Genomic DNA, 470,162 nt, shown 5'->3' on the forward strand with positions numbered 1-470,162 from the left:
TTGTTAAACTTTCCAAATCAAAAGAATCTTTATCATTTGATTTACTAGAGGAAGTTTGAGGTTTGTTACCATTATTCTTTGAATCTTCTTGGGTAGTAATTACTCCAATAACTTTAAGATCTTTCTCCATAGCTAAATATTCATTGAATTTCTTTGCCAAAGTTCATTTATTAGCTCTCTTGACAAACATAGCAATGTTAGTTGGCAAAGTTGAAGTATAATAATATGATGTAATAGAATCATGAGGTTGGACATCCATAGGAAACTTATTCAAAATGGTGGTAAATTGCTGGTTAAAATATTTCACTTTCTCTTTATTTCCCATCTTTAGATTTCTCAATTCCTTTAACAACATGGCCAATATTTTATCATCAAGAAACTTCTCTAGAAAATCCTTCTTGAAAGTTCCCCACTTCGTAATCAAATCAACAGGGATGTTGTGATACCACACTGAGGATTTATTTTCAAGAGTGTATGGGAAAAGTTGCAAGCCACATCATCATAACGTACATCCAACAATCTTAGTTGCAAATAAAAATTATTGACATGGTCCTCTATGGTGATAGACTTATCTAGATCATATTTCGTGAGGAACTTCACTAGATGGTGTGGTAAAGGGTGTAGAATTCCTGAAAGATTAAGTGGCCCTTGGATAATCTAGTCCGGGTGTTTATTATCAACCATGTTATCATCGTTATTATCCTCATTAGTTTCTAAATCTAAGGTATAATTCTCATTCCCGTGTGTGTTCTCATTCTTGTTCTCGTCAAACTCTTCGTCTCTTGGTATCCATAAATTTTCATTGTCACCCTCCATATTTTCAAAATTTGGAGGTATCTCATTACCCTTGTCTGAATTCCTTTCAATCGAGTTTGTTAAATCATATAATAAAACATTAGCCAATTCTTGTACTGTACTAACTAACACACCACCACGAGCTGTATGCTCCCTGGTTGAACGATTATGAGGGAGGATGGATGTAACTGGAAGTACTCCAAAATTTCTTGTGAACGCACATGTGACAAGACATAGAGATCTTAGCTGGTCATAGGTGACTTCAACAGCATGTTTAGGACTATGCAGAGGTGGCTCTTCAATCTTAGCAAGATTTGATGGAGGTGAACATGGATCATTTCTAGTTTGTTGGAAGACTTAAGAAAAGATTGTGAAAATTGACTTGACATACAATGGTGACCCTCCTTCTAGCACCAAAATATATTGACGGGCCCAAATGTTTCGCCAATGATCAGGGGATCTCCCTAGAGTAAAGTCCCAACTAGACCCTACGCGTTTGGAATAGGAGTCCCATTCGGTATATTGGCCCAACTGCCATCTCATTTGCTTTATGACGTGCTTTGGTTAAAATCAGCGACATGTAAAAAAACTAATACAACTTTTGATGAAAACAAGCTAGTATAGCTTTATGAAATACTTACAAAATGTGCACACAACACTGCTACAAACAAGATAAATCACATGAACCTTTAAGAGAATAATGATAACATACTCTAATAAATATACATGTGAAAGGAAAGATTCGCTTATCGATTGGAAATTATTTCACATACAACAAAAATCATTAAAGCATAAACGACATACAATTTCAAATAAGAAATATGTTAGTGATAATGAAATAGTTCATCTCCTTAACATACATGAAAAAAAACACATACCATCAACCATTAAGAAAAGAGTCTAATAACACAACAATATATGCATGAAACTACCATCTGACTCAAAGATCTTTTGAATACTGAGTAGAAATGTAGAACTGAAAAATTACCAGAAGTGATTACTAGATCCAATAGTGGAGCATTGAAGCTATTACTTGCTTTCTCAAAAGAATAACAAGCTCTCTAACAATATGCTTAAATGGAAACACAAAGTTATAAGTCCCTTTTTCCTAGGGTGATATTTATAAGAAACGAGGTGACCTTTCACCTCCCACTATGACTTTTGGACTACCCTCATGACCTTTCAACTTCCATGTGACTTTTCATTTTATTTTTTCATTTATAATTACAAAAATATATTATTTACAAAATTACAATGAAAATTAAGAAAAACAAAATGCATTCATGTGAGAATTTGTGTAATGGGCATCTCTGGCACTTCGATATGAAGTTCTTTAGTCACATACTCATGCCTTGATTTATACTCAACTACATCCTTCCCCTTCTTAGATAGTTCCCAATCATATCTAATCCTACAAGGCCAAGGCATTCAGTAGCACTGTCTTTGATTTCACTTGCAACTTGTTCCGAAGCATTTTTAGTTTGGTATGCAACTTAACGACTTTGCAACATGCTAAATGATGTCTTCTTTTGTCACTTATAAGTCCTTTTGTATAGTATCACGCCTTATGTGATCTAATGCTTCTCGCATTTCTCACTTTATTTCTTCTTTCAGCCTTACTTCTCTTCGTGCACCAACAAAAGGTATCTTGTACATTCAAACCAATGCCTCTAATCTAGTGTGCAACTTAAGGTAAGATGATATGGTATTAACCATGCTTTTGCTTAACTATTCATACAATTTCACAAGCATTCTTACTTCCACTTTATCTAGCTCAACCTCTATCCTACCCTTCTTAGGAAACTTTGTTGGTACATTGGAGTACTTTGCGCTCCATTCTTGAATAAAATCTACCATCGAGAGAGCAAGTCTTATTATTGTTCCTCTTTCCTATGATTCCTTTTGCATGTGAATAAGAGGATCTACTACCTTATAATGCAGTGTGATCATCTCATCATACAACTATTTCATAATTTCCTCCAACTCTTTTAGTTCTTTAAGAATTGCAAATTGCAAACCTTCACTACTGGAGCTTGTGGTGGACAAACATTGATTCTTTACGAGAAGTTGTTCATTTTATTGTTATGAATTAGCTAACTCGTTCTTCAATCTTTCAACCCCTTGAGAGAGATAAGAAATGTTCTTTGTTGGTACTGCAAATTCCATGTCTGTTGAAGTTATTACCTTAGGGTTGGTTCTTGTATCTATTACAATCTCTCTCTCTAGATTGATCATAGATAGGTCGATCTGGATCTCTAGGATAATATTTTCTCCTCTCTTGACTAATCTTAAAATTTAATTGGTCAAAAGCAAAGTTTGAGATGTCTAATATTATTTATTCTCCTTGGGTCGTAAATACCCATCTCATTGAGTAGGATATGTCCTCCTATAAGGGTGTTGGAGACTAAATGTTTAAGGTTGACACAATTGGTTCAACTATAAATTTCTTCAATTTGATTTCATTTTCTTGCTTTTCAGCTAATTCTGTGGTTATTAAATCTTCTTCTAATTTCTTGGCCATCTCTCCTTCCTCTTTCTCCCATTTCTCTTCTTCTTTAAGTTGTTTTCTTTCCAACTCTTCTTCTTCATTCTATTCTTCATTTTTATTCTTTGTTTCTTGTCTCTTCTTTTGTAATGTTTGTTGTTTTTGTCTCTCTATTATGTATCCAAAATCAAAATAACACAAAAAGATAAGAAAAGATAGATCAATGAAACTATAATAAGTCACTTCGAGGGGAAAACTCCTTCTACATCATATAAATGAACATTTATTAGATGATTCAAATGACAAGACCTCCTTGGGATATGTAGGAGTCTAAAGGGTCAAGATAAAATTAATGCCTACATAACAATAATAATTTAAGGGCACAATAATAACAATAGTGGATTTCTATGGGGCACACAATAACAATATAGGGGCTAAACTAGTATTATAGGAACCTAACATGTCCCCTTCAAAAAAGTGTTGTCCTCAATACTTGAATAGTTCTAGATGCTTCTGTATAAAATACTTATCCTCCCATGTGGACTCTTCAGCAGGTAAGTTCTTCCACTTAATAAGATACTCTGAAATTGATCGATTATGCAGTTGCCAGATTCTTGTTTCCATGATTGATTTAGGGTACAATATGTTTTTTCCTTCCTCATCAAGTTTTGGTAATTTAGTTTAAACTGAGAGCTTGTCACCTATAACCTTCTTTAAGCATGAAACATGGAAAATTAGATGTGCTCATGAAGATATCGACGACTCCAATTTGTATGTCATAGTAACAATCTTTTGCAACAACTTATAAGGGCCATAATACTTGGGTGATAATTTATTATCCTTCTTAGCTTACTTGAGGGACATTTTTTTGTATGGTTGTAGCTTAAAAAATACCCAATCACCCACGTCAAAACTTCTTTCACTATGATGTTGATCTCATTGTTGTTTCATTATATTCAGCGTCAGAGTCGATTTATCCTTTAAGAGTTGGAGAACTTTTTGTTGATGCTTGATGTGATCTTCCACTACTTGAACCTTAGAATCGTCTCTTAGAGACAATGTGATAGATGGTGGATGATATCCATAAAATTCCATAAATGGGGTCATTTTTGTTGTGATATGGAAGGAAGTATTATACCACCATTTTGTCAGAGGTAACCAACTGACCCAATATGTTTTCTTATTAGATATACAGAAACGAAGATATTCTTTCAAACATTTTTTCACTATCTCAGTTTTCCCATCAGATTGAGGATGATAAGATGAGCTATGAGCTAATTCAACACCAAGACAAGAAAATAATTATATCCAAAAAATTCTATTGAAAATGGGTTCTCCATCACTTACAATATTCTTTGGGTTTCCACGTAGCTTTTGAACTTTTTTGAAAAATGTAGTAGCAACTATTATTGGCTTTGAAAGGATGAGATAGTGCACAAAAGTGTGCATACTTGGCAAGTCTACCAACCACCATGATGACACTCTTTCCTTCAGACTTGGGTAGACCTGTGATAAAATCCATTGGTACCTCCTCCCAACAATGAATTGGAATGACTAATGGTTGTAAAATATTTGGGGTCTTAATTGTCTCAACTTTCTTTTGTTGGCAAACCAAACATTCTACCACAAACTTTTGAATATCAGATTTAAGGCGATTCCAAAAAAAATCCTTCTTGGCCTTGTGGTAAGGTTTTAAAAATCCCCGAGTGCCCTCCTATAGTTGAGGTGTGCAATTCCAAAATAACCTTTTGCTTGAGTTGGGATTTCTTACATCTATATAAGTGTTCTTTGTACCACTGTGAATCATTTTTCCAGATAAATGTATCAGATGCACTAGGATCTTGCTGCAACTTTTTAATGAGTTTCCACACCTTTTCATCATTATTCCATTAATCCCTTGCTTCAATTATCTAATCAGGTTGGATAATAGAAATGACATAAATAATTGCTTCCACGTCCTCCTCCCTTCTTGAGAGTGTGTATGCAACATTATTTTGCTTCCATTAGAGAAATTGTGAGGTCTAGAATGGGTCTCAAAACAAAAATGTACAACCAAAATCAAATTTATAAGAACCAATAGGATTCAAGATGATGATGTCAACCATGGGGGATGATCCACCATTTTTGGAGTAAAAAGGTAAAAGGATTAAAAAAAAAAAAAAAAAAAAAACTATTTTTTTAACTTATATCTATACATTTTTACTCAAATTTTGAGTGGGAGCACTTGCTAGTTGTTGAATTTAATTCCTCATCCAAGGAGAACCCATGTTGCATACTTTCGATGGACCCTACAACATGAAAAATGAGAAGTACATGATTGCAATCAGAATTTTTCGTGTATTTCTCATTTTTCGTGTAGCAGGGTCCGTCGAAAGTACACAACATGGGTACTCCTTGGATGAGGACTTAAATTTTTCATCCAACGATTGCTCTTGTTCATAATTTGAGTAAAATCGTAGGCAGATTAGTTGAAAATATGAGTTGAAAAAATAGTTTTTCCTTTTTTCCCTCTAAAATTTGATGATGTAATCTAATCTTATTTTATTATTTACACCATTATTTTATAATATTCCTTAGGAAGCCCATTTTAGACCTCAAAATTTCTCTAATAAATGTCAAATTTTGGATAACTTGTTGGTAATTATGGTCTTGTGCCTTTGTTTGTTAGGTCTTGAGCAGACATGTCTTAGTTTAGAGTCAATTTAAAACCATCTTGGATAGCATTATGTACCCGAGGATTATACTTTAATTTTCTTTGAAATAAAAGTAACATTTAAAACCTTTTTGGATAGTGCTATGTTCTTGAAGATATACCTTTTTTAATAAAAGAAATCATAATTGTATTCGTTATCTATAAACTTATATCATATATTAGAAGTATTTTGTTTAAAATATTAATAATTTTTTCTTAACTCAGTTTTTATTCCTTACAAAAGCGAACATTAGAAGCCCATTTCTTTGAAGACATGTTATACTAATGACACACCTATTTATGTGGTTCAAGTTTAGTTCCAAGTTCAACATTTTGTCTATGGTTTTGAAAGTTTTACAAGTAATATTTTAGGAGCATTTACAATGGAAATTTATATAGTTGTTTTAGGTTTATGATGTTTTGATCAGCGTATTTTCCACAAATAATGATTTATATTTGCATTAAAAATGATGCAGCCAAACAACCAAACAAATCTTTACAAAAAGTAGAATATATTTGGTAGAGAGTCTCAAATTCACAAACACGATCAAACCCATACACTGTGGTGGCATATTAATTTTATTATCACTTTACATTCTAGAGATATGTTAACTAACAAACTGAGATAACAACATATTTATTGAGTAGAACATTATAAAATAATTTCCTTCTCTAGCATCAAGTTGAGAATCTCCACAACATATGAGAATCTAGGTTTCGGTCTTAGAATCTCTGACACAACCAACTAAAATGCCACAACATCACTACTTTGCATAGCGGAAAAAAACACATCAGTGAATCAACTGCCGCACATGAAAATTTTTAAAAAATTCAACCCATATTTGTTATATTAACAATATATAATTCAACAGCCTAGGGATCTCGTACCAGGGATCATGACCCTTTATAATCACATTGATACAAGAATACAACTAGGGATTGGTGTCAGTGCTTTGACCACCAATCTACCCTGAACAAGACAACTCTTGGCCTACTTGCTGATGGTGGCCACACACATCCCCTCCAGTCCATGTGTCTTGAACACATCTTGTAGCTGCTCAATTTGCCTCTATCAATGAACTCTGCTCCTTTAGGTCATTGAACTTGATCAGGTCAATATGCCCTCTAGTTTCCTTCTTTATCCTTCAAGGCCTGCAACACTTAGGGTCTTCTTTTAGTTGTTCACAACTTTGTTTGCAAACTGCTCTTGGGTTTCCCACTTATGTCTTCCTCTGCTACTATAATGAGACAACTAAGGGCATGGAGGCTACCCACTCTCATTGTAGAAGTCCATCTCTACACACTGAACTAGGGCTATCAATCTGGCTCTCTTGGTTGTATTCCTTGAGCTCAATAATTATGCCTCTCCTAGCATTCTTGAGGTCGTTCTCAATTCTACACTTGGGGCTACAATGGTTAACCTTCTAACAGTCCTCCATCTTGTACTTAGGCTAACATACATTTGTCCCAAATCTAGACTCCTTCTTGCACTGCATCCTACACTACTTCCATCTTTCAAATCTGCACAACTCTAGTCATCTCCTTTATTGATATAGGATTACTTTAAGCTTCCCTTTGTTCTATAATATGCTCCTCTACTGCAAAAATATGGGACCCATGGAACTGCCCTCATTTAGGGCTCTTCACGCTATCAAATACTCTAGCCTCTCACTAGTGGTGTGACCCTCAAACCTTTGAACAGCCTCCAAAGTCTTCCAACATTCTGCTCCTCTTCATGACAGTCCACCCTACACATGGCACCTTTCTTCTACTCAGTCTTGTGTTCATATTTTGGCCACCTTCAAGATGTGCTACCCCCAAAAATACCTCTGCAAGTCAATCCATGATCTGTGGCCTAGGTTGTGGAGATAACCCTCCATCTAAGAGTTTTGGCCCTTCTTTTCTACACAGACCTAGAGCAGACTTAAGGCACCCACCTTTGCATTGAACATGCTTGGAATCTTCCCTAACTAGGGCATCAAAATCAGGACACTAATAGTGATTGGTCTTCCTACCTTTCTTTGTACTTAGGCACCCATACTATTGTTGCTCCACATCCTGAAATGACACTTCATCTTCCACTCCTCTTATCACAATATCTCCTTGGCTTTCTGCACTTCTAGCCATCCTTGTGCAAGCCTAACTGTGCAGCTCCCTTGTCCAAATATACCAGTAGTTATGGACATGCATACAACCTCACCTTATAGATTTGTCACTCTTTCAACTAGGCCACATACACCCTTATCCTTCCTCACAATGATTTGATGAAGATCAACCCTCCTGGCTGTATTTAAAACTAGCATCTAGGTTTGTTTCTTACAATATAAGGTCTATGGCACCATCTTGCAATCACTGTACATTCAGCTAGGGTTTTCATCCCTCATTACAGGGAGCAGTGCATATGAGGTGTGTCCCTTCTTTTGCAAGTAGTCTCGGCCTTTCTTCCCTCCTTTCCTCCATCAATTAGGCATGTGGCTCCCTCTTCATGACGTAGAAATGTGTCTAGGCTTCTTGGGCTGAAGATAACCTCATTGAGAGTCAACAACCTCAGAGAGAAACCCTTGTCTTCTGTTGCGGCTCTCCCTTGGGCCTTCTTCACCACCTCTTGAGATATTGCGGATTCTAGGATTAGTTCACGGCCTCCTCATGTAGCAGCCCTACACAACCCTCAAACTAGGGCATCCTTTAGGGCTACATCTCCACAAACCTCGTTGATCAAATGAGCTCTTCACTTGATCATTTAGCCTTGTCCTAAGGCCTCCTTAAATAGATCTCCCGAAGCCTCTTTGGAACCCTCTAGATCCTAGGGGTTTTGATCCTCTTAGACTTAGGAATTTAAATTTTCCCTTTTAACTTTTTTTTCTTCTTCTTTGGATTTTAAACCCCATCATGTGTCTAAAACCCTCTCTCTTAGATTTTTTCCCACAAACCCATTTGTGACCAAACTCACATAAGCCCACCTCCTAGGTTTTTTTGCAATACCTCCTGAGCTACACAATTCAACAAAGTATTCAATACCCAGCATACCATGCTTTTTAGGTTTTGCACTGACCACTTGGGTCCAACCTCCTCACTTTTGTGGGATAGTCTCTAGATCACAAATGGAAGTGGTTTCTTCTTCCTCTTTTGCAAGGCACACTACCCCTATTGTAGTTGTTATCTAGTTTGTCATTAGAGTTATCATTTCTTCTTGTATTCTTGTTTTACAATCTAGAGGTATTCTAGTTGATAAGTTGAGACAATAACAATATTATTAAGTAGAACACTTTATTTCCCTTTCGGGATCAAGTAGAGTATTCAATGACTAATGTACCATTCTTTTTGGATTTCCCACTAACCACATGGGTCCAACCTCCTTGATTATCCTAGGATAGACACTATATCACAAATGGAAATTATTGTTGTTTGCATTATGGCTAGTTTGTTCACCTTGACATTAACCTGGATCATGGTCATACCACACTCTTGGTGACTGGCAGAAGAATTGCAGGAGTATGCAGAGGTTGGCTTGAACAAGTTCATGATGGTTTGAGGTGTTGTATAGGATGGAAAAGATTTGGAAGTGTCTGGCAAGGTGAAGTAGATGTGTCACAAAGTTTTAGGCAGGGTAACTATCATTTTCCTAAGTTAGCACATCATCGCTAGGAAGATAACTAGCACAGAGCAATGATTGCAACATCTTCTCTAGGAGTCAGGCTTATCCACACAATTATCTTCTCAGGGAGCTAGGCTTATCCCCACAATTATCTTCTCTGGGATGTTGAAAAATGTAACTAGGTTCGGTCTTCATAAAATGTATTTGTCAAAAGAATTTTTATTATTGTTACACTGACTTATTAAAGCACGGGTTTCATGCTTAGGTCATCATTTTGTTAGTCAAAGTCCCCATTGTGGACTCTTAGTATTAACAAAGAGTCATTAGAGTCATTGTATATTTTATGAGACCCTTCCTGGGCTTTTGAATGATGTGGAAGAATTATTTTTAAGTCAAAAATGAATTATGTAACCTCCACACCAAGTCGGCCTCAAGGAAGGGAATTCGACCTCATTGGAAGGCTATATATACAAGGCAGTTCAAATTCATTTGGAGCATCTCACTCTCTCACACAGTTCAATATCTAAAGCTAGAAGTTGGAAGTTGGGAAAAGTGTGAAGGTGAAGAAGGAGACTAAAATAGGTGTGAGTTTGGTCAAGGAAGAAGGGAAGAACAAAATCGAAATTTTGGTCTCTCTCTCTCTCTCTCTCTCTCTCTCTCTCTCTCTCTCTCGTGTGGGCTAGTTTAGGGGATGGAAGTCTCCTAGTCAAGGTCGAAGCTCCTGCTGATGTTACAAGCTGCCAAGTCGAAATTGCTAGGGTTGAAGTGGTTTTGATGCTAAGTTGAAGGTTGGATTGAAGAAGGAGAGGTTGGCTTCGTGTGGAGGAGGTCTCTGTCTAGGTTGAAGAGTCTCAGGGAAAACTATTGAAGGAAGAGATTTTGACTGGGGTTTCCCCTAGATAGGGGTTTTTCCCTGCCAAAGTGCCTACATTTTGTGTCTTATGTTTTTGTGATATTCATGCACACATAATTTGGTAATTTCTTGATGAAAGATAATATTACAAATAAGTAAAAGAAGCCAACATAATTTACAAGTAATTATCAAGAAAGAGAAATCTAACCCTAATCCTACTGCCATTGATTTCTCAACATGGTATCAGAGCTAAGGTCAAAGAAGATTGAAGATCACTTTGTTGGCTTGAAGGAAATGATTACTCCCTCTATGATAAGAATGGGATTCACTTCTACAGGAAGATGGATCAAGAAGATTGTCTACTACTTATTCAACAAGGTCAAAAGTCAAGGGTTCTTAGTTGCACTTATAGGATCACTTAATGATGATAATGCATGGATCATTGACAGTGGAGCATCAAGGCATATGACAAGGGAAAGTAAACAACTACAAACTCTATCAAAGGAACCATATTCCCATGCAGTGGAATTGGGAGACAAAAAAAGTTATGTTGTTAGAGGCCTGAGATCAACATCTTTGAAGTTGGAGAATGGAGCAAAACTACATCTCAACAACATACTATATGTTCCAGGTTTGAAAAAGAATTTGCTTTCAATTTCTTGCTTAGAAGATAAAGGGGATAGAGTTTCTTTTGTTGATGGAAAGGTCTTGGTTTGGGGAAAGGATTCAAGTATTGATAAAGCTAGGGTTATTGGAGTTCGTGAAGGAAGTTTGTATAGAGTCATTACACCACCTCCTCAAGCCCTAGTTCATATGGAAATCTCTCCTATTGAGCTATGGCATAGAAGATATGGTCATCTTCACTACAAGGTCATTCCCACTCTTAAACATCTAGTTCATGGCATCCCCAATATCAAAGAAGATCATGAAGGAGTTTGCAAGGGATGCTCTTTGGGAAAGCATACAAGAAAACCATTTTCAAATAGGGAAACAAGGTCTAAAGAAATATTATACCTCAACAATATAATATGTGTGGGCCCATGTCTGATAAATCACTTGGAGGTCATATTTACTAATTAACATTTATTGATGATCACTCTAGAAAGACATGGCTCTACCTTCTAAAGAAAAATGATGAAGTATTTGAGAAATTCAAAGAGTTTAGATGTGAAGTGGAAACCCTAACTGAAAGGAAAATAAAGGTGTTGAGATCCGACATTGGTGGGAAACACACTTCTAAAGAATTGATTGCATATTGTAAAGAAGTAGGAATTAAGAGGGAGTTTATTGTTCCCTACTATCCCGGACAAAATGGAGTGGTCGAAAGAAAGAATAGGACAATTGAAGAAGGTGTACAAACAATGCTATTTGATGAAGACTTGCCAAAATTTCTATGGGGGGAAGCAGTAATGACAGCCGCATATATTCAAAATAGAAGTCCTCATAGAATTCTTGATAATATGACACCCGAGGAAGCATTCACAGGAAAAAATCTAAGTTTGGACCATCTCTGAATCTTTGGGAGTCCTGCCTATGTCCAAGTTCCAAAGGACAAATGAAAGAAACTAGATTCTACAAGCATCAAAGGGATCTTCATTGGCTATAGTCTCTCCTCAAAGGCATATAGAATTTACATCAAGGAAGGGAGACACATTGAAGTAAGCAGGGACATTATATTTGATGAGAATCAAGCCTACAAAAGATCGAATGGTATTCTTATTGATTATGATGACAAAGATCTATCCATATTTGAAGAAGAAGAAGTACAACCCAACAACCTTTCTACCATTCAAGAGGAAGAAGGAGCAAGTGAGCCTATTCAACCTGTGGTCATACCAAGCACAAGGAAAAGGCCAAATTGGTTAAAAGCTACTCTTGAAGATGTTGAAGGGCATGGAGCTGCGAAAGGAACCTTTAGGGAAAGAAAAAGGCTGAAGAGATATTCTGGATATGTTGCATATATGACAAGATTAATTGAAGCATGACCATCTACATTTAAGAAGTTGCTCATCAAGAAGTATGGAAGAAAGCTATGCAAGAAAAATATCAATCCATCATGAAGAATGGGGTTTGGGAAATCGTTCCTAGACCTAGTAACAAATTAGTTGTCACCTCAAAATGGATCTACAAGATCAAACACATTCTTGATGGAAGTATAGGTAAATACAAGGCCAGATATGTTGCAAGGGGTTTCTCTCAAAAGGAGGGCATAGATTATAAAGAAACCTTTGCACCCACTGCAAGGTATACTACCATTAGATCTTTGGTTTCATTGGCTGCTACAATGGGATGGAACATCCATCAAATGGACGTGAAGACAACATTTCTAAATGGGACCATCGATGAGGAAGTATACATTGAGCAACCCAGAGGCTTTGAGGTAAATGGCAGGGATACTCATGTCTGTAGACTCAAGAAGGCCCTGGATGGTTTGAAGCAAGCTCCTAGGGAAAGCTATGCAAGAATGGATGCATACCCTCTAAGAATTGGGTTTGTGAAGAGTTATGTTGATCCAAATCTCTAGATCAAGGTTGTGAATAATGAGCCAGTCATTATTCTATTGTATGTAGATAATCTATTCATCACAAGTGTGGAGAGAAGAATACAAGAATGCAAGAAGATGTTGGAAACTAAATTTGAGATGAAGGATCTAGGACTGATGCACTATTACCTAGGTCTGGAACTATGGAAAACTCATGGGGAGATATATTTGGGGCAAGGAAAGTACATCATCAAGTTGTTGCAGAAATTTGGGATGATGGATTCCAAGCCCATGACTACTACTATGATCACCAATCTCAAGAAGTTGAGAAGCGCCTACTCAAGTCTCATGGATCCTACCTCCTATCGTCAATTGGTAGGTTATTTGATGTATCTCGTAAATACTAGGTCAAATATATACTTTAATGTGAACATCCTCGGTCAGTTTCAATTGGAGCCTTATCATGATCACCGAATAGCTACCAAGCATATGTTGAGATATATTCGTGATACGAGACATCACTGTCTAAAGTACAATAGCAAGGAAGTCAAGTTGAATGGCTTCACATATTCTGATTGGGGTGGTAGTGAGACTGATGGAAGAAGCACTACCAGAGGATGCCTTGGTTTGGTATCTACCATGATCTCATGGATGAGTAGAAAGCAAGATCTTGTTGCTTTGAGTAGTGTTGAAGCAGAGTACGTGGATGCATATGAAGTAGGAAAGGAGGTTGTATGGTGAAGGAAGCTTCTTACAGATTTGTTCGAGAAGTCTCTAGATCCTACTGTGATTAATTGTGATAATCAAAGTTGTATCAAGATGTCTGGAGATCTCGTGTTGCATGCTAGAACAAAGCATATCAACAATAAGATCCACTATATTAGGAACTTGGTGCAGGATGGGATCGTGAAACTATAGTATGGCTCGACAGATGATCAGGTAGCTAATATACTAACAAAGTCTCTTCCTAATAAGAAATTTGAATATCTTATAAGCATGCTTGGTTTAGTTGATATCGCTGATTTTGTTGATGATGATAAAAGTTTGGAAGAGATTTATTGATGCCTTGTGCATGAGACACATTGCTTGGGAGGACATCTGGTAAGCACATTGTGTTGACGTCTAGTTCCCAAAGTAGGGAGGGTGGTGTTGGTCATGGAGATCTGACCCCGGATATGCACCTAGATCCCTGGGTTGATGGTTAATAAGTAAGCCTGATGGTACCTAGAGAGGTTGAAAGCTTTAGTCCATCTTAGTCCCACTTGGATAGATTGCCCTAGTCAGGAATCTAGTCTGTGGCATCACAGTGCATAAACTGTGGAGAGACCTTAGATAGATTGCCCTGGTCAAGAATATAGTCCATGGCATTGTGATGCTTAAACTCTTCATAGTGCATATATTTTGAGATCTTATGTACGAATACCTCCCTAGTTAAAAAGGGAGTGTTGAAAAATGTGACTAGATTCGGTCTTCATAAAATGTATTTGTTAAAAGAATTTTTATTATTGTTACAATGACTTATTAAAGCATGGGTTTCATGCTTGGGTCATCATTTTATTAGTCAAAGTCTCCATTGTGGACTCCTAGGATTAATAAAGAGTCATTTGAGTCATCGTATATTTTATGAGACCCTTAGACCCTTCTTGGGCTTTTGAACAATGTAAAAAGAATTATTTCTTAGTCAAAAATGAATTATGTAACCTCCACACCAAGTTGGCCTCAAGGAAGGGAATTTGACCTCATTGGAAGGCTATATATACAAGGCAGTTCCACTTCATTTGGAGAATCTCGCTTTCTCACACATAATTCGATATCTAAAGTTGGACGCTGGGAAAAGTGTGAAGGTGAAGGAGGCTAAAAGAGGTGCAACTATGGTCAAGGAAGAAGGGAAGAACAAAATCAAAATTTTGGTGAGTCTCTCCCGTGTGGGCTAGTTTAGGAGATCGAAGTCTCCTAGTCAAGGTCGAAGCTGTTGTTGATGTCGGAAGTTGCCAAGCCGAAGTTGCTAGGGTCGAAGTGTTGTTGTTGCTAGGTCGAAGGTTGGATCGAAGGAGGAGAGGTTGGCTTGGTGTGGAGTAGGTCTTTGTCTAGGATGAAAAGTCTCAAGGAAAACTATTGAAAGAAGAGATTTTGACTGGCTTTTCCCCTAGATAGGGGTTTTGCCCCTACAGAGTGCCTACATCTTGTGTCTTGTGTTTTTGTGATCTACATGCACACATAATTTGGTAATTTCTTGATGAAATATAATATAACAAATAAGTAAAAGAAGCAAACCTAATTCACAAGTAATTATCAAAGAGAAATCTTAGCCGAATCCTACTAGCATTGATTTCTCAACATGGGGGCCAAGGTTATCCTCGCGATGATGCCTTCAGGTGAAGAAATTTAAAAAACCAAGGGCCAATCCATCAAATTGCCCGAGGGATTTTAACATCTATCCAATCCGATCAACAAAATCCATGGATTCGCATGTGGTAATCAGAAGGTGGAGAAACCATAAAAAGTAAAGAAGATCAATCAATTTGAGTGTGCATTTTATGAGTTATGTTTTTCTCTCTTCTGGAACAAGTGATTGCACCAATGTGCAAGGGTCATATCTAATTTAGCATTGAGCGATCTGAAGGTTCAGAAATCTAATGGTTTGATTTTCGTGCACAAGTCTTCAATTGAAGTGCTATTAGGGCCAGCGAAGGTGTGTATGTTCTGATATAGCATTTAAACTGTTACCGTAGAGGATCCAAAGTTCGTAAAGCCAATTTATTTTATTTACCCTTTTGTCTTGGATCGATCAGCGAAACTTGATCTCTGGAGTGATTCCACTTAAAATATATTTCGCCTTGAACAGGTATTTTCAAAATATTGTCACTAGAATCAACTCAGATGGGTATGTGGTAGCAGATATGGTGGTTTGTAGTTGATTGTATCTTAGTTGAAGGTTCCTTGAGTTATCATATGCTTGGGGCACACAATGAATGTGTTGAGTTGGGACAGTGTATATCATTTTCAATGGCTTGATTACCAGAGACCAGCTGTAGTATTGATTGCTGAGAATAATGGTTGTTGGTGCAAGTTTGCAAATGCAGAGACAGATCTGATGAGTAAGACAACTACCAGGACACATGACAGAGATTAAATACACCTGAAGTGCCAGTAGTGGGCGGAGATAGCATAGTGCTATGAGTTGACTTGGCAGAGAAGAGCGTTGAGCTTCAAAGTTATATGCCATGGTACATACATGTTCTAATAGTGTTGCAGATGCATGGATATATTGCTGGTGTTTTTTGATATAAGCCATGTAATGCTATATGCTATGTAATACGTCAGGAGTTGTATATGTTGACACTGGTAGAATGTGATAGAGATGTGTGCAGAGTTGGTGTGTTGTATGAGTAAGATCCTATCAGAGTTCATCGTTTGAGCATAGTGTTTATTGTTGAGTGAGATTGAGAACGCATCTATAGGGGTTAAAGTTTGTTCTTATGAAAATATCGTTGTCTTAAGTGTGTATTATAATAACTGAGTGTTGCTCGAGTTGTTGATCAATATATGGTCAGAATTTGAGGTGCTACTTATTGAACTGAGATTGTGAGAATTTTTGATATGGTGTCGGGGTTTATGCTGTTATGCAGAGAAAGATTTAGTATGCTGGAGTTGTCCAGCTAAAAGTGAGGTATTTTGATGGGTTTGAATGTTGCTTAGATTTGGCAATTTGTCTTGATGAAAGTTTGTTGTTGTTTTGAATGTTGCTTAGGTTTGGCAATTTGTCTTGATGAAAGTTAGTTGTTGTTTTGTCATATCACTGATAGAGTACTTGATTACAGCGCTATGTTGATGGGGTATATATTTGTTATGGCTATCAGATTTGCTTTTGGCTCAGAACAATTATGTTAGAACAGAATGGCAAAGGTAGAGTCTACATGCTGACATGTGGTGACTGCAGGGGTGAGCTTGTTGATGGATTATGTGAGCATCATGTATACCACTAGATGCATTTTGCATAGTGCCTATGAGTTCAAGTAATGTGAGGTTTGAGTTGAGTCAAGGAATTGGCTACTAGAGTTGTGACAAGAGTTGTGCATTTAGAGTAACTACCTCTTGGTTGAGACATTTGAAGTGGCTTTTTCTGCAACACTGATTTTTATTCAATGACGGAACACTGATTTTTATCAAATGATGGTTCACTGTAGCACTATTCCATCATAGAAGTCTTCGAATATGTTTCCTTCTAACAAACAACCATTCATGTTTCACTTTCCTCGGATCAAGTATAAGTTTACGAGTAGGGAAAGAGGTGATTATCTACAAAACAATGAAACAAGAACTAATACAAAAGTCAATGTGCTCCTGAGTTTCTGATTCCATACATATTACCTCGAATCTAAGTAGACCTCTTCAAGATAGCCTCTTGAGAGATTCATTTCAACACATCCTCACAAAGATCATGTATGGCCTTTCCGCCATTGTAATGTTACAATGGCGAAAAAATGCCATTTTAGTGTTCCAAGAGCAAAAGATACCAACTGGCAATGCCATTTCCAATGTTGGTCAATGTCTCAAAAGGCCAAAATCATAAGGGAATATTTAGGAGTCTTGCCCACAACAAAGCTAAAGGCAAACAATTTAGATAGGGTTCACAATTTAGATATTAATGCTTCATAGAAGGGCCCACAAATCCCCAAAACCATGGATCAACATGGAGAATAGTATCTTTATCGATACCAACATCAAATTCTACAATGAGGAAACCCCACATACATGGGTAAATATGTATAGCATCCTACAAAAGGGGATTGCAACTTCAAGAAACTCAATAGTGTAAATCCACCAATCAAGGCCATAAGCCAACAAATCAACAGATGAGACCATGATTCGTGTTAGAACTCGAGTTGGTGCTTCACTAACTTAGCCATGGAGATAATGGGAATATAAGAATGCATGTTACGAATACATGAGCTGGAGGACAATGGGGAAAACCATATATCAATGGGACAAAACAAAGTCCTTTAATGTCATCTTGCCATCAGCAATGATCACAAGGTTATGCACAATGAGGGTTGAGGTGGCTCAATCCAAGATTAGAGCCCTCACCCCACGATTGGGCATTGCATATTGTAGGCAGAGCAGAACCATGGGAGCTAACAAAGCATAATCAACGTTGAAGAGCATGTCTACAGTAATTAAGGCAAAAACCCTAGCTGCAGCAGAAGATAAAGGTAGTAGCATCCAAAATGTTTTGAACATTGGCATAAATTTATTTTGACTAGCTTGTTTACCATACACAAATTCCTAGTTTTAAGGGGCTGAAATGATTAGGACAGAGTCAATATAATCAATCATCGCTAGCCAAAAGAAGCCACCATTTGAATTACCAATGCATATATTTATCAAAATATCTCTACTAAGCGAAAAGAAAAAATAAAGTATATAATATTTCAATGGAGGAAGAAAGAAATGTGTGCCCAAGGAAATAAATATTGTTTAGCACAATTTAAAGTAAATGTTCAGACTTATTTTATTTGCCCCAGATAAGCCATACACCAAAACCGAAGACTCTTATGTGCACAAGATGAGCTTTATACAAAAAAATAAGAAAAAAGAAAAAATGTTTTTATTTACAAAATTATTGCCCCTGACCAAGAGATATCCACAATTCTGTGCAGCAGGGATTGTTACAACCTCGAACATCATGGTTTGACATAGGTTGGCAACTAATTACAACAAAGTTTCCCTTTGTCAATCCAAAATGGATCATTATATAATTTTTCATCTATTTCGGTATTTTTTGAGTAGAAAAATTAGAGCTATTGACTTGCAAGGCCATTTAAGGGGAATGGCTTATTTTGGTAATTTGAGATCCCAAAACCTCTGGACCTCGTTTGAGGCATTAAGTGGTCAATTTTGGGATCAAAACTTTGTGGAGAAAAAGCTCACAATGCTTCCACAATGTTATACACATCAAGAGTTTTCCACCGACAGAAAGATCACCTTGAACACCATGGGACCAAGTGCATGCCACATCAACATCCATTCCTCGATATGTGGTGCTAGTCACATGTAGACTTTCAAGAAGATATTAGTGGATCCAAACCCTAATCCCAAGCAAGGGTTAAGCCATGTAAAAAAACTATTCCTAACTTAGAAGACTATTAAGCCATGTTAAGTACTAGGCCACTAGGAAGGAAGGAGTTCCATTCCTATTCTATTGATTCATTGTTCTATAATGAAGCAGAGCAAGGGAGTTGGATAATGTAGCATAACATAGGAAGTAGAAAACCTTGTAGCCATGAATCAAAGCATAGTGTCAATGACAACCCCATAGTGAGTTCACCTTTATTTGTATTTGCATGCTCTCATTTTCTACCATGGTTTTCCCCTATTGCAAGGGCACATCTTGTGTTCATTGTGTTGGTGTAGTGTCTGTTTCAAGCTTATTTCAGTGTTTTAAGCACTAACATAGTAATATTAAATCTTAATTTCGAGTAAAACACTATATAACAAAGAGTTTGCAAAAACTTATTAGTTCTATTGTGACAAACTGTTCAAGTTGAATATCCACAACATCCTCCAGACCATTTCTCATTCTGATCACATTGCCACTAAAAATTTTCTTTGCCCTGTTTAAAATTTTATAACATCACTGTAAGCTTCAAACAGTTCCAAGATCACTTAGAAAAGTTTCAAAAAATATCACCAGTCAAACAAATCAACCAAACTGCATTGATCGTACAAACTGCCTCTCACCAGAAGAAGGTGCACCCTGGCATCCAGCCTCTCACCTGAAAGTCTGTCCTGATCCATTCATTTATATTTTATGCCATCACTACGAAACTGGAGTAGTCAATGTCCATGTTTACTGCACACACAATTTGCCACTTTACCTTGAGGTGGTGGTTAAGGATCTCATTGTTGTGCAGTATATACAAAATCCTGCTCCTGTCAATTGGTTGGGAATATAAATACTGTTTACACCCAGGTTAAAATATAATTCAGATTGGCAAACCATGTAGAAAATCCAGAAAACCATATTATTCTCTAGTGATTCAATGAAACACATCCAAATTACTGGGACTTTAAATATCTCAGGGAAAAAAAACTCAAGAATTGATCACGCAGTAAGGAAAACTTAATGCCATCTCAAAAACCGCAAGTAAGCACCTTCTAGAAGAAATATACAAAAGTCACATTGTGTTTTTGGCAAAGCTAAGCTCAGATATATTGCAACAGTATTGATGCATGTATAATGCATAGAACAATTACGTTAAATTAAAATTATGTTTTTGACCATAAAATGACAAGATAATAACTTTGCCTTTGACATGTGTATAGATTCATAGAATACAATGGCAGTTGCTATTAGAAGCTTTTACTATATCCTCGGGTTACACAACCTTCGACCCCCACATGTTAGTGTCCCACGAGGCTTTTGAACTTGTCAGATTATTGGAGTAACAAATCAAAATACACTGTCCCCAAATAGTTACAAAAGCTTTGGAGCAACAAAATTTGCTATTTCTATAGAGGAATCTTATATCTACTCAACTCTAGAGGATCCCCGATCGATAAACTTCCGTTGTCTATTTCCGCCTCTTGTACCTGTACAGGACAGTATGTTTGTCAGAAGTGAGCTCTTAGACTCAGACTGTAATTTAAGAAAAGCTATCAATGTGCTCTCTACACACATTACTGAAATCAAGGTCAGACAATAAGTATGGCTGTGCAAATTGATACAAGATTTTGATCATTTTTCAATGATAAAAAGCTAGAGGAAGATATAGAAGAGTAGTACGAACTGGAAATTTTTATACATCTTTCCTACACTTGAATTTGAGCAGGTTAATTTATATAATACCAAGCGTGGAAAAACAAAACAACACCTTCATGAGAGCACTCTAGCTAGCCATCCATTGCACAAAGAAAAAAGATAAAAGTCTCCAACAAACGGTTCAGAAATGTTAAGGAATTCTTCTACCAATCTTCCCAAGAGGGCAAATGAGGAAGTGTATCCATATTTATAAAGAGATGCTCAACCCTTCGCAATAAACAATTAATGTTTCATGAGCTACCCTAAATTCTAACATATGGAGGTGAAAATTCCCTCTTCACTAATTAAGTAATCTAAAATACAAAAATAATGGGTTGTTCTTGTTGAAATTATATAGCATGTGCAGTAGAATACAATTTTTTGATATGATAATAGCTTCCTAATGATTTTCAAACAGTATTTCTCTTGCCACTGATATCATTGAATAATTCCATATAAAAAATCTCAACTACAAATGCAGCGAAAACAATAAAGATCATAGAAAGACAGCCATGCACAATAGACACAATAATTTTCACCTGGGAAACCCAATCTTGGGAGAAAACCCAACAATCTTTTCTTGAGGAGAAATTGTCTTTTCAATAAGGTTTACAAATCAGAAACTTGTCTAGAAATATGTGCCAACATTATAAGTCAAATCACCAGTCAAACCTAGTCAAACAACAGTTGGCCAAAGTTGGTCAAACCAGTCAAAATCAATTTTTGCAATCAAACCAGTCAAAATCAACTTTTGTGATCAAACCTTCGCATGTGCAGCTTGTTGAGAAACTCGCACGTGTAGACTGTGGTCAAACTTTGCAATCAACATTGGTCAAAACAAGTCAAACAGTTTGCGGTCAACATTGGTCAATCAAATAATCCATGGTCAACCATATCAAACTCAATCAAACAGCCTGCAGCCAACATTATACAGATCAGTCAAATCTGTAGGCAAACCTCACACATGAGCTGTGATCAAGGTCGATCAAACTCAGTCAATCAAGCACACAAATTTCTCCTTAGCTGAATTTCTCTTCCACTATAAAAGATTAATTAAGCTTTGCTATGTTGATGATTGTCTCCTCACATGCACGTCTATTTATATAGAGCTCTAATGTTGACTGGACACCTAATAAGAAGCCCTCATCACAAGGAACCCCTTCACTTATTGAGCCTACATTACAACTCGACATTAGACTAGAATTGCTTATTCCACTAATGGGTAAATCCCCATTTAAACAAACAAATCAAACACACTCTATAAAATATAGATCACTCCATCCTAGAGCAGGTAATATGAGTATTGTGGGCCAATCTCCACGAACCAGACACCAAGGCTACTGGGAGAAAGACTGCCCTAGGCCATTCACCCCTAACCAAATCAACATGGCCCCCTGGGTGAATGTACCATTTCCCCCAAGACAAATCAGCATGACCCTGTGGGAGAATGTCTACCTGATGCTGCAAATTAGCAGAAACATCAACACTCCTTCCCAACGAGGGAAACATTCTCAATCACACCAAGCGTGTCTCTGAAGTATACAAACTCCCTAGACAGAGGCTTGGTGAGAGTGTCCACAATCTGCTCGTTTTTGGATATGTATTGCAGCTTCAATACTCCCTTCTGCACAATGTCTCGAATGAAGTGATAATTTATCTCAATGTGCTTCAACCTATCATGAAATACTAGATTCTATGAATCTTGACACCACTTTGATTATCACAATATATCAAGGTTGTCTCTAGCACTTGATCAAATAGTCCAGCAAGAAGCTTCTGAAGCCATACTGCTTCTTGACTTAAGACACCAGCTGTGATATACTTCACTTTTGTTGTACTAAGTGTGACAGAAGTCTGTTTCCTATTAATATAGGATAACATAGTTGATCCCAAGTTGAAGCAACACCTCGAGGTGCACTTTTTGTCTGCTGCACTTTCGGTCTAATCAGAATCAGCATATCCCTGCAGCCTCAGTTCACCACCTGAGACAGAACTCAGACCATATCCAACTGTACCATGCAAGTACCTCAACACATGTTTCGTTGCAACCAAATGTCCATGCCTCGACTCAACCATAAACTGACTTAGGGTGTTCACTGCAAAGTAAATATCTGGCCTGGTGTTAACCAAGTACATCAAGGATCAAATCAATTGTTTGTACATAGTGGGATCCACCAAATCTAAAGTGGAATCACTCAGCTTATTCGTATTTGTCACCATAGGTGTAGCCATGGACTTGCACTCCATCATACCAAATCTCCTCAAGATATGAACTGTGTACTTCCCTTGTCCAAGGAAGATCTCATCTTGCCTCTTCCACACCTCCAATCACAAGAAATAATGCATTAATCCAAGATCCTTCATCTCGAACTCTGAAGCCAAGTCCCTCTTGCATCCGACAATGAGTCACTTTGCCCCAACAAGGAACAAATCAACAACATACAGCGCCAAGATAAAAGGATCACCATCGACAACCTTGTAGTAAAGGTTAGAATCTGCACCACTCTTGGTGAAGCCCAAACTCATCAAGTGTCCATCAATTCTAGAATACTATGCCCTGAGTGCCCACTTGAGTCTGTACAAAGCCTTCTTCAATCTGCGAACATGGGACTCCTTCCCCGGTATCACAAAGCCATGAGGTTGCTCTATGTACACTTCCTCCTCAATCACACCATTGAGGAACGCGGTCTTTACATCCATCTAATGTAACCTCCAACCCATAACTGAAGCAAGAGAAATAATAGTCCTGATGGAAGTGTACCTGGCGACTGGAGCAAAAGTCTCCTCATAGTCCTCTCCCTCTTTTTGGGAGAACCCTCTCGCCACAAACCTCACTTTGTACTTCTCAATGTTGCCATATGTTGCATGCTTGATCTTATAGATCCACTTGGAAGTCACTATTGACTTCCCCTCTGGTCTCGGAACTATCTCCCACACATCATTCTTCATGATGGACTGATACTCCTCCATCATGGCATCCTTCCAAACTTGTTGGCATGTTGCCTCCTCATAACTAGAAGGTTCGAAATCAATGATGTGGCTCATCAATGCCATATAACTCAAGAACCTCTATGGTTGTCTGCTCTCCCTGAAAGTACCACTAAGAGTTGCATGCCTCTTTGCACCTTGCAAAGTGTCATGAAGCCATGCAGGCCTCTTCCTGGTCTCTGCAACATCTTTGGGCAAGCCCACTAGCGTTGCTAGCTCTATTGGCTCCTCTTGATAGTTTGAAGGACGAACAATAGGACTAGAAGGATCTGTACTCACAAATTTCCAAGCCTCTTACTCCTCACTATCAATCTCCATATGCGACTCTTTAGACCTCTTGAATGCTACCTCCTCATCAAAAGTAACATCCTACCTAACCTCAATCTGATGTTGTCTTGGAATATAGATCCTATAGGCCTTCGTAGTCTCGTTGTATCCCACAAAAGTACCTTTCTTCCTAGAAGGTTCTAACTTCAGCCTCTTCTCCTTGGGCACGTGCATGTATACTAGACAACCAATGATCCTCAAATGACAGACCTCTGGTTTCACTCTTGTGAATGCCTCCTCGGGAGTCTTGTCCTCCAATATTTGGTGAGGAATCTTGATATGAACATAAATTGTCGTGTCGGATGCCTTTTCCCATAAGAACATGGGAAAATCTTGATCACGAATTGTCGCCTTGGCAGCCTCCATAATGGACCTATTCTTCCTTTCCACAACCCCATTCTGGTGAGGGTTGTAAGGAACTATCAACTCCCTCTTGATCCCTGCTTCCTTACAAAAATCACTGAAGTCCTTAGAAGTATACTCCCCTCCATTATCTGACCTCAAAACTTTAATCTTCTTCCCTATCAAGTTCTCTACTGAGCCTTGAAGTCTTAGAACCTTCTGAAGACCTCATCCTAGGTCTTCATGGCGTAGATCCATGTCTTCAGAGACAAATCATCAATGAATGTCACATAGTACAAGAAGCCACCCAAAGATGATACTATCATTGGTCTGCATACAATGGTTACAGTGAGTGATATGACAATGGTGTTGGTAGCAGATGGATAACCATACAGAATTCTACAACCTGAAATGCTATGGGCTGGAAATTTAAAAATTGTTGTACAACAGATTAACAGCAGTGGAGTGTGACAGCAAATGAATTTGCAGGGTTGTATGCCTTGAATTGAACAGGACATGTTAAAACAATCTATGGTTGTAGTTAATTCAGGATGTATGCTTTAGTGGTTGTTGAATGTGTGACTCTGCGGTGAATCGTATGGTCGATGGTTTAATGCACGAAAAAATTCGTTGCATGGGTTTTGATTAACAGTTGAAGGATGGCAACTAATCTACTTGTTTTTTTATGGGAAACAATCTGGATAGTAGATATGATGTTGGAAATGTTGAGGTGACTCACCAACAATGCCAGTGTTGTGATACAACCCTTTCTCCAAAAAAAGCAACAATTAAGCAATTCATAGGTGATTTTCCTAACTATTTGACGTAATTGAATAGATGGCAGTGTACGACACTACAACAATTAGGCAATTAAGTACAACATGATGGTTTCTATACAAAAAAAACATTTTTTTGTAATTTAATAATATTTGTATGGTGGTATTGCGGCCTATGTAAAGCAACTGTACGCACTTTTTTTTATTAAATATTGTTTTTTCAAATAAATTCTTCTTAAAGGTATTGTTATGCCTTTTTTATTTTTATTTTTTCTAAATTTGTAGCAAAACAATAATTTTCTAGAATTCAATTTTTGACTTTCAATCAGTATTGAAAAAATCGGTATCGGCAAAAATTCAACTAGCGTCTATAAAACATCTTTTCGGAAACATCGGCGAATAAAATCAGCAAACCACAACAAACATTAAAAAAATACAAAATATATTCATTTTTTCAAAATCAAGAAAATTTAGGAAAATGTGGCAAAATTTGGAAAATTTTGAGAAAAATCGCCAAAGGAAAAAAATCATAATATTTTTTCGGGCTGAAAAAATCGCGATTTTTCGGCACATCGCCAAAAACTCGACAATTTGACCAACATTGCTTTCAATGGTATGGTCAAAGAACATGATAACTAGAGAAACTCAGAAAAGTGGTGGTTGTAGCCAAAACCCAAATCAAACAAATTTGAATGAAGTGTGGCCAATGGTCGAGATAAAAAAGCTTTACTCTAAACACCAAATGAGACAGACAATGTTCACTCTGCGTGAACCCTTGGCTGCTTCTGCGTCACTCTCTCTGGCTACTGCGTTGATCCTTCCGGTGTTATCTCTGTCTCTCTGCTTCTGTATTCACTACCCCTCAGCTGCAACTCTGATCACTCTCTCAACTTTCTCAGCAAACCCAGCCCCAGAAAGTCGAAATCTTGATTTCTTGGTGTGTTCTCCAAGTGACCCTCAAGCCTCCTCTTATACTTCTCTCGTTGACAGATCAACGGCCGAGATTAAGTCCCTAATCAACGGCTGAGATTAGATTTGGCTTGATCCATAACTTTTGGACCATTCTGCCCAAACTGTTTAGAATCTGCCCAAACCCTTTCTGGGTATTGGAGATCTCATGTGCCTTAGCCTCTCCACCAATTTTTGTGGCTAGAGCACATCTGATGCTACCCCAAATCAACACTCCCTCTTAGCGAGGATTGTGCTCTAGTAATACTCCTCACTGAGCATCACTCTGATCATCCAACATCGGTCCCTGTGTTGATGCTAGGCCTGTTGCCCAACATCCTCTGCACTGTTGCATCCTGTACTACTACCCATGGCCCTACTACTACCACTACTACATCCGTACTGCAACTCCCTCTGCGTCCGTGCTGCTGCCCATGGCCCTGCCACTGCCACTGCTGCATTTGCACTGCAACCCCTCTCATCATGTTGCATCATGCTGCACATAGCACTACCACTGCTAATTGTTGCACTGCAACCGAGTTACTAAGAAGTAAGTAACTGATCTCCCAACTCTGACATCTCCGTCAGGCTAGAAACACTCTGGATGTTGAAGCTCCCTTTGTCACTGACAAGTGCGCCCTCTCTAACCCCTGCGTTGCTACAACAACTCCATGCATCTCACACCGTTGCACACCTTTCTGTGCCATCCTACACTGGTGCAACACTCCCATGCCTCTCGCACTGTTGCAGCCTGCTAGCCTTGCGTTGTCCTAGGAATCCTACATTGTAACTCGCTCTGTCGCTCCATCTGCATCCATCTCTACCGACATCCGCCAGTCCTGCTACTCCTCTTCGGGGCTCCCGTAGCAAGGTCTAATCCAAGAGGTTGGGTACCTCGAGGATCCTGCCCCTCATCCCCTGTAGTCCTCCTGACTACAGCGCAATGTCTACCCACTTCTTCTGAAGTGGCACATAGCACTCATGGCACAATCATCGTCTGTCTCCACTTTCTTCTCTGCCCTTGTTGATGCTGTCTTGGTCTTAGAGGCCTCTCCCTTACTCTTTGTCCTTGGACACTGGGTCGCATAATGACCCAACTCCCCGCAGTGGAAGCATTTGACCTTGGAGAGGTCCTTCTTCTTTTGTTTCTCCTGCTTTCCCTCAGATGCTAGGGCAACATCCTCCTCCTACTTTTTGATTCCGATCCCCTTGCTACTGCTTTGCGCCTTGCTATGCCTTCTAATCTCTTCTTGGCGAAGAGCAGCCCACATTTCCTCCCAATCTGGAAGGGTCACCCTGCCCAGTATACTCTGGACAAACACCTCCCAGTCTTCTGAGATGATGTTCAGGGTTGTTCTCCCCATCAATTTTGGATCCGGCATCACCCCTATGGAAGTCAGCTGATCCCAGATCTCCTTCAATCAACCGAGGAATGGGTCAATCTGTTCTCCCTTCTTCATCTGGTATGATCGCAGCTAATTTTCTAGTAGCATCTTCCTCTGCACGGAAGTATGTTGATACAACTTGGTCAGGGCCTCCCACATCTCTTGTGTTGTGTTCTTCTCGGCAATATGTGGTACTATATGATCCTTGACCCTGTCAAGGATGATACTCTTAGCCCTCGCCATTGCATCCTCATAAAAGTCGTTATCAAGTAGATCAATTGGGATAGCTATCGTCCTCAAGGCGAAGTGCTTGACACAATTCCTGTCCAGTACGGATAAGATTTTGCCCTTCCAGACTATGAAATTTGAGGCTCCATCCAGTCTCTCCTGGTCTCTTACTCCGTGTAGTGCCATTTCGTTGCTCCTCTACTTGCCTCCTGGAAGTTCTCGATATGACTCCTCTGAGCCTCGATTTCCCTCCTGGAAACCCTTCTGCCGATGTCGAGATGCCCCTCCAATCATCTGTGCAACTGCAACACTGATTTGGATTCCTTGGCTAGAAATCCACCTCAGCAGCAACTCCCTCTACCTTGGCCTTGCCCTGTTAGGTATTGTTCTGACTACAGTACCCCACCAGCTCCACTCTGCAACTTACCCACAGCCTCCTAAACCCCAACGAATTGACGGTTAGATCTCCTAGGCTCTACGCAATCCTGGTATTGGCAAATCAACCTCCTCAGCCAACTGCGTCAATCCTCCTGGCCTCTACGTGGCTCTACGTGAGCCTATCTTTGCCTCCCTCAACCTCTGCATTGCCTCTTCCTAGCTCAATCTTGATGACGCATGCACTATGTCACCCCTTCCTTGCTGCTACTCTGCTAGGAACAACTTCTGTCACTCAGGAAAGCGGTTTTCTACAACTACTGCTTTGTTCCGCTGATGTCCTCAGTTCTCCTGTGATCTGCAACCTAGCTTTGATACCACGTTGGAATTTCTAAGTCTGACACATTAGAAATGCTTTATGCAATTTACTGATTTATTCCTACCTACTTGTTCTGTTAATTAACAAGTTATTTACCATGTAAATACTGGAAATAAATACAAGTACATGTTCAACACATTATAGATCATCAACTGAAGGAAATAGAAACAAGCACACAAGTGACACTGTTGTTTTTGGACTAATGTCCCTGGAAAAACCAATGCGGGAAAATCGGTGCAGCTATCTGAGGGTTTGATTTATTAAGCAGTTTCAGAATACAATCTGGGTGCCAAATCCGACTCACCCAACAGAGAAAAAACCTCGGCAGTAGTACCTCTCTACTCGGAAACAAATATTCCGGCTGAAATCTCGGATAAACACTCCGACAACTCCACAGCTCCAATATGCCCCACGAGCCCCGAGCATCAGCCTCTAGGGACAACATCAACCTTTAGGGACTGTGTCAGCCTCTCTCTGGCCCTGCGTTAGCCCAGCGTCACTCCGGCTTGGCCTGCGTCAGCCTTCTAGCCCTCTGCGTCACCCACACTGGCCCTCTGAAGCACTGTGCAAGTCCTGGCTGCCTCTGCGTGAGCCCTGGCTGGCTCTGCGTGAACCCTTGGCTATTTTTGCATTCCTCTCTCCGACTACTACGCTAATCCTCCCAGTGCTATCTCTGCCTCTCTGCTTCTGTATTCACTGCCCCTCATCTGCAACTCTGATCACTCTCTCAACTTTCTCAGCAAACCCATCCCCAGAAAGTCAAAATCTTGATCTCTTGGTGTGTTCTCCAAGTGACCCTCAAGCCTCTTCTTATACTTCTCTTGTTGACAAATCAACGGCCGAGATTAAGTCCCTAATCAATGGCTAAGTTTAGATCTAGCTTGATCCATGACTTTTGGACCATTCTAACATAGATTTATATTAATTCACATTAATATTTTATTTTCCCTAAGTTTAGACATAGGAACTCCATTAAAAATATTAATTATTTTAATATCTCCCAAACTATTTAGAATCTACCCAAACCCTTTCTGGGTATTGGAGATCTCATGTGCCTTAGCCTCTCCACCAATTTTCGTGGCTAGAGCACATCCGATGCTACCCCAAATCAACATCTTGAATTTCCCTCGCTATCACCCTTCACAAACTGAGAAGGGATCATTAGGAATTTGCAGAAAGATGTGCAACTTCTTGAACGAAGCGAGGATGAAAAGGGAAGGATAGACAAAAGAGAAAATTTGTGCTCAAATCTTTGGGCTAGCATCTTTCCTTTCGATTTCAAAACAACATAGCAATCAATAAAAAACCATTTTGTCTTATAGTCATTTCAACATGAAACATGCCCTTCTTAGTTGTGTCCTTGGGGAAAATTTGAAGATGGCATGAAGAAATAAATGGCTAAAGAACCTCATCTTTTAAAAACTTCTTGTACTTCACAAATCAATTTCAAAAGGGTTAATCATAGTTAACTAATCATGCTAACAAGCCCTTGAATTTAAATATGACTGAAAATCGGCAAGAGGAGCTAAACATGGCTCAAACAAGTCTATAATCAGATCCCCCTTATGATGCTCAACATCATGATGTAATATGTATGGCTAAAAGATATCCTAAGTGTGCCTCTCCTGAACAATGGAAAAAAAAGGCCTCAGGGATGGTCACACTAGACTAGGGGCAAGGGATACCTCCCAAGTGAAGAGAGGGAACTAGGATACAATCAAGAGCGGTCAATCATCCAGCTCAAGTAGTGATTCATATTAGAATGCAAGGGATGGTCACATTTGTTAGAGAATGTAGTAGGGCAGCTATTAATTCAAATGTCTCTTTAACCTTAATAATTGCTTGTCAACTTTATTTATCTTCTTATGTTTCTTTACTAGATGTTTTCATCAAGCAATTATCAAGTGCAAAAATAGTAAAGACAATGGACACAAGTATTAGGCTTCAAGCCAGGGAAAAAACCCTCCAAACGGAAAACCCAGAAAGAATCTCTTCTCCTCTTATAGAATTTGCTTCAAATGAGAAAACCAAGACCCAAAACCCTTGACCAAATCCTCCTCCAAGCACCAACTCAGCCCTCCAAGAAGAGATGAACCAAGTCAACAAGGGTTACTTCTTCTTCTTCCAGCTTCACTTCGACTTGCAACTTTGACCTGCAATTTTCATCCTTCTAGAAGTTGCGGAAACCCTAACTTTCGCATGTGTGAGAGAATAAGTTCAAGATTTTGTCTCTTTGCATTGCTAGGATCTCCTCCTTCGCTTCTAGCTTCAAATCTTTGACCTTCTTGCACAAACTTTCAGACCTACAACTAGATCTAAAGTTTCTGCCTCTGTGGCAGCAGCAAAAAACCTAAAACATATGTAAGAGAACAAAGCTCAAAAGCAAAACTCATTTCCTCCTCCTTGAGTTCTTCTAGCTTTCTAGACCTTCGCTCTTGCTTCCTTCTCTTTCCCAACTTCAGATCGAACTTCTTACTTCAGAGATCGAATGGTGCTAAATGAGGTCGATGTTGCTTCTATTTATACACATTTGTGGGGTTCAAATACCCTTCTTTAGGTCGACTTGTCACTGCTTGGGCCGACTTGTGCTAGGAGGTTTGTAGGACTTTCTAGACTCAAGATCATTAACTTTTACATGTTACAACTTGCCCAATAGGGTCTTATACAAATGATAATGACTCTCTTGACTCAAGAAAAATATTCTTTTGACATGACAAACCATAGAAGCATGAAAAACATGCTTTACCTAGATGACCATCAAATTGGAGCATGAAACCCATGCTTAAAAATATTATTTTTTCTTTCTTCTTTTCTTGTAACATAAGATATACATAATGATTTGAGTATGTTGACAATTATGAAGACCAAAACTAGTTAGATTTTCCAACACTCCCTCTTAACTAGGAAGATATTCATAATTATACAACTAGTACAAGGTGATTCTCAGATTGAAGAGTTCTCATAAGAAGAGTTGGATTGGTAAGCCATCTTTCAGCATCAACATTATGACCAACATTGTCAACATTGTAAGGCCTTAACTTGACAAGCTCTTTCTTATGCAAGAGCATAATATTGGGAGGCTTTACGTGAAATATCACACTACCTCTACAAGGTACATACCCCATCCGGATATTCACTAGCATGTCCTTCTAGGATTATTCTTATCTTGGATTCCCAATCCTCAAAGAATATTGGTCCTCTTCGGCCACTCTTATCTTGGATACCTGTCCAATTCTCAAAGAGTGTCAGTTAATTTCCTATCTTGGATTTTTCTATCCTCAACGAAGTCATGGATTCTCATCCAATCCTCCATCCACCATTCTTTATTCATGGCCTTCACATAGACTGCAGTTGTCCCTCCCAGAGAGGAGATCCCTATTCCCACGTGATGTAGGGAATAAATCTTTGCTCCTTCGCAAATATTAAGGAGACTTCATACTCCCTCTAAAGCGTAGAGGAGATTCTTTCACTTCCTTTCAATGGGGAATTCCTAATCATAAGTTTTCTAGCTTGTTTCCAAACATGTATCAGCTACCAGTTTTTCATGGGACAGCTACATGGCTCCTTCTTTCCTTTATATCTCATCATATTTAGTTTTATTTCTCCCTGGATGTTGTAGATTCATTTCTTCCCTTCAATCTTGTGATAGGATTTAGGCCATCAATCTTGCATTTCACTTTCTTCAATTAATCATCAATGAAGGCATTATGTTGAGCCTTTTCAAACTTCAAGCTAGAAAGTGAACACTAGTTATCTTCTTATATTGCTACCTTTCAATCCCAAGATGATGATGTAAACATCTTGATTGCATAATTGCCAAAACCATATACTCAATCCATATGTTCTTTGAATTGAATTCAACACCAACAATTGAAATTGCCTCAACTATCATCATGCATTCCTACAATATCATTCCAGGTTGCAAAAAAATATGTTAACTAGATAACCAAAATCAAAATATTAATATCAGAGTTACCTTATCATGACGGCCCTCTCATTGAAGCATCAACTTATTCAAGATCAACATCGTTTCGCATGATCCGTCTCCATATCAAGATTTTCTTCATACATTCATTTCAATCAGGGTGCCCATGGATCGAGCTTGATTACCAGGCTACAATATCTTTCTAGGAGTTGTCATTATTAACTCCCTTTCTTTCTTCCGAAGACTATTCTTGATGTTGATCAATATTGTTATATATATGTCATGCAATCTTGTGAAGGAGTCTTGATTTCTATCCATTCCAAAGCATGCCAAATTTTCTTCTTTCGACATCATGCAACCATATGGAAGACTTACCCCACACAATTTTTTTGCAAGATTGTAGATATGAACCTTACCCTAGAGAAAAAACATGCATACCTTTGCTTCCCTACAATCATCTAGCCATCCTTTCTTGAACGAGCTTGCTTCTTGTATCTATCAAAGATAGGTTCCTTTTCTCAGGGGTACAGAAACTTTCATTATGTCCTTCACACCGCAACTTGACCATTTGCATTCCTTCATCCTTTATAAGTATTGTTTCCATACTAGATGGAATATATACTACTCATGTCATAATGCTCTCTTTGCAAAATGACTACCTCTAACATGATGTTAGAAAATGCTTGGATGACTAATAATATGCAATATGGTTCCAAGCTTCTCATTCTTTTTAAACCAGATGATCTTTCCCAAATCAATTAATCAATTAGATTTTAATTTCTCTACTATCATATGCTTCTATCTATGATGCCATGCTTTTACAAAAATCAAGACTTCTTCTAGAGTATACAACAATGCATGCTACTCTACCTTATACTTAATAAAAGAAAGACAAATTTCATAAAGAACCTAGTATAGATGGAGCTTCCTTCAATAGTAAAGATCCTTGGATCTTCTTTCAGCCTCTTCCTAGGTTCTCCCTTTACTTCAGTTATGTGAGCTTCACTTCTTTCCTTTCTTTTATTGTTCATCTTGTTTGGACAATCCCTCTTAAAGTGTCCATACTCATTGCATCCAAAGCATTGAATCTTGGACATATCTGTCTTTTTCTTGGACTTTCCAAACTTCCCTTTCTTCAACTTCTTGGACCTTGCAATAAAGGCTTGAGACCTTTCATTTGATTCGATGTCATCCTTTTCCTTAATCCTCGATTCTTCCAAGATACATTGAGCCCACAACTCATATGGTAATTGCAAAACTACTCCAATCATGTGGCAAAGCATTTAATACACAAATGGCCATTTCAAAATCGGAAACAATTTCTCCAAGCCCTTGCAACGAATCTCTTGTTTGTGAGACCTTCATGAGATAAGTTGTCATGTCTTCATCCTTTGACTTCCTTATTTTGTATAGTTGATTCCTCAAGGAGATCTTTTGACCTGATGTACTTCTAGACTACAAATTTACCAACTTGTCATACATAGCCTTGGAAATCTTCAAATTAGTAATAAAGGGAACAAGATGATCCTTAATGGATTCAACAATGATTCTTTCTGCCCTTACTTCTCCCTTCTTGTATTTTGCTAACTCTCGAGTCTTTTCTTTGTCTGGTATAGCAACTTCACCAAGGACATATTCCATGACTTCACTGCCAAGTCAATCCTCTCTTCCATGCTAGGAAGTTTGTTGACCCAACGAGCTTGTTGCTTGCAAAATGTAGCCATATGATATGTAGATTGAGACATAGAAGACAATATAACACTTGCTAACTTGCACGAAACCCTGAAACGTTTTGGAGTTTCCAAAACGGGTACTTTTAGAAACGTCACCTCCCAAAAATGGAAATGTCAGCTAAAACATCATATCTGTATATATAAAAAATATATATATAAATAAATAACTGAATAGCACATTATCTTGCAAGAAAAAAGGGAATATGACACATAGATGACAATTTAAAAGGAAAAACAAGTCTATACTAACTCTAATAGATGATTAACATCATGGTCAAGTTTCAACCCAATTTCGACCAAGTTTCAGAGTTTCGAGTAGGGTATGGCCTGAAACACTGGGTTCTTTGAAGTTTTGTACAACATAGCTTACTTGTTAACCAAGTGTCCTCCCTTTTGATGATGTCTCCAACTACTTTGATGCTTTCAAGACCTTCAAGGAGACTTCAAAGATGCCCTAGAATGATGACTTCTAAGATGTCTTCGACACTGGTGTCTTCGAACAGCTTCAAAGAGTGAATGATGGTCCTAAGATTCCTTGATGCTTCCTCTTCTTCAAGATTATGAAGAGCACTAGAGAGCCTTCAACAAGAGCTTATTCTTCCTGTTGGAAAATGTAACTAGGTTCAGTCTTCATAATGTCTCATGTATTCTTGATAATTGTATTTGATGTAAAAAAAGAAAGAAAATTATTATTACTATTTTTTATAGCATGGGTTTCATGCTCTAGGTTAATTTGTTTTCAGTTCAAGCACCCATTGTGTGCTTCTACGGCTTTGTCATAAAGTATAGGAGTCAAAGAGTCATTGTAATATGTAAAATACACTATTGGGCATCATGTATCAAGCCAAAGGAATTTATGTAAGTCAATTTGTGTCATAAAGACCCTTCGAGATCAAGTCGGCCTAGCAATAAACAAGTCATCCTACAAGAGATGTCAAGTCCACCTATTGAGAGCTTCCTAGAAGCCTATATATAAGAGGTACTCGACCTCATTCGTGAAACACACAAGAAGCTCGTTGAAGAACAAGAAAGAGACCAAGAAGAAGAGCAAAGAAGAGGACAAGGAAGAGAAGATAAGATCGAAGTTAAAGAGGATTGTTTTGGGCTATTTCTACCACACGTGCGAAGATAATTAGGGCATCTTCTAGTTGAGCAAGACCAAATTGCAGACACATCAAGGAGTCGAATTTAGTGTCAAAGAAATTAAGTTTGCAAGCTGAATTTCGAAGGAAGAAGCACCAAACCAAGCGAAGGGAGAGAAAGATCATATTTTTGCTCTAATCCACTCACATGTGTGAAAATTAGCTATTGTAGGAAGGCTGAAAATTGCAGACCTGTAATAGAAGCCAAAATTCTGAAGTGAGGTCGAAAACTGAAGTGTCAAAGCAAATTTGACTTGGGTTGACTTTTTTAAGGACAAGCTCATTAAAGGAGAGGTTGACTTGGCCTAGGAGGGGTCTTTGTCAAAGGTCTTAGGTCTTGGAATTCGTCATTTGAAGATTTTATAAGAAGAGAAGAATTCTTGTGGGTTTTCCTCTCAAAAGGAGAGGTTTTGGCCTTGGCTAGAAACCTACATTTTGTGTCCTCTCATCTCATTGATCTTCATAGTTTGGTAGTTCTTTGATGATAAGAACACAATAATAATCAAGTGAAAGAAGAAATTAATTACAAGTACATCAAGTTAAGTAAAAGAACATCACAAGAAATTATCACAGTAAGAGAAATCACCCTAATCTACTTGCCCTTGATTTCTCAACATGGTATCACAACTAAGGTGACAACAAGCTTGAAGATCATCCAATTGAAGAAGGATACATAAGGGTCGAGCACAAGGAGATCATCAAGGAGAACTAAGAAGCATCAAGGAGGACTATCCATCTCATCACAAGGATCATATCATTTAGAAGGAACAACACTTTGAAGAAGAAGAAGACCTCAAGGACCCCACCTCCACTCAAAGACTCTACACACTTGAAGTATTCTTGGAAGCATTCTCATTCTATCCAAAGAAAGCAAGAAGAAGCACTTCAATATCATGCAAGGAATCAAAGTGATCTCCCTCACATTGAAGAAAGGATCACATCTCAAAAGAAGATCATCTCTCCCTATCTTGAAGAAGAAGCATTGTCTTTTAAAGAAAGATCATCAAGGAGGCATCTTCAATTGTCAAAGGAGTAGTGGAAGTCAACATCATCAAGAAGGCATCAAGTTGAATATATCATCATCAAAGGAGCATTTTCACTTTACAAGTATTCTATATTTTATCTCTCAATCCACAATGACTTCTTTCAGTAAGGAGAACAACAAACTTGTTGGGTCATCAAATTACCTTGCATGGAAGAAGAAAATAGATTCGGTCCTCATAAAAAATGAAGTTAGTCAATATGTCACAGGCTCAATCACCAAACCTTCTCAAGAGCAATCTAAAGCACTATCAAAGGATATGAAAGAAGAAGTAAGAGCTCAAAGAATACTTATTGAGTCAATCAAAGATTCTCTTATTCCTTATGTAGCAAAGTTGAAGACATCGAAAGAGATCAATGAAAAATTGGTGGGATTGTTCTCTGTAAGTATTGCAGGAGAAATTATATCGTTAAGAACCGAACTACACAAGATGAAGGATTCAAAGGAAGAAAGGTAGCCTCATACCTTATGAGGGTACCTCAAATAAGAGACCAACTACAAGAGCTAGGAGAAGTAATGTCTCATCGAGAGATGACTACCATTGTGCTCAATGCACTCCCTGATGAATGGGGCAACTTTGTATCTAGTATCTATGGAAAGAAGGAAACTACCCGATTCAATGATCTATGGTCATTGTGCAAAATTGAAGAAACCAGATTGAAGGCAAAGAATGATGTTGGATCAAGTTAACAAACTCAAGGATATGCATCTATGGCAGGAAAGAATCAAAAAAGATGTCAAAAGAAAATTGACATGTCTAAGATTCAATGTTTTGAATGTAATAAATATGGGCATTTCAAAAGGAATTGTCTTAAACTCAAAAAGGACAACAAGAAGAGAAAGGAAAGAAATGAAACCCATGTCACTGAAGAAGTAGACGAACAAGATAAGAAGAAGTCAAAGAAGGAAGAAGTGATAAACCTTCAGTATTAGAAGGTGTTGATTTGAGGTAGCATCGGATGTGCTCTAGCCAGGAAAATTGGTGGAGAGGTTAAAGCACATGAGATCTCCAATACCCGGAAATGGTTTGGGCGGATTCTAAACAGTTTGGGAGATATTAAAATAATTAATATTTTTAATGGATTCCCTAAGTCTGAACTTAGGGAAAATAAAATATTAATGTGAATTAATATAAAATTGTGTTAGAAGGGTCCAAAAGTCATGGATCAAGCCAAAGTTAATCTTCGTCACTGATTAGAGACTTAATCTCGGCCGTTGATTTGTCAACGAGAAAAGTATAAGAGGAGGCTTGAGGGTCACTTGGAGAACATACTGAGAGAGACCAGTCAGTTCAATTTCTGGAGCAGGGTTAGCTGAGAAATTCGAACTAGTGGTCTGATGAGCAGTCAAGACGCAGCAAGTACGGAACAAAGAGATGGGATCAGCCACTGGAGACCAGCACTAAGGCAGGAGAGGAAGACACAGGGCATTTCAGGTAGACGCAGAGGTAACAAGAGACTACACAGTCACTAGAGCGCCTGCGTTGGTGACGCAGAGGCCCAGGGCTGACGCAGAGTGTTTGGGAGTCACGCAGAGGTCAGCCAAGATGACGCTGGGACTGGGTGAAGTGTTGGAGAATTTTTTTTTTCTCTGTGGGTAAGCCAGTTTGGCAACCTGTTGTACGAAAGAATTGTTGGATAATAAAAATCCTCCCTTGTTGCATTGGTTTCCCCACATTGGGTTTTTCTGGGGACTCTTGTCTAAAATATCTGTGTCAATGTGTTGATTCTTGTACATGTGTTTGTTTCTGTATTACATGTGATATCTGCAACAGAATTTATCTTAATGTTTATTGAAGGAATTTCATAAATAACTAATTGAAGAATAAGTAGGTAAAGTAAATCAAATGTTGCAGTGATAGAATTTTCACATGGTATCAGAGGGAGTAATCAGAGACAGGAAGGGCAAATCAATTATGGGTCGAGACCATGATGCAAAGGCATCCACGTCAGGGGACTCACAAAGATTTTCAGAAGATTGCACAAGAGAAAGAGACTTCGATTTCTCTATGTTGGCTTCCAAGCTGGAAGAAGAAGTGGCTTGTGTGACTAGTTCTGCATCATCAAAAGTGTGGTATATAGACAGTGGAGCCTCGTGGCATATGAATGGAATCAGAGAATGTTTCTCAGAATATCGAGGGGAGAAGATGAACTTTCAGATCACCATTGGGAACAAGGCAAAGTGTACTCGAGTAGGGAAGGGTACCATAGTTTTTCAAACAGAATTAGGGGAACGGTTCCGTGCTACAAATGTGTTGCATGTACTAGGATTGGGGATGAACTTACTTTCCGTGTCGCAACTTCAAGGCAAGGGCTATGACATCTACTTCATCAAGGAGAAGGTATACATCAAACATCCGAGCTGAAAAAAGAAAGTGCAGATCGGGATCAAAAGTAACAGGTTGTATAGAATACAACTAGAATCACCAATGGCTCTAATAGGCAATCATGGAGACAAGGACTTGAATGAACTATGACACAGAAGAATGGGTCATTTGCACCATGGAGCTCTGAGAATTCTCAGGAGCACTGTAACAGGAGTTTTGGATCTGAGTACGGAACGAGATGATATATGCAGAGGATGCGCTCTAGGAAACTATCCCAAGGCTGCATTTCCTAGGAGCAAACACAGGGCCAAGAGTGTACTAGGATTGATACACTCAGATATTTGCAGACCTATGTCCGTCAAAGCTCTCAGTGGTGTCGAGTATTTCCTTGCCTTCATTGATGACCAATCAAGGAAAACTTGGATTTATTTTCTGAAAACCAAGGATGAGGTTTTCTATCGATTCAAAGAGTACAAGGCTCTAGTGGAGAATCTGACTGGGAAGAAAATAAAAGTTTTGCACTTAGACAATGGTGGAGAGTATGTCGATAAGGAATTCACTGATTTTTGCGCTAAGGAGGGCGTTAGAGGAGAGTGGACAGCTCCCAACAATCCGGAGCAGAATGGAGTTGCAGAGAGAAAGAACAGGACTATTGTAGAAGCAGCTAGTACCATGATGTATGATCAAGATATGTAGAAATCCCTGTGGGCGGAAGCATGCAACACAACAATCTATGTTCAGAAGGACTCCTCATTAGGCATTGGGCAAGATTACTCCAGAGAAATTTTTCATAGGGAAGACACCTGAAGTCAGTCATTTCAGGATATTTGGGAGTTTAGCATATTGCCGCATACCAGAGGAAAAGAGGAAGAAGTTGGATCAAACTGTGGAAAAGGGATATCTAGTGGGATATAGCGAGAACACTAAGGCATACAAAATCTACCTTCCAGGGCGCAGGAACATAGTAGTTCAACGAGATGTAATGTTCATGGAGGACAAGGCTTTCAAAAAATCTCGTGAGGTGCCTTCCGTGGAGCAGTCAAAAGAGGAGCTACTGGTTAAGCCTCTTCAACCAACGGAAGTAAAAAATTCTTCCTCAGGTCAGAAAGATTCTCAGGATGAGGAGGAGGAGCTAACAGAAGTACCTGCTGGCAGCGAAAGAACTAGCAGGGAACTTCGTCAGATTTTTCAAGATGCAGAGGACTTCATCAGTGCGCCAAGAAACAATAAGCGGGAGCAAAAACAGCCAGATAGATATCAGGCATTAGTAGCTCAGGACGGAGAGCCTGCCAGTTTCAAGGAGGCAGCTCAACATCAGGTTTGGCTAGACGCGATGGTAGAGGAGTACAACTCCATAATGGTGAACGATGTTTGGGAGGTAGTGCCAAGGCCTTAAGACAGATCAGTGGTAGGTTCGAGATGGATCTACAAGATCAAATACGCTGCAGACGACAGTGTTGAGAAATGCAAGGCCAGGTTTTTGGCTAAGGGGTATGCTCAAAAGGAAGGAATTGACTACAAGGAGACCTTCGCCCCGGTAGCCAGGTATACGTCTATTAGGACCGTGATATCTCTTGCAGCTCAGATGGGATGGGAGATTCATCAGATGGATGTCAAAATGGCTTTTCTGAACAGGGTAATAGAAGAAGAGGTATACATTGAACAACCAGAGGGCTTTGAGACACATGACAAGAAGTCTCATGTATGTAGATTGAAGAAAGCCTTGTATGGGTTGAAACAGGCACCTATAGCATGGTATGGTCGAATAGACGGCTACTTGCAGAAGATGGGATTTGTCAAGAGTGACGCGGATCCGAATCTCTACTATCTAGTTGTAGAGAACGAGCCGCTAATCTTAGTATTGTATGTGAATGATCTCTTTCTAACAGGATCATGCAGGCTCACGGGGGACTGCAAGAAGAATCTAGCCACAAAATTCGATATGAAGGATTTGGGACGAATGCATTACTTCCTAGGTTTGGAAGTTTGGCAGCAGAAGAGAGAAATCTTCCTTGGGCAAGGGAGATATGCCACAAAAATCCTGAAAAGATTCGAGATGGAGGACTGTAGACCCATGGCTACTCCAATGATCACCAACTGAAAGAAGATTGATGCATCAGAAGACAAGGATGTTGATCCCACCCTATATAGGCAACTCATAGGGTCCCTAATGTATCTGGTCAATACTAGGCCAAACATTTGCTACGCTGTCAACACCCTTAGTCAGTTCATGGTGGAACCGAAGAGGGCACACTAGACAGCAGCCAAACACATTCTCAGGTATTTACAAGGAACAGTCGATTATGGACTCTTGTACACCAAAGGTAAAGATATCAATTTGAGTGGATTTATTGATGCAGATTGGGCAGGAAGTTGAGTGGATTGGAAAAGTACCTCCGGGTAATGTTTCAACATTGGATCAAGAATGACCTCTTGGTGCAGTAGGAAATAGAAGTCTGTGGCTCTGAGCTCATCTGAGGCAGAATATATGGTGGCAAGCACAGCTTCGTGTGAGGCCATATGGCTTAGAAAACTGCTTGTGAACCTATTCAGAAGGAATATGGAGGCGACCAGGATCATGTGCGATAATCAGAGTTGCATCAAGCTCTCTGAGAATCCAGTGTTTCATGATAGGTCAAAGCATATTGATATCCGGTGTCACTTTGTCAGGGACTGTGTCCAACGAGGAGTTGTATAGTTGAGCTACACTCCTACAGGAGAATAGGTGGCGGGCATCCTCACCAAGGCCCTTGGAAGGACAAAGTTTGACTACTTGAGGAAAAAGTTGGGGATGGTAAAGAACCCGTTTCAGTAGCAGAAATGGGAGTGATAACAGCGCGAATGCAGAGGGAGTTGCAGGGCGGATGCAGTGTTGGAAGAAAAGACCAGCAGCAGCACGGTTGCAGAGGGAGTTGTCGTACAGATGCAGCAATGGCAGTAACAGAGCCATGGGCAACAATACAGGATGCAGCAGTGCAGAGGATGTTGGGCAGGGAGGCTCAGCATGAGCACAGGGACCAACGCCAGATGGTCAAGGTGATACTCAGTGAGGAGTATTACTAGAGCACAGTCCTCGCTACGAGGGAGTGTTGATTTGAGGTATCATCGGATGTGCTCTATCCACGGAAATTGGTGGAGAAGCTAAAGCACATGAGATCTCCAATACCCATAAATGGTTTGGGCAGATTCTAAACAGTTTGGGAGATATTAAAATATTTAGTATTTTTAATGGAGTCCCTAAGTCTAAACTTAGGGAAAATAAAATATTAATGTGAATTAATATAAAACTATGTTAGAAGAGTCCAAAAGTCATGGATCAAGCCAGAGTTAATATTAGTCGTTGATTAGGGACTTAATCTCGGTCATTGATTTGTCAACAAGAAAAGTATAAGAGGAGGATTGAGGGTCACTTGGAGAACATACTGAGGGAGAGTAGTCAGTTCAATTTCTGGAGCGGGGTTAGCTGTGAAATTCAAACTAGTGGTCTGGTGAGTAGTCAGGAGGCAACAAGTACAGAACAAATAGACGGGATCAGCCACTAGAGACCAACGCTGAGGCAGGAGAGGTAGACGCAAAGGCAATAGGAGACTGTGCAGTCACTAAAGGGCCTGCGCGGGTGACACAGAGAGGCCCAGGGCTGACGTAGAGTGTTTGGGAGTCACGCAAAGGTCATCCAAGCTGACGCTAGGACTGGGAAAAGTGCTGGAGAATTTTTTTTCTCTGTGGGTAAGCCAACTTGGCACCCTGTTGTACTGAAGAATTGCAAGATAATAAAAATCCTCCCTTGCTACACTCGTTTTCCCACATTGGGTTTTTCCGGAGACTGTTGTCCAAAATATTTGTGTCAATGTGTTGATTCTTGTACATGTGTTTGTTTATGTATTACGGTGTGATATCTGTAGCAAAATTTATTTTAATGTTTATTGGAGGAATTTCATAAATAACTTATTGAAGAATAAGTAGGAAAAGTAAATCAAAGGTTGCAGTGATACAATTTTCACAGAAGGTCTCTTACACACTTAATCTATTTTTCAAGTACATAGAAGAAAGCAAGTAAAAGTAGGAAGAATCACAGTCATGATAAGATGCAGTATAGTAGAGATTGAGATGACATCACCATAGAGGCATGGAAGGATAGTCGAAGTAGAAGATTATATAATTGACGTAAGTCGTCTAGAAGATAGAAAGATAGATCATCATATGTCATCATCATAGGATCATTTGCACAAGATCCTCCATTGGAATATTTGTTAAAAGGTTCACCTCTACCTGGAAGAAACAAGTGCCACATTCCACCTAGTGTGGAATCCACAGTCTAGAAGGATGAAGGTATGATGACAAAGAAGTGCACCATGACAGGTTGGTTGAAGTATTTTCATCTTCAAGCCAGGAAAGGAAGCTGCTAAACGAAATTCAAGATGACTACATGAAGAAAGAGGCATGTATAGATAAAGTTATGTTATCATACGGTTCCCGATAGAATGATTAAAATGCTCTATCTCATGAACATGATGAAAGAAAAAGGAATTTTTCCTTCTGTAAGATACATTAAGGCATGAATACAATGTGCCTTGAACTCTTCTACATGATGACACGATATGACCTCATGAACAATATGAGGTGGTTGGCAACTATGGTCCCTATGATGAAGGAATTATTTAAAGAAGATCATGAAGAAGCAATATGTGAAGAAAGGTGAAAGAAGAGCTTGTGAAAGATGTATCTATAGTCACGTAGTATATGATAACTGATCAACATTTGGATAACAAAAAAGGATTAACTATGACATCTCCATGAAGAAGGTATGAAGACCTTGATATGTATAAGTGTCTTGGAAATGGATTCATAGAGTATGCGAAAGGATGTTGATGTTGCAAGAAGCAGATGTCATGACAAGGGGCCATCGTAAAGAGGTAATGTTGATTTGATGTTCATTTTTTTTATTTTTGAAAGAAAGCATCTAGTTGGGTTATAACAGGGCTACCAAAAGAGGGTTGTAGAAGTTCATCTACAACTAAGATTGTATGGAAGATCTTGAAAGAATGATGACTTGGAAGAGGTAGCAGTATGAACGATAGCCAAATGATGACAAGAAGGTCACTTCTTGATGAAAAGAAGGAGGACATGACTATTGGTTCAACACTATGTTTCATTAAAGGGAAGTGATGGAGAACATGGTCGATGCCCTACGAAGAAGTTCAGGAAGAAGATGGGTCCATGATAAAGAAGTTGAAGTTCATTCATGACATGATGATGCAGAAAGGAGGAGTCCTACAAGCAGTTGATAGTACCATGATCTCCACCGAAGAGAAAACAATTGATGTTGGTAACAAGTCCCTAGTTAAGAGGGAGCTTAGGCAAGTCCCTAGTTAAGAGGGAACTTGGGTATATTCCTTTTATCGGAATGAGTAGATCCTCCCTAGTAGAGAGGGAGAGATAGACACATCATTCATGTCTTCATGCTATGAAGAAAGAATCCAAGATTGGTAAGCATTTGAATTTTGATACTCTTTGAGGATGAGGTAGGGCATCCAATAGGTAAGAGTACTCAAAGAGGAAATTCCATGAAGATGTGTAAATCCAAGATGGGAATGGTCCTAGAAGGACATACCTTGTGAACATTCGGATAGGGTATGTGCCTTGAGAGACAATGTTGGAGGTGTCTATAAATCATTTGTCTCCCCAACATTGTGCTCTAATCTAGTGGAGAGATAGAGTTGTTACTAAAGCCCTTGCTATATGACAATGTTGGTTGATATGATGAGATGCACTGATATAAGTTGAATAGATAGCTTATGAGATGACTTACCAATTTGACTCTTCTTATGAGAACTCTTCAATATGAGAATGTCCATGTACCTCGTATGTATAATGAATACCTCCCTAATTAAGAGGGAGTGTTGGAAAATGTAACTAGGTTCGAACTTCATAATGTCTCATGTATTCTTGATAATTGTATTTGATGTAAAAAGAGAGAAAATTATTATTACTATTTTTATAGCATGGGTTAATTTGTTTTTAGGTCAAACACCCATTGTGTGCTTCTAGGGCTTTGTCGTAAAGTCTAGGAGTCAAAGAATCATTGTAATACCCTATTGGGCATCATGTATCAAGTCAAAAGAATTTATGTAAGTCAATTTGTGTCATAAAGACCCTCCAAGATCAAGTTAGCCTAGCAGTCAACAAGTCGGTCTACAAGATATGTCAAATCGGACTATTGAGGGCTTCCTAGAAGCCTATATATAAGAGGTACTCGACCTCATTTGTGTGACATCCAAGAAGCTCGTCGAAGAACAAGAAAGATACCAAGAAGAAGAGCAAAGAAGAGGAGGAGGAGAAGATAAGATCGAAATTTTAGAGGTTGTTTTGGGCTATTTCTACCACACGGGCGAAGATAATTAGGGCATCTTCTATTTGCAGCAAGACCAAATTGCAGTCACATCAAGGAGTCGAATTTAGTGTCAAAGAAATCAAGTTTGCAAGCCGAATTTCTAAGGAAGAAGAATCAAACCAAATGAAGGAGAGAAGGATCATATTTCTGATCTAATCCCCACTCACACGTGCGAAAATTAGCTATTGCAGAGGCCGAAAATTGCAGACATGTAATAGAAGACAAAATTCTGAAGTGAGGTTGAAAATTGAAGTGTCGAAGCAAGTTTGACTTGGCTTGACTTTGTGAAGGACAACCTCATTTAAGGAGAGGTTGACTTGGCCTTGGATGGGTCTTTATCAAGGCTCTTAGATCTTGGAATTTGTCATTTGAAGATTCTACAAGAAGAGAAGAATTCTTGTGGGATTTCCTCTCAAGAGGAGAGGTTTTGGCCCTGGCTAGCAGCCTACATTTTGTGTCCACTTGTCTCATTGATCTTCATAGTTTGGTAGTTGTTTGATGATAAGAACGCAATAATAATCAAGTGAAAGAAGAAATTCATTACAAGTACATCAAGTTAAGTAAAAGAACATCACATGCAGTTATCAAAGTAAGAGAAATCACCCTAATCTAGCTACCCTTGATTTCCCAACACATCCTTTCTTCAATGAGAGCTTGATCCTTCTTGAGATCATGAGATCTTTGATGAAAACTTGGTGTAGTAACCCTTTTTCTAGATCAATAGGTTTGCTTCTTCTTTGTGTCTTTTTGCAAAATCATTCCCCTTGACAAGTAATCTCTTCTTATGTCAACAAGATGATCTTTCAATTGCCTTCTCTTGTTCACCTTAGCTCTGATCCCATGTTTGAAAATGTAGTAGGGAAGCTATTAATCCAAATTTCTCCTTAACCTTAATAATTGCTTGTGAACTTTATTTGTCTTATTGTGTTTCTTTATTAGATATTTTCATCAAACAATTATCAAATGCAGAAACAGTAAAGACAATGGGCAATAAAGCTCCAAGCCAAGGAAAAACCCCTCAAAGCGGAAAACACAGAAATAATCTCTTCTCTTCTTATAAAATTTGCTTCAAATGAGAAAACCAAGACCCAAAACCCTATACCAAGTCCTCCTCCAAGCAACAAGTCATCTCTCCAAGAAGAGATCAACCAAGTCAACAAGGGTTACTTCTTCTTCTACCAGTTTCCAACGTCAACTTCGACTTGCAAATTCGACCTACAATTTTCGTCCTTCTAAAAGTTGCAAAAACCCTAACTTCCCCACGTGTGAGAGAATAGGTTCAAGATTTTGTCTCTTTCCATTGCTAGGATCTCCTCCTTTGCTTGTGGCTTCAAATCTTTGACCTTCTTGTACAAACTTTCGGACCTACAACTAGATCTGAAGTTTCGGCCTCTGTGGAAGCAATAAAAACCCTAAAACCTCACACATATAAGAGAACAAAGCCCAAAAACAAAACTTCTTTCCTTCTTCTTGAGTTCTTCAAGCTTTCTAGACCTTCTCTCTCAAATCCAACTTCTTAATTGAGAGATAAAATGGTGCTAAGTGAGGTCGACGTTGCTTCTATTTATACACATTTGTGGGGTTCAAATACCCTTCTTTAGGTCGTCTTGTCATCGCCAAGGTTGAATTGTGCTAGGAGGCTTGTAGGACTTTCTAGACTCAAAATCATTAACTTTTATGTGTTACAACTTTCCCAATAGGGTCTTATACAAATGAAAATGACTCTCTTGACTCAAGAAAAATATTATTTTGACATGACAATCCCCAAAAGCATGAAGAACATGCTCTACCTAGATGACCATCAAAATGGAGAATGAAACCCATGCTTAAAAATAATATTTTTCTTTGTTCTTTTTCTTGTAACATAAGATATACATAATGATTTGAGTATATTGACAATTATGAAGACCAAAACTACTTACATTTTCCAACAACATTGGACTAGGGGCAAGGGATACCACCCAAGTGAAGCATCGGAATTAGGATACAATCAAGAGCAGTCAATGATCCAACTCAAGCCATGATTCATATTAGAATGCCCTTAACATTAAATGAAAGTGTGTCCTTACATAAATGGCTAGTTTTGTTGGAAATACTGAGAGGGGGGTGAATCAGTATTTCTTGTTATTTATTTATTTATTTTTATTGTTCTAGTGATTGCCAACAACATATATAGATATGTGTATGTATACATAGAACACAGAAATCAACAGCTGAAATTAATGCTTTTATTAAAACTCAAAACAGTGCAATGAAATAAATACAAGTATAAATCTGATTGTGAATAGTTGCCATGCTCCAACTTGGACTTCAGTGAGGCTCCAACCTCCAGAGCACCAACTCTGTTTTGCAGTGGTTCTGCACTTAGGAGCACCTACCCCCAATGACTTCAGTCTAGTTCAGTTTTGAGGCTCCAACCCAACCTTGGTATAAACAGATATGTTGTTGCACACTATTCATCTGAGATTGTCTCACTCCTACTCTCCTGCCTCTGCTGCTCCTACTGCTTCTACAGCCTCTGCTGCTTCTACTACCTCACACTCTGGTTCTTCACCATGCCAACAGCAACAACAGTTCTCTGTTTTTACTGTTTTATACATTCTCATGCCTTTGTCCATTCGTTTCCGCTTACTCAATGGCTCTTTGGCTTCCTCCTCGCTCGCTTGAGCTTCGGCTTCCTCAACACTCGCTCGACCTTCCGACTTCCCTCCTCCATTCACTTTATCTTCCTCATGATTACCTTCGATTAATGGTGTCACGAAAATATAATGTTGTCGGGGAGGTGTTTCAGCAACGCCAAAATATAATGTCGTCGCAGAGGTGTTTCAGCAACGCCGAAACTGGTGTATCGGCAAATTTTTCACAAGTTTCGGTGTTTCAGCAATGGAGAAATTGGTGTTTCAGCAACTTTTCTCCAAGTGTTTCAACAGTGTTCAACAGCTGCAACAGCCTTCACCAGTTCAACATTTAACTACCTCTACTCCTCTTGGCTCCTCTTCTTTGGCTCTGTCTCCTTCCTTGAATATTGTCATATTGACATCAATGACAATCTGTGTCCAACAAGTTTACCTTGTAAGAGATGATCCACCTTCCATCAAGAAGTATGTTAGGTGAGGAAGAAAGCATTGACCAGACATATGTGGAGAGCTCAAAGGAATAGTTATTTGTGGATCATCCATAGGCCTATTGGCTAGCAAGTTGATCAAATAGGAGAAATATTTTCTCTTAGGGGTTACCCACTAAGGTGGGAAACAATGACTACAACCCATGAACCAACACAAAACATCTCCAAGCAATAGAGCCCCAATAATAGCATATTGATCAACATGGATAGAGAGGAGAGAATCATTTACAAAATGGTTATGGGCTATCTCTCAGCCATTTGGGAGCAAAATACATCTAACCTATCATGCAATATGTGCTACCTCCAACAAACATTCCAAGGAATCTTGAATAAACACATAAATATGGTCCCAAATGACTTCCCTAATAAATGATGAAGAGAAATATGCAAGGACAAAGAGTTATTAACTAAAACAAAAGCTGAATTAGTAGTGAAGAGAGCGATCGCCATGACCACTCACCAAGAACCAAAGGCCAAGCAAGTCAAATTGTCAACATCTCTGAAATAAAGGACCACTCAACCTTTTCATAGGCCATGTCCAACTTAAACTTTACCATAAAGCATTCTTGACTAATCTCCTAGGACCAATCAGCCTCCTGTTAGTGTCAGTCTTTCCAGCCTTCCTCCAGTGATCAAATATGCTCTTACAAAGTGGTCTCAGAGTGTCAAGGTCAAATTTTGTCATTTCAAAGAGTTTTCAAGCAAAATTTGGTCACTAGGCATTAGGTCTAGGGTTTGCTTTAACTCTTTCTAAAGTTGTCCAAATGTCGGTCCATGTCATCATTCAGCTGAGTGTATCATCATTCAGAGGGTTGTCATCATCATGTCAAGTTCCATTGGGTCATATTACACCTTGTTCATGCTTCAGTTGCACCTAGGCAAGGTCATTTCCCTCTCCTAGGGTTTTGAAAGCTAATTTCTCTTGAATGGTCAAATCATCGACAAAACTTGTATCCTGATGTTCATACACCTTCCCCTATCCTTAAAGTACCTTATCAAACACTTCCCATCCCTTAGATCTGCCAAATTCCTCATTTTTGCACAAACCCTAGTTTCTAGCTACAACCTGGCAATTTTCTAGGTTTGGCTTGTGTTTTGCCCTTTTGGACCCCTTCCCCTCGCTCAATCTCTGAGATTCCACTTTCCCCTACTTCCTAACATCCCTCCCCACTCCCAAAAATTTCCCCAAGAATTTAGAAGCCCCCTATCCCCTTCATTTTGCTTCATTTCCACAAAATTCCTTGCTTCACACATCGGGATCAGTCTCACTCAAAAGCCGTTTCAGAGCAATCAAAAATGAATTTTGGAAAACTGAGAGAGGTTTTTGTCCACAACAGGCCAAGGAAGAAAAACCCCCTTCACTTTTTGCAAAGGTGTCACGGTTTTAGAGAAATGTCAAAATTGCAATCGCCAGATCCAAGGAGGTTGGCCAAGGCACTAAAACGACGGAAAAGGCCCGATCCACTCCAAATTTTGGCCAAAGCCTCTTTGACTGAGCATGGTACTTTATTGGGGACTCCCAGCCCAAATTTCAAGAAATTTGGTGAAAATTTTGTCAATTGTGAATTTTTTGTGCCAAACACAGGTTTTCTCCACCAACGGGTCGCGTGCCGCGCGCGACCCTTTTGTTGGGCAACTCCATTTTGGGAAAACTCAGCATTTCTGGATTTGTCATGGAAAGTTACACTTGCTCAGCCATTGCCAAGAAATTTCACCAAGTTTTGGGCCTCTAGAAAGTCAAAAAACAAGCAAAAAATGACTTTCTGCCACCTTTTTGACACACAGGAAGCAGTCTTGGGAGATTGCAATTTTGGAGGGGCAAATGACCACCAAATTCAGAAATTCCACTTGGGTTGGAAAGTAGACATCCAGACCTTTCCAACAAGCCCACTTTTGCCTCATTTGGACACCGGGAAGTACCTCAAAATCAGCTCCAAAGTAGCGCGACCCGTTCAGGAAGAGGGCGCGACCCTTTGGGCAGTTTTCACAAGAATTCATCTACAGCTCAGGAATTCGCCCAGTTTTGACCAGTTTTGACTTGTGATGGGATTTTTCACCCTCTTTGATGTAATTAATGTATTTTCATGTTGACATGACACTTATTTACCTATTCTAGAAGATTCATTCATGAAATAGCAAACATTTAATGAATGAATTGGTTTCCTAGCTTATAGAGGCAAGTTGTTTTGACTGCCTAGATTTTAGTGCTCAGTTTAGAATTGGTTGAAATAGCTCCTAGAAGGATGAGCTCGACCCCTAGAGGCAAGGAAAGATGTTAGCTTGCCTATATTATGTATTTTCTTAGTCATTTTCAGAGGTTGGAGAGGTTGGACTCTTGAGGGAGAAGCTACTATTGTATTACTCATTGTATCTCTGTAATTTTGGCAAAGGAAGAAAGACCAGGGTTTTGCAGTCCTTTTTGGGATTCCTGTGGTTACATGTATTGATGGTGTGTTTCTCTTTGTACTTGTAAACTTGTTATGTGATTCATCTTCTTACTTTTCCTTCTGCAAATTAGGTAAATGAAGTGTTAAAGTAGAATTCATGATTGCCATGCTCTGCTTTTAAGTTTGCTTAATATTTATGTTTTCATCTGTCTAAAGAGAACTCTTGAAGGTTTCTTGCTCTCTTTAGCTCCTCACCGGTCATCCCTATCCATTCACTTAATTCAAAGGCATCAGTACAGTCTCCTACCTTGCCCAAAGAATCCCCTGCAAAAACTGTGTCTAATCCCCGCACCCAAAATTGCCTTTCCCCAACTTTCCACCGAAACCCTAAAAATCACAAATCAAACCTTTTTATCAGTTTACTAGCCTAAAATCAGTGTTTCCTTATTGGTTATCTCGTCCGTTGAAGATCTTTACCGAGATAGATCGGAGAGAGCCCTCTCCTGCCCCGTAGGGCTAGCTACGAGGCTAAGTGGTTTGATGTTGCCTTGGAGTTTACCTTTTTCAGCCTGAGGTGAAATTTCAAGCGCTAACATATTGGCGACCATACTGGGGAGAACAAATTATTTGTTGATTGATGTGTTGGTTTCATAAGTCTTAGACAGAGCCTGAAGTTATGCCAGGTAGCCTTCGAAACGCTTTTGCTTTGCATAAGCGGAAGTAGATAAACGCTGCTTCAGTCAATCTCCGTGAGCTTGTGAATACAGCCACCTCGATTGTATTTCACCCCAGTATATTTGTAAACTCTGAAACTTTTGATGATAAGTTGAGAGTTTTCAAGGCTGAAATCATTCACTAGCGACTCCTTCACTGAAAACTCCAGAGATCAATGCTTCATGGTGACTTCACTGCAGGAAGATTAGTAGCTTTGCGCTTTTTCAAGATGGATCGGATTGCAAGAAGATATGCTCCCATGAGCCGAGATCACATTCCAGTTTTTCCGAATAAAATTCCGAAGGTAGATTGGTCAAGGAATCTGCCTACATTTAAAGACGATGGTAAAAAGGATGCTGCTCTACATCTAGTTAGATTTCATATGCATATTCACAAGTTGAAGGTGGATTTTCCTGAAGATTGCTTAATGAAGATATTCCTGGCCACTCTGGAAGGTGAAGCCCAATCATGGTATGAAAGTTTGCCGCCTGCTTGTATTTACTGTTTAAAGGATTTTCATGCTATGTTCATTGAACGATATAAGGACTCTTATCCATCATTAAATTTACTTCAAGACTATTGCAAGCATGCTTGTAGTTTTATTGAAAGCCTTGAGAAATATTATGAAGATGATAATTTTATGGACGTTGAGATTATGGAGGCTCTGTATGAGAATCCATTTCAGCAGCACACAGAAATCTTAGAGGATACTTGTCAAGATCAGCAGGCTGAAGATTTCCATATGGTTGAAAATGAGGAAAGAGCAAATGTTGTTTCAGATCTGTCCATAGAAGAAGACAGCATGCAGGTAACGCAGGAAAGTAATGTTCCAATCTCAGAAAGTGATGATGATAAATCAGATCGGGAGATAAATTGTGATGAGGCAAAACATGTTGTTCCGGATCTCATAAAAGAGAGTTGTATTGTCGCGGCTGCCTCAAATGAAGAAAATGGAGTAGCAGACCTAAATGCTCTCATCTCACCAGTACTAGATCTTCATGAGGAGGTAGTTCCTTGCCTCTGTGAAAAACAAGACAAGATCTTCGTTCAAGTAAGTGAAAAGGTTTCTCTGGATGAATCTATGGTAGCTGATAGAAATGTTAGTGTTGGGTTTTACGAAACATCTGAAAATTCTTTTCTCATGATTGATGAATGTAATGAGAATCTGGCTGTCATATCCTATGAGGATGACCTACCATATTGTCAGACTACCGAAGATCATAGCATACAGGATTACCTTTCAGATTCTTCATATGTTTCATGTGCTGAAATGCCTTTCCAAGAAGAGATCTGCCCATCCATTTGTTCAGAGTTTTTTGAAGCCCATGAGCATACTTTTACCGAAGCACATGATGAAGGCAGATCAGAATTTGAAACAAAGGACACCTTGATCTTTCAGCAGGAGGTGGCAATGGCAAATCTTCATGTTTTTTACGATCCTCTAGCAAGTTTGTTGCAGCGAGCAGTGAAAGTGTTTATTCCAGTGTTTTGTTGCAACCATGGTCAACTATGTTTTTGGATGACCAGTGATAGGTTTGTACTGTTGACCAGAAGATCTGATCAGGAGAATCAATCAAGAAGGCATCTGCTTGATTGGTTGCATTGGCATTTTGATATAGTTTGATGGTATATTGTCTTGTAAGAAACAAGGTGGTTGTCATCATGATTTCAAATCTTGATAGACTGCTGCCTTTCAATAAGCTTTGTAAGTTTTTGTTTTAGTTAAGTCAGTCATGAGTCATTTGTGAGTCAGTTTTCAGTCATGTAGGTTTCATAATTGAGTCGGTTTGAACCAGGTTTAAGTCAATAAATGAGTCAAAGTCTTGTGTCGTTTGCCGAAATAATGACTCCATCGCCCAATGGTTGAAAGCACTAGTCTAGCTCTTACAGAGATCTGCGGTTCTTGGCTCCTCCAAGGAGCTACCATCCCCATTGGAGCCAATGTTAGTGTCAGTCTTTCCAGCCTTCCTCCAGTGATCAAATATGCTCTTACAAAGTGGTCTCAGAGTGTCAAGGTCAAATTTTGTCATTTCAAAGAGTTTTCAAGCAAAATTTGGTCACTAGGCATTAAGTCTAGGGTTTGCTTTAACTCTTTCTAAAGTTGTCCAAATGTCGGTCCATGTCATCATTCAGCTGAGTGTATCATCATTCAGAGGGTTGTCATCATCATGTCAAGTTCCATTGGGTCATATTACACCTTGTTCATGCTTCAGTTGCACCTAGGCAAGGTCATTTCCCTCTCCTAGGGTTTTGAAAGCTAATTTCTCTTGAATGGTCAAATCATCGGCAAAACTTGTATCCTGATGTTCATACACCTCCCCTATCCTTAAAGTACCTTATCAAACACTTCCCATCCCTTAGATCTGCCAAATTCCTCATTTTTGCACAAACCCTAGTTTCTAGCTACAACCTGGCAATTTTCTAGGTTTGGCCTGTGTTTTGCCCTTTTGGACCCCTTCCCCTCGCTCAATCTCTGAGATTCCACCTTCCCCTGCTTCCTAACATCCCTCCCCACTCCCAAAAATTTCCCCAAGAATTTAGAAGCCCCCTATCCCCTGCATTTCGCTTCATTTCCACGAAATTCCTTGCTTCACACATCGGGATCAGTCTCACTCAAAAGCCGTTTCAGAGCAATCAAAAATGAATTTTGGAAAACTGAGAGAGGTTTTTGTCCACAACAGGCCAAGGAAGAAAAACCTCCTTCACTTTTTGCACAGGTGTCATGGTTTTAGAGAAATGTCAAAATTGCAATCGCCAGATCCAAGGAGGTTGGCCAAGGCACTAAAACGACGGAAAAGGCCCGATCCACTCCAAATTTTGGCCAAAACCTCTTTGACTGAGCATGGTACTTTATTGGGGACTCCCAGCCCAAATTTCAAGAAATTTGGTGAAAATTTTGTCAATTGTGAATTTTTTGTGCCAAACACAAGTTTTCTCCACCAACGGGTTGCATGCCGCGCGCGACCCTTTCGTTGGGCAACTCCATTTTGGGAAAACTCAGCATTTCTGGATTTGTCATGGAAAGTTACACTTGCTCAGCCATTGCCAAGAAATTTCACCAAGTTTTGGGCCTCCAAAAAGTCAAAAAACAAGCAAAAAATGACTTTCTGCCACCTTTTTGACACACAGGAAGCAGTCTTGGGAGATTGCAATTTTGGAGGGGCAAATGACCACCAAATTCAGAAATTCCACTTGGGTTGGAAAGTAGACATCCAGACCTTTCCAACAAGCCCACTTTTGCCTCATTTGGACACCGGGAAGTACCTCAAAATCAGCTCCAAAGTAGCGCGACCCGTTCAGGAAGAGGGCGTGACCCTTTGGACAGTTTTCACAAGAATTCATCTACAGCTCAGGAATTCGCCCAGTTTTGACCAGTTTTGACTTGTGATGGGATTTTTCACCCTCTTTGATATAATTAATGTATTTTCATGTTAACATGACACTTATTTACCTATTCTAGAAGATTCATTCATGAAATAGCAAACATTTAATGAATGAATTGGTTTCCTAGCTTATAGAGGCAAGTTGTTTTGACTGCTTAGATTTTAGTGCTCAGTTTAGAATTGGTTGAAACAGCTCCTAGAAGGATGAGCTCGACCCCTAGAGGCAAGGAAAGGTGTTAGCTTGCCTATATTATGTATTTTCTTAGTCATTTTCAGAGGTTGGAGAGGTTGGACTCTTAAGGGAGAAGCTACTATTGTATTACTCATTGTATCTCTGTAATTTTGGCAAAGGAAGAAAGACCAGGGTTTTGCAGTCCTTTTTGGGATTCCTGTGGTTACATGTATTGATGGTGTGTTTCTCTTTGTACTTGTAAACTTGTTATGTGATTCATCTTCTTACTTTTCCTTCTGCAAATTAGGTAAATGAAGTGTTAAAGTAGAATTCATGATTGCCATGCTCTGCTTTTAAGTTTGCTTAATATTTATGTTTTCATCTGTCTAAAAAGAACTCTTGAAGGTTTCTTGCTCTCTTTAGCTCCTCACCGGTCATCCCTATCCATTCACTTAATTCAAAGGCATCAGTACAGTCTCCTACCTTGCCCAAAGAATCCCCTGCAAAAACTGTGTCTAATCCCCGCACCCAAAATTGCCTTTCCCCAACTTTCCACCGAAATCCTAAAAATCACAAATCAAACCTTTTTATCAGTTTACTAGCCTAAAATCAGTGTTTCCTTATTGGTTATCTCGTCCGTTGAAGATCTTTACCGAGATAGACTGGAGAGAGCCCTCTCCTGCCCCGTAGGGCTAGCTACGAGGCTAAGTGGTTTGATGTTGCCTTGGAGTTTACCTTTTTCAGCCTGAGGTGAAATTTCAAGCGCTAACACCTCCCAAGGTGAAAAGGGTGTCCAAAATGAACCTCCCCCAAATAGAACGTGTATCCTCTATTCAACCACACACATACCAAGCACCTGACTGAATCTGCATCGTTGCATTGTACAAAACTCCTAAACTTCCTATGTACCAATACCAAAAACTTATAGAAACTCAAAAACACCTAAAAAATCTTCAAAGGAACCCCCAAGTGCCCATGAGGATCATGGTATCTATAGGAAGTCTAAAAAACCATAATTTATGGAAAACAAAAACAAACTAACCTCTAATCCATTTCTAAACCTACCTACAAATTAACTTATCATTCATATTTACGGCAAGTTAAGATGTTATTTAAAAACAAAACTACATCTATATAGTACACTTCATCCTCAATGATCCCATTAAGAAGAGTTGTCTTCACATCCATATGATCTACTCTCCATCCCATGACTGAGACAATAGACAAAAAATCTCTAATGGAAGCGCACCTGGCAACTCGAGCAAAGGCCTCTTCATAGTCCACTATGTCTTTCTGGGAGAACCCTCTACCCATAAAACTCATTTTCTCGATGCTGCGATCTGCAGCATGCTTGATCTTGTAGAGCCACCTTCAACTCACAGTTGATTTACCCTATGGTCTTGGCACTATGTCCCAAACATTATTCTTCATGATGGAGGTATACTCTTCCACCATGGTATCCCGCCAAGCCTGCTAGTCTACTTCCTCCTGAAAATTGAAGGGCTCAAAATCAATGATGTTGCTCATTTACGCCATATAGTTGGGAAACTTCTTTGAAGGCCTACTGTCCTTGATTGTGCTCTTAGGAGCCTCAACATACTTTTGAGCGTCCCTCAATGTCTGTGTGAACCATCGAGATCTCCTAACGGAATTGGAAGGGCTAATATCTCCTCCTCTTCACCTAAAGGTTGACTTCCAAAACTAAAAACCTCATGTCTTGGGTCACCCTAACTCAACATTCGGAGCAATGTTGCATTAATCATTATCGAGATAATATCGGCGCAAGGAAAAAATAGGAAAAAATCGTTTGGTAAGAAAATATTCATTTTTTTCATTTTTTTCAATCTTTTTAATATCTAAACCATCTACAACATAAAATAAATACATTGACACATAAATATGATAAAAGAACTAATATATAAAATGTTTAATATCATTTATAGTGCTAGAATCACACATAGCAGTGAATCATGTCCTGAATAGTAAGTCCTGACCCCCGAGTCCCAACTCAGCCTCAAAATATCAACAAAAAATATAATAATGTATCTCATGAGTCATAATGTCATATACAATAAAATGAAGAAAATAACTAAAGTCTAATACTATTGATTTCCTCTACCCCTCTTGCGAGAAAATGCCACAGCTTTCCCTTTCCCTCTAGATGTAGACGTTGGTGTTGGTGGAGTTGGCAGTGGAGTCTGTTGTGCTCTAGAAGCTGAAGAACTAGAAGTAGGAGCTATAGGAGGTAGACCATGTCCTCTACTAGTGGCAGGGGTAGCCCAGGCAGGTGGTGTCACCTCCTCCTCCTCCTCCTCCACTACATCCTGCACTAACCAATCATCAGCATACTCCATGAGAGGCCTCTCGGCCTCAACCCTCCATGCAGTAGTGGTGTCAATCCCATCCAATGAGATGGCCTCCACATTAGGTGTCCTCTCAAGTTGCCTCACCCACAATCGAAGATTGTAGTAGACGTAGACCATCTCATTAAGTCGTTGGGACTCCAACCTATACAAAGATCATGAAATAATAATTAATAATTATAAAAAAATATTGTTTAATGAATTCAAAATTTTATTTGGAAATTTGCAATATTTTAATGTTTAAGTGTTAACCTGTTGCGCTTCTTGTTATGTATTTTTTCAAATACACTCCAGTTGCGCTCACATCCTGAGGAGCTACATGTTTCGCTGAGGATGCGAATGGCAAGCTTTTGCAAAAGGAGTACCCTGCCACCATACATTCTCCACCATGCATCTACAACAAAATTTTAAATAAGCATAAGAAAAAAATGGAATTTAGAGAGACAATGAAATTTGAAACAAAGTTACAAACTCAAAAATACCTGGCATTTTAATCGTCCTATTAGTGACAGCCATCTCAAAGCCAAATGTGCCACTTGCCATCCTACATGTCTCAATTTCTTTAGAGATCTCTATACGTTCTGCTAAAGATCGCACCATCTTCTGGACACAGGATAAGAATCCATCCATGACCTCAGCATCAAATACAAACCCACATGCGTAAGAAAATGCAGGGTTCAGGAAAAGCCCAGCAGCATGAATGGGATTATGGAGTGTGTTGTTCCGTCGCTCATCAATCACTCCCCATAGGAGGAGTTGTCTTTGAAACCCATAATCTCCCTTATCATCATAGTAGGCCCGAATGGCTTCTTTGGCCCTGTCCATTGCCTCATACAAATAGCCCATTGCGAGCTTCTCACCATCAACTAACCGAAGAACCTTTACCAAAGGATCAGTAACGGTGCACACCTCCTGCACTCCCGCCCAGAAGTCTTCATGGTATGAAACTAGTCTGCATGCGGCCTCTCCCTCTGGTTTGCAGCTCATTGGCAAAGCACGCCACTCCTCTGAAAGAAACATTCTCTTCACATCCCACATAGAATTCAAGAGGGATTGAAGAGATATGAAACTAGTGGCAAACCGTGTAATGGCAGGGCACACTAACTCTTTGTTGTTAGTGAATCTTCTCATCAAGCTAAGCACAGATGTTTGGTTATATATAAATTTTGTAATGCTTTTGGATGACTCAACAATATCTTTGACAAAGGGAATTTTCCCTATGTCCTCCAACATCAAATCAATACAGTCTGCAGCACAAGGTGTCCAAAATAAAGTAGGATGCCTGTCCATAAGCATCCTGCCAACAGCAACATAATTTGCAGCATATAAGGGTTCTCCCCTTTTGGTCAGCCCAACCATGTTAAATAACAGTGCATCCTGTTTGTGCCTATGATGCCCTAAAATCCTCCAATCTTTGGGTGCAGTCAAGCTTTTCATTTTGAAGAATCCGGCCTCTGAAATCATGATAAGAAAGGATTTTGTACCCTGGGCCAACGGTTGAATAGCATCAATAGCAGGTTGGAAAAATGGATTATTCCTTACAATGCTAAAAGGAATATCACTCCAAAGCAGAAATTTTGCCAACAACTTGTCTGCTTGTTCTTTCTCAGTTCTTTTTAGCATTGAACTGATAGATGGCTGTGAACCAGGTGTGGTTCGAGGAACAAAAAATGATGTGGCAGCTACTGGATTGGTTGATGCTGCAGTAGAACCAATGCCACTTGCTTCAGCTCACTTTTTTAGTTGCCTCTTCACTTCTTCTTTGGCCTCTCTATTCTGGTCTAAAACTTCCAATGTTTTCATGGCTCTTCGGATGAGTTCAAGATTTGTTTTTGTGCAAGGCCCTACATCAAATCTAGGTATTTTTGCAAGGTGATACTTCAATCTGTACACCCCCCCCGACATATGGAACCCACACAACTTGCAAGTCTAGTCTATCATTCGGAGCATCAGGTTCACCAAATTCCCAGAAAGGGTGCAATTTCCTTGGCATGTTTGTTTTTGAACTTTGAAGTTGAAAACTTGAATGGTGTTTCGGTGAAGTTGTGAACCTATGGGAAAATAAGGATTACAATTTAATATTTAGAAGTTACAAACTTACAATTTAGTATTTTAATTTTTACATTTTACAAAAACTAAAAAAAATTACATACATTTTAAAAAACCCCATTCCAAACCCAACCAAAAAAACAATACATTGGACAAATGTCAAAAACCCCATTCCAAACCCAACCAAAAAAACTAAAAAAAGATTACATTGGACAAATGTCAAAAACCCCATTCCAAACCCAACCAAAAACAATGAAAAAAACAAAAACAAAGTTTCAAAACAATGAAAACAAAAAAAAAAATTGGTGTCCATACAGTTTTTATGGAGATAATCGGTCTCCTCCTTAGCACACTCTTTGATTTTCTCCTCCACGCAGATGATTTAGCTCGAAGCCTCTCCAAGCAAAATCTCCAAGCTTCCAACACTCCATTGCCCTCCACGCACTCAGCTGTGCAAATGAAATGAAAAAAAATCGTTTTTTGGCTTATAAAACTGCGCTGCCCTGACATCCAACGGTAAATTGGGAAAAAATCATGATTTTTTCCGAAAAAATCGCATATAAAAATACGCAAGTACTACTCGCAAGATTCTCATTTTCGGGAAAAAATCGCGCTAAACCGATAATATCGCGATTTTAACAACACTAATTCGGAGCTTCTTGCTCCTCATATTCTATCATTGGAATGGGCTCATGCAACTTTCTAGATGCAAATCCCTCCTCAAACATTACATCCCCGCTGACTAATATCCTCAACTACGATGAAATATAGATCATGTAGGTCTTTAAAGCATCACAATAACCCACAAATATACTCTTTCTATTGGAGGGCTCCAACTTGGTCCTTTTCTCTACAAGTACATGTTGATTTGGGGTAGCATTGGATGTGCTCTAGCCACGAAAATTGGTGGAGAGGCTAAAGCACATGAGATCTCCAATACCCAGAAATGGTTTGGGAAGATTCTAAACAGTTTGGGAGATATTAAAATAATTAATATTTTTAATGGAGTCCCTAAAAGTCTAAACCTAAGTTGCAGGAAACGTGGCCCTAGGGGTCGTTTCCCCAGGGGAACGAAACGAAACGCGTTTACCCGTACCGTACGGCCTGGAAACGCGTTTTCGGCCGTACGGCCACGTTTCCTGAAACGGAAACGTGGCCGTATCGCCGGAAACGCGTTTCCAAGCCGTACGGGCCACGTTTCCCCAAAAAAACAGTTGTTTTTTAATTTTTATTTTTTTTTAATTTGTTTTTAAATTTTTTTAGGGTTTCCAGGATGTTCTAGAATTTAGGGATATGCAATTCATGGTAATGTTAAATTCTTAAAGTAAAAGTGATATTCTCCTTTATTTTTCATTTTCATCCTTTTACTTAAATTTTTAACATTACCATGAAATGACTCAGGATGTTTGAGAGTGGTTTCGCCCTCATTGGATTTCATATGGAGAAAGTAGAATTTTAGATCTCACTCAAAATCCAGCAGACTTGTTTGTTTTTCAGGATTTCAGGATTGGAGGGATTGCAATGTTTCCATTGGATTTTATCATGTACTAGGGTATGGAACTTGTATTTAATCAAGAGAACCAAGCCCTCTATGCAGGGGAAACTCCCAATAATCAAGATCATGTAGGGTACTAGGGTATGAAACGTGTATTTAATCAAGTCAGCACTAAGGTCGTTCGACTATGTAGGAGGAGACTCCCAATACAATAGTGGTCCTTCTAAAGAATGGGATGTGGATGCAGAAAATCTTGATTTGGATCTCTCTCTTGCAGCCTTATAGTCTTTATTGTACTTGCATTTGAGATTTGGATATATAATAAAGGTTGCTTTTGGATATTCCGATATTTTTATTTTCATTCTGTGATAATTCATGAGTAAATGTGATGTCAATTAAATCGTAATGTTTAAGTGTAATAAATTATAATGTATCATTTATGCTTTATGATTGCACATATCTATATATATATATAGATATATAGATATATATATATATATATTCACGTTTCCCCGTTTCCAAAATTTGGGGAGGTCGCGTTTCGTATCGCTTCCCGTTTCGGAAACTCGTACCCGTTTCCCCGTTTCGTGCAACTTAGGGACTCTAAACTTAGGGGAAATAAAATATTAATGTGAATTAATATAAAAATGTGTTAAAAGGGTCCAAAAGTCATGGATCAAGCTAGAGTTAACCTTAGCCGTTGATTAGGGACTTAATCTCAGTCATTGAATTGTCAACAAGAAAAGTATAAGAGGAGGCTTGAGGGTCACTTGGAGAACACAACGAGTTGATCAAGAATTCGATTTTCTAGGGTAGGGCTTACTAAGGAAATCGAAGGAGTGATCAGAGTTGCAGCTGAGGGGCAGTGAATACAAAAGCAGAGAGGCAGAGAGGATACTGGGAGCATCAGCGCAGAAGCTGGAAGAGAGGGGCGCAGAGCCAGCTAGAGGCCACGCAGAGCCAGTCAGGGCCCACACAAAGGCAACCAGGAGCTGCGTAGTGCCAAAGAGAGCCAGCGTGGGTGACGCAGAGGCTCTAGAGTCTAACGCGGGGTGAGTTGGGGTGACGTTGGGTTGACGCAGGGCAAGTTGGGGTGACGTTGGGCTGACGCTGGGCCAAAGAGGCTGACGCAGTCCCTAGAGCCAGACGCTGGAGATTTCGTGAGGCATATTGGAGCTAAGAGCTATGGGATTGTTTATCCAGGGTTTTTAGCGGGAATATCCATCTCCGACTGAGAGGTACTACTGCCGAGATCATTCTCTGTTGGGTGAGCCAGTTTGGCACCCAGATTGTATTCTAAAACTGCTTAATAATAAAACCCTCAGATCGCTGCCCTGGTTTTCCCGCATTGGTTTCTTCAGGGGACATTAGTCCAAAAACAACGGTGTCACTTGTGTGCTTGTTTTTCCTTCACTTGATGATCTGTAATGTGTTGAGCATGTACTTGTATGTATTTTCAGTATTTACATGGTAAATAACTTGTTAATTAAACAGAACAAGTAGGCAGAAATAAATCAAAAAGTACATGAAGAATTTCTAACAGTTAGACTTAGAAATTCCAACATGGTATCAATGCATGGCTGTAGATCACAGGAGAACTGAGGGCATCACCCGAGCAGAGCAGCAGCAGCAGAAACAGTTGTCCGGAGTGACAGATGTTGTTCCTAGCAGAGACGCAGCAAAGGAGGGGTGACGCAGTGCCTACGTCATCAAGTTTGAGCTGGGAGGAGGATCAGTGCAATGGCAGAAGCAATGTTGCACGAAGCGGGAGCGAAGCGGAAGCGCGGAAGCGGGAGCGCGGAAGCGTCATTTTCCAAAAATCTAGGAAGCGAAGCGTCCGCGGAAGCGTCTGCTATATATATATATATATATATATATATATATATATTTTTATATTTTTTTGCATTTATACTCAAAACAAACATCCCAAATACCAAATTAATTGTAGAAGACATGAAAACATGCATATTTTTGCATAAATCAAGATAGATATGGCATCCATGATTCCATTGTAGTTACTAGTATGTACAACAATCATCTATATTCTAGCTATTACAAACATACATCAAATTTTTAAGCATATTATTTTTAAGCATATTATAAAACATAAAACATAGAGCATATTATGATTTATCTAGCAAGTGAGCAACTGTCAACATTTGTCATGTCCAAAATTCAAATAATAATGTTTACAAAATATGTCACTTGGTCACCGCCAAGCCAAAAAGGTTCAAAATTCAAATTCACAAGTCTACAAGTCTAATGAGTAATCTATGACAAAAAGTAGTAGATTGTGAATATATCTACTAATCTCTCCTCCTTCCACCACGAATAGAACGTGGTGGCGGGCCTCCACGTGGTGGCAATGAAGAAGATGGTGCCTGTGGAAGTCGTGGCACTGAAACTGATGAAGAAGAACCCCCTGCTGTTGGTGTTGAACCATGGAACCTAGGAACCAAGGGACCAGATGGGGGTGGTGGCATATCAACACGGTCATCATCATCCTAGAATCGCTCAAAAAATTCATGCAAAAAAAAAAAACACTAGTTAACAAAAAAATTAAAAACATGAATTAGAGAAATGCTTTATAAGGGAAAATTGGAAAATTCATACCACAATGGACATACCTGGATAAGAGCATCCTCTAATTGCTCTAGTCGCAACACTCCATCCTCCAAATTGGGCTCCTCTGGATTCTTGTCCCAAATCAACAAGTCTTTATTAGACTTTGCATCTTCACAGTAATGGGACAACAATCGCAAGTTGTAATGAACATAAACCAAGCTCTCTGCCTAGTCTAAATTCAACCTGTTCCTTTTAACACTGTGGATGAAAGAATAAGAGCTCCAACACCTCTCTGCAGAAGAAGTGTTTACCACCTGTGATAGCACCCGCAATGCCAAATTCTGTAGAAGTGGAGTACCCCCTCCATGCATGTTCCACCACTCAAGAGCAGAAAAAGTCTCTCGATCTTGAATTGCATGCATGCTCCCAAATGGACCAGTGTTGAGCGTATAGTTGCTCACCTGTCTCCGTACCAATGCAGCCTCCTCCTCATCAGGGATTAATTTACTCAATGCAGCCATATATTTTTCGTGAACCTCTCTATCTTGGTGTGGTTTTTTCCTGCTTCCCCCCCCAGGTGCTGGTGTTGAAAGCCATGATGGATGATAGTATTTAGGTGTCAAAACATATGCTAATGCATGCAATGGAATATTTAGCATTTCCCATCGGTTTTGCACCTCTACACGAATATAATTGTACAAGGTGGTATCTCTCGGCTCAACAATGTCTTTAATCCGCCCCAACATGCTATCCATTTGCTCATACACCTCCCCAATTACTGGTCGATCTGAATCTGCAAACTTGATCATGTAATAAATTGGTTTGGTGAATTGCAAAACATATTTAACCTGTGACCAAAAGTAACTGTCAAGAACAGTGTCCTTGACTGCATTAGCACCATCTGTGTCAGTGTTAATTTCATCCCATGTTTCAGCACACACCAGATTAGTTAAAGCTTGTCTCACCCTCACTAGCCGCCTAAAGGTGAGGTAATAACTAGCAAATCTTGTCTTTGCAATTTTAAGCAATTGCAACTTGGAGTAAGTGCCATAGAAGTAGTTTACCCTTGTATGCCTTGTGATGAATTTAATGAGCTGCTTCCCTTTCCTGTAAACCTCAGCAATCCACCCACAATCTTTGTGTTTCACAATATCATGCATCAAAAGGTTCAATGTGTGAACCAGGCACCCAGACCAAAAGATGTGTGGATGAGTACGCTCAATAATTTTTCCTGCTGCCTGACAATTTGCTGCATTATCTGTGATCACTTGAACCACATTATTCGGACCAACATCTTTGATTGATTTCAATAGGAGATCTGCAATGTTTTGTGCAGTTGCACTGATGGAGGAGGAGTCATGACATGCAATAAATACTGCACCACTAGAAGAAACACCAAGAACATTTATCAAATGTTGGTTTCTAATATTTGTCCACCCATCTGATACAATGGATACCCCAGAATCCACCCACTCATGTGTAAAACGTGTCAAAGCTCTTTGAACCTTAGCTTTTTCTCTTTCTAATAACACTGTTCTAGCTTTCTCATAGTTGGGGGCCTTGTATCCTTTTAGGGCTTCATTGATGGCCTTTACCATGTCATGCCAATAGGGAGAGCGAAGCACATTGAATGGTACACCGCAAGCACAAAGAAAACGGACTATCTTTCCATCCACATCATCCCTCCCAGCAACATTAAGGAAATCCCCTATTGTTCTTCTACCTCCAGAGGTTGCAGAAGTACCATGAGGAGATGGGCAACTACCAAATTTAGAGGTTGCACTTGATTCAGAATGAGTTTTTTGTTTCTTGTTTTTTTGTTGTGCAGCCATCTCTATTTGGATGTATTTTCTTCTTTCTTCAGTTGAAATGTTTGGGCAAATTTGTACCCCCACAGAACCCTTTTTTTCATCACTGTCCAGCACCCCACAAAGATGCCTCCTCAGACGGGTATATGAACCACAATATGGTTTTCCTCCATGACAACCATGAGGGCACACAAATTTGTAAGATCCACCACCCTTTCCCCCATCAAGTTTGGTCACATAGTTCCACAAGGGTGTTGATGTACCTTTCCCATCTTGTGCTTCAGTGTCCCCTTCAAGTTCATCCCCTTCCTCTTCAAACCCTTCCTCCTCATCATACATTGGGTCACTACTATTAGGACCAAGTTCATCCCCTTCCTCTTCCCTTCTATTCCTCACCCTTGCCATCATTAAAACCAAGAGTGGAATGATACATAGAAGCCAAAAGAACACCATCTTGGAATATGGATATAGGTGGTGGACAACCTGTAAATAAAGGAGCAAGTAGAAACAATGGGAAAGAGTAGGAGAGGGAGGAGAAAAATACAAATTTTTTTTCAAAAAAACAAGGGAGTTTGGGGTTTGAACTTACCTCTTTAGCTCTTGTAGATGAAGTCCTCCAAGCTCTTGCTCCAAGCTCCTCCTCCTTCTCCTAGCTCCTCCTTCTTCACTCCTCCAAGCTCTCCTCTCTTCTCCTCTCCTTTCCTCTCTTCTCTTCTCCTCTCCTCTCTTCTCTTCTCCAACTCTCATAAACTCAAAGTGAGAAAATGAGGAATGAATGGGAGCTTTATGCTTTTCATTCCTCACCCTAAACTCACCCTAACCCACCCCCTCATTGCTAAGTTAAGTTAACTTTAAAAAAAAATTAAAAAAAATGAAGTATTTTTCCTTGCCCGCGCGGTTTTTTCGGAAGCGCTCTGAAGCGCTCGTGAAGCATACGCTTCCGGGCCCGAAGCGTGGCGCTTCGGAGGCCCGAAGCGCCATCCGAAGCGCGCTTCGGGGCCCACGCTTCATAAAAACCAGGAAGCGCATTAAAAAATCGGAATCGCGCTTCGGAATTTTTGGAATCGCGCTTCCTGGGGCGCTTCCGGAACGCTTCCGTACGGGGCGCGATTCCGGCCTAGGATCCGGGGGGGGGGGGGGGGGGGGCGCTTCCTGCAACGTTGGGCAGAAGGGAGCAGACCTGACCTATGCAGTGCCTGGTCATCTTTCTTAGTCAAGGAGGATTGACGCCCATGGCCAGGAGGTGCGGATTTTGCTGGTGTCAGGGTTGCGCAGAGCCTAGAAGCTCTAACCTTTAGTTTGCTGAGGCATAGGAGGCTGTGGGTAAGTTGCGGAGTGAAGCAGGTGGGATACTATGGTCAGAACAGCACCTAACGGGGCAAGACCAAGGAGGAGGGAGTTGTTGCTGAGGAATTCTAGCCAAGAAATCTAGATCAGTGGTGCAGTTGCACTAATGATCCAAGTGGGCGCATCTCGACATTGGCAGAGGGGTTTCCAGGAGGGAAATCAAGGCTCAGAGGGAGTCACACCGAGAACTTCTAGGAGGGAAGTAGAGGAGCAGCGAAATGGCAGTGAACGGGGTCAGAGACCAGGACAGACTAGACGAAGCCTCAAACTTCGTAGTCTAGAAGGTCGGAATCTTGTCCGTTCTAGACAAGAATCGTCTCAAGCACTCCGCCTTGAAGACGATGCAATGGCGAGGGCCAAGAGCATCATCCTTGACGAGGTTAAGGACCATGTAGTACCACATATTGCCGAAAAGGAAACGACAAATGTGATATGGGAGGCCCTAACGAAATTGTATCAGCATACTTCCGTGCAAAGGAAGATACTTCTAGAAGATCAGTTGTCGTCATACCAGATGCAAAAGAAGAACAGATCGACACCTTCCTCAGTCGATTGAAGGAGATCCGGGATCAGCTAACTTCCATAGAGGCCACGCCGGAACAAGAATTCATGGTGAGCACAGCCCTGAACGCAATCTTAGAAGACTGGGAGGTGTTTGTCCAGAGCATATTTGGCAGGTTGACCCTCCTAGATTGGGAGGAACTGTGGGCAGCTCTTCGCCAAGAAGAGATCAGAAGGCTGACCAAGGCAAGAAGTAGCGCAAGGGGGTCAGAATCAAGAAGGAGGAAGAGGAGGATGTTGCCCTAGCATCTGAGGGAAAGTAGGAGAAACGGAAGAAAGACCTCTCCAAGGTCAAATGCTTCCACTGTGAGGAACTGGGTCACTATACGAGCCAGTGTCTGAGGAAAAAGAACAAGGGAGAGGCTTCCGAGACCAAGGTTGCGCCAGCAAGGGCGGAGAAGGAAGTGGAGACAGATGATGATTGTGCCATGAGTGCTCACACACCACTTGAGAGGAAGTGGGGAGACATCAAGTTGTAGTCAAATGGACTACAGGCGATGAGGGAAAGGATCATCGAGGTACCCAGCCTCTTGGATTATACCTTGCTATGGGAGCCCTAAAGAGGAGTAGCTCAGTAGAGACGGATGCAGATGGAGCGATAGAGGGAGCTACAATGCAGGATTCCCATGACAGCGTGTGGCAGCAGTGTGAGATGCATGGAGTTATTGCAGCAGTGCAGAGGTCAGAGAAGGGGCACTTGTCAGCGACAAAGGGAGTTTCAGCATCGAGGGTGTCTCTAGCCTAACAAAGATGTTAGAGTTGGGAGATCAGTTACTTACTTCTCAGTAACTGATTTGCAGTGCAGCAATTAGCCATGGCAGTGCCATGGGCAGCACGATGCATCATGATCAGAGGGGCTTTCGTACGGATGCAGCAGTGGCAGTGGCAAGGCCATGGGTAGCAGTACATGATGCAGCAGTGATGTTGGGTAGCAGGCCTAGCATCAGCACCAAGACCGATGTCAAATGATCAGGGTGATGCTCAGTGAGGAGTATTACTAGAGCACAGTCCTCGCTAAGAGGGAGTGTTGATTTGGGGTAGCATCGAATGTGCTCTAGCCACGAAAATTGGTGGAGAGCCTAAAGCACATGAGATCTCCAATACCCAGAAATGGTTTGGGCAGATTCTAAACATTTTGGGATATATTAAAATAATTAATATTTTTAATGGAGTCCCTAAGTCTAAACTTAGGGAAAATAAAATATTAATGTGAATTAATATAAAACTGTGTTAGAAGGGTCCAAAAGTCATGGATCAAGCCAGAGTTAATCTTAGCCATTGATTAGGGAGTTAATCTCGACCGTTGAATTGTCAATGAGAAAAGTATAAGAGGAGGCTTGAGGGTCACTTGGAGAACACACCGAGTTGATCAAGAATTCGATTTTTTGGGGCAGGGTTTGCTAAGGAAATGGAAGGAGCGATCAGATTTGCAGCTGAGGGGCAGTGATTATAGAAGCAAAGAGGCAAAGAGGGTACCGGAAGCATCAACGCAGAAGCTGGAAGAGAGGGATGTAGAGCCAGCTAGAGGCCACGCAAAGCCAGTCAGGGCCCACGCATAGGCAGCCAGGCGCTGTGCAGTGCCAGAGAGAGCCATCGTGGGTGACGCAGAGGCTCTAGAGGCTGACGCAGTGCCTCCTGAGGCCGACACAGGGCGAGTTGGGGTGACACTGGGCTGACACTAGGCCAGAGAGACTAACGTTGTCCCTAGAGGCAGACGTTGGAGATTTCGTGAGGCAGATTGGAGCTGAGAGCTGTGGAATTGTTTATCCAGGGTTTTTAGCTGGAATATCTGTCTCCGACTGAGAGGTACTACTGTCGAGACCATTCTCTGTTGGGTGAGCCAGTTTGGCACCCAGATTGTATTCAGAAATTGCTTAATAATAAAAACCTCAGATAGTTGCATCGGTTTTCCCACATTGGATTTTCCCCGGGACATCAGTCCAAAAACAATGGTGTCACTTGTGTGCTTGTTTTTCCTTCAGTTGATGATCTGTAATCTGTTGAGCATGTACTTGTATTTATTTTCAGTATTTACATGGTAGATAACTTGTTAATTAATCAGAACAAGTAGGCAAAAATAAATCAGAAAGTACATAAAGGATTTCTAACAGTTAGACTTAGAAATTCCAACAGTACATGAATATAAATTGGAGAACCAAAGATACGAAAATGACTCACCTTTGGCTTCACACTAGTGAATTCCTCCTCTAATGTCATGTCCTCCAAGATCCAATGCAAACACATGTTTAGGATGTAGACTACTGTGTTGCATGTGTCTACCTAAAGAAAGATGGGCAAGTCCTAGTCATGGATCATGGCCCTAGCAATCTTTATGATGGATCGATTCTTTTACTCTACAACTTGATTCTATTATGCATTGTACAAAAATGTCTGCTCCCTCTCGATTCTTGCCTGCTTACAGAAATCCTTGAAATCTTCGGAGTTATACTCATTGATTTATCTAATCTCAAAACATTGATCTTCTTTCTTGTCTAGTTGTCAACAAGAGCTTTGAACTCTTGAAATCTACTAAAGACCTCATCTTTCATCTTCAAGAAATAAATCTATGTTTTTTAAGAGAAATCATCAATAAAGGGAACATAGTACATATCTCACAAGATTGTTGAAACTAACATCAATCCACAAACATCTGAATGATTTAGGTGTAGGATATCCTTAGACCTATGCTCGCTACTCAGGAAAGCAACCTTGACACGCCTACCAAGCATGCACCCCTTGCAAATTCTCTATTGCTCAATGGTAAAATCCGAAGGTCCTATGACTATTTCCACAATACTTTATAATGCAAGTGCCCCATCATCTTGTGCCTTAACTTGCACAAGTTATTACAATTACGAACTAGGGCTCGAATAGCTTAACTGTGTAACCTATACAAATTTCCTTCTCTAACCTCAATCACCTATGTTGTGGTTAGAATCTTCGGTCCTGATAAAGACTTGTCCTTTCTTGAACTCTATTGTCCAGACCTTATCTTCCATAACCGAAATTGAAAGCAAATTATTCTTTAGACATGGAACAAATAACACATCATTAAATTCTAAGGAGTTACCTGACTCGAGCTGGAAGGAACTAGTACCAACTCTTGCTACTGACTACTTAGCATCATCGCCAAGCTCAACCTATACTCCTAAGTCATGCTCTAATAGAGTGGAAAATAATTGTTGTGTTGATGTCATATGAAGAGATGTCCCATCGTCCACATAACCCGCATTCCTCAAAATCATGTAAGTAGAAAGGCAAGATACCAATCAGAATTATTTCTCAAACTTCGCAACAAACTCGTTCATTTGAGTTTCTGTTGAGGCTGGCACATGCTTAGGTTGCTCCTTTCCTTTGCTCTTCTTCATTTCTAGGCATTGTGATGCATAACTTCCAAGCTTATGTTAGATAAAGCACTTGATTTTGCTCAAGTCCTTCTGTACTAGATGTGAGGATGACTCATCACTCTTTCCCTTACCCTTACTAGAACCTTTTCCTTTGCCCTTCTTTGTCCGGCCACATAAGGCCAAATTCTTCTCACAACCCTTCTTGTTGGCCTTTGAATCCATCTAAGTATCCTCTTGCGAGCACAAAGCTGGTTCCCACAAAATTGGAATCCATGCAATGCCATGTTCATCAATTTGAAATCTTCCACCTTCTGTGTGATCATTAGGAAATTGGTAATGGTGTTAGATCTGGTCATCTCTATGGATCTGAGTTTGTTTCACAAGATCATCTTCCTAATAATGTTCTCACTCTGGTAAAGGATTACCATTGAAAACATCTCCTTAGCAGTGTTCTTCTCGAATATGTGAGGATCAACCGATCTTTAATGGTATCCATGATCTTCTGTTTGGATTTTACCTCCTCCTTGTGGGCTGCCAACTGTTTTGAATTTATCGGTAGCATCACCACATCTTTCAGTGTCCCAGCTATCGTGCATTATTACACTCCCACTTTTATATGCTGAATTTTGCTTCAAAAAAATATCTTGTTGCCAAAATTTCAATGTGGCATGTCAGGTATGCATCATGTTAAACAAAAATGAGCCCTTGTTGAATTTTGGACTTGGGAGCCATATGCATTGGGATCCATGAAATGCTTCAGGAAATGTGAAAATGGCCAAATATAGTCCTATCTTCAATCTGCCCTGCTGAGTAAGAGTGAAGAATTTAACTATAGGTACCCCAACTAGAAGGAGGGGTAACCGCTGGCTCCAATAGTGGGACATGTCATCCAACTGGGAGGATGTGAGAACCCCAGAATCTCATCACTATACATCAGCAACAACAAAAAAAAAATAAACTGCTACAACTATTGCCGATGTGGACTTATCTCTTACCCTTACTCTAACATGTTTGAGGTGGCACTACTAAGTGAGATCAAAGATCCAGTGTTGCCACTTCAACAATATATCAAACCATTGCCTCCTTCCTCTGTGCTTGATTATTATGTAAAAATAGAGACACACTGAAAGCTTTGTTGCTTCTGCGTCAAAATCTCTATGGCCATCATGCTTAAAATGCATTTGAGCACCTACATCGTAGCTATTTCTTCCAGTGGACCTAGAAATAGAAGGAAGTTGTCATAAGAGTTGTAAATATATTCTTGAAGTGGGCTGATATAGATGATACCTAAATCTGAAAATCCCATTTCATCAACATGATATTGCAGATCTAAAATAAATGTCTCTGTAACACCAATCTGCTCTTCTTCTCTTTTGGAAAGTTGTCCTTTGACTTTCCAGATGACTCAAAATGTTGATTTCTTCTTCACATAAAGGACTGCGAATTGCAAACTCAGATATGAAATCTTCATTTTCAACCATTTTCCCCATATAATTTACAATGGTCGGGCTTACTAGAATGCTAAAAATATCAACATTGCTGCCACCATTTGCTGCCCAAATCTTATTTTCTTCTTGAAGCATGGAACTGAGAATTTCTTTATGACATTCTGGGCTGCAAATATCATCCACTAGTTCGGCAAGGCTATCATTATTCAATTTCTATATTAAAGGCTCTTTGTTGTCCAATTGTACATCATCATGGATCTAATCTTCTGGGAGTGACTCTCCATGATCAAGCTCTACCATCTGGCTTACTGCATCCTCTTCTACACAAGGACTGTTCTCATTATCTTCCATAGGAGGTGCACAACCTCCTTAATGAGCTTTCTCCACAGAGACATTTTTAACATTTTGAACAATGGGAAACTAGTCCTCGCCATCATAACCACAAATGCCTCCAAAAATTCTGCAAAAGACATGAACGTTCGCTTGCCAACACTGCTGAACCAACCCTTTACATGTACCTTTAAATCGACGGTGAAAATTTTCATCATAATGTCTTCATAGAAGAGGGAATTTTTGTGGACGAATTCCATAGATCTATGTATATGTTGCAGGACTGAATTGCCATATCCGTTGAATCTTGGAATTGCCTCTGAATCATGCAAGGATGCTCATGGGGAAAACCCCAACATCTTGAAAAATCAACTGGAGCATAGCATTGTGTTGTACATGGGGGAAGCTCCATGTTTCTTTACTTGTAAAACTTCCAAGGCTGAAAATAAAAATCATACCTTATGAAATGCCAAGATGGAGTTGCCAGATGAGCTTGCTTCTTAAGCCTTCATCACTGCCCAATGTGCTCACCTCTACATCCAACAAAGTCTTCAAAAACTATGAGGAAGAAGGGCTTCATTTCTTTGTGGAATCACCATGCAAGAGTGTTTAAAAACACAATTTTTCCTTCCTTCTTTGTATGTTTCTTTTTCCTGTTTTTAATTTTCTCTGATATTTTGAGTAACTTATCTTCTTGATCTTTCTTAGCCCCTCTAACCCGTTTTTTAGATTAGACCTTATTTTATTGGTTCCTTGCGTTTACTTTTAGGTCTGCGCCCCCTTTATTTTGACCTTGTTTCTTGAATCCTTCTTTGATTTCTTTGAGTTAAAATTTTATTTATTTTCATTTTTTGATTAATTTTTAATTTTTAACTTATAATTTTATTTTTGGCATTGTTTTCACATAGGATATATTTTTAATAAGGTCTTGGCTCCATTCTTATTAATATTGTCCTGAGTCCTTTGGTTATTTCTGACTTTGCTCTTTGTTTGACTTTTGACTTTGAATGTCTGTTTTCTTTTTATTTAACTTTTCTAGATTTGTTTGAAAAATAATTAGTTATAAACTAACCTTAAAATCATTATTTATATACTAACCCTTTTTATACATATTATAAATATAATTATTTATAAAATAACCGTTACAATTATTCTAAACTAGAGGTTTTTTATATAAATTATAAAAATTAAAATATATTAGTTTAATACTAGCCATTTATTATTACCGTTAACTGAACCTGAGTCTCTACATTGCTCTCTATTTATTCTCATGCCATGATCTGCCTCTTCATCTTGTCCTGACGATGAACCACACTGGTTGGTTCGAAACGCGTTAGCAAAAGAATTTTCGATGTGATTATTGCCGAAAACATGTCTCAAAAACTTGATATGGATCACAGAAGCATAAATTCAACAATTATAACTGTCAAGTAAATAGTGGTTGATTAAGTTTTTATCCGCAGCAATGGCACCAAAATATGTTTCCACTGCAGTTGTATGTTTGAATGATGAAGCTCTGACCCACACCATACAATCCAAGTGGAACCTCAATAGGTCACCTATTGTCACCTCAACAACCTACCTTTTCCTCTTTAGGTTGGCTCTCCTCTAGTTTCGAGGAGAGCTACCCTAAAAATCACAAGGGCATAAGCAATAAGGATCAAGATGATATTACAAGGAACCCCACTAATCCAGTGGGGTTTAAGAGGAAAAAACGTATTGGTAATGCAAGGATGAGAAGATCACTACCAATATTCAAGTGCAATGAATCAAAGGAATATTAAGGAAAATATCATATCAAGAAGAATGACCCTCCTTGGGTCGATTACTTGGAAGAATGGATTTGAGGGGAGAGATTAGTATCTAAAAATAAGTAGGTTCTTGGCCAATTAGGGTAAATTGCAAGTCAAAAACCCACTAGAGAGGATTCCTCGATAGGATTGGCCACGGCCCAAGGATCAACTATGGCATAAAACAAACCAAAGCGAGACTAAGGGAGCCCCTCGAGGTCTACTCAGCGAAGACGCTTGATGATTACTTCACACCGACAAAGAACAAGATGAGGTCTATCACCCTAATTTCTCCTTCCACGTGACACATTGTCCCATAGTGGATGGATCACACTAAGCTTTGTGGTGATCTTGAAGTGCTTGCAAATTTAAACCATTTAAAATATTGCACATAAAACCAAGAAAGAATATCCTTCTCAGTTGAAACATACATCACATATTAAACCCAATACCCTAATTACACCATGAAAATTTTCATTAAGCCCTAGGGAGGGAATACTCCCACTATTCAAGCATGAAATACAAATGAGGAACTCCTTTTATATAGAGCAGGTAAGGAACTTTCTTTACATTAAAATAATATTTTTTTGGCAAATTTCCTTAGATCTAGGAAGAAAATTCTAGATCTAATCTACTTCTAGAAACTATAATTATAAAAAAAAAAATGGTCAAAGCCACATGTATAATGAGAGATAACAAATCTCCAAAAAAGGTGGATGAATCCATCCACCTAGGGAACAGAATGTCCATAAATTACTATTTCTTGAAAATAATGACCAATGTACCCTTGATTCATGCTTGAAATAGTTGTTAAACCTTGAAAGATGTGTCCATGTCTCAAGAAATGGGCCAACATGCCCAAATTTGAATTGATCTAAGTGAGCAGTGGCCCAACGACTAGCTTATGTGGTGCCAATAACTAGTTTGACCCTCCTTTGACTCCCATGTGTCAATTATCTTGTGAATTGACCATAGCAAAAATTGTCTTGTGTAGAAAATACCCTACCAGATTTGCCGAGTGTTTTGCCTGAGGTAGGTAAGCCACATCACAAGGACTCCAACGAGCTATCACATGCCCAATTTGGAGCTAGGGCATTAGTTGTAGGCCACCTTGAATAACTTGCACATGTGAGCTAGACATTGTAATTTTTTTGCTTACATGGGTGCTAGAATTCTAACATTTTGCTAATTTTGGCCTCCAGGAAGTCGACACATGTGACAAGACGCTCTATGCATAACACGCAACATTAAACATCTCACCTGCAACATAAATACACTTTGCCACCTTTTTCTCATGCATTACCATGCTCACGTCCCTTTTACTTCCTAAATTTTGCTTGAAAAAAGCATCTTTTGTAAAATTTCAATGTGGCATGTTAAGTATGCATCATGTTGAACAAAATGAGCCCTTGTTGAATTTTGGTCCATGGAGCCCTATGCATTTGGATTCATGAATTGCCTCAAGAAATGTGAAAATGGTCGAATAGTCTTGGCTCCAATCTACCTTGCTAAGTAAGAAGGATTTAACTATAGGTACCCTTGCTAGGAGGGGTAACAATACTAACCACCACAACAACAAAATTGTTCTTAATGTCTTTCACCACAATCTTACCTAGAAAAAACACAACTTTCTTACAGGTTTGTGTGATTTTGAGTACAAATAATAGGTTAGTATAAATGTTATCAATATTCATCAAACTAGTCAACGCTAGAAACCGGGACTACTCAAAAACCAGAAACAAAGATGGACTACAAAAGTCAACAAAAAAATATATAACATACTCAAATTTTGAAAAAATATAGACACACAGATAGATAGATAGATATACAGGCAAGATGGATATGTGTATGGAGAAAGATAGACAGATAAATAGAAATGCACAAATACATACATACATACATGTATATACATATATATGTATGCATAGATAGATCAATAGATTCATGTGCATCAATGTGAATCCAAACCATTTATACAAATAACCAAATTGCGTTGAGTGCAATCCATATTTGAACCAAAATATTTCAACAAAAAGGCTTTGGATGGCCTCTAGAGTCCAAAAATAACCATAGTACTAACTAAAAATTGCAGTCTAGACCCTAGACTCTACAATCTAATCACATGCAAGAATCACCTAAATTCTCATCACTACATCCTCCACATTACTAAGCTCAAAAGTCTGATTTCGTATTGATTCCCCTAACCCTAAAGTACCTATCCAACAACAATGTTTAGATCCTCTAGCTATGATAGTGGGTCTAAGTCCATCCGACATAGATCTTTATTTTCAAGCATTGCTAGTTGAGTCTCCATTTCATGTAACAACAACCCACACTGACGACAGATTGATTTTGATTGTTATATGGCTCCATATGTTACTAGCCAGTTTCGACATTTAGGGCCAATTCCATAAAAAACTAGTTGGTTTTTGTATGGAACCAACCAATCTGATACAAAAACAACCATTTGTGGTTTGAATACTTCAATCGGACTAGTACGGCCCTAGAACAAATCAAACTAGCCATTTTTGTTGTAACTAATTTAGTTTTGATAACGAAGCATAGCACTAAGATGATAGGAAGTGTTAATTACTCCATTCTCATAATCCACACCACCACTACAACAATAGTAAGTGCATAATCATCTATAATAAACATATTTTCTTCCTTATCCTTAATCAATGAAGAAAACAGGAAAGCATCCTTACATATAAATGTGAACAACCAAAATCCATGCTTCATTCTTGAGCAATAAATGCATGGGAAGTGTTAACAGAGAAGGCACAAATATCATTATCATTATTTTCTTGAAGACATTGTCAAATGCTTTTAAGCTCATTACCCTACCTGTCAAGTTCTCTCTAGTTTTCTTGTGGCAATTCTCCTCCATGTACCTTGGTTTGCCACAATAGTAACACTCTTTCAGTCCTCTTGCTTTCCTTTGCTAGTTGTCACAAACAGAATCTTCAATATCTCCATGATACCTACCATGATTTCCACCATGTTTTCCTCCATGATTAGCTTCTTGTATTTATTCTCTAGAATTGAGCTTTCCCTTGCTTTTGGTGATCTGAGCTTTTGTTGCTTGTTGCCTATGTCACATGGTTTGTGTTCATGTCTGGGTTCAATAATCATTGAGTTTGACTGAAATTCAAATTTCCCGATAAGGTTTGGATGAGCTTCCTCAATAAGTTCTCTCTCTCCATCTAGAGAGAGAGAGGGATGTTGGAACCATGATTTCCATTACACCAAAAGCCGCAGGTGTTAATAAACAAACACGTCGCCAAGGTTAACAAAACCTCAAGAGGCGATTAAGCGCATGTCACGAAACATACGGAGAGTGTTGGATTATCCAATGTCGAACAAGAGACAAAACATAAAAATTAAAACAATAAAAAATTAACATGAAGAATAATAGATATAGATTATATATTGTATATTATTTAACTTACATAAATTAATTTATAAATAATATGATTTCACATTTTTTGACTACAAAACAAAACTTGTATATATTAAATTATATATTCACATACTTTTTAATTATGTTAATGTTGTTTCTACATACGCAATAGGCTAGTATATCATATATAAGTAGAGGTAGATTTTGATAAATCATTCAATCTTAGTCTCCAATCTAATGAAAAGGTCAATGTAATGATTTAGTCCCCACATGGTTACCATATGTGCCCATTAGTTCTTTAGTAGATAAGAGAAGAGCTGTTCTACCTCTTGATAGTATCGGGCTCATCCAAAGAAAAAGTGCCCTTGAATAGAATGAACACACTCAACCAACTCTCTTATAGACATATTAATTGTTAGAAATAAACATGCAAGAAAGATAAATATAATTAATTATAACATAGAAACAATACTACACAATTTTCTTGGAAAATCCCTATGGGCGAAAAACCAACCATGAAGCTTTCATTGCCCTTAAGCCAAATATGCTCCATCTAAGAGCCTAGTGAGCCTGACATAACCCCCCCCCCACCACGCCCCACCCTGGGTTGCCCTATCACTCTCGACTTTATTAGGGTGTGCATGCCTTACCCAGTCTTACAGTCATGCGCCCATTTACCTTATCACTCCAGACTTTACTAGGGGTACGCACGTCGTACCAGGTCTTACAATCATACACCCATCTACTAGTAGTTTATAAAAGAAATTCATGTCCATGTAATATTTTTTTAGCAATCTAGCCATCTTGTCGCCTTGCAACCGTCTTTTTAGCTATGAGGCCTCCATCAACCTGCTAACAAATTTTACCATCAATTAATTCTCAAGCCAACCCATCATGGCAATGGTTTTGTCCACACTTGATACATTCCACCTTACCATCTTCATGATAGTCTCATGCAACAACTCACAACCATGGCTCTAATACCACATGTTAGCAATAAACATTCAAGAAAGATAAATATCATTAATTATAACATAACAACAACCCTACACAAGTTTCTTGAAAAAACCCCTACAGGGGAAAAGACAACCATGAAGCTTCAATTAACATTTAACCAAATCTAGCCTAGTGCACCCAACACTTTCTCAAACCTAGCACCTTACAATCAAGGATTCCAAGCCTATCTATAGGCTTCATTACATGAAATACTATGGGAAACATAACATTGGTCGCAAAAACATGTGCCCAAAAACCAAGATTGTAGACTAAACTCATTTGACTCATTCCCAAGTCAAGTTTAACCTAGCATTAACCACATAATAACTAAGAGAATTAGAAACGGAAAGAGAGAATGGCAGTCATAGCTTCCATGAACTATTCATTCGACACATTTATTTATTCAACTGCTAATTCAAACTTTATGAATGAAACCTCGTGAAGTTGGTGACTTAGGGTAAGTGAAATATGTTGAATGAGGCTACTTATGGTAGAAAGGAAATCCAACAAATGGCTACTTAGGGCATAAGTGAACCTGAGCAAACCCAAACGAACCTAGAAATTTTTGAGGTTCATCGAATTTGGTGAACCTTGTCACATAGCTTGCTACCAAGCTTTCCCCCTGTAATAAGCTCATATTTTGCTTCAATTGATACTAGCCAAAAGGACTAAAAGATAAAATTCTTGCCATCTTTCCTTGAGCTTAATTCCCCTTAATGTGATTTCAAACACATAATAAAGTGTTCTCTAGTTCACAAGAATTAGCTTGAACAATGACCTTACTTCTTTTGGAAATTTTTTGTATGTTCTCTTAGCTTGAGTGACAACTCTTTTACAAGGCTTCATAATCTTCAATGGTTTCAATTCAAAGCGCATCAAGGGTGGTGAGTTTTTTCTAAAGCAAAACAAATTGATTCTCATTGACCTTATCAAATAGGTTCTCCATCTTCTTCCATACTTCATGTTGGGGCAATCTACCTCAATGGAATTAAAATGAAGTTCCCTTGAGATGTAAGAGTTCATCAGTTGTATTGCCTCATACCCTGAAGCTTGAACCTTTATTTCCACCACCCAGTTTAACTATAATAGCATTAGTACACTACCAAAAACTTTAACATCTCATCCACATCGTAGGCCCACATGCCTTGATTGTGCCCATTGAGCATTAGTAGCTCCTCTAGATACAACCAATAATGTCTAGATACCAATGTCACCAACCTATAGATATAGAAAATTTGAACCTAACTAAGATAAAGATAGAGATTATGTATGCAAAACTAATGCCCTCCAAAAGATTAGGGAAAATTTTCACCAAATTTTGAGTGCAATATTCCACAAGTATTTGGTTGTCCCTACTCTAGTTTTTCACAAAGAACATTGTGCAAAAACAATACTCAAAAAATTCAATCATATGAGACAGCGATGATGATTTTATCCAATATATATTTGTACATACTACAGTACTTTCCAGCTAGATCTGTTTTGTATTGCGATCATACACTATTTTGATCTGTTTTTTTTATGGAGTGATTATGCACTACTATGATGGACTCTGATCCTAATTACAGTATCCCTGAGGGTACCTATATGTAAATTTTTGCTTTTTTGAACAGTGGTGAAAACCACAATACAGCATATGCCATGGGCATCAACAGCATGTAATTTCTGATAATAGAAATTATGATTTTTCTTCTTCGGAAAAAGATGATGATTTTATCCAATACCTCAATTCACCAATACATGAGCAAAACACACTATTGAAAGCTATTGTTTGCATTATAAGGCCTTCATGCATCACTAAAAATTATGCATCCAATAATGAAATTTTGGGTCTCATTTTGCAACACCTTGATCCATGTCCTACAGACCCAAAAACAACAAATCCTCTTCAAAAATGGCATCTAGGAGCACAATCTTTAGTAACTCTACACAAGCAAAAAAGAAATGCCAAGAATATATAGAGGGTATTCAAAATAACCATAAATAATGCACTATATCATCAAATCATATTACATGCTAAATCACATATGGAGGAACCTCAAGAAATCAAGGGGTAGGGATACTCAACACACCTTAAAAGGAAAGAATTCAAATTTGATACAATTGTAAATGACCAAATCACTCCTTTATTTATAGATTTGATCTTCCTTATATGTAATCATTGTTGAGAAATCGGGAGGCTTGTCAATTAGGTTAAATTTCTCTTCTTTTGATAATTGCTTGTGAAGTTTGTTGGCTTTATATTAATCTTCTTTTATCAAACAATTATCAAGATACAAACATGAAGATCACAAAAAAACAGCGAACACAAGATATAGGCTCCAAGTCAGGGAAAAACCCCTCTAAGGGGAAAACCATGAAAAATTCTCTCCTTATAAAATTAGAGCAAAGTGAGATATCCAACACCCATAACCACAAAGACTCCAACCTTCTAGATGCCAAGTGAAACCATCCTTATTCACAGCAAATCCATCAGCAAGACACCAACAGCAAATTTTCAACAAGAGATGTAATAAGGCAGAACTTCCACAAGTCAAACTTCAAGGGAAACCCTTTATCAACTTCAAATTTCGGCCCTCCTCTTCTTCTGCAATATTTCAAATCAGATTGAGCGAATTGTATGTCCAAAATGAGCTCCAACTTCCTTCTATTTATACTTGTCCAAAGGGGTTCGAATAGACATGTCCTCTAGGGCAAGGTCGACTAGACAGATAGGCCGACTTGGCATCTATAGGTATTTTGACCCAAATTACAATTTGAAAAAAAAAACCTTTTTCTTTACAATAGCTTCAAATAGGACTTTGACTCTTTGACTCAACAAATTCTAGAAGCATGAAGAACATGCTTATCTAATAAAATAATAATTCTTGAGCATGAAACCCATGCTTGAAACATAATTTTTTTTTCTTTTTTTTTTCTACATAAAATATATAAATACATAATGACAATGACAATTATAAAGACCGAACCTAGTTACAACTTTCAACAATCACAACCTCCCTTTAATTAGGCTAGCCCAAATGTGCTCAACATCCACTCACGCAGTTCCATTAACCCCAACATGCCCAATAACTCGAATTTCCACAAACTTTCTAATATCAAAAGAAAATTTTATTTTTCCATTATTTTGCATTGCACAATCAAAGATGCCCACTCATACATATATACCTCAATATCAACAATTGATATATCTCCTTCTCCCTTTTGATTAGAAACTCTTCAATTAGTTTGATAAAATCAAAATTTTTTGGTCAATCAACCAATTATAATTCAACCTTATGCTGACAAATCTCACAAGATACTACTTCCCCATCATGATACATCCATATGAACATATCATTGTACTCTTTGAAAAGTTGAATATTGTTAATTTTCTCTATTCACCCTCCAAGGTCGAATGATAAGGGATGGATGAGAAGAACTAGTTGACTTTTCTCAAGACCCCTTATAGACTATAGCTATGCTTTCATCTTCTCCATCATAATAAGAAATAGGAGGATGGGCAAAAAGGGAGAGTTGTTACTCTAATAATCAAACCTTGAAAGGGTTGGTGCAGAGAACAAAGGAATGTTGCAACTTGCAATGGATTGAAGAGGGAGATAAACTGCCACTCTACGAAACAAGGTATTAAAGAAGAATGATTATGGGGTTTTAAGGAGTGGAGAAAAGAGAAGGAGATCCCATGGTTGTTGGTGAGATCGAAACTAGAATGGGATCACGAAAATCAATGAAGTGGACTACTCATATTACAAAACGATTGACCTTAGAACTATTAATTTTTCATGGGCCCTGTTGACCATGTACATGTCAACAGTTCGAGAAGTAGATTACAAAGCAGTGGAAAAAAAAATTCAAGATCATTGTCATCTTTCAACTTCAAATTTCATCTTTCTAATCCCAATTTCTGCAAGTCTATTGTAAATGATTCTATTATGACTATTAAGCCATGTAATAACACGTAGGTAAGCCTATGATTCTTCTCAACAGGTTTCATCTTAGGTGAGTCTTAGTGTTTATCGAGTCTATGTACTTTTCATACTAGATGTTGGCGAAAAATGATGAATGGGTTGAGACCCTAGGTTCAAACATAGGGGCCAACAAAGGCTTCGTCGTAGTCTAGCGTAACGTCAACATTTTCACCCTATTCAGGAAGAATAAGGAGTATCACCTAAGGCGTGTTGCGACCTTACTTAGTTAAGGTGTTGGAATCTGGTATCAGGAGAAACCACATGGAAGCTATCAACACCCAGTAAACCCAAAACTAGAACATCAAAGGTGCAATCATGACAACTCAAGCATTCAAGAAGAAAATATATTGTGCATATGCAGTCATAATAAAAATTTTAAAAGGCCACATCAAGTCACACACGAAGATTCTCATATAACCCTGTAACTCCTTCCATTAATTTCAACAACATTACAGCAATACATCAGGCTCGAAGGCCTTATTGACAGAACATAAACTAACATAACAAGATATTACATGAGCAAGATAAGATGGAATAGTGTGGGCTCAATAGGCTTTGTGATAGCATTTCGGTGTACTCCTTGCTTCTTTTTTCTTGGCTTTTCCCTTCGTCCTTCTTAAACCTCGTGCTCGCTTGGACTACTTGTGAAAATTTCTAACACAAAATTCTATTGCAGTAACTGATTTATTTCTCCTACTTATTTTCCACAATAATTTATTTACAAAACCCTTCAGTAAACATTAAAATAAATTCTACTGTAGTCATCACATAATAACATAGAGAAAATAACAGTGATATACAAGCACAAGAATCAATCACATCAACATAGTTATTTTTGGACAATTGTCCTCGGAAAAACCCAATGCGGGAAAACCAGTGCAACAGATGAGGGTTTATTTATTAATCTTCAACAAAAATCTCTTTACAAGGAAAGATTCTATAGAATACTGAGACACTTTTGAGAGAAAACACCTGGGATATTTTTTCTCCTTCTCCTGGAGAAGTTTTGACACCCTGGAGACACTCTATCCTCCTCTACGTCACTCCTATGTCACTTCTGCGTCAGCCTGCGTGAGAACTGCGTCTCCAATTGCGCTATCTCATTGATCTTCCCTCTACGTTATCTATCAGATGCTCTGCATCACCTCTTCCTCAGTCTCTGACTGATGTTGATACCCTCCTCTTCCTTCACCCTACTCCTCTCCCTCTGAAATTGAACTTCTCAATGAGAATCGATTTCCCTCAGGTTACTGAGTATTTGCCAGGTGTGTCTCTAAATGACTCTCAAGTCTTCTCTTATACTTTTCATGTTGATGAATCAACAGCCGAGATTAAGTCTCTAATCAACGGCTAAGATTAAAACAAACATGATCCTCCTCTCTTAGAAGCTTCTCACCCATATCTTTATTAATACCCAATAATTTTTTTATTTTCCTAAGTTTAGACTTAGTAACTCATTAAAACTATTAATTATTTTAATAACTCCTCATCCGAGTGGAATTTCTCCACACGATTTCTGGCTCTTGGAGATCTCATGTGTTCTAGCCCCTCCACAAAATTTCGGAGCTAGAGCACATCCGATGCAACCCAAAATCAACACTCCCTCTTAGCGAGGAATGTGCTCTAGCAATACTTCCCTATAGAAGCATCACACTGATCCATGGCATAGGTCCTTTGCGTTGTTGATGCTCGGCCTGCTACCCCTCATCTACTGCGTTGTTGCAACCTGTATTGTTGCCCATGACACTGCAACTGTCACTGCTACATTTGTACTACAACTCCCTCTGAATATGTTTCCCATAGCACTGCCACTGCTAACTGTTGCACTGCAACTCCCTATACTATCTGCTTCTGCTACTGAAACAGATTCTTCACCATCCCCATCTTCTCCCTGAAATAAACAAACTTTGTTCTTCCTAGAGCCTTGGTGAGAATGTCTGCCACCTGTTCTCTTGTTGGGGTGTACCTCAACTCTACTGCCCCTCATTGGACACAATCTTTAATAAAGCGGCACCTAATATCAATGTGCTTCGACCGATCATGAAAAATTGGATTCTCAAAGATCTTGATGCAACTCTGATTATCACACAAAATATTGGTCGCTTCCATCTTTCTCCTGAATAAATTCACAAGCAATTTCCTAAGCCATATGGCTTTGCACGAAGCCTTGATAGTTACCATATATTCAGCTTCAGCTGAGATCAGAGCCACAAGTTTTTGTTTCCTACTACACCAAGAGGTCATTCCTGATCCAATGTTGAAACAGTACCCAGTGGTACTTTTCCAATCTACTGAGCTTCCAGCCCAATCTGTGTCAGTGAAACCACTCAGCCTGATGTCATTGCCTTGCGTGTACATTAGTCCGTGCTCAACTGTTCCTCGTATATATTTGAGAACATGCTTGGTTGTTGCCCAGTGTGCCCTCTTTGGTTCCACCATGAACTGACTAAGGGTGTTGACTGCGTAACATATGCCTGGCCTGGTATTGACCAGATACATCAGGGACCCTACGAATTGCCTGTACAAGGTGGGATCGATTTCTTTATCTTCGGATGCATCAATCTTCTTCTAGTTGGTGATCATTGGAGTAGCCATATGTCTACAATCCTACATTCTGAACCTTTTCAAAATCTTTGTAAGTATCTCCCTTGTCCAATGAAAATTCCACCCTTCTGCTGCCAAACTTCCAACCCCAGAAAATAATGCATCTGTCCCAAATCCTTCATGTCGAATTTTGTGGCTAGGTTCTCCTTGAAATCTTTGATGAGCCTGGATGAGCCTGTCAGAAAAATATCATCCACATATAACACCAGGATTAGAGGCTCATTCTCTATAACCATATAGTAGAGGTTAGGATCTGCATCACTCTTGACGAATCCCATCTTCTACAAGTAGCCATCAATTCGACCGTACCATGCTCTAGGTGCCTGTTTAAGCCCATCCAAGGCTTTCTTCAACCTGCATACATGAGATTTCTTCTCATGTGTCTCAAAACCCTCTGGTTGTTCAATGTATACTTCTATCAGTGCGTTCAAGAAAGTCATCTTGACATCTCCATTTGTGCTATAAGGGATATCACGGATCTAATAGAAGTATACCTGGCTACTGGGGATAAGGTTTCTTCGTAGTTGATCCCCTCCTTCTGAGCATACCCCTTAACCACAAACCTGGCTTTGTATTTCTCCACACTGCCATCTGCAGCGTATTTGACTTTGTAGAGCCATCTCAAACCTACCATTGTCCTGTCCTTAGTCCTTGGTACCACTCCCCAGACATCATTGACCATTATGGCACTGTATTCCTCCACCATAGCATCTACCCATACTTGATGTTGAACAGCCTCCTGAAAACTAGAGGGTTCTCCAACCTAAGCCATCATGGCTTGGTATCTGTCTAGTTGTCTACACTCCCTTTTCTCATTCCTGGGCATGCCGACGAAATCCTCTGCATCTCGTAGTATCTGTAGAAGTTCCCGACTCGTTCTTCCACCAATAGTGGGTATGTCTATCTGCTCCTCCTCGTCCCGAGACATCACCTGTTGTGATACCTCTAGAGTTTTGCCTTTAGGAGTAATACTTATGTTAATTTCTGCTAGTCGAAATGACTGGACCAATGGATCATCCTTTGACTACTCTTCAGAAGGCATTTCTCGGAATTTCCTAAAAGCTTTGTCCTCCGTGAGTTTTACATCCCAACGAATTATGATCTTCCTATTCCCCGGAAGATAGACTCTATATGTCTCGCTATATCCCACAAGATATCCTTTCTCTGTAGTTTGATCCAATTTCTACCACTTTTCTTCTGGTATATGGTAATATGCCAAACTCCCAAATATCCTGAAATGACTCATTTCAGGCCTCTTACCAGTGAAGACACTCTCCAAAGTAATCTTACCTAATGCCCTGTGAGGAGTCTTGTTCTAGACATAAACGGTCGTGTTGCATGCTTCTGCCCATAGAAACTTGGGTATACCCTGATCATACAACATTGCCCTGGCTACTTCAACAATAGTCATGTTCTTCCTTTCTGCTACTCCATTCTGCTCCGGATTATAGGGAGTTGTCCACTCTCTTTTGATGCCTTCCCTTGCGCAAAAATCAGTGAAGTCCTTGTCGATGTATTCTCCACCATTGTTTGAGTGCAATATCTTTATCCTCTTTCCTGTTAAATTCTCAACTAGAGCCTTAAACTCTTTGAATCGACCAAAAACCTCATCTTTGGTTTTTAGAAAGTAAATCCAAGTCTTTCTGGAATGGTCATCAATGAAGGTGACGAAGTATTCGACACCACTAAGAGCTTTTGTGGACATGGGTCCACAGACCACTAAGAGCTTTTGTGGACATGGGTCCGCAGATATCTGTGTATCAATCCTAGAACACTCTTAGCCCTATTGTTACTTCTAGAAAATGTCGCTTTGGCGTACTTGCCTAGCGCGCACCCTCTACATACATCATCACATCTAGTACTCAACTCTGGAACTCCTGTTACAGTTCTTCCGAGAATTCTTAGAGCCTCATGGTGTAAGTGTCCCATCCTCCTGTGCCATAGTTCACTCAAATCCTTTTCCCCACTGCTGCCTATCAGTGCCATTGGAGACTCTAGCTGTAATTTATACATTTTGTTACTTCTGACTCTTATCTGGGCCTTCTTTCTCCAACTCGGTTGTTTGACATATACTTTCTCCTTAATGAAGAAAACATCATAGCCCTTGTTTTGAAGCTGAGATATAGAGAATAAGTTCATCCCCAATCCTGGCACATGCAACACATTGGTTGTTCGAAGCCGATCCCCTACTTCTGTTTGAAAGACTACAATACCTCTTCCTATAGGGGTACATTTTGACTTATTTCCCATGGTGATCTGGAAGTTCATCCTTTCTTCCTGATAATTCGAAAAACATTCTCATATTCCTGTCATATGCCAGGAAGCTCCACTATCTATATACCAAACCTCAGAGGAGGCAGAACTCGCTAGGCAAGCGACTTCTTCAACCTGTCTGGAAGCTAACATAGAATAATCATGATCCATGTTCTTCGTGCTCTCTTCTTTCTCTGGAGATCTACGTGAGTCTCTCTGAGTTGATGCCCCGACATCATGCTCCTGACTCATAGAAGATTCTTTAATCATGTTGCCCGATTTCTACTCGGATACCATGTGAAAATTTCTAACACGAAATTCCACTTCAATAACTGATTTATCTCTCCTACTTAGTTTCCACAATAAGTCATTTACAAAACCCTTCAGTAAACATTAAAATAAATTCTATTGCAGTTATCACATAATAGCATAGAGAAAATAACAATGATATCCAAGCACAAGAATCAATCACATCAACACAATTATTTTTGGACAATTGTCCCCGGAAAAACCCAATGCGGTAAAACTGGTGCAGCAGATGAGGGTTTATTTATTAATTTTCAGCAACAACCTATTTACAAGGAAAGTAGATCTACAGAATACTGAGACACCTCTGAGAGAAAGCACCTGAGACAATTTTTCTCCTCCTGCAAAAGTTCTGACACCCTAGAGACCCTCTATCCTCCTCTGCGTCACTCCTGCGTCTCTTCTGCGTGAGAACTGCATCTCTAGTTGCGTTGTCTCACCGATCTTCCCTCTGCGTTGTCTCTCAGATGCTCTGTGTCACCTCTTCCTCAGTGTCTAACTGACCATGATACCCTCCTCTTCCTTCACCCTACTACTCTCCCTCTGAAATCGAACTTCTTCTCCTTGAGAATCGATTTCCCTTGGGTTACTGAGTATTTGCCTGGTGTGGCTCCAAATGACTCTCAAGTCTTCTCTTATACTTTTCTTGTTGATGAATCAATGGTCCATATTAATTCTCTAATCAATGGCTAAGATTAACACAGACTTGATCCTCATCTCTTAGAAGCTTCTCACCCATATCTTTATAATACCCATTAATATTTTTATTTTACTAAGTTTAGACTAAGGAACCCATTAAAAATATTATTTATTTTAATAACTCCTCATCCGGGTGGAATTTCTCCAAATGATTTATGGGTCTTGGAGATCTCATGTGTGCTAGAGCACATCCGATGCTACCCAAAATCAACACTACTATGTCTCCCTCGGATGCTTTGCCTTTTCCCTCTTTTGGTTTCCTATACTGCTCGGTTGTGTGTGCTTCCTCGGCTGTCAGTGTTCCTTTTAGCTTGGCTGTGACTGCTTGAGTCCTGATTTCTCTGGTCAGTCTTCCGCAACTAGTAGTCTTTACCAAGTCCCTTCTCCTTCTCCAACTATCTTCTTCGCGACTTCCCAACGGTTAACTCTGGTCAAAATGTGGTCAATATTCAAAACATGTCACAACTTAGCTCTCAAAATGAAGGACCTAACAGGCCCCGACCACAGTCCATTGACTCGTCCCCAAGTCAATCATTTGTCAGTGTTGTTGGTGCCTCCTAGTGTTGTGGTTCTTCTTCCTGTGCTGCTCCTCCTTGACTGGTTCCTTCAAACGAAGGACCCAACTTTGGGACAAACTCAATGGATGCATTTTTTAACCTTATGTACTCATCGAGAGTCACCTGCCATGAGCCTGTGAGAGTGCTCGCTTGATCGAGGAATTGCAGTGTGAGTTCGGTGGTAGGATGGGCAGGGAGGGTCATCAAGAGGACATTCCATTGAGTTTTTGTGTCCTCATTGATCTATTGTATTCTCCAACTGAGCCTGTGTTGGTAGCTTAAGGTCACAGAGAAGGTACTTGTCCTTGCTCGAGTCATCCTCAATTTGTTGGATTTGGGTTTCGAGGGCATGCACCTATGCGAAAAACTCCTTCCGCTAGGCCTTGTCCCCTGAGGCCATGGCTTGGTTGAAAAATTAATTGGCCTATTGACGCAGGGGGTAAACCGGATGATTTCTTCTTACAAGGCAGCCTGACCAGTCGCGAACTTGTGCTAAGAGTCCCTTGGCTTCCTCCGTAGCCTGAATGATAGAGCCATTCAGACAAGCCACTTCTACGATTTTCTGCTCAATCTCACTAGTATATTAGGAAGCAGGATCTGGTAGCACTCTCTGAGTTGAAGCAAGACTTCGTTTGAGCTCTCTATTGGTCGAGATGAGATCAGTGCAAGTTGCTTTGATGTGATCGCAGCATTCCAAGAGAGTGCAGGCCGAGAAGCCTTCTGAGGCATCTGTGACTCTCTTTGTGACCAAGGGCCATAGATCCTGGAACTTTGCAATGATTTGGTAGACCTGATCCTATAGAGTCTGTGTCTCCTGGAGTATATGATCTCGTTTTGCAACAAGGGAAAGAAGTTGCTGCTATTATTAATCATGTTCAACTGCCAGAACACTATGCAACGCCTCCGCTTGGTGTGCCGCCAGTTGAATGAAATTAAGCAATTAAGCCGAGGAAGCAATCAAGGGTCATAGTAGCAGGTTTAGCGAACCGACCCTGCAATGGTTGCCCGCAAGCAACTGATTTCTCAAATTTCCCTAGGGATGATGCTTCTCTCTGCGAGGGTTTGGCGGTGTGAGGACTAATGTGGACCGGGGTCCAGTGCGATGGTGATGGGGGGCAAGATAATGGGTAGGGGCTATGCATGGATGGTTTCTAGATTCGAATTCTCAAGGAAAATAAATTGATCAGTCACCGTTGGTGGGCCGGATTCTAATAAAGGAAACAGAGATGTATGTACAGACTTTGTGCTTGAAGGATGAGCTGTAAGTGTCCCATTTGTATTTTCGGTAACTAAGTGGATAACAAAGTCTACCTCCATTTCTGTTTCAGTACTGAGCAGAGTTCTAGATGGAAGTATGTCTGAGATGGTGGCGGAGGTGGAGGTTGTTCGAGGTGAGGGATTGTGTGACCTTAGGGATGCGATGAAAGTGGAAGGTGGATTATCTTCAGTGATGGGCGTGGTGGTGTGAGATTGGGGTTCTTCATCAGTAAGATCAACAATTTGGGTAGAGGTGGTTTTAATCCTTTTCTTGGGGACTGATGGTGGTTTGGTGGTAAGAGGTCGTATATTCAGAATTGTGGGTTCGGAATGAGAGTGAGGGCCCACTAAAGGAATTGAAGCAATAACAAGGCTATAGGTCAAAGAAACAAGTGGACTTGAACTGAGAAATTCAGAAAAAGGTAGGAAAAGGACTTACTGATGCCCCGAGGTTCTCTAGAGTTTCATGTAAGGACTGCATGTGTGTCTCAAGCTTCTTGATGACTGGAGTCAGTGTTTCCTTGGCCAATCACTTCCTTGAGGCCGAAGGGGTTTCTCCAGGTAGTGGCTGAGGCACCATTCCTCCAAACAAGTATATACGCTTCCCCTCCTGAACTTCTCCAGCAATCCCAGGCCAGGAAGAGACTTCAGTATTAAAGGCTTCTTTTGATAGCATAAACTTTTGGGCCTACATCTAAAATGTGTCAGAGTTGACGCACTTAGGCCGCACCCAGGTGCTGCCATGACTTACACCAAACTAGATATCATGCGAGTATTCTTTGAGGAGCGACAGTGGGATTCTTGGTTTGGCCTTACTGAAGTCCAATATTTTCTTGCACCATCCGGAAAAAAAAGCCTCGTTGATTTCCTTGTTGTAACAGTTCCCGAAGGTCTGCCATAGTAAATACTTGAGTGCAAGGGGTTGGTCTTCAGTAACCACTGCCATTGGTCTCCCCTCTGGTGGGCACCATTTCCAAATAGTTGAGGCGACAATGAGATATCCATATATAAAATGAGTGGCCCTTTTATAAACATCTTCACAAGCATCAAAAAGTTCATTTAACAGAAAACTACACCAATTCAATTGTGTGCCTTGCACACAAGCTTCCGCAACTGAGATAGTATCCAATGTGCATTCACCTCTTGAGAAGTGTCGCATGAGCTTTCCAACAATCGTATAATAGGTGAATTTGATGTTAGGCTTGTTAATTGGTTCTATCAAAGCACCTTTACCACCACGTTGGGTACCATACATGTAGTAATTGTCATCACCTGTCTTCTTCCCCCACTTGGAAGTATTCTGAAATGCAGTTGATACTGCAGCTCCGGCAGCAGACAACCCTATAAGTTGGTGAATGTTGATGGCATGGATTGGGTATTCCTTATTGAGCCATAGAGACCCTCCATGCATCCTACTGATGAGGAATTTTGTGCATTGCATTGTTGCTCCCGCAGTGCCGAATACTGGAAGACCCCGTAAATTCAGCAGCGTTGACCTCTGTAGTCCTTTGAAGTCTTCTCTAACTTTCATCGACTGGCTTCCATCGAATTTGGTGACAGCTTTGTGTAGAATTCGCACTTGAGCGCTGGAAAATGGAACGAGTCTGAGAGATCATTGTCTACAAGCACAACCTTATCATACTTGCCATATAGATGCTTAGATTTGTAATTCTTGAGTCTGGTTCAATGTCTGGAACAAATATTATGGTCTTTGTCATGGCTGCAATGCGATGGTGATACACAAGGAACACTGGAGGCTTGAACTTGGGTTGGGAACAGGGGAAATTTGATACAAACTCCAAACTTGGCAATTCGACCACCTCGGCTTTTGATAGTGAGAAGCTTATTGTTGCCATGCAAATTAAATAGAAAGGCTCGACACGATGTTTTTTATTTGACCACTTAACTAATTTGTGGAGGTTTGCCGTTACACCAAAACCCGCAGGTGTTGGTAAACATTACAAGCCAGTAACTAGGATCCCCAAGGTGGAAATTATGAATTCTATAGAGGTGCGGTGATTCTTCCAACACCCCCCCTCAAACGCAACTTGGGGGAATCGAACCTGGGTTCAAGCTCTGATACCATGTGGAGGTTTGTCGTTACACCAAAACCCGCAGGTGTTGGTAAACATTACAAGCCAGTAACTAGGATCCCCAGGGTGGAAATTACGAATTCTATAGAGGTGTGGTGATTCTTCCAACATAATTAATACAATTACTTTCCCTACTCGATCCCAACCATGGCAACAATAATGACGGCTAGCCGGACCTAACTCAGATGATGCAAAAACTAGAAAAAGGAGGGTGGGAATGATGGGGAATTATGGTGCTATGATGGCAAGCAACTAGAAGTTGATGAATGGATTGTGCCAGGGATATACGGGAGAGATTTAGCCCAAATTCGAACTGACACAGGGAATTATTACTAATTATTACAAATACGACGATTGAAACTTGCGACTCCTCGACCACAAACAGTTGCGGAGGGGAGAAGTTATTTCCGCAACTGAAAGAACTAATGGAAATTTATTCATGACCGAATTTGACTGGAATGACTCACTAACTAAATTAATTGACGCAACTGACTAACTAAAGAAGTCACTGACTCTTGTTGAAATTTCTACGTGTTACCCGTTAGAAATTTTTATGTATTCTTTGGTTTATTTCGCCTACTTGTTTTAATTACTAACAAGTTATTTAACCATATAAATACTAAAATAAACACAATACAGTCTCAACCATCTACAGATCAACAGCTGAAAGAAATAGACAAACACACAAGGGACACCATTATTTTTGGACAATCGTCACCTGAAAAACCCAACTTGGGAAAACCGGCGCAGCAGTTCTGAGGGTTTTATTATTAAGTAGCTTTTCTTGAGTATACCTTTCTTCAGAAGCAGATATTCTGAAAGTTTGCTCCACAAAACCCTCTCCAGCCCACTTTGAAGCACTGCATCAACCTGAAACCCTCTATGTCACCCCTCTAAGGCTCTGCGCAACCTTTCTGGCCCTCTGCGTCACTTCTACAGATTCTGCGTCACTCACGCAAGCCCTTCTGGCCTCAGTGCAGTCACTCTTAGCCTCTACGTGGCTTCCTCTGGCTCTACATCTGTCGCTGCGCTAGTCTTCTGGCACTATATCTCCATCTCTGCCTTGCACTCACTGCCCATCGCTGCAATACTGATCACTAGTTCGATTTCTCTTAGCAAACCCCGCTCTAGAAAATCGAACTAACTGATCACTTCGGTGTATCTCCAACTGACCCTCAAGCCTCCTCTTATACTTTTTCTATTGAGTCTTCAACGGCCAAGATTACATCTCTAATCAACAGCTAAGATTGGATTTGGCTTGATCCATGTCATTTAGAACCTTCTAACCCAATTTTATATTAATACCCATTAATATTTTTATTTTCCTAGGTTTAGACTTAGGAACCCACTAAAAAATATTAATTATTTTAATATCTCCTTCACTGGGTATAATTTCCCCAAACCATTTTTGGGTCTTGGAGATCTCATGTGCTTTAGCCTCTCCACCAATTTTCATGGCTAGAGCACATCTGATGCTACCCCAAATCAACATCTACCTAGACCTACCTACGATCCCCTTACGAAGATCAAATCATTTTGATGTGTAACTAGTTGAGTCGTGGAAAGATTTCACGCATGCACCATTCACCAATCCAGGCAGTAGGACTCCATCCAATTGTGCAAGCTTGACAGCTCCTAATTCTTTCACTACTGCATCTATGAATGGTCCTAACCAATGCATTTTCAACCTTCTAGGAAACTTTAAGAACTTATTGTCATATAGCAGCACATTTCCTCCAACTATAAATGATTTTCGCTTGATGTGCCTATCATTCCATACCTTTTGCCTCCGCTTTTCGATAGTTTGGTGGAAGTCTGTCGGAAACCTCGCTTCGTCCGGTTCCCAGAGTTCTTCCAATCGTTTTAAAATTGATTCATCCTTTGTCAAACTAGTAGTCTGTGCAATAAAAAGGTTGGGGATGGTAAACTTGGCAGGTACTACGACTTCTCGTCCATACACTAGCTGGAAGGGCGTATACTTGTGTAAGCACTTGACGTTGTATGATAAGCCCATAGTGTAGCTGGCACCCATTCGTCCCAATCGTCTCTATTGGTCGAGCATATCTTAGTGAGTCCCCACTCAGATTTTGTTAAAAGCTTCCACAATACCATTTGCTTGGGGGTTGATATGGGTTGCTCTTATGGTGTCGTATCATAAAGAGTTGCAGTAATTTATAAACCGTCTCATTAATGAAATGGGTCCCCTAGTCAGTCATGAGGCTTTGGGGGCACCTAAATCGAGTGATAATATTCTCGAAGATGAATCTGGCAGCAATGTCTGCAATGCAATCTTTGATTGGTGCAGCTTCAGCCCATCTGGTAAGGTACTCTGTGGCGGTAATAATATATTTGGTGTGTGAGTGACGCACTAGTGGGTTAATAGGTCCCACAAAGTCGACTACCCATTTCTCAAAGGCCTGGAGTGCTCGTATTGGTTGCAAAGGAAGTTCATCCCAGTGCAATGGCTTTCCAACCCTTTGACAAACATCACATCTCTTGGCGTACTCCTCTATGTCTCAGAGAAGTGTGGGCAATCAATGTCCCGCCTGCAACACTTTCCTCGCGGTGGCCTTCCCACCAATATGCCCACCCATAACTCCTGAATGACATTCCCACAATACATCTTGTCTCTCATGATCAAGAACACACCTTCGCAATATCTGATCAAGGCCCAACTTGTATAATAGTCTTGCAATCAACTGGTAATCTGCAACGCGAATCGCCATGTACCTTCGTTGTGTCGTTGTGTACCCCTCCAGGCATTTACTTATGGCTATAAATATTGCACTGTGCTCCAAGTAGTCTGGTGTAAACCACCATGTGCCTTCGTTGTGTCGTTGTGTACCCCTCTGGGCATTTACTTGTGGCTAGAAATACTGCAATGTCCTCCAAGTAGTCTGGTATGGCTTCGACTCGAAACAGGTCAGTAATTGGCAACTGATCATTTACTGATTGTAACCAGGAAAGGTAATCGAGGCCCACATTCTTCCTTGCTTGATGATAACTTCAAATGTGAACTCCTCGAACAACAGAGGCCATCTAAAAATTCTCCCTTCAAGTACAGGCTTGTTCACCAAGTACTTTAGGGCAGAATGATCAGTGAAGAATTTGAATGGACCCCCCAGAAGATAGTGCCGAAAATTTTGTAGTGAATACACCATCGCAAGCGCTTCGTGCTCAGTCGTGGTATAATTCCTTTCTATTGTGGACAATTTTCTACTAGCAAAGTAGATGGGGTGACCAAGATTTCCATCTCCGGGCTGAGCCAAGACAGCCCCCAAGGCAATACCTGATGCATCAGTATGAACATGAAGGTGCACTTGTTAGTTTTTCTTTCAGCACATTCAAAGCAACTTCACATTCATCCAACCATGTGAACCTTTTGGCTTTCTTCAATAGCTTCTCCAATGGTGCAGTGATCGAGGCATAGTTGTGGATGAACCTCCTGTAATATCCTGTGTGGCCAAGTGTACATCTCAGTGGTTTAACACTTGTTTGCGGGGCCATATTTAAGATCACTACGACCTTAGCGAGATCAACACATACTCCCTCTTTGCAGACTATATGGCCCAGAAGTGTTCTGAAAGGGACAACGAATATGCACTTTTTCAAGTTTAGGGAGATCTGCAGCTATCTAAACTTCCAAACATCACTCGAAGTAAACTGGAATGCCTTTTTAGTAAATTGTAGATGGTCCAGTCATCCATGTAAACCTCTAGAAACCTGTGAATATAATCCTTGAAGGTAGCGATTACAATTCTTGAGAATATTACTGGCGCATTCTTGAGTCCAAAAGGCATGACATGGTATGCATAGGATCCCCATTCAGTGGTGAATGTGGTTTTCTTCTTATCTTCCTCTGCAATCTGGACTTGATGGTAACCAGAGAATCCATCTATAAAAGAGTAAGCTTTGTTTCCTGCCACATTGTCTAGAACTTCATCGCTGAAAGGGGTGGGGAAGGGATCATGAACACAGGCATTGTTCAGACTCCAATAATCCACACAGACCTGAATTTCTTCAGCGTCTTTTTTGTTCTGTATAATAATTGGACTGACCCAGTGAGCCTCGTCAACTAGGATGATAAGCTCTGCTGCCAACTTCTTGTCTATCTCCTTCTTCACCTTCTCTTTGACTCTCGGGTTTAGCTTATATAGTCGATGTTTCACTAGCTTTGCATTACGTTTAAAGCACAATCTTCAACTCCCCTAACTCTCCCTTAATCCCTTTCAACTCCACAACAGACGAAGGGAACAAGTCTTCGTATTCTCTTAAGAGATTGAAGATTTCCTTAATACTTTGCTCATCCCAATAATCTTCAATCGAGACTAACTTTGGCTTCCCATTAGTGCCAATGTTATGTTTCCATAACTTCAAAGGTAGTAATTGCGGACCATCGGTTACAAGCCCATCTTCAACACTTTGTTCCCCCTCAGTTTCCTTGAATGTCAGATGTCTTAATTCCTCCAAATCATCCTCATCAGGCTCTCGTTCTATCTTTCCACAAGCTACGGCTTCATGGAATCTCGATTCATATATATCCTCAAAGGTGTTATGATCTCTACATCCCTTCGTCAATTGCCCTGTCACGAGCAAAACCCTTTTAACAACTTGCAAAGAAGTTGTGATCCTTTTGTCATTATTTGTGAAGGAAAAGTCGTTGATAAATTGAGTGGTCGTACAGTCCCAATCACCAGTTTGTCCTCTTATCTCTTCCTTTACATATTGTGCCAATAGAAATGTCCCCAGCGTATGCACAAATCTATGCGCCCACAAGTCCTCTAAAAGTCCTTCCCTAATCCATCTGGCCTTGCAATCTTATAGGTGTTTCCCAGGGTCGGAGCTTCCCCAGTACTTAATGAAGTTTTGTGGGTAGTCCCTTGAACACCCGAATCTAACTCTCATCGTTGTCTTAATCTCCTGCCATTCTCTAAGGTGGTTGCGGTGAGATCCCCACCACCTTGCAGGTGAAGCTTGTAAGGCGACATCCAAGTAAAGGCACTTTGTGTACTTCAAAGATGGTTGCATCAACTTCATTAAGAAAATCATTAACAGAGCCCATGCCATTGAAAATAGGGAATTCTTGTACCTCAGTACCAACCCAGTTGATACAATGGATCGTGGCACAGCACCTTGTGTTGTCTCGTGTCCGCCCTGCTTCCAATTATCCCATGCATCCTCGAATCTGACCTCTAAGCTTTGAATGCTCCTCCAGTTGATCGATCCTCATGTCATCGGATTAATACAGCCTTCTCTTCTTGCCACCGTCAACCGATATAGTTGATCCAACAACTCAGGTTCTTCTCTGTCATTTGTCGGCTCAGTGAACCTTGGCCCTTGGTATGGGTCTAGGGGCTGGATCACTCTAACTCCCTCCACTTCAAAGGTCATCAACTCCTTTAGATCAATTATCGCATAATTCTCAAAGGCCCAGTCTATTCCAAGCAATGTGGATAGGGGTCTTTGTCCCCCATAATATCTATTACTTCAAAGTCAACATAAGTTTTCACCCCTATTATGTCAACTTCTACATCTTCTAGCCTTCCAACCAGGAGTATACAATATTGATTCACCATGCGTAGCTGAATTGGAGAGAATGCCAACTTAGGCCTTCCCAAGGCTTCCCAGGTTTTCCTCGGTAGGATATTCACATCTGAGCCCAGGTCTAACATTGTATCCTTGATCTGAAAATCCACAATCCGAGCATCAATATGGAACTCCCTCCATGTTCTCTTCTTGTTCCTGCGCACCCTCCTGGAGTGTCTTTCAGGTAAGTTGGCAGAAATGAATCCTTCCTCGGTCGCCCCATCCTTGACAACAACTTTAAGACTTTCCCGCAATTGTCCAAGCATTTTATCGTCATTCACAATTTGCAAAAACAACCTAAACCATTCCGTTATGGGTCGAGCATTGAGTTGTGATAGGTCTGGGCTCCTAACTTTTGAAAACCCTGGTTGTTCTCCTTGGAGCTCACTGCTTAGAGTCAATTTGTTAAAAGTTTTTGCGGCTTCTTTGTAGTACTGCTTCTGATGATCATAATCATATGAGCGCTTTGGTGAGGCCGGTTTTATGATTCTTGGTTGTTCAACGGCTCCCAATTCAACTTTGGTCTTTTTCCCTCCCCGGGTGATTATATTAATGTTTCAGAGGGGAGTTGTCTCAAGTACCCTCGGTTCATAATTGACTAAATTTGCTCCCCTTTGGCGGTTCTACTCTTCCCATCTGGCAATCAGCTCTGGACAATCTTCCATTGCATGTGTGTTGACCCTACACTGAGACCACCAAGATCTTCTAGGTAGCGGGCAGTCTCTTGCAACATGCCCCTCCTGATCACAGTTGTAGCAACGGATCTGACCTTTGTTTCTTGTTCTTCCCCCCCTTGTTCCTCCACCTCCTCGTCCTCGAGGAGTCTCATTGATCTGATAGGCAGATCAATCCAATCAATTAGCTAGGGCATCTAGTGCTCTACACTAATCAATATGGTGAGTTGGCGAGCCACAAAATTCACAAAAAGTGTTGTTTAGAACATTGGAATATTTCTGTAGAATTGGACAAAGGCAAGGGAAATGTCCATACGTTCTACATATTTCGCAGTACTCGTTTGTTGTTGCACTTTGTTGGTTCAGAAATGCATGGAATTGGGTGCGCCCTATCACTATGTATAGACCTTGCGTACCAATCTACGCAACTCTAGTGGTAGGTCAAAATGTGGACGGCTCCGCCGGTACGGAGGGAGTGCTCGAGCCTCGCAACCTTGGGCACTTTGTGGTGTGATGCCCCTCGATATGGCAGTTGGTACACCATACATGCAGTCATGCAAGTTGCGTCAGCTGCAGGTCCCTCAATTTCTCTGTTAGATCTGCAATCTGGTGTTGCAGTGCTAGGATAGAGGGGTCGAGTGAGGTTACCCCCCCCCCCCGGTACACATGTGGGTATCCAGCCATAGCCTCAATTTTTGGACAAAATGTCCCTAAAAAAACCCAGTGTGGGAAAATCAGTTATGTAGATGAGGCTTTTATTATTTATCTTCAGCAATTTGAGAATTACAATCAACATGCCTCTAACTAGCAAAGCTATGGCAAATAATATCTCCATTGGTTGAATAGATTTGGAAACAGAAAGTTTACCTCTACAAAATAACATAGCCTCTTGCTCGCAACTCGCACTCATGCCTGCAATTCGCATTGGCAAGTCTAGAAATGAGTACGACCATCTCTAGAATTCACACTACCTCCAGAAAATTGTTCCTACAACATCTTTTGCCGCCTACAACTTGCTTGAGCAACTCGCACCTCCTCCAGCACCTGTCTCTGACAACTAGAAATTGAATTGTTGCCCAACAATGCAAACTGGCTACTACAACCTCACTGCAGAATAATTCGGCCTCTTTTCCTCCTCGGAATGACTAGAAAAACTATGGAGATATTCTTCGAAAATTCTCTTCCCAATCTCTCTACTGAAAGCCTGTTATTAGTGTCTCCCTCTACGTCGTTGCTATCACTACAATTCACTGCTTCTGAGCGATCTCCAATGCCCCATCAATTTACCTTAAATAATCTAATTTAATTAACCAATTTTCCCAAGTTGGACTTTGGAAAAATATTTAATAATTGGCTAATTAATCTAATTGAAGCACTTTCCTTAGAAACTTTTTCTGGGTCTTGGAGACATTTAGCCTACTATGTTCCTTAGCCTCTTAGACACCACAGAGACTAGAACACCTATCCATTGCTACCAAAAACTAACACTCCCTCTTAGTGAGGAAGGTGTTCTCCACTACTCCCAACTTGTCCCTTTAGTGGACAAACTTTTCCTTACCTAAGGCCTTCGTGAGCATATCTACAACCTGTTGATCTATGGGAACATACTGTAGCCGAATTGATCCACGTTGTGCACAATCTCTAATGAAGTGGTATTTGATGTCAAAATGCTTTGACCTATCATGAAACACTGGATTTTCAGAGAGCTTGATGCAACTGTGGTTGTCACAATAGATATTGGATGAATACATCTGTTGACCAAATAGTCCCACTAACAGCTTCTGAAGCCAAATAGCTTTGCATTTGGCCATGCTCGTTGCCATGTATTTTGCCTCTGCAGAACTCAGTGCCACAGACTTTTGCTTCTTGTTACACTAACAAACAACCCCTGATTCAATACTAAAGCAACGCCCTAAAGTGCTTTTCTGATTCACTAAACTACCTACCCAGTATGCATTTGTATATCCCATCAAACTAACACCAACATCTCAAGTATATCGTGAACCATACTTGATTGTACCTTGTAGATACCTCAATACGTGCCTCGTTGTTGCCCAAAGTACTCTCTTCGACTCCACCATGAACTGACTAAGAGTGTTGATCGCGAAACAAATGTCTGGCATTGTGTCGACCAGATACATGAGAGATTCGATGAGCTGCCTGTATAAGGTTGGGTTCACTGCTGCGTCCTCTGATGACTCTATCTTCCTCTAGTTGGTAATCATAGGCATAGACATGGGTCTACAGTCCTACAACTTGAACCTCTTCAGGATCTCCATAGTATATCTCCCTTGCCCAAGAAAGATCTCTGCATCTACCTGCCATACCTCCAATCCTAAGAATAATGCATCAGTCCCAAGTCCTTCATCTTGAACTCAACCGCCAAGTCCCTCTTCCAGTGCTCTATGAGCGTTGATGACCCTGTCAGAAATAGATCATCCACATGCAATACTAGGATCAGAGGCTCACCTCCTACCATCAGATAGTAGAGGTTAGAATTTTCCTCACACTTTACAAAGTCCATCTGCTGCAAGTAGTTACCAATCCAACCATACGATGCCCTAGGAGCTTGCTTGAGTCTGTATAGTGCCCTCTTTAACCTACAAACATGTGTATCTCTCCCATGCATCTCAAATCCCTCTAGTTGTTCAATTTACACCTCCTCTTCTATCACCCATTCAAGAAAGTTGTTTTGACATCCATCTAATGAATCTTCCATCTGATCTACACTACTAATGAGATCATTGGTCTAATAGAGGTTTATTTGGCCACTAGAGTGAAGGCCTCCTCATAATCTATGCCTTCCTTCTGTGCATAACCCTTGGCAAAGAACCTAGCCTTATATTTCTCCACGCTGCCATCTGTAGCATAATTGATCTTATAGATCCATCAAGAACCTACTATTGACCTATCCACTGGTCTAGGCACAACCTCCCAAACATCGTTGAGCATGATGGAGTTGTACTCCTCCATCATTGCATCCTACCACACCTGATGTTGTACAACCTCATGATAGCTGGAAAGCTCTCTGTCAATGACTTCTGTCACTAACGCCTTGTACTTGTCTGGTTGTCTGCACTCTCTCGTGCTCAACCTAGGAGCTCCTACGAACTCTTGTGCATCTCTTAGTTTGAAGCATCTCTTTGCGTCTTCCACTAGAAGTGGGTGGAGCTTCATGCTCCTCATTGTCCCCCTAATGCCCCGTCTGCTGTGAACTCGCTGAACCACCTACACCTGAGCTAGCGCTCGTACTGGTAACTATAATCATACTATGTTGTCCATATTGTTGTTGCTCAACCCTTGGAGCTTTTGTTGGCTCACTCTGATCATCTGCTAGCAACTCATGAGATCTTTTGAAGGCTTTCTCCTCTTGGAATTTGACATCCCATCTCATGATGATCCTCCTACTACCAAGAATGTAGATCTTGTATGCCTTGGACGTTTCGTTGTAGCCAACGAAATAGCCCTTCTCTGCAATCTGATCCAATTTGGTGCGTTTGTCATTTGGCATGTGGCAATAAGCTATACTACCAAAGATCCTAAAATGCGCCACCTTTGGCTTCTTCCCTGTAAAAGCCTCTTTCGGTGTCATCTTCCCCCACACTTTGTGAGGAACCCTATTCTAAATGTACATTGTTGTTCTACATGCCTCCGCCCATAAGAACTTGGGCATATCCTGGTCATTTAACATTGCCCTCGCTGCCACAACTATTGTCATGTTCCTTCTTTCTGCGACCCCATTCTATTGTGGGTTGTATGGAGTTATCCACTCTTTCTTGATGTCCTCCTTTGCACAAAACCCCATGAAGGCCTTATCTGTGTACTCGCTCTCAATGTTTGTCTAAAGGACCTTGATCTTTTCACCAGTCATATTCTCCACAATAGCCTTAAACCCTTGCAAGCAACTAAAGACTTCATCCTTCGTCTTCAAGAAATAGATCCAGGTTTTCCTGGAAAAGTCATCGATGAAGGTTACAAAGTACTCATAACCCCTGAGAGATCTAGTAGACAACAACAGTGTCACATGGTTCAGGTTCAAATTTGGATTCAACAACGATAAAGCTCGATTTGAATTCAATTTTTTTAATAAGGTTCGAATTAGATTTGCCAATAGGTTTGAAAAACCTTGAATATATATATATATATATATATATATATATATATATATATATATATATATATATATATATATATATATATATATATATATATATATATATATATATATATATATATATATATATATATATATATATATATTATGGCAACAGTTTTATGTTACTTTTTATATAAACTTATTTTAAAAGTTTTATATAATTACTTTCAATATATGTCATTTTAAATTTTACGTCATTCTATAATAAACTATATTTTAATTATAATATAATACAACTAACAAAAACATTGATAACTGTATGTAAAAATTAAACCTATAATGTTGTCTATTTTGAATGCGACCGAGCAATTGAGCGTTGTAAAAATTAACCTAAGTCATCTATTTTTCACGCGACTAAGCAATGGAGCGTTGGCTATCCGCTGAATCCATAAACCAACAGAATTTTGTTCACTATGTAGCAGAGTGTTGACACCTATGCAATGTTGCACGAAGCGGGAGCGAAGCGGAAGCGCGGAGCGCGGAATCGTCATTTTCCAAAAATCTAGGAAGCGAAGCGTCCACGGAAGCGTCTGCTATATATATATATATTTTTTTGCATTTATACTCAAAACAAACATCCCAAATACCAAATTAATTGTAGAAGACATGAAAACATGCATATTTTTGCATAAATCAAGATAGATATGGCATCCATGATTCCATTGTAGTTACTAGTATGTACAACAATCATCTATATTCTAGCTATTACAAACATACATCAAATTTTTAAGCATATTATAAAACATAAAACATTTAAGCATATTATAAAACATAAAACATAGAGCATATTATGATTTATCTAGCAAGTGAGCAACTGTCAACGTTTGTCACGTCCAAAATTCAAATAATAATGTTTACAAAATATGTCACTTGGTCACTGCCAAGCCAAAAAGGTTCAAAATTCAAATTCACAAGTCTACAAGTCTCTTCCGGGCCCGAAGCGTGGCGCTTCCGAGGCCCGAAGCGCCCTCTCAGTTAATAGAAATCTATTTTTAATAGAAATAGATTATAGAAAATAGAAATCTATTTTTAATTGATCACAATTTTAAAAAATTATTTGTTATCATATAAATAAATGATATTAAATTTTATAAATAGTTTTAGTTTTTTATAAATTTATTTAATATTTACTAGATAAATTTTTGAACATGGGAGATTATTTCAAACATATTTTTTATATTTACATTTAATTTTTGAGATTTTGTTATTGTAAATAATAATTTTTATATTATATATATTTGTCCCTTCTAATATATATTTTTTTCAGTATTTTAGATTATTTTAAATTAAAAATATCTAAAACATTTTAAACACTATTCATAAGTTTTCTTTTCCATTTCCTAAAAACAAATTAAGTATTTATAAGATGTATACTCCAGAACTTTCCTTACTGGTTTTTAAAGAATTTTCGTACCAAAATTCGAATTGGAACTTCACTACTATGATCCAAACTACCTATTCAGGACTTGTAGAAGAAGTCAGAGGATATTCCAGTGCCCAGTCCATTTCGACGACCGACCACACATTCTCACGAAGGTTGAAGAAGACACATATAGCAGCAGCTTCACGGAGTTTTCCATTGACGAGTTTCAGGTTTCAATACATACATACGTTTTGATGACAATAATGTCAAATTTGCAAGATGATTTGCATTACCTATCCACACCATTGACCATCGTTTCCTGTGTCGAGCATTGCCATAATTCGAGCAATGTTATAGCGGCCTGCATCCCATATTAATTAGAATCCTTGACAAAGAGCCTGCCAGTTCGAAGCGTGCGCTTCCGAGCCCGAAGCGTGGCGCTTCTGGAGGCCCGAAGCGCCCTCCGAAGCGCGGATCCGGGGCAACGCAACCCATATTCCAGGAATCGTTTTAAAATTTAGGAATCGCGCTTCATGAAAACCGGAATCGCGCTTCGCCTGGAGGTTCCGGAACGCTTCCGTACGGGACGCGATTCCGGCTTAGGATCCGGGGGGGGCGATTCCTGCAACTATGCACCTATGCATTGAAGATTTTAGCCAAACGGGATAAGTCTAGACTGAACAACATTTCAACTATGCAACAGACTCGTGGAGCGAGCCATCGAGTTGTGTGGCAAGATGAATTGATCAAGGAGACTTGGCCAGCTGAGATGATTTATCAAGATTACCCCATTTTACTTAATTAAAACCTATAAAATTGGAAAGTGAATGTCTTAGCCAATCAACCTCAAGGTGAACCTTATTGAACATGCAATTTTTTTAGGTTCGCTGAATTTCGAACCTCAAGGTTCAAATCGGTAAACCCTATGACTTAGGAAAACAGGCCACAATTATCTGTGTATCAACTAAAGCACACCATTTGCTCTATTATCACTCCTTGTGAATGCATCCTTTATAAATTTCTCAAGCACACACCCTCTGCACACATCGTCATGTTTCGTGCTCAATTCTGGAGTTCCTGTCATGGTCTCCCTGAACAATCAAAGTGCCCCATTACGAATGTGTCCCATCCTCCTATGCCATAGTTCTCCCAAATCTCTACAATTGCTATTGTTGTTGCTAATCAATGCCTTTGGAGAATCGAACTGCAACTTATACAACTTGTTGCTTTGAACTCCAATCCGTTTGACCTTCTTCCAACTCTGGTGCTTGATGCACACCTTCTACTCCACGAAGTAGACATCATACCCCTTATCATGTAGTGTAGAAACTGAAATCAGGTTCAGACCCAAACCTGGCATATGCAACACATTTGTAACACTAGTGCTCTTGCCTGACTCCCTTTGAATGTTGATGGCACCTCTGCAACTAGAGTACATTTAGTCTTGTTTCCCATATGTATATGGAAGTCCATCTCCTCTTCCTTGTAACTAGAGAAATAGTCTCTAACTCTCATCATATGTGTTTACATTCCACTGTTCATATACCAGACTCTTGTGGACGTAGAGCTAGATAGGAAAGCTATGAGAGTGAATTCATCTTCTAGCCTAGAAGACAAATCCTCAATGTTCATTGAAGTTGTTGTCTACTTCTCCCTCTTATCTCCCTTCTTCCAGTTAGGACATTGACTAACATAATGACCATGTTGACCGCAACCAAAACACTTGACTTTACTCAAGTCTTTCTTCTCCCTATCCCTTTCTAGAACCCTTCTCGCCTTCCCTTTTCCTACTAGGGCTACATTTTCCTATTCCTTCTCAACCTTCGAAGTTTTTTCGCTACTGCTGCCATTAACCAAGTAGATCCTAAGCTCTTCTTGAATGAAGTCACTCCATAGGCGATCCCTACCTGGTAGTGTATCTCGCCCATTAATCACTTGGACGAACACAATCCACTCCTTTGGAAACCCATTCAGAGCTATTCATACCAGCTCGTCAGCACTTGGCATATCTCCAATTGTTGCCAATTCATCTCTGGCAAGTCAAACTCTGGTTAGATAGGATACTGCGTCTTCACCCTTCTACATCTTGATGGTCCTTAGCTTTTCTCTTGGCTTTGGCATTTTCCTTTTTATAGGTTATCATGTGATGTGGAACTCTCAGTACAACTATAGAATTCTCCACATACTCCTTCAGCCAATACTCATCGAACAGTAATGTCATTTTGGCTTTCCAAACGCCTAAGTTGGATGCTCCATCCAATATGTCATGATCTCTCAAAACTGTTGCGGAGATCTCTAGAAATTTGAAAATATAGTGAAACCCAAATAAATCTGGAGAATAATAAACTAGGCTATAAACCTTCAGCTTTATCTTCCTATGCCCTGCATTGATTTACTCTTGCAAATCCTTTGCGCTTTAGATCTACTATGATACCATGTGAAATTTCCTTAATTGCAACAACTAGAATTTAATCTTCTATCTAATGGTGATTATTTGTCTTCATACTTAAATCACGGCAAATAACGATTAAATCAATACTGCAATTTTCACAAATAATAACAAGAACTGAGAAATAATGGCACACACAAAACAATTGACACCAATATTTTTGGACAAATTGTCCCTAGAAAATCCCCAGTGTGGGAAAACTAGTTCTGCAGATGAGGCTTTTATTATTAATCTTCAGGAATTTGAGAATTACAATATACTTGCCTCTCACTGGCAAAGCTTCGGCAAATAATATCTCCACTAGCTAAATAGATCTGGAAACACAAAGTTTCCCTCTGCAAAATCACACGGCCCCCTGCCTGCAACTCGCACTCCTACCTGTAATTCGCACTAGCAAGTCTGGAAATGTGCACACCCCTCTCTGGAACTCACATTGCCTCCAAAAAAATTGTTCCAACAACATCTTTTGTCCCCTGCAACTTGCTTGAGCAACTCGCACCTCCTCCAACACCTGTCCTTGACAACTGGAAATCAAACTGCTACCTAGCTATGCGCATTGGCTAGTATGGCCTCACTGCAGAAAAATTCGACCTCCTTTCCTCCTTGGAATGACTGGAATATCTGTGGAGAATTTCTCCAGAACTTCCCTTCTCAATCTCTCTACTGAAACCCCACTGTTGGTGTCTCCCTCTACGCCCTTGCTATCACTGCAATTTGGAGCTTCTAAGTGATCTCCAATGCCCTATCGACTTGCTATTATAATCTCTCGATGAGCAACCAATGGCTACGATCTAATCTCAAACGATGGTTAAGATCATCTAGACCTCATCAAATGACTTTTCTAGAAGTCTCTAGAGCAAAATCAATTCACCTCAATTAATCTAATTTAATTAACCAGTCTTCCTAAGTTAAACTTAGAAAATTGTTTAATAATTGGATAATTAATCTAATTGAAGCATTTTCCTTAAAAACTTTTTTTGGGTCTTGGACATAATTATCCTCTTGTGTTCCTTAGCCTCTTCGACACCATAGAGACTAGAACACATGTTTGTTGCTACCAAAAACTAACAATTTATGTAAAGGCCCAAGAGTCAGTTAAAAAGTGGCTGCAAATGTAGATCCGATTGACCAAAGCGCTCCACACTCGCAAACTTGCAAGCCTTCGCTAGATACAAGTGTTAAATGTGTAATATAAAAACTTGTATCTAAGATGGGGTTCGTGATATGGTGATTATCCCCAAAATGACTTGTTGTAACTGATAAAACAATAAAACCATCAAGCTTGACCTACTCTAAATGCGGAAATTAGAAGAAATTTTGAGACTTTTAAAGCTTTTGGGTTGTTGGAATAGTACATACCAATGCAGACTCACTTTGGAGTCAGAGTGTGAAGTTAATGCCCTTCATGTAGCTATGCCCAGCTTATGATGTGATCCACCTTGCAAGCATTCAAGATCCCCTCAAGGCAACCCCCTCTTCGAGCGTCCCCAACCTTTACTCTCTATGCTTGGCAAAATATAAAATCTCTGCAGCAACAAAGCTACCACCTGGAATGGTTTGAGACCTTGAGAACAACCCTACCTGCAGTGCAACAAACAACTAGAAATCCTAATTGTTCACCACTACGTAGCTAAATAGCTCTTCAATGGTAGAGAATATTAGTTTTAGGATAATCTTTTCTAATCATGCAAAATAGAAAACTACTTATAATGCCAAATAACCATAACAGTAGCAAGAGAAAAACACCAACAAAGCCACTCCACAATGTAGAACAAAGTTTTCAATAAGACGAGCTCTTTTTATTAGATAGCACTAATTTCTTGAACAGCCATTGCTTTACAATGAGAGAAAGCTAGCCTTATATAGAAAACATTGTAACAGCTAGTTGGACTCTCTCATTATTTCAATGCTAGTCTTCCACATTCTGGGGCTTAGCAATTTTTAATTCATAAATATATTACAATAAAATTGATTTAGTCCCTCAAGGTGTTGACTTAGGGAAATTTCCCAAGGAAATTAACAGTTATCCCCTTGAAAGTGGCCCATTGTGGTCTTCATCCAAAATACTAGAATTCCCTTCCCAATGTCCTCCAACAATTCGACCTATACATTTTTTAATGCCATTTGTCCCTTGAAATTTTTTGCATTTAATTCTCTTCAACAGCAATTTTTCCCATGAAATTTGGTCCATGAAGCTCCAACGTCCCTATAAACTTGACTTTCTCCAATGGCTAGTTTTTGTTGACTTTTTGACTTTTCCGACAAATAGTAATGCAATTCGGCTCTATTTTCTAGCCTAGGTGTTGCCTTCCCAAGCATTCTGCACTATTTTGCTCATCATGCCACATAACATCACCTCAAAAAATTTTGCGCTGAAAAAAGTTCAGTTTTGTGCCACACCATAGTGATCAAACCCTTGAAATATGGTCAAATTGAGGATCTCCCAAACCGCACAAAACAAAATTCTTCTGAAACATGGATTTTGTTCCTCTCGCTAAGTAGATCACTTTGAACATGATGCATGTCCAAAACAATGGAACACCCGAAGAGATATGCCCAGAAAATCCATGCACACCCCTATTGACTAGCTTTGACCAGCCACAACTCTCCAACCACAGCACGAATCTGAAAAATACTACCTAGCATGTCTTTTTCTATCTGAGCTCTTCCATCTGAGACTAAGTTGACTTTTTGACCACCGAGACAACTTTGCATTGGGAACTACAAACTGCCTTGGGAAACATGAAAATTGTACAAGAAACTACTATGCTATGAGAGTTGTACCGATGAATACTACACAAAATCCAAGGTCACCTATAGACTCTATAGAAATGTAACCATGTGGAATGACATAAGTGCACCCTGACGCAGGTTGGATTGGCCCATACATCGGTGATCACCCCTACAAAGACAAGGCTGCCATAGAACAATGAGTCCTCATAAAATACCTCCCAATGTCCTCCAATCCGGCTAGGGACAAGATTGCCAAGATGAAGCTCTCAAGGGACAAGGCATGGCCCGACCAATCACAATGAATATAAACTCAAAAGACAAGACACCAGGTCTGGGAAGCCTAACAATGGTCTCACATGAATTTTTACAACACTTTGACTTGTGACCTTGGACTTACAATGGTGATAAATTGCGTCTGAAAAAGATTATGTACCCCACTGATGGAGGGGTAACATAGTGCATCTCTCTCAAAGTCAAAAATAGCTTCATCAACACTTCTTCAAAGAAAGCATCAAAAATGAAGAACAAATCTATCAAAATGTCTTAGACGTCACTTAATTGAAATAACACTATAAAATTTGAAATTTTGGAAGATGTATTATTTCTTCAAAGAAACTACTATTCACTGACTTGTCATGAAGCCCCAAGCTACATTCCATAGGAAGCTGGGCCTCCCACCAGCCACACCAAAACATGTTATCACTTGGAATAGAAATTTAGTCCCAAGAATCTTAACACTAAGGGAAAGTACTAATGTCACTGCACACAATCCTCCAGTTTCGCCTAGTGTTTTTTAAATTTTTAGCCTCAAGGGGGAATCCCTGGTGACATGAAGTCAAAAATCTTCAACTGAAACTTCAAACCTACAAAATATACTTGGTGAAATCTCCAAAATAGTTCAAATTTCGGCTAATAACTGCTTGATAATAAATACAACTCAGATTTACTTGTTTAGATATCAAATCAGCTTTAACCTTTGCCAAATCTGAAATAATACACTACACATCTACATCAGCCTTCCTTGTCTTTCAAGGATGAATAAATGGTATCTAAAGTTAAAAGAAATGTAACAAAAGCTTATAATATAATTCCACAATCAAAGCTAACAAAAAAATTTGAGAATAGTATGGGGTCTGCATTAATAAGCAGAACATTATGCCAGAATAACTTGTTATCAGTGAGTGCTTATAACATAAACCAACAATGAAAGCTCTGTTTGAATGATTTCATGTCTGAAAGATAACACTGGCAATCTCAAAAATACGGAAAGGAAATAGAGTCAACTGATTTATCTATTCAAGTCCTGCTGTACTGCATCGACAACAGAGTAGTTTCACCTCTTCACACTAAAATGGAATATTTCAAAGTCTACCAGAAAGTGAACCCATACCTTGACTTGCTTTTGAATGCATTCTTTGACTTCTTTTTCCCTCCACCACCCATTGAGCCACCTGTGTTAGTACTCCCTTTCTTTTTGGCACTCATATCACCTTGGAACAGATCCTCCATTTCTTCTTTACGTCCCTTATCCCTCCGAAGTTTCTTTGAAGGAGCTTTCTTGAAGAACTTACCAGCTTCGCGTGACTTCTCAGCAGCCTTGCTAGCTTTCGCTCGGCGATATGCAAGCTCAACTACAGACTTTCCAACTTTCTCCCCATTACCATTCTCGGATCCCTGTACGAAGTAATCAGGTATCACTGACCAAAAAATCACAAAATAACTATACCCTGCACTATAATTTAGCCAAAAATAAAATCTAGAATCACATGCATTATTACACTCACTAATGATCACCCCATAGAATTGTTGTCTTAGGTCATTTTTAAAAAGAGACAATTCTTGAAGTAACATTCAAGATCCTTGTATCCAAAAAAAAATAATAGAAAAAAGTGCAGAGCATGTATAGTTCAAGGTCAAAAACATGAAAACCGCATACTATATTTTTTAAGCAATAGCAGTTCAGGATTGAAGCTGTAAATTGCACACATTAATGCATGCATAAATGAAAAATTATCATCTAAAGGAAAATAGAACATAAAATAAACCTTCATATGACCATTGGTATTTTCCTCCTCATCTTCTAGCATCTGTCGAGCAGCTTCTAATTTCCTCCGCTTTTTCCGTGGCAGATTTTTCTGCCAAAGACACATGCAATGTAACCAAAATGACCTAGTAAAGGAATCAAAGTCGACAAAAAAATGATGAAAAAACAGTGTGCTCTCGTATCTAGAATTTCTAGCAAATCACACCTCATGCTCAAGTCGTCTTTTCTCTTTCCTTTTTAAATCATCTGCTTCTTGCACACTGGTAACCTTTTTAACAGATGTGGTTTGTGTACTCTCTTTTGATTCCTGCAGATAACCATTCAATCATATCATTGTCAAAAATTGCTTCAAATAAAAGTTCAAATTGCTGTCAACTAGTTAATGTATAACAAACAACAAGTATAAAACGATCTGCCAATTGCAGATAGGCATAAGCATTCATTCATTCATACAAATACACACACATAGATGCAGAAAAGTAGTATGTGAAACAATATATATCGAAGTGTGCCCCAGAATGTCTTCTTATTACTCCTTATTTCAGCAATTACAACTGCTTACAGCAGGTATTAAGAGGGGAGGTAGTTACACCATATAAATTGAAATGAGATGTCAGTTAAGTTGCCTGTTGGTTGTCAACTGACCAGATATCCAACATGCAATACAGCCAACATCAGCCATGGCAGAACATGTGATGCATCAATAGCCCACAAACAACTTTCTTGGTTTCTTTTCTTTCTTCTTACCAAGGGATTGGGTCCTTGTTTTTTCCTTACCCCATGCCTTCTTATGCTTTGTCAAATGACAGAATCAAATGACTTCACCAAATCCTCAATGTTTTCTTCAAGTTCTAAATCCTCCAACTTGATAAGGACTCTGTTTATCAGATCATTTTGCTAGTTTTCGTGTTGTGGAGGTAACTTCTTACCTATTTACCAGATGAATTTTGTGACAGTGTTCATCCACAACTGAAAATATACAAGACCATTATGTCTGGAAACAGCTGCTTCAACAAAGTGTCGTCAAGTCAAGCGAGTGTTGGATCTTGCTATCATGGCCAAGTTTATTTCTAACTTACAAGAAATTCTCAATCTCATATAAATGGAATTAACAAAGTCAAGGCATTTGTTGAAACATTCTTCTTCTGTAGTGTTATGTTTTGCTAGCTAGTGTGCAAAGAATAAAGCATACTTGCAACTGACTCAGATTTTTACAAGGGAAACTTGAGGCTAATCTAATGGGGGTACTCTCTGTATAACCATATAATTTAACAAAGATGCAAACTAAATGGCTTTCCCCTTTGACAGACACACAGACATTCTGGACTATCAAAATAGCCAGATGCTCACACCAATTGTATTTAATGTTGATTTGAACTACATTTTGGATGACATCTAAGATTCCCAAGGGAAGATTGAAAACGCTAGCAAAGAGTGTTAGGCAAACGAAAACTATAGAGGCATTCCACATTGTGATTTTATCCATAATTCACCAATACAAACGCTCTTACAATTCTTACCCTTATCATCTCTTATATTTTTTAGACTGTTGTTGTGTTACAGCTTGCAAAAGATACCTAGTCATCATTATTAAGTAATCCAGTCAAAGAGTGAATGTGCTGTTGTTTATCTTGATTCACTCATGTAACCAAAGTTTGCACTCATGCATGCAACTAATCAAGAACTTAGTCAACACCTCATGGACTCAAAACACTACTCTTCAGAGTGTCCCAAGAATTTAATCAATCTTGCTTTTGTAATGTTCGTTGCCTTGTCTCTCCATTATTCTTTATTCTGATTATGTTGTTTTCCTCAAATCAAAAGACTTTCCCCTCCCATGCAAGCCCTAACCTTGCTTGTCAGTTAACGTAGGGTATATTGACAAGCCTCTCAACTTGAACTTACTTATAGGTCCATAACAAATAAATTTTTAGAGTTGCAAGTGATCAATTCTTTGTCTACTTCAAAATTTTGCTGCTTGCACTAATCACTTGACAAAACCTCTTGTTAAAACTCAATGTATTGCTCTTCCTCAATGGTTGTTTTTGTAAGTGGTTGGTTCATTTATTTCGTCATCTACTTTCATTTAAATCTCCTAATACCAGCCCAGATTTATTTTGTCACGGCAATTATTTATCCCATCAATTTATTTAATTAAAAAAAAAATCATGAATTACCAAAAATAAAATCACCGGTATTTGAACATCTAGAAATATATGCAGTGGAAATAAATCGGAGAGATCAATCACACATTGCAATAGAAATATTTCACCCACAACAATTCTCCGTCATTTATTAATCTGGAAAATCTGGGTTTCAACCCACAGAGAATTTACAAAGAAAAGATACAATGACTGGAATCTATTGGCCCCACTGGAATAATTCGGCCCAAGGAAAATCGGCCAACTGGAAATCGACCTTTGAAAGAATTCAGCCTAAAGAAAATTGGCCCACCTTGTTGACATACTGAAAGGAAGGGGTTGAATCAGTATTTCACTTTTTCTTCCAATTTAGTATCACAAAGCATTAATCAATAACATCACATCAAAAGTACACAAGATTGATACTAACAATTTATTTATATCTTTAAGGAAGCTACAATTTTCAGTTTTACCAGCCACTACTAGAAAGAGCTACAACCCCTAATAATTTCTCAGCCACTACTGGAAGGAGCTGCGACCCTAATAATTTACTAGCCACTACTGGAAGGAAGCAAAAACCTCTTGAAGGAAGCAACAACTTCCTTCCCTAGCACCACCCTGCCATCCTTAATAATAAAAGATAGAACAAGAATTTTGGGCTCCCATACCAGGGATAGTGACCCAATTACAACACTGAACAAACTCAACAATTATACAATCTTGTCACTGTCCTTTCTCAACTAATGTTGTTCATCAACTGATGTCTCACTGTATCATCATCAATGAACTTGTACTCATGCAAATTCACGTCCCTAAGCTAATTTCTCAAATACAACTCAATGCACCTTTCATCTGCCTTATGATCAGCTTCTAACTGCCTCAACCTCTGCCTAAGACAACACACGATCATAACCTCAGATTATCCTCAAAAGTGTCCTCAAATTAGGCCTCATAATAGTGCCTGGACAGTTTAATGTACAGGCTTCTCCATGCCCAAACCAGAACTTTAATTAGGCCTCCAATAGGACCTCGGAACAGGCCTGATTTGCACCTCAACCAGATCTGGAAACTCGGCCCCGAACAGGCTTCTTGGGTGCCCTGAAACTTGGCCTAGATAAGCCTTTCTTCTGCTGCCAGAACGAGACAATTCATCCTCACTCTGCAGCCTGACTTCCCCTTCTCACCCGGCCAGCACAGGCCAGATCTCCACCCCTCTGCCTGTGGCCTAAACAGGCCCTTTCTCTGGGGTCTCACGGCTCCAACATTGGCCTTATGCCTGCAGCCTCCTTCCACTGGCACTGGACAATTTGCAAGCTATGATGTGATTAGAGACAGGGGGTCTAAGAAGCCCTATTCTTATTGGGCAACTCACGGGGCAACATGCCCTCCTCTACAGCAGTTAGCCATTCGGTCTACCTTGGAAATTTGGTCTGCCTTGGAAATTCGATCTACCCTGGAAATTCGGTCTGCGTCAGAGACTGTGTCTGCCTCAAAAATTCGGTCTACCTTAAAGATTCAAACTGCCTCAGATAAGTAGATCTAGCCATAAACACGATCTGCCCATAAACTCAATATGTTATCTCTCTCTCATTCGCATGAACAAAAGAATATGTATGTGAAAGAGTGATCCGAATTGATTTCCCAAGAGGAAGATGACAAGTGTCTATATATACTGCCTTAATGGGCTCAAATAGGTGTTTCGAAGGGTCAGGCCGACTCGAAGCATTGGGGCTGACCAACTTGATCTTCTTGGTGACAAAAAAATTAATTTCAAAATTAATTTTTCCCTCCTTCTGAAGCTGAATTCAATTCGTGTTTCCCATTTTTCATAAATTTGGACGGCTAAAATAATATTATGAAACCGACCATAGCTACAAAATTCAACAAATGTTCGTGTGATAACACCTGCAAATCTGCAATATGGTGTTCTTATTTCACCTAGGCTTGGAAACTCAAATCAACAATTCTCTTGGTGAAATTTCTCGAAGCCTAGATGATATCCATTCTTTTAACCTAGCAACAAGTAATGATTGGGAAACCTATGATGGATTACCTGGAGTGTTAAAGATCTCTCTTGAAGCAGAGGTATCCCCATATTCTACAGCTCTTCCTAAGCCCCGAAAAAATCTAGGGTGACAACAGTTCTACATCAGATTTAGGCTCCCACTCCAAAAGGAAGAAAACTTATCAGATGTAAATGGGTGTATATATCTAATTATGCATTAGATTAAAGATTTGAAAAACATAATGTCCAATTAGTTTCCAAAGGCCTTTCTTCGGTATAAAGAATTGACTATACTGAGATCTTTGCCCCTATAGCCAAAATGAATTCCCCCCTCCTTGTTCTACCCCTTGCAGCTTCATAGAAATGGGAAATCCATCAAATGGATGTTAAATCCACCTTCTTGCATTAGGATTTGCAAAAAGAATTCTCCACAGAACAACCTCCCAGCTATATTCAGAATGACTCTAATCTTGTTTATTGCTTTAATAAATCTCTCTATGGCCTTATGCAAGCCCCCTGTGCTTGGAATGATAAAATGGATAGCCTTCTCCTTTACACCGACTTAACACTTAATTTATATGTTGATGACCATACATTCCTTAATAGTGACCCCAAACATTTAACCCGTTTGAAATCCAATCTTAGGAAGAAATTTGAAATGTTGGATAGAGAATATTTGCATATTTTTATCGACCTTCATGTCTTGCAAACCAAGAAAGAAATTTCACTTTTAAGTCTAAGTATACATGTGACATGCTATGTTGCTTTCACAAGAAAATGACAGTAAAACATCCGCGTCTTCTTTCCAGAGTTGAGTCAAACTTGCTGCCAACTATATCTGAAGTATAAAACTTTTGGATAAACAGAAATATATATAGAAATAATGTATTAATAAAAGAATAGATAGATGATGCTGATTTACACTGGGTTGCCTGGCTTATATACCGCCATGGGCACCCTTTGGGAAAGGGCATGGTCTTATGATCGTGCCCTTTCGTCTAATTAAAATTAAAATTAAATAATAACCTAATCTAACTAATTTTTTACATAACATTGCCTTCCTCTCGAAAGAATGATTTGTCCTCAAAGCATAAGTAACGACGGATGTTGTTGAAGAATGATTCATTCTCCCAGAAAACGTCTTCTTCGGGTAAGCCCTTCCACTTGATCAGATATTCTAAGATGATCAAGGTCTCACATTTTAAAAGGTCTTGGATTAATCTCTCAAGTTTCGTTTTTTGGTGATGTGGATATCGGTATGGCTTGATGTTGACAGGGTCTGATCTTGCCTTGACTTCTATTGTATGCTCAATTTCCCTATTAGGCTGCATCTTCATAGGTAGGTCTTGAAATACTTTTTCATGCTTCCGAATCAGATCTTGTATCTCTGATTCTTCTCTGGTCATATTTATCCTTGCAACATTGTTTTTTTCGTTTCCATCGAATTTAGGCATCTCGACTTTTGCCCGTTGCTGGTATGTTGCTACTGGTTGAGGGAAAAAAGGGTGTTGATTAGTAAAGTTATCCCAGAGTTGCTTGTTTGTAAAGGCTGTGTTACTTGCTTCTTGGTGGGGTATCGCTGATTTTTTTGGGGATTCAACTTTGTCATGAGAGTATGTGGACTTAGTGGAATCTAACGAGATGTGTTCTTGATTTTCTTCACCATCTTTTAATAGCTCTTCGGGTGTACAATTCGACTTTTTACACAGACTTTTCAGCATTGTTAAGACTTCTCTGAAGTTTACTTCTGTTTGAACATGTTGACTTTCCATCTTTATCTCTATTCGATTTGTCGTATCTTCAAGATTTTTGATTTTGTCCGCTTGCTCCTCAAGCTTGCTCTCGACTTCATTTAATCTTTTACTGACCTCGTCGTGGTTGTTATTTATCTTTTGCTCTGCATCCAACAACCTTTTTTGGAAATCCGCCATTGTCATTGTCGACATTGAGCGGGTTTGCGGGGGCGTGTATTTATTTGCCAGCTAAAATATTTTTCCTCCCTATTTTTTTTTTTTTCTCTCTATTAGCTAAAATAAATTTTATACATATAAATTTTAATTAATTAAAATAAATTTAATTAATTAAATTAACATACATATATATAACTTTTAATTAATTAAATTATATATATATATATAAAACTTTTTAATTAATTAAAATAATTTTAATTAATTAAATTAACTTTTTATATATATAAAACTTATAACTAAATTAAATTATGTGTTATATATAACATATATATAATTATATTATATATTATATATATATTTTTAATATTATATATAAACAAATGTTATATATATATATATTATATATAATATACGGCACGTTATATTTGAAAATATTTCAAAGTGTTTGTCGACCGTCACGTCCTTTCTTTCACTGTTCTGAAAAACACGTTATAATTACTTTATACGTATATCATAAACGTCTGGACAGTCTTCCGGCAATTCACAGCAATGTTATGTAAAAAATTAGTTAGATTAGGTTTCAATTTCGTTCAGGTGTTACGCAGTTTTCCAAGGATGGCTACAGGTCAACGGTGGTGTGAACAGGTGACAATGCGTGGACACGAGTGCGGAACAAGTGAGCGGAAGAACCTTTAGCTGTGCTATAGTGAGCCCAGGAGCGACTCGCTCTGATACCAGATGAAGTATAAAACTTCTGGATAAACAGAAATATATATAGAAATAATTTATTAATAAAAGAATAGATAGATGATGCTGATTTACACTGGGTTGCCTGGCTTATATACCGCCATGGGCACCCTTTGGGAAAGGGCATGGTCTTATGATCGTGCCCTTTCGTCTAATTAAAATTAAAATTAAATAATAACCTAATCTAACTAATTTTTTACATAACAATATCACACCCAAAGTAGCTGCCACTTTGTTTCATTCATGTAAACTTTTGTATTTCACTCATACCCATCCTAATATTTCCCTTGTTGTTGTCTTTTTACCCAACAAATGCAAACAACCCATGAGAGCCACTGTAAAGCAGCAAAGAGGGTATTTTAGTATATATGAGATACAGTTCAGTTTGGAATGTAGTATAGTTCAAATGGGACTCCTTTGTTGGCTGGTTTCACCGATTCTGATTGGGTCAGCAACCCTGATGATCAGAAGTCTACTACAGGTTATGTTTTCAGTCTTGGTTTCGAACTTGTCATGAACTTGTCAGAAACAATGTGTCTCGCTCTTTCTTCAACAAAAACAGAGTATTGAGCAATGAGCAATAGTTAGCACAAGTCCAGAAGTCCTGTGGCTTTGACAGATCCTTTCAGAGTTTGGATTCCATCAGCAAGATCTGACCACACTCCGATGTGACAAACAAAGTACCATTCAACTTACCAAAGATCTATTTCAGCATCAAAACAGCAAACAAATTGAGCTACACATGCACTTTATCAAAATATTTCTTTAGGATCACATTCTCAAAATGCTCTACAGATGTTTAAGTTGCAGACACAAAATCTCGTATAGAAGCAAAGTTTTCTGAAATTTGATCCATGGTAAGATTTAAAGAAATTTTCAATAAAGGAGAATAGGGTCCAATGCGTCCTTTCTTCTCCTATTACATCACATTTGTAAATCTTTCAATCCTATGCCAAATTGTTCTCAAGGGGGGCATGTTAGCATATTTAAACAATTAGGAGTTATTTAAGTCCTCAACTTGGTCTAATGCGTGTTTAAGTAAAGTGTGTTTCTTAGTTTGCTTTTGTAACCATCTTGATTATGTTCAAAACATAAATTGATCCAATGCTTCATCTTCTCCTCAATAATAATGACACTAATGATCTGTGGCTCAACAACCGCTTGGTCCATGATCTCTTGTTAAAGAGCATGGAGGACCATCTGCTAATGATGGATTGTGAGAGATTCATATGTAAACTATTTTCTTTTCTGCTTTAACATAATGCTTATCAAGAGACCTTGTTGGTTCGGGCCATGTACTGTTTTCTTCTTTGAAGGTTTTAACTTTTAACCACAAATACACTGGTGTACTGATATTTTATCTTTTTGTGTGTGGCCTCTTTAAAGTATTCAACCTGCGTGGATATACCCTTCTTATCAAACAGAGCACAGTCTAGAAGCAAAGGATTGCAGCAAGGTCCATGGCCACAGCAAGAGCATTGAGAGAAGACTGTATTTGTCCAACATAGAAACCAGGTGAATGCTATCTTGTGCAATATATTTAACTGCTCAGTACTGGAACTACCAACAAGAATTCGATAAACATCTCTATTTGAAGCAGTCAACCTGCAAACATCCTATATTCTATCAGAAATTCAGAATATTCAATAGACCAACAATCCATGCCGTTCAAGATGACCGAAAATAACAGTGCATGATGCATATTTGATATAAAAGATTAGGGTTCACATTGTCTGTACGGTTGCAACGAATAATATGTGCACATTATCACATAAATTTTAAAAGTTAAATTGACATGGAAATATTTCAGACTCTAATTTCACTTGGTCAATGATTTCTAGTTCTAATATGTAAACAATTTTTAGGCATACATGTTTTGATTGAACACATGACATGTCATTAGGACATAGGCTTCAAAATTGTTTCCACAATTAAAACCAGAAATCAATGACAATATGTCCACCTTTGGAAGACCCTATTCCAATATCTATTAATCTGTGAAGATACATACCGATTGGCATTGCCACATACTGTTTAATCAATGTGCTGTAGCCTGTACATACATATGCATTTTAGAGAATAAAGCTATGTTGTTAAAGCAAATGGTGTGCTAAGTTTTCATAGAATAGCCTTGAATTCCAAATGCTAAAGCTGATTAATTGGAGAGCTGGTTCAGAAATTACTGCCAACAGGGTTACTAAATTAGGCACAAGCAAGCCATGATTACAGAAATCTGAGTCTTTTCATGTTCTTTGCATGTTGACTCCTGGCTCAACAAAATGCATAAGATGGAATTCCTAAAAAGAGGAATGACAGTCTGTCAGGCTATGATTCAGTGTGGTTCAGTGGTTGAGAAGGCATCACCATGCTAAGGATGCGGGTTCAAACCCCAATAGCCATAGACCAATAGACATTAAGTTACCGGTTGACGTTGACAGTGCTTCATCCACGGCAATCGTTCAACATAAAAAAAAAACAGACATGATATGATAACAATTAAAAAAGCTAAGCTTTACCTTAGATGCTTTTGCAAGTTTTTTTCTATCCCTTTCCGATTCAAACCAGGTTCTTTTAGGGCGTGAATAAATTTCATCCTTATGTTCAACCATATTTTGTGCCTGCCAGATTCTCCAAAAAGTTAACAAATAGTTGTCAATGCAAATGCAGACTCTAGGATTATCAGTAACAAAGCTCACCAATGTTGAAATAGCAAGTTCACATGCAGCTTATATTATAACATAAGACCATGCAATACCTTATTGGCCTCCATCTCTGCTTTCCTAAGTGCCCTCTCTTCCCTGCAACCACAAAAAAGGTATTAACTATTGTCAATTTCCACAAAAGAAAATATATCTATTGCCAACAGATATGAAGGTTATATTTCACAACCTCTCTTCTTGAATGATTGAAGCAACATCATCCTCCATTTGTTCAATATTCTGACACCACTTAGCAATGGACTGTTCTGCAACTACCCTGCTCAGGAGCTTAGAGCCAGCTCTTTTTGCCTGCAACAAACCAATAACAATTTCATGCATAAAACATCCAGGTCAAAGACATTAGCCATGCTCTCCCTTGCAACCAAGACTGCAGCTCCTGAAACCAAGAACATTACAGACAATTCTAATTCCAGAATATGCAAGTGCACTGATTGTAAAACAGTTGCAAGGAACCATAAACTTTCAAGACCAAGAACATTACAGACAATTCTAATTCCAGAATATGCAAGTGCACTGATTGTAAAACAGTTGCAAGGAACCATAAACTTTCAAGACGAACATCGTCTTGAACATCTTATGCTCAGTTGGGCAACAAAAGTCAATTATTTACCTCATTAAGGCTTAAAAGACTTTTAAAAACATAAATCCTACTTTACCAAAAAATATGTAGAAATCCCATAAATGTCCTACAAAATGGAAATTTCAAAAATTTGAAGAAATTCCTGAGATGTACTTGGAAACTAATAGAATACAAAAGAGATCATAGAAAATTCAAATTATCCCAGCAGTGATTTCTAAACATCACAGCGGTAAAAAATTGCACAAACTGACAAAAAAAATTCAACAGGAAACTCAAACTTTTCAATTGTTTTTATTTCAGGGAAAACTAGCTTCGGTTGCAAATTGATATAACCATTAGGTTAAGCAACATGACGTTTGATATTCCTAACAGGAACCCAGTCAAGATGCTCTTCCTTGATAGGAATTGATCATGAAGAACGGTGAATTAATAACCTATACAATTAATTATAAGGCTATGCCCTTCAACATATTGAATATATAACTTTGGCAGTCTATCCATATCAAGGTCAATGGTGGAGTTAACAAGGAGGTTACTGCATAGTAGATCCTTAAATAGTATAAAGCAGAGGTCAAATACACTATGGTAGTTGTGTGAAAGAAGAGATGGCAGCGTAAAATTACTGTGTCATTGCCATAATATATGCCAAGAAATACAAATATGATAAATAACTTCTATTGTCTATATTTATATAGAAGCTTATACGTTAGCTCCAGATATCTTCACAATCAATATTCCACTGCTCAAATAATAGTCTGGACATCCATTGCAAGGAATATGACACTAAATGCCTCACAAAATGATATCTTAATCATCAAAAACTTGCACCGCATTCAAACTAAGAGTAAAAAAGAAAAGCCTTTTTAAGTAGGGTGAAATCAAACCAACCATAGCTTTCAAAAGACGGCGATCCCGTTCTGTAACAAAAGTGATGGCACAGCCTTCCTTACCAGCCCTTGCCGTTCTACCAACTCTATGAACATAGCTGTAATAAGGAAAGAAGAAAGAACTTATGCCAATATTTATGGTAAAGGAATAGTGACCAACGGGACTGGTAATTTACAATAGTTCATATATAGTCATTATTCACAAAAAGAGGGAAAAAAATGAGGGCGGAAGTAGCATGACCAATAAATAACAAAAGCCACACTCATTAACATTAAAAATATGAGTTCAACCAAACAAGACAAAAGGCAGAAAATAAATGGCTGACATCCAACCAATAAGCAAATCTTAATCCATGGAAATGATCGACTCAATTTCAACCATGGCATAATTTTGCCATGCTAACAAGAAGTAATCAAGAACTGCAACAGAAATAATAGTTAGTTTTGGTGCAGCTGTTAAATTTTCAATACCAGACAGATTTATTTATACCTCAAGAATTTTGATTCCCAGAATAATACTAGCTAAAACTTTAAATTGCTGGGAAATAAAATCATCGGTATTTAACTTCAAAAATAAAAATATTTGCAGCAGAAAAATAAAATCAGAGAGATCAATTACATCACAACAGTAAGTATACACCAATAACAATTTTTCTTCATTAAAATCCTTGGGAAAATATGTGCCTAGACCCACAGAGAAAAATATACAGAAATAACTTCAAAAATAAAAATATTTGCAGCGGAAAAATAAAATCAGAGAGATCAATCACATCACAACAGTAAGTATACACCAATAACAATTTTCCTTGATTAAAATCCTTGGGAAAATATGTGCCTAGACCCACAGATAAAAATATACATAAAAATGCACCACTGAAACCTGTAACTCCTTCCGACAGGAAAACTCGAACCAAGGAATTCAGACCACCTGAAAATCGGCAAGATTTCGTCCGTGGAGAAATTCGACCTCAACCACCAGCAAATCGGCCCTCTCCTTTCCTTCTCGTACAACCCTTGTGCACTAGATAAATCAGCCTCTCCACAACTCGGCCTCCACGAAATACTCTCAAAATTTCCCTGCACTCTTCCTCCCTTCCCTTTAGTCTAGCTAAGCCTCTCGCTCTAGAGAAAATCACTTACTCCACTTGTGTATCTTCATCTCTCCCTTAGACTTATTTTATAACTTCATTAAGCCAAATCCCTAACCCTAATCTCATAAGTGATTGACGATTGAGTTTAGACCTCGTCTCACTTGGGATCAACGGTTGAAATCATATCTAAGTCACTTAAATAATTAAATTATTTATACTTAGTACTTTGGCTTAATAGTACACAATAATTAATTGAATTTAATTATTGTATTTTTCCTAAGTTAGACTTAGGAAAGAAGTACCAAGAGAGGCAAATCAACCATCTCCTACATGCTAAGACACCAAGCTCATCTAGAAGACCTTCAGAAGCTACCAAGAAGTTCAACAGCAGTAATGCAAGATAATGTCCTAGAAAAAGGGACTTATATACCCCAATGCTTTAACTATCATTAATCTTCTAGATTGTTAAGTATGTGGAACTCACAACAAGAATATTTTCACACTTTGTGCCATAAATGAGGATGTCAAACAAAGGTCCTCAATAATCTACTGTTGCCTCATTGACTTTCAGAAGGCCTATAACTCTGTACAAGGCATTAACCCATTGAATGATTTCATATCTTTTGGGTACCTAAACTTCTAGTTTATGTTGTAGCACACCTTTATAAAGCTGTTTGGGCAGGTTTCCCACATCTTGTAGGTACTTGAGAATATTAGGATAACTATCGGTGTCAAATGGGATGTCCTCTCTACCCCACCCTCTCTGGAGTATATAAATAAACTAGATGAGTCCATCAATAATTTTACTCAGCCAAACAATGGCTGCCTAATTCACTAGCTCCTTATCTCACTCCCTTTATTCATAAATAATGTGGGATTTGAGCCAACATTCAAGAGGACATGAAGAGGTAATTTTGATGCTCTAGATCATTTTTGTGATTGAAGCAACAAAACTTAAGAGTGTTTGTGCTTTAATATAAAATACACAAAGGTATTTGTAAATAACATTTTATTGATATATAAAATGTACAAGGATGATTGAATGTTACAATGAGGGCCTAGCAGGCTTGCATATATACTTAGGCAGGTGCCCTTTCATGAATGGTCATGTCAAATAAGACATGCCTCTTCACTAACTACTCATTAATTAACTATAATTATAGTTATTATTTTTTCACTCTTATTTATTTTACTTTTATATAAATTGTATTTGTAACATTGCCTCTCTCTTCAAGAAGCTTTGTCCTCAAAGCTTAATCGCTAATAATTTCTTCCTTGCCCATGTCTTTCCTAGCATGTGTAAGTCATCGATACTATTGTCTTGGAATTTGATTTTATTTATTATATATAAATTAATTAATTAATTTTTAACAAAGATACTTTATAAACTTATTATTAAAATTCTTCCTTTTCTTTATATTTATGACTAATAGTCACCATAAAGATTCGTAAGGTTGTGTCCCTAGTGACAGTTGCACTCCAGCGTATAATATGGTTATGACAAATATGTTGAAGTTGTAATATCAATGCAGTTATATCATCCTATGATTCTCTATGGAATAAAGCGGTTTCTTCAGACAATAGGGCACGGGAATAAGGTCTGGAGATGCTTTCACCTAATAAATTTAGGGCTTTTTCGTCTGAAATGAAGATTCAGTGATTTAGAGATTCAAATTGGAGATTCGGGCGCAAATAGCTAAGTCTTTTCCATGCTTTATGCCAATTTTCCCCAATCATCTCAGGCAGCTTTTCTTCTTCGTCGGGAAAATAATGGCGAACTTGGGCAAGAAGTTCTTGAATTTCAGGCAAGGAGAGGAGGCGACGATAGTCTGGGATGACTTCCCATCTTGTGTATTGGGTACCCATAATTTCTGTGAAATATTGTCTCATCTGTTGAAATTTAGTCTGACACATCAGAAATCCCTACTGCATTATCTGGGTTATTTTCTCCTACTTGTTCTTTTCATTAACAAGTTATTTATAAATATAAATACTGAAAATAAACACAAATGCAGCCTTAACACATATACAGATCAGTAACTGAAATAACTGAGACAAACACACGAGGGACATTGTTATTTTTGGACAATTGTCCGTGGGAAAACCCAATGCGAGAAAACCAGTGCAGCAGATATGAGGGTTTTATTATTAAGCAGTTTTTGAATACAACTAGGGTGCCAGAAATGGCTCACCCAACAGAGAATGCCCTCGGCAAAAGTACCTCTCCTCAGAGATAGATATTCCGACTGATCAATCACTGGATGATCGATCCCACAACAACTATGGCAACTCCTTAGCTAGACAGCGAAAGCTGCTCCAAGCTTCTCCACTGGTATGCGTCACTCTGCAGGGACTGCGTCACCCTTCCCAGCTCACCAACACTCAGTCTACCCCACAAAAAATCTCCCAGCATTGCCTCTTTGCCCTGCGTCAACTCTACTAGCCTCTGCACAGTTATTGATGCCTCTGCATCAGCCCCTTGGCTCTTTGTGTCAACCCTCAGATCCTCTGCATCACCCACGCTGGCCTCCTCAGCCTCTGCGTAGCTCCCAGCTGCCCCTACGTTAAACTCTCCAGGCTTTGTGTTGTCTTCCTGGCACTATCTCTGCCTCTCTGCTATGTATTCTCAGCCTCGTGCCAAACTGCCCCTCGCTGCAACAGATCACTAGCTCGATTCTTCGGCAATGTTTCAACTGTGTTCCAATCGTAGAGGATGCGGGTAGGATTTATATTCATCAGATCGAAAGCAACGCATAGCATCACAGAGCATTGATATTCGTCCTTGTCACAATCCTCAAAAACTCTTTATGCTATTTTCTCTATGTTTGCAAACCAATTTCGCCCAAGTCTAGTGCACTTTAATACTAACAATTTGATAGATGTGTTGCAATTGTCACAAAAATGACGCTCTCATTCTAGGTCAACATCAGACACTGGAATCTCCAGGTCTTCTGTAGGTTTTTTCTGAATTTTGGCCTCAACCACCAGTTCCAGCATTTGCTCATCATGAATCTTAGTGACGATAGGAAGGCCACTACAAATCACATTATCCTTTTTATTGATCTCAAGCAGTGTCAATTCTCCATCCAAAGCTGGAAAAGATAGCTCTTGAACACTTACATCTGAGCTCAAGTGTTTTTCATGTGGTTCATCAAGAGTTGTGCTTAACTCAGTAGCCAAAGATAACTCCTCACCTTTTATTTCCTCAGTCGTTGGTAAGCTTTGAAAAAGATTGTTTGATTCACAAATTCCCACAGCACTGACAATGTCATTGGATTGTCCATGGTTCACATCACATACAGACAGATTTTCCGAATATGATTCAGAGTTATAAATATCCTTGGTTTGACTTTCATCCTGATGAACAGCCTGACTCTTGATTACAGGAACATTGTTGCCAGCATCTAAGTTGTTCACAGAAAAATTACCCCCACTAAGTATTTCAGTTGTGCTTTGTATCTTTAAATCTCTGACAGTTGCATCTGATTCCGCATCTACTTGACTGGGTACTGAGCCACTTAATTCTAATTTATTAAACTTTTCAATGACTTGACCAATGTCCACAGACCTTACATTGTCCACAGGCTTTACATATTCAACAGGCTTATTAATCGCTTCATGGCTATCTCCTACAAACTCATACACAGGTCCTGACGGTCCATTTATCCTCTCTATTAGCAATGTTGAGGTCCCCACATCATTCATTGAGCTCCCTAATTGATGTAAAGTTGATGAACTTTCATCAGCAGATAAAGAAATGCCAACAAGACTTGAGAAAGAGACAACATAAACAGAATCAGGTTCTTGAGGTAATTTTAACATCTTCTCGCTGACCTTTCTGGTCAAATCAGAAGAAGAGACTGAAGCTTCCTTTGAATCATCATATTTCAATGTAGAAGGTGCCTTTCATTGATTCTTTTTTTATTTCTTTTTTGAATGCTCCCTTGTTGTTGAACCTGATGCTTTAACAGAATCACCTTTGGAATTTTCATGGCTAGAGGTTTTTGATCTCAGTTTTGGAGTGAAAACAGAGGCACAGGATGAAACTATATCAACAACTGGCACTGACTGGGCTGAAAGTTGTGTGTGTCATTAAGTGTTTGATGTCATCAATAAATGATGGCACTATTTGAGATTGCAACAATCCAAGCTAAAAGAATGTTGAATGAAATTAATTCAGAATGAGCAAACAGCTCAATGATAATACAGAGATATTTACAATAATAGAAACATCAGGTTTCTATGTAGAATATGGAAACACTCAGTTTCGTCTAAGAAACTGCTTAAAAGAAAAAATAGCAACATCTAAAAGGCTGAGTATTAAATAGTAAATAAGAATATTCTAATACCCTCCCTTAATACTCAATCTATTTACAACACCAATAGACCCTCTGAATTTTACAAATTTATCAGGACCAAGAGGCTTGGTGAAGATGTCGGCGGGCTGCTCTGTTGTGGGAACATATTGCAACTGAACTGAGCCGTCTTCAACAAGCTGGCGAATGTAGTGGCAATGAGTTTCCACATGCTTTGTTCGTTCATGAAAGACTGGATTCTTGGCAAGTTTGAGCACTCCCTGATTATCACAAAACGGAGAAGTAGGCCCTGTCTGGGAAACATGCATATCTGCCAGCATACGTCGAAGCCAAACTGCCTCACAGGATGCCTTAACTGCTCCCCGATACTCGGCTTCTGTTGAGGAGAGAGCCACTTCCTGTTGCTTCTTACTAGTCCAAGTAACAGCACCGGATCCTAGATTAAACACATACCCAGCTATAGATTTACGGTCATCAACCGAACCGGCCCAGTCAGAATCAGTGTAACCACTGAGTATAGGATTGGAACTTCGAGTGTATAGGAGGCCATAATCAGAAGTGCCACGCACATATCGTAGCACACGCTTTGCTGCTTGCCAATGATCAGCTTTAGGAGCGGACATGAAGCGAGAAATGTAGCTTACTGCAAAACTGATGTCAGGTCTGGTAGCAGTAAGATAGATGAGACTGCCCACTAATTGCCTGAATAAAGTTTCATCCACAAGGGGAGAGGATGACTGAGCTGAAAGTTTGAGCCCTGGTTCCATAGGAGTCGTGGCCGGTTTGCAATCCTGCATTCTGAATCTGTCCACAAGATTTTTGGCATACTTGGACTGAGAGAGAAAGATCTGATTTTCAGTCTGCCAAACTTCAACCCCCAGACAGTAATGAAGAAGTCCCAAGTCTGTCATCTCAAAAGTTCTGCATAAATCTTGTTTGATCCCATGGATCAAATGTGCAGAGCTGCCAGTAATGATAAGATCATCCACATAGACAACCACAAACAAGATATCATCACCAGTATGCTTGATGTACAGGTTTGCATCAGAAGGGCTCCGCTGAAAACCCTGATCTGTCAGGTACTGATCAATTTTCATGTACCAAGCCCGAGGAGCTTGTTTCAATCCATAGATTGCTTTAGCTAACCGACACACTTTCTGTTCTTGTCCAGCAACCTTGAAGCCTGGAGGCTACGTCATGTAGACTTCTTCTTGGAGATCACCATTTAGGAAAGCACTTTTTACATCCATCTGATGAACTTTCCAATTGAACTGAGCTGCTAGGGCAAGGACAAGCCTTATGGTACTCATCTTGGCTGTAGGAGCAAAAGTCTCCTCATAGTCGATGCCTTCCTTCTGTGAGAACCCTCGAGCCACAAGCCGAGCTTTATACTTGTCTATGGTTCAATCAGCTTTGTATTTCACTTTATACACCCATTTGCAGCCTATGGGCTTTTTTTCTGCAGGAAGATCAGAAAGTGTCCATGTGTGATTCTTCTGAAGACTCTGGAATTCGGCTTCCATAGCCTGTTCCCACTCAGATGTACCCTTAGCCTCTGAATAGGTTTGAGGCTCAAAAATACTGTGTAGGTTAGCCATAAGAGCAAAATTGACTGTAGACTGTTGTCTGTTCTTATGTCTAGAAGTTCTACCTTCAAGGAGCTCATCATCCCGGAGATCACCAATGGTTTTAGCCCACCATTTAGGCCGAAGAGTAGAAGAACCAATATCAGGAGTAGATGGAGAAGACTCAAGAGCAATAGGGGCCGCAAGAGGAGGGTTATTTTCTGGAGGAGGCTCAGATAGAGTAGTATCAAATACTGATGCTACATCATCCCTCCCATTAGGTGGACCGACCGGAAGACAAACACTGTGAGGCTGATCCTCAGAACACTGCTCAGAAGAAGAAGACTGAAAGAATCCTCTGTCTTCATCAAATACTACATCCCGACTGAAGCTAAGACGACCAGTGGCTATATCTATCAGCCTATAGGCCTTATGATGATCACTGTACCCTGTCATCATGAGTTTCTGGCTTTTGGAATCCAATTTAGAGCGCTTAGCAGCTGGAATCCAAACATATGCAACTGAGCCAAATACTTTGAGATGACTGATCTTAGGCTTACGGCCAGACCAAACCTCTTCAGGAGTCTTCCCTGTAACAGCCTGAGTGGGTGATCGGTTAAGAAGGTAAACAGCAGTAAATACTGCTTCAGCCTAGAATCTGTTTGGAACACTCCTGTGTTGTAACATGGAACGAGCCATTTCAACAACCGTGCGGTTGCGACGCTCGACAACACTGTTCTGCTGGGGAGTGTAAGGTGTGGTTAATTGACGTTTGATGCCATGAATATCACAGAAGTTGGCAAAAGCTGAGGAACAAAATTCCCCCCCATTGTCGGTCCTAAGGGTCATGATATTACAACCAGATTCTTTTTCAACTAAGGTTTTAAACTTCTGAAAGGTACTAAGAGCATCAGATTTATTTTTTAGAAAATACACCCACATCTTTCTACTAAAATCATCTACAATAAGTAAAAAATATTTGTAAGCAGTGATAGAAGCTGTATTCATAGGACCACAAATATCAACATGAAGTAACTGAAGTACCTTAGATGCGCGCCAAGATTCTCCATCTTTGAATGAAGACCGATGTTGCTTTCCCGCTTGACAGGCGCTGCATACCCCCAACTGCTGAGTCTGAATATCAGGTAATCCTGACACAAGTCCCTCCTGAGAGAGCTGAGAGAGATACTGCATATTTAGATGCCCATATCGCTGATGCCATAGAGTGCTGATGGGAGAGACACGTGCTGCTAGAGCCACTTCTGGAGAGTCACCGGTATCAAGTAGCCTGTATAGACCATGGTCCTCTAGGCCAACAGCAACTGTTAGACTGGTCTCCCTGTCAATGATGGAGCACTTGTGTGCACTGAACACAACATCAAGCTGAGGAGAATTCCTCATAATCTGGCTGACAGATAGCAGATTAATTTCCATACCAGGAACATAGTATACATTCAGAAATATGAGTGTGCGTCCACCAGACTGAATTTGAACTGTTCCTCTGCCAGCTACTGTGTACTTCTCACCTCCGCCAAATACCACAGAATCACTGAAAGGTGAGAAGTCAATAAACCAGTCACGCCTGTGAGAGAAATGGCGTGATGCACCAGAATCAATGTACCATGCAGAGGAAGGAACATGATCTGAAGACCTTTTAGCCATAAAGGCATAAAAGGCAGACTCTGTCTGCTCGGAATGCTCTGCAACATTTGCTGTCTGATGTGGCCCTCCCTGTTTCTTCTGTTCAGAAGCAATCCTCTGTCGGCAATCTTTCTTCATGTGACCGAACCTATGACAGTAATTACACTGCACACTTTTCTTCCTAGCAGGATCAAAAGGCTGAGAAGAGCCTTTCTGCTGAAAGGACTGAGAGGACTGATATTTTGCAGCAAATGCATTTTCCGAGGACACTGATGAAGCACTACTACCAAACTGCTGTTTCCACCGATCCTGCTGCAGAAGTTTGGTACATAATTCTGGAAACTTCAGATCAACATTTGTGGTGGTAATGTTGAGTGTTTCGATGAAGTGTTCATAAGATTTCGGTAGACTTTTCAAAGTAATGACTACCATATCTTCTTCCTCCATGGTCCGACCAATGGCTTCGAGCTGATCTCGAATGTCTTTAATTTTGTTGAGATGTTCCTGTAAAGACATATGTTCGTCCATCATGATGGAGAACAACTGATTTTTGAGAAAAAAAGCTCTGCTTTTGTCAGATGTCTCGTGCAGTTCTTTCAACTGTTGCCAGATTTCGGCAGCTGTCTTGCCAGAAGGAATCTGTGGTAACTGATCATCAGCGACAGAGAGCTTGAGAAGCATAACAGCCTCTCGATTTCGATCATCAAATTTATCTTGATCGGTCCCAGCTGTACCGGGACGAAGCTCTTTGCCCAAAATGAGCTGATCAAGACGCCTGTATTCAAAAATGGTCAACATTCTTTGTTTCCAAATGTTATAGTTGCTGCCATTAAAGCGTTGATTTCCTTCTAACATCAGATTGGTGAGCGTGGCCATTTTCCCAAAGAAAATACAGAAGTCTGACACAAAAAAAATGTAGCTGCCTGTTTATCCTGGTGTAAATCAAAACAGACTTTGTTCTGCTAGAAAAAATATTTACCCAGCAAAAATATATCTCCCCAGTCTAAAAAAATAGCAATACTGCTGTAGGCAAATAACACAGGACAGAGCTTTAATAAATGTGACAGGTCCAAATCATAAGGTAAAGCTTGAGGTTCCTTTCTCTGTCCAGATCTGAGTTTTGTCCTAAGGTAAGCACAGGTCTGAGAATACAAGTCTACCACAAGTGTATACTGCTGCAATGTCCGAGCTATAAACAGGTGTCACAGGTATGCTCAGGTCCGTGGAGCTGCACCACAATCCGAGCTACAACAGGTGATTTTCCTTCAAGTCTGAGTTGTAATGGAGGCTGTCATGATCACGATGGAAAAAATCCGCTGATTGGGAAAAACTGCCGGCAGACAAGACCGTTGATTTAAAACAAATACGTAGATTGAACATACGTAGACTGGAAAATACGTAGACTGGAAATACGTAGACTGGGTTCGGGTCCCACCGCTTCCGCTGCCAAAATACGTGAGCCAAAATACGTGAGCAAAAAAAAATACCGGGCGTGCGATTCCAAGTATCGTGACGGAGCCACAGTATCGTTCCTCCCGGCCTTTACTCCCGGGGCCTGCGTGTATTCTTCCTCCTGGTCTTTTATCTCCGGAAAAACAAACGAGAGAAGACTGTGTTGCCACGTTCCCGTGTGGCGAAGCAAATCCTCAGCTGAAACGTTAAATGAGGATTCACCGTCAAAACGAGGGACCAAGTCAGGCCACGCCTCGCAGCGAACACTGATATGCTCAGTGGCTAGGCTTCAAGGGCCACGATGAGACAACAAGGCTTCAAACAAATAAACTGTTCAACCGACAAATAGACTGCTGCCCCCGGATTCGAAATGCCGGGTTTTAATTTCAAGGCAATTTCACGATTCCGAGCACCGCCACAAAGTTAATTCCTCATAAAATGATAATGCAGGAGAAGAATCCCTTTCTGTATCGAGATTGACGACTGTAAGCTTTTATCACAGTGAGCAAAGCCGAGGCTAAGACTCAGTGAAGGCTACCTGGCTTACAGAGGGCTCGACCTTAGAAAGGAATGAAGGAACTCAAGAGATTAGGATGCGAAGAGGATAGCTGATCAAGAAATCTACAGACCCTGAGAGCAGTTTCGAAATGAACTACTGAATTTTTCAAACTATGAAAAATTATTTCGAAAAAAATCCCTGTGCTCTGATACCATAAAAGAATGTTGAATGAAATTAATTCAGAATGAGCAAACAGCTCAATGATAATACAGAGATATTTACAATAATAGAAACATCAGGTTTCTATGTAGAATATGGAAACACTCAGTTTCGTCTAAGAAACTGCTTAAAAGAAAAAATAGCAACATCTAAAAGGCTGAGTATTAAATACTAAATAGGAATATTCTAATACAAGCACTGGAGAAAGAGGTAGCATCTACTTCCCTGGTTTATCATCTATACTATTATGATTATCCCTATCTTGTGCAATTGCTTTCTTCTTGCCTGCTTCACCCATCGTAATATTAGAAGCTTGCCCTGATGAAACCCTCTCATCAAAAGTTGGCTCATGGGTAGTGTGATCAATGCTTCTAGACATTTTGTCATCTTGGCAAAGAACTTCTTCATCTTCAGTTGTCACATATCCACTTTGATTTTCAGTTTCATTCATGTTACCCTGAGGAGTTCCTATTTCATCATGTTCAACATCACTTACTTGATTTGGGAATTCTTTATTGTTAGTCTCCTTCATGTCAATGTATTCTTCCTTTAGACACTCTGCATATTCTGCAAACGATTTTTTTAATTGTTGAAACGTTTCTTGAATTTCACTTAACTGCTCAATGATCTCAAAACGTAAACGTAATGGCATATTGTGCAGCAAATAACATCCAAAGGCTCGCATGGCTCCGATACCACTAAAGCAACAAAACTTAAGAGTGTTTGTGCTTTAATATAAAATAAACAAAGGCATTTGTAAATAGTATTTTATTAATATATAAAATGTACAAGGATGATTGTATGTTACGATGAGGGCCTGCTTATATACTCAGGCAGGTGCTCTTTCATGAATGGTCATGTCCATTAAGACATGCCTCTTCACTAACTACTAATTAATTAACTATAATTATAGTTATTATTTTTTCACTCATATTTATTTTATTTTTATATATATATTGTATTCGTAACAATGATCTTCAACTAACACTCCAAACCAAATTATGATGTTCAACCAAAGAAGCCCTCTCTAAATATCAATTTCCCTTCCGTAAACAACCTTTAGAGATTATCACCCCTTAGTGATCCAAATCTCCAATCCCATGTCTAGTATAAAACTTGCCACCCAACCAAGCGCATGTAAATAGTACACCACATTAGCCATGCATGAGAAGAGTGCTTTTAGATTCCCTTCCAAGATATACCATCTAAGATGAACCTCTTTGATGCCCTCACCAAACCTAATATTTTATTTAGATGAGAATCCATGTCCTCGCCTCCACCATCAATAGCAAGGCTACTTGGGAGCGGTAGTGGAAGCCGGAAGCAGTAGCAGAAGCAGGAATGGGGAGCGACATTTTCAAAATCTCCCGGGTCAAGAGCGATTTTGGGAGCAATTTTTATATAATATATATTTCTATATGTTTCGATGCATATATGTCAACAAAGCATGTAGAATGATGAATTAGTGATAAAAAACATTAAAACATGGATTAAACCATATAACATCATTCAGCTAGTATTTATAATCTTCATCAACCACAAGTCCACAAATTACAAGTTCTCATTTATATAGCATGTAAGGTTGCACGTAACCAATATAGCATCGAGTGCAATCCATCTCTGAACCGAAATTTCATCAACAAATAGGCTCTCGATAGCCTCTAGCATCCAAAAAAAATCACGCTACAACAAATACCTACATATCATCAAAATAATTTCCTATCTTGGGATCTTTGTCATTAATATCACCCTCTAAGCATTAACATAAGATAGAAAAAACATAACATGTCAAGTCAATATTTTGTTTGAGTGATGGGTACATTTTTAGTAGGGTCATGACAAAGAAGTTCAACAACCAATGTCACTAACATCAAGCTACATATAGGCCTTGGTGCTCATGATTAAATATGAGTTCCATATCCTAGTACATGACAAAATCCAATGGAAACATTGCAATCTCCCCAATCCTAAAATCCTAAAACACTGGTAAGTCTGTTGGATTTTGAGTGAGATCTAAATTTCTACTTTCTCCATAAGAAATCCAATGAAGTCATAACCACTGTGAAACATCCTGACTCATTTCATGGTAATGTTAAAAATTTAAGTAAAAGAATGAAAATGAAAGACGAAGGAGAATGTCACTTTTCCTTTAAGAAATAAACATTACCATGAATTTTGTATCATTACTAGGGCCATAGGCTTGAATATTAGGTTGCCCCACTCAAAAATTATTGCTTCCAATCGTCAATAGCTCCCTCTATCATCCCGAATTGGCAGTTAGTGCAATTTTTTTTATAGTGAGCACACTCCCAAAATTGGTTGGTCGCTCTCGATGCGCTCTCGTTCGAGGTGCGCTTTGAGAGAAGATTTGAGGTAGTTGGGGGGCACTCCCCTACAGCGCTAATCAATAGCAATATTGCATTGAGAAGAACAATTTTCAAACTACCATGTTTCAATATATTATTCAATGCAAACAAAAATTTCGCCAATATATTATACTACTAGAGTTTACTGCATATCCCCTTCAACTTAAGACAACCATACGATTTATCATCTATTTTCAAAAAATTATACAAATGACAAACTCTTCCTTAGCATGTGAGAGATACCACTTTTGGCACTTTTCTCCTTCGAGAAACTAACATCTCCCTTGATGAGTCAAGGAGCACCCGTGTTGGTTCATTGTAGCACAATCATTTCTTTACTAAATTGGTATTTTGATCCACCACTTCCCTCCCTACTCTATTTATCTTGATGCCACTCCCCACCACCTTGACACAACCTTCAAACTTAATGCACAAAAAAATCTTTAGAAGAGAGACATAACCAATTTTGGTACCTTTCTCTAAGAAGCATGCATTCCATGGTCAATAGACTTATTGGGAGAACCTGCTCTAGGCAAATTTTATGCAAGTTGAGAATCTGATTATTGGTGGCGACCTCAATTTCTCTCTCGGGCTAGCAGAATCTTGGGGGCATAAAGCTCAGACAGACAATTTAACAGGATTCTTTGAAGGTCTGTTGGATGACCATAACCTGATAAACATTGACATGGCACAAATCTTGCCAACATGGAGGAATCGCAAGACGGGGGTGGATGCATTGGCTAGAAGGTTGGATCGATTCCTAATCAAGGCTCCCGTGTTGAACCGTTTAGACCGAATTCAACAATGGGTGGGTTCGGGGGGCTACTCTAATCATTCACCGATGTTCTTAGAAATTGAGGATTATTATGTCAAACCAAGCTCGCCTTTCAAATTCAATGCATCTTAGTTGGATGAGGCTGAATTCCTTGATATCGTCGGGAAAAATTGGATTCACTACAGCCTAGATTTTGGTCCCTCGTCGGCGGTGGTTATCGCAAACAACCTAGCCTGCTTAAAAGAGAAAACAATCAAATGGACTAGGTCCAAGCAGAAACGGGGTGGAGAGGAGTTAAAAAGAATTGAAGGGGTTCTAAAACAATTGAGTTTTTGGGGCTGACTAGCTATGCATCCCTAGAAGCAAAGGACCAATTAATTAAATTAGAGAGAGAGAGAAGTGATCAAGCTGCTACGTCAAAAGCGCTATGGTTAAAGGCGGGTGACGAAAACACAAAAAAAATTCAGCAATACGCCAGAGATAGAAAATCTATTAATACGATCTGGGAGTTGAAGGATCAGTCAGGCAAGGAGGCCAGTTCATTCATACAGCTTGCTGACATGGGCATTCGGCATTTCTCTAAAATTTACAAGGATTCGAGGGGAACCACCATCGCTGAAATTCTCCGGGTCGCAGAGGTCATGCCTAGGTTTGTTGAGGAGGATGAAGTGGAGGCTTTAAACCTGCCAATTTCAATGGGGGAATTGGAAGCTGCTCTAAAATGCTTCAACAAGGACAAGAGCCCGAGGTCGGATGGTTGGGCCATGGAATTCTACATTTTCTTCTTTGACCTCATTGGACAGGACCTTCGGTTGGCCATTGAGGAGTGCAGAAACTCAGGTAGGATATCTGAAGGTTTCAACTCTACTTTCCTGGCTCTCATCCCGAAGGTGGACAAGCCCCTTACTTTTGATGATTTTAGGCCCATTTCCCTCTGTAATCGTGTCTACAAGATCAATTCATAAATCATAGCCCTTCGTATTAAGCCTATTCTATCCAGGATGATTTCAAAGGAACAGTTTGCCTTTCTTCGTCACCGCCAAATCCATGAAGCCATAAGTACTGCTCAAGAAGGCCTTCACTCGATCAAATCCCTTTCCAAAAAGGTTGTTATCCTCAAGATTGACCTGTCCAAAGCTTTTGATCGTGTGAGTTGGTCCTACATTCAGCTCATTCTTACTCACATTGATTTCCCTCATCCTTTTATCAATTGGATTATGTGTTATTTCACCTCAGTTTCGTTTAGTGTACTCATTAATGGGGGGACATCGGGGTTCTTCCATGCTGAAAGAGGGCTAAGATAGGGCTACCCTCTTTCCCCTTTGTTGTTTCTTCTAATAATGGAAGGTTTAAGTAGGTTGTTAAAAAATGCTCGCTCAGCTGGGGACCTGGGAGGCGTCTCGGTCGCACATAAACAAGATTGTCGTCTCACATCTTTTGTTTGTAGATGATGTACGTATTTTCTTAAATGGCACATACCGTGACTCCTCTTGTTTCAAGTCCATCCTATCTCTATTTTGTAAAGCAACAAGTATGGAGCCGAATTATAACAAATCAACTATTATTTCCAATTCATGTCTGCAAAATGAACAAAGATTTGCTTCCCAACACTTTGCTTTCGTCACACAGGAGCTGGATTCTGGTCTCAAGTATTTAGGATTCAGGCTGAAGCCGAATGGATACCGTATTGCTGACTGGTCGTGGCTGTTAACAAAAATTGAAGGTCGTATCAACATCTGGAAGCAAAGATCGCTCTCAAGAGTAGGTAGGCTCACTCTGATTAAATTTGTGCTAGAGGCTATCCCGGTATATTGGATGTCCCTAGCCTGGATCCCTAGAGGAATTCTTCGCAGGATTTAGCAGATTTGTTGTCGATTCCTTTGGAGGGGACAAAATTGGGGGCACACTTTTGCATGGGTTAGCTGGGACAATATTGCAAAACCAAAAAAGTGGGTTGGGTGGGGACTGAAGGAACCCCAGGTTTTTGCAAAAGCGTTGGGGGCAAAGATGGGGTGGCAAATTATAAACTCAGACAACCTCTGGAAGGAGGTGGTTTACAACAAGTACATCTACCCCCTATCTGTTATTGAATGGATTAGAAGCCCATGTCAAAATATTTTGGGTGTCTTGATCATCTGGAAAGCCATTGATCAATCCTTCAGCATTACCAAGGATGGTTTGGCTTGGAGAATTGGCGATGGTGTACAAGTTAGAATTGGCACGGACGCTTGGGCTGGTAGTGGGAACGCGCACATCCTTCCAAGGGAAATGCGCCAGGACTTGTCGGAGGCGGGCTTCACTCTGTTAGCACACATTGCGGCAATGCGGCGCCTTGATTGCCCGAGGCTGCAATGGTTGGATTTCGAGAACCTAGGTTTAGAGGAAAGATGGAGTAGGGTCTGGTTTCAGTTTGTGGGGGCTTTGGAGGAAGCCAACATCAGAATTTCTGATAGGGCAGATGACCTCATTTGGGCTAAGGCCCCAACTGGTAGGCACACCCCAAAAGATGGCGTCTCTGCAATCATGGAGGCTCGAGTCTTGGGCGAGGGTTGTTGGTGGTGGCGTCATTTATGGAAATTGAAAGCCCCCTACAAGTCTCATCTCTTCATGTGGTGCATCCTCACTAATAAAGTTCCTACTGAAGCAAACTTGAGTAAGCGTATGGTGCAGGGCCCCTCCAGATGTTGCCTTTGTAAAGCAGAAGCTGAGGATATGGAACACCTTTTTCTCCATTACCCGGTTTCGGTTGAGATTTGGTCTTTCATTACAGCAGCGCTCACTATTGATTTTCAATGGGAAGGCCAAAACATAAATGATGCCTGGCAAGGTGGTGGTCGGCTACGGCCTCCCAGAAAGTCAGAAATTTGCCCCTCATTATTTATTGGGGTATTTGGCTGTTTAGAAATCACCTGATTTTTCTGGAGTCACCAATTCAATGGGCTGTCTCTTACAATCACATGTTGGCTATTTATAATTTGATTCTTGAGGATCTGGTTCGGCAAAATATTAGGGTCATAAGCCCTGAAGTTATAGACAAAAGCTTGCCTTGGGCTTATTTCGATGGCTAGGTGCAAGCCAAAGGATGTGGGGGGGGTTGTCCTTCATTTAAATGACTCTATTTGCTTCGGAATTAAAGTCGGTTTAGGGAGAGGCACAAACAACTTTGCAGAGTTAAACAGCCTTAGACATCTCCTCCTTTTCGCCAGGGAACAAAATTGCCACAAGATTCAGATTTTCGGGGACTCTCAGCATATCATTAATTGGATTAATGGGGTCTATCTCTGTCACTTGTACACACTCAGGGATTTGTTGGACGATGCTTTATCTTTAAAATCTCAGTTTGAGTTTTTTTGTCTGCTCTCATATATACAAGGCAAGGAATGAAGTCGTTGATCTTCTATCCAAATAGGTCGCGCAAATGATTAGAGGTCACTGGTTGATTCAAGAGTACAGGGAAGGGGCTTTCTTCCAGATCTTTCATCGCCCGTTCATAGAAGGGGAGGAAAACCTCTCGGAATGATCATGAGAATCATTCTTTTTGCTTTTTGTAGTTACTAGTTTTTTGAGCTAGCCTGTTTTTTGGACTTATGGCTTCCGCAGCCTCTGTTTTTATTGTTTGATCGGGTTGTTATGTAAATATTGTTTATGATCTTGGATTGTTTCTATTCAGAAATGAAAGCATTTCATACATGTTGGTTCACAACATGTAATTTTCTTAAACTTATTTAATGAAAATTACGTTATTTTCCTGGGGAAAAAAGAATGAATGTAGAATGATTACAAATGAAAATGAGGGTCCTATATATATAGACAGGTAAGTACCCTTTCACGAACATGCATGTCTTTAAGACATGCCTTTTCATTATTACTAACTACCCATTAGTTAATTTACTTATTATTTATTATTATGATTATTATTTATTATCTATTTTTATTTCTTTTTACATAATTTATGTTCATAACATTGTATTCTTGAAAAGATGCGAATTAGGCCACAAAGCAGGCCATTAACTCAACGAATTAGTCCTCATAAATTTGATTCCCATCACAGTGAAGAACACTATCAAAGGATATGAAAAGGATGCCTAGAAATCCCAAATAACCATAGAAAGATAAGTGAATTTAAGTGCAGAGATCATGGCCTTTGTTGATTTGTGGTAGCATCAGATGTGCTCTAGCCATGAAAATTGGTGGAGAGGCTAAAGCACATGAGATCCCCAAGACCCAAAAATCGTTTGGGGAAATTCCACCCGGTTAGATAGATATTAAAGTAATTAATATTTTTAATGGGTTCCTAAGTCTAAACTTAGGAAAATAAAAATATTAATGGGTATTAATATAAAACTGGGTTAGAAGGTTCTAAATGACATGGATGAAGCCAAATCTAATATTAGCCGTTGATTAGAGATGTAATCTCGGTCGTTGAAGACTCAACAGAAAAAATATAAGAGGAGGCTTGAGGGTCAATTGGAGATACACCAAGATTGATCAGTCAATTCGATTTTCTAGAGCGGGGTTTGCTGAGAAAATTTGAACAAGTGATCAGAGTTGCAGCGAGCGGCAGTGAATGCATAGCAGAGAGGCAGAGATAGTGTCGAAGGACCAGTGCAGAGGCAGAGGAGGCTACGCAGAGCTAGCAGGAGCCATGCAAAGGAACAGAGTGACTGTGCAGAGGCTTGCAGGGCCTGTGTCGATGGCACAGAAGGCCAGAGAGCCAGCGCAGAGCAACAGAAGGCTAACGCAGGGGGCTTCAAAGTGATGCAAAGGCCAGGAGGGCTGACGCGGAGCCTCAAAGAAGCATTGGAGAGATTTTCATGGAGCAGACTCACTGAATCTCTGCTTCCGAAGAGAGGTATTACTGCCAGATAGATATCTTTGTTGGGTGAGCCAGTTTGGCACCCTAGTTGTACTCAAGAAATCTGCTTAATAATAAAACCCTCAAAATTGTTCCACCAGTTTTCCCAAGTTGAGTTTTTTTGGGGACAATTGTCCAAAAATAACGGTGTCCCTCGTGTGTTTGTCTGTTATTTTCAATTGATGATCTGTAGATGATTGAGGTTGCATTTGTGTTTATTTTCAATATTTATATGGTTAAATAATTTGTTAAGAAATAAACAAGTAGGTGAAATAAACCAAATAGTGCAGGAAGAAATTCTAATGGGTTAAACTTAGAAATTTCAACATAGTATCGGAGCGTTGCAGATCACAAGAGAGCTGAAGGCACCAACTAAATCAGAAAATTTGCAGCAGAAACAACCATCCCGACAGACAGAGTTGTTCCTAAGCAGAAGGCAGCAGACAAGGAGTGATGCAGTGGGCCTGCGTCATCATTTCGAGCCAGAGAGAGGCCAACGTAGAGGCAGAGAGGGGCAGAAGAGCTCACGAAGAGCCACATCATCCTACTCAGTCAGGTAAGCTTGACATAGATGGCCAGAGGAGCGATTCAGCCTTGCTTGGATTCCGCAGAGCTAAGAGGCTCAATTTCTTCAGTTGTTGGGGCCTAAGGAGCTATGGGCAGATTGTGGATTGGGAAACTAGTGGGGTGTTGTTGTTGTCGAAGCAGAACAGTACCTAACGAGACAAAACCAAGGTAGAGGGATCCGCTACCTTGAGGGATTTGTAGACAAGAAATCTAGATCCGTATTGCAGGTGCATAGAGGATTGAAGAGGAGCAGTTAGACAGTTGGCAGGAGGATTTCCAGGAGGGAAATCGAGACTCAGAGGGAGTCTAGGAGAGACCTTCCAAGAGGGAGTCCAAGAGAAGAGCAAAGATGGCAATGAACGGACTAAGAGATCAAGACAAGTTGGATGGAGTTTCCAACTTTGTCATCTAGAAGGCCAGGATCCTATCTATTCTAGATAAACATCGCATCAACGGCTTCGCCTTGAGAACCGTGGCTATCCCAGTTGACCTGGCTGATAATGAAAGGTATGAGGATGCAATGGCCAAGGCAAAATGCATAATCCTTGATGGGGTCAAGGATCATGTAATTCAGCATATTGTCGAGAAGAACACGGCAAAGGAAATGTGGGATACCTTGACGACATTATATCAGGGCACTTCCGTGCAAAGGAAGATGCTACTAGAAAATCAGTGGTCATCATATCAGATGTAGAAGGGGGAGCAAATAGATCTATAGCTCAGCAGGTTGCAGGAGATTCGAGACCAACTTACTTCCATAGGGGCCATGCCAGATCAGGAGTTCATGGTAAGAACCACCTTGAATGCAGTCTTTGAGGATTGGGAGACATTTGTCCAAAGCATTTTGGGCAGAGTTACTCTCTAGGATGGGAAGAGATGTGGGCAGCTCTTCGCCAAGAAGAGATCAGATGGCTAACCAAGGCGGGAAGTAGCGGCAAAGGAGCCTAGGTCAAGAAAGAGGAGGAAGAGGATGCGGCTCTGGCATCTGCGGGGCAGCAAGGGAAGAGGAGGAAAAAGGACCTCTCCAATATAAAGTGCTTCAACTGTGGGGAGTTGGGCCATTATGCAAGCCAATGCCCCAGGAAGAAGAATAAGGGAGAGGCGTCTGACTCCAAGGGAGCGCCAGCTAAGGCGGAAAAGGAGGTAGAGGATGATGACGATTGTGCCATGATTGCTCATGTACCTCTAGAGAAGAGGTGGGGAGACATCGAGTTGTAGCCAGGACGACTACAAGATATGTGGGGCAAGATCCTTGAGGTACCCAAACTCTTGGACAAACCCTAATGTGGGGAAACCCTTGATCAATTATTCTTATATGTTCTTCAATAGTTCAGCAGAGAGAGAGAGTACATATACATCAGAAGTCAACATTTTGACTTATCTAAATAAGAGCAGAGATCATCTCTAAGAAGATGGCATATGAGGTAGTTGATCTGAGCTCAAGTGAAGGCATACTGCATCCACTGATCCTCCAAGGTGACTCCATCACTATGATGCACCCAATCATCATGCTGGACCTGATTACTATGCTACACACATCAAACTGTTGCACCTCCCTGTGTTGCATCATCATGTTGTACCTCACTGTGCCCATCATGCTTACGGTACACTTCATCACTATACCCATCATGTTACAACATTTATCATCATACTGCTGCATCCTACTAGTTGCACTCATGCTGCTGCCATTTACATTATGATGTTCCATGCACCTTACTGCACCATGTTGCTGCAATATACCATGTTGTTGCATCCATCACATCATGCTACACCCCTTTGGGGTATTCAACACTCCATGTTAACCCAACACGTGGCTCCCATAGGCTGCTCCAAATCTAATCCAAATCTGGTCAATATCCTTGACCCAACGCACCTCTAACACTGCTCCAAATATGCTTGTCACTTTTTGTTCCTGAGTGTTATAGTTAGGGCACTTGGGCATATTGTTGTAGCCCTAAACTCCTCTCAACAGTCCCTGAACAACCCTCCAAAAACTGCAGACTAGGCAAGGAGAGATGCTCCTCCTCCACATTGAAGGTATGGGCTCAAGACAGCCCTCAAATCTGCCCACGCTAGCTTTGTTGTAGTGGTATGGCATGTGGCCTACCACACAACACTACTACTGCTCATGACACCCTCCAACAATGGTACAACCCATCTGTTAGCCTTTAAACAAGCTAGCGTTCAGCTCCTAAGGCCTTGGCCTAGCACAATAAGCATCAAAGCTTCCTGCCAGACTTCGGACCTTGTTCAACCCTTGAAGCAGTCCTCCACTTGACTGCGTTTAGGTCTCCACCTTGATTGTGTTTAGGGTTGCACTTAGGTCTCCACCTTGACTATGTTTAGGGCAGCTTCAACATGACCACGTCTTAGGCAGCTTCATCATGACAGTGTCCTAGATCTAGGGTATGTCTTCTCCACATGACTGCGTCCTAGATCTAGGGCACGTAGAGCTAGGGCATCATCTTCTAGGATCTACGTAGATCTTTCTTCCCCATGGCAGCATCTAGGACAGCTCTTCTTAGGGTAGTGTATCTCTTAGGATCTCTCCTCCCACCAAAACCCAAAGACAAGTGGAGAGGAAGAGACCACAAGAAGAGTGTGTGCAAATGACTAGCAAGCCACCTCTTTTTAGGGCAATTTGGTTGCTGGCCGACCTTGACAAATTGTCACATAACACAAATAAATTCATATCTCCATGAATACTTGTCAGAATCAAATGATCTTTAGATCAATCCTACACCTCTCGATGAGAGGAATCCAAGAAAAATAACAGTTGCCATAAATAAGATGACCCACATGGAGTTTGGCCCTAGTTGCCAATTTTAACAGAGAGATGTTAAAATAATTAATATTTTTAATGGGTTCCTAAGTTAAACTTAGGAAAATAAAAATATTAATGGGCATTAATATAAAACTAGATTAGAAGGTTCTAAATGACATGGATCAAGCCAAATCTAATCTTAGCCGTTGATTAAAAATGTAATCTCTGTCATTGAAGACTCAACAGAAAAAGTATAAGAGGAGGCTTGAGGGTCAGTTGGAGATACACCAAGATTGATCAGTCTGTTCAATTTTCTGGAGCGGGATTTGTTGAGAAAATTCGAACAAGTGATCAGAGTTGCAGCGAGAGGAAGTGAATGCATAGTAGAGAGGCAGAGATAGTGCCAAAGGACCAACGCAGAGGCAAAGGAGGCTACACAGAGCCAACAAGAGCCACGCAGAGGGCCAGAGTGACTGCGCAGAGGCTAGCAAGGCCTGCTTGGGTGACGTAAAAGGCCAGAGAGCCAGCGCAGAGCAGCAAAAGGCTGACACAAGGGGCTTTAGAGTGACACAGAGGCCAGGAGGGCTGACGTAGAGCCTCAAAGAAGCGTTGGAGAGATTTTCATGGAGCAGACTTGCTGAATATTTGCTTTCGAAGAGAGATATTACTGCCAGATAGATATCTATGTTGGGTGAGCCAGTTTGGCACCCTAGTTGTACTCAAGAAAGTTGTTTAATAATAAAACCCTCAGAACTGCTGCACCGGTTTTCCCAAGTTGGGTTTTTCCGGGGACGATTGTCCAAAAATAACGGTGTCCCTTGTGTGTTTGTTTGTTATTTTCAGTTGATGAATTGTAGATGGTTGAGACTGCTTTTGTGTTTAATTTCAGTATTTATATGGTTAAATAACTTGTTAAGAAATAAACAAGTAGGTGAAATAAACCAAATAGTGCAGGAAGAATTTCTAACGGGTTAAACTTAGGAATTACAACAGCCTTCTCCTTAGGCTTTATGTTACCTGATCCACGGGGTCCTGATGCCATATTTGTGGATCCTCGTTTCAGATACAGATATGGATACAGACCAACCCAGATCCACATAGGATCCGCCACATAAACAGATCCTTCAAACCCAGAGACAAATCCAATGCTATTGAAACGGATCTTGAGCCATCTAACCCTCACACGCCGAATCCTAAGAAAATAACATTAGAGATTTTGGTTTATTTTTTTATTTTTTTAATGATATTTGCCACCTATTTGAAACCCTAAAAATTAAATATTCTATTTAGATTTTTAATTAGATCACTTATTAGTAATATGTAGGTTGTATAGTTGTATAAGTTATTAAATATCTACAGGTTGTATAGCACATGATAATGCTAGTAGGAAAGGTTTGACACATCAAAATGTTAATTTTCAATTTTTGATAATGCTAACAAGAAAGCTTTAAGACAATACATAGATAATAATATATAGTGTATAATGGATGGTTGTCATTAATAATTTAATTAGATCAATCCCATCCAACTCTAGGTGAAGAGTCCTCTTAGAACAGTATGATACATATACTATAGCATGTTCTCAAACAATGTACAACATTCATTTACCACTGTAACTTGATGGGAATTTTTAAACTTTAAGGCAAATATGAAGGAATATGACAGGTTGATTAAGATGTAGAGTTGAAATATTCAATTGATAAGCATATAGAGCCATTTTTTGACATGTAGTTATACCTACTGTACATCATCATATCAATAGAGTGATCATTGATGAGACACTCAATTTTGTATTAACAGTTATCCTTTTTGAATAGAGCATGGTGCATCAAGATTTCAATCTTCAGATTTATGAATTAACTAATGATTTCAGTTCTAACGTTGTCATTCATGAATGGCTTTTATTTCTAACTTTGAATATGTTTTTTAAAATTAAAAAAGTATTCGTGTATTTTGTATATGTGGCATTTCCCCACGGTATCTGGATCCGGGCTTTTCAAAAATCTGGTGGATCCGTATCCGTTTCCATTTCCTGGTAACTTAGCTTAAGGATATATGTGCTGCTCTTGGCCTCAGAAAAGAAAAGATGGCCTCAGATTTGTGAGTTAATGATTCATAGCCTTTGGAGAAAACATGTTCTTCTAACCTCAGATTTGCGAGTTAATGATTCGTGCCCTTTGGATAGAACGAGTTCTTCTATATATAAATGATGGAGAGGCTTTGAAGGGGTGGCTGACTGCGCAAAAAGACAGAGCCAACCTTAAAGAGAATGCCCAGAATAAATTCGAACATTGAAATTTAAATTTTCAAATTATAGAACCGACCTAAGCTTCCAAATTTTTAAATATTTTCTCAATAAAAAAAGCTTTGATATAATCTTTCTTAGCCAGCTGAAATGGGTAATGATATGCCTTAGTTGGAGGGCTGATTAGTCAACTCAAGACCAATAAAAATTAAACAAATTTTCAAGAATATAAATGCCAAAATCAATGCTGCCTTTCAACGTTCAATTTTGGGGCTCCTTGACCACATATTTGCAGCTCCAACTTTGACTGGACATATCTCCTCAACCGTGAAGATGGTCTTGAGAGCAAAAAACAATGATTTTCCCATCCAAATTCTTCACCAAAGGCGGGGCATCATGACCACACCACAGGAGCTTCTCATCCGTCCAGGGCTCCTTGACCAATGGAGCTTCCAATCAACGCAATCCATAGGCAAATATTAAGAGCGTTCAAAGACAAACGTCGGCATCAATGACAACACCATTCAACAGAAAATGCAGCATTCAGATAAAAATTGTCAACTCAGGTTTCCTACAAAATCTAAAATTTATGTCAGAATAAAATTCTCAACTCTAGTCCATTTGATGTATTCTACTGTTCTAAAAAAATACAAAAATTTAATAGAAGATAAATTTTTAAAAATATAATGAGACAGGTCTACAGGAATTTCAGCTTCTAGGTCATTCGTTTAATTGATTCATATTCCTAATTTCCCCAATGAATTTTAATTTATTCATATATCTTCAGAAGAGCTTTGACGCAAGACACAAACCCTCTTTCCCATAGTTCTCCTTGTAAAAGCACTTAGGAAATCACGTACTCCTTGGTCAGTATTTTATTTGGCTAAATTACAATACAATATCAGTGACACATTTTAGGCTCAAAAATATAAAAAATGATAAATCCAACACGTGCATTACAGAAGAAATCAGCTTTGACTGAAGTAGGTATATAAGTTAGGAGTTACTTTCATCAAAACAATATTGGTGATTAACTTGTCCAGCATATGCACAGGAGTAGACCATTATATTATTTGGCCGAAACAATATTCTTGTTTAAATCATCTGACAAGAGCAATGGATTACACCACCACATTATTTGGTTATTTTCACATGTCCACTAATAAAATCTACATGTACTCCCCCACATATCAAAATGGACAAGTTAATGTAGCATAAAATCATGGGTTGAAAATCCAGTTTTCTGAAATCAAATTCGAAGAAAATCTTTTAATTCAGTTCTCACAGGTTCACTTCAATGAAAATTATCCTGTGGACAGAACAGACTTCTATTAATTTATTACCAACAAGTATAGTCATGCATAAGTTACATTCCGATTCCTAATTCCTTCAAACAATAAAAAAACTGCACCGAAAATTTGAACCTGTATAAACCCTTACGATGTGATATCACGAGGACATGCAAAGTTTATTACTGTTTTAACACCGATGATGTCCAGGCCCTGCATTTCAAAACATAAAATGAAAACTCAGAACAAAAACAATAACAATTGTCTGACACTAAAACCAAGTAACCTTGCCAAAAATTTCTCAAGTGCAGTTAGTGATAGTAGATACCAACCAGGAGAAGAATGTCAGTAGTTTTCTAATGTTTACACTTACCCGAGCTGCTACATCAGTCGCAATAAGAAAATCAACTTCTTGTTTTCTGAATTGTTCAAGGGCCTGAACAATGCACACATGGATATAATTTTGTTAGCCAAAATATAAAAATTTCAAATTTTAGTTTCAGAATTTTGTTAAAAAACAAGCTTATAGTTATCCAGATACCCATAGACAAACATACTGTAGCAAAAAAAACAATTCCCATTTTGCACCACAAATTCCATTAGAACAAGACGGTTGTATACAGCCCTCATTATCTTATGACATCAAAGTTTTGACCAACAACACTAATAGTAATAATGGTTACAACAGTATCTTTTTATTCTATCGTCTTTACTTTTAAATTCTCTCCTTGTAGGGTGAGTTAACTTTATCAAATGGACTTAACTGCTGACCAAGATTGAGGGAGAAAGAGCATCATTTTCCAAAAATCCCCGGGAGTCGAACTTCCCGGGAGCATCAATCCATATATCTATATATATATATATATATATATATATAGGAGCATCAATCTCTCTCTCTCTCTCTCTCTCTCTCTCTCTCTCACAGAGTGAGAGAGCGAGGATTGCATTTATATTCAAAAAAAACACATCCAGAATGCCAAATTATTTGCAAAATATACGAAAACTTGCATTTTTGTACATCACTGAAGATAGAAACGGCATCCATAGTACAATAATGATTAATTATTTGAGCATCAATCATCTAGATTCTAGCATGTACAAATAATCATACAAATTTTCAAGCCACAATAAAGAAAGTAGACCATTAACTTACAGAATGAAATAGGTTATCTGGCAACTATCAACAATAACATGACCAAAAAGTTATGTTTACAAAAATAGGCCATCTACACACCGAACTATGAAGACCAAAAGGTCCAAACACTCCAAACAATAAACTAAGCTAGTTGCCAAACACCTCTTTACAAAAGAAGTGTTCACCAATTGTGAAAGCACTCACGTTGCCAAATGTTGAAGTGTGGGGCAGCACCACCATCCATGTCCCATCACTCTTCGATAAGCAATGTTTCACCATCGTTTATATCAGGATCCTCATGATTAGTACCATCCTTCATTCTTTGCCTCTTGTCTAGCCTACGCCTATGCCGCAAGCAATTAGAAGTCTTTTTCATTAATGAATTTCTTCTAGGGCTAACAGATTTGTGGCTGCAGGGATTACATTGCAATTTTGGAGGAGATTCACTACTTGTTTGAAGCCTAAACGTTGTCATTTAGCCTTTAGACTTGATACACCAGCCTTTGCTGGTTTGTCTTTACTCTTTATCATATCTACACATAACGTTCTGTGGTTGCAGGGGCAGCGTTGCATTTCTGAAGGGTTATACTACTAATTTGGGGCTTGGACTTGCTCATTTGTGGTTTGCAAATTCATATACAAATCACCATGTAAGGTCGCAAGGCTTTAAGACCTTCATCCTCCTACATTATCATCTTTTGCAGACCGCCATAGCAGTCAGATTTGAAGCATTATCATACAGAGGCTAATCATACAAGAATAATATTAATAATAAGCTTAAAACATTAAAATTATCACACATTAATCACAGAAGTTAATAAGTGTTCTATCTCTTATTCTTGCATGACTGTGAGCTCCCCTGTTGACTGATCTTGGTTACAGTGACCTGATATCCTGACTGACAGTGGCATCTTTGAGGTCTGGTGCATTTATTCCGTTCTCTGAAATTGATCAATGTGCATTTGGATAGCTTGAAGAGGTTGTGTTGCTGAGTTGCTTATTTTCAAAGAATGGAACAGCCTTGGAAATAGCCTTTCCTCTAGTTAGTTAGGATTTCAGTTGTTTTGTCTCTTTCATCAAAATCACTGTTAGCAATCTCATTTGTCTTCCAGTTACTTGTATCATTTCCACTATAACTAAAGGCATTTGATATTGTTGTCATCATTATCATTGTTTCATTGAGAAATGTTAAGCTTGCTTCATTAACTTGCTATTGGAATCTTGTAGCCTTGTGTTCTAATTTAATATCTCTCAGTTATAAGTAGTTTACATTTTTACATTAAAGCATATTGTCATCTCATTGAAACTATCTAACTTGGTCATAATTTTGCATTGCATCCTAAGTTTAGTTGCATTAATAACTTACCTCAAAGCATAAGCTTGGTTGATAGACTTCTAGGGCCACCCTTCTCATCTTTAGAGGCTTAGCAACACTTCGGTGGTTAACACAGTGACCTTGCAGTCAGGTGGTAGGAGCCTAACAGAAGGTATCGTTAATCAAGCCCTTGTTATAAAATGTAACTAGGTTCGGTCTTCATAATGACATGTAATTATGATCTTTGTGAATGATGAAATAAAAAGAATAAAATTATTTTTTTAATGCCTTGCTTCATGGGTTTCATGAGCAAGAGTTTTTATTTCTAGATAACTCCCATTGAGAGCTTTAGGCTTTTTCAAAGAGTCAATTTCATATGTCAAGAGTATTCTAGTTTATAGGACTGTAAAAATAGCCCTCCAAAAGACAAGCACAGTCCTCTTGATGTCGGCCTGCAATATGGAGAAAATAAACTTATGTCGGCTCACCTAAAATGTCACACCTATTCGGATGTTAAGGTCAGCTTAATATATGGTCGAACTACTATATATACCCAGCTAGGCTCTTCGCATTAGGACACAGAAATCGGATCTGTCTCTGAGATTTTCACATAACAATTACAGTGAGAAGTTCAGTAATTTCGGATGGGTAACCAGTTCAGGAACTCGGATCCTTCTGTAGTTTCGGAGGGCAGTCACAGTAAAAGGATTTTGGATGTCACAGTGAAGTATTTTGGAGGTCTGTCCACTGTACAGAATTCGAATAAGGAAAAGTCAGCGAGGAGATCTAGTAACAATACCTCACAGATCTCTGTGATATTCGGATAAGTAGCAGCATAGACATGTTCTGATATACATCTCTGAAATTTCGGCGGATAAGAGACAGTAAGGAATCAGATCAGTTATATTCTCGGTGAAGGAAATTCGGATCCCTATACTATTCGGGTAGCAGCGAAAAAGATGATATAAAATTCATAGTGCACCACAGTAGATCACAGCGAGAAAGAAAATCTTGAAGACCATGATGAAAAGATCTTGATGTGAGGATGCAAAGAAGGTCGAAGCGAAGGAAGTTGCGAAGAAGGAAAGACAGTCAAGAGAAGCAGTGTCTTGGTCTTGGAGTGGCTAATAGGTCAAGGGTCTTCGTCTTGGTATTCGTCAATTGGAATCTGTATAAGAAGAATTTGTGCGGGTTTTCCTCTCAAAGAGTGAGAGATTTTGGCCCTGGCTCATAGTCTACATGATGTGTCTCTTGTGTATTTATGTTCATGCATTGGTGTTAATTTTCAGTTAACATGTTCTTTGTTTAGACATATCTAATCTAAGCAACATTATATGACAGTAACATAAATAATAGATGCTGAAGACAAGCCAAGACAGAAGACATGAGAATATGGCACCAGCCAAGGACAAACCCCAATGTGGGGAAACCCTCGATCAAATCTTCTTTTAGTCTTCAATAGTTCAGCAGAGAGAGATAGTACAATTTACAAATCCGATCATTTATAACAGCATCAAAAGAGCCCTAACCAGAAAAGTCAATGCTGGTCAACAGGGCAGATTTGACCCTCAGCAAATCGGTCAACTTCAGTCAACTTCGGCCTCCAAACAGCAAGATAAAACAGCCCTCAAAACAGTCAAATTCAGCCCAACGTCTGGTCAAACAATCCAGAAATTCGGTCTACTGAAATTTCGGCCTCTTGAAATTTTGGCCTCCTGAAATTTCGCTCTCCTGAAATTTCGGACGTTTGGAGAGAGAGAGACCCAAAAATCCGTACCCAATCAATGAGGAGAAAGAGAGACAGAGAGAAGTGTGAAGATGAGTGTGTCCAAATGAGGTTAAGTCACCTTCTATTTATATGCAACGTTGAGGATGAATAGACGTGACTGTTGGGCTTCTGAACCTACATAAGTTAGCTGGCCGACCTTCACAATTTGTCCATAATCAAAATAAATTCATAACTTCATTTGTACATGTTAGAATGGGATGATCTTTAGATCAATCCTACACCTCTCGGAGAGAGGTATCCAAGAAAAATATCATCTGCCATAAATAAGATGACCCATGTGGAGTTTGGCCCTAGTTGCCAATTTCAAAACTCCCTCTCAACTAGAGAGAAATCCATCTCCATCTGCCAATATGTACTATCTCTACCATCAATGCACTACTCTACTCTGCTGAACTATGAAGAAGAAGAAGTTATCGAGAATGCACTATACCATTCTCTATTGACCCGAAGTTAGTCCCAAATAAAAGGAGAGTGTCTCATACCACTCTTACTGACCCAAAGTCGGTTCCAATCAAAAGAGAATGTCTCATACCACTCTTACTGACCCAAAGTCAGTTCCCAATCAAAAGAGAGTGTCTCATACCACTCTTACTAACCCGAAGTCAGATCCCATTGATCCCGGATCAATATCGGACATCCTACCATAGGGAGTACAGTAGTACACGATGCATCCATCGGTAGTACTATGGTCCCTATCCTCATTTCCCTACTCATTGGCCAGATGAGAGGTACTTCCCATGAGTCTCAGACTGCATGGGTAGGATGTCTCGGCAAGAGAAGGATGAACCACTTTTGTCCTGCTTACATGGCGCCAAGGGCTATCACAGGGTAAGGATGAACCACTCACCTTATACACAGCAAACCACTAAGGGAAGACTGAACCATTCACCCTATGGTTGCTCACAGCTTCAAGAAGTACCCCAAGCCCCCCGGAGCTCCCAAAGCTCAATGTCCATCTCATGCAGGGCCTTCATAAGAGGGTCTCTCCACAACTCCAAGTCGTTCTCGGAAGGCCAAGAATTTGACCTTCCCCAGGGGCTTTGTCAGAATATCAACGACATGCTCATCAATCCCAATGTGATAGAGCCTTATTGCTCATCGTTGTACCATATCCCGGATAAAATGGTACCTGATATCTATATGCTTGGAGCGATCATGAAACACGGGATTCTCTGATAATCGGATCCCACTCCGGTTGTCACAGAGGATCACGGTGGTATCCAGCACATGTCCATACTAGCAGCTATGTATTCGGCCTCGGTGGTGCTCAAGGCAACCAATTTCTGCTTCCTGCTCATCCAGGATATCGAAGCAAAACCCAAAGAAAAACAACATCCAAAAGTGCTCTTGCGATCCACCACACTGCCAGCCCAATCAGCATCAGAATAACCATGCAGCCTCACATTTTCGGCAGTGTATCTCAATCCATGAGTGATTGTGCCCTGAAGATATCTCAGAAGATTCTTGGCGGCAATCCAATGTATATGATGAGGCTCAACCATGTATTGGCTAAATGTGTTAACTGCAAAACATATGTCCGGATGGGAGTTCACCAAGAACATCAGTGCTCCCATGAGTTGACGATACTCATAATCATTTCCCAATTCAGGTCCAACAGCACTACCACATAACTTCTTAAAGTTAAGTTCCATCGGAGTAGTCATAGGCTTGCAGTTGACCATCCCAAATCTTTCCAACATCTTCACAAAATATTTTCCTTGAGAGACGAAAATTTCACCTGGCTTTTGCCAGACCTCCAACCCTAGGAAATAGTGCATCGGTCCTAGATCCTTCATCTCAAATTCAGAAGCCAACTCCCTCTTACATGAGAGGATCCCAATAAACATCACGGCTCCCTTTAAACATTGGAAAAGTATGCTTGTTCAGAGTATATCCATCAAGCCATCTACACCCTACTATCCATCCTTCGGTCTATACATCAAAGTCAGCCAATCATGCTGCCTCTTAAATAACAAGGATATCATTTTTAGAGTCATCAGATCTCATATTATAATCAGCTATCATGAATCAACACCCTTTGACATGGTTATCTTTCTTGAAATAATGTATGGCTCCCTCTGAGGCCACACGTCAGATGGTCATTTAGCTTTCAACAATGAGCTTGCTAATTTGCTAAATGATTTCTGCAATGTGCATGAAACTACTCAATAAGGATGATTTTCTCATCCATCCATTTGTATCCATATGACCATGATAATTGACTTTTCTTTGACTTCTGAATTTCATCATCTTCCTTTGAATTGAGGAAGTATAACATCAACTACTGTACGAGGAATAAACAGTGCTGCTATATCGAGGATATCCAGTTTCAAATCATCTGTTGAAATGAGCGATATGCCGAAACCATTCCTAACCAGGATATTCCTTTATGTTGTATTCCTCCCAAAACTTGTCACACAGCGACTTTTGTACTTCATCAAAAGTCCTTTGTGCAAGATGTCAAGAACAAAGAAATAGATTTGTCCTTAAATTCATCAGACTATCTCAATCTTACACATCTTGTTCACAACTTCGATTGTGAACAAGATCCATTGCCAATGCTTCTGTCATTGATGACCTTCCATGCTTGATGTTGAGTTTCTGAATATAATTGTTGCAAGTGGATAGAAGCGTTGAACTGAAATAAACTAACTATGCTATTCAACACACGACTGTGAGACCAACTGCTACAAAGATGCTAATACCACAGTGATACCAAATGAAGCAAAATATACTAGTCATGAGAACCATATACATAGAACAGTGAGTGGAGAGTCGAGCCTTTTATTTCAATCTTTACCAGGAATTCTGAATTGTCTTAGGAAGTCGAAAAGTTACAGATGGAGTATAACCTTTGACTATTTATGGATGGAATTAACACTTTTACAGCATATGGATTACCTCATTACCTCAGAACGACTTGTAAATGTGCTCAATGAAATCCTTAAAAGAATGAAGTAAGCTACAAGCCCATAAGCCCTTTCAAAATTTGTCAGCTCGCCAAAACTTTTAAAGTTCCCTAAGGCCATACGAGATTTCAAAGAGAGAACAATGAATTCTTCTTTTGTTAGTGCCAATATTGGTCAGTCTACTGAAGGTATATATACTAAGTAGAAGGATCCGCAAAGAATAAAGCTTGACTTCAAATGATCCTTCTTGCACCTGATCTTTGATCTTCTTTAATTACTTGTCACTGAAAGATCATCAGAAAGATACAGAGTACAAGATCTAATGGATTAAGCTATCCAAGATGTGAATCAGTCTTGTTCACGACTTCGTTACTACTGCATAACACAGTCATAGCCATCATCACTAGTTCAGAACTGTAAGTATATAGATTTGACAAGCATTCAAACTGATCTACACATAATTACATAGGAGAGATGTAAATCCAAGTGCAGTGAGACCATATGCAATGCCAACCTAACAGTGATGACACTCTCAACAAAGTTTCTGAGCTGCCATACCATCGTAATACTGCTTCACTGAGACGCTGATGTGCTGAGGTATTGTGATACAGATATCAATACTACAGATCGATATTACTATGATGCCATTGTCATCAGATTTGAGGGATAATGTCAAGCGCAGGGATGACAAAACATAGCATCGAAATCACTATTGTAAATTACAATTATAGATCCTCATGGCAGTCCAGTCCATAGTTCCTCATGGCAGTCCAGTCCATAGTTTAAGTCTATCATTTTAAATGAGAATGAGCCCAACAAATTTCTTCAAACTCAATAGAATATCCATTGCAATTTTGTTGATCCAAAAGACCAATAATACCCACAAAAGGTTGTTTCTTCATTCAAAAATTTGAACACTCAGTGAGGGGAATTAGAAAGATGGAACCTGGTAAGTAAAGTCTTAGAGTCTGCCCCGAAATTGATATACAGACACAACATTTCATAACGGTGCTTGTATCACTGTCAAACCACGTAAAGTTTGTTCCTAAGATAGCACACAGTCCCAACAGAGAAGCTACAGCAGCATTAGAGTGTACAGGAATGATCTTTGTCCATCTTAGTATGACTTTCAAAACCTATGGTTATGTACAGGAGTAGAACGCGGCCTCTAAGAAATTAGATTTGTGCCCAACATATGTAAAATGTTCTGCCTGTAGTAGTGCTTCACCCCCACACACACAAGCCATCCACTGATACGCAGCTCATGAAGAAAGGAAAACTCGCAATGCACCTAGCCTTGACTGGGTATTCGACCTACCTCTCCAAAGAGTAAATCAAACCAAAGGCACTGAAAATTTCTGAGTTATTAGAATCATGTGAAGTGCCGTAGATCAAAACATCTTTTGTGCTAACGTTCAACAACGATATGCCTAATGATCTATTTATCCAAAACAAGTACTGTAAATTCACAGAGGCTAATCCCAATCTCCAAACTCAACCTTCCACCACAAACAAATGCTTAGAAATAAGGAGAATAGTCCTGTTGTTATGTGGATAATATAGCTGGAGATCTTGGCCAAAATTTGATTTAATGTCACAAGGAACTCGATCCTGGGAATGCTTCTGCCTTTTGATGAAGCCTTTACTTCTGAAGAGAGAGGAGGTCATGGAGACTTACCAACGAGCTTGTCAGTGATTGCATTCCTTCTAGCTTGGGCTTGTCCTCAACCTAGCTCTGATTCCATGTTAATTTTCAGTTAACGTGTTCTTTGTTTAGATTAGATACGTCATTAAACCATATGTCCATTAATCCATTTAGCAACCACATTAAACATTATATGACACTAACTAACAAAAGAACATAAATGATAGACGCAGAAGACAAGCCAAGACAGAAGACATGAGAATATGGAACCAGCCAGGGAAAATCCCCAATGTGGGGAAACCCTTGATCAAATCTTCTTTTAGTCTTCAATAGTTCAGCAGAGAGAGATAGTACAATTTACAAATCTGATAATTGATAACAGCAGCAAAACAGCCCTAACCAGAAAAGTCAATGCTGGTCAACAGGGCAGATTTGGCCCTCAGCAAATCGGTCAACTTTAGTTAACTTCGGCCTTCAAACAGAAAAATAAAACAGCCCTCAAAATAGTCAAATTCAGCCCAACCAAAGTCTGGTCAAACAGTCCATAAATTCCGTCTCCTGAAATTTCGGCCTCCTGAAATTTCGCTCTCTTGAAATTTTGGCCTCCTGAAATTTTGGACGTGCAGAGAGAGAGACCCAGAAATTCATACCCAATCAATGAGGGGAGAGAGAGAAGTGTGAAGATGAGTGTGTCCAAATGAGGCTAAGTTACCTTCTATTTATATGCAATGTTGAGGATGAATAGACGTGATTATTGGGCTTCTGAGCCTACATAAGTTAGCTGGCCAACCTTCACAATTTGTCCATAATCAAAATAAATTCATAACTTCATTTGTACATGTCAGAAGCGGATGATCTTTAGATCAATCCTATACCTCTCGGAGAGAGGAATCCAAGAAAAATATCAGTTGCCATAAATAAGATGACCCATGTGGAGTTTGGCCCTAGTTGCCAATTTTAACAATCGGTTACTGTCTATGAAACCGGATTCGTCCAAAACAGGCCACGTGTCTGAATCCCACGAATCCGACACGATTCGATGGGAATTCAAATCCTAAAACGGGACACCATGTGTCCTAACAAGACACCATCGAATCCTGATCGTGTCCCGATTTTGGGAATCGAATCCTAAAAAAGAAAGGGTTTATGAGGTTTATGAGGTTTGTGAGGGTTTATGAGTGAAGGTTTATAAGGTTTATGAGGTTTGTGAAGGTTTATGAGTGAGGTTTATGAGGTTTGTGAGGGTTTATGAGGATTTATGAGGTTTGGGAGGGTTTATGAGGTTTGTGAGAGTTTATGCAGATATTTGAATTTTGTATGTACTATGCATGCTATAATGTTACTAACTTACTTTGTAAACAGTAAAACTAACATCTAGATGAAGATCTATGTTTGAAATCAATGAATTTGTATTATTAATGAGAATTTGTGTAAGAAATATCTAATTTTTATATATATATATATATATATATATATATAACAAATCCTACGTGTCCTGTTCCGGGGGGTCAACGTGTCCGAATCCAACACTCGAATCCCCGTATCCTACAAATCCCGAATCCCCGTGTCAGGTGACTTAGGTTACTGTTTGATGAAGAAGAACACTAATAATCTAACGTAAACAAGATCCTAAGCTAAAGAAGTAAAAAGCATTCACAAGCAGTCACTAATGGAAGAGAAATAATCTAACACTAATGCCCTAGATTTCTCAATAGGCCCTTGCTTGCTTCCTGTTGGCCTCCTTCCCACAACCTACCTTGGAGCCTAGCATCAAAACAGTTAAGGGAAGGTCACACTTAGATTAGGCATCTTAATTTAAAAAAAAAAACAAGATCTTTGCATCACACCTAGGTCTTAGGATTTGCAATTCATATAGGTTAGTGAAGCATCCAAGCAACAGTTGTCCATCCAGTTACTTGGTCTCAATTTTATAACAAGCAAGAGTGTTGACTCCATCAGGCTATGTCTCAAATATAATTTAATCTAATCTCTAAAATCTTGCTAAATTTAACCAAGTAGCTAGGCCACTCAACTAGGTCTCCCGGACTTGTTGGTTCCCAACTTGTCCTTCATCATCTCATTTTCATAGGGTCTACCCCCATAGTCTGTTGTTGGGAGACAGGTAGAACGGAGAGGTTGGGGATCAGGTTGACAACCCCTGACCTGAGTCATTGTCACAGTGCCTCTACAATTTGAGCGACAATAGACCTAATGAACTCATCTAGTGTATCTCCCATTCCAGATCCTACTCCACAATGTTGGATTTCATCTTTCTCATGGTTGATCGAGAGGAATTGGGGCAAAAAATGGTGGTCGAAGGTGGTATAAAATGGAAAATGCCCCCCAAAATCAAAATTATTCATGTGGTGTCTCATGATGAAGGTCTCTTGATCACACTTTTGTCATGTTGCCTATGGATCTGTCTTCCTCAACACAATCTCAACGATTGCTTCACACAGCATTGTCTGCAACCACTCTTGGCTATTGCTCAACTCAGTCTTTTGTGGTTGTGATTGTTCTTGCAGACCACCATTTGCGCAACTCTTTACGGACTTGTGGCAGTGATTTTGTTTCCGATTGGTTTGACCTAACATTTCACTGCCCAGTAGCCCTCGTGCTAGATTCTTAACTTAGTTAGTAGAAGCAGAAGAAAATTTCACATTAACCAATCTCAATCACAGTGACACACCCAGATTTTTCCCAATCAACAGCTCTTCATTAATATTCAAAAGTTACTTGGGCTCCCATCCTAGGATGATGACCCAACTAAGAAAATTACAGATTACAATATACCTTGGATCTGATCTAGCTAATCAGACCCTAGATTGGTCCTCAATCTATTTGAATGATTTGGATCTCCAATACTATACCCAGTGTTACTTGGGAGCGGGAGCGAAAGTGAGGAGTAGGAGCGAAAGCGGGAGTGGGAGCAACATTTTCAAAAGCTCTCGGTTTGGGAGAAAATCCCCAAGCGTCTTTTATATAATATATATATATTTTATAATTTTATATTTTGATACATATATGTCAACAAAAACATGTAGAATTATGAATTAGATATAAAAAACATAAAAAAAAACATAGATTGAACCATATAACAACAATCATCTAGAAGTTATAATCTTCATCAACCACATCCATAAGTTAGTAACATAGTAACATACAACATATTGAGTCTCGTGATTCATCAATCTTAAAGTTTCAAGCTTTCAAAATTCAATATATAACACTTATCATCATTCATCACCAATGTTGTGCTTCTAAGCTAAGTGTAACCATTACAACAAATAATATCTAACATGAAATAAAATGTTATAAAATGAAATGAAACAACTTTCAACTTTCATGAAGCATCATATTCATAATTCATTACTAATGATTTATAATTGCCAACTTCAAACTTAAATTCTCATCTATTGTTTAAAAAAATATCATAATAAATATGAAAGAGTCAATAGCTATAAAAACTACTAGAAACTAGAAAAGACAAGTAAATCTATTATCTATTGCTTATGCTTGGTCCTCTTGCCACCACGAGAAATGTCTAATTTTTTAGTCTTGTTGGAAAATCAAGATCTTTGTCATTAATATCACCCTCTAAGCATTAATATCCAGAGGTATCTTTGTCATTACCTTTGTATTTGTATAGGGATCTTTGTCATTATTATCACCCTCTAAGCATTAACATAAGATAGAAAAAGCATAGCATGTCAAGTCAAGATTTTGTTTGAGTGATGCGTACATTTTTAGGAGGGTCATGATAGAGGAGTTCGACAACCAATGTCACTAACATCAAAGTACATAGAGGGATTGGTGCTCTTGATTAAATACGAATTCCATACCCTAATACATGACAAAATTCAATGGAAAAATTGCAATCCTAAAATCCTGAAACACTGATAAGTCTGTTGGATTTTGAATGAAATCTAAAATTCTACTTTCTCCATATGAAATCCAATGAGGTCGGAACCACTCTCAAACATCCTGAGTCATTTCAGGGTAATGTTAAAAATTTAAGTAAAAGGATGAAAATGAAGATTAAGGAGAATGTCACTTTTACTTTAAGAATTTAACATTACCATGAATCGCATGTCAATACTAGGGCCATAGGCTTGATCATTAAGCTGCCCCACTCAAAACTTATTTGTTTCTTTGAAAAAAATTTGCATTTGGAACATTACTGCAACAAAAAAAATTGCAAAAAAGGCTAAACTCTCCCGAAAAGGCAAAGAGCGTTTTTTTTAGGGAACGCACTGCCGAAATCGCTCCCTTTTCAGGAGCGCGCTCCCGACCCGCTCCCACCCGGAGCGCGAATTGGGAGCGGGATCGAAGGGGGGCGGCGCTCCCCCGCAACACTGACTACACCCCACCTGCAATTCCTCGAACCCAACACACTAGCGTATTACACTCCTCACTCAGATTCCTCTCAATGTCTTATGTTGCTATATGGTTTGTCTTCTCTCCTTAGATTGCTTTTATAACTTTACATTGAGTTAAATCCTTAACCTAAATCTCCAAAGTGATTGGCAGCCGAGATTAGATCTTGCTTCACTTGAGATCAATTGTTGAGAATAAAACATAACCATAAATATTTCACTTTTCTAAGTTTACTTTAGCTCAATTAGCCAACATAATAATTATGTTCTTTCCTAAGTCAAACTTAGGCTAAGTTATATCAGCAACTTGCTCACACTTGCACAAGATTCCTAATGAGATCTATGGGAAAAATTTTGCATGCCTATACACTTAGGCATGCGTAGAAGTACATTCTCGAGCTACAACCATCAACATATCCTTATAGGTGAATATAGGGAGACCTCCCTTGTGGTGAAATTTCACTAAAGAGCAGGAAGAGAATTATTGAGGTGACAATGGCAGTAGCTCCTCATTGTCGCTACAAGGTCCAGCCCTCTCCTTGTGAACTCTATCACAATGCATGCTATATTTTGCGACAACATGTTGAATTTTGTAGCTATGATCAGTCTTCATAATTATTTTTTTTAGCCTTTCAAATAAATGTAATAATAATTCCAAGACATGTTCTTCATATCAGCTTCAAAAAGAGGGAAATTTGAATTTTCAAATTATGTATTTTTGCCTCCAGAAAATGAGCTCGGCTCCTAGTCGGCCCAGCCCCAGAGTTGTGTCTATTCGGGCTCATTTGACTTCTATATAAAGGCCATTCAGCCTCCTTCAAAGGGAAATTCTGATCATCATCTGCTTAAGTGATTCGCATCATCTCCTGTTCAAGCAATTCGGGTCTCCTGTTAAAGTGAACAAGAAGAAAGATAGCAAGTCGAGTTATGGGCAGATTGTCTTCTGGGGAGAACAAAAGGTTATGGACAGACCATCTATGGAAGGTCAAATTCTGGGCAGACTTCTTAAGCAAAGGGCCAAATTCAGAGCAGACCTATCTTTGGGCATATTGACCAGGTTTGTTATCAGTCAGTTTGACTTTATTTTGACTATCAGAATCAAATTGTATCTCTTGTTGAATTGAACAATTTCTCTAAGGAAAAGGTTGTTTGGTTTTTCCCTATGTGAGTTTCCCAGGGCAAAATGTTTGTGTTTCTTGTTTGGCTCTCTTTATGATCCCACTGTCACAAATGTTACTGTTGATGTCTTTTGTGTAATTGCTTAATGATGAATGGAAATATGAAAAAGATTAAATCAATAGAATTAAATATCAGTTTAGAAGACCTATGAAAAATCAACACAATAGGTTCCATCCTACTGAAGCTATTAGACCTAATCCCTGAACAAAGAATTCATCCAAAATTATAATCAACCTGTGCATGTTTTACAACTCATTCTCGCTAAAGTCATTGCATTGTATAGGCATAGCTCCAATTTTCACAACCTAACCTAAAGTCATACACACGATGGAAAAGATATTGATGTCCACAACTGAACAAAAAGAATGGCCCTACAAAGTACAAGACGTCATAATAGTTATATGGTTGTGTTGAAGGCAACTCCTTGACCCAAAAGTAAAACAAGTGAAAGGTAGAGTACAAATGTGTAAACCTTGGAGGTAAACCCTACAAAGGAATAAAAAATGTGTACATCTTCATGTAAGATGAGTGCCACTATGCTGCACTAGAAGTTGATGTACAAGAGAAACTATCATCACCATCATGGGAGTGTTGAAGGCAACTCCTAGGCGCAAAAATAGAAGAAATACAACTAAAGGTAGATTACAAATGTGAACCTTGGAGGTAAACCGTAAAAAGGAATTAAAAAAAGTACATCTCCATGTAAGACAAGTGCCACTATATTGCACTAGAAGACGATGTACAACAGGAACTATCATCATTGCCATCAATCATCTTATCAATGCAGATTCTGAAAATGTCATCTCAGTAATGGCCCAAACTGAGTGGACTAGGCAGGATAGTCCAGGAGGAATCCAGGTGCTAACGCAAGTGGTATCCTAACATTGAAGGCTAAATATAGGAACCTACTAATGGGCATGGTCAATCTGGAATGGGAAATGATCCCACACTGAGTTAATATTCTTCTATAATATCATTTCACGAAATTAATAATGTGCACAATACACAAAAACATCCACATATTGCCATCAAATGTATTTGAAGTTATTCAACCTGATGGTATAAAAGTGATCTTAGAGAATGTATCATGTTTAAGAAAGAAAACGTACATCAAGCCGTTGTGCTTGAGTGAGATTTCCATGCAGCTCAGCAGCTTTCAAATCTGAGAGTCCGAATAAAATTTTCAAGCGATGTGCTGCTTGTTTGGTGCCACTGTCAAAACGATACCATCATTAATACAAATGCTAGAAATTTGACATGAGAAGAATGGTAGATACAAGTTACAATCATCATTGTTCAAAAGGCAAAGCTAGCTCTGTGCTAGCCTGGTAGGATCTTCTCCAGACTAGATATGTTCCACCAAGCTTACAGGATGGGAGAGTACAGGAGTGGGGAAACGCACATGGGGGACATGTGGGAGTGCCCCCAAATTTTTAGGAATTCACGGGAGACAGAAAGGGGTGGGAGAGTACAGGAGTGGGGAAACGCACATGGGGGACATGTGGGAGTGCCCCCAAATTTTTAGGAATTCACGGGAGACAGAAAGGGGGGGGTGTGCAGCAAGGTCCTAGCATAGGGGCCTCTGCCTCTGAAATTATAAAACCAAAAATAATAATGATAAAATCACAACAATAACAATTCAACCAATGCAAATTCATTATTGTGCAATGCTAATACTAAATTCTAAATAATAAACAGAAAAATACTAAATTCAAATTTGTAAATGATAAAGACACAATTCAGATTCAGAAATAAAATATACTGACTCATAAATGGAACACAATAGTGTATACAATGATTTAAATTCACCTTCATTTTTTTAGCCGTCATAAACAAGAAATCAAGGTTTGTGCCCAGACACTCCCCTTTCTGAGGGGGGATGCCCAGATGCCCTCCTTTTGGGAAACATGACCCCACACTCGGAACATGTTTGGCCATGCACTTCCCTGAGTTTCCCCAAAAGAGGGGAATGGGGAAACGTTTCCCAAGGCGACTCCTGCACACAGAGAATGAGAAAAGAGGGGATGCACCCCCCCCCCCCCCCCCAACCTAGGGTATGTGTTGAAACACTGCTATTTAATTCATTTTGTGCTTGCAAATAACAAAGCTAAGAAGGGAATCTGAAATGAACTACTGGAAAGCACTGATGTGCTGATAGACATCCTCGGATAAGAAAACATTTCCACAGAAAAATAAAGTTCAAATATATATTATAATTAGAATTCAGAATGATTATCTTTATGACCAATAACACTGCTACTTGCCACAGAATAAATACCTGAAGATAATTGCTTTGCTTGTAAAGGTTCGAGAACATAATGCAAGCAATATTGCTTCCTGCTTGGCTTCATGTACAGGTCGAATCTTTATTACCCTGTGTCAAACAGGAATGCGGTCATGAAAGTCACAACACTCCTGCTATTCAAATAATGGTAATACATGAAACCTAAGTACCAAGAGAAACCAGCTAATCATGTTCCAGATAGCATGCTCAGACTTGTACATATATTGCAACATGAATTTTCCAAATTGCTCAGTGATATGCTTAGCTATCAAGATCTATAACCTATCAATATTCTTAAATTCCATGCCTGAGAACATTTTTCTTACTTCAGACATCCTATAGTATACATATTACAAAGATATTTTCATCCCACAGAAGTGGTAGGCAACTGAAACTTTATCATTCATCCACCACTACCTCCATAGCAAATAACATATTGGCAGGTTTTCTACAACATTTCAGATACAATCATATGCTGAAAGTTCTGTAGTAGCTAACACTATTTTTATCGTTCATTCAGGTAAAGCCTATTCTAGATGTATTGTCCATTACCATGAAGCGATGGCCATTCAAAACTTATCAAGATATAAAGAGAGGAGCTCAGTCACATGAAATTCTTTCAAAAAATAGCTTCTCCATATCATATAAAAAGATCATCATCCTCATTTTTACACCCTCCTGAACATGCTCATTTGGTATTCAACCATGGACACATTTTGTACAGTGAAACTGTAATGTTTCAACAAGGAAAAAATATCATAGCAGTAATAGCTAAATGGAAAATGCAATTCTTAAGCAGAATTCCTAATAAACACCCTGAATTCCAGGCAATGGCATCCACCATCATGCCTTCACAATCTGCAGGAAAATTTGATGATAAACAATGGATTGAATCATTTGTTTCCATTATTTGACACTTCCTCCAAACCTGATGTTTTTCAATCAGTCAACTGCTACTATTCAAAGTAAATCATCCCCTTCAGGACTACAACACCCTGAAGATAATTGTTTGATATTTAACCATGAAGGCCATTTGTACAAAGCAAAATGTAGAGTCCAATGAATGCCAAAACTTTAATGCTAATTTAAAATTATGAAAATCACTGTAAGTTGAGTGCACCTACTCTTCAGTCAGTGTTGATGGCCTCTTTGTCGATGGATCTGCTGAAAGACGCACAGGACTAGTAAGTGAAAGCTTGACAAGTTCATCCACTTCCTCTGTCATTGTAGCTGAGAACAACATTGTTTGTCTTCGTTTTGGACAAAGTTTAACCTACAAAATCAAATGAAAAGAATATTTGATTGTACAGAAACATTTAAACAGAACGACAAATCAAGCAAACTGCTTGTATCTCTCGGCTTCTTTACATAAATACAGCATATCCCTAACATTACCTGCCATTAAATAGCTAGTAGCAACAAATAACATCCCAAAAATAAATTCTTAGTCTCTTTCTATCAAACACATCATATATAAATAATACAAAAGGAAAAATTTGTCAATGTAAAATGTAGCACAAAGGCAAACAGGTTTCATAAGCCCACCAAAATAATGTTATGCTTCTTCGAGTAACAGCAGGACAAATATACCATATCAGTCCCAAAACACCCTAACAAACATTCATGTTTCAAGTTTTGGGAGATGTTTGGCAATAACCGTATGATACAGGAAAGGAGACAGTAAGTTTTTAGAGATCACTCTTCTATCGGAAAATCATGTTCTAAGTTGTAACAATCCGTATTCAGCAAACAGTTCAACTTATGAGCAGTTGCTAAGGAGACAAGCCCAGGTGCCAAAATAGACTTTGTTTCAAATTTCAGGAAAATTTTCTTTTGGGAAATACAGATTAAAAAGTCTATTTTGCTAAATTTCCATGCTATTGGGAGCAACTCTATGCCGCCAAAGTCAACCGGGGCTTGCATTTGGCCTCAACTGCACTTGAGTCCACTCAGGGAGATTTGAACCCATGTCTCCACGTTAATACAAGCCTAATCACCTCGCTGCTTGCCACAAAGCCATGCTCCAATAGGAGGTTTGTTATCCCCTCACTTCTAGGTGTAACTAGACGAGATTTTTCTCCAATGATCCACATTACAGACAGTGGTCCCAGTGATGTTTTTCAGCACTTCCACAGATTGTAGCCCACAGATACCTCATATATCATGTTCAGTTCACTCATTTGATGATGGTGACCCGACAGGGCCGACACACATGAGTTACATTTGCCATTGCTTCATACAAAGTGTTTTTGTTTAATGTATTTGGCATGTAAGTAGGGATCATGGGTTGAATCAAATAATGAATCACAATGCTTAGAAGTTATGCCTTTTGCCTTGTTCACCTTCCTCTGAAGGAAGTTGATAGTTCTTCTTCCACACTTCGTTGAGGATGTTGCAAGGCATTTGAAGCGTGTTGGTGCGCTTAATGATGTTGATGGTTCACCCTTTTCAATGAGACATTGCAATTGTTGGACGAAACGGTGTACCCTTTGTAAGAAGTATTTCACTTTTGAGGCCATTTCTCACCCCTTCACATGACCTTTTTAGGGCAGCCAGCTTCAGGAGAAATTATCTATTGATAGAATACCTGGAATTCCACCGAATCAACACCATTAGATACAGAATGGCCACATGATTTCTGAAATGTGGACATAAAAGAAATTTTTGCAAAAGTTGACATAGTTATGGTGCTTTTAAAATATGTCGTGAGAACATTATTGTGAACTTTTGACCACTCGTGGGCACTTTTGGAGTAAGTCATTCCCCTTTAAGAGGTCCTTTCACACATTTATGATGAGGACTTGATGTTTTGAGCATTATTCTTCATTTATGAGGCATTGTTGAGGGTCTTGAGACCTATCCACTCTTATATCATGAATATTTTGTGTTGTTGCCTTATCTCTAGAGTTTATATTATAGAAGAGATAAAGGCATTATGTTATGTTGTCAAGGCTTTTGTTGGATGAGGAATGTTGAAATTCTGAAGTTCTATGCTGAAACAATTACTTATTCCAAAAACTTCTTTCTGTTGCAATATTGATTGAGCAAATGTAGATAGAACATAAACCAAATGCACAATAGAAGACAGCCAAGAACAAAATGAGACACGGAGAATTTAGGCCCGCAAACAAGGGCAAAACCCACAAGAGGAAAACCCAACTAGATTTTGTTGATTTGGGGTAGCATCATATGTGCTCTAGCCATGAAAATTGGTGGAGAGGCTAAAACACATGAGATCTCCAAGGCCCGGAAATGGTTTGGGGAAATTCCACCCGGTTAGAGAGAGATTAAAATAATTAATATTTTTAATGGGTTCCTAAGTCTAAACTTAGGAAAATAAAAATATTAATGGGTATTAATATAAAACAAGGTGAGAAGGTTCTAAATAACATGAATCAAGCCAAATCTAATCTTAGCCGTTGATTAGATATTTAATCTCAACCATTGAAGACTCAACAAAAAAAGTGTAAGAGGAGGCTTGAGGGTCAGTTGGAGAGACAACAATTGAATAGTCAGTTCGATTTCCTGAGCGGCGTTTGCTGAGAGAAATCAAACCAATGATCAGAGTTGCAGCGAGGGGTAGTGAGTGCATAGCAGAGAGGCAGAGATAGTGCCGAAGGATCAGCACTGAGTCAGAGGAGGCTACGCAGAGCCAGCAGGAGCCATGCAGAGGGCCAGAGGGATTGCACAGAGGCTACCAAGGCCTGCGTGAGTGACACAGAGGGCCAGAGAGTCTGCGCAGAGCATCAGAACACTGACGCAGAGGCCAGGAAGGCTGACGCAGAGCCTCAAAGAGGTATTGGAGAGTTTTTCATGGAGCAGACTTGCCGAATATCTGCTTCCGAACAAAGGTATTACTGCCAGATTGATTTCTCTGTTAGGTGAACCAGTTTGGCACCCAGTTGTACTCAAGAAAGTTGCTTAATAATAAAACCCTCAGAACAACTGCACCGGTTTTCCCAAGTTGGGTTTTTCCAAGACGATTTTCCAAAAATAACAATGTCCCTTGTGTGTTTGTCTATTCTTTCAGTTGATGATCTATAGATGGTTGAGACTGTACTTGTGTTTATTTTTAGTATTTATAGGGTTAAATAACTTGTTTGGTAATTAAACAAGTAGGTGAAATAAACCAGATAGTGCAGGAAGAATTTCTAATGGGTTAGACTTAGAAATTTCAACATGGTATCAGAGCATTGCAGATCACAGGAGAGCTGAAGGCACCAGCTAAATCAGAAAATTTGCAGCAGAAACAGTTGTCCCGAGAGACAGAAGTTGTTCCTAAGTAGAAAGCAGGAGAGAAGGAGTGACGCAGAGGGCCTGCGTCATTAGTTCGAGCCAGAGAGAGAACCACCGCAGAAGCAGTGAGAAGCAGAAGAGGCTCATGAAGAGCCACATCATCCTGCTCAGCCAGGTAGGAGTGACGCAGGCCAGAGGAACGATTCAGCCTTGCCATGATTGCGCAGAGCTAAGTGGCTCAATTTTTTCAGCTGCTAGGGCCTAGGAGTTGTGGGCAGATTGTGGATTGTGAAGCTGGTGGGGTGTTGTTGCTGTCGAAGCAGAACAGTACCTAACAAGACAGAACCAAGGTAGAGGGAGTCACTACCTAGGTGGATTTCTAGCCAAGAAATCCAGATCAGTGTTGCAGGAGAAAAGGGAATCGAAGAGGAGCGATTCGACTATTGGCAGAAGGATTTCCACGAGGGAAATCGAGACTCAGAGGGAGTCTAGCAGAGGATTTCCAAGAGGGAAATCTAGACTCAGAGGGAGTCTAGAAGAGAACTTCCAAGAGGGAAGTAGAGACTCAGAGGGAGTCGAAGAGAAGAGCAAAGATGGCAATGAATGGACTAAGGGATCAAGACTGGTTGGACATAACATTCAACTTTGTCATCTGGAAGTTCAGGATCCTGTATGTTCTAGATAGACATCGCATCAAGGCCTTCGCCTTGAGAACTATGGCTATCCCAGTCGACCCAGCTGATAACGAAAGGTATGAGGATGCAATGGCCAAGGCAAAGTGCATAATCATTGATGGGGTCAAGGATCATGTAGTTCAGCATATTGCCGAGAAGAATACGGCAAAGGAGATGTGTGATACCTTGATGACATTATATCAAGGCACTTCCGTGCAAAGGAAGATGCTACTAGAGAATCTGGTGTGGTCGTATCAGATGCAGAAGGGGGAGCAGATAGATCTATTCCTCGAAAGGTTGCAGGAGATTCGAGACCAACTTACTTCCATAGGGGCCACATCAGATCAGGAGTTCATGGTGAGGACCGCCCTGAACGCAGTCTCCGAGGAGTGGGAGACATTCGTCCAAAGCATTTTGGGCAGAGCGAATCTTCCAAGTTGGGAAGAGATGTGGGCAGCTCTTCGCCAAGAAGAGATCAGACGACTGACCAAGACGGGAAGTAGCAGCAAAGGTGGTTGAATCAAGAAAGAGGAGGAAGAGGATGCAGCTCTGGCATCTGCGGGACAGCAGGGGAAGAGGAAGAAGAAGGACATCTCCAAGATAAAGTGCTTCAATTATGGGGAGCTGGGTCATTATGCAACCCTGTGTCCCAAGAAGAAGAATAAGGGAGAGGCTTCTGACTCCAAGGCAGCGCTGACTAAGGCGGAGAAGGAAGTAGAGACTGATGACGATTGTGCCATGAGTGCTCATGCACCTCTAGAGAAGAGGTGGGGTGACATCGACCTGTAGTCAAGAGGACTCCAGAAGATGTGGGGCAAGATCCTTGAGGTACCCAAACTCTTGGATCATATCCGGCTACGGGAGCCCCGAGAAACAGTAATAGGATGATGGATGTCGGTAGAAGCAAGATGTCGATGGAGCGACAGAACAGTGCTAGAGTGCAGGGATCTATAGCAGCACAGTGACGGTTGCAGCAGTGCGAGAGGCACAATGGAGGTTGCAGCAGTGCAGAAAGGCACAAAGGTGTTTGCAGCAGTGCGAGAGGCACAGAGTTGTTGCAGCAACGCAGAAGCAGTAGAGGGAGCACAAGATAGCAGCGGAGAGAGTTTCAACATCATGAGGGCTTCTAGCTTGACAAGGATGTCAGTGGTTGGGTAGATTAGTTATTTATTTCTCAGTGATTGAGTTGCAATGCAGCAGTAGCAGTGGTAGTGCTATGGACAACATGATGAAAGAGAACTGCAATGCAAATGCAATGTTGGGAGGAAGGACTAGCAGCAGCACGGATGCAGAAGGAGCTGCAGTACAGATGTAGCAGTGGCAGTGGCAGAGCCATGGACAGTGGTACAGAAGGCAGCAGTGCAGAGGATGTTGGGTAGCAGGCCAAGCATCAGCACAGGTACCAGTTTCAAATGATTAGAGTAATGTTCAGTGGTGGAACATTACTACAGCACATTCCTCGCTAAGAGGGAGTGTTGATTTGGCGTAGCATCGGATCTGCTCTAGCCATGAGAATTGGTGGAGAGGCTAAAGCACATGATATCTCCAAGACCCAGAAATGGTTTGGGGAAATTCCACCCAGTTAGACAGATATTAAAATAATTAATATTTTGAATGGGTTCCTAAGTCTAAATTTAGGAAAATAAAAATATTAATGGGTATTAATATAAAATTGGGTGAGAAGGTTCTAAATGACATGGATCAAGCCAAATCTAATCTTAGCCATTGATTAGAGATTTAATCTCGGTCGTTGAAGACTCGACAGAAAAAGTATAAGAGGAGGCTTGAGGGTCAGTTGGAGAGACACCAAGATTGATCAGTCAGTTCGATTTTCTCGAGCGGGGTTTTCTGAGAGAAATCGAACCAGTGATCAGAGTTGCAGCGAGGGGCAGTGAGTGCATAACAGAGAGGCAGAGATAGTGTCGAAGGATCAGCGCTGAGTCAGAGGAAGCTACACAAAGCCAACAAGAGCCACACAGAAGACTAGAGGGATTGCACAGAGGCTACTAGCACCTGCATGAGTGATGCAGAGGGCCAGAGAGCCTGTGCAGAACATCAGAACACTGACACAGACGGTTTGAGGCTGACGCAGAGGCCAGGAGAGCTGACGCAGAGCCTCAGAGAGGCATTGCAGAGTCTTTCGTGGAGCAGACTTGCCGAATATTTGCTTCCGAACAAAGGTATTTGCTAAAATTGGCAACTAGGGCCAAACTCCATGTGGGTCATCTTATTAATGGAAGCTGATATTTTCTTTGGATCACTCTCATCAAGAGGTGTAGGATTGATCTAAAGATCATCCAATTCCAATAAGTATTCATGGAGATATGAATTTATTTATGTTATTGTACAATTTGTCAAGGTCGGCCAGCAACCAAATAAACCCCACTTGTGCTTAACGTTTTAGTATAAATAGAGGTGGCCTTCAAGTCATTTCAACACACTTGGGATCTCTTCCTCTCTACTTGTCTTTGGGTTTTAGTAGGAGGAGAGATCCTAAGGGATAACGCTGCCCTTATTTAGAGGGCAAAAGCCAGAACAGCCGAAACTGCCGAAACTGCCGGCACTGTCGGGAATAGCTGAAATTCCCTGAACTGCCGGGAACTGTCGGAACTGCCGAGAAAATCCGAAACTACCGGAACTACTGAGAATAGCCGGAACTGCCAGGAACTGCCGGAACAAGCGAGAAAACTGACGGAGAGGGCAGAAGCCGAAACCACCGGATACTGTCGAAACTGTCAGGAACTGCCGGAACTGTCGGGAAAAGCCAGAACTGCCAGGAATTGCCGGAACTGTCAGAAAAAGCCAAAACTGCCAGAATTGCCAGAACCGCTGAAATCGCTGAAACTGTCGGAACAGGTGAGAAAGCTAACGTAGAGGGCAGAAGCCCAAACTGCCAGGAACAACCGAAACAGTCGGAATTGTCGGAACTGTCGAAACTACCGAGAACAGCTGGAATTGACAGAACTATCAGGAACTGCTGGAACTGCCAGGAACAGCCGGAACTGTCGGAACTGTCAGGAACTGCAAGAACAGCCAGAGCATCTATCTCCAAAGGAGAGCAGCATTCAAGGGGAAACTAACTAACATTGGGACAGTTGTATGGTACTTAGCAGCAAATACACCAAGCATGCAATGTTACAGCTAGCATGCAAGGGACAGCTAGCATGCAACAGCAAGCATGCTAGGGACAACAAGCAAGCAAGATGCAACCAACACATAGGTCAGTATGGCAACATGGTGCAGCAATGGCACATAATGCAATACAGTGATGGGTACAGTCATGATTAATGAAGCGTGATGAGATGTAGCATAGTGATGATGAGTCCAGCATGGTGCAACGCGGTGAGGTGCAACATGATGACGTAATGTAGCACAACAATAGGTGAAGGAATCACCTTGGAGAATCAGTTGAAGCAGCATGTCTTCAATTGATCTCATGTATCATCTTCTTAGAGATGATCTATGCTCTTATCTAGATAAGTCAAAGTGTTGACTTCTGTTGTAAAAATACTATTTCTCTCTTTCTGCTAAACTATTGAAGAACATATAAGAAGAATTGATCAAGGGTTTCCCCACATTGGGGTTTGTCCCTAGCTAGCGCCACATCTTATGTCTTCTTGTCTTGGCTTGTCTTCTGCGATTTATGTTTATGTTTTATCTACAGTTTACTTTAATGCTGATGTGATTGCTAATCTGGAAAAGATATTGAGCTAACTGTGAAAATTGAAATAAATTGCTCTAAGCATAGAACATACCTAAAATTAACATGGTATCAGAACTAAAGTGAACGCAATGCCCAAGCGAGAGTGAAAGAGCAATCACCGAAAACAGTTGGGAAAGAAAAAAAAGGATCAATGGATTCCTCATCCCTCTTCAAATTCACCAAGGATGAAGTTGAAGCAGAGAATATTATCAGAATGGTGCAGCAGAAGTTTCTGATGGCCTACCTAAAGATCACTTCATTAGGAAGTCCGGATCTAAGGGTGGAAGGAAAGGTAGATTCCTTGGTTGCAATAAGTTCGGCCATTATGCGAAGGAGTGTCCGAATGGCAGAGACACATCTCTTGATGAAGATAACAATCATTCCAGGGACATCTTCAATGATCAAAGGAATGACAGGTAATGCAAGTCATCAAGGAAATGGCCAACTCTTCAAAAAAAGCAAGGAACACTAGGTCTGAAGAATCAAATGTTATTTTTGATAAGATAAAGAAGCATTATCTTGTATTGGTCCTCTCATTCAGATTCTTTGGGAATCTGGCTTATTGATCGTAGTGCTTCAAGGCACCTCATCAGATAGAAGGGTGCTCTCTCGAATTTGGTAGAGATGGAAACAACCGTGGGATTATACTTGGAGTCGATGCCACCTATCCCGGAAAAAGTGTAGGGAATGTTACCCCTCAATTGAATGAGGGTAACTCTATTCATTTACAAGAATCTCTTTTATGTACCTAATCGCAAGAAGAACCTGGTGTCCATCTCGGAAATGGAAGTCAAAGGTTTCAGGGTGGTATTCATCGATGGAAAGGTACGTGTTAAAAAATGGAATTTTCAAAGATGCTTTTTATCATGGGTTCAAGGTTGGAAATTTGTATCAAGTTGCAGGATGGTCCATTGGGGATCATGTCAATTGACATATCGCATCTATAACACTGGAGATCTACCTTTGTGGCCCTACCCGATGTGAGTCAGATGGTGATAGGGATGCCTGAATTCAAGAAGAGCATGAAGGTACATGTCTGAGATGTACCAAAGGAAAATCTTATAAGGGGACCATTCCCCTCATGCAGTAGGTCCACAGGTTTGGAACAACCTGAGGAGTTTGAGATTCATGATCGGAAATCTCATGTATACAGGTGGAAGAAAGCCCTTTATGGCTTGAAGCAAAACACCCCGGGCGTAGTATGCAAGGATTGATAGATGTCTGAGGAAGCTGAGATTCACTAGGAGTGAAACCGATCCAAACCATTACCCGAAGGTTGTGGATGATAGACCTCTCATACCGACACCTTATGAGGACAACCTATTTCAGACAGGTGCAGACCCTCTCATTTGCAGAAGTAAGAGGGAGTTGGATTCCGGATCTTAACTTTCAGGGGTTATAAGGGAGTTGGATTCTGGATCTTAACTTTCAGAAGTTATACGGTAGTGATGTCGGACCAGATTTGGGAAATGCCTCTGAGTTTCATAAACTCATTCGCGTTGATGTTCTTGGTGAACTTCCGTCCGGATATATGTTTTGCAGTTAGCATGGTGAGCTCATATTTGGTTGAGCCTCACTGGATTGGTGCCAAGAATCTTCTGAGATATCTTTGGGGCACAATCTCTCATAGATTGAGATACATTGCCGGAAATATGAAACTGCATGATTATTCGAATGCTGACTGGGCAGGCAGTGTGGAGGATCACTAGAGCACTTCCCAGTGTTGGTTCTCTTTGGATTCTACTTCGATATCATGGATGAGCAGGAAGCAGAAGTCGGTTACTATAAGCACTGCCGAGACCAAATACATGGCTACGAGTATGATCTCATGTGAAGTTGCATGGTTGCAGAAGCTCTTAAGTGAGCTGCTTGTACACATGATGAATACCACTGTGATTCTCTGTGACAACCAGAGGGGGGATTTGATTATTGAGGAATCTCGTATTCGATGATTGCTCCAGCAGATAAACATCAGATACTGCCTTATCTGGGATATGGTAAGCCGAAGAGCGAGGAGGCTCCATCGCATTGAGACTGATGCACAGGTCGCATACATTTTGTCAAAGCCCCGGGGAAAGGTCAAATCTGTGACTTTCTCGAACAACTTGGAGTCATTGAGAGACCTTCTTATAAGGGTCTTGCATGTTGCATGAATTGAGCTCTGGGAGCTCTGGGGGGCTTGGAGTACTTACTGGAGCAACATACGACCACAGGGCGACTCACCCTCCCCTGGTGGTGCGCTATCTACAAGATGACAGGTTCAACCTTCCCCTGTGATACCCCATGGCGACTAGAGGGATTGCGCAAAGGCTACCAGCATTTGCGTGAGTGACACAGAGGGCCAGAGAGCCTGTGCAGAGCATCAGAAGACAGACACAGAGGGTTCCAGGCTAACACAAAAGCCAGGAGAGCTGACGCATAGCCTTAGAGAGGCGTTGCAGAGTTTTTCGTGGAGCAGACTTGCCGAATATCTACTTCCGAACAAAGGTATTACTGCCAGATTGATTTCTCTGTCAGGTGAGCCAGTTTGGCACCCAGTTGTACTCAAGAAAGTTGCTTAATAATAAAACCCTTAGAATTGTTGCACCAGTTTTCCGAAGTTGGGTTTTTCTAGAGACGATTGTCCAAAAATAACAGTGTCCCTTGTGTGTTTGTCTATTCTTTCAATTGATGATCTGTAGATGGTTGACACTGTACTTGTGTTTATTTTCAGTATTTATATGGTTAAATAACTTGTTAAGTAATTAAATAAGTAGGTGAAATAAACCAGATAGCGCAGGAAGAATTTCAAACGCGTTATACTTAGAAATTTCAACAGATTATTCTTTTATTAGATATCAATTGTTCAACAGAGATACAGAACACAATGAGAGATCAAGAGAATGAGTAAGTTCACCCAAATATGAACAAGGTGTAGCATGAAGATCACTAGTAGCAGCAGCAGATGCAAACACTGAATCAACCTTCCCTTCAACAAAATCAACACTGAAACATTGAAGCACTGAATCAACCTCGACTCACCAAGTTCTGCTCTTACTCTCCAAGTCTCTCTCTCACAATCTTCTTCAAGTCTCTCCAACTCTCTCTCTCAAGTTCAAATTCTTCTTTCACAATGCACAAGTAGTAGTGGTCAGGTGAGAAGACATTTGACACATATATAGGAGGAGCAACGAATTCTTGTCATAAAGGAGAAGCAATACGCATGCCTTGAGGAAGAGTAACATATGCCATTTAGGGGAGTGTAACGCATTCCATTAAGGAGAGAAACACATGCCTTAGTAGCTTATGCCATTAAGGAGAGGTACACATACCTTAGTAACTTATGCCATTAAGAAAGGAATGCATGCCTTAGCTAAGGAGAGTGTAACATATGCATTAAGGGGAGTGTAAGAGGAATCTTTTGTGACATGCTTTTAATGAGTGTAAGAGGAATATGCCATGTCTTTAATGAGTGCGTAAGAGAGTGTGTATTAAGGGAGAGAAAGAGTTACGTAGTGCCAAGTGAGTCATCAAGGAGAGAAGTGTGAAGTAATTGAGGTGATGAAGGTAACGTGACTTGTAATTCCTTTTAATAATAACATCATATCGGATAATAATAATAATAATATTCATGATTAAGTCGAGATTGAACCATTAGGATTGATTAATGATAGGTTAAATGATTTTCCTTCAACTATACTTGATTACTAATTGATGCAAGGTGATTTACTATTTTTGGAAAGTCATACTTGAGATGCTATACATGACTTTCTATTTTTAGAAATTCACTCCAAAATTGTCAGAAATAAGATTTTATTTAAGTAAATTCATCTCTGAGCTATCAATTTTCAACAAGGAAATGTTAGATCTCTCACATATATAACAGAAGCACTCCTTACTTGTAAATCATTGCTACTTCCAGAAATATATCATTGCTTGTCTACTCTTATTGTGTCAAGAGGCGATCTGCAGCCTAATAAGGAGGAGATGTTGCAGTGAAGCATTAGATTGTAATGTCCCCAAGGGATTAATTGGCCTAAGGGGCGAAGTAGCCTATTGATCCCTGTAGACTATAGTCCTTGATAAAGGGGAAAACCCCAGAATACCTAAAGTTTGGGCAGAGGAGGGCAAGTTTTGGGACAACTGAGGCAAAAAAGCCCAAAGTTGGGCTTTGCTATGAACCCCACTCAACTAATCAAGGTGGAAAAACTCCCACAAGGAAATCTATCAATACAAGAGAGTTAGAATCATTTGACCATCATTGAATTGGATCAATTTGTCTCTGTTTTCTTTAAACCTGAGGCTCTGAGGGTTTTAAGAGCCCTTTTTCCTTTGACTAGTTTCAGTGGAGGTGATCACACCCTACCTAGTCACCCCTCTTCTTGCTCTGGCACAAGTTAAGCTTTGGTCTGAGGAAATCACAGAACTCATGGCATCTTTTGGGACAGAAATTTGGTGCATCTCCTGAAGCAGATTTATGGCTTTATGTGGGGAGAATCGTGGGTTTCCTAAGGCAATGAGATTTAGGAGGGAAACCCAAGTAGTCCAGAAGCAGATTTGCAAGTTTGGCCCTACCCAGGTTGGGCATCCCTTTCTGGAAATTCGGTCTGAGATAGCGCGGCTAGACAAGAAGGAAATGTGGGCTATTCTGGAGCTAGTTTTGAGAAGTGAGGTTGCAGATTAACTCAAGGAGTTGTTCTGAGGCAACAAGGTTACAAGAAGGTCGAGTCATTGTGTGAACAGAAGTTTTGCGGAGGACCAAGCAGCCTCCCTAAAGCAGTCTGAAACTTACCAAGCATTAGTGGAGGTCATTCAAGCAGAAATCCAGCTCTCCCTGAGGTAAAAGCCTATTTGAAGCTTCCTTGGGCCAGAATCATGTGAACCCTCCTGAAACAAGTCGAGAATCTTTTGTGCATAAATGTGGATCACTGAAGCAAAATTCAAACTCTTCCTGAGTGGCAATCAAAGGATTGATTAGAGTGGTAGCACATCCAATATTCCCTGAGACAATACAGAGCCCTGCGACAGACTTCAGAGGAGCTGCCTTATGAAATTAAATTACATGTACAAGATAGATCTCGAGACAGAGTTTGACCCTCCTCTTGAGAAATCAATTATCATCCTGTGGAACTCAGCCTTGTCCAGTTACCCTCAATTAACTTTCCTATAGCAGATTTCGTCTGAGGCTAGCCAACATCCGGTATGGACAAAGCTCGCAAGGAAATACAAGCTGGGTACTACCATCAGTTTATGGATTAGTGTGCAGCAGTTCAGGTCATTTGGTAGACAGGATACAATTGCACATTGGTGAAGTCTGTGAAATCTAGAATTTATTCTGAATATATTGATTGGATTGAATGACAATACTGTGTTGATGAACTATTGTATTGCATATTGTTGAATAAACGAGTACTCTTTTTGTGGATCATGTTGTTTACTCTTACACTATACTATTGGTTAATCTATTTGTTTCATTACTGAATTATCAAAGAAATTTTTATTGGAAACCCTGGTTAGCTAAAGAAATCCTAGGGGCTCAAATTTCCCTAGGATACTACATAGATCAAAAAAAATAATAATAATAATAATAAATGTCAACTCGATTAAAAAGTAATAAAAGTAATAAGTCAATTGAATTCAATTTGTTATATTGTGTTCAATATCAATAGAACTCTGCAACTACTTAGTGAATAACTGAAAACAAGGCAACCAATACCAAAACCAAATTTACTACCACCATGATACAAAGTTCTTTAACTCATTAGCAATGGAATATAAACACAGAAATAAAAATACAGTTGATTTCTTAGGAAACCCCACTGGGAAAACCCTCTACTTTGTTGTAGTCTTTTATTAATTAAGCAACTGAATCAATTACAAGGTAATCTGTTTCACTGAGAACGCACTTGTTCTCTGTTGAACTAGCCTAAAACACCCTGCGAATACACTGACCTAGCTCCTACTTCCTTGCGGTCTACCTGGCCCTATTTCCTTGCGCACAGGCCTCCAATTTCGTAGCGCAAAGGGCCTCCTATTTTTTAGGACTCAGTTCCTAAATCCTAGCACAGAATTGCCTCCTCTTTCTTAGCGCAATTCTGTCACAAGAAAGACTCCTCAATATGCACTCCACAAGCAAAGTGATCTCACACAAAACTTTGTGTACTCAACAATGAATAAGTTTGTGCCTTTGTCCTTCCTTTATAGATTTGATACATGCTATAATAGGCAAGTACAAATTTAGAACTCGTGTGGTTGACAAGTTAACTCAGTTCGAACTCATTCTCTCTCCAATCATAACTGGAGTCACAACTCATCCTTCAATCAATGACTGAAGCTCCAACTCAATCTATCTACACTCATAACTGCCACTCGATCCTGTAGTCAATCTAAAGAAGGGTCCACGAAACTGACCCTCCAACACTACACATGAGCTTGTGAATATTATTCCCACAAACTGGAAATAAACTCACCATCTCCATGAACTCGCTCCAAGATCAAAGGAAATACAAACTCATGGTCTTTCTGGTTAAGCCACGACCCAAAGAAGACCTTCCATGCTACCATTTTCAACACTCCCTCTTAGCGAGGAAGGGATTCTATACAACTCACAACTTATCTTTGAATTAGACAAAACTCTCTCTTGCCAATGCCTTGGTCAAGATATCTAATGTCTTCTCTTCTGTTGGAATGTATGGTACCTTCACTATCCCTTTCTGTAGACAATCTCTGAGATGATGATACTTGATCTTGATATGCTTGGAGCGATCATGAAACACTAGATTCTCAGAGAGCTTAATGCAGCTTTGATTGTCACAGGGTATCACAGTAGGCTCCATCCCCTGTCTAAAAGCCCCACAAGGAACTTCCTCATCCAAATAGCCTCGCACATTGCCAAACTTGCAGTCATCTACTCGGCCTCTGTTGAAATAAGCGCAATCGATCTTTGCTTCCTACTAAACCAGGAAATAGTTGTTGACCCAATGTTGAAGACACCACCTTAAGTACTCTTATGATCTATGGAGTACTTTGCCCAATCTACATCTGTGAAGCCCTCAAGCCTCACTCCATCCACCTGTCTGTACCATAATCCATAATCTATTGTGCCTCTGGGATACCTCAAAACATGCTTCGCAGCAACCCAGGGAACTTCGGTCAATTCCATCATGAATTGACCCAACTGGTTCACTGCAAAACAAATATCAAGTCGTGCATTGACCAAATACATCAACAACCCAATGAGTTACCTGTATATTGTAGCATCTGCCCACTCTACTCTACTAGCATCTACCTTACTCCAATTTGTGACTAGAGGCATGGCCATGGGCCTACAATCCTGCATATGAAATCTTCGAAGAATCTCTGTGTTGGGTCCTTCGTTTTGAGAGTTAAGTTTTGACATGTTTTGATGTTGACCACATTTTGACCAGAGGTAACCATTGGGAAGTCACAGAGAAGACAATCGAACAAGGACAAGGGACCCGCCAAAGACTAGAAATTGCAGAGGATCGGCCAAATAAATCAGGGCTCACGCAGTCGCAACCGAGTTGAAAGGATCGCTGACAACCGAGGAAGCAGAAGCAGTCAAGCAACAGAGGCATCCGAAAAGGGGAAAGGCAAAGCATCTGAGGGAGAAGTAGCAGTCCAAGCAAGCGAAGTGTTTAAAAAGGCCGAAGGGAAAAGCAAAAAAGAAGAGAAAAGCGAGAAGTACACTAAAATGTTGTCGCGGAGCCTACTATTCTGTAATATCTTGGTCATGTATTATCTTGTAATGTTAGTCTTTGTTCTGTTGATGGGGCTTTCGAGCCAGATGTATTGATGTAATGTTGTTGAACTAATGAAAGAGGAAGTTGCAGGGTTATATGGGAGTCTTCTTGTGTGACTTTATGTGCCCCTTTTAAAAATTTGTTATGAATGCACATGTATAGTACTTGTTCCTTTTGAATGCTTGAGTTGTTATAATTGTATCTCCAATGTTTTGGTTCTGGGTTTACTGAGTATTGATAGCTTCCATGTGGTTTCTCCCAACGCCTGATTCCAGCCCCTTAACCAAGTAACGTCACAGCGCACCTCGAGTTAGATGCCTTATTCTTCCTGAATAGGGTGAAAATGCTAGCACTACGCTAGACTACGACGGAGCATTCATTGGCCCCTGTGCTTGAACCCAGGGTCTCAACCCGTTCATCATTTTTCACCAACAAATGGTTTCGTTTCCAGGACTTGAAATTTTAAAGGGGGATCTAGAATACGATGTCTAGGATCTTTAAGAAATATCTCCAAGATTGGTGGCATGATCAAGTAGAGTGATTTGCCTCTCAACAAGCGCAACTCCGCCATCAAATTGCGAAGTGGGCGAAGGAAGAAATCTTGTACACGGAGCCTGCGAGCAATTAGTACGAGATATTCTTGTGCAAGTTTCCAAAGGACCTCTATTGTTGATTGTGGAGGCTATAGATCAAGGAAAATATTTGCAACCTAAGTCGATCTACTCATAATTAGACTCAGGCTGACCTTCTTCGATTGCACCGACTCGATACAAATCTAACTCGAGCTATTGACTTCTGGGTGCAAACTACTTTAGAAGGATACATTATTGAGTTTAATGCAGAGGGCCATCAATCTTTCTCTGAATCTGAGGCCATTTTCAAGTCAGGGCTGAGAGGGAGACTGCCGAAGGAAATCCTGTTGTGGATTAAAGTTCTAATGGTAGAAGAGAACTTGTTGGTGTTCCCGAATCCACCCATGGAAGCTTAAATCCCTAGTATTTAGGGAAGGGCCTGAGGGGAAGGATGCTACCTGACAAGCAAATGTTAGGCCAGTTGCAGAAAAATCTCAGATTTGTTATTAGGGAAGAAGAAACTCTAGAAGGGAGCATTTCACCAACTTGCCTGAGAGACACTCTAGACGAGTGCGGAGGAATAATAAAAGAACGGGAAGGGAGTTTCGAGTTGATGCACAGATTGCAAGATTCCAAATCAAAGATACGAAGTTCGATTTAGGTTCGGATGTGAATATCCTACCAAGAAAAACCTGGGAAGCCTTAGGGAGGCCCAAGCTAGCATTTCCCCAATTCAGTTGTGCATGGAAAACCAATACTGCATCCTCCCTGTGGGGCATCTGGAAAATGTCGAAGTCAACATAGCAGGGGTAAAAACATACGCAGATTTTGAGTAATAGATATCATGGGAGACAAAGACCCCTATCCAGCATTGTTATGGATAAATTGGGCCTTTCAAAACTATGCAGTGATCAACCTAAAGAAAGAGACCATGACCTTTGAAGTGGAGGGAGTTTGGGTGATCTAGCCCCTAGACCCTTATCAAGGATTGAGGTTTATAGAGCCCGCAAACGACAGAGAGAAGACACTAAGCTTCTAGACCAATTATACAAGATGACAGCGAGAAAAAGGGAGGATTATATCAATCTGACAACTGGAGGGTCGATCAGCTGGAGAAGTGTTCAGAGCTCGAAAGTTGGATCGGAGGTTGCGTGTGATGACTAGCAACAAGGTGGACATGAGATCAACACCAGACGATGCGCCACAACCCACTGTATCCACTGGGTTGGAACCGAGGTACGAGAGTTTCCTGTTTTTAACGGTATGAATTATGTTACTGATTTTATTAGCAAATTTGATACACCCATCTCTGGAATACACAAAGCACACTTACTAGGTGTCGCCTTACAAGCGACCCCAGCAAGGTGGTGAGGATCTCAATGCAACCATCTCAAAGAATGGCAGGAGATTAAGACAGCATCGGTGGCTAGATTCGGTTATTCTGAGGACCGCCCGCCTGAATTTGTGAAGTATCGAGGGCGCATTGACCCTCAGCAACACCTACGAGACTGTAAGGCCAAATGGATCAAAGAAGGATTTCTCGAGATCTTGTGGAAAATAGCTTTGTCCACACCCTAGGGACATTCCCAAAAGCATGGTATGTAAAGGAGGAGATAAGAAGACAGACCAGTGAATGGGACCATATGGCAGCTCAAGTTGTCAGTGTTTTTTCCTTCACCTATGATGACGAGAGAATAATGGTCACTCTACAAGCAACCAAAAGGACCATATTCACAGTAGAGAAGCTTACTGAAGATAACTTTGATCAGCAAGCCTTCAATCGCACTTATGAATCTCGATTCCATGAAGTTGTGGCTTGTGGAAAGATAGACCTGGACCCTAATGGGGATGACTTGGAAGAGCTACGACATTTGATGTTTAAGGAGTCTAAAGGGGAGAGGAGTGTCGAAAGTGGGCCTGTAACAGATGGTCCCCAATCGCTACCTCTGAAGTTGCCGAAACACAATATTGGCACTGAAGAGAAGCATGGGGATCTGTTCCCTGCATCTATTGCGGAGCTTAAAGGAATTAAGGGAGAACTAGGGGAAATGAAGATATGCTTAAACCAGATGCAAAGTCAGTGAAGCACGGGCCATATAGATTAAACCCAAGGGTTAAGGAGAAGGTGAAAAAATAAATAGACAAAATATTAGCAGCAAGGTTGATCTTCCCGATGGATGACACTGAGTGGGTTAGTCCAACTTAAGAAATTCGGGTCTGCGTGGATTACAGGATTCTGAACAACACCTATGTTCATGACCCTTTCCCTACCCCTTTCAGTGACGAGGTCCTAGATAATGTAGCAAGAAATGAAGCTTACTCTTTCACAGACAAATTTTTTGGTTACCACCAAGTCCGTATTGCAAAGGAGGACAAGAAGAAAACCACATTCACAACTGAATGGGGGTCCTATGCCTACCATGCTATGCCTTTTGGACTCATGAATGCGCTGGTAGTATTCTTGAGGATTGTAATTGTTTCCATCAAGACTAATCACAAATTTCTGGAGGTTTAAATGGATGATTGGACAATCTACAGTTTGTTAAAAACACACTCCAGTTTGCTCTGAGTGTTGTTTGACCACTGTAGGCAGTTGCAAATTTCCCTGAATTTGAAGTGTGTTTTTGTTGTTCCCTTTGGGATACTCTTAAGGCATATAGTTTACAGAGAAGGAGTATGCGTCGATCCTACTAAAGTTGTGGTTATCCTTACCATGCCACCCCCGACAAGTGTTAAGCAGTTGAGGTCAACCCTTGGCCACACAGGATATTACTGCAGGTTCATCCGCAATTATGCTTTGGTTACCGCAACACTAGAGAAGTTGTTGAAGAAAGTTGAAAAGTTTACTTATTCCAATGAGTGTGAAGTTGCTTTCAATGTGTTAAAAGAAAAGTTGGCCAATGCTCGATCCTGGTCTATCCAGATTGGAATAAGCAATTTCACGTCCATATCGATGCCTCAGGAATTGCCCTAGGGGTTGTGTTGGCTCATCCTGTAGAAGGTAACTTTGATACCCGATCTACTTTGCTAGCAAAAAAGAATTATACAACAACAGAGCGTGAAGCACTTGCAATGGTGTACTCACTACAAAAATTTTGGCACTATCTTCTGGGAGGCTTGTTCAAGTTCTTTACTGATCATTCGGCTCTGAAGTATTTAGTGAACAAACCTGTACTTGAAGGGAGGATTTGTAGATGGCTTTTGTTGTTCCAGGAGTTCACTTTCAAAGTAATTGTAAAGCACGAAGACTAAAGGTGGGACCTGACCATCTTTCCCAGTTAGAGCCAGGTGAAGCCAGATGTCGACCTGTTTCGAGTTGGGGCCATACCAGACTACTTGGAGGACATTGCATTATTCTTAGCTACAGGTAAATGCCTAGAGGAGTACACGGCAACATAACGGTGACACAAGGTGATCAGGGCTCCATATTACCAGTTGATTGCAGGGCAGCTATACAAGTTGGGACTTGATCTACGCAAGTGTGTTCATGATTATGAGAGACAGGATGTATTATGGGAATGTCATTAGGGAGTTGCGGGAGGACATATGGGCGGGAAGGCCATCGCTAGGAAGGTGTTGCAGGCAAGACTCTGGAGACCCACACTTTTCCGAGATGCAAATGAATGCGCTCAAAAATGCAATGTTTGCCAATGTGTGGGAAAGTCGTCACATAGGAATGAACTTCCATTATAGCTAGTACGGTCACATAGGAATGAACTTCCATTATAGACAGTACGAGCATTGCAGGCATTTAAGAAGTGGGCGGTCGATTTTGTGGGACCGATTAATCCTCAAGCATGACACTCCCATGCCAAGTACATTATCACTGCCACAAATTACCTTACTAGGTGGGTTGAAGTGGTGCCAGTTAAAGATTGCACTGCAGACATTGCCGCCAAGTTCATCTTGAAGGTTTCTCTATGTACTGCAAAACTATTCCTTGTAAAGAGATTGATGTTGAAGAATAATAAATAAACCCTCATCTGTTGCACCGGTTTTCTCGCATTGGCTTTTTCCAGGGGCAATTGTCCAAAAATAACCATGTCGATGTGATTGATTCTTGTGCTTGTATATCACTGTTATTTTCTCTATGCTATTATGTGATAACTGCAGTAGAATTTATTTTAATGTTTGTTGAAGGGTTTTGTAAACAACTTATTGTGAGAAATAAGTAGGAGAAATAAATCAGTTACTGCAGTAGAATTTCGTGTCAGAAATTTTCACATGGTATCAGAGTAGAGATCGGGCAACAAAAGTAAAGAATCTACTATGAGTCAGGAGCATGATGTCGAGGCATCAACTCAGAAGGACCCACGCAGATCTCCAGAGGGAGAAGAGAGCACAAGGAACATGGATCATGATTATTCTATGTTAGCTTCCAGACTAGAAGAAGAAGTCGCTTGCTTAGCAAGTTCTGCCTCCTCTGAGGTTTGGTATATAGATAGTGGAGCTTCCTGGCACATGACAGGAATATGAGAATGTTTTTCGAATTATCAGGAAGAAAGGATGAACTTCCAAATCACCATGGGAAATAAGTCAAAATGTACCCTCGTAGGAAGAGGTACCATAGTATTTCAAACAGAAGCAGGGGATTGGCTTCGAGCAACCAATGTGTTGCATGTGCCGGGATTGGGGATGAACTTACTCTTTGTATCTCAGCTTCAAAACAAGGGCTATGATGTTTTCTTCATTAAGGAGAAAGTATATGTCAAACACCCGAGTTGGAAAAAGAAGGCCCAGATTGGAGTCAGAAGTAACAGGTTGTATAGATTACAGCTAGAATCTCCAGTGGCACTGATAAGGAGCAGTGGGGAAAAAGTTTTGAATGATCTATGGTATAGGAGGATGGGACATTTACACCATGGGGCTCTAAGAATTCTCGAGAGAACAGTATCAGGAGTTCCAAAGTTGAGTACCGAACGAGATGATGTATGCAGAGGATGTGCACTACGAAAGTACGCCAACACTGCATTTTCCAAAAGCGACAATAGGGCTAAGAGTGTTCTAGGATTGATTCACTCAGATATCTGCTGACCCATGTCCACAAGAGCTCTTAGTGGTGTCGAATACCTCGTCACCTTCATTGATGACCATTCCAAAAAGACTTAGATCTACTTTTTAAAAACAAAGGATGAGGTTTTTGGTCGATTCAAAGAGTTCAAGGATCTATTTGAGAATCTGACAGGAAAGAAGATAAAGATATTGCGCTCAGACAATGGTGGAGATTACATCGACAAGGACTTCACTAATTTTTGCGCAAGGGAAGGCATCAGAAGAGAGTGGCCCCCTATAATCTGGAGCAGAATGGAGTAGCAAAAAGGAAGAACAGGACTATTGTTGAAGCAGCGAAAGCAATTTGTATGATGGGGATATGCCCAAGTTTCTATGGGCCGAAGCATGCAACACGGCAGTGTATGTCCAAAGCAGGACTCCTCACAGGGCATTAGGTAAGATTACTCCGGAGAGTGTCTTCACCGGTAAGAAGCCTGAGATGAGTCATTTTAGGATATTTGGGAGTTTGGCATACTGCCATGTACCCGAAGAAAAAAGGAAGAAATTGGATCAAACTGCAGAGAAAGGATATCTTGTGGGATATCGCGAGAATGTTAAGGCATATAGAATCTATCTTCCGAGGAATAGGAAGATTGTTATTCGACGGGATGTAAAGTTCATGGAGGACAAAGCTTTCAGTAAATCCCGAGAAATACCTTCCTAAGAGCAATCAAAGGATGATTCGTTGGTCCAACCACTTCGTCCAGTAGAAACTAGCACCAGTATTTCTCTTAAAAGCAAAACTCCCGAGGTATCACAACAGTTGCAGTCTTAGGAAGAGGAGGAGCAGATAGATATACCCACTACCAGTGGTAGAATGAGTCGGGAACTTCGACAGATACTACGAGATGCAGAGAATTTCATCGGTGCACCCAAGAACGAGAAAAGGGAGCGTAGACAGCCAGACAGATACCAAGCCTTGGTGGCTCAAGTTGGAGAACCCTCTAGTTTTGAGGAGGTCGTTCAGCATGAAGTATGGATAGATGGTATGGTGGAGGAATACAGTTCCATAATGGTCAATGATGTCTGGAAAGTGGTACCTAGGCCTCAGGACAGGTCAGTTGTAGGTTCGAGATGGCTCTACAAAGTCAAATACGCTGCAGATGGCAATGTGGAAAAATACAAAGCCAGGTTTGTGGCTAAGGGGTATGCTCAAAAGGAAGGGATAGACTATGAAGAAACCTTCGCCCCAGTAGCCAGGTATACTTCTATTAGATCCGTGATATCCCTTGCAGCACAGATGGGGTGGGAGATTCACCAGATGGATGTCAAGACGACGTTCTTGAACGGGGTGATAGAAGAAGAAGTATACATTGAACAACCAGAGGGTTTTGAGACACATGAGAAGAAATCTCATGTATGCAGGTTGAAGAAAGCCTTGTATGGGCTTAAACAGGCACCTAGAGCATGGTACGGTCGAATTGATGGCTACTTGCAGAAGATGGGATTCGTCAAGAGTGACGCAGATCCTAATCTCTACTATCTTGTTGTAGAGAATGAGCCTCTAATCCTGGTATTATATGTGGATGATCTTTCTTGACAGGCTCATCCGGGCTCATCAAAGATTGCAAGGAGAACCTAGCCACAGAATTCGACATGAAAGATTTGGGATGGATGCATTATTTCCTGGGATTGGAAGTTTGGCAGCAGAAGGGTGAAATTTTCCTTAGACAAGGGAGATACGCTACAAAGATTTTGAAAAGGTTCAGAATGCAAGATTGTAGACCTATGGCTACTCCAATGATCACCAACTAGAAGAAGATTGATGCATCCGAAGATAAAGAAGTCGATCCCACCTTGTACAGACAGTTCATAGTGTCCCTGATGTATCCGGTCAATACCAGGCCAAACATTTGTCTTGTTGTCAACACCCTCAGTCAGTTCATGGTGTAACCAAAGAGGGCGCACTGGCACACATCACAGTCGAGCTTGGACTAATGTACACCAAGGCAAATGACATCAAGCTAAGTGGGTTCACTGACGCAGATTGGGTTGGAAGTTCAGTAGATCGAAAAAGTACCATTGGTATTGTTTCAACATTGCATTAGGAATGACCTCCTAGTGTAGTAGGAAACATAAATCCATGGCTCTAAGCTCAACTAAAGCTGAATATATGGCAGCTAGCACAACTTCGTGCGAAGCCATATGGCTTAGGAAATTGCTTGTGAATCTATTCAGGAGAAAGATGGAAGCAACCAGTATTTTGTGTGATAATCAGAGTTGCATCAAGCTCTCTGAGAATCCAGTCTTTCATGATCGATCGAAGCACATTGATATCAAGTGTCACTTCGTCAGAGACTGTGTCCAACGAGGGGCAGTACAGTTGAAGTACACTCCAACAGGAGAACAGGTGGCAGACATCCTCACCAAGGCTCTAGGAAGAGCAAAGTTTGTTTATTTCAGGGAGAAGATAGGGATGGTGTAGAATCTGTTTCAATAACAGAAGCAGATGGTATAAGGAGTTGCAGTGCAGCAGTTAGCAGTGGGAGTGCTATGGGCAGCATGATGCAACACATTCAGAGGGAGCTGCAGTACAGATGTAGCAGTGACAGTTGCAGTGTCATGGGCAACAGTATAGGTTGCAGCAGCGTAGTAGGTGAGAGGCAGTAGGCCGAGCATCAATAGTGTAGAGGACCGATGTCGTGGATCAGTGTGATGCTTCTATTGGGGAGTATTGCTAGAGCACATTCATCGCTAAGAGGGAGTGTTGATTTTGGGTAGCATCGAATGTGCTCTAGGTTCGAAATTTTGTGGAGGGGCTAGAACACATGAGATCTCCAAGACCCAGAAATCGTTTGGAGAAATTCCACCCGATTGAGGAGTTATTAAAATAATTAATATTTTTAATGGCTTCCTAAGTCTAAACTTTGGAAAATAAAAATATTAATGGGTATTAATAAAGATATGGGTGAGAAGGTTCTAAGAGACGAGGATCAAGTTTGTTTTAATCTTAGTCATTGTTTAGAGAGACAACGCAGAGGGAGATCTCTGAGAGACAATGTAGGCAGGGACGAGATCTCACACAATCCTCACGCAAATGACGCAAGGATGATGTAGTCCTCACGCAGATGATGCAGGGGTGACGCAGTGAAGGATAAAGGGTCTCTATGGTGTCAAAATTTCTCCTCGCTGAGGAGGAAAATTATCTCAAGTGTTTTCTTGAAGGTTTCTCTACATACTGCAAAATTATTCCTTGTAAAGAGATTGTTGCTAAAGAATAATAAATAAACCCTCATCAGCTGCACCAGTTTTCCCACATTGGTTTTTTCCGGGGACAATTGTCCAAAAATAACTATGTCAATGCGATTATTCTTGTGCTTGTATATCACTGTTATTTTTCTCTATGCTATTATGTCATAACTGTAGTAGAATTTATTTTAATGTTTGTTGAAGGGTTTTGTAAACAACTTATTGTGAGAAATAAGTAGGAGAAATAAATCAGTTACGCAGTAGAATTTCGTGTCAGAAATTTTCACAGTATACGCCCTTCCAGCTTGTTTATGGACGAGAAGCCAAATACCCGTTGAATTCATCATCCCCAACCTCTTTATTGTACGAGCTACACACATGACAGATGATGAATCAATTATAAAACGATTGGACGAACTCTGGGAATTAAACGAAGCCAGATTTCTAGCTGATTTCCATCAAGTTGTTGAGAAGCAAAGACAAAAAGCATGGCACGACTGGCACATAAAGCATAAATCTTTTACAGTTGGGGATCAGGGCATCGTACACAATAGTAAGTTCTTGAAACATTCTAGAAAGTTAAGAATGCATTGGTTAGGATCATTCATTGTTGTGCAAGTGAAAGAATTGGGAGTTGTCAAGCTTGCGCAACTGGATGAAGTCCTATTGCCTGGTTGGGTGAATGGTGCATGCCTAAAACCCTTCCATGGCACAAACAGTTCTTCATCAAAATGATTGATCTCCGAAAGGGAATCGTAGGGAGGTCTAGATAGAATCAATAAGTTCTTTAAATTGTGTCAATTGCGTCAATTAATTCAGTTTACTCAGTTATTTCAGTTGAGTCGATCGTGAATAAATTTTCATCAGTTCTTTTAGTAGCGGAAGTCGCTTCACCCCTCCGCAATTGCTTGTGGTCGGGGAGTCGCATGTGTTAATCATCTTATCCACAATAATTAGTAATAATTCCCTACATCAGTTCGAATTCGAGCTATATCTCTCCTGTAATATCTCTGACACAATTCGTTCATCAACTTCTAGGAACTTGCCATCATATCGTCATCATTACACATCATCCCCACCCTCTTTTTCAATTTTCGCATCATCTGGGTCAGGTCCAGGTCGTCGTCATTATTACTGCCACAATTTGGATCGAGTAGGGAAAGTTAACGTATTAATTAGTTAAGCGGTCTATCAAAACCATCGTGTCGAATTTTTCTATTTAATTTGCATGGCAACAATAAGTTTCTCAAGAACAAAGTCGAGGTGGTTGAATTGCCCAGTCTGGAGTCTGTGTCAAATTTCCCCTATTCCCAGCCCAAGTTCAAGCCCCCACGCCCCTTGTGTATCATCATCGCACTGCATCCATGACGAAGACTGTAATCTTTGTTCCAAACACTGAACCAGATTCAAGAATCACAGAAACTGAGCCTCTCTATGGCAAATATGATAAGGTTGTGCTTGTGGATAATGATCTCTCAGGATTGTTCCATTTTCCAATGCTCAAGTGTGAAGTCTATACAAATGTTGTCACCAAATCTGATGAAAGCCAGTCAACAAAAGTTAAAGAAGACTTCAGAGGACTACAAAGGTCGACGTTGCTCAATCTACGGAGTCTTCCAATATTCTGCATTGCGGGAACAGCGATGCAATGTGCAAAATTCCTCGTCAGCAGGATGCATGGAGGGTCTCTATGTCTCAACAAGGAATATACAATCCATGCCATCAACGTTCACAGACTCACAAGGTTGTCTGCGACCGAAGCCACGGTATCATCTGCATTTCAGAATACTTCTAAGCGGTCAAAGAAGACATGCGACGACAACTACTACAACAGATATGGTACCCAGCTTGGTGGTAAAGGTGACCTGATCAAACCAAATACGATTGCTAGAAAGCTCATGCGCCACTTCTCAAGAGGTGAATGCACATTGGACACTATCTCAGTCACGTAAGCTTGTGTGCAAGGCACATAGTTAAATTGGTGTAGTTTCCTGTTGAATGAACTCTTAGAAGCTTGTGAAGATGTCTACAAAAGGGCCACTCATTTTATATATGGATCTCTCCTTGTCACCTTAGCCATGTGGAAGTGGTGCCCACCAAAGGGCAGAGAGATGGCAACGGTTACTGGAGACCAACCCCTTGCACTCAGGTATTTGCCATGGCGGACCTCTGGGGACCCCAACAGCAAGGAAATCAATGAAGCCTACCAGAAAATGTTGGACGTCACCAAGGCCATGTTGAAGAATGTAACTAGGTTCGATTGTCATAATTGTACTTGATGTCAAAATGTAATATATCTATCAAAAGAAAGCAAAAGAAATTTTTATTACTAATTTAATTGACTTGTTAAAGCATGGGTTTCATGCTTGGGTCAAATGTATAGGTCAAGCCTCCATTGTAGGCTTTAGGTTATTGTTAAAGTCAATTTGTGAAGACGCCTCCATCAAGTCAAAGTCTCCTTCTTGTTGAAAGAATCGTCATCAAGTTGGCTTACCTCAAATAATATCATGTCAGCCTAAATACAAAGACACATCTCTTCATGATTCATGTTGGCTCATTTAGGATGGACATACCACTATATATACAAGCCTATGATCTTCGCATTACGCCACAATACAAGTTCAAATTTCAGAGAATAAGTTTTCGGTGCTATAACAATGATAACAAGTTCGGATAAGGCAAATGGTTCGGTGTCATTACAAGGAACTTGAATAAGACATTTATGCTTCCACAGTTTGGTGTTATGCAAACACAATTCGGTATTATGCCTCCCACAGTTCGGTGATGTTATAGGTTTGGTGTTATTATAGTTTGATGCTTCCACAGTAATCACAATTTCGGTGATATGGCACATGACTCGATGCTACTACAGTGTCACAGTTTGGGTGCCACTACAGTGACCTCAGTTCAGAAGCTATGACAATGACTTCAGTATCACAATGACATCAGTTTGGTGATCCTACAGTAAGAAGTGAAAGGAGGATGACTTGATGGAGGAGTCTCGAGTCTAAGTTGTAAGGGTCCTGGTCGTCTCATCTTGAATCTACTAAAGGAAGAATTTTGATTGGGTTTTCCCCTAGAGAGGGGTTTTGCCCTGTCAGCGTGCCTACATCTTGTGTTCCCTTTTATTTGTTGTTTGGCATTAGTCTTGATGATAAGAAAAGATAATTCAAAAGAACTAATAATAATAATAAACATCACAAGATAATGTCATAATAAGAGAAATATTTAAACTGCCACCTCTTCGGATTTCTCAACATGATATTAAAGCTATGGTCAAGGTCAAAGGCAATCTGAAGAACACTTATACATCTTTGAAGCATTCTCAGTAAGAAGTTTTGTTTGCATCATGACAGTTAAATCAAGATCACTCAAGGTGACAACACAGTGATATTTCAGTGTTGCCACAGAGAGGAAGTTTCGATACTACTAAAGTGAGACAGTTCGGTCTTTTCAAGAATGGGTTCTAAGCATTTCATTTCAGTGAAGGCACAGTTTGATGAAAATATAACTTTTGCAAAGATGGTTTCGATGCCACCACAGAATGAAGGATTCAATGTTATCTCAGAGAAATAGGTTCGGTGCTACCACAAGGTCTGGATGTTATTACAGAAATGATTTCAGTGACCAAAGAACTCACACTACAGTGGAGACTCTCGGTGATATATCACAATAAAGAACTTCGGTAAAATCACAGTCAAGAGGATTTCAGCATGCCTCAAGTTCAGACCTATTCAAATATCTTCAAAGATGGGTAATATGTATATATAGTGAAGTAGTACATTCAGTCAATAACTCGTTGAAGAAAATGATCTCAAAATAGCTGCCTATGGAAATCTACCAATGATCTGAGGTATCTATGACTACAAAAAGTATTCAGTTTGAAGGAAACCTGGAGCCTGAACCACAAGGTACTAGCTCAAGGAAATCAAGTAAGTATTGTCACGTAATAAAATACACTTGCAACAAGTCTAATAAAATCAAAGGTATGTAATTCACAAGGTACGTATGTTCATAAACATTTAAATTTCTATTATCTCTAATGGTTCATATAATCCTTGTTTCTAATTAGTCTAGGATAAAGAAGTGTACTCTCTAGATAACATATTAAAACTTTAATCATCTTCCTCAAGGGATTACAAGTAATCTAGGATTCCAAGAAAAAATCCTTGATAAAAGAAGGAATAGCTTTTCATAGATTCCATCCTCCACGGTTATGTAGGAGATCTAATTTGAGAAATTAAATCATGTTCTTGGTATCACTTGTTTTGCTTGAAAGTATGTATTATAGATATAGAAGACCATGGCTTACACTTCTAGGAATTGACTTGGATGCTTAGGGAGTATGGAAAAAGCTCTCCCAAGACAAGGTTTGTCAAATAACAAAGGTATGCCTTAAACTACAAAACGTTGATTTCTTTATAATAAATGTTTATTCGTTTGATAATCTATTACTAACATTGTTATGTCCAGCTATATTGAATCATAATGATTCTTGTTTTGGGTGATTCATCACCTGATAAATCTACCCTCCTTACATCGGTAACAACCAAAAGTCGTACACGCAACGGAAATATTTAAAATACTTCGTAGACAAGGGCATCCATCGTAGGATAGTAATTGTAAAATGTATGTTGTATTAAGAATTGATGTAGGGTGATAGAAATGAGAATGGGGGTCCTGTATATATAGCCATGTAAGTACCCTTTCACAAAGAGTCATGTCTGTAGAGACATGCCTCTTTGTTTAACTAATTATTATTTAATTATATTTATTATGATTATTATTTATTATCTATTTTAACATCATTTGTGTTCATAGCATTGCCTTCTCCTTCAAAAAGCTTTGTCCTCAAAGCTTGTTGATGAAAGGGACTTGATCTCTTTGTCTACTACGAGTATCTTCTCCTCTCGGGACAATCATCTTGAATTGATATAGGATGATTACAAATGAGAATGAGGGTCATGTATATATAGCCAGGTAAGTACCCTTTCACGAACAAGCATGTCTCTAAGACATACCTTTTCATTATTAACTAACTAACCATTAGTTAATTTACTTATTATTTATTATTATATTTATATTATTATGATTATTATTCATTATCTGTTTTTACATAATTTATGTTCATAATATTGTCTTCCCCTTCAAAAAGATTTGTCCTCAAAGCTTGTTGATTAAAGAACTTGATCTCCTTTTCTGCTACGAATGTCTTCTCATCTCGGAACAATCATCTTTGTCGATACAAGTTGATATGATCCTCTAAGTGACAAACAAAACTGTCGCACTAAGAAGGGATCAGACCATCCTAAATTAATCTTCTGTCGAATCTTGCAGTGACTAGAAACTTGTCATGAATTGTTATCACATGAATGGATTGCACTGACATTGGTATTCTTCAGGAACATCAGGTTGTTGTTTCTGTTCTAAATACATAGCTTGATTGAGTTGTCTACTCTCGTGATTCAGATGTCGATAAGGAATTCTAGTGATTTTATTTTCCCTTATCTTGTTTGTGTCGTTTTCTTGCTTTATTTGGAGTACCTGATTTCCTTTAGCTATGGAAGTTGCATGGTTAATTTTTGGATCTTCACTTGAATCTTTTGTTGTTGGAACTGCAATTTCTGAGCACATCTTTACTTCAACTAGCTTGTCCTTTTCTAGAGTTGTGATATTGACAGGATCAGTATTTGTTGTTTTTTCGTCAACCAGAATTTCTACATTTGATGCTTCCTTCTCGATAAGTTGTTGTACCTTGTTTTCTAATGACTTCTTGTCCTTCTTAAGCTTTTTAATTTGCGTCAGTAATTTTTCATTATGGTCTTTAAGCCGAGAAACTTCTTCACTTTTGTCAATGGTGATCTTGACTATTTCTCTTTGCAAAATTTGTAATACTTTTTAACTTCTTGAGAAATTATTTTTTAAATATCTTGTATGTGTTCTGGTGTAACTGAATTTGGTTTCAGTGTAACATCCTGGAGTGTTATTTTCTTGTCCTGTAGGAAAATGTTAAAAACTTCTTTTTCGTATTCAGGATGAAGGAACCAAGGGTTTCCATCCATGGCGAACCCAAAATAATGTCACCTTGATTGCTCCATAGTGTTTGAACTGAGAATTGCGAAATAACTGTATAATCTTCAATGTTTAACTGTAAATTGGTTATGTCATATTTTTTGTTGCCAAAACAGTCTAATTTTTCAATTATATTTGACTCTGGAATCACTAACTGGTTTGCGATTTCATGCGTTATATAATTTTTATCTTCAGCAGGGGAGATAGCAATAGTGACATCTTTTCCCGCAATAGACCCTTTAATTCTAAATAGCACTGAAACATAATTACGTGAAGTTTCTGGAAATTTTCCTTCATTACTGGTCTCCATTTTTCATCTTAAATGAGCTTTAGGGTTTTTAAGGTAACCCCTTCCTAACTTCTTATAATAAATATTATTATCCTCTCTCCTTTTGTTTTTTTTAAATAACCTTGAACCTTTTTTTTAATATTTAATTATAATATTTTTTTATAATTTAATTAATTAAATGGTTTAAATTAATTAATTAAATTATATTTAAGTTTATAATGTAACTATTATAAACTTTATATTATATACTATGTTGCCAAGAAACATGGGTTCGTGGACGGGGACAAGTGCGTCATTTTTTGAAACAGGGTGTGTGGGTTTGTCGGGGGTATATAATAATTTATATATATAATATATAAATATTATATTAAATTAATTATAATATATATGAATTTGTATATTTTTCAACTTTAAACAAGAAAACTAAAATAGTTATGATTTAGACTTTAAATACTTAAACATGCACATCATTGAACATTCAACGTTGACAATGAAATTTCAAAATTTCTAGTTTGATATCAAGAGCAAATTGGAGTTTACATACTAATAATAATCATGATATATATCCATCGTCATACTACATTCAAAATTTGCCTTAAGGCATCTCCAAACAAGAACTAGGAAATTTTAAAATACTAAAATAAAAATAGCTAATAATGAACAATGACATCCTTAAGCCATGTCATCAACATCCTTGTCATCAACATCACTCAGATCTCAAGTTAGCATGCTCTCCAGGTCATCCATAGCAACTAGAGGTAGCTCAATAACGCCATTTGGTTGTATCCCCTCGTCCAGATACATAGCATCATATGTGTATTGGTCCCATCTCTTGAAAGGACCCTCCTTGTACCCAGGGTCTTTTTGAGATATGAGACGAAATGTGCTATGAATGTACACTAAGTTCTATGCCTTCTTTGAGCCCAACCTATTTCTCTTTTCTAAATGGATAAAGGCACAAATACTTCAATTCCTCTCGCAAGATAAAGAACTAGCTACCTGGAATATTAGGGGAAGCCCATTAAATTAATTAAAATTTTAAAAATAGAAACTAAAATGAACCCCAAAGAACCCGATTTTAGGGTTCCAAGTACCCATCATCAGGGTTCTTCATACCTGTCAAGACAAAAGACCCAATTTTTTTTAATGGAGAACCTGGTTCTTCATTGAAGAACCCGGTTCTTATGGGTTCTTCATTGAAGAACCCGGTTCTTATGGGTTCTTCATTGAAGAACCCGATTCTTATGGGTTCTTCTCAGAAGAACCCGTACCCGAATCCGATAATTGGGGACGAGAACCCAGGACGGGTTCGAGAACCCCACCCCTGAGTTCGCGAACTCGTGCAACATAGATTATATATGACCCAGCCAATTTATAAATTATATGCATAGTCGAATTCATGACTTGATCTAACTCACACGACATTTGACTTCAGTCATGATCATTGACCCAACGTTATGACAGCAGATCTCTAGCAGTTTCACTGCACTGATGACTTGCACTACGAATAGCGGCCTTCCACAACACCGATGGTCGAGGAGCAGTGAACACGTAGCGGGTGCAAGGGCAAGGTTATGCGGCTCCATGAGTTTGGCTAGGTGGCACTAGCGAGCACGGAACAGGGTAGCGTGAATGAAAACAATGGACGTGCGGAGGGACAGAGTAAGACGTATGCAGCATGATGAGTTTGGTTGCATGGGCATGAGCGAGCAAAGAAGCAGGGGAGCGTTCATAACATCCTTAATTGTTCTTATAGAACCCTAGACTGATTCTCTCCAAAACCCTAACCTATAGGTATGTTAATGTTAATGTCTCAAACCCTAAAACTGCTTAGGGTTATTGTGAAATGTTATTTGAAGTTTTTTTATGTCAGGCTTGGGGTTTTGGTATGATCATGAAAACCCTAACTTGTTAAGGTTGAATGATGTTGTCTAAAGTCCCAAACCCTTGAAATTTTGATATAGTGGGGTTTGCTTTGCTAAGCTATGAAACCCTAGATCTTTAGGGTTTGGTTAGGCCTATAAGCAAAACCTTTGTTATATATTTAAAGAAAGATCCTAGGAATGAAGCCCTAGGTATACATGCGTCCATTTGGTAGAAACCCTAACTTGGTCTAGGTCGGTATATGTCTAATATATGAAAGTTGTCTGGCATATGATGTGCTTATAATGAATTCCTAGAGATAAGTGTTGATCTAATTATTGATGGTCATAAGTCCTATGGTTTGGACACAAGCCCTAGTCAAAGTTTGAGGTTCTAGGATGATGTTGTTTGATAAATCTAGGGTTTTGCAGCTAAACCCTAGTGGTAATTAAATTCTCTAGTATGTGTGATATGACAATCTAGAATCTATATAGTGATTGTTGAGAATTTGTAGATGAAAATCTAGGTAGATGCTAGTCATGATGTTGATTAAGCTATGATTGGTTTTGATTGTAGGAACTCATATATAAAATCTAGGGTTTACATGAAATCCTAATAGGAAGTCTAACATATGAAATTTGAAAATTGTTAGATGCATTAATCTGATTTGATTCTAGGGTTTTCTATAAGAAATATCATGTCATATATATTGAAACCCTAGACATAATGTGTTTGATATCTTGATGAGTTGTGAATATGATTTAGGGTTTGTAACAAAAATTGGGCAATAAGTCGAAGTATTAAAGTATAGTCTCTTGCTGATTATGTTTGTAAAATGCTTTCGTTATTATAAGATTTTGATATGGCTAACTTCATGCTTCTATAGTTTTGGTTGTACTTGATATCTAAGTTGTGCAAGTACACACTCTTCAAGGTGGTGAAGATGATCAAAAGAAAGGTTAATGTGATAAGCATGATATGGACGATGATGGTAATGATAACTCTAATGAGATGAATGGAAGACACAAAAGATTCTCCGTTGTCGAAAAGAAAAAGTTGATCTCCTAGGTTAAGAGGGAACTTGGATAGAAGAGATCTCGCTTAGTTTAAGAGGGAGCCTAGATAGAGAAAATCTCCCAGGTTGAGAGGGAGAGCACAGTTTTGATCGAAGAATGATATTTGAAGGATATGTTGTTGAATGTGAAGTTGAAAAGGAAAGATTCAGTTGATAGGCCTACAATTTTGAGAAGAAACATCAAGAAAACCCCGAAGGTTTGTATTTATTTAAGAATATGTGAAAATATATTATTGATTGGGGTTGTGTTTGTACAGGTAAATCTCTCGAAGGTTTTGATAGCATGTTGGTCACCGATCGGTTTGATCAAGAGAGATTTATTGTCCTTGATCTACTGGATCAAGGAGAGGATTTGTGAGTGAAGCATTGCCTACGAGGACATCTGGTCGGCACTTTGTTTTGATGTCTAGGTCCCAAAATAGGGAGGGTGGCATGGGTCGTAGAGCTCTAACCGTGGATACACACCTAGGTCCCTGGGTTGGTGGTTAACAAGTAAGACTAAGGGTACCTAGAGAGGCTGAAAGCTTGAGTCCATCTTAGTCCCACCCGAATAGATTGCCCTGGCCAGGAATCTAGTTCGTGGAATTGCGGTGCCTAAATTGTTGAGAGACCAATGGATAGATTGCCCTGGTAACGAATCTAGTCCATGGCATTGCGGTGCCTAAACTTCTTCGTAGATGATGTGTTTTGAGATCTTCCATATACCTTTATGATTCTATGTAAATATGAATACCTCCCTAGTTAAGAGGGAGTGTTGAAGAATGTAACTAGGTTCAGTCTTCATAATTGTACTTGAAGTCAAAATGTGTTATATTTGTCAAAAGAAAGCAAAAGAAGTTTTTATTATTAATTCAATTGACTTGTTAAAGCATGGGTTTCATGCTTGGGTCAAATGTATAGGTCAAGCCTCCATTGTAGGCTTTAGGTTATTATCAAAATCGATTTGTGAAGACTCCTCCATCAAGTCAAAGTCTCCTTGTTGTTGAAAGAATCCTCATCAAGTCAGCTTACCTCAAATAATATCATGTCAACCTAAATAGTAAATACAAATACACATCTCTTCATGATTCACGTCGGCTCATTTAGGATGGACATAGCACTATATATGCAAGCCTATGATCTTCGCATTACACCACAATAAAAGTTCGGATTTCAGAGAATAAGTTTTCAGTGTTAATAGTTATAACAGAGACAACAAGTTCGGATAAGGCAGATGGTTCGGCGTCATTACAGGCAACTCAGATAAGATATTTATGCTTCCACAATTCAGTGTTATGCAAACACAGTTCGGTACTATGCCTCCCACAGCTCAGTGTTGTTATAGGTTGAGTGTTATTATAGTTTAATGCTTCCACAGTAATCATAATTTCAATGATATGACACATGACTCGGTGCTACTACATTGTCACAGTTTGGTTGCCATTTCAGTTCGGTGCCACTACAGTGACCTCAGTTCAAAAGCTATCACAATGACTTCAGTATCACAGTGACATTAGTTTGGTGATCCTACAGTAAGAAGTGAAAGGAGGATGACTTGATGGAGGAGTCTTCAATCTAAGTTGTAAGGGTCTTGGTCATCTCATCTTGAATCTACTAAAGGAAGAATTTTGACTGGGTTTTCCCCTAGAAAGGGGTTTTTCCCTGGCAGCGTGCCTACATCTTGTGTTCTCTTTCATTTGTTGCTTGGCATTAGTCTTGATGATAAGAAAAGGTAATTCAAAAGAACTAATAATAATAATAAACATCACAAGATGATGCCATAATAAGAGAAATCTTTTAACTGCCACCTCTTTGGATTTCTCAACAGGCCAAGCCAAGAATCCCACTGTCGCTCCTCGATGAATACTTGCAAGATATTTGCTTTGGCATAAGTCATGGCAGCACCTAGGTGCGGCCTAAGTGCGTCCACCCCGACACATTTTAGATGCGGGCCCAAAAGTTTGTGCTATCAGTGGAAGCTTTCGATACCGAAGTCTCTTCCTAGCCTAGGATTGTTGGAGAAGTTCGGGATGGGAAGGTTATATACTTGTTCAGAGGAATGGTGCCTCAGCGACTACCTGGAGAAACCCCTTCTGCCTCACGGAAGTGACTACCCGAAGAAACACTGAATCCAGTCATCAAGAAGCTTGAGACACACATGCAGTCCTTACATAGCACTCTGGAGGATCTCGGGGCATCAGTAAGTCCTTTTCCTACCTTTTCTGAATTTATCAGTTCAAGTCCGCTTGTTTCTTTGACCTGTAGCCATGCTATTGCTTCAATTCCCTTAGTGGGCCCTCACTCTCATACTGAACCCGCCATTAAGAATACACGGCCTCTTACCACCAAACCACCGTCAATCCCTAAGAAAAGAAATAAAACCACCTCTCCTCAAGTTGTTGATCTTACTGACGAGGAACCCCAATCTCACACCAGCATGCCCATCCACTTTTGTTGTATCCCCAAGGTCGCGCAATCCATGACCTCGAACAGCCTCCACCTCCACCACCATCTCAGACATACCTCCATTTGGAAATTTGCTCAGTACTGAAACAGAGATGGAGGTAGACTCTGTTATCCACTCAATTACCGAAAATACAAATGGGACACTTGCAGCTCATCCTTCAAGCACGGAGACCGTTAATACATTTTTGTTATCTTTACTACTTGAATCAGGCCCACTAATGGTCACCAGTCAGTTTATTACCCCTGAGAATCTGAATCCAGAAACCATCCACACATTGCCCCTACCTATCAATCTTGCCTCCTTGTCACCACCACAACCCAGCCCAGTGCACATTAGTGCTCACACTGCCAAGCCCTTGCAGAGAGAAACCTCACCCCAAGGGCAATCTAAGAAATCAATTGCTAGCGGCCAACCATTACAAAGTCGTTTCCCTAAACCCATAGTACCTAAACCCTCTACTATGACCCCCAATAACCTTCAGGGTTGGTCCTCGGCTCAATTGTTTAATTTCATTCAACTGGTTGCATGCCAAGCAGAGGTATTGCACAGTGTTCTGGCAATTGAACATGAACAACAGCAGCAGCAGATTCTTTCTCTTGCTGCAGAATGAGATCACATCCTTCATGAGAAAGTAGACTCTACAAAACCAGGTCCACCAAATAACTGCAAAGTTCCAACACTTTGTAGTGTACTTCCTCTGTCCCACAAAGATCTCACCATCACCCTGCCATACCTCCAATCCAAGGAAATAGTGCATAAGCCCCATGTTCTTCATCTCAAACTCCCTTGCAAGGTCTTCCTTGCAATCCTAAATCAGGTTGTCTACTCCAGTCAATATAAGATTGTCAACATAGACTGCAAGAATGTGCGGAAGCCCGCCAACCATGATGTAGTACAAGTTGACATCTGCCTCACCCTTAGTGAAGCCCAATCCTCGAAGGTAGTTGTCAATACAAATCAACCATGCTCTTGAAGCTTGCTTCAGCCCATAAAAAGCTCTCTTTAGCCTGCACACATGCGTGTCTTTGATGAATTGCTCAAACCCCTCTAGTTGCTCCATATAATCTCCTCCTCAAAAACCTAGTTGAGGAATGTTGTCTTCACCTCCATCTGGTGGATTTTCCACCCCATTTGTGCTGCAAGTGCTAGAATCATCTTGATGGATGAATATCGTTTTATTGGGACAAACGTCTCCCCATAATCTATGCCCTCAATATATGAGAAGCCCTTGGCCACATACCTAGCCTTGTACTTCTCCACACTCCCATCTCCTCCATGCTTCACCTTGTACACCTAGCATGAGCCTACCACTGATTTTCCCTCTGGTCATGGCGCAATCTCCCAGACATTGTTCTTCATCATGGAGGAATATTCCTCCACCACGGCATCCCGCCAAACCTGCTAAGAGGTTGCCTCCTCATAACAAGAAGGCTTTGTGTCCAACAACTCTGTCATCAATTCCATATATCATGTGTACCTCTATGGCTGCTTGCTCTACTTGAACATAGAGCTACGAGCCTCAACATGCTCTTGGGTCTCTTGAATCAACCTGTCAACCCACTTGGCTCTCTTCGTACCTGTCCAAGAGTCTCTAACTTAGTAGTTGCCTACTCTCATCATGGTCTCTCCTCCTCATTATCCTGTTGTGTATCTTGCAATGCGGCCCTCTAGCCACCTGGCGGAGACTCCAACTGTGATCCTAGCTGAGGCCCCTCCTTGGGAGCGAATAGCTCCTCCTCAGGTACTCCAACTTTCTCTCGCTCAAGGACTCCCTCAAAGCTCTTTCCTCTGGATACCTCACGTCCCGCTTCATAATTGTCCTCATGAGTGCTGGTAGGCACACCCTATATGCCTGAGATGCCTCACTGCAACCCACAAAAATACCCTTTTCAGCCATGGACTCTAGCTTCTTCCTGCTATCTTTGGACACATGGCAGTAAATGTTTGTGCCAAAGATATGGAAGTGTGAAACATCAAGCTTCCTGCCTGTGAAAGCCTCCTCTAGTATAGCTCGTCCAAGCACCCCATTTTGTTGAGGTGTATGGGGTGTTGTCAGCTCTCTCCTAATGCCCTCCTTGGCACACTCATCCCTGAAGGAATTGGAGATATATTCCCCACCATTGTCACTCCTCAATCCTTTGATCTTCCCAGTCAGGTTCTCTACCAAGGCCTTAAACTCCATGAACTTGGTGAAGACATCCTCCTTCATAAAGAAGATCCATGCCTTTTGGGAATAATCATCTATGAAAGTAACATAATACTTATGTCTCATAAGTGATGGCGAACAGAAGGGCCCGCATACATCCGAATGCACCAGCTCCAAAATCCTTTTGGCTTTGTTGTCTCGGCCTTGGAAAGAAGACATGGCATACTTGCCAAGCGTGCACCCCTTGAACACTCCATTCTTGTCAAGATTGTATTTTGGTAGTCCTGTGGCTATCTGTTGTAGGATCTTCAATGCCTCATGATGAAAGTGTCCCATGCGCGAGTGCTAAAGTTCTCCTACATCTCTACTCTACCCACCTATTGCCTTGCTGCTCAAGGTTGTGCATGCCTCAACCTGCAACCTATAGAGATCCTTCATCCTCACACCTATCTGCTTTACTAATCCAAAAGCTAGATGCTTGAGGTAAGCCTTACCTCTATTGAAGATGACATCATAACCCTTTTCCTTTAGGGCTGCCACAAAGACAAGGTTATTCTTCAAGCCTAGAACATAGAGGACATCTCTGAGATGGAGAGAGCTCCCAGACTCCCTCTCAAAGCTAACAACACCAACTCCTCTTGTCGCATACTCACCATTATCTCCTAGCTCAATATGAACATGCATGTCCATCTCCTCCAGTTGGCTGAAATACTCCTTATTCTTGGTCATGTCGAAGCATGCTCCGGAATCAATATACCATGTGTTGCTACCTACCAAGCTTTCCATGCAAGTTATCAATGAAAAATCTTTCTCAAACTAAGAAGCAAACCCAGCTACCTCAATTGATGCAACCACATGATCCTTACTGGATCCCTTCTTCCTGTTAGGACACTTAGTGGCATAGTGCCCAAGCTCATGGCAATGGAAGCACTTGATCTTGCTTAGATCCTTCTTCTTCTTTTTGCCCTTCCGATTGGTCTTGGCCTTGCCTTTGCCCTTCTTTCCCTTGGCTTTGCTACCTTTGCATGCAGGAAAAACTTCTCCTTGTGACAGAGAATTGAAGAGCAGAGGGATTATTTTATTTACAAACGTGTTATTGTATGCTATGGACGACATAACTTGGTATAGTTTCATATAAGAAGCTTGGGAAACTATCAAAGATTGGTTGATGGCACAGTTACAGAGACCTTGTTGATAGTAAAACAATCATTTTGTTGACAGTGAAACTGTGACCTTGTTGACTGTCAGATTGTGACCTTGTGGACAGTGAGGCACTGGCAGTGAACTTGCATCTGTAATGACATTAGTGACAGTCGTGACCCAGATACCCAACGATGACACTTTCTTGATGGCAATACTCTCTAATGGTAACTAGGAGGCTTGACTGTAAACTATTTATAACAATGACCAATGATATAGTTGTGACAGATTCATTTATTTCTTCTTGGTATGGTAGTAATCTTATATATCGAAGAAACCTGGTATGAGAGCAATCTTGTTCCATGAATTAATGCTATGTCAGTGAAGAACTGTGAAACAGTATAGATGTGTTTGGCCTAATGACAGTAATATAAATGCATGCCATGGAGGTATTAATGAGACTTTTCTATGTGACGGTAATACTTACTCTTAGACAGCAGAAACTCTTGATGTATAACAGAAAGTTGTGAATGATTTATAAAAGAAAGGCATGGTAGTAATAACAATGGCAGTAAACTTTGTGATGACAGTGATAATAAGATAGTGTGACAGTGGATCTACTTAATAGGAATACTGACCTTGACCTTAACCTCGATGAATGACAGTAGCAATAACCTTTGTATTGATGTTTGACAAGGTTCCCTTAACAAGTAATGCTTTGACCAGTATGACAATGAGTGATGGTGTAATGTTTAAGCATATAGTGAGCTGGATGTGGGAGTGATTTTGACAGTGATGACTGTGTGTATGGCCATTGTGACAGTTTGTGTGGCAGCAATTTGAATTAGGGCTGCAGTAGACAACTGGAAAACAGTGGCAGAAGTGGAATCAATGGCAGCAGAGAAAGCAGTGGCAGTGGTGGTCAATGGTAGCAGCATCAGCGGTAGCAATGAGAGTGGTCAGTGATAGCAACAGCAGCAGCAGGTGATAGTGGCAACAGTAGTTGGTTGATTGATTGTAAGGGAGGTTGAAGACTCCTGCAGACTTTGTCTGCAAATATCTTCAGACTTGGGGAGTTATATACTTCCTTCCAGCATAGCTGGTAAAGTTGTATGTAAATTTTACATAATGTAAAGCGCTTGTTGAAGACAAATTCTCTGTGTATCATCATTAATGTGATGATGATGTTTATGTTAGTTTATTGTTCTAAATGTTTGAAGAAATAACTAACCAATTGTGAAAAATTAAGGAAATACTGATTCACCCCCCTCTCAATATTTCCAACAATTGGTATCAGAGCAGGTCCTTCGTTGGAAGCTTAACCACTCGAACGCAGATCCATAGCATTCAGAGTTGAAGATAAGATGGTTGTTGAGCCCAAAGAAGACGTTAAATCCCTCAAAGACAAAAATTTTAAATTAGAATGGGATAGGGATTTGGGCAAAGGCTAGTATAGTAGTGCTTGTAAGGAAATTGAAGAACTGAAGACCGAGAAGGAAAAGCATTTGAATAACTGGAGATGTTCCGTATAGTTAAAATCACCCAACTTCAGGATCAAATTGATAAATAACTAATGCCAGAAAACGATCATGAACTTGATAAAGAAAAGAAGGAAATAGATCATCTCGAAAGCATGCCAGAAGAGGCAAAGAAGAATGCACCTTGGCAAGCCAGCTCTCGGAAAAAGAAAAGCCAAATAAATGGAACAAGAAGGACAAAGAACTAGACAAGCAGATCACCTCCTTAAAGAGGGAACTTGAAAAAGCCAAAAGGACTGAGGAAGTCTTAAGAAATCAAATGAAGCAAAAGGAAGAGGATTGCATAAATCATGCACAGGGAATTGTCATTTTGAAAGCAAAAGTGGACAAGCTACAACAGAAATTGAGGAATTCACAGGTCTTGGATGACATTATCAATTGCCAAAGATCACCACTTATCAAGACAGGTCTTGGATATGTTGGTGAGTCCTCACGCTACAAGGATGAAGATGTCCAAAATGAAGAAACGTCACATGATGAAGAAGAAAAGAAGCCTCATGAAGAGAAGCCTCACTCCAAAGATGAAGAGAAGCCACTTGTCAAAGAAGAAAAGAAGCCTCGTGCCAAAAATGAAGAGAAGCCAAAATTCAAGGTCTTGCAAAAGTCAACCAACACTGGAAGTTGGAAGACAAATGCCTCAAGAAAACAAGATGATTCATTCAAGACACCAAATTATAATAGAGCATTCAGAAGTGGAGGGCAGCCGAGATATTCTCAAGGGCGAAACACCTTCAACGGATCACACCCTATACACCCAAGTATACAAGCACATTTTATGGTTATTGTCATGCATGTTCTAACTATGGACAAAGAGCTCGAGATTGCAACGAATATAGTAGGAGTATTGATAAAGGGTTTCATCAAAGCCCTAGAAGCAGAATTTTTGGAAGAGAAAACAGAGTCCCATATGCCTATGATAGCAGAAGTTACAACACCTTAGCTCCATTATTGAGACCAAATGTAGAGTGTTATTTATGCCATAATCTTGCCCATTTTACACGAGATTGTAGAAGTGGCTTGACATGAACCCCGCAGTACCATGAAGGAAGGATATTCACCGGGCAAGAAGACAAGACCACCAGGGTCTGGCAGAGAAAACATGCTTCACAATGAATTCTCACAAAATTGGTAGATGCACAGAGACAGGGGGAGTCTATAGGATAGCACATTGTCAAGGGGAGCTTGTGTAATGGTAGACATGATGTAGCAGGAAAGCACATTGTCAGGGGGAACCTATAGAGTTGATGCAGCAAGAAATCACATTGTCAAGGGATCCTATAGAGATGATGCAACACGTAAGCATGTTGTCAAGGGGAGCCACATCACATAGAGATATCGTCAAGGACGTCTCAGCCACCCTTTTCCATTGATGTCAAAGGGGGAGAGAATCTTGGAAGAATCACGGGAGAGAGAGAGAGATACATGATGCAACATGCCTTGTTATACTAAGTGTGTTGACATCAATGACAAAGGGGGAGATTGTTAAGTATGTTGTCATTGTTTTCAAAGCGAGAGCAGGTTCAGGGGAATCAGGAGGTGCAGGATGTCGAGCAGGTGCGGGATGTTGTCATTGATATCCTCGGCATGCTAGTTGTCAAAGAAGAGATGATGCAGTGATGAAACCCTAACTCTAGGGTTTGGATTCTTTGGACAATGCACACACCCCACAATCGTTGGAGATTTTGAAGTAGCAAACCAATAAAGTTGTCTTAGAGACCCTCACCATTGGACTCTACTCATCATACTGATTTCATTGATATGTGGAGCATCTTGTGGGCCCTAACGGTTTGAGAGATATGCATAGTCTAAGTGCAAGCCCCATCATATAGTCAAAATCTACAGTAATAGTTGACATGGCAATATATGATTAGTTGGCAACTCAAGAAGTCAAAAGGGCTTCTCATTAAAAATCAATTTGAATACTTTTGGTTAAGATATTTTATTAAAGGGGTTTAATTCTTGATGAGAATAAAATTAATCTTAATATGATCCAAAAGAAAAACATTGGAGGCAATATTTGGGATCTGTTACCCACAACTTTGTGGCTGATATCCATAGGAGAATTTTTTCTCCATGATGAGCCTCACCCGGCATCCCCTTGATGCCTCTTACTAGCTCGTTGTGCCATTTCTCTGCCACCTGGGCCAGCCATGTGGTCCCTCACCAACCTGTATTGATCGTATGTTTGAAGATGGGCCTCCCGAATATAAAGGTATGTCTTGTCGTTTGGTAATTGAGTATTGGGTTTACTTATCATGGATACTTTTGGGTATGGATTGATGGGGGGATTTGGCAGAAAGAGTGGGTTTAGTTTGTGCTTTTGTCCCCATGATCTCTTTTGGAGGTTACCCTTGGATTTTAATCCCGTGGGATCTCCTTTATTGACGATTTGGTTCTAGGACGGTACTACTTGGGAAACCCCGACTTTGGGTGGGTGGTCCAGCTCCTTTACCCGCATATATTACTCCCTTCCCACTCATTATACCCCATTCATCATTTCTCCCACCTGGGTCCACATTCCCATTCTGGGTCCACATAGGGCTAGCCTCCCTATCCCCTTGCCCCCACCTTGGGTCAAGCCTAGAATGATGCCCCGGAGGTTGAATCAACTAAAAAAAGAAGAAAAGCATAATTGGCCACATTTAACAGGAAATTGCACCACAAAATGCAAAAGATGGCCAAGAGAAAAATAATTAGCACGTGGGCAAAAGCCATTGCATGAGCTCTACCCCAATCCATGGCCATCACACTAGTTCCATAGGCCCTAGATGAGCCTCCTCTATCATTCAAGAACCCATGATTGTCCCAACCCCTGGAGGGCAATGAACTACCCTACCTAAAATGGGATAATCATTGATATATCTTACACATCATGCTCTTGTCCTTTGAGCCCCAAGCAGTTAATTAAAGAAAACTCATAACAGGCGAAAGGTATATAAAGAATGGTGGAAAAATCAAGATCGGGGCACCTCATGTACCACGACTGCTCCCTCCTATACATTGTATACCCAGGTGTAGACTTCCCCTTATCTAGCTACCCCTATGCCCCACTATGTGGCCCAGGACTGCCCCTCTCATTCCTTATTCCATCTCAATTATTTGTCACTTTCCACCCCCATTAGAGGGATGTACCTTGGGCATACTATCCCCTTTAAGGGTTGAAACCACCTAACAAGGTACTTGGCTAACCCCCTTTGGCGCCTGGAGACACTAGCACATGCCAAAGCCCACTACAGAAGGGCATGCCATTATGAAGTACCCTCGTTGTTATCCATGATTTGTAAGCTCTTTTACCCAATTATTTTAATGACTGGTTGTACTAGAAGCCTAGGCGGCACAATGGATCTTATGCAGGATTACAGGTGGTTTCCATTTGGGTTTGGTTTCCCTTTATGGCATCTTAACCCCCAGAGGTCTACATTGGCACATGTAGGGTGTGCATAGAGAGCCATGGGCTTCCACAGCAACAGACAGCACTCCACGGATCTTCATGGATACTCAAAGACTACTAGCAATCCACTTTGGGGAAGATAGTGATATGCTTGGTACATTATGCCCAGCAGGCCCCCACAGGAGCCCCACACTCTTGGCAAGTGTCCCAAGACTTGTACGATGTCATGGCAACATTCGTTCCACCACTCGAACCATTGCAGAGGATCTACAAGCATCTCTGATTCATATGGAGACTCATGGGGTCATTGATGTGCCCTCAGACCCACTGGGAGCACCATAGGTCTACTACTTGGAGAACAAGGGGCCACCCCCTTGTCCATCATATTCCGAGGAATTTATTCCTCAATATGGCACTTAAGGATATTATTAAGTCTTTGGAGTGCCCTACGACATGCATATATTGTTAGTTGGCCCCTTGTGAGGCTTATTGTTACATTTGTGAGCTAGTTTGGTGGGCTTGTCACCAATAGGGGTTATTATTTGCACATTATTTTATCAATGGGGGCTAATGTACGCCCATAGGCTAATTCAAACTCCTTAGGAGGCTATATATTTATGTTAGATAAATTCATTTGTATCATCACTTGACTTGGGATCTCTTTAATTATAGAGAACTTCGCATTTTTTCCTTGGAGGATATTTTCTAGAGATGATGAATTTTGACGTATGGGTTTGGGCTATTTATCTTGTCTTGGAGCTTCGTCTTGTGAACAAAATGTTGGTTGGATATACTCTATAACATTGTAAGTGAATTTTGATGTTATTATTCTTGTTGCTACATACTACTTAAATTAGGGCTAGTTGTTGCATAATTAAAATGTGGAATTGAGCATGTTTTAGTTTAATGTATCGGCCAATGTTATATGAATGAAATGTCCTAGAGATTATTTGTCTTGATAAGCTTGCATCATTTTCTAAGAAGTATAAATGCTTGAAGGTCACTTTTCTTGTCTTTCTCTCAACATTGGATGAAGTTGACTTTTTGGGCCTCCTTGATCAAGAAACCAAGTTATTACTCATTATCATCCTTGACTCCATATCCCCAAGTGAATTAGGAACTGGTCCCTTAAAGGAGTGATCATTTTAACCTTCTTTTTTACTATTTCCCCTTTTTCCCCAAGTCTAGCCCCATTAGGTCACCTAGGGCATCAATTTCCCAGGAATTGACACAAGGAAAAACTTTGATCTCCTACAGGCTACTGTGCTGGTGGGTCCCCTCCCTCTCCAAATTTGAGGTAATTCTAACGGTGGAATCTCTGGGAATCCCAAGCCCTAGCTCTAGGATCAAATTTTGCCTAGGCATCCCCAAGGCTAGACCTCAATAGGATCAATTCAACCTTTTGAAGTAAATATTCTTGTTTGGTCCTTTCCCCTCACCTTGTCCAGGATAGGAACATCATTGGTTGCTACATTCCATCCCCGAACCTAGGTTGGGTCCACTTGGCCTCGTGTGGTCCCATTTCTCAATAAAGACTATTTGTCAAAGACCATTTGAGAATCCAAGTTTCCAAGGATTATAGGGATTGAGAAACTCCTTTGTAAGCCTATTCTTTCTCCCTCAACCCTTCAATCCTCCCCCCTTACCCCTGGTGGACCAAGTCCCTCGCTTAAAGAGCAAGCAAGTTCCATTCCTCACTCCATCCTTGGGAAAGGGTTTTCAAGGTCACTTCTCACCTATCCATTGACATCTACTTTACAAAGTGATCCCTGCACTACTGGGACTCCTCCCATCGGTGAAAGTCCGTAAAGAGCAGAGAAACTTAGTTTTGGTGACAATGGGCTAAGCCTCCACCGTTGCCCTTGACCTAGCAGTTTCCCTCTTAGGAACCCCTTCTAGGTCCCCTGTTGGTTTGAGTGGTAACAGGACCAAAATTAAATTTAAATGTTGGGCTCAATAATTCAAATTCAAATTTTATTTATACTACCTCCAAACCCCAAGTCGGTTGGGCTCATATGTGTCCTCCAAAACTATATAAAGACTCTATCTTCCTCATCATGAAGATGCACTACTTGCCCATCTCTCTAAGGTTATCATAGGTCAAAGTTCTGAAATGAAGTTTGCTCATTCGTGAATGCATGGAACAGCGATAGTCTACGGTGAATAATTTCCTTGGTTGAAAATGGTTTCGTATTGTAGCATATCTTTCTGAAATAATATGTGGTCAAGTAACCTTCGTGAAGAACGTGGCTCTAAAGAGATTGGATCTCAATGAAGAAACATATGCATTGATTGAAGGATTAATTCTTAACTTATTAAAAATTCCTACGACACTGAAATTGTGAACTCGTTTCTTGTGGCTCATACATTACATTGGCCCCACTCGTTTCATTACATCGACCCCAGGCATTATTTTATGGCTCATTCTATTATTTGTGACGCAATCTATTCTCTCTGGCTCTCAAGGACATAGCTCTGCAGTATCTCCTTATGCATCAATCGCTATACTCTATCATTGGAACTGAACTAAGTGTCAAGTGTCTTAACACTATACCTGCGGTTGTTATTGGCATCTCTGTGAGCTGAAAAATGGATGCAAATCATGACACCTTTTGGGCATCAAAATTAATCTGGGCTGCTTGACTCCAGCACTTTCAGTATTTCACGAAATTCTGAAACATCCTTTAAAGGTTGGTGATATAATACAGTTACATCTGTGCGTTGAAAGAAACAATTCAATCCTTCAAGCAAAGAAGGCATAATTGATAATTCTTTTGGTGACCACTGCAACTTTATCACCTCATAATGATTCGAATCTGTGGTTTTAACCAGTGTTGCGAACATTGTGATCGGGATTAAATCGGCGAAGGGAAAAAATCATAAAAATCGGGAAAAAATCAGTAAAAATTGGTAAACATCGGCAATATTAAATATATATAACAAAAAAAAAAAATCCAATTTTTTAAGGATCTAAAGCCTCCACAATTTTTTGACAATTTTTATGATTTTTTGGCGATTTTTACGATTTTTTCAAAATGAAAAATCGAGGATTAAATCGGTCGACTAAATCACCATGCCGAAAAAATCGCGATTTTCGCAACACTGGTTTTAACTTCTTGTTGGGTTGTTGACCTATCAAGAAATTCGCAGGTAGAAGCAAGGGAACTCTACTATCTATCCCAGTAGTTTTTGTTATTTTAACTGAGTTGCAAATCAAGAGAAACCATTGTTGGGTATGTTGTCCTGAGCAAACAAGACAGTGAACAAGGGATCTCACAGATCCTTGTTCTACGGCGGAAGTTGGAAAATGTAGTGTGACTGCATTTTGTAGTGAGCAACTCTGTCTAGCATGTCAAGCCTATGTACATTGTAGAGTAGCTGAATGAGTGAAGCACAATGAAGGTTCACTCAAACTCTAAAGACAGACCTATCTCCAAATCGAAAGTGACATATATTTAATAGAGTAGACCTCTATGTATTCACCTGTGACTGAAGATTTGAAGTAGAAGTTAAAGTTCAGTAGCAGTGTTGGGACACATACAGACCTAATGTAGTATTTAGTCAAAGAGAAACCTACAGTGGCACTCATTCTCCTTCAGCAATGTATGACTCTTTGTAATCTCTGTATGAGCAACTGATGTGTTAACCTTGTGACAGAGAATTGAAGAGCAGCGGGAGTATTTTAATTACAGACATGTTACTGTATGTTGTGGACATTATAACTTGGTATAGTTTCATATAAGAAGCTTGGGAAGCTATCAAAGATTGGTACAGAGACCTTGTTGACAGTAAAACAATCATTTTGTTGACAGTGAAACTATGACCTTGTTGACCGTCAAACCATGACCTTGTAGGCAGTGAGGCAGTGGGCTTGCATCTGTAATGACATTAGTGACAGGCGTGCCCCAGATGCCCAGTGATGACACTCTCTTGATGGCAGTACCCTCTAATGGTAACTAGGAGGCTTGACTGAAACTATTTATAACAATAACCTTTCATATAGTTGTGACAAATTCATTTATTTCTTCCTGGTATGGTAGTAATCTTATTTATTGAAGAAACCTTGTATTAGAGCAATCTTGTTCCATGAATTAATCCTACGTTAGTGAAGATATATGAAATAGTATAGCTGTGTTTGGCTGGATGTGGGAGTGATTTTGATAGTGATGAGAGTGTGTATGGCCATTGTGACAGTGTGTGCGGTAGCAGTCTGAATTAGGGCAAAAGTGAATGCAACTGTAGACATTTGGAACAACAGTGGCAGAAATGGAATCAGTGGCAGTGGTGGTCAATGGTAACAGCATCAACAGTGACAGTGAGAATGGTCAGTAATAGCCCCAGCAAGTGATAGTGTGAGCATTAGTTGGCTGATTGATTCTAAGGGAGGCTGAAGACTCCTGCAATCTTTGTCTGCAAATATCTTCAAACTTGGGGAGTTCTATACTTCCTTCCAGCTTAGTTGGTAAAGTTGTATGTAAACCATACATAATGTAAAGCACTTGTTGAAGACAATTTCTCTGTGTACTGTCATTGATGTGATGATGTTCTTGTTTACTTATTGCTCTGAATGTTTGAAGAAATAAACTAACCAATTATGAAAAATTAAGAAAATACTGATTCACCCCCCTCTCAGTATTTCCAACATGGCCTTGTATTTCTCCTGCAACTTTTGCAGTGTCTCTTGTACCCGTAGATGGATCTGTCTGATCTTCTCTATAAAATTTTCAGCCCTCGATGTGTCTCCTGTAAATCCCCCTTGCTTCCCATATGCAACGTCCAAAGGTGAAAGCGGCAAATATCCAAAACAAATTTCAAATAGAGACTTTTTTGGAGAACTATGGACTACTCTATTGTAAGAATGTTGTATATATACCAATTTTCATCCCAGGTCTTCGGATGCTTCTGGTTGTATCCCCTCAGAAGCTACACCAAATTCATGTTGACTACTTTTGTCTACCCATCTATCTGTGGATGGAATGTTTTAGATCTCTTCAACTTCGTGTCAATCTTCTCCCACATTGTAGTCCAGAATGCACTGAGAAATCTTGTATCACTGGATCAAACGATGCTCCTTTGATCCCAAAGTGCACCCAAACCCATCCAAAGAACAAGTTTGTTGTTTCTTGCCCACTGATGGCCTTTTTACAAGGCACCAGAACACACATATTGTTGAACCTATCAACTACCACAAACAAGTAGTCATGTCCCTTCCTAGCCGTTGGTAAACATCCCACAAAGTCCATGGAAATGTTTTCCAAGAACGAGTGGGTACAAGTAAAGGATGATATAAGAGAACGAGTGGGTACAAGGAAAGGATGATATAGACCTTGTTTCCTATTGCTAGGCTTGTCGGTACAACAAAGCATGCATCCTCTTATGAACCTAGCTACTTGCTCTTACATCTTGGGCCAATATACATACTTTTGCAAGTTGGCCACAGTCTTACCTACACCAAAATGCCCTGCAAACTTGGAGGTGTGAGCCCCTCTGATCAGTTGCAATCACTCACCATTAGGAACACATAGCTTATCCAGCCTATAGAGTAACCAATCCTAGAGATCGTAGTCAATGGTGTTGACGCCAATGTGCACATGACTCTGACTCTAAATTGTTGAAACAGCTCCTTGAAGTCCTCATCCTCTGAATATGCCTCTCTGTATGCATCATGGGTCAATGGCTCGATGTGCATAAGAGTTCCCAAAGTTGTGATCTTTGATGTGGGTGGCCTTGAGAGCATATCGGCCAACTTATTTGTGTTGTCCTTCTTGTACTTGATCACCAAATGAAACTGCTATATAAACCCCATCCACTTGTAATGTCTAGTCTATTGTAGCTTACTCTGGGCCTGCAAGTACTATAGTGGCTAATGATTTATATGGATTACTGTCTCCTTTCCCATTAGATAATGCTTCCACTTCTTCATAGCTTGCACTAGGGCATAGAGCTCCTTGTCATAGTTAAGGTAGTTAAGAATTGCCCTATGAAATACTTCAGAATGGTAGCATACAGGCCTTCCTCCCTTCATCAAGATCGCTCCCATAGCATACCAGCTTCCATTTGTCTCCACTTCAAAGGGTTGTTGCAACTTTGGTAATGCCAGAACTAGTGCTTGATTGATTTTCTTCTTTAGCTCCTCAAAAGCCCTTTGTTGACCCTTTCCTCGCTGGAAACTCTTTCCACTTGTTGTTATGGAATGGAACAGTGCTACTATTGCTAAAAATGAGGCTATAAATTTCCTCAGGTACTGTGTTGCCCCAATGAAACTCCTAACCTCAGTAAAATTAGCAGGCACCGGCCATTTCATGATGGCCTCAATCTTGGCAGGATCTATCTTCAGCTCTCTTCCACCTATCACATACCCCAGATACACCAAAGACTACTGTGCATACTCACACTTCTTGAGATTTGCCAGCAACTAGCGCTTCTTTAATGTCTCTAGCACCTGCGTCAAATGTGAGATGTGCTCCTCTCAGGTAGCGCTATATACCAATGCATCATCCAAATCGACAATAAGAAATGAATCTATAAAGGGTGCAATACATCATTCATTAATCTCATAAACGTAGATGGTGCAGTACATAGGCCAAATGGCATGACTAACCACTCATACAAACCTTGCCTAGTTTTGAAGGCGATCTTCTAGGTATCTTCTTCTTTGACTCGAACCTGGTGATATCCAGACTTTAAGTCTAGCTTGCTGAAGTATTTTCCTTGTTGCAATTGATCCAGCAAATCATCTATCCTAGGCAGAGAGTACATGTTCTTGAGTGTGATTTTGTTCAACGCCCTGTAATCTATACACATTCACCAAGCCTCGTCCTTCTTTGGCACAATGACGATGCGTGACCCACATGGTGATGTACTTGGTCGAATGACACCCTATTCCAATAGTTGTTGCAATTGTTTCTTCACCTCACTTGCGTTATAAAAAACCGCATGTAAACCCCAATGTTTGGCAACGGGGAGTCCAATAATGGTTGGATCTCGTGTTCCACTTCCCTCTTAGGTGGTAACCCTTTAGGCTCTCAGAACACATCCTTGAATGCCTGTAGAAACTCTTCCAGTTGTTATTTTTGTTTCTTACTACACCCCTCCAGGGATGCCTTGCCTCTTATTGACTCTTCTACAAACTGATTTTCTCTTAAAAACAATAAAACAAACTTCTCGCTGGATTTTCTCAATTTCTAGGCTTGGTTGGCACTTACCAGTGAAATTTTTTACTTGCCTTTGTGAGCATTGGTGATGAATAAGTTTTTATCCTTGACGAGTCGATATCGGTTGGTTTTATTGCATCTCACATGTACATGCAAGGACTCCCAAACATGACTCCACATACATCAAGGGGAACCACATCTAGTTCTACTTCATCAATAAAATCTGTTGATAACAAATTTAATTTTGCATTGTTTTGTTACCTTCGACTCTGCATCCTTATTTACCCATCCCAGTCGATATGAGCTTGGTTGATCACAAACTTCCAGCCCCAACTTCTTGACCAGCTCTGCTACAATGAGATTCATCAGCGATCCTGAGTCAAACAGAGCATCAATCTTTGTATTCCTGACCTATATCTTTATCTGGAAGAGTTTGGTCATTTCTTCTCTTCCTATTGTTGAACGCTACTCAGATTCACCTCCTTTTGCATAATACAAGATCTTCTCATCCACATCCAAGTTGCTTTCAACCTGGTTGCTCGAATCAATAGCCATGAGATTCTTCTTCTTATTGTTTTTCTTCTTGGTCTTCAGGTTTAGCTTTGGATGCAACTTCTAGCACTTATCCTCTGTATGGTTGTCAATGTTGCAGTGGTTGCAATGGTTATTGGGATCTTTGCACGGGTATGTTGTGGTTGTCATCTTTTTATCTTTTCCCCCCTTTTTGCTTCTTGTTCCCCTCCTTAAAAGTGTCTTGTTGCTCCTTCAGTTTCGATCCACTTGATTGCGCTCTCTTTAGCACCTATGTTCCCCAGGTATTGTGCCTATACACAAGCCTCATCCACTAATTTGGGCTTAAACAACACTTGCTCCCGTAGATGGCGTTGTAGACCCCCCAAATACATGAGGAGTACATCTGGGTTCTTTGGGGAGATACCCAACATTATGACCATTTTTCTGAACTCTATGGTGTACTCTTGCATGCTTTGCCTTCGCTAATGCCTAAAGTAGTGCCACCGGATCCACTAGTCCTCTACATACCCAACAAGGTAAAACTGTGACTTAATGAGGGTTTTGAAATCTTCCCACCTAGTCACTGGAGCCTCTCCCTCTAACCTTAGGGTCTTCATGTGGCTCTTCCACCAAGTCATGGCATGGCCCTCTAATTCCAGTTGCGCAAACGAGATCTTTTGTTCTTCCTCAATTTGGTGGGCGTTGAAATACACTTCCAATTGTTGCAACCAGTGATTCAACTTCGAAGCGTCGATCTCGCCACCATACGGCTTGATATCAACCTCTAATTCCATTTAAACAAGGGTTGTGATTGATTCACGACACTCGAAATGGGTTGACCTTTCCTGAGTTCTTTCTTCGGCTGGTTCTTCGTTTCTTCTCGATCTTCTAATCCCCCTTTTGATTTATCCTCTGCATTCTCCAAATATCCCAAGCTTATTGTTCAGGGCCGCCATGAGGATATTTACATTATGACTTATATTTGTGACTTGTTGTTCTAGCCGCAAAAACCTCTCCTCTGCAGAATCACAAAAGTTATTCGTAGATTCGCTGGCCATTATTATGGTTTTTCGATTTTTCGCCCACTCGATCTAGATCCCCAGCAAATCTCCACAAAATACCCAAAGAAACCTGCTTGTATACCAGTATGATCCTTAAACTACCGTGGACATTCCACTGGAGAGTTCATCACAACATATTTGATGAAATTATATTTAAAATCTGAAATTCTATGCTATTACAGTTTTTATTAGATTTATGGATTTGTATATTTACTGTTAATAGTGCACGCATGCAAATTAAATTATGCCAAAAATAGAGAACGACAAAATAAAAGCTCTCACACACATTTGACACAAGATATTCTCTGGGAAACCCTTTTGGAAGAAAAACCCAACTAGACGGTGAGGTTGCTCTGTTCTCTTTCTCTGAATGTAAAATATGGTTGCGAGTACAAAAAAGTATGGTTTGTGGCCCATGGGCTGCTATAGTGCACAAATCCTCTTTGTGTGTTATACCTCCTACCCCTCTCAACTATTTTTGCTCAGTTATGGAACAAATGTACTCGAAAGAATGGAACCCATTTTCCTCCTAGTGGCCCAATTATAACACAGCCCAATAGCCAACTAGTGGTTAGGTTTGACTACCTCAACTCTTAACCAAAGTTACAATATAGACTCTTCTGGAGACTTCTACTTCATAATCACATGGCTAGCTCCTTTTTCATTAAGAATAGGCGTTGACGTGGCATCCTCTCAAATTATGGTGGTAAAAAAATGAAGGTCAACTTCTAAGTGGCATAACTTTTGCATACAAACTCTGATTGACGCAATTTTTGCATCGTTGGAAAGGTCTCTGCATGTAGAATAGCATGGAAGGTGTGGCACAAAAGAAGCAAAGTTTTACCCCAAAAACACATCATTTGATGCCTCAAAATGCTCCCGAAAGGTTTCAGACCCTATTGTGCCAAACTAGGTCCTGCTAGTAAAAATCGTCCCGTGAGTTGATTCCTCCACTTTTTCCACTCTGAAAGCATCGAGATGGATGACAAACAATATAATGACCAACTTGGATCATATTTCCTAGTGCAAAGGCCCTCCTATTCTTTAGGACTCAACTCCGGAATCCTGGCGCAAAATTGCCTCCTATTTCTTAGTGCAATTCTGCCACAAGAAAGCCTCCCCAATAAGTACTCCACAAGCAAAGTGATCTCACACAAAACTTTGTGCACTCAATAATGAATAACTTTTTGCCTCCGTCCATCCTTTATAGATTCGATCCATGCTATAATAGGCAAGTACAAATTTAGACCTCATGTGGTTGACAAGTTAACTGAGTTTGAACTAATTCTCTCTCCAATCATAACTGGAGTCACAACTCGTCCTTACTTCAATTAATGACTGAAGCTCCAACTCATTCTATCTGCACTCATAACTGCCACTCGATCTTGTAGTCAAACTGAAGAAGGGTCCACGTAACTGATCCTCCAACACTATGCATGAACTTGTGAATATTATTCCCACAAACTGGAAATAAACTCACCATCTCCATGAACTCACTCCATGGTCAAAGGAAAGACAAACTCGTGGTCTTTTTGGCTAAGGCACGAGCCAGAGAAGACCTTCCACACTAAAAAGTTAAATAAATATAAATTATAAAACATGTCAAAGAAAAATGCCATGCATATTTGTATGTAGCTATATGTATTCTAAGGGTTTTAATAGAATTAAAAATACGAATGTTTTTATATATAAAAATATTAAATTTGTATGAATATAAATAGTATTATAACGAACCAACGCAGATACATATTAACTCGGTATATACCAAGTGTCGACAAGGATCAAATCACTCGAGGTGCAAACATTTTCTCAAGTTTTGCATTCGAAAACAAGTTTGCTTCTTGAGAGATTTGATACCTCTCAATGCTTGGTAGATTCAGAGTTAAAATGGATCTATGTTGGTACTTCGCTATGGATGAATAACTAGTGTAACCGCTTGGAGGGGTGATATGCAGGTGACTTCTCAAGCTTAATGGATATTTCATGGCTAGGGTTTAAGGAGCAATGATTTTTTGAGTAAGTGTTCTCTCTAAGTCTTGTGAATTTATTTGTTGAATATAGTAAGTACAACTACGCTTATCGAGTGGTGAGGGTGCATATTATTCTTGGATAGATCCTTTCTTTAAAACCCTAGGAAGATTTCTAGTGGAGAATCTTCCATTGATTTTATCTTGGAAGCTTGTAAAAGTACTAGGAGGATCTTCTAGGGCTAGTGGTGAACAACCCTAGCTATCACCCAAGATCTCCTTACATTTCTTCAAGAGAGTCCTCACTTTGACTGCATATGCCCCAACATAAAAGTAGCTTGCAATAAGCAATCATTAAAAATCAAATTTATCTTTATTTATGTTTTAGGATTAGACTAGGGTTTGTGACAGCAACAATTTTCAGCCATAAAAAAGCTAGACATCTCATGTTAATGAGCATTTGTATTGTTAGTAATATATCTTAATTATCATATATTGCATTGCTGAATTATTTTACAGCCCCTTTGGGGCTTGACATCTTGCATTTTAGGGCTATTATGCGCTATTTAATTTTCATAAATAATTAGTAGCTTAAACCCTAGGGCTATTATGCACTGATTTGATTGTTGCTATCATAACCTCGTATATTGCTGAAATATACTATCTTTCACACAAGTTTTACAACAGCAATAGCTTTCTTGTTCTTTTGTAGTGTTTGTGGTACCCTATTTGACCTATCTCAACTTGGTGGATATTATAAATTGTCTTGAAAGCTTCAGACACTCAAATCTGCAAATTGCTTTAAATAACCAACCTTATTCTTACTTTGAACATCTTATCTTAGGGGTGAAGTTGTCACTGGTTCATCTAGGAGACCATATAATTGATTACCTCTTGCCTAAGGATTTCTTGAAGTTACTACGGAAGCCTCTTTTCTCTTGGATCCATCCTTCACTAAAGAGAGGGAAGCAATTGCGTAGGTCACAGTGGTAAAAGTTCCATGTTACACTTATTTTAGCCCTTTGTGAAATGCTTTGCACTAATGCGCTAGATTTTGTGATAGCAGAGCTAATTCTCAGTAAAATTTGGGAAGAAAGTTCAGAATTTCATGAATCTTAGGCTGGTCCAAAAAATCCTATCTATTCTGTGATATCTGCTGATACAAGGGGACAACGACCAGATGATGATGCAGCGAATTTGGTGTTGACAAGGAAAACCATGCAAGTTAAGGTTACTGGCAGTTTAAAATGTACAGATTTGCCAGGTTTAGACATTGGAAATTTTGAAATGTGAATATTTGTAAGGATAGTTATGGATAATTCTGATATACATGTTGAAATATGTTACTAGGTTCGGTCTTCATAATGATATATGTAATCATAATTTTATGTATTTAATGAAAAAGTGAGAAATAAATTTATTATTGTTATTCTTGAGGCATGGGTTTCATGCTCAAGAGAAAATTACTTTTAGGTCAAGCACCCATTGAGTGCTTAGGGCTTGTCATTGAGTCTACAACGCAATTGAGTCATTGTCATGTATGAACCCTTTTGGGCATGTTACATATTGTAAAGAAAATTTATTTGAGTCAAAAGACCCTCCAAGACCTCGTCATGGTGCAAAGATCAATTCAGCCTACGTGAAGGGACAAGTTGGCCTAAAAATAGCAATTCGTAGTCGTACCCCTCAAAAGCCTATAAATAAGAAGGAACTCGACCTCATTTGGATACACTCTCAAGCAAGTTCGATCTTTTCAAGAAAGTAACTAGAAAAGGGCAAAAAAGAAGAAGAAGAGCAAGATCAAAGTTTTGGGCCTCTCTCTCTCTCTCTCTCTCGTGTTAGGGTTTCTACAGTTGTTGGGCAAGTTGAAGTGTTGTTGAGCAAGTCGAAGTGTTGGGAAATTGTTTGGTCAAAGTTCTAAAAGAATTTAATGGGTAGATCGCGGTTCCAAAAGAATTTGCTAGGCAGGTCGAAATTCCAGAAGAATTTGCTAGGCAGGTCGAAGTTCCAGAACAAGGTACCAAGAATTAAAATTGTAAAAGTTGTCGGAACACAAGAAAGGGTTGACTTGGTCTTGGAGGGCCTTGATCAAGGGTCATAGGTCTTGGAATTCGTCAATCAAAGTTCTATAAGAAGAGAAGAATTCTTATGGGTTTTCCTCTCAGTTGGAGAGGTTTTGGCCCTGGTTGATCGCCTATATCTTGTGTTCTTTGTCTCATTGTTCTTTATGGTTTGGTAGTTGTTTGATGAAGAGAATACTAAAATAAGAAGCTAATCAAGTGAAGTAAAAATACATCACAAACAGTTATCAAAGAAGAGAAATCACCTAATCTAGTTGCCCCTAGATTTCTCAACATGGTATCAGAGCTAAGGTGACAAGACAAGGAAAGGCAGCTTAAAGAAGGACACTCAAGGGCCGAAGCACTAGAAGATCATCAAGAGCATCAATCATCAAGAAGGACCATTCATCTCAAGGATCATCACATCTCAAAGAAAGAAGACCTCAAAACCCTAGCTCATCCAAAGAAGGGTTATACACTTGAAACAATCTTAAAGAAAAGATTAACAGGACCCTACCACCACTTAAATAAGGACCACACATTGAAGCATCTTGAAATTTATACATCCAATGGAAGCAAGTAGAAGCGTTGTCATCATCATCAAGGAATCAAGGTGATATCCCTCTCTTTGAAGGATCACTTTTGAAGGAAGACATATTCTATTATCAACATCATCAAAATCAAAAGGCACCAAATTGAAGATATTGTCATCAAGGAGTATCTTCATAAGTAAGCATCTATATGTGTGTGTGTGTGAATCTCTTAAAATGAGTTGGGTCATCAAACTTTCTTGCATGGAAGAAGAGGACAGATTTGATCCTCATAGAAAATGAAGTCGTTGAACATGTTAAGCGTACAATCATTAAACCTCCAAAGGAAGATGCTCAAGCTCTTACAAAGTATATGAAAGGTGAAGTAAGGGCTCAAAGGATTCTCATTGAATCCGTCAAGGATCCCCTCATACCTTATGTATCAAAGTGGGAAACATCAAAAGAAATATATGACAAGTTAATAGAATTTTTCTCTGTAAGTATTGCAAGAGAAGAGATATCTTTGAGGAACGAGTTGTACAAAATGAATATCTCAAAGGAAGATGGAATAGCCCCATTACGAAGGTATCAAAAATAAGAGACCAACTACAAGAGTTGGGAGAAATAATGTCTGATAAAGAAAAGACCACCATAGTGCTCAATGCACTTCCAAAGGAATGGGGCAACTTCACATCTAACATCTTTGGAGAGAAGGAAGCCACCACATTCAGTGAACTTTGGTCATTGTGTAAAATTGAAGAAACCCGATTGAAGGCAAAAAGTGATGTAGGATCAAACAAGTAAGTCCAAGAATTTGTTGCCATGGCTAGGAAGAAAGGAAATTTTGGAAGGTTTGGACCTCAAAAAAAGAACAAAAAGAATATGTCAAAGATCCAATGCTATAGCAGCATGAATATGGGCACTAAAAGAGAGATTTTCCTAAACTCAAGAAGGACAACAACAAAAGAGGAAGGGAAGAATCCCACATCACTGAAGAAGTAGAAGAACCTAAGAAGAAGAAATCAAAGAAGGACGAAGTAAGAGATCTCTACTATGACTAATCTCCTCCACTAAGTTCTTTTCAGCATTGTAAATAATAGCTATCATGGTAGGAAACATTGTAAGTATGATAGGATGCATCATATTAGGTTATGGCATCATGGGAGAAGCATATGATTGAAGCAAGAGCTCCTCATAGAAGCTTGAAAAGGATAGTTTTAGTAGAAGTCCACACAGATGTAGCAATCATCACATAAAGGAACTAACTCGTCGTAACCTCATTGAAAGCATGTATAGTGCATATAATTGAAAGAAAGTCATCTAGCATGAAAGAAAGAATTCATCATACATCATCATCATGAGAAAGGAGCTTCTGTCGAATGAGGATAATCTAGATCCTTTGTTGGAATCTCAATTACAAGGTTCATCTCTACTTGGAAGAAGCAAGTATCTCGCTAACCATTCCACCTTGTGTGGGATCCATTGTTTAAAAGAATGATGGTATGGTGACAGGCAAGTGCAGCAAATCAAGATGATTGAAGTACTCTCAATCAAGGAAAGGAATTTGCCGAAGGAAGTCTGGATGACCAATAGGAGAAAAGAGGTATGTGTATATTTGATAGATTAAGTCATGTCATCATATAGTTGCTGACAGCATGAGTAAATGCTCCACCTTGTGAGCATGATCAAGGATATCCTCCTTTGGAAAATGCATGAACACATGGTTCACATATTGACAAGATAAAATCAACATAATATGTCCTCATATGGATTATCAGTTGGTTGACAAAGATAAAGGAACTATGGATGAAAGTTCCTGGGGAGAAATATGTGAAGAGAGAAAGAAGAGATTGTGAAAGATGCAACTATGGTCACGTAAGAAAAGAGAAGTCAACATTCGATGACTAGAAGAATTGATCATGACATCTCTATAAAGAAGAAGACCATGATAAGGTCTGTAAGAAAGGAGACCCTTGACATGTGAAGTCTTGGAGATGTACTTATGAATGTTCAGGATGTTGATGTTGCAAGCAAGCAAGATGTCATAATGAAAAGCCATCACAAAAGGTAATTTTGATTTGATGTTCATTTTTGTTTTTGAACAACATCTGGATAGGTCGATACAAGGCTACCGAAAAGAGGGTTGTATATGTCATCTACAACTAGCAGTCATGTGGTTGGATGGAAGGTCCCAAAGTAAACATGACTTGGAGGAGGTAGTTGTATAAAGAAAAACAAGATGTAGACTAGAAGATCACTTTCCGATGAAGAGAAGGATGACATGACTGATGTAGCTGGTGAAGGAAAGTGATGGATGGCCAATGCCCTATGACTTATGAAGGCTCCATTATGAAAAAGATAAACTTCATGACATCAAAAGAAGGAGCCCCACAAGCAGTTGAGAGTCCCATGATCTCCACCTATAGCAAAAAAGTGTTGGAAGCAAGTCCCTGGTTAAGAGGGAGCTTGGACAAGTCCCTGAATAAGAGGGAGCTTAGGGTACATTCCTTTATAGGAATGGGTATATCCTCCCTAGTTCAAAGGGAGAGATAGACACATCATTCTTGTCTTCACTTTGGGAAGAAAGAATGGAGGATTGGGTAAGCATCTGGCATTTGATACTCTTTGAGGATGACGTAGGGAAGCCAAGATAAGAGTAGTCGAAGAGGACTAATATTCTTTGAGGATTGGGAATCCAAGATAATAATAGCCCTAGAAGGACATACTCTGTGAACACCTAGGTGGGGTTTGTACCTTTACAGACAACGATGATGGTGTCTATAAGTCATTGGTCTCGCCAACATTGTGCTTTGATCTTGCGGATAGATAGAGTTGTCAGTGAGGACCTTGTTATGTGACAATGTTGGATGATATGATGCTAAACAGATCGGTTACCAATCCGACTCTCCTTATGATAATTCTTCAGATTGAGAATGTCCAAGTACCTTGTATGGATTATGAATACATCCCTAGTTAAGACGAAGTGTTGAAATATGTAGCTAGGTTCGGTCTTCATAATGACATATGTAATCATGATTTTATGTATTTAATTAAAACGAGGAAAATAAATTTATGAGGCATGGGTTTCATGCTCAAGGGAAATTTATTTTTAGGTCAAGCACTAATTGAGTGCTTTTAGGGCTTGTAATTGAGTCTACAAGTCAATTGAGTCACTGTCATGTATGAAAGACCCTTTTAGACATGTTACATATTGTAAAGAAAATTTATTTGAGTCAAAAGAAAGTCAAAATACCCTCCAAGACCTCGCCATAGTGCAAAGATCAAGTCGGCCTACATGAAGGGACAAGTTGGGTCTAAAGATAGCAATTTGTACCCCTCAAAAGCCTATAAATAAGAATACTCTCAAGCAAGTTTGATCTATTCAAGAAAGTAGTTGGAAAAGGACGAAAAATAAGAAGAGCAAGATCAAAGTTTTGGGCTCTCTCTCTCTCTCTCTCTCTCTCTCTCTCTCTCTCTCGTGTTAGGGTTTCTACAGTCGTTGGGCAAGTCAAAGTGTTGTTGGGCAATTCGAAGTGTTGGGAAACTAATGGGTCGAAGTTCTAGAAGAATTTACCGGGCAGGTCGAAGTTCCAGAAGGATTTGTTGGGCAAGTCGAAGTTCCAGAAGAATTTGTTGGGCAAGTCGAAGTTCCAAAAGAATTTACTCGGCAAGTTGAAGTTCCAAAAGAATTTGTTAAGTTCCAGAAGAATTTATTCGGCAAGTCGAAGTTCCAAAAGAATTTGTTAAGTTCCAGAAGAATGTGTTGGGCAGGTCGAAGTTGCATAAGAATTTGTTGGGCAAGTCGAAGTTGCAAAAGAAGCTACTAAGGATCAAAATTGCAGAGGTTGTTGGAAAGCAAGAAAGGGTTGACTTGCTCTTGGTGGGTCTTGATCAAGAGTCATAGGTCTTGGAATTTGTCAATTGAAGTTCTATAAGAAGAAAAAAATTCGTGTGGGTTTTCCTCTCAGTTGGAGAGGTTTTGGCCCTGACTGATTGCCTATATCTTGTGTCCTTTGTCTCATTGTTCTTTATGGTTTCGTAGTTGTTTGATGAAGAGAATACTAGTAATAATCAAGTGAAAGAAGAAGTTAACCAAATTAAGTAAAAATACATCACAAGCAGTTATCAAATAAGAGAAATCACCTAATCTAGTTTCCCCTAGATTTCTCAACAATACAAACACATCTTGCAAGGTTAGGTGTAGACAGCAAAGAAGTTGTCGTCGAGATTCCATGGATGCTTCAAATATTGTAGAAGTGTAGGGTCAGAAATTGTTGCACACCCACAAGGCAAGGCTCCAGGGATTTGGAACTGGTTGTGTACCCAGTTGAAATTTTGAATTTGGAACAAAGTTCAATTTGCAGAGCAGTCCCTATTGAAGGGTTTACAAAGGTATGTCAAAATTGTCACAGGTTTTTAATAGAAAGTCCAATTTAGCTGATTCAAAAGACACTGGAAAGATAAAAGATAGGAGAACATATTGGTTAAATATTCTGGATGATCTATGCTAACTATAAGGAAGCTAGTAGAGTTCAAATTAGGAGGTTTCTACTAGGAGCCAAGTGTGTGAGCAAAAACTATAGGGATTATCAATATTTTCGGGATATGAAGGTGTAACCTGTTGAAGAATCTAGGGCTAGTGTAATTAATGAGATTCTTCTTAGCATGATAACTATTTGTGAGGTGTTTTTCAATTTTCTTCTTATTTCGATCTTCACTTATTATTATTAGAGTGTGTCTTCTTTAGTTCATCAAATAGCTACCAAAACAAAGAGACAAGAACACAAGATGTTGGCATTCTGCCAGGGCCAAAACCTCTCCCTCTTGGAGAGGAAAACCCACACAAAATTCTTCTTATAGAGATTCCAATTGACGAATACCAAGACCATGACCCTTGAACTACTATGCCACTCCAAGACCAAGACATCAATCCTCTTCTTCGTTGCTGTTGAGATCATCATCACTACTGCTTCATCATTGTTTCACTTAGATCATTGCAGCCTTCTCACCGAAGTCATCTCTACAACATCATTATTATTGTTACATCATTATTGCACCTTGTTGCACTACCACCAAGATCTTTCTAGACCATGATTGTGACTGGGATCATGATTGTATCTAGAAGATATGCCAAGACTGTATGATCACTGAGATCCTCTTCTTCATGAATACACTAAGACTGTGAGACAGTAATCACTGTGACTGTGTTTATAGTATATATATGCTGAGACAGAGTATTGAGATCCTTCTTATACTTATGCCGAGACTGTGAGATAGTATATACCTCTGTAATACCCATCTGAGAACCTTAGAGTCCTTCTCCAACCGAAATACTGTAACTCTGTCTTCATCCGAGGTTCCTGCACTAAGTTACTTGTCCGAGATTTCAGGGAGATGTCCAAAGTTATCACTGTAACTATCACCGAGATTTTGTCCTCCTGCACTTCCTGTACCCATCCGAAGTTGCAGACTAGTCCGAGATTTTTCCTGTACTTTCTGCGAAGTTCAGTGGGGTATTTATAGTGGTTATGCCTCCATAAATAAGCCGACATGAGTGTGAACTGTTGTGTCACTTCATTTGAGCCGACATGACTATTATTTATGTTGTTTTGTTGGCCGACTTGACTGTTCTTTTCATCGTTTTGATTGCAGACTTCTTCTTGTGCTTGTCTTGGAGGATTGTGCTTGTCTTGGAGGGTTGTTTAGACTTTTCTATACATGACATTGACTCTTTGACATCCTAAGGCTCTCAATGGGAGCCACTAAATAAATAAACCTCTTGCTCATGAAACCCATGCAGCAAGGAATAATAAATTCATTTTACAAAAATCATAATTACAATGTCATGAAGACCGAACCTAGTTACACTTTCTTCAACATAACCAGATACCATCATTGGAACAAGGCTTTAATCTATTTATACTTGAAGGATGAAGCTCATCAATGGTGGAGTATTGATATAGACACGACATTCTACTAAACCTGGGAGGAATTTGAAAAATGTCTACCCCAATAAATGGATAAAGGAAGGAAATCAAATTAAAGGGATGCTCTTCATAAGGAATATCCGATAAATATGCAGAAACCAAGGATGGATGGATTGATGGCGGCTAAAAAGGAACTAGTGCAAAAAGATGATCAATTTTTCAAGTTGCAACCTCTTAATAAAGCACTTATTTAGGAGGTCATGAACTTTAAAGCAAGGGATGAGCAACGGATAAGAAGAAAAAGATGATTCAAGGGAAAAAAACATGAACTCAAAAGGTTGCACAATCATAATCAAGACTATCAGAATCATGCCAAGAATGCCAAAAGGTGCTTACAGGAGGCAAAATCAAAGATCATCAACGAAGAGGCTGTGAAAAGAGAAGAACGAGAAATTTGTAAGAAGGGTGATGAATCCTTAAATATGAATTAAGTCAAATCAATAATGCAAACAAGAATTGAAGAACAAAATCAATTGATGATTGGTATCATGTTTCAGTGTTTGAAGGAGAATGATGAAAAGATACAAGGTCATCAGAAAACATTTGAAGAATTTTGAGGTCCATATTGAGGGTGTAAATGTCAAATATGATTCAAAAACAGGATTAGTTGAAGATACAGCACAGAAGTGGGAGCATATCAATGCACCTAAAAAAAGATTAATCTATTTTGAAAAATATGTCTCATATTAACCAGAGAATATTTACCAAAAAGCTGAAAATACAAGCAAAAGGGTATATAAAGTAGAGTCCTATATCCTCTTCCCTAAAGGTACTACAACTGCAATAAATTCAAAGTAAGATAACGCATCTATATCTTTCACATCCTCAATCAGAAAATTTCCTTTGGCAGACAATTGCATACATACCCATTCTCGCAAAAAGTAAACCAAAAATTGGTTTAAACTGACCTCATCAAAAAACACATATTTGCACCTTAAATTACAAAGTGTAAATAAAGAAGTGATACGAAGACATAAAAATTGAATGAGTACATATAAACAATCTGCAAATACCCATCCTTTGATGTGGATACTATAGAGATGACTAGAACCTATGAAATTCTTATAGCAGTGATTAAGAAAGCGGATCCTATTGCAACCAAAAAATGCTACATTTCAGTAAATATCATTTAACTCATTACCAGCTCTTGAACTTCACTGCTAAAACCAAGCTCCAGAAGACGGTCAGCCTCGTCAAGAATCAATACTGCAAGTTCTTCCAATCCAACTGACTGTGCGTTGTGCAAATGATCTATCATCCTCCCTGGCGTTGCTACAACAATATCAGGCCGGGACCTTAATGCTGATTCCTGTGCCTGAAACAGTAAAGCAACTAATAGAAGTCAGAATGAAATCGATCTCATTAGATTCCACTCTAGTATACATGAAATTAACAAGAAATATAAAAGAAAGTTTGCTAGGTTATTATCAGCCCAATATGAGTATCTTTAAAAAAAAATAAAAGGCTACAACCAGCAAAGGAACAATCATTCACCCATAACCCAAATTTGAAATAATTTCTTTAGATCCCATAGGCAAATAAAGTGAGAACGAAACTTCTGCCAACAATGTTTGGACTTGGCTATGCATGTGTACCCAAGTTGCACACAAATTTCTGAATGTGAGGATGATGGAATCGTTGATTTTTAAAATCATAGCAAAGGACATCAATTCAGAACGAGATATTGACATGCACCTCACATCAAGTTAAAGAAGAAGCTAAAGATTACTTAGGCAAATAAATTGAAATTGAAACTTGTAACAGCATTGTTTGAACTTTAGTGAAGTATTAGGATCTATTTGCACACAAAATTGTGAATGCGAAAATGTCAGAAATCATTTTTTTTTAAATTACAACAAAGGACATCACGTCAGAAAGCAGATATGGACATGCACATCGCATGAAGTAGAGATAAAGACAGAATTATGTTTTGTGAAATACTAAGTACCAATGTACCAAAGTATTATAGCAGTATATAAAAAGTTAAAAACAGAATTCTCATCAATTATTAACATTATCAAATTTGGTCCACGTACATATAGATCACCAAAAAAAAATTGAAACTGTGGCATCTGAAAGAATAATAATGTTAAGGAAAAAGAGAAAGAAAATGAAAAAAGGAACACTAACTTTAACCATGGCAAACATACCTTGGTTGACAGACCCCCAACAACAAGGCAACTGCGGATATCTGTAAACTGTGCAATCTTGTCTGTCATACTGTGTACCCTGGTCATAATAAGGCAATGAAAGCAAATTATAATTTTTCAGACAACTAAATTGACAAAATAATCATCTAAAACCAACAATTATCAAAGGCAGAATAAAGACTGGGTCGAAGGCAGATTGCATAATTATCAAGATTGGAAGCTTAAGAGCAACGTAAACTCCTGTCTTGGTTTTGCTGAATTTTGTAGCTATGATCGGTCTTCATAATCAATATTTTCGGCCCTTGAATATATAAAACATGTTCTTCATGTCGGCTTCAAAATTTTGAATTTCAAATATTTAAGTTTTAGCTCCAAAACATAAAGTTGGCCCTCCAAGAAGTCAGGTCGGCCTGCCCCTATAGTCACACCCATTCAGCCTCCAGTTTCCAGAATTACTATTTAGTATTTATATGCTACACCACTTCCTCCTCACATCATCAATTCAGATCACACATGAACATATCTTCTGTTTATACACATGAAAGAAGGAAGCCGAGTTTCTTTAAAGGAGAAGTCTTTTGGAGCAGATCGAGCTTATGGACAGAATAAAGGTTATTTTCTGAGGCAGATTGATTAAGGAGACCAAAAATATCTTCAGAGCAGATTGGATTGAGCAGCAGACCAACATTGTATGGGGCAGATGAAATTCTCCTTAAACAGACCTATATATTTCTAAGGAAGGCTGAAATACTTCTGTGAGAGAATTGCCTAAAATTCTGAGGTCACACATCTCTGTTTATCCAGGTCGGACTAGGGTTTAGTCATTGTCAGTTTGACCTTGTCTTTGACTGAAAAGGTTAGATGTATCTCTGTTGAACTTAACTATTTCTATAAAGAAAAGGGTGTTGGGTTTTCCGCCCTGTGGATTTTCCCAGGGTAAATGCCTGTGTCTCTTGTTTGGTTGGCTCTTTATGATTCTACTGTTCTACTGTTAAAGATTTTATGTGTAATTACTTTATGATGAACATGAATGAAAGAAAGATTAAATTAAGAAATAATTATCAGTTTAGAAGACCTATGAAAAATCAACATGGTATCAGAGCTATGGTATAAGAACAGCTTTGTTCTAGAACTGTGACTCTGGATCAGCTAGAAGAGTACAGGGTAAGTTCTTTAGATAGAACAACAAAGGACACCGCTCACAAACAGATCACAGATCAGTACACCAGTATTCTTGACATGGTCAAAACACTCAAAGAGGGAAACAATCCACGGCTTGAGCCAATGTGGCCACTTCAGGCAATTTATTAATGTAAAAGAAATAAAATTTACATAAGTTTCTCTCATGAATGGTCACCAGACAAATGACCCTCCATGCTCTTTAAATAGAGATCGTGGACCAATTGGGTGTTAAGCCACGGACCAAATGTCAGTAATACCGAGGAGAGAACGAACTGTCGGATCACTTCATGTTTAGAACATATCGTGACCGTTGGATTGTAAGTTACAAAAAGTACATACTAAAGAAACACACTTTACCTAACTATACACTAGACCAAGTTATACTTAATTATTTCCTATGTGTCGGAATATCCTAACATCCTCCCTTAAGAACAACTTGGGATAGGATTGAAGGATGTACAAAGATGACACAATAGGAGAAGGAAGGAGGCATTAGAGCCTATCCCCCCTTAGTGACAACTTCCTGAACTCCAACCATAAATCGAAGTTTAGTAAACTTCGCCTCTGTGAGAGCCTTTGTAAAGATGTCTGCAACTTGATCATCGGTTGAACAATATTGCACTTCAAGAACATGGTCATGAATGAACTTTCTGATGAAGTGCATGTGTAGTTCAATGTGTTTGTTGCGCTAATGTTGGACTGGATTGTTGCATAGTTGAATGGCACTTTGATTATCACACCAAGTGTAGTCGGACGCTGCTGCTGAAAACCAAACTCTGACAGGATCTGACGAAGCCACAAGGCTTCCTTACTAGCTTCAACAGCGCCACGACACTTTGCTTCTTCTAAAGAAAGAGAAATGGCACTTTGTTTCTTGCAAGCCCATGTAATAGGTCATGAACCAAGTGTGAAGACATAACCTGCAATATACTTCCAATCATCAGGGTCACTAGCCCAATCAGAATCAGTGAAACCAACCAATAGAGGAGATGCTTCTGCACTATAATGAATCCCAAACTGAACAGTACCTCGAACATAAGGAAGTATTCTTTTAGCTGCTTTCCAATGACTTTCATGTCGTTTTTGCATAAATCGAACAACAAGGCCAACAACAAAGGAAAGGTCAGGAAAGGTATGGGTCAGATACAAAAGTTTTCCAACAAGTTGACAGTATAAGGTAGCATCAACTTTAAGGGAAGTACAAGTGACTAAAAGTTTGACTCCAGACTGAAAGGGAGAAGGGGTTGGCTTACAATCTTCCATGTGAAAGTGACGTAGAAGATCACAGGTATACTTGGACTGGGAAAGGGAAATACCTCCTTTGGTTTGAAGACTTGAAGACCAAGAAAATAATGCAAGTGTCCTAAGTCTGTCATTTCAAACTGCTTCTTAAGGCTAGACTTCACATGGTTTATAAGGTTGGGATCACTACTAGTAAGGATAAGATCATCAACATAAAGAACAAGAATGATAAGGGACTTACCCACTTTCTTGGTGTAGACAGTATTGTCAAAACGACACTTAGAAAAGCCAGTATCTAAAAGAAAGCTATCCATTTTGGAATACCATGCCCGAGGGGCTTGCTTGAGACCATAAAGGGATTCTTAAGCCGACATACAAGGCTAGAGTCTTTTTGTAAAAAGACAGGAGGTTGTTCCATATATATTTCTTCATGCAAGTCCCCATGCAAGAAGGCGGATTTAACATCCATCTGATGGACTTCCCATTTGAAAGAAACAGCAAGGGAAAGAACAAGGCTGATAGAGTTAAATTTGGCAACAGGGGAGAAGGCTTCAATATTGTCAATGCCTTCAACTTGTGAAAAACCCTTAGCAACAAGACGAGCTTTATGTTTATCAACTTTTCCATCTAGTCCAAGCTTGGTTCTGTAAACCCATTTGCATCTAACAAGTTTTCGTCCCTTTGGAAGAGGAACAAGGTCTCGTGTATCATTTGCCAATAATGAACAATATTCTTCCTTCATAATTGCGTCCCAATCTGGATGGCCTGAAGCTTCTACAAAGGTGTCAGGATCATAATTCGCTGAAACTTGACCCAGTAAACAAGTGGCTCTATCGAACTGAGAACGAGTACAACGTTGATCTGTAGGATCACCTACAAGAGCACCTGCTACATCCTGAGTAGCGCGAACCCATTTTGGAAGCTGAGGAGCTGAAGGAGGATCCCGAGAAGGTGGGGGAGTATTGTCATCCTTGTTGTCATCATCTGAAGCAGGACTATTTTCAAAAGTAGAAGGGATAGCGAGAGGTGGCACATCCGCCAAACTAGGCTCGTAGGCCGATATATTTTCAGAAAACTTTACATCTCTTCTAATGATAACATCTTTGGATTTAGGTTGAAGAAGTCTATATCCTTTGACATCTTCAGAATATCCAATAAAAATACATTTTTCACTCTTAGGTTCTAAGGCTTTATGTTTCTCATCTAGAATATGGGCCCATGCTTCACTTCCAAAAACACAAAAGTGACTTACATCTAGTTTAATTGAGTTCCATGCTTCTTCTGGAGTGATATTTTTTAAAACCTTAGTAGGAGTGCGATTTACTATGTAATTTGCACAGTTAATTACTTCTGCCCAAAAATTAAGACTAAGTCCTTTAGATTGAAGCATACAATTAGGCATTTCCTTTAAGGTGAGATTCTTCCTTTCAGCTACACCATTTTGCTATGGAGTATATGGAACAGTATGTTGCAATTGAATTCGATGCTCAGTGCAAAAGTTGATGAATTTGTTGTTAACATATTCTCCGCCATTATCAGATCTTAGCTTAAGAATTTGATGTCCAGATTGTTTCTCAACAAAGCCCTTAAAGGCCAAGAACATGTTAAAGACTTCACTCTTGAGTTTTAAGAAGTATACCCAAATGCGACCGGAGAAATCATCAATGATAGTTAAGAAATACTTGTAGCCAAAGAATGAAACAACTAGAAGTGGACCACATAAATCACTATGCACAAGCTATAAAGGGGTTGAGGCGTGCCAAAAGGCAAGTTTTTCAAAACTATCCCGACGATGTTTTCCGAGTACACATCCAGAACAAACACCATCTCTGCAAGATACCATAGGAAGACCTATCACCATATTTTCTTTACATAGATTTTAAAGGGAGCGATAGTTTAAGTGACCAAATCGCTCATGCTGAAGTTTGCTCACTTCATCATTATGAGCAACAAATACTGAGGGAAGAGTTGAAGACCCAAAGTTGTTAAACTTATACAACCTTGTAGAATCATCAGCAATGCCAATAGCTAAAATCTGTCTAGGATCTCTTAGGTCCTTAATTACAACATCATGAGGTGAAAATTCAACGTTTTACCGTCACCTGAATGATTTATTTGATATACAAATAGAAAGTTGCAGGATAAGGTAGGAACACATAATACATCATTAAATTGACCATTGGCTAGATGAATAGTTCCTAGTCCCTACAACACTAAGAGATCTATCATCACCAACATATATATTTTTGGTGTTATAATCATTTAAAGAAGAAAACGTGACTTTGTTTTTGGCCATGTGATAAGAAGCTCCAGAATCAATGAGCCACTCATGAGAATGAGAATAAGAAGATACATTTAGTGCATGACCAAACCAAGATGCTTGAAAACCACATGTAGAAAGTGTTATTCCTGAAGATGAAGTTGAAGTTCAAGACTGCTACAAATGGATGTTATGCTTCTTCATTGTTGCTTCCAAGACTTCCATCTTCTTAAAGTATTTGGATTCTAAGTGGCCATCACGATTACAAAAGTTGCAATGTCTATCAGTCTTCTTCCCTTTGATTTTAGTTGCCTTATCATTTTGTTGAGTTGATTTTTCATTTTGAGACCGAAATGGCTTAGGACCCTTGTTTGGTTTAGGACCATTCTTTTAGGATGTTGCTTCTTAGGATTCTTTGAGCTTGGTTGTTGCTAAGGCTTTCTTAAAATAGTTTTTAGTGTTAAAAAGACCAAGATGTAAGAGTTTTTCTTGTTCTCTTATTAAAGAATCACAAAAGGCATCAAAAAAATGGGACTTGTAGTCTTGTCCTTGAGAAATAAAGGCTTATCTAGTAGAATGGAAGGTGGAAACAAACACAAAGTAGGCTGGTCCTAGCTTAGTAAGAATGGAATAGATAAGGCTACCATCTTCTTTATTAACCTTTAAACCTTCCAAGAGAAGTCTAAGGGTCTTGAACTTGGATAAAAAATCTTCAACGAAAGAAAAATTATTGGGGTCCAACATAAGCAACTCATTTTTGAGTTGATGGGCTCTAATTTCATTTTTAATTCCAAAAACTTTATTGAGTTTTTTCATTGCTTCATCGGGGGTATCAATTTCTGCGATATGGAATCTAAGGTCTAGAGAAATAGACATCCCTATCAACCCACGTGCTTGATCTTGATTATTTTCCCATTTGGCTTGCTTATCTTCATCTTGAGGTTTAGACTCTTGGCCTGAGGCTATTCTATAAAGACCTTTACTTCTAAGTAAATCCACCATGTAGGATAGCCATTGGAAGTAGTTGGTGCTGTCAATAATAACTAGGCATGGACTTTCCATTTTAAAATAAACTGAAGTTGTATATGCTGAAACTAAGTGTTCCAATGGAAAGATCTCGAAAAATTAGGCCAATTCAGAAAAAACAGCTCTAAAAACGGCTTCCGGATGAAGAAGTTTTTGCTTTTTGAAGGAAAGTTGTTGAAGGTGTCAACGAACCACGTGAATGTTTGGAAGTTGACGATAATGTTATATTAAAAACAAATACCCCCCTTTCCACGCTTAATCTAATTAGCTCACTTAAAAAAAATGATTACTTTATGTGACCCACTTTAATAAACAAGTGGAAGTAACTTTTACAATGGTACTTTATGAACTATCCACTAAATTGTAACGAGATAAAGTGACTTTAGAATTATAAGTGACTGACTTTTTATGATGGGTGAGAACACTTTTACATAAAGTAACTTTAAAACATAAATTACATGTGCTTTTTGAAAAAGTAACTCAACAAAAGGAAAGACTTGAAGCCAAGACCTCTATTCTCATAAAGTAACTTTAGACCAAGTGAGCTAGTTTAAAAGGTTAGCAATTTTTGGAAAGAAGGGTGAGTTTTTTTTTTTTGCCTCACTGAAGCTTTGGGGTGCGTGCTTACTTGAAAACCCCCTTTTTTCCTACAAAACAAAACAAAAACTACACAAACCAAACGAACAAGAAAAAGTATCCAAGCCTTACGGCTTAAAGTTAGATTTGGCCGAAAACTAGATATTTTCCTCAATGTTTCTGATTTTCCGATATCACACCAGGGGCAGCGGAAAAGAGCATACGCATGAGAAAAATCATTTCTTTTTGTTTCTGGTTTGCCCAGATCGTATAGAGTCGCGGGGTAAAGAGCATACGCATAAATGAAAGGAATAGATCTGGTAATAATAATTAAAAAATTATAGAGGGCTAAAAACTGAAATAAACAGAGAGATAAATAACTACAACTACAAATAAAGACTGTATACCTCAAGATCTTAAAAAATGACATAGCTAGGGCTACCAGAAACCTTTTCACATGAAACGAAAGGGGTTCCTCACTGGAACAGATGCTCTTACACAATAGAGCAGTGCTCTCGGCCTGGAAGTGGTCATAAACAATAGATCTAGGAAACGACAATCGGATGCAGTTGTACCGACCTCAGATTTGGATCACCAACGAATGCGGCCCTCGAATAGCTCTAATACCATGTAGAAATTACAAGGTAAGTTCCTTAGGTAGAACACCAAAGGACATAGCTCACAAACAGATCACAAATCAGTACACCAGTATTCTTGACGTAGGTAAAACCCTCAAAGATGGAAACAATCCACGGCCTAAGCCAACGCTGCCACTTCAAGCAATTTATTAATGTAAAAGAAACAAAATTTACATAAGCTTCTCTCATGAACGTTCCCCAGACAAATTACCCTCTATGCTCTTTAAATAGAGATCATGGACCAATCGGGTGTTAAGCCACGGATCAAGTATCAATAATACCGAGGAGAGAATGAACCATCGGATCACTTCATGTCTAGAACATATCGCGACCGTCAGATTGTAAGTTACAAAGAGTGCATACTAAAGAAACACACTTTACCTAACAATACACTAGACCAAGTTATACTTAATTATTTCCTATGTGTCGGAATATCCTAACAAAAAGAGTCAACAATGTCTTTGACCAAAAGAGACTGAAGTTCTGCTAGTGTAAGTGAGGTTTTGAAGAGAGTTGAAGCCCTAAGTTCTAGATCTCAAACCGAGCCTTTGTCCAAGACTCAATCTGACCCTGAAGGCTTGTTACATAGGTCGATAATCCCCACACTAGTCCGCAAAATCCAAGAGGCAAATACAACAGAAAGTTCAATGCAATTTCCTTATGTAATGTCATTTATAAAGCTATTACAAAAGTGGTAGCTAACCAGCTAAGGGACATTCTTAACAAGATCATATATCACGAACGGGGAGACTTTGTAGAGGCAGACAAACTCTCGATGGAATCATCCTTCCCAACGAATCCATCCATTCTTCAATGTCAAGTAAGAAACCAGGGATGCTTGATCAAGTTGGTATGTCTAAAGTGTATGATCATCTTAATTGATCCTTTACCCATCAAATGCTACAAGCCAAGGTTACTTGGGAGCGGGAGCGGAAGCGGGAGCGGGGAGCGACATTTTCAAAAGTTGTCGATTTGGGAGCGAATTTTTATATAATATATATTTTTATATATTTTGATGCATATATGTCAACAAAAGCATGTAGAATGATGAATTAGATATAAAAGGCATAAAAACATGGATTGAACAATATAACATCAATCGTTTAGAAGTTATAATCTTCATCAACCATGTCCACAAGTTATTAACATACAACATATCGAGTTATTGAAAAATCTAGGGCAATTAGAGTTAATGAGATTCTTCTAGTCATGATAACTATTTGTGAGGTATTTTTAACTTTTTCTTCTTAGCACAATCTCCACTTGTTATTATTAGAGTGTGTCTTCTTATATTCATCAAATAGTTACCAAAACAAAGAGACAAGAACACAAGATGTTGGCTTTCTGCCAGGGCCAAAACTTCTCACTCTTTAAGAGGAAAACCCACACAGAATTCTTCTTATAGAGATTCCAATTGACGAATACCAAGAACATGAACCTTGACCTATTAGGCTACTCCAAGACCAAGACACCAATCCTCTTCTTTGTCACTGTTGAGTTCATCATCATCATTGTTGCTTCACCGAGGTCATCATTATTGCACCACAAAAGTCATTACAGTTGCACCATGTACCTTCACCTAGATAATTATCGCACTATCACTGAGATCATTACCATGTCAACAAGGTCTCTTGTCTTCATTGAGATCTTCATTATGACCTTGATTCCATGACTTCATCAATGCATCGAGATCTTCATCATGACCTTGTCTAGTATGCAGAGAGTATATTACCGTGGGATCACAATTATGCCAAGACAGAGATCAGTGTCTAGAGAGTGTATCATATCCATCTTCTTCATCACAAATATAATGATCAGTACTGAGATCTTTATCATTACAATACACCGAGACAATGATTGTTTTCCTTGCACTGAGATCATCATGATAGATACATTGAGGTTGTCACCACCAAGGAGGATGAGACTGTAATTTTCTCACAGTAATTATCCACGAAAATTGCAAAGGTATCCGAGATTGTACCCTACTGTACCCATCCGAAGTTTCTGAGCTTGTGGACAGACCTCTGAAAATGACATCCGAAATTCTTCCTATAACTGTCCTCCTATACTTCCTATACCCATCTGAAAATCAGAGAGAATCTAAGTTCTGTGTTTTCTGTGGTGACCCTAGCCACATATATATATAGTGGTTTGACCCACATATTAAGCTGACAAGACAGTGAACCATTGTGTCTCTTTATATGACCCGACATGACTGTGTTTTAACTTATTTGGAGGCCGACTGCTTCAAGATGGATTGTGTTTGTCTTTGGAGGGCTTCTAGACTTTTCTATAGACTTGTATATATTACACTTAGGCTCAAGAAGAGTTTCTTCATACATGACATTGACTCTTTGACTTAATAATAAATCCTACGGCTCTCAATGGGAGCCACTAGCAAATAAATAAACCTCTTGCTCATGAAACCCATGCAGCAAGGCATACAAAAATAATTTTATTCTTTTTATTTCATCATTTACAAAGATCGCGTCATTATGAAGACCGAATCTAGTTACACTTCCTTCAACGTGAGTCTCATGATTCATCAATATTAAAGTTTGAAGCTTTCAAAATTCAATATATAATATTTATCATTATTGATCACAAAACTTGTAGCTTGTACTTGTAACCATTACCATTACCAAGTAACCAAACAATAACAAAGAATATCTAACATGAAATGAAATGTTTGAACTTTCAACTTTTACGAAGCATCATATTCATAATTCATTACCAATGAGTTATAAATGCCAACTTCAAACTTCAAACTTAAATTGTCATATATTGTTTACAAAAAATACCATAATAAATATGAAAGAGACAATAGTTATAAAAAGTACTAGAAACTAAAAAAGACAAGTAAATCTATTATCTACTACTTGACCCTCTTGCCATGAGAAATTTCTAATTTCTTGTCTCATGCTTTATTGGGAGTCTCCTCCTGCATAGTTGAACAACCTTAGTGCTCCTGATTAAATACAAGCCCCATACCCTAGTACCCTAGGTGCTCTTGATTATTGGGAGTTTCCCCTGCATAGAGGGCTTGGTACTCTTGATTAAATACAAGTTCCATACACTAGTACATGAAAAAATCCAATGGAAACATTACAATCCCCCCAATCCTGAAAAAATGACAAGTCTGCTGGATTTTCAGAGAGATCTAAAATTCTACTTTTTGCATATGAAATCCAATGAGGTCGAAACCACTCTCAAACATCCTGAGTCATGGTAGTGTTAAAAATTTAAGTAAAAGTATGAAAATGAAAGATAAAGGAGAATGTCACTTTTATTTTAAGAATTTAGCATTATCATGAACTACATATCAACACTAGGGCCAAATTCTTGTTTCCAATCTTAAATAGCTCCCTCTATCACTCCTAAATTGGTAGGGAGAGAGAATCTTTTTAGGGAGTGCACTCCCAGGATCACTCCCAATGCGTTCCCACCTGGAGCGCGCTTCAAGAACGGCCTCAATGGGGGAAGGGGGACGCTCCCCCACAACCCTGCCACGGGCCTTTGGTTTTTGTTGACTTCTGTACTGTGTAGGTTCATTGGATTGGTAATCTAATTTCCTTTGCTTTCTTTTCTATCCTAAACAATTACCCTTCTTCAACCTTCAATCCACCCATAGGTATCCACCAAGAAGAACCCTTTTCTTCTTTGCTCTACATCATAATGGAAAAAGGTCTAAGGGTGATTATCAAAAAAAACCTAATTGAGGGCAGAATCAAAGGGATGTCCATCCATCCTGCTACTGATCATCATTTGCATCTCGAATTTGTCGATGAAACCCTCCTCCTAGGTCTTCCCATAGTCAAATAAGCATGTGCCTTAAAATCTATTCTCGACTTGTTCAAGAATGCTTTGGGCGCCCTAATCAACCAATCGATATCCCAAATCTTCTTCTTTAACACTCCCCTATCAATTCAACAACGCATTTTCCCAAGTCCTGGGTTTTTGAAAGGATAACCTTCCTTCCAATCAGGTTCTCTAGCTGGACATTCAGGGTTCTAACTTTCAAGCTCTCTAGTTGGACATTCAGGTTTCTGACTTTGCCTGGACAAATCTTGTTAATCAAACCAGTCCCTCACTCAATTCCCCTTTATCTACTCTCTATTTTGGCAGCCTCTATAAGTATCATTAAAAGAACTCACAATCTTCAATGAACTTTCCTCTAGGGAGGTCCAAACTAAGAAAGAAACTGGGCCTTGGTGGCTTACCATAATATTTGTACCCCGAAGGAGGCTGTAGGTTTGGGTATCAGGGACCTGCTTATGGGAAAGGTTCTCGTTGCCAAAGCTTGGTTGCATTGGTTGAAGTCACCAACTGAACTCTGGGCAAGCGTCTAGACAGCCAAGCATGCCCCTAATATACCCACCCACAATTTAATTCATATGGAAGGTGAGTGTTCAGGTTCACTAATCTGTAATAATGTGTGGAACAACAGAGGTCTGGTTCAAAGGCATTATTTCTGAGATGTGTTCAATGGACAGCCAACACTCTTCTGGGAGGATGCATGAGAGCAGAAACCTATTTGGGTAGCATTAACCTCTTTCAACATATTAAAGCCACCCTGACTCAGGGAGGGTGCACAAAGGTGCACTCCTAGAAGAAACCTTCTCAGAAATAATGTGTAGAACAACAGAGGTCTGGTTCAAAGGCACTATTTTTGAGATGTGTTCAATGGACAGCCAACACTCTTTTGGGAGGATGCAAGAGGGCAAAAACCTATTTGGGTAGCATTAACCTCTTTCAACATATTAAAGCCACCCTGACTCAGGGAAGGTGCACAAAGGTGCACTCCTAGAAGGAACCTTCTCAGACACTTCTTATAGCAGCAAGGAAGTGGATGCAATGTTCATCCTGGTCAATGGTATGGATGCCAAAGGTAAGGGAAGAGATGGAAACCCAGGTTAAACTAAGGCAAATAAAATTTCGAGAGGGACAAGACATCCTAAGGTGGGGTCAGCAGGGAGATGGCGACTTCAATGTATAACAAGCCTATAGCTTAGCTATAGGGACACACACCATGGATAAATAAGACATCTAAGGCAAGGTTTGGGATCCTAACCTCTAGCCCAAACTATCATCCATCCTTTGGTTGTTGACTAGGAAGAAAATACAAACTTGGGATTGTCTCTTGGGAAAGAGGTATGAAGGTCCTATTACCCCTCATGTCAGCAAGGATACATAGGAACACTTTGCAGCATTTAACACCTCCATTGTAAACCCAAGTTCACAATTCAAATGCGATGCAAAAACCATGTGAGACCCTATATTAGGTATCCTAGACTTATGTCTTTTGATTTTGTATCTTGTTGTCTTGGTCAGCCCATGGTTGGTCTCTTGAAGTATCACTTCAGGCTACTCTCGTCTCATACAAGATCAAAGGCCCTTAGGTGAACTCTCTTGAGGACTCATGGTTTTATGGGAGCTTGCATTTGTAGGGTGATCACCAGTGTGTGGACCAATCTAGCCCACGTCAAGGTGCGCCTATGTCATTCCACATGGTTATGGTCTATAGAGTCTGTAAATGGCCTTGGATTTGGTTCAATATTCCTTAGACAGGTCTCAAGACATGGCAATGTCATTTCACAACTTTTTACGTTTTTCGAGGCAATTCGTGTTTCTCGATGCAAAGAGGTTATAATGGGCAAAAAGTCAACATGGTCTCAGATTATCCAATTTGATGAGAGGATTATGTGTCACATTCCAGTTTTCCAACCAAAGGAGGCAGTGACTAGTTACAACTTCAACAAACTTGATCAACAAGTCAAGCGAGTTTCTAGGTGGCAGAACAAGGGCAGTGTTGGGCAGAATGATGCATTCATTACGGCAAAACTAGTCCACTCAACAAGTGGAACAAAAGCAATGTTTCAATTTTTAAAATCCTCAAGGGTGTTAGAGATAATCTACTTGGGCATGATGATGTGGCAGGACAAATTTCCAAGTGCCATAACAGGGGCATATTTTATCAAAATTTGAAATGTGATATGTTAAAATTGGTGTACAGAATGAGAGGAACAAAATCGATTTCTCAGTTTCTCAAAATTCACAAAGGCGTTAGAGATTCAACACGGGGCATGATGGTGTGCCAAGTAGTGATGATGTGGTAATGCAAGGCATAATTTGGTCAAACAAAGAAAGACCCAAATCGAATCAGGATGAGTTACAACAAACCCAAGTGGTGAAATTGGCAAATTGATCAAGGCATTAGGAACTAGAAAAGGGTGGTCAAGTTTAAGTGAGTAAAAGAAAAGGTGTATTCAAACTAGTCAATGGAAAAGTCAACTAGATGTTAGAGGGTCTAACTAGCCATTAGAGACATCATGGACCAAGTATTTGAGTAATGGACCACGAAAGTGGTCATTAGAAAACAATTTACTCTTCCTCTCACCAAGTCGAATTCTTTCAAGAATGAATTAGTGGGACATTAAGCTATCATTTTTAACTATTCTTCATTGTTGACAATACGAGGTGATTGGCAAAGGGATTTACGGACCAAATAGGGAAAAAAACCAAGTTGACTATCTATTTACGAATTATTTACAAAATCTCCAACTTGTGGATGACCAGCAAAATATGTTCTTGATGAGTCATCAAAACTAGCCATTAGCAAGTCATTTTCTAGTAGTTACAATTTTTTCTATAAATCCTAGCCTCCCCTCATTGTATCGTTGTTGTTGTCATTTCAAATTGATGTCATCAAAATGAAAGAGTTCATTATTTGCAAACTTTCGTCCATTCTCAATACATTGTGTGGAGCGATTTTTATTTTCATTTTTTTCTTGATATATGCTTTTGGTGTTTTTATTTAATTTTCTTGGTAATAAGTAAAATTGCTCTAAGGTTAACAGATCTTGCCATTGAAGGGCTACATAGTCACGTTTAAGGGACAAACTAGGGGGCAACCCTACTTTGTCAATTTGTTTTGCATGTGGATCAATCCAAGCAACCAAACCATTGCAAAGGAGAGCTTCGAATTGTGGCGGGTCTTGAATTCATCACACACAAGATCTAAAGACTGGAAATGTCAGTTTGAGAGAGGTAGCTCTTAAAGGAATTCAAAAATTATATAGGAGATTAAGACAATAGTGGCGGCAATTTATGTTCAAGACCTAGCCAATTCTCTTGAGATTTCAAGTTATATCGACCTAAGAAGGTGTTATTCCGCACTCCAGAGTCCAACAAGGGTGAGGTAAGTAAGGCACGAGTATAATCCAACAACCACCTCCTTTTTTTTAAAGTCTAAAACTTTTTATTTTATGTGCTTAGTTTAGGATAAATTAGCTTGTTGGTTTTAGTTAGCAAGCATTTCCTTGACGAAAATTGGGCAAATTTTTAAATCTAACCAAGGATAGCTACAAGTATCATTGCTAGTATATTTTACACTTGTATCTAGTTGATTTGACTTGCAAATCTAAAGATTTCTTTGCTGTAATATATGGGATTTACAAACAAAAAAAGAGGTTTCAGCCATCCAAGTGGATTATGCTATCAAGAAACCTCTTCCATTTACTCTATTGTAATTAATTTCTACATTTTCTTTTCTTAGAGTAAATTTTACATGATTTCCAACCACATTCAAGGCATTAATCTAAATCTAGAAATTTTTGGGTGAATTTACCAGGAGTGTTTCATCCAAAACCCTTTTAAGTTAAGGGGAGGCCCCAAAAGCCTCAAGATTGACCCTCATACCTCTTCACCCCTAGACTTTCGGTCTCAAAGTGCTTAGGCAACTATAGGGTGGTTCCTACAGCCTTAATAGGTTGGTGTCCCTACATTTTACGCAAACTTTATAATATGATATACAAGACATCAAGTTGTTTTGTCATGTAGCCCTCTAACAAACTAACCAAATCAAAAACTAGTTACATATTTGTTTATATTATTTTTTGTAGACTAAAATTCATAAGCTATGTTGGACACTATATGCCAACGACCCATAGCAGTACACCCCCTTTTTTTCGCAAAAGGGATGGCACTTGATCGATGTGTCCGTTCCGACCAGCTATCATCATCAGCATGACTTCCAAGATATTAGAATATTTCTATTTAGTATTTAATGCTCAGTCTTTTAGCTGTTGCTATTTTTATTCTTTTAGCAGTTTCTTAGATGACACTGTTTGTTTCCATATTCTACATAGAAACCTGATGTTTCTATTATTGTAAATATCTTTGTATTATCATTGAGCTGTTTGCTGATTTCTAATTTAATATTCTTTTATGGTATCAGAGCACAGGGATTTTTTTTCGAAATAATTTTTCATAGTTTGAAAAATTCAGGAGTTCATTTCGAATCTGTTCTCAGGGTCTGTAGATCTCTTGATCAACTATCCTCTTCGTATCCTAATCTCTTGAGTTCCTTCATTCCTTTCTAAGGTAGAGCCCTCTGTAAGCCAGGTAGCCTTCACTGAGTCTTAGCCTCGGCTTTGCTCACTGTGATAAACGCTTACAGTAGTCAATCTCGATACAGAAAGGGATTCTTCTCCTGCATTATCATTTTATGAGGAATTAACTTTGTGGCAGAATCGTGAAATTGCTTTGAAATTAAAATCCGGCATTGAGAATCTGGGGGCAGCAGTCTATTTGTCGGTTGAACAGTTTATTTGTTTGAAGTCTTGTTGTCTCATCGTGGCACTTGAACCCTAGCCACTGTGCATATTAGTGTTCGCTGCAAGGAATCCTCATTTAACGTCTCAGCTGAGGATTTGTTTTGCCACACGGGAACGTGGCAACACAGTCTACACGCCCGACGCCCACTCGATCTTCGCCACACGGGAATTGCACGCCCGAAATATATCAAGTTACGGTAATGTCAATCTATTGACTGTCTCCACAGTCTTCACCACACGGGAATCTCACGCCGGAAACATATCAAGTTACAGTAAGCGGAAGCGGTGAGCCTAAATCAGAATCGGAAGCGGTAGCGGAAACCGAAGATTGAAGTGTTTGCGTCACCATTTTGGCTCACGTATTTTGGCTCGTGTATTCCACAGATCGAGATCTTCCAGCGATTCACTTCTCTCCGCCCAGCTACGACAATTACGCAAAGCAACCCCTCGCACTTCCAGTGATTTAAGTCCTGCTTGTATCACGCGACGGGATTTTCCAGATTATAGTGACGGCATTGAAAATATCTGGCATTTTCACGTAAAGGTATTTTCCAGATTCACGTGTTTGCTTAGCAATTGGATTAAAGTTTATTGTGATTTTATTTGAAGCGGTGGGACCAGAATAGCATCACAGTTATTTTTGAAGTGGGATCAAAACAGCATCACAGTTATCATCTGGTTTTGATCTGGTGTTTTGATCAAAACAGCATCACAGTTATCATCAGTGCACGTGATCAAACCAGCATCACAGTTATCTTTAAAGTGGCGTGATCAGATCTGAGTTATTTTTTCTTCTGGTCTAGTGTTTTTTGATCTAGTGCACTAATACAGATCTAAGTAATTTTTTGTGTGCAAGCATATTTCTTTCACAACAGAATTTATTAAGATTTGGTACAGTCATCTTGCAAGAAGATTTTTAAGCAGGCAGCTACACTTTGTTGTGTGTCAGACTTCTGTATTAACTTTGGGAAAATGGCCACGCTCACCAATCTGATGTTAGAAGGAAATCAACGCTTTAATGGCAGCAACTATAACATTTGGAAACAAAGAATGCTTGACCATTTTTTAATACAGGCGTCTTGATCAGCTCATTTTGGGCAAAGAGCCTCGTCCCGGTACAGCTGGTACCGATCAAGATAAATTTGATGATCGAAATCGGGAGGCTGTTATGCTTCTCAAGCTCTCTGTCGCTGATGATCAGTTACCACAGATTCCTTCTGGCAAGACCGCTGCCGAAATCTGGCAACAGTTGAAAGAACTGCACGAGACATCTGACAAAAGCAGAGCATTTTTTCTCAAAAATCAGTTGTTCTCCATCATGATGGATGAACATATGTCTTTACAGGAACATCTCAACAAAATTAAAGACATTCGAGATCAGCTCGAAGCCATTGGTCGGACCATGGAGGAAGAAGATATGGTAGTCATTACTCTGAAAAGTCTACCGAAATCTTATGAACACTTCATAGAAACACTCAACATTACAACCACAAATGTTGATCTGAAGTTTCCAGATTTATGTACCAAACTTCTGCAACAGGATCGGTGGAAACAGCAGTTTGGTAGTGGTACTTCATCAGTGCCCTCGGAAAATGCATTTGCTGCAAAATACCAGTCCTCTCAGTCTTTTCAGCAGAAAGGCTCTCCTCAGCCTTTTGATCCTGCTAGGAAAAAAAGTGTGCAGTGTAATTACTGTCACAGGTTCGGTCACATGAAGAAAGATTGCCGACAGAGGATTGCTTCTGAACAGAAGAAACAGGGAGTGCCAAATCAGACAGCGAATGTTGCAGAACATTCCGAGCAGACAGATTCTGCCTTTTACGCCTTTATGGCTAAAAGGTCTTCAGAACATGTTCCTTCCTCTGCATGGTACATTGATTCTGGTGCATCACGCCACTTCTCTCACAGGCGTGACTGGTTTATTGACTTCTCACCTTTCAGTGATTCAGTGGTATTTGGTGGAGGTGAAAAGTACAATGTAGCTGGCAGGGGTACAGTTCAAATTCAGTCTGGTGGACGCACGCTCATATTTCTAAATGTATACTATGTTCCTGGTATGGAGATTAATCTGCTATCTGTCAGCCAGATTATGAGGAATTCTCCTCAGCTTGATGTTGTGTTCAGTGCACACAAGTGCTCCATCATTGACAGGGAGACCAGTCTAACAGTTGCTGTTGGCCTAGAGGACCATGGTCTATACAGGCTACTTGACACCGGTGACTTTCCAGAAGTGGCTCTAGCAGCACGTGTCTCTCCCATCAGCGCTCTATGGCATCAGCGATATGGGCATCTAAATATGCAGTATCTCTCTCAGCTCTCTCGGGAGGGACTTGTGTCAGGATTACCTGATATTCAGACTCAGCAGTTGGGGGTATGCAGCGCCTGTCAAGCGGGAAAGCAACATCGGTCTTCATTCAAAAATGGAGAATCTTGGCGCGCATCTAAGGTACTTCAGTTACTTCATGCTGATATTTGTGGTCCTATGAATACAGCTTCTATCACTGCTTGCAAATATTTTTTACTTATTGTAGATGACTTCAGTAGAAAGATGTGGGTGTATTTTTTAAAAAATAAATCTGATGCTCTTAGTACCTTTCAGAAGTTTAAAACCTTAGTTGAAAAAGAATCTGGTTGTAATATCATGACCCTTAGGACCGACAATGGGGGGGAATTTTGTTCCTCAGCTTTTGCCAACTTCTGTGATATTCATGGCATCAAACGTCAATTAACCACACCTTACACTCCCCAGCAGAACAGTGTTGTCGAGCGTCGCAACCGCACGGTTGTTGAAATGGCTCGTTCCATGTTACAACACAGGAGTGTTCCAAACAAATTCTGGGCTGAAGCAGTATTTACTGTTGTTTACCTTCTTAACCGATCACCTACTCAGGCTGTTAAAGGGAAGACTCCTGAAGAAGTTTGGTCTGGTCGTAAGCCTAAGATCAGTCATCTCAAAGTATTTGGCTCAGTTGCATATGTTTGGATTCCATCTGCTAAGCGCTCTAAGTTGGATTCCAAAAGTCAGAAACTCATGATGACAGGTTACAGTGATCATCACAAGGCCTATAGGCTGATAGATATAGCCACTGGTCGTCTTAGCTTCAGTCGAGATGTAGTATTTGATGAAGACAGAGGATTCTTTCAGTCTTCTTCTTCTGAGCAGCGTTCTGAGGATCAGCCTCACAGTGTTCTTCTTCCGGTCAGTCCACCTGATGGGAGGGATGATGTAGCATCAGTATTTGATAATACTCTATCTGAGCTTCCTCCAGAAGCTAACCCTCCTCTTGCTGTCCCTATTGCTCTTGAGCCTTCTCCACCTCCTCCTGATATTGGTTCCTCTACTCCTGATATTGGTTCTTCTTCTCTTCGGCCTAAATGGTGGGCTAAAACCATAGGTGATCTCCGGGATGATGAGCTCCTTGAAGGTAGAACTTCTAGACATAAGAACAGACAACAGTCTACAGTCAATTTTGCTCTTATGGCTAACCTACACAGTATTTTTGAGCCTCAAACCTATTCAGAGGCTAAGGGTACATCTGAGTGGGAACAGGCTATGGAAGCCGAATTCCAGAGTCTTCAGAAGAATCACACCTGGACACTTTCTGATCTTCCTGCCGAAAAAAAGCCCATAGGCTGCAAATGGGTGTATAAAGTGAAATACAAAGCTGATGGAACCATAGACAAGTATAAAGCTCGTCTTGTGGCTCGAGGGTTCTCACAGAAGGAAGGCATCGATTATGAGGAGACTTTTGCTCCTACAGCCAAGATGAGTACCATAAGGCTTGTTCTTGCCCTAGCAGCTCAGTTCAATTGGAAAGTTCATCAGATGGATGTAAAGAGTGCTTTCCTAAATGGTGATCTTCAAGAAGAAGTCTACATGACGCAGCCTCCAGGATTCAAGGTTGCTGGTCAAGAACAGAAAGTGTGTCGGTTAGCTAAAGCAATCTATGGATTGAAACAAGCTCCTCGGGCTTGGTACATGAAAATTGATCAGTACCTGACAGATCAGGGTTTTCAGCGGAGCCCATCTGATACAAACCTGTATATCAAGCATTCTGGTGATGATATCTTGTTTGTGGTTGTCTATGTGGATGATCTTATCATTACTGGCAGCTCTGCACATTTGATCCATGGGATCAAACAAGATCTATGCAGAACTTTTGAGATGACAGACTTGGAACTTCTTCATTACTGTCTGGGGGTTGAAGTTTGGCAGACTGAAAATCAGATCTTCCTCTCTCAGTCCAAGTATGCCAAAAATCTTGTGGAAAGGTTCAGAATGCAGGATTGCAAACCGGCCACGACTCCTATGGAACCAGGGCTCAAACTTTCAGCACAGTCATCCTCTCCCCTTGTGGATGAAACTTTATTCAGGCAATTAGTGGGCAGTCTCATCTATCTTACTGCTACCAGACCTGACATCAGTTTTGCAGTAAGCTATATTTCTCGCTATATGTCAGCTCCTAAAGCTGATCATTGGATAGCAGCAAAGCGGGTGCTACGATATGTGCGTGGTACTTCTGATTATGGCCTCTTATATACTCGCAGCTCCAATCCTATTCTCAGTGGCTACACTGACTCTCACTGGGCCGGTTCGGTTGATGACCGTAAATCTACAGCTGGGTATGTGTTTAGTCTAGGATCTGGTGCTGTTACTTGGACTAGTAAGAAGCAATAGGCAGTGGCTCTCTCCTCAACAGAAGCAGAGTATCGGGGAGCAGTTAAGGCATCCTGTGAGGCAGTTTGGCTTCGTCGTATGCTTGCAGATATGCATGTTTTTCAGACAGGGCCTACTTCTTTGTTTTGTGATAATCACGGAGTGCTCAAACTTGCCAAGAATCCAGTCTTTCATGAACGAACAAAGCATGTGGAAACTCATTGCCACTACATTCGCCAGTTGGTTGAAGACGGCTCAGTTCAGTTGCAATATGTTCCCACAACAGAGCAACTCGCCGACATTTTCACCAAGCCTCTTGGTCCTGATAAATTTGTAAAATTCCGAGGGTCTATTGGTGTTGTAAATAGATTGAGCATTAAGGGAGGGTATTAGAATATTTCTATTTAGTATTTAATGCTCAGTCTTTTAGCTGTTGCTATTTTTATTCTTTTAGCAGTTTCTTAGATGAAACTGTTTGTTTCCATATTCTACATAGAAACCTGATGTTTCTATTATTGTAAATATCTTTGTATTATCATTGAGTTGTTTGCTCATTTCTAATTTAATATTCTTTTACAAGAGGTTATGTAAACCCTTTCTGCATGTCTATAATGTAAATAATCTCAGCAGATCCATGTCATATATGTAACGATCTAGGTAAACCTACTTTTCTACTGACAATCTCCATTCTGGGAGGTTTTTTGTCTCACCGATCCATTCTCGGATGGTCGGCAGAGTTTTCCTTCAGTCTTACCCCAAAGTTGGAATGGATTTTGTCACTAGGAACTTAGACGAGTCCTAGTGTTTTAGATAGAGTCTATGTAAAAGTAATTTGGGAATAATCCTAACTATTTGGTTAGGTTATTTTATTACAAATTACTTGGTCTACTGGATTATATTTGTGTCGCAGAAAATTGTGGTCCGTGAGGGTCTATTACAAATGGGTTTTCCCCCTTATGATGTAAAAAATATGAAAATCATGATGTAAAGTGTCTTGAGGGTTGGAAAATTAATTTATCCCCTCATAGGTTAATTAATTAAATTTTCTGGCCAAAAAAATTAATCAAAATCCTAAGCCAGAAATTTAATTAATTCTAGGTCCTAGGTAATTTTAAATTCTCCAAAGGCAAAATTCGTCAGTCCTTAAAAATTAAATTTTAAAAAGTCCCAGTACTAAGGTAAATTAATTACTTTGCTAAATTTTAAACCTTTGATCCCTACAGGTTAAGTCAAACTCAATTTTTTGGGGAAATTAACTCAAAAAAAATATTTTTGAGTTAATTAAAATGCATTTAATTAAAACTTTCGAATTTCCCCAAATATTTAAATATTTCGACGGATAAGATTAAAAGAAATTTTAATCTTCATCAACGGTCGAGATTGCTTTGACGAGGATCACTCGAACTAGCCATTGGAGGATTTATATTTAAATAGGAAGTCATTTGTCAATCAATTCATCCGACCTTTGAGTCGTGTGCTTAGCAAGAAGCTCTTGTGTAATCCTTTTTTGTATAATAAAGAAAGTCTTTGGGGCTAAATTCCGCTGGTGTTGCTTTTCATGGGAATACTGTAAGATGTGTTGTTTTCATGCATAATTTTTTCTAAAGCTATCAATGATAGCTTCTAAAAAGTGATTTGAGTACAGGTATCTTGCTAAGTCATTGGGGTTTGAATAATAATCTAAATTTTGAACGTAATAACAGGTATCTCTATTTGTTTGAGTTTTATTATTATTTTCTTGCTCTATTTTTAATGGTTGGATCGAGTTTTGCAGGGAAATCTTGATTTTGGATCCTCGGGCGTTAGGGGAAGTTTTCAGTTGGACCAGCCAACTCCCAATCTATGTTTCCTGAAGAGCCCACAGCTAAATTACCTCTGGGTTTATCATAAGATTTTTTTGTTGGTGATGCATGAAGGGTTTCGAGTTATCACCTCCTTTAAAATTCAAAAAAATTAATTGTTTTGTGCGGCATAATGATAAATTTGGTTGATTAAAGCCTGTAGTTTGTAAATTTGTAATTATTTTTCTAACATGGGTTTTTCTAGGTTCTAGTTTCTATCATTGTATATATCGTTTGGGTGTTTTCTTGTTGTCATGCAGCTACAGATCTCAGGAGGAAATTTGTGTAGAGTCAAGATCTGGGCCCTGGAGGGTAAGCTTTGGATCTTTGGGGATTTATCAACATAATTTTACAGGGACATTATTCAAACAAAATTGTAGTCCAAGGGTTTAAAAAGTTTTAAATCTGGAAATTTTCATAAGGGTTTAACGAATAAATCTGAAGCAAAAGCCTGTCATTTTAAAATGAGATTTTCTGGGAAATTTTCTTAGGTTTTGGCTACCATTTTCTCATGTTTGCTACCGTATTAAGCCTCCAAAAAAATTTTGAAAAAAAATTTATATGCGTTTTGCGGTTTCTGGAAAAATTCAAATTTCTTTTTATAGGCTGCTCTCTCTCTCTCTGATGCGTTTGTGTTCTTTTTTTGCATCTCTAACCTGCAAGAAATCGCTCATCGACCTTCCTTCCTTACCCTCGGCTTATCCCCTCACCCATCTGCATTCCTCCTTTGCTCGCAGTCTTATCTTTCTCCTGCATCATACCCTTTGCTGTCTTCGAAACCCCCTTCTCTGTGTTTCCCCAAACCCGCAGCCCATTTCTTTCTCCGCGTTTCCAGTCGTATCCCTCATCTACCGTCTTCCCTTCCTCATTTCTCCGTGCTTCTCCCTTTCTTCCTGCATACTGCCAAATCGCTGCTCCTCAAGTTGTTGTCTGCATCTTATCCCTCACCTGTAAACTTGTGTGCAACTCCTCGTCCATCCCCTCACTCTCCTCCACAACCTTCTTCTCTTGCCCTCGTTGTCATCGTGAGTCCCTCCTCTCCGCCGTCAAGCCTACCTGCATAGCAAAGAATTCTCATTCGACTTTTTATTTTTTTTTTCATTTGCACTGTATATGCATTAGGTTAGTTTATTTTTCATTTCATTTTTTATTGGCATATGCGATAGGGTTAATGTATTTTTCATTTTCATTTGAAATTCGATTTTGATTGTTATTTTTTTTTAATTTGATTTTTTATTTTTATATTTTTTTTGTTTTAATTTCACATTTTCTTGTTTTATTTTTAATGATTCTTTGATTTTGATTTTCTTAACTTATTTATTTATTTTTTTAATTTCCTTTTAAAAAATCTAAAAAAATTTAAAAAATTGTTTGGTGACTTTAGAATTGGTAATGAAATAAATCAAATGCGGTACTTAGGCTTTCACATTTAAAAAAAAAAATTATGTGGCCTACAACCCATAAAACAAAAAAATTACTTAAGTACTTTTGATCTTTATTTTTTGGTCACATTAAAAAATTTAATTGCCACATTAAATTCGCTTTATAAGCTTAACACATTAAATTTGCCTAAGGGATAATTAAATTCTAAATCTAAAGTTCCTTGATGTCTTATTCGTGTTAAACTGTAAAATTTTAAATTCTGTGGTAGTGATTTCTCTATTGTCAAGTGTGATTAATGTTTTAAAATCATTGACTATAGGAGAAAGATTATTTTTTCTTGATTTGGGGTTATTGAAGAAAATCATTTTTAATCTAGAATCATTGCTTAGCATTTAATTTTCATAATTCTTCATGGGATTTAATTGCTAGAATATATTGCAGTTTTGGGCTTTTACATTTAATCGTTCATGATCGTCACTATTCGTCACATTTATAAATTCCTCTGGGTAACTTGTTCTCATTTAATTTATCGTTAATTGAATATAAAGGCACTGGTCTATAATCATTTCTATCTTGTGGTTGTGTCTTGGTTGTATTAGTGTTTAATCTATTCATCTCAGTTAACCAGGACTCATTTACATTTGTGAAGTTGTCCATCTTTAATTCTCTTAGAGGCTGTGTTTTACAGGCTATTCTCATTCATTCACCTTAGGGACTACCCCCCTTGATTTGTCTAGGAGAGAGTCTAAACAGAGTGAGTAAGGATTAGAGTGACAGCCCTTACTTTGAGCGTTGTCGCGGTGCTTAGACACTTTATGCGACAACATTTTTTGGCGTGGTTGTCGGGATAGAGTTTTTCTATCCTTGGTCCTCACGACATTCTTCTAATCATCTAATCTTTTCCACCATTCATTAACCCGTCAAGCGGCACAACATTTTTTGGCGCCGTTGCCGAGGATATTTTAATCTTGCCGTTTCAAAGACATTTATTCATCATTCTTCTCATTTCTCATCTCTCATTTGAGCCAACAAAGCCAACACTTCTTGGCATTGCCACCAAGGACCAATTTATTGGACCTTGACTTTACAACATTTCATCTCATTTTTCTGGTGTCATTTCGTCTCTTCATTTCTCACCATCCTAACTCTCGTCATCTCTCTCATCTAATCCTTTCATCTTCAATTTCTACACCTAGACATTCCGGTTGGTTTCCTGTTTGGGTGGCAACTCCACTTATTTATTCATTTAATCCCAGACAAGGAGCCCTCCCTGAATATCCATTTGCCTCCATCCATTAACTTTTCGATTTCGCCTTTGGAAACTTTGTGAGAGATTCATGCTCAAGTGGCGACTCCACTTCTTCCATTTCTTACAAGAATTTTTGCTAGAAGCTCGCTTCTTGTAGATGTTTTGATTTTCTTGAGCAGGGATCTCTCTCTCTGATATCCATTTGGCCCATCTTTTTCCCATTAAACAAGTCATCATGGATTATGACTTGTTTGCTCCTTGTGATTTTACTAATATTCAGGGAGCTCCGCATGGTTATCCTTCTTTTTTTGGTGACGTCATCGATGAATTTCCTCCTTTTCAAGGTAACAATGTTTTTACTGTCGAAACTCACCTTCAAAATGTCAGCCTCTGTATAAGCAAGTGTCTCCCATATTCTAAATATGAAGATGTGATGATGAAGATTTTCATTCTTACCTTATCTGGAGATGCTTTAGATTGGTTTGTTAATTTCCCTAATAACACTTTTGATTCTCTGCAATCAATCATCGATGCCTTTGAAGATAGACATGGAGATAAAGGCAAAGTCAAAGCGAAAGCTGAAGTAAAGGAAACTATAGAAGTTGAAAATGATTTCAAGGAGTTAATTCAAATGGTTAAAAACATACAGTTAAATCAGGCTCAAGTAAGCAAGAATGCATAAGTTAATCAGGCTCAACTTATTAAAGATAAGGAACTTAATCAAGCAACATTAACAGTTGATCATGCCAGGGAAATCAATTCTATGCAAAGCGAGTTATTAGCCCTAGAGGAAAAGATGACGATCATGGAATTCAATCATTCAAATCAAGTGACTGCCATGGAACCAAGTTATTAAGAAGAAATAAGTTCGATTCAGAACAAATTGTCAACTATGGATGAAGAAATGACCATCATGAGATTTGATTATAATAATCAGTTAGCTACCATGCAAGCAAATCATAAGAAAGAGATAAACTATATGCAAAACTATTTCATGGACATGAAAGCAAAGAATGATAAAATTATAAATGACATGGAAGTTGATCAGATATCTCTTCAGAACATATTGTTGGCCATAGAGAAAAAGTAGGTACCATGTGTCATAAATACAGATGGAATAGATATCATCAAAAACAGATTAAAAATAATGGAAGTTAATCATTCTAACCAGATGTTCATTATTCAAAATCAAATAAAGACTATGCCAATTAGTCATGTCACTCTGCAAGAAAGATTCGTGAAAGTTGAACTCAATCAAGCGAAATTAATAGTAAGACATGCCAAAGAAATGAGTTCATTACATAAGAGGCTGAAAGAGAGGAAATCAAAGGTCCCATCTTGTTGTGAATATCCCGAGAAAGAGGCTAAATCCATTAACGCAGATTTAACTAAGAATGACATGATCAAAGAAGAAATTAAAAAAGATCAACTTATACCTCATGACACTTGTGAGACTGATCCATCATTCTTGACAAAGCAAATGCAAAATGAAGAAAGACATGTCACGCATCTCTTACATACTTCATCTAAGAGTTTTCAAGCAGAATGTTCCACATCATCAGTGATACAGCCTGCCATAAAGAAAAAGCGTAAGAAAAAGAGAATGAGAAAGCGATTTGATGCATCAAATGGCCGCGAACAGCTTGATTTTCGAATAGGAAAAAGTCCTACTCTATGCAAGATTGGACATGGCACATCTGAGAAACAGCGAACAGATTTGCCTACAAGCAGGCAAATGCTAAGCATACACTACATTGAACGCATCTGATGCCATGGGGCATCCTTTGTATTGTATTCCTAACCCTACACCCTTTTATTTTAGTATTTTATTTTTGTAGGTAGATGTTTTTCATGCTATTAGCAGTGTTCCAAGGGGAAGCGCCCCCCAAGGTCGGGTGCACGCACCCCTCACACCCCACGCACCCGGGACGGGGAGTCTACTGAGGGTGCATTTCCCCACGCGCCCTTTTTGAGGAGTCTTGGGGAGACGCAAGGGGGTGCATTTCCCCAGTGTGGGGGATGATACTCCCCAAAAGGGGTGCGTTTAAGCGTCCCCCCTCAAAACTTTAATATCTAGTATATGGTATATAGTAATATACTAGTATGTTTTGCTTTCAATTTAGATTCTAGAATGATGAATGATGAATCTAATTTTTAAATCAATGTAGATTGTAAAATGAGGAATGATGAATGATATGGACCAATGTATTTGAATATTTCATTATTAAATTTTTTATTGAATCTCATGATATGGATGAATAATGAGTATGTCATATGAATGATATATGTATCAAAATGAATGATGAGAATGGATCAATATATGTCATTATTTAATTCAATTATGAATTTAAATTTTATGTGTGGATCAAATTTCAATTTTCAATGTATTGGTATCCATATGACTATTAGTCTATTTAATATTTATGCTTTCATTATTGAACAATGAATATGAACTTGAATTATATATATATAATTAAAAATTATATACCCCGACGTCCCCCCGCACCCCCGAAATTTCCCTAAAATTTGAGGGTACTCCCACATGTCCCCCCTGTGCATCTCCCCGCACCCGCATCTCCTCGCACCAGAGCCTTGGTGGAACATTGGTTATTAGGATAGTTAATAAATGAAGAACTTATATCTTTCATGTGCTTAATGTTATATGATGATTTTTGGATGGACGCTACTTATGTTATATTGTTTGTTGCGTGGATGTTGATTCTGGATTCTCGCATTCCTCCGATGCAGCGACGTGTCCCCAAGTAGAGCCAGATGTTGACCACTACGTGTCAACGACCCATAGCAGTACAGCTCTCTCTCTTTTTTTGCAAAAGGGATAGCACTTGATCAATGTGTCTCTTCTATCCAGCTATCATCATTAGCCTGACTTCCAAGATATTATGTAAACCCTTTCTACATGTGTATAATGTAAATAATCTCAGCAGATCCGTGTCATGTATATAACGACCTAGGTAAACCTATTTTTCTAGTGATGATCTCCATTTTAGGAGGTTTTTTATCTCGCGGATCCATTCTCGGATGGTCAGCAGAGTTTTCCTTCAGTTGTACCCCAAAGCTGGAATGAATTTTGTCGCTAGGATCTTAGGCGAGTCCTAGTGTTCTAGATCGAGTCTATGTAAAAGTAATTTGGGAATAATCCTAACTATTTGGTTAGGTTATTTTATTACAAATTGTTTGGTCTACTGGATTATATTTGTGTCGCAGAAAAGGGTGGTCCATGAGAGTCTATTACAAATGGGTTTTCAAGCTTATGATGTAAAAAATATGAAAATCATGATGTAAAGTGTCTTGAAAGTTGGAAAAATAATTTATCCCCTCGTAGGTTAACTAAATTTTCTGACCAAAAAAATTAATTAAAATCCTAAGCCAGAAATTTAATTAATTCTAGGTCCTAGGAAAATTTAAATTCTCCAAAGGCAAAATTTATCGATCCTTAAAAATTAAATTTTAAAAGGTCCTCGGACTAAGGTAAATTAATTATTTTGCTAAATTTTAAACCTTTGATCCGTGGGGGTTAAGTCAAAGTCAAATTTTTTGGAAAATTAACTCAAAAAAATTATTTTCGAGTTAATTAAAATGCATTTAATTAAAAATTTCGAATTTCCCCAAATATTTAAATATTTCGACTGATGAGATTAAAAAAAATTAATCTTCATCAACAGTCGAGATTGCTTTGACGAAGATCACTTGAACTAGCCATTGGAGGATTTATCTTTAAATAGGAAGTCATTTGTCAGTTGATTCATCCGACCTTAGAGTCGTGTGCTTAGCAAGAAGCTCTTGTGTAATCTTTTTCTGGATAATAAAAAAAGACTTTAGGCTAAATTCAGTCGGTGTTACTCTTCATGGGAATACTGTAAGATATGTTGTTTTCATGCATAATTTTTTCTAAAGCCATTGATGATAGCTTCTAAAGAGTGATTTGAGTACAGATATCTTGCTCAGTGGTTGGGGTTTGAATAATAATCTAAATTTTAAACGTAATAGCAGGGATCTCTATTTGTCTGAGCTTTATTATTATTTTTCCGCTCTATTTTTAATGGTTGGATCGAATTCTGCAGGGAAATCTTGATTTTAGATCCTCGGGCGTTAGGGGAAGTTTTCAGTTGGACCAACCAACTCTCGATCTGTGTTTCCTAAAGAGCCTAATTAAATTAGCTCTGGGCTTGTTATAAGATTTTTTTTTTGTTGGTGATGCACAAAGGGTTTCAAGTTAGCACCTCCTTTAAAATTCAAAAAAAAATAATTTTTTTGTGCGGCATAATGATAGATCTAGTTGATTAGAGCCTGCAGTTTGTAAATTTTATAATTATTTTTCTAACATGGATTTTTCTAGGTTTTAGTTTTATCATGATATATATCGTTTGGGTGTTTTCTTGTTATTGTGCAACTACAGATCTGAGGAGGAAATTTGTGTAGAGTCCAGATCTAGGCCCTGAAAGGTAAGATCTGGATCTCTGGGGGTTTATCAACATAATTTGGAGGGACATTATTCAAAAAAAAATTGCAATCCAAGGGTTTAAAAAGTTTTAAATCTGGAAATTTTCACAAGGGTTTAACAGATAAATCTGAAGCAGGAGCATATCATTTTAAAATGAGATTTTCTAGGAAATTTTCTTAGCTTTTGGCTACCATTTTCTCATGTCCGTTATCGTATTGAGCCTCAAGAATATTTCGATATTTTTTTTATATGCATTTTGGGGTTTCTAGAAAATTTCGAATTTTTTTATAGGCTGCTATCTCTTTCTGCTACGTTTGTTTTCCTTTTTTGCATCTCGAACCTGCAAGAAACCTCCCATCAACCTTCCTTCCTTACCCTTAGCTTATCCCCTCACCCATCCGCATTCCTCCTCTGCTCGCAGTCTTACCTTTCTCCTACATCATACCCTTTGCTGTCTTTGAAAGCCCCTTCTTTGTGTTTCTCAAACCCGCAACCCTTTTCTTCCTCCACGTTTCCAGTCATATCCCTCACCTATCGTCTTCCCTTCCTCATTTCTCCATGCTCCTCCCTTTCTTCCTGCGTACTGCCAAATCGCTGCTCCTCACGATGTTGTTTGTGTCTTATCCCTGACCTGCAAACTTGCGTGCAGCTCCTCGTCCATCCCCTCACTCTCCTCTGCAACCTTCTTCTCCTACCCTCGTTATCATCGTGAGTCCCTCCTCTCTGCCGTCAAGCCTACTTGCATAACAAAGAACTCTCATTCGACTTTTTATTTTTTATTTCATTTGCAATGTATATGCATTAGGTTAGTGTATTTTCATTTCATTTTTAATTTGTAAATGCAATAGGGTTTATGTATTTTTCATTTTCATTTGAAATTCGATTTTGATTGTTATTTTTTTTAATTTGATTTTTGATTTTTATATTTTTTTTTGTTTTGATTTCACATTTTCTTGTTTTATTTTTAATGATTCTTTGATTTTGATTTTGATTTTCTTACTTTTTTATTTATTTTTTTTATTTTGCTTTAAAAAATCTAAAAAATTGTAAAAAAATCTTAAAAAATTAAAAAATTGTTTGATGACTTTAGAATTGGTAATGAAATGCCGAACTAAACAGCATTAGACACCTCCTCCTTTTTGCAAGAGAACAACACTGCCACAGAATTCAGATTTTCGGGGACTCTCAGCTTATCATAAATTGGATCAATGGGACCTATAACTGTCACTTGCACACACTCAGGGATTTGGTGGATGATGCTATATTCTTAAAATCTCAGTTTGAGTTTTTTGTCTGCTCTCATATATACAAGGAAAGGAATGAAGTCGTTGATCTTCTTTCCAAAGAGGTTGCGCAACTGATCAAAGATCACTGGTTGATTCATGAGTTCAGGGATGGGGCTTTTTTCCAAATCTACCATAGGCCCTTCATTGAAGGGGCAGGACTCCTCCAGGATTGATCTATGAGATCATCCTATATGTCTTTTTGTTTTGTTCTATGTTTTTAGCAGCTTTTATCAATTTTTAAGTTTAGCTAGTTTTCAGACTAATGGCCCTGGTTTACCATCGATCCTATTGTTTAAAAATGATGATATGTAAATATTTTTTGCACATGACTAGGACTAATAAACTTTTGGATTGTAGTGAAAGCATTCCTCATATGCTGGTATACAACATGTAATTTTCTTAACCTTTTAATGAAAATTACGCTTTTTAATTTTCTTAACAGCCCTTACTCTCAGCATTGTCACGGTGCCTAGACACTTTATGCGATAACAAGCTACACACTATATATTTTATGTTTTGGTGCTACTAAAATTGCTCTTTAGTTTTTTGCTACGCGGTCATACATTTTACAACTAAGCAATTCCAAAAACTAAACACTTCCACTCCAAGTGACTCCATATAAGGCACTGGTCATTTTTTGGGATTAATTGACATTATCTTTGGGACCCCTCCCTTGACCATTTTAGAGGTTGTTAGGCCTAGATAGTGTTAATTTTCCACTATTCTATATTATCACAATCACATAGCCCAATTCTTTCTTCAATTAGCAATCACTTCTAAACAAATTTAATCTTTCAATGACAATGAGCAATTGTAGATAGAACAGTAAATCCAATGTACAATAGAAGAAAGCCAAGAGAAATACAAGAAACACAAATTTGGTCAAAGACCACAGAAAAACCCCACAACGGAGAAAACCCTTTCCAAGTTCTTCTTCTAATAGACTGTCATCAAATGTTCAGCACAAGGATACCATATTCCAATCCAACAATGAGTCAAAGGACACCAGCTTTGACTTTCCAATTCCACTAACCTATATCCAATGAGAGATGAGCTCAAAAGTCAAATATGACCCAAAGTCAAAGTTAATAATTTTTTGTCAAAGTCAATAGCAGTCAAAGATGCCTTAACAAGCGAACGTGTAGCAGTCAAATCAGCTTCAAAAGGTTTGGTTCTGGAAGCAGAAAACTCGACCCCTTTTTGCTGGTAAAATTCAAGTCAAAACAATCCCAAAAGGTGCCTCAAAATCTGGTCAAACTCAGAGTCAATTCTATAGTCAAGTAGCAGCTTCAGATCTACGGTCAACCAAGGTCAAAGTGCCCAGAAAACTTTGCTCTCCTTGCCAAAGAATTCAGCCTCCAAAACATATGCAAAATCCCAAGTCAAACCAATCCCAAACTCCCAAAAGTCAATGTTGGTCAAAGTCCAAAACAGAAGTAGAATTCAGCCCAATTGGAAATGACTCTCTCCTCTTCACACATGTGAAAAGAACATGCAATCTTCAGATGTAGTCAAGCCTCCAAGAGAAGAAGAGATGTGCAATGAGATGCTCCAAAGTGATTTGACTTGAGATGTATTTATATCCTTCTTAGGTGGACGAATTTGCTTGCCCAGGCTAACGTGTACTTTTGAGTACTTGTGGGCTCCACAGTAAAAAAATTAAAAAATTTCCTTGACCAAATTAAATTCTTCCAAGGGCAAAGAAGGTCTTCTCTGGCTGAGAAAGGTTATCCAAAGGGGAAGTTGTCCCTAAGCTTGCAGAAATCCAATTTTCCATAAATTTTAATTTGAGGGGAGGCCCCAAAAGCCTCAAGATTGACCCTCATACCTCTTCACCCCTAGACTTTTCATCTCAAAATGCTTAGGCAATAGGGTAGTTATTATAGCCTATATAGGTTGTTGTCCCTACATTTTACGCAAACTTTATAATATGATATACAGGACATCAAATTGTTTTGCCTATAGCCCTCTAACTAACTGACCAAATCAAAAACTAATTGCATATCTGGTTATATTATTTTTTGTAAACTAAAATTCATAGGCTACACGTTATATATTTTATGTTTTGGTGCTACTAAAATTGCTCTTTAGTTTTTGGTTGCACAGTCATACATTTTCCAGGTAAGCAATTCCAAAAACTGAACACTTCCACTCCAAGTGACTCCATACAAGGCACTAGTCATTTTTTGGGAATAATTATATTTGGGACTCCTCCCTTGACCATTTAGGAGGTTGCTAGGCCTAAATAGTAGGGGATTGGGCCGAGGGGACAATGGGCCCCTCTTTTGGTGCGCACATCCAACAAGTTACCAGGACCTTAGCAACTCTATTAATCAGATCAACAGCAAGTCCTATGTATGATATGCAAAAAGAAAAAAAGGAAAGTCTATAGATAACTTATTTAATGGTTGCACATAAGCCCCTAACTTATGGGACCAAGGGACAACCCTCCTTAGGCAAACTGACAGTCAAGGGGGATATAATTAAGATGATTGAATGCAACACACAAGCCCATTCTGTAATCCTATTCTGAATAGGACCTAGACCTCCTTCCTGGAATTCTTAATATGGAAAATTTGGAAAGAAAGGAATAGACATATCTTTAAGAATCTACACCAAAATAATTAGGATATAAGGAAGATAATCCAAAGCAATATGTAATATCCTAGGGAGATTTTTTCCCTAGGGTTTCTTCAATACTAGGGTTTCAACAATTACTTTATTTGCTTGTTTCTATGATGAAATGAACAGAACATTCAATAATACAAGACAGGTTTAAACCATACAACTTACAGTAACTATAGCTACTACTAAATGATCAAAAAGTAGAACTTTACATTCAATACCATAGAGCAATTACACCACAGTTCCAGTAATATGATATAGGTCCAACAAAGTTTATTCAATAAAAAGATATTTCCTAGTTGTCTTACAAGTCGACCCAATGCTGCTCTATACTATTCGCAGATTAAACAAACAGTTATCAGCTTACCACTTCTTCACAAAATTGAGACCCGAAAATGTCGAAGTGACCTCTAGACAAACAAACTACTAAAATTCTTCTTGAGGGTCGTTTGTCAAATTACCTTGATTTCATAGCTGGATTGTTTATGAAATGGTTCGACCGTGAATAATTTCAGACCCCCTCCGACTAATTTTGGATGCCCCTTCAAACTCTGCTTCAGGAGCACGAATTTCTCTTAAGTCTTTGGGTCTGCTAAAGAAGAAATAATCTTATGCAAGAGCTCAAAAACCTTTCTGTATCTACCGCAATGCCTGTTATCGCCTCAATATGGCCACACATCTGTAACAGACTACCATTAGCCCTCCCGAATGACCTCAGAATGAGCAAGACATTGTTCAGAAACCCTCGTCCAACTTCAGAAATATTTTGGCCTACCTCAGATGAATCGTTCTTTATAAACTTCAAGGAGAAAACCACATAGATTCACCCTCAGAGCACTTCATTCTGCTTTAGAAAGTTTGCGTCTGTTATGCCTCAAAATAGATTCGTTTCGCTTTAGGGAGATTTTGACTTCCTTTCCTCAGCTTCTTCGCCAACTTTGTTATTTAGATAGATAATCTTGTTGTGCCAGAACTAACCACAATAGGATTACTAACTAGGGTGGAACTCTTTCACCACCACAATTAGTAGAGAGATTCAAGGGCTTTTAAAACCCTTTGAGTCACGGCTCAAGAAAACAGATGTATATGATCGAATTTGATGATGATTATTTGATTTCATCTCCCCTCTATTTATATATTTTTCCATGGGCTCCCAAATGTGAGTGCAGCCCCCAAATTTTGAGTATTTTTGCCCCATCCAACCCAACTTTTACACAATGTTGTCCGAACATTGCAAAAATTGGGTTTTTACCCCTTTATCAAGACTATGGCCTACGGGGTCTCATAGGCGATTTCGTCCTCCTCAACCCATCAATTTGGAGAGGAAATCACAATCCCCCATTCCCAAAATTGCTTGCCCTCAACCAACTGTAAATTAAGGTGCTGTAAAATTTGTTCTCCTTACCACAATCCCCCCTTCCCAAAATTGCTTGCCCTCAACCAACTGTAAATTCGGGTGCTGTAAAATGTGTTCTCGTTCCCATGTAGCATCTTCTTCTGGCAGGTTTTTCCATCTAATAAGATACTTGGAATTACTTTGCCCCTTAGTTTATTTTCTCGTACTACAATGATTGCTTTTGGGATTAGCTCCAATTGTCCCTCTTCATCCAAAGGGGCTAGTTCGACAGAAGTAGTGACCTACTACCCAACAACCTTCTTGAGACATGAAACATGGAAGACATTATGAATTCTGGTTTCTTTTGCCAGTTCTAACTAGTACGCCACTTCTCCTACTTTCTGTAGAACTTTGTAAGGTCCATAAAACCTCAGGTTCAGATTTTCTGCATTGACTTTCTTGAGTGTAAATTGCCTATATGGCTGCAATCTCAGGAAAAAGAGGTCTCCTACCTCAAAGTTGTGTTTTGTTCGGTGTTGGTCTACATACATCTTTTGTCGATTTTGAGCAGTTTGCCCATTTTCTTTGAGTGTCCTAAGAATATCTCGGCTTTGTTGTATCCAATCTTTAGCTAATGGGGCTCTACTATGTCCAAAGACAATGTCAATAAAGGATGGAGTGTCATAGCCGTACAGTGCTCTGAAAGGTGTCATCCCAATAGACAAATGATAAGTAGTGTTGTAACAATGTTCACCCCGAGGTATAACCATTTGATCCACACTCGGCTTCTTCCTTGTGAATACTTCTTTGGGTGTAGTATTATCAAGACTCTTATGAGGACTTTTATTTTGAATGTATACGGCAGTCATCGTTGCTTCTCCCCATAAGAAATTCGGTAGATCTTGATCAAGGAGCATAGTTCGAATGCCTTCTTCAATTGACCTATTCTTCCTTTCGGCCAATCCATTTTGTTCAGGATAGTAGGGAACAATGAGCTCCCTCTTAATACCTGCTTCCTTACAATATGCAATCAACTCTTTAGAAGTGTATTCCCCACCATTGTCAGACCTCAGAGTTTTTATCTTTCTTTCAGTTAGGGTTTCCACTTCAGCCCTAAACTCCTTGAACTTATCAAATACTTCATCTTTAGTTTTGAGGAGGTAGAGCCATGTCTTCCTAGAATGGTCATCAATGAATGTCACATAGTAAAGATGACCTCCAAGTGATTTGTCAGACATGGGCCCACACACATCGGAATGGATGAGGTCTAATATCTCTTTAGACCTAGTTTCACTATTATGAAATGGATTTCTAGTATGTTTCCCCAAAGAGCATCCCTTGCACACACCTTCATGATCTAACTTCATATTAGGAATACCATGAACCAGTTGACTAAGAGTAGGGATGACCTTGTAATGTAGATGACCATACCTCCTATGCCATAGCTCAATGGGACTTATTTCCATATGAACCAAAGCTTGAGGAGGTGGTGTAATGACCCGATAAAGACTTCCTTCACGAACTCCAATAACCCTAGCTTTATCAATGCTAGAGTCTTTTCCCCAAACCAATACTTTTCCATCAACAAAAGCAACTCTTTCCCCTTTATCTTCTAAACAAGAAATAGAAAGCAAATTCTTTTTCAAACTTGGAACATAGAGAATGTTGTTGAGATGCAGCTTCGATCCATTATCTAGCTTCAACGATGTTGATCCCAGGCCTCTAACAGCATAGCTTTTGTTGTCACCCAATTCCACTACATGAGAGGATGGATCCTTTGATAGTGTATGAAGTTGCTTACTTTCACCTATCATGTGTCTCGATGCTCCACTATCAATGATCCATGCATTGTCATTAGTAAGAGAACCTATAAGGGCAGCCCAGAATCCTTGACTCTTGACCTTGTTGAACAAGTAGTAAATGACCTTCTTGATCTAGCGTCCAACAGTGTTGCAACCCATTCTTATGTAGTTCACCATCGAGGGAGAATCCATGCCAACAAAGTGATCTTTGACTCTTCCTGGCCTTAGCTTTGATACCATGTTGGAAAATCAAAGTAATTATATTGGGGTTTGGTTCTCCTTTCTTGATAATTACTTGTGAGTGTGTTGACTTCTTTTACTTCTTTATTATCTTATCTTTCATCAAGCAATTACCATATTATGTGTGTATGAAGATCAAAAAACAAGAGACACAAGATATAGGAACAATGCCAGGGCAAAACCCCCCTCGAGGGGAAAACCCAGTCAAGATAGTTCTTCCTTTCAATAGTATTCTTTGAGACTCTTCACCCTAGACCAAGACCATACTTTCCCTCCACACCAAGTCAACCTCCCAGATCTTTGACCCCTTCCAGCAACTTCGACTAGGCAGCAGCTTCTGGCAACAACGAAATCTTAGGAGACTTTGATCTCCCAATCCAGACCACGAAACAAAGAGAGAAAGGCACCAAAAGTTCGATTTTCTTCCTCTCTTTAGACTTCCCCAAACTCACACTTCTTTCGACCTCCCAGCAACAGACTTCACATTTCTCCAGCTCTTCTTTAGATATTGAACTAGATTGAGAGTTGATGCCCCAAATGACTTCGACCTCCTTGTATATATAGGCTTCTTGTGGGTCGAATTAGGGTCATTAAGCCGACTTGATGTGGAGGATACATAATTCATATTTGACTCAATAATAAACCTTTTTACATGATTCAAAAGCCCAAGAAGGGTCTCTTTGAATGTACAATGACTTTATAAACTCAATATTAATCCTAGGAGTCCACAATGGGGACTTTGACTAATGTAATGATGACCCAAGCATGAAACCCATGCTTTAATAAGTCATTGTTACAATAATACAAATTCTTTTCTTTATTCTTTTGACAAGTACATTACATAATGACTCAAGTACATTAATGAAGACTGAACATAGTTACATTTTCTAACACCAGGTGAGCTTCCCATGTTTTGTTGTATATAAGAAGGTCGACAAAAAAACTAGGAAGAACATCCTTAACTGCTTCTTGAAGATATTGTTCATGCAAGATTATTGAAATGTGGCAGGAGCATTGGTTAGCCCAAATGGCATGACCAAAAGCTCAAAGTGCTCATAGTGGCATCGGAACGTTGTTTTGGCACATCCTGCTCTCAAACCAAATTTTATGATATCCTAATCATAGGTCAATTTTGGAAAAATATACTGCTCCATGTAATTTATCTAGAAATTCATCAATCCTGGGAATAGGGTACTTGTTCTTGATGGTCTTTTTGTTGAGTTCCCAATAGTCAATACACATCCTCGTTCCATCCTTCTTTTTAACTAGAACCACTGATGAGGCGAATGGACTTGAGTTGGGTCTAATGTGGCCCATTGCTAGCAATTCTTGGATTGCCTTCTCTATCTCGTCCTTAAATTTCTTTGGGTGTCAATATGGTGTAGTGATTACAGGCTTGGCCCCTTCTTCCAACTCTATAGTATGTTCAAATCCTCTTTTAGGAGGCAATCCCAAGGGAATATCACCAAATACCTGGCCATGCTTGTCCAGCACTCGTTGAATGTCTGCTTTGTACTGCGGGCTGCTATTGTTGGGTGTCTTTTGGCTTGTAATCATGCATTCTGCAGCATATGCTACATCTCCATGCCTAAATATGGCCTCCATTCTTCTAGCAAAAATAACTTGTGGGCTACCATTTGCCATGCCTCTCAAAACTACTTTATTGCCATTTGATGCTTTGAATTCCATATCCATTGCTTGGTAGTCCATAGTGAACTTTCCCAACAAGTATAACCATTGAACTCCCAATACTACATTAATATTTGCAAGATCTATCACATAAAAATCACTAGTGAAAGCGTAACAAACAAGTGTTACTCTCAAACCTGTAATAACTCGTGTGCAGTCCATGTTGTACCCATATGCTACTATCACATTAAGGCCTTCAAACACTTCTATGGGAAGCCCTCTCTTTGCTACTAATGTTGCATTAATGAAGTTGCATGTAGCTCCTCCATCTACTAATGTTGTGATGCATTATCCCTTGATGACTCCCCTGACCCTAAAAGTGTAATATCTGCGGGTTCCTGATAGAGACGTAATCTTAACTTGCAGTCGGGGATTCTTCTCTTTGCAAGGCTTTTCCTCCTCTTTAGCTTCCTCATGGGTTTGTTCTTTCTTCGGGCCATTAGGCTCATCATTTGGGGTGGGCTCTTCTTCTTTATTCTCGTTGTTGGAGACTACTTCAATGTAGTGGATTTTCCTTTGCCTAGACATCGATGTCCTGGCTCCCATGGTTCCTTGCAAGTGAAAAAAATCTTCTTCCACCTTAGCTCACTTCGGGTTTCATCATCTAATCTGTCCCTTTTGGGCCAATTTCGTTGAAAAGGTTTCTCCTCCTTATCTTTCTGAGGGATGAAGGGGTTGGACGAAGCCTTAGAATGGGTTGATGCATTCTCCATATCACAAGTCTTCTTAATGGCATCTTGTATAGTTGTGGGATCAAATGCCTTAACCCAAACATAGTATTCAAAACCGGTCGGTTCAAAACGTAAACTAGTCAAACCAGCCAGTTCATTAGGCCGAGCCATCCAACTAGTAGAAAAATCAATTTTGAACCTCGTGGGCTAGGGTTTTTGGGCCTAATCAGCGATAAACCAACCGATTTATGACAGAACTGGTCGGTTTTCCCATAAATCGACCAGTTCCATCATAAACTAGTCATTTTATTGCCAAGCTGGCTGAAGACCCCACAAAAGCGGTTTTGTGCTTTTTGAAGCGGCTTTGAGGGAAACTAGGGAATGTTTCCCTCCAAAAACAACCACTGCAAGCCTTTAAAAGCATGCCTCTCCTCTCATTTGCCTCACACATGACATTTCCTTTATCTTTCATTTTCATCCTTTTACTTAAATTTTTAACATTACCATGAAATGACTCAAGATGTTTGAGAGTGGTTTCGACCTCATTGGACTTCATATGTAGAAACTAGAATTTTAGATCTCACTCAAAATCCAGCAGATTTAATAATTTTCATGATTTCAAAATTTGGGGGATTGCAATGTTTCCATTTGATTTTGTCATGAGGGTATGAGATTGGCATTTGATCAAGAGAATGAAACCCTTCAAGTACCTTGATGTTGGTGTTATTGATTGTTGAACTTTGTTGATGTTGGTGGTATTGATTATTGAACTCCTCTACCATGGCTTTAAAAAAACACACCCTTCACTAGAAGGAATATCATTGGTGAGGCATGCTAAGCTTCTAGGCAAGAGTACAATGATCTACTTTCCTTTCCGACAAAGCTTCTGCAATCTCTAATAGCAAAATATATTGGAGACACCTTGTCTCCCTCTACACTTGATCTGGCCCTCTTTACCGACAACTCGCATTTCCTTGTTATTCGCATTGCTTGGCTGGAAATGCGTACAGTTGCTTCTAGAAAATTTGTGAAACCCCGGAATCACCTTCCTGTAAGTCGTCCTGCCACCCTCTACCTCTGAAATCCACTCGCTCTGCCTCTAAGACACTAATCCGACGACTAGCAACTGAAACGTGGCTCCTCTGGCAACTCGCACTAAGAAATATGGCTACTCGCACTAGTAGTAGCAGCCTCCTCTTCCTATCTCCCGGACAATGGAAAATACTACGAGAATTCCTCTGGACTCCTGCTCTCAAATCTTTGTTGATCTCTCTATCTCTAATGCTTCCCTAGCTTCAAGCCCTTCGACTTGCTCTTATAATCTCTCGTTGGAGCTTCAACGGCCACGATTTCATCTCAACCTACGAAACCGGATTCGCTCAAAACAGGCTACGAATCCCGAATCGGTCGAATCGGACACGATTCTATGCCGATTCGTATCAGGATTGGAGGGCACGTCGTGTCCTATTGTGGCACGTCGTGTCCAGTAACGTGCCCCAATTTACAAATCGTGTCTCGATCCTGGAAAGCGAGTCCTGGTTTTTCGATTCGTTTTGAGGGTTTTGTGATTCGTTTTGAGGGTTCTGCAATGTTAAAAAGGGGCGTCGAGCTGCGTGAATGATCATTCTTTGTTGCTGCGAGGAGCGAACCACCGAACGACCACAGTCCAGTTCCACCCAACGTCACTGCGTCACTGGTCAGGCATCGCCGCATCGTTAAACTACAGGTAAGCACTGAGCAATGCTATGTTGTAAACCCGTGATTTTTTAAACCCGTTACAGTTTAGAACTCGCAATGCGCATTGATAATTTACAACAAAAGTTACACCTAAACTGTAACTTTTCTAAACTCGCATTGATAATTTTAAAGTTTTAAACCTACAGTTTAGAACAGGTTTACAATTTAAATTTAACGGGTTTACAATTTCAGTTTTATGACAATAACATATTAATCATTAGAAACTGTAGGTTGGCATATATAGATAAGTAAATAACCTGTGGGCTGTGGCTGTAGGCTGTCATCAATGATTCATGAACTAAGCTAAGCATGCCCATGGGCCATAACTCAGTCAAATCCCAGTCCTGAGTCCACTCAAATATAACAAGTTGAAGTTATATATATCATAATACGGCAATACTTCAAAAACAGTTTAATAGCACTAAGCTAAATGCCCTAGGTTCTGAGCCCTCCACTTTATCCAACTCACTGCCAGTTTAAGGTATGTGACAATTAAAGATCCACACAATCAGCACACCTCAAACAGGGGTTATGTTGCCTCAAGCCCAGATTTTGGGCCCCTGTGGCTCTGCTAAGATTCGTTCAGGATTACATTCACTGTTCTACTTTGGCAAGGGTTTTGATGGCTCGTTCAGCTCCCAAGTAGGTCTCAGCCCACATTCAGCGTCCAAAACTCTGCTCCCAGCTACAGCAAGGGTATTTGGCTTCTTTGTTCCACTTCTGCCCACAGTAAGAGCCTAGGATCAACTTCGGTCCTCTTAGAAAACCTCGGAACAGAGGCTCCCAAAACCCTAGGTATGATCCACTCCTTCAAAAAGATAATTCCCCCCTACAGAAGGCCCATGCAAGGGCATGTAATTGTTCAAGCTTCCAAAAAGTCATCTCCCACTACAGGATGCCTTGCGAGCTTATCCTTGAGAGCACAAAACTTCGCTTGATCAAAAGAAACATTCACTGAAACCCTGTCTTGTCTCAGAAGCATAAAACGACTGACAGAGAGCTGTTACAAAATTCTGCCGCCTGTAAGAGAAAAGTCTCTGTGGCCAGAACAAGAGAATAAACAAGACAAACTTTGCTGCCTTTTCATTGTATATGTATATAAATTTAGGTAAATAGTTTCGTAATACAGCAGTTTGTTCATTTTTACAGCAGTTTGTTCATTTAAATTTTTACAGCAGTTTGTTCATTTTTTTTACAGGTTGAGGTAACATGGCTCAATCAAAGGCAGGGGCAGCAAGGAAGGGCAAGAATGTCATGGGTAGAGATGCTCTTCCTCCCCCAATATCATCAGAGTCTGCTGCAAGTAATGTTGAGGGAAGAGGACTTAAAGACAATGAAAAATATCCATTGTGGAAATATGTCACAAGAGAGGATGGGCCAAACAGCAAGGGAAAGGGAGGAGGCAATGTGCAATGGAAATGCAACTTTTGTAACATTTCTTTCAAAAGCACATATCACCGTGTGAAATCACATTTGTTGGCTATACCTGGTTGTGGGATTGGATCTTGTAAAGTTATTACTTCACAAAAGAGAAAAGATTTGGAAAAGGAGGCCAATGTTGGTATGGAACATGTGGCACTGGCTTCAAAATCAAAAGCACCCAAGGGCAAGAATGAAGACCCCCTTCCATTTTTGAGGAAAGCCACCACCAAATTTCCATTTGAGAGTTCTACTTCTACTGGGGGACAAGCATTAAAATGAAGATCACTTGGTCCAATGGACAGGATTTTCCAAAAAGAGAGACGGGAAGAGCTTGATCTCACCATTGCCTTCTTCTTCTATCAAAACTTCATATCATTTAATGTTGCACGTTCACCTTTATTTGTTGAGATGTGCCGAGCTCTAACTCAAGGGGCTCCAGCAGGGTATGTGCCTCCTGGGTCAAAGAAGCTGAGAACCACATTGTTGACGAAGGCAAAAAAAGAGGTGCAAAAAATGCTCGAGCCTATTAAGGCATCATGGCCAACATCTGGGGTTAGCATTGTTTCTGATGGATGGACAGATCCAGCACGACACCCAATCATCAACTTCATGGTGTCTTCCTTGAATGGTCCAGTTTTCCTGAAAGCAGTGGATACACTTGGCGAATACAAGGATGCACAATTTATGGGTGAGTTATTTATTAGAGTTGTTGAAGAGGTAGGTGTTGATTCTTGTGTGCAAATCATTACAGATAATGCACCTGTTTGCAAGGCGGCTGGCATGATTGTGGAAGCTAAATATCCACAAGTGTTTTGGACACCTTGCATTGTCCATTCATTGAACTTAGCACTGAAATCCATTGCTTCTGATGTGCTTTGGATTGGAAGCATTATTGAGGATGCAAGACATATACGTAACTTTGTGCAAAATCATACAAATGCCCTCACTATCTACAAGGAGTACAGCAATCTATCATTGTTGAAGATTGTTGATACACGGTTTGCATCTTCATTCATGATGTTGAAGAGGTTGAGGGAGGTCAAGACTGCTCTTGGGTCCATGGTTATTTCTGAGTTTTGGTCTTTTTGGAGAAAGACAGATCAGGCAGCCTCTAAAAGAGTGAAGGACACGGTACTAGATGATGCTTGGTGGGAGAGGGTAGATCTAATTATTCGGATCATGGACCCTATCATCTCTTTGCTTCGAGTTGCAGATACAAACAAACCCATCCTAGGAGAGGTTTATGAGGGATGGGATTCCATGATTGAGTCTGTGAGGAGCATTATTCTACAGAGTGAGTGCCCCCCGTATGAGACATCACCAGAGGCCTTCTGCGATACCATACATGATATTCTTGTCCGCAGATGGGACAAGAATTGTACACCTTTACATTGTTTGGCTCACTCACTGAACCCCAAATACTACAGCCATGAGTGGCTGAATGTTGGACCTTCCCGCAGATTCCCTCCTCACATGGATGGTGAAATCTCACAGGGGAGGAAAGAGGCATTGAAGCAGATTTATCAGGATAGTGCATTGCTTGCTAAGGTGGAGGATGCCTTTGCAGAGTTTTCCACTGGCACTGGTCGATTTGGAGGTTATGATGTGATTAGAGACAGGGGGCTTAAGAAGCCCTACTCTTGGTGGGCAAATCATGGGGCAACAAGCCCTACTCTTCAGCAGTTAGCCATGAGGCTCCTCTCTCAGGTGACTTCATCCTCTTGTTGCGAGAGGAATTGGAGCACATATGGGAATTTGCATACTGTGAAGAAGAACAGGCTTGAGCAGTGCAGGGCAGAGACAATGGTGTATGTGCACACCAACCTTCGTCTTATTTACAGGCAGAGGGAAGAGTGGTTGAGGGGAAAGACAAAGATGTGGGATGTCTTTCCTGAAGATATGGGTCTGGACGCCACTGTTGAGTTGGCATTGGCCAACATGGATCTCGGTGATCCAGTGCTAGACCCTATTAGTTTTGATGACTTAGAGGGGTCAACCTCCATACCAGCAGATGCAGAGGCGACTATGGATACAGGGGAGGAGGAGGATGCAGAGGAGAGCAGTGGGGACCATGATGATGGGGACAATGACGCTGATTCTGATGCTGATTGATGCCTTGAGGCTTGTATACCTATAGTTGTTTTATATTTTCTATTTCTATTTGCCATTGGCATTGCACCAACACTACCTATGTAACAGATTTTGATTTGATGACTTAATGAGAAAACTACAGTTGTCAGTGTGTTTATCTTACTATCTTGTAGTTGTAAGTTGTCTTTCAGTTATGAATTATGAATCATGATTTAAATTTTTAATAGATTTATCATTTATGTGACCAGTACCACTGACATTTATTTGAATTTTGTATGTACTATGCATGCTAATAGCTATAGATGAAGATCTATGTTTGAAATCAATAAATTTGTATCATTAATTAAAATTTGTGTAAGAAATATGCTAATAACTAATTTTTAATATATATATATATATATATTTTTAAATATATATATATATATATATATATATATATATATAATATATATATATATATATATATATATATATATATATATATATTTTTAATAAAATAATATATAACGTGTCCTGTTCCGGGGGTCAGCGTGTCCCGAATCCGACACCACGAATCCCGAATCCTACGTGTCCCGAATCCCCGTGTCAGGTGACTTAGATCTCAACCGATGGCTAAGATCAATCTGACTTCATCAATAGAAGTTTCTAAAGCAAAATTGAACTTCCTTAATTACTTCACTTTAATTAACCAATTTTCCTAAGTTAAACTTAGGAAATATTTAGTTATGGCTAATTAATTTAATTAAGGCATCTCCAAGACATTTCTTGTGAAACCTTTTCTGGGTTCTAGAGATCCCGTGTTCCTTAGCCTCTTAGATATCATAGAGACTAAAACACATGTTCGTTGCTACCATAATCTAACACTTTCTTTAGATATCTTTGTCACCATGACAGCAATTCGTGCGAATTCTATTATGTATTCTTCATGCCAACCTGTCTGTTTGAGTATTGTGAGCTCTCTAAAGTGTATATCCAGATTCTGTTAATCAAATCTATCTATCAATCTTCGTGTAATGTCTACATAAGAAGTGATGTTTGCATGCCCCAATATAACCAGTCCATGATACAACCAATCATGTGCTTCTCCTTCTAGGTGTAGTGTCGCAAATTGGATAGTGTCTGCGTCTAAAATTGAATTGAGCCCAAAGTAGGTGTCCAATTTTTGCACCCAAGTTCTTGTTGAACATTTCGATGGTCCATCAAAAGAAGGGAGGAACAATTTACTTACCTTGTGCATTAAATCAAAAATAGGTTCTCCCTTGGGTCTATTTCCGTATTTGATGTTGTTGTATTCTTAGAAAATCATGGTTGCCCAAGTATTTTCTTCTAGTGTTGCATACTCCTAAAAATAATCATCAAAAAGTCCATTTGGCTCTGCTACTCTGTGGGTCACTATTGTTTGTCTATTTAAAAATTGAGGAAGTAAAGGTCTATGACTCCTTGCACTAACTATCCTGTAGTGTGTGTGAGTAATAGTATTGGAGGAGCCAAGGTTATGGTTGTCGCTTCCTTCAGTACCAACCCTATTACCTATGTTCAATCCACTATTACCAAGATTATTTATGGCTTGGACAATAACCTAAGCCATATGTTGTTGTCCTTGCATTAGCACATTGGTCATTTGTTGTGGTTGTTGGAGTATTGCATTTAGTAGGGCACCAAGATCTTGTTCCCCTTGCCCTGGTCTATCCACCATGGTTGGTTGATGGGTATTCCTCTTTCTTCTTTCAGTGACGTTGCTCGTATCCTTTGGAAGCATATAGAACTCATGCACTCACAAGCTAGAAGGATGCTTTTGCTCTAATCCTGCTATAATATCCTAGGGAGATTTTTTCCCTAAGGTTTCTTCAATACTAGGGTTTCAACAATTATTTTCTTTGCTTGTTTCAATGATGAAGTGAATAGAACATTCAATAATACAACATAGGTTTAAACCATACAACTTCCTTTCCACCGTAAGTGTAAAGTTGGAAGGATGATTTTGCTCTAATCCCACTGTAATATCCTAGGGAGAATTTTGCCTTAGCTTTTCTTCAATACTAGGGTTTCAACAATTATTTTCTTTGCTTGTTTCAATGATGACGAGAATAGAACATTCAATAATAGAACATAGGATTAAACCATACAACTTCCTTTCCATAGTAAGTGTAACTACTACTCAATGATCAAAAAGTATAACTTTGCATTCAATACCATAGAGAAATTCAACCATAGTTCCAGTAACATGATCCAGGTCCAACAAAGTGTATTCAATAAGCAAATATTTCCTACTTGTCCTACAAGTCAAGCTAATGTTGCCCTATGCTATTCATAGATTAAACAAACAATTATCAACTTATCACTTCTTCAAAAAGCTGAGCCCCGAAAATGTTCGTGTGACCTCAAGACAACCAAACCGCTATAATTCTTCTTCAAGAATGTTTGTCAAATTACCTCGATTTCATAGTTGGACTGTTTAGGAAATGGTCTGACCTTGAATGCTTTCAAACCCCCTCCGACTAGTTTTGGATTCCCCTTCGAACTTTGCTTCAAGAGCACAAATTTCTCTTAAGGATTTGGGTCTGCCAGAGAAGAATTGATCCTCTGCAAGAGCTCAAAAACCCTTTTGTATCTACCGCAGAGCTTGGTATGGCCTCAATATGGCCACGAATCTATAACAGACTATCATTAGCCCTCCTGAATGACCTCAAAATGAGCCAGAAATTGTTCAGAAAGTTGAAACCCTCGTCCAATCTCAGAAATATTTCATCCTGCCTCAAAAGAATCATTCTTTATAAACTTTAGGGAGAAAACCACATAGATTCAACCTCAGAGCACTTTGTTCTGCTTCAAAAAGTTTGCTTATGCTATGCCTTAAAACAAATTCATTTAGCTTCAGGGAGATTTTGACTTCCTTGCCTCAACTTCTTCACCAACTTTGCTATTTAGATAGATAATCTTCCTGTGCCAGAACTGAATCGAAAAAGACCAAAATAGAATTACTAACTAGGGTGGAACCTTTCACCACAAAAATTAGTAAAGAGATACAAGAGGTCTTAAAACCCTCAGAGCCACAGCTCAAGAAAACAAATGTAGATGATCTAATTTGATGATGATCATTTGATTTCATCTCCCCTCTATTTATAGATTTTTCCATGGGCTCCCAAATGTGAGTGCAACACCCAATTTTGGGTCTTTTTGCCCCAACAAACCCAACTTTTACACAATGTTGCCCCAACATTGGAAAAATTGGGTTAATACCCCTTTATCAAGACTATAGCCTATGGGGTCAGATAGGCTATTTCGTCCTCTTTATCCCATCAATTTGGAGAGGACATTACACAATATTCAAGAATCCATCAATGCAAAAAATTGGACACATGAGGATTGGCATGTGGGAGGCTAGGTCATAGGGTTTGTCGAACCTAAACCTTCAAGTTTGGAATTCGGTGAACTTGAAAAAAATTATTGAAGTTCACTGAGGTTTAGTAAACCTCAAAGCCAAACCTCAAAGGCAAAACGAATCAGTTCGAACCAAAACCAAAAGGTGAACCAAATAAGGTCGAAGCCGAACAAATCAGATCGAACTTGAACTTAATAATATTGAAATGTGGTTGAACCCTAATCGAATCAGAAATTTAATTTTATGAAAAGAATAAGGCTCAACTTAAGGTGATTTAAGGTTTGACGTTGCTTAAAAAAAATAAAAAAACGTGAGACCCATGCAAATATCTACTCCAGCTACCAACGATTACTCCACAACTTTCTCTTCATTGCCATTTCCTTGGGAGTTTCAGGAATTGCTTATCACTTTTGAACTCTGCAACCTCTGACTGAGCTATTACGTGACTACGTCTACCCTCGGGCCTTGTGCTTGTCGCTTCAGCACTGTGCTAAATTGAAAATTGAAACCCCCGAGTGTGATGCATCCATTATTCACAGTCTCGCTCAACCCCAGTCTTGAATGTTGTCCTTTGTCCACCCTCTATAACACTGACACAAAGGTTGTAGACAGAGTGGTCAACACCCAATCTTGACTAATCAAAAATTTTACCATGTTTTAAATTTTGTGAAACAATTGAAATTTTCACTGTGTTTTAAATTTCGTGAAACATTTTCAGGGATTATAAGTATTTGAAATTTAACATTACAGCTTCCTTTAAATTTTGAAATTGTTAAGTATGTTATACATCATTTTGCAATTTGTAGACTTCTAGTAGTATTATTGTACAATATGAAATATGTTTAAATTTTGATCATATTTTTTTGTTTTGTTCAAGGATTACAAGTAATTGACATTTTAGACATAGATCCCTTTTAACTTTTGAAGTTGATGAACATGTTCAGCTTCTTTAACCTTATTTCTTATTCTTTTATATCTAAATCATATATATATATATATATGAGAGAAATGTATAGACGAACCTAAATCTGAACCCCATCCAAACCTTATCAGAAAATTCAAACCCGAATCGAATTTAATAACTGTCGAACCTGAACTCGAACCCAAACCGTGTGACTTAGCTTGTGATCAATGGCCAATTAGATTAGCTCCGATACCAAATGTGACGAACAAAGTTCGCTCACACACAAAATATTCAAAATGTATGAAATATAAAGAAATCCATGGCGATGATATATAAAATCTATATAAGAATTTGATAATAGAAAATGAATGATATGATGATTGATTTTACAATGATGGGCCCTGTATAAATATAGGTGTGATTCCTTTTCATAAGAGTCATGTCTGTTAGTTAGGCTATGTCTTTTCATATGTTCCTTCATTATAATAAGTTATGAATTATTATAAATTATATATATTTATGTTCATAACAGTCACAAGTGCAACTAAATTGTAATTGAAAAAATACACTTAAGGAAGCAAAACAGGTTAGAACTAAGCAATTACAACTATTATAATATATGACCCTCAAGACACATAAAACTATGACCTTCTAAATTGGATTTTCAATCCTAAATGATTTGGTTTACGTCCACTACAATCTTAGACTATGGATAAAGCAGCTTGAGAAAATACCTGCATGGATGTTATTTCATTGGACAACAATAACCTAATAAGTTAGTGGAGAGTGGAGTATAATACGCTTGTTATGGAGGCATCCCCTGAGTGATTAGCAGACAAGGAGCAATGACTGTAGGTGTGGGAGCTAGCAGTGGAGCAGCAGCAGCAGCAGCAGGTGCAGGGGATAAAGGAGCACTTAGACTCCACAAAGGGTGATGTGGCAGCTTTGGCACCACGTCTTAGACAGATTGACACACTAACACCCACTAGTAGTCATTAGATGGATGATGCAGTGCCTTCTAGTGGTAACAACCCCTAACATTTTCCAATAAAAGTGGGAGAGGGAATTAAATTAGTATCTGCTGCTAGATTTGACCTTACAGAATCTAGATGACTCGTGATTTCAAGATATATATGTATATATATATATATATATATATATATATTTTGACGCCACTTTGTACTGGGTATCCACTTTTGACTCCTTGATTGGACAGATATCAGGTTTTACGACTCAATATCGACTTTGATGTATCATTTTCATTTGGCATCCACTACATCATATATATTGGTGTTTTATCCATATTGATGTACCAATGTGTTATTTGATGTAGTTGTTGGTCTACATGCTTAAAATTTTGAAAAACAATCAATCTATTTTGAATTTTTTTAATGCTTGCCATAGTTTGCCAATTTTTGAATGGCCCAGTGTCTGAACACTTGGCAATGTTTTGTTCATGCTGACGTTTTGTCAATAATGTTTTCAACAATGCTCCTATCCATGTAAGAGGTCACACTAGGTGACCACATTAAGATTAGGGTTTGACAATCAAACCAAGTGCTTCTTGCATCTCTGATTCTCTCCACATACATTGTACCTTCTCTCCTCTTCCTATTCTATTAAGGAGATGAAGGGTGAACCACTATGTTCGTTAGTGACTTCTAGTTTTGAGCTATTGGAGTGTATTTCTCCTTTTCAGATTTTCAATAGAAAATAAATGTCACCCAGAATTCAGATCTGTGTATTCCTGCTGTTCGCATTTCTAGCAGTATGTGTTTGTAGATTAATATATTCAGAGGTGTCTGCTTTGATTGGAGTTTTTCAGTTTTCTAGCTCCCTGGTGATTTTGAGTTATTTTCTGAGTGGAGAATCTGGTTACCATTATCTGAAAATTAACACTATATGTGTTTGGATGTATATCATGATTTTTAAATGACTGGATGTGAAACCTTATCATTCTTTCAATAAAAATGCACAACCAAGTCAGGCAAAGAATTTTGGTTTTTCAGACTAATTACTATTTATATGGGCAATACAAAGCATCAATTCACATTTTCGTTATGAAGTAACTCTACCACGCAAAATCAATACAGGAAATGCCATAGACTGAAAAACTTACTGAACAGCAAGTTCCCTCGTTGGAGTGAGAATAAGGACTCTTATGGCCGGGATGCGTCTAGGACGGTAAAGTAATCTCTCCAACACTGGTAGAGCAAATGCAGCTGTCTGTAGTTTCAAAAAGAGAAACTGGTCATCTAATATTTCAAGTAAAGAATAACTTAAGAATCATCATGGATAAAAGCCTACCCTCACTCTCTCTCTTTCAAACGGACACACAAAAAAGTAGAGCATGATAGACAGTGCAAAAAATAAAAAATGAACAGCTAAAAGAAATGGCCAAACCTAACCTTTCCAGATCCAGTAATAGCACTTCCACATATATCGCGTCCAGTTAATGCCAAAGGTATACATGCTGCCTGCATTTAACAGTCATTTCTAGATCTCAAAATCCACATGGATAGAGTTTACAAAGAGAATGGTTGAAAATTGCAGATGCAGATGTATTTGCATGGAGGTGCACGTTATGCTTACAGAAGTAGCTACGAAGTATCAATCAGGCAAAAAATGCAACATGAACTCTTAATGTCAAAGCTACCAGATACGACCACATATTGGAAAAATTATACATTTCAAAAATATGTAACTTCCAAAGAAAGTAATCATAACAACTTAATGTCATAGTTTCCACATATGCAAACGGTTAGGCCAAAATGTATATATTGGTATTTCTGACCTGGACATATGTCCATTGCCTAATTTACGCATTTCATAAATGAGTAAGTGTTAACGATGAAATAGAAGGTGTTATCCCTCATTTTGCATGAGACCTACACTAGTGAAAAAAAATCACTACACTTGTGACTTTCATCACAAAGGTAGGTCTACAAGTTGATGGAGATTTGGATTGCCTAGGGGTTGTGGTTTCACTTGACTAAGTTATTTCAGATGATATAATCACGGATGTTGTGATGGTGTTTTGCTTGGTATACTTGCTTATCATAGAGAGATGGTATTGGACTTGGTCATGTGATGTTCTAGCCATCATGTTAGGGATTGATGGTATATAAGGACATGTGACTATATAGAGTGAATGCCCTAGATATATAGAGGATCTTCATATGTGGCTTGTATCTTCATCTATTTGGAAATAATTATTATGGATAGTGCTTGGCACATACCCCCTCTTCTTTCATATGGTTTATTGCATTGATGAGTAGGTTTTAGCACAAATGCCTAGACTCTAGAGGATGTTTTTCACACATGGATGGGTTACTTGTGAGGTAGATCATGGTCTTATGTGGCACTCCCTCCTTTGGCTCATATGTGGAGGCATATACATAATTATCATCATTTCATGCATCCTTTGGTGAGGTCGTTCCCCTTCTTGATGGTTTGGTTGATCATAAGCATGACTTGGCATTTGGATTGATGGTGATACACAATTTGGTTTAACATGCTGTGCATTATTTCATGATGGATCGATCCCTTGCTTTATGAAGCTAGCCCTTGGCACACTTATGGAGGGTTGTTATATATCGGACCTTGAACTTGATAGGTTTGTTGCACTCTTTCTCGTGCATTATTGTCCACGTGCCATTTCTAGAGAAGTATCTTGCACACATGTTGAGGGTTAGTCATATTTTATTTGTTGATGAGGGACTAACCCATTTCTTCATAGAGTTAGTTGAGCATTGGTTCTACATGTTCTTCATATACCTTGTTTCATGGATCCACATGCTTGGCACCTAATTTGAGGAGGACGTCCACCATTGGAGACCACATTCCACACTCTTGCATGCCTTATTAATGGGATGCTTCTCTTGGAGATCTCATACTTGCCACCTTTGGAATGTTGACATGGTTCATGCCCTATTTTGAGGAGACATCCACCTTGACAAGATTGCTTGCACTCATATCCATGCTTATTGTTGAGGACGTCTCACCTTAGGGAGATACATCCACCATTGGAGGTTTTTACTTAATCATTGCACTCTTTTCCATGCAATTGATGAGGAAATTTCACATTGGGGAAATGTAAGGGGTTTTAAACTCCATATCCAGTGTTTCGTTGCATATTTGAGGGAGTCCTAACTTCAAGAGTAGTTGTTGAGTCCTCAAGAGTGGTTATCATTTGACAACGTGCCCAATTTTTTGTTGAAGCAATACCATTAAATGCAAAGTGGCATTGGAATTTATGATATAAATTCTGGAATAAATCAAGCCAACCATGGTGGTTACAAATCTATCATGTTATTTGGAGAAGCAAAATTAAGGTATGTACATGGTGGACCCCATGCACATAGAGCAAAACTTTGCATGTTTTGAGACTATTTGAAGGTGATGTCCACCTTGGGAGGATACACATGGCATAACCCCCTTATTTTATCATTGTTTGATTTGTTTCATGAGTTGGTTACGAGATATTGTATCGATATCCCTAGAGAGATTAGTGGATCTGGGAAAACAATTATTATTTTATTGTAAAAGGAGATGAAGATAAACTGTGTTTAAAAAGTAGCTCTCTCCATTTGTAGTCATGGTTGATTTGTGAGGAGTCTCTCATCTTGGAACTTTGTTCAATATATTATTTGGAGGCCTAATGAAAGTTCAAGGATTCTTGCTTATCATATGTGTAGCTATATTTTATTTCTAATTATTGTTTATGGATGCTAGGAGTTGCTTGCAAAGACCTTGTTACAAGGAGCCGTGAAGAAGGGTTCATTTAACATATGTGGAAGGGTTTTATGTGAGAGATATTCTCCTCTCAGTCCCCTTTGATGACATATTTTTAAGCGTATTGTCTTGCATCTATCATCTTGTTAAGAGTTCTTGTTGGATCAAAACATCAATGTAGGACTCACTCTTATGGCATTGTTTGGGAGTGGAACCTTTAAGGACCCCTCCAAGTACATTTTCTCATTATTTAACAAGTTAAGGCTTATTGTAGCAAGTATAACAGCTTTATGTGTCTTAACCATTCATGAATTGCTCTCTTTGGCTTTCCTCTTGATTTCATTGGCTTAAAATTGGATTGGCACTAGACCCCTATCTTCCATCACCCTTTTATCCTCGTTATACTACAAAAAAATAAAAACTTTGTTTTGCTCAAGCTATCTCTTCACATCGCCTTTGAGATTTATTGTTATAGATTTGGTAATTCTAACACCTAGGGATATCCCCCTTGAATTGGAGAAGAGCAAACCTAAAGTGAGAGGATATGTTTCTTAGGTGGCAGTGGTGATTGTCCTAGTAGTTCCCTCTCGAGCTACAACTTGTGGATTAGGGATTTTATCATTAAGTGCGAGCTGGAGAGGTAACAAAAGGTATTCTTAGTTCTTTTCAAGTTTCATTTTGCTTAGTTGGAGAGGGAACAAAAGGTAGTCTTAGTTATTTTCAAGATTCATTTTGCTTAGTCCAATCCATATATTTTGATCACATAAGACCCATCGCCACATCCTGTTGTTGGTCCAAGTTGTCCTATAAGTATTAATTTGAGAACTTCCTCCATAGATCTTCGTGAGTGAATCATATCATGGATCTTCCTGGGTGAATGGTAACATGAATCTTCCTGGTTTAATACTCATCCATCTACCCCATAGGTTGAGAATCAAGATTCTACTAAGACCAAACCATAAATGATCACAGCAATTGAATATAGAAGCTGAACGATGCAATTAAATCGACCTACATGTTAGTAGACTTGCTCCTTAGAAGTCGAAAGAAAGAGAAATTAAAATCTTTAATTTCTCTAACATATTTATGATACAGTACTAGGAAGGCATCATCATCTATTTTGAGCTTTCAGAAGACCACTGGGCTCATTAATCTTATAAATTGACCAAAGATCCCCTATCCATTGGAGAGATTTACCATCATAAGTGAGGCAGCTAAGACACAAAGACCCTTCTGGACACAGGAAATCAGTTCATTATTCCATCCAAACTGGCAAACTGGTCCCTCCCTTGAAAATTTTATCAACCTTTTGTCACCAGTGTAACAAAACCAGCTTCTTACTCAACCCAGATATATGAGGAAATATGGTAGAGATATATGCATCTCAAATATGAGATGGCAACCTCTCACTAGCAAGGAAGCCCCACAGCTCCCTCTTCCGAGGCCCAGAACACCAAGAATACATAAGCTAAGAGCATCTCAATAACATACATTGAGCACACATAATACCCATCTTGAGCTGATGAGAACTCTTTAGAAGATTTTATTTCATGGACTATTAATAAGCAACTTCTAAGTTCTGAGATGATGATAATAAAGACATCACTTTGAGTCAGTCACTAAACACCATATAATTGTGAAAGGGAGAGGTGTCCCTTTGAGGGAAGTAACTAGAGACCATCTCAATAACATACAATGAGCACACATAATACCCATCTTGAGCTGATGAGAACTCTTTAGAAGATTTTATTTCATGGACTACTAATAAGAAACTTCTAAGTTATGAGATGATGATAAGAAAGACATCACCGTTGAGTCAGTCACGACTCACTATACACCATATAATTGTGAATATAACATAACATCCACAATTTAAAGATATGTTAAAAATATTCCAGATGTAACAATAGGCGATGTATCAAAACATGTACAAATACACATCAAAATAAAAAACAAAATATGAAATGCAAAACCTGAATCGGAGTTGGCTTTTTATAACCAAGGGATTCACATGCCCTCAGCAATGGGCGTGAAAGATTTAATTCAACAAAGGAATTTGCACTAAAAGAAGCCCCTTCTGCTGATGCAAAAAATCCAGTAGAGACTTTCTTATCACTTGCCATTTCTGTGTCATTCGTTCCATTATTCTCCTGCAGAATAAACAGCAGTAAACCTCAGTACTATTTCCTTAATAAAAAGCCCTTTTACAGTCACAAATAATCATTCATGCAGACATATAAAGAATGCTACCCGATCAAGGAATTCTGCCACATTATCTACAGAGGACAAGGTGATTAATCTGGATTCAGAAGATTATGTAATTACTAGGGGATGAGGGACAACATGTATAGGTCCAGGACACTGACCTGCATCCACCAGAGATAGGATAGTGCTCATAAATGGGTTCCTTAATCACCATTTGAAAAATGATATTTAAGGTGTGACAAAATAAGTCAAGGCATCACATGCATGTGTAGAAATGTCTAATACAAAAGTTCAGATCTTTACCCTTACATGGTCAGAGATTAATTGAGTTCGTACCCTCTTGTAATAAATATGTTACATATTACCCCTCTTCAAAACAAGCAATGCTCTTACCATCTAGATATATAGCACATGTTCAAATTGACTTTGAATGGTGCCTGGTTCACAAATAAACTTCATAAGTGGGATGTCCTTTCATTCAATAAGGTATGGCGTGATTTTCTAAATCCTTAGATGTTTAATGCTCTGCTTCATGACCTTATTACTTGTAGATATCAATAATCGGTTTCAATTCATCATGATTGGAGGTGGATAATTGATTCTATCCAGTATTGTTTATCCAACACATTGATAAACTCACTAGTGAAATGAGGTGATCAATTGTTTGTCAGATGTCTTAATAGAAGCACTTGCTCTACTGAAAGATGATATTTTCTCAGTTCAAAACCATGAATGTTGCCATCTTTCACCCATTTTATTGCATACTGTCAGCTACTGGTTTCTAAAAGTATTGTTCTAGCCAATGCAAATGTGGTTCATAAGTAAGGTCAGTGGCATGTCAAGCCACCAACCAAGGTTAAAATCCCCTCAAGGGATGTAAATAATATCACTCTACATGGACAAGTTTCCCAGCAAAAGCAGGCAGTTTGTGTCTTGGAAACAGGGCCATGGAAACTTCTTCCTATTTAACAATGAACTACTCTAAGGGGGAAAATATATATTTTTCTCTGAGCCATGACTTATCTTAATAGGGGCATTTGTCATGAGTCTCTTGGCAGATAGCACTCATCCGTTTCAGTATCATTGATATGGGTACCACTTATTACTTTTAAGAAGGTGTGCTTTTCTATTCTTTGATGATAATTGGGACTGTAGAAATCAACAGCTGAAGGAGCTTACCTCACAAAGGTTTGGGATCCCTAGCTTTTGACTACCACACTCTGCAGATTTTCATTCCTGGTATTTTCTATAGACGCTGTGATCACATCAGACTGAAAGTTTGATTGTGTGGTGAGAAATTGTGTTTGAGCTTCTAGTTGACAATTTTCACCAAAAAATCTTGTTTTATTAGGGTCGTCACTGGTTGAGTTATCTTAAGTAGTAGCAACACTTCAAATTTTAGCACATATCGACTCCAACACAATCTAGAACTTTTTACAATGATGACACTTATGAAATTTCGCCATGGGGATTTGGTAGGGTACATTCTACAAATGCTGTGTGTATTTGTAATTTTCGTTTTGGTTTGCTTCGCTCTACATGTATTTGTGATTTTTCATTTTGGTTTGCTTCCCATTCATAATAATTTCCAACTTCAGGAGTTTCTTTTGCCACAATTTTTGCCAAATCCAATATGTTACATCCTATATTTGTGGTTGTATGGTCTTGACTCTTAATATAGCCATCTTTTGCAAATAGGCCAGCACATGAAAATTTTAGAGAGATTATAATATACTTTTCCTTAGCTATATAATTTTTCCCTTGGTATCTTCATTTTTATTAATTTATAATGTTGATTTTTTTTAAATCATTTACTCTATATGCCTGATCATGTAAAAAATGTAGACTAGGAATACCTCCTTAACTAAAGGTTATGGCTGTGGGATCAAATATATTTGCAAACAGGTTCAAACAAGAGAATAATCCCATGGTTTTTGGCCACACTTTAAATTAGATATAATAGGCAGGAATACTGAAAAAAATCAAGAGTTCCAATGGATTTTGACTATGAAACTGTTTGTTTTCTGTTGCTCAAAACCTGTTCTCAATTAATCACCAGTTTCTCTCATTCACTAACATTAAAGGTTTTCTATTTTAGCAGTTCAGAGTTCTGATTATAGATTAGAATTAATCAGATGACCACTGAATAGTCATCAGTGAATTATTTACATTTGAGCATTGAGTTAGCATCTGAAATGTGTTGGCACGTGTTCATAACAGAGGAGTGTTTCTGGGATGTGTTGGCATATGGAGGATGTGCTTGGCATGTGTCTACTATTCTTGGCACATGTGAGGTACATTACTTTAGGAGCTACATCAAGGAATGTCCTTGGCAGGAGTTGGTGGGTGGCCAGTGTTGATTTTTTTATGCGACGACTTAAGATAACTCAACCAGTGAGGACAATCTTAAGCTGATCTTAAGACTGCCAAGGAAGTATGATGTTCTGGTGGGGTTGTATGAGAGCAGCAACACTAGCAGAAACTTAACGTTGAGAAATTGTCCCGTAGTGTCGTGATGAGTAGATCAGATTTTGTTGTCTCCTATCTTATAAGAGTCTCCCAAAGCAGAGATAAGCTTGTAGCCATTGGAGATGCCATTGATGATACAGAGCTTGTTACAGTGACTCTCAATGGATTCCCTTCCTCGTGGGAGCCATTTATTTGAGGAATTTATGCACGAGAAAAACTGCCCAAGTTTGATAAACTATGGACTGATTGTCTCCAAGAGGAAGCCAGATTGTTGTCCAGGAACAACTTGGAGAATCCGCAAGATGAAGAAACTCAAGCCCTTGCAGCTCATACAAGGAAAGAAAAAGGATGATGGAACTTTGGAAAGTTTGATAAGAAGAATACAGGTAGAACACCCACTCAAAATCCGAAGAAGAAGAATATATCAAAGGTCAAGTGCCTCATTTGTCATGAATTTGGACACTATGCGTCCCAATGTCTTGAGAAGGAAAGGAAGGAAAAGCAACATGCATCAGCAGCTAATGTTGATGATGATGATGATGATGAGCATCCACCTCGGAAGAAATCAAAGGAATTATTCCATTATGATCTATTACCAGTAACATTTGTGGACAGTTGTGTTGAAATATGTAACTAGGTTTGGTCTTCATAATGACATGTGTAATCATGATTTTATGTAATTAATGTAAAGAAGAAAAACAAAATTATTTTATGCTTGAGACATGGGTTTCATGCTCAAGGAATTTTATTGTTCAAATTGGCTACTAAGGCCAAACTCCACATGGGTAGGATTGATCTAAAGATCATCCCATTCTGACATGTACAAATGAAGTTGAGCATTTATTTATATTATGGACAAATTGTCAAGGTCGGCCATCAAACTCATGTAGGCTCAGAAGCCTAACAATCACATCTATTCATCCTCAACATTGCATATTAATAGAAGGTGACTTAGCCTCATTTGGACATCACTCATCTCCACACATCGCTCTCTCTCCTCATCTGATTGGGTGCGGATTTCTGGGCAGCTACTCTCTCCACACGTGCAAAGGAAAGGAAGGGCATTTTCTGTTTCTGCATTGAACAAGTTTGTCCGAATTTTCAGAGGCTGTTTTTGGGCTGCGTTGACCTGTTTTGCTGTGATTTTGGGTGGAGGAATTCTTTCCTAGCAGGCCGCATTTCTGGACACAGAAATCGAGGCAATCCGTTGATTGTTTGAACAGCATTGACTGTGGTTAGGTCTGACCGCAGGTTGACTGTTTGACCAGACTTTGACTGGGCTGAATTTGACTGTTTTGAGGGCTGTTTCATCTTGCTGTTTGGAGGTCGAAGTTGACCGAATCTTTCAGGGTCAAATCCACCATGTTGACCAGCGTTGACTTTTCTGGTTATGGCTCTTTTGTTGCTGTTCAAAATTATCAGAATTTGTAAATTGTACTATCTATCTCCGCTGAACTATTGAAGACTAAAAGAAGAATTGATCAACGGTTTCCCCACATTGGGGTTTGTCCCTGGCTAGTGCCACATCTCGTGTCCTCTTGTCTTGGCCTGTCTTCTACTATTTATGTTTATGTTCTATCTACATTTTACTATCATGTTGATGTGATTGCTAAACTGGATAGATATTGGGCTAATAAAGAAATTGAAGTAAAATTACTCTAAAGCATAGAACATACCCTTGTTGCCTAAAATTAACATGGTATCAGAACTGAGGTGAAGACAAAGCCCAAGCAAGAGTGAAAGAGCAATCACCAAAGACAATTGGACAAGGACAAAAGACTCAATGGGTTCCTCATCCTACTTCCCGGCTGAAGACAAGCTCCATGATAAATTTGACTATGATGGATGGAAGATGTCTCTTGATTTGACCTTGGAAGAAAAAGAAGTGATGGATTATGTACAGGGTAAAATCCCTGAACCTCCTTCAAATGCACTCGCTGCTGCGAAGACCAAGTACAATAGGGTTGAAGTCAAAGTGAAGAAGATTATCAGGGATTCCATTGACAAGCATCTAGTGGCCTATATCTCTGAATTGAAGACCTCCAATGAGATCTACGACAGGTTGGTCAGCGTGTTCAAGATTAGTAATGCTAATCAAATTCTCTTTCTCAAGAATAAGTTGAAGGATATTAAGAAGGGCAAGGACGAGGACATTCAATCCTATTTCTTGAGGATTACTGAGATCAAAAATGATCTACTCTCAATTGGAGAAGTCATTCCTGACAGGCAACTTACTCTCACCACCCTTAGAGGACTCCCACCAGAGTGGTATGTATTTAGAACCACTATACTCAACAATGATCGAATTCCAGGGTTTGAAGAATTGATGTCGAGATGCAATCAAGAAAACCCTTTAGAAAACCAAGATTGCATTTAGGGCAGCGTAGGTCTCTTTAGAAACCCCTTTCGCCTCCACTTCTAGGGCCTCTCCTTGGCAACGTATAAGAAGCTGTGTCTCCTCCATGGCGGCATTAGGGTCTAGGGCATCTTATACTCTTGGTGACTTTTCCTTCCACCAAAACCCAAACGAGTGGAGAGGAAGAAATCACAAGAGATGAGTGACTAAATGACTTGAAGGCCACCTCTATTTATAGTAAAACATTGAGGATAGATGGGGGTAGTTTGGTTGCTGGCCGACCTTGACAAATTGTCACATAACATAAATAAATTCATCTCCATGAATACTTGTCGGAATTGGATGATCTTTAGATCAATCCTACACCTCTCGACGAGAGGATTCCAAGAAAAATATTAGTCGCCATAAATAAGAAGACCCACATGGAATTTGGCCCTAGTTGCCAATTTTAACACTCCCTCTCAATTAGGGAGAACTCCATCTGTTAATCCATTTGCCAGAATGTATTATCTCTGCCATCAGTGCATTGCACTGCTCTGCTGAACTATGAAGAAGAAGAAGTGATCGAGAATGTATCATACCATCCTCTACTGACCCAAAGTCAGTCCCATATAAAAGGGAGTGTCTCATACCACTCTTACTGATCCAAAGTCAATTCCAATAAAGAGAGAGTGTCATACCACTCTTACTGATCCGAAATCAGTGCCAAATAAAGAGAGTGTATCATACCACTCTTACTGACCCAAAGTCAGTTTCAAATCAAGAGAGTGTGTCATACCACTCTTACTGATCCAATATTAGTTCCAAATAAAGAGTGTGTATCATACCACTCTTACTAACCCGAAGTCAGTTCCAATTGATCCCAGATCAATATCATCCTAGCATAGGGAGTACGGTAGTTACATGATGCGTCCATCGGTACTACTATGGTCCCTATCCTCATTTCCCTACTCATTGGCCAAATGAGAGGTACTTCCCATGAGTCCCAGACTGTGTGGGTAGGATGTCTCAGCAGGAGAAGGATGAACCACTCATCCTACCTACATGTCGCCAGGGGTATCCCAGGGGAAGGCTGAACCACTCACCCTGTACACAACAAATCACTAGGGGAAGGTTGAACCACTCACCCTATGATTGTGTCTCGGCAGAAGGAAGGGTGAACGACTCATCCTGCCTACATAGCAGACCACTAGGGGAAGGCTAAACCACTCACCCTATGGTTGCTCATTGCTCCAAGAAGTACCCCCAAGCCTGTCGGGGCTCCCAGAGCTTAATGTCCATATTATACTGGACTTTCAGGAGAGTCTCTCCACAACTAGTCATTCTCGAAAAGTCAAGAAGTAGACCTTTCCCAGGGGCTTCATCTAGATATCGGCAACCTGCACATCAGTCCCAGAGTGATGGAGCCTTCTTGCTCCCCGTTGTACCATATCCCAGATAAAGTGGTACCTGATGTCTGTAAGCTTGGAGTGATCATAGAACACGGGATTCCTCAACAATCGAATCCCCCTCTGGTTGTCACAGAAGATCATGATGGTATCTAGCACGTGTCTAAACAGCTCAAAGAAGAGCTTCCACAACCAGACAGCTTCACAGGAGGCCATACTCACAGCTATGTATCCGGAGTTATTGGTACTCAAAACAACCGACTTCTGCTTTCTGCTCATACAGGATATCGAAGCAAAACCAACACCCATAAGTGCTCTTGCAATCGTCCACACTGCTTGTCCGATCAGCATCGGATGCAGCCTCACAGCGCCAGCAGTGTATCTCAGTCCATGAGAGATTGTGCCCCGAAGATATCTCAGAAGATTCTTGGCACCAATCCAATGAGGCTCAGCCATATGATGGCTCAACATGCTAATTGCAAAATATATATCCGAACGAGAGTTCACTAAGAACATCAAATGCTATTATGAGTTGACGGAACTCAGAGGCATTTCCCAAGTCAGGTCTAGCAACACTACCGCATAACTTCTTAAAGTTAAGCTCCATCGGGGTAGTCACAGGCTTGCAGTTCACCATTCCAAATCCGGAATCCAACTCCCTCTTACTTTTGCAAATGAGAGGGTTTGTACTCGCCAGAAAGAGATCGTCTACATAAGGTACCAGTATGAAAGGTCTATCATCCACAACCTTAAAGCAATGGTTTGGATCGACTTCACTCCTAGTGAATCTCAACTTCATCAGATAGTTATCAATCCTCTCATACCAAACCCAAGGTGCTTGCTTCAAACTATAGAGAGCTTTCTTCAACCTGCATACATGAGATTCACGATCATGAATCTCAAACCCCTCAGGTTGTTCCACATCTGTGGTCTTGTTATTACATGAGGGGAATGGCCCCCTTGTAAGTTTTCCTTCGATACATCTCGGACATGTACCTCCATGCTCTTCTTTGAATGCAGGCATTCTTGTCACCATCTGACTCACATCGGGTAGGGCCTTACAATGAAGATGGGCAAACCTCCGGTGCCATAGAAGAGATGTGTCACATGACATGGTCCCCAATGGACTTCCTACAACTTGATACAAATTGCCAACCTTGAACCCATGAGTAAAAGCATCTTGAAAATTCCTTTTTCAAACACATACCTTTCCATCGATGAATGCCACCTTGAAACCTTAGATTTCCATTGCCAAAATGGACACTAGGTTCTTCTTGAGATCAAGTACATAAAGAAATTTTTGTAAATGGATCGTGTTACCCTCATTCAATTGAGGGGTAACGTTCCCTACACCCTTTCTAGGATAGGTGACATCGTCTCCAAGAATAATCTCCACGATTGTTTCCTTCTCTATCAAATTAGAGAGAGCTTCCTTGAATATGTTGAAGTGCCTTGAAGCACTACTATCAATAAGCGAGATTCCCAAAGAGTCCGGAGGAGAAGTAGTGGAGGGGTCCAATATAAGTTAATGCTCCTTTTGCTTATCAAAAACAGCATTTGATTCTTCATACCTGAAGTTCCTTGCTTTCTTGAAGAGTCAGCCATTTCCTTGATGACCTGCATTCCTTTTTCCTTTGCCATTGTACCTATCATTCCTCTGATCATTGAAGATGCCTCTGGAATGATTGTTATCATCATCAAGTGATGTGTCCCTTCTATTTGGACACTCCCTCGCATAATGGCCAAACTTATTGCAAGCAAGGCATCTGCCTTTCCTTCCATCCTTAGATCCGGACTTCCCATTGAAGTGACCTTTAGGTAGGCCACCAGATGCTTCCGCTACGCCACTTTGATAATCTTCTTTGCTTCAACTTCAGCCTTGGTGAATTTGAAGTGGGATGAAAAATCCATTGAGCCTTTTGACCTTGTCCAACTGTCTTCGGTGATTTCTCTCTTACTCTTGCTTGGGCTTTGTCTTCACCTCAGCTCTGATAGCATGTTAATGTTAGGTATGTTCTATGCTTAGAGCAATTTACTTCAATTTTTCACATTAGCCCAATGACAATATTCAGATTAGCAATCACATCAGCGTGATAGTAAAGTGCAGATAGAACATAAACATAAATCGCAGAAAACAAGCCAAGACAAGAGGACACAAGATGTGGCGCCAGCCAGGGACAAACCCCAATGCGGGGAAACCCTTGAACAATTCTTCTTCTATTCTTCAATAGTTCAACAGAGAGAGATAGAACATATACATCAGAAGTCAACAATTTGACTTATCAAAATAAGAGCAGAGATCTTCACCATGAAGATGACATAAAGAGGTTGCAGATATGAGGACATGGACTGCAGTTCTGAACTCGGGTGAAGGCAAACATTCTTCTAAGGTGATTCCATCACCATGCTACATCCAACCATGTTGCATCCATCATGTTGCATCCATCACCACGCTGCACCTAGCTAGTTGTCTAATCCTCAATGAACCCATGATTATAGCTCTGGCCATCTCATATTGGAACAACACCATACAGCCCTCTAATAGTCATCATGATGGCCTGAGATCACAGCAGAATGTCTCATAAGACAATGCCTCGGATCGTTGAAGATGTGGGCATATATAAGCCCTCATACCCATACGAAATATTGATTGTGGTGTTATGGCCTGCGGCCTAACACACAGTCTTCAGTTAGCATCGTAAACCTCTGCTGCTCGCAGGTGAGTATGCCCCTTCATATTCTCTTACATGACCAGCTCATCAATGACGAAGCTCTACCGAGGTCACTGAACTAAGGGCCTATATTAATTGTCCTCTAATAGTCCCCTTTTGTTGCTTCAAAGGTCACTATACCAAGTGTTGGGCCTAAGAATTATCCTTAAAATTCATCTACTTTCACTCCATTCAACATCCACTTTCTCTCCATTCACACATTTTCTCACCTCTATTCCACCACCATGTCATCACATCCACTTCACTTTCATCATTATATGGGTTAACTTTGTGTTTTCCAAAATATTATTAATTCTTAGTATTTTTAAGAGAATTTGTGGTTAAACTTTAAAAAATAATATCCATATGTTTATACCTAACAATTAGAATGAGTTTGTTGACATGTGTAGGTCCAAAGGAAGCTTCTAAGGCAGCCTTATGTGGCACTCTATGTTCAAATTCGAATTTGAGGAGATCATGAACCTCATGGATAAGATCATGGACCTCATGGAGAATAGGGTTATGTGTCACCATTGGTTGAGAGATATGTGGATTTGAAGAGGGAATAGTGGATCATCATTATGAGTTTGTTATCTCATCTTGTTGTATAAATAGGAGTGTTATCTCCTTCATTTGTAATCTTAATTTTTAGAATTTTAGAACCTAGTCCTTCATTTGTAATCTTAGTATCTTATAGGTTGGTAATGAGAAGTTAGATTTGGAGAATCATTGTAATGGTTGTAATTGCAATTTGCAATTGATGATGAATAAAATGGAGCTTCTTTGATCCTCTACATTTGACTTCTCTTTTGGTGTGCTTGTGAATCCTTGGAAGGATCCCCATTGCCTAGCAAGTACACTTTTATTTTGGTAGGCTTTTATTTTATGTTTGTTTGTGAATTTCATTAGATTAAATTATTAGGTTCATATGTTTGAAATATTAACGAATGACCTTTCGTAAGAAAGTATTAATGTTTCCTTCAATGAATCTGATTTGTTATTTAATGTTTGATTTCATTAGTTTAAGTTTCTGATTTATATGCTTGAGATATAAATGAATAGTCTCTTGTAAGAGAGCTTTAATATTTCATGCAATCAATCAGAATTAGGTTTTGTTGATTAAGATGATTAGAAATATTAATGAGCAATCTCCTGTAAGGGAGCTTTAATATTTCTAACTTATCACAATGTCTTTTAATTTTTAGATTTCATTTTGTTAAATGACTAAATAGATGTTGGAGATCCCAATGAAAAACCTCCTGTAAGGGAGCTTTGGCATTTCTTCACCTAGCTTAGTCTAGTTTGTCTCTAAGTCCACATACGGTGGATGTTCCTCGAAGTTTTACTTACCCGGATTGATAGTAAATGAAACTCTAATTTGCATCCACATTTTAGAACCAACATTTTGGCGCCGTTGCCGGGTAAGATGATTTGGAGATAGACTTAGTAAGTTAGTTTTATTGCAATTTCTTTTTATGGACTAACTTGTGAAACCTGGTGACAATAGAATCTTCATAAAGGAGTTCAAGTTTGAACTTATTGATTTTTTTTTCGTACTTAGTTAGTTTCAAATTCAGTTTTTAAACCCGCCATTTCTTACTAATCCATCTACGAATGAGAAAATTGAAAATGTTGAACATGTACTTCTTGGAGAGCAAGAACAATATTGAAGATTGGTTACAAAAGAACCTTGCACCAACTCCAAGAATAAGACAGGTTACTCACATGCTTGCAAATAATCAGGTAAAAACTTTAAATCTAGATGTGAGCATTTTTTAATTTTTAGTCTGTAGATGGCTTCACTGGAAGCATGCTTTTACCTAGGAAATAAAAAAAAACTTTCAAGCAAGTTAAGGTAGAATAGATTAGAAAAATAAAACGAGATCTCACTAGAGTTTTTAGTCTTGTGTTTCTTTGAAAAAAAACTTCATCATTTCTCATGAATAAATTTACACTTCATCCACACTAACCTGCAAAAATAATAAAAACAAATCAATAGGTTAGTATGCTCTCTTCCTGCGCTTCGAGCGATCACGAAGATCAGAAAATCTCTTGATTTATTTTCAAAATTAAATAAAAAAACTCTTGCTTGGAATTTGCACAAATCATTAAAACTACCCGAGAATGCTTTCAATACTGATAAATCATATCAAAGCTATTTCCAGTTTGTTTGATTACACAATGTATTACATCGATGGAAAACGTGGGTTTTGCAAACAACAATTGAAAATGAATATGCCCAAAAAGGAATTGGAAATATATGGAACATGCCAATGGCTATACTTTTGTGCTGCCAAAGTGTAGTGTAGATTCTGTTGGCCACTAGAAAGGGTCTCACTTTTTGTATGTATGATTTATACCATCGTTGAATCATATCTCCCTACTATAAGACTAGTGCTTTCCATAGACTCACTGATTCCAGGTCTCAATCTAACAAGGAAACCTCCACACACGCTCAACACACATAGTGCATGGTAAATCAAATCAATGCAAACCAGATTTGCACAGAGAATGATAAATTTGCCTACATGGAAATCAGGAAGGCAACCTACATATAAATCGAAAAACAATAGCAAACCACTGTATGACTTGCTATATTCTTGCGCCTATATGGCTCTGCTTTACGATTTTGGTTGTACAAATCCATATGAAACTGTACAGAATTGTTGCATACAATTTTGCTACACTGTATTCTCGCTCTCTTGCTCTTCTGCTCTGCTAAAGGGGAAGGCACATCCATATGAATATGCGTTGAACAACAGCTCCTAGCTCCCAACGTTGAACTTCTATATGGGTTTAACATCCATATGAATAACTTCTCTATCCAGTCATTAGGCAACAACTCGATCACGAGCATCCAAATCTGAATACCGATCTCTCAAACTGCACCAGCACCAGCAAAAGACACTAGCCCAGACTCCAATGAAAACGAAGCAGAGAAACGCAACCTCTGCAAAAACGTCAGTTTTAAAAAGCGGTTTCTTATCGAACCAGGGGCGAATTTGAAAAAACGAAGACATGGGTTTTTTCCAGAAAGGAATGAGTTACATAACCCAAAAATAGTTTCCTTGGATTCCTAACGGTCTGAGAGGAAATCGCGGTTCTTCGAGACCCTGTTTTGGTGACAGTGTGAAGAAAAAACGGTTTTTAAAATTAATGCACAAAAAATTACGGGTTTTGCTGACAGTGAAGAAGATTTCTATGGCCATCAAATCCCTTGCTATCAGTCTAAATGGGTTCGAAATTGAAAACAAGATAATAATGCATGGACAACTTAGATAGTTGTAACCACGCAATGAGGAGACTGGCATTGAGTTGTTATCCATACAGAATAGGAAATACTTATAAACTCAATCTCCCATTACTCCAAGTAGCTGACTCACGCACAGTAAGAGATGTTAAAAGAACCAATTGTATAGATGCCAAAAAGTTGGTGAAAGCAGTGATGGACAGTTCAGCTGGCTATTTCTTCAAAGTTTCCACCTGAATATGTCAAATTGCTTTAGAGAGATCTTGTTAGCAACAATGCAGAAGGAGGATCAACAAATAGATTAACATTAAACAGACCTGCATTATGTTCCAAGTAGACCAAGAGATGGAGGCCCCTACAAGGAAAAGGGATCCTATAATCCAATCTTTCACTGCAATTGTGCTCTGGGCAATATCATGATTGTCGTCTAAATCATGGTTTAAAAACCAGAAGTGTCTTATAACGGGACCCTTGTACAGAGTCACAATCATGGCTCCACATACAGAAATGAGGGTACCCAAAACCTTTGCCAGGCTACCAAAAATTCTTATGTTTACTTTCTTTTTTTCCAGCCTGAACTCATATTATGGCACAAATTTATAAAAGCTAGACATCATGCTGAGAAGAGATGAATTTAAGTGGCAGTAATCAGATTAATCTAAATGTAGATTTTGAAGGGAGAGAGTGGAATCCATTGACTTATCTGTTGTTTGCAGGATCGAAATGAAACTTGTTATTAGTTGTCATATTGAATTGGAAGTGTGTCAATTACATATAGCATACTATGCATAATCAAGGTACAATTTAAAGCTATGGAAACCGAAGACCTCCTAGATTGTGGACTAAGGAATATGACTACATATCTCAAAATAGAATAGAATAGGAAAAGTTAAATGTTCGACTAGCCCAATCACACAGATAGTTCCACACTTGGAAGCAAATTAGGAGGATTCGTTTATCGAACATTTGGATGATTATAGTTGGCATTAAAATATATGCTTTTATTCTTGTTCTATGCTTTTATGTAACGTACTAATCTGTAGGACACAAAAAATCTCTAATGCCAAGCTTTTTGCCAATGAACCATGTGACACAAACAAGAAGAAATTTATTTTTCATGTGTATTTATTAAAAATTGACTGTTATCAACATCAGGAATTGAACTAAAATTATGCTTTTGATTTTCCTTAATCTGTTTCATTTGGCATTAATTTTTGCATAAGAATCATAAAGGAATTGGCCATTCCTTTTTTAACACACTAATGTTCTTTATGTCAAGTTATTTTTTGCAGATTTCAGATGATCAACTGATCATTAAGGAAACTAATTGTGCGCACAATTGGTCTTCAAAAGACTAATTTCATGAGAAATTCTAAAGAACAAGTCCATGAACATAAACAAAATTTCCAAAAAATTACAAGTTCTTGCAACTTCCTGTAATAGCTTAATGGTTTGACATGTTGCATGACAGATTAGCAAATTCGAAGAACTGGGGTTTGTTCCTAAATGTCCAAGGATGGTGAAATACCTATCCACTCATGAATTCAAAGTCTACAGGTGGCTGGTCAATGCTGGTCAAACTCAGCTATTTTAGCAGAAATTCCCGAATTAATGAGCAGATTTGCTATTTTTGAGATTTTGCATGCCAAAATTCACTTTTTCCCAGCAAGAGTCATTATCCACTTCTCATTATCCACATACACTTCATTACATTTTCATCAATCCTAACCCACTTCTCATTATCCACATACACTTCATTTACAAGCTTTTTGTTCCACGTTACATAATCATTGTTAGTTTCCGTTTCACTACCCTTGCAAATAAAACCTTGCTTCCATACACCATTGAGTCCATAGTCCTTGAGTCTAAATATTATTCAAAAAACACCTTGAAGCTTTTATGCCTTAAGGGCAAGCTATCATGCCGATAAACAAGGGAATACATCAACATCCCTCGTTCGTCGGATCTTCTAAGTATTTGACAACAACAAATTAATTCATACTTAGAAAGATGCGTTCGGGTCATCTTGACTCTCATCCACATCAAAGATCGGAGCTCTCGTGTTGACTAGTGGCATCCATCAATGGCCACTAAGTTAACAATTTCTTGTTATGTTCGACACCAAAACATTTATTCACATGACAAGAAATGTGTCGATGAGCTAGTTTCGTTGAAGACTTGAAGACTAATCATTTTATAGCAGACGAAGCAGAATTACATTAATTACTTTTTTGATGTGAATGACTTGAGGACAAGTCAATAAATAAGGCTGGGGGGGGGGGAGAATTCTAAATTTTGTATACCTTCCAAGCCTTATACATTTTCAGCCGCATTCAGCAGCAGATTCCGAACATTCAACAGAAGATCCAGCAGCAGATGCAGCAACAATAAAAGATTCACTTTTTCGACTTCATCCACCATTTTCACAGCCAGGTAAAGAAGACTATGATCATAATTTTGCAGCCACACATGCACAACTCTCATCATTTTTGAAAGGGTAAGTTGAGGTATGATATTTTCTAACTTTTAACCATTTAATTCCTTGAAAGCTAGAATGATAATTTTTGGGAAAAACTTCCTTTCCTCATTTCATAAAATTGCCAAAACCATCAGTTTGGGGGGGGGGGGGGGGGGTACATTTACATTCATACTTTGTCCCAATCATATTTTTCCATATTCATATATCACATTCTAAAACCCACATACCTTCAAAATCTATTCACTATTACATGAGCATATAAATGGCTTTGTAAAAAGTACTTAAAAGCTAATTGGATGCAGCACAATCATGGTTGTTACACAAGAACCAACCATGATGTGTTCCAACAAAAATACTTTGCAATAAAAATCGCATTATCATTATGCAAAGATCATACATTGAATTTGAATGCAACCAACAAAATACGGTTGAAACACAAGAACCAACCAAGTTGCAATTCAACAAACACACTTTGCAAAAGTTAAGTAAATAATATCATGCAAAGTTTTAAGCCAAAGCTCAAGTATCAAAAGTAATGTAATAGATTGCATGAGGACATGCAATACCTTCAGTTTGGGGGTATGTTGGGCCTAATAATTATCCTTAAAATTCATCTACTTTCACTCCATTCAACATCCACTTTCTCTCCATTCACACATTTTCTCACCTCTATTCCACCATCATGTCATCACATCCGCTTCACTTTCATCATTATATGGGTTACCTTTGTGTTTTCCAAAATATTATTCATTCTTAGTATTTTTAAGAGAATTTGTGGTTAAACTTTAGAAAATAATATCCATATATTTATACCTAACAATTAGAATGATTTTGTTGACATGTGTAGGTCCAAAGGAAGCTTTTAAGACACCCTTATGTGGCACTCTATGTTCAAATTCGAATTTGAAGCGATCATGAACCTCATGGATAAGATCATGGACCTCATGGAGAAGATCATGGAGGATAGGGTTATGTGTCACCATTGGTTGAGAGATATGTGGATTTGAAGAGGGAATAGTGGATCATCATTATGAGTTTGTTATCTCATCTTGTTGTATAAAAAGGAGTGTTATCTCCTTCATTTGTAATCTTAGTTTTTAGAATTTTAGAACCTAGTCCTTCATTTGTAATCTTAGTATCTTATAGGTTGGTAATGAGAAGTTAGATTTGGAGAATCATTGTAATGGTTGTAATTGCAATTTGCAATTGATGATGAATAAAACGGAGCTTCTTTGATCCTCTACATTCCACTTCTCTTTTGGTGTGCTTGTGAATCCTTGGAAGGATCCCCATTGCCTAGCAAGTACACTTTTATTTTGGTAGGCTTTTATTTTATGTTTGTTTGTGAATTTCATTAGATTAAATTATTAGGTTCATATGTTTGAAATATTAACGAATGACCTTTCGTAAGAAAGTATTAATGTTTCCTCCAATGAATCTGATTTGTTATTTAATGTTTGATTTCATTAGTTTAAGTTTTTGATTAATATGCTTGAGATATAAATGAATAGTCTCTTGTAAGAGAGATTTAATATTTCATGCAATATATCAGAATTAGGTTTTGTTGATTAAGATGATTAGAAATATTAATGAGCAGTCTCCCGTAAGGGAGCTTTAATATTTCTTACACTTATCACAATGTCTTTTAATTTTCAAATTTCATTTTGTTAAATGACTAAATAGATGTTGGAGATCCCAATGAAAAACCTCCTGTAAGAGAGCTTTGGCATTTCTTCACCTAGCTTAGTCTAGTTTGTCTCTAAGTCCACATACGGTGGATGTTCCTCGAAGTTTTACTTACCCAAATTGATAGTAAATGAAACTCTAATTTGCATCCCCATTTTAGACCAAACACCAAGGTCTTCAACACAGTGATACAACAATAATGCTCTTGCATTTTTTGTCAACACAGTCCTAACATATGTTGTCCAAACACGCCTTGCAAGACAGACTTCAATGCATACCCTTCAGCACTCTTCACCATGTCATTCAAGTCACTTCCAAACCTTCCTTTGACGTTGTCCCTGTCCAAACAGATAAGGCATCATTCAGCGTCCTCCATGACTGCGGCTAGGGCATGCTTGAAGCCTTCTTCAATTGTTGATGTAGGGCAACTTCTAGTGTGGAATAAGCCCAACAGTTAGAGTGAATCTAGACTGCAACTAGGGCTCTCCTTAGGACTGCGTAATGCCTCCTTTTGTTGTAGATAAACCCCTTATTGACTGCGGCCTAGGACAGCATATTAGGGATCTCCTTTAGGGTTGAGATAAGGCAGCGTATAGGTCTCTTATAGACAGCGTTAAGGTCTCTTCACCATGACTGCGTTTAGGGCAGCGTTAGGGCATTTAAGGACAGCGTCTTAGGGTCTGTTATAGACCTGCGTTTTAGCCACTCGTTGTGTTTCCATGACTGCATTTAGGGCAGCATAGGTCTCTTTAGAAAACCTTTTCACCTCCACGTCTAGGGCTTCTCCTTGACTGTGATTAGGGCTCTCCTTGGCAATGTATAAGAATTTGTGTCTCCTCCATGATAGCATTAGAGTCTAGGGCAGCGTATACTCTTGGTGACTTTTCCTTCCACAAAAACCGAAACGAGTGGAGAGGAAGAAATCACAAGAGATGAGTGACAAAATGACTTGAAGGCCACCTCTATTTATAGTAAAACATTGAGGATAGATGGGGGTAATTTGGTTGGTGGCCGACCTTGACGAATTGTCACATAACATAAATAAATTCATATCTCCATGTATACTTGTCGGAATTGGATGATCTTTACATCAGTCCTACACCTCTCGACGAGAGGAATCCAAGAAAAATATCAGCTGCCATAAATAAGACCCACATGGAGTTTGGCCCTAGTTGCCAATTTTAACAACATCACTGTCATACACATCATTGTCATATACATCATTGTCGTACACATCATTGTCATATACATGACTGTCATATATATATCTCTGTCATGAAAGATATCGCCATTCATCATAGTCATAAAGAGACTGTCATACAAGGACTTTGCCACACATCTCAGTCATAAAGACACCATCATATATCATAGTCAAGAATCATTGTCATACATCATTTGACTGACATAAGAATTTCAGCCATACATTATTGTCATACATCATTCAAGTCTCTGCCATACCTTACTCCCAAACACAAAAGACTAGGGTACATGAAGGTTGCTCAAGTAGGCCGCAAGGATCTCCTCACAGACCTCTTTAAAGGACACATAAACCACCCTAGATGCAGAAGGTTAGTGCCATTAAAGCCACATCAAGAGATGCCAAAGAGACTACAAATACAATCCATTTAACACAGAGAGAAGATGCACATTATTAGGTCATGATAACAGATAGAAAGCCATGTATGATGCACAGAGAAACGCTGCAAAAGATCCATAAAGAAATCATAGAAGAGGATGGCATTAGGACTGAGATTAAGCCGTATATAGATCATAGAGAAAGGCCGCATTAGGCCACATATAAACCACAAAGAAAGGTTGCAGATGATTACCAAAGAAACCTCAAAAGGAGGCCGCATTAGATCGACAAAAAAGGCGGCAAAAGTGCCACCATTAGACCGCAGAGATACTACCATTAGGGCCGCATAAAATACCACAAAGAGACCGCATAAAAATACCATAGAAAGGTCGCACAAGTACAGAGATAGGCCACAAAACTTAGTCACATTAGGCACAAAACTAGGCCATATTAGGCCGCAGAAAATTTACAAAAGAAGATTTGGTCTTGCTTGCTTACCTCGGAGAAGATGCTCCGAAAATCTGCCCAGAGGGTGAGCGAATAGGCTCAATATATAGTTTTTCCTCCATGTGAAGGGTCACAACCATTAGGGCATGCCGACTTGAATATTATGAGGCCGACTTGTGGAAAACCCCATTTTAAATTACTCTTGATAATAATTAAATATATTTAACAAATGCCTTGATGATCTTGGCCAAATAAATTTGCCACTTCAATCAATAATGAGAGGAGTGCCAAGCACACATCAAACAATAATATTTTCCTTTGACCAATTTGAATTCTTCCTTGCGGCAAGATGGGCTTCTTTTTGGGTAATTAGATTTCTCTTGGGGAAATTCACCCCAAAGCTACCCCAAATTTCAACAGTAATCATTTGTAAATCCCACATAACAAAAGAATGCATCATAAGTACGTTGGGCACCCCAAATGATGATCAATATCAAATGGTGTGCAAACTCTATCTATTAAGTTTTAGCAAAAATAACACAACTCCTTAGTTATAAGATAATATAAGAATCAAGATTATTAATGTCCAACAAGTGACCACTAATATAGGTCAAAGGGATTGTTGGGTACAGTGATGTCAATACAAAGTGGGGTCGTTGAAGCGACTCCTATAAAAAGAGGACGCAAAAAACAAGAATGTAAATCTAACCTAAAGCATGTGGAAACAAAATCAAAACTCATAATTGGAGATCATTATGACAAAAAGATGTAAAATATAGAAAAATCCAGGATATGGAAAATGGAAATAATAATGATCATTGTCTCATAGTCTACTGGATCTAGATCTATCTCTCCTAGCATTCACGACCAAATGGAGGAAGCTCAAGATAGAGGAATGCATAGGAACAGTGGCAAAAGAAGGGTTGGATGATGTGTTGCACTATTGCTTGAAAGAGGAGGCGCACCACTAGACTCAAGACAATCTTCGTTGATTGTTGGTGTGAAGAATGGACTAGATGAACCTTTACGGCCTCGATGAAGTGTAAGAAGTCCATTCAGGTTGCATTGATTTATGGTTGAGGTTGAGGTCATTATCCATCTGTGTCTTGGTGCCTTGAACAAATGGGAGCCTCATAAAGAAGTGATGGTCTAAGTGGAGGTTGGCTTGAGAAGCGACTGAATAAAATGATAACAGAGATGAAAGGTTTCCTACATGTAAAGGGCCACACATCTATGATCTAGGAATTTCAAGAAATTGGAGAGAATCTGGGGCTCTCTTAAAAAACAATGGAACCTCACTCTGATCTCGTAGTAAATGGGGGAGCGAAAATTTGGAAAATAAGGTGCTCCTTAATCTTAAGCTCCTAAAGGTGTCAAAGCTAGCATATCGTGTCCAATCTGTCGATATGGTGATCAATATCTACTCAAAGCCTATGAAATCCTATATGGATCCGAAGAGTGTGCATTCAATGGCGTGAGGCTTGAGTTTTAATCTTAGCATAGAATGCCATCTTTGGGTGTACCCCACCCAAGGAGTTAACACAAGCAGTTTGGATCATCCCTGATGAACTGGTTCAACTCCTGTCTAAGAGTGAGAATGCGACCAAGAGAATTTAGGGAGTATCTAAACAGAGGGAGCTAGTCCATCTAAATGCTAGTGAACTCTAAGAGAATTAAGACCCCATAAACCAATAATGAGTCCATCTTGATGGACTAGACAAGGAAATGGTCTATGAGGAACAATGGACCATGTATGGGTCCCTGTCTTGGCCCTTCGTCTAATAAAAAAGCCACCAAACTCGATGGGAAAAAGAGACCAAACTAAACATCATCACAAGTTAGAAGGGTCGTGCACCAAACTCCACCAAGATGATAGCTTAAATGACTACCTATTTGCATCTAATGATGCGACAAAGGAAAAGGATCTAGACCCACTCCACTGAGGCCCAATCAAACTCTAGTAAACAAGGCCCCCAAACCTCTGAGCCATGGAGCACAATAGACCAAATAAGAGACTCCATAGGAGATAACTTGGAAGAGATGTCCTAAAAATGGTGACAAAAACATTGTCTCTCAAGGAGGATGAGAGATCCATAGCCCTTGTTAATTCAAGGCTAGGAGGCCTGCCACACACTAAACGAGGTCTTGAGAATTGCACTCCCAAATATGTGTAGGTGTTGGTAATCTCAATCTCCCTCACTCCGAAGAAGAAATGTAGGTCAAAAAAGGTCTCATATTTATCCCATTGGAGACCATAACTTTGGTTTTAAGAGTTTAACCCACAAAAAGGAAAGAGATCAAGAAAGTGAACTCAATGAATGGATGCCATGCATATTGATAAAATGCCAAAAAAAATTGTTGAGAAAAGAAAGTTTTCTTTGCTTAACAAAAAAATAATTCCTTGATCTGCAAAGGAAATTTTTCCTTCGCAAGCAAAAATTACTAAGCAAAGAAAAGAATTTAAAGTCCTCAATGAGTTGTAGGATTGCATGCTCAGCATAAGGACACAACAAAAATTCCATCATCATTCTAATGTGACTACAAATACCCGTGTCAAATAATAATACCAAATCATTGCAAGTATGTAAATACTCTTACACTTGATGTTCATGCTTTGTCAACAATGGGCAAGTTAATTTTTGTTTAAATATTGTAGAGTAATCAAAGAGATGAGCTCAGCAGGAGTTAAGCATCCATCTAAATCCATCTATATAAGTTGAGCAAGGGCACACTCATATCACTAAACAAGGGTCCACTAATTGCCAAGAAAAGGAATATTATATACTCAACTATGTAGAAGAGCACCATATGTGCTTAGCATGGAGAGAGGAGCTCAGCAAGATGGAGCATCGTGTGCTTGACAAGACACAAAGACAACCTCTTAGAGCTAAGCAAACCTCTTTCGCCCATATTTTGAACAAAGAGCATCTTAGGTCGTCGAGCTCTTTTAAATTCAAGCTTTTGTGGCTTCCCCTCTAACACATCCATGATTAGGTTAGTCATTAGTCATTCTTATAAGCAATGAATGGTTCACAAGCAACATTCATCTACTACATGTTATTGAATCATCTAAAAGCATGTTAAGTTATATGTTTGCACCAATTCAAAACCCTTCTTATATCCTAAATTCTATCAATCTGACTCATCAAACAATCAATAGCATTTGGGAGATGCCTTCTTCCAAGAATCTCATCATGCAATGGGTGGTCCTTTCAAGTATCAAATGGCAGCTTCCTAATCGACCGGTGAAATATATGCAACAAACCTTGTAAAGTAACTAAAGACTTGAGCCCAGTATTCCTTAATATGCTCCTTCATTAGAGAGGAAAAGAGAGAAGCATGATATTTTTTTATCGAAATAATAGGAAAAACATAGAAGAAAGTGAGCTTGATAGTTATGTCTTGGAATTGCTTCTACAACCAAAAGAACTCCTCTCCTCGCTTTGATTTCAGACACATATTTGGAGCTCAGCCATGGCACACCATTTACATTATGTGTGTGAGCTCAATTTACAATGAACACGAGCGTGCTTGAGGCGGGGAACTGTACATCAGAATTTCAAAGCTGTTGCAGACTGTGCTGGAGGTATGGATCATTTACAAGGATTTTAACTTTGATATGAAGCATAGAGGACTTTGGAAGCGATCTTTAAACATGGATTTGCTAGGTCACTGTTCACTTTGAGCTCGAGTTAAACATTGTGAGGGCAATTTGTAGGGTATTCAAGTTTCACGAGGAAATCTTACCAGGAATTGGAACGGAAGCTTGTCATTTATAGCATTTGTCTTGATTTGCTACTTTATTGAGCGTATTTGCCAGTCCAATAGACCTTCTCGCAGGAACTATGCCGCTTTGGAGTTCTTGTTTTTAATTATATAAATTTGAATGATATACAAACTTTATTGCGTTACGAGTGTTCGTAGTTAAAAATTGTAAAAGTTTTGCATGTGTATTTAAAAAAACCTGGAACTTTTCTCATTGTGAAAACTAAGAATCTTCATATCCTCCTCTCAACCCGTTTCTCATTTAGTTTAGTTTCGTGTTTCTCGTTTCTAATGACATGGCAACAAATATAAATTCGTTTTCTAAGACATAGGATTCATGTAAAATTGATATTAGCTTTGGCCGAAGACTTTGTGAGAGTGGTGGAACAACCCAAGCTATCAACGAAAACCAAGTTTAAAGCATCAGACATTTCGAAAACAAAATAAATTTCAAAAACGTACCTTGCGGGTTTTTTTGGGAGCTTTTGCAGGAGAGGGTTTATCATTATCATCGCTCTCCGAATCATCGTCGCTTTGGCCATCCCAGCGGCCTGTCTCCTTTAGACGCACGTCATCATCTTTTTCTTCTTCAGTTATTTTATTAACGTGGCCGCCATTTTTCGAGGGCGCCTCCTCCTCCTCCTCTTCTTCTTCTCCTTCCTCCTCTCTGGAGGGCTTCTTCTGCTTGGGAAGAGAACGCGCTTTCTTGGAGATTTTGTGGTCAATGGAAGTGGTCTTTTTTCTCGCGTGTTCTTGAGCGACTGTTTCGGAAAAGCCTGAGAATTCCCATGGGGATTGGGACTTCAGCGGAGGCAAGGGCTCCAGCTCCAAGCCTACCGCTTCAAATATGAAGCCCTTGTTCATGGCTGCTCTGAGCTCTTAGGTAAAGCTTTGTTCAGAGCTGACGGAAAGGGAAGTTTCTCATATCACTGTGAATACATTTAATACAGTTTAAATCGATGAGATGAAAATACTATGCAAATCAGTCAACCACGACTCCTTTTTAGATGGCCCTTTCAAGAGGGAGTGTGAGCTCGAACTCTGCTCTATTTACCGTGCGTGGTCACATGGTGGTATTTTTAGGCTTACTGCACACTCTTTTAATATTCGTATGAGCAAACACTTATTTTTTAAGGTTTTTACCTCTCTTAACCGCTGTCATGAGTAAGTTATTAATGGCTCAAACATTATTTTAGAAGTAATGGACTAATTTAATGAAATGAAATGAAATGATATTTTAAGGTCTGTGAGACTAAAATAGTCTATGAGACCATTAGTTTCATGTTTTTCGCTCTTTTCAATTCAGTTCTTTTCCAATTCAAATTGATGACAAGCTGACCCAACCTTCCAACAATCTCCTCGCTAAAAAGACAATGCCAAGAAACTGATGCTAACATGTTCTCATAACTTTCTTTGATGTCTTTGAATGCATCACATTCCAAAATGAAATGTTTTTCCGAGACGTGCAAAATGTGCACACCCTTTCTTCCCAAGCTTCTTTAGGCCTTTTCCACCGTCTTGTTTCACACCGAAGTTGATGTGAGTTGATCCTTAATTGAGCAATAAGAACCTTTACCCTCCACGAAATGCTAGCTCCAATGAACTCTTTTTGTTGTAAATCATACGTAGGGTTGAATTCCTCAATGTAATATTTCTTCTTTCTACCCAACTCTTTTCCCCATACCTTTTTACGAAGCTTCTCCATAACAAAATCCTTTAGCTCCTTGCTATTTGTGGGACAAGCATTGAGGTAGATATCCCATTTTTGCATCCATGTGTAGTTTTGTTTCATCCATGTTTTCTTTCTTTCACTGATGCCTTCATTGAAGATAACATTAGGCCATCTACCTACTCTAATTTGTTCAATTCTTTTTAGGTATATTATGAGCTGCACCATAGCAATTGCTTCAATGGAAGTTGTTCCTGTTTCACTCAACATTTCTCATAAGGTACCGAACTTTTTATTTTGAACTTGCTCATGATCAAGCGTTTTTGGATTTTCTCAATTTGTTTCGATTTTGAGACGGGAGAGCTGCTAGCCCACAATTCACACTCATATAGCATCACTGAACAAACTAAGAGTCCAAAAAGCACTTTAATCATTTTCCAATCCCATAACTTTGCCTCTCGACATCTGGTTTGAAGAGCATATAATGCTTTCCACCCTCCTAAAATTCTCTTCTTTTGCAGTCCTCCCAATTGAGTTTGTTGTTGAAATCAATCCCAAGGTACTTGTACTCCTTTACTTCTTCAAGAATGTTGTCTTCAAAGAAGAAAGTATGTTGGCTATGCTTCCTTTTATTAGAAAAAATCATTATTTTGGTCTTGCTAGTATTGACTTGCATCCCCACTGCTCTACAAAAATGCTCAAGGACATATAAGTGCATTTGCAATCCATGGGCCAATTTAGAAATCAATACAATATCATCAGCGTATAAAATAAGCTTTATCACAAACTCCCCCAACCGAACACCATCTCTACCTTGCAGATTTAGCCACTCTTCCAATTTATCAATATATAGACCAAAAAGAGTGGGGGATAAAGGGAAACCTTGCTTGACTCCATTGTCACTTCTAAAGCTTTCTGAAATACCTGTTGAGGTTCTAATTTTGACTTTGACTTCTTCATAAAGTCTATGGACAGCGGCTCTATAATGCATAGAAATTTCAAGTTCTTCCATTCTACACCACAACTTATCCCTAGGGACTATCTCAAATGCTTTTTTGAAGTCAAAAAAGTAGCAAAATACTTCTTCTTTGTCCTCCCAAACCTTTTCAACAATGTGTCTCAATGTGATGCCATGATCCACTGGAGAATGTTTCGGCCTAAAACCCACTTGTCCTCTTTCCCTCTTTTCTTTTACTTCTGCCCACTTGCTAATTCTGCCTTCTACCATGCTACCGAAAAGCTTTGCAAACAAAGGATTGACCATAATTGTTCTGTAGTTGGATGGATTATTAATGTCTCCACTTTTAAAAAGGGGTAATGCTAGGCTAATTGTTCAGTCTCTTGGCAATCCTTGCTGAATGATGTTGTTCAATATTTTCATGATGTGCGGTGCAAGAGCGTTCATTCCCCATTTTAGATACCCTACTTGAAGTTCAACCAAATCCTTTGCCTTTCCTGTTTTCAGCTTCCTAATTCCATTCTCCACCTCCTGTAATGTGAAGAGCTTTGAATTTGTGTTGATCATAGGGGGGGACTCCACCTCAAATTCTTTCTCATAGAGTTGCCTTGCATAATCAAACCATTGATTGACTGTGATATTATTTTCAATTTGCTTCTTCCTTGGTTGCAGTTATTGCCAAAAAGCTTTGGATTATTCTTGCTTAAATATATTAACTCTTCTCTCCTTGTTTGCTTGAACTCATCGTTTTTTTCCTTTTTAGTATCTTCTTATATAACTTTACATTCCTCTTCTATTTTCCTACCTTTTTCAAGGTTTTCCTTGCCATTTTGCATTCCTCATCAAACCAAGCATTTACAGGAAAGCAATTTGATTCTGATTTCCTATTTTTGCTCTTTTGCACTTCTCAAGTGCACTTTGGATTATATTTGTTAGCTCATGGTTGCTGAAGCGTTTGAAACTAGTTTTCTCTTTCTAAATTAATCTCTCTAACATTGTCTTGAAGATAGTACCATTTTCTTGTGTTAGAAGAATTTTGCCTCTTGATAGTGATAGTCAAGAGCATTGGGTTTTCCTCTTATGTTGCCTTTCTTCTAACCATGATAACCTTATAAAAATTGGGTTATGGTCTGATTTTAAGTCCCAAATATGCTCTCCAATACTAACTTCATCTATCTTTTCTATTAAGCTTTGTGAACACATCACATAGTCAACGACACTTGCCCCATTGTATGTGTTGCAAGTGAAGTTCCCAGACCTTTTCCATCTATCTAGACCATTGCAAATAATTAGGTTGAAAGCCCCACACAGTGTAAGCAACTCATCTCCAAAATGATTGCTAACTTTGTCATCTTCTAAACACCTCACCCATTGGGGATTCTCCTCTTCAGTGAGCCAAATAGGATTGTTATCCTCTTTGCAACAAAGGATGCTAGCTTGATTATTTGTTGTTCTAGCATTGAAATCTCCCACTAAAAGAACTTCTCCCTACTGAGAGTACACAGCAATATCTTGTTTTAAAGCTGCATATGGATCCTTGCTGTCAAGCCCCTTATTTTTGTAAGTTTTTGAGACTTGAGGGGCAAAATAGCATGCTACAATTCTTATGTGATTCTCATTCTTTGATATTTTCAATCATAAATATTGTTTTTTTGCATCTTCTTTAATTAACTGAATGTGACGGCCTTCTTTTTCTTTCACTAAAACTAGTATTCCCCCGTACCCTTTGCCATTTTCTGCTACCTTGTTCCAAACTGCCAACTTCAAATAATCGTCAAACACGGGAGTTTTGCGACGATCATGCGCATGAGTTTCCGTGAGACAAATTATGTCTCTACCTTCCACAATAGGCCCTAACCCAAGTCCCCTCCTCCAAGGGTAACCTATACAATTCCAACAAACTAAACTTAGGTAGTACCATCAAAACATGGTGGTACATTGGTTGACTTGTGAAAGTCTCATTTGTTAAAGTCCTATTTTTTTTAAGAGAAGCGAAGTTTTTAATAATATTAATAATAATAAAGTATTTTTTTTGTGTTTTTCTTGGATTAAGTTGAGCGATCAAGGTTAACCTATTTATTGGACAGAAGAAGAGTGATCTACTCACAATGGAATGTTTATCATCAAGATTGTGCGAGGCTCAATTGAGTCTCGATGCCCTTTGGAAAGTTTAATTCCCCTAAAGTTGCTTCCATCATTAACCCCTCCCCATGAGATTGGAACAAAATTATATTAAAATGGAGAACGAAAGGTTCTCATAATTAACGATTTTTCCTTCAAATTGTTAATTTATAAAGTAACTTGTTGATGAGGTTTAACATAATTGGTCCAACTTTCCCCACCCTGGGTGGCCACATGCATGAGCGTTGAGGATGGACGGCACCATCGCCATCCCATCCCTTCCTCAACATCACTAGTCCACTTGTAATTGTGTCTAACTTATCAATCAATACAACACTTAATGCATACGGACATCAGGATTATTTAGCTTACCAACTTCGACTCTGACATTCTTTTTGACTCCTCACTCTAGTTATTTGTTGCTCTTACCATTCACATCCATATTTATGACTTGCACCCTCATTGGTGACTTGTTATTTCTACCTTTGTGTTGGGGGTTGGCCTAGGTCCTCCACATCCCATTGTTTCCACTTTTGTGCTAGGGGTTGGCCCAGGTCCTCACGACGTGGCCATCCCTCCCACCTCGTTTTGTGACAATTTATTGAGAATTATCACTTGTATTGCAACTCATTCGAGAGGTTGACTCCCATTCGACCCCTAGTACTTCACATCTTCATCACATAGTTTTACGATTTTGGATTACTCGCTATGATTCATCACTCATCTTGTGGTCCTACTCTTGGTTTCTTCAAGTAGCCAGCCCACACTGCGATTGCACCACCTTGTCAGCCACAACTCCATAAGATTATGCTAGCTATGCAATGTTGAGCACTAGGTACAAACCCTTTGTGATTCTTTCAGAGGCAGGTCTCATAATTTCAAATGGTGTGCTCATATTCATTCTTCTTCTAGGAATTTATGTGTTCTATGGTTTTACACATCAATGCTTTGGGTCTAGCTCTAATTCTCAATTGGAAGTCTTTCTCTTGTCTTCTCTAGGACCCTCACCCCACTTTGTTTTGTCCATTGGCTACCACCCTTACTGCTTTCAACTATCAAAGTATTGCCCCATCTCCATGCCGCTTACAATCTTACCTTGCCTCTGTCATTACACCACGTCTCCTTCGGCTCTCCTATTATGTTCCATCCTCCCAGCGGGCCTCAAGAAAGAATGACGAGCCACAATTAAATCGTGGTGTTGGCAATGTCCAGGGTCACTTCCATGCCTTTATTACAGCAAGGAGATTTAGAACCCTTACCTCATACCCCATCCGGTGGAACTTAATTGGAGCTACTACAACAGCCATGGTTGAGCAGAGTGACTTCACTGATGTTGAGATTCTTGCATCTGCCGCTGAGTGGATCCCTGACCCGGGCCACACTCATGATAAACATAATCAATACCTTTGCATTGTTGAGCTTTATTAGCATATTAAATCCCTTATGCACCAAATGTTGGTTGAAACCCATGAAGTCTATAGGGAGATATCCATGCAACTCATTGATATTATCGTTGAGAACCATCAATCTCTGGAACACTGAGATTTGGCTATGTGATTGGGTTGTATCGAAACCATCCTTCCCAAGGGGAAAAGGGCATGCTTCACCAGGAACTCCTTTAGCTCCTATTAACAACTCCACATCAACATGATCTTTTTACAACTACAACAACACCTTACGGTTAACAGCCCTGGTCAAAAATTCATGTAAAAAAATAAAATAAGACCAAGGTCATGGGACACGTATTCCAAGTTGAATGGTGGGCAAAACATCCTAGTGTGGGTGATCATTTGGTTTATTATGGCTAAGGAAATTGGCAAAGGCAATGGCAAAAGGCTTTGGAAAGGCACGAGGCATTAATTGCCATTCTATTTATGAAAATAATGGAAAATAGGAGAAAATGAAGGTGAAAGGTCACAGGTTGCAAGTGAGGAGGAAAATGAAGGAAAATAATGGAAAATGAAGAAAATAGAGGCCTCATTAATAAAAAGGATTATGAGGATCAGTTGGTAACCTTTTTGTCAGTTCAGTTTTGGAGCTCTCTCTCTCTCACTCTTTAGCACTTAGAGAATTCTTGGAGCACTCTAACATTGGATCAAGGAAAGCAAAGGAAGGACCAAGAAGGCAAAGGAAAACAAAGATCAAGCAAGGAAGAGAAGTATCTAGTAGTTACATCGAGATTATTTGCATGTGTTATTTCCTTGCTAGCTTTGGCATGCATGGCACATGCCTGTGTGTATTTGGTTCTCTTGTTGTCAATGCCATGGATTATTCCAGGTGTGATAGTGTTCTTCAACCTTGCCTTGCCATTTTTGAATAGCCACGGTGTGATAGGTTCTCTTTTATTTGGTTAATCTAGATTGTCGGATGGTTTCGAAACTGAGTGAGGTGGTCTCTGAAAGAAAGAACACAAGGCCTAGGAATCCCTGGACCGGATCGGGACTGTGGTAAAGCTGTATTTTGTTTGCCTCAGTGGGCCTAGGAATCCTTGACGGTTGTATGGCGAGATATACGGTAAATCCTAGAGACTAGGAGACAAGCAAATCCTCATAGTGTAGGTGGAGAAATCTGGAGGCATCCATGCTTGTTTATGACCTAGTAATCCGATGGAGATTATGGTAAATCCTTAGGAAAGCTGGTTGGTTTTTGTTGTGAGTCCCACATTCATGCTTGGAATATGGCACGGGGGTGATTGGTTGAAAGAAATATTTGTTTCATCCCAATCTATGGTCCAGTGGTTCGTGGAAGTCCCTGACTTGGTTGGCTTTTGCATTCACTAATAAAAGCTCCTTCTCCTTGGTATTTCATGTGTAGATGTATTGATTCATATGTGATTGTTATGGTTGTTATATCCTTACTATTTTTGTTGGTTATATGCTGGTTATGAGTATGTTTTATGACAAATCTTAGTTATGGCTCTTACCATGTTTTGATTAGTAAATGAATGAATGATGAATGTATGACCTAATAGATGATAATGCAGTTATTGCAATATGGAAACAATGCTTCTTTACTAATCTCAGATAAGTATGAGACCCTTATGCTCAAATATGTTGTTATGACCTACAGATTGCATATTTGTGACATGTTTGAAAAATTTTCTGTCATGGCTAGTAGGGGTCCGATTAAGTCCTTGCTCAAGTGTTTGCATTAGTACCTTTGTTTCAATGTCGTTTATTATTCTTGAAAGTTTCATGAAGTTCTAAGCGGTGGCCTGAGTCTTGGCCCTGAAAAAGTGGTACAAAATCTGGAATTGTTGGCTCATAATTGCTTGGAAAAGTCCACAGTCGTTGGCATGCTTTGCTATGGGAGCGATTGGAAGGCTTTGGTCACATGCATGCCTTATCATGGGAATGACTAAGGCTCCAGGATAGTAAAAAGATAAGTTGTCTAAGGGGTTAAGCACTTGAAAGGTTTGATTACTTCCTAATGGGTCTCTAGCTCTTGGGGAAGGTCAATTTGGTTGTGTTTTGTCGATTCCACCTCCTTAACTGTACTTGGGGAGTTTAATCACATCATAGTAGCCTCTCGTCACATGTTTGTCCCAGTGGACCAGTTAACTCAGGTAAATGTGGGAGGAAGGTGTTACAGAGTGGTATCAGAGCATGGTTCAACACTTGGACTAGATGGGCGGAATGTGTTTGTCATGCATGCGTGTAGGTTGTATATGTGCTTGTTATGTATGCATGGTAGTGGTCATTGTTATAGTTGTGTTGACATGTAGGAGTTGATGTTGTTGTTGTTAGGATGCGTTTGTCATGAATGCATGTCAGTTGTATATGCATTAGTTATGCATGTCAATGTCTATATGTTGTTATGCATGTCAATATCTATATGTTGTTATGCATGCTTTGTCGTGGTCGTGGTTATGCATGTATAGTAGGTAAGAGATGCGTTTTGATGGTCATTGTATGTGGTTTGTGTCATCGTCATGTTGTTGGTTGTTATGATGTTGATGTGTTGGCTAAGATAGAGCAAGAGATGCAAACAAAGTGAGGTTGCAACACTGGACCATAGGGTAAGAGCAGATCGTCATACAAGTTTGTACGGTGGGTATGCATGTATGTTGGTTAATGGTTGTTATATGCATTATGGTTATGTATATGCCTTTCAATTTATTGATGTTATGGTTGCATACATGCTAGATGCTAGTTAATCAGTGTAGTCATATGCACATGTCTCGAATAGTCATGAATGAGAGTAACATGTTGTTGTATGCATTATGGTCATATGCTTGATGATTATGGTCGTTGCAACTGAGGTCTTGATGTGATTATGTTTTGTGCAAATTTGGATTAACCTATGCAGATGATTATGGTTATGACATTCAAGTATGAGTTAATATATTGTGATATTATGTCATACTATTTTAGACTGACTGTGCATATGTGATTGTTATGCATGAATGGCAATTGTTTATGAGTTTATGAGGTGAACATGTTAGCTAGTTATTGTTATGGATATCATGACCTTATTTATGTTTGAGTTGATGTGTTGTGAAGTTATATTGTGCTAATCTAGATTGATTGTGCAGACAAGATAACCTCCCCCGAGATACATTAAGGTATGAGTTTTCTTATGTCGTCTATTTGGTGTTTGAATGTTTGATTATGTCGTTTATTTGGTGTTTGGGTGTTTGGTGTCTATTATGTTATCTATCTATTGTCTAAATGTTTGATTACTTGCATGATATCAGTATGTGTCTATAAGATTGCACGAAGGAATGATCTTGTTTTAAGATGGTTGTACTAACACATATGTGCTGAGACAACTAATATGTGCTTGAGTGTAAGTGCGTGCTAGTTGTAGTAGTATGAGTAATGACTGTTAGTTGACTATGAAATGGTTGTTAGTTTTGGCAAAAGTTGATTTCAATTAATAGACATGATGTTTTCATCCTTGGAACATGTGAATGACATGTCTGAACAATTGCAGGGTAACATGTTTGGTATTAGCATGACAAGGTAATAGTTGAATTGTTTATATAACTATCTATTGGGTGATGTGACAATACATAGTAAGACTGGGTTGCAACAAGGTAAAGGTAAAAGAAAGGAATTGGGTGATAATTCCTTTCGCTATGTTTGGAAACCACAATTCGAAACGAATGAATGCTTTACATACAGGAAGTCTTCTTAACCTTGATTTTGTCTCACATCATGTGGATAAGTGCTAGATTCATGAACATGTATTTGACAAGTATTTTTGTTGGTTTCTAGTTATAATTGGATTCGTCAAGGGAATTGGAGTCCATTGAGAGATGGCATGGATGTGTTAAGCTATAGGGCAGCTTGCTTGATACAACAAGGTAAGGTGATTGGTATATTGTTATATTTATTTATACACTGGCAGTTATGTGTTTATGGAAGTATGATGTAGGGATTGCATGGAAAAGGAGACTACCATGAAATCTTGAAGAAGGCTTAGGTTGAATTTCCCTTAGAGGCATCGGGAACCCATGGGATTGAGTCATGGTGTTTGTTGGGAGTTTTGTGCCTTCAGTATTTTGTGATTTGTTTGAGCTTGATTTATAGGTTTTGATTGTGTCTAGTGCAAGGCCTTGCCACTTTGTTTGTGGTGTCATGTTGTTATTGGTTTTTCATGGTTTTTTTCCTGTTTGTTTCTTGTTCTTACCTTTTGTGTTTTGAGGGTCTTGGGAATTGGTTGGAAAGGATGAAGTTAATGGAGCTCGGGGAGAGATGAATGAAACCCAATAGGTAATGTAAGACCTAGATGAAGTTCGGTGTATGTATAAGGGCAATTGAAGGCAAGAATATGATAACCAGTTGGACTCGTGGGGTCCATTGAGGTAAATGGATAGTGGCAGGGTGGTCATGAGAAAGGTAATATAAAAAGTAGAGTAAATGGATTTGAGGTATCATATGCCATGGCTAGGTTGGGAACTATTAGTCTCAATGGTGTGCATGTTGTGCATGGATAAAGGAAGTTCTCTTTACCTTAACCTTATGATATCTGATAATTATGTTGTGATCATGATTGTGTTGATGTTTATATATGTATATATGTATGTATGTATGTTGTTGTTTGATAGGGTCATCATGGATCATGACTGTTTTATGCTAATGTTTATATATATGTATGTATCTATGTCACTATCTGACAGGATTGTCAAGGATAATTCTTGTGGAGGAATTATTTCTTATGCAGGTGAATGGCATGAAAGAGGTTCCTCGTCTTATGGGGAATCAAGTGGGAAGAGTAGCCTCTACAAACTTATGAGGTTAGTATCATGTGGTTATGAGTTTATATTATGTGATTATACTATGTTTATGTTGTGGACAGGCTATGTTGAGGGATACATCAATAGAGTGAAAGCAGTGTAATCCGTAACATTTTAGGATAAGCATTAATAGTGGAAAGACATTAGAAGCAAGGTTTCCTGGTAGAGATAGTGTAGCTTTTGGGTGTACAATACTACTATTGTGTATCTGTTGTACATGATGTACCTATGGTGTTGTGTACATATTGTGCTATGTACATGTAGCATATGTAGTATTGTGTACATATGACCTTGTGTGGCTATTGTACATATGGTGTTGTGTGTATATTGCATATGCAATTTTGGGTATAGATGGTACTATGTACATGTTGGATATATGGTGTTTTGTACATATCATACTATGCACAAGTTGGATATGTGATGTTGTGTGCATGTTGGGTACGTGGTGTTGTGTACATATGGTGTTATGTACATGTCGTATATGAAATTCTATGTACATATGTCGTTGTCTGCATGGTGTACATGTGGTGTTATGTGCATATGGTGTTGTGTGCATGTTTGTACATGTGGTGTTGTGTACACGTTGTACATGTGGTGTTGTGTGCAGGTGGTGTTGTGTACATGTCGTGCATGTGGCGTTGTGTACATGTGGTGTTGTGCATGTGGTGTTGTGTACATGTGGTATTGTGTACACATTGTATAGGTGGTGTGTTGCACATGTGGCATTGTGTACACGTTGTGCAGATGGTGCCATGCACATGTGATGTTCTGTACATGTTGTGTTGTGTACATGCGGTACTACATATGTGCATTATGTAGTCATGGCATCATGACATGTGTATTCGTTGTGTTGTACTATGTGTATTGGGTTTACACCGGATGTAGGAGTATGTATTGTGTTGTGTTGTACACCGGATGTAGGAGTATGTATTGTATTGTGTTGTACACCGAGTGTAGGTGAATGTGTCGTGATGTATATTGGGTGTAGGTGTATGCATTATGTGGTGTTGTACGTTGTGTGTGGATGTATGTGTTGTGATGTACATTATGTATGTGTACATGGTTGAAGAGAAGGTGTTGAGTGTTTGTCAGGTGTGGCAACCAATCTAGTGTGCGTACGAAAAGGAGAAAGGATAAAGGTAGAAGCGAAAGATTGATTAAAGGATAAGTATCAATAATTTATTTTAGTTTTATTATGCATGTGATCTATGGTTATGGTTTATGATGGTTACATGTGATCTATGATTTTGGTTTATGATGATGACATGTGATTCATGATCTTGATTATGATGGTTGCATTTTGAGCTAACCAAATGTGATATGTTTATACATGATGATTTGATCAAGAGCTAGTTTGACTTGTTGTGGCAGTAAGTAAACAAAATTGCAAGTGTTCCTTATTGACGAGCTACCAATGAGGTATGATTTGAGTTTATCTCAATTCGTTTTGAATCTAATGGCAATTATGTGATTGGTATAGGAAAGCATGAGAATGCTCGATTTGGGTGGTTAAAAATGACTGCAAGGATTAGCAACAACAACAAAAGGAATTGGAACAGGTAACGCTATGTTGGTAAAGCACTTTAAGAGCAGGGTCGTTGTGGGACACTGGTACCCAATAATGTCCATTGATTTCCATGAGCATGTTATGACTGGTATGATGGTTTTGAGGCAAGTATATGCCTTGGTTGTTTGCGAGGAAGCCTTGCCAAGGGAAGGATCTCCCAGGATAAGGGATGTTGGGGAACTTGGAAGGCGAGTGACTGCACATAAGGGGGTGCCCAGATTGCCCGAGGGACTATGTAGCAGAGAAGGGAAGGTCGGGGATGGATTTGTTTTGTTCATTAGCATTGCTAGATGGAATCAAATGTACATTGGGAGTGTGCCTTGGAACAATGAGTCGGTAGTTGTTCACTAGGGGGAAATGTAACGTAGGAATGTAGCGTTGGACATTAGATGCAGATTTGATTTTGGCAGTGGATTATGGACTTCCTGGGAAGGAGGTGAATCCTGGTACTACTTTTGAGGGTTGAGGTGTGAGCCTCTGGATTCCCTTGTTGTAGATGCAGGAATCATATCCTTTTATTTGTTGGTTAAAGCAAATGTGCATATGTGTATATTATTGTAAATATTGTATCGAGTTGGATTTATAATGCTTCGTAGATAGGATGATTATTTGTTGGTTGAAGCAAATGTGCATAAGTATATGTGGTGGTTATTGTAAATACTGCAATGGGTTGTGTTATAAAGCTTTAGTAAATAGTATGTTTGTCATGTTTCAGCAGGTGGTCATTGTAAATACCGCAACAAGCTGTGTTGTAAAGCTCCATGGGAAGTATGTTTTGGTTTTTAGTGATTTTGTTGGTTATAGGTGTCATTGAACATCGAGGCTTGGGGGGAGGGTCTGTAACAACCCTGGTAAAAAATTCATGTAAAAAAAAAATAAGACCAAGTTCATGATACATGTATTCCAAGCTGAATGTTAGGCAAAAAATCATAGTATGGGTGTTCATTTGGTTTATTATGGCTACAAAAATTGGCAAAGGAAATGGAAAAAGACTCTAGAAAGGCATGAGATATTAATTGACATTTTATTTATTAAAATAATGGAAATTATGTGAAAAGGAAGGTGAAAGGTCACAAGTTGCATGTGAGGAGGAAAATGAAAGAAAATGATGGAAAATGAAGAAAATAAAGGCCTCATTAATAAAAAAGCTTATGAGGATCAATTTGTAACCTTTTTGTCAGCTCAGTTTTGGAGCTCTCTCTCACTCTTGGACACCTAAAGCATTATTGGAGCACTCTAGCATTGGATCAAGGAAAGCAAAGGAATGACCAAGAAGGCAAAGGAAAGCAAAGATCAAGCAAGTAAGAGCAGTATTTAGCAGCTACAGTGGGATTATTTGCAGGTATCAATTTACATGTGTGATTTCCTTGCTAGCTTTGGCATGCATGGTACATGCATGTGTGTATTTGGTTCTCTTGCTGTCATTGGCATGGGTTTTGCCAGGTGTGATAGTGTTCTTTAGCCTTGCCTAGCCATTTTCAGATAGCCATGGTGTGATGGGTTCTCTTTTATTTGGTTAAGATGGATTGTCGGATGGTTTCAAAACTAAGTGAAGTTGTCTACTAAAGAAAGAACATAAGGCCTAAGAATCACTAGACTAGACTAGGATTGTGGTAAAGCTGAATTTTGTGTGCCTAGGAATCCCTTACTATTGTATGATAGGATATAAGGTCAAGCCTAGAGGTGTGTGCCCTTGATCAGGCCCAGGAATCCTTGATCGGCGAATGGCGGGATATACGGTAAATCTTGGAGGGTGGAGTCTTGATTAGGCCTAGGAATCCTCGACCATTGTATGGTGGGATATATGGTAAAGCTTAGAGACTAGGAGACAAGAAAATTCCTCAGTGTAGGTGGAGAAATCCACAGGCATCCATGCTTGTTTAGGGCCTAGTGATCTGATGGGGATTGCCGTAAATCTTGAGGAAACTTGGTTGGTTTTGTTGTGAGTCCCGAATTCATGCTTGGAATATGGCACAGGGTTGATTTCTTGAAAGAAAGATTTGGTTCAACCCAATCTATGGTTGGGTGGTTCATGGAAGTCCTTGACTTGGTTGGTTTTTGCATTCACTAATAAGAGCTCCTTCTCCTTGGTATTTCACGTGTACATGTAATAGTTAATATGTGATTGTTATGGTTGTTATATCCTTGCTATTTATATTGGTTATATGTTGGTTATGAGTATGTTTTATGACAGATCTTAGTCATGGATCTTACCATGTTTTGATTAGTAAGTAAATGAATGATGAATGTATGACCTAATAGATGATAATGAAACTATTGTGATATGGCAACAATGCTTCTTTACGAATCTCAGATAAGTATGATACCCCTATGCTCAGATCTGTTGTTATGACCCGTAGATTACATATTTGTGACATGTTTGACGAAATGCTTGTCATGGCTAGTAGGGGTTTGATCAAGTCCTTACTAAAGTGTTTGCATCAGTACCTTTGCTTCAATGTCATTTATAATTCTTGAAAGTTTCATGAAGTTCTGGGCAGTGGCCTGAGTCCTTACCCTTAAAAAGTGGCACAAAATCTGGGGTCCTTGGCTGAGAACTACCTAGAAAAGTCCGCAGTTGTTGGCATGCCTTGCTGTGTGAGCGACTGGAAGGCTTTGGTCGCATACATGCCTTGTCATGGGAGAGACTAGGGCTCCAGGATAGTAAAAAGATAAGTTGTGTCAGGGGTTAAGCACTTGGAAGGGTTGGTTACCTCCTAGAGGGTCTATAGCTCTTGTGGAAGGTCATTTTGATTGTGTTTTGTCGATTCCACTTCCTTAATTATACTTGGGGAGTTGATTCACATCATAGTAGCCTCTCGTCACATGTTTACCAGAGTGGACCAGTTAGCTTGGGTAAAATGTGGGGGGAGGGTGTTACATTAGGCTTCCTATGGAAAATTTCTCACTAGTTTTGGTCTCTATTTTCTTTTCACAACAATGTTGCTTTTATATTGTAGACAGGCATATACATTGTTTAGACAGGCATATACATTGTTTTTCTTATTATGCTAGATATATTAGTCTCTTGTCATGGATGGAACAATACAGAGACATTGTCTCTTTTGGGTCAAAATCCCTTCTTTTCCACCGTTGGTCTAGTTTCCTAAGTGGTAGACTATGACCAATAGCTAGGAATTTATGATTGTAATTAGTGACTCTTTTTTATCGATTAATAGAATATGTAAGCTTACAACAAAAAACGAAAACATAATTGGTCCAACTATAATGTTTCTCTTCTTAAAACACACACACACATATAAAGTTCGGAGGGTCAACTTAATTTAGAAAAAGTTATGGTGAATTTTTCTTTAAAAGGGAAAGGTATCATATAGAAGTTTTTTTAATAGGTATTTATCTGTTTAAACAAATTGTAAATTTATAGAATCTCGAAGAATCATCACATGCTTCTGAGAACTAAGATTTGTATAGAAAAATTAAAAATTGGTTAATTAATGCAATTTTGAAAATTTCACCTTTAATTATAAGTTTCATGGATATGATCCCTAAGAGCTTTCATTTGAGTAGCTCAAGAGAAAAGATACAAATCAAGTATAGTTCAATGGTAATAATTTGCAGCCACATGGATAACTTTTTAATCCATATTATAGTGGTAAATCTATTCACTTAATAATTTCAACATTATGTTATAGTTCAATGGTAATAATTTGCAGCCACATGGATAACTTTTTAATCCATATTATAGTGATAAATCTATTCACTTAATAATTTCAACATTATGTTATGTTAGATTAGCATGAACAACAAGTGCTAGTATTTGAGAATAAGACTTGCAGAATTTTTTTTTAAACTATTTAATTAATGCTTTTTTGAAAATTTCACCTTTAATTATATTTTTCCTTAATATGATCCCTAAGAGCTTTTATTTCAGTAGCTCAAGAGAAAAGATATAAACCAAATGTATTTCAATGTCAATAAGTTGTAGCCACATGGATAACTTTTTCATTCATATCACTAATTTTATATAACTTTATTACAACAAAATTTATAGTGGTAAATCTATCCTATTTATTTCATTAATAATTTCAACAATATGTGATGCTAGATTTGCATGAACAACAAGTGTAACTATTCGCCCATCAAAAGACAACATGAGTTAGAAATTAAATATACAAGTATACAATATTTGGATGGTGGGAAACTTTGTATATATATAAAAGATAAAGTACACCTGTACACTGCAACTTTATCTTAAAGTTGGTTCAAATCAAGTTCTACAAACCCTAGCTAGGGAAACTATAAGAAAATCCTAGACACCAACTACTAGCTAGGCATCACTCCCAATAAAACTATTCACTCCACCAAAGATCCTCTACATGTCAACATAAACACCAACAATTCCTCCTTAGCACCTATGATAAGCTTATGTCATACAAGCTGTACACTCGAGCATTGTTGTCTTACTCAAGGTTTACAAGCCTTTACCATGTTGCATCACTCAAGTACATGGCAAGACAATTATGGTGCAAGTCTCCAAATCTACATTTCCATCTTAGGGTTCAGTCCTCGAACCCTGGGTCTTCAACTCTTGCATCAAAACAAGTACCACGACCTTCGTGGAACATCAAGGATAAAATAATCAAGGATTTTTCCAATGAATACTTCACAATAAGCTCGAGTCTCACCAAACTAGTCTCTCCGTAATCTTACCCTAGCCTTGCATCCTGTGAGAATAAAGCTCCAAAATAATGCAAGTTGGCATTATCTCCATTCTATGCGTCTTCTATTAGGTTGGAAACAGTGGAATTACGATAAGATCCATAGTAGACATCAATATGTTTGGCACCATGTTCATCACTAAGGTTTACTTACATAACACAAAACCTAACATTATAAGAGAAAACTCCATCATCATTGTTGGATAATTTAATTGAGTGTTAAATTACTTAAATTAAAATGTCAATCCATGTTCCTACACTTATGAAGTACACCGCGTTGTATGTGTTAGGAGATTAACTTCACAATTTCAATGCTCAAAGGAGAATTCTAATATATTGAAAATGATAAATGCAAAAGTTATTCTAAGAAACGCAATGAAATTCTACTTATGAAATGAAAATCTAAATAGAGCACACACACATTCATTGAAAGCAAAGGCAATAGAAATTAATTACTTCAACTTTATGAAAGCAAGCATAGACTATTCTAAGAAAGCAATAAATGTATAATCTATAAAAGCAATGAATCTAATCTAAGCAATAAACTATCTTCTAGGAGAACGATCAAATGCTCTATACTATGAGAACCTCAATTTTTTTTATTTTTTTTTATTTATTTATTATTATTATTAATAAAAAAAATTTAGAGTCAGAAGCACGCAGCTGGAGAAATCGCACCTAGAGTAGTCTCACAGGTGTACATAGAGCCCTCGGGAATGTACCACGGGACTTGTGGGAATTAACCCCACACATAGCGGTTGGACCAAGCGCATGTGGCTTAAAAACTTCCAATCTATAATCTATGGAAAATACTAACAAGGTATTCTATGAAAGCTTTTGAAATTCTAATCTAAAGAAAGTAAATACAATCTTATCCTATGAAGAACAATCAAATTCTATTTTATTAAAAATAAAGGAATGAATTTTGATCTATAGAAAATAAAAGACAGAGTATGCTATGAAAGACTTTTCATTTCTAATCTATGAAATGCAAATTCAAACTAAAGCAAATGACAATGAAAGTGAATAAAATCAATCAGGTGTGCGTATGCAAACTTAGAATTCATTCATTTTTGAAACCATGATATGCCTATGATGTTGTGCAATAAATCATAATCTATCTATAAATTTGAGACTAAAATGATTGCAAAAGTAAAAGATTGATAGCAAAAATAACTGGTAAATGTTTTTTTCTTCTTCTTTTTTGAATTTTTATTCAAGCACTTGATGTCTACAAGAAACAACTAAAATGAATGACTGAAATTCTACAGAATGCAATGTCAAAAAACATAGTATAAAAACAGAGTATATGAAATTAACGAAAGATAATTGAAATGAAATTAAATTACACTTCTCGTGTGCAACAAGAGGCCCTCCTGCTGAAGCACAAGATCTAAAACTACTCAAGAAACTCGATGATCAAATATGTGCTTTTCTCATTGAGGCGCAATCGTAAAAGTAGGAAAATTTATTAAATCAAAACAATGTGTATATGATCTAAAATGCCAACATTAACAAAAGAAAGGATAATGATAATGGATGTCTCTTCGCTTCGCAGTGAAGCATATATAGTGTCTTTTACAATAACAACTTTGCAAATTGAATGCTAGAAATCAAATTGGTAAATGACAATTAAGCCTTTAATTTCAATTGAAATTCTAATTTCTATGATTTGCCATCAAGAGAAACATAGAAATGTTTAACATTAGACACATCATCATTAAGTTGATTTCTCATTCCTTTAAGATTTATAATGCTCACATTGGATTCTAATCCACTGCCAAGTAGTTTAGCGATTTGGTTCATGCACCATCTAACAGTTGACCGAATGTTTAACTTTGCTATTACGATCAACCAACGAACTTTTGCTTGCACCCAATAGGTACAATACCATGTAGACGTGATTTGGCATCTATCCATATGCTTGGGCCAATTTGTCCTCCACAAATTCTACCTGAACCTTGGATTCAACTACAAAATGTTGTCAAGGCTGCAAAATGTATTAATTTTCAAAACCTATGCAAATTGAGTCAAATTTATAAAGTAAAACATATATAACTAGGAAAATATTGGAGTTTTACCTTATTGCATCTTATATAGCTTTGATGGCTAATTATTCATAGAAAAATAGTGGAATAATGGAAGGATGAGTGAGTTATAAGGGTAAATGAGTGAAAAGGTAGGTAACTAGCTGTAAAAAAGGATGTTATTTCTTTGGCCCAACATTCCCCCATGCATAGTGTGTTGCATGTCCGCATGCACGTTGGTAGCAAATTTTCAAAATTGTGAAACTTTAAACTTCAGAAAACACTCTCAGAGGTTGGGATCAAAATATGCAAGTTAGTTTTAGCATCTTTCTTCTTCATAGCCACTAAGCACCTATGTTTCTTCGTTAACATCCATGTTTTTAACACTATGATTTTCTGTTGAAGCATTTTTTGAGGTAAAACCCCCTCCTCCAAGGTCTACCCAAGCAACCGACCAACCGGGGTAAACATGCGACGAGAGAGGTCACTATAAGGGATTCAACCTCCTTGGTGACCTTAAGGAAATGGAATCGACATAACATATCAAACAAACCCATTCACATCAACAACAACACCCTCAAGACACATGTCAACGACTTAGACACCATGTCCATGAGTCCCACTAATGTTTTAAGACTTTTAACCACTAGTCGCTCTCATGCTATAGGCATGACAACGTCAAGAACCCAAAGTAGCTCTCACAGGCCTACATGTCAGCGTCCCTGGACTCTTTTTAGCAGACTAATGTCAGTGTCCCTGAGATTTGAGCCACTTTTCTAGCCCATAATCCCGACCTCTGCCCATAGCTTGTTACAACCTCTAGAATCCATCAAGGACATGATGACAATACTAATAAATCGAAATAAACCTTAGGATTAGGCTTGAGCATCCCCAATTGGGACTAACATTCTGTCAAACACTTGGCATCAATGCAACCTACAGGTCTAGGATACAAGATAGAGCATGAATGACTGAAAGCACTTATGAAACATAACCAGAAGGATCACCATCTTCTCCATTGGACTGTTATAACATCAATTAGGTCTCGCATCCATCATTTTAACAATTACAAGTGAATACATGAAATAAACATGACATGAACCAGTCACATAACCATGCTTATAACCAACATTAAACCATGCAAATATTAGAGATATGACAACCATTAAATTCACATGTAAACAAGTGCAAAAGTAAGAGAACTTAGTTTTTATTAATCATAGGCAAATCCAACCAAGTTCGGGACTTCCACGTACCACCCGACCGTAGACATGGCTGAACCAAATCTTTCTTTCACCCAGTCACCCCCGTGCCATATTCTAAGCAAGAATGTGGGATCTCATAGAACAACCAAGGGAATCCAGAGGTTAAACCACCTCCACCCTCACCAAACCGTGATCATGCCAAACTCAATGCTCTGATCACAACCGAACCAAATTTGGAATCCCATTCATAATCGATCGTTGTCCTTGAGGAATTTTGTGTCTCCTTGTCTCTCAGGTTTTGCCGCAATCTAATTCCGGATCACTAGGCCCTAAACCGAGACTAGTCTCTCAGGCTTTACCGCAATCCAAACCCGGATCACTAGGCCCTAAACCGAGACTCCTCCCTCAGGATTTACCATGTATCCCGCCAAAACTAGTCAAAGGTTTCCTAGGACTTTGGGAATGAAACATGAGACCACCACCATCCTAGATTATGAAATCCATCTGGAAAACCAAAGCTCAAAGCCTAGATAAACATCCTAACATACCATGGCATCCAAAAGAAGTCAAGGCTAGGCTGAAAACCACTGTCATAACCCGGTAAAACCATGCCACCAATGGAAAGAGAACCATACACCAACATGCAAAGCCATGCATGTCCAAACCAGTTAAGAAATCACACATGCAACAGGTTACCTACAAGTATTCCTAATGAAGCTTCCTGGTCTTGCTTTTCCTTTATTGATCCTTGCTTTCCTTCCTTTCCCTTGCTTGCTTTTCCTTCCTTGCTCCAACAAAACTCTAAGTGACCAAGAGTGAGTGAGAGAGATAAAATAATGAGAGAGCTCAAAAACTTGCATTGACAAAAGGTTACCAACTGATCCTCATAATCCTTTTTATTAATGAGGCCTCTATTTTCTTCATTTTCCTCCTAACATACAACCTATTACCTTTCGCCTCCCTTTTCTCCTCATTTTCATTATTTTCATAAATAAATGTACCAAAAATGCCTCTTTTCCTTTTAATGCCTTTGCCTTATGTTAGAGCCCTATAGTGATAAGATTCATAATTTTGAATTGGCTAAGGTTAAGCCTTATAGTATTGTAACATACCTTTGCTTTCTGCAAATGTTTTCCATATTAAAAATTAAAAAATGTAAAGAGGGTATGTCCTAAAAGAAATATCAAAGGACAAAAAGAATAAGAAAAGAACAAAAAATGAAAATATATGAACCCCAAAAACAAAACTAGATCATGAAAGTGTGCAAGTCTAAATGCCACTACTATTTTATTGCTTTACTATTTTAAATAATGGTTGTGTGTAGCTTGTCATATATGCCACAACCCATGGTAGTCAAACTGCTTAATATTGACTATTCCATGCTTTGAATTTTATGTTTATAGTTAGAGAATAAAATCTAACCAAACAGATTAATCTTGGCAAACCATTAGATAAGTAGAGAAAATAAAAGGAGTTCATCAGTTTAATCTGAGCCCTTGGAAGATATAAGGTTAGAAGTAGATAGTTTACTTTATAAACGAAAATAAAATGATAAGGGATAGTACCCTTGATGAAAGCTCATTCCTGCAGGTACCAAAGCACGAAGGAACCATGAGTACCCCTACTATTTTACAGACTCCTCAGAATGAGGAAAGAATCCCAAAAGGAACAGAGAGGGAGCCTCCATCTTAGGTATGGGCACATCCAATGTATAGTATGAAGCCAGTCATAGCAAAAGGCCAAGGCTCAACCCTGTTTCAGAACAGGAAGACACAAAAGGCTCAATAGAAATAACTAATACTGAGTTAGACATGAGCAAGGGCACAACTCCATCTGGAGAAACACCAGAGCCATCTACATCACACACTCAAATTTTAGAAAGACAACTCAGTGTAGAAGTCTCCTCATTTAGTAGGCCTGCTGATAAAGATAGGGACATCAAGGACAGATTCAAAGAAATCAAAATGAGAAATGAGAAACTCAAGGCACAATATCTCAAACTTACACCCACCAATCAAACTAGGTTGATGTCAGCTTTTGACATCAAGGAAGGAAAGATGCAAATGTCCTTCATAAAGCCAATTGTACAACAACCAAGGACATCAGTAGATTTCAAGAAGATCGATTTTGAGGTATTTGCGAGGGATATTCATCACATTAACCAAATTGAATTTCACAAACAGGCTGGAGAAATGATTTACTCCACCCTTCCTGAAAAGCCATAGCTTCCCATCAATTGCAGAATTCATTGAATAACATCTTAGCCCAGTATCAGTTGGAAAAGGCCTCCTCATAGGCCAAAGACACTAGAATCAAGTCTTTAGAAGACTTGGTAATTGAATTGGGACATGATCCCAAAGACATCAAAGCTACTAAACAACTGATCAAAAAGAAGAATGATGACATTGCAACACTCAAGAAACAGTTGAAGATACCTCAGCTGCAACATCCTCAGACACAGGAAGTCTTGGAAAGCCAAACAAGACATGAAGAGTTGATGGACTTAGTCCTTAAACTAAATGATCAGTTGAGGGAAACAGAAAAGGAATTGGATAGCCTAATCCAATTAAAGCAAACTGATCTTGGCACTACCTCCGTGAATGTCATCCCAGCAGTTACAATGGCAGTTCCTTCCACATTGGCAGTCTCATTGGCTTCCACAGCTCCAATGGCCACATCACAACCAGTTTCTACAGAATCTACATCAGCAACAGGTACATCAGGTGAATACATCATCAATGAAGGCATTGCCAACAAGCAAAGTACTCTACTAGAGATTTGAAAACTTGTTTTACCTCCAGCATGAGGTAAAACACTTGTTTATTAATAAGCCTACTTTTGCCAAATACATCGAGCTAGATGAAATATATAGAAGAATGCTAAAAATCCAATTACCTGATCCTGAAACATGGGAGAAATTAACTGATTAACTATAGAAACATGCAATAAAAAGGTTAATGTACAGTAAAAGTGAAAAAGCAAGGTAAAAGGATGAAGACATATCAGCAGAGTCAAAGTGTATCAGTGTCAAAGTGTATCAGATGAAAGACTAAAGTAAATGAAGCATCCAGCATGAAAGATCAAATAGCAAAGCAGCATAAAGGGCTAAAAGTTAAAGCATAACAGCCAACAGTACCAAAATAAAAGGGACAGCATGACGCAGTTCAATAGCTATCTCTATCTTCTTGCAAGAAGATATTTTTGTTTCCTAGACTAAATCTGAAATTAGTTCGAGATATTTTGTATTAAACTTTTGTATAAATACTTCACCATTCGAAGTATGTAGTGTGGATTCTATTAGACATTTCTATAGACTTTTTGATCAAGAAGACCCAGAAGGTTATTGTATCAATTGATGAGCCAGCAAGCTGGATTGATTAATAAAGATTGGACTTTTCCAAGGATTCATGTGTTGAGCGAATTTCAGACAAGCACTTTCTTGTGTTATTGTCATTTTTCTCAAAGTTATTCATAATATTATATGTGTTTCAATCTAAATGCTATAAATGGAATAATATTTCAGAACTTGTTTAAATCACACTATGTCTTAAGAGTTAAGCATTTGAATGTTTTCTTCTGATATTTAAATTAAAGAATTCTTAGTTGCTCTTTGGTTTAGATTGAAAAAATCATAATCCAGGTTAAAGGATTCTTAACTGCCCTTTGATCTCGATTCCCCTTCCTTCCTCATTTATTATCAGGGTCTGAGAACCCTTAACTGCTCTCTCACCCCGAGTGAAACCTTTTCACCCCTCTGTCTCAAACATTTGAAATACACTCTGCTATCTTACCCTTGGAAAATCCCTTTTAGTGAGTTAATCCAGTTTTGCTTCCTTATTAGTTGACTCCATAAACCCAATGGTCTAAAAGACATCAATTTATCCATCTGTCTAGTAGATCCCACCACCCAATCTCAAACAAAATTAAACACCCCTTGAACAATCATAACTAGCCTAAAAACATCTTAGCTCAAACAAAGTTAAACTTTAAAGAGAGAGCCCTCTCTGAGCATCAGGAAGGCTAGGTCCTGATCTCCAAAAGCGAATAGTGGTTACCTTTGGTTTTTCCTTCTTATTACTTAAAAGGAATTATCAGAGTGATAACATTTCTAGCAACCATACTTGGGACTCGATACTTAGTCTCATAAAACTTTAAGGCAACCTGAAATTAAATCTTGAGCCCCTTAAGGTCATTACCTGAAGTAAGTTTTCAGAAAATTTCATAAAAACAACTTAAAAACTTAAAATTCTGGCTCCTAAAAAGATTCACTATACTAGGGCCAACCCAGATCCAAACCCTGCAACTATAGTGGATGACCCAAAGAGGATTTTAAGACAACCTAGAACAACAAAAACTCAAGCCAGTAGTAGCCAACTAGACAGAGCCAATTCACTCCCTGAGGAGTTTTCAACTTTAGAAGAAGTCCCTTTTGATTTTTCATTTGACCTCTCAGTATTTAGAACCAAATCTGAGAATGATATCCATGAAACAATTTTAGACCCTGAGTTTACTCAACTCAGGGTCTAAAAAGGGTTATTCATCCAGATTTGGATAAATTTGTCTTAGATGCTTTTGACAAGTTAGAAGCCTTGACCTCTACGTTGATTAGTAATATAGATAGTGCTTATCTTCAACAATCTATAGAGCTAGCTGCCCTTACTGCTGCTGCATCTCAAATTTCTTCACAGTCTTCACTCACTGTAAATCCACCTTCCTTTACCACAACTTCATCAATTGTATCTACCACAATTCAATCACCTAAATCACTTATTAATCAATCATCTTCATCATCATCTAGTTCACCTCCATCAGTTTCAAGCCCTTCTTCAACCACCACAACTTTACCCCCCAGTCAAACCAAAATCACAGCAATGGCAAACAGATATGCTCCTCTTGTTTTACCTGCCCAACTCCATCCCATGCCTGCAGATTATCAGAGTAAGATTTTCCTGTTTGATGCTACTGGTCATTACACTGCCCAACAACATGTAAACAAGATGTCTGACTTTTTTGAATTGCATGAAATAGATGAGGCAGATGTCCAAATGAGATTGTTTGCCCAAACTTTAACTGGTGATGTCAAGAAGTGGTTCAAAGCCTTTCCTGCCAACCATATTGCAGACTTAGAAAATTTTCAAAGGTTATTCATTGATAGGTGGGAAAGAAAGAAGAACCCATTGCAAATACTTTATGAATATGACAATATTAGGAGAGCTCCCAACGAGTCAGTTCAAGACTATTGCACTAGGTTTAATAATTTCTATAATGCAATTCCAGCCAACATTAAGTCTCCTCCTGACCTAGCATTAATTAAGTTCCCTGATGGTTTTGATGCTGATATGTCATACCAAAACTTATGCCAAACATATACAAACATCAAACCAAAACTGCTTTGCCTCAACCGACAAACAATGAAGGATACAAGGCCCACACTTGATCCGCCATCTCCCATGTAGCTTCTTCAGGCTCAAAGTGCTTCCACTACACTATAAATTGCTTTATGGCTTTGTTCCTGAGCATGAGATGCTTCCACTGCAATATGCATTGAGGCTTTGGCTAGAACTCTCCTTCTTGCTCCACCTAGAATACAGACCAATCAATAACATGATCAACATCCCTTATATACTTCTTAAACAATGAAATATGGAAAAGATCATGAAATTTCACTATTGGAGGCAGTGCAAGTCGATATGCTACTGGTCCAATCCTCTCAAGGATCTCGTAAGGCTCGCAATACTTTGGTGCCTACTTGGCACATGAACCAATCCTCAAAGAGTTTTTCTTGGGCTTGATGCACAAATACACGTGCTCCCCAACCTGAAACTCCTTGAATACCCTGTGTTGATCTGCATAACTCTTCTGTCTATCATGTGCTGCCTTTAGATCTTCTTTATAACCTACATTTCCTGCTCCATGTCCACCAACATATCTGGTCCAATAAGTACCCAGTTCAATTTATCATTCCAACTGATGGGAGTATTATAACTCCATCCATACAATGACTTGAATGGACTCATCCTCAATGACTCTTGATAACCATTGTTGTATGCAAACTCAACTAATGGAAGATACTTCTCCCATTTCCTATGTTAGTTCATCATGTAAATCCTCAACATATCCCCCAAGATCGTGTTTACCCTCTCTGTCTGTCCATCTGTATGTGGATGATAAGTTGTATTGAAGGCCAACTATGTACCCAAGCCTACAAATAGCTCCTTCCAAATATTGGAAGTGAACTTTGCATCCCTGTCTGACACAATCTTCTTCATAACACCATGCAGTCTCACTATCTCTCGGATGAACACTTATGCTACCTCACTGGCTCAATATGTAGTCTTTATTGGAATGAAGTGAGCTACCTTTCTCGACTTTTCAACCACGACCATAATAGATCCATGTTTCCTCGCTGTCCTCGGAAGACCTGTGATGAAATGCATGGAAATGATGTCCCATTTCCGTCATGGAATCATTGTAGGTTGTAGTAAACCACCTGGATGCTTACATTCCTCCTATACCTGTTGACAATCTAAACATCTAGCCACGAGCTCTGCCACTTCCTTATTCAGATTCAGCCAATAGTAGAACTTCTTCACTGTCGTCAACGCCTTCATATATCCTGGATGACCTGAGTATAGCTTGACGTGAAACTATCTCAAGATAAGCTTCTTGAGCTCACTGATTACAGTACATAGATCCTGTCTCTAAATCTCACCAAACCATTTGTCGTGAGACGATAGTATGCATCCCGATCACTTGCACGTATACTTGTGCCTACGCCTGTACCTGTACTTGTGCTTTGTTGTAACCTATGCATAATCTCCATGTATTTGTCATCCCACTATCTTGCCTGCAATATCCTATCATGTAACTATGTCCCATAAGAGCTCATAGTTGCTATATGATTTACTTGTATCTTCTGTTAGGTTCCTATACCAATAGGAGTCATAATTTTGAATGACTGAGATTAAACCTTGTAATATTGTACATACCTTTGCTTTTCCAAATGTTTTCGATATTCAAAAAATTAAAAAATGTAAAGAGGGTATGTTCTAAAAGAATAATCAAAGGACAAAAAGAACAAAAAGGTCAAAAATAATGAAAAATATGAACCCCAAGAAAAGAAAAAAGACCATGAAAGTGAGCAAGCCAAAATGCCACTCCTATTTACTTTTTATGCATAATAATGATTGTATGGAGCTTGTTATTATTGCCACAATCCATGATAGTCAAAATGTTTAAAATTGGCTATTTCATGTTTTCAATTTCATGTCTATAGATAGAGAATAAAAATCTGGCCAAACAGTGTAACCTTGGCAGATAATTAGATAGGTAGAGTAAATAAAAGGAGCTCAATTGTTTAATCTGAGCCCTTGGATGTAATAAGGTTAGCTTTAGTTAGTTTAATATTGTAAAGAAAAAAAATATTTCGTAAGTGTTTGCTAGCTCAAATGCACCCTAATAAAGTGAAGTAAAAATGGTAGGATGAGCAGATGGGTAAGTAGAAGAAAGGTTGCAGAGGTATGATGATTGGTTAGACAAAAAGCATATTTATCATTCTCACCATAAAAGTTCCAGATATGAATGAACAATCAAGCATGCAAATGATTTACAAAGTCAATTAATTAACTTCCCCCATTCATTTCACCCTTTAAATCCTTTAAGTCAAATAGGCTCAGAGCATTTCTCTGACTTCTGGAGGGATCAGACCCTCGGCTTAATGACTTAAGGACAACAAGTACTAGATCCCCCTTCATTAAAAATTCATCTCCCTTCATTCTCCCTCATTTTTATAATAAAACCCTTTTTCCTAAGGTTAAAACACTATTTGCCTAGGGAAAGTAATCACCCCCATGTAAAACCACTTTTTCTAAAAAAACCCACAAAAACACAATACCCTAAGTATTAATGTTAATATGTGAAAAACATCAAGTTCACAAAAAGAGCATTTTCTTATTGATTTTTCCCTTTTCCGCTCATCTTTTCATATTAACTTCTAACTTGTATTTATTAAATCCCATTAAAACCAATTCCTCGTATATATGTAGCTCCTACATATTAATTAATCCTACCCCTTAGTTTAAATATAAACTATAATATATAGTCGCCTCGATCAAAATCTCTAATTGATCGATCTACAATCAAAATGAATAAAGCGCCATTTAAAACCCTCCATTAATCACCCTGATGGCCTAATCACTCTTTAAGCCATCATTAACCCTTATACCGCCACACTTAAGCGCCCGCCGAACCCCCCACTATCCTCCGTGCAGCTTCCCCGCCCGATCATCGTGCGATCGTCTCCCTCCACATCCGAAAACCCTTATCCATATCGGGCCAACCCATCCACCGAATGATACTCACCCGAAAAGGTGGTTTTCCGCCCGACCCCTGATGCTACGTGTCATTCAATCAGTGGAATCAGGCGGCCTCTCCCCAATACCACCAAGCACCCAAAAGCGGTGCGATAAAAACCGTTTACCGCCTGCCTGCTACACGAAAAAACGGCCATTGTTCACCTCATACCCGCCAAAATTGACTTTTGCGCATAAAGCCAAAAACGCCCCAAATCATTTGTTTTCACTAGAATTTTAGCTGTAAACCTCTGTTTGCATGCATGCCACCTGCGAACGTCGAAGCCGTCAACCCACGTCTAGCTGCACTCCAAAGACACCACAGAGCACCCAGTTTGCTTTCCAGCCTATACAAAACCCTTTCAACCATCTGCAGTCGCCAGGGGCCCTGTTCAGAGCTATTTTTACCTCATTTTCCAGGTATTTGAGTCACAATTCACTGAAAAACCCTGTCAATTTCAAAGAAAACCAGTGATTGAGTATTCTTAGTTAAGTTTAAAATTAATTAAGGAATCGAAACCAACCTAAACCTACTCTGTGCTAAACCACCATTGCCCTAAAAACACTGTAAATTACCTCTCCCACTTTCAAATCCACAAGAACTGAGAATGGTCGCCCCAATCGCCATGGATGTGAGACTCATCTCTACACCCCACTTAGACCTAGATCACCTCCCCCTGGCTGATAGGGATTTCCAGATGAAGGACACTTCTATCCATGAATCCCCACTCAAAGTATACTGCCAAAGTAGGGATAGATACTTGAACCAAGCTGATGAAATTGGTCTGTGGGAGTCGAATTTTCCTAAGTACCAGTTCCCCAGAGTCCATATTTTCCCAGAAATTGTACATTATTGCCATGCCAACTATGTCCCCAGTCAAAGAGCAGTCATGTCCCCTAACCAGGCCATACTTTTCACCATCACTACTGAATCTATAAATGAGATGCTACAACTCTAGCCTCGCCAAAACTTGACTCCCCTCTCAATTGGAGACCTGTTGGACTTATATCCCAAACTCAGCTCTGCAAGATTGGCCCAAGTAATCCAAACCTTCATTGTAGAAGAGAAGTATACCCCAAAGACCCCCCTCCGTATGTAGCAACTTTATTTTCTCCTTGGGGTAGAAGTATTGTGGACATGATATCTAGTGTCTTGGGTTATACCACCAGTGAATATATTGATGAGATTATTTTACCCTTCATGTCCATATACACTCCAGGACAGCCTCCTGCTGTCATATATGACTATGCTCAGTTCATAGCTGACAGGATGCATGAACAATTCCTCACAATGAGTAATGTGAGAGTCTTCAAATAGTCATTGGTCTTGTATCACCTTTTCCTATATTACCAATCAGACAATTTCCCACTTACCTTGAAAAAATTGGACACCAAGGGCCAACTAAGATCAATTATCTTCTGGACCCCATTTATTCATCAACATCCCTCCCCTATTCATATAATGAATTCATAGATTCCTTTGTCCACCCTGTGATGACCATGCTCAGTGGAACCCCTCCACCAAGAATCAGTCCTAAGATTAGGAGAGTCCTTCATCTAAACATCAATCATCAGGTGGGAGATTGGTACTTGTACCAAAACCACACTGAAATCAGGATTTATGGCTGTGAACTAGCCCCATACAAACTACCTAAATACCTCCCAATGAGGTTATTTTCCCTGGAGTACTACAGGAAGATAATAAATTCAGATGAGGTAAACTTTGTTAAAGCCAAAAAGAAAGCCCAGATCAAGATCAAAGACCAATTAGGTCCTTTTATTTGTAATAGCAGAGAAGCTGGAAAGGAGGCAGACCTAATCCTTCAGAGATTAAAACTAAAACAGAGCTTCATATGGAGATATGATCCCTTAGATTTCATCTGCAAAAGAAGGCAGAAAAACAAGATGGCTCCCTATATCCATCTCCGCATCCCTGAGATAGAAAAGTATGCCAACCAATTGCAATGGGTGGAAAACACCTTAGAGGACAGGGATAATATTGAAGTTGCTATGGAAAACACATTAATAGATTTGGAAAAACAACTTGATGAGGATTCTTTCCTGCAGGTGCTAGAACAATCAGATAGGCCAGAACCATTAGAAGAACTAACAACTACTTCAAGTTCCCATCCAGTCATGCAAACTCGTCAGAATGAAGAGAAGGTCCCAAAAAGGAACAGAGAAGGGGCTTCCACTTCAGGAATGCCTAATTCTGATGTACAACAAGAGTCAAACAAAAGGCAAAATCCTAATCCAGCCTCTGAGTAAGAGTTCACTGATGACTCAGCTGAGGTCACCAACACAAAGGTTGAAAGAAGCAGGCCCATCACTCCATCTGGGAGTATGCAGGAGCCCTCCACATCACAAACTCAGATATTGATGAGGTAGAAAAGTGTTGAGGTATCCTCCTTTAGAATGTCTGCAGATAAAGATCAAGACATAAAGGAAAGATACAAAGAGATCAAAGCTAGGAATGAGAGGCTTAAGGCCCAAACAGATGCCCAATATCTGAAAATGACCCCCACCAATCAAACAAGGCTGATGTTAGCTTTTGATATCAAAGAGGGGAAAATGCATATGACATTTATCAAGCCAACCACTCAGCAGCCAAGAGCAGCATCAGCTTTCAAAAAAGTGGACTTTGAAGTACTGGTAAGGGATATTCATCCCAACTACTAGATTGAACTGCACAAGCAAACAGGGGAGATGATATACTCCACATTAACAGGGAAGGCCATTGTTGCCCACCAATTACAGAACTCCCTAAGCAATATATCAGCACAATTTCAGCTATAGAAGGCCTCCTCACGGGCCAAGGATAATAGAATCAAGTCCTTAGAGGACTTAGTGATTGAATTGGGACACGATCCCAAAGATGTAAAAGCTGCAGAGCAGCTGATTAAAAAGAAAAATGATGACATTGTTGCACCCAAGAAACATCTAAAGATAGCCCAGATGCATCGGCCACAGACACAGGAAGTCCTAGAATCACAACAAGGACATGAAGAAATCATGGACTTGGTCCTGAAACTAAATGATCAACTCAAGGAGACAGAGAAGGAGTTGGACACTTTAATTCAGTTGAAGCAAAGTGACTTGGCCACAACTTCTAGAACTGTCATCCCCACAGTATCTATAGTAGTTCCTTCCACACTGGCAGCATCATTGGCACCCACAACTCCACCTGCCACAGCATTGCCAGTAACAACAGAGTCTACAGCGACAACAGGTACACAGGGAGAGAAAGCAGCAGAATTAGTAAAATCCATGGAAGAGATGTCTATCCAGGCTACAAAGATGAAGAGACTAAAGTAAAAGGTAGCAAGTCTGTAAACTGATTGTAAACTTGCCGAACTCCAGCAAAAAGAAGAAACACAAAAGGCACTGAGAATGGGTGAGAGAACCAAAATCCTGGAGAAGGATTTAACACTATAAAAATCACTGGGGCAAACCAAAGAAATGATCTGGGCCAATATCATTGACTCTGTTAATGATATTTGGCCATCAATTCAAGTTATATTTGAGTAGATAGAATTAGTGAAGATAGATACTAAAGCTATCCAAAAAGTAAAGGAAGAATTGGGGAATAAACCAGAGGATGCCAATCGACTCATCCACTTTCTAAACAGCAAGAACAGATATGAGCTCCATGAGCTTAACATAGAAGATATGACTGACGCCATTCTGGAGATTAGGAAGGTTCTTTCCAAAAGAAACCTTATGCTTAGCTCAGAAGAGAAGTGTCATAACATGCAGGTAGCCATTGATAGATTCATGGCTAAGTTTCAGATTTTGAGGGAGAAGGGTCTTCCCAGTCCTATGGTAATCAATGACAAGCTCATGCCTCAACTGGACTATGGAGATAGATTAACAAAATTGGCTAAGGAACAAGCAAGTTCTTCTGCAATTAAAGCCCTGCCAACAGGCAAAGTGTTATATGACACATTGGAGAACTTGTTTTTTCTAGAGCATGAGGTGAAACACTTGTTCCTCACTAAGCCAAATTTTGCAAAGTACACATAGGCAGATGAAATCTACAGAAGGATGATGAATGTAAAACTACCTAATGCGGAATGGTGGAAAAATATGACAGATTTACTGTAATAAATTTACATTAGAAAGTTACTGTACATTAAATGAAGGAAACCAGTTAAAATAGGTAAAAGCAGAGTAGCAGGGTCAAAGAGTATCAGTTGAAAGATAAAAGTGAAGAAGATTCCAGCGTAGAAATGCTACAAATATCAACCAGCTCAAAAGGGCTCCAACTTAACTGAAACAGCCAGCAACACCACAATAAAAGGGACAACATGAAGTAGTTCAACATCTGTCTCTATCTTCATGCAAGAAGCTATTTTTATTTCTTAGATTAAGTCTCAAATTGTTTTGAGATATTTTGTAAATATTTTTGTATATATACTTCATATTTCGAAGTATTAGGTGTGGATTCTTATACTTTCAATAGAATTTTGTTCAAAGATTGTAAAAGCTTTTGTATCACTGACTGGGCCAGCATGCTGGAATGATGAATAAAGATCAGATATTTCAAGGGATTCATGTGTAAAGCAAAGTACAGATGAGTAATTCTCTTGTGCTGTTTTACCTCTCTTAAAGTTGATTCAAAATCTTTAAATGTTTCAGAAGTCTGAATGTTCAACTTGAATATTATTTCAGAATTTGTTTAACTGCACTCTGAATTACTGTTATACATTCTTAATGTTTTCTCTTAAACTATCTTAGCTAGGGAATTATTAACTGCTCCTTAGCTTCTGTATTTTTTCCTCTGGTCTATAGTAAAGCATTCTTAATTTCCCTTTACTCATGATTCACTGTTGTTCCCCCATCTTAGCCTCGATCTAAGGATTCTTGATTGCCCTCTCACCCCCGTTAGGACTCATTTCACGATTTAGTCTAAGGATTTGTACTTCACTCTGCTATCTTGCCCTTGAACATTCCCTTTAGTGATTTAACTCCAGCTTTGCTGCCCCTTCTTTGACTCCATTGCCCAATGGCCTAAAGGCATCAACCTATCAGCCTGTTTTAAGGATTCCACCACCAGATCTTCATACAAATCAAAAACCCCCCCTGAACTCTAGAACTAGCCTAATATATAAGAAAACATAGCTAAATTATATAGAGAGAGCCCTCTCTAAACCATAGGTTGGCTAGATCCTATGCTTACAAGTTGGTTTGTGGTTACCTCTAAGCCTTCCCTTCTTCCAAAATTTCTAAGGAAAAGTTTTGAGTGATAACACCTTCTTGCTAAGAGCATTTGCAACCCGATTCTCCTTCCCTTTGATGTATCTGATATCAAAGTCGAACTCACTAAGGGTAGCCAATCATCTATCTTGTTTGGCATTTAGATTTGGTTGGTCAAACAAATACCTCAACCCACTGTGATTTCTCATCAATGTAAACCTCCTGCCAAGATCTTCAATGCATGTATGATTGCTGCTAGCTCAAGATCATGTGTCAGATAGTTCTTCTCGTGCTCATTCCGTTTCCATGACTCATAGCACACTACATGTCCTTCTTGCATAAGAACTCCACCAAGTCCTCTTGTGCAAGCATTTGTACACATTACAAACTTCTTGTCTCAATCCACAATCTTTAGCACTGGTGCATGTCTTAACATCTACTTAAGCTGCTCAAAACTAGCCTCACATTCTTCTGTCCATTCGAACTTCTTACCTTTCCTCAACAATGATGTGAGAGGAAATGAAATGTGTGAGAAGTTCACGATGAACCTCCTATAGTAACCTACCAATCCCATGAATGATCTCACCTCGTCCACGTTCTTAGGAGCTGCCCACTCCATGATAGCCCTTATCTTTTATGGATCCACTGCTATGCTATCCTTGGAGACAACATGCCCTAAGTAATGTACCTCAGTCTGGATGAAGTTGGACTTGCTAAGTTCAGTATACAACTGATGATCTTTTAGCAATCTCAACACTACTGCTAAATGCTCGGCACGTTCTTCCTTATTCTTAGAATATACCAATATGTCATCAAAGAATACAATAACAAACTTGTCCAAATAAGGGCACAACACGCTATTCATTAAACACATAAACGTAGTTGGAGAATTATTCAAACCGAATGGAATAATGGCAAACTCATAATGGCCACACCTGGTCCTGAACACAGTCTTGAAGATATCCTCTTCCTTGACATGTACCTAATGGTATCTTGATCTCAAGTCTACCTTAGAGAACATTGTTGCTCCCTTCAACTGATCAAACAAATCATCAATCCTCGACAAAGGGTACATGTTCTTGATGGTCACTTTGGCCAACTGCCTGTAGTCAATGCAAAATCTAAGAGTACCATCTTTATTCTCTACGAACAACACTGGTGCACCCCGAGGTGAAACACTTGGCCTAATATATCCATTGTCAAGCATCTCTTTTAACTGCAACTTCCACTCTAATAACTCAGGTGTTCTCATCCTGTAAAGTGCTTTTGATGCTGGAGCTACCCCTGACACTAATTGAATAGAAAAGTCTACCTCCCTGTGATGTGGCAAATCTGTAATGTCTTCAGGGAATACAGCCTGAAACTGCTACAAAACTGGGTACCTTCTTAACACATCTACATCCTCAACCTCCTTATCTTTATCACTAGAAATGTGTACTGCAAACATCAACACAACCTTTTCTGCAACTACGCTTAGCCTGCATAGTGGTAGCCATCGTCACTAATGTAGGCTTCTTCTTTCCCTGCAAAGTCCTCTTTTCTCCACTATCATCCACACACTCAATGACCTTGTCGAAGAAATCCACTTTGGTTATGTGAAGGTATAGCCAATTCATACCCAAAAGTAAACTATACAATCCCAATGGCAATACATTCAAATGTGTTGTTGTAGGCATACCATTTAACTCAAATGCACAAGCTCTCACCCATTGGTGAACTCTCTTCTTTGTACCTGTAGCCAACTGCACCAACCAAGATCCTGCATGCACTTCTTTTCTCAAACCACACTTATCCTCCAGGTAAGGATTAATATAACTATAGTTAGATCCAAGATCAATCAAAATAGAAACAACTTGATCACAAATATTACTATCCATCTCAATGATCGATGCCTGATGATCCTCCTACCTGTTGTCCACCCTATATAGATCTGAGGAATGTTATGACCAACATCACCAACTATATGCACCTCATGAGCATTGTAGATTTGGGGTCTACCACCACTTTGATACTGAGGATAATCCCTCTTACAATGATCCTTACCATATATCCAACACTGCAATGGTTCCCTACCACCGCCTCTAATCTGCTGCTCTCGATGTCCCTTCTTAGTTGTATTGAATTTCTTGTAAGGGACTACATTTTCTTTCTCACTTGCCATTTGAGGTCTTCCTCTCTTTGGTGGCCATTTTCCTTTAGCTTTCTCATTTATTCTCAAGTCATGCTTAGGCTCAACTTTGTGCTTCAACTTCTCATAACAATGTTTCAACTTTTGGATGGCCTCCTCTGATGATCTAGGCTTATCGAACTCAATCTGGTCTCTGTATGCTACTGGCACTCCCCTGATGAATCTCTTTGCCTTCGCCTTCTCCTCCTTGAGGTGAGGCACATATCTCAACAACTCAAAAAATCTATTAATATACTTCTCTTCTATCAAAGAACCCATCTGCAACTCATAAAAATCCTTAGCCATGTCATTAAAGTATCTTTCAAACAAATACTTCTTCTTGAAGAGCCTTTCAAATGCATGCCAAGTGAGATCTTCTATAGAAATTTTGAATAATTAATCACTTATTCACAGAGATTATCTCGATTATGCACTATTGCGGAATACATGCACAATACATAACCTCCTCTACGTTGATCATCAATTTAGCAGCATTAAAAACAATGAAACATCAATCGCATGCACATATTAACACAGTATGTAACCCAGGGAAAGCATACAGCTGAAAACCCCACACTATCTGTATATTATAATGATAGAGAACATGTAACAATACACAGTACAATACTCCTCACAAGTACTCAGTACTATCTCCACCTGTTGCACTCAAAACTAGCTCAGATCTGATCAATCACAGCTCAAATCTCCTTCATTGCTTTGCCTGCCTCCACTGCGCAATCTGCAAGAGAAATCATCCACTATGTAAAAATGAATTCCCTTGGTATACTACGCAAGCCATCATTGGCAATCTCCATCCATGCATGTGCAAATCTCATGCACAACTATAGTCGTAATTGATAGCAATCTCAACCTCTAACACCTATCTCCACTAAACTCTACATGCACTGAGTTAACTAATGTATTCTTCAGTTGCTTTATGAGTTAATAATTAGTGAATTAATTAATATTTAATTCACATAACTCATCACTAGTGTATTCTTTAGTTAGACTAAATTACAACTAGTTCAACCAAGTCAAACTGAGCACAACTCCATCAACTCCACAATCAACTCCACCGAAACTCAACCACATGAGTTCTAACTGAAGTCCTGCATGCAATAGCTCAACTGACCCACAAAGAAAGCGTATTTCCTTCTGATAGCTACATGTGCCACATCTGTAGCTCAAACTGAAGTGCTCCAAGAGGATAAGATAATGTTTATAGTCCAAATATTATTATGAGACAATAATATTCGACTGTTCTATTTTTAGCCTGGCAGTCTAAAAATAGAAACCGCCCATATGTCTAAAAATAGAAGTCCATCTATTTTTACCAACATGACTAATCATCCGCAAATAGCATCCTGCAACTCATAGACCATGATCCATATGTCTAAAAATAGACATAGTCTAAAAATAGACTTTGCGCCAAAAATAACCTGCAGGCCCACTTAGTGAAGGCGACTTCTTTCCACTAAGCTCCATCATCTTGTTGCATTCTCAACACTCCCTCTCAACAAGATATGGATTATCAGCAACCCCTATCCTGCCTTGGTGGTATTCGAAATTGCTCCTGGTGAGCTTCTTCATCAAGATATCAGCATCCTGATCCTCCCTTGGAATGTATGAAAGTAACATGATTCTCCGCTACACATAATCTCTGATATGATGGTACCTAATGTCAATGTGCTTAGATCTATCATGAAATACTGGATTAGCCGAGAGTTTAATGCAACTCTGGTTATCACAATAAATCACAGTAGGCTCCAAGTAAGAATCGAACAAATCGACCAGGATCTTCCTCATCCATATAGCCTCGCATGCAGCCAAACTTGCTGCCATATACTCGGCCTCTACTAAACTGAGTGCCATGGATCTCTGCTTCCTGCTATACCAAGAAACTGTTGTCGACCCAATACTGAAGACCCCTCCTGATGTGCTCTCTCTGTCCGTTGGGCTCCCTGCCCAATCTGCATCCGTGAAGCCACATAGCTTCACCTCATCCTCCTGTCTATACCACAATCCATATCCCGATGTGCCTCTCAAATAACGCAATAAATGCTTTCTTGCCTTCCAGAAGAGCTTGGTTGGCTTAACCATAGCTTGTGAAAGCTGGTTAACAGCATAGCATATATCGGGTTGTGTATTGACCAGATACATAAGCGACCCCACCAACTGTCGATAAACAGTGGCATCCTCCTTTCTCCAACCTCCAGGAAGAGGAGTATCAATAAGATTGCATCCATGCATGTTGAACTTCTCCAGTATCTCCCGAGCATACTTACCCTAAGAAACAAATAGTCCATCACTACGCTGCCAAATTTCCAATCCCAGGAAATAATGAAGGAGGCCCAAGTCCTTCATCTCAAACTCCCTAGCAAGATCATCCTTGCATGAAAGTATCAACAGCTCATCACCTGTTAGAATCAAATCATCTACATAAAGTACAATGATAAGCAACTTACCCTCCACCACAATCTGGTATAGGTTAGGATCCGCCTCACTCTTAAAGAATCCAAGTCCGGTGAAATAACTGCCTATTCGTGTGTACTAAGCACGTGGTGCTTGTTTCAGCCCATACAACGCTCTCTTGAGCCTGCAAACATGCGACTCGCTGCTAAAGATCTCAAAACCTTCGGGCTGTTCTATGTACACCTCCTCCTCAATGACTCCATTGAGGAACGCAGTCTTCACATCCATCTGATGAATGTGCCACCCCATCTGCGCTGAGAGAGCAAGAATCGTCCGCATGGAAGAATACCTTGCGACAGGTGCAAAGGTCTCCTCATAATCGATCCCCTCTATCTATGAAAAGCCTCGGGCAACAAATCTTGCCTTATACTTCTCCACACTCCCGTCAGTTGCCTGCTTAACTTTGTAGATCCATCTCGAACCCACCAATGATTTCCCTTCCAGTCTTGGGACAATCTCCCATGCACTGTTTCTAACAATCGAATCATACTCTTCCACCATGGCATCTACCCATGCGGGATCCTCCACAGCTTCCTCGAAAGAGGATGGCTCATTCACAACACATTTGCTCACAAGAGCCATGTATCCAGTGTATCTATCGGGTGACTGTCTCTGTCTACGTTGAGTTGTAGGTGGTCCTACAACCTTCTCTGCATCTTGAGCCAGTCACTCAGCTTCTGTCAAGCGCTTTCGCCCTCTGATGGTTAGCGCTGCATGAGTGGTCTCTTCCACTCCATGAACTTCGTCCTGTGGTTGATCCACGTCCTAAAGCTCATCCTTAGGAACTAATAGCTCCTCATCTGCATTCAAGTGTGGCTCCCTCTCAAGCGAACACTTCATGGCTTTCTCCTCCTGAAATTTTATATCCCGTCGCACAACAGTCTTGCCACTATCTGGCAAATACACACGATAGTTGTGGGGCGTATCAGTGTACCCCACAAATATCCCAACCTCTGCGGTCGACTCCAACTTCTTCCTGGCATCCTTCGTCACATGCATGTAAACGTTAGCACCAAAAATCCTCAAATGAGAAATATCAGGCTTCTTGCTAGAATAAGCCTCCTCGGGTGTACTCATGCCAAGTATCCTGTGAGGACAACGGTTCTCCACATATACTACAGTATTGCATGCTTCCGCCCACAAGTGAAGGGGTTGGCCCTGATCTTGCAACATCGCCCGTGCAGCACCCACGATCGTTCTGTTCTTCCGCTCAGCAACCTCGTTCTGCTGTGGGTTATGGGGAGCTATGAGCTCTCTTCGAATCCCTTCTGCACTGCAAAAGTCCTTGAACTCGCTAGAGATGTATTCACCACCATTATCGCTCCTAAGAGCCTTCACCTTCTTCCCCGACTCCTTCTCGACCAGTTCTTTGAACTCACAGAACTTTGAGTATGTCTCGTTCTTCTTCTGCATGAAAAAGATCCAGCACTTTCGAGAGAAATCATCAACAAAGATCACATAATACCTGTGTTTTGTTGTCGAAGCTACTAAGAAAGGTCCACACACGTCCGTGTGAATTCTCTCAAGGATCTTTGTGGCGTGAGTATCCTTCTCGTGAAAGGTGGCTTTCACAAACTTTCCCAAAGTACACCCCTTGCACTGATCTAACTGCGCAAGAGTGCCTTTAGGAAGCCCTGTAGTGATCTGCTGTAGTATCTTCAAGGCTCCATGGTGAAGGTGACCCAATCTCCTGTGCCACAGCTCGCCATCATCCCGGCTCACCAATCCTTCTGCCTTGCATGCCATTGCTACGCAACCATCTACATGCAACTGATAAAGGTTCCTCACTGGAACCCCTATCTTCTGGGTTTCTCCAGATGTCTTATTGCACAAGAAAGCCTTTCCCTCGCTAAAAACAACATCATATCCCTTGTCTTCTAACATCGCCACAGAGATAAGATTCTTCTTCAATCCTGGAACATGCATCACTTCCTTCAATACGAAAGGTTTACCAGACTCCCTCTCAAAGGAAATGGTACCAATACCGGTCGCACTGTATCTACCATCATCGCCCATCTCGATGTGCACTCCAAGATCTTTCTCCTCCAGATCAGAAAACAAATCTTGATCTCCTGTCATGTGAAAAGACGCACCACTGTCCAAGAACCACACCGATCCCATCACACTTGAAACCAAGCATGCGATCAATGAAAAATCAAGCTCAAACTGCGAGGCTAGAGCCTCTACTGCTACAGATCTAGTAGCTTTCTTGTTCTTCTTCTTCTACAGACAATTAGTGGCATTATACTGTCTGTGCTGGTGACAGTGAAAGCACTTCATCTTGGACATGTACTGCTTCTTGCCTTTCGCACCGGAACGAGAAGCTTTCTTGTTCTTCCCCTTCTTTGCTTTGGTAGCCAAAGGGTAATTTTCTTCATCAAGTCCCTTTTGATGAAGATCCATCCCTGGTATTCCGCCTGATCTCCTCCTGCACAAGATCTGACCAAAGTCTCTCCCACCCTGGCAATTTCTCCCGACCATTGATAGAGTCCTAATAGGAATGCCAACTCTTTGGAAGACCAAGGAGAGCCAAGCTCACCAAGTCCTCATCATCGACAGTCACCCCCACACTTCCCAGCTCATCCCTGCATTGAGTGAATTTCGTGAGATACTTGGGCATACTGTCTCCCTTCTCGCATTTAATGTTTCTGAGTTTATCCTTGAGCGCCAGCTTCCTCTGATCGCTCTTGCTTTGGAATAGATCTGTCAACGCTTTCCACATCAACTATGGAGAAGCCTTTCCATGCATCCTGGACACAATGTGATCCTTCACACCCTCCAACAGAATCCTTCGACACTTTGTTGTCTTCTTTTGCCAAGCATCAACTTGTGCAGTATCAGTAGGCTTTGGGACCTCAACCTCTATGAAATCCTTCAGTCCATTATCATCTAACACCGCCTCCATCCTGTCCTTCCATGCAATATAGTTCGAGCTGCCCTCAAGAGCATACTCCAATCGCAATCCGTTAAAGACATTGCCACGTTAATACCAAGAAAACACTGCTGCAAATTTGAATTCCACCAGCTCAAAACTCAACTGCTTCTGATCTAAAATTCGTGAGAACTAAGTATTTCTCGTACAGAGATTGACAGTATGGGCTTTTACCAGATATCTCACCTTCCAAAGGAAGGATGAATCGAGAGGCTACCTGGCCCGATTACAGACTCTGCCTGAAGAAATAAAATGTAAACACTTTCTGAATAGTAGATCTGATGATCAACAACTCTGAATAATTAATCACTTATTCACAGATATTATCCCGATTATGCACTATTGCGGAATACATGCACAATACATAGCCTCCTCTACGTTGATCATCAATTTAGCAGCATTAAAAACAATGAAACATCACTCGCATGCACACATTAACACAGTATGTAACCCGGGGAAAGCATACAGCTGAAAACCCCACACTATCTGTATATTATAATGATAGAGAACATGTAACAATACACAGTACAATACTCCTCACAAGTACTCAGTACTATCTCCACCTGTTACGCACAAAACTAGCTCAGATCTGATCAATCACAGCTCAAATCTCCTCCACTGCTTTGCCTGCCTCCACTGCGCAATCTGCAAGAGAAATCATCCACTCTGTAAAAACGAATTCCTTTGGTATACTATGCAAGCCATCATTGGCAATCTCCACCATGCATGTGCAAATCTCATGCACAACTATAGTCACAACTGATAGCAATCTCAACCTCTAACACCTGTCTCCACTGAACTGTACATGCACTGAGTTAACTGATGTCTTCTTCAATTGCTTTATGAGTTAATAATTAGTGAATTAATTAATATTTAATTCACATAACTCATCACTAGTGTATTCTTTAGTTAGACTAAATTACAGCTAGTTCAACCAAGTCAAATTGAACACAACTCCATCAACTCCACAATCAACTCCGCCGAAACTCAACCACATGAGTTCTAACTGAAGTCCAGCATGCAATAGCTCAACTGACCCACAAAGAAAGCGTATTTCCTTCTGACAACTGCATGTGCTACATCTGTAGCTCAAACTGAAGTGCTCCAAGAGGATAAGATAATGTTTATAGTCCAAATATTATTATGAGACAATAATATTTGACTGTTTTATTTTTAGCCTGGCAGTCTAAAAATAGAAACCACACATATGTCTAAAAATAGAGGTCCATCTATTTTTACCAACATGACCAATCATCCACAAATAGCATCCTGCAACTCATAGACCATGATCCATATGTCTAAAAATAGACATAGTCTAAAAATAGACTTTGCGCCAAAAATAGCCTGCGGGCCCACTCAGTGAAGGCGACTTCTTTCCACTAAGCTCCATCATCTTGTTGCATTCTCAACATATTCCTCATGTATACTTTGACATTCTTCACGTCTTCCCACCAAATATCCTCTTTACCTTTGAGACTGAAAGTGGCTATATTTTCTTTCCTGTTTTTTGAATAATCATCTAATCGAAAGAATTTGTTCATACCAAGCAACCATGCCTCTGCATCCTGTGATTTCTTCATCTCTCCATCAAAGGTATGTGTTTTTTCTTTCTTAAATTCATTCGGAAAGTATCCCCTGTCACTCCTCCTGTAAGGATGATAACGATGACTATCATGATGCCTATTAGAACCGAAACTAGAATAGTACATGTGTCTATCACCTCTCCTATCCAGAGTGTCCAATGACTTGCCATCTCTCACCGTGTCAGATATATTTGAATTGTATCTACCAAGAGACCTACTGCCATATGCCCCATTAGTTTTGTCCTCATGTCCGTGGTTGATACGAAGAGGCCCTTGTCATTGCAATTCTGACAAACTTTGAAGAAGTATTGCATTCACCTCTGCTTGTTTCTCTTATGCCTGCATGATTTTATCATTGTTTGCTTTGAAACTCCTTATTTCTTCCTTCAGGCTTCTCGATGTGTCTGCCAAGTCAGAAGAGTGCCCAACATCACTCTTCCCATTTGATTAATAGGGAGATTCCATGTAGTCTACCACCTTGCTAGCCATTTGCTCTCTTTCCTGCAAGGCATACTATGTCAGCTAAACCAAATCACAATAAACCAACGTACCTTAGCATAATTCGGGGAGGATACATTGTCTGCAAGATCATCAAATCAGTGTGATACATGTATAACTTAATCATAATATCATATAGACATATATCGAATAAATGCATCAACGCATAAATGTCACTCCAGTTAGGGTCCAATCATCAATGCAAGGCCATATCAATAATGCATGTTATGACCTCATGCATGACAACAACCATTACTCCATTGTACACATTGCCACATGCAACTAGCAACATTCATAAGTAATTCCTAATCAACTACACATACGTATGAACGCATGTATTTGAGCATAAGCAGTGAATTCTTGTAACCAACCTACAAGACTGATACATGTAATCAAACAACTAAGAATGCAACCTAACATACAAGGATGTAATCAAGCTACATATAATCATATAACCAGTGATATACTCCTGACAATGCATCCCACAAAATCAACATCAAGTTCCTCATGTTAACCTTACTAAAATCATGATAAACATGATACAATGCAACAAGCACATGGAATGCAAGTGTAAGAGACGCACATGCAACTGACGTGCATGCATGACCAACAAATTCACCCAAGGAGAGTGCAACTACACTTTGATGCCAATCTGTAACACCCCCTCCTCCCAGGTCTACCCAAGCAATTGACCAGCTGGGGTAAACATGCGACGAGAGAGATCACTATAAGGGAATCAACCTCCTTGGTGAACTTAAGGAAATGGAATCGACAAAACATATCAAAAAAACCCATCCACATCAGCAACAACACCCTCAGGAAACATGTCAGCCACTCAGACATCATGTCCCTGAGTGCCACTGATGTTTTAAGCCTTTTAACCCCTGGTTTCTCTCATGCTATAGGCATGACAGTGTCCATAACCCAAAGTCGCTGTCACAGGACTATGTGCAAGCGTCCTTAGACTCTTTTTAGCAAACCTATGCCAGTGTCCTAGAAATTTGAGCCAATTTTCTAGCCCAAAATCCCAGCCTCTACCCATAACTTGTTACAACCTCTAGAATCCATCAAAGACATGATGACAATAATAATAAATCAAAATCATCCTTAGGATTAGGCCTGAGTATCCCCAATTGAGACTGACATTCTGTCAAACACTTGGCATCATTGCAACCTATATGTCTATGATACAAGACAGAGCATGAATGACTGAAAGTACTTATGAAACATAACCAGAAGGATCAGGACCTTCTCCATTGAACTGTTCTAACATCAATTAGGTCTTGCATCCATCATTTTAACAATTAAAGGTGAATACATGAAATAACCATGACATGAACCAGTCACATAACCATGCTTATAACCAACATTAAACCATGTAAATATCAAAGATATGACAACCATTAAATCCACATATAAACAAGTGAAAAAGTAAGAGAACTTAGATTTTATTAATCATAGGCAAATCTAACCAGGTTCGGGACTTCCACGTACCACCCGACCATAGACATGGCTGAACCAAATCTTTCTTTCACCTAGTCACCCCTGTCCCATATTCCAAGCATGAATGTGGGATCTCATAGAACAACCAATCCAAGAATAACCAAGGGAATCTAGAGGTTAAACCACCTCCACCCTCACCAAACCGTGATCACACCAAACTCGATGCTCAGATCACAATCAAACCGAACTTGGAATGCCATCTGAAATCCATCACTATCATTGAGGAATTTTGTGTCTCCTTGTCTATGAGGCTTTACCCCAATCCAATTTTGGATCACTAGGCCCTAAATCGAGACTAGTCTCTCAAGATTTACTGCAATCCAAAGCCGGATGACTAGGCCCTAAACCAAGACTCCTCCCTTAGGCTTTACCATGTATCCCACCAAAACGGGTTAAGAGATTCCTAGGCCTTTGGGAATGAAACTTGAGACCACCTCTTCCCCGGATTCTGAAATCCATCCGGCAAACCAAAGCTCAAAAGCGAGATAAACATCCCAACATACCATGGCATCCAGAAAAAGGCAAGGCTAGGCTTAAAACCACTGTCATAACCCGACAAAACCATGCCACCGACAGCAAGAGAACCATACACCAACATGCAAATCCATGCATGTCCAAACCATCTAGTAAATCGCACATGCAAAAGGTTACCTGCAAGCATTCCTGTTGAAGCTACTTGATCCTTGCTTTCCTTCCTTTCCCTTGGTTGTTTTTCCTTCCTTGCTCCAAAGATAGAGTGTTCCATGAAAAATCTAAGTGACCAAGAGGGGGAGAGAGAGAGAGAATAATGAGAGAGCTCCAAAACTTGCACTGACAAAAGGTTACCAACTGATCCTCAAAAGCATTTTTATTAATGAGGCTTCTATGTTCTTCATTTTCCATTATTTTCCTCCTCACATGCAACTTGAGACATTTCACCTCCCATTTCTCCTAATTTCCATTATTTTCGTAAATAAATGTGTCAAAAATGCCTCTTTGCCTTTTAATTCCTTTGCCTTAGCCTTTGCCAATTTTCCTTAGCCAAAACAGACATCCAGTGATGCCCACTAGGATATCTTTGCCCAACATTCAACTTGGAATAAGTGTCCCTTAACTGTGGTCTTATTTTGTCTTTATTAACTTTTATTACATGAAATCTTCACCAGGGATTTTATAGAACCCTCCCCCTTGGGGAACACCGTCCTCGGCGTTAAACCACATCATGACCTCAACAAAACCATTGAAAAGCAAACATAGTGCCCATGGAGCTTCATAACTTAGCTCGTTGCAATATTTACAATGAAAGACCTACTCAAAAGGAAAACATCATGACAACATGACAAGATAACAACCATAATGACATGACACCCATAACGCTTATTGGATGTTTATAACTTAGCTCATGGCAGTATTTACATCCATATACAAATGCATACATATACCAAAATATCAACAAAACATATACCAACATCAAACCAAAATTGCTTTGCCTCAACAGGAAAAAAATGAAGGATACAAGGCCCTCATTTGATCTGCCATCTCCCATGTACCTTCTTGATGCCCAAAGTGCTTCCAATGCACTTTAACTTGATCTATGGCTTTGTTCCTAAGCATGATATGCTTCTGCTGCAATGTGCATGGAGGCTCCAGATGGAACTCTCCTTCTTGCTCCACCTGCAATATAGACTAATCAATAACATGATCAACATCCTTTATATACTTCTTAAGCAATGAAATATGGAAAACATCATGGAATTTCATTGTTGGAGGCAGTGCAAGTCAATATGTCACTGGTCTAATCCTCTCAAGGATCTTGAAAGGCCCGCAATACCGTGGTGCCAACTTGGCACATGAACCAATTATCAAAGAGTTTTTCTTGGGCTTGATGCACAAATACACATGCTCCCCAACTTGAAACTCCTTGAATACCCTGTGTTGATTTGCATAACTCTTATGTCTATCATATCTTTCCTTTAGATTCTTCTTTATAACCTGCATTTCCCACTCCATGTCTTCCAACATATCCGGTCCAATAAATATCATGTTCACTAGATCACTCCAACTGATGGGAGTATTACAACTCCGTCCATACAATTCCTCGAAAAGAATCATCCTCAATGACTACTGATAACCATTCTTGTATGCAAACTCAACTAATGGAAGATACTCCTCCCATTTCCTCTGCTGGTGCATAACATACATCCTCAACATATCCTCCAAGATCCTATTGACCCTCTCTGTCTGTCCATATGTGTGTGGATGATAAGTTGTACTGAAGGTCAACTTTGTACCCAAGCTTGCAAATAGCTCCTTCAAAAACTTGGAAGTGAACTTTGCATCCCTTTTCGACACAACCTTCTTCGGAACACGATGCAGTCTCACTATCTCTCGGATGAACATCTGTGCAACCTCACTGCCTGAATATGTAGTCTTTACTGAAATGAAGTGAGCTACCTTGCTCAACTTGTCAACCACGACCATAATATAGTCATGATGCCTTGCTGTCCTCGAAAGACCTGTGATGAAATCCATGGAAATGGCCTCCCATTTCCATTATGGAATCACTATAGGTTGTAGTAAACCACCTGGATGCTTACATTCTGCCTTTACCTGCTGACAATCTAAACATCTAGCCATGAACTCTGCCACTTCCTTCTTTAGATTCGTCCAATAGTAGAACTTCTGCACCACCGTCAACGCCTTCTGATATCTTGCATGACCCGAGTATGGCTTGACATGAAACTCTATCAAGAAAATATTCTTGAGCTCACTGCAATTCAATACATAGATCTTGTCTCTAAATATCACCAAACCATCTGCCATGTTATGATAGTCTGCATCCCGATCACCTGAAGCAATACCTGCACCTATACATGTGCCTGCACCTGTACCTATACCTGTGCTCTGTTGTAACCTGTGCTTAATATCCATGCATTTTTCATCCCGTTGTCATGCCTGCAAGATCCTATCCTGTAAGTCTGTCCCATAAGAGCTCATAACTGCTATATGATTTACTTGTACCTTCCTACTAAGAGCATCTGAAACCCGATTGTCCTTCCCTTTGATGTATCTGATCTCGAAGTCGAACTCACTTACGGTAGCCAACCTTCTAGCTTGTCTGGCATTTAGAGTCGGCTATTCAAACAAATACATCAACCCACTGTGATTGCTCATCAATGTAAACCTCCTCCCAAGATGATAGTGCCTCCACATCTTCAATGCATGTACGATTGATGCTAACTAAAGATCATGCGTTAAATAGTTCTGCTCATGCTCATTCAGTTTTCGAGACTCATAGAACACTACATGTCCTTCTTTCATGAGAACTCCACCAAGTCCTCTCGTGCAAGCATTTTTACACACTACAAACTCCTTGTTTGGATCCGCAATCTTTAGCACTGGTGCATGTGTCAAAAATTGGTTAAGCTTCTCAAAGATAACCTCACATTCTTTTGTCCATTCAAACTTCTTACCTTTCCTCTGCAATGATGTGATAGGATATGCAATGTGTGATAAGTTCCTGATGAACCTCCTGTAGTAACCTGCCAATCCCATGAATGATCTCACCTCATCCACGTTCTTAGGAGTTGCCCAGTCCATGATAGCCCATATCTTTTTTGGATCCACTGCTATGCCATCCTTGGAGACAACATGCCCCAATTAATATACCTCAGTCCGAAAGAAGTTGCTCTTGCTAAGTTTAGCATACAACCGATGTTCTCTTAGCAATCTCAACACTGCTGCTAAATGATCGACATGTTTTTCCTCATTCTTAGAATATACCAATATGTCATCAAAGAATATAATAACAAACTTGTCCAGATAAGGACACAACACACTATTCATCAAACACATAAACGTAGTTGGAGAATTATTCAAACCGAATGGAACAACGACAAACTCATAATGCCCATACCTGGTCCTGAACAGTGTCTTGAAGATATCCTCTTCCTTGACGTGTACCTGATTGTATCCTGATCTCAAGTCTGTCTTAGAGAAAACTACTGCTCCCTTAAACTGATCGAACAAATCATCAATCCTCGACAAAGGGTACATGTTCTTGATGGTCACTCTATTCAACTGCCTGTAGTCAATGCACAATCTAAGAGTAACATCTTTATTCTCTACAAACAACACTGGTGCACCCCAAGGCGAAACACTTGGCCTAATGTATCCCATGTCAAGCATCTCCTTTAACTACAACTTCAACTCTACCAACTCATGTGTGCTCATCCTGTAAGGTGCTTTTGATGCTGGAGCTACCCTGACACTAACTCAATAGAAAAGTATACCTCCCTGTGAGGTGGCAACTCTGTAATGTTTTTAAGGAATACAGCCTGAAACTGCTACAAAACTGGGTACCTGTGTAACACATCTACATCCTCAACCTTCTTACCTTTATCACTAGAAATGTGTATCGCAGACATCACACCACCTTTTCTGCAACTACGCTTAGCCTACATAGCAGTAACCATGGTCACTGACGTAGGCTTCTTCTTTCCCCACAAAGTCCTCTTTTCTCGACTATCGTGCACACACTCAATGGCCTTGTCAAAGAAATCCACTTTTGTTCTATGAATGTATATCCAATCCATACCCGAAAGCATACTATACGATTCCAATGGCAATACATTCAAATGTGTTGTTGTAGGCATACCATTTAACTCAAATGCACAAACTATCACCCAATGGTGAACTCTCTTCTCTGTACTTGTAGCCAACTGCACCAACCAAGATTCTGCATGCACTTCTTTTCTCAAACCACACTCATCCACCAGGTCAGGATTAATATAACTATAGTTAGATGCAAGATGATTTAAAATAGAAACAACTTGATCACAAAGCTTACCACCCATCACAATGATCGATGCCTGATGATCTGCCTGCCTGTTGTCAACAACTGCATAGATATGAGGAATGTTATGATCAACATCACCAACTTTATGCGCCTCCTAAGCATTGTAGATCTGGGGTCTACCACCACTCTGATACTGCCGACAATCCTTCTTACAATGATCCTTACCACATATCCAACACTGCAATGGTTCCCTACCATCGCATCTAGTCTGCTGCTCTCCATGTCCCTTCTTAGCTATATTGAATTTCTTGTAAGGGACTACATTTTATTTCTCACTTGCCTCTTAATGTATTCCTCTCTTTGGTGGCCATTTTCCTTTAGCTTTCTCATTTCTTCTCAAGTCATGCTTAGGCTCAACTTTGCGCTTCGAATGATCATAACAATGTTTCAAATTTTGAATGGCCTCCTCCAACGATCTAGGCTCATCGAAATCAATTTGGTTTATGTATGCTACTGGCAGTCTGTTGATGAATATCTGAACCTTGGCATTCTCCTCCTTGCAGTAAGGCACATATGTCAACAACTCCAAAAATCTTCTAGTATACTCCTCATTTGTCATAGAACCCACCCGCAACTTATAAAACTCCTTCACCCTATCACCAAAGTATCTTTCCAACAAATAATTATTCGTGAAGGGCCTTTTAAATGCATGCTAAGTCAGATCTTCCTCATGTATACATTTAACATTCTTCACGTCTTCCCACCAAATATTCGCTTTACCTTTAAGACTGAAAGTGGCTATCTTTGCTTTCATGTTTTCTGAATAATCATGCAATCTGAAGAATTTTTCATACCAAGCAACCTTGCCTCTACATCCTATGATTTCTTCATCTCTCCATCAAAGGTAGGTGGCTTTGCTTTCTAAAATTCATCTGGAAAGTATCCCCTATCACTCCTCCTGTAAGGATGATAACGATGATGATCATGATGCCTGTTAGAAACATAACTAGAATAGTACATGTGCCTATCACCTCTCCTATCTGGAGTGTCCAACGGCCTACCATCTCTCACCGTGTCATATCTATCATACTTGTGTCTACTAGGAGACCTACTTCCATATGCCCCATTATTTTTTTCCTCATGTCCATGGTTGATCTGAAGTGGCCCTTGTCGCTGCAATTTTGACAAACTTTGAAGAAGTATCGCATTCACCTCTACTTGTTTCTCTTATGCCTACATGATTTTGTCATTGTCTGCTTTGCAACTCTTTATTTCTTCCTTCAGGCTTCTCAATATGTCTGCCAAGTCAGAAGAGTGCCCCACACCACGCTGCCCATCTGATATTCATAGGGAGATTCTATGTAGTCTACCACCTTACTAGCCATTCGATCTCTTTCCTACAAGGCATACTATGTCAGCTAAACCAAATCATAATAAACCAACATACCTTAGCATAATTCGGGGAGGATACCTTTTTCTACAATATCATCAAATCAACATGATACGTGTATAACATAATCATAATAGCATATAGACATATATCGAATAAATGCGTCAACGCATAAAAATCACTCTAGTTAGGGTCTAGTCATCAATGCAAGGCCATATCAACAATGCATGTTATGACCTCAACATGCATAAGCAATGCCTAATCAACTACACATACATATGAATGCATGTAGTCGAGCATAAGCGATCAATTCTTGTAACCAACCTACAAGACTGATACATGTAATCAAACAACTAAGAACGCAACCTAACATACAAGGATATAATCAAGCCACATATAATCATATACTCAATCATATACTCCTGATGATTCATCCCAAAAAATCAACATCAAGTTCCTCATGACAACCTTACTACAATCGTGATCAACATGATACAATGAAACAAGCACATGGAATGTAAGTGTAAGATACATACATGCAACTGACATGCATGCATGACCAACAAATTCACCTAAGGAGAGCACAACCATGCTTTGATACCAATATGTAACACCACCTCCGCCCAAGTCTATGCAAGCAACCACCCAGCCGGGGTAAACATGCGACAAGAGATGTCACTATAAGGCATTCCTTCTCCTTGGTGACCTTAAGGAAATGGAATCGATGGAACATGTCATGCAAACCCATCCACATCAGCAACATCGCCCTCAGGAGACATGTCAACCACTCACACATCATGTCCCTAAGTCCCACTAATGTTTTAAGCCTTTTAATCCTTGGTCGCTCTCATGCTATAGGAATGATAGTATCGAAAACCCAAAGTCACTCTCATAGGCCTATGTGCCAGTGTCCCTAAACTATTTTTTCAGCAAACCTGTGCCAACGTCCCCAAGACTTGAGCCACTTTTCTAGCCCAAAATACTGGCCTTTGCCTAGAAGTTGTTACAACCTCCAGAATCCATCAAAGACATGATGAAAATACTAATAAATCAAAATAAACCTCAAGATTAGGCTTCATCACCCATAACCGTGACTGACATTTTGTTAAGCACTTGGAATTAATGCAACCTACAAATCTAGGATACAAGACATAGCATGAATGACTGAAAGCACTTATGAAACATAACCACAAGGATCACCACCTTCACCATTGAACTGTTATAACATCAATTAGGTCTTGCATCCATCATTTTAACAATTACAAGTGAATACATGAAATAAGCATGACATGAACCGATCACATAACCATGCTTATAACCAACATTAAATTGTGTAAATATCAGAGATATGACAACCATTAAATCCACATATAAACAAGTGAAAAATTAAGAGAACTTATCTTTTATTAATCATAGGCAAATCCGACCAGGTTTGGTGCTTTCACGTACCACCCAACCGTAGACATGGTTGAACTGTTGGGTTGTGTTATATTCTTTCCACGTAGTTAATAGGGGGTTTGAAGGGTTTTGGACCATATGTTAGGTTGGGCGGACCGACCTATGGTTTTGTGCATGATTTTCGCACATGTTTTTTGGACGCGATGGTTTTCGGTCCATGGTATTGGACACGATGGATTTCGGTCCATGGTATTGGATACTTCGGCATGTATAAATATGTATTGTAACATTGAAAGGAACATAATGAAAAATCAAGCTGGTAGTCCCGATTTTGGGATCCAGGGAAAAATCTTTGTGCATATGTGTTTTATGGGTTATGCTCTCGCATTGTTTATTTTCTTTGTTTAAGAATTCGTATGCAGGTAATTTCTGTACAGGGTTAAAACCTACATTTGGTATCAGAGCTGTTTTGGCTTCAAGGGGACGCCTTTGTTGCTGAGGGGTTTCGCTCGGGCCTGTGGTAGACCCTGTTCAGTGGGAGATCTGCGAGATCGATTCTGGTGGTGAAAGAAGATGGCGAGCAGTGGAAAGATAGAGATTGAGAAGTTCAATGGTTAGAATTTTGAGTTGTGGAAACTCAAGATGGAGGATCTGTTGGTGGATAAAGATCAGTGGATCGCGGTAGATCCGGGTACTAAACCATCGGGAGTGACCGATGAAGAATGGAAGAAGTTGGATCGGAAGGCAAAGAGCACAATATGATTGTGTGTCTCAGATTCAGTATTGTTGAATGTATCAGGGGAAGCTACGACAAAGGCTTTGTGGGTCAAGTTAGGGACTTTGTACCAATCTAAGTCTCTGGTGAATAAACTATTCCTGCGGAAAAAGCTGTATAACCTGAGGATGAAAGATGGAGACTCGGTGACAGAGCATCTGAATGCGTTTAATACTGTGGTAAGTTAGTTATTATCTGTTGATATTAAAATTTCAGATGAAGATAAGTGCATCAGTTTGTTGTGTTCTCTACCAGATTCGTGGGATAGTCTGGTTATTGCAATAGGTAGCAATGCAACTGCTTTGCAGTTTGATGAAATAGTCTTAGCCTTGCTGACGGAGGAGATGAGACGGAAAAATATGGACAACCAGAATGGTGATGCCTTGTCTGTACGAGGACGGTCCCAGAACAGAAACAAAAATAAGTCATCGAGTGGGAGATCTAAATCTAGAGGGAGATCTAAATCTCCAGGAAAACCTACAAAGGTGGTGTGCTGGAAATGCGGAAAGGAAGGGCACTTCAGAAGGGATTGTAAATCTAAAGCTCCTGATAAAGGAAAGGGATCTGATGATGCTCCTTTTGCAGAGGCGAAAACCACCTCAGATGAAGGTGGGGATGTGTACTTGGCTTCTTCAAGTACACATGTAGATCATGAGGCATGGTTGATTGACTCAGGTGCATCCTTTCACTTCACTCCCCATAGAGAGTGGTTCTGCGAGTATGAGAAATACGATGGTGGTGATGTCTTCTTAGGAGATGATAGGAAGGCTAGAATCATTGGTCGGGGAAAAGTAAAGTTGAAGTTGCAAGGTGGAAGGGTTAGAACACTTCCGGGTGTTCTACATATTTCTGCATTGGCCAGAAATCTGATTTCTGTAAGCAAGTTGGATGATGCAGGTGTAAAGACGGTGTTCGAGAAAGATACCTGCAAGATGGTTCGAGGAGCACTAATATTGATGCGGGGAGTTCGGATTGGAACTCTGTACAAGCTGCAAGGTAGCACTGTTATTGATGGGTGCAATAGTTCTATGGTTCCTGAAAATGGAGTAGAGAATCTAGTGGTCTCTGGAGAGAAGACCATGTTGTGGCATCAAAGGCTTGGACATATTGGAGAGAAGGGCCTTCGAATACTTCATGGTAAAGGTATGGTAGAAGGTATGAATAATAGCTCTCTGGATTTTGATTTCTGTGAAAATTGTGTATATGGGAAGCAGAATCGGGTGAGTTTCCCCTCTGGTGGTAAGAGGACGAAATAGATATTAGAGCTTGTGCACAGTGATGTGTTTGGACCTGTGAAGGTTCCATCACTGGGTAAGTCTGTGTACTATGTATCATTCATAGATGACTTCTCAAGGAATACATGGATATATTTTCTTAAGAAGAAATCTGAAGTCTTTGATAGGTTTAAAGAATTTAAGGCTCTGGTGGAAAATCAGACAGAGAAGAAGATAAAGGTGCTGAGGACAGATAATGGTGGAGAATTTTGCAGCAAGGAATTTGAAGAATTTTGTAAGAAGTGTGGTATAGCACGGCAGAAGACTACTCCATATACACCTCAGCAAAATGGAGTCGCTGAAAGAATGAACAAGACGTTGATGGAAAGGGCAAGAAGCATGCTCAGTGGTGCTGGGTTAGGACAGGAATTTTGGGCAGAGGCGGTGGATACTGCATGTTACCTGGTCAACAGGTCACCTTCATCAGCATTGGAGGATAAGACTCCACAAGAAATATGGACTGGTAAGAAACCCTCTCTTTCACATCTGAGGGTATTTGGATGTGATGCATATGTACATGTTCCAAAGGAGAAACGAACCAAGTTGGATAGTAAATCTGAAAAGTGCATCTTTATTGGGTATAAGGATGGTTTAAAGGGTTATAAGCTTTGGAACCCAGTCACACGGAAGGTTGTGTACAGCCGAGATGTGGTGTTTAGAGAGATAAAAGATGTTATTCAACATGAAGTCCAACCAAAGGAACCTGAGAATATAGATTTTGAGCCAAAGGAGGAAGAATCAGACTCTATAGCAGAGGAGGAATCAGAAGATGAAGAGCCACAAACTCCGGCTGTGAGAAGATCAGTTCGAGAAAGAAGGCAACCAGAAAGGTATAGTCCATCTGCTTTTGCTTTGTCTGTTATTGATGATGATCCCAGAACTGTGAAGGAAGCAGTGGATTCAGAGGATGGAAAAGTCTGGAAAGAGGCCATGGTTGATGAAATGGCATCTTTGAACAAAAATGAGGCTTGGGATCTGGTGGAGTTGCCGGCTGGAAGGAAACCCATTGGCAGCAAATGGGTGTTCAAGAAGAAGACAAATGCAGAAGGAAAGGTGGAGAAATACAAAGCTTGGTTGTTAGCAAAAGGTTATTCCCAGGTGCCGGGAATTGATTTTGGTGATATTTTTTCTCCTGTTGCCAAGGTAACTTCTATTAGATTACTTTTATCTGTTGCTGCTGCTTTTGATTTTGAGGTAGAATAGATGGATGTGAAGACAACATTTCTTCACGGGGATTTGGAAGAGGAAATCTACATGAAGCAACCTGAAGGCTTTGCGGTGAAGGGTAAGAAAGAACTGGTATGCAAGTTAAAGAAGTCTCTGTATGGGTTAAAACTGTCACCAAGGATGTGGTATCAGAAATTTGATACATTTATACGGGGACTTGGCTTCACCAGAAGCAAAGCAGATCATTGTGTGTATTTTAAATTAATTGGTGACCATGTTATTTATCTAGTCTTGTATGTGGATGATATGTTGTTGGTTGGAAATGACAAAGAAATTATCCAGGATTTGAAGACCCAATTGTCCTCCAAATTCGACATGAAAGATCTTGGTGTTGCAAACTATATTTTGGGCATGGAAATTAAAAGAGATCGGTCAAAGAGGAAGCTCTGGTTAAACCAGAGGAAGTATGTCGAGACAATACTGCAGAGGTTTAATATGCAGGATAGTAAACCGGTGAAGGTTCCTATTGCTGTAGGTGTAAGGTTATCTGCTGAACAGTGTCCCAAGACACAAGAAGAGGAAGAGGACATGTCTCGTGTTCCATATGCAAGTGCAGTGGGTAGCCTGATGTATGCAATGGTCCGTACTAGACCAGACATTGCACATGCAGTGGGAGTATTGAGCAGGTTTATGTCAAAACCTGGGAAGGAGCACTGGACAACAGTGAAGCGGGTTTTCAGGTATTTGCATGGCACTAGTGATTATGGTTTGTGCTACCAAGGAAGACCAGGGTTGGACAGAGTGTTGGATATTCATGGCTTTGTTGATGCAGACTGGGCTGGAGATCTGGATCAGAGAAGATCTACAAGTGGGTATGTGTTTAACCTATTTGGAGGTGCAGCCAGTTGGATGAGTAAGAAACAATCTGTAGTGGCACTATCAACTACAGAGGCAGAATACATGGCAGCCACTCATGCAAGCAAGGAAGCAGTTTGTTGCAGAGATTGTGTTCAAGTATGGGGTTAGTACAGGGAGCTATAAGAATAGACTGTGACAGCCAAAGTGAAATTTTCTTGGCAAAGAACCCTGCTTATCATTCAAAGACAAAGCACATTGATGTTCAGTATCACTTTGTGAGGGATATGATAGAAGACAGAAAGGTGTTGTTGGTAAAGGTGGACAATTTGAAGAATACTGCAGATGCATTGATAAAATCCGTGAGCTCTGAGAAGTTCTCTTGGTGTAGAGAAGCAATGGGAATCTCAGGGCTGAAAAAAAAAAAAAAAAATGACTAAGCTCTCCTATGGCCCCCTGTGGAAAGAAAACAATAAGTGGGAGATTGTTGGGTTGTGTTATATTCTTTCCACGTAGTTAATAGGGGGTTTGAAGGGCACCCGTAACCCCACTTTAGCCCCGGAAAATTTTGGTTTTGGACCATATGTTAGGTTGGGCGGACCCACCTATGGTTTTGTGCATGATTTTCGCACATGTTTTTTGGACGCGATGGTTTTCGGTCCATGGTATTGGACACGATGGATTTCGGTCCATGGTATTGGATGCTTCGGCATGTATAAATATGTATTGTAACATTGAAAGGAACATAATGAAAAATCAAGCTGGTAGTCTCGGTTTTGGGATCCAGGGAGAAATCTCTGTGCATATGTGTTTTATGGGTTATGCTCTCGCATTGTTTATTTTCTTTGTTTAAGAATTCGTATGCAGGTAATTTCTGTACAGGGTTAAAACCTACATGAACCAAATCTTTCTTTCAGCCAATCAACCTTGTGCCATATTGCAAGGATGAATGTGGGATCTCATAGAACAACCAAGGGAATCCAGAGGTTAAACCACCTCCACCCTCACCAAATTGTGATCACACCAAACTCGGTTCTTTGATCATAACCGAACCGAACTTGGAATTCCATCCAAAATCCATCACTATCCTTCTCTCAAGGTTAACCACAATCCAATTTCAAGTCACTAGGCCCTAGACTGAGACCAGTCTCTCTAGCTTTACCGCAATCCAAACCTAGGTCACTAGGCCCTAAACCAAAACTCCTCCCTCAGGCTTTACATTGTATCCCTCCAAAACTAGTCAAGGGATTCCTAGGCCTTCGGGAGTGAAACGTGAGACCACCTCCGCCCCAGATTTTGAAATCCATTAGCAAACCAAAGCTCAAAACCAAGATAAACATCCCAACATACCATGACAGTCGGAAAAAGTCAAGGCTAGGTTGAAAACCGTTGTCATAACCCAATAAAACCATGCCATCGACAACAAAATAACCATACACCAACATGCAAAGCCATGCATGTCCAAACTAGGTAGGAAATCACACATGCAAATGGATCTATGCAAGTATTCCTACTAACGCTGCTTGATCCCTCTTTTCCTTCCTTGATATTTACTTTCCTTCCTTTCCCTTGCTTGCTTTTCCTTCCTTGCTCAAAATCTAGAGTGCTCCAAGAAAACTCTAAGTGACCAAGAGTGAGAAAGAGAGAGAGAATAATGAGAGAGCTCCAAAACTTACACTGACAGATGGCTACCAATTGACCCTCACAAACCTTCTCATTAATGAGGCCTCTATTTTCTTCATTTTCCTTTATTTTCCTTCATTTTCCTCCTCACATGCAGCTTGTTAGCGTTAGTCAGTTCTGCCTGTCACTAATGATCAAATATTCTTTTACCAAGTTTTGTTATGTGTCTCAAAGTCAAATTTTATCATGTCACTAGGTTTTCATTCAACTCAGTGTCTCCACTAGGTCATTAGGGTTAGAGTCATCAAGGTTTTCATTTCATTCATTAAACCAGGAAATGAAGGAGTAGTGGTAGGGTTTGATCAAAAAGTTTTGTTTCTAAGTGTAATTCACTTCATAATGATGTAATGAGTTATTTTTCAAAGCTGCATGAAAAAGTTCCAAGCTACATAGTTTACATCAAAAAGCAAAATGAAAATTATGGTGGGCCCTACCATTACAAGGTTGAGTTCTATAGCCTATAAAGACCATCTTTCTGTCATTCCTCTCATTCATCACATTGTCAAGGGAGCTCTCATCCATCATAACACATTTCCTCACTCATTTCATTGCTAAAGATATCTCATTCATCATCAACCACTTCCTTAACATTTTTATGGCCAAAGACATTCCAAAAAATTGCTCTCAAGCTACCTCGCTATGTTTTCTGTGGGAATCTCTCCTTTTCATGTTTTGAAAACCTACAAACCCTATTCCTATACATTTTATCCTCCCTCACACTCAAACACACTCCTAAAACCCTCACACCCCCTCACTCTCAATCCTAAAACCTTCTATACCTAAAACCTAGCCCTACGCTGCGTTTTTGGCAGCCTTCATAGCTAGGACTATGTATAAATTCCCTAGCTCTATTCCCTCACTCTTTTCACTTCCCTCCACTTCCCTAAGTTCCCTAACATCCCTCCCCATCTCATAAATTTTTCTTACACCCATTCCTACTCCCTAACCCCTTCATCCTATTCCCTCATTCCCTTCCCCTATTTTTCCCTCTAGGATTTGCACTCACAAGTTTACTATGGAGAAGGAAAGGAGGCCTTATAACAAGGGTGGGAAAATGTCAAGGTTCCAAATTCAAGTTTAAAAGGGTAATATGAGTTGTTTTTAACTCATTTCACTCTTAAAATTTCAAGCATCTCTCAATCATCATCGTGCAGGGGAAAAGGTTGTGAAAATCGAGGGTTTTGTTGCATTTCGGGAGAAGTGCAACCCTTATGAGGAGAAGTGTGACCCTTTTAGGAGAAATTCAACCTTTCTGTGGAGAAATGCTACCCTTTTAGGACAAATGCGACCTTTCTGTAGAGAAGTGCGAACCGTCTGAGGAGAAGTGTGACCCTTTTGGTTTTGGCATGACCCTTTTGGAGACACCTTGGGAGAATGAGTTTTTGGAAGCCTTCCCATGGGTCATTTTCAAAGATTCAAGACGTTTTGGAAACTAGACAGCCAAGGATAGTTTATCGTTCTTTCAGATTTTAATTTTGACTTCAGGAAGGCACCAAAAAGTGGCCTCAAACTTGGCACAACCCTTCCAGTTTTGGAGCGGCCCTTCTAGAGACACCTTGGGAGAATGAATTTTTGGAGGCCTTCCCATGGGTTATTTTCAAAAATTCAAGATGTTTTGGAATATAGACAGAAAAGTCTAGTTTACTATTCTTTCATATTTCAATTTTTTCTTCAGGAAGGCACCTAAAAATGGCCTCAAACTTGGCGCTACGCTTCTGAAATTTTTTGAGATTTTAATTAAAATTTTCACTGTGTAATTTTTCAAAGTTTCTAGTTTGACTTTTGTAAAAGTCCAAAGGTGAAAGTGGATGAATATAAATGGTCAATTGTAAATGTAAATGGGTTACTATATTGGTAAATAGGTATATTTACCTCTATTGAATGTATGAAGAGATTCCCTCTTGGTTATTAGCTAAAAGAGGAAGCAGTTCATAACCTCCTTAGTTACTAGGTTTTAGTCAAAGATGATTTGGGAACTGCTCCCCATCTCATGGATTCGAACCCTGAGAGAGGGGAAAGGTTGTTTTGGTCTATATGTATCATTTTTCTCATTAATTTTAATGATTGGACATCAGAGATCTAGAGTATTGTAGCTTGGACTTCATCTTTTGGATTAATCAAAGGAAACAGTTGCAACCATATTATAGGAATTCTTGTGCAATAAGTTTTTGATAATATTTTTCTCATGTTATGGTTATCTATGATTGTTATATATGTCATATTTCCATATTTCATGTCTTCAGTGATTTTCCATAAGTTTAATGAACAAAATTCTTGCTTTTGAAGCTCTGTTTTATTTGGAGATATCATTTTGTATGTTTTTCTTCAAGAATTGGTGAATTCATGACACTCAGGGTCACTAGGACCTCTCTACATTTTTAAACCCTACACTACTTCGACTTAAAATCTTAATCTATCACTGACTTGTTGCTACCTTGCTCATATTTTTGGTTGTGTTGTAATCCTTCTGCCATCTCAAAACCCTAGCTATCGTGACACTTTCCCTGTTCCAGCATCATCATCCCAAATTTTCAAACACACTGAGCATAAGATCTAGCCTAAAACTTGGACTGATCTGCAGTCATCCCAATTGATTGCGAGATTTCAAGGAGAGAGCCCTCTCCATCTTGATAGGGCTAGCTATCAAGCAAAAGAGGTTCGAGGTTACCTCATTCGACCACCTTTCTCGGCCTTGGGCGGTTGTTGGGCATAAGACAACCTGTGACTTTTCACCTCCCTTTTATCCTAATTTCCTTTATTTTCATAAATAAATGTCCTAAAAATGTCTATTTGCCTCTTAATTCCTTTTCCTTGGCCTTTGCCAATTTTCCTTAGCCAAAAAACACATCTAGTGATGCCCACTAGGATATATTTGCCCAACATTTAGCCTGGAATAAGTGTGCCTTAACCGTGGTCATATTTTGCCTTTATTAACTTTTCACTAGGGCTGTTACAGTTGACCTTCTTGAGTTTTGAGTTCTTAGGATGCCACTAATACATGCACTTAAGCATTCTATCATTTTGTTATTTAAGCATCTGATTTTCTCCTTTAACATATATTTCCAGTACTTCTAGTTCAACTATTTATGCTTTCAATGCATTGATAATGTCTTGTTCAACAAAGAAGGGAACACTATCATTATGTAGTGGATTGTTACGTACTTTATTGAAAGTATGCTCAAAAAGTGAAGAAATTTCTTTTACCTTTTCTTTATGCACTTCCTTCTTGAAGGCATCAAAATAGTCATATGCTTGTTGTTGAATTCCATCAATCTTTGAAATTTTTGTCTTTAGGTACTAATGGTGACTTTGGATTCCTGAGGTCTGCAACGTTTGATAAAACATAATTGTTTCATTTCGTCATGTTCCTCGTAATTCTTCTACATTTCTTTTCGCTCTCTTTCCTCCTTTGAATTTTCCCTTTTAACACTATGATGTTCAAGCTCAAGTAAAACAATGGTACTCAACATTTTCTATTTTTTTATTTTCCTTGACTGCTTTGGTCACTTTGGCTGCATTTTTCTTATTTGCTTTGACATTATGCTTTCTTTTGTGTCTCCCTTTTGATGATTCTCTTCTAATTGGAAAACCCGATTTTTTTTTTGCTTCAGGCATGTCTTGATTTTCATTCAATGGACCCTTTACTACAAAAAATTCCTTTGTCTCGACGGTTCCAATATCCTCTACATATGGAATTGGTTGTTCTTCCTTTTTGTGTTGCTTTGAGAGTTAGGGTTTGGTGAAACCCTACTTCTTCTCCTCTTTCATTTTGGAAATGCGTCTTCCTTTGAAACTTCAATAAAATGATTTCTGATTATAAAATCCCTCCAATTATCATTCTTGGCTTTTAACTCTGCTTCAACAAGGATTTTAACTATCTCGAAATGATAAAGGACTCTGTAAAGATTCCTAGAGTTTATCTAAATGTATAAGGCCATTTTTCTTAGGCTATTAAGCAGATAATAAGGAAAATTTAGATCCTTCCCCTTTGTAAAATGCATTAATAGTCGAACATGATAGAATAGGATAATTCCATACGTACCTTTGAAGGTGATAATTTTTTGCAAAATGAACAACAAATTTTACCATTTCTTCTTAAATATTGATATGGGAATACCTTTTTTCCATGTCATGATGTTCATGTCGGGGTTATTCAGTAGGGATTTACATGACTCATCTCAGAGCTTTTGGCACTTGAACCAATTCTCACCAGCTCTCAGAAGTCCTGTGACTTTGACCAAGAATGACTCTTTTATCTTCAATTTGATGTCTCTTATCTCGGCTTCAACCCCATCAATTGCCCTCACAAATGCTCTAGTGACTTTAACATCATGTACCTAAAATTTCTCAAAAGAAATTCATCCAACCTGCCTTCCTTAATTGTTTCCTAACTCTGGGGTATGCATCTAAAAACTTTGCTCCTTTAGGTTCATAGCGAATTATAACACCCATTGTAGTGTTGGAATTCTAAACCTCAAAGCACTCCTTCAACAATTGTTACAGGGAATGTTGGAGATAATATTATCGATGGCTTGGAGAAATGGTCGATAAGGATGGTGGATTATTATTATGGATGTGAATGTTATCAAATAATGATAGGAATGTATGGCAATGATAGATTGTAATAGGATTTTCCCATTCCTATAATCATTACATATAATTGCTCAAACAAATTTTGAAAGATTGTGATTTGATGTTCTTTCAATAGGATAAGTACTTTAGTACTTAATGGAATAAGGTGGAGTATAGATTTATTATGCCATCACTAACTTGGATTTGCGACTTCTGATAAGTCTTTTTGAGTTTCTATTTAAAAGAATAGTAAATAAGTCCATATATCCCAAATTCCATAGTTTTAACTTTCATAAATTGACTAATATGTAAGGGGTTACATGTCAAGCTACCTCAGATCTGTTTCCTTTTGGAATATTGATTGCTTACTAGACTGAAGACAAGGCTTGTTTTCTGCTACTAGAATTGATCAACTACATATTCTTTTGTTGGTTGCAGAATGATATCAATTTTAAAAATATGCTCCAAAATTCTTCAAGAAATCTTGCTAATGTTGATGGCAAAGTTTTATTAAAAGAGAAACAAAGTCTTCATACTAATTAGTTTGAACTGAAAAAAAATATTTGCAAAAGGAAAAGGGAAATCCAAGTTACCATGAATCTTGATTTTCAACTAGGATTTCTCGCATAGATATGCCATCAATTCTGGTTTTTGTAACTATATATTATTAAAAAAAAAAATTGGAAAAGGAATCAAATGGCATTAGGTGGTAGAGGAGAATGATCTCATTTTCCCACCAATTTCAACTCATTATTTATCTACAAACTTTGAACATTTTTTTCTCTTGTGAAGGGCTTATGATAGAGTTTTAATCTATGCCAATTAACAAGAAAAGCTATTCCTTCCTCATCAATAGTCTATATTCTTACTTCTCCATTGTAAAAAAACAACTTCCATCTCATAAGGGCGTAACCAGTGTGTTTCGAATTTCTCTTGAAAATATTTAAATTTTGAGTCAAAGAGAAGGTCCCAATCACCTGGTTTGAACTTTTTGACCTCGATAAAATTGCCATGCCATCTCATCCTCTGCCACTGGATTGTGCTTGTCCTTTGAATGGCATCTTGCCTGATCTTGTCTAATTCATTTAGTTGTGCCAATCTTTATTTACGGGCTGTAGAGAGATCTAGTCCTAATTTTGTTGTTGTCTTGTATTTCTCCAATTGAAATTCAATAGGGAATAGAACTTGTTTTCCATAAACAAACTCATAAGGAGTATGTCCAATGGTATTCCTCCATGTGGTCTGGTATGCCCATAGTGCTTCTGGAATTTTGTTTGCCCAATCTCTCCTATGTAGATGCACAATTTTTGGCAATATGGCTTCAAGAACTTTATTTCTGGATTACACTTGTCCATTAGCTTGTGGATGATATGGAGTGGATTTGCGATGTCTAATTTTGTATTGCTTAATGATTTTCTGAACAATCATGGATGTGAATTGTGCACCAAAATATGTTACAATTTATCCTAGTACAAAAAAAATGAGTGAAAATATCCTAAAAAACAAAATGTAACAACATTTCAGTAGCAAAATTTAGTGGCTTAGCCTCTACCCATTTAGTAACATAATCAGTGCAAACAAGAATGTACCTCTTTTTCTTGGATGGAGGATTAATTCTAGAGCCCATTTCTCAAAATCCTCTATTAGTACTTGTGGTTTTAGAGGCATTTCATCATATTGGATCAATTTCCCCATCCTTTGACAACTATCACATCTCTTGACATATTCCTTGGCATCCTTGAAAATAGAAGGCCAATAATATCCCAAGAGAAGTACTTTGTATAAAGTTTGTTCGTCAACAAAATGTCCTCCACAAGGTTCATCATCACATGCTTTAAGTATCTCGGGTACCTAATCTTCTTGAACACATCTTCTATTAATTAAATCTTATCTTGTTTAGTATAGTTCTCCTTCTATCCAAGAACAAGGCACACTATATTTGATAACTCTTTTTCTTTCTTTCGCTGATAATTGAAGAGGAAATTTTCCTATAGCCAAATAATTAGGGATATCTACAAAACAAGGATATTTAATAGATATTGCAAAAAGATGTTCAACACGAAAATTGTCTACTACAAGGATTATAGTATTATCTTCTTTTTTTTGTAAGCTAGTGTAGTATCTTCTCTATTATATTCAACCAAGATTAATATGTAAAATCAGTTGGTGACCTCAACTCGCTCTGGAGGGAAACCGGGTCTGTTGGTCATCATAAGTATGTAAATGTCAACCCATAACATATGAATATAAACCACCGAGTCTATACCATATAACATACCCTATCAACAGACTACTCTGGATTCCTATCAGCAATAACAATTCAAAAACATTTCCAAAAAAACTGATTCTCATAGGCCTAACAGAAGGATCATTTGAAAATAGAACTATAAGGTTCAGTCTACCATGGTTTCCGGCTTGGTCTTCTCCTCGCTCTGCACAGTAGTTATCTTTTTCAACAGAATTTGAATTTCCTCTAGCCTGCTATCCTGCATCAGAAGAGTGAGTTGGAGGTTTTTCATCTCCCTTTTTAGTATTGGGATTCCTTGAGCCATTTCAGTCATCTCCTCAGCAACCTGTTCCATGGCCTTTGCTAATAAACGTTTCATCACCCAATAGACATGCAGAGCTTGTTTGTACAGTGATAAACGTCCCCTTGTGTTTCCTGGGTCCGGTAATAGAATGTCCCAATCCTCCATTTCTGGGTCTGAGGCCTCCTGCAATACATTATTTTCCAACTCCTGGATAATTCTTCTGATCTCCACATTAGTCCCTTCTTTATACGCCCTTTCCGCTTCCTGAGCCATCTACTCCAATGTTCTTCGACCTCTTTTCTGTCGGGTTGGTGATGGCGCCTCAGCTTCATGACTGTCTGTTTGCCTAACTCTCCCACCACCCCTGCGTCTTCTGCCTTTGCCTCTTCTGGAGGGTCTTCCTCTGATGGTATCCCGACTACCTTGTCCAACCTTGAACGTCACCTTCTTTGTGAACTCCTTCCTACCAACCTCCATTTCCTCCTCACCTCGAATATCTTCCTCTTCCGACTGCTCCTTCTCCGGCTTGTTAACCCTCACCGCTCTTCCTTTGGATAGCAGATGCTTTTTGGCCTCCTGGGGACTTTCTCTCTCCTTGGCCCTCTACTTATCTTTCTCTCTTACGTTTTGAACTCCTTGCTTATCCTTATCGTGGCCCATCCGTCTTCCTTCCTCTTCAGTGTTTTCGCCTGCCTTCCTTCTTCTCTCCGCCATTGCTCTCTGCCCTCTTCTAAGCTAGTTATCGGGGTTTCTTTTCCTAATACTCTCTGCGTTCAACACCTTACTTAACCTCAGATTGTCTGTTACTTTTCCTTCACCAGCTCTTATTGATTTATCGACACCTATCCTGCGCTCCACCGACCAAACGCTGTCGTCCTTTTCCCCTGCTTTTTCCATTATTCTTTCACCTCCTCACCTCGGGTCTCGACCACACCTGCATGCCGGCTCCGCATACCGGAGTATGATTAACTTGGGAGGTGGCTTGTGCTTCCACGTACTGGCCTCCATCATTTCTTCACACAGAGTCCTTTTCCCCACCCCGATCGGGGTAAGGATTATAATATTATCATTTTGCATCTTGGAAAGGAAATCAACAATTGTGTTTTTCTTTTGTGGCCTATCTAAAATGGTGTTATTAAATTCTCGTAGTAGTAAAAGCCATCAAGTGATTCTACCATTAGATATTATTTTATTCACAAGATATCTAATATCAAAATGATCAGTGTGAAAAAATGTCTCAAATCTAGTAATACAGTGTCTAAACTTGTTGATAGCATGAACAATTGCTAAGAAATCCTTTTTTGTGACTATGTAATTTAACTTTTTAGAAGTTAAAATTTCCCTTGTATAATATATTGCATAAGGAGTTAAATATTTTGTCCCAATACAACCCCTAAAGTTGTGTCTGGGGCGTCAATGGAAATAAGAAATGGAGGGGACCAATTTGGTCCCCTTAAGATGGGTGACTCAATTTTTGTTTGTTTGTTTGTTTCAACAAATCAAAAGCTTTTTGATAGCTAGAATCCCAATGAAATTCCCAAACTTTGGTGAGTAATTTAAAAAGTAGTGAAGCAAATTTTGTGAAGTTTTCTAGAAACCTTCTATAATAACCTGTGAATCCAAGAAAACTTCTTATGTCCTTTTGACATTTAGGTACTGAATTTTTTGAGATGATTTCAACCTTTGTTGAATCCACCTTAATCCTAGAGCTTGAAACATGATGTCCCAAAACAATTCTTTCATTTAACATCATAAAGAATTTTTTTTTACTCAATGAAAGATTAGTTTCTTGATGCCTAACAAGGAATTTTTTCTAGTCTTTCTAAAACCTCTTCAAAAGTATCTCCATAAACAATAAAATCATCTATATATACCTCTACACAATCATGGATCAAGCCAGAAAAAATACCCAATACTGCCCTTTGAAATGTAGCAGGTGCATTGAATAATCTAAAAGGAAGTAATTTATAAGCATACGTACCCCACAGACATTTGAAAGTTGTATTTTCTTGATCTTCAGGTGTTATTTGAATCTGATTATATCCACTAAATTCATCAAGAAAATAAAATTATTTTTCCTGCTAATTTATCTAGAACTTGATCATTGAAAGGTAATGGAAAATGATCTTTTAAAGTTGTTTTATTCAATTCTCTGTAATCAATACAAGCTCTCCACTTTCCATTCTTCTTTGGCACAATAACTAATGGTGAAACCCACTAGCTATATGAAATCGGGTAGATAAAATTTACAATGAGCAATTTTTGTAATTCTTCTTTAACGATCTCCCTCAGATTAAAATTCATCCTTCTCTAAGGTTGTCTTGTACGTTTGACATTCTCTTGTGTGTGTGATGCATGCAAGTATTTGGGTTGATTCCTTTCATGTTTGTATATCCCCATGCAAATGCAGAGGATGTTTTTACAACATATAATTAGTTGTTGTTTTTGAAATCCTTCCTAGTTATTATTGTTATTTAATGTTTTCCTCGGATTATTTTCTACAAGAGTATTTCCAATTTTTTCCATTTAATTTAATGATAGCTTGGATTGTCGTGGTGAGAAATCTTCAACGCTACAATTTTCTTGAAAATTTTGATCTAACATATGCACTCAATCATTTTGTTGAAAATATTGAGAAAATTCACAATTATTCATAAGATTCATTAATTGATTTTTCTCATCATTATGTGAGATAGTTAAAACTGCTTGAATATCTTCGTAATCTTCTTCATCATCTTCAATGCACTCTTAATTTTCCAATTCATTTATTTCTCTTGCTGGAGGATATAATGTAAACTTTTTCGTTGAATTTCCATTAGAAATAATCATGTCACCATATCTACAACTGATAAATGCATCAATTATGGCTAACCAGGGCCTGCCTAATATCAATGGATGACCTCCTCGATTGGTCTTTGCAATTAATATCATGAAATCAACTGGATACTCCCATGAATCTACGGATATAAGTACATATTCCAATATCCCCTCTGGCTCAATAGCAGACTCGTTGGCTAACTGTAATATAGTAGGATTATATTGAAGATTAGTTAGTTTTAATTCATCCATATTACTTTTTGTCATAACATTTATTGTTGCACCTAAGTTGATTAATGTGTTCAAGATTTCAACACTATTGGTGTGGATTTTTACAATGGGACTCCTTGGATCTAAGTATTTCTCAATTGTAGTGTTTTCCCATCACAAGTTCTGTAATTTTTCCAATGAGTTCAACTTTTTGTATTTTTTTTTCTTCCAAGTTTTTAATACACAACTCCTTTATTGTTTTTGCAAAAATTGGAATATCCTTTATTGCTTCAAGTAAAGGAATTTTAATGCAAACATTCTTTAACTCATCTTGCATGTCATAATTCGGCAAAATTCACAGTTCTCTACACCTTTATCTATTTGTAAACTCTCTGGAAAATAAGGGTTTTGTAAGGATATAGAGACTTTCTTTGTTAAATGAGTAATAGGAGTTGGTCTTATTTCATTTTAATCTATCTTGTCATAAATTTCTTCCTTTTGAGTCTCCTTTCTTTTCAAGGGTTTCATCATCTTTATGTTCTTTAATGACAACAGGAGGCATTTTACTTTATAAAACTCTCCCAGATCTAAGATGGATATAATTGAAATCTAAGGGAGCTATCATGTAAGTTTGGAAATTTTGTACTTAAATAGTGTAAGTGGGTTGCTAAGCTAATTTATTATTGGGGTTTGGGAGCTGTTGTGCAGGTAGTTGATTTGGTCCTTGAGGTATTTGAGCGGGTGGTAATGGAAGAGGTTGACTTGTAATCAACTATGGGTGAAATTGAGTTTTTGGAGGTTGTGGTGGTGGAGAATAATATTAAGACTAGTATTGAGGATATTGAGGGAAATATTAAGGATATTACGGATTTCTACCATAGGATCCTTTCCAACCTTATGACCAGGATGGTTTTTGAGGTTGAGGTGGCCAGGTTTTCTAAGGTAGAGGTGTTTTTCAACTATTTTGAGGTTGTTGTGCATACCATTGAAATTGTGAATTGGGATCTTGCATCATACCTAGTTGGCAAGGCTGCACGATCTCAGTAAACAATTTTCAACCTAGGCAATGATGGGAAATCATTAGTAACATGTGATTCTGCACACATAACACAAAATTAAATATTGTCAAGTGGACATTGTATTAATGCATGTTTATTTCTACATATATGCAAAATATTGACAAAGCAAGATGATCAATTTTTTGCTTGTTTTACATTCTTAACACATCAACATATTCCCTAAGATTACAAAGAATTCCTGTTTTAAATTATCAAATTTCCAAGTTCAGTTAAACTTACTGATCCTAATGCAAATTTACTTACTCATGCAATGGTTAGATCTTTATGACTTTTGCCATACTTTGTTTTTCCTCTTGATATGTGGTTGCACAACTCACACATTTCTTCAAATGATAATTGAAAAACATCTCCTTTACCCATTAGGTTAAGGAGGTCGATCCACCAATCCCTAATAGCTTTAAGTAAGAGGGTTTTCAATATATAAAATCCCATATTTTGCAATTTTTCCCTCTTAACATTATATACAAATATTTCTACCAGATCCTCAAGGCTCTCATCTTGTTTTTGAGTCATTGTATAGATTTCCTCTTTAAGATCATGATGTATAGAATAGTATTTATATTTTTCTAAAAAAATCTTCTCATATCATCCCATGACTCTATTGAGTTAGTAACTAGACCCATAAACCATGTAAGAGGTCCATCTTTTAGTGTAGTTGGAAACAATTTCAACTTTTGAGCATCAAGTAAGTAATCATAATATCTACATAATACTTCAAATTCAAAGAGAAAATTTTCAAGGTCTTCTAGTCTCATACAATGGGTGTTAGGAAGTATCAATGATGAGATGTTTTTCATACTAACATTAGTGTCAACATCTTGAATGGGGAATCCATAAGGATCTTCTTTGTATTCATCATTTCCATCATTGCCTCTTCCTCTACCTCCACCTCTATTGCCTCTTCCTCCATCGGGAGGTGGCCTTCTTCCTCCTTTACCACCTCCAAGTGGTGGTCGTTCTCCTCCTCCTCCTATTACCATTTCATGTCCATTTGGAGGAAATATTTCTCGTTCGCCTTCTACAACTGATCCTTCTAAACTGAGGTAATAAAGTTCTTCAACTAGATTTTCCTTTTCTAATTCCTCTATTAATGTTTCTCCGAACAAAGTTCCTTCTTCTTCTTCTTCGTGTTGAGTTTTCAAGTGCAATAGATACAAGCACTAATTTATGAAACATTGATAACTACTTCAAATGATATATGTCTTCTTTTAACAATTTCAATTTATCACTTCAGAAATACGACCATAAAACCACAAGGACAATAGAGATCACAAAGAGAACACAAGATTACCCTGGTAAAACCCACTTAGGGTTAAAACCCAACAACCTTTTTCCTAGAGAAATTCTCTAGTTCAATAAGAGATACATCTAATGCAACTAGTTAACTATGACATCCAACAAACTATGGTCAAATTTGGTTAAGAAACCCTCTAGTCAAGCTAAGTCAAGCCAAACTTCATCCCTTCAAATTTTGGCCCTCATAGATCTGCCCAAAATTTCGGCTTTCCCATAGTTTGGGCCTACTCATAATATTTTGCGCAGAAACTGTCCAGAATTTTGGCCTGTCCCAAAACTGCTACCCAAAAACACACGTGTGAGCTAGAAGAGAGAGATGCGACTTAGAGAGAGAAAGAAATATGATCTTCATCCTTCTTTTCTTCATTATTATCCTACTTATACTTTGCTTAGAAGCCCAAAAACTATTTTTGTTGTGTGAGTTTGAATGGTGCCTTTGTGGAGGAGGTCAAATCCCTTTATATAATGCTTTCCCTATGCATAATGGGTGTGTCTCTTCACTGGGTCGAATTTACTTGAGGGAGGTTTCACTTGAATAGTTTGTAGTGAAAATTTTAAATTTTAAATTTCAAACTTTTATCTTTTAATTCGACATGAAGAACATGCCTGATATAAATTCTTTCAAGGGGTAATAATCAAATGACATGAAGAACATGTCTTACAAATTCTTTATACATTACAAGGGTTGAAATATAAATTGTGAATACTGACCATTACAAAATTCAATACTCCTTCTTATCTAGGGAGGTATTCATAATGACTAGACAAATGTTCTTCATGCTAATAAGTTTCTCTAAAAAATAGTTATAACAAATCATCACCATAATTAGGTCACAATTGTGACACATGGTAATCTAATAGCCTCAACCATTTACCATAATTCGGGTCAGAACTTCAAACCTATGGTATATCGTCATTGTAACATACCCCCTACTAAGTCCCACCAAAACACAAATTAGAAGGAGGTGGTCACTATGTTGACCCGAGATCTAAGGTAGCATTATGAAAACAAAGTCTATTTTTTTTATTATCTTTTTCAACCTTTTCAAAACTTTAAATAGACATTATCGATGCGTTCTTCTCGTTGGGAGGATTCCAGTGGTAAATTTTGTCCCAATTTGACCTTTAAATTGAGAGATATGACCACTTGAAACTTAAATGAATCATATGACACCATGCCATCAACCCGCCACGTGGCTACCTAGACAACCTCCCAGTGCCACTTAACAATGGCATAGTAACTGTTGACCTATTCATGGCATGGGCCATATATATAAAATTACTCGCTGACCCACTCGCGCTTACCACATATAATTATATGTACATTTATATGTTTATTTAACGGGTCTTCCGTCAACGACAACATTCTCGTTCCTCATGTTCTGTTACTCGACCCTCTTTGACTTGCGCTTTCACAAAACGCTCCAGGGTTAGTATTTCAGGTTGACCCATAACGTGGGTCCGCCCTGCACCAATACAATGATGGGCGAGATCACGTGGAGGCCACCGTGTTTTAGCATCGATTCACCCCACACTCCTCTGCATATTTTCTCTTTTACATCTCAGAGGATGAGAACCTCAAGGCTTACGTGTACGGTGGGGCCACTCCTCTGCATGGTCAACGCCTCTAATTGGTCCATGGCTCCCACTCTTGTGTAATATCTTCTTAACCCTGCTCTTACCAGTGAACCCTAGTGCTGAATCATCCTGAATCATCCTTAGGCAGTTCACAAGACCACCTCTAGGGGACAAATTCCGAGACGAAAAATTACTCGTTACCTATTGTGCCAAATCCTTGTCTCTGTAATCCCACCTCAATCCTTCTAACGACGCGATATGGCCTTCCCGCATTGGTTATTTTTTCTCCCAATGCTCAATGAGAAAGCTTCAACTCACCCTACCCACTTCCATGTCGACGGTTTTGCTAAGTCATCTTGGTCCTTGTCATCCCAGGCTTTCCTTTGTGCATTTCGTTATGAACTCTCAGGAAAGTGACCTTTGGCAAAACGTGACCTCGGGATCCTTCCTTCATGTAAACTCAATGTGGCCTTATGATAAGGTTTAAACGAATAAGGGATTATCATATTATGTCTTCTACCAATGTTTGCATTATGATTCATTTGTGAAAGAACTCGACCATGGCTCATTTACGATGGTTTTGTAATCACTTGGACTTGCGACATAGCATAACCATTTTCCATTAAGGTTCTATGAGGAACGCACTGGTCCTATCCCTCTTGATCTTACAACAAGATTATCTTTCTTGGGTTCTCGATGACTAGAATGCATAACAGAGTCCAGGGACTTTCCCATTCATCCTATCTGAGGCCTGCGGTTCCTTTCAATCTTAATGATTTGTGGTAAATAGGTGTTTATCGTTCCAGAGATTTGTAGGTCTCTTTTGAGGAACAAATAATCATAATAAAACTTATAAAGGCAACCATAAAGCATATAATGCCCAAGAAGGTTACAAGGAGATCAATATCCCATAGATAAATAGGAAGTCTCCTTCCGAATTCGATTTACAAGCATAAACCATACATTCGGGCTCGAGATTGTCAATATTACAAGCCAACAATCATCACATTAAGGATGGTTCAAATTTTCAGGCATAAAACGTATAGTTGGTCATCAAATAAACATTACTACAGGCCCAAAGCCAAAACAGTTGAACATCTAATGCTCATTCCACATTCAATGATGTTACTTGGTGCATACAACACTAACACAAATGGTTATATATGTGTGTTTTCTGCATAAATAACATTAGTACAACACTACAACATCAAGGCACACATTCATCAAAGTTACACCATTCCAATCATAGTGAACCATGGGCTATTCATACAGTGAATACAACACTAATTTAACAGCTCAACATGAACTCAATAACAAGGAATGCATTTACAAACACTTATCTGGAATCAACACTGGAGTTGGCAATTGAGAGTGGGACTCTAACTCACCACCTAATCATAGAAAAGTTATAGCCACTGTTACTTGTAGTTGTCACCCCCGAGTTGGATTCCAAAGCTTGAGGTAGAGTGATTTTAGAGGAATTTTAAATCAATATTATCAACTAATACAGACTGTCTCAAGACCACACTGCCTCCACCCACCAGCTATTCAAAGATTTCACATCAAGCAAGGAGTGATTTCTTTTATATAGAGGGACTTATATTACAACATCCCAATATCTCTAGGGATTTAGTCACAAAGAGTCTCAATTTAAATATGGAGAGAGAGATATAGTTAATGAGATGGAGGATTTATCAGTTATGTTAGCTTTGAAGGAATAAGAGCACACTTTCCAGCAGCTTAGTAGAATCTTCCACCTGGGTTCTGATCCATATTTAAACAAGAACGGAACAAATTACAGAGATAACCATAAATACAGAGATACAATAGAAATAATACTTCATTTCATTAATGTAAAATACTGAAATATGTTTACAAACAGAAATGGAAATAAACTAGCTCGGGCGATGGTAGCTTATCTATGAGGAGAGATGTGGCGGCTACATGCCTCTGAACTATCTTAGAATGAGGCTTGAAGGCCTATTTATTGTTGAGAAACAATTGAAAACCCTAAACATCAGAAAACCTAACCCTAGGAGATGAAGCGCGAAACTATGGGCCCCGCTTTGGGTAAATTGGTACATCAACTTCCTGGGGTCGTAACTTTGGCATACGATCTCCATTTGATGCGCACAATACCTCGTTAGAAAGAATTATCTGATGACTACAACTTTGGGAAGAGAAACATCGGTCCATGGACCCATGGTGCTCCTAGTTTTCCCAAAAAAATGTCGTTTAGGGCCTCAAAACGAAGTTCAGGACCTAAAAAACTGCTAAAAATAGTAAATTGTGCTACAATTAAGGAAACTGAAAAACCGAAAGAGACAGTTGTCAGGGTCCAAGTGGAATAGGTGGGTGGCCACCAACATCCACCTGGATCATTCCTACCCCTTTAGGAAGCAATGGTCCCCATTGCGTTGAGTTCCTCCATGAGATGAGGAAACTTTTGTTGAACTTGGTCCCTCGTGAGTTGTTCTGCAACCTCTGATGTGTCCAGTAATGGTGGGAAGCTTGGTCCAGGGTGGTCCACTTTGAACACTAGGTGCAAGTGAAGGAATAGGGGAACACTGGTGTAAGGACCATATTGGAGTGGTCTAAGCTTCTGATGGGCTCTTGTAAGGCATTCTTTCTGCAGATGCCAGACTTTTTCGCCCACTTGAAACTTGTGTGGTACCTGATGTTGATCATGTCGCTGCTTGTACTTGGCATTTTCCAGAATGGAGTGGCGATAGATCGGCCTGTTGGGTAGAGGTGCTCCGGAAGTTAGATCGGACAAATGCTTGACCTCACAGTGTAACGGTACCCCTGTGGGTGAGGAGAAGATGTCCCTGTCATCTTTCATGACCGTATCCACCTAATTCTTCTACATGGAGGAACCCGTCCTAGGGGCCATGGATGTGGCTATGATATTCCCCTTACTTTGAGGGCAAACCAAACAGAAAATAAATTTCCTAGTTTGGGATATGATCTTACTGCCTTTCTTAGTAGAGGTCAAAGAAGTGGCGGAAGGTGGGGCTACCTATGGTATCCTGTATAATGTATTACACAAAGAAATAATAACAACGCGAGGCCTTGAATCATACATAACATGTCGCTTCCATAAGTATGGTTGGCCTAATAATATATCATGAACATCAAGAGGTGAAACATCACACAATACCTCTGTGTGAAGGGCTTGATGCTGTAGGGAAGGCAGCACTGCTGGCGGACTCAGAGATCTCGCCCATGGTAAAGCCATCCGATGTTTTACAATTGCGGGTGTGGTATGGTTGGTAGTCCCAGCCGCTTCACGACCTCTGCTGAAATGAGGTTCTTTTGGCTCCCACTGTCAACAATGAATTATAGTGACGAACCCTTCACCCACATTTGTGAGTGGAAAAGACACTCCCCCTCCTCTGGATCTTCGGGCTCATTCTACTGGTCCTTAGCGGTGGCAACAATGGCATTGGGCTCTGCATTAATGATTTGCTTCCCTTTTTCATTCCCCTTGTCGGGTTCTGACTGAGGGTCGGAACATGCATATGATTCTGAAGCCTTTAACTCAGCCACCAACGACTGCTTTGTCCAACACTCACTTGTGTTATGAGTGGGGCTCTTATGGAACTCACACCACTTCCCTGTGTCCTTCTTTGACTTCACGATGTTGTTATTTCTTGCGACTTCGACGGGTTGTGTTGGGTCACCCGCCTTGGCTTTGTCCTTTGTTCTTCGAATTCACAAATCCAAAGTCTCGCTTCTTTTGTTTAAACTTCTGCTCGATCTTGACAATGTATCGGTACGCTGTGCCGAGCGAGGAGATGTTCAGGGACTCTGTCTCGCCTTGGATGTACCTGTGTAGGCAACTACGGTATTTGAGTACCAAATGTAACTCGAAATCCTTGGTACCCAACTTTGTGCGAAGGGTATGAAAAATATTTGTGAACTCCAACACATCTTGGTCCCTTCCCTGCCGCAATGTGATCCACATTATGTATTTGTCCTCATAGCTCTTGACAGGGTAGTTCTGCTCCGTGATGGTATCTCAGAATGAATTCCAAGTGGGTGCGGCTGAAAATAGTGATCCCGTACTTTCATCCTTTTGCTCGCAGTACGTTTCCCACCAGTCCTTGACGTCAAGGGCTGCTTTGAGAAGAGTGAAAGTAATCTTTTCCTAGTTGGAAAAATCATGAACAAAAAAATAACCTTCTAGCAGATTTAACCATTTATCTACAACATTTGCGTCTATCTAACCCTCGAATATGGGGATTTCAAAGTTAACTTGTACCTTAAAGGGTGTGGCATTTCCAAAGTAGTTATTGGAAGTAGATGCATTGCCCATGGGTAGCCGCTGAAGGATTTGGGCAAAGTTTTCCATCATCGCGTTCCTTTGTCACTCGAGGGCTTCTTTGAGCAAGATTTTGATAGGATCTCCTACCCCCTCATCTTTCTTTTCATCCGCCATGGGAGGCCATCGAGATTTGCGAGGCTAGTCTTACAAGGGTTCAACCAGTTCAAGCCCTAACTCCTTATATCTCGACCTCGTTGGGGACATGCAAAGAAAAATAGAGAAAGAGCATGTCGTTCTGATACCACTGATCTGGATTTAAACTGGAACACAACAAATTATAGAGATAACCATAAATACATAGATACAACATAAATAATACTTCATTTCATTAATGTAAAATACTGAAATATACTTACAAACAAAAATGGAAATAAACTAGCTCGGGCGATGGTAGCTTATCTCTGAGGAGAGATGTGGTAGCTACATGCCTCTGAACTGTCTTACAATGAGGCTCGAGGGCCTATTTATTGTTGAGAAATAATAGAAAACCATAAACATCCAAAAACCTAACCCTAGGAGATGAAGCACGAAACTATGGGCCCCGTTTTGGGTAAATTGATACATCAACTTCCCGGGGTCGTAACTTTGGCATACGATCTCCGTTTGACGCGCATACGATCTCCGTTTGATCTCCAATGACTACAACTTTCGAAGGAGCAACATCAATTTATGGGCTCATGTTGCTCCCAGTTTTCCCAAAAAACGTCGTTTAGGGCCTCAAAATGACTCTAGAAGTTCAGGACCCGAAAAACTGCTAAAAATAGTAAATTGTACTACAATTAAGGAAACTTAAAAACTGAAAGAGACAGTTGTGGGGGTCCAAGTGGGATAGGTGGGTGGCCACCAACATCCACCTGGATCAGGTTCTCAGCCCAATCCCATGGAACTAACATAAGGTTTTATCAACCCACTAGCCCTGTGTGCCTCCACCTTTCAAAGGTTATCAACCAACAAAATATCCAGTGGATTTATCAACCCTGTAAGGCACAACTACTATTTTATGATTATCAACCAGCAAGCTGCCTGGATTTTTCATATGGCTATCACCATAGCTTCTCTCCTCCCTAAATTCTCTCAAGCCTCGTATCTTGTTTCCCCTCTGATTAATTTAGTTTTACCGCTCAAGAGCCTCATGGCCTCCCTATATTTCCCTATGTTCTCTTCATTTGCCTTTGTGTATGATATGTGGATGCTTTTCCACGTACCTTTTGACTTATTATGCTTTTTTCCACAAGAGCCTCTCGACCTCCCTACTTCGTGTTTTTCCTTCAGTGTCTGCCTTTCAACTCTATGTTCTTACACAATTATTCTAGATGTTGCCTTCTATGCAAATGCCTCTTGAGTGTGCTTGAGAGAGAACATATGTATGAATTGATTCCCCCATTTCCTCCACGACCCCCAAAACAAACTAATTGCCCTCATTCTCCATGATTTTCATAACAACCACGTGCTGACAGCACAACCCATGCCTATTTTAAATTTTGTCCTTTTCTTTGCTTATTGTTTGAGTTGAAGGACACTTGGACCTATCTTTATCTCTTCAGTTAAATTTAATGCATAGTTAGCAAATTTAATTGTTTTCAACCAACCAGGACTGATATTTAAAAACAACGAACTCCTTAAGAAATCTCCCTCCTCGAGCAATGGAATTTGTGTCCCTCTCTCAGCCATTTAAAAATAATTACTATTATTTACAAGAGGAAAATGTTAACTAGGGGATGTCACATTCACCATAATTCAGGTCAGTGCTTTAGACACATGGTAAATCAATTGGATCAACTAATCACCATCATTTGGGTTAGTACTTTTGACTTATGGTGTGTGCTCACCATAATTCAGTTCAATAATTTAGATACATGGGTTATCTCTTGGCATACAACTAGCCACCATAATATGGGTTTATGCTTGACACATGTCATCCCAACTAATCTTGGTTCACCATCATTTGGGTCAATGACACATGGTAAATTACCAAAGGCAAAATTCTACTTGCCCAATGTAGGGCTCAATGCTAAATGAACATGATGCTCTAGGACAACTCTTCCTCATTTGGTTCAACAACTAGACACATGAAGAATAGTTGTCCTTTGTCAGACCATTCTCACTAATTCAAGTCAATATACTTGACACAGGGATACCTTCTTATAGACCCATATTCTTATCTTCTTAACTCTGTAGAATAAACTAGATCAAAGTAAGATGTTGGATCAAGGAAAAGAGTTGGGCGTCAAGTAAGACCTCGTATCATATGGGTAACTCTGGAGTGAAGTATGACCTTGTTATGGGTAACTAAGGTGTGGTGTTTTCATCTGTTCGCTCTAATTACCTAAGGTAAGGAGTGAATACTTAACTTCACTTCAAGAAGTTTTCAAATAGAAAGTTTTTGAAATCTGTTGGAAGCGAACTTGGAACCTTTTCTTTCCGATCCGATTCTTCCAGGGAATGCGTGTAATTCAGCTGCTGTAGCAATCCTTTGACTTGTAATGGGGGAAAGCGTAAGTGATCAAATATCTCATCGGTACTCCCTCTCAATGAGAGAGTCATTCTCAACATGTCCAAGCTTGTCCCTAAAGTATACAAACTTCGATATGGACAGAAGCTTTGTAAGAATATTAGCAATCTGCTTATCAGTGGAGGCATATTGGAACTTCATTGCTCCCTTCTGCACCATGTCATGAATGAAGTGGTACTTGATCTATATGTGCTTCAACGTATCATAAAAAATTAAAATTCTGTGTCAACTTCACATAGCTTTTACTGTCACAATATATCATGGTTGATTCTATCACATGATCAAATATTCCTACGAGTAACTTACAAAGCCAAACTACTTCACAACTCGCTAAATTGATTATAATATATTCTACCTTAGCAGTACTTAGAGCGACCGATGTCTACTTCCTGCTCATCCACAAAATCATAACGAAGCACAAACTTAAGCAACCTCTGGAGGTACACTTTTTGTCTTCAACACTCCCTGCTCATTCTGCATCAGTATACCCCTACAACTGTATAGCTTCGTTTTAGAGATGTATCAAGCCATAGTCAACCATACCACACAAATATCTCAATAGATGCTTTGTTGTAATCCAATGATCATGTCGCGGTTCCACCTGGAACTGACTCAAAGTGTTCACTACAAACCAAATGTCAGGCTTGGTATTAACCAAATATATTAGCGAGCCAATAAGATTTCGGTACATGGGTGGATCTACTAAATCTGACTCAGAATCTCTCAACTTTCTAAGATTTGTCACCATGCGAGTTGCCATTGATTTACACTCGATCATTCCAAATTTCTACAGGATCTTGATAATATATTTTCCTTGACCAATAAAGATTTCACCAGGCTTCTACCATACCTCTAGTCCCAAATAATAGTGAATCAACCCAAGATCCTTCCTATCAAATTCTAAGGCCAACTCCCTCTTACTTCAAATAATGAGATGCTCCACACATGTAAAAAATAACACATCAACATATAACAATAAAACCATAGGTTCATTCTTCTCGACCTTGAAATAGAGGTTTGGATCAACATAACTTTTGGAGAAACCAAGTTTTTCCAGATAACTATCATTCTGTGTATAACAGGCTCTCGGTGCCTTCTTTAGTCCATTTAAAGCTTTATTCAATCTGCAAACGTGAGACTCTCTTCCATGGACCTCAAAACCTTGAGGTTGCTCTATGCATACTTCTTCCTCAATTACGCCATTAAGAAAAGCAATATTTACATCCATTTGATGTAAATTCCAACCCATAGAAGAAGCAATGGTGTTAAGTAGAAATTATGATTGTGGACAAAAGAATCTTCCCTAGACCTAGTGGACCAGTCTAGAACAACATAAAGCAAAGAATATAGAATGGAAATAAGCTTACTTGGAATCCGTTGTAAACTTCACTTTCCTCTTGGCTTGAAAGCTACAGTCGTAGCTTCGATTGCCATAATTAGAACCTACACATGCAAACAAAACAAGCCAAGGATCTACGACATCTACATAACATAATTCAATTATTATATTCAATGAATTAGCGAGGCATTGAAATACATGAATGTAAATGTAACACAACACATATAGGAAAATATGATACTCTTTGTATTAATAGAAATAAGAGAGAGTTTACAACCAATATGTAACACCCTCCTCCCACATTTACGCAAGCTAACCAGTCCACTAGGGTAAACATGTGAAGAGAGGCTACTATGATGTGATTCAACTCCCCTTGTATAGTTAAGGAAGTGGAATTGACAAAACAAACCCAATCTGACCTTAATCAGGAACTATAGACCCTTCAAGTGACTACCAACCCTTCTAGGTGCCTAACCCTTGAGACAACTTGTTATTTTGTTGAGATAGACCCCCAGCCGCTCCCATGACAAGCCATGCATGCGACTGAGGCCCTCCAATCACTCCCACAGCAAGGCATGACAATGACTGTGGCCTTTTTCAGGTAGTTTGTGCCAGCGACCCCAGATTTTGTGCCACTTTTTATGGGCCAAGACTCAGGCCACTACCCAAAACTTAATGAAGCTTCTAGAAATGTTAAAATAACCATGGATTAAAGCTACTAATGCAAACATTGGTACAAGGACTTGACCGAACCCTTATGAGCTATGATAAGTATTTTGTCAAACATATCAAAAATATGAAATCTATAGGTCATAACAACATATCTGAGCATAGGGGTATCATTCTTATTCAAGATTCGTAAAGAAGGATTGATGCCTTATCACAATAATTACATTATCATCTATTATGTCATATAATCATTCATATCTCATGTACTAATCAACTCTTGATGAGAGCCATAACTAAAATCTGTCATAAACCATGCTTATAAGCAACATAAATAACAAGGATATAATAGTCATAAGACCACATGTCAACCAATACATTTACACATGAAATACCAAAGGAGAAGGGGCTCTTATTAATGAATGCATAAGCTAACCAAATCAGGGACTTCCATGAACCACTCGACCATAAATTGGGATGAACCAAATCTTTCTTTTAACCAATCACTCTCATGCCATATTCCAAGCATGAATGTGAGACTCACAATAAAACCAACCAGGGCTTCCTCGGGATTTTTCATATATACAACCAAGGGATTTCTAGGCCCAAAACTCTCATCAATACAACCAGGATTTACGTAATCCCATTGGATCACTATGCCTATACAAGCATGGATGCCTCTGGATATATCCACCTAAACCGTGAGGAATTTCTTCGTCTTAATCTCTTGGCTTTACCATGTATCCCGCCATTACCAGTCAAGGGATTCCTAGGCATATGAGGTCACCAACCTTTGGGATTTACTGTGTATCCCACCATTATTGATCAAGGGATTACTAGGCCCAATCAAGGGTATTCAAAATCAGGCTTTATCGTGTATCCCACTGTCGGATTCCTAGGCATTGTGATTAATCCTAAGACCACCCCATTCAACTTCGAATCCATCTGACAATCCATATCAACCAAAACAAGAGAACTCCATTGCACCATGGCTACCCGGAAATGGCAAGAAAAGGTTGAAGAACACTGGCACACCTGGCAAAACCCATGCCAATGACAATAAGAGAACCAAAAACACATATGCATGTACCATGCATGCGAAAACTAGGAAGGAAATCATACACGCAAATCGATACCTGCAAGTAATCCCGTTTTAGCTGCTTAGACCTACTCTTCCTTGCTTGATCTTTTGCTTCCTCTTGCTTTCTTGTCCTTCCTTTGCCTTCTTTCCTCCAATGCTAGAGTGCTCCAAGAATTCTCCGTGTCTGAGAGTATGAGAGAGAGAGAGATCCAAAATTGAACTGAGAAAAGGTTGTGAATTGATCCTCGCAAGCCTTTTTATCAATGAGGCCTCTATTCTCTTCAATTTCCATTATTTTCCCTTCATTTTCCTCCTCACATGCAACTTGTGACTTTTCACCTTCGTTTTCTCTTAATTTCCATTAGTTTCATAAATAAAATGCCAATTAATGCCACTTTGCCTTTCCAAAGTCTTTGCCACTGCCTTTGACAATTTCCTTAGCCATAATAAACCAAATGAACACCCACACTAGGATCTTTTGCCCAACATTTATCTTGGAATAAGTGTCCCATGACCTTGGTTATTATTTTTCCTTTATTGGCTTTATTACATGGAATTTTGACCAGGGTTGTTACAGAAACCCCCCTTGGGGGAACACCGTCCTCGGTGTTCAATGACACCTACAACCAACAAGATTGCTGTAAGCAAAACATACTGCCCATGGAGATTTATAACTTAGCTTGATGTAGTATTTACAATGATCATTCCGCTAAGATGGTGGTATTCACATCCACATACATATATACATATACCAAACATCACACCAAAACATATGCCAAAAACATTCGCTCAACCAACAAATAGAGAAGGATACATATCTTGCATCTGATCAGCCATCTCCCATGTAGCTTCATCAAGTCCAAAGTGCTTCCACTATACTTTAACCTGCTCGATTGCTCGGTTCTAGAGAATGAGCATCTTTATCTACAAAATACACAGAGGTTCCAACTGGAATTCTCCTTCTGGCTCGACATGTAATACAGACCAATCAATCACACGATCAACATCTTTAACATACCTCTTAAGCAATGACATATGGAAAACATCACGGGCTTTCACTTTCGGAGGCAGTGCGCGTCGATAAGCTACTGGTCCAATCCTTTCAAGAATCTTGAGACTTTTAAGAATCTTGAAACTTTCAAGAATCTTGAAAGGCCCAAAAAACCGAGGTTCCAACTTGGCACATGATCCAATCCTCAAGGAGCTCTTATTTCGCTTGATGCACAAATACACTTGTTCCCCAACCAGAAACTCCTTAAACATCCTGTTCCGATATGCATAACTTTTCTACTTGTCCTGTATTGCCTTTAGATTCTTGTTGATTACTTGCATTTCTTCTTCCATCTTTGCCATCGTGTCCAGTTCTATCAACACCCTATTCATTGGGTCACTCCAACTAATGGGAGTATTACAACTCCACCCATACAGTGCCTCGAATGAACTCATCTTCAGTGACTCTTAATAACCATTATTGTAAGAAAACTCAACCAACGGAAGGTACTCCTCCCATCTCCTCTGCTAATGCATCACATACATCCTCAACATGCCCTCTAATATCCTATTGACCCTCTCTCTGTCCATATGTCTACGGATGATAAGTTGTGTTGAAGGCCAACTCTGTCCCCAAACCTGCAAACAACTCATTCCAAAACTTGGAAGTGAACTTAGCATCCATGTCTGGCACAATATTCCAACAATGTAAACTTTGAAATGAGAACTATAAACTCAAAACGAGAACTCTAGCCAAAAAATCCCCCAAAAACATGAAAAATCAACTTGAAAATGAAAAGTGTTGATGCTCGAATAACACTTTTTTTTTTTTTTTTTTTTTTTAGGGTAAATGTCGGCATGTTTTAAAAATGGTAGTGAAAACCAATTTTTTGTGCAATAATTTATGCAAACAACACCCTGAAAATGAAAAATGTTGATATTGAAATATTTTTTTCTTTTATGATATTCTTTCAACATTTTAAAATAATGGCATAAAAACTTTTATCATGACTCCAAAAAACATTAAAATTTCAAAAGAATAAAGAAAATATAAATTTAAAAATTAAAGCAATGAAAAAAAAGTAAATAAAAATATATATTAAAAACAAACATAAAATGACAAAAAAAAAAACATGAACAAAATTAACAAAAAATATGAAAAAAAAAAATATTAAAATTAGCTAGTAAACTATAAAAATTTGAAAAAAATAAATACATTATCTTGTAAACTATAAAAAAATTGAAAAAAAAAACAACAATTTTTTTAAAGCTATAAAAATATACAAATTTAAAAAACTATTAAAAAAATAAAATACAAAGCTCATTAAAGAAAAAACCAAAAAAATTAAAACCATTTTAAATAATTTAAAAACAAAATTACAAACAAACAAACAAAAATTTAAAATACTATTAAAATTAAATTAAAAGCATTAAAAAAATTATATTAAAAACAAAACAAACAAACATAATTAATTAAAAAAGAAATTAAAATCTTAAAAAAATTTATTAACAATACTTTAAAAAATAAAAAAATTGGAGCGCAGCTCTCCTATTAAGGGGCCAAGGGGTGCAGCCCTAGGCGGGCGCAACTGCATGCAGCTCTGCCCACCCAGGGCCGCACCCCCCGGCCCCTTAATAGGAGAGCTCCGTCCACCCAAGGTCGTGCCCCTTGGGCCCCTAGGAGGGAGCTGTGATCTAATTTTTTTTAAGTATTTTTAATTAAAAAAATTAAGATTTTAAATTTTTTTTAATAAATTATCTTCTTCTTTTTTTTTAAATATGTTTTTTTTTTAATGTTTTTAACTTAATCTTAATAGTTTTTAAAAAATTTGTTTGTTTGTTTGTAATTTTGTTTTTAAATTATTTAAAATGGTTTTAATTTTTTTGGTTTTTCTTAGTAGTTTTTAAAAATTTGTGTATTTTTATAGTTTTTTTTTTTACAAGATATATATATATATATATATATATATATATAGTCATTTATATATATATTTAAGTAATAAACATTTAAAAAGAGAGAAATAAGGCAATTAGAAAATTTGTTGAGTAATCAACATTTAAAAACAATTGGACATAAAAAAATTAAAGTGTCAAAATGTAACATTTAAAAAAAATATCCACACTTAATACATTAGAAAATTTAAAGTGTCAAAAATAAGCCCTCTAAAAAAAGGGGTTGATGTTGCATCAACACGTTTAAAAATCAGCATGAAAATCACTAACATTTAAAAACAAATATTTATATTTGATACATAAGAAAATTTAAAGTGTCAAAAATATGCTTTGAAAAAAAGAGTGTATTCTGAATCAACATTTTTCAAAATCGGATGACTTTTTGTTACCTAAAAAAAAGGGTAATTGTATCAATTCTCATTTCAAAGTTTATGCTGTTTTTCTTGAAACACCATGCAGCCTCACTATATCTATGATAAAGACTTGTGCTACGTCATTAGCTGAATAAGTAGACTTCACTAGAATGAAGTGCGCTACCTTTGCCAACCTGTCCTCCACAACCATAATGGAATCATGTTGTCTAGATGTCCTTGACAAACTTGTGATGAAATCCATGGAAATGACTTTCCAATTCCACATTGGAATCAAAATCGGTTGAAGCAACCCATGTGGATGCTCACAGTCCGCTTTCATTTGTTAACAGTCTAAGCATCTAGCCAGAAACTTCCCACTTCCTTCTTCAAATTCGACCAATGATAAAACTTCTTCACCACTGTCAATATCTTCTCGTATCCTGGGTGACCTGAATATGGTATTACATGAAATTATTGCAAGATAGTCTTCTTGAGCTCACTGTCATTCAACACATAGATCATGTCCCTAAATATGACCAAACTATCTATTGTAAGATGATAGTCCACATCCTGACCACATGCACCTTGTTGTAACCTGCGCATAAGCTCTGTTACCTGTCATCCTATTATCCTACTTATAAAATCTGATCATGTAAATCTGTCCCACAGGAGCTCAGAGCTGTTATATTATTTACCCGTATCCTCCTTCTAGGAGCATATGAAACCTTGTTCTCTTTCCCATTTATGTACCTAATCTCAAAGTTAAACTCACTTATCGTGGCAAACCATCTAGCTTGTATGGAATTCAGATTCGGTTGGTCAAATAGATACCTGAATCCATTGTTATCACTCATCAGTAAGAACCTCTTACCAAGAAGATAATGTCTCCACGTCTTCAATGCATGAATGATCGTTGCCAACTCAAGGTCATGTGTCAGATAGTTCCGCTCATTCTCATTTAGTTTTTGTGACTCAATGTACTATTTGTCCTTCCTACATCAGGACTCCACCAAGTCCTCTCTTGCAGGCATCTATACACACCACAAACCCTTTATTTGGATCTGCAATCTTTATCACTGGAGCATTTGTCAACAACTACTTCAGTTGCTCAAAACTTGCTACACATTCCTCTGTCCATTCAAATTTCTTACCTTACCTCTGCAATGATGTAATAAGATATTCAATCTGAGAGAAGTTGCTAATAAACCTCCAATAATAACCTGCTAGTCCCATGAATGATCTTACCTCATCCACATTTCTAGGAACTACCCACTCCATGATAGCTCTTATCTTCTCTAGACCTATTGTTATACCTTCCTTGGAAACCACATGCCCCAAGTAGTGCACCTCTATCTGAAAGAAACTGCATCTACTGAACTTAGCATACAATTGATGCTCTCTTAATAATCCCAATACTGTTGCTAATTGATCGACATGCTCTCCCTCCTTTTTAGAATATATCGAGATGTCATCAATGAACACAATAACAAACTTGTCCATATAAGGATGCAACACACTATTCATCAAGCACATAAAGGTAGATGGAGCATTAGTCCAAATGGAATTACAACAAACTCATAATGCCCATACCTGGCCCAGAAATAAATATTGTAGATGTCCTCTTCTTTAATGCGTACCAGATGATATATGAATCTCATGTCAACCTTCCAAAACACTACTGCTCCCTTCAACTGGTTGAACAAGTCATCAATCCTCAACAACCTGTACATGTTCTTGATGGTCACCTTGTTCAACTACCTATAAGCAATGTATACCCTGAGAGTACCATCCTTCTTCTTCGTAAACAACACTTGTGCACTTCAAGGTGACACACTTGGCCTAATGTATCCCTTATCAAGCATTTCCTTCAGCTGCAACTTCAACTCTACTAAACCTAGTGTTCTAATCATGTATGGTTCCTTTGATGCGTGTGTTGCCTTTGGTACCAACTCAATGGAGAATCCCACTTTCGTGTGAGGCGACAACTCTAAATTTTTGTGGGAAATACATCCTGAAACTGTTGTAAGATCGGATACCTCTTCATAACTTATGCATCCTCAACATCCTTACCATTATCACTAGAAATATGTACAACAGATAACACATACCCTCTTCTATGACTGTGCTTTGTGTGCATAGTTGTCACCATTCTAATTGATGTTGCTTTCTTCTTAACCTGCAAGATTCTCTATTTCCCACTGTCATCCAAGCATTCAATAAATTTTTCATAATAGTCCACCTTGGTCTTGTGAAGATACAACCTGTCCATACCCAAAAGCATATTATATGATCCTAACGACATTACATTTAAATGTGTTTATGTATACATACCATTCAACTCAAATGCACAAGCTCTTACCCAATGATGAACTCTCTTCTTTGTACTTGTATCCAACTGCACTAACCAAGATTCTGCATGCACTTCTTTATTCAAACCACACTTATCCACCAGGTCAGGACTAGCATAACTATAATTAGATCTAGGGTTAATCGAAATAGAATCAACTTGATCACAAAGCTTATTGTCCATCTCGATAATAGATGCATGGTGATTCGCCTGCCTATTATCCAACGTTGCAAATATTCATGTAATGCTCTACCTAACATCCCCAGTTATCTACGCTTCTTGTCCATTGTAAATTTGAGGCCTACCACCCTGATTTTGCGGACAATCTCTCTTGAGATGCTCCTTTCCACATATCCAACACCGCAACCGTCCCTTACCATCAACTTTATTCTCTTGCCCTCCATGTTGTGACCCATTAAAATTATTGTAAAGTGCAACATTTTCTTTCTCTCCTGCATTATGAGGTCATGTTCTTTTCAACTTCCATTTACTTTTAGCTTTGTCTTTCCCTTTCCAACCTTGTTCAGATTTTGTCTTATGCTTTGATTGCTCATAACAGTGCTTCAATTTCCCAAATGACCTCCTCAAGCGACTGAGGCTCATCATAATCGATCCAATCTTTAAATGCTAATGGTAATCCACTGAGAAATCTCGGAACTTTGGATTTTTCATCCTTAATATATGGTCATACCTCAACAACTCTTAGAAATTGGTCGTATACTCCTCATTTGTCATCAACCCCATCTTTAGCTCATAGAATTCCTTGGCTTTACTGTCGTATTACCTCTCTGACAAGTACTTCTTCCTGAAAAGTCTCTTGAACTCATGCCAACACAACTCTTATGTCCCGATGTCTCTAACCCACTTCACATTTTCCCACGAGATGTTTGCTTTCCCTTTGAGGTTGAAGATAACTATTATGGCTTTCATGTTCTTTGTGTAATCATGCAACTCAAAGAACTTCTTCATCCCAAGTAATCATGCCTCTGCATCTTCTGGCTTCCTCAAATCCCCATCAAAGGTAGGTGGCTTGGATGTCTGGAACTCATCTGGAAAATATCACCTGTCACTCCTCCTGTAAGGATGGTAACAATGAAGATCGTGGTACCTGTCAGAACTAGAACTAGAGTATAACTTGTATTCATCACCTCTCCTATCTGGTGTATCCAAGAGCCTACCATCTTTGACTATTTCATCCCTATCAGAACTGTGTCCACCATGAGACCTACTGCCATATGCCCCATTAGTCCTATCCTCCTGCCCATGGCTGATCCTAAGCGATCCCTGTCTCTGCAAGTCTGACAAATTCTGAAGGATTATTTCATTGAATTCTGCTTGTTTATCCCATGCCTGAATGATTCCGTTATTATCTGCTTTGTAACTTCTTATTTCTGCCTTCAAATTTCTCAATGTGTCCGTTATGTCAGAAGAGTGCCCAACACCACGCTGCTCATCTTATCCATAGGGAGAGTCTCGTGAACTATAGTCTACCATATTTCTAGTCATCTTTTATCTTCTTCCAGCAAGTATACCATGTCAGTTTAAACCAAAACGTAACATAATCAACATACCTCAGTATAGTTTAGGGGACGATATCTCTTCTGCAAGATCAACTAGATTAGAGAAATACATGTATAAACATAATCATATCAACATCAAATGACCATTTCAACCATTATCCAGTTATCAATGCATGACCATACCAACCACATACGAAGATCTCATGCACGAAAACTATAACCATGTCAATGTATGCATAATTACGTATAGACACTGACATGCATAACAAATACATAATCGACATACACTCACAACAACCACTTCCAACAACAACGCCATCAACTTTCACATGGCAAGACAACTGCAACCATGACCACCACCATGCATACACAATAAGCACATAGACCACACACATGAAGAAAACAAATGTAATCGACATGTATGTATGACCAACACATTGTGTTGATCCAGTCCAAGGGGTGAACCATGTTTTGATACCACTTTGTAACACCCTCCTCCCACATTTACCCAAACTAACTGGTCCACTTGGGTGAATATGTGACAAGAGGCTACTATGATGTGATTCAACTCCCCATGTAAATTTAAGGAAGTGGAACCAACAAAACAAACCCAATCTGACCTTACTAAGGAACTAGAGGCACTTCAGGAGACAACCAACCCTTCTAGGTGCCTAACCCCTGAGACAACTTGTCATTTTGCTGAGATAGACCCCTAGCCGCTCCCATGACAAGCCATGCATGTGAATGAGGCCCTCCAAATGCTCCTACAATAAGACATGCCAACAACTATGGCCTTTTTTAGGCACTTCTATGCCAACAACCGTAGATTTTGTGCCACTTTTGAAGGGCAAGGAGTCAGGCCACTGCCCAAAATTTCATGAAACTTCCAAAAATGTTAAATAAACATGAATTGAAGCTACTAATGCAAACATTGGTACAAGGACTTGACCAGACCCCTACTATCCATGACAAACATTTTTCTAAAATATCACAAATATGAAATCTATAGGTCATAACAACAAATCTGAGCATAGGGGTCTCAAACTTATCTAAGATTCGTAAAGAAGGATTGATGCCTTATCACAATAGTTACATTATCATCTATTAGGTCATATATCATTTTTTTTTTGCTTAAGCAAGAGACGGTCCTTCTATTGACTTGGGAAAGAAAATAAATTACAATGGTCACAACAAGCGCACATAGGTGCAAACCCTCACAAAGGAAGAGGGATAATTAAGCCAAGTGCCCTAAAAAGCTCGTAATTAAAAAACCAAGTCTAGAGCTGCCCTAGAACCGAAAACGTGCACGAGGACTGCCTAGTCCTCTCACAAGTTAGCCTCCAATGATCTTGCTCCTTTTAATCTGACAGTTTAAAAACAAATCTCACGGAGAAGTAGCCTGTGGAATACCCCCTAAACTACTCAACCAATTATGACCGTCGATCGTTCCCCTTCTGATCCGATGGCTAGTATCCATATCGCTCAACTCAAAAGCCCAATGAATACTGTGATGAGGGCGGTATTCCTTCCTCATCCCCCGCCATGTGTTGCTCTCCGAGTGGCATCGCTAGCTTTACATGAAAACCATCTTTGGGTTTGAGGGTGCCCGATAAAGGTGGTGAACCATAAGCAGTTTTGACCTTCCGTCCCCACAAACCTGCACGACCATATGTGGCCGTTGATCGTCCCCCTCCTGATCCGATGGCCATAATCAATATCACGCAGCACATAAGCTCTACGAATACCGCGCAATGAGGGCGGTATTATATCTTCTTCCCCCGTCCGGGAAAACCGCTTCCGGGTCAAAATGCACCCGATGCAGATGGTTTATCTTGAGCAGTATTTGACTCTGGTTTTCTACTCCCTCTGTCCCCAAAGCATTGCACGAGGAAGACGTGCCCTGAAGGGTCGCTTCTTGAACAGAAAACACCAGGGTTTGCATTGGCCTCCGTTATCATTCTTCATGATAGCCCATCTCCTTGAAGATTTTCCTTTTGAGCTGATAGCTTCTGGCCTGATGACTTCCTCTGTTCAGGTTTCCAGTAGCCCCTAGGCTAATGTAGACTTTGTTAAATTCCTGTGTGATCATAAAGTGCACATCCTCTGAGAAACTGTCTAATGTGATTTTATTCCTCATTTACGTAGAGAGAAATACTGTCTCTCTGTCTGTTCTGATAGTGCTGTCTGTCTGTGAGGGCCCAAGATGAGCATTCATCTCTCATTCTATCATCTGTTACCTCCTCCCACCAGCAACACCTGTCGATAAACTTGCTTCTAACCCCTTCATTGGCTAGCCAATCCGCCACTTTTTTTGCATCCCTGCGAACATGCACAAACCTGAGAGTTATTAGAACTCTTAGGTGTGATTGAATTCTTTGGTAGACTTGCAGAAGCCACCAGTGACCCGAGATTTTCTCTGGTGTTGCTCCTGCGCTTATCTGCTTGACCAACTTAATGACTAACTCCGAGTCAGCCTCAATGATGACATTATGAATGTTGTGCTTGAGCAATATTTCCAAGCATAGTTCCATCGCCATGAGCTCAGCCATGTTGTTGGTTGCCTTCCCTAGATAACTGTGGAAAATGACCTGTATGTTGCCCTCCTCATCTCTCATGACCCCTCCATACCCTGCGTCTCCAGGATTTCCTTTTGAGGCTCCATCTATGTTAAATTTCAAAAAACCTTGTGAAGGGGGTAGCCAAAAAGCCTTTCCATCTAGGTTGTGCTTGGTAATATGCAGAGGACTCTGAGGGAGATGAACCTGAAGCTCCAGCTTTTCTAGGATGCTAGCCTCTTTGTGTCCCTTAGTTTTCCAAGAGGATACACCCCCAGGATGTGGACAGTCTCCTTGAGTTGCTTGAGGATTAGCTTTATGATGCTGCTCACCGGGCCCATTTTATCTTTGAAAATCTTGTTATTGCGCTCCTTCCAAACATTCCAGATCAAGAACCCTGGAGTCAAAGCCCAAGCTGAGTTTATTGTCTCATTATCCGAAAAAAATTCTGCCAATTTTTCAGCGTGGCAATGATGTCATTTTCATGCCTGTCTATCTGCTTAAAGACATTCCCAACCCAGTTCCATAGTGTGGCAGTGAAGGAGCAACTATTGAGGAGATGATTAGTGGTTTCTTCCTGTTGTCCACACAGGTGACATCTTGAGGGGCCAACAAAGCCTCTCTTTCTAAGATTATCCCATGTCAAAATCTTGCCTTGACGAACCAGCCACTTGAACAGTTTGACCTTCATCCAATGAGGGTTATCCCAGAGTTCTTTCCAAGTCTTGTCAGTGCTTGGAAAGTTAAACCCTGTAGCTATTCTTTTGGCCTCTTTGAGGGTGAAGAGACCCGCCTTATTCCTCCCCCATCGTAATTGATCATCTGAGGTTGAGGTTAAGATTTGCCTTTTTTCTAGAATACCTTTGAGGGCCTTAGCTTGAGTATTCAACATGTTCATCTCATTGTAAACTAGAAGTTTCCATATTCTCCATTTTCCATTGTTCCTTGACTGATCCCAATAGTCACTTACCCTTCTTAAGCCTTTGTTGATGGTATCCGTTTGGATACTTGCTAATTCCTCTCTACTGAGATTGCCCTCCTATTGCCAATTGTCCTCCCAGAACCAGGCCAAATTTCCGTTTCTGATCTCCCAGAAACTGTGTTTTTGAACTAAGGCCCTGTTCTCCTAGGCTCTGTTCCAAACTTGTGAACCTTTTACTTGTCCTGTCATTCTTATGAGGTTCATATCCTGCCAATTCATTGCATACTTTTGTTTCCATAGTTTTGCCCAGGGGGCTCGAATTTCCGTTAGCCATCTCCACCAAACTTTAGCTCCCAGAACTCTGTTTAGAATTCCTGGGTCATGGAGACCTAGGCCACCATGGGATTTAGGCATGCATACCCTTTCCCATGCCACCAGAGCCCATTTCTTCTTTTCTTCACCTTTCCCCCAGAGAAAGTCTCTTTGAATGTTTCTTATTTGAATACTAACTCCAGTTGGTGCCACAATGGCTGATAGCATATAAATAGGGATAGTTTGGAGGATAGCCTTAGTGATAGTCAGCCTCCCTGCTAGATTTAAGGCTCTGTTTGTCCACTTACTGACTTTGTCTTTCAATTTATTAAGAACAGGCTCCCAGATGCCCTTGTGCAATGGTTTGTCAGTGAGGGGAACTCCGAGATACTTCGAGGGCAATGAATCTCTTTGAAAGCCCAAAATTCTGGAAAGATTTCTTTGAATCGAAATACGAGTATTGAAAAAGAAGATCTTTGATTTAGTAAGACTTACCTCATTGCCCGCTGCCATTGCAAACTCATACAGAATTTGCTTGAATGCTTTGGCTTCCTTGACTGTGGGTGTGCCTTGAAGCATAGTATCATCCACAAATTGCTGATGTGTCACTATGTCTCCACCTCGAGTGAGTCTCAGACCTTGAATTCTTCCTTCCACCTTAGCAGCTCTTATAGCTCTACCCAACCCTTCCATCATGAGAATGAAAAGGAATGGGGAAAGAGGATCACCTTGCCTGAGACCTCTTGTAGGCTTGAAGGTTCTGGAGGGAGAGCCATTGAGAAGAATAGAACAGCTGGCAGTGGTAACTAGAGCCATGACCCATCTAATCCAGTTGTAGTCAAAGCCATAAGCTTTTAGCATTGCTCTTATGTAAGTCCAGCTAAGTTTGTCATAGGCTTTTGCTATGTCCAACTGAATTATCATCCCTGCCTGCTTATTGGTAATGAGTGAATGAACCACTTCATGAGCTTGAATTATGTTATCAAGAATCTGTCTTCCTTCCACATAACCCGTTTGCTCCTCTAACACTAAGGTAGGGAGGAGTGGTTTGAGTCGGTTGGCAATTACTTTGGATATTATTTTGTACACCACATTGCATAAGGCTATAGGTCTGAATCTATCTGGAGAGGTGGCCTTTTCCTGTTTGGGGATTAAGGATATGAAAGATTCATTAAGTGCCCTCAAGATTGTTTTAGATCTTCACGAGTCTTCCACCACCTCCAGAATATCATGCTTTACAATCCTCGAGCAAGTTTTGAAAAAGTCCACATTAAAGCCATCAGGACCTGGAGCTTTCCCATTGTGCATCTCTGTGATAACTTCCTCAAGCTCTTCCTCTATTATTGGTCTGTTGACATTGTAATTGTCTTCTCTGGAGACCAATTTAGGAATGTACTGCGTAAATCTTTTTGTAAACTGTGATCTATCAACAATGGTCTCCTCAATAATTCTCTGAAAATGCTGGACTAGAACCTCTTCCATCTCCTCATGCGTGTTTCTTTCAACTCCATGTTGGTCTGTGAGTTTCACAATTCTATTGTTGTTTCTGTGATCTATCGTGGATCTGTGAAAGAATTTGGTGTTTCTCTCCCCTTCCTTAATCCATTAGACCCTAGATTTCTGTCACCAGAATATTTCCTCTTGTAGACATCTATTCTCCCATTCATGCTGAAGTGAATTTACAAGCTCTTTCCTTTCCTCTGTGTAGCCTTCTGTAATAAGAATTTGGTTTATTTCCTTTAGCTTCTTTTCCACTTCTCCTTTAGCTTTGAATATGTTTCCAAATTCATTTTTATTCCACTCTTTGAGTCTGCCTTTAATGTGTTTGAGCCTGCAATGAAGAAGGAACATCTTTGTGCCTTGAAAGTGTATCTCTTCTTTCCACCATTTTTCAATGTTTTTGAGGAAATCTGAGTGCATGAGCCATACATTCTCAAACCTAAAGGGGTTTTTCCTAAGTTTACCAATTAGAGAAGCTTCCAATTGGATGGGCCAATGGTCTGAACCACCAAAAGGTAGGATGAACGCTGCTAGGCTTCTTCCCATGAGTAGAAGTTCCTCTGAGATAATAAATCTGTCTAATTTTGAGGCTACTTGGTTAGAGCCCCCCCTTTTGTTATTCCAAGTGAAAATTCCATTGTTAGTGTCCATATCCACCAGTTTCATATTGGTGAGGAAGTTCTGGAAGGCCTCTGAATCCCTACCAAGTGTTCTAGTTCCCCCTTTTTTCTCCGTGAGAGATTTTATCATGTTAAAATCTCCCCCCAGAATCCAGGGTAAAGTTGGGTATCTCTTTTTCATATCCTCCAGTGTAGTAAGGAGCCGAAGTTTGTCCTCCACTGGTTGAGGACCATAGACATTGGTGATCATATAACACTGCCTGTCACCCATAGGTTGGATGATCAAAGAAAGGTGGTGTCTGGACGCCTTCACATCTTGTATACCAAATTTCTGAGGATCCCATAGAGTGAGAATGCCACCAACCAATTTATTTGCCTTGACCTCAAGATATTCATATCTATTTAACCATTTGTTGTGTTTTTCTCTAATCTTCTCCAGAGAGCATTTTGTTTCTTGTATGAACACCATGTCAGGTTTCTCCTCTCTGATCCTATTGCTTAGATTCCTCTGTTTCCTTCTGCTCCCAAGCCCTCTAATGTTCTAGGTTGTGATCTTCATTGAGGTGGGGTTTTGAAGGAGTAACTAGACAAATCTTTCATCCTTCCTGAGTCAATCATGAGTTTGCCACATTCTAGCAACAATTATTTCTGTCTCTTTCTTCCTTTCTTCCTGCCTGGGTTTTTTGCCAATTTTCATTTTATTAATCCTATTGAGGAAACCCCTTTGTTTTCTTGCTTGTCACGTCCTCTTTTTACTCCTACATTTGTTTGGTGTGACTTGCTAAGAAATATCTGCTGAACCTTCTCAACTTCCTCCTGAGGTATGGAGTTAACACCCAGGCTTCCTCCTTGTTCTAGAAACTTTTCTAGCTCCAGGATCTCCTGTAAGTCTTGGTCCTCCGTACCACTTTCATTTTGAGTCATTTCATGGTCTTTTTCCATTTCCATGGTACTCAAGGGGTCTGTTGTGTGTTCATTTTGTTCCTGTGTGAACTCCATACTTGTCTCTTTTCCTTTCCCTCTTTCCGCCTGATTCTTTGTTTGCATTTGATTTCCCTCATCTTCTTCTCTTTCTTCTAAGATCTCAAAACCATTGTGACTTCTTGTTTTGTTATCATTAGGGTTCTTTTGTGTCTTCCTTCCCCCTCCTTTCCCTTTTCCTCCCACTTTAGTAAAATCGGTGTGGTCTTTCCCTTTATTGGTGTTTAGGTATTCCTCCCTTTTGTTAAGAGGGCAATCTCTGAATAGGTGTCCATGCTCATGACATTTGCGACATCTGAACAGGATGTGCTCATAGTCAACTGCTTGGACCCATTCGTCATCATAGACTTCTAGAATGACCTCATTTAGAAGAGCTCCTGATAGGTCCATCTCCACACATATATTGGCGTAGGAGGAATACTTTCCTCGTAGTGTTTCTTCTGAAATCATTTAAAAAATGACCTAATTTATTGCCTATAGCTTTTAAAGACTCTGGCATCCAATAATCTAAGGGTAAGGAGTAGAGTCTAATCCATACCGGTACCAATGTGAAAGTTTCTCGCTCCGGCACAAAGTTCATCGTCCATGGGCGCATATAGAGACCAGCTGCCGCATAGAAGTATGGTCCTCCTTCAAAAATCCTATCTCTGTCCTCCATGTTCGTGAACACCACTGTAAAAAAACCTTTGGATCCCAGATGTATATTTAACTCCCCTTTTGGTTTCCAGTTGTATTTTATCCAAGTGTATAGCGCTTTCTCTGTCAGTCAGATTCCCATGAACTTGCATATTATAGCGCAGTTAGTCATATGATCCCTGTGCACTTGTAGAGCAGGATCATTCAGTATTACCCGCAGTTTAGTGTTGGTCTTGGGTTTGCAAGGCCCCATCTTGGTTCTGTTCTCTGTTCCCTGACCTTTGTCTTCCACTTTATCCTCCTGTCGGTCTTTCTCGTGGGTCCCTTGCTCTGCATGGGTTTTGCTGCCTTCTGCCTTCTGGGTTTCAGGAATTTTTGTCTTGTCCTCCAAGGAGTGTGGAGGCTTGTTCCTATTCCTTGCTCTTCCTCTGTTTGAAACCACATTACTGTAGGAGGGAGTGGAGCTCCCTCCTCCCTGCGCTTCCATGGTTACCTGTTGACCCCTATCTCCTTCTTTGTTGAACCCTAGAACCTGATCGCTCCCCTATTCTCCGTCTCATTTAGCCAGGTCATATACTGATTCACATTTCATGTAATAATCAAATAATGATGAGAGCCATAACCAAAATATGTCATAAACCATACTTATAACTAACATATAACCAACAGAAATAACAAGGATATAATAACCATAACACCACATATGAACCAATACATTTACACATGAAATATCAAAGGATAAGGGGCTCTTATTAATGAATGCATAAGCTAACCAATTCAAGGACTTCCACAAACCACCCACTCATAGATTGGGGCTGAGCCAAATATTTCTTTCAACCAATCACCCTTGTGCCATATTCCAAACATGAATGGGGGACTCACAACAAAACCAACTAGGGCTTCCCCGAGCTTTACCCTATATCCCACCAAGCAATTCCTAGGCATGAAACCCTCGTCAATAAAACCAATCTTTACCACAATCCCATTGGATCACTAGGCCTATACAAGCATGGATGCCTCCATATCTCTCCACCTAAACTGTGAGGAATTTGTCAGTCTCAACCTCTTGGTTTTATCGTGTATCCCGCCATTCTTGGTCAAGGGATTTCTAGGCTACGAGGTCACCACCCTCTAGGTTTTACCATGTATCCCACCATTACCAGTCAAGGGATTCCTAGGCCTTGCGTAAATCCCGAGACCACCCCACCCAACTTTGAATCCATCCAACAATCCAACTCAACCAAAACAATAGAACTCCATCACACCATGGCTATCAGGAAATGGCAAGGCATGGATGAAGAACATTGTCATACCTAGAAAAACCCATGCCAATGAGAACAAGAGAACTAGAAACACACATGCATGCCAAAAATAGCAAGGAAATCATACATGCAACTCGATACCTGCAAGTAATCCCATTGAAGCCGCTTGATCTTCCTCTTCCTTGCTTGTTCTTTTACTTCCTCTTGCTTTCTTGTCCTTCCTTTGCCTTCTTTCCTCCAATGCTGGAGTGCTCCAATAATGCTTTAAGTGTCCAAGAGTACGTGTGAGAGAGAGAGCTCCAAAACTGAACTGACAAAAGGTTGTGAACTGATCCTCATAAGCCTTTTTATCAATGAGGCCTTTATTTTCTTCAATTTCCATTATTTTTCCTTCATTTTCCTCCTCACACGCAACCTATGACCTTTCACTTTCCTTTTCTCCTAATTTCCATTATTTTCCCTTCATTTTCCTCCTCACACGCAACCTATGACCTTTCACTTTCCTTTTCTCCTAATTTCCATTATTTTCATAAATAAAATGCCAATTAATGCCACTTTGTCTTTCCAAATCCTTTGCCATTTTCCTTAGCCATAATAAACCAAATGAACACCCACACTAGGATGTTTTCCCAATATTCAACTTGGAATAAGTGTCCCATGACCTTGGTTATTATTTTTCCTTTATTAACTTTATTACGTGGAATTTTGACTAGGGTTGTTAGACAATAATAATAGTTGATATTGTAGAGATCTCCCCAAGTTGACTTTTCCATCCTTGTCACAAAGCACACCTTAATGTCACCCTAATGCATGAAGATGTCGACTCTCTTAGATTCAAGGTAGCAACATGACGGTATGATTAGTCTCCAAAAGCCAAATGATGTTGTAGATGGCTATAAATTTATAGGAGAGGGATGGTATTTTAGGAATTCTTATCCATTTACCAATCTAGGATTGAGATACACTTAAGAAGGGAGGATGAACTCAAGGGATAAGAGGTGAAATATCCAAGGTAGGATCAAATAGGATTCGATGTTCTTATCCAAGGTAAATGGTTGAAACAACTCTTGGAAGCTTCTGGAAGAGGAATATTCCAGGGGTCATGCTTAGGGCTTTGTGTAGGGACGATGAAAAGGTGTTCACTGATGTTGATTTATCCGGTTTGTAGGCCTATTGACCAGATGCGATAAAATGGCCTATAATAGATTTCCCCCTAAAACGCAAAGTTAGAAATGACAGTTGATGAATGAAGTGCTTTACCTTGTAACAAGTTTAGATCAAGAACACCTGATCGAGATCATCATCTGTTACAATACATTCACATCATGATATCTTTGCTGAGTGATGAATACTCATGGTTAGCACATAAGCTGACATTACATGTACAATGATCAAGAAGTCGTGTCCATTGATGACAAAGTGTGGATCCATGATGGGATGACCGTCTATATGATCAAATCCATCATGCTTTGTGATCTTTCATTAATACTAAAGTCACAACATGGATGGATGGAACTAGATTAAGGGTCTCTTATATCATTCACTTGATCATTCAATGTACGAGTCTAACCATGCAAATAGAGGAGCTAGAGTCAAACATGGTAGACACCATCTGATTACCGACCAATGATGTAATCCATTAACAGACGCGAGAGAAACCATCGATGATGTTAATGGCTCTCAAGGTACAACAATATGATCCGTACAATGTGAATGAATGATTCGAAGTCGAACACCACACAAAATTTGTCAATCAAAGGCCAATGATGAAACATGTCTCTGAGACAGAGGAAACTTGTCATTGATGTATATAAGTCCCAAGGTACTAAAGGAAGATTTTCTAAGTCAACTTCCTGAATAATGAGCTGATGTCAATAGGAAGTGACCCGTCGCAGGAGGGCCTTGAAGTATCCCCAATCAATGACACGAAATTGGTATCATGATTTGAGACAGAATGATGTTGATGTGACACTAGTTCAGGAATGACATACATGGAATGAAGGCTTAAGAGTACCATAGAAGATATTAATTGAATGACTTCTCTTGAACATATCAGCGACACTGAATGGAGTTGGCAACATTGACCCAAAAATGAAAGTGAATTCTTTGATATGGTGTGATGAACCAAAACACAAAAATATTTCCCAACCCAACAATCACGAAGATGAAGTGGAAAATTGTCATGTTCAAGAGCAACTTGCTGCCATTAACAAGTGGAGTACCCTGTTTTCCTAATTTTCCCCAACCATTTCTGGTCAGTACCTCTTTATTTTTTAACAACCTTGAGGATGATAACCTATGCTTGATCTATAGGTTCATCCTTCGGATGAATCCCTTTGAGTATATTTAATGAACCCTGAGAAGGAGTGGTCAGGTCTTGTCATGTTCAACAAGTCCATCGATGTTTGATGTTTTTATGAGTCCAACAAAGGTGTAACTCGACTCCTTTTTAATGTTTAGAGAGTTTGAAGAAGATGCAAAAAATAAAACTTCAAGGGTTCCTTTTCAGAAATAGTCCCTTGAGTCCGAAAAGGTGGAAAACTACACTGAAGAGAACCTCTTAACCATGTTCGATTAAGGTATTCCTTTTTTGTAAATAGTCTATCTCAGTTCGGAAAAGGGTTAAACTTATACTGAGTAGACATATTTTCATTTACTTTTACGAGTTCGAAAAGACAAGTGCTCAACAATCTTTTCATTTTTTGGGAGTCTGAAAAGAGTTGGAAGTGGAATCCAAGGGGTTCCTTTTTCGTAAGTTTACAAAGCCCAAAAAAAGTGATAAAAGTGTGCTATTCGGTCAAAATGATATTTTTCAGTGTAGACATAAGTGAATCCATTAAACAACTATCAACCTGCTTAGAACACCACCAAAAGATTAAAAATACATATTTCATGATAAAATTGAATCACATTTAGGTCAAAATATTAAAATGTTAATAAAATAATGATCAAAACTACCATAAAATAGGCAAAAGGTAATTTATTTTTACCATTTCACATTTTGCCTCTTGGTGAGTGAGTTATGAGTGTTTTTTTCCCTCAATATTTTGTAGCTGATTGCAACCAAATTGGTGGATCATTTCAAGCACTATCACTTCTAGGTAGGAGCTATAACCTTCCTCTTTCTTTTCATACAACCATTTTTTCATTTCATGCGATTTTTTATCTTTTTTTGAGGGCATGGCACTCTAATTTCTTGCCCTAGGTCCAGCGCACGCCCAATAGGTCGAAAGGGGCGCTAAACAAGCTAAAATTACATTGAGGAGGGCGCTGCATTTCTCTGTCTCCCCTTAGGGGGGTGCATTGAGTGCAATTCCAAAATAGATTTGGCCTGTTTCTCTCAAAATTTCTCTAGTTTTTTGCATGAGGTTTGTTCTAAAGTTCCTTCTTGTGATGTTTCAAGTGTTTACCAGAACAAAATGGATTTAATATGGAGAGAAAGAAAACATGAGGAACAAGATTTAACTGCAACTAATGATCTTGGAACTATCCAAGCTTTGAGAGATTGTGGGATCTTGAAATTCTTTTGGCTTCTTGGTATGAGGAAATAGATGGAACTATTGAGATATCTTATCCAAGCATGGTATGTTCAGGCTTCAGCATTCAGACTTGGTGCACATATGCTAGAGATATAGGTAGAATATATATATTTCTTTACTGGTCTATTGAGGTGAGGTGCCCCCATCTCTTTATCTGGTTCGAGGGGTGGAGAGACAGTAAAGGATTACATCAGTGCACACTGTAGACCAAGATCTCCGCCAACAAAGGATGGGAAGATTGAGATCAAGGATGTGGTCCAATTGCCTATGAGGACGATCCTATTCATCATTTCCCGATTGGTTGGTAGTGTGACTGTACATTTGGCCAATAAATCTCGTATGAAGTATGCTCTAGAGTGTATGGAGCCAACTGTATTCAACTGGAGTGAGGAAGTACTAGAAAATATGAAGAAGCAGTTGACCAGGGCAAAGGATGGATGGTTGAAGAACTTTGGCTATGGTTTGATTTTTATTTCTTTTGACTTAGAGCGAATTCCATTTCTCAAGACAACATATCTCACTCGAGCTTGTAGATCTAGGAGTCCCACGAATGAGGAGGTGGGTGGATCTCATGTCCAAACATGCAGGGTCGTCATCAATGAGTTTCACACCAGTATTATTCATATGGTTGTGTATGCAACTAATTATGATAAAGGACTATCCATATGCAGGGATGGATTTTTGTAGAGTCCCAGAGCTCGTGCTTCCTGATGGTGAGCGATGAGGAGCCATAGGTAAAACAAGAAACATTTTGACTATTTCTAGATTTTTATGTGTATCCAAGACTAAACTATTGATTTTTTCACATGCAGATATTGGATTTGTTCGACCTTTGGGTTCTTCTAATCTTCATTGTGTAAGAGACCCACAACAGGAACCAAAAACAGTACAGGTTGCTGCAACAGGATGAGAGGTACTACATGATCTCAATGTGGCTGAGACTCTTGCATAGGTTGAGCGTCACATGGAGGGGTAGACCCACAACATAGTTGAGACAAGGGTCGACGAGCTTCCTATGAGACTACAATGACATACTATTGGCATGCATGGCCGTATAAGCCAGCTACTGTGCAAGATGGCTCACATAGTGGCACGCTACCATGAACATTATGATTAGTCTACTAGGAGGCTTATAGCCACATTTTGACTGCATGTATATTTTGATATGATAAGTCGTGTGGCTATATGTGTCTCATACACAAATTTTGTAAAACCAAACTTTGATATATATATATATATATATATATATATATATACATGACTAATTTGATGTGTATTTAATTTAATTTACATATGTCACAAATTTCTATCTAAAGCATGATTAGCCAATCCATTTGTCAATGTGTTTAGATGTCTAGAAATGTGTTGATATTGGATGAAATAAAAGTATCTTTTCAGAAGGCGAACACTTAAAAACATACAAAGCATAGTTGGACTCCTAACTGAATAAACATTAGTCAACTGTAGTACTACAAGCTATGAGTCAAGTTTGGTAACTATACAGCAGATACCATGGGAAATAACACCAGACAACAATTCGATCACTGCGCTATACTCAATGATGTTATTGGTAGAGTGATCGATACAAATCCCTTGTAAACACACTAACTCGCCATTCAGAGCATATATAGTCCATGCTGCAGAAGAAAGGTTCTGAGTACTACTACTAGCACCATTAGCATAACCAACATACGACTCGAGGGATGTCGGCATCTGAAAACCAAATGTAAACATGATTAACAAAAACCGTAGGAAACTCCGAAGGGAACACACTGCAAACACACTCAACACACCTATATACAACATGTACACAGTGCACTACGCAAAACTCAAGCATTGTATTTCTTAAGGTATAACACATTTCTATGTTTTTCTAATGGAACTCCATTGAAATCAACAAGCTCATAGGCCCCTTTAGAAAGAACGTGTTTGCCAATTTATGAACCTAGGGACATTGGCTCGAACTTCCCCAATCCTAATTTATCAGACTCTTCGTTGTATAACAAGACAAGGTCTCCTTCCGAGAAGACGCGAGGCTTGAAACTCTTGTCATATTGTGCCTTGATATGTTTCTTATGGGCTTCATTATCCATTGCGACATCACATCGCGTTTCATCTAAGCACATCACATGTAAGAGACATTTCTCTTGTGTGAATGTGGTAGGGAGGATTGAGAGATGAAATTTCACATTCAATTGGAAGTATTGCTTCCAGACCATAAACCAATTGGAATGGTGTGAACCCGGTAGCAGTCCTAACAGAGGTTCAATACGCCCACAAGGAAACACAAAGGATCAAATGGGAGTTTGAGTTGTACACCCCTATCATACATTGAAGCATCGTTTTGAGAAATTTATTGATTGCCTCAACTTACCCATACGCCTGAGGGTAGTAAGGAGTGGAACTCTCATGGGAGAGTCCCAAATTGGCATTTAGTTCGAACATAATGTGATTACAAAAATGTTTTCCATGGTTCGTAACTATATCCTGTGGAACACCAAACTGTGCAATGACATAGTTGAAGAAAAATAGAGTAGTTGTTTCATCGGTATTATTGTATGTAGGGACCGCCTTGACCCACTCGGTAAAATAGTTAACCGCTACGATGATATAGTCATGCCCCCCTAGCTGAGTGAGGATCACAGGTCATGAAATCAATGCCCATTACACAAAAGGACCAATAACGATAACATGATGCAAAGGAGCGGGTGGAGCACGGGTCTTACGATTGTATATCTGGAATGCATGACACTTTTGGACGGCGAGGATGCAGTCGAGAGATATGGTAGGCCAAAAGTAAGAAACACACAGGATCTTCAATGTGATGGCATAACCAAACAAATGGCCGCCACATGCCCCAAAATGGAATTCATTTAAGACTTTCTTGGCCTCCTCACATGTGAGGTACCTTCGAAAAACCGTATCAATACCATGGCTATAAAGGGTGTCACCAATTATTATATAATTCTCTGCTAGATATTAGATATGTCGCTAGTAAAAGTGATAGGTATCGAATAAGAAAGTCTAGGTCTAGAGATATATGATAATGTCTCCATACCATAGGTCAAAATACGACATAAGGAACAACGACTCGTCTGGAATAGAATCATTAGATGTTGTTTTAGTTTCAGTAGTGAGAAGGTCGCAGATTAGCTCTGCAAAAACTAAGGATTTCTTCGACTTGGATTTGATGAACTCCAAGTCGAACTCCTGTAGGATGAAAATCCACATAGAGTTATTTCCCCCTAGTAATTATCATGACAAGATGTACTTTATGGGTTTGCAATAAGAAACAACCATAGTTTTGCGGACCAGGATATAATGGCGAAATATTTGGATAACTTGAACAACTTCCAAAGCCAACTTTTCAACATGAGTATACTTGACTTCAGTATCATTGAGATTCTGACAAAAGTAATAAATAGGATGTTCAGTCCCTACATCATCCTCATGGACCAATAACATTATGATGGTAGTAACTACATCCAAGAGCTACAAGAAATAATCGCGTTGGTAATCTGGGGGATACAACAAGAATGCACAAATCATAACATCTTTTAAGGCATCATACACCTTTTGAGCAACATCGTCCCAATGTAAGGGAACCCCTTTCTTTAACAAGCGAGTAAATCCTCTAGTCAATTTAGAGTATTTGGGAATGAACCTCCAAAGGAAGTTAGCCTTCCCTTGGAGTCGTCGAAGCTGAAGCAGGGAAGAAGGAGTAGGTAGATTGATGATCACATGGAATTTTAATGGGTCAATAGGAATTCCATGTTTTAATACAAAAAAAATGAGAAGTCGATTGAAACTTACACAAAAACCACATTTATGTGGATTGAGTCGAATGTTATAATTTCTACATCATACAAATATGGCCGTAAGATGCATTGGGTGATCAATCCGATGTTTTGAGTGAGTAGGAAAATCATCCAAATATGGTTGCACAATATGTTTGATGTCATGGAAGGCATAATTCATTGCCCTCTGAAACGTAGCCCCAACATTCTTTAATTTGAAAGGGAGCTTCCGATACACAAATGTGCCCCAGGGACAAATAAACGCAATCTTATAATGGTCCATCAGAAGAATGTTGATCTAATTGTAGCCAATGAAAATATCTCACATCTAGCACAATCATCAACAATTTGGTTGATGAACAGGGTGGGATAATTTTCCTTCGAACAAGCACGATTATTGTCCCGATAATCAATGCACACACGGATTGTCCCTTGTTTCTTCATGACAGGAACAATGTTTGACACCCAATCAGTTAAAGGTATTGGGCAGATGAAAGCAATGTGTAGAAGTTTTTCAACTTCAGCTTTAATAGTGGTAGCCTTTTTAGGATGGACTGGGTGGAGGCACTGCCAAACTAGTTTAGCATCAGGATACGTCTTAATTTCATGCACAATGATTGTCGAATCGATATCTGTCATATCTTCATAAGACCAGGTGAAAACATATCTAAACTCTTGGAATAGGGCTTTATAGGTCTTGATCTCATCGAGAGAGCAAGATGCACCAATATGTAGATTCTCGACAATGCTGGGTTTGATTGAAATATAGAGAGGGATAGTATCGTCGATATTCGAAAAGTTCTTTGCAGAATCAACATCGTAAATGGATACATAATTTGTAAACAAATCGACGATATTGGGTCGATATAATTCACTAAGATTATCCTCGAGGGAATCTAGTAGGGAGAAACAATGGTGATGATCGTCCCATTACACATCTTCTGGCATCATGATCTCCATGATGCTCTCATTAGTAGAAAACGTACGAGAGAAAGGATCAGAGGATGTGCCATAATCTAAGGAGTGATCAACCCAATTAATTGAAGAGGAGGGATCTAAATAAGTTGCATAAGCCGAATAAATGGCTTCGTAGTCGAGCTCAATGGGGCTAAGTGACATATGGTCCCCAAAGCTGTTGATATTAGATTCATCTGGTACTACCCACAGATCAGTTGCAGTAGGACAAGAAGATATCATATGGATATAGGAAAACAAGGTAGATTTGTCAAGAAGTGAGGGAGGAGGAAGAGAAAAAAGTTTCTAATGAGAGAGGAATCCTTAAGCAGTCCAACCTCGACATGATGATACGAGTGAGGGGTTTCCCCCACTAGAGGGACACTTTTAGTAACTTGAGAATCGATGACAAAGAAAGTGAGCTGATCAATCGCTACGATACTACTTTTGTGAGGAAAAAAGATCATTCTAAAATAGGTCAAAACAACCGCAGCTATGTCATAAACCCACGTACCACCCAATAGAAGATTGTAATATAGTGGTCTGTTGATAACTTTGACTTCTATGGATACGGTCTTTCCACCTAATTCTACTTGTAACGAATTCAAAATTCCACAAGGTTTATAGATTCTTCCATGAAAATCTTTCAGAGTGGCCGGTGACTGACTTAATTGGGGAGAACCAATGGCCTTCCAGTAAGACAGAGACATAATACAAGTTGAGGCTCCCTCGTCCACAATGGAACGATGGATATTATTACCGCGAATGACAACCTGGATCATGAAAGCTAATTGAGCTGGAAGTTGAGGTGTATGATTATAATGGTTAAAAACTACTAGGTTGGAATCCGAAGGATCAATACATCAAATTGCAGAAAGCAAAGCCTTCTTTTGGGCTGAATAATTTTGCAACACCTCGAGAGTGGACATAATTGAAGGATATTAAGCTAGGTCCTCAACTATGTTATAATTATGAGCATCTCTCACACGAGGGTTGAAAATAAATTTATGGATAATGCCTTAGGGAGGCTTAATCCTAAACTCACTAGGTATGACATTTGGATTAGGATTTGATGGAGACGTGGTCGAACTGGTAGGTTGATTAGTAGCCTAACCATTTAAGGGATTCACATTACCATACCTTTACTTCGAGTGCCCACTATCACATCATTTTTTCGCTTAGTGGGAGAAAACATCAAAACCGAGTTAGAGGAAGGAGGATCTCGGCAACCATATTGGTCTCCTTATTCATAAATAGATCTATCAACACAATTAGAGTAGCAGATGATTTAAGGAATTGATTCACTTCTACCCGTTGTGGACAATTGCGAGTGAAGTGTTCCTCATTACAAATCAAACATGGGTAATGAGGTTTCCGCTTTTCTTGAGAAGACTTATTATTTTGTTTATCTTGCGAATGATTATCTTTCTTCTTTTTACCTTTGCCTTTCTTCTTACTTCCTGGGTGTTGAGATTTACCTTTGGATGATTGAACGACATCGATTTTGGAAGTAGAAGTCACAAGAGTGGTGGGAGGAGGGTTTTGATAAATCACAGCAAGAGTCGAACCAGATGGTTTACTCGTCGACTACTAGCTAACAAAACCAAACACACAATCAACGACATGTGATTCTTTACTAGGAGGTTGAGGAACACTATTGGAAGGTCACGGAGCATTTGGTATTCTATCATAAAGTGTTTCAGATTGGGTATAGATAAGAACCAAATGCAAGGCACAAGAAATTACCTGCTCTTCAGTCATAATGTCGCCCTTGGCAATGTCTTCTATGATGGATGGCAACAGAGATTTAATGAACCATTCAACTAACAATTGGTCAGTAACAAACATTTAAACCAAACAAAGATGATGTCGCTACTCATGAATGTGATATGAGATGTGAGTGGCATAAGTTTGTTTGGAATTGGTTAAAATTTTAGTTCCAGTCTCATATTGTATGGGTAACTGGAAATGTGTTAGTAATGTGGTAGCCAAGGTACTAAAATTATCAAATGAAGCTCTTGGTAATTCAATATACCATTTTATTTCCATACCAGTGAGTGTACACTGGAAAAGACGCAAATGAACAGAGTCATCATTGAGAGAGTTCGAATAACACCACAAATGATAATTCATCGCATGCATGGATGGGTCTTCTCCAAGATTTCCATTGAAGTTAGGGATATCACTGGGAAACTTTGTGGTAATAATAGACCATTAAGGAGAATGAGTGATGGGATCATTGGTTAGCCTGGTCAAATCTGGCAATTCGAGAGTTGCTACGAATGGAAATTGCCTGTTGAGGTATGGTGGAGGAAACCCTGGGTAAGATGGGATGGCCTGCGCAACAGGTATCTGTGTTCCGAGATATGGAGTATTTTGATAACCAAAATACACATTACCTTGCTACCCATCTCTAGGATAACCTTGTAAAGGTTGAAATGGATGGGTTTGGATTTGTTGATCATAAGGCATTTAAGGGATACCTTGATATTTTTTCCCTATGGGATTTTTCATCATCCCAACAATGTTGGTTAGGTTTTCCTTGTGCCATATCCTATACATTCTAACCTGTTTGAATTTGAGGAATGACCTGACTAACTGGTTATGATTGTAAGCTACCTTGAAAAGGTTGGGTATACAAGGCTTGCGAAGCACCAGATACAGGTGGAATTGGTTGAGTTAAAGATGCATCCTGTAAAGGTTGGCTCACATTCACTTGAGCTTGAACAGGTTGAGAGAGAGGTTTATGAACAAGAATCTGAGATATATGTGGAATAGGTTGAGAAACTAAAGATGAAGCCACAACTGAGCTAGGTTGTACGTGCATGGTAGGTTTCCAAACATTAATAGCCATTCCCTAAATATGGAGGACTCGTATGAGGCTAAGCACTAACTTGAGGATATGTAAATATCCCGGCAACAGGTTTCCCCTTGCCAAAAGAGAAGGGGCATATGGAGGAAACTTCCCCCCAAGACGAGGGTTCCTAATAGGAGGTGGATTGTGTTGTTTGTAACAACCCTGGGTCAAAAGTTCATGTAATAAAAATTAATAAAGAAAAAATAAGACTAAGGTCAAGGGACACTTATTCCAAGTTGAATGTTCGACAAAATATCCTAGTGGGAATCACTTTCTGTGTTTATGGCTAAGGGAAATTGGCAAAGGAAATGACAAAGGCTTCAGAAAGGAAAGAAGGTATTATTGGCATTTTATTTATGAAAATAAAGTAAATTAGGAGAAAAGGGAGGTGAAAGGTCACAGGTTGCATGTGAGGAGGAAATTGAAGGAAAATAGAGGAAAAATGAAGAAATTAGAGACATCAATAATAAAAATACATCAGGGCATCAGATGGTAGCCTTTTGTCAGTTCAGTTTTAGAGTTAGTCTCAGAGAGGAGAAGAGCACCAAGAAGAGAAGGAGATCAAACAAGCAAAGGAAGGACAAGGAAAGCAAAGGAAATAAAGGAACAATTAAGGAAAGGTTGGATAAAGCATCCATTATTGAGATGGAAGGTAAGATGCGTGGCCGAGTTGTTTATATTCTGATTGATCCTGGATCTAATTATAGTTATGTTAATCTTAACCTGGTGGATAAGTGTGGCTTGAGAAAATAAGTGCATGCAGAGTCTTGGTTGGTGCAGTTGGCTACAAGTACTAAGAAGAGAGTTCATCACTAGGTAAGAGCTTGTGCATTCAAGTTGAATGTTATGCCTACAACAACACATTTGAATGTACTTCCACTGGGATCATATAGTATGCTTTTGGGTATGGATTGGTTGTACCTTCATAGGACCAAAGTAGATTGTTATGACAAGGATATTGAGTGCCTAGATGATAATGGGGAAAAGATAATTTTGCAAGGAAAGAAGAAGCCTACATCAGTGAGGATGGTCACTGCTATGTAGGCTAAGTGCAATTGCAGGAAAGGATGTGTGATGTTTGCAGTCCATATCTCTAGTGACAAGGGTAAGGATGTTGAGGATGAAAAAAATTAAGAGGTACCCTATACTACAACAGTTTTAGGATGTGCTTCCAGCAAAGGTTCCAGAGTTACCTTAGTGTAATTTTCTATTGAGTTGGTACTAGGGGCATCGCCAACATCAAAGGCACCTTACAGGATGAGCACACCAGAGTTAGTAGAGTTGAAGTTGCAACTGAAGGAAATGCTTGATAAGGGATACATTAGGCCAAGTGTATCGCCTTGGGTGCACCAGTATTGTTCGTGAAGAAAAAGGATGGTACTCTCAGGTTGTGCATTGATTACAGGCAACTGAACAAGGTGATGATCAAGAACAGGTACCCATTGTCGAGGATTGATGACTTGTTTGATCAGTTGAAGGGAGAAACATTGTTATCAAAGATTAATCTAAGCTCACTATATAACCAGGTACACATCAATGAAGAGGACATATACAAGATTGTTTTCAGGACCAGGTATGGGCATTATGAGTTTGTTGTAGTTCCATTTGGTTTGTCTTGCTCTAGCTACTTTTATATGCTTGATGAACAACATGTTGTGTCCTTATCTGGACAAGTTTTTTATTGCAATAATTGATGAAATCTTGATATATTCTAAGAATGATGAAGAGCATGCTGAGCATTTAGCAACAATGTTGATAGTGCTAAGAGAGCATCAATTGTATGCCAACTTTAGCAAGTGCAACTTCTTTCAGACATAGATGCATTACATGGGACGTGTTGTTTCCAAAGAAGGCATAGTAGTAGATCCATAAAATATAAGGGCTATCATGGAGTGGGAAGCTCTTAAGAATGTGGATGAAGTAGGATCATTCATGGGGTTAGTAGGTTCATCCAAAACTTCTCATGCATTACATATCCCATTACATCTTTGCAGAAGAAATGGGAGATATTTTAATGGACAGAGGAATGTGCAACAAGTTTTGAGCAACTAAAGCAGTTGTTGACAAATGCTCTAGATAAGGAGTTTGTGGTGTGTACAAATGCCTGTAAGAGAGGACTTGGTGGAGTCTTTATGCAGGAGAGGCAGGTGGTATGCTATGAGTCCAGGAAACTGATTGAGCACGAGAAAAACTATGTGACTCATGATCTTGAGTTGGCAACTATTATCCATGCATTGAAGATGTGGAGACATTATCTTCTTGGTAGGAGGTTCGCATTGATGAGCGACCATAGTGGGTTGAAACATCTATATGACCAACTGAATCTAAATGCTAAGAAAGCTAGATGGTCGACCACCCTCAGTGAGTTTGAATTTGAGATCAAATACATCAAGGGTAAGGAAAACAGGGTTGCAAATGCTCTCAGTAGGAGAGTGCTGATGAACCATGTTGTAGCAGTGAGCTCATATGGGACAGGTTTACAGGATCAGATCTTGCATGCAAGACAATAGGATGATAGGTACATGGAGCTTAGGCACATGTTACAACAACAAGGTACATGTGATCAGGATGTGGACTATCATCTCAAGACAGATGGCCTTGTGAGATTCAGGGACATGCTCTATGTGCCAGATGACAATGGGCTCAAGAAGCTTATCTTAAGGGAGTTTAATGTCAAGCCATATTCAGGTCACCCATGATATAAGAAGACGTTGAAAACGATGACGAAGTTCTACTACTGGATGAATCCAAAGAAGTGGCATATTTTGTGGCTAAATGTTTGGACCGTTAGCAGGTGAAAGCAGAGTGTAAGCATCCAAGTGGATTTCTTTAGCCTATTCTGATTCCAGAATGGAAATGGGAGTTCATTTCAATGGACTTCATTAGAGGTCTTCCGAGAACATCAAGTTAGCATGATTCTATCATGGTTGTGGTAGACATGTTGAGCAAGGTAGCTCACTTCATTCCAGTGAAGACTACTTATTCATCTAGTGAGGTGGCATAGGTCTTCATCGGGGAGATCATGAGATTGCATGGTGTTCCGAAGAAGATTGTGTTGGACAAGGATGCTAAGTTCACTTCCAAGTTTTGGAAGGAGATGTTTTTAGGTTTGGGGATTCTGGAGGACAACTTATCATCTGTAGATAGATGGAAAGACAGAGAGGGGCAACAGGATTATGAAGGATATGTTGACGATGTATGTGATTCATCGATAGAGGAGATGGAAAGATAGAGAGGGTTAACAAGATTCTGAAGGATATGTTGAGGATGTATGTGATTCATCAATAGAGGAGATGGAAGGAGTACCTTCCATTGGTTGAGTTTTCTTACAACAACAGTTATCAAGAGTCACTGAGGATGAGTCTGTTTGAAGCATTATATGGGCGAAGTTGTAATATTCCCATCAGTTGGATTGATCTAGTGAACAGGGTACTTATTGGTCTGGACATGTTGGTAGACATGGAACAAGAAATGCAAGTTATAAAGAAGTATTTAGAGGCAGCACAAGATAGGTAGAAGAGTTATGAAGACAAACAAAAGGCAGTTAAGGAGTTTTAGGTTCACGAGCGTGTGTATTTACGCATCAAACCCAAGAAGAGCTCCTTGAGGATTGGATCATGTGCAAAGTTGGCACAATGGTATTATGGGCCTTTTGAGAGAAAGGCTTCCCATGCAAAGAGGTGATGCAAGTAACTCCGCTAGGGTGCTAACCGGGCTCGCTGGCAGCGGAGCCATGCTTGTGTTCCTATCTGACTCCACTGGGGTACTGTTCAGGCCTACTCGCAGCGGAGCAATACCAGAGATGAACTTAAGACTCTGACAACTATACTGCTTGTGTACCAATATACCCCTCAACCCCAATTGAAACAAATGTGTTCCCTTGGCTTGGAATGTGTGTCAACCGACCAAGAGCCTGGCAGTTGCTACATCTTACAGTCAAGCTAGTGTGAAACCAAGACAAACAAGGAACTGAACAATACTTCCGGAGGTGTTAGACTTGTTTTTCACGAACAAGGTCCATTCAGAGAACTGGATTTCTACCAGTGTGTCGCCAAGTGTTGTAGCAGCTACAACCACCCTCCAAAATTTTGCCTTAGCTTCGTTTTGGAGCCTCCCTACCAACCTTTCATAGAAGCATGTCTTGCTTCGTCAAGTACACAAGCTTCAGTGATTTTCTTGCAGAATGATATCCTGTCCATCAGAGCTTGTTGCATTCCCCTCATAGGCTGTTCTTTCGGAATTGGTCCAATTGCATGCTGAGAAACTCCCTTAAGAAATTGCGTAATTGTGGAGGGCAACCAACCTTCCATAAATTGCGCAATTCTGTCTGGCAACCTGCTGGGCTACAAATTTGCGCAAATCTGCCAGCTAAGCTTCAATGAGAACATTGTGTAATTCTTTCCAGCAGGGCTGCTTAGCCCAGGAATTGCGCAATCCTGGGCAGCAGTCAGTTGTTCTGCCCAGAAATTGCGCAAATCTCCTTGGCAGCCAGCGCAACTCCCTCCCAGAAATGCGAATTTTCTCCCAACAGTTGAGGAGCCTCTTGCATGTGCAGTTGATTTGATTGGTTCCCTCAGGGACCGAGAAAAACTGATTTGCATGCATGGACTGCTACTCCCAAGGAAACATGCAAAGGCATCCCTTGACGCAGTGATCTATTTTTAGCAGTTGGAGGTTACATGCAAGGATCATATCAGAAACCTCCTACCAAGTGTTGATTTTCCTAGATTTATGGCATGTGCGTCACAACCCCAATCTTATCAAAACTCATCAATTGGATGTTGTAGAGCTCATCCCTCACATCGACCTTGTAGCTCTGGCATCCCACATTGCATCTAGGAGTCGTTGGCACATTTAGCTCAGTTGTCTTGGGGTAAGCTCGTTGTTCATGGCTCGCGTTGCATTTCTGTTGCTTTTTGTATTTCGCTGTGTGTGAGTGATGCCTACTGGATTTCAATGAGTGGTTGCTATTGTCTACATGCATACTAGCTTGTACTAGCACCGTTTTAGTTTTTGTTTGCATTTCACTGTTGTCGCATGCATGGAAATGTTTTTGCATGGACAACCGCCATTGCGGCGACTCGCTTCACACACTTGCATGCTTTCCCGTTTCCTGAATCCTACACTTGTTATTTGCATGAATGATCATTCACTCTTGTTTGCACTCATCTCCTCATGCATTCACACTTCTCATATTTTCAGTCGCCCATCGGCCGGACTAGGTTGCCTTGGCCCGGACCGTGCCTTGCCTGGCTAGCACTGTGCATTTTCGGAAGCGAAGGCTCTACCTTCCCTCCAGAAATTGTGCAAATCTAGCTAAGCACTGACCTTTAGGCTTGCATTCTGCAATTCTTGGAGGTAGTGTGTTGGCCCTCATTTTTGGTCCAGTTTTGTTTAAGAAAACATACTTAGTTTCTATATTTTCGATCCATTTACCATCACATCCATCTCATTTTGATGTATTTTATGCATATTCAGGTATTTAAATTTAATTTTTCAATTTTTAGAAGTTTTTATGAAAATTGAATTTGAAGTACAATTTTGGACAGAATTAGAAATTCTCGTAATAGCTATATGGTCATATTTGCAGGACACCTGGGCACGAGCTAGATACATTTATGGAAAGCTTGGGAACTAAGACTGAACTAACTCCAATTGGTTCGGTCAGACCAAGCTAAATCAGGCCTGGTCAAAGCTAATCAAATAGGATCAGTCATTCATAAAATCCCTAGGAAATAGGGCAGTTTTATGATTTCATGGAATTTTCCATATTTTTAATGATAGGTTGGATGAATTCGACTTGGATAGGCAGATATGGATAGATATAATTGTTAGAGATACTTTATATCAGTTTATTTCATGATCTTATATTTAAACCAAAACTTTGAAGGCTTATGTATGTAGAATTGTATAATTTTATGTTGAGACATTTGAATATTTGAAGTTAATTTGAAGAACCTGTTCTACTATCATTTTGTTGTTCAATGGTGTGGATGATTTACTGAAGTTGCAGTAGTTGATAAACTCTTCAAGTGTACAAAGCAAGGGTGGAGGGCCCCCACTCCAAGCTAAGTACACATCATTATTAAACTAGCTTTATTGTCACAAACTAGTTGCTTCAAATCTATTACTTGTTTTGCTTCGGATTTGCTTACTTGATTTGGTGTATGATGATTTATATTTGTTGATGACTCTTGGTTTATTTATCATCTTCATATGAAGGGACAATCTAGTGTTCAAGTTGAACCCTTCTTCTATTGGATTAATGAATAAAAACTAGAGTCCATCTTTCTTGTTTTCAAGTAGTTTTATGAAATTCTAGTCTTCTAACAATAGCATTATGATGAATGAATTTGTGATGAAGAATATCAAATATCTCCTAAGTTAGGAGCTTCTTTCATTAGTTCTTTGTGCATTTTAAGTTGTTGTCAATTAATGGTTTTTTATTTCTATTCATTGAGTAATATTGTAAAAGAGGGACGCAAATGGATCTCCTAAGTTAGGAGCCACTTCATCTTGCATATATTGCATCAATGAATTAGAAATTATTTAATTAGATTGATATTTATAAAATGTATTTCCTTGTTTCTTCATATTTTATCTTCTAATCTTGACTACATATGATATCCATACATTTTGGACATGCCTCCAAGTTTTACAAACCAGGATTGATAATGAAATATTTGTGTTAATTTATGTTAATAAATTAGCCCAACATTTTGGCGTCGTTGTCGGGGAGACATTCATCAACATAATCAATTAGAGGAGAAAAACAAAATCTAAAAAAAAACGCAACAAAACAAAAATAATAAAAATTCAGTTATGTTATGTTTCTCTTAGTTATGTTTCTTTATGCCTAGGAATAGAGATCAGAAAGGTAGATTTATTAAACAAAACCCCCCATCCATAGAAGTAGGACCATCAAGACTAACTACACTGGTTGCTGGTAAACCAAAAATAGAGGAATTAGAAGAAAAACAAAAAACATGACAAAGATTAACTTTAATTGAAAGACAAACCTTGTTAGCCTGGGAGGTAAAAAGAAAACAAACTCCAAAAGCAACACCCACTTCAGAAAAACAAAAAGAAACAAGGAAAATTGTTAAACCAATAGATCAACCCATTTTTGAACCCTTAGATCAATCTATTTTTGAAAACAAGCAACAACTTGAATCTCAATTTGCCATCGAAATAGTTGAAACTATGACAGAAGAAGGGAAAGGATCTGTTATTCTCACCCCATAACAGAGACTTGAATATGAAAGACAACAAAGAGAATGGAGAAGACAAAGAGAGGAAGAAGCAAGAAGGGAAGTTGATAGACAGAGAGAAGAAGAAAGAAAAACAGAGTATGAAAACAAAAGACTAAATTATAATGAACAAGATGATCAGGAAGCTACTTTTGGCTTTCCAATATTAGACACAAGTTCAATATTAGGAGAAGAAGTGAAAATGAAAAACATTCCACCTTCTGGATTACCTAACTTTTATGGATTGTTAGCAGAAGATCCTGACTCATTTATGTTTGAATTCGATATCTTGTGTAGAACTTATGGACTGGTCAGAAAAGTTAAGAGATGCACTATGGGCTTACATAATAACATGGAAAAACACAACTGGGTTCAGTCCATACTAGTTAGTGATGGAAAATAAGTCTTGTTATTCACAGAATTTAAGATACACACATTCAAGTTAGCAGCAAAGTTAGGACTGGAATTGTCTGAAGCACAACAACAACGAATAATGGAATTGAATCAACTAGATGAACAGAGACAACAAGCATTGGAACACACAACTCTTGTGCAACAACAAAGGATGAAATGGCATGATCGATTCATCAAGAACAAAACATTCAACAAAAGAGACTAGGCCTTAATGTTTGACTCCAAATTCAAAGATTTCAAGGCAAAGTTCATAACTCATTGGCTGGGGCCATATGAGATAGAAGAGATCTTTGATAATGGAGTTGTTAAGATAACAACAATTGATCAAGAAGCTACTTCATTTATAGTTAACAGACATAGACCTAAAGTTTACAATAAGCCTATCAATAAAGAAGATTTTATAAAACAAATGTCAAAAGATATTGAGCTGGAAGTAATGGAACAATATGCCTCCCATTATTTCAGAAGAAGAAGAAAAAAATAATAAATAAATAAATAAAAGTTTTCTTGTGAAAACCAGGTAACTTGCACCTAACAAACATGAATTCATGAAGGAAAACCAACAAATTTGGCCTGCATGAATTCACAAAATCTATTTAACTCTGACGACAATTTGATTTTGGAGAATGCACTCAACAAGACTTGAGGACAAGTCTTCATATAAGCAAGGGGGAAGTTGCAAAAGAAACTCAGTTTGAGTAGTTGGAAGTTTGAGCAACTAAATTGAAGAAGGAACTTGAATTGTATTACAGAAGGGACCTGAAACATTATGGAAAACATTGTGTAGAAGGACCTGAAATGTTAGAAGAAACATGTATTATATGACAAATAAAATACATGACAGAAGGGACTTGACTCATCGAGTATCAATTACAGAAGGGACCTGAACGACATCAACAATCAATGATCCTAAATCAATGCAGAAAGCAAGAACATGAAGCAGAAATAAAGTCTACATTTCAATCTATCTTAGACGATCCATTAAAGACATTTTCACCTATTACTTGACGAGAAGACATTATCAAATACTATCAGGGAGTAATGTACAATGAGTAAAAAAAATTGCTCTTCAAAATTTCAATTTAAAAATAAAAATAAAAAAAATAGAGATTGTTAAGATTAATTTAGTACCTGACATGCATATTTTACCTACATTTTACTACCTTCATTATTCTACTCAACTTATTCATATATTCATCTCCATACTCATTATTCTACCGCATATTCATAAACATACTCCAAATACCACATATTCATTTTATATTCCAAATACCCTAAGTATTTTTATTTTGAAAAGCAAATGGATTAAAATATAGAGTCCAATAATCAAACCTGAGACCTACAAAACCACACACAAGTTAGTATCATATATTTGATTTTAAATATGACCTTAACATGGTCATTTTAAAATTAAATTACATATATTAAATATGCGCATTATGAAATAATACAAGGAAAGGAAATCGAAATAATTCATTTTGACAAGTTATAATCAAAGCGCATAAAATGATGCTATAAAGGTGTAAGGTTATCATAACACAAATAATGTAATGCCATGTGATGAAAACAAACATTATGAAAATGTTTTGGAGGTATAAGACGTGGGAAATGGATATGAAGTGGAGATATGATAACATTTAACAGGCATAAGGCCATGCAATGGAACTATAATGAAATTTAAGGGCACAATGATCAAATCACAACGCACTGTGAATAGGTATGAAATGGAATAACAATACGAGCCAGTGGAAATGAAGCATATGGCAGACTGACCATACGGTGATATGAGTAAAACAACAGTGAAAGGTTAAGGTAATAAACACCGAGATGTGGAGGTAAGCATGGCCACGAAGAAACACAGTATAGCCACGAAGGGAGGCAGTCAGAGATCGTAGCATGTGGGAATGGTCAACCAAAATTTGAAAACAAAGCAATGAACTTTTCAATAAAAACAACAACGTGGGTTTTTGCATTCACTCATAACTCATACACTGCACTTCCGCCATTTTTACACACAGACTTTTGTAAAAATTGTTTTCTCTCCACCATCACAACCATTTGCAGGCTTAGGGAGAACGTAAGTGTTGTGTAAGCTATTTAGCACATATTTGAGAGCCAGAGGTGAGTGGTTTGATAGGAAAAAGGAAATCAAACCGAGAGAGAGGAGGCAAGAAATATAACAGAGAAGAATTGAAGAGATAAGAAGAAAAATCAGAGTAGACTGAGGGATAAGCCGAGAAAACCAGTAGTCGTGTAAGAGAAAGCGGAGTTAACTGTAGAAGATCTCATGAGAAAGAAGGTAAGACCAAAACTCAATTTCTCTCAATAAATGTAGCAGATGATTTGACGAGGAAATCTCAAGATTTTTTTAATGAGACACAAAGTTTGACTCCGAGATATAAGTTAGCACTTCAACTACTATTTACTATTTGTTAATGTTGTCGTTTATTAAGACTCTGCCATCAGTGAAGAAATAAGGTTTTTAAATGAAGATTAACAGTAGAAAACATGATGGAACATGGGTTGATTAAGCCACGACATGAAGGGAATCCCGACATTCCATTGCAAACATGTAAATCAACTCGGATCCTCCACGTTTACTCATGAAATTGCCGAAATTGATCAATGAAACAAAATTTTAGTTGTAGTTTGATTGCATAAGTAAATGCTTTCGCCGAGTTGAGTGATGAAACAAAGTGTTAAGTTGTAGTTTGGTTTCATAAGCACATGTATTCGTTGAGTTGGGTGATGAAACAAAGTATTGAATACATAGTGAATTAGTTGTAGTTTTGATTGCATCAACACATGTTTTCACCAAGGATTGGTTGAGGAGACAAAGTGTTAAATTGTAGTTTGATTGCATAAAACATATGACTTCGCCGAGTTGGTTGAATACATAGTGAATTAGTTATGGCTTGATTGCACAAATAGTGAACTGGAGAATGACTTTAGTTTGACATATAAATGAGGTTGTTAACCATAGGAAAGTTATAAGAAAAAAAACAAAAATCGAAAGGAGAAGCTATGGTATGATATATATATATATATATTTTAATAAAATAAATAAATTCAAAATCAAAACAGAGTTTTGATTTTCAATTTCTTTTCTTATAAACAGAGAATATAATGAATGATATGCACTTCATTTATATGGATAGAGTAGAGTTTTGGTGAAAGAAGAAAAGAACCGAGAATGGTTTTTGCATCAAAGAATAAACAAGATGTTTATTTTTTTTCATTTATAAAGGGTAATGTTTTGAAAAGAACAATGACTTATTGTTGCAGTGAGATAGAGATTAAACAAGCCTGATTTTATTGTTTCTAAAGAGTATCAGGAGAAAGGTAAGCCCTACTACTAGCTGAATAAAAAAGATCTTTATGCATGAATGATTGTTATTTTTATTTTAAAAAATGAGGTTAATGACAATAGAAGGATACATCAATTGATTTTCAGAAAACAAGACCACCAGAATAGAACCGAAATTTCAGATTGAATAGTGGAAGAAGGAAACAGTAGAAAAATTATATCAAGCAAGGCTTATAATTTTTATTCAGAGGTTTAATTGGCACAGTGAGAGTATAACCAGGGAGTTTGTAAACAAATATACCCAGGATCAAACAATGGTAGGAAAAATAATAATTCCATTGACTCTAGAATACATCTCCTAAGCATTAGATCTTCCATTTACAGGAGAAAACTATCATAAAGGTCTACACTTCAAGGAGAAAGCATGGACTTTCTTCTTAGAGAATAACACGAAGGGAGCCTTTGATAGAACTAAAGGCATTCCTAAGGAATGTTTCAACGAGCCATGGGGAGAGTTAGTTTTCATCATTCAAAAATTCTTCACATGCGATAGAGGACATAGTGTGGCACATCTGTACCATGTCAGGCTGCTCCAACACATTAAAGGAGAAGTCAAAATAAACTTGCCATATTTCTTCTCCCGAAATCTCATCAAGATGATAGAGTTAGTAAAAAATGAGAATAAACCAAAAGAAGCTCAAGTTTATCCTCAGAGCCTAATAAAAATTCTTGTAGAGCATCAAGTAAGAACTCAAGGTATAATCTAGAAAGAGTTTTTAGTCCAAAAACCAGCATGAAGAACAGGTCATCGAAGAACAGTACAAAACAGATCAGGAAACCAGAGTCATCATGAATTCACCACTTTATCCAAGAACCAGGGCTAAGAAGCAAAACAACATTGTCATGATTGAGAACGAAACATCCTTCATATCCACTCCTATGAGGAATAGGAGGAAGAGCCCAATAGAAACAAGTAGCAAGGACCAAGAAGTGCAGATTGTAGAAACGCTTTCTACATAGAAACATGTAGAAGACATAATTGAGAGATTGGAGAAAGAAGCTTTAGAAAAAGACTCATATTTTGATAATGTGGAAGCCACCTCATTTGCAAAAGATACACAGGAACTAGAAAAAAAGCTGCACATGAGAAAAATCAAAGAATTGACATATCTACTAGAAATAAACAAGATCCTGGAAAAGCACTTTAAGAAAGAAAATAAAGCAAAGTTAGTGAGGGAGAATGAAAAATTAAATGAGGAGGTAAGCAAACTAAAGAGAAAGAATAATATACTTTGCAAACAGGCATTCAAGTGGCTTAAAGATAAAAACATGTGGAAAAACAAATATGAGAAACAGAAGGTCAAAGCTACTATTTACAAAGAAGAACACAGAATGGGGATAGATTATCTATTAGAGGCAACACAACAGGTAGCATCAGGGTCAGGCACAAGATTCACAGCAGAGGTGAGGAGATCCAAGAGGAAGAAACAAGCATGAGGACATGCTTGTGAATCAGTAAGGGGGAGATGCTGGCCCTCATTTTTGGTCTAGTTTTGTTTAAGAAAACATACTTAGTTTCTATATTTTCCATCCATTTACCATCACATCCACCTCATTTTGATGTATTTTATGCATATTCAGGTATTTAAATTTAATTTTGCAATTTTTAGAAGTTTTTATTACAATTGAATCTGAAGTGCAATTTTTTGACAGAATCAGAAATTCCCGTAATAGCTATATGGATGTCATATTTGCAGGACACATGGGCATGAGCTAGATACATTTATGGAAATCTTGGTAACTAGGACTGAACTAACTCCAATTAGTTCGGTCAAACCAAGCTAAATCAGACCCGGTCAAAGCTGGTCAAACAAGACCAGTCATTCAGAAAATCCCTAAGAAATAGGGCAGTTTTATGATTTCATGGGATTTTCCATATTTTTAGTGATAGGTTGGATAAATTCGACTTGAATAGGTGGATATGGATAGATATAATTGTTAGAGATACTTTAGATCAGTTTGTTTCATGATCTTCTATTTAAGCCAAAACTTTGAAGGCTTATGTATGTAGAATTTGTATAATTTTATGTTAAGACATTTGAATATTTGAAGTTAATTTGAAAAACCTGTTCTACTTTCATTTTGTTGTTCAATGGTGTGGATGATTGACTGAAGTTGCAATAGTTGATAAATTCTTCAAGTGTACAAAGAAAGGGTGGAGGACCCCCACTCTAAGCTAAGTACACTTCATTGTTAAACTAGCTTTATTTTCATAAACTAGTTGCTCCAGATCTATTACTTGTTTTGCTTCAGATTTCTTACTTGATTTGGTGTATGATGATTTATATTTGCTGATGAGTCTTGGTTTATTTATCATCTTCATATGAAGGGACAATCTAGTGTTCAAGTTGAACCCTCCTTCTATTGGATTAATGAATACAAACTAAAGTTCATCTTTCTTGTTTTCAAGTAGTTTTATGCAATTCTAGTCTTCTAACAATAGCATTATGATGAATGAATTTGTGATGAGGAATATCAAGGATCTCCTAAGTTAGGAGCCTCTTTCATTATTTATTTGTGCGTCTTAAGTCGTTGTCAATTAATTGTTTTTTATTTCTATTCATCAAGTAATATTGTAAAAAATGGACACAAATGGATCTCCTAAGTTAGGAGCCACTTCATCTTGCATATATTGCATCAATGAATTATAAATTATTTAATTAGATTGATATTTATAAAATGCATTTCCTTAGTTCTTCATATTTTGTCTTCTAATCTTGACTACATCTGATATCCATACATTTTGGACATGCCTCCAAGTTTTACAAACCTAGATTGATAATAAAATACTTGTGTTAATTTATGTTAATAAATTAGCCCAACATTTTGCCGCCGTTGCCGGGGAGGCATTCATCAACATAGTCAATTAGAGGAGAAAAACAAAATCTAAAAAAAAACACAACAAAACAAAAATAATAAAAATTCAGTCATGTTATGTTTCTTTATGCCTAGGAATAGAGATCAGAAAGGTAGATTTATTAAACAAAACCCCCCATTCATAGAAGTAGGACCATCAAGACTAACTACAACGGTTGTTGGTAAACCAAAAATAGAGGAATTAGAAGAAAAACAAAGAACAGGACAAAGATTAACTTTAATTGAAAGACAAACTTTGTTAGCCTGGGAGGTGAAAAAACAAAATCCAAAAGCAACACCCCCTTTAGAAAAACAAAAATGAACAAGGAAAATTGTTAAACCAATAGATCAGCCCATTTTTGAACCCTTAGATCAATCTATTTTCGAAAACAAGCAATAACTTGAATCTCAATTTGCCACCGAAATAGTTGAAACTATGACAGAAGAAGGACAAGGATCTATTATTCTCACCCCATAATAGAGACTTGAATATGAAAGACAACAAAGAGAATGGAGAAGACAAAGAGAGGAAGAAGTAAGAAGGGAAGCTGATAGAAAGAGAGAAGAAGAATGAAAAACAGAGTATGACAACAAAAGACTAAATGATAATGAACAAGATGATCAAGAAGCTACTTTTGGCTTTCCAATATTAGACACAAGTGCAACATCAGGATAAGAAGTGAAAATGAAAAACATTCCACCTTCTGTATTGCCTAACTTTTATGGAATGTCAATAGAAGATCCTGACTCATTTATGTTTGAATTCGATATCTTGTGTAGAACTTATGGATTGGTCAGAAAAGTTAAGAGATGCACTATGGGCATACAAAATAACATGGAAAACGCAACTGGGTTCAGTCCATATCAATTAGTCTATGGAAAAGAAGTCCTGTTACCCATAGAATTTCAAATACACACATTCAAGTTAGCAGCAAAGTTAGGACTGGAATTGTCTCAAGCACAGCAACAGGAAATAATGGAATTGAATCAACTAGATGAATAGAGACAACAAACAGTGGAACACACAACTCTTGTGCAACAACAAAGGATGAAATGGCATGATCGATTCATCAAGAACAAAACATTCAACAAAGGAGACTGGGCGTTACTGTTTGACTCCAAATTCAAAGATTTCAAGGTAAAGTTCACAACTCATTGGTTGGGGCCATATGAGATAGAAGAGATCTTTGATAATGGAGTTGTTAAGATAAAAACAATTGATCAAGAAGCTACTTCATTTATAGTTAATGGACATAGGCTTAAAGTTTACAATAAGCCTATCAATAAAGAAGATTTTATGAAACAAATGTCAAAAGATACTGAAATGGAAGTAATGGAACAACATAACAATATGCCTTCCATTATTCCAGAAGAAGAAAAATAAATAAATAAATAAAAGTTTGCTTGTGAAAACCAGGTAACTGGCACAAAACAAACATGAATTCATGAAGGAAAACCAACAAGTTTGGCCTGCATGAATTCACAAAATTTATTTAACTCTGACAACAGTTTGATTTTGCAGAATGCACCCAATAAGACTTGAGGACAAGTCTTCAAATAAGCAAGGGGAAAGTTGCAAAAGAAACTCAGTTTGAGTAGCTGAAAATTTAAGCAACTGAATTGAAGAAGGAACTTGAATTGTATTGCAAAAGGGACCTGAAACATTATGAAAAACATTGTGTAGAAGGGACCTGAAATGTTAGAATAAACTTGTATTATATGACAAATAAAATACATGACAGAAGGGACTTGACTCATCGAGTATCAATTACAGAAGGGACTTGACTCATCGAGTATCAATTACAGAAGGGACCTGAACGACATCGACAATCAATGATCGTAAATCAATGCAAAAAGCAAGAACGTGAAGCAGAAATAAAGTCTACATTTCAATCTATCTTAGACGATCCATTAAAGACATTTTCACCTATTACTTGACCAGAAGACATTATCAAATACTATCAGGGAGTAATGTACAGTGAGTATGTTGCAAGTCAGTTCTCAAGTTCGTTTTGGTTTTCGAATGACAGATTGCTTGCCATGAGTGTTGCTATGTCTCTAGGTACCGCAGGTTATCATTTGTCTCTCAGCAGCACAGGTACAATGGTTTCTAGGAGAGCAGAGTAGAAGACACCGTTCAAAGCACAAGTGGGGATGTAGTCGACCAAGTGTCTATGAACTTGCCTACCCACGAGACATCAAGTTGTTCATAGATAAGGACATCATGGTATGACGACAACAACATCAAAACAAGCAGCACCATCAACAACAACTAAAGGTAGCATATTGGATGCAACGAATGCAAGAGGAAGGTTGTTGACAACATAGAGGTGGAACAAAGTTGCAAGCTCAAGCAGATCCACTTGTGATGAAAGAAAATTTGGAGACTCAGGCTATGAAGTGACAACATGACATGAAGATCGCGCGAAGGCAGAGAATAAAACAAAGTAGGAGTTGCATGTGCTGAAGCAGCAACTCAAGGAAGAACAGGAGATGCATAGATGAGAGAATGAGTTGCACCGGGAACATGTACAATAGGGTGCGCAACATGCACTCACAGATGAAATTGCACACATACAAGTTATAGATCCATCCCAGTAGCTGGCACAGAGTAGACAAGGTGAGTAGTGTTGTTGATTGCATGCAAGGGAATGTAGCAACATGCATGTCATTGTGAGCACACATGCGATCCCACCCATTTGGCACACTCACCGAGGCGAAGACAAGAAGCAAGTATGACTGGAGCTGAACATGTACCTCGACAAGTTGATGCACACGACCACTAGCACATGCTTGGAGAATAGCATAGACATTATGCATCAACATGTTGCCAGTCCGGTCGCACCAGGACGACCATGCGCATGCTAGCAGACGAGTTGGACAGAGAAGCCATATCAGTCCACCCGGATGAAACAAAGTCAAGAGTTCGCTTTAGCAAGATGTCACCATTGAGCGCACAGACATCATCATGGACAACCAAGCTTGGCATCATCTCATCACCTTCGACCATCACAAGCATGTCAAAGAGTTGGTCTCACCACAACAGTGCGAGTGTTAGTGATATCTTGCATGGCTTGCTCAAGACGTTTTGTCTCACATGGGCAGATATGCATTGTAATGTAACGTCTTGTCAAGTTGAAGCTCAAGTGTCTATAGTTGAATGTAACATTCATAGAGTAGTTGAAGAGTCATGAGGGTAGATGAACTATATTAAAGGGGAATGTCAAGGGTCACCCCACCCTTTGCTATAAATAGCACCTCATAACTCATTGTATAGGCCTTTGGTCAGCCAAGCTTCTGATAAGTCTATCTTAGAGAGAGCTTGGACAATATTGTAATGAGCCTTGGCTTCTCCACTACGCAGAGCTAGTACATCTCTTTGGAGGAGCAGGCAGTTGTGGCTGTAACGTTCCGTTGTCGGAACTAGTGGTTGGGCATGGATGTATTGTATCGCTGAAACTTACACTTCTTAATATAACAGAGCCAACACGTTTCATGCATATGTCATATTGTATTCCAGTAATATTGTTTACAATAAATGGTATATATGTGTCTGTTTTCTTACGCATGCATATATGGACTATTCTATATAAGTATGTATGAATCTTGCTGAAATGTGTTGATTGGTTTAACCATCACTTTGGATTGTTAGCTAACTTTCTTTCTAGTTTGTGATGCATCTTTTCTCGTGTGTTCCCTTCCAAGCTGTGTGCTACCACAGGTTTCCAAGGGGCGCACTCACCCAACTCTCCGTGTGTTAGAACCGTTCATGCACCTTCCTTGTCTTACTTGCCTCTGTGCGAAATCGCGGTCAAGGCATTATCGTACGACCCACTGCTGGGACTCCTACACCAAAGTGTCTGAGGTCTAATTGGGACTTCTTACCAGGGAGATCCCCTGACATGTTGGCGTGTCCAACACCGTCAAAACATCCAAAAACATCACTTCTACATTTTTGGAAAGCATCACTAAGCAAACCATGTTCAAGATAGTCTTGTTTATTCTTTTAGCTACACCATTTTGTTGAGGATTGTATGGAACAATAGATTGATGTCAAATCCAAGTTGGCAAAAATATTTTTCAAATACATTAGAAATATGTTATTTTCCATTATTAGTACAAAGGGAGCCAATATGTGATTGTGCAAAATTTTCAATCCATACATGGGAATATCCGAAGTTTCAAAAGCTTGTGATTTACTTTTCAACAAATATACCTAACACATCATGGTGTAATCGCCAATAAAAGTCACAATACTTTTATATCCATTTGCAGAAGGAACATGCATAGGGCCACATAAATTAGAATGAATCAGTGCAAGTTTTCTACGTGTTTTGGAAGTATAATAATGAAACAATTGTTTGTTATGTTTTCCTAGGATACAAGCATCACATTCAGTTTCCAAAGAATAGTTATTAAACTAGAAACGCCTTAATTTTCCATTAAATGAGGATTGTCATAATTAAGATTTCCAAATATTACATGCCATAGGAGACTATATGGAAATATACCTTCATTGTGTTGAGAGAGGTATGTATAGTTCTATGCATGAGCAAATGTTCCTTCCATTTTCAACGGTTTTTATTCCTCTACTCCATTCATGAAAACTTTGTTGTCAGATGCTTTCCTTATGTCTACTATTCCATCAAACATATGAATAGAATGGCCTTGCAGGTGAATGTGAACAAGAAGCAACATATTTCTCTATAGCTCTAGATGGTAGAGTACATCATGCAAAAGAAAATAACAAAGTCCATGCAATTTAAGCTTGATGGCGCCAAGTCTTGAGGGATTGAGACTTGATTTGTCTACAAAATACATCATGCCATCTACATTGCCATTGAAATATTAAAAAAAAAAAATAATTGAAAGGTCATATGGAAAGTTGCACCTATATGAAGCAACCATGCATATCTCCATGAACCAAATGAAGTGTGAAACATATTTTCAGTTACTCCAACATCGCAATTAGCAACAATATAATGAGAAGATTCAAGTGTTTTACCTTTAGTTAGATTTGTTATTTTACCTTTTTCTTATTTTTGGTTTTAACTATCTTTGATTCTCTCCCAGGGGATTTTGAATGTTGTCGGACCATGTCCATCTCTATCATAGTGAATGCAATGAATATTAGGACTTTCTTCTTGATAGTGTTTACCACCTTCCGCCTTTGAAATTCTTTCTTTCACCTCCTCTTATGTTGGGACTTCTTTTAGGAGAATCATGTGATTAATTATTCCATTTTTTAGCAAGGCACCCTACTTATTCAGGGGACTAATTTGTTGTCTTCCTCTTCTTGAAAAGTTTCTCTCATTCTACAAACATCTCCACCAAGATATTAAAAGTTATGGACTAGAGTTTTGCACTAACATGTAGGAATACAAGAGAATGGGAGTATCTAGGGTGTATGGACTTCCCAAAGTCATTGAGAGGAATGTCCATATTAACTCCAAATACATCTACATCATGCATGGTGGCTCTAATTTCAGAGGCTAGGGATAGGGGTTCATCTTATTTAAACTCAAAGTTGCAGAGTTTGACTGTGAACTGAACATCCTCCAATTCTGAGTGTGAGTCATATAGAACTTTCAACTTATTTAATGCAACATAGGAGTTTGTAATAGAAACTATATGGTGACTCACCTCTTCACTTATAGAAGTAGAAATATGGGCATAGAATTTTCCATCCTTGTTCTCCCAAATGGCTAGCTCTTTATCTGATGTGGTCTTGGTATGGGCATTGTCCTCCTGTCCTTCACATATGACTTTCCATAATCCATTAAAAAATAGGGTAAGCCTGATGTTTCTTGACCATCCTTTGTAGTTCCCTATTTTTAGTTAGCACAACACCAACAATGGAGATGAGAGAATGCATATTTCAATAGATAAGCTAGAATATAAAGCAACAATATAACTAAGCACGCCACCATTTCCTTGAGCAAAAAATAATGAAAATTCACAAAACTTTTCCAGTGGAAAAAGAAAGGTGAGGTTATTATAGAAAATACATACTTCCTATAATTAAAAACTCAACCCAAAGCACAAATTGCAATGTTGATTGTGCAGTAATAGAGATAGATGAGCTTAGCCATAAACTTGACTCAATATGCCTATTCTTTAGACTAGTTCTTTCCTCGAATTGCTAGATGAAGGCTATCTAAACATGGGAGAAAGAAGCACGTGGAAAATGTGAGGGATGATCTCTTAGTGAAAACAAACTTTCTCCTCTTGTTTGAAAATCAAGGGCAAGATATTTGTGAGAATTAAAACCCTTATCTTCCGTGTGAATTTATGGGTGATATTGGTGACTATTTAATGACCTAGGCAATGTTGGATCCTGATGGAACCTCCAAGAGTTGGATCAAGTGAGTAGAGGTGACACCTTTTAAAGTGGTTTCATAAACAACCATAAATGTGCAAGGAAATCTATATGAGGGGATTTAAGTGACGGCTAAGTTCGCAAGATATCAATGCATGTTAGAAAATCAGAAAGGCGAGAATTTTCTTATCTTGATAATTACTTGTGATGTATTTGTATTCTTATTAACTTCTTTTATCTTCTTGTCATCAAGTAACTATCAAAACCAAAAGCATGAAGACCAAAACAACAAATGACACAGAGTGTAGGCTCTCAGCCAAGGCAAAACCCCTTTCCTAGAGGGAAACCAAACCAAAATTATCTTCTTCAAGAATCAATTCAAAGTGAGACAACCAATACCACTAGAACAACAACAAGACCTTCTTCATCCACCAAGTCAACCTTCCAACCATTCTTCCTTCATCAAGACAAAGATGCATAAGTCAACAAGCTTTATACCGTCCAAAGTCAAATTAAGTCAAAGCAGATCTGATCCAAATCAAAACTCGCCCTTCCTTATTATCTCTAAAACTTCTGCTTGTACCTTCGGCCCCGAAACTTCACAATATTACCTCAGATATCTTGCACGTGTGGGCAGAAATGATAAAGATTTCAGACCTTCCTTCTTCGCTAGCCTTCCCTTTCTTTTGTAATGGAGTTGACCTTCTTTCACAGGCTTCTCACGCTTCTTTCTTCCCTAGAATTGCAGATCGAAACTCTTCTTAGATTAACCCTTAATATGTCGAATGCATTGCTGATATATAATATCTTTTTTGATCGAATTATCTTCAATGAGGTCGACTTGCTAGGATATGAGGCCAACTTGGTGGAGGAGGCTTAACTTTAAATTTTGACAAAAAAAAAAAATTTCTTTCTTGATACAGAAAACCCAATAAGGGTCTATTACACGATGATAAGGACTATGACTCATGACACAACCATAGAAGCACTTAATGGGTGCTTTGACCTATAAACAAAATAAACTGAGCATGAAACCCATGTTAATAAAAATAATTTTTGTTTGAATTTTACAATATATTTTTTTTTCTTCTTTTTACAAATACATAAGAATTACATTGTTTCATGAGCCAAACAACAATTATGAAGACTAATACTAGTTACATTTTTAACACTCTGTCTTAACTAGGGAGGTATTCATATTTTTTCAACTAGTACAAGGATGAACTCAAGTTGAAATGTTCCAAGAAGAGTATAACAGTATATACAATACTAGATACCATTTAGGACAAAACTGCCAAGGTATCAACTCTACTCATCAAAGATCCAAGTGTCGTCTGCCAAGACACTAATTCAAGGATCCAAGTGTCATCACCAAGGCACTAATTCAGGGATCCTAGTGTCATATCCAAGACACTAATTCAAGGATCCAAAAGTCCTATCAAGACACTAATTCAAGGATCTAAGTGTCCTATCAAGACACTGATTCAAGGAGCCAAGTGTCAAGACGCTGACTCATCATCAGGGATCCAAGTGTCAATTACCAAGACACTAACTCATCAAGGGCCCCTGTGTCATTCAAGACACCTACTTATCATGGATCTTAGTGTCATCTAGGCCAATATATCAATTCCAACAGAGCTCTGAACATTATCCAAGCCAAGACACCAACACAAACAAGGGATCTAGGTACCATCTAGGCTACCTGCCAAGGTACCATCCCAACAAGGACTAAGGTGTCATCTAGGCCAATATATCAACTTTAACTAAGATCTCAATACCAACTAGGCCAAGACACCAACCCTCTCAGGGATCTAGACATCATCAAGGTCAAGATATCCACCCTAAACAGGGATCTCCATATCATCTAGACCAAGATACCTTCCCTCACAGGGATCTAGGTATCTACACCAAGATTTCCTCCCTTACAGGGATCTAGATATCATCTAGGCCAAGGCACCATCCCTAACTGGGTTCTAGGTACCATCTAGGCCAAGATATCCTCCCTCACAGGGTTCTATGTATCGTCTAGGCTAACTGCCAAGATACCAACCTTGTCACCATTCTCTCCTCATGGCCTTCACTAGATGTATGGTTGTTAGTCCTGGCCTAGTGCATGACACATGAAGTAGAGAACCATGTCCTCCCTCTCAACTAGAGAGGATATACACTTTCCTTCGCAAAGGAAATATATCCAAGCTCCCTCTCAACTAGGGAGATGTGTCCAACATCAATTATTTTATTCTTCCAACCACACATGTTCTTCTTTTTGCATCTTCATGTAATCAGAGAACTTCGAACTTCCGAAACATCATTCCTTTCATAGAATTAGACTTTCGCTTTCAATCATCAATGCAAACTTCAATGTCGTCAAGGATTCTACAACTCCCTCTTTATATCATGCTCATCATCATCATCATAAATTCATCATCAAGCATGAGGCAGGCTTACAATTTTACAACTTTGTACCTGCAAATCTCATCAACAAGTACAACACAACAAACTATACATGTACAAGAGCATGAAGTTAACTTTATCAATCTAGGGTTTCAATAAGGGACCAAACCTAAGATATCCCAAAATATAAACCTTGTTAGGGTTTTAATCATAGCAAAAGCATTTACACCTAGGTTTTGACTTTAATTCCCTAGGCTCTTACATCAACCTTTTCTAGGGTTTTTCATAAACCTTATATACTATCAACAAACCCTAAAAAGATAGGGTTTTACCAAGGTGAACAAATAACAAAAGATAGTACTACAAAAGTTGATTTAATCTAAGAATCAAACATCCTAACAATATAAGAATTTTTATGAAAATATAGCAAAACCCTAGACATGAGAGAGAGTTATTAACATAAATAAATTTTAAAAACAAAATGTTTGTACCCTTAAATCTCGAAGGAGAACCACTACAAGTTTTATAATATTAAACATACATTGAGTTGCTTTTTCTACCAAACTTGAAGGGCTCCTTCTTGAGTGGCTTCTTTTACAAACTTAGAAGGGCTTCCTCTGCAACCAAGCTTCTTTCACGATTCAAGTCTTCCTTTGAAGGCTCCCTTTAAATTTAGCCATAATCCTTTCTTTTACAAAAATTATTTAGAATATACATGTAAACCTCTTTCTAGGGAAAACATAAGGGAAATGATTTGTAATCAAGTAGCAAAAACAAACCTAAATATATAAAGGAAATCACCAACAATGTAATGAAAGAAATAAAGAACAAAATACTTATCTTTTGTGAAAAGGTGGAGGCTCCCTTTTGATCTTGTACTGGTCTTTCAGGGTCCTTTCAATTCCTCCTATCATCGTGCTTTCCAAAGCACGAGGGTTGCTTATCTTCTCATTCGACATCTTAGTCTACAACAAAGCCTTCTATTTGACTTCAAGGTATTTTTACTTTCACTTTTTTTCCATGATCCTTCTATTGTTTTCAAGAAACAATGTAAACTTTGAAACGGGAACTATAAACTCAAAACGGGAACTCTGGCGCAAAAACCCCAAAAAAACATCAAAAATAGTGCTAACAACGAAAAGTGTGTATACTGGAACGATGTTTTTTATTTTTTAGGCGTAAATTTTGAACATGTTTTAAAAATGGCAGTGAATACGAAATTTACTATGAAATTTATGTGCAAATAATAGCTTCAAAATGAAAGTAATGATACTGGAATAATGATTTATTTTTTTTAGGGTCAATTTTCGAAATTTTTAAAAAATGCTAATAAAACCAAATTTTTTTGTCTCAAACAAATTTATTTATGAGGAAAAAACACATTAATGTTTTTGGTAGAATATAATTTTTCTTTCCTAAGTATAAATTTAACATGTTTTTAACCATAACATGCTAGATACAAAAGAAATTGAAAAATTTTCAACTATAAAATTAAGAAACCATGACATTATGAAAAAATTACATCACTAAATGAATTCAAAAGTCTTTATTTGTATACTAAATAAAACATACATTATATCTCTAATTTGATATTGCATTGTAGATATTTAAACAATAAAATTTATCATACTTAAGACATATAATCCAACAACATAAAAATGATTCATAACTTCTCATTTAACACCATATGGAAACATTAATTTTATTTGAAGATACAATGCATACATCAGTTATATAAACTGTCTTAAACAATTATTCAAAATCACTCATATTTTCTTACACACCATCAGAATTCACATCTTTAGATGAGTGACTGGATGCTGACAAAGATGTTTCATATTCTTCTCTTTCATCAACTAGTGCCCCATCTGAGTCCACATGCATGCCGAACATTCCAGGTTTCAAATTTCTTCTAGATCTACGACTGGTTTCAGCAGACTCCCATGTCAACACTATTCCTTCTGGTAACAACCTTTTCAGAATCTCTATCGTCTTGAAGCGAAGAGTTCCTCTCTTTGTTAAATTGAAATCATAAACAAGTATGTCAACATCCTCCAATTGTAATATGTCTGTGCGGCGACGATTTATATTTGTACCCTTTCTTTTTCTTTTTCCGCCATTTTTTTTGTCAGCTACCATCTCTGGCTTATACACACCATTGAATGGGTGTGTATTTGTGGCATACCAATGTACTTCAACACCTGTAACATCCTCATTTTCTGTAAAAACCTTTATAACTTTAGCAACCCAAAATGGATAGCCATTGGGATCTCCATCTGCTAGCACTGCAATCATGCAACCCTCCTTAATATCTTGTACTGAACCCCTGTAAAGGTCATCCATGGCTTCACGTTGTGCACGAGATCTTCTGGAACCAATATACATCTCTCTTTCCATTGCCTGTGAAGAATTAATAATACCTTGACTTTGTTGCTGTTCAACAATGTTTACTTCCTCATGTTCATTTGACACATTTTGTGGCCAACTAAATGGATTTTTCACAGGTATATCTTCATTTGTTGTTGTTGAAATGATATCACTTTGATTATTGAAAAATGATTCCCACCAAACTGAATCAGCAATGTCAAAGTACTCATATGTATATCTAATACATTTTTTAATTTCTTCCAGGCAATCAGAATAATTTATATGTCTATTATGTCTGTGTGCATTCTGAACTTCACCAATTGATTGTAATAACAATATTTTTGATGCAAATATTGGGCGATCTGGAATGAACTTCAAAAATTGCAAACCTGATGACGGTGCCCATTCTGTAGTAGTTGAAAACTTCTTGCCCCATATTAGTGTTTTCCCATCAATTTTTTTGATACGAAATTGATGTTGGAAGCTAATGTCATTAAGTTGTTCAATGCATTTCCCCTCACCATATGATCCCAGAATAAACCTTCACATGTCAACAGTTTCTTCCAACACATCAAACGTAGGCTCTGGCATGTATGATTTCTTAATACATTCAATTAGTGATGGCAAGCTCCCAACTTCCTTCCTCCTCTATGTGACTGAAAAACGATTGAACATCTGATCAATATGGTTATGAGTGTGCTCAACAAGAAGGAAACCAACCTTTACCTTTTGAAAAATTCTCAATTCAACAAGCATGTTTAGATATCCAAAAACAACCTGATTTTTGTTTTCACGGCAAGTGTTGTCCAATTGTAGATACAAAACTTCAGGAAGATTACCAGACCAATGAGAAATCACAACATGAATTATGGTTATGGTCAGATTTGCATCATTATGAATATTTGGAGCTGTGAAGTACACCCTTGGCAACATTTTCCCATTGAAGACCATACAACCGACCAAGTGAAACTGAATAAAATTTTCCTCTTGTAAATTTTTAGGTGTGTGAACAAAATGTGGTAAAAGTGTTTTCTTCTGGTCCATACCATCAATTATCAAACCCAAATATTTATTCGGATTATCATAACACTTCTTTCGATGCTTGTACAACTTCTTCCTTTCATTTGTTTGTTGTTCGTGATGCTCTTGAAGTTCTTTGACAATTAAATCTACACAACATAAAAGAAATTCATTAAGAAATATGTTTTCATAGTTGATGACTATACAATTTTAAAAGTTAAAGTTATGAACGCTTACCTCTTTCTGAGCCTTCACATTTGTCCCTTTTTTATTTAAGAGAAGCACATGTACTGCAAATCCCCATCCTTGTCTTCTTAGGAATACGGACATTATTGAATTCTTTCTTCCATATCTTCACAAAATATTGATATGTAATAAATTTGCCATGTCCCTCGGCACCTTCTGCATATTCTTTGTATAAGTTGTAGATTTCTCGTCTTGAAAAATTATCTGGAATATGTATTGTCTCTCTATTTGGCATACACTCTCCATGCTTTGAAAAGAAATCTTTCATCCATGACATTGCAGTGTTTGATAATGGCCCAAACTGTCTTTTATGACGTACTTCTGAATAAAATGTGGGATCCTTTTCCAAATTTTCTTGAATTCTCGAGAGACGAAAATTCCCAATCGAATGAAACATTTTGAAAGCTTTTCTACACAATAATAAATTCCTAATATGATAATCATAACCCGACAATGTAGATTGCATGCATCCAACTAAATATGAATTTTGCATGCTTTTATTCATTGACAAATATCTCTTCCTGCTTTCTAATGCAAATGTGAAATCCATATGTTTCAAGCAATTTTTTTGGCAAAATTCACTTGAAATGAGAGCACTGATAGAACTTCTTCTCGTCAGATATTCTGCTCTACCCCTTGTATAACTAGAACAACTTGCATTTATACGAAAAGGTCTGCTCCTACTCCTCGATACAATATTTATGGGCAACATCTCCATCATTGGATCATCATTTTTATAAGGATTTTCATCATCATTAAGAGGAATGTTATCCACACTATCATCAGCTCTACTTTTCAGATATTGACTTAGAGGATACTCTTCATCTTCCCCTTCTTCAGTGCCATTGTCATAGTCTTTAGAATTTGGACTGAATGGAAAATTTGACTCAATGTTTAATGGATATTCTTCCTCATGTGCATTATCAGTGCTACTCTCATAGTCCATAGAATTAGGACTACGTTGAAAATGAGACTGTTTACTTATTGACGATGCTACATCCTGTCCTTTGTCGCTGCTACCTTTATAATCATTAGAATTAGGACTAACTGCATGATCCTGTCTTTCATCACTGCTGCTCTCATAGTCCTTAGAATTAGGACTAAGAGGACACTGTGACACTCCAATCTTTTGAAATTCATCATCCCGCGCTTCATCACTGCTGCTCTCATAGTCCTTCGAATTAGGACTAAGTGGACACTTTGACACTCCATACTTTTGAAATTCATCACCATGCTCTTCATCACTGCTGCTCTCATAGTCCTTAGAGTTAGGACTAAGTGGACACTTTGACACTCCATTCTTTTGAAATTCATCACCACGCTCTTCATCACTTCTACTCTCATAGTCCTTAGAATTAGGACTAAGTGGACACTTTGACACTCCATTCTTTTGAAATTCATCACCACGCTCTTCATCACTGCTGCTCTCATAGTCCTTAGAATTAGGACTAAGTGGACACTTTGACACTCCATTCTTTTGAAATTCATCACCATGCTCTTCATCACTGCTGCTCTCATAGTCCTTAGAATTAGGACTAAGTGGACACTTTGACACTCCATTCTTTTGAAATTCATCACCACGCTCTTCATCACTGCTGCTCTCATAGTCCTCAGAATTAGGACTAAGTGGACACTTTGACACTCCATTCTTTTGAAATTCATCACCACGCTCTTCATCACTGCTGCTCTCATAGTCCTCAGAATTAGGACTAAGTGGACACTTTGACACTCCATTTTTTTGAAATTCATCACCACGCTCTTCATCACTGCTGCTCTCATAGTCCTCAGAATTAGGACTAAGTGGACACCGTGACACTCCATTCTTTTGAAATTCGCCATCATGCACTTCAAAACTGCTGCTCTCATAGTCCTCAGAATTAGGACTAAGTGGACACCGTGACACTCCATCCTTTTGAACTTCACCATCATGCTTTTCAAAACTGCTACTCTCATAGTCCTCAGAATTAGGACTAAGTGGACATCGTGACACTCCATTCATTTGAACTTCACCATCATGCTCTTCATCACCGTTGCTTTCATAGTCCTTAGAATTAGGACTAAGTGGAATCTGTGACTCTTTATTAATTTGAAATTCTCCATACCCTCTTTCATCAGTGCTGCTCTCATAGTCTTTAGAATGGGGACTAAGTGGAAGAATTGACTTTCTATTCATAGTGGAAGAATTCCCGCTATATTCATCAATATGAATAGAATTGTTACGCGATGAAGATGTTGATGGTGTATAAATCGAAACTTCACTATCAGAACAATCCATCCCTTTGAAATAGGAGATGTTGAATGATACAAATGGAGTCTCCTAAGGATATTATATAGCTTAAAGAATGAAATATTCCCTCCAAAAAGTTTCGCGAAAATATTTCCCTCCAAAAATTTTCGCGAAATAATTTCCCTCCAAAAGTTTGTTAGATTTATTTACCTTCATTAATTTATTCTACAATTTATTGAAAAATGCAAACTAAATTTTTTTATGAAATAAATCACTAAAATTAAAATTGTAAACTATAACTTGTACATTAATTATTGTAATAGTTAAAGTATATAATATTTACTAACAACTGATTTTTTTTTAAATTTTTATAATATATTCTAAAACAAATTAATCCCACATTCAATCCGCTATAAAACAATTCTACAATATTCGCTTTATAATATTTTAAAACAAATTATCCCACATTAATCGTACGGAAAAACATCTTCGTAATTTCACTTATATATTAAATTTCATTATCACTATTACTCACGTCACATCCAGGTTTTCTGAGGTTCGTTGAAAGACTTGTGAATTTGTGGAGCAGTTGTATTGTTATCAACAACATATTGAACAAAGAATTCTCGTAATTGAAAGGTAAGTTCAATTTTTTTCCTTCAAAATTTTCATATTAAATTAATTTAATGAAGAAGATTTTTTTTTTAAATTAATAATTTTTTTGAGCATGGTGGGCCCGATCAAACTCAATCGCCCAATAACCGTGGGTAGGTTGTCATCGTGCCCCCCATGTCCCACGCCACCCTCCTTCAACCCATGCGCCCTCCCCCCTCACCTCTCAGCCTCCCCCCAACCCATTATCGACCTGTCCCCCTCACCCATGCCCTCTTCACCTTCCTACCCAACCCATGTGCCCCCCTCCTCAACTCCCCTCCCTCACATCCCCCACCCCCTAACTCCCACGCGCCCCGCCGAACCCAATCCCCGGCCCACGCCCCCCTAACACCCCATCCCCCCGCCCCGTGGGTCCATCCGCCTACCCCCCCCATCCCCCTCCCCCTCCCCCTAACCCCCCTCCGGCCAACGACCCCCCCACCCCCCGTGGGTCCCCCCGGCCCCCCCACCTTACCCCCGGGCCCGCACCCCGCCACCCCCTAAACCCCCTAACCTAACTCCCCTACACACCCCACGGCCCTCCACCCCTAACCCCCCCTAACTCCCCCACCCCCGCCCCCTAAACCCTACCCCGTGCCCCCCCTTAACCTCCCCAGCCACCCCCCCTCACCCCCTAACCCCTACCCCGTGCCCCCCCTTAACCCCCCCCCCCCCTAACCCCCCACCCCTACCTGTGCCCCCCCTAACCCCTACCCATGCCCCCCCCTACCCCCCTCCCCTCCCCCCAGGCCCACAGCCCCCCCCACCACTCCCTGGCCCCCCCGCCCTCTCCCCGCCGCTCCCCATCTCCCTCGGCGTGGCCCTCCGCCCCGCCCGACCGGCGGGCGGTCGATTTCGGGAATCGACCGCCGCCGGTCGGGCAGGGCGGAGAGCCGTGTCGAGGGAGATGGGGAGCGGTGGGGAGAGGGCGGGGGGGCTGGGGAGTGGGGAGGGGGGGCCGTGGGCCGGGGGGGAGGGGAGGGGTAAGGGCGGGGGCACGGGTAGGGGTTAGGGGGTGGGTGGGGGGGGCACGGGTAGGGGGTTAGGGGGTGGGGAGGGGCACGGGATAGGGGGTTAGGGGGGGCACGGGTAGGGGTTAGGGGGGGCACGGGTAGGGGGTTAGGGGGTGGGGGGGGGCACGGGGTAGGGGGTTGAGGGGTGGGGGGGGGGTTAAGGGGGGGCATGGGGTAGGGGTTAGGGGGGTGGGGGGGTTAAGGGGGGGCACGGGGTAGGGGTTAAGGGGAGGGGCCGAGGGGTGTGTAGGGGAGTTAGGTGGGGGGGTCGGGGGGGGGGGGGGGGGGGGGGGGGGGGGGGGGGGGGGGGGGGGGGGGGAGTTGGGGGGGTGTGTAGAGGAGTTAGGTGGGGGGGCCGGGGGAGGGGGGGAGTTAGGGGGGCCGTGGGGGGGAGGCTGGGTAGGGGGACAGGTCGGTTGGGTAGGGGGTTGTGGGGGGCGCATGGGTAGGGGGTAGGCGGCTCGCCCTCACTTGCCCAGCAGTCCACTTAGCTTCGTCGTCCCTGACCCGAGCTCCCGCCCGCCCATCGACCCACCCACCCACCCATTAGAGGTGGCTGGGCCATTTTGATTATACAAATAACAAATTTATGGTATATTTTCGTTGTTAATTTAAGTTGATATGCTTTTTTTTATTTACTAATTTATGTGTTTTCATTTTTTAGGAAAATGGCATCAAGGAAAATTTCTGTGAATCTTTCTGGACCAAAGACTCTTAGAGGTGCATCTTCGAAAAACATTGGTGAACGAACTCCACCTGAGCTCATGGCTACAAATCATTCAAGTGCCTTAAGTAATAAGAAGATAATTTCAGACTGAAAAACTTCAAAAGAGCTTAAATTTTCATCAAGGGCCTGGTATGTGAAAGAAAGAGAGAGCACAAATGTGAATATGTATCTATATATTGATACACCCCATAATAATGAAAATTTGGAGGTGATGGGAAGAGTCATAGATATGTGTTCGGTACCGAACACTGAAGTTGTTTACGTACTTACAAAAGCTCCCAAGTCACATGAAAGGATTAAATACCGACTATCATATTCATTATATGACACGAGAGAGGTATCTACAAAGTTGTGTAAACAAATCGTAAACGAGATGACACAAAACATCGTAAGTATTGTTATTTGTATTTTTATTTTGCGTTCTTGAAAGTGTCTCGCTATATTTTTTTAATTTTGTTTTTATTGACATATGATATTTTGTTTGGCAGAATTTTGTTGAAAGTTTTTCAATTAGGTTGGGAGGCATTCATTTCATAGAGCATGATATCATGAAAGTTGTCAACCATTTTTACTTAGTGTCAGAAGAAGATATGGAAAACATGGAAAATGTAGTAATTGATGATGCTACAAAACTACATCCAAAGAATCAGAAAAAAAGGTCTCTGGTGGATAAATCTAGCAAGGATAAACAAGTTACTTTTGAGGACGATGAAGTTGAAATTGACAGTGAAGCATATGTTGTCATTACTGAAGATGACATTGGAACTGAGAAAAGTCGTAAAAGACCAAAAGTAACAATGCCCAAGAATAAATCTGTTGAGAATGTTATGACGAAGAAAAGTAGAGTTGAAGATCTTGAAGTAGTCATTACCAGCAGTCAAGAACCTAGTGAAACTTCAAAAGAAAGTAGAGAAATCATTACACCAGGAGCTGATTTAGATGATGGCATTATCAAAACAAAACAAAATGCCATTCGACAGAGCTTGACAAAAAGAAACTTAATTGATGGTGGTCGTACATTTCAGCGAAATGTCAAACAAACCTATAAGGCAAGTGAAGGACAATGCCAATATCAAGTCAGAAAGCCACATCATTTGCATGTTCACAACTTGAAGACATTGATGAGGTACAATCCATATGCTCATGTGGTTAGTTATGTGCTTCTTGTTGATCCACTTCAAGTTCCCAACAAAGAAGCATTTGATAAGTCAAAATGTTTTGAATACAATTATTATGTGCTTGGGGGGAACCATTCTGTAGAAGCTCAAAGACAATTGATGGAGGAATATCCTAATAACCCACGTTTTGAAACAATGAAATGTATCATTTATGTTGGTTTAGATGAAACAGAAGCAAAGTTAGTAGCATGGGACCATAATTCAGATAATGAATATAGGATGTCTATGACTTTCATCCAAAGGGTTAGATTTATTCATAGTGAATTTCAAGAAAAATGTGGTGGGGATAGGATACATGTTATTGCAGATTTCCAAAAGGAATGTTGTATGGAAATAGGCTATCAAATTGAAGAGAAAACCAATTCAAAAGGTGGAAAAGACAACAGACATAGTGATTTATTCAGAGGTGTTGATAACATTTTCCAATTGGCATTTAGAACTGGAGATGTTTGGAAGTTGATTGATGAGATTTTTACCATGTGGGAAGACATTGGCATTAAAAACCAGAGGGTCAAAAAATCTAAGCCATTGATATGTAGCAACAGTAAATCAGCTCCCGAACTGAAGCAACTTCCAGACGATATGACCATCACGCCTTGGAGGGCGTTGCAAGGAGTGAAAGATGAAAAAATTGTCAAAACAATATTATCTCGTGTGAGGTCAGGGGAATTATCATTGGAAGAAATGTCTGAAGAATTTCAAAAGTAAGTTTGCTGAATTATTTTTATTTATTTCTAGGATTATAGTTATCTTTTAAATAAAACATGTTGTTCTTGGTACTATTTGTTATACATATCATTATATTAACTTTTTGTTACTTTATCTATGCAGTCACAAAGTTTACATGAAAATTCAGGAACAAATGGTTAGATTGTTGAATGAAGATAGTTGGGATGATGTTGTACGCAACTATCCAGATTCAAGTTCTACATCAACATTAAAAGCTTTTTATCTTGCATTTAAAAAGGTATCTTGATTTATACATTCAGTTTTATTCATCTGTGTACTATTTTTAATTTAAAACTTACACATATATTTGTTTATTTGATAAAAGATGAGGAAGGAAGATAATGGAGCACCAGACAGTTTCAAGACTTTTATTGAAAAAATAAAGATTGAAAGACTGAGGAAGCAACGTATTAAGAATGTTGAACTTGATCCAACTCTTAATCATTTCATTTGGAATGGGCTAGACACTATTCAATATCAAGTAATACAAGGCGACTGTGAAGACATTGCTAAACTCATACCAAAAAGGGATTATGCCCTAGTTATTGCAGATATTCCCCATGGTTTCAATATTCCAAACATTTACTATGATAGTGACCCTTATACTTATCAAGCTTTAATAAAGTGGTTGCGGGATTTGTAGAAGTGACGTCATCACCATTATGGAGATTTGTGACATTTCATTCAGACACACAATTGGCAATGATATTGTCAAGCTTCAAGGGGAAAACAAATTCAAGGATGCAGCTTACATGGTAAGACGTTTAATAGATATATTTGATTAATGTTGAAAAATTCATTTATGTACAAGTTAACTGAACTTTTACTATTTCATGTTACAAGCAAAAGTCAAATCTTCTTAACAATGAAGATCAACAATTTATAAATGACTGTGAGTTCATTCATATTGATAGTTGGGCAAAAGATGATAGCCATATGTCTATGATTTTTAATCGGGTGGACGAAAAGAGTCATAGCCAAATACTGACTTATGATGCTGTTGTGAGAAAACTAACATATGAAAACAAAGAAACGAAAGGAGAGATAGTTAACATTTATCAAAAACCACAATTATTGATTAACTATCTTATAGACATATGTTCAAATGAAGGAGATTGGGTTCTGGATTTATTTTCTGGCTTAGGTAGGTTTTTCTATATGGAATTGAATTTCAATATGTTATTTTTTTAATTAATATGTCACAGTACTAATTTACTTCATTATTTTTTTTGTGCTTGATAATTAGGTACAACGCTAGCATGTTGCCTTCAAAAAGGAAGAAATTGCATTGCAATTGAGAAAGATCCATTACAATGCAATTTCATTCAGCAAAGAATTAATGCTCTTCAATTTCTTCGAGATGCAATGCAAGAAATTGGGTTGAAGAAAGGGGACTTTAGTGAATCACGTGTGGCAAAAAAGGCAAAGGAACCCCAACCACCATTACATGGTATGTTTGGAAAGACATACATTGGGAGATTCGCAGACATCAAAGACCCATTAGAAGAGGAAAATGCGCAAAATGAAGCAGAAAATATTATGGAAGAAGACAATGATGAAACTCTAGAGGACGAAGAGTTTGGATTACGTGACATTATTGATTAAATTTAAGTTATTCTTGGAAATCAAGTTTTGCAATGTTTTGACTCTGACATTTTATGAAAAGAATAATCAATCAATTAAAGTTGTTATGTGTTCAATATTTGTAATTTGTGATTTTCGCATTGATTTTTAAGTTAATTATTATTTTTTGAAAAAAAAGTGATTATTGTTATTTTTTTGACATGAAATTCATTAAAACAAATATTATTTGACCATTTTTAGTTAAAATTTTTGTATAAAAATTGTGATTTTGACATGTTAATTCTAGCAAAAAATTATCAAAACGTGTAGTTTTTTTGTTATTTTTATGTTAAAAATGGTTATTTTTATGTCCATTGTTAAAAAATATTGTTTTTTAGAAACAATTATTTCATGTGGATTGAAAAATTAATTAAGGATGTATAAATATGTAGATTATGTAAAATTCAAACTATCGACTTTCTAATTTAAAAATGCAAAACAATAAAAAACCCACTACAAAAAAAATTAAAATTAAAATACAAAACAAGAAAATATGAAGAAAACAACCACTTCAAAAACTATCAAATTTAGAAAATAATTATTTGCATTTCATACACTAGAAAATTTAAAGTCAAAAAATAGGTCTTTTAAAAAAAGGGTGTGATGCAGAATACTCACTTTTTTAAATCAGCATGAAAATCACTACCATTCTAAAATGTAATGCACATGAAAAAAATTAAAGTTCCAAAAACTATGCTCTAAAAAAAACATGTGTGTTCTGCATCACCCCTTTTCAAAATCAAGTCATTTTTTTGCTATCTCTACGAAACGGGTAACAGTATCAGTTCCCGTTTCAAAGTTTACATTGTTAAGAGTGAAAAACTCCAACGATGCCAATGTCAATGTTTTTCTTTCTAATAATACCAGACAAGAAGCGTATTCTTAAGGTGACTTATGAAAGTTTCCTTGACTGTCTCAAACTTCTGAGATTATACCACAGATCATTGTTGTCTTTTTGCAAGCATACTTCTTTTACCAGTTTTTTATTCTTGAATTCAAGTGTTATTATATAGGTATCCAACCCTTTGATTAGGGCTTCCCATTTTTATTGTATATGTTTATATAATAGGCATATAAAGCCTTTTACTTAAGTTGGACTAGTTTCTCCATCATGCATCTTCTTCTTGCTCGACAAAGTGACTATTTCTTTCAAGAATCTTGATCTTTTAATAGACAAGGCTTCTTATTCTACCTTTCAAATTTCTGATAATAAGATTATAGTGCTTTCTTTACAAAGGAGATAGAACTTGTGATCTAGATTAGGTCTCTTTTCTACCTTATGGATCCTTTTCAAAGACATAATTCTCAAAAATTTAAGGCAACTTCAGTTCTTTGGATAGAGTTAACCCAATTATTGTAACAAGTGAGAAACAAGACCTAAGAAAACAATTTATATAGTGTGATATCTTTTTCAGTGCTTTTCATGCTAATCCTTTAGCATAGGACTTTTTGACCTAGATTCTTCTTCCCGGCCTTTGCTCTATTACTCATTCTATCAAAAGGATATATATCCCTCTCATCCACCCTTTTTAAGTCTTGACACAAAGATTCAAATATGAGGCTTTGCCTAAGTGATTATACACAAAACCTTTGGCCTTGTAAAGAAGTGTACAAAACTTCAAATTTCATCAATGATGGCATTTGTTAATTCCACCCTATATAAGGTCAAGATCTCCTTGTAGCCTTCAATAGGTCATTTCTTTCAAGCTAAATTATAAACCAAAACCTTCCAAGGCTTCCCAGAACTCTTCAAAAGACGATTCTTCTTTAAAGCATGTCCTTATGAACTTCCTTGAATATTTCCTTGAACCCTTACCTAATGATGAGAGCCAATGATCTTCAAGTTGCCTTTTTCTCTTTTTTACCTTAGCTCTGATACCATGTTAGAAAATCCAAAAGGCAGAAATATTTTCTTATCTTGATAATTATTTGTGATGTATTTGTATTCTTATTAAATTCTTTTATGTCTTCTTTTATCTTCTTGCCATAAAGAACCTATTAAAACCAAAAGCATGAAGATCAAAACAATTAATGACACAAAGTGTATGCTCTCAGTTAGGGAAAAGCCTCTTTCCTAGGGGAAAACCCAACCAAAATTCTCTTCTTCTTCAAGAATAAATTCAAAATGAGACAACCAATACCACTAAACTAACAACAAGACCCCATTCATCCACCAAGTCAACCTTCCAACCATTATTCCTTCATCAAGACAAAGATGCACAAGTAAACAAGCTTTATACCATTCAAAGTCAACTTAAGTCAAAGCAAATATGCTCCAAATCAGAACTCAATCTTCCTTCTTATCTCTGAAACTTTGACTTGTACCTTTAACCCTGCAACTTCACACTGTTTCCTCAGATCCCTCACACGTGTGGGTAGAAATGATAAAAATTTCAGACCTTCCTTCATCACTAGCATTTCTTTTCTTTTGTAATAGAGTATACCTTCTTTCCTAGGTTTCTTGCCCTTCTTTCTTCCTTAGAATTTCATATAGAATCTCTTCTTAGATTAATCCTCAATAGGTCAAATGCATTGCTTATATATAGTCTCTTATGTGGTTAAATTATCTTCAATGAGGCTGAATCGCTAGGAGATGAGGCCGACTTGGTGGAGGAGGCTTAAATTTCAATTTTGACATAAAAGTAAATTTATTTATTTATACAAAAAAAACCAAGAAGGGTCTATTACATGATGACAAGGACTATGACTAATGAAACAAACCTAGAAGCACTCAATGGGTGCTTTCACTTATAAACAAAATAAATTGAGCATGAAACCCATGCTCATAAAAATAAATTTTCTTTGATTTTTACAATAATGGTATTTTCTTATTTTTACAAAATACATAAGAATTACATCGAACGTCATGAGCCAAAAAATAATTATGAAGACTGATACTAGTTACATTTTCAATAGTGTGTAGATAGAGAATGGGCATAAGTCATGAGCTATAATATCATTATCAGATGTATGAACAAAGAGTGTGAAGAAGGTGTGGTTGAGGCTGAGATAGAGACATGCCCAGGGCATACCAGACTAGATGAAACACACATAGATTGATTGTGTCATGAGACCCAATAGAATATGCAAGCATGAAGCCACATTGGGTTCATCAAAGTTGAATGGGACACAACTACAAACCTAGAGCATGGACAAATAATGGATCTCAGAGATCAAAAATTGAATTGATAAACAAAGGGAATAAAGACAGATTTGACAAGTCAAAATAGTATAAAAACATAGATGGATAAGTATGAGTGGGTGGCATAGATGGAAAAGGAGTCACACCAAGTGGTAGAGGTGTCTAAACTTGGCTATGATACCATGTCAGGCCAGGTGAGGCAATTCCCAAAACTTGATGCATGTCTATTAACCAAACACACATATATACAATGATGTCATGACCTCTAGTTTCAACTTCAAAGGTATGATGTCTCTTTATATTCCAAAGTTTCATATTTTCATAACACTATATTTATAAAATATCTACAATTACATCCAATCCCTACAAATTAGGTGTCTAAAATTATTAAACACTCTAATTAAATTATATAATATATATGTTTGATTTGCTACTAAACAAATACCAAACATGGAATTTTACTATCAAGATCCATCTCCAATCTACATCTTATTGTAAAAACCCAACCACATTCATAAGTTGACCTTTTAATCAAAGTTTGCATATACTTAAGATAAAAAAATATGTCGCCTTTATTCATAAAGATTTGTTGAACAAGTAATGTACACAAATATATATATATATATATATATATATATATATATATATATATATATATATATATATATATATAATATTTTAAACACTTTTATTGGACAACAAATTCATTAATATCATAAAATTATATATATTATATTGAACAATATATTCATAAATATACGGCCTGGAGTATGCCGTAAAACTGCTTCTGCTTGGCTAAGAGCTCGTCTTCCTCGGACGTAAGGAAACAGGTAACGACCCAAGACCCAGAGGCATCTGGCAGGAGTGAAAGCCTGCTCCCTTACGGACCACCACCGGGTTATTACAGGTGGCGTGGTTTTCCTTGATAACGGTGATGAGTCAAACCGACATTCGCGGATAGCAGCCAGAGATGGTTGTCCTCACTGTTGGTTTGACACCTGAGTTTGATAGGTTTTGCCACCTTTGAAAAAAAAAAAAAAAAATATATATATATATATATATATATATATATATTCAAATCATTAACATACGACAATGATTTCCACGCATGCAATAATCATTTTAGAAAGCCTTTTATTCATCATAATAGAGTAAAACAATAAAGAAGAACATGTTCTTTAACACATGGTTGTGTGTGGGATGAATAATCCCACTTACGTCTATGTGAATTTGATTCCTTTAAATATTTAATGGATTTAATGGAATTGAAGTTAAAATGGATTTATTTTCATTTAGTAGTAATAAAAATGTTGTATTTATTATATATTGTATATGTTTTTAATAATACATATTTTTATTTTCCAAATTAAAATCAGAACATATACCATCATAACATGTCACATGCAAGAATTGAATTTAAGTGGGGAAGATAAAAACATTTATTCCAACAACTCAAGCTAATTAATATGATAGTTAGTAGTGAGAAGAACTACTTTTAGGAGTAATCTAACTAACAATAGATACTATTTTTTTGACTAGAATATGACAATACAATTTCTAGCAAGATTGCAATTTCTTATTGTTTAAATTGCAATTTTCAATTCATAAATGGATTCAAAACCTAGGAAAACCCCAAGGCACTCGAAATTTGCACATTAAACAACTTAAATTTATGATTCTTAAAGGTCTCTACTTGATTTTGGGCAAAATTAACAAAAAAAAGAGAGTCATTTCATTTATTCTATTAGTTAGCCTACACATTACCCTTACGTAGAGATAGCCTACATTTATTGTAATTACTTATCTTAATATAATTAATTACAAATAAAATTTGTAAGTATGATGGTGATAAAATGAACATTTTTATTTAAGTTTACTTTTGGTGGTTTGGAATAATAATTGTTATCCTCATTGACACATGTTTAATACTCACAAATAACATAACTAGCCCATATTAAATATATTGTTGTAGTGTCTTCCAAATGAAAATTAATTGCGTTGAAAGACACTCTCTAGCTCAATATGGTAGAGATTTTGTAATGTAATGTAATGTAAATATTTTAATTCGGTCAAAATAAAATAAAAATAAATATAACCCTACAAAAATAAAAATGACCCCTGGTATTCATGTGGAATGTGGACTATTTAAAGTGGGGGGATAAACTAACCTACATACATCTTAAATTAGGATCTACCAAGCACCTAGAGGGATTATATCTCTTTTCACTCTAAAAGAGATTTGCATGTCAAGAGATTTGATCCTTCTCGGGGCTTAGTAGATCCAAAATTAAGATGGATCTAGGCTGATGGTGAAATTACAATGATCTTGAAATAATTACATTAAATCATAACCCATTAAATTGTCATGCATTATAGTGATACATTTTTACTAATCTTATTAGTCCCTGCCAAGGTAGGACTCTAGCAATTGATTTTTTTGTTGACCATTATTAGTTTTGCATTGTCCAATACAACTTATAATGTTTAACTTTGAAAAACAATATTTAATTTTCAATATTATTGCAAAATTTATTTTTCAAACATTTGATTGGATCATAAACTTGAAGACCTTATTGTAGCCTTTGCACCATGTGGATAAATTTTCTACCATAATTTTTGGATGCAGTTGCAATATTTATGCCATGAATCTTATATATTTGTGGAGTGTTTTTTCATTGTTAAGCTTCGTAGGAAAACCAACCAAAATTAAAATCTTTGAAAATTTAAGCAAGTATTTGCATAAAAAATGGATAGTAACAAGATGTAAATAAATATACTTACCAAGAGTTACTGCACACCATTATTTATGTGTTCTTTAGCACTTTAATAAGTAAGAGTAAAAATGTAAATGTGCAGACTTACTAGTGGTTACTACCCACCAAAATTTATGTAGCTCCTTACCCCTTAGTTGCCAATTAATTTTTCCATTTCATATATCAATTAGCAATTTGTATGAAATCATAATTTCTACTTAAGTGGTAGGGCCTAAGCTTCCCTGACAATTTGATGCATTTCTCTTTTTTCCTGGGCATGTTTAACTGGCTATCCCATAACTGACCCAACTACATGGGAATAACTGCAAGTTAGAGTATGGTTGTTCTTATTGATTATGTTGAGCTTTGCTTTTAGGATTTGTGCTTGTTGAATTAGGGGATTTTTGAGCATTGCTTTTAGGTTTTGTGCTTGTTGAATCAGGGGATTTCTTATTGCAGAAGTTGTTAGTAGAGCATATAACACATATAGAGGGTGAAATATTATATTTTTTTTGCAGATATTGTATGAATAATTACAAATATATATTTTACATTCATAGTCTTGATATAGAGAGTGGAACATTAGATTTTGTTTTGCGATATTATATGAAGAATTACATATATATGGTTTACATTCACAACCTTGATATTGTTTATTAGATTTTGTTTTACTAGATTATATGAAGAATTACAAATATATGGTTTACATTCAGAGCCTTGATATTGTTTATCTTAAATATGCCAATGCATTTCTATCTGTAAATTCCTTCCATGTTGATAATTTGTATTGGAATAAAATTATTTTTATATTAAAAAATATTTTATTAGTTAGTATGGAAACTATTTTATCTATTAATTAGATTAGACTAATAATATTATTTCAAGATAGTTCTTTGAGAATAATCACACCATTAAAAATTGATGTTGTGATTATTCCAGAAGAACTCTCTCAAAACAATATGAATCGCAAAAGTCTAAATTCAGAGATAATATTATTATATGTTTTTTCGTTGTTCAAAAAACATTTGCATTTAGTTTCTTTAAAGAGAGAAGGATAACTGGGTTTATGGAATGCATATTATCAACCCAATAAACAATGTCCCATTTCATCATCAAATCAAAGAATATAGGGAAAGATTTTGTTGAGCAACGACATGGATTTTATAGATTACCTACTCTTCTAGTTCTTAAAATTAAGGAAATTCCACAAATTGTTAATGATTTTCATGTTGCTTCCATAAATGTTATCACACAATTGATTGCCATTCTTATTTTGAAATTTAGCCACATTTTTTCATAAAGAAAAAAACTCTGATATTCATGAAAATATTAAAAACTAGTACATATCAAATCATAATGTGTCCATCATCAATTGCATATAGATATCAAAACATAGAAACATATATCATTTAGAAACATGTATATTTCCCTAATAATCAACATCATATTCTCTTGTCTACCTAAATAACTCAAAAGAGTGCTCTTGTTATAAGAGTCCATTGTCTAACATGTCAAAATAATTGCCAGCGACAACAGATTGAGGGAAAATAAAAGCAACTAAACTATCTAATATTGATATTCTAAATAAGGATTGCAAAAAAGAAAGAAAGCACTATAGCAAAATCAACCAAACAAAATTACCACTTCTTCCATCGTGACTCCATTGTGTAGGAAACTGATGTGAATATTTTCTGACATTGTTGTAAGGACTCTTTTTGATAGAGAGTCTACGACATCATTTAATTCTCTATATACATGAGTGAAAGAGATGCTTCCAAAATACCTTTTTAGATTTTCAATGTGGTGCATCCAGTTTGACAGCATCGGAGCACAAAGATTTGCCCTTCCACTTATCCAATCTATGATTACCCTTGCAGCGCCATTGACATTAATCTCCTCCAATTTAATACTTATGGCAAAATACAAAAGTCCCCATAAAGCTATAACTTTAGCTCTAGTATTAGAGCCCTCATTGCCATACCAGAAAAGATGAAAATGTTCTTTTGGATTCTTCATAATAACCTCTCCACAACCCCAACGCCCTTGTTGAGATGCACCATAAAAAACCAGTTAGATAACCTAGATTTGAGAGTAAACAATCTTCCTACACGGTTTTTCTTTATGTGCCTTCTAATCAAGTTCCCTTAGATGCACACATATCTTGTTTGTAATCCAACCAACATTAAGAGGGAGTTGGTAAAAAATCACACTGTTTTGTACCTGCCAAATGCCCCAAAGGATCAACCAAGATAAAATTATTAATATCTTTACGAATCCGCAACCACCACTTAAAACAAGATTCAAGTGAAGAAAAACACCACATGAAGTGCAACTTATAAACCAACAAAACCCTACACTAGATAGCAACAACGAATGGGCATTGTAAAAAAAGCTCAATAACACTCTTGTTTTCTTCTCTGCATGGAAAACAATGATTAGGGTTGCTTATCCCTCATTTACTCAAGTTGTCCCAAGTTAAAATAGTTCTTCCAAGCAAGCCAGCCAAATAGAACAATCTTCGTGGGCATATTACACCGACAAATCTCCATGAACCAACTTCTTTCCATATTGCAATTTAGAGCTTGAAAAATGTAGGAATATATATTTGACACCACTAAATTACCATTCCACAAAGACCCATTCCAGCTAATATCATCAAGGCGAACCCCCTTGGAAATCCTCGACATACTAAGGTTGTGAATGTACCATTTCCATATATCAACAAATGAGCCCCTTAAACCAAGTGAATGATATGATTTCCAAATCGGGCATGAGTTGATCACATCAAAGCCTTCTATGATTTGAGTTAAAAAGAAAAAATGTTTTGAATGTAAGACAAATAACACCTCCAGAGCCAAATTTTGTTGTTGCATACCAAGAATCAGATCATAACCAATGAGAATTATGTTGCCATTACCAAAGGTCCACCTCAAACTATCAAATAACCAACAACTAATTTTTTGAAAACCCTTCCATATATATGATCCATTCTGAATTGTAATAGATCCAGATGTGTACCAATAAGATAAAGACATACCTTTTAAATATTTTCCTTGATAATGTTTTTCCAGATACTGCCACCCATTAAGGCTCTCCAAAGGATTTTGATGAGGAGTGCCCAACCAAAAACTTTAATTTCAAATGACCCCCAACCCCCAAGCTCTTTTCCATGAGAGGTATCATCTAAATGAACAAGATGAATTTTTTTGCTACCTTTTGTGCTCGCCCACAAAAGCTTCGCAATTATGGATTTAATATTATTTATGATTTTGCAAAGGTAGCAAGTACATATGCATCCAATAAACAAAAAAGTGTTGAAAAATAGATTGTATGAGAATATACCTGCCTCCCAGTGAGAACGATTTGTGGGTTCAATGAGACAACATATGTTCAAACTTTTTAGTCATCCCAAAACAATCACTGACATTATATTTATTTGGTTTCATCTTGAAACCTGGGTATGAGAAACCATAGTCCAATAAGGAGGTATTTGTCTTAAAAATATTTGCAATATCAACGATCATATTATTATTCTTAGATTATTTAATCAACATATATCAATGGGTGTTAGCATATAATGCAGAGGCATCCCCAAAACTTGTGATGATGTAATATAAGTAGCTCCACTAGGACATAGATAACTGATTGAAGATCAACACATCATCCACAAACATAAGGTGGTTGACGTGAGTATTTCTTATAACCTGCAAACCACACAAAATTTCAAGCTGACAGACCTCTTAAATTTTCCTACTCAGACTGTCAATCACTAAGATAAATAGCAATGGTGATAAAGAGCATCCCCGTCAAAGCCCTCTATAAGCCTTAACGAAAGCCGATGGAGCACCATTTACTAGAATTGCATGTTTATTGGAAGATACACAAGCCATTATCTTGTCCACAATGTTAATATTCAACCCAATATTACCAAGCACCATACAGAGGAAAAGACTAATCGACACAGTCCAAATCTTTGTGTAAATCCAATTTACGAATCAAAGCTTCCTTCTTATGGGTCTTAATAGAGTGAATGCACTCTTGGGCAATAACAATCACATCCTAGTTTTTTCTCTTCCTAAGAAAACCAAATTGCTCACAGGATACATAAACCGAGAGCTTCTCTTTAATCCCGTTGGCAATTATCTTTGAAATCAACTTATAAGTGATGTTACATAGAGAAATAGGCTAACAATCTCTGAAATTTTTGAGAAGTGAGGTCTTTGGAATTAGGGCAATAAAGGTCGAATTAATTGCCCCAAAAATCTGCAGCTGAAGCCTTCATTCTTCCACCATTAACAATAAATATGAACCCATAATGTCTAGGAAGTGTAGAAAAATTTCAATAGTCCACCCATCTTAGCGAAGACATTATCTCTAGAAAAAGGTCGCAAGATCCTTGTAATTTCCTCCATTGTGATGGGCTTGTCAATTGCTTGATTATTAGCTTCCGATAACATTGTAGGGTATGAGTCAATAAAAGATAATTAGCTATCAATGTCCATAGAAGATCTATCCAAGTAAATGCCCTTAAAATATTTCACCGCTTCCTTCTGAATATCCTTAGTATTATAGACCATATCCCCATTTGCCATCTCAATATGCCAAATCGTGTTGATGTTACACCTCTACGAAGCAAATTGTTGCAAATATTTTGTGTTCATTTCGCCTCTTGATATCCAAATGGTCTCACTTTTTAACTGCCATGTCTCTTCCTGTATTTTGTGAATCTCCCTCTTTTTAAATTCCAATACCTTTAACAAGGATAATAGTGCCCAATCCGGGCACTTAGGATCCATTAGCATATGGATACATGCCACAAAATTTCGATTTCCATGAGATCCTTTTTCATATTGAGTTTTTTCACAATCTCCCAATTCCAGACTACCCTTTTAAGAAGCCACAATTTATCCATAACCAAAGACATCTCGAATTTTTCCTTTAGGTTCTCATATTATTTCCACGAGTCACACACCAGATTACAAAAGTTTGGATCATCCAACCAAGTTCTATTAAACTTGAAAGGAAGACCTTTCCATGACCCGTCTCCTAGCTATTGTAAAATAATAGGCACGTGATCAGACAATTTTGCTTGGGATACCCAAGAACGAACATGTCCGAAAATTTCCATGAGGTTCTCATGCAACATGAATCAATCAGGTTATTTACCAATATATCCTGACTCCATACAACCATTGCACCAAGTAAGAGAAATATGCACATGTTTGACATTGACCATATGATTATCATTATATAAATCCCTGAAATAATTCCCCATAGAGTCCAACTGATTTCGTGAACCGCAAAGTCAAATTATAATCACTAGCCATAACCAAAGACCCAACTTTCAAAATTCCACATGCATCTATCCTTTGCCAAATTTCCAATCTGTTCCAACACGGGGCATAAATATTGAGAAAATGGATATGCCATGGGTATCCACAGATAATACCAAATAATAAAATGCCTGTAAAGAATTTGTAAGCCTTTAAATTTACCTAAACAGGGTCCCATAATGTAACCAAACCCTTGGATAAACTACAAGATGGCCACAAGGCACCAATGCGAACATATTGAAAAAAAGTATAGTTTTGAAATTTCCATAGAAACCATAGTTTCCTAAATGAAAACAATCTTCGGTCTCACAGATAAAATAATATGACGTGTGATCATTTCTTGGAGACATCCCTGAGCCCCCGAATATTCATGGATAGAATGTTTATGAGGGTACATTGACAATGGGCGCATGATCTCTAAGGGTCTAAGAAGAAACTGAGTCAACGATAGAAATATCACATAAATCTTCCTCCCCACTGAAAGTTAGAGATTTAGCGGATAATTTATTACTTCTCTGATGACAATTCCCTTTCCCCCTTGCTTACGAATAATAACATTCATAACAGAGTGTAGACTAATTATAGGGGGGAGGAAACACAATCCTTATGAATGGTGATGGGCACCAGGTCCATAGAGGGATACTACATCAGGAATTCAATATCACTCCCTATTGAATTTCGAGGTGAAAAAACTATTGGAGAAAGCTTAGAGGGTCAAGTTTATCCACTAAAGATGCCACACCATGTTTAGCAAACGATTCTACATTTTGAATAGGAGGAAGAGACACATCCCATAATTGACTATGAGCTGGTTCATCCTCAGAAGTGGGAAAACAAGAAGAAGTAGAATTAAAGGTAGGGCCATGGGGACAATTCACAGGTTGTCACTAAAGCAAAATGTTTTTGAAATTGCATCGACAAAAGTCTAGCGAATAAGTCTGACCATGATAAGATGAGGGATGAGCAAAAGATGAAGGTATGGGATGGGCCATATCACATTTAGGAGAAGAAGAGAGAGGGGAGAGATTGTTACTTGGAGAACCAATCATTGCCTCTTCTTCATTTGAAGTTACAGCCAAAGACTTTTGAGGATGATCCTTTGAAAAGAAACCAGGCTTCTTCTTGTACCTCTAAGGGCACCTCGCAATGACATGTCTTGTATGATGGTAAATCAAGTAGTGGAAAGGAATTCCACAAAACTATATACGTTATTTATGCTGAATATAATCCCACATAAAATCAATTTCAGCAAGAAGTTCACCAGAAAAGTTCATTTCCACAAGAACCCAGGCAACTCGCTTATCCATAGCACCCAAACACTTCAGGTCCAAATATATAAACTTTCCAATAACGATCCCAATTTCTTGAATAACTTTCCATGTCCATAGTTCCAACGGAAACCCTGGTAATTTCACCCAAATTAGCTGCTTGTGAGGAACCTCTGACAACGGGTTAAACCTGACATACCATCAATGTAATTGAAGAAAATTTCTTTTATTAACCCAATGAGATTTGAGAATAAGGTCTACATCATTTGAGTGTAGAAAATGTATCCCTAACCACTTGTTCAACAAAACACTGATCTTTGGCTTATAATTAAGGATAGGCTCCTAGTGTTTTATGACCCACACCAGCATCTTAGGGCCATCCATTTTTGCAAACTCCTAGTGCCCAACTAGTGCTCGCTTCTGAGCACACAATCCTAGATAACGTTATGTCCAAAACAAATAAAGTAGCTTGAGGATTAGTTTTTACAACTCAAGTGTTTCCCTTTCGCAAAGGCTTTCCATGTTCATTGCCAAGAGTCCATTGAGTGTTATTTTCATGCAATATAGATCTTGAGGAAAAAATGATCACGTTTTCATTGCCAATGTTTGCTAGAGTGACCCTTTGGCTTCACCTAACCTAAATAGAATTTTCATATGATAGCTCAGCTACCATGGTGGCTTTGATAAGTTCATCAGGGTCCAGGGACTCTCAACTTAACAAACACGTGTCACCCATGATCAACACAACAACCACAAAAACGAAAAATCACCTGGCTGGAAGTAGGACCTCAAATGAGCATAAATGGAAAAGATATAGACCCCCAACCACCAAAAGAAAAGTACCAATCTATTAGCTAGCAGTGGTACTAAATGGATATATCCCATAAGGATAAGAGGCCCTAAAAGGACAAATATATACAAAGGCATACAATGCGAGATTACTTAGCAAAATATATAAAATAAATGTGCACTAAAAGCAACCTAAACCTGACCATTGATAAGACATTATTCTCGCACTAATAGAAATTGAATTTTCCATACCATTCCAACCCACAAATATGCCTTTGCAAAGACAATAAATGCCAAAAAAGGCATCCATATTGTCGTTGTCCATTTTAATAGCCATGCATTCAAATTCACCAACACCCGAGCCTTGGTAAGACACAATTCTTGTACTAGAAGAAATTTGAATTTTCCAAATCGCACCTTGCAGAACACTTTTGCTCCTAGTAACATTCCAATGGATCAATTCCAGAAAGATACAATGACAAAAACACCCTGTAAGAAAACACAAAATCCCAAGCAAGAGAAAAAAAATCCTAGGGAGAACACATTCCCAACAATCTATCACGATGATTGTCGAAATGCCAATTTAAAAAGAAACGACATTCATAGCTGATGAAAATAGGTAAATCCTCATGTTTGAATGTATTCTAACAACACCAGCATTCGAGGCACCACCATCCACACCAACAGCTCCGCCCAAAACTATGACATGGCTATGAAATCTGAATTATATTAATTTCAAAAACAAAAAATCCAAAGTGGCCAAAGAAAAGGAAAAAAACAATGGATATATAGCTCTAACCGAATCAAGCATTTACATAGATAGAAACATAGGTTAACCTGCCAAAAACACAACATATATGTGTTATCGGACAATCCTATCGGAATAATGAGAGGAAATATATTAACTGCACCCCTTCTAGGCACTCTTCTTGCCAAAAGAATCTGTTGTATACAATTTTTAAGGCTCATGTTCCTTAAACGATATATCCTTCCAATCTCCCTGCTTGCCAAAAATCATCCCCTGTTCCCAACTTTAATCTTACTACTACCTGCTATTGCTCGCTGCTCCCTGTTACTGTTTCTTGCTCCCTTCAGATACGCGTGAGAACTTATACTTCAGATGTGTGTGAAGCCATGGGACTGTTGTAGAACAAGTTGATGAACCCCAAACCATGCACTACTATCGCTTCACATTTTATAAAAAATAGTAAATCACATCAATTTAGCCCCTTACGAAGTTGTTCTTACCATAGTTGACTGAAGTTTTACAAGCTATTATTATTATTATTATTTAATTAATATTATATTTCTTTTCCTTAACCTTTCCATTTTAATATATTATTTTGATTTTGGATACAAGTTGTTTTAATATTTATTGGTAATTTCTGAATATTTTGTGTTAATTAATAACTAATAACAATTAATATTACTAATTGCATATTCTATTTTTGCTATCAACTAATATCATTAATTGTTATTATTTAATATATACTAACTTCTTATTTTTTATATATATAACAATAAATTTATAATTTTTTTCAAATCATTAACATACATTTAAGCATTTTTATATTCAAAATTATTTGGCAAGGTCTATGATTCATGTAGTTGTTGTTATTTCATTGAGGAAATTGGAATTAAATTCTACTGAGAAAAAAATAAAAATTATTGTCGAATCTTTCGGATGTGAAGTGTGTAGAAAATTTCCTTGCCCCATAGTGGATACTCCACCCATCATTAGGGACCAGAAAACAAGCATATGGTAATTGTGAGAGTTGATCAAACTTATAAGTAGTGAGAGGTGAGAATCTGAGATAACTATCACAAAGATAAAATATTGAACTAAGAGCATCAAAGGTCAAAAGAAAATGAATTAAAATCAAAGAAAGGTCAAAATGTGATAGAGGAAGAAGTCAAAATAATAATAATAATAATAATAATAATATTATCCAATTTTAAGGTCATGACCAAGCCAGACACCAAATTGGAGTATGAGAGAACCCTTCTTTGTGGGACAAAGAACCCACCTCGGCATAGTGATTTGACTGATAAGTCTACGAAGGCATACATACTCTAGCCCCCTCCTGTTTTGAACATGTGACCTCTTAAGAGGAAACACATGCTCTTAACCATTAGGCCCACTCAAGGTCCATTAGTAATTTATTTGTTTTATTATTATTATTATTATTATGGTGAAACTTTGAAATAATAATATGTTTTATTTTTGAATTTAGGTTTCTGTGATCCATAATTTGTATGACATGAAATCTTTTGGTGATAATGATTATTACCGAAAAATTTATTGTCATACAAAATATGTTTTATTGTTAATATATAGTATTATTTTAAGATAGAAATAATATTAAATAATATAAATAATGATAATATTAATATGAATGGGTTATATTTTATATAAAAATAATATTAATATTATTAAATAGTTAATAATTTGATAAATACATTAAAATTAAAATTAAAATTAAAATTATATATATATATAATTTTTATTTTTTATTAAACCATTTATTTTTTACTTTTATTAATTAGTTCAAAAAGATGTTAAAAGTGATAGAGCAATATCTATATTAAATTTTTTACTAATTTATTACTAAAATACTCATGATAGAGATGCACTCTATTGTTATGATAAACAAATATAAGATTACAAATATATATGGAATTTTATTTTAAAAATATTAAAAAGATTTATAATAAATTTTAATTTCATAATTTATATATTTCTTTTCAAGAGCGGTAACGTTAATAATCCCTCTAATTATAGGACCATCATAATAAACCCTTTGTTTGTAAAGCTATTTGGAAGCATACTAGAAAACAAAATTAGCAAGTGGGCCGAAGAAAGAGACAAGTGTGCTAAAGGGCAAGTAGGTTTTGGATCTAAACATTCCACAGTTGATCATTGTATAACTTTAAGGCACATCATTGAAAAAGTTTGGGAGAACAAGGAAGAAGTCTTTTGTTGCTTTGTTGATTTCAAAAAAGCGTTTGACTCGGTTCCTAGGGATAAGCTTTGACACAAAATGGAGGAACTTGGGGTTCCTAAACATTTGAGAGCAGCTGTGCATACGCTATATGAAGAGGTGAAAGTCAAAATTAGAACTTCATCATGCATTTCTGAAAGTTTTAGAAGCGATATCGAGGCCAAGCAAGGTTGCCCACAGTCTCCTACCCTTTTTGGTTTATATATCGACAAGCCTGAGGAGTGGTTAAATTCACAAGGGGGTGATGGTATCTATATGGGCAAGTTTGTTATAAGGTTTCTTTTGTATGCAGATGACCTTATTATGATTGCTAAATCAGCCCTTGGTTTGCAAGAACACTTACTATCCCTTGAGCATTTTTGTAGAAGTGCGGGGATGTAAGTCAATATCAGCAAAACGAAAGTAGTGGTCTTCTATAATAAAAGAAAACATAACCAGCATAAGTTATACTTTGAAGGCAACATTCTAGAAGAAGTTGCAGATTACAAATACCTTAGAATTGACTTTAACAAAAATCTAAGCTGGAATGGTTGTAGAAACAAAAGAACTTTGGGGGTTGGAAAACATTTTATGCTTTTTAAAATAGGTGTAGAGAGGCAGAGTTATGAGACTGGAAAACCACTCAAACCCTTTTTGGGCTTTTAGTGATTCCGGTGATTCTCTATGGTTGTGAACTATGGGCCAACAGTACATCCGACATGCAGTGGAGACAAATTGAGAAAATTCAGAAGCGTTTGATTACAAACAAATTTAAGATTAAAACTGCAGTTCCTTATGATATTTTGTTAAGTGAAACAGGCACTGTTCCTATTGAAGCAATTGCTATGGTGCGAGTCATAAGGTATTTAAAAAAAATTGAGCAAATGGAAGAGGGTAGATGGCCTGAGGTTGTCTTTAATGGTAGATTGTGCATGAGTGAAAAACTTGGATGCAACAAAATAACAAATGGTTTAGTAAATGGGGTATTTGCTTGAACGCATGTCCCATAAATAACAAAGAGATAAAAACTTTTGTCATGGAAAAGTTCCACAAGCATACTTGGAATAAGGAGTTAGGAAGAAAGAAAAATTACTATATCAAAGTGTTTAATCCCACTCATAGTCATCAACCAAAAACATACATAGAGGCCAATATCTCTTGGAGAGCCAAAATTCTTATTGCTCAGTTAAGGATTAATTCTCATCAACTCCGTTGTGAAACAGGGCGCTGGAAAATGCCAAAGAAAGTGTGGGAGGAAAGAGTATGCATTTTTTGTTCTTCCGAAAAAGTGGAAACATAAAAACATTTCATTTTAGAATGTGAGGCCTTCAAAGACAACAAGGAAAGTTATGCAGATATGTTGGCAGCTAGGTCTTGGGATAATCTATCTAGCGAGGGGTTTGTCGAGAAGCTAAAAACATTTATTTTGAAGGTTCATAGAAAAAGGGCCAAATACATCAAGCAGATGAAGAAGCAATCTGTCCCATAGGCTATCTTTAGCCTCGTGGACGTTAAAATAATTTCTTTTTTCTTTCTATAGTTTAAATAGAATACAAATATAACAAGAAAATCAAACAAAATATAAACATTTTATATTTAAATAATTCAATCACATAAGCAACATTAAAATTAATAATTTAAATTAGCAACAACAAAATTTTTAATTTAAATTTAGGAATCAAATAA

General features: G+C 38.8%; 1 protein-coding gene across 1 annotated transcript; it reads right to left on the reverse strand.

Annotated features, from left to right (window-relative positions):
• Nucleotides 1–20,411: 20,411 nt before the first annotated feature.
• Nucleotides 20,412–309,252, reverse strand: LOC149178772 (DEA(D/H)-box RNA helicase family protein). The gene is made up of 19 exons (XM_089420426.1): nucleotides 308,695–309,252; nucleotides 285,874–286,050; nucleotides 281,575–281,643; nucleotides 281,286–281,392; nucleotides 230,851–230,929; nucleotides 229,842–230,015; nucleotides 165,425–165,573; nucleotides 164,295–164,390; nucleotides 163,126–163,228; nucleotides 148,042–148,104; nucleotides 147,820–147,881; nucleotides 122,026–122,122; nucleotides 120,727–120,845; nucleotides 120,593–120,635; nucleotides 120,354–120,455; nucleotides 111,240–111,341; nucleotides 111,036–111,125; nucleotides 110,381–110,664; nucleotides 20,412–20,495 (listed from the first exon to the last, which is right to left on the reverse strand). The coding sequence occupies exons 1-19, from the start codon at nucleotides 309,094–309,096 to the stop codon at nucleotides 20,477–20,479; spliced, it is 2,337 nt and encodes a 778-aa protein (XP_089276552.1). The 5' UTR covers nucleotides 309,097–309,252; the 3' UTR covers nucleotides 20,412–20,476.
• Between the last annotated feature and the right edge of the window lie 160,910 nt (nucleotides 309,253–470,162).

Source organism: Pinus tabuliformis, chromosome 4_1, assembly GCF_031772625.1.
Source record: "Pinus tabuliformis cultivar Carrire ecotype Pingquan chromosome 4_1, CPIR1, whole genome shotgun sequence".
Taxonomy (NCBI): Eukaryota; Viridiplantae; Streptophyta; class Pinopsida; order Pinales; family Pinaceae; genus Pinus; species Pinus tabuliformis.

Bases quoted from the DNA above. Each gene is read 5' to 3' on its own strand.
- LOC149178772 (XM_089420426.1), bottom strand. From the start codon at position 309,096: ATGAACAAGGGCTTCATATTTGAAGCGGTAGGCTTGGAGCTGGAGCCC. The intron at 163,229-164,294 runs GTATTTATTCTG...TCGTTTTGACAG, and splicing joins AGCAAAGCAATTATCTTCAG to TGGCACCAAACAAGCAGCAC. The intron at 111,342-120,353 runs GTAAAGCTTAGC...GGTTATCTGCAG, and splicing joins AACTTGCAAAAGCATCTAAG to GAATCAAAAGAGAGTACACA.